This window comes from Lepisosteus platostomus, chromosome 4 (genome assembly GCF_059453375.1).
Source record: "Lepisosteus platostomus isolate fLepPlt1 chromosome 4, fLepPlt1.hap1, whole genome shotgun sequence".
Lineage (NCBI taxonomy): Eukaryota > Metazoa > Chordata > Actinopteri > Semionotiformes > Lepisosteidae > Lepisosteus > Lepisosteus platostomus.
The window spans coordinates 6,502,438-7,063,118 of record NC_142614.1 but is presented as its reverse complement, the minus strand read 5'-3'; the positions used below and the strand labels follow the sequence as shown (position 1 = coordinate 7,063,118).

At 47.9% G+C, this 560,681-nt stretch overlaps 35 protein-coding genes, 4 long non-coding RNA genes and 1 pseudogene across 88 annotated transcripts; 22 read left to right on the top strand and 18 right to left on the bottom strand.

Annotated features, from left to right (window-relative positions):
• The first annotated feature begins 1,956 nt into the window (after nucleotides 1-1,956).
• Nucleotides 1,957-15,068, top strand: ache (acetylcholinesterase (Yt blood group)). Of its 3 annotated transcripts, XM_088627964.1 has the most exons (6): nucleotides 1,957-2,236; nucleotides 5,085-5,330; nucleotides 8,204-9,649; nucleotides 10,773-10,965; nucleotides 11,254-11,432; nucleotides 12,105-15,068. In XM_088627964.1, the coding sequence occupies exons 3-6, from the start codon at nucleotides 8,233-8,235 to the stop codon at nucleotides 12,224-12,226; spliced, it is 1,911 nt and encodes a 636-aa protein (XP_088484090.1). In that variant the 5' UTR covers nucleotides 1,957-2,236; nucleotides 5,085-5,330; nucleotides 8,204-8,232; the 3' UTR covers nucleotides 12,227-15,068. The 3 variants fall into 3 exon arrangements, with proteins under 3 accessions (XP_088484090.1, XP_088484089.1, XP_088484091.1); XM_088627963.1 differs by lacking the exon at nucleotides 5,085-5,330 and having other exon boundaries at nucleotides 1,959-2,236; XM_088627965.1 differs by lacking the exons at nucleotides 1,957-2,236; nucleotides 5,085-5,330 and adding an exon at nucleotides 3,140-4,305.
• Nucleotides 15,069-16,092: 1,024 nt separating this feature from the next.
• On the top strand, nucleotides 16,093-20,780 carry LOC148672310 (schwannomin-interacting protein 1). 5 transcript variants are annotated; one of them, XR_015935744.1, is made up of 8 exons: nucleotides 16,093-16,286; nucleotides 16,839-17,135; nucleotides 17,771-18,026; nucleotides 18,187-18,320; nucleotides 18,710-18,785; nucleotides 18,870-19,047; nucleotides 19,173-19,299; nucleotides 19,575-20,780. XR_015935744.1 is itself a non-coding variant. In XM_088627962.1 (8 exons), the coding sequence occupies exons 3-8, from the start codon at nucleotides 17,802-17,804 to the stop codon at nucleotides 19,673-19,675; spliced, it is 831 nt and encodes a 276-aa protein (XP_088484088.1). In that variant the 5' UTR covers nucleotides 16,093-16,286; nucleotides 16,839-17,135; nucleotides 17,771-17,801; the 3' UTR covers nucleotides 19,676-20,780. The 5 variants fall into 5 exon arrangements, 4 of the variants coding, with proteins under 4 accessions (XP_088484088.1, XP_088484086.1, XP_088484087.1 ...); XM_088627962.1 differs by having other exon boundaries at nucleotides 18,870-19,037; XM_088627960.1 differs by having other exon boundaries at nucleotides 16,095-16,286; nucleotides 17,747-18,026; nucleotides 18,870-19,037; nucleotides 19,167-19,299.
• A 1,076-nt stretch (nucleotides 20,781-21,856) lies between these two features.
• LOC148672309 (P2Y purinoceptor 3) lies at nucleotides 21,857-27,408 on the bottom strand. The gene is made up of 2 exons (XM_088627957.1): nucleotides 27,104-27,408; nucleotides 21,857-24,121 (listed from the first exon to the last, which is right to left on the bottom strand). The coding sequence occupies exon 2, from the start codon at nucleotides 23,961-23,963 to the stop codon at nucleotides 22,740-22,742; it is 1,224 nt and encodes a 407-aa protein (XP_088484083.1). The 5' UTR covers nucleotides 23,964-24,121; nucleotides 27,104-27,408; the 3' UTR covers nucleotides 21,857-22,739.
• Nucleotides 27,409-30,797: 3,389 nt separating this feature from the next.
• On the top strand, nucleotides 30,798-37,625 carry LOC148672308 (P2R1A-PPP2R2A-interacting phosphatase regulator 1). Of its 8 annotated transcripts, XM_088627950.1 has the most exons (10): nucleotides 30,799-31,091; nucleotides 31,197-31,633; nucleotides 31,833-31,917; nucleotides 32,222-32,278; nucleotides 33,190-33,254; nucleotides 33,339-33,477; nucleotides 33,849-33,916; nucleotides 34,324-34,382; nucleotides 35,184-35,268; nucleotides 35,523-37,625. In XM_088627950.1, exons 2-10 carry the CDS (start codon nucleotides 31,533-31,535, stop codon nucleotides 35,647-35,649), a joined length of 786 nt encoding a protein of 261 aa, XP_088484076.1. In that variant the 5' UTR covers nucleotides 30,799-31,091; nucleotides 31,197-31,532; the 3' UTR covers nucleotides 35,650-37,625. The 8 variants fall into 8 exon arrangements, with proteins under 8 accessions (XP_088484077.1, XP_088484076.1, XP_088484078.1 ...); XM_088627951.1 differs by having other exon boundaries at nucleotides 30,798-31,633; nucleotides 35,184-35,256; XM_088627952.1 differs by having other exon boundaries at nucleotides 30,799-31,633; nucleotides 33,208-33,254.
• Nucleotides 37,626-48,882: 11,257 nt separating this feature from the next.
• Nucleotides 48,883-57,109, top strand: LOC148672307 (uncharacterized). Its single transcript, XR_015935743.1, has 2 exons — nucleotides 48,883-53,582; nucleotides 55,004-57,109. It is a non-coding gene; the product is annotated as an uncharacterized LOC148672307 (long non-coding RNA).
• Nucleotides 57,110-58,022: 913 nt separating this feature from the next.
• LOC148672306 (BPTF-associated chromatin complex component 1) lies at nucleotides 58,023-68,754 on the bottom strand. 6 transcript variants are annotated; one of them, XM_088627944.1, is made up of 7 exons: nucleotides 68,554-68,754; nucleotides 68,102-68,247; nucleotides 66,628-66,722; nucleotides 65,137-65,238; nucleotides 62,399-62,616; nucleotides 60,742-60,846; nucleotides 58,023-60,536 (listed from the first exon to the last, which is right to left on the bottom strand). In XM_088627944.1, the coding sequence occupies exons 2-7, from the start codon at nucleotides 68,120-68,122 to the stop codon at nucleotides 60,472-60,474; spliced, it is 606 nt and encodes a 201-aa protein (XP_088484070.1). In that variant the 5' UTR covers nucleotides 68,123-68,247; nucleotides 68,554-68,754; the 3' UTR covers nucleotides 58,023-60,471. The 6 variants fall into 6 exon arrangements, with proteins under 6 accessions (XP_088484070.1, XP_088484068.1, XP_088484071.1 ...); XM_088627942.1 differs by having other exon boundaries at nucleotides 68,102-68,218; XM_088627945.1 differs by having other exon boundaries at nucleotides 62,399-62,613; nucleotides 68,102-68,218; nucleotides 68,554-68,753.
• A 1,107-nt stretch (nucleotides 68,755-69,861) lies between these two features.
• Nucleotides 69,862-73,577, top strand: rnaseka (ribonuclease, RNase K a). The gene is made up of 3 exons (XM_088627948.1): nucleotides 69,862-70,147; nucleotides 71,639-71,721; nucleotides 72,476-73,577. The coding sequence occupies exons 1-3, from the start codon at nucleotides 70,070-70,072 to the stop codon at nucleotides 72,618-72,620; spliced, it is 306 nt and encodes a 101-aa protein (XP_088484074.1). The 5' UTR covers nucleotides 69,862-70,069; the 3' UTR covers nucleotides 72,621-73,577.
• A 1,436-nt stretch (nucleotides 73,578-75,013) lies between these two features.
• Nucleotides 75,014-93,153, bottom strand: alox12 (arachidonate 12-lipoxygenase). 3 transcript variants are annotated; one of them, XM_088627941.1, is made up of 15 exons: nucleotides 92,839-93,153; nucleotides 85,027-85,173; nucleotides 84,478-84,676; nucleotides 84,182-84,263; nucleotides 83,150-83,272; nucleotides 82,933-83,039; nucleotides 82,519-82,691; nucleotides 81,612-81,755; nucleotides 80,851-81,054; nucleotides 80,439-80,525; nucleotides 80,092-80,261; nucleotides 79,305-79,426; nucleotides 77,690-77,790; nucleotides 76,682-76,852; nucleotides 75,014-75,707 (listed from the first exon to the last, which is right to left on the bottom strand). In XM_088627941.1, the coding sequence occupies exons 2-15, from the start codon at nucleotides 85,171-85,173 to the stop codon at nucleotides 75,528-75,530; spliced, it is 2,010 nt and encodes a 669-aa protein (XP_088484067.1). In that variant the 5' UTR covers nucleotides 92,839-93,153; the 3' UTR covers nucleotides 75,014-75,527. The 3 variants fall into 3 exon arrangements, with proteins under 3 accessions (XP_088484067.1, XP_088484065.1, XP_088484066.1); XM_088627939.1 differs by lacking the exon at nucleotides 92,839-93,153 and adding an exon at nucleotides 87,593-87,723; XM_088627940.1 differs by lacking the exon at nucleotides 92,839-93,153 and adding an exon at nucleotides 87,045-87,350.
• A 1,911-nt stretch (nucleotides 93,154-95,064) lies between these two features.
• pelp1 (proline, glutamate and leucine rich protein 1) lies at nucleotides 95,065-109,034 on the bottom strand. The gene is made up of 17 exons (XM_088627938.1): nucleotides 108,861-109,034; nucleotides 107,891-107,955; nucleotides 107,253-107,358; nucleotides 106,415-106,564; nucleotides 106,094-106,165; nucleotides 105,792-105,851; nucleotides 105,437-105,587; nucleotides 105,104-105,236; nucleotides 104,164-104,251; nucleotides 103,909-103,997; nucleotides 102,851-102,964; nucleotides 102,386-102,536; nucleotides 101,674-101,842; nucleotides 101,449-101,504; nucleotides 100,769-100,981; nucleotides 95,576-97,504; nucleotides 95,065-95,327 (listed from the first exon to the last, which is right to left on the bottom strand). Exons 1-17 carry the CDS (start codon nucleotides 108,999-109,001, stop codon nucleotides 95,238-95,240), a joined length of 3,777 nt encoding a protein of 1,258 aa, XP_088484064.1. The 5' UTR covers nucleotides 109,002-109,034; the 3' UTR covers nucleotides 95,065-95,237.
• Nucleotides 109,035-109,749: 715 nt separating this feature from the next.
• On the bottom strand, nucleotides 109,750-122,400 carry plod3 (procollagen-lysine, 2-oxoglutarate 5-dioxygenase 3). Of its 2 annotated transcripts, XM_088627937.1 has the most exons (19): nucleotides 122,132-122,397; nucleotides 120,040-120,131; nucleotides 119,632-119,768; nucleotides 118,614-118,777; nucleotides 118,105-118,217; nucleotides 117,595-117,658; nucleotides 117,393-117,490; nucleotides 116,999-117,100; nucleotides 116,591-116,722; nucleotides 116,358-116,479; nucleotides 116,020-116,124; nucleotides 115,807-115,932; nucleotides 114,740-114,881; nucleotides 114,503-114,616; nucleotides 113,995-114,066; nucleotides 112,217-112,321; nucleotides 111,857-112,003; nucleotides 111,419-111,544; nucleotides 109,750-111,041 (listed from the first exon to the last, which is right to left on the bottom strand). In XM_088627937.1, the coding sequence occupies exons 1-19, from the start codon at nucleotides 122,220-122,222 to the stop codon at nucleotides 110,886-110,888; spliced, it is 2,208 nt and encodes a 735-aa protein (XP_088484063.1). In that variant the 5' UTR covers nucleotides 122,223-122,397; the 3' UTR covers nucleotides 109,750-110,885. The 2 variants fall into 2 exon arrangements, with proteins under 2 accessions (XP_088484063.1, XP_088484062.1); XM_088627936.1 differs by having other exon boundaries at nucleotides 114,503-114,881; nucleotides 122,132-122,400.
• Nucleotides 122,401-127,291: 4,891 nt separating this feature from the next.
• Nucleotides 127,292-134,175, top strand: asgr1a (asialoglycoprotein receptor 1a). 3 transcript variants are annotated; one of them, XM_088627934.1, is made up of 10 exons: nucleotides 127,292-127,447; nucleotides 127,727-127,801; nucleotides 128,593-128,698; nucleotides 129,162-129,284; nucleotides 129,732-129,827; nucleotides 130,204-130,275; nucleotides 130,650-130,742; nucleotides 131,833-131,984; nucleotides 132,832-132,941; nucleotides 133,846-134,175. In XM_088627934.1, exons 3-10 carry the CDS (start codon nucleotides 128,629-128,631, stop codon nucleotides 133,991-133,993), a joined length of 864 nt encoding a protein of 287 aa, XP_088484060.1. In that variant the 5' UTR covers nucleotides 127,292-127,447; nucleotides 127,727-127,801; nucleotides 128,593-128,628; the 3' UTR covers nucleotides 133,994-134,175. The 3 variants fall into 3 exon arrangements, with proteins under 3 accessions (XP_088484060.1, XP_088484058.1, XP_088484059.1); XM_088627932.1 differs by having other exon boundaries at nucleotides 127,624-127,801; XM_088627933.1 differs by having other exon boundaries at nucleotides 127,310-127,447; nucleotides 127,608-127,801.
• Nucleotides 134,176-134,309: 134 nt separating this feature from the next.
• On the top strand, nucleotides 134,310-137,718 carry LOC148672300 (BTB/POZ domain-containing protein KCTD21-like). The gene has a single exon (XM_088627935.1). It carries the CDS (start codon nucleotides 135,780-135,782, stop codon nucleotides 136,608-136,610), a length of 831 nt encoding a protein of 276 aa, XP_088484061.1. The 5' UTR covers nucleotides 134,310-135,779; the 3' UTR covers nucleotides 136,611-137,718.
• A 1,955-nt stretch (nucleotides 137,719-139,673) lies between these two features.
• Nucleotides 139,674-152,910, bottom strand: radx (RPA1 related single stranded DNA binding protein, X-linked). 5 transcript variants are annotated; one of them, XM_088627927.1, is made up of 15 exons: nucleotides 152,193-152,908; nucleotides 151,331-151,479; nucleotides 150,227-150,398; nucleotides 149,899-150,007; nucleotides 149,093-149,181; nucleotides 148,673-148,798; nucleotides 147,688-147,789; nucleotides 146,980-147,147; nucleotides 145,849-145,988; nucleotides 144,520-144,659; nucleotides 143,625-143,708; nucleotides 143,122-143,186; nucleotides 142,556-142,882; nucleotides 141,990-142,142; nucleotides 139,674-141,363 (listed from the first exon to the last, which is right to left on the bottom strand). In XM_088627927.1, the coding sequence occupies exons 1-15, from the start codon at nucleotides 152,794-152,796 to the stop codon at nucleotides 141,233-141,235; spliced, it is 2,559 nt and encodes an 852-aa protein (XP_088484053.1). In that variant the 5' UTR covers nucleotides 152,797-152,908; the 3' UTR covers nucleotides 139,674-141,232. The 5 variants fall into 5 exon arrangements, with proteins under 5 accessions (XP_088484053.1, XP_088484052.1, XP_088484054.1 ...); XM_088627926.1 differs by having other exon boundaries at nucleotides 149,093-149,184; nucleotides 152,193-152,906; XM_088627928.1 differs by lacking the exon at nucleotides 141,990-142,142 and having other exon boundaries at nucleotides 149,093-149,184; nucleotides 152,193-152,910.
• A 1,221-nt stretch (nucleotides 152,911-154,131) lies between these two features.
• LOC148672298 (zona pellucida sperm-binding protein 3-like) lies at nucleotides 154,132-159,102 on the top strand. The gene is made up of 9 exons (XM_088627931.1): nucleotides 154,132-154,985; nucleotides 155,193-155,299; nucleotides 155,824-155,927; nucleotides 156,368-156,542; nucleotides 156,703-156,820; nucleotides 157,121-157,212; nucleotides 157,635-157,735; nucleotides 157,965-158,105; nucleotides 158,841-159,102. Exons 1-9 carry the CDS (start codon nucleotides 154,290-154,292, stop codon nucleotides 158,996-158,998), a joined length of 1,692 nt encoding a protein of 563 aa, XP_088484057.1. The 5' UTR covers nucleotides 154,132-154,289; the 3' UTR covers nucleotides 158,999-159,102.
• A 1,464-nt stretch (nucleotides 159,103-160,566) lies between these two features.
• Nucleotides 160,567-167,557, top strand: LOC148672297 (CD9 antigen-like). The gene is made up of 9 exons (XM_088627925.1): nucleotides 160,567-160,775; nucleotides 163,378-163,480; nucleotides 164,109-164,206; nucleotides 165,302-165,376; nucleotides 165,733-165,837; nucleotides 166,078-166,170; nucleotides 166,278-166,361; nucleotides 166,943-167,057; nucleotides 167,222-167,557. Exons 1-8 carry the CDS (start codon nucleotides 160,710-160,712, stop codon nucleotides 167,042-167,044), a joined length of 726 nt encoding a protein of 241 aa, XP_088484051.1. The 5' UTR covers nucleotides 160,567-160,709; the 3' UTR covers nucleotides 167,045-167,057; nucleotides 167,222-167,557.
• A 2,913-nt stretch (nucleotides 167,558-170,470) lies between these two features.
• LOC148672296 (UDP-GlcNAc:betaGal beta-1,3-N-acetylglucosaminyltransferase 7-like) lies at nucleotides 170,471-177,069 on the bottom strand. The gene is made up of 2 exons (XM_088627924.1): nucleotides 176,412-177,069; nucleotides 170,471-174,246 (listed from the first exon to the last, which is right to left on the bottom strand). Coding segments are annotated over exons 1-2 (1,179 nt in total). The 5' UTR covers nucleotides 176,414-177,069; the 3' UTR covers nucleotides 170,471-173,069.
• A 13,081-nt stretch (nucleotides 177,070-190,150) lies between these two features.
• LOC148672295 (uncharacterized) lies at nucleotides 190,151-195,995 on the bottom strand. 2 transcript variants are annotated; one of them, XM_088627922.1, is made up of 3 exons: nucleotides 195,581-195,995; nucleotides 192,574-193,585; nucleotides 190,151-191,777 (listed from the first exon to the last, which is right to left on the bottom strand). In XM_088627922.1, exons 2-3 carry the CDS (start codon nucleotides 193,389-193,391, stop codon nucleotides 190,472-190,474), a joined length of 2,124 nt encoding a protein of 707 aa, XP_088484048.1. In that variant the 5' UTR covers nucleotides 193,392-193,585; nucleotides 195,581-195,995; the 3' UTR covers nucleotides 190,151-190,471. The 2 variants fall into 2 exon arrangements, with proteins under 2 accessions (XP_088484048.1, XP_088484049.1); XM_088627923.1 differs by having other exon boundaries at nucleotides 195,590-195,995.
• A 5,001-nt stretch (nucleotides 195,996-200,996) lies between these two features.
• Nucleotides 200,997-218,906, bottom strand: LOC148672293 (uncharacterized). 2 transcript variants are annotated; one of them, XR_015935737.1, is made up of 3 exons: nucleotides 218,766-218,906; nucleotides 218,305-218,417; nucleotides 200,997-204,777 (listed from the first exon to the last, which is right to left on the bottom strand). It is a non-coding gene; the product is annotated as an uncharacterized LOC148672293 (long non-coding RNA). The 2 variants fall into 2 exon arrangements; XR_015935738.1 differs by lacking the exon at nucleotides 200,997-204,777 and adding an exon at nucleotides 210,754-211,778.
• On the top strand, nucleotides 205,579-207,255 carry LOC148672294 (somatostatin receptor type 2-like). The gene has a single exon (XM_088630817.1). It carries the CDS (start codon nucleotides 205,831-205,833, stop codon nucleotides 206,695-206,697), a length of 867 nt encoding a protein of 288 aa, XP_088486943.1. The 5' UTR covers nucleotides 205,579-205,830; the 3' UTR covers nucleotides 206,698-207,255.
• On the top strand, nucleotides 218,187-226,296 carry LOC148672292 (proteinase-activated receptor 3-like). Of its 2 annotated transcripts, XM_088627920.1 has the most exons (4): nucleotides 218,205-218,248; nucleotides 219,246-219,315; nucleotides 220,663-221,457; nucleotides 224,377-226,296. In XM_088627920.1, the coding sequence occupies exon 4, from the start codon at nucleotides 224,389-224,391 to the stop codon at nucleotides 225,292-225,294; it is 906 nt and encodes a 301-aa protein (XP_088484046.1). In that variant the 5' UTR covers nucleotides 218,205-218,248; nucleotides 219,246-219,315; nucleotides 220,663-221,457; nucleotides 224,377-224,388; the 3' UTR covers nucleotides 225,295-226,296. The 2 variants fall into 2 exon arrangements, with proteins under 2 accessions (XP_088484047.1, XP_088484046.1); XM_088627921.1 differs by lacking the exon at nucleotides 220,663-221,457 and having other exon boundaries at nucleotides 218,187-218,248.
• Nucleotides 218,196-231,986, top strand: LOC148672291 (G protein-coupled receptor 35-like; annotated as a pseudogene). Its single transcript, XR_015935736.1, has 3 exons — nucleotides 218,196-218,248; nucleotides 219,246-219,315; nucleotides 230,849-231,986. The product of XR_015935736.1 is annotated as a G protein-coupled receptor 35-like (transcript).
• An 8,142-nt stretch (nucleotides 231,987-240,128) lies between these two features.
• On the top strand, nucleotides 240,129-242,119 carry LOC148672290 (proteinase-activated receptor 3-like). Its single transcript, XM_088627918.1, has one exon. The coding sequence runs from the start codon at nucleotides 240,438-240,440 to the stop codon at nucleotides 241,335-241,337; it is 900 nt and encodes a 299-aa protein (XP_088484044.1). The 5' UTR covers nucleotides 240,129-240,437; the 3' UTR covers nucleotides 241,338-242,119.
• Nucleotides 242,120-242,671: 552 nt separating this feature from the next.
• Nucleotides 242,672-260,066, bottom strand: LOC148672289 (TRPM8 channel-associated factor homolog). The gene is made up of 9 exons (XM_088627899.1): nucleotides 259,222-260,066; nucleotides 253,429-253,578; nucleotides 251,726-252,358; nucleotides 249,119-250,110; nucleotides 248,626-248,720; nucleotides 248,174-248,387; nucleotides 246,993-247,232; nucleotides 245,962-246,299; nucleotides 242,672-245,293 (listed from the first exon to the last, which is right to left on the bottom strand). Exons 3-9 carry the CDS (start codon nucleotides 252,334-252,336, stop codon nucleotides 245,051-245,053), a joined length of 2,733 nt encoding a protein of 910 aa, XP_088484025.1. The 5' UTR covers nucleotides 252,337-252,358; nucleotides 253,429-253,578; nucleotides 259,222-260,066; the 3' UTR covers nucleotides 242,672-245,050.
• A 76-nt stretch (nucleotides 260,067-260,142) lies between these two features.
• On the top strand, nucleotides 260,143-263,529 carry LOC148672288 (uncharacterized). The gene is made up of 2 exons (XR_015935735.1): nucleotides 260,143-261,258; nucleotides 261,563-263,529. It is a non-coding gene; the product is annotated as an uncharacterized LOC148672288 (long non-coding RNA).
• Nucleotides 263,527-268,391, bottom strand: tm4sf5 (transmembrane 4 L six family member 5). Its single transcript, XM_088627919.1, has 5 exons — nucleotides 268,221-268,391; nucleotides 267,442-267,522; nucleotides 265,963-266,111; nucleotides 265,535-265,721; nucleotides 263,527-264,161 (listed from the first exon to the last, which is right to left on the bottom strand). Exons 1-5 carry the CDS (start codon nucleotides 268,389-268,391, stop codon nucleotides 264,144-264,146), a joined length of 606 nt encoding a protein of 201 aa, XP_088484045.1. The 3' UTR covers nucleotides 263,527-264,143.
• A 4,205-nt stretch (nucleotides 268,392-272,596) lies between these two features.
• LOC148672286 (uncharacterized) lies at nucleotides 272,597-282,488 on the bottom strand. The gene is made up of 5 exons (XM_088627906.1): nucleotides 282,016-282,488; nucleotides 280,022-280,526; nucleotides 279,703-279,802; nucleotides 278,978-279,071; nucleotides 272,597-278,691 (listed from the first exon to the last, which is right to left on the bottom strand). The coding sequence occupies exons 2-5, from the start codon at nucleotides 280,403-280,405 to the stop codon at nucleotides 276,840-276,842; spliced, it is 2,430 nt and encodes an 809-aa protein (XP_088484032.1). The 5' UTR covers nucleotides 280,406-280,526; nucleotides 282,016-282,488; the 3' UTR covers nucleotides 272,597-276,839.
• Nucleotides 282,489-282,601: 113 nt separating this feature from the next.
• On the top strand, nucleotides 282,602-286,078 carry LOC148672285 (uncharacterized). 9 transcript variants are annotated; one of them, XM_088627916.1, is made up of 4 exons: nucleotides 282,602-282,738; nucleotides 283,184-283,226; nucleotides 284,361-284,442; nucleotides 284,560-286,078. In XM_088627916.1, exon 4 carries the CDS (start codon nucleotides 284,571-284,573, stop codon nucleotides 285,696-285,698), a length of 1,128 nt encoding a protein of 375 aa, XP_088484042.1. In that variant the 5' UTR covers nucleotides 282,602-282,738; nucleotides 283,184-283,226; nucleotides 284,361-284,442; nucleotides 284,560-284,570; the 3' UTR covers nucleotides 285,699-286,078. The 9 variants fall into 9 exon arrangements, with proteins under 9 accessions (XP_088484042.1, XP_088484034.1, XP_088484035.1 ...); XM_088627908.1 differs by having other exon boundaries at nucleotides 283,864-284,442; XM_088627909.1 differs by having other exon boundaries at nucleotides 283,480-284,442.
• A 1,580-nt stretch (nucleotides 286,079-287,658) lies between these two features.
• Nucleotides 287,659-295,213, top strand: ftr84 (finTRIM family, member 84). Its single transcript, XM_088627907.1, has 7 exons — nucleotides 287,659-289,151; nucleotides 290,055-290,150; nucleotides 290,819-291,052; nucleotides 291,455-291,611; nucleotides 291,686-291,742; nucleotides 293,162-293,215; nucleotides 294,033-295,213. The coding sequence occupies exons 1-7, from the start codon at nucleotides 288,579-288,581 to the stop codon at nucleotides 294,554-294,556; spliced, it is 1,695 nt and encodes a 564-aa protein (XP_088484033.1). The 5' UTR covers nucleotides 287,659-288,578; the 3' UTR covers nucleotides 294,557-295,213.
• Nucleotides 295,214-295,841: 628 nt separating this feature from the next.
• LOC148672283 (von Willebrand factor A domain-containing protein 5A-like) lies at nucleotides 295,842-307,637 on the bottom strand. Of its 5 annotated transcripts, none has more exons than XM_088627901.1 (19): nucleotides 307,539-307,637; nucleotides 306,496-306,543; nucleotides 305,901-306,103; nucleotides 305,243-305,453; nucleotides 304,711-304,877; nucleotides 304,236-304,383; nucleotides 303,785-303,960; nucleotides 303,150-303,238; nucleotides 302,481-302,625; nucleotides 302,053-302,135; nucleotides 301,220-301,337; nucleotides 300,902-301,060; nucleotides 300,210-300,313; nucleotides 299,525-299,757; nucleotides 299,256-299,294; nucleotides 298,477-298,551; nucleotides 298,211-298,401; nucleotides 297,259-297,385; nucleotides 295,842-296,890 (listed from the first exon to the last, which is right to left on the bottom strand). In XM_088627901.1, the coding sequence occupies exons 1-19, from the start codon at nucleotides 307,552-307,554 to the stop codon at nucleotides 296,811-296,813; spliced, it is 2,412 nt and encodes an 803-aa protein (XP_088484027.1). In that variant the 5' UTR covers nucleotides 307,555-307,637; the 3' UTR covers nucleotides 295,842-296,810. The 5 variants fall into 5 exon arrangements, with proteins under 5 accessions (XP_088484027.1, XP_088484028.1, XP_088484030.1 ...); XM_088627902.1 differs by having other exon boundaries at nucleotides 298,211-298,380; XM_088627904.1 differs by having other exon boundaries at nucleotides 297,259-297,572; nucleotides 298,211-298,551.
• A 5,322-nt stretch (nucleotides 307,638-312,959) lies between these two features.
• Nucleotides 312,960-328,411, bottom strand: LOC148672282 (uncharacterized). Its single transcript, XR_015935734.1, has 4 exons — nucleotides 327,110-328,411; nucleotides 326,789-326,886; nucleotides 319,065-326,221; nucleotides 312,960-316,143 (listed from the first exon to the last, which is right to left on the bottom strand). It is a non-coding gene; the product is annotated as an uncharacterized LOC148672282 (long non-coding RNA).
• Nucleotides 328,412-332,879: 4,468 nt separating this feature from the next.
• Nucleotides 332,880-354,307, bottom strand: tgfb1b (transforming growth factor, beta 1b). The gene is made up of 7 exons (XM_088627893.1): nucleotides 351,632-354,307; nucleotides 341,858-342,027; nucleotides 338,715-338,829; nucleotides 338,332-338,409; nucleotides 337,804-337,954; nucleotides 337,131-337,281; nucleotides 332,880-335,428 (listed from the first exon to the last, which is right to left on the bottom strand). Exons 1-7 carry the CDS (start codon nucleotides 351,969-351,971, stop codon nucleotides 335,270-335,272), a joined length of 1,164 nt encoding a protein of 387 aa, XP_088484019.1. The 5' UTR covers nucleotides 351,972-354,307; the 3' UTR covers nucleotides 332,880-335,269.
• Nucleotides 354,308-354,962: 655 nt separating this feature from the next.
• b9d2 (B9 domain containing 2) lies at nucleotides 354,963-360,531 on the bottom strand. Of its 2 annotated transcripts, none has more exons than XM_088627896.1 (5): nucleotides 360,415-360,531; nucleotides 358,680-359,018; nucleotides 356,822-356,913; nucleotides 356,575-356,700; nucleotides 354,963-355,772 (listed from the first exon to the last, which is right to left on the bottom strand). In XM_088627896.1, the coding sequence occupies exons 3-5, from the start codon at nucleotides 356,907-356,909 to the stop codon at nucleotides 355,459-355,461; spliced, it is 528 nt and encodes a 175-aa protein (XP_088484022.1). In that variant the 5' UTR covers nucleotides 356,910-356,913; nucleotides 358,680-359,018; nucleotides 360,415-360,531; the 3' UTR covers nucleotides 354,963-355,458. The 2 variants fall into 2 exon arrangements, with proteins under 2 accessions (XP_088484022.1, XP_088484024.1); XM_088627898.1 differs by having other exon boundaries at nucleotides 356,822-356,910.
• Nucleotides 360,462-370,738, top strand: LOC148672279 (cyclin-dependent kinase-like 1). Of its 2 annotated transcripts, none has more exons than XM_088627895.1 (10): nucleotides 360,462-360,602; nucleotides 361,594-361,766; nucleotides 363,327-363,445; nucleotides 364,603-364,675; nucleotides 365,175-365,265; nucleotides 365,870-366,070; nucleotides 367,790-367,872; nucleotides 367,968-368,024; nucleotides 369,182-369,322; nucleotides 369,573-370,738. In XM_088627895.1, the coding sequence occupies exons 2-10, from the start codon at nucleotides 361,599-361,601 to the stop codon at nucleotides 369,666-369,668; spliced, it is 1,029 nt and encodes a 342-aa protein (XP_088484021.1). In that variant the 5' UTR covers nucleotides 360,462-360,602; nucleotides 361,594-361,598; the 3' UTR covers nucleotides 369,669-370,738. The 2 variants fall into 2 exon arrangements, with proteins under 2 accessions (XP_088484021.1, XP_088484020.1); XM_088627894.1 differs by having other exon boundaries at nucleotides 363,324-363,445.
• A 4,791-nt stretch (nucleotides 370,739-375,529) lies between these two features.
• Nucleotides 375,530-384,590, bottom strand: LOC148672278 (uncharacterized). The gene is made up of 5 exons (XM_088627892.1): nucleotides 384,027-384,590; nucleotides 379,987-380,245; nucleotides 379,315-379,348; nucleotides 377,661-377,772; nucleotides 375,530-377,089 (listed from the first exon to the last, which is right to left on the bottom strand). Exons 1-5 carry the CDS (start codon nucleotides 384,067-384,069, stop codon nucleotides 376,746-376,748), a joined length of 792 nt encoding a protein of 263 aa, XP_088484018.1. The 5' UTR covers nucleotides 384,070-384,590; the 3' UTR covers nucleotides 375,530-376,745.
• Nucleotides 384,591-389,684: 5,094 nt separating this feature from the next.
• axl (AXL receptor tyrosine kinase) lies at nucleotides 389,685-431,973 on the top strand. Its single transcript, XM_088627891.1, has 21 exons — nucleotides 389,685-389,910; nucleotides 390,249-390,510; nucleotides 394,506-394,710; nucleotides 395,036-395,136; nucleotides 395,391-395,573; nucleotides 401,763-401,843; nucleotides 402,497-402,612; nucleotides 406,556-406,751; nucleotides 414,870-415,009; nucleotides 415,528-415,672; nucleotides 415,945-415,968; nucleotides 419,272-419,398; nucleotides 419,676-419,767; nucleotides 425,580-425,675; nucleotides 426,027-426,104; nucleotides 426,252-426,344; nucleotides 426,507-426,628; nucleotides 426,982-427,091; nucleotides 427,377-427,536; nucleotides 428,226-428,362; nucleotides 428,667-431,973. Exons 2-21 carry the CDS (start codon nucleotides 390,423-390,425, stop codon nucleotides 429,106-429,108), a joined length of 2,736 nt encoding a protein of 911 aa, XP_088484017.1. The 5' UTR covers nucleotides 389,685-389,910; nucleotides 390,249-390,422; the 3' UTR covers nucleotides 429,109-431,973.
• Nucleotides 431,974-445,563: 13,590 nt separating this feature from the next.
• On the top strand, nucleotides 445,564-467,783 carry LOC148672276 (homeobox protein otx5). Of its 3 annotated transcripts, none has more exons than XM_088627887.1 (4): nucleotides 445,564-445,912; nucleotides 456,136-456,462; nucleotides 462,224-462,375; nucleotides 465,498-467,783. In XM_088627887.1, exons 2-4 carry the CDS (start codon nucleotides 456,366-456,368, stop codon nucleotides 466,128-466,130), a joined length of 882 nt encoding a protein of 293 aa, XP_088484013.1. In that variant the 5' UTR covers nucleotides 445,564-445,912; nucleotides 456,136-456,365; the 3' UTR covers nucleotides 466,131-467,783. The 3 variants fall into 3 exon arrangements, with proteins under 3 accessions (XP_088484013.1, XP_088484016.1, XP_088484015.1); XM_088627890.1 differs by lacking the exon at nucleotides 445,564-445,912 and adding an exon at nucleotides 450,109-450,376; XM_088627889.1 differs by lacking the exon at nucleotides 445,564-445,912 and adding an exon at nucleotides 455,727-455,979.
• A 16,658-nt stretch (nucleotides 467,784-484,441) lies between these two features.
• On the bottom strand, nucleotides 484,442-489,540 carry h3f3c (H3 histone, family 3C). Of its 2 annotated transcripts, none has more exons than XM_088627886.1 (4): nucleotides 489,449-489,540; nucleotides 487,339-487,483; nucleotides 486,531-486,684; nucleotides 484,442-485,807 (listed from the first exon to the last, which is right to left on the bottom strand). In XM_088627886.1, the coding sequence occupies exons 2-4, from the start codon at nucleotides 487,464-487,466 to the stop codon at nucleotides 485,679-485,681; spliced, it is 411 nt and encodes a 136-aa protein (XP_088484012.1). In that variant the 5' UTR covers nucleotides 487,467-487,483; nucleotides 489,449-489,540; the 3' UTR covers nucleotides 484,442-485,678. The 2 variants fall into 2 exon arrangements, with proteins under 2 accessions (XP_088484012.1, XP_088484011.1); XM_088627885.1 differs by lacking the exon at nucleotides 489,449-489,540 and adding an exon at nucleotides 489,173-489,329.
• Nucleotides 489,541-491,966: 2,426 nt separating this feature from the next.
• nop53 (NOP53 ribosome biogenesis factor) lies at nucleotides 491,967-502,029 on the top strand. 2 transcript variants are annotated; one of them, XM_088627884.1, is made up of 13 exons: nucleotides 491,967-492,208; nucleotides 493,073-493,137; nucleotides 493,247-493,331; nucleotides 493,632-493,831; nucleotides 494,603-494,658; nucleotides 494,875-494,970; nucleotides 495,092-495,193; nucleotides 495,599-495,769; nucleotides 496,308-496,483; nucleotides 497,351-497,417; nucleotides 497,888-497,964; nucleotides 498,156-498,212; nucleotides 501,297-502,029. In XM_088627884.1, the coding sequence occupies exons 1-13, from the start codon at nucleotides 492,006-492,008 to the stop codon at nucleotides 501,301-501,303; spliced, it is 1,362 nt and encodes a 453-aa protein (XP_088484010.1). In that variant the 5' UTR covers nucleotides 491,967-492,005; the 3' UTR covers nucleotides 501,304-502,029. The 2 variants fall into 2 exon arrangements, with proteins under 2 accessions (XP_088484010.1, XP_088484009.1); XM_088627883.1 differs by lacking the exon at nucleotides 501,297-502,029 and having other exon boundaries at nucleotides 491,975-492,208; nucleotides 498,156-498,216.
• Nucleotides 502,030-505,185: 3,156 nt separating this feature from the next.
• LOC148672273 (gap junction delta-2 protein-like) lies at nucleotides 505,186-525,237 on the top strand. The gene is made up of 2 exons (XM_088627882.1): nucleotides 505,186-506,520; nucleotides 523,826-525,237. The coding sequence occupies exons 1-2, from the start codon at nucleotides 506,450-506,452 to the stop codon at nucleotides 524,667-524,669; spliced, it is 915 nt and encodes a 304-aa protein (XP_088484008.1). The 5' UTR covers nucleotides 505,186-506,449; the 3' UTR covers nucleotides 524,670-525,237.
• Nucleotides 525,238-551,278: 26,041 nt separating this feature from the next.
• nfkbib (nuclear factor of kappa light polypeptide gene enhancer in B-cells inhibitor, beta) lies at nucleotides 551,279-559,325 on the top strand. Its single transcript, XM_088627873.1, has 6 exons — nucleotides 551,279-552,215; nucleotides 552,523-552,640; nucleotides 554,819-555,020; nucleotides 555,111-555,199; nucleotides 555,567-555,839; nucleotides 557,202-559,325. Exons 1-6 carry the CDS (start codon nucleotides 551,713-551,715, stop codon nucleotides 557,244-557,246), a joined length of 1,230 nt encoding a protein of 409 aa, XP_088483999.1. The 5' UTR covers nucleotides 551,279-551,712; the 3' UTR covers nucleotides 557,247-559,325.
• The last annotated feature ends 1,356 nt before the right edge of the window (nucleotides 559,326-560,681 follow it).

Sequence of the window (560,681 nt, the reverse complement as noted above, 5' to 3'; positions counted from 1 at the left end):
GCAGTGTCACTCAGCACACAGAGTGGGGACCACTTAACAACATTGACATATATAGACAATGTCCGCCTGGAATATCCTCCCCCTTAAACATTTGTTATATCTCTGCAGAAGAACATAGCAGGAGCCTGGTTCAGGTCTTAAATTGAAGCTTAAATTCAAGCACAGCCAGCAGGAGAAGGACAAGGGAATGAGTGCAGAGTGCAGTGCTAGCAGCCCGCTGAAGCTCTGCAGGTGGGATCCTGGCCAGTACCTGGAGGGGAGACCTCCAGGGAAAGCTGAGGCTGCTGCTGGAAGAGGTGTTAGTGGGGCCAGTAGGGGCCGCTCACCCTGTGGTCCATGTGGGTCCTAATGCCCCAGTATAGTGACGAGGATACTAAACTGTAAAAAAAGGTGCTGTTCTTCGGATGAGATGTAAAACTGAGGTCCTGACTCTCTGTGGTCATTAAAAATCCCAGAGAGTTTCTCGAAAAGAGTAGGGGTGCAACCCCACCGTCCTGGCCAAATTTCCCATTGGCCCTTACCAATCATGGCCTCCTAATAATCCTCATCTCTGAACTGGCTTCATCACTCTGTTGTCCTCCCCACTTAGAGCTGGTGTGTGGTGAGCGTTTTGGCGCACTATGTCTGCCGTCGCATCATCCAGGTGGGGCTGCACACTGGTGGTGGTGGAGGGGATCCCCATTACTTGTAAAGCACTCTGAGTGGAGTGTCCAGGAAAGCGCTTTATAAGTGTAAGCAATTATAAGTAGTAGTAGTACACAGCTCTGCCCAGTGCCCTAACCCTAACCCTCGCCCTCTCCTTTTCAACAGGCTGCTCCCAGGCTGCCCCAGAGCTCTGGTTTATGTGACACCAAATATAACCCTGCCCCCGGACCACGAGGTGAGCTGAGATATCCGAGAAGGAGCCAGAGGGCTTTGCCACTGTTGTTTTTGCTCCGAGAGCTTTAGAAAGCCCTGTGTTCCCAGTTCCCATTAAGGGTTCTTGGCTATTTCTCCATTGCCAGAGGGGTTTTTTGTGTCGCCTCACGTATGGTATGAAGTCTGTATGCCCATGATTCTCCAGTTTGAGTCCCTCTTCCCCTCCCTCTCTATGCCCAGCCCTGCTTTTACCAGAATTTAGAACTGAGTTTCACTACTCTATACTGTACTCTTACACTGAATTTACTGAGCTTTAGTGCGCTTTATTCTGATTTTGCCATGATGGAACTGTGATTTGCTACAGTATGTTCTGTTTTTCCTTTGTGTGGGTTTTGATCTGAATTAAATGAGCCTTCACTCCAAGCCACAAACACTGTTGAGTTTTCTGAGATGCAGAGCAAACGCTACTACGAGCAATGGCAGCAGCGACAGCACGTGTAGTGGTAGCAGTAGCTGTAATAACAGCTGCTAGTGGTAGGAGAAGTGTTAGTAGTAACAGAGTAGTAGTATAGTGTTGTCAGTAGCACTGCGAGGGGGGGAGGTGAGGAAGTGTCCGGGTTACAGGTTTCTCCTTCTGTTTTGCTTCTGCTGATCAAATGACCAACGATTTTGTTAACCCTGGCTAACTACACACTCCGGTGACCAAGCCCCTGTAAAAGGAAGCCCGTTGTGGGAACCAGCGCAAATCGCACCCTGCTGGAGAGGAGGAAAAGGGGGGTCGCTTTCCCGGGGTGTCCCGCCGAGCAGGAGAGAGGGAATTCCGGCGTGAATCTGACAGACGCTACCTTCCTCTCTAGGATGTCTGGGTTATCCCCGCGTCCACAGCGCCAGACTCGCTCACGCCAGCGCTGAGATCACGGAACTGGCCCGGACTAGCGCATTAATTAAATTGAAACCGATTTCTTTTTTTTTTTTTAATGTCTTTCTTTTTTCCACTATTAGGATTAAAAGCGCATGTTACAGTGGCCGCACAATATTTATTACTAGACAGAACCGGGGGGGAGAGGAGGAGGGGGGGGAGATCTCGCGAGAATAGAACCCGTCTTTTTTTATTCCGAGGGGTTTATTCTAGGCAGGCTCTGAGAGACCAGCAGTGAGCGAGTCCGGAGCGAAGCGTGACCGCCTCGGTGCTCTCGGCAAGCGACAGACGGTTTCCCACAGCCGTCTCTCTTCATTGTTTTCCGGTCCCCCCTCCCTCCCTCATTTGTCCAAAGACCGCCGGAGTCCCCAAACCAGCCCAGCCAAGGAAGACGATAGCAGGAGAGAGAGAGACAAGACACGGACTGACGGCCGCCAACAGGAGCAGGTAGCCCCTAAGGTACGGTAACTGAGTGCACGGCTGCCTGGTTTACAATTTAAAATAATAAAAAAAAACAGCTTATAGTCTTGTTGGTTTTTTTTTTTAACCACTCTGATAATAAGCAGGTGGAGCACATTCAGTATTATCGGCTGGCGCGCTGTGCCGTGTTTATACAGTGAAGGGCATGATCGCCTGTGTGTGTCGGTGTGTGTATGCCCGTGTGCGCGCATTTGTGAAAATGCCGCACATTCCGGACGTACACAACTTGGCACGGCCGCTTCTATACATAGAGGGGACTCTGGGGATGCAGAACGCCAGTGTAGTTAATGGGTGGCCCCTGTGTGATGGCCTGAGTTGCTTTGATGTCAGTGTTTTTGTTGGCTCCAGTGAGCTGCCTCCGAACAGCGTAAAAACACTCAGAGGGTGGCGATGATGACGGTGGTTATTACGGTTGCATGCTACGATAGTTGAGGGAAGAAATGGAGCGATTTAATATTCCTAGTAATACGATTTCCTGTTTTATGATATAGTATATATTTCGTTTTGATTGAAGCATTCACGGTATCAACACTAATCGGACCATCCAGCGCGATTAGCGTTAGTCGCGCCGGGAAAAGAGTTGCGCATTGGTGGTGGGGTGGAGTGAATGTTGCAGAACGGCGGCGGGTCGTTCGAGCAAGAGGAAACCTTCAGAGTGGAGAGGTCTCTTGCTCGTGCAGCCCGCGCGTGTCTTGTGCGCCGCGAACTCCAGCGGAGCAGGTTTCTGAAGCACGGGCTGCGGTCAAGGCTGAGGCGCCGTCACACGCGCGCCCCCGGGTCGCACGAGCCCAGCTCACCTACTGTACAACGCCTTCGCCTCGCGGCACCCCGCCCCCCGCCATTCATTTTCCAGGACAGACAAATATAGCTGAACCCTTTAAATAAACACAGGAGGCAAGCGAGTCTGTAGAGCGATACCAGGGGAGAATAACACCGCAGCACAATCGGGAATCAGAATACAAGACGGGGTAGTTTAGTGCTTTCGGTCTGCTTGTTTCAACGCCGAATTGCATATTGTTATACAGACAGTGTATGACACGTTCCGTGACTCGAAATCCTAAAATAATACCACAACGACGTGGGCGCAGCTGAAGACGGAAAATGAAGACGAATCCGAAAAGCTAGAGTACTGTACGTCTTATGCACAAGACGTGAAGGTGCTGGCTGACGTGTACACTCGGTGCACTGGGTATGGGCTCCGGGAGGTCGTTCCGCAGGTCTGGGGGCGACAGAGCCGGGGAGCTCGGGTCTCCCGGGGTTCGGAGTCTCGTGCCGAGAACGGGTCTTGGGTCCGAAGCGAGAGCACGTGCGGGCGTCTTGGGCGGGTTTAAGAGTTCAATGATATCGTCAGGAACCAAACGGCTGTGACCGCCCTGTCCACGCCGATTTTTATCACTCTGTCCCTTCCACCGTCCTCTTCCCCTCCCTCTCCCTCTCCTTCAGTCTCATTTATCGGCTTTTTAAAAGGCTGTAGAAATAGCTCCAGTAAAAGATTTCCGCTCGGTCGTCGTCTTCGATATGGAGGCGGACGACGAAAAGCGGGATCTCACCTTCACGTAGCGAGTGAACCGGCCGAAGACCAGCCGCCTTCGTGAGCAGCACCTATCAGGCCTGGACAGCAGAGCGACGCTGGGCGTCCGGAGTCGGGTTTTTGTTTTTTTTTCGCGAAGGGTTTCTGTTATCGATAACACTGCTTATCGAAAACATCTGCCTCATCGCCAGTGGGCTGGAATTGCTCTTGACGACCTCAAATAAATATTCACTAATTCACAATAACAATCGGGATTTGCACCGCCCAACCCCACGCTTTTGAACGGGGAAATCACGTAACAGGTCAACTTGATGTGATTCTGGCAGCAGATGGTTTAGATCGAGCGCGCATGAAGTCACCTGGGACGGATGTGTATATATAGAACTCATGTGTTTTCCTCAGTAAGCGCCAAGTGCAGTTACTCCCGATGTTCGTCTGTGCTCGCTGCTGAAGCTGTGTGTGGACAGCGGGGACGAGCAAGAGGAAAGGGCTTCGCATCTCCGACGAAAGTCAAAAGGTTGAATTATTGAAATGAAACAAGAGAAACGTTTCCGTGATTGAGCTTAAAACCGGAAAACAGCGATCGTCCAGTTTGTCGCCGGTGCGCCAGGGGTTAGCGCTTTTGCCTCGCAGCGCTGGGGCCCCGAGATCAGTTTTGGGGGTGCTTTCTGTGTGGAGTTTGTATGTTTTACCCCGTGTTCGTGTGGGGTTTCCTTCCAGATGATCAGGTTTCTCCCCACAGTGCAAACGCATTCTAGTAGATTAATTGGCTCTGAGAAAATTCGCCCTGGTGTGCGTGTGTGCGTGTCCCGCGGCGGACTGGCGTCCCGCCCAGCGTGTACCCTGCCTTGTGCCCGCTGCTTGCCGGGATAGTCTTCGGCTCCCGCGCGACCCTGAATTGGCTGAAGCGGTTAGAAAACAGATGGAGGGGTGTTCGTTGCCCGGCCCTTATATAGGTCAGCTCTAATCGCCAGCGATGTTTGCAGAACACATCTGCTTGGCCTGCAGTTCCCGCTGTTACACAGCTGCTGGAGGAGCATCGCCCTTCCAGTCAGCTGGTTTCCAGAGTCTAATGTAATCATTGTCTTCTTAGTGAGCGCCGAATTGCTGACAGTTACGATTGTAAGACAATTCTACTGGGTCTAGCATGGTTTTGATTATTGCTCCGCTTTTTTATAGGGCTGTTATGATGTTACCCTGCCTATAGAGCAACGATGAAGCTGTATGAGGTCCCATCGCTAGCCGTCATGTGTTTGTTTGTCGTTCTCGGGGCAGTCCCTATACTTCTCGTCCCAGAGCCGTGAGCCCATGCTGCTGCGTGCTGCGTCGGATGTGAATTATTACACAAAGCGTGTAACAGAGCAGTTCCTCTCCTGGAAGAAAAGCTTTGGAGGGGGGCGGGGGGTGATTCCCCTGCGCTCGTCAAACTGTCATCTCGGCTGGAGTGACAACGCGACCGGGCTGTGTCAGCGGCGCGGCAGATCACAGGATCTACATTAGGCGCAATCGCCAGCGGACCGGGATTACTCCGAGCGACCCCAGGTCTGTCCTAAAAATAAATATCCACTTAAAAATATATCGCATACGACAGAAATACGTGGTCTGTGCAGTGCTGTTTTTAGTGCGAAATTTTTAATGCTTCGCCTTACACGGCTCTCGCTCGCTGTTGTCTGGCGACTCCCTGCCAGTTGTCTCACGGGGAGAGAGCCTTAAACAGTACTGGGAAGGAACGACTGGACTGGAGTGTGGAGACACGCTCGACATGTACCAGTCGTCTTTCTGAACGAATACATGATAAGATGACAGTGTTAGTGACGTCTAACTCGCAGCCGGACCGCGAGCGCCGCAGGTCTTTCCGCAACATCTGTCTCTCCGTCGTGGGTCGTGGGTCGTGGGAGCCACTTAAAACGCGGCAAGAGCGGACCTGAGGCGCACCGAGTCGGGAGGAGTGAAGGAGGGAGAGACGGGGAGACGGGCTTGCCAGGAGGAGTGAGGGCTGGGGATGGCAGGCCGGGGCTGGGTTTCTATGGCAACAGGCGCGCAGTTCGGAGTGAGGCTCCATGGAGAGAGAGCGGGCCTGAGGCCTTGCTGTGTGACCCTCCCCGCCACGCTCACTACATGGGCACCAGTGAGCCTGGTGTAATCCCAAACTGAAACAGATCCCCATGTGAACTCCACACACAGATTCCGGGGTCTATTTTCAGGATGGGAGCCCCTGCTTCCTCTTGCCAGCTGTTCGTCTGCCTGGATATTAATATCGGGGCACAGAAACAGCAAGGCTGTCTGTCACCACCAGCACCTCACTGCTCTCCGTGGACAAACGCCTCTGCCTCTCTCTGCCTTCAAAAGGCGAAGGAGGTATCAGCCAGAGGTTATCTCTGAGAAACTGCTATTGTCTCTGCAGACTGCCAGTCTGCAAAACAAGGAGAGTACAGCTGCATCTGTACAGGAGCCCTGCATGGCCCGCCAAGTGTAAAATGAAAAACAACAAAAATATATGAGCTTCTCAATCGTCTCTGCCCCTTTCCCGCTCTGTCCCTCCCACCGTCCTCTCCCTCTCCCTTTTCCCCTCCTCTCCATCTCCCTCTCCTTCAGTCTCATCCCCCTGTCTCCTCTCGCTTTCCTCTCCCTCTCGGTTCTCCCTCCCTCTCAGCGCGTAGCTGTAATGACTTGGCTGGCCCAGCTGTCAGTCTGAATGTGTGTGTGTGTGTGAGTGAGTGAGTGTGTGAACACCGAAATAGAGAGGCGCAGAGTTTGGGGGGCCAGAAATAGCAGGCATCCCAGCCATCCCCGTGTTTTCCTGGACATGTTAATCCCATCGCCATGGCAACCCACACAACACCGGAAAACAACAACAAAGTGTGTGTGTGTGGGGGGGGGGGGCTGCTTGTGTGTTTTAGGGGAGAGAGGAGGTAAAATCCATTTCTCCTCTGGGAGGAAAGGGACGTGGGTGCACCAGGATTTATTCGGCCTGTTGCTGCGCACATCATCTGAGCCGAACCCAACCGGCGCAGGTCAGGGTGACCAGCCAGCCTCCTAGGTAGAAGCCTGTAGGGTTCAAGTGTCCTGAGAAAAGAAAACAGAAAAGAAAATTATCTATCTCTTCCCCTACAGTCTGATTTCTATAAATAATACATGTGCTGTTCTTTTGGCTTAAAAGAGTGCAGAAATCACAGCTGAGATTCTGCAAAGGGGTGGACAGCTTGCAAGGAGTCAGGAGGGCTCGATGTCACCAACAGCTGGCCTCGGGTTTTTCACACAAAACTCCGCTCTCGCAGCAAACGCGCTCATATCTCTGCAGGACGTCGGCCCGCGCCGGTCGCCAAACAAGAAACGCGTTCCGAGTGGAACCGAGTTTGATTTACGGGCCGTTGCCTGGGATACGGCTGGAAGCTTCTTTTAAACTTGGCCCAAGTCCGGCTTTTTTGGTGTCTCGGCAGAGAACGCTAGAAAGTGCTGCGGGACAGGAGCGCAGCCTTCTGAGGAAAAACAACACAAAACTTTTCAGGACTGGGCCCGGCTGGGGACAGTCACTGTATAGAAACATGTCCGTGTCGAGGAGAGTTAGTCAGTTAGGAAAAGCCACACTTTTGTCATCGGTTATTCAGGACATGCGAATACAGTCGATTTTGGCGCTGTTTTATTTTCAGTGGCCGGGTTATTAGGAACCCCTTGGCTTATGCAAATATCCTGTGTTAGATACAGTTGGTCACGACAAAGAAGATAGGACCCTATGCGGTGCTTGGCCAAAGATTGGAGGGAGAAATAAAGTAGAGCAGAAGCCGGGTTTACTTAGGCAAGTCACGTAGTCAATAATCGTGGTCGAGAGAAAGCGTGGGTCAAGTATTCAGAGTTTCACGAGACGATGGGTTTCTAGGCGTAGTTTTGAGAACGTAGCCCGGTGAGGTTGAACTCAGTACTGAGCGTGGGAGTGCAGTTGAGGAGACCTTAAGTGGTGGGTTGACGGGAGGTGTGGTGCAGGGCGAGGGGCGTGGTCGGGTAATTCAGTTGTGCGTTGGCGTTTATGGGAAGTAACAGGGGCTTGTGTCTGATCAGTGAGACCCGTGACACCCTGCAAGTGGACAGGCGCGAAGAGGTTGGGCTTGAGGCGTAATGTACAGACTTCCCTGGCCAGAATGGTCTCTCAGCCCTCAAAACTGCAGAAAACCAGCAAAAATGTTCATCTAAACCAGAACTGAAGGCAATTTAAGGGACAGGGCAGCAGATACGTCTCATTAATGTGGAATGTTTTGCATGGCATGTTTTGTTCTAGCTGGTTTTGAGAGGCCTACCGGTATTTGGTGTGGGTTCCTAACATTTGGGCCAGTGAGTGTAAAAGGCCTTAATTAAACAGAGGGTATCAGCAGAACTAAAGAGGATTCAGACAAATTTCTCTCTTTTCCTCTCTCCTGCAGAGGCTCATCTTGACCAGCAGCCCTCAGACATGACAAGGCTGCACTCCTCCTCTCCCCCCTTACTCCTCTTACCCCTCTCCCTCCTCTTCCTCCTGCCCTTCTCCTGCCCTTCCCATGCTAGGGAGTCTGAACTCACCGTCTCCACCCGGCTGGGGCGTGTGAGGGGGGTGCGCCTCACCGTCCCCGACAGGGGTCACATCAACGCATTCCTGGGCATCCCCTTTGCTGAACCCCCTGTGGGCAAGATGCGCTTCCGCCGGGCTGAGGCCAAAAAGCCCTGGCAGGGGGTCCTCGAGGCCACGTCATACCCTAAAACCTGCTATCAATACGTGGATACCTCCTATCCGGGCTTCCCTGGCACCGAGATGTGGAATCCCAACCGGGAGATGAGTGAGGACTGCCTGTATCTCAACATATGGGTGCCGTCCCCACGGCTCAACAACCTCACCGTCATGGTCTGGATCTACGGGGGAGGATTCTACAGCGGCTCCTCTTCCCTCGATGTGTATGATGGGCGCTATCTGGCTCACTACGAGAAGGTGATTGTCGTCTCCATGAACTACCGCGTTGGGGCATTTGGGTTCCTAGCCTTGCACGGCTCCTCGGAGGCGCCCGGAAATGTGGGTCTGTTGGACCAGAGAATGGCGCTGCAGTGGGTCCAGGATAACATCCAGTCTTTCGGCGGCAACCCTAAGCAGGTGACCATCTTTGGGGAGAGTGCAGGAGGCGCCTCAGTGGGCATGCAACTCCTCTCCCCAGACAGCCGCCCCACCTTTACTAGGGCCATCATGCAGAGCGGGGTGCCAAACTGCCCCTGGGCCACGGTGACCCCTGCAGAGGCCCGCCGCCGGGCCACCCTCCTGGCCAAGTTAGTGGGCTGCCAAGGAGGAAATGACACTGAGATCGTGGACTGCCTGCGGTCCCACCAGCCTCAGGACCTAATCGACCAGGAGTGGCTTGTGCTTCCCTATAACAGCCTCTTCCGTTTTTCCTTCGTGCCCATGGTGGATGGCATGGTCCTGCCTGAGAACCCAGAGGCCATGCTAAGCTCGGGCAACTTCAAGGACACCCAGATCCTCCTGGGTGTCAACCGTGACGAGGGGTCCTACTTCCTTCTCTATGGGGCCCCTGGGTTCAGCAAGGACAACGAGAGCCTCATCACGCGGGAGGACTTCCTCGAGGGGGTCAAGCTCAGCGTTCCCCATGCCAACGACATCGGCCTGGAGGCGGTGGTGCTGCAGTACACCGACTGGATGGACGAGAACGACGCAAAAAAGAACCGGGATGCCATGGATGACATCGTGGGAGACCACAACGTCATCTGCCCCCTGCTGCACTTCGCCAGCTCGTACGCGCAGCATGCCTCCCTCCGTGCGCAGGCCTCTTCCATGTCTCCAGCATCCTCCGGAGCAGCAGGCAGTTCTGCAGGACCAGATGGAGCTGCAGGTAGAGGCATCAACATGTAAAGGGTGGGGGGTGTCTGGGATAAGGATGAAGTGGAATGATTTTACGGGATCTTAAAATGCCCTAAATCACTGGGAACAATATATTCTTTCTGATGGAGATTTCTATTGGTTTGTCATTTATTTTAGAAGATCTAGGTCATAGAAAGATGCTTCAGTATCATGCAAAAATTGGTCCAAAATCCCTAAGATGCTTTAAGACAGGCCAGGAATTTAAAAATCTACCTTATACAGAATGAAATTAACATGTACAGTATATAGCCTCCTATACCTTTCCTATGACAAACATTGCCTAGTTACTGGGTGTGCCATCCACTGTGTGTGCCCCCTGATCACAGGAAGAGAACAGCTCATCAGAGTTATTTCTTTTGGGAGCCTTTGCAAAATATGACAATTTATTTTTAATTAACATTGAGACAAGCACTTTTGCATGGGTACCTGCAAATGTGACTGTCGCGGTTCCGCGCATTGTCGTGCCCTCCACCACCCGTTCCGTTCCGCAGCACCGGGGGGGCACGAATCCGGGTCTATGGCGTAACGCAACAGGGAACCAGCCGCATGAGCTAAAGGAGACCTCCCCCAGCCCCAGGCAGCTGAGGTCCCTGCTACGCACGTTGAGGGCGATGACGTCACCGTATCCGAACTAGCTCCACTACACCCTCCCCTGCTGAACTTCGCCTCGGCAAAGGGCACTCCCATCCGGGTCACGGCACCAATGTGACCGTCGTGGTTCCGCGCGGTGTCGTGCCCCCCGCCACCCGTTCCGTCCCTCGGCACCTGGGGGCGCGAACCCGGGTCTCTGGCGTAACGCAACAGGGAACCAGCCGCATGAGCTAAAGGAGACCCCCCCCCCAGCCCCAGGCAGCTGAGGTCCCCGCTATGCGCAGTGAGGGGGATGACGTCACCATATCCGAACTAGCTCCGCTACACAAAGAACAACAGGGCAACCTCATGGTAAGAGTAAACCAAGCGTTTTGCGGTCAGCAGGCGTCTGAAATCCCCATTAGGATTGATCATTTCCAGTTTCTTGGCTTGTTAAACGGTTACTCTCCCCCTCGCCCTTGTCCGCTTCACCTCTCCGTGGTCTCGCTCTCCCTGTCTCGCAGGGAGTGTCTACGCCTATTTCTTCGACCACCGGGCCTCCAACCTGGTGTGGCCGGAGTGGATGGGCGTGATCCACGGCTACGAAATCGAGTTCGTCTTCGGGCTGCCGCTCGAGAGCCGCCTGAACTACACGGCCGAGGAGGAGAAGCTGAGCCGCAGGATCATGAGATACTGGGCCAACTTCGCGCGGACTGGGTGAGGGGCGGCATGGGAGGCTCAGAGAGGGAGGGAGAGGGAGAGGGAGGGGTGGAGGGTGTTGTGTGTGAGAGACAGAGGCACTGCATGAGATCAGCACAAGGGGAGTCAATAGAGAGGGGCAGAAGAGGATGGAGTGTTTGTCGGGTGTAGGGGTCGGGACTTATTCTGCGACTTCGGCCACGTCTTCACTCCTCCTGCTTCATTCTACTTCTTTTCTTTCCCTCTTCCAACTCTTCCTTGCTCGCCCCCTCCCTCCTACTCTCTCTTTTGCCGTCTTTCTCTCAGAAACCCCAATATCAACGCCGATGGCAGTGTGGACCCCCGGAGCAGGTGGCCAGTGTTCACTGCCAGAGAGCAGAGCTACGTGAGTCTGAACATGGAGCCGCTGAAAGTCCACCAAGGGCTCAGGACTCAGCTGTGTGCCTTCTGGAACCGATTCCTGCCCCGCCTGCTCAACATCACTGGTAAGCTGTCCACCCCTTTGCAGAATCTCAGCTGTGATTTCTGCAGTCTTTTAAGCCAAAAGAACAGCACATGTATTATTTATAGAAATCAGACTGTAGGGGAAGAGATAGATAATTTTCTTTTCTGTTTTCTTTTCTGTCACTACCGCCACAGATGTACCAAACACTGCACAACTGTAGACCTGCTGAACACTGTACACACTCTGCTCATCAGACTGCTGCCACAGTCACAGAAGTGTCCATATAGACCCACTGAACACTGTACAGTTACATTTACTGAACGCTATAAACACTATGCTTATCACACCATCGCCACAGACATACCAAGTACTGTCCAGCTATAGACACTCCAAACACTGTACACTGTGGACACACGGAATGCTGTGAAATGAAGTATTCAAAGACTGAGAGATATACACAGGGTGACAACGTTGTAAAAAAAGCTCAATGTCCATTCTCTGCCTCCCGGGCAGCTCTGCAGAAGCCTCTTCTCCGTAAGTGGATTAGGTTCTCATTAGAGAAAGAGCAGGGTGAGGGAGGGGAGGGGAGGGGGGTGGTTTTGCAGCCCCAATAGCTCTGGGGTAGTGCAGTGGAAAGACATGCTCAGCTAGCAGAGCAGAAGGGCTCCAGGCACAGCGGCGCGTGCTCCTCACTCCCTCTCCCTCTTCCCAGACAACATCGACGAGGCAGAGAGGCAGTGGAAGGTGGAGTTCCATCGCTGGAGCTCCTACATGATGCACTGGAAGAGCCAGTTTGACCACTACAGCAAGCAGGAGCGCTGCGCCGACCTCTGAACTCTGATCCCCGCCGGGAGCGCGCGTGTGTATATGTCTGTGTGTGTGAGCGAATGCGCCTGTAGCAGGTTGTGTGCGTGTCGCTCTCAGAGGGCCAGGGTCCCGGTCTCTGCAGCAGTGGGCTGCTGTGCAGGAGCGTTGGACCGCCAGTCTGTCGGTGTGCATGTGTGTATCAGGGTCTGACTGGGAGATCTCCACTGACAGGCACACTCGGATCCTGTGTAAATGAGACATTTGATGTCGTTCTCACTTTAACTTTATTTTTCCAGCAGGCGGAAGCCTGTCTGGCTGTTTGTCCCTCCGTCTGTCTGTCTGTGGGTCCAATCAAAGCTGCTGAGCCAACCCAGGAAGCAGGATTCACACTGTCAGTCCTGCACTGAGCTCTTTGTGTTCTGTGCTGGTGTGTCAGTGTGTGTGTGCGCACTAGAACCTTTCACATCAGCCTGCTGATCACTTTGTCTCTCTCTCTCTGTGGCTTGTTCCCGCCTTGTCCTTATCTGAGCATGGACAATCAGGACTGGCCTGTAAGTCCTGGCTGTGGAGCCCGGAGCACTCAGACTCATCTTTCTGCTGCAGGTGGACTGGATCTCAGCTGCTTTGACACCCCTCACCTGGGCAAGGGGCTTGTCCCCTCCAGACCTTCACCGTCCCCAGTAATTGATGGGATCTGGTTATCTTACTGGAGGGGTTTTAATTTATTCCAGTCCCTAACCCCCTAGAGAGAGCAGAAGTCAAACAGGCAGAGAAGGTGACATCGTGCACACACGCACTCGCACACAGTACCAGTCCATCTTGAGCGAGGTTAACACTTCTGTCTGCCTCTTCATTCAACCTCACTGATACTTACGGGTTTATCCAGTTTAAAATGGTGTCTGTCTGTCTGTGTGTCCAGCCGATTTCTCTTACTGGTACGGGTTTCTGCAATTCCAAACTGTCTGTCTGGCCTTTATCTGGATCCTCTCAGTGTGACCTCTGACCTCAATCCCGTCTGTCTCTAAATTATATCATTATTTTGTATAAACAAAACACTGTGCTACGGGTCCTTGGGTGTGTTTTGAATGGTCAGAGGGTCTCCCAGCGTGTATTTGGTTGGTTTTTGACTTTGTGTCAGTGCATGTCTCTCTCCCCTCAATGGCCTCTCTGTCTTTTACACTGGTGTAGAATAGCGGAGCTGTAAACTTCAAAAAAAAAATCCTAGCTCGTACTCGAAACAGCCGAACAGATCATCTGTCCATACCGACGGAACGGAAGATGGTCCATCACCCGGATGTGGGAGAACGCGTGTGCGCTTCGGCCGAGAGCGGGAATGGGAGAGACGGCCGCTCCGGACGCCCCTCGTCCAACAGGGGGCAGCAGTCGCGCTGCACCCCCTCCGGAAAGCCCTCGTGCATGCCTCGAGCCCGCGCCCCGTGTTCCCAGTGTCGTGACTGTCCTTTCACTGTAACATAGCCGCGTGCCGACCTGTTGAGTTTGCGATGGGAAACTATTATAGCAGCTCTAAGATTTATTATACTGATGATGTTAGCAATAATAGAATATAATTATTAAGGATATTTAATATATAATAACTACAATGAAATGTATGAGATTATTATTACTATGGCAATGTCTGGAAACGGTTAAATTAAAGTGTCATATTTTGTATTTTCTGTTTGCACTTTAACCTACCACATGCATTACATATGACTGTAGAGCTAATTCTTTTTTTTTTTAATTATTATTATATTTTTACCAATTTACGCTGAGGCGTGTGCGTCTCTGTGTGAGCATATGAACTCTCCGCCCAGTTGAGAAAAAGCACACCGCCAGGCCTGGACTTCCTTTGCGGCGACGGTTCATTTAGCTGGTTTAATAGACTGTCCTTGGTCTCCCTCTGGCGGTGGGAGTGTAGGACTGCAGCCTTCCTTTCCTTTTCTTTTTCACTGTGATGTGTGCCGCCGGGAGACGCGCCAGATTCCTGCTGTCGAGTGCCGGGATCTAGACCACTGCTGTTGCTCGCAGGCTCGGAAATAATGAGTGGAAATCCGTCTGCACTCGTTAGTTTGTTTTTACGCGTGAGGTCGCGTCAGTCTGTCAGCGTCAGGGGCCAGCACCGTCTGGTAGCAACACCTCGATTGAAGGATTTTGTGGATCAGAAACCCATATCCTTTCACATATCTCCCTGCACTCCATATTGTGGGGGAATTCGCGGGCACCACACTGGGGAGATATGAAGAAATGAGGGATGCCTGCGCTGTCTTGGTGTAGTAGTATCCTGCAAGATATTGCAAAAAAACAAAATCCTGCGAAAAGTCAGGAGTAATACAGGACTTTCCCCTGTGTGCTCAGTGAATGTCTGGAATCCCGCTGGGCAGAGATCCGCGCACAGTCTCTGTCTCTGGGGGCAGAGACTCTCAGCGTGGCCCACAGTTTCGCGAGAAGCGATGGGGTTCGAAGCAGTGGAGGAGCCCAACTGCCTGTCAGAGGAGGGGTTCTGTGCCGTGGTCATTGGAGAAGATAATTACCCCTCGGTCGCTGCGCTGTTGCCCTCAGAGGTGCTGCCCAGTGCAGTGAAGAACACAGAGGGCACCCAGTGTTTCATTTTGATGAGCCAAGGAAATGTGTCGTTTTCTCTGTAGGTGGTGGCGCCAACCCAGTGCCGCCGGTCATCTGTGAACCTGTTAGTGCTGCTTCAGTATTCAACAGGGATCATTCCAGACATTGCCATCCCCCCCCCCCTCATGTGCCAAAGTGATCTGATTTGACTGCGGTGTCTGGAAACTCTGCATGGCATAACTGTGTATCCTGTCCGGTCTCCTGGCACCCACCAAGAGCAGTGACAATAAAGGAAAAGTGAAATACACCACAGCTTGTTGTTGTACACGTGCTTGTGAGTGTGTGGCACCTCCCTCCTTCTCTCCCCCCTTTCTTCTCTTTACCCCTCTCTCCCTCTCTCTTTGCCCCCAATCTGCCCCCTCTTTATCCTCTCTCTTTCTCCCCAACCTGCCCCTCTTTACCTCTCTCTTACCCCTCTCTCTCCAATCTGCCCCTCTTTACCTCTGTCTTACTCCTCTCTCTCCAATCTGCCCCTCTTTACCTCTCTCTTACCCCTCTCTCTCCAATCTGCCCCTCTTTATCTAGATTTTACCCCACCTCTCTCTTTCTCCCCAATCTGGCCCTCCTTGATCTCTCTTATCCCTACTCTCCTCTCTCTATCTCCCCAAACTGCCCCTCTTTATCTTGATTTTACCCCTCCTCTCCCCTTTTCCAACCCACACTGCCTTCTCCCTCTCTTCTCTTCTTTTCCTTCTCGTTCTGCACATTTCTTCTCTCTCCTCCTCTGCTCCGTCTCACAGACCTTATATGTGAAGGCGTGTCACAGAGATCTCTGGAACCCTTTCCTACAGGCTGATATTTCCTACTGATAGGAGCTCTGGCTACGTGCTGCAGATGGATGTGCACCTGCCCCTGTCCAACCCAGAGCTACTCACAACACGGGGAACAATTTAGAGGCCTCAACTGACCTATTTTTTACCGAGTCAGAACAATGATGATATTAATCGACTGTGTCATCCAGCGCCTTTAAAAGTAGTTTCGCAAAGCACTTTGACAGTAAGAAAGAAATACGAGAAGAGGAGACAACAGAATGAGTGCAATTAAAAACAAGGCTTTTCAATTCAGTAAAAGCCTCCTGTGGGAGAAAACCTCTGTGGACATGGAGGATGATGCAAACCTCTCTCACAAGGTACACAGGGCCTGAATCTTTAATACTGCCAAGGGCGGAAACAAGAGAATATTATCAATAGATGGACCCTATTTTTCTGTTCTTCTTTGAAGTTTTCGCATTTGGTGCTTAGCTCCTCTAGCGGTTAAAACAGGGAAGAACGGATTCCTACAGGGGCTGCTCGGGCTCCTGTAGGCACTCGTGCAAATGGCGCAATTGCTCACAGTTGAGAGTGCAGCCGCCCTGCGTCTCCAATGATCCCGGTGACCTCCGGGGAGCTCGGAAGCGGCGTCCGCGAGCTCTTGCGAGCCCAGGGGGACGGACACGGGTGCGGAGGAGCCCCCCGTTCACGCACAGGTGGGTTCAGCGGAAACTTCAGAGAGTGAGGGGGGGAGTTTTGAAGGCACTCGCACTGCAGCAGTAATCTCTGGGCTCGGCTCTGTGATTTCGCTGGGTGTGTGTGTGTGGAATAGCAAGTTCTAGTACGGCGCGTTGACTGTATTTGGAAATAATGCCACTGACTCTGTTTAACTGGCTTTAATAGTAACAGTGGTTTTCCGACCTAGAATCCCAGCGAACAGAAAACGACAAACGCATTAGAACAGCAACGGCACCAGTATCTTCGCCTGTACCCTAGTACGACAACGCGATTACGTTGCGGTAGTCTCCCCGGTTGTTTGCTCGTCTGCTTGAAAATTATTTTAAAATTCTTTAGTTGAACCGAAAGGAAAAACCTAGGCAGGATCTTGTCCCCTTCCCATCAAACAATGCCCCCAAACCCTCTTTTTCCCCCCTCAAACTTTCTCTTTAATGATGTCGGACTCATCTGGTTTGAATCATCTCTGAAACCGGACACCTGGCTCGGTTCTCCTTTCCCTCCCTCTCCCTTTCCCTCCTTCTTTTGCGAAGGAATCTGCACAGTCTGGACAAGTTCACCGCGAGTTACACCCCGTAGGCAGTTTCATCACAGGCGCACGCCAGCAGGCGGGCCAGCCCCGCACCGAGCCGAGCAGACGAGGGACGTCTGCGGAAGGGGCAAAGTCGTTTCAGAAAGACGTTGTGGCAAAAGACGATGGCTCCGGAGAAGTAAACAACTCGGCCTTGCACAGCTGCATGTGTGAGACCAAGAGGGACTTTCCAATCTATGCACCTCCAAGAAAAAGGGGAGCTGAGAGGAGAGAGGGAACAGCTTCCCATCAAACGCAGGTGAGCTGGTCTGTGTATAGGTGTGGTGCGGTTGCTAAGTTTCCTGTGTCTCGATTTTTGTCTACACATGTCTTTCTGTGGGGTGGCAGGCTTATAGTTCTCCTGGCTATACTGTCTGTCGGTCCGGCTGCTCTGTACCCTACATAATGACCCCCCTCCTGCCCACCACAGCTCCACATACTGTCTCGCACTCCCCGTCTAGGATCGGTGACCAATACGCAGCCGATCAAACTGCTCCAGGTTTTATGGTTTTACTGAGTCAGACTCCCATTGTGTAGCAATCTAATCCACTCCAGGTTTCACCAGGCTTCCTGTGTAGGAGCCTGCATCAGAGTCTAGAGTTGTACTCCTGGAATGGGAGTGAATTTGCCTAGAGAGTCTCAGAGAATATTTGTTATAAAATCTCAAAACTGTTTTACATTTATTGCAGCACTGTTACTGTGTATTCGCAGAATAGATTTTTATGAGCCAAAAATCTTAAAGAACTTTCATACTCTGACTTTGTAACCTTTGTAGAATCGTGACAGTCATCAATCAATTGTCAACTGGGAGGTTATAGTTCTAAAAAAGCAGTGGAAAGGTGATGGGATATGTCCCTTTCTTTTTCTCAGGAAAACCTTGTTTTCTCTCCCCAGTCTTCCCACATTTCAACTTCTCTAATTCCCAATGATGGAGCCACAGAGTGAAGGAGAGAAGGAGAGGGAGAGCACGTGGGGTGAGGAGAAAGACTACGATGAGGCGGAGAATTCTGATCAGGCAGCGACAGAGCCAGCCCTGACTTGGGGGAAAGGGTCCATGGAGGATGACCTTGGCCTTCCCATCATGCACTGGGAGGCTCTGAACCAGCGCATCACGGAACTTGAAAAGCAACAGGAGGAGAGTCGGGCGAAGGTGAAGAGAGAGAAATGGAGTGGGGGGTTACAGGAATTTAGGAAACTTTGTAGTTTAAAGGGGTTGGCTCCTTTCATGGTTGCATACAGTTAACATGTCCCAGTGTCTCAAATCTAGCGAAGCAAATCGATCGAGATGATCTCATTCTCCCCTCTCTCAGCCTGCAGGTGTGCAGGAGCGAGGAGCTGTAGGAGCAGGCTGGGCGGAGGAGAGGGAACGAGGGAGTGTCAGGGAGAGTTGGAGAGAGGAGGATGAGGATAAGGACAGCAGCCGTTTAATAGCGCTGACTTCAAGGTACAGGGCAGTGTCTTTTTCCTGTTTTTTTGTCTTTTGCGGATATTTTTTGGGGGGGCAGTGGTACTATAGTCTTCATCAGGTGTGAGAAATTCCTGCCTGAAGGGTGGATTTCTGAAGATCATGGAAGTACTTTTAATAAGCAACATAGGGAGACTTTAAAAATCGGGTGATTTGGTTTCAGATTCAGTTAAAAGTATTAAGTTTAAATTTGGAACGAAAACCTGCAAGTCTCTGCCCTTCAAGGATGGAACTGTCTACCCCTGCTGTGAAACCTGTGGTCTGGTATTCTCCCTCTGTCTTTTTCTGTAGATCATTCCCGTTAAGATGCAGCACAGCTCTGTATAGGGCCTTTTTAATCAGCATCAATCCTTTCCTCTTCCTCTCAGACTACAGAGTCGAATGAATCTCCAGCTCTGCTTCATCAACAACAGTGAGAGTGAGGAGGAGGAGGAAGAGGGAGAGGTAAAGATCGGGAGGTCAATGAAGGAAAAGCAGACGTTTGGACAGAGAAGGGGTGAAAGCAACTGTTTCCATGTTGTTTCACAGAGTGCTCTGGGCAGCAGTGGGTGTGGGCTCATGCAGAAGGCCAGTCCCCCTGCACAGGCTGCTGGTAGTGAGTGGTCTGAGAGACGGGCAGAGCTAAGGAGAGAGGCACAGGTTGCACTGAGCACTCTCCGAGAGAGACTGAAGCCATCGTGCACTGCACAGAAAGAGGTAAGGAAAGGTGGATAAAGACGCATGCTATCAGAGGAACGGTGAGGTGGAAGTGCACCACAGACGCATAGATATCCTGTCAGGCTAGGAGGCAGTATTTATCCTATGCTGTGTTTGTCCTGTTGTGAGGGTCAGCCCACCACAGGTTTAAGCGAAGGGCTAGGGGTGAAGAAAAGGAGACGACTGGAGCGCATTGACCTTCAACCTCTGAGCCTGCAGCAGCTGGACAACCTGAGGGAAACACTGAGCCAGGCCATACAGGGTGAGTGTGTCAGAAGCACTGACCAGTCTAGATCAGACATGGTCAACACAGATCAGGACTGAGCCAATAGATCGATACTGACAGTTGTTAATTTATAGTGATTTATATTAAGGAGTACCGAGTACAACCTGTTAACTATTACTCTGTTGCCCCCTGACACACACACACACACACACACACACACACACACACACACACACACACACACACACACACACCCCCTTGCTGTAATGTCTTAATGTGTACTGACCACCGTTATCCTGTGTCTCAATCAGATTTGAGTTCTGAGTTGGTGGGGCTGCTGCTGACCCGTGACCAGCTGCGAACGGAGCAGGATGCCATGCTGCTGGAGGTTCAGGATATGACATCATTCTGACACCACATTGTGTGGCTTAGCCATGGTTCCCTGACTGATTGACCTCCTACTTCATACTGTATCACGAAACCCCTGCTGGAGCAACATCTTTTTAGTTTTACACATCCAGGCTACGGTGTTGGAGTGGACATTGTCAAAGAGAAAGCACAACACAGACTTTTCTGCTCTTTAATGCACTGCTGTGTGAAATCATTTGTATCAGTCAGGATGACTGAAGTAACATTCCCCAGACAAACTGAGAGGAGCAACTGACATTTTATGACTATTTCCTGTAACTCCTGTTAGTTTTATTCATTTTTCTTCTGTTGTATGAAGGTGAGGAAGTACAAAGTAAAAGAGATTTGTCTTTCAGTTGCCCGAGGCCTTTATCACCTTGGGCTACTGACTGTCTGTGCTGTCTGTCGCCACATAGCTACAGTACACTTTCTCCTTTACACCTTAAAATTCTGTCAAATGCAAGCTGCTTGTCTGTGTTTGACTGACATCTCAGACAGAGAGAACTGTTGATGTTTCTACTGAAAACATCAGCTGTGTGTGATGACAACAGAAAAAAAGGCAGAGACGTTACATCACATGAACCACAACAGCCATGATGTCATGCAAGGGGCTGGAGTTGCTCCATGAGAAGATGTAATTCTAATTATTGTACCCGTCGTGAATTGTGCTGGCTCATTTTATCGTGAGCATCTGAGAGCTGTTGTTGACTGAAAGAGTTGTATCACGAATAAGTGAATGTCCACGGTAGAAAGTCAGGCAGCTTTAACTGCAAACTCTACTCGGAATGGCATGATAACATCACTCCTAATTAAATGAAAAACTGTAATCTTGGAGTGAGTTACAGGGACCTGCCCTGCTGACTTTCTGTCTCAGCATGGAGATGTGTATGTGACCAACCACCAGGCATAGAATCAAGAGGATATAAACCACAGTGCCTTTCTACTTGGGTTAGTGCTGCATACACTCAGGGTCATTTTGCTATGGTGAAGCTTCATCCTCTTTCCAGAGCTGCTTATAACAAAAGGGAGTCTTTACTGTTTTTCTGGCATGAGCAGTTCAGTGTGGTGAAGTTCTCTGTATTTCAATAAACTTTTACCATTTTTTTAAATTGTTGGAAATGTGAGATTAATTCAGTAGCTCATCAAATTCTAATTAACACAGCAAGACGATGAATACAGGGGGGGAGTGTGCTTAATATTTTAATGTTTGCTGTTTATTCACCTGGGTGAGAAAATAGGCCATAAGTTTAAGGCTGACAACTAACTCTCGGCAGGGAGGCTGTGTTGAAAGTGGTTTGAAACCACAGCCCATCATTATCTGTAAGGCTCAGACAGATACTCAGGCAAGAAATTGGAGTAGAGGTAATGTTACTGTACACACAGTGTGTGTGTGCAACTTCAATTGTCTGTGCTGCTGTATGTGTATTAATATTCAGGAAAGCAATCGGGACTTGAACTTTGGGTTGTGTTTAGAATCGCTGATAAATGATTAACAACACATTAACCTACACCCCAGGGCCGGAGCTCAGGAAGATTTCCCCATCAGAACACCATGAACTGAATGAATAACGAGCATAGCTCATGCGCATACATGAACATCCCCTTCCGGTTCCACCTTTATTGAAAATCGTTTACAGGCATATTTCAGTTTACAGTTTGAGCACTTTCAATGCGTAAAGTCAGTTTTCAGGATATGTTTAAGATGTCTTCCTTTGCCGAAGAGTTTGTACGCTCAGGACAAGCAGAGGCTTGGTCCTGCGTTAGAGAGGAGAGGTGACTTCTGGGCTCTCCTCAGAGCCGGGCAGGAGAAAGGTGCAGCTTCTTGGCTTACAGGTGTGTTCTTATAGATCTTTGCTGTGTCTCAATGTTTTATTAATAAGGCTATCAAAGCTTTATCTCATTATTCCAAGTGCACCCAAAAGGACAGTGGGTACACTGGTGTCTGCAGGCCCTTTCAGAAATCCTGGTTTTTAGCACATATCTACAGCTAAAGACCTGAATGCTTGTAAGACGGATCCAGCAGTAACCCCAGTCCTCAAAAATAGAGGAGACCTGATACAAATATTGAAATCCACAAGCATTGACAAAGTCAAGACAATGGGCTTCTTAAGGATCAGGCAGGGATGTGTTTGGTTTTTAACAAGAAACTGTACATTGTACGTTGGCACATAAACCAGACAGGGAGTGGAATAATTAAGTGTTATTTATTTAATCATGGTAAAAACACAGTATCACAGAGGTGAGCCCGTGGGACCACTCTGAATACATATACACACATTGGGCATGAGTGGAAAGAGGCTTAATACGAGGAGATTGCCCAGGCCGAGCACAAGCCTCTTATTCCTTGTGTAGTCTTTGGGAAAAGAGATACAAAAAAATGCATTGAACAAATAGAATCACTTTCCAGCCCCAACACACACACACACCACCACCACCCCAATATACTCTTGTCTGTTCATCAACAGATGCTGCTCATGAACAGCGGTATGACCCAGCCAGTTTAGCCGATGAAGAACAGGGCTGATGAAAAACAGGCAAACGGGTCTCTACCAAACATGATCATTGCAGCGACAGATACATGCGATACTCCATGGGATGCACAGACAGACATGCCTTTACAACCAGAACCCCTGCCTGGTGAAAGAGCTTGTTCACCTTTGTCAGGGAGTGACCATTAAGGGAAACGGAGTCTGTCTGTGACACTGCAGGCTATGTCCAACATATCAGTGCCTCTGTTCTGCAGTGTCCAGTGTATGAGTATCAAAGCATCTGACTGCGGGGTCCAGTGTGTCGGGAAGGTTATCAATGTCTTCTGCTCACATGCTGAGATGTGCTCTGTCACTGGTCTCACATTCCCCTGCTGTTAGTTTTCTGCCTCATAGGATTCAAGTACAATCTGCGAGTCCATATGCCTTTCTCCCAGAGTCTTTATGCCTCATCTTTTCTTTCCTTTCCGCTTCTCCTCCCTTCCCTCTCCTGTTCCCTTTTCTCTGTCTCGCTGTATCCCTTGTTCTCTCCCTTCTTACTCTTTCGGCCTCCCCCCACCCCACTCACCGCTGTCCCCTCTCTCAGGGCAGACTCCGAAATATGTTCCCCGAGGACTTAGATTCATTATGGTTGTTGCTGTCCTTGCCTCCTGTCCCTCCTGCTCCCCTGCGGAGGAGACGCAGCGGCCAGGGCAGCTGTGGTGGCTGTGGGCAGTGAGGGGCACCCTTCTCCTTGGTCAGGAAGTAGAGGAGGGCATTCAGCCAAGCGTTGAAGGAGGCTAGGGGCCTGGTGACCTTGTAGCAGATGGAGACCATGCGCATGGAGTGGCAGGGCACCCTGGGCGAGACCTTGAGCAGCAGGAAGAGGGTGCGAGTGACGTGAAAGGGGAAGAAGCAGAGGGCGAAGAGCAAAGTTATGGTGATGATGGTCTTGATTGATTTGCGGCGCCTGCGGAAACAAGGTGACTGGGGGCCCGATGTCACCGACAGTCCTCCCAGGGGTGCCCGTCCCAATTCCACCACCCTGTTGCCACCCTCTCCTTGTAACTGGGGCTGGGAGCGCAGGGTGCGGACAATGGTAGTGACCACGCGCGAGTAGCACCAGGCAATGATGGAAAAGGGGACAAAAAAGCCTAACAGGTGCAGAACGATTCCATAGGGAACGTAGTCCAAGAACTCCTTGTCTATGGCATCATCCCAGCAGTTTTGGAAGGCTTCTCCTCCTCCATCGTCTCCAGCCCCCCCGCCTCTCTGGACATGTTCTGTCTGAGCAAATCGAAAGATGGGGCTGGTCAGGGCAAAGACCACTGCCCACACCAAGACGCAGGTTCCCCTGACGGCACGCTTGGTCTCCAGGGTAATGGTCTTCATTGGGTGGCAGATGCCCAGGTAGCGGTGTACCGAGATGCAGGTGAGAAAGAAAATGCTGCAGTAGAGGTTGAAATAGAAGAGGAAGCGAACAAGTCGGCACATGAAGTCACCAAAAACCCAGCGGTCCCTCATGATGTAGCTGGCCACCAGGAAAGGCAACGAGAGCCCGTACATGAAGTCTGTTGTCGCCAGATTGACCATGTAGATAAGGGAGGCGTTCCACCGCTTGGTACGTCTGAAGGAGCGGTAGAGGATTACAGAGTTGAGAGAGATGCTGAAGACAAAGGTGAAGGAGTAGCAGAGAGGCAGGAAGACATACTTGTAGGATTCATCAATGCTGCAGGATGATGAAGGAGAGGACCAGCTCTGGTTGCCGTCGGTGACAGCAGACCCCACCTCCTCTGTTGTACTTATTATCATGGTGCCCATGGTCATGGTGCGTACAGGCTGCTGCAATGCTTATAGTGTCATATCGTTTTCTGGGTGCCTTCACGTCTTTGCTCTGTTTCCCCCAGTACTCCCCTCTCTCCTGGCAGACCCACAGTCAATCAGGCATGTGGACTGGATGTGAATGATCCTGACTTCAACTTTTCCTGTGGAGACACATTTCAGAGTTATATTTTGTATTTGTGTTTTTATTTTTTAAAGATAGAAATGCCAACGAAATGGGCTAAACAGACCTAAGTGCAGAGACAGACGTGCACAGATCCAGCAGATACTCTCCTGACTTGGGCTTATTTCCTCTACCCTTGCTCTATCTCTCTCCCCACACGTTTTCTCCCTCTCCCTCCTTCTCTCTTGCACAATCTCCTGTGTTGTTTGTCCGCCTGTCTGGGATGCTGACTCAGTCCACTCTTTCGCTCCATTACTCCCTCAATCAGTAACCAAACTTCCAGCTTCCCGGGAAATCAACACCCTCTCTTTCCCCCCAGTGCACACAACTCTCTCCCACTCTCCTACATAGCCTCCATCTTTCTCTACATCTCACCTCTAATTACTGCCTTTATTTATATATATATATGGCTGACCGTTCTGTAGGTAAAGAGCAGAAGATGGGACAGAGGGAGGGAGACAAACAACTGATAAGTGAGGGAAATAAGAAAATGAATGCAGCTCCAAATGCCAGCCTCCCTCAGCCTAGATGTCACACTGCACGGCATTAATACAGACCACTGAACTGCAAACTCAACAGCCATTTGCAGTTGCAACACTGTTTAACTGGAATTCCATCCGATGTGAATCATATGTGCTCAGAAGCCCAGTCTTTCTGAGTTTCTGGAACGCATCAGCGTTCTGAATGGTCCCACTGCAGGGAAACCTCTACCCGGATCAGGCCTAAATTGTGACTGGTGAGAGTGGCAAAATGTCCAGCATTTGTACTTGGTGCCTGGTTTCCAGTGGGTAGGTGGAAGTGGCTGCTGAAAAACAGGGAATCTCCATCAAGACCCTGTTTTCAGCACAGGATGGGGGACGAAGGCTGAGGGTTCAATCCAAGCAAAGTTTTGGAATGCTTGCTGGAGCAAATTCACAGGCAGAAGGTCCAGAGCAGCTTATTCAGAAACGGAGTCTGTTATGAAGAGTTCAGGAAGGATGACAACAACCAAGTTCAATCAGACTCGGATGTCAGTTATTATAAGGGTTATTGCCAAAAATTGCTTGATAACCTAAATGTTTTAAGGTGAACCTGTATCTTCTGGGCCTGGCAAACAAATCCAGTTTGCTTTCAGTGTCAAGACAAAACATGTTTTTGTTCTGATTTCATTTCCAACTCTTAAACACTATGAATACCGTACGTGATGCCCTTCTCTCCCTCATGTATGTCTTTTGCATCCCACCTCTACCCCATCTGCACCTCTGCAGCTCCTTCTCCTTCTGGCCTCCTCCTCCTATTCACTAAACACTCCACACTCCTTTCAGGACACCTCATTCTCGGGTGGTGTTGTTCCCAGTGAAAAAGCAGTACACTCTAAGAGCTGCTCAGTTGTGGGAAACCTTGGGGTGGAGTTTGTCAGTGTTGCCCAATCTCAGCACTCGCTGGGCGTATGATCACAGTATGGGATTCTGCTTTTCTCCCCACATGTTTTTGCCAATGTGTTTTCAGAAACATATCTGGAAACAAACAGGACATGTAGGTGGGTTTGTTAGTCTGCTGCTTTGTTGTAAGAAGGAGCTGCACAGCAAGAAACTCATTCCTTGCGAGCAACTAAGGAATCGCAACAGTGAGACTAGGGGTGGGTAACTTGTCATTGGCAGAGGATATCCATGCATTAAAGAAATCAATTTGTTGTGAAATTGCTAGTTTCCCCTTATATATGTTCACTGTTCACATCTGAAGGATAACAAAACATGCTCTCCTTGCCACTCCTTTCCCAAAAAGCGAAAAAAAAATTAAATTTTATAATCAGTGATAAATCTGTGGCTGGTGGTATTTACATCTCCAACAAACCCAAAAGCAGCTTTTTAGTGGGGATCCCAGAAGACTGCCTCCTCTCAGACACCACATGATACAAGAAAAACCAACATGCGAGGAAGAACTCCAAACTGTAGAGAGGCAGCTTGTTTTGAATCTCTGTCAGCTAGATTGATCACTCGGCCTCCCTTTCTCTGAGCGGTTTTTCCTTGCTTTTTTTTTACCAATGTCTTGTCTTCATTCCCAAGAATAAAAAAAAAAATCCCCAGAACTACAAAAAAGCTGGCAGCCTCCCGATGAAAAGTGAAAAACTTGTGTTGCTCTTTATGGTTAATTAGTTCACAGGTCTAGTTATGCAGGCTTACAGTAATACCATCTCTTCAGGTTTTGCTGAACGACAATGCTGAGATGGTCATTTGCGTCAGCAATGAAAGGTGACAGATTCTCCTGGCAGGTCGGAGCTTATTAATAGCTTAGAACACCCTGTGAAAGAAGACCAGGGGTTTAGGGCTCCCTGGTATTCTGCCCACAACCTCCTATGTCTTACCTGCATGTGTTACAGTGTATGTAGCTAGAAGCTTCAGTTGGCTGTATTTTAGTGTCTATGATATTGTGATTATGTGCATGTATCTGTAACCTTTTGGGTCTGTGCTACGGGAAGCACAGATACTGCTTCCTTTACCTTTGAGTCAGTGTGTGTGTCATACGCTGTATGACTCTGTTCCCGTGGTCCAGTGTAGTTAAGCATAATGAAAGCATTTTGAAGCTATGGGCAATGAGAGAAAAATCAAAGTAAAAGAGCAAAACTCTTCCAGTAATGTAGGTTGTGTATCAGAAAGGGTGTAGCTTCTCTGTGTGAGATTGTGAGTGTTTATTATTGTTTCGATGTAGGGATACATTTTGAGAAAATGTTCCCATAGAGATAATAACTAATGACAAAATGTATGATGTGGGATATCCCTTCAGTGTAAATTACATTTTTTTAATCAATGCAACAGTTTTAAAATCTAAAAGCGTCCATAATAATTTCATTCACAGATGCTTTCACTGACTGCGGCATTTCATTTCAAGAAACAGAAAAAGGACGAGAGTTATTGGGAAGTCCCTTTAAAGACGTGAGTAGAAATGTGTGCCATTGCATCGTGTGAGCTGCTTTACCACTCACCTCTTTCTCAGTCCCCTCTGCCCCCAGTTCTCTCGGTCCAGGAGCAGCCCCCTCTCGGAGCCGATGAGCAACGTTGGTCAAAGCCTTCGTCCTTCGCTGTCCTCCTGACGGCTTTCCACCCAAAGTGGAAAAATCTCTGCGGCAGCTCCTGGGATCGTGAGGTCCGTCTCTGCTGCAGGGAAGCGTGCTGTGCGCTGTGCCCACCCACTCTGTGGAGCTCTGCAGGTGCCTCTCGGGTCTCTGCCTGTCTATCGTGCTCTCTCCCCTGTTAGCACCTCCTCCCTGCTGCCCCACTGCTTTCTGTCTCCCCTCCCTGCCCTCTTTCCCTCCCTTGGCGTGCCGATGTGTGCGTGTGTCCCTGTGTATTGTTGTGTGTCTCTGTGTAATAATGTGTGTCGGTTCGTTAGGTTTCCCAGTATATTGTTGTGCAGGTTTTGCTGAACATGTGGGGACCCTAACAATTGGTATTATGAGGACCGTTTAGGTCTTTTTAGAACCTAAATGTCATCGTCTTTAAAATCCAGACTACTTGAGAAAACTCCATGTGGAGTTTCATTTCAGTGGAGTATGGATTTGTGATGAAAAATAGAATGAAAGTCAATGGGAGGTCCTCACAAGTACAGATACTTAAACATGAGTGTGTGTCAATGTGTCTCTGTGTATCAGGGTTAGAGAATGTGTTCCTGTGTGTAGGAGTGTATTGGTTGTCTTAGCATGTGAGCTGTACGTCTTTGTATGAGCCTCACGGCTTATGTGTGAGTTTCTTTGTCTTACCATGGTTTTTCAGCATACTGGTGTGTGTGTCTCTGTGTATTAGTGTGTGTCAGTGTGTCCTGTCGTTAACAGGCTGTTTTCCCTCGTTGGTGCTGAGCTGGCAATTTCATCACAGACATCGACGAGGGTCTAGCTAATTAACACAAGAGTGCAGGGCAACAAGACACAGCGCCAAAGCCACATACTGTACACATGCCAAAACTAGGCAAAGTTTTCTAAATGAGACCTTGGATAGGTATGATTTTCCTCAGTTTAAATTTAAATTCTGCACTTTCTCTGCGATCTCTGTCAAGAGCAGGACAATGAAACATGATAACAAGATGCTTTCTATAGGTGGCATAATGAAGCTCTGGAACCATCGAATTTTCTATATTTACAGTGTAATGCTCATTCATGCTAAAAATTACCAGTGCATTCAAAACACCTGCAAAATCACAAAGTCATTTTTCACTAAACAAGTTCTGGGTCAGTTTCTTACTTTATATCTGTAAATGGAGCTTGCATTCAATAAAGAAGCCATCCACATGAGCAAAATAGGCCTACAAATTTCTATTCCTATATGTAGCTGGCATGCAGATGGCATGGTGGGGCAGTGGTAAGCATGGCTGCCTGGTGCGCTGTCTGTGTGGCGTTTGTATATTCTCAACCGTGTGTGCCTGGGTTTCCTCCCCCAGTCCAAAGGCACACTGGTAGTTTTACTGGCTTCTGAAAAAACTGGCCCTGGTGAAAGTGTGTGTGTGTCTGGTCTGCAATGGACTGGCATCCCCTGCACAGTGTGCCTTGCTTTGTGCCCATTGGTTGCCTGGTTATGGTTTGGCTCCCTGCGACCCTGAATTGGATGAAGCAGTTTGAAGGTGGATGGATGGATTGATGACATGCACCTTCTGCATTTCCTCACCCATCCAGAAGATGATTTCTATACTGAGTCCTTCACTTTTTCCACTACATCTAAAAACGGGCCTTAATTATTTGATGTATTTATTTTTTTATTTGAGAGGTTTCTCCTAACCTCGCTGCCTGACTGTTTAAACTGTCCCAGGATCTCCCAGACCAAGCTGTTCCGCTGAAGTATTTCTCGAGTTTAAAAGGTATTATGACGAGTGTGTGAGCTAATACCCCAATCCAGGAAAAAGGAGGTCTGCGTTTAGTCGTTGAGGTAATTGTATGTTTAAGATATTTAAGGTGTTACCCTTCCCAAAGCTACAGAGATATCAGGTGAGACGCTCACATATCCTATCAGGTGGCTGGAATGAATCACCACAGGGGCAAAAATATTAGAATAACAAACACAGTATAAACTGCCCATTCATTCTCTGAACAGCATGCCCCCGTTTTCCAACACACTGTTCTAGAACACAGCCCTCTGCCACATCCCTGGAGCCCCATTGGCGGAGTCCAGCAGTCCCGTCACAGGGGAGCAATGGGCGGCCAGTGTGAACTTTCTACCCTTCCGATGACTTTTTAATAACGGGGTACCTAATGAAGCATGAAGGCCCTTGGGACACATTATTATTATTATTAGCATTCTCGGAATGATTAACCGCCAGCAGGCCGGCTGGTGCAGGAGGGAGCCTCCCCCTGCACTGTTTGGCACTGACCACCAGGCAGGCTGGGAGGGGAGCGCGTCACGCGCCAGATCGGCTCTCAGGGTGTGAAGTCTGCCGGCTGCACGATTCCAAGACCTAGCTGGTCAAGGCTGTGCTCTTAGGCTGTGGGATTTCTCCGTGCAAAATCTACAACTTTGTTTATAGATTGTTACATTATACATACTTTCAGCTTTTACAGAGGCCAGTATTTAAATTAAATACATTTAACTTCTACACTTCTAATATAATAACACTTCATAGTTTGTCCTTTCCATAAAGGTATTTGCAATTGTTTTTCTAGTTACTGTTCTTGTTTGGCACCTTAATGCAATAAGTCACTTGCAGTAAATAACATTTTGGTGGAACAATCGGTGTGTCCAGAGAATACCAATGTATAATAGCGTTGTTCCCACAGAAGTCTGGTTTGCTTGTTTCAGGCCCAATAAAGGGGAACGGACTGTGATCATGCAGCTTTCCCCTCTGCCTGTTTCCAGGGGCTGCTGGCTCAGCTGTGTCCTGAACAGAGCTTTGCTAAGCGTCTTGCCTTTAGGTATGGTGGTAACTCCTGGGTTGTTTAGTTGCCTGTGTCTTATTTTATCTCCCCTGCCAGATCCTGGGACTTGAACCCACAGCCCTCTAGCCATCGGCCCAGGGCCCCCTCCACACTGCTGGAAGGCAGTCCAGTTCTCATTAGGGTCACGTTTTCTTTTACCACTCAGACAACTGCTGCCTGTAAATGCCCAGCTGCATGAAATGGTACAAATGCAAGTTGCTTTGGATAGAAGCACCAGCCAAATAAATTCCTAATAATAAAACAAATGGTTATTATGCCCCTAGTGGGTACTGTTTTTTTAAGGAAAATCAAATTTATACACCTGAGGAATCTATACCACTTAAAACTGCTGTAATATAATTACTCCTATTTATAATAATAACCCCTTACACTTATATAGTGCTTTTCTGGACACTCAGAACTACCAGTGTGCAGCCCCACCTAGATGATGTGACAGCAGCCATAGTGCACCAGTATGCTCCCCACACACCTCAATCTCTCTGTGGGGAGGAGAGCAGTGGGAAATCTGTCTAGGACACTTGGGTAACACCACTACAAAAGATTAACATATCAATAAATAACAAAAGCTAAATGAAAAGTCTGGTAGAAGTAATACAGCTAATCTGAGAATACTGCGTATGCAAAGTCTAGAATAAAACGATGTTTAACCATTCAATACTTTGATCCAATAATCCAGTTTAAAAGTAGCACAGTACACCCAGAGGCTGACAGCCCGACCGACTCGCATCTCCGGGCTCACTGCAATGCCAGGGCTGAACGCATAGAGGAGCTGTTTCGCCTGTTCGGCCGATGGAATGAAAACATTTAGCTGCGGAGTATATGAAAAACATTTTAAATGTGTGATATTAATAACAATTTGGATATGTCGCGACTTTTGAACTGAATTGGAGAGAAAGGCGAGACGAGGACGGATGGAAAAATAAGTCTTGGATTATTATTAAGTCGTTCCTTAAATTCACTAATTTTGTTTTTTTCCTTTAAAAAACAATAAATTAAGAAAATATATTTCTGCGATTTAAACTTCAGTTCTGACGGGGGAAAGTTTGAAAATACTGTAAGTCATGCTAACTTTGGTATTTTACCGTAAAACAGACAACAGCAAAGAGTCGGGCACTCAGCCCAATTAATTTTTTTATTCGCGTTAACTTTCTCATTTCAGGTGAAGGTATTTACAATGGAAACGAATTAATTTGGTAACTTGGTCCACGTAATACTTGTTCAGAACAGACATTCCCCCTCCCCCTCTCGCTCTTCGCCGCGGTCTACGCTAAAACCACGGGTCTGGCTTCTCACCCCGAAGATGCGATAGTGGGGCAGGGAGGAGGACAGTGTCCCGCTGATTCGGCGGTTTCGGTTCAGTTTGGACCGAGACGGTCGAAGGTGAGGCCTGCGGGTCAGGCTTTCACCGGGCTAGAGTTGGTGCGCCTCGCCGGGTTCGGGAGCGCAAGGGTCGGCGAGAGGGCTTGAGTCGAGCCCGGAGGCCCATCTAGACGGGATGGAACGGATGGAGGTAGACCAGTGCGCAGGCGCAGCTGCTGGCAGTGGAGGCGGGGCTCTGCGACGGTCCAACAGCGCCCCCATGATCACTGGCGTCAGGTGAGGGAATTTCTAAGGTAATTTAATCAATCGAATGATGTTCTTCGGTGCAATTAAAGTGTGTACAAAACATGTAACTTTAACGTTTTCAATAGTATTATTATTTCAATAGTATTATACTCTCTCCTTTTTGCTTCCACTGACAATCCCCCTGTTTCTTCTATTGTCTTCCTCATCCTCCCTCCTCCCTTTCTCTCAGTGACGGGATGGCGGTGTTCAGTTCTGGCAGTACGGCCCGTTATCGGAGGAGCAGTGTGTCTGTCAATCTCGGTTGCCCAGGACTGGTCAGTCATGCTCTCTGTCAGCACTCATATCTGTGTCTCTGAGTGTTTCCTCACCACGTAGCTTTACAGGGGTTGTTACACGTAGACACACTGGCCTGGCCTGGTCTGTCTGTCTGTCAGCGCACCTGTGTTTCTGCGCTGTTTGTTTGGCAGGGTGTCTGGCATGTTCCTAGTCTGTCTTTTGGCTGTGCTTCTATTGTCTTTTAGTACAGGGATTCAATATTTTTCAGTCTGCTCGTGCTGTCAGTCTCCCCCCCCCATGCCCAGACATTCCTAGTGAGCCAATCGTGTCTTCTCCTCCTAGGCCCTCCCCCTTTCGCCGTTTCCGCTGGTCTGCGGATTGCTGGAGCACTCGAAGCAGGTGAGAGAGTGAGGAGAGAAACATAAGAGAGGTGAAAAAGAATGTCTGTCCTGAATCACTGGGACTGTCGTAGCTTATTTTATTTTTTCTGTGGGCTGTGCCCACCCTGCTTGCCTCAGACCCTTGGCTCTACTCCTTGCACAGCTTCCTGTATCCTTCTGACAATCAGTGCCTCTCCATCCCTCTTTTTATCCCTCCGTCTGTCTCTTCTCCCCCCTTCTCTCGCTTTCCTCTAACTGACCCCTTTCCTGCTTCTCTTCCCGGGTTCAATTCATATTGCATTAGTGGCATGAGTAACAACAGCAGTGTTTCTAAAGTACCTGCACAGTATATCCAATAGCGCATCTGGTGTATATGTTTTTTAGACAGAAAGGTAAATATGTTTTAATCACTTAACAGATTCAATTGAGATGCGTAATCAATTAAGAGCAGGAGCGACACATGAGTATTGGAGCCAATCGCATAGTATATTTTAATGCCTCTCAGTGTACATGTGTGCCTTTGTAAAATAACTGATAAATATCACTTAATACAATCCAAAAATATCATTCATCACAGGTAATGTAAACTGAATCAGTGAGCTTTAATAGCTAACCCTCCCCTCTCTGGTGGTGTTACTCTGTGGTCCTTAGGCTGGCACAGGGGGTCACACTCTGGGTGGCTAGCGGGGCTGTGTGTCCTTGTCCCAGCTCTCTCATGCGTGGGGAAATGCAGGAGGGCAATTAAATGTTTTAGTAAAGAATCTGTTTATTATGGCACACTTATTGTGTCGCAGGAGAAAGTGTATCTCTTGGCGGCCAGGACTGCCTCTATCAGACAGTTTCAATTAATGGGCCTCTCCCACCCCAGCTCCTCTTTTACCTCCTTTCTCTTTCTCCTCCCCCCTGTCTTCTCTCCCACTGTGCTCACAGCGTGTCTCTCTGTCCCAGGACGAATGTATGGAGCCGAACCCCAGAGGAGCCATACACAGACAGAGGTGAGACCTGAACCGTGACTGACCGACTCGCCCATCGTGTCAGACTCAAGTGTGATCAGTTAAGACACGCTCATAATCACACAGGTACACACATGCTGACCGGGGAAGACTTCCCCAAGCAGTCTTTCTGTCTGTGAGGATGACAAAAGGACTGCTCTCTTTTTCGCCCAGCAGTGTTGGTCCTCCACCCCCTGAATGTCCCTGGGAGGACCACAGGATCCTGGTGAGTTGAGCAACCGGAAACCAGTCAGTGTGACAGTAACTCAATGTGTCATTGTTAGTGAGTGAGACAGTGAGTCAGTGTCAGTCGTTATATCGGTGTTTTACTATGTCAATCAGTGTTTCAGTTGTCAGTATGTCACTGTATCTGCCAGTCAATGTATTCGTGGATCAGTTTGTCACTCCGTTAGTCCCCATCAGTGTGTCAGCAAGTGTTTCAACCAGTTAGTGTATTAGTGTGTGCATCGGTATGAAAAGAATTCAGCCAGCTGTCTCAGTGTAAGGTGTACCTGTAGGTACTAACATCTACACTAAAGGAAACGGGAACCTGCACTGTCAGTACCTCAGTAGGTATCATTCACCCTCTCTTCTCAGGGCCTCCACTCTCTTGACAGTGGTATCACACCCAATTCCTCCCCCAGCCCAACAAGAAGATTCAAAAAGTAGGTTCTGCCTCTTATTTGCTCTTCCAAGAAGAACAGTTATTTATTTTTAAAAATTAATGTGATAGCTAGTAAGTAGCAACTTACAAATAAATGTTGAAGGTTTTCTTTCTAGTTTTAAAGCTCCCCTTCTCCTGAGGCAACACAGACCTCAATGGACTTAGAGGGGAGATGGATGGTTCCATTTTCCATGGGGGAAGTGATCTTTACCTAAATGCTAGTATTTAGAACTGTTCTATGACATAAGAATGAACAGAATACCTTTTCTGAATGCCGCTGTGTTGATAAACCCAGAGTCTTAGGTGCATTCAGATGTGTATTTCACATTACTGGATGACAGTTAAATTAATATTAGCTTTACCAGTGTCCTTTATAATGATGATAATTGTTATCCCTGTCCTACCCAGCAGGGGGAGTGTCAGTCCAGCAGTGCGATGGCCCGTCCTCACTCCACTTAAGAGGAAAGGTCAGTCTGTCTCTCCCTCCCTATCTCTCTTTGTCTTACCTTCTTTCACTCTCCCATGTTTGTTTTAATAGTCCGTGAAATTCAAAGTGAAAATCTCTATACACCATTCTGATTTCACTTTGCCCATTATCGTAAAGCCAGATATTCCTGCTAATAGTCACAGGGAGCCTGATGTCTGTCCAGGAAGCAGAGGGCACAAAGTGTGATTACACCCTGGATGAAATGTAGGATATTTCGGCTCAAGATAGCAATATACTAGGATCATTTTGTGACACGAGCAGTGTCGAGGTACCTTTGCACTCGCTTCCTTATGTCTTCCTTTTTTGCGGAAAACATGGCCTTTCCCTCATGAAGGGTTGCTTTGAAAGAGGCAGTGCACACTAGTGTAGCGGGGCTAGTTCGGATACAGAGACGTCAGCGCCCTCCCTGCGCGTAGCAGGGACCTCCGCTGCCTGGGCTGAGGGAGGTCTCCTTTAGCTCACCCGGCTGGTTCCCCGTTGCGTTACGCCGGAGACCCGGGTTCGCGCCCCAGGTGCTGCAGGACGGAACGGGTGGCGGAGGGCACGAGCCTGTCACGGAACCGCAACGGTCACACTAGCAACTAGCACGTCTTTTGGAAGGTGGAAGGAAAGCAGTGCATGTGGCAACAACCCACAAGGACAAGGGAGAGAGCACTCACACTACCTCAGAGATGTCTTCCTAGACTAGAATTAAATCCAGCCCTAAGAGCTCTGAGGCAGCGACTACAAAACACCACCCTGATATCATTGTTCTTTATGTTTTTCCTGCTCTCTCTGCCAGGTGGAGTGGAATCAGATGGCCCGCCCAAGAAGCTGTTTGTCACAGGAGTGACCGACCCCCCTCATCTAACTGGGTACACCGTCAGGTCGGGCTTCTGCTATACAAACTGTACAAACACGCATTGTGTACACCACTGTTCACCGTACTTGCGGTAGATATAAACATGCTGCTCAGTGTCGGAGTGCTAATGCCGGTTCCAAAGTAGCATCTCCCCTTCGTCACAAAAGCAACGGTAGTCAGCTCAGGTTCTTGCTGTGTTTTGAGGTGGAAGTGATGTCAGTGGTGCATCGGTCAAGTTAACTTGCGCGGTTGTTCTGTCTCTCCTCTCCCCCTCTCCAGTGTTGCGCCAGCTGGCTCTTCACCAGTGGGGATGTCCGGCTGTGTGCCTCCCCAGGGAAGCCCACTCTCTCTTGCCATCAGTGTGCCCACCCCCCCTTCATTCACCCCGCAGCACCCCGGGATGTAGCCAGTCAGTGCCGGGGAGAAGACGCTAGCCCAACCCAACAGAGACCAGAATGAAGAGCACACTTGCCGATGGCCACTCAGAGAACCTCAAGAGGGGCAGCAGCCAATTAGAAGAAAGCAGCCTGGAAACCTGTCCAGTCCGGCTGAAAGAAGCTTAACTAACCGACTCCACCCACTCAGATGCACAGTCTGGCTTTGTAGCCTAACAGAGCAGATAGGATATGTGCTAAGCCAGTTATAGAACAGAAAAGATGGAAGCACAGCCGATCACTGGATGATGGACAGGTGGGCGAGAGAGTGGCCCCACAGAGAACAGATGAGGAGACATTTACCCATTCAAACGGCAAGACTGGTCTGGAGGTGGGGGCATCCTAGCCGGACTTATAGCCAAAGAATCAGCAACAGAGAGAGAGCGTGCATTGAAACCGGATCATCTAGAATTGTGCATCACATACCTTCACACCTGTGTTTCCCTTTATAAGAAAATGACACAATTCGGTTTTGCCACTTTTTCAGAATGCTAATTTATGATGCCATGCCGCCTAAACTTTAATATTTTGTTGTAGTTTACAGTTTTATTTTCCAAGTGGTGTAAACCCATCTTGGAAGAAAATGCTTTAGCAATATGCAGTGAAAGACTTAAGTGGCACTACGTGAGAGAGTGAGTGGAAAGACAAGAAATGACCACATCAGAACAACTACTGGCTTTTCCAAATCTGGGCTTAGATGTAACTTGTGCAAAAGCTGAAAATTGACATTTATCTCTATATTTAATTCTGTATAAGAATAAAAGTCATAAATTGTGGCAGAGAAACTAGTAATAGGACCTCAAGTGGGTACACAGCGAATTTGGACAAAGTAATCTGCTGGAAGCCAAGAGGAAGCTACTTTGTCATTAAAAGAAGGTGGAATTTCCTTTGGTATTGGGCTTCAAGCCAATCTTTTTAGTGTCAAAAATTGTAAAAATAAGGGTAAATATACAAGTGGTTCTTTCTGCAGCCCTTGGAAGCAGCACTTTCAGTTTGAACCAATCAACCTAAGGCTAATCCTGCCAAGCACATTGTGCGTGTAACAATATAAGTAACGTTGCTTTTGACAAACTCAAACGCAGTATATAGATAACACAGACAATAAAAGACACAGATGTACACGCAGTCTAATGCACAGTTTAATATTATACTCCCAACACAGTGAAACGTTAGGCTTAAAGTCAGGCTTAGTTCCAGCCTGGGCTTTGTGCTCAGCGGCAGGGATTCTCCAAGCTGCGGCCTTGTGCACAACTGAGCTCCACAGAGGCGTGGCAGACTGTAGCCGACCAGGGCATTCCTCAGCTTTGCAGGCAACATCGCCCTCAGTATGGCAGGGCCGAGTCACCGTGCTGATGAGAACTGCACTGGGTGGCAGGGGGTGTGAGACTAAGCTCGAGGAAATTCTAAAACTTCTGTAAGATTTTGGGTCCAGAAACTCCTTATGTATTCTTGAAGAGGTATCCTGCAGGCCTCATGTGGACAAAGGAATTTTGGCTGGAAAATCCTGCAGCATTTTTGAAGTTTGTGTGTGTGTGTGTAGAGATCTTATCGCATGAGCAGTGAGAAGGAGAGACGGGGGTGGTGAGAATAGACAGAGGACAGTAAGAGAGGTGACACTGAGGGAGGCGACAGGAGAAGAGAAGCAGTAAGCGGAGACAGGCGAGCTGAGAGAAGACATAGTGAAACAGGCAACAGCAAGACGGGAGACAGGACATGCAGCAAGAGTTCGCAGATGACTGCCTTCCAAGGTTACATTCACTGTTTGGAACTTGTATATAGTAATTGTGAAAAATAAAGTATTTTTATGGACTTGTAAGATGCAAACAACAAAAACTATATTCATTCCTCTGAGTATTTCATGCTTGTACAATTAACGCCAAGTGTCTCATGTTTCTGTGAAAAAATATACCTTTTAAATATATGAATAAAAATCATCGTATTGTATCTGCTACTGACTACTATATGTATATGGCTACTTTAGGTCTAGTCAAATTGAAAGTACCCAATACAGGGCCTTGAAAACGTATTCAGCCCCCATCCTGTTTTTCACACTTAAGAATAAAAGCCTAGAATTCTTTTTTTAGAATGGGAATTTTTACGTGAGACACACATTCATCTTCACAGAGTCTCCCCCAAAAAAGAAAGATAATGGTCAACCATAAATTAAAAATAACTCAAATAGCATCATTTAATAAGTGCTCATCCCCCGGTCAATACTTAGTAGAACCTCTGCTGGCAGCGGTTACAGCCAGCAGTCTTTTTGGGTAAGTCTCAATTTGTACACCGAGATCGAGCAACATTTGCCCATTCCTCCTTGCAAAATTGCTCAAGGTGGGTCGGGTTAAATGGGGAGCAGCAATGGACAGCAAGTCTGAGGTTTTGCCACAGATTTTCAATGGGATTAGGGTCAGGACTTTGACTGGGCCACTCGGGGACATCTTGTCTTCATTTTAAGCCACTCAAGTGTTACTCTTGCAGTGTGCTTTGGCTCATTGTCCTGTTGAAAGACAAACATCCTCCCCACTCGGGGACCATGTGGACTATTCACCTTCTGGTCAATCTTGGCGAGAGTGCCAGTCCCTGCCGCTGAAAAGCATCCCCATAACATGATGCTCCCACCACCACACTTCACGGTGGGGAGGGGGTTCCCTGGCTTGCTGTGCAGTATTTGATTTGCACCACACATCGCACTTTGGTCTCGTCAGACCATAAGACTTTCTGCCACGTCCCTGCAGTATTTTCTCGGTGGCGTTTTGCACGCTCCTTGAGGGCGAGGATGTTCTTCTTCTCAGCCAGGGCTGCATCTCTGCAACCTTCCCATAAAGGCCTTTTTGTGGAGAGCCTGAGAGATTGTTGACCCACGTACGTTATCTTCCATCACAGCCGCTGACCTCTGTAGCTCGGTCCGTGTCACAGACGGTTTCTCTGGTAAGTGCCCTTCTTGTCTGAAAACTACTGTAAGTTTAGGGGGGCAGTCTGAGCGGCCTGAGGCAGTGTGGCTGTGGATTCATACTTCTTCCACTGCTGTTCAATTGACTGCACTCTCTTCGGAGTGATGTTCAGCACCTTGGCAATGGTTTTGTACCCTTCCCCAGATCTGCGCCTCTCTGTAATCGTATCTCTGACTTGTTTGCTTGGAATGCTCTTCCATCTCCATTTTGAGTCCATTTTGGAAAGTCTCTACCATGCGGCAGGACCTTACAGAAAGAATGGTGATCTACTAATTTCTTACACAGGTGGAGTCGATCAGCACATCATCTCACTTCGGAGGGCAAATTGGAGTCTGCAATTACAAGGGGTGTGAATACGTGTTAAATTTAATAATTTCTGGTTTTTTTTTTCCATTTTTAGTAAATTGTGGAAAGCTTCGGGAAACTTTGTTTTGACATCGTACTCAATACTTTGAAGATCAGTGCCAGAAAATCCTATTTCAATCTATTTCAAATTTAGAATCTGAGGCAACACAATGAAAAAAAAAATGTTGGGGGCTGAATCCATCTGGGATGTGTACATAGGGCTCAAGCAGCATGACCAGCATACTTATAGGCCAAAAGCCAGTGTACAGAGCTCTGCTGTTGAAGAGTGGATCGGGTTGTAACCCTAGAATCTGTGACCAAACTTTAAAAAAAACATCACTAGAAATGTAATGGATTATGGACTGCATCAAAAAATAGAACACTAGGTTTGAAGAATCAAGACTGACACAATGTTCAGGGGTAGGACAGCACAAATGGCAAGCAATAGAAATTAAACTTTCACATCTGCCAAGTGCTATGTGCAGGTTGCTGGGACATACTCTCCATTGATGACAAATTCTCATTTACAGTCATGCTCTGGGAAGTAACTGTACAGCAGGGCATTTGTACTGGAGCAATCTGAACAAATTAAGTGGACGAGTACTCTTCTAGATACAAGCCCAGAACCCCTATCTGCTACCCCAACCTCCAGCCTCATGAGGCATCATACACGGCACGTGGTGAAAGTAAGAAACATGACTTTAGGTGTATAAGTTCCTCAGTATCCTTCTCTAAACATGTGGCAGACACACCCATAGAATGTTCAGCCTCAAGTGAAGAGATGGTCAAATTGCATCAGAATTTCTTGCATTTGTGTTGTGTTTTTCATCCAAAAGAGGTTTACATAGGATGGGGCCCTCTTCATCCCGCACTGAAATGCTACACCGAAACGGGTGACACAGGGCAGCCAATCTGTGCTAATAGCCTACAATACAGCACGGCAGATTATAGCAGCGCACAGGGGAATTTAGCCAGGAGAAAGTGAAGAGTTGCATCAGTGTATGACTGCAAGTAAAATCGAAGTCACACACTCCATAGCACTGTGTGTCCTGTCACCATACTGGGGTAATGGTCGAACAATTCTGAGGCAGAGGACTAACTGGTTCACCAGCACTCCTTATAGCAACACCCTGGCTTTTCTTAGAGCAGGACAGTCCAACCCTGCTGCTGGAGGCCAGTGTGTCTGCTGCCCTTCCTACCAGCTCCCATCTTACTGAGCTAATCAAGCTGGTTGGGACCAATTTAACAGCTTCTCCAGGCTCTTCGACTGCCGCTTCTTCATAGAGAATTTCAAAACCTGCAGACACACCGGCCCTCCAAGACCAGGACTGGACATCTGTGCCTCAGAGGTGTCTTCTCCCAGTACTAAGCAGGCCCAGCCCTGCGTAGCTTCTGAGATAATTAATAATAGAAAACTTGTATGCTATAAAGCACCTTTAAAAGTGGCTAGTCAAAGAGTTTTATAGTAAGAAGAAAAAAGCACACAATGAGAGGAGACCGCAGAATTACGCAATTATAATAAGGGTTTCAAGTACAGTAGTAAACCAAAGAGGCAGACACAGAAAAACCCTTCTGAAGAGGCAGGGTTTGAGTCTTGATTTGAATGTGCTCAGGGAAGGGGACTCTGATATCCTTAGGGATAGAATTCCAGAGCTCTGGGGCGCAGCAGGAGAAGGCCCTGTCACCCCTTATATGTAGACGTGCCCGGGGGCAGGACAGGAGACCAGAGTCAGACGAACAAAGGTTGCGAGGTGGGGAGAAGGAAGATAGTAAATCAGACAGGTACTGAGATGTGGTGAGACCAGGCCCTGCTCAGTGTGACAAAGGCCACTATACTGTGGAATGATCCGCCACCCTTTGTAATGGGGGCTCCCACTGATGCAGACATCCCAAGTCTCCCGGAAATCAGCGTCTCCCCCCTGCTCCCATTTTTTTCTGTTGGCGACACCCCCGGCCCGAACAATCATCAGCAATTTATTTAATCATATAATACGACCTTGAGCCATCTGAGAATCTGCTGAAATCTGCTAAACAAGCCTCATCTCTGTACAACGAAAGTTTGCAAAGAAAGTGAGATCATTCAACTGGACTGGTGAGTTTATTGTATCTACAGTGTATTGCATATATTATTATAGTATCTATCAGCGAATTATTTCATTATACAGCTTTTAATTTTTTTTCAAAGGCACCCCCCCGGTCCGCAAGTTTTCACGGGAGGGACGACCCCTCGAAATCAATTTTTCAAAGCTGGGATGTCTGTTGATGATGTATTTATAACCGGAATAAATTTATAAGACTTTCAGGACACAGAATGAATTTCATAAGTGATTGGTAATTACGTTATGCTTTGACTTATATTTGTTGTTTTTCCCTTCAGAAACGTATAATTATTTATATTTTTACTTGTTTTATTTTTTATACATTTCACATTTTAAACTTCCGTCTTGTGCGTTGAAGTGACAATTCTATGAGACAAATGCATACAAATACGTAGGGTTTAATCTTTTTCTGACATACTTGTATTATTTTTCTCGGATGGATGTATATATATTCGTTTTTGTCAACGTTATAAACGAATCTTTGATTTGTAATAAAAAGTCTGCAAGAAAGTTCACTCCTCAGACTGCTTCAGGTTCAGTAGTGATATGAAGGTTTGATAGAATGAGGTTTTATTGCTGAGGGAAGGGGTATCTTGCGCTATGAGTTTTGAGTGCCGTGAAAATACTATCTTCGCTTATTGTTGACGCTGAAACTTGAATTGGTCCTTCAAGATGCGGGCAGATGAGATTTTAGAACCAGTGCTCATCTCTTCTCCTTTGTACCAATTCTTAGGATTCTCCCTGGTAAAGGGCAAAAAAACAATCAGATAAATAAAGCGTGTATGTATGGCCGATTTCCATGATTTTGTTTAGCTTAGAGGCACACCTAAAGACTTGTCCCGTGTTAAGGTGCTTTATAAGGCGAGAGGGAGGTAGATCTACCGAAGACAAAAACGCTGCACGTTGCACTCTGTAGGAGAAAAGGTTTTTAAAGAGGACCGTGCAACAGCGCTTCTCAGCCGCCATGGGGAGACAGAAACACACTCAGCCGCCCTGACTCGGAGTTTGAAAAAAAACAACAGCCTTCGCCTGCGTCGCGTCGCGTCCCGTCCTGCACCGCGGTAGAGGAGGGGGGGGGGGGATAACGGTTATTTTAATTAAACAAAAAAATTATTAAAAATCCTAGAAGCGAAGTTCTGAAAAGAAACCAGTCGGGATCAGTGACCTACACGAAGGCGCGCTGGGAGAGGTCGGTGAAAAAAGTTAATTCTCCCGTTTTCATTTTTTTTAATTTTTTTTTCGCGTGGCCGGTGTCAGACGCAGCTCGGGCTGGCTCGAGCCCTTGGCGCCATTTTCAAACAGCAGCGCCGGGAGGCGGATGAGCCCATGAGGGGAGCGCAGCTGCGCGGGGACCCCGCCACTCACCCTCACTCCCCTTTTATCATCTATTGATGTGAGTTGCGAGGCTGGGGGCTTTTAAAACAAAAAAAAAAGGTAAGGCATTTATTTCATTCCTTATGCCAAATAATAATAAAAAAATGTTTTTTTTTAAATACACCAAATGATATTTTTGGGTGTATTTTGCGTGGCTATACTTTGCAGCAGCGTCGTTTGTTTAAAAAAAAAAATGTAATCTGTGTGTCTGCTTCCCAGAGAGAGAGAGAGAGACCGGGAGTCTATCTGTCCTCAGCTCTCAACCCCACCTCCTCAAACCGTCTCAAAACCCCCCCAAACTGAAGCACCCCTCCCCCCCTACCCCACACCCCACCCCTAAAAATAAAATTAAATACATCTTTATTTGTAAGAAATGTCCGAAGTCTGGTGTTGAGAGCTGTCTGTAATGACGGCAGCGCAGGTGCTTAAGCGAATACCTACCTGCTCAAGTACTGGCGGACTCGCCCTGAGCTCCAGCCTGGCGCTGTCTGACGCCTCCCTGCAGAAGAGCGCCAACGGCCAGGGTCTGGACACGACCCCTCTCTGCGGATGCGCTCGTAGAAACAAAAAAAAAAAAACACTCAAAACAAGCAAAAAAAAGCCATGGTTTTTTTTTTTCCCCGACACTGTTGTTTTGATGCTGAAGTATCACTTCTCAACGAAACTGGAAACCGTTGATGTGTCTAACCCGTGCTGCGTGGATGCAGAAGGGACCCGCTGTCAGTACAGAACCGTAGGTCCGTGTGGATACAGAGCTAATACGGACGGTCTGAACCCAGAGCCGTGTGGATACAGTATTGATACACCATTAGCACAGATCCGTGAGAATACAGTGGTAACACAAACACTATTTAAGAGCTGTGTGGGTACAGAGTTAATACAGTCTTAACACAGAGCCGTGTGGATAGTATTCATACACCATTAGCACAGAGTCGTGCGGGTACAGTGTTAACACAAACTATTAATTTGACAGAGCCGTGTGGGTACAGAGTTAATACAGACAGTCTTAACACAGAGCCTTGAGGATACAGTGTTAAGAGCATTAACTCAGAGCCGTGTCGACACAGTGTTAACACAAACAGTATTAATTTAACAGAGTCGTCGTACAGTATTAATACACCATTAGCAAAGACCCGTGTTGATATAATGTTGACAGTGTTAATACAGCCGTGTGGATACAGTACAGTAGTAACAGAGCCGTGAGGATACAGTAGTAACACAGAGCCGTGAGGATACAGTAGTAACAGTATTAACACAGAGCCGGGAGGATACAGTAGTAACAGTATTAACACAGAGCCGGGAGGATACAGTAGTAACAGGAATAGCAGAGCCGTGAGGATACAGTAGTAACACAGAGCTGTGAGGATACAGTAGTAACAGTAATAACAGAGCCGTTAGGATACAGTAGTAACACAGAGCTGTGAGGATACAGTAATAACAGAGCCGTGAGGATACAGTAGTAACACAGCTGTGAGGATACAGTAGTAACACAGCGCCGTGAGGATACAGTAGTAACGGAAATCACAGAGCCGTGAGGCTACAGTAGTAACAGGAATAGCAGAGCCGTGAGGATACAGTTAGTAACACAGTCAGAGTAACTAATCTCAGGTTGAACCTGTTCAGGGGAGCGGCAGCAAGAACTCGCTCTGTTTTCCAGCCTTTTCATTTTCTCCCGCGGCTGCTGCCGTCATCGATAGCCCAGCTGTTCGCCACGTTAAAAAATATTCTGGAAGTAGAATTAACCCACTTTCTATTGTGCGAAAAGAAAACGCTTTTATTTTTAAATCGCTTGAAGTATTTCGATGTACAGTATGCACTGCGGTATTAACTGTGGTACAGTAAAGTACAGTATATCCAGCGCCGTCGTGCTCTGGGCTTCGTGTCCGCCGGAATCCCTCGCATATGGGCTGTCCTGCTCCGCCAAACCTCCAGCTTTCCCTCTGCAAGCCTGGAATTCGTTTTCATTCACTACAGCTCTCCCGTTTCTACGATTTTATTATGACTATTTTAGTTATTACTGTTACTAGTGCCACTATTAATGTTGCTACAGTTAACTACACCATGCATGTTTAACGGCAAGAACTAAAACTAGGCGAAAATAAACTTAGAATTCGAATAGACTTTCCCCTCAATTATACTATTTCATCTTCGTTTCTTGAACAGTGCCCTTCTAAGGAAATTGCATGTAATGGTTAAAACGAGAATTATTCGTTGAACAGAAGCAGTAATGGCAGTAATTTGTCCTTCCTTGAAAGTTTATTCTCGGAGGCCCGCTGTTTCGTCAGAAGCATTTTCGCTGCTTGTCCGAATTCATCACTGCGATTGCAATGCGAGAACAGAAAATACAATAGGTACTACGTCGTGTGACTAAATCATTTACAACGCGATGCTGGCTTTTGGAAACCCCTCTTCCGAAAAAAAAAATAAGCCTGTTGTCTTCTTTTCTGATTTCGTTTCAACTGGATTTCTTGCTGGGGGGTTCAAATATAATTAAAAAAATAATAATAATTTCGTTTACATTTCCCCGCAGTTATTTTAGGAATCATTCGTTTTTTGTTTTGCTGCGTGTTAAAATGATTTAAACTTTTATTTTGTAACTTCTCGTCAATTATATATGACTGTAAACTTTATGCAAAACGTGTAACTGTTAAACGTTTCGTAATGACTGCTATATTTAGGTGAAGTATTAAGGCCCTAAATATAAGTGTCTTGTTGTGAGTAATTGAGCGCAGCCGGGGGTCTCTGTTGTAACGGGAGAGCAAAGCGCTTTGAGATCCGGACTCAGACCTATAAACTTGAAATGACTGCCTGGTTACTGGCACTGGTTACAACTCACACAGACAGACACGCTTCTGAGAGGGACAGTCACAAGCCGTTCCGTCTTACAACATAATCGATACATCGACAGTTTTAATGAACTGCGATGTGAACGCGTGTAAAATATAAGCTCGCTTGCGATAAAAACATACGCTGAATTTCTACAGAAATCGATAGTTCAGGGCAAGAGACGAAGATTGAACAGCTCACTGGCTCGCTGGTACTCTGTGTGTAAAGCCTGTAACTGCAGACCTTTAGAAATACCTAGATACTAATTTTGAATAACATTTTCTATAAGCACGTGTATATTGTATTACTGTTCAATAGATGTTTGAGATATCTTCTCACAATTGAGTACGTTAGCTCAATTATTTTTAAGTGTTTTTGTATTTTTTTGGACTGCCATCTTTAGGCACAGCAAGCATTGACACTACAGTTGTGCAGTTGTGTGGATGCTGAGATTTTCGTTTTTGTTGTATTGAGTCTTGGCAGGCGGATAACTGCTGTCTTTAGGCTCTGGTCAGTAAAAAGAACCATTAATGAAAAGTTTGGTGTCGTTGTCCAGATGAACAGCCTAAACTGGCAGTGTCGGACCTCAGGCCCCAAGTTTGCGTAGTGACACGAATATACAGACGAGGCCAGTGAGTCTTCATGCTCATGCAAAACCCCAGTAAAACCGTTTTTCCAGCCGGCTGCGTACTCGGCTCTTCCCGGCGTACAGCAGGGCAAGAGAGCGACTCCGCGCTGTTCGCTGCCCTGTGTCTCCTTTACGGGCCGGGCCAGCGCATTGTTCAGTCGGAAACGGTTTCGGTGAGAGAAAAAATAGTGTAAAGAGGATTAGATAATAATGACATTTGTCGCATCGTGTACAAAATGTAGTAAGAGGTGATTAAAGAGATAATCGCCCGTGTCTCACGGAGCCTGAACGCCGACCCCCGACTGAGCTGTCAGGCTGCGACAGGCGCTCAAGGCCAAGGTTAAAGGAATACCTGCGCGGAACGGCACTCCTGTCACAAGGTCCGGGTACATTAAAATATCAGTGAAGCGCCGTCCTTAAACACAGTTCCCTTGTTTTTACTGCTTTATTTTAGTAATAGTCCTCAATCTGCTTATGTAATGACTTTATTGGTAGATAATCAAGACATAACCTGATAAGAGCATGACATCCTGTCTAAGCTAGCTGTGCAGGGGCATTACCTATATAAAATGTCCCGTTTGTAACACAGGGAGACATTGCTATTCAGCCCAGACAGCAGAGCTACAGACTGCAGTGAAAGAAGGGTATAAAACTCGATCATAAATGCCTGCCTTTGGCATCACTGTTCTCTTATGCCTTTTTTCCTGCAGAACCACTGGGCTCTTCTGCTTTGGAGAATCGACTCCTGTTGCCTGTTGATTTAATTGTTAGCTCAGCTACATGCAGTCAACATGTGAATGATTCGATCTTTTTTCCCCTCAATGTCTTTTAAGGTTGACAGTTTTAACAGTCAGTAAAACTCTGTACAGTTTCTCTGAGAGAGAGAGAGACAGAGAGAGATGTCCGATTTTTCCAGTGAATTCAGTTGTTAGACTGGTTAAGTCAGGGGAAGACATTTAAAGAAATAGAGATGGAAGCCCTCCCGGGTATCAGTGTTATTAAAGTATTATATACAGTTTGTGCTGTTTTAAAGTATTATGTACAGTATGTGCTGATCCCTTGATCTGGTTGTGGAGGGTGTAGTTTTATTCTCATGGTATAATTTTAGTGTGATGTGTGTTGCCGAGTTGTAACGGCCCAATTTCCTGCAAGATGTTTGGTTTGACTTTTGTGGGTTGTGTAATAACCACAGAAAACAGCTGTAATTGTGCCGTTTCACATCGGTCCTGCAGACTTTTACTCTGTTACAGTTGTTTGTGTTGTTTATATTACGGGGGTAGCCAACTATGGCCATGGAGAGCCACAGTCCAGCAAGTTTTATGGCTCACACTTAGTCATCAGTTTGTAAACCCTTGGCACAATTTTATTTTTACCACTTAAACAGGTGATTTGTTCAAGGAACCAGTTCAGTGAGCATTTGATATTGTAGCACCAAGACCTTGTAGCTCTCAAGGCCTACAGGTGGCACTTCTAGACTTAACAGAACAAAATAGTTTGTTAAACCAATCAAGCCTAATGTGCTCCATCTTTACACATTGATTATTTAACATTGACCTATATTACCTGCTGAATTGTGGCTCTCCGAGACCAGGGGTGGCCATGCCCAGTACATTATATTGGTTGAGAAAGGTTGTCTGTTTTAGACTTTTGGGATGGCTACACTACTACTGTTTGTCATTGAATGAAGTTGTTGAAGCAGAAGGATTTATCTTAATTATTCTGGGAGCATTAATTATAAAGATTCATCCCTTCATCTATCTGTTGCCAGAAAGCAGCTTATTTCTGGAAGGGGTCATGGCAGCCTAGAGCCTTTCCTTCTAAACACAGTGTGGAAGGTCATACTATGACCTGGAAGAGATGGCAGCCCATTACAGGGCAAACACATAAATGAGTACCTTTGAGACACCTGTTGATCTAAGCAGCATATCTTTGGAAGGTTGTAGGAAACTATAGCACTCGTAGAAAGCCCATTTTATCATGGAAAGAACATGCACACTCCACACAGAGAGGTGCCTCAGTCTGGGATTGAATCTAAGAGCTGTGAGGCAGTTGAGCTAACTGCCACACCACTGTGACATCCATTTGTATGAATCCTTACTATAAAAATTATAATCTATTTTTTATATATATAGTTAATGGGGACACAAGGCTCCAGTCCGTTAGGAAGCAAAGGTTAGCTCAGTGGTGTTTTTCATAGGAGGGTTGTGTCTTATGATGGCCTTCTGATTTATCTGCAAACTTCTCTGTGAGTGGAGTTTCTCAGTCATCGACACTTTGAAAGCTCTGTGCCTGTGAGTGTGTGTCCCTGTGTGTGTGTGTGTGTCGTATGTGGCTGCAGCTTCTCTCCCTTCAGTAAAACTAACTGCTGAACCAGATCAGCACATTCCACACGCTGTGTTCGCTGGCCTCTCCGTAAGCCTATAAAAACGCACCAGGCAGAAAAAAATGTGGGTATAAAATTCTGTACAGTGAGGCAGAAAGGCAGAGGCAGATGTATAGAAGCTGAGAGTGCAAACAAGGAAAAGAAAGTCAATGTGGTTTTAGATGCAAACTGTCTTTTATTCCACTTCAGTCTAATCAACCCCTTTCTCTCCGTCCCCCCTTTCCTCCTCTTTATTCTTGTACAAACTGAATTGAGGCCAAACTGAGGCAAGCTCTGGGGCAAGTGCTTGTGGATTTCCTATGCACATCTGTGTATTGAGTGTGAGTCTGAAGACACAACTAAACTTAATCAGAAAGTTTTTCTCACCGCCACTTTCACCCTCCTCCTTCTGCATACACAAATACAGTCGTACACACAACAGATCCTTATCTCTTTCCTTTTCTTGTTTTCCTCCTTTCTCTCCCTCATCTATCCATTTCCTTCTCTCCTTCCCTCTCTCCCTCTCCCTCTCTCTCTCTTTCTCGCGCTGCCTGTTTGAGTGCTTTGGCAGCCGTACAAAAAAAGCCGGAGAGCGAGGGTTGTTAACATTGGCGCAGCCCAGACACGAAGCCCCACAAATTAATTTTTTGCCCCCCAATGGTAGCAGCGGGAGACCCCAAACTTCACACCCCTCTAAAGTGACCCCAGGGGGAGCCCCTGATTTTTTTTCAGATTTTTACAGCCCCCCGAAAAGGTTCATTTTAATTGTAGAAAGTGATACCGGGGGAAAAAAGCTACAGCCCTCCTTTTATGCCTACCAAGTCCTTCACTCAGCTTCACTACCTCGGCAAAGGGGAGGCTGCACTGCACAGGATTCATATTTTTTGGAGGTGAATAAGGAGGGACGGGGGGGGGGGGTGAGGGTTTTGGGGCAAATTTTAGAGACCAAAAACCCCCCCGATCAGGGCAAGAGACCCCCTTTTTAAACGGGGAGAGTTCCTTCTTCTTAATTTGGATTGGAAAGTCCCATTGTGAGGTGGTTTTAAGTCTGAAAAAGTCTCTTTTTTTTTCCTTATCCTTTCATGAGATTTTTTTCTTCTTTTTCTCCTTCTTCTTCTTCTTCTGCTATATCTAGGGCAAAATCTGGGGTTTACTGAAGTGTTTGTTTGACCCGACTTTTTTATTTTGTTCCAGGAAAGCAGTGGTTGTTTTTTTTTGTGTCCATTTGAAATTTTTAACTGTTTTTGTGTGCGTGTGTGTGTGTGTGAGAGAGAGTGACACAAGCAGGGCAGCTTTACAAATACAAAATCAAGGCGAATATAATATTTTGTTTTTCTCTGGCTTTTGATGCATGTGTGTTTTTGCTCATGCTGTTTGTTTGTTTGGTCATGTGGGTTTGCTCTCAGACTGTTTGGCAATTATTATTTCTGTACATGCATTTTCTTATTATTTTGCATTATTGTTCTGGACTTGGAGGTAAGTGGTGCTCTTTATTTTTTTGTTCGTACTGTGGTGGGTTTTTCTGAGCTTTAGATGTTGAGAAAGGAAGAGAGACCAGTTTATGTGGAGTGGTTTCATGTACGTCTTGATTTTTCTGTTTTTTTTTTCTGATTGAGACTGCCTGTCGTGGTAATGAGCCTGTTCAACAGAGCCTACTCTCCGCGTGCTGACGTGATCACTTTCAACCAAAATTATTTTAGCAGCAAACGTATCAAAACTCACCACTGCTGCATCCTATCACTCTTGTAAATTCATAGAAACACATTTTATTTCATTTTTTCAGTTTCTTAGCTGCTTTCTTTGAATGCGTATATGTTTAGTTGATTTATTTGGTTAAATTTCTGTCTTGGTTTTTAATGATAAATAGTTTTTTTTTAAAAACGCCATCTTATTGATAATTCGTGTTATTTTTATATAAATATTCCGATATAATATATTTTTGGATCTCTAAATTTTTCTTTTTCGGATATGGGGCTGATAGGGTGTACAGTTGTCTATTTCTATTGCTGCTGTTTTGAAAGAAAGGGAAAAAAAGCAGAATTCTGATATTTAAAAAAAAAATCATTTTCTTTCAGATTTTTATGTTTGTAAATGTGAAAATCCGTAATGTTTCTGGGCTTATTTTTCTGTGATTGTGCATTTAATTGTACATTTTTATGTGGAATATTTTTTTTACACCACATCGGGTGTGGTGTGTTTAAGTGGACTGTCTGAAACCAGCTAGGAGATATTTAAGCTATTAAAGAATAAAAAATTATATTCAATAACCATTATTACCATTTTTAAAAATTAAATTAACCCTTCAAACATTTTGGAATATCTTAATTTTTAAAAGCAGTCCTTAAGTTTAGACACCTTATTTTATTTATTTAATTTTGCCACATCACATATCTTTCTTTTTGTTGGTTTCTGTGTTTTATCTTTCTGAAATGTGTTGGAATATAATAGTAGGAATGCCCTGCCAGAATGGGCATATTTTTTTAAACACTCTTATCACTGGGATGCTGCTGCTCCAGGCTTGAGTGAATACTGTGTGTGGGGTGCAGTGTGTATCAGGGTATCTCTGGCCTAACTCAGCACTTACCACGCCATTTTATTAACTGGCTACTCCCAGGAGCCTCTCCACTCCAGCACAAGCAGGCCTCTCTCTCTCTCTCTCTGCCTGTCTCACTCTCACACTCTCTCAGTGCTCTGAGTCGCACTTAGGTACCGCAGGGATATCAAGTAGGCTCAGTTCCTGTACCAGCTGGTCCGTTTGCAGTGTAGCACGGCTCGGTTCTGACACCGACCTGCCTCCTGCTGTTCCACCTGTCTGGTTCAGACACAGAGATTTCAGATGTGTGTCACCAGCACAGATACCAATCTGTGTGAGCAGTGTGAGTTTAATCTAGAAATACTATCTGTATGTATGTATATTGTGTCTGTATGTATAAATTTGTGTGTGTCTTTATGGATAACATATACACAGGAATTCTCTTTATATGACAATACATATTGATATTAGCAGGTTTCCTTTACACTTGTGATTTTATTTAATGTCTTGCGTGTGTATTGACTCTCACTGTGTTTGAAAGTGTGTTTATCTTGTTTTTTCCCTACATTGTTGTCTGAACAGAGCCCTGAGGTGCCTGTCCCCTTTCTGTAGGTAATGGCTCTATAGGACCTGTATGTTTCACCTGCATGTCTTGAAAACCATTTGATCTGAATTGTTTTTTTTTGTATAATTGAATTTATTTTATAGAACTTGAAGGCAAGATCATATCTTCACACTCTGTTGTAAGTTAAACATTAGGATCTGTACCATACATACTATGTGTATTACATTATATATTTGTTTGCATGTGGAAGTCTGTAATGATGAGTGTCCTGCAAGGATTTTCCAAATGGCTTTTAATTTCACCAGTGTATTCAGCACTGTGTGCAGCTTTTCTTTTTGTGTGCTTAGAGCATTAGCAGTTACTGTTGTGTTTTGGTTAATTAAATCCTGACTTGAAAAAATAATATACATTTATAATTGTTTATTTATTTAATTATTTGTATGTTGAGTTTCTTTTAATGCAATAAGGCTCGAGTGTAATGAGATGAACACTCACACTCACTAAGCTGTCGAAAATGTTTTTAACATACTAAAACAGAGCCTCTGAAGTTAAGGCATTTGGTATTGTTTTTCATTTTTTAAAATAATTTCATTTTTCTGATAAACCTGTACAGGTAAGATTTATTCATGTTTTTTTCCTGAAAAAAGTCTCAGATTTAAAGTTAAACTGTGAATAAAGTGTTGTGATAAATTACATATAGGCAGAACAGTATTATTTGTGCTTGTCATGAGTGATAAAATCACAGGCTTTCCTGTTGTTAATATTTGCCCGATGTTAGACCTTCATTCGGTACATTGGGTGTATATTAAATAAATTGTATTTTCAGTTGTATGGTGAAAAAATAAAACTACATAAATACATAAAATGGATTTATTAAACAAATTAGGTTTTCATGAACATTTATTATATAAAACAAGGAGAACCTCTGGAATAATGTAACTTTCACTGATGGTGCAGTTGTAGTGGAACATTGAAAGTTGCAGAGGTGTAAAAATATGCTTATAGTAGTGAATGAAGTCAAATGACAAATTACTTTACTGTTGCACTTTGCAGTAAAAAATAATGAGGCAAACTAGTTTTCCTACCAGTTAGGTCACATTTTATTGAAAAAATATATAAGATAAGAGTTTATTGTCCCTGAGGGATTTTTTTAATGGACACACAGCATATATATATAGTGCTTCAATATTGAGCTGCCTGACAAACACCAAGAGTTAATGAGGAAGAGTATTGTGATTATTATATAGTACCTGAGTAAAAGGGAAATGTTGTCCCTGAACCCAGGTGTGTTAGAGCAGCAGCTGCAGTGCTGATTAATTATTATGGACCTATTTGAAAGAATGCTAGTCATGTTATTAACTGTTGTAGATTGTTGCATGTCATTACTGTCTTGCTCAAAGTCATTTTGATTTGGATGGGACTGCTGCACGTATTGTAATACTATACATTCTAACGCCTGTATGTGGTGCTGCATGGTGTTCAGTGTCCATGCGTGAGTGATGGTATGTCACAGGAGTGGCTGACTCTGGTCACAGAGATCCCTGCAAATTGGGCTTCTATAAATCAGCCGTTTGTGTTCCTTCTTGTTATACTGCACGCATCAGTGCAGCTCATCCTATGTCAGTGGTTATCTTCAGCAACAGGACCCTATTAACTAATTAAAGGTAAAGTAAACAGTTAATTGATTGCAGGTCCAAGTCCAGGTTGGGCATGCAGCGGAATACAGTAGAAGAGGTGAGGCTTCCACACTCTGGTTTGAATCAGAGGGTCTAAAGGCCCTAGAACTGCGGTCACTGCGATCCATTAAGGAGGTAATTGGCATAGTTGCTTTACAATAAGTTACTTTCAGTTCAGATGGAATGGAAAGGCAGGAGAGCAAGGATAGAAGCTGACAATTGCCCCTGATTCTCGGAAGGAAATGGAGTTTCAAGGCGCTGCCTGTAGCCATTTGTCTGTTTCTAATTATGTTGTACTTAACCCCGTTCCCTCTCTGCAGTGTCTACAGACACTAGTCCACCCATGGATAATTCTGGTTAATTCCACGTCACTCATCTCATTACCCTCTATGTACTAAAATACATTTGGCTATTTATCCATTTATTATTTTTTATGAACAACAGTATATCATTTTATTCGTTTCTGCTTCTACAGGACAATGTAACCTTCCACCTCTTTCCCCATTTGTTTGTGGCAGAACAGAAAACTGCAGGTGCCCTTGACAGGTGCGTGGAAAATTTCCTTTTTGTCTTCAGATCCTCTAATTTAACACATGAACATCATTGCTTTGTAGTGCTTACTAATGTAATGTGCCCTCTGCTCCTGTTTTAATGTCACAGTTTGTGTAACTGTATTTAAAGTCAGTGGTACTGATGTGTTCTTTTTCACAAAGTTGCTTTTGCTTGTGTGCTTTAACCATTTAGCCAGAAACAGCCTGTGAGCAGTGGTACTTCCCCTTCCTCCATTTTGTCTGCTTGGTCCTGTCCTCCATTTTGTTTTTGGTAGCTGTGTCAGAATTCCCTGCTGACTCTTTCCTAAACTGCTCTGTCTCTGTAACACAAAGAGTCACACTGTCCTGGCTCTCCCACCCAGATAGCAGTTTTATAGGTCAATAGGTCATTTATTTTTTCAACAGCAAAAAAGGGTATTTACAGAATTATTGTCTTATCCTGCTGGATAAAGAATAAAAAAAGGGTTATAGAAAAACAAAAGAGAATAAGGCAAGAAAAAGGGAGGTAGCCCTTAATCAGGCTTTTAGAAGGAGGAATTTAGTTGCTATCAGACAATCATCTTTAACAAAGACACATTCAGTCAATTCTGTGGTCTAAATGGGGGGGGGGTGTCACCCTTTCTGGCTGGGGGATCCCTTTTTCTTCTCAGTTGGGACCCCCAACTTAAAAACAAAATCAAACTGAAGACTACATTTCTCAGAAATAATGATGCTATTCATTCTAAAATACAAACAGCTGGAGTGTAGGTCAGCAGATTCACTGGTCAGTGCAGGCAGGGCAGATCTGCTGTGTGAGTGTGTGGATTGTGTACTCTGCTGTACTGGATTTGGCGATGAGAAGTGTCTCTGTGTTGGGTGTTGGGCCCTGAAAATCCCTGGCCCAGTGTACTCCAGTCCAGTGATGCTGTTCATAACTCCTCAGTCTCTTTTCTTGGTACAACAGGATCATCTTCTTACAGGTTTTGTTGGGTGTTTTGTTCCAGTCAGCAGCAGCCCCCTCACATTGTAATTATTTACAGTCTAGACTGTGAATTAAAACAGTGGTAACCAGTTGAAAAAAACAGACACAAATATTTTCAATAGAAAACTTAAAAAAATAATCTGACCTTGCCTTATTAGGAGGAAAAAAAAGATTATCTGAGGAATTTTAAATATTGTCTATTTTATATAATTTACAAGTATCCAGATTAGTCTTGTCACTTGGATGATTCAAGCTCCATCCTCATGGGAGGCATCAGTATGATGTCTAGCGTAGCTTCTGCAGCAATTGGCCCTGTTGGTCACTTCAGGCCTTTAGTTCTCCCATAGCAAGTTAGAAAGGGCTGTTCTGCCAGAGGTCCCATAGTAGGTCAATGAGGGCCTCTCTGCTCTGTTTTACCACATGCCTCACAGTAGGCCCTGCATTTATAATTACAGGCCTTAGGAACACACATTTGTACCTGTGGATTCACTGTTTTGATGCTCACTAACAAACACTCAAGCTTTGAAGATGGTGAGGATTCTGCAGTGCTGGACGATAGACTCTGTAGGCCTTCAAACAGAAACAGTGAGTGATCTACTGAGTCCTTCAAGCTTCAGTCAATTCCCTAAAGCTATTCCCTAAGATGCTGGCTCAGCAGTAATAATACAGACAATTCTGTAAAATGACCCCACTGAAAGCATTTAGTATGAAGAGCTCTACCTTTGTTTCAGAAAAGCCTTGGGTTATTGTAAATGTCTTTTGAAGAGAAGCACTCGGAAGCCTTCAGTCTCCGTTTTGTGTGGTGTGAAATATACAACAGTTCCTTTGTAAAAGAAGACAAACAGATATTGAAAAACAGGTATTTGCTCTCTTATCAGTGAATTAGTAAAAAACACTGCAAAAATATTTTACATAAAGCAACACAGGACAAAAAAAGAAATATGGGAACTGACATGAAGCATTAGTTTTTTAACGTGTTTCAGTAGGGTAGCTATTTTACCTTTACTAAAAGAGAGAAGTATAAACCAACTAGTTTGTCTTGTGTTTTAGTTTTTTTTTTACAGAATTTGAAATAGTTTGTGACAACCTTGTTATAAAAACAATCATCCTTTTCGAGCAACAGCTCCCTCCCTGGCTCCTGCGCGCCCTATAGCAGCACATCATGGTTTGCAGGCTCCCAGTACAGGTCCAAACCATTATGTGCTGTTACTGGGAGCACTGGGACATCCACCATCCAGCAGTACCTGAGAAACAGCCGCTCCTTTTATTCCTATCATCTACTAGGCAGGAGAATGTCTTGTCTTGTACAGGATGTGGTGATGGTTTGTATTGAAATTATAAGAGTTTTTGTATTCAATTACCTAGCTAAATTTTATATTACAATTAAATATTACCTACATGTCATCATAACTGAAAAGTATGTAAGATTTCCCATTTATGAGTATAAATTAAAAAAAAGTTTACAAAAACCTGGGACTGTTCCCAAGTTCTGTCACTCATTCACATACACAAGTGTACATTCCTTAATAAAGAGTTAGGCCACATTAGGCTCAACTGTTGGAAAATGGTACCTAGTAATCTAACACTGACTGGCATTTATTGTATGAGCAAGAAGGTGCTTTTATTTGCCTCATAAATTGTGTAACTGAAACAGCACAAGAGAAAGCCAGGCTACAGTGCAACAAAGCAGCCATGTTTTAAACAATAATGTCTTTGTACCTCATTTGATAATATACCTAACACCTTTACGTTAGTACTGTACTGCAGTAGTGCTGGGGAAAGGAAGTAAGTTTTCTCTTCTCTTGCTGTGTTTTGGTTACTGTGAAAGGTAGAAGAGGTTTCATCTTCAAAAAAAGAAGGCTCAAAAGCAGAAATAAAGACAAACCATTATTATGGTGTTCTTTTAGTGAAATATCTTAGATGCGTCACACTAGCTCCTGCCAAACTAATGTAATAGAATACTAAATTTTCTTTCGCTGAATTCCTGGTGCCTTAACTGCACTCAGTAGCCAGGTTAATTTTATATGTAATTACATACTCCTGATACATTTAACATATAGATGTATGGCTAAGATTAATCAGGATTAATCATGGCATACACAGTCCTTGATGGCACTGTTACGGTGGTGTCACTGGTTTTGTACTCAGTATTGATGGTGCCGTGTGCGTTACTATGTGGTCACACGTGTCGTCCAGCTCTGTCTGCCTGGCTGTAGCAGCACATCAATATTGGTAGCTGCCCTCAAACTGGGCTGCCAGTATAGCTTGTGCTGCTCCAGTGTGGCTGACACTGTCAACACAGCTTAGACTTGACTGGGTCTACACTGGACATGCAGCTCATACACAGCTGGACGCAGTCAAAACAACTTCGGTGCTGCTGGACCTCCGGTGGGGAGACACTGATCAGATTTGCACAGACCTCGGCTGGACACGGCAGTATAAGGGAGTGGCAGAATGATCCCGGAAAGGCTCAGTGAATATGACTAGACTTAATGAAGATCTACTGAGGCTGGAAATCATTGTCACTTTATCATGGAAAAATAAACTTAATTTCAAATCTCTTTTGGCATACAGTTTTCTTTTCTTATTTTTTAAGTACTTTTTTTTTGCAATCAGATCAAAATCCTCTTCAGTGATAGTTATACAACTTTGATTTATTATTGGATGTTGTCAGTGAGTTATGCTTTTAACTTTCACAGGTTAGAAAAGGGTTTAGTTTTCTAAAAAATAGGTAGTAATGAAACTACAAACTGTTTCATAACTTGAATTCAGTAGATTCTATCTAAAAAGACTAAAACAATTACAGATGGTCTTAAAATAGTGAATTCCATTGTAGATTTAGTCCCACAGTATCCACCTAAGAGATAACAGAGCATTAAATTTCTATATGTATACAGAAAATGGTTATAATCAAACTTGGAAAATACCAAATATTTCATGTAAAATGTTACCAAGGATGAGAAATTACACTAGTAATTACACTAGAAGGTAGCCATAAACTGTTTAAAAAAAGTTCAATTTATTTACATAGCAGGGGGCCTAACCGATATACACTAGCAGACACTTTGCATCAGCCTTCTTACTTCAGAAGTGCTGTGATCTTTTTGTGCAATTATAGTATTGACAAAGTATTTAGTGTATTTTAGTACACTTATTGCATATGTGCAATGTGTTCTGTAGCACAGAGGAGGGCCTTAAATATTACTTGAGCTTCCTGTTGATCCTGACACCCATGTTAGACATCAGCAAGCTTAGGCAGAAAGGACCAGGGCCGCCAGGTAGACAAAGGTAGACAATTTACACTACATTACTGCATTATGTCAGTAGCCACCATCTCGGCTTTTCAATATGTAATTACATTTATGTAACTAAATTAAGAATGAGTTGTCTAATGGCAGTATTCAAAGCACTTTGTGTTAAGCAAGAAGAGGCTTGCTTTTTCTCAACAAATAACCACAAACTATAAGAACAGAATTGGATTGTTTAAAATTACATTTACTACATTATTACATCGCACTGCTTTTAAAAACTTGGTTTTAATTACACGGTTGTACAAATGCATATTTGTTGATCACTATCAAACTATCTACAAGTTACACCAAAACAATTTATATCAACTTAATAAAGGAGAAAAATTGCAAAGGAAAAAAAAAGCCATCATCACACAACAGGGTAAAGTTTACAAACACAAGTTTCCACAAACTTGGTGTATTCACCAGAAAGTACAGCAATGCTGTATTCCACACTTAACCTTTGACCACTCAAGGTACAGTTAAGGAAATATGAAGCAATTGTCCTTTTTGGTGACAGGTAGGTAATCAGTGTGGATATCAACTGTATTCCATTGTCATGCTTCAGCCAACCCTAATTATTAAAAAGGACCAACTGCTGCTAGGCCAATTATGAGAATTACAGCACCATTTACATCTGAGCCTTGGCATGGCCCAGAAGAACCAAGGTTACCCATCTTAGAATAATGATCAAGCAGCAGTTTCCACACGGGACAAGGAGACTGGAATTAACAGAACTGATTGGGTTGTTGTGTTCCATGATTTTTATTACTTGACAAGGCGCATTTGAAGAGTGGTGTCTGGCATTGCCTGGGGATTTTCTGCAACTTAAATGATGCTTGTATTGGCTTTGTTTCTCTATTATTGGCCTAAAAACAAAACTACAGACGCAACCTCAACAGAGGTGCAAGTAATCAAGAACATAAGCTGTGCAACAAGTATTCACAGCAAATCTGCACCCATAAAATAGAAAATAAGTCAAACTGCCACTACATGCCATTTCAGAAGTAGGATAGTATTATGCACACTCTTGAAAGCTGCAAGAAGAACCAAACGCCCTTTCATTTCTCAATTACTGACCTGAAACAATAAAACCCAAGAACACTGCATGCTTTAAATTATTTTTCCTGTTTTAAATACACTAAATTCAACAATAAAACAAATCTAGCTACATATTCAGCGGAGTGAAATAATCCCCTATTTTCATCAGAAGTGAATATTTCCAACAAGTCAGTCTTCTACTGAAAAGACTTTAGAAGCCAGTGTACAGGACAGCAGGAAATGTAAATTTGTATAGAGAAAAATAATTCACTTTGTAAAATTTTAAGCACAATGTTTTATTCAGTAGACCCAGAAATGTCTATCTGACATGATAGAAAAATATCCTTTAATAATTCCACTTGCTCCCGAAAGCCAACTCATCGCTTAGGACCAGGTAATATCTGCAGTCGTGACAAATATCTAAAAAGCATATTAAAAAAAAATAAAAATTGAATTGAGATAGACTAAAAAACTAGTAATATTACACTTGGACCCTATACACCATGTGTGGTAAACACAATCCCTAAGAAACATAGTCCAGCAGGGTTCTTTGAGTCTTTAGAAACATTAGATGTAGGAGGGCCAATCTTATTTTAAATGGTATGTTCTATCCACCCGGTTTTGATCATCATGACACCTGTCTGCCCCTTGTCTATTTGACACTCAAATTCCATCTCCACAGTGCTTTATGTGAGCAGTCTCTATCACTGTAAGCTCACAGAAGCAGGGAGTTGCATTTCAACTAAACCTCACCTAGCCTAGTGTCTTTTGTTTTGTTTTGTTTTTTATTTGAGCAGAAATAGTTGAGAATTAGTCTGCTAACAGAGGAAAAACACAGGAGGTTTTTGAACCCTTTGTCATGAGACTGGCTCAGGTAAGTTAGGAGTGCTTCTGTCCGGTCAGGGAAAGATGTAGAATATTCAGGTTTTCACTCCAATTGAGCTCTTCCATTCTGAAGTCACTGATCCTCAAAAAACACACATAAACCCTGCTGGAGTCCGATGCACCCAGATTGGTGAGCCATCCCTGGAACTGCATCTGAAGATGAATCCTTTCGGCAATGAAGAGTCACCGTCCGACCTTGTCTCTTTTTTTCTAAAAAAAAAATGCTATTTAATAGCATTTTTTTCCTCCAGAGAGCACAAGATAGTCCAAAACGTAAGACAAAGCCATAATCTCGGCCACTCTGAATGAAGTAGGACAGCTTGGGACGGTTTCACCAACACCTCTCCCCTCCACCTGCAGCTGTCTTGTCTCTCCACCTTTCAGTCAAGTACAGGATGCCGAAAAAAACAAAACCAGGAGCTTTTCAAAGTTTTCATCATGATATTTGTCCCCACCCCCCCCCGCCCCAACTATAATGATTCCATGATAAATGACAAACATTGCAAGGAAGCTTGGTATGCAGGTAGTAACTGTTCTGTATTTTTTCCCCACTTTTTGAGATTTGAGAAAGTGATCCTTTTAAACAGCTAATGTGACTTGTCCCCACTGCCTCGGTGCTGTCCTTTTCCATGCCTGATGTTTTGACGTCTTACAGCGTGTCATTTCCTGCCTGGGTGAGGACTGGCCGGCCTCGTGGGGGAAGGGCATCAGCGCGAGAGGAGGGGCAGGTCGCTGGAGTTCATAATCAAACTGGAGTCCAAATTGAGGCTCTCTGATAAACACACAGCAGGCAAAGAGACATCATAATGACAGAAAGAACAGACTAAAAAAAAAAACAACAGTGCAACTATATAGAAATGATTAGAGAATATAAACCACAGTAGCAGACAGCATATATGGACAGGGAATACAAAAACAGAAGGAGAGGTAGCAGGAAGAATGGTACAGTGCATAAAGGCATAGGCCCTGGTTCTCACCCTGGTCAAAGTTGAGCTTCTTAGTGGTGGAGCCCGTTTCCAGTCCCTCAATGTCCACAAGGTCACTGTTCACATCTGAGTCATTCAGTGCACTCAGAGTGACATCTGCCAGGACAGAGATAAACACTAAGCCACTGCTGACTGATAACAGTATATCGACGTGGTATTGACCAAGAGGAGCAAACTGTAATTCTGCAGCTTAAGCAAAGCAACACTCCATTCCACAAAGTGTAAGCTACTGCCCCCTTTTAATTATAATGATAATAATAATAAACTTTATTTTATATAGTGCCTTTAAAGCTGGCTTCTCAAAGCACTTTACAGAATGACAACAGCAACAACAATTAAAAATAAACAATAAAAAATACACAAGATAAACATGATGAGAATACACAGAGGTGACAGTAGATGGTGGTACTAAACACAGTAGGAGCAGAGGAGTGAAGAATGGAACCAGTTAAGTAAAGGCTCTTCTAAAGAAGGTTTTGAGTCTGGATTTGAAGGAGTTTAGAGAAGGTGACTCTCCGATATCCTTGGGGAGAGAGTTCCAGAGCGCGAGAAGGCCCTGTCACCCATACAACGTAGACGGGCTTGGGGGACAGATAGGAGACCAGAATTAGAAGAGCAAAGGTTGCGAGGTGGGGAGTAGGGAGATAATAGTTCAGAGAGGTACTGAGGTGCCAAGCCATGCAGAGTCCTATAGGTGAGCATGAGGATTTTAAAGTCGACACGAAACTTGACAGGAAGCCAGTGCAAGGACTCCAGGATAGGAATAATATGATCACTTGCACTAGACCTGGTCAGGGCTCTGGCTGCCGAATTTTGGACATACTGGAGTTTCTTCAATGTGGATTTAGATACCCCAGCGAGTAGAACATTATAGTAGTCAATTCGGGAAAAGACAAATGTGTTGATCAGCTTTTCAGCTACAGATAGTGATAACATGGGATGTAGTCTAGCGATGTTTCTGAGGTGAAAGAAAGATGTTTTAACAATATGCTGCACATGTGGGTCGAATGTTAAGCCTAAATCAAATATTACCCCAAGGTTTTTCAATTAAGACTGAAGCTCAAGTACGGTACCATCCACAGACAGGGTTACAGGATTGGCTTTACGAAGTTGATGGGGGTGCCAATAAGCATGACTTCAGTCTTGTCACAGTTAAGATGAAGGAAATTTTGAGTCATCCAAGTTTTTATGTCAGAGAAGCAATTAGATAGAATAGAGACAGCCACATCAGTGCCAGGTTTGGTATGGATGTATATTTGAGTATTATCAGCATAGAAATGATGGGTGAGGCCATGTGATCTTAAAAGCTGACCAAGTGGAAACATGTAAATGCTGAAAAGTAGGGGACCCAGTATCGAGCCCTGAGGAACACCAGACTTGATGAGACCAATTTCGGACCTAAATCCTCCAAGAGAGACAAAGTGACAGCAATCAGAGAGGCAAGACTTTATGGGGGCTTCTATATGCTTTGCCATCAACATCTGCATTAATAAACACATTCAGTAAATCAACTCATGCATTACATTTTAAACATCTAATAAAAGGCCCTCTTTTCTGGGATCGCTGTACTACCTGGTATTTTGAACTACCACATAGTCCAACCCTGAACGAGACAAGGTCAAGTACAGACCACCCGTGCCTTACTCACCTGCCGTCTTCTGCTTCTTGATGGCTGAGGGCGCGGGAGAGGGGTCCTGCAGGGCTGTCGTCACGACAACCTGCGAGGTTGGCACAGTGATGACAGCTGGGGTCGTCGCCACGGAGACCTGGGTTTTCTTGGGCGTCTTCTTGGGAGATTCAGAGGAGAGGGGAACCCCGCTGTCCTCGTACAGCTTCCTCTTTACGGTCGTCTTGATTTGAGCACTGCTTCGGGGAGGGACAGATGCAGTTAAAGATGGAATACAGACCTACAATAACAGCATTAGACTTTTTTAGCCTGGAGGTTACGGTTCAGACTTTGCCTTAAGAGAGTCAAGGGGCTGATGAAACCGTCCAGCCATTGCCAATCAGTCACGTAAGATGACTAGTCTCCGCTCAGCTAAAGCAAGTGAACAATATTTTTAAGAACCAGAAGTGGATATTAGCAGATCATATTGACCTCTTCTTGTTTACCCTCTAAAAAAATCACACAAAAACACAGTTCCATATCTAACAAAAGGCATGAACTTCTGCATCTGACCTGACAATAAAAAAGCAAAAGTTACATATGAAAGTCTTATACAAATTAAAGATAATACCAATAAAAGTTTGGGATTTTAATAGGCCACATGTTCTGATTTATGTGCTCACAGAATTGCACTCTTGAGTGAAGCAGCAGATAGAAAGATGTCAAATTCACAAGTCTGTTGATCCCAACACCACGACTCAAAATGGGAGTGAAAATAAAGGAAAGCAAAAAAGCTGGAGTCGGATTCAGCCCGAGTAGTTGCAAGATGCAGAGATGTTTTCCAGCTGCAGACTTGGGGCGCCCCCTGCAGGACAGGCCTGTTGGTGCAACCCGCAATCCAGCATTTGCTTTCCATTCTACACAATTCTGTAAAGTCTTAAAGTAATCAAATTAATTCTTACGGGATCTAGGAAATGGAATTAAACCTCCCATAGAGTCTCTGAGAAGGGTAAAGAGGGCAAAACGAAGGAAGAGGCTGCAGTCACTGCAGGCTGCAGTTGTTGATGCAGGTTCCCTTTTTCTTCTTCAACCTCTGATCTTAAGTGGCAAAAGGAACGGATTATTTGTACAGGAAGTCAGGTCAGCAGAGTTTTAGATCTTAATTGGCTCAACCAACTCAACTTGCTTATATTTCACAAGCAACAGTGTCTAAGGTGATCTAAGTATGGGACTCCCAGGGGAAAGACATCATCAGAACAGGGCAACAGTGAGCAGATTCACACTCCGGGACTGTGAAATCTCCGCGACAATTCAAAGCGCAAGGCAAAATAAGAAAGCACCTGCAGATCGCCTGACTTCCTGTTTCATACTGGGGAAAGAACAGACAGTTTTCATAAAAAGCTGTCCACCAGGAATTCCACAGAGCACGATACCATAATCGTGCTGCTGTGCACAGACCAATCTGGATGTAAACAACTGCAGGGCGAGAAGTGCAAAGAGCACAGGCAATGGACTACCAAGCAGTGGAGAAATACGATATGGACAGACGACTCATCCTTCTCCACATTCTTGACACCCATGAGCGCACATAGCCCCATCCTAAGGACTCTACAGCCGAATACTTGATGAGCCTTTTCCTGGAATGGCTTGGGTTCACTCATTCCCTTAGAAGGCTAGGTCAATTCACATCAGAGTTTAATGGTATTAAGTAATCATCTTCACCCTGTGTTGCAGCATTTCTTTCCTGCAATGAGGGCTGGTCTCCAGGATAAAAATGGAACCCCATCCATGAAGCACATGTGGCCACCCAGTGGTTTGTTGAGCATGACACTGATTTTATTCAGATCTCATGCCCCTTTTCAGTCATCAGCTCGGAATCCAATTCAAACATTTATAGCATATTCTGCAATGATGCCTGAGAAAGCAGTTTCTATCTCCATCAACCAGGCGCGAGTTGACAGACACTCTCGTGAAAATTGGTACCACATGCTTCGGCAGAATTCCAGACACTGGCAGACATCGCTGCCACATGTGATGGGTCAACAACCGATTGGCCCAAGATTGACATGACATTATTTTTTCCACTATCTGTACCTCTAAAACCTGAAGGAATGCGGTTGACAGAAATCGAAAATTATTACAAGAAAGAAAAAGAGTGCAGCGGTCCCTAATATTGAAGTTAACTCCTGGCTCTTTAAGTTTACACCAGGTTTACACCATTGTAAAATTCATCCTAATACATGCAAGAAAATTCACAAACAAAATACCAAAGTGTCAGTAGCATAAGTATGCAGAGCTCAATAAATCTGGTCATGAATTGCCTGGGACTATTTATAAACAGAGCTATCCACAGCAACAGCACAGCCTTCACACACTGGACACCCCCAGAGGAAACAGCGCGTTTTCTCTTGAGCCTGACCAGAGTTCAGCGCAGGACACGGCCAACTTATCCAGAAAGGGGGAGTGAGCGCTCGGCCTGGTATAAGCATATTTGCATCACTAATGTCGGACACGAACCACTCTGGTCTGCAACCTCTCAAAAGCAGCATGCGTCATTTCTCAACTGTTTTGATTTAACCCGAGACCAATTTCAATGGGAATAAGAAAAAGCCATGCTTTGAAAACAGGAGTATTAGACCTCACAATTCCGTCACAGCATATATTGAATTGGCAACATCTGTATCCCAATTCACCCGCGCCCTGGAGTGGGTCTAAGCCGAGTCGGGGGAGGTGGGAAGGATGCAAGGGTGGGCTGGACAGGTCTTGGGGATGGTCCTTACACAGTGCGGTCCTTGATGACAGAGCTGATTTTGTTCAAGTCGTCCCCAAACCGCCGCACGGCTGCACGCAGCATGTCAATCTCCGTGTCCGTCCACTTGGCTCTGCAGAGACAGACAGCACACACAGGGGCAATGGCACGCCAGCTCGCACTGTCCCCGCCTCGCCGCGTGCTGCCCTGTCACGCCTCGCCTCCCCCTCGACACACACACGCACGCGAACACGCACGCACACGCAGGGCGTCACCCTGCAAAGAGGATGTGATTTCCAGCTTTTTGGATTTCGGACGAACGTCATGAATTATTGAAAGTGGATAATAAAAGCGTCTTTAACCCATAACACCTCCACCAACTGATTCTGAAAAAGCGGCCACGGGCACCCGTTGTTGTGAAAGGCGAACTGGACGGCCAATCTCTCGTGGGCATCGGTTACTCACACGGGGGCAGGCTATGCCGGATGATTCTGGTCAAAAGTTGAAAATCCCTTCAACTTCCTTAAGTATCTCTACACCAGTTGTTTCGGTATACAACCCCCTTCCTCATCTGCCCACCACCTGTTGGTTGGTTTGTTTGTTTGTTTGTTTGTTTTAAAAACAAAACAGAATCCCTTGCAGGCTTTCGTTTTCTGCACAGATGCCTTACTATGGGGCAGCCCCTCTCGCTGGGTTTTCCGACGAGCTCTAATGAAGACAGTGGAATGAGGGGGGGCCTTCACGCACCTCGGCTCGGCTCGGCACACCCCACACCCACCGATTATGCTGGGCTGAAGATCTATTGCCCTTCCAAGACATACCAGCAGCTGAGCAGAAAGCTCACAGCCAAACACGCACAGACCCATCCATTAGAGGTTAAAAGGGATTTGCATGGGGGGAGGGCACATGTGAGCCCCGCAGGGGGAAATAACTGGCACAACACATGGCTTAAAGCCACCACAGCGAGCAGGAAGAGCTCACCGTCGGCGATGAAGGAAGGGGGGGAGCCTTCAAAACAGCTGGACACGGCAGAATGATTCCGTCAGACTCAAGAGAAAACCACTTATGAGGAGAGTTCAGTGTGTGGCAGCTCGTCACTTAACGGTCTTAAAGTGGACTGGGGATGCACAGAAAGCAGCCTGCAACTACACACGCATTCCAGAGATGGACACCCTCAGCTCCCAAGGGCGGCTGGTTTTCATTACACCTTTGGTCATAACTTAAGCGAGCTAAATGGATAATTAGTCAGCTGAGCTGTTTTCTAAAGTCCTAACCACATGCTAAGTGAATACTACCTATAAACTCCGCAGGACTCCAAGCTCTGGTGAACTGGAGCGGCCCACACTGCCTTATATGGTCAATCTGAAGGAGAGCTGGGGAATGAAGCAGATCATTTACCCACACGAGCCGAGCTCTGGAGCGGACACTGGAAGACAGGGCGGCGGCAGCAGCATCCTCGGTACAGGATGGGGAGGCCGAGGCCGGAGTCAGCCCTGTGTACAATGGCGTCATGGCGACTCACCCAGCCGGACTGGAGTCAGCCACCGGGTGCAGCTGCATAGTCAACTCCCCCAGTTTGGTGAAGGCAGCACCTGCTGCGGAGAAGATCTCCCCCACCTGCAAAAGACGGACCATCAGGCACACAGAAAGGCAGTGCAAATTCTTCCACGGGCAGGTGCCCCAAACCGGACTGACCCGTGAAGCCAACAGCTCCCTCTGAACTTTGACACCTTCAGGTTCATTAGGAAGCACCGGTCTGTGCAAGCCACCCAAAACTGATGGGAACGTCCAGCTTATTACAGAGTTAGACGAGCCTTATTACAGAGTTAGACAATTGGTTTCCAACCCTTTCCACACAATTGTTAAAAACAGAGGAAAAAAATATTTCAAGCTACTACATCATTGGAATGACAAGAGAAGCAGAGCCGAGGGCTGTCCAACTGGACGAGGCATGTCCAGTTATCAGAGAAAGCCACCCTAGGAGTTAACAGCATCACCAGCAACAACCTCGAGAGATCTTTACAGCCCGTTCAGCCTTCATATACAGTGAAACACGAAAAATGCATTCAGCTAGTGAACCAGGCAGCCGTTGTTTCCCGCGTGATTTTTCAACTTGGAGTCTGGAGTTAACTGCTTTGGGAAAACGAACCTACGTTGTACAAAAAAAATAGAATATTTAAAATATATATCTTCAGGGGTACTAGAGCACCTTGGGTTCGGCTGTCAAAACCGCACTGGGCTCATCTTGAAGCTATAAAGAACCGTCCAGCTCATCGCAGCCTCGACACCTCGTCAAGGTACAATAAAGGAAGAAAGGACGAGCAGGGAGAGGGAAGGACGAGGTGCCACGATCCACCAGCGACACCGCGCGGCCGACACCGGGAACTGCGCATCTCTCCTTCGAGCAACAACTGAAGTTCGCCAACTTCTCACCGAACCCCGCGTGTAAATACGCCAGACGTGCATCAGAACCTCAAAGAAGAAACCGGGTGGGGACCTGTTTTCGGGTTTTAAAAGGAGTGCGTCATCACCTGAACAGCCATTCAAAGTACAGAACCGAAGTAACCGACAGGGTCATGTGGATAAAAAGTATCGTTTTTCTCCAGCCGCTTACTCCCGACTCGTTTGAAGACGATTACAACAACGCCGTGATACATTACTCTATTTAGCAGCGCGGAGCTGTGGTTATAGGACCCTAGACTCCTGATGGCAAGACAGAGTTTAAATCCAAGGCGCTGGACTTCTCTTCTATCACTGTACAAGCTACGTAACCCGTATTTCATCAGTAAAATGCCAACTGAATTATAATAAGGCTCGGCATAAGTTAAAAAAGTATTTACCAATGCCTCGAGATTCACCCTAAAGAGATTCATCACAATTTTTCGTTTTCGGCTAAATCGTGCTTTTGAGACGCTCCGTTAAAGAAAACGCGCTTTGAAAAGAATACCCCTGAAGGAAACGGGCAATAGAAGGTGGTATGTTCTCAGAACACCTACCTTGGTCGACGCTGAAGTCATTTTTTCCCACCGAATACTTGGAAAGGACAAATAAAAACACTCCGGGGTCTGCAGAGGGTCTAAATCATCTAACTGCGGTGGCACATGCTGGGAGCCCTCCAATGCAAAACACAATCAAACAGATACTACATTGACTAAGCTTAGAAGCAAAATACACTCTGCCAGTGTAACTTCAGAACGATGTTGCTGTTGCTTTCTTTTCTGAAATTAAAAACGTTGTGCTTTACAAATGCAAGTGCACTGTATTTCCCCCCCCGTACTGCATGTCAAAGCACAAATTAAACACTTTATTTTCTACAACGTGGACGTTACAGGAAAGAACTGGCATGAAAGTCGCATCGCGCTTCAGGTTAAACTATATTCTGTGTCCATTCAGTACAAAACAATACCCAGGCCTCCTTCACTCCTATCATTATGACAGACGTACAGACCTCGGAAACCTGTATAACGCTCCCCCGGGGGTGAAAACAACCATTTTGATCATGCCAACGAAAAAAGCGGACTTCCTAGCCCATCCAGTGAGCCCATTTCTGCCAATTTTGCTCAAATTAAAATAAAAAGACAGCAACTAGAGCGCGAGCAGGAAACCCCAGCCACCCGCGCGGCTTGCGCGTCTATTGGTCCACAACCGCGGTTCTCGGCTGCTGATTGGCCAAGGCTGTATGACACTCATTCTGCGGAGTCCCGCCCCGCCCTTACTCTATTAGACACAGGCTTCGTCAGTCAAGACGCATTTTAACTGCATTAGAGAGCAGCGGCTTCAGACTGTTATAAGTGGTTGTTAGAATTTCTCCCAGCCTGATCCGTGATTTGTCCATTCTTCGCATATTGATGGTCAATAAGTCAATCACGGTATCCATTTTACCGTTCTGTGTTTTTGGGCGCGATTGTGTGTGCATTTAAATTGTTGTCAATCACCATGTCGTAATGCATTATTCATGTTGGCACAATCTTAAACTTACTTTACAAATAGTGTAAATAATAAATGTTTTTATAATACTTTTTGAAGTTTCGTAACATTAATAATATTTTATGTTTTGGGAATACTTGTTCTAAACCACTGACGCCCTATTAGCGCTGTGTCTAAAAGTATACGTAAGGTGATGATGGGCAAGCCCCTGTGCTTTGTAGCAGGATTGTATTTACTATCTGTCTTTGTTAAAAAAAAAACTATTTTGGGAACACGCACGTTCGTACTTGTTTCAGCCATTTTGCGCCAGTTCTCGGAGTCGGCCTCCTGACGTCACAGCCCCCCCCCTGGCTGGTGACGGATTTTGCCGTCACATGACCGCTCCGGGCTGTGCCATATTCAGAAAAATAGGAGGGGGAAGTAGGAGGATTTCAGTCCTCCAAGTGTAAAATAATCCTATCTATTTTGAAAATAGTTAATATAGCATTAATATGTAGTTTTTAAACCTGTTATGTATTAGCTCCCTTTTCATCAAGGAAACTGTTTGCATAATATGTGTTATAGTGACCCTATGCTTCATAAATTGACACGTCTAATTTGGAGCCTTCTAAGAGGAGGGAAGTATCTTTATGGTCCCGTAAAGAAAGGTATCCACTATAATACCTAACATTTGAGTAAGTTTGGAAAAAGCTGCAGCCTAATAAGTATAATATTTATTTCCTCATCTCTCCATAAAGACTATGTTCCTGAGGGGTTCTCGAAGAATATTTCTTACCTTTATACCCCTCTTTTCAGACAGTGGTAGCTGTCCTGCCGGTGGGAGCCGAGTGTCTCCGGAAACGGCCGAATACCCCGTGCAGATCAGCTGAGAGGAGGTCACAGCGGTCCGTCTGTTTTTATTCAGACGGGCGACTGTCTTTCGACAGAAGGCAGTTTGAAAGTATAGCCGATGAAAAGCGGATTCCGGACTTGAAGGGAGTATAAAAGAGCGCAAAATAAACAAATAAGAAGCGGACATCTGTCTCTTCAATAAGGCAATGGCGTCCCTTTTATTTTGCGGTCCCAAACTGGCCGCCTGCGGAATAGTACTCAGCATCTGGGGAGTCATTATGCTGGTAAAATTACATTTTATTATTATTCATAGTAGAGAAAATGCTGTTTATACTTCGGTTTCTGTACGCCTGTCTCCTAGCTGCTCTGACAGATGTGATATATAAACGTTTTGTATTCGTTTCGTTTCGTGAATTGCACAGTAATTAACACTTCCCTTTGGGAAATCCAGAAGCCATCGAAGGTCGTGAGCTCCGCGGAGGTTATCCTTACCAATACGTGTTTCAGTATTCAGCATCATTTAGCTACGATTAAGACGCGACAGGGAGCGGTGACGTACAGTACGCTAGCTAATTGCATGGCACTTGAATCAATCGCAATTGTTCAAGTCATTTCTTTATCCCGTCGTCTGTTACTTCTAGTCCCACCGGTGTTAGGGACAGGGTCACGGGTTCAGTGACACCACGATCTTGTGATAGTGACTGCGAGATGAGCAGCTTCTGAAACATCCATCTGTGTCTGTCTGCCTGTTTCTGTGGGTTTTTTTTATCGTTTTGCACGTTGTTACATAAAACCTTTGCACAAAGATAAACGGCCGGGTGAATGTGTTAACGGAGACCGTGGAGTCCAGTTTCAAGTTCCCTCTTTCTGGCTTGGGAGCTGTGGCACGGTCTCCAGTGGGGAGGAAGAAGTGTTTCAGAAAGGCGTACCAGAGGACCTAATTACAGTGTGAACACTCACAGGCCTCAGTACTTTTCATCTCTCTCAGAGTACTTAGAAGTATTTCAGTCCGTACACAGATGTCTTTAATTGATCAATGCTAATTTGGAAGATAGTGGCTGTTTGCACAGTTATCTGGAGATGATAAGGAGTGTGGAGCTTGAGGGCGGCCGTTTTGGTGCTGCATGTTGTCGGTATCATTGCCCAAAGCAGCTCGCTGAAGTTTTTCATTTTTTTATTCTCCGCTCACAAATTAAACTGATTGACTAGCGCTCCGCACTGACAAGACGATGACCGGCTACACCTTTAACTCAGCCTGGTGACAACCACGTAAAGTGGAGAAGCACCAAGTCAGTGTGTGATGTCTGTATGGCCACATGTCATTTTTCCAAGGATTAATAATAATAATAATTGCTTACACTTATATAGCGCTTTTCTGGACACTCCACTCAAAGCGCTTTACAGGTAATGGGGATCCCCTCCACCACCACCAATGTGCAGCCCCACCTGGATGATGCGACGGCAGCCATAGTGCACCAGTACTCTCCCCACACACCAGCTCTCAGTGGGGAGGAGAACAGAGTAATAAAACCAATTCATGGATTGAACCAGTGTGTAGAATCAAGGACCTGTTTTCTCAGTGTCAGCTGCCTGTAGCAGGATACAGGTAGCTGAGACTTGCAGTGTTAGGAAGTCACTAGGCGGGCAGTGTTGTGTGTTTTGTACGTACTGGGCAGCTGTTTGCAGTGTTTTGTATTGTGTACCTGTTTCCAGATATAGGCGGATCAAACCAGTGCGTTTAACCTCTGTCTTGCTTTCGTCCTCCTCCACACCAGTTGCTGCTGGGTATCTTCTTCAACGTCCACTCTGCAGTGCTGATTGAAGACGTGCCCTTCACTGAAGATGACATGCTTCTAGAGTGAGTGGATTAATAAGATGAGCTAGCCCGTCCCAAATACCCTGTTATACAGTTGCATCATCTGTTAGACAGTTGAAGGAAGCAGTAGCCTTGTAGCCTGCTCTCATTAAACTGAGCTGTTAAGCACAATACCCAATAATGGGAGACACTACAGAAGGTTTGCTGCTGTAAGTGTAATTGCTGGACCAGTAGGTGGCGCTTTTTTCTGTGGCTCAGTAGGATAACCTAGTGTGGTGGAGATGCTGACCTTTAGATGAGACATTAAATGCGGGATCTGTCCGCTTGGTAATTAAAGAGCCCTTGGCACTGTTGGAAAGAGAAGAGGAGTTAACCTCCTGTGTCCTGGCAAAACATCACTCTGGTTTTGCACGTTTTGAAACAAAGATACAGTCCAGCATTGAGGTGATGGGGTCAGATTGGACTTGTGGTGATGGATTCCTGAAAACATCCTGGAAAGCAGTGAGATCTACCATCAAGGCATTTGTTTTGAGATGCTTTGAGTTGCATACAGTAAGGTCATAAAGTTGCAGACAAGGAGCTCCCGTCGGTTCACTCTGCTTAGGAGCTTGCTAAGGTAGCTAATCGGTCTGGGGATCTTGTTTAGCCATTTCTGAAAGGACTTAGGAGTTCTGCACCCGTAACACAACTGGGCAGCCTGTTCCCCACACCCACCCCGCTTTGTGTGAAGTGGTCATTCCTGTGATCTCTCCCCGCATCGCTCTTTCTTACCTGCTTTGTCTCTGTTCCCATGCAGTAAAAATCCTCCTCAGAAGATATACGGGCTGTATGACCAGGTCAGCTACAACTGCTTCATCGCTGCTGCCATCTACCTGCTGGTGGGGGGTCTGTCCTTCTGCCAAGTGCAGCTCAACAAGCGCAAGGAGTACATGGTGCACTAGACTGCCTCCTGCTGGCCTGGCCCAGCACTGCACCGAGGGGCGGTTTTACTGCAGGGGCTCGTGGAGGGTCTATTGTCTTCTCTTTTTGTTTTTCCAATGAACCAAATTAGTCTCTTAGACTAATACAGGATTGTTTGTAAGTCTTTGACTCAAAAGTCAAGTAAAGGCAACCTTACAGTCCAGGTCATTACAGTGATTCTGTGTGACCAAAACATTAATTGCTTAATTGGACTTTAATCACATTTTGGACTCCGCTACTGGGCCTTTTGTTTTTCTTTCCCAAATCCAAATCCAAATAGTTGCATTATTAAAAGATCTCTGTGACAACCTCTAGGACTGTATTTATTAACCGATGGATTATTATTCCTGTTTTGTTATTTTGGCTTTGTATGGGATAACACTGTCACAATTCAGCTTGGTCTGTGAGCCCCCCTCTTTTCGTCGGTGATGTGCTGATGTTGGGTGGCAGTAAAGTGCAGTCGTCTTTCTTTTTTTTGGGTGTAAAAGATTTTATAGTCCGTGTTATTTCTGTGGCTGTGCCGACAGTCTTAAAGCAGGGAGATGGGAAGAGCCAGATACTATAGAAACCTCCCTGATCACAAGACTGCTGCATCTGTGCACAGCCAATCCACACATCCACACGAAACCCTGCCTGCGTGTTGTAACATATTCTAGAAAAAAAGACTGTATTGTTCATTTGAGTTGAGAGCACTGTAAGTCCAGTAGAAATGAGAATGTATATTTCTTGTCATTGTTTATTCATTCCAGGTGTATAAAATTGATGGTTGAGAATACTTGGTGCTGTGCAGTGCTGGACTGGACTGTTTTCTTTGGCTCCTGGTTCTGTTGATGAAATTTTGTTTGTTTGTTCCCCCTATGCCCTGTCTGTTTGCTGTTGGACCCGAGTCCAGCTCAGTCCTGTGTGAGCTGCAAATAAAGCTTCCCATGAAGGTGTAAGTCCTCTGAGTGCATCCTCTGTGAGTGTGGGAGCTTCGTGTTAACAGCAGATCTGTCCATCTAGCTGTATGTCCGGTATATTGATCTGCTTGTCCTTGCTACCTGTGCATCTAACTTACTGTCCAATTAGCTATAATAATTTTATGCTCTGTCCTCTGTTTATCTGTTTGTCATTTTATCCATTTCATGTGCTGTATATCTATCAGTCTATCTTCTGTCACCCTCTGACCTTCTTACCTACCAGTGCACACAGCAGGTACAACAGAAGCAGGAGAAAGTGTTCATCCATCCAACTACAAGACGTATAGTTTGCAAGCTGTTCTCTCCTGCTCCAAAAACATGGCACCGCCAGCAGACACACAAATCATTAATTTTAATGTAATTTATTTTTAAAGCTAATCCACTGTGGTGGTGGGCACAACTTTCAGTAGTATAATGAAGCCTGTTAATGTTAATACAGCCCAGGAAAAATACTCTACTCCAAAGAAACAGTCCGCTGAAAACACAGGGATTTGGACAGTGTCATTCTTGTAGCAGAGGAAACTTTGTGCAAAGCACTGATGGCAAGTGGCTGCACAGGTTTGGTTGCCAAAGGTGAGTGTGTACACTACCTGTGACCCCAGGTTTTGCGACAGAGGGACTGTGCTGTTAGGAGTAAGAACTGTGCTGAAAAGGTGTTGTGTACAGGATTTGTCTCCCGTCCGTCCTGTTTAACATGCAGTGCTTGACGCTGATAGCCGCGTATCAAATTGTGTACTTTCCAAATGCCCCTTCCTAAAATAGAACCATGACATTAACGGTTTTATTGTGTTCCATGTGGGTGTTTGTGCCAAAGCAATCTGTGATCTGAGGAATGAACAGAACATCAGGTGGGGCTGATGTTTTCTGCGAGTTCCTTCTGGAGTGAAAGCGGCTTTAGATACATCAGGACTGATCCGAGTGGCTTCTAGACTCTTGACACCCCTTCTCTAACCTGTCCTCCCCTCTGTTTCATTCTGCATGCCCTCTACTTCTTCATTTTCTCCCATTGCTCATTCATCTACTTCTTATTAGTCCTATCTGTTTTCCATCTTCTAATGGGTTATTTATTTTACTCCACTGGTTCATGGATCCATCTCTCCCTCTGTCCCACCCTTTTCTAACTCGTCTCTACTTTTTCCCCTCTTCGATAGCGATTTGCATTCTTGAACAAAATATTTGACTCAAGCATTTAAATAACACTTAACCGATCAGCACAGACAACCCTCCCCCAGTAAAACATTTACAGCAAAGAAACAACCAACATTAAATTTCCCCCTTACCTTCATGTTTGTATATTACTTTGCAATGGACGATATACATACTCTTAAAACATACTCAAACGAGGAATCATGAAATACTCTTTAACACACATAACAAAAAAAAGGAATGTAGAAATACAAAGTTATTTGTTTAAAAAAAAAATAGGTTGTGGAGAACCAGATGCTAACAGCCCAGGTTTCAGATTTGAAAAATTAAGAATTTGGTTTTGCAAATACAGAATAATAGTGAATGAATGCTGAAATATTTGTTGACACTGCAGAAATATGTTTAAGCATAGGCAGGGGTAGAATAGCCCACTCAAAATGCATTCACTAAAAGTAGATTATGATTCACAGTTTTCTTACTGCATAACACACTTCTTACCATGGTCTGTGTATAGGATTTAAAACATTTCCACTTCTCAGCCTGTCTCAAGACATGACCTGGATTATTGCTGGATAATAATTATTGCTAATGCTCATCGTGTGCAGCATTAGTTTGGGAGAGTGTGTCCCTGTTTCTGTAGGATTACAGACAGATCTCCCAGCAGCACGCATGTCTTCTCACTGCAGAAGGAAAGGAGGGTGGAAAGTCTGAAATTGGTGAGGCTTCAATCAGAAACCTGGACAAACCAGTCAGTTTGTCTCCTCCATCCTTCCCTCCCTCCCTCTAGATGGTGATGCTGTTCTCGATCTTGCTGGGGCACAAGTAGAGGTATTTGAGCTCCAGCCCCTCGTTCCGTTGGATGATCTTGTTCTCGATGTTGACCAGCTCCTGCCGGAACTGTTCGATGACCTTCAGGGCCTTGGGCTCGATGAAGTGCTGCTCGGTGTACTGGCCCAGAGGGATCTGGACACAGAGGTGGTCAGTGGAGGGGGAGGAGAGAGGACAACGGAGTCAAACAACAGGATGGCAAGTGGGGTACCTCCCTGTCCAGGCACAGAAACAGCACAGTGCAAAACACACAGCAGACAGGCCTGTCTCACTGCTAGGTAATCCTTTGCCAGACAAACAAAAAAAATCTGAAAATTGCCTGCAGTCCAATGTTTTTGAAAATTCACTCAAAGCTCAACCCCAGACACCAAAAGTGCTCCCAACACTACAAATGTGTGACAGTCCTGCATGACATACAGTATATTCATAGTACTTAGAAAGTTGTTTGCACCATTCAAAGAACTAGAAAGGTATACACCATGGCTCAATGGCATTTGGTGTGTTTGTACATGTGGTCGGGGGAACTTGCAGACTGTCTCCTTGGCCACAAGGGGGAGCCGATGTCAGCAGTATCCACCCAGAGTGATGCATACAGCACATGCTGTCGCAACGGGATGGCTGAGCTGATATAGCACAACTATTGCAATATCTACTATGTGAATGTACTGCAGCACACTGCAAGTGAATAAAAAAAAGTAGCTTTATCAAGATAATCCTTGAAGCAATGCACATTCTCGCATTACATTCCAGACAAACCTTGTCACTCTTCTCATGTTCATTTCTTTAGTGCCTGTCTTTGAACAGAGCTAAATCTCCAGCCATTTTGCACATGAGCTGCAGACAGGTAGATGGGTAACTGGAGTTTAATGGCAAAGTTCTGGACGCCGATATCAAAAGAGTCTTTGGGCTTTCCACTGAGCAAGACCAGAATACAACCAGCCCCAGCCTGGGGTTACAGTTCAGGAGGTTACATATGGATGTATTTGTTAAAAGAGATTAACGGCATTGCAGGTAAGCCAGTTTCAAGCCCATAGTGTGTGTGTGGGCAGCTGACTGACAGGAGGTGGTGAACTTGCAAGGCTAGGGCTCAGACACAAGGACAGACTCACCGCATTGGGCTGGGCTCGTCCCAGATGCCATGTGATCGCCATCTCCACACATGATTGGCTGATGTCGGGCAAGGTGTCCATGATCATCTCCATGGTAACGGAGTCCTTGCTGGTGGGTGGTGGCCGGCGCATGGTGCACGGGGTGTTGGGAACCCAGGCACACCAATCAAACTGCCGGGCATGGACACAGACAGACAGAGGTGCCTGTTCATCACACTGATATTTAACAGATGCTCTCAGCCTTTGTGTTGGATGTGCAGCAAAAAAAAATAAATAAAAAAAAATCAAGGTGTGTTGGCTAGTCCTTTGCATAATTTTGGAATCCTCAATCAGATCTGTGCAAAGCTTTCTGTATTTAGACATCTTGGGTGGCAATAGCTCCTGTATTGGAAATGTAGTTTGTTATGGCTCATATATCCAGCAGCCGTATCACCCTGCAGCTCACAACTGCCAGCCCACTGAAACTCACCAGGTGTGGCCTGGCCAGTACCTGGATGGGAGACCTCCTGGGAAAGCTAAGGTTGCTGCTGGAAGAACTGTGAGTGGGACCAGTAGGGGGCGTTCACCCTGAGGTCTGTGTGGGTCCTCATGCCCCATTATAGTGACAGGGACACTCTACTGTAAGAAAACAAAAGTGTCCTCCTTCGAATGAGACATAAATCCGACATCCTCATATTCTGTGATCATTAAAAATCCCAGGGTGTTTCTCAAATAGAGTAGGGGTGTTACCCTGGTGTCCTGGCCAAATTTCCCCATGACCTAATAATCTCTGAACTGGCTTCATCACTCTGCTCTCCTCCCCACTGAGAGTTGGTGTGTTGGGAAAGTACTGGTGCACTCTGGCTGTAGTCAGGTCATCCAGGTGAGGCTGCACACTGGTGGTGGTAGTGGGATTCCCCATTACCTGTAAAGCGCTTTGAGTGGAGTGTCAAGAAAAGCACTATGTACTGTAAGTGTCAAGAATGGTTATTGTATAAATGGGGATGTTTCTTGTGGCAGCTGTGTTACCTGTCCATTGTTGGTTGCTGCGTGCTGTGCAGAGCAGGTGAAGAGCACCACAGCAAGCAGAGTAATCAGCTCCTTTCTGGTCTTTAGCTCACTGGCCAGACCTGCAGTTCCAGGAGAGACACACTAAGTCAGCCCTGTGCCTTCTGCCTCTTCCACTGCCCCCCTGCCCTCTGACCTGTGCAGGGAAGCTGTACATTTCTGTGTAAACAGCTGTAAGGCCTCGGAAAGTGTTCCACCTGTAGCGGCAATGCTTGTTAATAAGGCAGAATTAAGTGTTGCTGTGCTTTCCCAAATGAGGCCCCATCTCTCTATTCATGCAGGCTGATTTAAAGATGTTTTCTTTTGATAAGGGACAGCTCCCAAAGGGGGATGCACTTAGCTAAGCCTGGCTATCATGATCAATGGTCATCCATTGGCGCCTACCTGTCTAGGGAGTGCCAGATGGACATCTGGACTGCATTCCTAGGTGTCAGGAGTAAGTGACTCATATCTCACCTTGATCAACCAATCAGAGACTGGTAGGGCCGAGTAACCCACGTGGGACTCTGATGCCCATGGAACTTTCAGCCAATGAATGAGCTGAAGTTCCTCCAGGTAAAAACAGGCAACACAGAGAGTCTGTAGGAGACTATTCGAAAAACTATTCTGAAGAGTTCCAGGGCAGGACGGCCCAGGAGCAGAAAGGCTCCCAAGGGCAGGACATTCTCGCAGAGCGCCTCCTGACCATCCTAAAACTCAGCCCGGACAACCACGGAACGGCCAGTGTGTCCGAGTGCCAGAACTTTCCTCTGTTCTAAGAGTCGAGAGCGGAGGTTGCCAGAGAGTAACCAGAGGATCCACCCGAGGTTAGCATCAGCTGCAGGCCTCGTGAACAGCTGAATCACTATTCAGAACTAGTGCTTCATCAGGAACGAACCGGTCCTCTTCCTGACTTGCTGGGACCCATAGTCATCTTTTCTCCTATGCACAAACTGTCCTAGTTAAAGCCAACACTAACTAGCCGGTCAGTGAGCATCAGCAGCGCACCATCGCAAGCCGCACAGCACAGCCTGACACGGAGCCAGAGAGCCCGCAGGAGATCTGAATCCCCAGAGATTGGATGAGTATTCAACTTCAATGCATTACAGCTCGAGAATTCAATTGTTATCCCAACCAGTTGATATCAATTTAATTAATAAGAGTTATGTACTTGTTTTGAGTATCTAATGTAGAAGTTGTTCATTTATGAAACGGTCTAAATGAATGATATACTGAACGAATGTCCTCTTGATATGTGTAACTCTTTGTAACTGAATGAATATATATCTTTTGTATTCTGATAACCCTCATGATAAGATCTGTTAGGTTTACATGCATATTCTATGTATTAATAAATGTATCCTCATGTATTAGTACCTGTGTGTGTGCGTTGTTTGAGTTATATCGCATGGTTGGATTCTAAAGCCATTAAAATAATCATTTTGTGATTTACGGCTACAATTAATAATTGTCCCCGTAAATGCCCAAACCCTACAGAACTGGTGCCTTCAGAAAGCACACTACACACCTATTCAGTCTTCTGTCCACCTATTGCCAAGGCAAACCTTATCTCACTGGCAGGACAGAGAAGACTTACCAAATTTGGAGACTTCATGGAAGCCCTCCTTAGTGATGTCTTGAATCCAGGCCTGGAGCTCTGAGTCCTGAGACACTTCTTTGTCACCAGAGTAATACAGAGCCACCATCTCCGACACAAAACTGAGAGAGAGAAGGAAAGAGAAAAGGGTATGTGGGCTCAGTTCGACAAAGAGCCAGAGATTCCTGGTGGGCATAATGGCATTTTAGGCAGTTTTAATCTCTTAATTTGTCGCCATTGGAAAAAGAGTCAATATTTGCCTGGTAAGTTTATATAGTAGAATCCTGGTTTATGGCTTAAATTAAAGCTAAATTAAGAGTCCCTTCAGCCTGTCAGTCCTGGTGCTCCCTGCCCTGAGCCACACTATACTGACCCAGCACGACACTTCTGTAACACCAGCAACAATCTAGCCTACTAGGACACACATTCACAAGCAATCTGAGTGCGATCAGGCCCTAGTCACACAGTACACCCAAGCAACATATCTTACCGGTGGAAAAGTAGACGCTGATCCTGATTAAGCACAGGATCTGTGACCACCACCTGGCCATAGAAAATGGACACAGATAGACCTGGCTGTCTATAGACGATAGGCTCGGTGTCCACAGCCTGGCCATAGAAACAGGACAACACAGGAAGACCTGGCCGCCCAGAGAGGACAGGCTCAGTGACCACAGCCTGGCCATAGAAAGAGGACAACACAGGAAGACCTGGCTGCCCAGAGAATACAGCCTTGACAGTCTTGGGCACTGCAGCCCACCGACAGCTGTGTGATCAGCGACCCCACCTGTAGATGGCATCCCAGAGCATCATGCTGTCCTCTCTGTAGAAGTAATCTCTCAGACGTGTCACCCCACGGTCCTGGAAGTCCCAGTCTGGCTGCAGGGACTTGTAGGTCAGGACTTTGTACTCCTTCTGGGAGAGAACTAACAGCCCCTTGCCTCCCGTAGACACAACCTTGAGAGGAGGGGTGGGGCAGTGGTGAGAGAGGCAGGAAAATAGAGTCTAAACTATTCCATACATGTTAAAATAAAACATGCATAGGAAGCATTTAAGTTGTGAGTGCAGTTAGACACAAAATGCATTACATTTCCTGGGGTGCAACAACGTTTTCAAACAGGCAAACAGACAGACCCTCTTGAAGATGCCTTCTGGAGAGATGAGCTGGGTGCGCCCGCGGCAGTTGATCTCCAGGGTGTAGCGGAGGTGGGGAGCCAGCAGCTGCACAGACACAGTCGAATTAGGGCAAGAGTGTGGCAGTGGCTCACACAAGAATGCATTATTATCCAACAATTGGGGTGCCTCCTATATTTGGTATGTAATTACCTTGGCGAAAAGATGTGCATGGTAAAAAGTGATAATTATAATGTCATTACAATGTAACAAAGCATGCATTGACAAAGAATGTTATGACACTGTACAGTATATACAGTTCATAATCATACAGAGTACTTTTTCAGTGTTACTGCCTTGTAGCTGGGATGTATATATGATGTTATTCCATTGCAAGAACATGGCTTACAAGGCCCACCTGCAATGTCATTACCTTGTAGATGGGGTGCACAGCAGGTAGCTGCCTCAGTGTGGCCACACAGATGACCTCCACCACCAGGTGAGTGCGCAGCAGGTGCGAGAGCAACTGGAAGATCTGGAACTCGGAGTGACGCACCCACATCTTGGCCAAAAGCCAAGCCAGTGGAGGATCAGTGGGCAGGAACACAGGGGTGTCTAGACCAGGGGTCTGATCCAGCTTAGAGAGGAGAAGGAGATAAGATAATATCACTTTTTTTGGCCATTATAATTTCTTGCATTAGGAGTTTGTCTTTTTGGCATATCCCCGCTTGCTCTCCATGAGACACACAGAGAGAAGCTGGGGGTCAGAGCGCAGGGTCAGCCATTTATACAGCGCCCCTGGAGCAGTTGGGGTTAAGGGCCTTGCTCAGGGGCCCAAAGGAGCAGGATTCCTCTGCCAGCCACAGGATTTGAACCGGCAACCTTCCAGCCACAGGTGCAGATCCTTAGCCACAGTCTCACTGCTCCACCCCACATGGGGCAGGGGTTAATACAGAAAGGGTTAACAACACTGCACTTTATAACAGCCTTGATTGTGGACAGATCCCTCTAAGAGGAGTCCAATCCATGTGTGCTGATGAGGAAACTGCGAGCAAAGAGGTCATTGCAGTGAAGGGGTCTGCTGGTCCCTTCTTGTCCTTCAGTTTGAGGAAAGCGGAACTGTGTCTGAGGCGTCACCAGACCATGTGACAAGATGAGAAGGGTTCCATGCTTCCTGTCTCTCTCCAAGCCCACCTGTATAGCCAGAGGGATCAGCCCCTGGTCGGGGTGCTCATACAGGAGGCAGAGGGGGGCGCACAGGTACTGGGGGGAATTCCGGATGACATTGGTGGGAACCCCCTCCAGGATTGCATAGTCGACCAGGTAGATGTTGCCAGCCTGGGGAGAGAAAGAGAGAAAGGTAATGGTGCTTCTGTCTCCAGTGCTCTGGAAGATTCAGCTGCAGAATAATGACATGTCCCACGGACAGTTTGTCTTAGTAGACGATTGATAGTCAATGTTTTCACATATAGCTCCAGTGCCCTGTAGGAGGTCATTGGATCATTGGGGAATGAATTGCTGATTATTATACTGCCGATATATCCATATCACTATCACAGGTCATAGTTCGTTGTGTTTCATGCTGATGAGCCCTAATAAGTGTGGAACAGCTGTCCGTGGCTGCTAACGGCAAAAGATAGAAAGAGAAGTCATAAGATACATCAGTCTCCCATTGAGTTGTAATATGAATTATGAATATGAATTGATTCTTGTCCTATCGCCTGCATGGTCTTAATTGCTATGGCATTGCATGGTATTCCTAGTAAGACATCTACTGTATAATCAGGGATGGGTACGTCCGATCACTTATATTAAAACCTCCAGTGTCTTGAAATTTTGCAGATACTGCGTATTTACACCAGAGCTTAATAAACTGTTTCAAATGTATGTCGCAGTTTCATTTTCTCAAATCAGGAACCTGGATCTACAACAAAATTGAGTGCAACGCGGCCAGAACGAAACTGACAAAAGTGCCGTGGAGGCAGTAGCTTGCAGCTGTGGGCGGCTGCTGTCCTCAGACAGCTGGATTCTGGGTGCATGCTGCTCCAGTGCGCACCGTTCGTGTGAGGGGCTGAGAGTCAAAGCCTCAGCTGACCAGTACCTTCAGCTCCTTGGACAGATTGGTCCGCGGCCCCAGCGATCCCTGCACCATGTCCCCCGACACTGCGAAGTTCTCCGGGATCTTCCGACAGCGCCGGATCATACGTGGGTTCGAGCCATTTAGGAACTGGAAACCAAAGAACCAGTCCTCGCGCCAGTGGTCCATCACATACTCTAAGAGAAATGGAGGGAGAGAGCGTGACTAATAACCACTCATGAACCCAGTGTCAACCAGGGTTGGAGGGAAGAAGAGGAGCTGGAGCAAGCACTGGAGAATGTCATAGTATGAGCCGAGTTTTTATCTGATTGGCACTGACACACAGATTGACAGAGTGGCACACTGAAACTCCTGCCCGCTGACACACCGAGTGGCAGTGACAGGACAGGCGAAGTTCGGCAGAGCTGGGTGTCCTACCAGCCACAGGGCTCTTGAGTTTCCAGAAGATGCGCTTGAAGTCATCCAGGTCACACCAGGACTTCCCAAAGTGGATAACCAGCTTCTTCAGAGACAACTCTAACAAGCTGGAGCAGAGAGAGAGAGGGGGAGAGCAGGAGAGGCAGCACGCGTCAGTGGGCCGATTCCACTCGCGGTGGGCATTTCAGAAGGGTGGTCCTGTGTGTGAGAGACTCACGCGAAGTGCAGCGACCCCTCGAAGTCGCTCATTTTCTCGTTGTCGAAGCGCACGTCCTGGGGCAGGTCCTTCTCGGTCTTTGCATCAATGCACTTCGGGATGCCCGACTCCCAAGCCTGCCACCTGACAGGCACACAGTGTAGAGAAGCAAGGAGTCACAGAACCGTCCAGGGAAGGTTTGAGAGGAGTTTAATTGTGACAAAAATGAACACCACTGAAGGAGAAAACTGAAGAACACTGGAGGAGAACACTGAAGGAGACACACACAAAGGTATGTTTCCCACTGTGTTATAGAGGGTTTTATATTCCAAGTCCAGCCAATTTATTACCATGAACGGGGGATTCGGGATTCAAGATTCAAGATTTATTGCCATACCAACTTAGTTGTTAGGAATTTGCCTCAGTGTGCTCATAACAGTTAAACAATAAGACAATAAAAACAATAACATCAACACAACATAACATAAAACCTTGAGGTTACAAGAAGAATCTCAAACAATATTAAAATGAAATGAAATAACTGGGGCATTAAAGGGGTTTACAGTCCATTTACATTGTCAATAGTCATCATGAGGTACTAATGTGTAATTGGAAAGCTGTTCAGTACCCAGATAGTCTTACAGTAAGTACTAATAAGGAAACGAAAGGTTTTGGTTTTAATGCTTCTCTTTTTCCTGAGGGAAGGGGTATAAAAAGGGAATTGGCAGGGTGTGCAGAGTCTTAGGTCGGCTCACAGCCAATGATATTTGAAGCTGAGCACATAATTCTCTCCATTCCCCCTTACGTCCCACTAGCCCTTCCTGATAATCTTATCCCCACCTTTTAGCTAGTCCCGAGGTGTCATCAGGAGTTCTGACCGCAGGCCAGAGCCAGATTTCTGCAGACACAGTGACTGAAGGACCGAGTGGCCAAGACATACACGTGTGTACCTGCCTGCTGCGGAACACATTCAGGCAGAGGTAGGAGAAGGAGAAGGGCCGAGCGACCAGCAGGCACAGAGAGGAATACAGAGGGACACGGAGAGCTGTTTACCGGTAAAGTTTCTGTCTCTCCTGCAGCTCTTTTTTTCTGTGGGTCAGGAGCAGGGGCTCAGAGTCGTCACAGTGCCTTTTAGCTGGAAACGGAGAGAGGAAGTGTCTTAGGCCAGCAGGTTTACCAGAATGAGTGTGCCTGTGAGACTGCGTGAGTGGGTTTTTTCTCTTTATGACCATCAGGCAGTGCTAGTCAGTGCGCGTATGAGTGTGTGTGATTTTCAGTATGATACACCTGTGGCACCAGTGTGGCTATTAGACCACGCAACAGTTCATCCTGGTGTCTGACAGACTCACCTGTTCCCTCTCTCAGCTCCACACCGACGTCTCCTACCAGCCACCGGTAGCAGGGGAACGTGAGCAGGGAGCCCCCCGGTGGCCTCACACACACATAGCGGCAGAACCAGTTATCCTCCACCCAGTACCTCTGCTTTTCCAGCCGTACCACCAGCACCTCACCCAGTGGGACGCTGCTCTTGACGGTGTAATCATCCACCTGGGAGCGGGGGAAAGGAGACGGATGGAGAAGGAGGGTGCGAATTAGAGAGATGGGAAGCAACGTGCAGAACGGGTTGTGTCAGGTCAGCAATTCCAGATCAGAGGTTATATACAGCAATCAAGCAGGGACTGACGCCCATCTGTCTGATGAGACATGCCCAGGTCCTGACTGCGCTGAGCAGACAAAGGGAGAGGGAGAGACGGGCAGAGGCTCCGATGCCGGGCTGTAGGGCAGAGGATGTGGCGGCAGCGTTTGGTGGAAAGCAGGTTCCTGCCACGCATCCCAGCCTCGGGCACTGACAGCCGCGCGCGGAGGTGGGCAGCGGGCGGAGGACCGGACAGGCTCACCGCCCCCCTGCAGAAGTCCAGCCCCGGCTTGTCCAGCAGAGTCCTCTCGCTCACGCCCTTCTCTCCGATCAGGGTCGCGTACACATAGTTATTGGTGCCGGAGTACTCCGACGTCCCCGTCGCCACGGTGATCTTGTATTCCAGCATCTGCTCATGGAACAATAACAAGAATCCTCGCTAAGAGATGGCTGGATTAGTCCCCTCTGCCTCCCCCACCCCCCGCATCCTAGTTCTCCCCCTGGACCAGTTACTGACCCCCACCCTGTGCTCTGTATCTTGTAACTTAGTAGCTCTGTCAAAGTTGATGCGATAGTTCATGGCTTCTCGGTCTTGGTCCTGGGTGAGGCCTGTGTCTACTGTGGTTTTTTTTGCATCCTCCAGCTGTTTTTCATCCCAGGCTATTTGATTTCTTGTTTTCTGTTTGAGGCATATTGGAAAATTTGCTTTCAGCTCTTAAAAGGTCAAATCTGATTTGTACCAGGTATCCACCCTGTGCTAATTCCCGAGCTCCAGAACAGAGCCGAGGCAAACCGATCCGACGTGCCGATACCTGACTGCTCAGTCAGATGAAGGGCAAGCAAGCCGGGGGGTCTGATCGGAGGTCTGGAGGCTGGCGCTGTCAGAAACAGCAGCCTTGAAGTCAGGTAGTGGCCACACTCAGGAGCAAGTGCAGAAACAAGCAAGCAGTTCAAACAAAATCGCCACCACAGGGAACCCCCAGATCAGCACTGGAAAAAAACTGCCACAGTTCAGCACCAAGCATAAGACATTTTTAAAGAAAAACAAACTACTATTTAAAATTAATTTGAATTCATTCAAAGTAACTCAAAGACACATGCAAGTATCCACACAAACCCATATCAGTAACCTCATAATATCCAGGCTAGTGCAAACAGTGAAAACACAGTGGAACCAAAGAAAGTGATTATTACATTTTTTTTCTAATTATTCTCCCTTTTTTCGGATAGATAAATAAGGGCATTGACTGTTAATTTGGGTTCATTGCAGTCTTATGATTCTGCATCTTACCTTGATCACCCTATGCATTTGTTGCAGTTTAAAGACAAAAATGATGTAGCTGGCTAGCATAAATATTCTACAGTTGATTTGTAATTTAGTTAATTTGAACTGTGATGGTGTGCTGGGAAGTCTTGTGTTTATGCAGTTATATTTGAACACAGAAAAGATTATTACTGCATATCCTTTACTGAATAGAATACAACACATAATAAACAACGCCACCGGTTAATACATCCTGTCACACTGTTTAACCACACTGGGTTAGGCGGCAGTTTTATTTAGACAGCCCAGTAACAATCAAGCTAAATAAAGGTCTTGTCACTAACTTTGTGACTCTCCTGGAATAAGCAGTTTGTCTGCACACACGATGTAGTATATGTGTGGCATATTTGAGAATTCAATTCACACGAGGTATACTGTATAAAACAAAACCCTACACGCTGACTGGTGCATGAAACCCCAGTATTCATACTTTTTCCTTATAAATGCAAGATGACCAGATTGTGACCTTAAAAGTCTGTCCTGGATTTCAGCAACAAAAAAGGTTCAAATCTGGCCATGAAGTGGGACATCAAACTGAAACATAGTTACTCACTGACCCAGTTACAGGCCTGTGAATTCATCTTCAGATTGGTAACTGTTCAGAGACTCCCAATCAATCTAATGTCTCACGTGTTTATAGAGCAAGCGAATGCATCATCCCAAGGCTCAGGTAGAGCATGAAAAAAGGCTGTACCGTCTCACACACCTTGCACATAAACACCACCATAACAGAAGCAGGCAGCAGTTATAGAGTACTGTACTGGGACTTAAGAGACTCAGGCCACAGCAATAAGACACAGTGAGTCACAAACCCTGTTATTTACTGCCTTGATCACTCAATGTTTCCGCACAGAAATCGGTTCTTCTCCTCACACCTGAGTGCTTTCTGCACGGCTCCCGGTACAGACCGTGTCTCGGTCAGACCCGCACCCCGAGCCAGCGTCCCACATACTCACCTCGCCCCAGGAGCTCGAGCCTGGCCTGACAACGTCTCCAGTACAGCGCGCACTGGACTAATGCACCGAGACCGAAATTAAATTAAAAGCACGATTCCACTCCACAGTGAAAGGCGTGAATTCCCTGCTCTAAGGCACCCTTTCTACTGCTTTGAAAAATCTGAAACAAACGCTTCCCTGTCACGACCACCAGCCAGCAGAGATCAACACGTAAGCGAGCTAATCAGCACCAGCAGCGGGTTACTATTAACAAGCGCCGCCGCACGAGTTCACACCTGCAATTGCTCTACCGTGCGGCACGCCGGGTTATTTATACTATTCTAACCCACTTGCCGGTGCTCGGTATTGAGTTCACTTCTTGTTGCTCTGCCTAGCGTTACTTGCCTTTTTGCTTTCTTGCCTTCGGACTTCGGATCTCGTCACGCCCCTTGGATCGTTTGCTATCGGTGACTGTTTCGGATTTGACCCTGCCGCTCTCGTTTCGACCACGATTCTGTCTCACATTTTGGATTGTTCGTCACCAGTGCCTTTACCGGATCTCGACCTACCTTACGCCTTCGGACTACGATTCAGTTCCTGGTTTTGCTCTGTTCGCTTACTTACCTCCCATCGACTCCTGCATGTGCATCGGATCCTTTTCACCTCTTCAGAGCAGCGCCACATTCCCATTGGAGCCCCTCCTAGACTGGTCATGGGGCCAGCAGAGAGCAAAGCTTTGGAGATGCTGAACATGTTGCAACCAGAAGAGCTGGAATTCTTCAGATTCTTCATTATTCCTGCTGGGTCTTGTCTCTTTAAGAGGAACTTGTGACATTGCCCCCTGGGTGACCACCGGTGAGGCAGACACCCCCTCCTCTGACTGATAGCTTCGATCTCTTATCTCATCATCAGACAGTGCCACTGGAGAAAGAAGAGCCAGAAAGCTCTCCTACCGTTATACATCCATGTGTAACTTGATTCTGGGAGGGTTGTGGTGAGTCAGAGCCTTAATGGCTCCAGGCACAAGGTGAAACAACACCCTGGACTGGACACCAGTCCATTGCAGGACACGCACACTTCAGAGACACCAAGCAACCTTCACAGCAAGTTTTGGGGTTGAAAGCCTGCTAATCTAGCAGACATATCTTGATTAGTTCAAGTAACCAGTCTTGAAACTTTATCAGGATTTAAATTTGTGGCCAGAAAAAATGATAAGAGCTGCAGATTTGTTACCATGCTTGATAGAATTCACTATCTTCAGTTCATCTTGGCCGGCTGTCTGGTGTTTCAATATTTACTTGCATCTCTTTTTTTGCTTTAGTTGGGTCCAAGTGTTTATATCAGCCTCTAGATGACTGGGGCTCGGAGCTGCTCTGGGGCATTGCTCCTCGTCTCTCTGTCTCCTCTGCTCTGCCTCAGTTTCTTTTTTTGGATATCTAGATGATCTTGCTGGGTTTTTATCTCGCAGACTGTCATCAAGACTGTTGATGTGAAACCAAAGACAGAACGAAACTTCCTATAATGTGACCAAGGGCTTTATCTTCCCATCTGCTGATGCTCTTGTCTTCTTGTGAGACAACAAATAGGTCACTGCAATGTGCTGATGAAGCTCTCAGTAAGACAGATGCATACTACAGTATGTGTCGTATTGAGCACACAACGGTTATGCATTACGTCCATCAGGGCAGAAGCATCACACATGTATAGTTCACTTGGCGATTCTGCAAGTTTCATCTGAATGTCACTGGAGAGTCTCACCTGGAGCTACACGCTACATCTACAGAGCCAATAGGAAGTCCAGTCACCTCCTAGATGGGTCATTTTCAAGAAAGGACAATAATGAACGCAGAGCTGTTAACCTCAGATTAAGTTCAATAGTTTGAGGGGGTTCTGATAATTATATTGATAGACTATCAAGTATCAAAATCTCCAGTAGGCATTTATGTCTAGGGAGAATTAGTCCCTTTAGCTGGAATACAATCTACTTTTACTTGAGCATGTGTATTTTTATTTTTTGTAACACCGTAAATAAAAGTGCACAAGATTCGAAGCAATCTTACCAAGACTTCCGGCCGATTCGAGTTCTGCACTTTCAAATACATACTGTACCACGTATGTCTGTAATCTGGCCAGGACAGAGGGGGACAGACAGCAGGGCTCTCCATGTGTGAGTGCTTTCTGGTGCAAGCCTGCTATCCGAGCAGACTGCCCTTCTTTGCCATGGAGCAACTCTGCCTTCCGCAACTAAAGGTGTGAACTAACCTCCCCATGAGACTCTGATGCAACTGAGCCAAACGGCTGCCAACCTGCAACTCTCCTGCACAGTTACACAACCAGGAGGAAAGATGGTTGCAGAGCAATGCCACTCAGGCTGACAAGCATCGGCCTCCCCAGTCGAAATTGCGACATGCTCCTACATGCTGACAGACACTGGGCTTGCGCTGCTGTGAGCTGTGTGCTTCGGCCTCAGGAGCCATTAGAGGCAGCGGCACACTGCCACACCATGTGAGTACACATCACCCAAAACTGCTGTACTCCAGCCGGGCCCTGGAGGGCAGGCTGTGTGGCCTGTTCCCTTTTGTTTGGTTGCCTGCTAAGCTCAAGAACCCCACAATCAATGTGCTTTGGGGAATCCCAGTCAGTCAGATACTGCACTAGTGCTCAAACAATCTTTTTTAAAACCAGTAACAACTATATGGGAGGACCCTGAAGAAAATAAGCAAGGTTACAAAAGAGAGGCCATGTGGCCCATCTAGCTCATTTGGTTGCCAGTAACTAGTGGAACCAAGGATCTCATCCTGCTGTTTCTTGACGCCAGCCTGGGGGATCAGCTTTAGTGACGTGTTAGAAACGTGCCTCCAGCTTTCTATTTTCGCACGCTTCACACGTTAAAAGGAGAGAAAGTATGTGCGAGAGGGAAAGAGCGCGTGCGTTTGTGTATGCGAGTGAGAGATTCAGCGCGTATGTGAGAGAGACGGCTCAGGGTTTGGGTGTGTGAGTATGTTATAGAAAGAGCATATTTGTGCTTGCGCGCTCGAGACAGATGATGTTTGTAGGTGGAGCTGATGGAACAACCACAAATACACCCTGACTCAGATTATCTGTGCAGGAAACCCTTGCAGAAATAGTCTGGGTGTTTATATGACAGCAGAGGATGTTGGAATTAATGTGATTTGGCCGATCCATATGTATTGCATGTGGAGAGAAGACGGGGGAGGTGGAGAAGAAGGATAGTGAACTGGAGTGCAGTTCAAGGGAATACACTTTGCACCATGACATTCATGAATTCACAGCAGAAGCATTTAGTGTTGGCACACCCTGAGCACAGCTGAGGAGCAGAGGGGAGGGAGTTGCACAGTTGTCTCAGGAGATAAGCACAAGCTTACTGCAGAATTAAGCTCAGTGGATGCCACAGATCACCTGCAAGAGAAGCGCTTTCTGCATTTCAAATCCTATCTTGTTCTGCATGTAAATCTCGCTCTGCTTGGCCACCGAGCTGTTCAATTGAGACATAAACATGCAGCTCAATTTCCTCACAGAGAAGACGCCAGTAGTCAGTGGAGGGCCAGTGGAAGTTAGCTGCACACCGGTGCAGGAAACTAATTAATTGGTGCTGTCTTTAACCATCTACAATATTAACCTGAAAAAACCAACACTACAGTATACAGAAGCCCGATTAAAAAAAAAAGTAATACAGCAACATAAAATGTGATTCCAGAACAAGATGATGCTTCTGACTGCACACAGGTAGGTATGTGCATTGTTGGGGAAATAGACTATGTTTAGAATGTATTTTTAGTTGTGCATGGTGAGCTAAGCAAAAAAAAAAGCATTACAGTTGATATTCAATGCCTGTGAATATAAAAGGCTATCTCTGTTGATTTCGAAGCACTCACAAACTGATAACATGTCTTTAGGCTGCTGGTGATTGTATTGTGCCTGTCAGTGTTACCTTCTGCCCCTGTGGAACAGAAGCAAGAGCTCAGGGGTCAGAGCACAGAGGGAGCAGTTGTTGCCCCATTAGAAATGTGCACATGCACATCTACGGTGCCCTACCAACGTTTCCAGCGAAGTTGGTTGAATCACCAACGCTGTGTGACGGGCACGATGAAAACTGGCAAGAATGTGTTCCACTGACACAACACGGGCTTCTGGTTTTGATGTGCTGTAGCTGTGTTATTCCACAGCTCATTTTGAAACAGCAGTGTTATTTCTACATACTCATAAGGTGATGTTGCACAGCCCCTGTGACTCAGTAACTTTGTGGATCCTCAGTTATTTCCTCCATCTTTACATCATCACCTGCCCCTGTAGCGTCTTCACAGCCTCCCACAGCTTATTCCTAAAGAAGCCTTTTACTCTGCATGTGTTGAACTACAACTTCTTGGAAACAAATTTTAATACATAAAGTAAATTACCTGAGCTATTTAGCTATTTAATAGCTCCTGCTATTTAAATATATGTAAATCCATGGCTTTCTCAGATACGGTCCTCCTGTTTTGCCATTCAGCTAATATACACAGTCAGCACCAACAGCAGCATGTATTGCACAGTAACAATGTGCACAGACGCAAGAACAAGCTCCCCTTTGTTAACAAAACTTCCTTAATATCTCAAGCTTGGCTGTCTGGTTGATGATCAGCCAATTTGCTGTTTAACATACTGAGCGTCAAAAGAAACTACTCTAAGCCTGTGAAGTTTTATCAAATTAAAATGTTTGCTGATTAATTAATCATTCATGACCGACCCTGATGCGATCAGCTGTACACCTGTCATGGTGTCCCTCAGTGTCATGACTCCTGTCAGCTGTACACCTGTAGGTCCCTCAGTGTCCCTGCTCCTGTCATCTGTACAGCTGTAGGTCCCTCAGTGTCCCTGCTCCTGTCAGCTGTACACCTGTAGGTCCCTCAGTGTCCTGGCTCCTGTCAGCTGTTCACCTGTAGGTCCCTCAGTGTCCTGGCTCCTGTCAGCTGTACACCTGTAGGTCCCTCAGTGTCCTGGCTCCTGTCAGCTGTTCACCTGTAGGTCCCTCAGTGTCCTGGCTCCTGTCAGCTGTACACCTGTAGGTCCCTCAGTGTCATGACTCCAGTCAGCTGTACACCTGTAGGTCCCTCAGTGTCATGACTCCTGTCAGCTGTATAGGTCTGTATCTGTAGATTCCACACAGTGTATCCTGTCTGTCCTACTGCTCTAAACCTAATAATCGTACAGTCTTTTAATAGTCTTTGCTGCACCTTTAGTCCAAAATATTTTCTCTATTTCCTGTCTGCTGCAGGGTTACTTGCTTCAGTCTCACACTGTGTGCTGTTGTCTTTCATCAGTCCTCCGCTGTAACGCACGTCTACACAGAGGAATGCATATTTGAGGTTTCTAAAGTACATCAGGGCTACGGATTTTTAAAACGCAAGATTCAACATCTATGGTGCCTTTCACACACAAAAAAATAAAGCAAACTTGTCTGCTTGGAGGCAGTTCGATGTGTTTTGGAATTCTATCCAGTCTGCTTTCCCCCCCAGAGAGACAGACCAAAAGACTGTAGCACTGATGCAGATCCCACATCATGTGAAGGTTAACAAAAATGCAATTCTAAAAATGTACTTTTGACACGTTCTACCGCTGGTGGCTGACACAATGCTTTTTCATGTGACTGTAAATTATTTTCATGCACAGTATTTTTTTAGTCACCTGCAAAGTCAATCATTTACCAGTTTAAAGTGGATTTCTGTGGACACTGGGGTTATTTCATCTACATAGCAACTCCAACCGACTAACGCAGCCTTGTGAGAGTGGTTATAATTGAGTGTCCTTCTCTTACCTGCGCAGTGGAAGCGTATCCAAAGTTAGGAGTCTCTTCTCCCACCTCTGTGATCCCACTCTGTTGTGTGGTCACGGTATCCTCTCTCTGATCCTCTCCTCTTCTGCGTCGTGTGCGTCTCCTTTCTTCCAGCCTCCCTGGAGCGCTGTCCCTGCGTCTACTGGATCCCGCCGGACCCACTCGCTCTCCTCTCACTTCGCAGATCCTCCCTCCTCTCCTCGTCCCCCTGCCCTGCCACCGGTCCCTCCTCCGTGGGTCGGCCTCTCTGTCTCCCCCCCCGTTTCCTGTCTCTCCCGTCTCTGTGAAATGCGTCTGGGCTTTTCTCTCTCTGCCCCTGCCAGTGCTCTGAAGGAAGCAGTGAATTCAGTTGCCCTCCTGTGACACAGACCAGCACCCTTAATGGGCACAGTGAGAGATTTTTATCACATGCAAATACCAGAGACCTGTGGAAAAACCCCACCTGACTTCCACACTCTTTTATGGCAATGCTAATGTAAATAAAATGTTACAGCTACTCTAATGGAAAAAAACACAGTAACAGATTGCTACATGCTGGTTTATACAGTCTGGATCTCCCTTTTTTTAAAAAAAGACCTAAAATTAGAAAAATAGAACTGAGCAAATAGAATAAAAATACACACACACACACACACAGAGAGAGAGAGAGGGAGACCTGGGGACCGCTCTGTAAGCATCCAGACAAGAGAGCTCAGCTGTCCACTGCTGCTAAAACACAGAGTAGTGCAGAGGTACCCAGTCTTAACATACAAGCTCACACATTATCTGTACATCAACACACATGCTGCTGGCTAAAAATTTTGAAAGTGTGCACAAGCTTGTAACATTCACCCAATGGGCGCAATCACAGTAGATCAAGTGGCCATCTAGCCAGCACCCATATCACCCTGCAACTCTCAACTGATAGCCCACTGGAGCTCAGCAGGTGTGAGCCTGGTCAGTACCTGGATGGGAGACCTCCTGGGAAAAACTAAGGTTGCTGCTGGAAGATGTGTTAATGGGGCCAGCAGGGGGCGCTCACCCTGCGGTCCATATGGGTCCTAATGCCCCAGTATAGTGACGGGGACACTATACTGTAAACAGGTGCCGTCCTTCGGATGAGATGTAAAACCGAGGCCCTGTCTCTCCGTGGTCATTAAAAATCCCAGGGTGTTTCTCGAAAAGAGTAGGGGTGTAACCCCAGTGTCCTGGCCAAATTTCCCATTGGCCCTTACCAATCAGGGCCTCCTAATAATCCCCATCTCTGAACTGGCTTCATCACTCTGCTCTCCTCCCCACTGAGAGCTGGTGTGTGGTGAGCATACTGGTGCACTATGGCTGCTGTCGCATCATCCAGGTGGGGCAGCACACTGGTGGTGGTGGAGGGGATCCCCGTTACCTGTAAAGTGCTTTGAGTAGAGTGTCCAGAAAAACGCTATATAAGTGTAAGTAATTATTATTATCAAGGGGGCAGCGCAAATCTTTAGTCTGAGCTACAGATGTAGCTAAGGAGAGAGGAAGAGAAGGAGTGAATGTAGGACAATGGAGTCGTGTCTTGCAGTGATGCAACCTCTCTTCTCCAATCTGTTATGTTGACTCCAGGCTATTTTAAAGGTGCAGGCAGGATGGAGACTGTTGATAACTTCTGCATTTACGTAAGTCACTTTCACCAATGGCAAACAAGTGCAAGAACTATTTCTGAAAGAACCCCCAACCCTTCCTCAAACATTAACAGTTCTGCTTTTTCTTGCACAGAAAAAGCTGAGACAGCAAAAGCCTCAAGAAATTCCCAGCCCCAGACAGCAAAAACAGAGATGCCAAATCTGAGATCACAACATCACAGCTAGCACAAAAACATACGGGTGATCCTTTAATAACCTGGTCAGGAGGTCGCAGGCGGGATCCCAAATACAGGATGGGATCCCAACAGACTGGAGACCACAGCCAGGGTGCCAGTCAGGGATGAGATCCCAACAGACTGGAGATCACAGACAGAGTCGCAGTCAGGGATGAGATCCCAACAGACTGGAGATCGCAGACAGGGTCTCTATCAGGGATGAGTTCCTTACAACACTGGAGATCACCAAGACAGGTAATGTGAGAAACATACATATGTACATAATTTCCCTTGTCAACAGGGAATATTGGACAGAGGACAGGACAAGCCAGACAAGTGTGGCTGCAGACTGTGATGTATGTAAAGGGGGAAACAGATTAAACAAAGACTGCTCAGTTTTCTTGATACTTTATTAATAAAGAACAATGAAATGGAACAACAAAAACATTTTGAAAAAAGTACGAAACAAAAATGGCAAAAATACACACTGGAGTCTTAGGCAGGGTTCAGTTGTGGTATGATCCAACCCAATCAAGCCCAATCTCAATCTGGTGTCATCTGCGTCCTAGGTGTCCAATTTAGGGGGCTCTTCCTCATCGTCAGGGGGACAGTCCACAAAATCGGCAAGCATTGAGGCCATGGAGTCTTCGGCAGGCTGTGGGGAGATGGGACATTTTCAATGCTGCAAAACCTTGCCGGTCTGCGTAACCAGACAATGAGCCATTAACAAAAAAAAAGTGTTGGTAAAAATTTAAATGGCATTGGAATAATTTTTAAATGATAAACGTAACTCTTAAATAACTGTAGTGGTGTACAGGAGGATGACGAGATGCACAAACGGATAGAATTAACTCATACATAATTTGTCACTAACAAATGGGACAGCCAGCCGGCCAGACTCACCTTTTTCTTTTCAGCACTCTGCTCTGTCAAATCCTCCTCCTCCTCTTCTCGTTTCCTCTTCCCCTGTCTCTCTTCTGCGTGCTCCTCTATGTCTCTTTCTCTTGCACACCCTATTTCTTCTTCCGGCGCTGATGACCTCACTTCCTGTCCAAGTGCCTCCTCTTCCGGTCCAGCCCTTTCCTGTCTCTCACTGACGTCTTCCTGCAGTTTAGCTGCCAGCTCTCCCTGACTCAGCTCCTCCCCCTTCAGCTCCAGGGATGACTTGACTTCCTGCACAGGTTCCAAATCCTGATCCTGGGAGGAGGTGGCCTTCTCTTCAGCCTGGGAGGGCAGTATCTCCTGTGCTGTCCCTAGCTCCTGTGTCACTTCCTGCCCTGGTACCTCCACCCCCTCCACTTTTGGCTGAGCTTCTTTTCCCTGCGTCTCCTGTCCCACGGTCCCTTGGGATGGGGAGCTCTCTGCTTTCTCCTGCGGAGGAAAAGCCTCCCTCTCCTCCTCTCTGCCTCCCCCATCTCCATTCACCTCCTCTAGCACCCTTCCTTCACCCTCCAGCCCCTCTCCCTCCTTCATCACCTCAAGGTCCAGAGGCTGCTTGTATGCTTCAACATCTACCCTCTCCCTCTCATCTCCTTCCTCGCCGTCCCGCTCTCTTTCCAGCTCAAAGACCCCTGTAAGTCCCTCTCTTTCCCCTCTTGGGTCCATCATCACTGCCCCCTCCTCACTGGGCAGGACCTCCCCTTCCTCTTCTTCCTCTTCCTCCTCTATCTCCTCTCCCTCCATCACTCCCTCCTCCTCTTCCTCCTCAAACTCCCCTTCCTCCTCAAACTCTTCTTCCTCCCCATAGTACTCTTCTTCTTCCTCCTCCTCAGCAAACTCACTCCCTTCTTCGTCCTCCTCTTCCAGATCCTCCAGGCCTTCCTCCTCCTCCTCCTCCTCCTCATCTTCTAGCTCATCTTCTTCTTCCTCTTCATCTGAGCTGTTGATATTGATGACAGTCAGGTCTTCCTCTCCTTGCTGCTGCTGCTGCTGTTGTTGCTGCTGCAGCCTGGGTGTCTGCACCAGCTGCATTTGCATGGACAGGGATAGAGCAGCTGGCTGCGGTGGCTGCATCAACATCTGCTGCAGCTGCGCAGGTGGAAGAGACTCCCCTAGACTCCCGGCAGGTGCCTGCAGGGCAGGAGGAGTGACAAGACCCGAGACCTGGGTCTGATTTTGACTGGGGAAAGCGTTCATCACGGCCGAGTTAGGTGGCAGGATCTGATGCGCCGGCAGTTCGTTGGCCAGGGGGCTGTGCACCCCAGCTTCTGCCCCTCCTTCTTCTCCCAGTCTTCGGGCCCCCGATCCCACTGCAGCGGGGCCCATGGCACTGCCTGGCACCGTCTGGGTCAGCTCCTGCTTGTTCTGCAGCATGCCCTCGGGTACGATCACCACGCTGTCATCCGAGTCGCTCTCCAAGGAGATCTCCACGTCCTCCGGCTCCTCTTTGTCGTAGCGCACAAAAACAGGCCGGTGGCCTTCGGGGCCCCCCAGGGCTCCGGGGTCACCCAGCTGCGGGGTGGAGAGCAGGTCCCCTGCCGGGGGGGGCAGGTGAGGCTGTGGGGCTGGGGGGTGCTGCTGGTGTGTGGCAGACTGGGGCAGGGCGGGAGGCTGTAAGGGCAGATGGTTGTCCAGGGGTCCCCCCAGCAGCCCCTGAGCCAGGCCAATAGGGTGCCGGGCTGTGAAGGAGGCGGGGCCCTGTGCTGGTGTCCCTAGGAGTGAGGGCAGGGAGAGGGCAGCCTGGGGCGCCGATGCAGTAGCAGTGGTCGGGACAGCAGGGGGCGCTGGGGACGATTTTAGTGCGAGCGAGGGCAGTGGGAGGGCAATGGAAGGGGTGCGGGGGTGAAGGAGACTGTTGCACACTGTGAGGGCTTCACTGCAGAATGAGGAGACCTGAGGAACAAGAAGGGAGAGGCAGGTGGCAACTTTACAGAATCCATATTCTTGACAGTCTGGTATTTCCCCACTCTGGTAAAAACTGAGTTTCCCCACTGTTTTGAACTAAGCTTGTTTTGCTAGATATGAAGTTGGAGAGCTCTCGAGTGACAGTACTGGATCAGGTGGTCTAAACGGACAGTCCAGACTTCACTAGCAGTCCCTTCACACAATAGAATAAGTTCAAAACCATCTAGCACCAATTCTCTCTCAGCATGGCCTCCGCTTTCTGTGTTGGTCTCCCCCATCATCCTGAGCTCCACTGAAGGATGACACAAACAGCTTTATTAAAATGTCATTACAGATTTGCATGAGGTACCTGTCCCCAGGGAGCCAACAAAACAATGCTCCTCTATTCCTGCTTCTCACACTCACAGTGCTTCACTGTAATATCACCGTGCAGGCCGAGCTAAATATATAAGCCTCTGTCCCCTGCCAAGTTCCCAGCCATGGCTTTTCTCCAGTTTTCCTACAAAAGCAGCATATCCAAGGCGCAATCTGCCCGACATGTCCTCCGCCCTTTCACCCCACTTCACAGGATGAAAGACCACAACCACCGGAGAGCTGGTGTCAGGTCCCGAACTAAACACAGACACTGTATTGTAGATGTACTGCACTGAACTAGTTTTTCTTTCCTATAAACTGGATCCAAGACTGTATAATTGTAATAACATGTTACATGTGACATGACGTAACATATTTGCACTTTCCAGGAAAATGAAAATACCCAAATACAGTAAATTAAACACTTAAAAGACGGAGTATAAATGTAAGTTTCATGACAGGATTTAAAACGAATTAATTTATAATATGAAATACGGGCCGGGAAAATTTGGTTCCGCTCTCGGAGCAAGAGAATGGAGATCCTAGCTTCCTGGAGCTGGAAACTGAAACAAGGCCAAGTGAGAGAGTCCAAAGAGCAGAAATGAAATGCTGGCGTCTCTCTCTATATCTCTGGGCACTGGTTAAGGACACTCCACCAGGACAGCCCAGGATCTTGGTGTTGTAGCTGACGACAACCTCAGATTCCTATAGAAAATCCAGACGATTTGCCCTCACCTGACCACCTGCTCACCTTAACTTCTTGTCCAAGCACCCGTCAGCTCACATCTGGACTACCACATGAGCTACAAGACCGCTCTAATTTATTAAAAAAACCTCACAGGCCCACCTACTCTCCCAGTTCCCCCCAAAATACACACATTTCCACCCTCCTCATCTCTCTTCATTGTCCTTGCATGACTCAGTCCTGCATCAAATTCAGACCCTTGGTGTTGGCCTACAGGGGCCCCAAGTGGACTGCATCAGCGTACTTCCACACCACTGCCAGACCCCGAACCCAGCTGCTCCCTGCACTGTCCCCCCACAGTGGTGGAACAATCTACCTGCCACAGTCCGAACTGCAGACTCGCTCGCCCATCTTCCGGAGGAAACCACAGGCTCATTTCTTCAGGATACATCTAACCCCAGAAACCGGTGACAGACCCCCACTTACCATCTATGCTCTTACAACACTACTTCCCGTCAGTCAAGCAGCACTGAAACTTCTCAGCATTGTGCAACAATGAGAACGTAAGTAAACTCTGCCTGCTGCGGTCTGGGGTTTTATTGTTGTTCTGTGCTGCCGTCATATGCATCTATTATATCTTGATCAGATGCTTTAGATTAAAGTGTCCCCCAAATGAATACATGTAAAGTACTGGAAAGGTAATACGGAGTTAACAGAACACGGATGTGGTTCACATAAACCCCTCACAAAGGGAGGCAGCAGTAATTTGAATTTTCTAAGACCTAAGCAGCTGAGTTCTAAACACGCTGCAGCTTAGGAACAGGATGGAAGCAGTGCCTCAATGTCAGCGTGTGTTTGTGCTATCAGCAAGGAGACAGATGGCTGGGCTGCCCGATGTTTATACAGGTGCCGGAACGAGAGGGGCAGACTGAGGGAGGGAGTCGTTCTTCAGCCATAGGCTTAAAGAATCCCAAGAGCCTCTTCCACCTGGCTTGGGGCCAGACCTCCCTAAAAGGCTCCCAGGAAGGAATTTCAAGGGGGAGAACGTCGGAGGGGGGGGGGTTGGGGGAATGTGGCATGAGGAAACACCACTCCTCTCTCATTTCACATGGGATCCATAACGGAGCAGCTCCAGGAGCGAGGGCTGTTCACAAAGGAGGCTGGAGCAGTGCAAGGCCAAGGACATCTAGCAGAAGAGAAGACTGGAGCCAAGGGCCCAAAGGCTATTGGACAAGATAGCAGAGGTGCAGTGAAGGATCTTTAACAGAAAACTGAATGAGATCTCCATTCAGCAAGGGAATGGCACCTGCCCAGGGGAGTAGAAGGACAGGTTGCGACAGATAACTCCTTCACGGAGGACCTGCTATTCCAAAGCCATAGAGTCCACTGCTCAAGGCATTATGGCACTCTTACGGCTGTGTCCCAGAAGCCGCACAAAGCCCTAAGCCCTTCCTCCACGACCCCTTCACCGCTCAGAAATGGGACTGTCTCAAGCGGGACCAGGCGTATGAAGGGCACGAGCCCACAAGTGTGGACACTCGCACACGGCCTTAGCCACCACATCCGGGCTGGGCACCCAGATACACTAGGCCCAGAGATTCTGCGCACAGCCCACCCCTATACCAGCGAATCCGTTGCGCACCCGTCTTCGTCTTACGAAGTATCGCTGTGCACGCATCCCCACAAAAGCACAAGAGGTCAGAACTTCCCCTCTTTTCACAAAAGACTCCACACTTCTTCCAACAGGCAGCAAAGACGGAGACTCACACTGACACACAGAGTCCCGCCCAAGTGTTCAGACCCATCCAGTGCCACAGCTGGGCATCACTAATTAAACCTGACGTAAGAGATCAGTAACGCAGACAATACCACAGTCACAAACACTGCTGGTCAGGGTAGAAAGGGGAACGATCATACAACAAGAATCTAAACACATCTGCAAGCAGCTGATAAAATACGTCCAACCGACAGAGAAATCTGTTCATGTAAGATGTTTGTTGCCAATTACATCCCTCCCTCCTTCAACACGCCTCATCTACTGGCGATGGACAATGTAATGTCCGTGTGGATTCCTGATCCAGGCGAGTATGTTTTGTGTTCAGCAGTTTTCGTTGCAACGTTCTAACATTGTCTCAGTGATGCCATCGTTACTTCATTATCTCTTTGTTACTGTGCGTACAGTGGAAATCTCACTCTCAACATCTGGGCCTCACCTGGACGCTGGGGTCATTCAGGCCCTGGCTGAAGATTCGGACCGCGCAGTGCAGTGGAGGGGGCCATCGGGGGCTGGGCACCAGGACCAGCGCCAGCACCAGCTGGTACAGTCCCCGGCGGGCCAGCGGACTGGCATACAGGCCCCCCGCCTCTGCCGCGCCCCCACATTGCTGCAGCCTCACGCACAGGGGCAGAGCCAGCTCCTGCAGCCTCTGGCACGGAGACAGCGGAAGAGAGAGGGGACAGTCAGGGCGGCACCCGGGGTTCAGCTTAAGCTCCCAAGACTCAAGCCTTCAGCGTGACATGAATTCAAAACCACGTCTCGAAGTGGAACAGTAACATTGGTGAAAACTATTAAGACACGAATGAAAAACTGCGATAAACCGGTGTCAAGCCCAAGGTGTAATCCCACCTTGTGCCTCTCCGATAGACTGGCATTTCCGCGACACTTAACAGGAATAAGTGACTTTCTGATAACAGTCGACCGGATTAAGATTTAATTCACACATGAACATGTGACACTTAAAGCCAAAATATATCCCAGGTAGTTTAATTCACAAGAAAGTCACGAGATCGAATCCACTTGGAATCTTTTCGAGTAATGAGAAATATGAAAAGCGTGAAACAACGTCACAGATTAAAATGACTCGACAGTCGGCGAGGTCGGCGCCGTGCCCACCTTGTGCGTGTCCTCCTTCAGCAGGGTGCCACTGGTCAGGACGATCTGCCTCAGAGCTGGAACAACAACAGCATCACGATGACATCATCGACACGCGCCGCACACCTGGCCGTGTGACTCCTGCTCACTCTTGGCGCATGCAGACAGCCCTTCCTCTCCCACTGCAGACGTGTCTCTCTCGGACAGCTCTCGGCTCAAGCGCAGGCAGACGGGAATCTCTCTCACCTCTCAGGGCGGACAGACACGTGTCCTGATTGGCCAGCACATCGCTCTTCCTCTGGAGTGTGATGCCAGCCCCCACCGCCTCACCCAGGTCGAGCCCCTTCCCCCGCTTCCCCCCAGCCTTCCCAGGGTGCCCTGCCAGATCGGCCATTCCCGTCCTCCCTGGGCGCAGCTGAGACAGACAGAAAACATTGCTGCCAAAGGTCACCACAGGAAGGCCCCACGCATTCTGAGAACACGACATCTTAAAATAGTGGAGTTGAAGAGCAGAATGAACAAGAAGGCTCAAAGCAACAAAAATAAAATCAGGTTTAGAATAGCAGCAACTTATAATTGTAAGCAAATGGTATAATTTCCATTTGCTCAAACTGTCAATTTAATCCAGGAATGACAAGAATTCCAGCATGAGCTCATTTAGTCCGTTTTAACAGAACATATTCAACACTGAGTCAGAGCTCAGTGTGACGTCTCATCAGTCATGCGTGCTTTGTGAGAAGCCAGGTAAACGTCTACTTATATATATTACGCTCATAACAGTTAAAATAATTATCACCAATATGCAATGGCTGCTTAAACAGTTATCTAAAAAGATTTGGTGCCCCTATGTGGAGATAGGTGGAAGTTCAGCATACTTCTCTCTTTTTAGACCACTTAAAATAAAATAAAACAGTTTCATGTCTGCAAACCCACGCATGACCTCATCTGTTACACTCACCTTGATAGAGTCCGCCCCCGGAGTGATGTCACCCAGTAGATGGGCTAACAGCAGCTCACTGTGGGTGGGGCTTTGTTGTAGCACACTTGCCGCAGCCCCTCCCACACGCACCCACAGGTCCAGACTGCGGTACAGTGCTACTCGCACGGCACTGTGGGTATTGAAACAGGGAGATGGGTTGCACCTTTGACAAAGATACTTTGATGTAGCCTGGTGTGGGGTCTTTAAGATGGTTAGAGTGAAAAGCCTGCCGTCTCTCGATCAAACCAAAGAGTTTTACCTCACAATATGTCTAAGAACATGTCTGCTATTGCTCTACAAACATAAGTGTCTGTGTGATCTGAAGCCCGGTTGTCCAGGGCTGGGCCCCAGTGTGACCTGTTTGTTACCTGTAGGCACCCTGTTGTCTAGTGTGTGTGTGTGTGTGTGTGTGTGTGTGTGTGTGTGTGTGTGTGTGTGTGTTACCTGTAGGCTCTCTGTTGTCCAGGGCTGGCCTCGGGGAGGGGCGTCCAGGCAGACAGAGTCTGAGAGAAGAGCCGCGTCAAGACACTGGAGTACTGAACAAGCCGACTCCCAGCGCTGAGACAGGTGGAGAGGGGAGGGCGTGTTAATACAGCCACACATCTGTCAGCAGCAAGAATCTGGACTTCATTCCCTAAACACCCTTTAACATGGAATTGCCAATTGTCAATCAAGTCGTCTCGATGACTAGGACAGTCAAGAAGAATGAAAACCATTTTCCACAGACTGGGACTGCAAAGCACCCTAGCCGAATAAAACAAGCGTGTATGACAAAATATGTAACTGCATGGAGCACTGGTCTGGGCCATTAGTAATATGGCTTTCTCATGAAACATTTCACACAGGCCAGCAAACAGCTGGGTTTCAGTTACTGAGTGAGCTTGTTACCCAGTTTTACTCCTAGCATGACCATGACACATCCCATCACACGCTTGCTCACTCAAGAACTGGCTATACTGAGACGCTTCCACTTTTAGATCTATGAGAGGTATTGAATGAGAAAGCTGCAACACACTTGTAGCAACAGATCCTTAGCCACAGGTGCGGTGGCACACTGTGGGTAAGGATCTGTGGCTGGAAGGTTGCTGGTTCGTATCCCGCGGCCAGCAGAGGAATCCTACTCCGTTGGGCCCCCGAGCAAGGCCCTTCACCCCAACTGCTCCAGGGGCGCTGTATAAATGGCTGACCCTGGGCTCTGATCCCCAGCTTCTCTCCCTGTCTGTGTGTCTCATGGAGAGCAAGCTGGGGTCTGCGAAAAGACAAATTCCTAATGCAAGAAATTGTGTATGGCTAATAAAGTGATCTTTATGCACGCCCTGTCTTACACATGACACAGTTACTCATTTTTGTTCTGCCAGGGCACTGCCATGTGACACCAAATGTCAACGGTCCATTGCACGCGGCTTTCCCAGCAGTGCTGTGTGAATGAAGCACTCTGAATGCGTCTACAAAGAGGGGAGACGAAAAGGAGAAAACGGCCGTCCTGATGTGCTGCCACTCACACTGTGATGAGCGTCGACAGCAGTTCCAGGGTGTCGCGGTGCAGAGAGGGCAGAACCAGGAGTTTCAGACAACCGTCACCTGAGACGCTCTGCAATACACGCACACACAAAGCATGTCAGCATGGCTCTGGCGTTTCCCGACACGCATGGTATCACTACAGAACGGCATGATACACGGAAGCTGCACACCAGTGCTGACCGCCCCGTGAGCTCACAGTGTAAAACACAGCCCCTTGCACATCAGCCAATACTCACAATGCCTTTGGCGGTAACAGCCAGCGCTCTGCAGACCAGGTTGAGAACACTCTGTACAGGTAGGCGGACCGGAGAAGACAGATCTACACTGAAAGAGACAGAGAGAGGGAGTTCAAACACACTCAGCTGCACGCACACTGCAAACACAGCTGTGTGTCTGTGTACAGTGCGTCAGTGCGTCAGTACCTCAGGGTGTGAGTGAGGTTCAGTCCCAGCTCTGCGTCTGTGTACAGTGCGTCAGTACCTCAGGGTGTGAGCGAGGTTCAGTCCCAGCTCTGTGTCTGTGTACAGTGCGTCAGTACCTCAGGGTGTGAGCGAGGTTCAGTCCCAGCTCTGTGTCTGTGTACAGTGCGTCAGTACCTCAGGGTGTGAGCGAGGTTCAGTCCCAGCTCTGTGTCTGTGTACAGTGCATCAGTACCTCAGGGTGTGAGCGAGGTTCAGTCCCAGCTCTGTGTCTGTGTACAGTGCGTCAGTACCTCAGGGTGTGAGCGAGGTTCAGTCCCAGCTCTGTGTCTGTGTACAGTGCGTCAGTACCTCAGGGTGTGAGCGAGGTTCAGTCCCAGCTCTGCGTCTGTGTACAGTGCGTCAGTACCTCAGGGTGTGAGTGAGGTTTAGTCCCAGCTCTGTGTCTGTGTACAGTGCATCAGTACCTCAGGGTGTGAGCGAGGTTCAGTCCCAGCTCTGTGTCTGTGTACAGTGCGTCAGTACCTCAGGGTGTGAGTGAGGTTCAGTCCCAGCTCTGCGTCTGTGTACAGTGCGTCAGTACCTCAGGGTGTGAGTGAGGTTTAGTCCCAGCTCTGCGTCTGTGTACAGTGCGTCAGTACCTCAGGGTGTGAGCGAGGTTCAGTCCCAGCTCTGCGTCTGTGTACAGTGCGTCAGTACCTCAGGGTGTGAGCGAGGTTCAGTCCCAGCTCTGTGTCTGTGTACAGTGCATCAGTACCTCAGGGTGTGAGTGAGGGCCAGAGTCACAGCTCTGTATCTGTGGCGGAGCTGTAGGACGAGCAGGGGGTCAGTGTCGTCCAATGGGGGTAGCAGCAGCTCAATCCCAGGGCCTTCATACTGTACTCCTCCCTCTGAGGCAGAGGCAGGGGGAGAGAGAGAACACGGCACAGGCAGGCAAAGACATTATTTTAAATCAGAAACTTAAAAGAACCGCAAAACCTGAAATTGAAAGAACAAAACGAGTCTTATGTTTTCTTAAACAGGCTGACAAATAAGCGAAGGAGCGATGCTCAGCGAGCCATCTCAGGTCCGTCAGCTGTGGAGGACTGACCTGCCTCCACCCCCTCATACAGCTGTCCCAGAACACCATGGGCGGTGGCCAGGAGGCAGTGCAGATGCTGCGCCCAGCCTTCCGCCTGACGAGAACCCCGCTCGAAGACGCCACCCAGCGAGGACAGCCGCCCGTAGCACGCACACGCCATCTGAGAGAGGCAGAGAGGAGGTCAGAGTGGACTGAGAGAGAGGGAGACAGACAGGGGCAGGACAAGGCAGCTAAAGACAGGGCGGGAGACACAGGTAGAGAACGGTGGACATAAGTAGATAGGGAAGAAGGGGTAGTGAGCTACAGAAAGACAGGTGAAGGGAGGGAGATGGTACACAGATACAGAGAACATCCGCAGTCTCACCTCCTGTATTTTGGGATTATCAGAGTCCATCTTGGACAGGAAGTAAGCCCCCAGTTTCTCCTGCAGAGAAACAAGAGTGCTCAGTCACCTGTACAGAGGGGACAACAGAACCACAGGCCACTTCGGCGCTGCCTCATCACTGTAAAACACCACAGAGCCCTGTTTCCATGTAATGCCACATTGCTCCAGTCCACGACCACACTGCCTCGTTCCTGTATGGACCTGAGTTTTATCAGGTTTTATTCAGAAAGTTTTCTTGCTGTTCAGCCCTGCTTCTCCACTGAAACACGCTACTCTCTTACCCGGAGAGATCCACAGGCACGAGGGTAGTAGGTCATGCAGGCTGTCATCCCCTCCATCGCCCCTAGGTGGCACTGTGACAAACACAGACAGTGACATTAGTTCAAGTTTAATACGTTATGGCCAAACAACAATTTGCATAGAATGTGGTTCGGTGAGCTCATGCAATTAAAGACAGAAATGTCCTATGTATTAGGCCACAAATCCTTTTGATCACAATCCCCAGAGAGAGACTAATAATATTCGTCCATCCCAACTCTGAGCATGGTAGGGATTGTGTACCTGTCCCCCCCGTGCTGTCAGCCCTGATCAACCCATCTCACCTCCTGTTTGAGGCCCAGCAGAGAAGTGAGGATTCCCGGGATTGAGTTGAGGCCAATTTCCCGGGAGAGCTCTGGGAGCTGGGAAGAATACTGCAGCAGGTCCTGCAGAATGGTGACAGCAAGCTGGACTGAAGGCAGAGGAGCCTGTGACTAAAGGAAGGAGAAGGAGAGATTGTTAATGTACAGTCTACCAGCTGCACAAAAATAATAATAACAATAATATTAATAAAAATAATATTAATTCCTGACACCTATATAATGCTCTTCTGGATGCTCCATTCAAAGTGCTTTACAAGTAATGGAGACTCCCCTAGCCCACCAATTTGCTGCCCCACGTGGATGATGCGCCAGTGCTCTCCCCACACACCAGCTCTCAATGGGGAGGAGAGCAGAGTGATGAAGCCAGTTCAGAGAGGGGGATTATTAGGAGGCCATGATTGGTAAAGGCCAATGGGAAATATGGCCAGGACGCCAGGGTAACACCCCCTACTCTTTTTGAGAAACACCCTGGGGTTTTTAAAGACCTCAGAGAGTCAGGACCTCAGTTTTTTGTCTCATCTGCTGGATGGCGCCTTTTTTACAGTATAGAGTCCCCCTTAACTGTACTGGGGCATTAGGTCCCACATAGACCCCAAAGTGAGCGCCCCCTACTGGCTGCACTAACACCCCTTAGGTCTCCCCTCCAGGTACTGACCAGGCCCACACCTGCTGAGCTCCAGTGGGCTATCAGTTGAGAGTTCTGGCTGCTGGCACATTATCCCAGTCCCAGCTCCAGGAAGAGCCTGGGATGCAGAAAGAGACAGAGCCGCTGTCGAAGGGGGAGGGAGAGCTGGCTTACCTGTATGACCTGCTGGACAGCACGCAGCCAGGAGAGACAGTGCTGCTGGAACACATCGCTGGAGCTGTCCCGTACCAGTACAGACAGCAGGCAAAGGCCCTGGAACCTGAAACACACTGCACTTTAATCCCTCACCACAACCCTACTCGAAAGGTCAGGAGACTGAGCTGCACAGGTTTTAAAGCCTTGTGGAACACCGTGCCAGATCCCATTCTAGCTGTACTTGATGCTCATTATTCAGTGGGGGGCCCTTATAATTTAAACAACTAACTTCACGTTGTCACTTCTGGAAAATCAAAGCTCCGCTGTGGAGCACGGCAACACACAGCAGTTCTACTGAAGAGAGGTGTCACCCCTGGTCTGAAATGACCCATCTAAGCCAGGACAGTTTCAGGAGTTCCCCCTCTGGATACTCCCAGCTGACACTATGCACAACAGTAGGACAATTCCAGGCACTATTATTTCATAGTACGAGCAAACAGCTGGGAAGCAATACACAAGTCAAGCTCACAGGCCCCGTGCTGTTAGAGCAGACGGATGCACACAGCTTCTCCGACACAGGGAGTGGGTCTCGTGCCCTCTGACCTCTGCCACTCACACTGTGATGTCCTCGAGAGACAGGATTCAGGGGGGCTCACCTGGTTTTTGTGGAACTGAGACGCGCATTGCTGAATCCTATCAGATTCCCCACCACTCCGGCACTCTGAGGACAGACAACAACAGACAGACTTCAGTCACCCGGGGGGGGTCTTCTTCCGCAGGCTGTGCCCTGACACCCCTCTCCATGGTACCACAGCGCCCCAAGAACGGATCAGAACCACTTCTGATACCTACAGGAATACCTCCTCATTTCTGGGCCTGCTGGGACAGCAGGAGCCTGGCTGAAACGCACTCAGGCTCTACAAACCCAGGCAGACTCCTCGGATCAGTGAGAACACAGTGCAGTCAGGTGCTCTCTGTAGCCACGCAGGCTGGGTGCCAAAGCAGTGCTGTCTAACTCTCTCTGTGAAGGAGAAAAGACGCGTCCCCGCGAGTGTGCAGAACAGACTCTGAAACTGAAGTCTGTGTTGTTTTTACACAGACCCTACAAAGAAAACTTAAGATTCTCTTCACCTCGGAGCCAACGGAGATGCTGATTAGCTGCACAAAACTAAAGCTGTATAATAAACAAGTCTCCTCTAGTGGGTTCTGGCCTCTCCAAGCACAGTCCCGGCGTCGGACTTCAGCAGCTAACAGGCGCGGAAGACTGAAGTTGTGATCCCCAGTAACGTGCTTTCGTGACTCACACAAACTCAAAACAAATGGAAAGATACAAAAGGAAGCCCTTTGAAACTGATCGCTGCCGATCGGGTCTCTTTAACGTAATCGATAGTCTTTCAGGAAAACATCAGCATCCCCAAAACCTTTTAATTTATGCATCGTTTTATTGATTTTTTTCGATTTCAACACTCATCGACTCAAAGTTTAAAGTTAAAATTTTAAGTTAATGTGATCCTCCTCCTCAAGTCTTACAAAGGGGGCACTGAACATAATTAGAAAGGATGTATAAAGCCGAATTGCACAGAGAGACGGGCGACCAGCTAGGCTGTACCCTGGACTCCAGCGTACCTGTGCGGAGACACCGCCATGCTCCCGGTAGCTCGCCAGCAGCCCTGGAAGGTGGCCGGGTCGCTCCTCCTGTAGCGCAGACAGCAGCCCTTCGGCCAACCGCGCACTAGTCGGTCCATCCACCCAAGCCGAGGCCGCCATCTTTCCCTCACAATGACGTCAACCCCCCTCGACAGCAGCGCTGAAAGCTGGCGCCCTTGTGACGTCACTCGGAGGGTTGACACGTTCGTCGAGACTGACAGTTGTTATGCTATAGTTTTTGATGCTCTTCCTCAGGACGTGGTGAGGCTTTTTAGAGATAGTCTCGGCCTTGCCACTCAGTTTCTTCTGATTTCTCTGATAATTTATTTTTGGATGGAGTAGATATAAAAGATAAAAAAATGCAATAATAATTATATTAGGAATGTAAAAAGTATAATTGTCAGCTTTTATAATTGTGAATTCCTCTGGCTGTGAAGTGTCTATTTCTGGATCTATTTTAATATACTGCCTCCTTTTTTGCAGCTCTGGTGTTTAAATAACGTTTTTTTTAAAAAGACACTGAGAGCTGACAAAGACGTCACACCAAGCGACTCCCGAAACCCAAAACGACAGATTGTTTTTTAACAAAACCGATTGGCTTCCAGTACGCTACTCTCCTTAGACACAAGGTGTCATCTTTTGTAAAGCATTTTGTTAGAACTTTACTATTTATATATAAACGTCCCTTTTCCAAATATAAATATAAAAATGAGACGGGATCATTGCCTAGCACTGGGGAGAACCGGGGAAACTAGCGCAGCCTGACTGTGTAATAACTGTCTCTAACGATCCGGTCTGTATTCTGAAATCCTTCCCAGTAGTGTGGCACTTTAGCCTCTCCCTCCTCCACCCCAGTGAAAGACAACGCTTTGTTTACAAAGGTATTTTAATTCACAAAACTCGCACATTTTCCAATCCTTACAAAAATAAGTTAACGCGCTTTGTACAAAGCCTTGTATCGGAGGTGTAGAAAGAATACAAAGACAGGCACGACGTCTTCAAATGAGCAAAAAAATAATAATTTAGAAACATAAGAAATTAATACCTACACTTAAATTAAACCACAAGTATTTTCCTTATATCGAGTTCCTTGCTGGGGAATCAAGTTTTGGTTTCCAGCAAAAAAAAAAAGAAAAAAATCTGAAATTTTATTTGGTTGCATATTTAAAACACAATTGCACACTGTCTAATGTTCTTCACAGCTCTGTGTCCCTCCCAGGTGTCTGGGTAATCGGATTTTACACTCTGTGGGGGTCATAAAGGCCATTAAATTCACAGGGACATTACCTAAAGCTATAGACCATTGGGCAACATGTAAACAAGCAGGGATGATGCCAAACCTGAAACTGTCAAGAAATATATATTTTTTCCTTTTATTTCAAGAGCGGTTGTGTGTTCTTGAGTGTGCTTGTAACTTTAAAAGCATCAGTCCTTAAAAAAAGTGTTAATTCTGTCACCATGACAACTGCATACTCCGGTCAGAGCTCATGTTCCACACTGGGTGAGGCACAGAGCTCTCTTGAGCTCTCCAGTACTGATTGTCAAGTTAGTACAGTAGAGGGTGGCTATGATACGGATTCCCATACGCTCCCATTGTGGCTCTGTAGAATCTGCAATTTGCTATTCACTAGCCGGTGTTGGAGATGGAATGATGTCAGTTTCAATAACTTAAAAACACTGCATGATGCGCCAAAGAGAAATGGAACAACTGCACCAAAGAACATAAAAACTGGTCATAGTTTTGCCACCATTTTGGCTCCTGCAATTCCCCACCTAATTGTATCTTGGAGCCACAATGGCGGCCAACCCATAACATCCGGTGTGAACCTGCACCACTTTCTATAAAACGTAAAAGAAAGGGAGGTGAGAACGTCATGAAACTGCTTTCCAGCATGTGCCAGTCTGGCTCCTTCTGGCTTAACTGGTCGGCGACAGAAGCAGATTCCCCACAATCCAAGGCGAGTCCGCATCAGAACCACAATGGGGTGGGCCTCCGGCCGGGCCCTAGGGGTCGACGAAGGACACCATGATGTAGCGCGTGCCCTGCGTGACGGGCAGCCCCTCGTGGTAGTGAGTCAGCCTGCCGGGGTGCATGAAGGACCAGCCCTTCCTGGGGGTATCCACGCTGCAGTTGTAGCGCAGGAATCGGCAGCCGCCACCCTGCCACACAGAACAACGCGGGTCAAAAACGCCAGAACGTCAGCAGAGCACGGTCAGTATGCAGCAGCCGGGGCAGTCACACCTGGTCTATTAAAGGAACAAGTACAGGTTTATTCCAGGCTGAAAAGAGAAAAGAAACCCCAACGTTTCAGTTGTGGAGCCCCTTCAGGAGAAGAAGCCTCTGACCTCAAGAAGGCTTCACAGCCAAAACGTCTCGTCTCTTCTCTTTTCAGCATGGAATAAGTCTTCACTCGTTCCTTTGCTGACGCAGCTCCCGACTCGAACGTGTTATCTATTAAATGTGTGCCACGTTGCAGCTGGCGGTGCCCAAAACTGCTCTGTATCCAGCCAGCCTGTCCTTTGCCCGCTTGTCGTACCTGGAAGTCAATGCCCTTGCGGTTGAGGGCAATGTTGATGGTGAAGGTGGAGGAGTCATGGTGAGGTCGCAGGGAGGGCTGCTCGTCTGGCCGGTAGCGCACCACAAAATTCATCACAGCCTGGGCCTGAGACAGAGGGAGAAGAGGGGACAGGGAGGGAGTCGGACTGTGAGAATTCACTTCGGTACGATCTACCGAAGATCGTTCTGTGTTAAGCTGCTGTTGCACTGCAATTTCCCTCGCGGGATCAATAAAGTATCTATCTATCTAGGTTTTGCTTAGGCAGAAGATCTCGGCTTTTCAAGTTCAAATTCCCCTATTCCCCGTGCTTTCGCAGTGCCAGTGGCCCACTCAGTGGCAGGGGGAGACTGGCAGCTTGTACTGGGACTGGCGGATCCTGAAGGGGAGGAAACCGTGCTTCGGTGTGCCCAGTCTCACCTTGGCGTAATAGCCGGGGTACAGCTTCTCCGTGACGGGGCTGATGTACTCCTTCAGGAACTTGAGCCACTCCTTCTCGAACCCGATCTGGTTCATGTGGATGTCGACCGTGGGCACGTTCTCGTAGCCCCCTGCCAACCGCTCATCCTGAAAGGGAGAGGCGCTCAGATTGACAGAGGTGTAGGATCATGGGTAGGCCAGCAGAGAAGCTTATACAGGCATGTCATACGCTGGCAGAAAAACTCTTAAAACACAAGCAGATAAAGAAGCAGACGGATGGACAGACGGGCGAATATGGCAGCTGGACATAAGCCCACTGCTTCACATCTCTCTAGCTATCTGCTGGCTAGCTGTCCTTACTTTGTGCCTCCCTCCAGACCACACCCCGAAATTCTCCATCTCCTCCACCAGCTCATCACACATCCGGTCGGAAAAAGCTGGGAACCAGTACACGTCCGGACAGGGCTGGGGGAAAAAGCGATGGACAGAGTGGTCAATTAAACAACTTCATCCCGTCTCTTCTCCCTGTCCGCCCCGCAGCCTCCCTAAGCATCCTCTCCCTCTTCAATAATAATCTGTTCCCCAGGTGTCCTGGGTACCTTTAAAGTGGTCCACGCATGTACCTGGGGCTACACAGGAGGCACAACAGCGCCTTTACTCCCTCAGACAGTTGAAAACATTTGGTCCATCTTCAGCTGTCCTGACCACATTTTCCTGGTGCGCTAATGAGTGGCTCACGTGTGGGATTACAGTGGGGTCTGGCAGCTGACCGGAAGGCGTTGGGGGGGTGATCAGGTCAGCCCAGTCCACCATTGGAGTACAGCTCCCCTCTACTGTGAACATTTTTACAACTCCTACATTTTTCCTATCCCCAGGACCATTAACCAGAACTTTTCCATCCTACAGGATGATCCCTCCATTTGGGCCCTCTTTTCTGATCGCCCTATCATCTCATATCGCCGACCACCTAATCTGCGTAACCTCCTTGTCCACAGCTCCCTTGACCGCCCTCAGCAACCATCCACACCAGGCACTTTCCCTTGCAAAAGAGCTCGCTGTATCACCTGCAAGTACACATCCACCACCACACTCATTCAAGGCCCCTCAGGACAATTCCGGATCACCCAGACAGCATCTTGTACCTCCAGCAACCTTATTTACTGTATCTCTTGCAGTAAATGCCCAGCCATCTACATTGGGGAAACAGGAAGGAGACTCGGAGACCCCTTCAGAGAACACGTCAGGGCTGTGAAGATTAAAGATCTCTCCAAGCCCATTGTTTCTCATTTCACCTCTGACGGCCACGACCACTCTAATCTCTCCGTCTGTGTTCTCAAAGACGGTTTTCCGAACTCATACATCAGAAAGACCACCGAAACTAAAATTATTCTGCAGCTAGGATCACACATTCTCCCTTCCCTTAACGACAGATTACTGTTCTTTTAAATTTTCTCCATTCATTGGAAGTTTCATTTCACACCTCTCTGCACCCATTCTGACTTCACACCTCTTGATTGGCCTCTCTTTCTGTCCCCTGCTCCCGCCTCTCACTCCTCCTCCCTCTCAACCTTTGTTCTCCCGCTACTTTACCTTTGCCTACTGCCCTGTCTCTCTCACACCTGAAGAAGGCTCCACGGCCGAAACGTTGTGTTCTCTTTCTTCTTTTTTTCAGCATGGAATAAACCTATTACTTGTTCCTTTGCAGCCTACGCATGCTGACGCAGCTACCCACCTGAATTTTTACAACTCGCTGTCTCAGGAAGGCTGGAAGTAGCACTTAGGATACCAGTCATCCTGGTTTCTCACTTTTCTCCCCCCTTTCCTTCTGGGAAGCGTTACAGGAGCACGAAGGCACGAACTTCCCGATTCAGAGGCAGTTTCTTCCCGCTAGCTGTCAGATTACTGAACTCTACCCCAACCACCGGCGCACACTGATGGGTTTTTATTAAGTTGTATGTTATTTAACTTGTTGCTGCTGCTGCTCTGTGTTTATATTTTTGGTGTTCCCTTAATGTCTTTGTATTGGAGCATACGTGCAAATAAGCATTTCACTGCACTTGTGCATATGACAATAATTTGAACTGAAGTGAGCTGGTTTCCCTCTCTCCCTCCTCCGGCACATTTTCCTATCTCCTCACCTGCTCCACAATGTTCTCGTCATCCTCAAAGATTTTGGAATAGTTTTCATGGATATATTTCTCCTTCCAGTCCTAAAGAAAGAAACAGGGCCAATGCATGTGATATTCCAGAGAGTACGCGTCTGTGTATGCATTTTCTTCTTGGACACAATATATCAATATATATTCTCATTTGGTCATAATACTTTTACATTATTTTTTGGGTCTCTTCCTAATTTTGTTTACCATAGTTGACGTTTAATTTGGCAAGAATGCCAATCAGATTGCTAAGGAGAAGCAGTTTAATCTATTCCAGGTTTCGCCAGTAAGAATAACACCCTTCAGTAACACTGAAGCAAAAAAACACAAATATTTTCTCCATTTTCCTGGGGCTTTGCACAACTAACTTTGCACAGCTGCAGTCCCCAGTGTTGCTACACAAGCGCCCTGCAGCTGGAAAAACATGGAATGGATCAGGCAGTTGTGAAGCCAGACTGATCTTGCAGGTGTGGACATGCAAGTGACTTACCACAGGGTTGTCAAAGATCTGCCACATGTCTGGGTGCAGTCGACTGATGTTGTAGTTGCTAGTGGAGATAAGCCTGCCGAACTCGTCCCGGTTGGTCACAAACATGAACACCCCCTGCAAGAGACAGGTGGGGGTAAATAGGCTCAACTCTACCATCAACAGTCTGCCCGGCCCGGAGGTGGGGGTTAACACACTCGCTTTATAATCATCACCACGCAGAGAGGAGGACAGACGGACCTGCTCGCGGACGTTCCTGCAGAAGACCATGTCGGTGTCCATTCCTTCCTGGGAGTAGACGTTGACCTGGGCCAGCTGATTCTGCAGCACCTCCCCCTTCATCAGGTAGACCTGGGTGATGTAGGGTACGTTCCACACCCCGCTGCGAGGGGGAGAGCGCGAGAGAGGGAGTGGGATGGAGAAGGAAGAAGAGGGACGGGAGGGACTCTTTAACACAAATATCAGTGCTGACGACGAGCTTTGACTCTCCTTTACAGCCTGGCTTGACACGGGATCGAACTCGGGTGATGTGGCAGGACGCTGATGCACAAGGGCGAGGAAGTGTGGAAGGGGATTACTGCACCCTCTCATTGCAACTGCCTTTATAAGCAGAAGAGGGGGTCTCCGACTTCATCCTAACAGGGCTATGCTCCAGGGGTAATGCTAGACCACTCTGCAAGCAGTCGGTCCAGTACCCTGTTATCGTAGGGAAATTTGAAGCATTGCAGTCAAGGGGTAGTCTATTTGTTCCAGCTCTTTAGTTTACTAACTCAAGTTCAAGTTCAAGTTTAGACCTTTGATCCCAGAACCTAACCCACCTGTCACTTGAAGGATCCCATAGTGTTAGAATCAAATTACGTGGCTTGGCAATGTGTTCCCGACACCCCCGCCATCTCAAATAAGCGCCCTCTGTAAATACAGTGTTCCTTTCCTGGTCCCAGACGAACCTGCCTACCGACTCCCTAAACCCCAGGCCCATCGCAGAGAATGCAACTCTCCCAGCACCAGCTCTTCAGGGTAAATTCCTAACATTACACTTTCCTGCCTTGCAAGTCCAGTCATGCAAATGTCCAGACTTTATCAGATGAGCCCGCATCTGCAAAGAAGATTAAGATTAAACAAGTTGACCAGGGCTTCTTTGAAAATCCTGGGTCCAAGCGAGTTAGCGCGATCAAGGAAATAAGGAGAACCGTGGCCAATTAAGACTGAAGTGTGATAATAGCAGGTCCCTCACGTTATCTAGCGATCAGAGGGGGAGGCTTGGATGGTGGGAGTTTTGTAATGCCCTTTCCCCCCCCCAGACTCACACGCGCTTGCCCTGGACAATGTCGATATAGTCCTCTGACCGGGCGTAGAACCCCTCGGGACTCAGGGCTCCCCAGAAATTTGACCAGAGCTTCCCATGACGCGAGAGCATGGGTGCGATCACCGGCCTGCAAGAGAAAGAGAGAGCAGGCGGCACACTGTCAGAAAGAGAGATCCAGACAGCAAAAGAAGTGTTGAGAAAGGCAGTCCCTCACTTGTTCTCCTCGATCAGGATGCGCAGGGTGTCCGGGTTGATCAGCGCCACATCGGAGTCGATACTGAAGTAATAATCACATGAGGGGTCCTGTCGACACTCGTCCCTGAAAGTCGAAAGAAAGGCAGAGAGAGTGTGAGTCGGTGGGCATGGATATGCATAATGGTCAACTTTGTGATCAGGAAACAAGGTCCCAATAAAAACCGGCAATTCCAGACAGAGCTGGAGATGGCCTTTTATTCATAGCCCAAATCGCTCCTTCTTTTAAAAGGGACAGTAAAGACAGAACAGGAAGTCTTCGCCATGACGGAAAGACCGTGCACGCGTTTGGGGACTCACTGTGCCATGCCTCGGGCCTTGCTCTGATGCAGATTCTCCTCCGGCCCCACCAGCCGCAGATCTGGGAACCGATCCTTGTGCCTCTGCCAGAACTGCTGGATGTGCTGCTCGTGGTACACCTCCTGAGAGAGGGGGAGAAGCAGGGAGCGTCATGTGCACACTTCTACAGCTCGCAGGCAATGCGGGGATACGTAGCCGTGTGGTTCCACGGTGCTGTGTGGGCGTGTACTGACGTTGTTGTGGATGAAGAGCCGCAGTTTCTCGGTGGGGTAGTTCATGGTGGTCAGCCTCTCCAGGAATTCTGGGAGGAAGGGGGTGGGCTGCTCAATGAATACTCCAATCAGCACCGTGGGCAGCTCCTCGTCCTCCAAAGAGAAAGCACAAATGGTCACAATTTGGACACTACACATCACAAAATACAGTATAATGTTATGTCTGTGCACAGTTTCCCTCATGGAAAATCTGAAATGGTTAACACTTATGCAAAGCCATGTATGTAAGCCCACAACACAACAGACAATCTCAGCAGTGAGGCATCTTCTAGAGTCAGGCCTTGTGGGCCTAACAGCTAAGCTCACATAGATGGCTGATTTTTATATCACACATTACGGAGCGCCTGCAGGAAATGGGGACAGACTCACCGTCAGATCGCCGAGGTCCAGCAAGTCATCGTCACAGATCCCACAGCCCGCCTCGTGGGTCCAGGCTGTCGGCACGTAGTTCCCCAGGTAATTCAGCTGGAGCTGCAGACAGACCGACGCAGGGCTAAGACTTAAAACTTTAAAACTTCCGCGTGCAACACTGCCAGACTAATTACACTCCCTACTCCTGAGCACATCTGGGTCTTCACGACTGATCACGTCTGTCTTGATCATTTTAAGAAAGTGACAGCATAAAAGAGCTGGCCTGGGCTGTGAATCGGGGCTGGCCTCCACCTCGGTTCTTACCTGTCCAGTACACTGACTCAGGACACCATGTTCAGTAACCCAAGCTAAAGCTATGTCCCGCCAGGCTCCGACTCCGGGCCGTGCTTACCTTGGTCGGCCCATTCCCATGGATGACCACGGGAAGAGTGTCGTAGGCCACATTCCGGGCTCGGACGCGCCCCTTCTCAAACTTCAGGACCACTTCCTCTGTAAGGGCGGAGACCGAGACGCAGTCACAGTGTTACTGAGGAAGAGGGACATAACAAGGAGGAAGAGCAGCGCAGACGGGAGAAGGGAGGACAGCGTCTCACCTATGGCACCGTTCAGGTTCTGGAAGATCCGCGACCGGTGATCCAACGTCATGTTGTACTTCTCCTGCAAGAACAGCACCGCAGTGACTGCCAACTCCTCCACAGCGCGCACACACACACTCATGTCCGTCAAACCCTCGTGACTGGGCACGGTCTGACACCGGGAAGAAAGAGCTTTCCCAGAACAGAATCGGACAAAAGCCGACGACTAGGCCTCCTTCAAAGCTTGTCTGCAAAAGCAACAATAGTCTACCATGAATGCTGCAGACCTTCCATCTGCCTGCTGCAGAAGGATCAGGAGCCCAAGCACAGGCGGAGGTCAGCCCAATTATAGCCCACAACAATCCCCAGTGAATAAAGGACGCTCTGTTTGTTACAGTTCGTGCAGATTCTGTTGAGAGGTGGTCCTGGGCTGTGTACTGATGCTGCGTCAGATGTGTGCTGTGCAAACTCCAAACTCACTGCACCCTCCCGACTTGGTGCTGTGTAACCCCACTATCCTCAACTGACCCGCTGCGCCTTGTCCAGGTAGATCCTGGTGTAGAAGAGCTGGTCGTCATCATTGTCTTTGTATTTCCACTGCTGGATAATGCCGTTGAGCTGCGGGGCGTAGCCAATAAAGCCTGGGACAGAAAGGGAGACACGCATACGGACATAAGAAACATAACACTTTGTTCAGAGCTATTCTGCATCAGCAGGCTCAAGCTGACTGCTTTTCTCCACTGGACAATGCACTCACTCACCGGTTAATTGCGCGAGAGATTTTTCCAGCTCCCGATTATAAAATGACCCTTTGTAGAGTTCAGAATCGACAATTTTGTCCCGTTTAAAAATTCCCTTCCGCCTCCCACAAAAATTGTGCACAATCCTGGACCATTTTACTATACTACAACAGACTGTTGCGGCACATAGTTCTACACTCGCCTGTACTATATTGTCTCACACTGCACTCGTCTGTTCTGTGCCACCTGCTCCACCCGGCACCAGAACACATATTCCGGCCCGGCACGGTCTCTTACCCCCAGAGTTCAGGTAGCGCTTGCCAGTGTAGACAGGAGGGTATTTGGAAGCCAGTTTCTGATCGGGCCAGCAGAAGCCTTCAGCAGAGAACACCACCTTGTGATTCATTCTGCTGAACTTCCACAGCAGCTCCTGGGGCCCGCTGGCGAAGATTACGTCATAGCTGCAGGAGAGAGAGAGAGAAGAGTCAGGGCCGCCCTCCTCTCTCCTCACTGGGGCACGCCGAGGCTCATGGGTACTCTGGAACTTCCCCTGGAACTTAGGGGATCTTCCCACGCTGGGGTGCCTGTGCACACTGGGGCCCTGCGGACACTGGATGAAGTGCCTGGACTCTGGCCAGCCTGGCTGGTGATGCGTGGGTGGCTAGCAGAATTGACCGTCTCCCTGCAGGAGGGAGACAGCAGCGCTATCGGTTGTCGGACTGTCGTGCCCGAGTGGGCGCATGTGATCTGTCCTGCACGCACACGCGGGACAGCACACCTCCCAGCGCTGTGAGAACACACTCAAGCAGGCAGACTTCCACAGCAGGCAACTAATCGATCCTTTATTTCATTATTAGTTCCGTTTTCCTTTCCAACTTCCCTTACCCTTCACTCAGGGCCCTGTCGTTCGCTGAGCTGCTGTGCGTTAGCTACCCCATAGTTTCTGTCCCAGATTGTTGGCTTCCTTGTTTCAGTGCTTTCCCTGTTCCTTGCCATAAGCGCACTGCAGGCTTTATTTTTCATCTCTTTCTTTTCCCCTTTGTCTTTGACGTGGCGTTTCCCACCTCAGCGCTGCCTGGGACCTGCTCGTGAGCTCTCGGCCACACCTCGGCGCCTCATTACACTGACAAAACGCCTTTTCACCCGAAGTGGGGCAGCTGTTGTCTGGGCAGGTAGGACCGGTGTCAGGTTCGGTTACCAGAGCCGCAGACGGGAACAGAGAAAGAGGAGAACGAGCATGTGGACAGGGAGGGGAAGAAACTGGACATTCCAGGAGAAAGAGAGACAGAGAGAGACACATTCGGCATGGCCTGACCTGTCCACAAACATGACGACCAGCTCCGGTCTGTCGGCGTATTTCTGGATCTCCTTCTTCAGCCAGCGTACCTTCTGTCCCCCCCCGACCGTCCGCAACACGTCTCCCCCCCGCCACTCCTCCCCCAGCCCCAGCACCTACGGGTGAGACAGAGCAGAGGGGGAAGGTTAACCACCAAGAGCAGGACGGCCAGACATGAGCTAGAACCGATCACAGTCCCAGACCCCATCCCTAGAGAGGCAGACCACCCCGTCTGAACGCAACACTGGCTGTCCCTCCCGTCTGCGTCGCCTTAGGGCGCCGACACCCGTTCAGTCCATCGCCCCTTGACCCAGCCTGGGGAACAAACTGCCCTCCACCCCTCTACCCCCGTCTTCAAGGGACGGGCCGGGCAGCGCAGGGCCTCACCTTGACGGTGTAGTTAAACTGCCTGCTCGTCCGCATGAAGCGCTTGAACCCGTCCGTCTCCTGGGTGGCCGCTGTGATCACCAGCAGGTTCTCTAGAGGACACAGCAGACAGGATACAGATCACAGTGCAGCCGATGTTAAGCATGTGGTACGATGCACTTATACACTGCATCTAATGTACATACTGTTATAGTATACAAATCACATAATAAACGGCATCCAAAAGGCCTACAGCCAGACCTACCAGCACCCTCCATGTACAATGAGGTGATTGAACCAGAACACCACAGGCTGACTGAATGCTCAATCTCCTTCTCCGGCTCTCTGGAAGGACGTCCCCCTCCCTGCGAGTCAACACTCCCAGCCCCACCCCCTGTGGGCATGGGGGGATGGCAGGCAAGACTGAGCAAGACCAACCCAAACTCGCCACTGTACCAGAGTCCAGGTGCCGAGATCTCAGGTAGGAGCCACACGGATTTACCCAAACCGGTCAGCGTACGCAATTCTGACATCCTCACGTGCTGTTCCCCACAGTTTGCACGAAGATTCACCACAAATGTCCCCCAAGCTCCGGCTCCGCGGCTCCAGAACCGGGCCAGGGAAACGGCACGGACAAAACCCGGCGGTCAGGCTCGGACTCATTTTCATTGTGCAAATCCAGGCCCCACCATCGCACCGATCGAGCAAGGACAGGCACCCGGTTGAGAAGGTTTCAGAGTGACGAAAGTTTAATATTTTGTTAGAATGTGTACTTATCGTGAGAAGTTCTGGGTGAAATCAACTTTATTCCGATAGGAAAAAACTTTAAGAATGTGGGGTGTCAGCCAGGTTAAGGCTGTATATTGGAGTGTAAAACTTGCTACACTATCTCCAACTCCATCTACCTTTCAGTGGGTATTATTTTGGTAAAAAGCACTTTATCGGTCCTCACAATGGGTCAAATTCTTTTTCATTTACAGATGAAAGAGGCCAGCAGCCCCAGGGAGAGAGCCCTTATTTCTGCTTTTTAAATTTTTCCTCCCCACAGTAACGGTCAGAAAGCGGGAACCACGGTCCATATCGCTCAGTTCTCATGGGAAAACCCGGAGATGAACCCAGCTGGGGGCTGGGGAGAGCGCCTTTGTAAGGGAGAGATCTTAGAAATCCCGATTCTGATTTTTGGTTCTAAACCACTGCGGCTGTGTGCGTTGTCTGCTTGGTCTCGGTCAAAGGATTTAAAAAAAAAATCTTAAAAGTGTCATCTCTCTCATACGTGACTGTGTCCCCGCGCTGCGAGCCCGCGGGTGGGTGGGGGAGCCGTGGGGTCGCACCAGTGAATCAATCGCCGCTTTGTACTGCACCCTTAGGCTGACACCGCAGTGCTTTTCACTCCCTCCGGCGAGCCGACCTGTTAATGAAACCGCTCACGACATTTGCCTGCGCCCCTGCGTTGATGTGTCGAATCCGCCGTTAAGACGTTTTCAAAATTTCTCCAACCCGTCTGGGAAAACAGTCGATCGATTCGATGTCCGTCTTCACTGCTGCGTAGGAACTTGGGGTCATAGGTTTTAGTGCTCCCCTCCACCCAGTTTCCCCAAACAGTTCACTGCTTGTATAAAGCTGTTTGTTTTTCTTTTCAGAGACCAATTACTTTCCAGTGATTGGATAGGAAGAAGATAGCGCTGTGCGGTCGGATCAATCAATTAATCAATCAGTCTTATTGGAGGAATTAGCCGTTTGTTAATGGCACTGAGCTTCTCGGGACCAAGAATCCAGACAGCCCGAGATCCGACCTTATTTTCTCAGATATTGAGAACTCTGGGCGAAAAGCGTACCATGGTGAAATACAACCGAAGTTAACAGCCTTAGCAATACGTACATTTCACAAAAAGAGTCATCTCTTTACCAGAGAATCACCTTTTCTAGCTAGCTTACTGTAAAACGCAGACAGTGCAGTCATACAAGGCGTGAAATAACACAGCTGTAGTGGCCTTGTGTTTTAAAGTTTACATGGCATTAGCGGAGCGGACTGAGATGCCAGTATGCGGGTGCAATTTATAGCGTACTCTTGTGACGGTGCGCTAAACTGTTCATTCCGAGATCACGCTGCTACCTGGAGGGATCGCCTGCGTGTCCGCCGACGCGACATGGTCCGAGATCCCGAGGCAGATCGCACAGATGAGGAAAGCAGAAGTCAGCTCCATTGCGCTGTCAGTCCCGTGCCTTCCCTAATTTTGTCTCGTCTTCCCTAACCCTGTTCTCTCTGGCTCCAGCACACGTCCCCCACTCACTCTCCCTTTAACCCGACGCCCGCAAAGTCTCGCGAAAACTGGCCCGAGCCTAAAAAATGCACCTAAATCCCGACACACGAGACCCGCTCCGGCCCCCTCGGACGAGCCAGCCAATGAGCTGCGCCCGGCCGGTGATTGATGTGCCCGCCACCCAGTGGTAAGAGAGGACCGGAGGAGAGGGGGGCGGGGCGACAAGGGGGGGTAGGACAAACTTTCCTTTTATAAAATATGTTTCGGCTGCCTGAATGGAAAGTTCTTGAATAGCGGAGGAGGGTGTCCGAGTTACCTCCCCCGTGCGAGGAAGGGAGTCGGAAGATGAGTGTTGCCACGTCTCAGGAATTGGAACTGGAACTGGGGGGCTAGATTTGGTGGGGAGGGGTGTCCGGGTCCGGGTCCCAGGTCTGTTGACGGGATATGCAGAACGACTTCCTCGGAAACTTAATTCACTTTCAATGGGAAACGCCACAGTTCCCGTTAAGCGTCCGCAGTGATAGTGCTCATTATCTTCATCATCTGCCCTGGTTTTTAATGACCCGTATTTCCACGCTGCCCAGTATTCCTGAATTAGCCCCTGGATTGAAAAGCCTGCCTCTCAGTGTGGAGACACCGTGTAACTGACTTGTTGATTTGGAAAGACGGAACCCATCACTGTTACCGGGTGTCCACGTTGTCCTCTAGTTCGTGTGTATATCACGGCCCACGTCACGGATATAGTATTTTTCTGTTGTCCAGTTCTTTTTTGTATTGGCACAACGGCACGCGCTTCTACTGCGATCTGTTATACCTGCTTTTGCTTACACTGTCCTGTATACGATTGCATTGCTCTCGTATCAGTAGCTAATGTAAAATGTAATTAATAATAAAGTAATAATGCGAACAATAAGAAGAATAGCAATAACAACACTAAATATCACATTACATTAAAGGCACGTTAGAATACCAGATGGGATCCGGAACCGAAATGACGGATCAATTCAACAGAAAAAGCCCCGCTTCTCCAAGCCTGTTTTATCGCTTTTGAATATCGTGATTATTAAGAAGATGAAGTTTATTTTCGTGCGGTGCTCCAGGCTGGCCCAGGCGGCTCGCGCGCCCGCTCTGCTGACCTTTAAATGACCTAACTGGAGCCTTGATTGAAGCGACAACTTGCTTGATTGCAGGTTGTTAGTTTTGTTGTTGTTGTTGTTGTTCTCCTAGAAACCCCGGGGTTTCGTATTTTGACCTGCGAAACACCATAGACGATAAAAGGCAAGTTTCAAGGCGGGGAAGCGCCGAAGACAGTCGGACGGTTCAGATGCATCCTGTAACTGGGCCAGTGAAGGGTTCAGCCGGGTGACTCAGAGCCGGCCGGGAACTCAAACCAGACGTGCGGGCCTCCGGCACAGCGATAAGGACCCCTGTCCCCAGGGAGGGTCCTTCTCTTGTGATGGTCTGTTGCTCCTAGGAGCATAAGAAACACTGCAGATGAGAGGAAGGGGTGGCCAGTCTACAGGAGCTTGTTGATTGATCCAAGGATCTGCTCCTTCTGCCCTCTCATGAGAGAAGACAGGGTTTCGGTTCGGACCGTGTCTGATCCACTTGTTCCTCAAACTTATGAGTACAGAAAAGCCTCCTGTTTGTTTGTTTTTATCAGTTTTCACTGCACTTCGTGTCGATGTTCCCCACTAAACCGCGAGCGTGTGCGCGGGTACACAGGTTATGAAATCAGCGCACATAGGAAATTGAACTGCGCACAAAAAATTAACCCCCCCCCCCCCCCCAAAAAAAAATGATAATAATAAAACAAACACGGTCGTCAATTGAAAAATGCGAAATTGACCACATGAGACTGGCTGCGAGAGGCTCAACTTGGCTGTGTGCGTTATTATTATTATTACTACTCGATAATCGGTATCTCTGCTCTCGTAGTCTCGAACCTCACTGCTCATGCTTGCTCGACACCCGGTCTCTATGACCGGGCTCGTGGAATCGCCGTCCCGGTCTTTTGGATCTCTATGCTTATATGTGGATGACTATATTAACAAAAAATAATTTCAGGTTTACAGTTTTACATAAGCTCAGTTTAGTGCGCACAAGGTTTTGTCACTGGTGAAAAAATTTGCACAGCTTGAAATGTTTGCGCACACCGGCCGTAAAAAATGAGAAGGAACGTCGTTCGTCTTTCTCTGTTGCTTCTGCCAGCGGAGGGCTGGAGAACGATTACGTGGATGAAATGCAGAGAACACTCACATGTGAAAGGTCAGTAATTGTGGCTGTTCCCAGGAATCCCAACTTCCTCCCAGCTGGGAGGTGGGTGGGAAGCCGGGATGATTTATGGTTAACTCCTTCAGCCCCACCGTTAGGAGAGCAGAGCTCACACAGGGAGCACAGCACCTAGAGGAGGGGTGGGAATAAAGACCCACTGACCCCGGGTTTGTCAGCTCCAGTCCTGCCTGGGCAAAGCCACTTCATGGAGTCTGGAGCCAAAGTATGTAAGATCAGATCACTTTATCGGCCCTATACAATTTCTTGCATTAGGAATTTGTCTTTTCACAGACCCCAGCTTGCTCTCCATGAGACACACAGACAGGGAGAGAGCTGTCTCTCTCTGGGCGTCAGAGAGAGAGCTGGGCGTCAGAGCGCTGGGTCAGCCATTTATACGGGGCCCCTGGAGCAGTTGGGGTGAAGGGCCTCGCCCAGGGGCCCAGCAGAGTAGGATTCCTCTGCCGGCCGCAGGATTTGAACCGGCAACCTTCCAGCCACAGGCACAGATCCTGAGCCACAGTCCAACCGCTCCGCCCCATGACCAGTCATGTCAGATGACAACAGCCAAGTTCAATCAGCCTCGTCAGTCAGTAATTTGTCATCATTCCTGATGTCATTTCCTCACCTTAAAACAATAAGCACTATGGGTCAGCCCCTTCTCTCCCTTGCACACGTCCTTTGCACCCCTCCTCCAGCTCTGCAGCTGCCCCTTGGTCACCCCTCAGTACACATGGGGGTCCCAGCCTCCTCGTCCTGCGGCCAGGACGTTGGCCCTCAGCCCTTAAGCCAAACCCACTGAGAGTAAAACACTCTGTAAATTTGTCACCACATTTAGTTCTGGGGTGTTGCTATTCCTAGTGCACATGGGATTGTGATTCAATTTTTTGTGCGCTCGCCCAAAAATCAGGAACCCCCCCAAACAAACATGGAGGGGCTTCTCTGAGCTGTACATGTACTGTATATCACAAGGCTGGGAATTACAGTATGTGCTACCCAGTCCCGCCCTATTGATTAATAATAATAATAATAATAATAATAATAATAATAATAATAATAATAATAATTCCTGACACTTATACAGCGCTCTTCTGGACACTCCACTCGGAGCACTTTACAGGTAATGGGGATCCCCTCCACCACCAGTGTGCAGCCCCACCTGAATGATGCAACAGTTGCCATAGTGCGCCAGAACGCTCACCACACACCAGCTCTCAGTGGGGAGGAGAGCAGAGTGATGAAGCCAGTTCAGAGATGGGGATTATTAGGAGGCCATCATTGGAAAAGGCCAGGGGGAAATTTGGCCAGGACACCGGGGTTACACCTCTTCTCTTTTCAAGAAACGCCCTGGGATTTTTAATGACCACAGAGAGTGAGGACCTTGGTTTTATTACTCATCCGAAGGACAACACCTATTTACAGTATAGTGTCCCCATCACTAGACTGGGGCATTAGGACCCACACAGACTACAGGGTGAGCGCCCCCAACTGTCCCCACTAACACCTCTCCCAGCAGCAACCTCAGCTTTCCCAGGAGGTCTCCCATCCAGGTACTGACCAGGCCCACACCTGCTGAGCTCCAGTGGGCTGCCAGCTGTGAACGGTGATATAGTTGTATAGATTAAGCAGGATTGCCTTTAGTGAATTTTTGTCATGAAAGCGAGCATGATCTTTGATTGAACTGCACGTTCTACTAGTTCTATTTTTACCATGTCTTTTTATAGGATTGAGATCTGGGGATTTCTCTGGCCAGGGTGACTGCATCCTTCTTCTCCAGCAAACCTTACAGTGCCTGCCTCTGTGAGAGCTTATCCCTCGGACTCTTCCGAAATGAACTTCTGAGGAAGGAAACTGAGCACCAGACACAGATGGTGTAAATGTCTCCTGTATATTTTTCCAATGTGGATATGTAGGGAGGCAGAAAAGCACAGCGTAGTTCAGTATGATTTTAAAACACGTTTTTTATGAACAGCCATCTGGTGAGCAAGCAGAGAGACACTGTGTTCTCTCATTACTCAGCATAAAATGCACAAGTGCATAGAGTGCATTTTATAAGCCATAAATGTTGCAAGTTGGATAAGGATACAACATACTGTAAATTTACACACAGAATGTAAAAGGGTAAACATGGTACAATTATAAACACCAGCACAGAATTGAAATTCTTCTTTCCAGTTCTTGGACAGTGTTGCATACTCTTTTAGTCAGGTAAACAAAGATTCCTTAGACAGGCAGCTCTTTCTTTAACATGAAGAAAGCTAGATACATCACAAAACCTACAAAGACATACAGAACGAACCCTACAAACAGCTGTCACACCTGACTGTCTCTCATCTGGGTTCATTGTCAGACATTAATGTTCTTGTGGCTGGCAAGTTTGCTTCTGCCCTTATGAAGTAGGCAGCATTCCAAGACATAAAGACACAGAAGCTGGTTGCAACTCCACTGAAGCTCTTTCAGAGCTCATCCCCAGAAAACAAGACCAAACACACAAAACCTGCATACAGCTGGCCCGCTTTGGGATCCAGAATGAATGAATATATGAGCTCCTGATCCACTACTGCCACAAGACTGGATAACATGGGGAAGAGCAGATTAAAGCCTGTGAGAGGAGTAAAGAGCTTTTCCTTAATTAAACTTGGGGGGTGGCTCCCAAAAATGCATTTCGCCTGCGTGCTTTTGCAGTTGAACCCTGGTCCTGTTTGCTCTGCGGTCTGTGTACACAGGTGGAATATTTGCTGCTCAAAGTACATCATGCTGCATGTCCCTGCTGCAGCCAATCTGGCACGGACTGGAAACCCACAGCCCTGCTGAAGCCAGGCTTCTGACCACAGTAAAACTGCTGTGCTTGCCTCCTGGCAGGATACCGTGCCTTGGCCCGGGACAGGACAGGACAGGTGGGTGAAGCACAGATCTGTCTCTAGAGTTGTCCCACCGAACTCCAAACCCGCAGGGGATCTTCTTGCAGAAGAGCAAAGCAGGACCTGCCCCTGGGACTTTTTTTTACTAACTTAATTGCCCGGGTGGCACAGAGCTCTGCTCATCAAACCTCAAAAGGTCTTCTGTGTTTCAGATTTTCCTCGAGACCTCAGATTCAGACGTTATTGGATGTGGGGGGGGCAGAGCTGCTGATAGCTCGAGAAGAACCGCTTGTCCCTGTTTGACTCTTTTCTCAGGCGCGGAGAAGCTCTGAACAGGTGCCAGACGCCCGCTGGGTGTGCCCCTCTGGCCGGGCGTGTTGAATCTTCACGGTAAGATCGCTCTGGAGTCGCCAGTTTCAGCTGGACACTGGGCACATGTGACGGCACATTGCCCTGCTCTCAGCGGATGGTGCAGTGCTGAGAGTGAGGATTTCAGCTTATCCAGAGTGATCCCTGGATAAGGCACCTTCTTCGTACTTCGAAGGCTTTACTTGTGATTAATGAATACTTGTACTCTGGTGAGGCCGCTGAATAAATTAGTAAGGTTAGTACTGTTGTGTCATACAAATGAAGGAGTCCAGGTGTCTGTGTCGGAGAAGTCTCTTTATTACATATGCATATGGGAGACAGGCTTTTAGGAACTGGACTCGAAAATAAGTAACTAAAGATGGTCTTTTATACCCAAGAACAAACAACCTAAAGTGACACTGCCCCTTATAGTTAGTAATACAGAAGTATGTCTATATATGGATATACGTCACATAAGTTCATGTGAAGATTAGTGAAGAAAACTGTTTAGCGCACCACCCATATAACTTTGTCTCCGTGAGCTTACCTAGTAATACATGACAAACTGCTCAAATGTACAAATAAGCAGAATTTCCCTGGATACATTTATAATGAACATGCAGAATAAGCATCTTACTGTATAAATTAGATCATATCTTTTGGCTTATTGACAGGCACAGGTTCCTCTTTATGTTCTGGGCATAAAACCAACGTTAGAACACACAAGTCTTGTACATATTTTGTTCCTGCAGTACTTTAACAGGGTCTACGGTGAGTCTCACTTGAGCTCACCCAAAGCAGACTGCTCTTTGAAGAGCTGCTGTCCTCTCTAGGTGTTTTCCAGGGAACGGATCTGGAGCTGAGCCTCCATGGCTGACGAATATCAGGACGACTTCCAGGCTGTGGACACCCAGGAAGAGAACGCCTTCTGGAGGAAAGGTTTGAGGAACGGGGTGGGGTGGTGGAGGAGCTGGTGTGTGAGGGTGACATTTTGTGGGTGTGTGTGTGAAGGTCAGTGTTTCAGGGGTCACTGTGTGGGCGTTCGGAGTGTGAGGGTGATATTTTGTGGGTGTGCGTGTGGAGGTCTGGGTTTCAGGGGTCACTGTGTGGGGGTTCAGAGTGTGAGGGTGATATTTTGTGGGTGTGTGTGTGGAGGTTGGTGTTTCAGGGGTCACTGTGTGGGGGGCTCAGAGTATGAGGGATATATTATATGGGTGTGTGTGAAGCTCAGTTGTTCTGAGGTCACCGTGTGGGTGTGTGCATGAAGGGTCAGTGTGTAGCAGGTCAGCATGTCAAGGGTGAGAGCCTGAGACCCTCACAATCCGGAGGGTCAGAGCGTGACAGTTTAAGGCTCAGCCTCCACCTGTGCTGGATCAGCTGGGGCTCTTTGTCTGTGTTGCAGAGATGGGGGCTCGGGTGGTGCAACATTCCAGGTTAGCCGCCAGGACCTCCTGGGCGCTCTGGGGCCTCCTGGCCCTGAGTGCCACCGTCTTACTGGCCATCATCATCGCCGTGTCTGTCAGCAGTGAGTACAGCAACACAAGCCTTCTGGCTCTGCAGCTCCTGCAGTCTATCCACATTTACCAGGATACAGTGTGCTGGGCGGGAGAACAGCTTGAGTCATGTGTAGGATCACAATTAGGGCAGGGTTCATGGTCAGTACTGGGGGGAGGGTTAGCATTAGGACTAGTGTGACTGTTAGGTTAAGAACCGAAGCAATGCATGGATTCAGGAGTAAGTCTGGTTTAGGGTAGAGGTTGTGGAGTGGATTTGTGAAGCAGGGTTGCAGAGTTTAGTGGTTGGAGCTTAGTGTTCGGAGCTATTTTTACAGAAATATGTAAGGCACTAAAAGTAAAACTCCACAACCTCAAAAATAGATCTTAGGCTCAGGTAAGGCATAACTACTTGGATAAAGATGATATCTTTCCATCTTAGAAATGGCATCTTTTCCTGCGGGATTTGTGTTTTGCAGATGCCAAAATGAGCAGGAGGATCATTGCTCTGGAGGGCAGCGTGGTCAACTTCAGCTCTTCTGTCAAGGCGGAGCTGCAGGCTGGGAGAGCCACAGGTGCGCCAGCCTCCGTTATGAAGAGTGGGCGTGGCAGAGGTCCGGCCCTGAGCTGGCAATGGTTTGGCACTGAGCTTGCCCTGACCCAACTCTGGGTAGGAAGAAGGCAGAACTTCAATTTAAGGACACATTGAGCAATCTGACATTGTGTATTGAGCTGTAATTGCAGGCACTATGTGCACAGGGGTCTTGAAAAAGAAAGAATTCAAATTAAATTTGCCGATGGTGCTGCAGTACAGTACATCCAGTGATGGTCCTGTAGTGGCAGCTGTTCCTACACTGAGAGACAAACAGATACATAGCTGGATAACTACTGTAAGTAATAAGTATTTAATCTGTTATTAATCAACCAAATGTTGTGTATGTGCTCCTCCAGACCAGGAGATTCAAGAGGAGATCAATAAGCTGAAGGTGTCCACACTGACCACAGAATCCCAGCTGAGCCTTGGTATGTCTTGATCCACGATCCCGTGATAGTCGGCCATCAGGTCAAGATTAGGCTGAGACAGACTGTACATTGGAAGAGTTTGTGCTATATATTGATTTATTTCACACTGACAGGCACTAGTACTCTTGGTGCGTTACTCTGGCTCCTCTAGAGGGTCTCACAGACAGCCTGGATTCCTGGTCCTCATGATGGATCATCCTTGCTAGGCATCTTAAAACGCTGGCTAACCCCAGCACTAATTAAGATGGGTCAGCTTGATTAAGTAGGTGAGAGCTGGAATAACAGGGGGAGCAGGAGATCCTGAGCTCTGCAGGTCCAGGACGGGAGGGGCATACGTCAGGGCCGAGGTCTTCACAGCTGCGCTGTCGTTCCAGTGGGCAGAGCGGTGACGGCTGTGAACGAACTGGACACGCTGAAGTCGATGGTCTTCCAGGTGAACTGCATTCTGGATAAAATGAAGAAGAACAGTAAGTCACTAAGATGTGTAGAGCGTGAGGCTTAGGGCAGAGCCCTGCATGTTGGAGACGTGCTCCTCCGGTCTTGACATCAGAGCGCTCTTCACCACCTGAGCTATATATGTCTTCCCATTTCCTGAACACTGGCATCAGGCCCCGCATGGGGCACAAGGCTACTGCACACTGCGCTTGGACTGAATACTGCTCCACACATACACTATCACTGGCATGGCTGCTCCAGTTAACATGGCAGCCGTGTATTATCGTTTCCGTCATGCTCTTTAACTTATTAATTACCAAAGGGTGGCACAGTGGAGTGTCAGTTTACGCTCTGGGTCCTGGGCTCAATTCTAGCCCTCGGTCTCTTCTGTGTGGAGCTTGCATGTTCTCCTTGACATCAGGGTAGTTCAGCCCCAAACCCTGTATTTGAATGGCAGGCTGCAACTTGCTGTGACTCCTGCCCAGAATAAGCGACTTTCTGATAATGGATGGATTAATTACCCAATAATTTACCCAGAGATACCCAGTTATCTTCACAAGCTGTCAGAGAGCAAAACACAGGCTGAGCCTTCACAGACATGCCCCCCAATCTGCCCTAGGACGGGGGATACAGATTTCTCGGGTTTCACCCATGCTTTAAAACTTGGCTCATTCAGTACATAAATGGGGTGTGAGTGTAAGAAAGGGGAAGAGGCAATTCGACTGTTCTGGCCTGTTTTGCAGTTGGTAGCTAATTCATCTGAGTAGGTCCTCCAGTTCTTTCTAGAACGAATGCAGGGTGTCGGCTTCTCCAGCACGGCTGGGCGGCTTTTTCAAGACCCCCACAGCCCTTTGAGCAAAAGAAGTGCCCCCCGTTACTGTTCTCGGTTTGAATCGCACTTCGTAGTAGTTTCCACGTGTCCTTTAGTTTGTGCGTCACTGTTTATTCCGAAGGCCGGCAGGGAGACCCTGTCCCCGCCTTGGGGGGTTTTGAAATGCTTCAGACGCAACGCCTGTGTGACCCCAGACTCACCCTGACTTCACTGCGCCTGGCCGTGGCACCGAGCCGGGACCCGCGGGGGTCTGCCCTGACCGCTGCCCCTCCCCTGCCGTTTTTCTGCAGTGACCATGGCAAGCTGCTGTCCGGACGGCTGGCTGTACTTCTCAGACAGCTGCTACTACATCTCCACCGAGGGCCTGTCCTGGGATGCGGCCAAGGATTACTGCTCCAGCAAGTCCTCCTCACTGGTCATCCTCAACAGCGAGCAGGAGTGGGTGAGTCACACAGAGCTCGCTGACCCCAGGTTGGAGGACATGCTCATACAGTATTAGAGGGGAGCTGCATTCCCAATTTCTCAGACCGGTTATTAAACCCTTAGTAACAAAAGAAATGAATTGATGGTATAGACAAAATGTGCAAATGTCAAATTGAGCACAAAATTGTGAACTTTGTGAAAGTACTGTATGGTCGCCGTGTTGTCACCAACACCCCACGAGTTCAGTCCAGTTCCCACGAACTGGAACGTGTGAAGCAGCCCTTCCTGCTCGCTAGTCCCTGTCATGACCGATGTGACACGCTGTACAGTATGAGCAAATAAACACAGGTTGTGCAGCAGTTCGTTGCAAGTTAACAAGTAAGTTGTATTTGTTGGCAAAAATATCTCCCTAGCCAAGAGCAATATTTCTATTAGATTAAAAGAGATTTCACAAACCTGCTTGTTTACAATGTTATAGGGCCGCAATAAGTCACAGAATCTGTTGTTGCCTCCTTCTGAATCACAGAATACGAATGTAAATTGGAGGTTTTACATGTTACTGTGTCCATTTTACTTTATTGCGGTTTGAAACGCACGGATCAATGCTGATTCTTACTAACCCCGAAATATAAAAATAGCATTGCAGTTCCCCTTTAGCTTTTTGCTAAGCTGTTGATCTTTATACTATTACAATACAATTTCCTTAGCTCAGTGTCCATATACCTCTGTGCCTGCCGGTGTCACTGGTATCATTCAGTGTGTGTCGCTGTGTCTCTGTCTATCAGGGTTTGTGATTGAGTCGTGCTATGATGGTGTTTTTTCTTATGGCATCCTTACGCCTCTCTCTGTTCCTCGTGGTGTCTCAGAGGTTTGTTGCTGGAAAAACCATGCCCAGATTTTACTGGATCGGTCTCACGGATGAGAGGACAGGCAAGTGGGAGTGGGTGGATGGGACACCCTATGTCCTGGACCGCAGGTGAGCACCCTCCCCCTGTTCGTTCACCTTCGCCCCCCTCTCGCTACGTTCAGTTCCTTACAGTGTAGCTCAGTGGGGAGGAGAAGCCCTCACACGCCACAAGAACCACAAGTAAAGTGTTCTGTAACCTCTGGAATGATCCTAGGGCTCTGCCCTGCGCTGCTCGCAAACAGCTGAAGTTGGGTGGCCTCAAGACAGAGTCATGCTCCTCAGTGAGCCTGGTGACCCACGCAGGGCCCGCTGCTGGTGTTCAGGGAGAAGGATACTAATCATTAATAAGAATTCATTACACTTATATAGCACTCTTCTGGACACTCTACTCAAAGCAGTAAATGGGATCCCCTCCACCACCAGTGTGCAGCCCCACCTGGATGATGCAACCATAATGCACCAGTATGCCCACCACACACACCAGCTCTCAGTGGGGAGAAAAACAGTGATGAAGCCAGTTCATAGATGGGGATTAGTAGGGGGCCATGATTGGTAAAGGCCAGGGGGACATTTGCCAGGACACTGGGGAAACACCCTGGGAGATTTAATGACCACAGAGAGTCAGGACTGTACTGTACTGGGGCATTAGGACCCACACAGACCACAGGGTGAGCACTCCCTGCTGGCCCCACTAACACCTCTTCCAGCAGCAACCTTAGTGTTTCCCAGGAGGTCTCCCATCCAGGTACTGCCCAGGCTCACACCTGCTGAGCTCCAGTGGGCTGCCAGCGGTGAGCTGCAGGGTGATAGAGCCGGTGGAGTGGCCGACCTCTCTGAATCCGAGGTGGTGAAGTGTGATGGGGGAGTCGGTTCCCCCTCTGCTTCCTGCAACAGGAAACAGGCCAACCCGTCGGCATGGCGACGCCGCACACTCACTCCCCCCGGGCGCCGCGCTCTTCTCCTGTCCCCGCAGGAAGTGGAGGCCGGGCCAGCCCGACGACTGGACGGACCACGGCCTGGGCGGCGGCGAGGACTGCGCCCACCTGCACCAGGACGGGCTCCTGAACGACGACCACTGCTCGCGCTCCTACTACTTCGTCTGCGAGGCCCGCGCGGGGTAGCCGTCACCCTGGCGCCCCCCTTGGGTCAGGAGATAAAGGGGAACGCGCCAGAGCCCTCTGCCTGTCTGCTCTGACGACACGTCGTCGGAAGGCGGCGGCTGTGAATTTTGTGTGCCTGTGATGATAAACCATGTAAAAATAATACTAATAATAATAATATTTGATTAAGAGTTTCAACAAAACAGCTGGAGCTTCTCTTGAGGGTTTGAGGTTCCAGGGGTGGGGTGGGGGGGGTTCAGCTCACACGTGGGGGCTCTACGGCTGTACCCCTCAGGAAGGTGTTTTGCCCAGCTGTGTAAATGGGTACCCCAAAGTGTGAGTCGAAAAAGGGGCAGTGTAACCTCTGTCGGTTGCGTTGGATGAAGGTGCCGGTCTCTCCCACTCTCTCACGCTGTCTGGAAAAGCGCTGTCAGTGTGTCCCGCACCGGAGGAGGCTGGGGTGTGCGTTTCCAGGGGCGAACACGTGCCGAGACGAAGATGGGAGATCTGCTGCCCACCTTTGCCCTGTGTGCCCATGGCTGGAGAGGTTCTGCTAATTCCAAAGTCGCCCAGTTCATTCTCCCCTCATGGCCAGGTTCAGATAATCAGGAAATAAAGAGGGCTGGACGTCCGAGGACAAGACTGACTCGGTTTATTGCAACTTCCAACACAGACTCTTCTGAGTGTGCATGGGTACTCTGTCATAACCATTTGGAAACAATTATTTGTGTGTTCTTTAAAGGTTTTTCTTTGGTGAAGGACACAGCCAGTTTTAATTAACTTGATATCTTTGCTAAAGATTTATGTTCAACTCACTCAACGCGCTGTAAAACATTAACAGCGCACAAACAGGACAGGAGAAACTAGTTCTTAACAGAATTTCACGGACCTACAGTATGAAAACCCTTAACTATAGTAACGCATACAGAAAATACTATTGAGCGCACAGAAATTAAACATACAAGTGGAAATCTGTGATAATAGCTCTTTGGTAAATGCCTGATAAGGGGAATCAATGTGTCAGGAAACAGCTGTTCAAAAAATGGAAATGGTTAATATCAGGTGAGGATGCACGCAGCGGTCCAGGATCAAACTGGAAACTCCACGCTTGTTCAGGCTGTCGGATTGTAAGAAGGGGCTTTTTGCCATCGTGCTGGCAGCCGGCGAGTCGAGCACCGGCACGCGGGACGCGCAGCGCCAGGCTCGCGCACGCTGCCCCCGCCGCGGCCCGTCCGGCCCGGCTGCCGCTTTAAAAGGCGGGACGGAGGCGCAGCGCCGAGTCTCTCCCCCGAAACTGGAGCCCCGGGCGAGCAGCAGGGAAACCGTTTAAATCCCCCCCTCCCCTTTCGGCTCTCTCAGCGACAGCCCGAAATATGCAGCAGTAAACAAACAGAACGAGAAAGAGGACGACGACGACGGCGGCGGCGGCTCCAATCCTGCGGGTCTAATCTGGACGCGCCGTTTTTTTTTCTCTCTCTTGTTGTTTCGAGCGACAACAACAAGAACAACAAGAACAACAAATCACCATCAAGTCGGTTCCCGAGCTCATTCATTTAGCTGTTGCTGGCTCTGCCGGCAGCCTGACCCTGACGAAACCCGATCTCGGCGTTACGCAACGCCAGTATCAGCTGACCGGCAAAGAAGAAGAAGAACAAGAACAAAAAATAAACAGCGGAAAGCGGGAGAGGAGGGTGCTCCGTGTTGTGAACCCGCCCTGGTTTTTGTGAAGGTGGCCCACATCCTCGCTTCTGGTGACTGCTTTCAGGCGTTAAGGAAGAGAGGGGGAGAGGATCCCGGCAGCGGCAGGATGCTGAATTTAAATAACCCGGACAGCAACGCCCTGCAGGACCCCGTGTCTCTGAACGTGGGCGGCGAGGTCTACACCACCACGCTGGACACGCTGACCCGCTGCCAGGACTCCATGCTGGGCGCCATGTTCAAGGGCCAGCTGCCCCTGCTCCGGGACCGGAGGGGCAACTTCTTCATCGACCGGGACGGCAAGGTCTTCCGCTACATCCTCAACTACCTGCGCTCCAGCAGCCTGGACCTGCCCGACGACTTCAAGGAGATGTCCCTGCTGAAGCGCGAGGCCGACTTCTACCAGATCCGGCCGCTGCTGGAGGAGATCGGGCGGCGGGAGGCGGGCGAGGGCGGGCCGGCCGGCCGCAGCGCCGTGCTGAGCGCCGACGTGGACAGCCAGCTGCGCATGCTGCACTTCAACCTCAAGCGGGCCCCCGAGAACTACGAGCTGTGCACCGTCGCCGTGCGGGTCCACACCGCCAACGTCTTCTGCACCTCCTGCGCCTTCGTCCAGCTCCTCTGCCGGCGCTTCTCCTACCTCCGCGCCCGCGAGGGCCCCCTGGCCCCCCAGCCCGACGAGGGCCGCCCCAACTACCTGCGGCTGGAGTGGACCCCCCGGCCCGAGCAGCTGCCCCCCGAGCAGTACGAGAAGCACCGCTTCCGCGAGCTGGCCGCCGCCGCCCCGCCCCCCCGCGGCAGCCTGCCCGTGCCCGACACCCGGGCCTTCATGGAGGAGGTGCTGAAGCTGGCGCTGGCCGAGGGCTTCCGGGTGGACTCGGTCTTCCCCGACCCCGCCGACATCCTCAACTGCAGGTCGCTGCGGTTCGTCAGGTACTGAGGAGCCGGCAGCTGGCGAAGAGTTTCCAGCCCTCTCGCGGCCCCCCCCAACCCCCCGAGCTGCGTTCTGCTGCGCTGGGGTTATTAACGACTAACACTGCGGAACTCACTGTGGGAAAACTCACCCTGTGGCTTTAACTGCGCGGAGGGAGTCAGGGAAAGACCGTGCTGCACTAAGGCGCGTACCCGTACGGACTCCGTCACTCATCTGTAACGCGGTAACGTTTGAATGCAGAAGCAACGTTGGGTGACGGCATGGTTTTGATGCCCCTCTCTCTCTCGGTGAGAGGAGGGTGCTGGGGTGAGGGTGGGGTGGGGGCTTGTGTTGGCTCGTATGTGGGGCAGAACGAGGGCCTGTGACCTGGCTTTTTTGCCCCAGGCCTCAACGTTCCCCCATCAGCACGGCCGAAGGTGAGACTTCTGTTCAGACTGTGAGCGTGACGACCTTACCTCCCAGTCTTAATGGCACTTTAGCTGCTCTAACTTACTTGAACTTTAATGCACAAGGTGCTCGCTCAGCTCGCGACCGACGGTAGAGTTTACGGGGAGCTTGTTGCAGCCCAAGCACTCCGGGTCAAGCTCGGCTTGCGGTGGCATGCCTTTGTCAAGGCAGACCAACCTTTAACGATATCTGAGTGATTTTCGGGGGAAAGTGGAGGCGGATCTGGTGGGGGGTGCTGATGGCTGGAGGAATGGCACCCCCTGCTGGGGAGCAGGGGCTCCTGCATGTTTACATAGTTCTCAGCAAGTGCCTCTTGTCCAATGCGAAGTCTCTGCTCCAGCCTCCGACATGCTCTTCTGGAGAAGGCATGGGAGCTGACTTCGCCTCGCCGAGACCGGTTCTGTTCCAGGTACAAGAAAACCTGGAGTGGATTTTAAGTGCCGTGCCACAGGAGGCTGCCGGGTCCTCTCTGGAACAGGTGGAGTAACGTCATTTGCACCACAGGAAATCACACCTGTGCCTTTGTTCAGTCTTTTGACAACTCTGAGGTTTTTTTTTTGGGTTAAGAGGGTCAAAAACTTTGGTTTTCTTGAATGTTTACAACCGCACTCCATGCTGCTTATTAAACATATTCCTTCTAACATTAATAAATGCAATTTAAAGTGGGGCAGTAGTGATTACAGACTGGAATTTTTTTTCCGTAAGAAGCAACTCAGCCCGTGTGCAGGTCTTCTGTGCTGCGAGGAAGTGACTAAGCAGAACCCCGCGCACTGCGCCTGGTACCATTGTGAGATGCACACACAGGGCATTCCCAGGCAGCTGGCTGCTCCGCTCGGCTCTCGCTGCCTGAAAGGCTCGTTGTTATTCCGGCCGGGAGCAGCAGCGCTCAGCTCTTTGTCTTCTCTGGCAGTTTAACAGCCCTGCGTCAGAGTCACAAGACCCGGCTGTCGGATCAGTGCACAGCTCCAGTCCGGCAGGGCCACAGCCTCTGCAGCTTTTCATTTCCCCCTCTGCTCTTTATCGTTAGCTTAACTGGACCAAATTAACACATCAAAATCTCTTGATTTTAAAAGTGATCCTAAAAAAATCTACTGGATTCTGGCCATCAAAGATCTGAGTTGTGCTCATATGGCTTGAAATGAGAGGAAAGCTGCAGTCTTTCTGTATTATTTTAATGAACTAATGACAGTATTTGGACAAAAAGCTGTCATGGTACATCTGTCAAGACACAGCTGCTCTGGTTAATTCAGATGGATTACTCCATTCGAGGGCGGCATGGTAGCACAGTGCCGAGGCCCTGGGTTCAATTCCTGGAGTGCTGTCTGTGTGGAGTTTGTATGTTTTCCCCGTGTTCACGTTGGTTCCTCCCTTGTGATTCTGCATTGGCTAAAGTGGCCAGGAACTGGCTGGCATGAAATCGCACATGAGGGCGAGGGGTTGGTGAGAATGGGCTCTGTGTGACAATCAGACTCAGACTGTGTCTGGATCAGCTGGAAGAGTTAGTGATGAGTGGCTGGGGAACTCTAGTGGTTGTTAATGAAGATCTAGTGCTCACTGCAGAAAGAGATGGCAGATCTGTTGTACTACATATTAATGTGAAGATGGAGAACTGTGTGTTAAGGATGAAGACAAGTTAAGGCGAACTGTGACTAGAAGAGACTGAGAGCTGGGCATTAAGAGTTAAGCATCTGTGTCTGCTTGATTTAAACCGACAGCTTTACCGAACCTTACAGATGGGTGACATGGCATTAAAAGTTGAATTCTCCCATGCCTACAGATCTAAGACAGAATGCAGAGCAAAGCTGAAGAGCATGAACTGCTGGGCGTCCCAAAGTGAATAGAAACACTCCAGTGCCTGGTGATTAGGGAGGAAAGACAGTGGAGAGATGAAGACCTGTCCTGCCCAAGTATAGACTCAAGGAAAAGGAAGAGGGCCAAGCAGCTGTGAGCGACCCAATGGATGGATTGATCTAGGATCCTGGAGTAGTCTGAAAAAAAGGACCGACTACTTAAATGCGGACAAAAAAAGATGACACACTGTCGCATAGTAATGTTGCGACTATGGTGACGTGTACCAGTGCCATCACATGTGCAATCATCAATCTTATTCTTAATTAGTTGCTGATTGCAAAATGCCTGTATGAGCTGTGAGTCTTGAACCCTTCTAGCACTGGAGCTGCCTCGCACGTATTTAGTGTCTTTATTGACTTGCATAATCTATTTAGACCAGTTCTGTCCCATCCATCTGCTCTGGAAAGCCAGTGTATGGGAAGGTTTTCACTGCAGCTAGGCTCCTAGCAAGCTCAATCAGCTGGCTACTGGCTTCACTGGTCCAATTTAACACCTTCTCCCAACTCTTGCAGGGCTGTAGATCTACACAGTACTAGTACAGACACACTGGCCCTCCAGGCTCAGGACCGGCCAGCTCTTAAACCACATTTTACAGGCACGTGTATAGAGGTTTGGACCAAGTCTTGCTGTTGGAAATGGGCACAAGGCATATAGATAAGAGAAGAGTGATTTCTGTGACCCATGTGTGAAGGACACAGCCATGACACAAGTGCCACTCAAATCGCTGAGGGTATTTGAGGATGTAGAAAAACTCAAATATAAACCGCAAGGTTCACTGTATCATTTTGGGATTTTTTAATTGATAGCCCCTATGCCATCCCTGCAAAAAACAAAAAACAACTTAAATTTTTAAATAATATGCATTATGCAACTGCATTTAAACTATTAATGAGTTAGAATGGAAAAAAGAGACATTTTAAAATATTTTTTGTAAAGTCAGTATCAAATATATTGTGCAAATAACATCTGGGAATAAGATTTATGAAAAGGCTTTTGAACACGAACACTTTCGGCAACAGTTGAAGGAACATCTTTAAATAATACTGCCGCTGCTGCTAAACAGCTCAAACTCTTCCACAGCTCAAACTCGCAGAGCATAAACCCTCTTAACACGGGCTCAGAGCTCTTGGTGGGTGACAGCAGTGCATTGAAAGATTTCGGGCCCCTGTTACAGGCCCCTGTGCTGCAGCCATCACACCTACAAAGCAGGGTGGGGAGGGCAGTTAGATCAGACAGAAGCACTTCGTTGCAAATGGGTACAAATGTATCACTTTATAAGAGATCACTTTATTAGCCCTATAAAAATTCTTGCATTAGGAATTTGTCTTTTCCGCATATCCCAGGTTTCTCTCCATGAGACACACAGACAGGGAGAGAACCTCGGGGTCAGAGCACGGGGTCAGCGATTGTACAGCGCCCCTGGAGCAGTTGGGGGTTAAGGGCCTTGCTCAGGGGGCCCAACAGAGTAGGATTCCTCTGCTGGCCGTGTGATTTGAACCAGCAACCTTTCAGCCACAGGTGCAGATCCTTAGCCACAGTGCCACCGCTCTGCCCTGGCACCTAGAAGGCACCCTAGCCCTGGTGCTGTCAGAGTGCAGCACAAAGAAAGGGAGGAAGTTGTAATGGGGGGTGTCCCTCTGCTGAGAGAGAGAGACCCCTACTACAGCACCTCAGAGCGCAGCCCTCTGGAAGAACGACACCCTCACTGCACCACCACAGCCCCAGTGTGGGCTGGTTTCAGCACCACCAGGGAGGGACAGCTCCCACTCCCACCCTGAGCTTATCCCATTCCTGCACCTCAGGGCTCTGCAACGTCCAACAATATAAATACACAACATTCAAATAAATAAATACAATTAACTCATCTTAGCCTGTATTACATCAACACAATTTTGACCCACCTATAGTTTGAAATAAAAAACACCCTTTTTATAGTGTCAAGTTTGACAGGTGGTCAGTTCAAATGTCTTCCTTCACTCCTGGCCTGAGACAGGTCTGTACCAAAAACTGAAAAGCAGCAGGATCATAATTCAGTCTTTACTAAAAACTACTCCAGACTAAAAATGCAAATAAAGCCATGATGGTGTTGAAAGAAAATGTTCAGTGTGCACAGCCCTGGAGACCCCAGATTGAGTTCTAGATCACCATGATCGCTGGAGTAACCAGGAAGCCCCACGTCTTGCTGCTCGGCCTGATCTCAACAGAACCGAGCTGGGCTTCGTGAAGCAAAACGGGTCACACTGTCGCATGGCTGGCATGGCATTTTGAACATCCGGAACATCAGCACGAGCCTCAGAGGTGCTGGCCAGCCGTCAGAAGGCCCAGGAGGCTCACAGGCTCGTGCTCAATGGGAAGGCGCGGCTCAGCACCAGCTCCAGCCTATCACCACCCAGCTGGCACATGTCAATCACGAACACCATCCTCCGATTGGTCAGCCGGCCGGCTGTGGCCAACAGGTCACCTGCAGAGAGCATGGGAGAGACAGGGCTGGACTGAGGTGGAATATTACTGGCCTACAGAGATATTTTAACAGTTGAATTATATTACCATTCTGTACCGTGCACTGTATTGTATGCACTTGCTGCACTCTACAACTTACAATTACCTGTGAAATCATGTTACTGTGTTATAGAAATGACTGCCCTGGACAAAGGCTTCTACTAATAAAAAAAAAACAACAACAACCATACGTTTTAAATTAGCCTGGGCAAAGAGCATACACTACTGCACCAACACACACACAGCTAGTCCCTGACCATGTTCCACATCAGGACTGGAAGGGTTGTAAAAACAGGTCATCTGAAGGCTGCCAGGTTAAGGGGGAGCGTTGGTGGAATAAAGACCAGCAGACTCTGGGGTCACAAGGGGCAGGCTATGGGTTCACAGCAGGGGGAGGCCCCCCAATAAATCCTGAAACTAGTGGTACAGTTGTGGGCCTCTGCTGTAAAGAAAGGCTGTGCGACAGACCCGTGGAGCAGTACGACACGCTGCCATACTGAGCAGTAAAACACCAAGGGGTGAGGCCGGGCCAGTCGCTGGCGGCCACAGTCAGGGACTAGTGGCGTGACCTCCTGTAGGGAGACTCACGAGGAGCAGGGGGTGCCGAGGAGGGCGAGAAACCCCCGTGTGCCAGGACGGCCGGCCAGCTGTTGTCGTGGGATTCAGGCAGCGGGGGCCAGTGCCAGTTTCCGGGGGATGCTGGGATGAACACGGTCTGGAGGGCTACGGCCTTACCAAGGTCTAGAGAAGAAAGAGCAAGACGTGCACGTCACAGATTCATACCTCTTGCACTGCTGACACTGCGGTGTCTCCACTACAGGCTCAAACTTTCTTCTTCAGAAAAGACTTTACTTAACTGGTTCCATTCTTCACCCCTCTGCTCTTCTTAATACCACCTTCCAAGGTCTCCTCTATTGTTATTGTTGTAATTATAATTGTGTCCTATCTTGTGAAATCTTCTTATTTATTGTTGTAGTCTTCTTATTTATTGTTATTGTCATCCTGTAAAGCGCTTTGAGAAGCCACCTTTAAAGGCGCTATATAAAATAAAGTTTATTATTATTATTATACTGCAGGCCATAGCTTTTGGGACTGCAGCGTCTGTATGGCAGGCTGGAACTTTGGGCTACAGCACCTCTGCGACACACGCGTACCTGTGATAGTGAAGGTGTAGTGCCCTTCATAGCAGGCCGCGGTTGCGAAGGTGTGCAGTTTCTCGTCTGGCAGCGTCTGCTGGAGCCGCCCCGGCTGTAGCCCCACTGCCGCGGTCTGCACCTCCCGGCGCTCATAGCTGCACTTCAGCGGCAGCGTCTCCATGGCAATGCCAGACTGTCCGAGCCGAGCCCCGGCCCAGGAGGACTCGGACCACTTCGGCCCGCTACTGGAGACAACTGTGGACGCGGTGCTGTAGGAGGCTGAGAAGCTGGCGTCTTCTTCGCTGTCGTGCAGGAACTCCATGGTGGCCTCCCAGAGAGTGCAACCTACCAAAGAGGAGATAAGATTGGTTTACACGTTCGTTTCAGTATTTTTGCCCCAGGGCAGCTCCAGAAGAGACAGGTCAGATCTTGACCAGTTATTCCACCCTCTTGCTGCATGACAAGTCCAGGCCCTTGTGCCCAATATAGTGACAACATTGCTGCAGTACTACAGTTCCTACAGTCTGCAGCACAGGGTGAACTGAGCTAACAGGTGAGAGGCATGAACGAGAAAGGACCCCTACCGCTGTCGGCCTCTGGGGCAGCCTGTTGGCCTCTCTGCAGAGGTGTCCCGGAGGGTCGGGCTGGCCTGCGGGACAGAACACAGGACACAAGGAATGTACACACGATGAGGATCAGATCTCATCCAACCTCAGCAGATCAAACTGAAGGACACCTCTTAAAGCGAAGGGGTTTCTTTGGAAGGGTCAGATCAGTGTTAAAGGCTGAGCTGTGTTCAGCGTTGAACCATGAACCGCTGTGATGTTTCCTAGGGCCTCGGGCTGCCCCACTGGCCTGCTGGCCTCTCTCCCCGCCCTCTGGAGGAAATTCCCAAGACACCCAGCACTAAAGCTCCATGAAGGCTTCCATCAGAAACATCACAGAAGCTCAGAAATAAAGTGCTTCTGGTTTTCAGTAGACACAGGGAGGGTCATTACTTTCTTAGCTCGATCTCACATTTTTCACGGCAGCGAATGAGCACCAGGCAGGACTCGGACTGCCCGGTCCTGCCAACAGGAAGACGAACCTTTTTCTCTGCAGCTCCCAGTCGCTCCTCTTGTCCCCAAGCTGTCGTTTGAGTGATCCCCCGACCGGGCAGCTGGCCACCAGGCTGCAAGAGCAAATCAGTCTCAGGACCGGTCCTTCACTGAGCAGTTCCCCCCGCTGCCCTGTCAACAAGCGCTACAGGGCAGGGCAACCTACTGTACAACGCGGGTGGTAATGCAGAATTACAGCTGCACTGAGAAGATAAAAATTCCTTTCATCGCGATTCCCTGCGGTGTGAACTGACGTACACCTTAAACTACAAGAAGACTGAGACGCAAGACGCAAGACGCAAAGCAGTAATACTCCAGTGGTGCTTTCATACTGACTTAAAATACATTTTGAGTTAGAATATAATAATAATAAATTTTATTTTATAAAGCGCCTTTAAAGGTGGCGTCTCAAAGCGCTTTACAGAATGACAACAACAATAAATAAAAAGAATACACAAGATAAAACAATTACAATACACAGAGGAGACCGTGGATGGTGGTACTAAGAAGAGCAGAGGGGTGAAGAATGGAACCAGTTCAGTAAAGGCTCTTCTAAAGAAGAAGGTTTTGAGTCTGGATTTGAAGGAGTTTAGAGAAGGTGACTCTCTGATATCCTTGGGGAGAGAGTTCCAGAGCTTGGGGGCATAACAGGAGAAGGCCCTGTCACCCATACAATGTAGATGGGGGACAGTTAGGAGACCAGGATTAGAAGAGTGAAGGTTGCAATATCTTTATTGCGACTCCATCCACCAAGGCCAGAGCTCCCAGTTCGGGGTTGAACGAAACCAAGGGATCAGGTGTCGCGCAATGGGACAAGGGGATGGGTGTCCGACAGCTCGGACGCAGGTTGAGGCGTCACTAGGACGCTTCTCCGCGGAGACTCACCTGCTTCGAGGAAAGCGAGGCAGGATGGGGATCTCCGGGGAACGCTGAGCTGACCACAGGGCAGTCGGTGGGCTCCTGGGAGATGTCTGCACACGGCAGGGGCTGGCGCACATAGCCTCAGCTGAGAGGGCGCTCTCCTCCTGAGGAGCACAACACAGCGCAGAGACACAGCCTGCTTAATGACCACAACACCCACCCTCCTATCAGCTAGAGTCTTCTGTCAATGGATTCCCAGGGCACATGGGACAGAAAACAAACATACACAGTTACGTTAATTAGATTGTCCGGGCAGAGCTATACTGTTACAAAAAGAGGATTACGACACTAGAGAAATATCAGGAAATGATCGAGCTGACGGGTCAATAATTAAAAATAAGCACGGCCCCCAATCTGCAAAGATTTTGCCAAGAATATCCCCTAACACCCCGAAAAACCCCAGACTGCTACCAAGTATTTGACTCTTACATAACACCTACACAGGCCAAGAGAAGAGATAAGCTGCCTTCTAAACTAAACAGAACACAACCTGCTGTTAAATCTCTCTTTACAATCCTGGATGTCACAACATGAACGAGAACCATTCTCCCTATTCTAAAAATGCAAGGCCGTTTTTAACCAAGGGATTCTTTACACAGGAAATCAAAGTTCCAAACCCTCTGTACTCCCTCTTTCTCTGGCGCCCTGTTTTATCCCCTATTCCTGGGCTGTTGATTGACACTTAATCATCGACCCAGAACTTCATTAACTAAGGTAAACCAAGGTAGACATTTTACGATGGCTCTGAACACTGAATCTGGGACCACTTAATCCCAGCAAACAACCCGTTGCTAGGAAGATGGCAATGTTGACACTAGCCAGGTGTCTCCATTGAGGACTTGCTTCCTAACCTCTGACAGTCTCCAGGAGATTACGCAATGCTGTCGAAATCAATGGCTTCCTTAAAGCAACAGTAACTACCTAATCGATCCAAAGATCTCCTCCAGCTACCTCACGGGCCAGAGGGGTTGAACAGCCTTGTCTCGTTTCCGACGGTTCTCATGTTCGTAGAAGTGGGGTGAAAAGAAACCCGTTGGACAAGTGAGTGCTCAGCGCCAGGGTGTGGGGGGTGCATCTCGGTTTGTGTGCGTGAGGAAAATGCCCAAGCCAAGATGGGGAACCCCTCTGCGCCGAATGGCGCCCTCTTCTCAATCTCAGTGACGAGACCAACACGCTCGCGCCGTGCGGAGGCCCGTTTCGGTGACGTGTACGTTACAAGCAGGCCGAGGTGTCGGCGGGAGGTCCCGACGGCAGCCGTGCGACCCCCCCCCCGTGCCGGCCGTGTCTGCTCACCAGTGTCGCGGACGACCCGTGGACCCCGCTGTGCCCCACCGCCATCACCGTGCCCTGAAAGGCGAACCGCCGGCGCTCCCGGTACTGCAGTCTCTCGGCCTCTCGCCGCAGCTCGCTGGCGCTCAGCACGGGGGCGTCACCTGCGCACAGCAGACAGGTACAGCTCCTCTGGGCAGGCCTGAACTCACGCCATTAACCAGAAACCTCAGAAGGAAGGGGCCCCAGTTATGTAGGACCTGTGACCAGTGGCTTCCTCACGGCATGTCCGAAGGATTTCAATAACTTATCCATCCTTCTTCTAGCCCCTTTATCTTCCCGGTTATCCGGAATTAGCCGGAGCCTGTCCCGGCAAACAACCCACCCAGGACGGGACGCCAGATCATCACGAGACGCATACCTACACTGGGACCAATGGTCCCAGAAGCCAATTAAACTACCACCATGTCCCTGGACTGTGGGAGGAAACCGGAGCACCTAGGGGAAACCCACACGATCAGGCAAACTACACGCTGTCTGTGACAGAGTTCAAACTCAAATCTAGTGAGGGTCTTCTTCCAGAGCTTCTGAGGATACCTTCTTCAGAAGAAGGTTAGATGTTCAAGAGTGTGCAGCCGTTTTCCCAGCTATGCAATAATAATAATTCCTTACACTTATATAGTGTTTCTCTGGACACTCCACTCAGAGCGCTTTACAGGTAATGGGGACTCCTCTCCACCACCACCAATGTGCAGCCCCACCTGGTTGGTGCAATGGCCAAAGTGCCCCAGTATGCTCACCACACACCAGCAATCAGTGGGGAGGAGAGCAGAGTAATGAAGCCAATTCATAGGAGGCCATGATTTGTAAAAGCCAGGGTCAGATTTGACCAGAGCACAGGGGCAAAATCCCTACTCTTTTTCAATAAGTGCCATGGGATCTTTAATGACCATGGAGAGTCAGGAGTTCTGTCTCATCTGAAGGACAGCGCCTTTTTTACTGTATACTGGGGCATCAGGACCTACACAGACTGCAGGGTGAGCGCCCCCTACTGGTCCCTCTAACACCTCTTCCAGCAGCAACCTTAGATTTCCATGTAGTGCCCTGGGTATCCAAGCAGCTTTCCTCAAGAAGGCATGACGGACAAGGACGTACCTTCTCCCTCCTTCAGGAACTGCTCCAGGGCAGCGGGGAGCTGGGGAAAGGTGAAGTATCCGCCCACGGCCGACTGGCTCAGAATGTCCTCATCCCTCAGCGTGTCCACCCACTGCAGAAATCGCTTGACCGCTGGGAGTTTCCTGTAGGGCCTGCCAGTGTGGTGCCCTGAAACACAAACGGTAACGAACCAGATGAAAGAGCAGCTGTCCCAAAACTTAACGCTGCGGAGCTGAAGAATGATTTCAACTGTCGAAACAGCTGCATTATTCAAGCCGAGTGGTTAGAATACGAGGCCTCACATGTGTAATTATTCTTATCAGAAAACAGTTGAACCCACAGCCGAAGTCATCCCGCCCGGCTGCTCTCTCACATTTCGATTTCACTTACCATTTTACAGGATTTAAATCCCCCCAGTGTGTTGTGTATATTGTATTATGCATTGCCTTGTAATTTGACCTGTCTGCACCCAACGCTATGGGTATCCTGCCTAAAATGACTATGCCAGTGTCCGGTCTGTCCTGCTGTATTTGCACCGTGGACGAGGAGGAACGATATTTCGTTCCACTGTATACTTGTATAGGGCTGGGATGGCAAATAAACGTGAACTTGAACTTGAATTAATGGCAGCAGCAGGCTTGCAGAGACCTGCATGACCCCTGTTCTCTTCCCTCGAGGCTGCTGGAGCAGGTCCTCAGCTCAGCTCACCTGTGCCGTAGACTTGGGTAAACTTGGTGTTGGTGAGGTACAGCATGCTGGGGCCGGGGGCCGTCTGCACCACCCTGAGGTTAGTGCACACCAACAGCGACACTGGGGTGAGAGAGACACCGTTATGCTGCAGTAATGCGATCAGGAATGAAAGGCCACTCCACTAGGACAACACAGCAAATTCAGATTTGCTACCATTCACCTCAAGGTCATCTTTTACATCTTATAGCGATATGTGCAAACTTACATGCGTTTGGTCTCTATTGATTTCAACACTTGTAATCCAAAGTAATTGTTATATCAGCAGATTAATCTGAGGCTTTATCAAGCAGAGCAGAACCTAGAATTAGGAGCGTTTTCAGGCATGTAGGTGCAGGAGTGATCTGTATTTCTTCCTCAGCATCTGTGCTGACAGTCTGCGATCAGGTGTGTTCTTTTTGCAGCTCTTGTGTTTAACATTGTTACTGTTAGAAAAAGCGATCCGCTCTAGAACAGAAAGGAATTCTTTAATGCCACACAGCAGGAGCTAGTGGAATTTGTGTTTGAAACTAGCACGAGAACACTGATGAGGCAGACGTACAACATACGATATTAAAAAGAAGAATACAAACTGAAATGAAAAGACAAGCAAAACACAAACTTGTAATCACACGCAGAAGTAAATACTAACTTTACATTAGGCAACAGGATTGTAAGGAAGATGTTCACAAGAGGCTAAATAGCTGTAGAGGGAAAGTTCAAGGTTCATGTGGCAGTGGGAGAGAAGCTATGGTTGAAGAGGGTGGTAACATTTATTTTAAGCAAATAACACCTCCCTATTTTAAATGGAATATGACAGTTTTATGGATCTATGAGTTTCAGAAGAACAGGCTGCCTGATGTGAAGAATGATGGGGCTCGATATAGCCAGACTGATGCCACACGCGAGCTGGACTGTGTGTTGGTACAGTTAGGCAGCTTTCTCCAGGGTGGCGACGGCTCCTTACTGGGGTAGATCAGGGCCTGGAGGTCGGGCTGTGAGGTGGCGAACAGCTGCACGGTGATGGGATGGTCCCCCGTCCCGTCCTCCAGCGTCAGCCAGCGGTACTGCAGGAATTCCCCCGTCCCGTGCCCTGTCACACAAGACATCACTTTGCACCACTGCTCACCACTGTGTGCCACTGCTCACTACTGTGCGCCAATGCTCACCACTGCTCACTACTGCGTGCCACTGCATACCACTGGTGTCAACTGACCACAGCTGCCCCTCTCGCTCCTGGGGCGGGGTGGTACAGTTGCCATGCAGACTCCCTGGCATGCTCTCGCCTCTCTGTGGTTTGTGTGCCAAGATGACACATTATGGGAACATAACACATGTTCCAGACACCACCGACAAAAAGTCTTTTGCACTGGCCAGTCAGGCTCACCTTTGGCTCTTATGCGCTCTGGCCGCCCAACAAACGTCACCAGGCCGATGACGTCACACCTTTGGTCACTGTGACAGCCGGCCAGTTCGCTGCTGAAAGACAAACCAACCGGTCAGAGTTACTGGGAGCTGACCCGTTGCTCCTGAGGCAGCTGGGGCTCGATTTCCAGGAGCTGAGGAGTCCAGGAAGGTGGAAACACTGGTGTTCCTCTCCAGCACAGGACGAGAGTGAGAGTGTGAGAGTCCACAAGTGTGTGTGAGTGGAAGAGAGAGTGAGTGAAAGAATGAGTATAGGTTTGAGTGTGAAAATGTGAGAGTGGAAGAGAGTGGTAGAGACAGCGAGTGTGAGAGTGAGTGAGTGGAAGAGAGAGTGTGAGTGTGTGAGAATGTGAGAGTGAGTGGCAACACCGATTGTACCAATCGGTCATGCTAATAAAGCACCTGGAATTGAATTGAATTGTGTGTGAGAGTGAGTGAGTGGAAGAGACAGTAAGTGTGAGTGAGAATGTGAGAGTGAGAGAGTGAGTGTAAGAGACAGTGAGAGTGAGTGTAAGAGACAGTGAGAGTGTGTGAGAATGTGAGAGAGGAAGAGAGTGGTAGAGACAGTGAGTGTGAGAGTGAGTGGCAACACTGATTGTACCCATCGGTCATGCTAATAATTGAAATTTAATTGAATTGTTTGAGAGTGAGTGAGTGGAAGAGACAGTGAGTGTGAGAGTGAGTGAGAGTGGAAGAGTGGAAGAGACAGTGAGTGTGAGAATGCGAGACTAAATGAGAGAATGGAAGAGACAGTGAGAGTGAGAGCACCTGTTCAGGAAGTTAAAAGTCAGTGCAGGAAGCTTCCACCGGCGCTGCTGCTCTTCCTCCGGGATCACAGTGATGGCTGCCGCAGGGTTCCGGGAGTTCAGGCTGATTTCTGTTTCAAATACCAAGAACACCCCAGATCTTAACCAAAGGCAAAGGAGGGCTGTTTAGTCCTTGGCAAAATATATGTAAAACAATTTCCCCTCTCAGCCTAAGGCTTGAACAGACCGCGTTCTGCTGTGTCAGGATGGCTTTCTCACTGTGCCCGCTAAAGGAAAGCGAACCCGGTGCCCCTGACCGGGCCCTGAGCCGCGAGACCGCGCCGGCCTACCGATGCCCTGCTCCGCAGAGTTGCCCGTCCGGCTGGAGTAGCTCTCTTTGACCCGGTAGTTGCGGAGCCGCAGCACCAGGCCCGGCTCCAGGCTGCGGTACCAGTCCAGGCAGAGGGAGTTCCACAGCACGACGGCGGCCTGGGCCGTGGCGTCCGCGACCTCCAGCGTGGCCTGGGAAAGACAGGAGGGGGTAAGGCGCTGCAGGCCCACCAGAGGAACACATCTCATTTCCACAGGACGGACGACTGCCCCATGCACACAGCCTTCTGAGTGGAGACCGCCACACAGACCGCCTGAAACAAGAATAACAATTCCTTACACTTATACAGCGCTTTGCTGGACTCTCCACTGAGAGCACTTTACAGGTAATGGGGACTCCCCTCCACCACCACCAATGTGCAGCCCCACCTGGATGATGTGACGGCAGCCATAGCGCGCCAGTACGCTCCCCACACACCAGCTCTCAGTGGGGAGGAGAACAGAGTGATGAAGCCAGTTCAGAGAGGGGGATTATTAGGAGGCCATGACTGGTAAAGGCCAGAGGGAAATTTGGCCAGGACACTGGGGTAACTGGGCTACTCTTTTCGAGAAAAGCCCTGGGATTTTTAATGATCACAGGACCTCTGTTTCACATCTCATCTGAAGGACGGCGCCTTTTTTGCAGTATAATGTCCCAATCACTATACTGAGGCTTTAGGACCAACACAGACCAGAGGGTGAGCGCCCCCTACTGGCCCTACTAACACCTAATCCAGGAGCAACCTCAGCTTTCCCAGGAGGTCTCCCATCCAGGTACTGGCCAGGCTCACACCTGCTGAGCGTCAGTGGGCCATCAGTTGAGAGTTGCAGGGTGACATGGCTGCTGCAAAGCAAACTGACACAGTCCTGGTGTTAAAGGCTCAAGGGCTCCTCTACACAAGCCAGATGTTGGAGATTTCAGATGACTCGGGAAACTGGGACATCCAGCTGTGTGCAACAGCCATCACCCATGCGATCGCGCCTACGACTCTACGACTACTGGGCTATAAGGGAGAGAACTGACAGCAGCTGACTGGGCCCCGAAGGGGAGTGAACAAGCAAGCGATCCACGCGGCCCCGCTCACCTGGTACGGACACTCGCAGTTCTTGTCTGGCCGGCCGTAGTGGAAGAGGTGGGACTTCCTCAGCACGCGCACGACGAGGGCGCCAGGCCTGGGTCGGGCCCCGCTGAAGAAGGCCCTGCGGAGCTTGGACAGAGCGACTGGCTGGAGGTCTGCAGCACACAGGGAGCCCAGAGAGGGGGACTGTTAAGGTGCACAGGCAACAGGCAAGAGGGGCGGCTCCGAACGGGCTTCGTGACCGAGCCGGGCTTTGCCTTAGGGAAAGAGAGAAAGTCACTCCCTGCTGATTAGGCACGTGTGCTGTGAGGGGATCGCTGCACAGCAGTGTCCAGCAGAGCTCTGATGTCGGAAGACAAGGCTAAACGCCCGAGGCCTTCACACAGACTCCGTACAGACCTAGCGTCTAGCCCAATAAGTTTCAAGTGAAAGAGCTTCAGCCAAAGCAAACTGGAATAGCAACAGTGCTGTTCAAAGCCACGAGCAGCCAGGTTGCGCACAGTGCCGTTCAGAGCCACGAGCAGGCAGCAGGCAGGTTGCGCACAGTGCCGTTCAGAGCCACGAGCAGGCAGCAGGCAGGTTGCGCACAGTGCCGCTCAGAGCCACGAGCAGGCAGCAGGCAGAGACCCGAGTGGGCAGGTACTCAGGTGTTCGAATTCAACCCAGTTCCCTGGAGCTCCCAGACTGTGGTATTGAGAAGCACGCCACCAGCAGACTTGAATAAAGATTACCCACAGGAGCATCAGGAAGAAAACAAACGGCCTCACACCCACACACAACGTACCAAAGCATTTTTAAATGAGCAGTAACGAAATCACACCGCTTTTGATAGAAGCTGTCAGCTGTCAGGAGTTTCAGAAGCGCTCACCTCGTGTCCAGCTTGGCGGGGGCGTGTCATCCGAGTCAGACGGAGGCGCCTTGCTCCACACCTCGCCCCGCAGACCCACGTTGTTCCACAGCGGCAGGTAGCAGCATCTTCTCGCCCTGAGGGGGGCGACGCGCGGCTGGGCATCTCCCTCCACGCCGTACCAGGGGATCGCGTCCACCTGCACGGCGCTGAACGCCGCCAACCCAGCGGCGACCCCCGCCTCCCGGTGCACCTCCAGGCTCACGACGTGATAGCCCCGGCAGCCGCTCTCCCCGCCCGTCTCCGCGGCCGCCGGGGCGAACGTCACCCGGCGCAGCTGACAGCCGCTTCGCAGCTCGTTCCTCTCCGCCAGGCGGTTCAGGCTGGGGTGCAGGCTGGCGCGGATCTTGCAGTGCCCATCGCTCAGCGTGACGTCGTAGAGGCAGTCGGAGGCGCTGGTCGCCTGCGGGAAGTGAGCGGAGAACTCCAGGTCGCGCAGGTACCGGTCTATGGCCAGCAGATACAGCGGCCCGCCGCAGGTCTTCGTGCTGTCACTGGAGGAGAAGGCAGAACTCGGCCGGGAAAGAGCCCTGTGCAAGACGGAGCTCTGCCTCAGACCGTCCATCCTCCCCTTCCCGACTGTAAACAAATACTGTATTTTTAAGACGCCCACTTTTAGTTTTTGCCTTTCCGATGGATTAGCGCCCTCTGCAGGCTTGGAGGACCACAGGCTGTTTTAAAATTGGCCGTTCATGGGTGACCTTTATATTCTCAGGGAGTATTACAAAGTTAGCTCTCCTTAAACAACCAGAGTATGGATCTACCACTTACTCTTGATTTGACAGATTGTGGTCATTTGTATTATGACGTCATCTTCTTCGTCCTCACACATCTTTAAATAGTAATGTTTTGAACATCATATTAAATTCAATTTATTTTCATAGAGTGCCTTTCACAACACGTTTGCCCCAAGGCGCTTAACAAAGCAAGTGATCGTACATGTTGCGAATACAGAACAGAAAAGACCAGAAGACAACGGAGGAGAGGAACCACAAACCTCTAGGGGTCCAAGGTCAACTGGCTGCCCCATTGCTTTGGGCATGCTATACAATAAAAAAGGAAAAAATAATAAAGGTATTAATCCACCCATCATGTCTTCTGTATGTCAGTACTCCATGCAGAGCTCTGTAGACCAGCAAAATCCTCCTTAACGAGAGCTGTTTCCACGATGTCCCTCTTGGGTCCATGGCAGTGATGCAGCATCCGGCTGTGCCATCTGGACATGTGGGGAGGAGAATGGGATAGTCTGGTCAGAACAGATGTATCTACCTGGTGGGCCAACACAGAGACACACGATGTCATGTACAGCAGCACCAGCAGCCATGGGTGCAGCAGGCCATGATGTATATGAAACCACTGCACTGCCAGTCTCAATCGCACTGTGGGCTATACACGGTTTGTTTTAAAGGCGAGTTTAATCCGTGTCCTCTGTCTCCCTCTACTGGGAATTCTGGTAAACCACGTTGCCAAACGAGACAGAAGACAAAGTTGAAGAAAACCGCTTTAAATGGATTGCCCAGTCGATAAATGAATGTAGATCACGATCTGTGACTATTATCAATCAAGAAACCCCACCACAACTTCTCATTCTCTTTCAATTTACCTTGTTGTCACGGGCGACTGTGATCTTGGGACGTCAGCGTAATTACTTGCGTCTTTCGCAGTTCAATGCACTGGGCGCAAACGCTCATTGAAGCCTTGCTGTCACGGTGCGTGCAGTGCAGCTAGCGAGCCCCACTGTGAACATAATCAGAAAACAAACTGTCCTTCGGAAATAGGGGAGAAAAGCGTTTTGAGCTGAAAGTGAGCCTGGTCTGCGCGGAATGAAGTTCAGTTGTGGGTGGTGCTGAGGCTGCCTATGCAATGGGTATCAGGTGAGACAGGAGAGCATCGCGGCGCGCTAATTATAGGACTCTCGGAGCCGCAATTATCTAATCAGCAGATAAAATCGGGGGTAGGAACCCACCCGAAGTCCTGTTTAAACAAGAGAAGTGGAATTTGGACGTTTCCTGAAGTTATAGTCTTCTAGAGTCGCTAACCTTCGGATACACTTGCAAGATGGGTTTTGTGCAATGCTTGGTTTTCTTCTCCCTGGCCAGCGGCGCAGGAGCTATCGCGAGGACGGGCGCAGAAGAGCGGAGAGAGCTGGAACCCTACCCACGGCTGGAGACAGCCGCCAGCTCGCAGCCTGTAACCTCCAGGCCCGGCCATCGCAGACGGGAGACCGTGCAGAGGTTTCGGATGGTCCCCCGCGCGTTCCCAGGGGGGAGACTGGATTTTATCCGCCGGCACAACGGCACTGGCATGAGACTCCCGTTTGACGGAGACGGGACTCCAGACGCACTCTCCCCCGGGAGCAGGAAGACGGACCTCGCTTCTCCCGACGAAGACGCTCAGTTTCTCGGCGTACGCAGACCTACCCCGGCCGTGTCTACGGCTCTGGGGGCTCCCAAAGGCCAAGGCCGTCGGGTCGCGGGTCCCGCCCCGGCCAAGGCGCCGTCCCAGGAGAGCCGCGGGTTGGGCTACCCGGTCACGCAGGGGTCGAAGCCCAACGGGACCGGTTCCGTGCGAGTCAAGTGCGGGGACAAGTACTTGCGAGTGGAGGTGGAGCGGGATTTCTGGGGCACGGGGACGCTGCTGGGAGACTCGGACCTCTCGCTGGGCAGCGGCTGCAGCAGTAACGGGAGGAAGAGAAAGCGCTCCAAGTTCATCACCTTCACCTACGAGCTGCACGCCTGTGGCACTCGGCGACAGGTAAGGCCAGCCCGCCGAGCACCACCTCGTAGCGTTTCTCCTTTGGCGTTTTTGTTTGGGGGGGCAGATCTTCGCTTCGGACGACCATTTGTAACGGGGGGAGAGCATATTTAAACCTGAGTTGGCAAAAGAATGTACTTTTACTGGCCTATGAGACTGACTGAAAGCTGCGCTTCCCGTCTCATCTCATGGCGCTCTGTGCGGCAGATCACCGACGCGGAGCTGGTCTACTTCAACCGCCTGTACTACACCCCGCGGGTCGGGAGGCGGCGGAGCAGGACGCAGGTGGCCACGCTGCAGTGCCATTACGCGCGGTAGGGAGAAGCAACAACCCGCCGAAAAGCACACGAAGTACTCGAGACGCCCATTGCGCGGACGTCTCATTGCGAAGAGTTGCGCTCTGTTTTGGTACCCGGAGGCGGCAGCGTGGGGACAGCGGCTGGCGCTCTGGACCCGCGACCTCTAGGGTCCCTGGTTGGAATCCCAGACTGGGGCGCCGCTGTTGTACCTTTTGAGGAAGGCGCTTTCCTCGGGTTGCTCCAGTAAACACCGCGCACCGTCCTGGCGTTTGACTGCGTCTTCAGGCCTCATTGTCAAGCCATTTCAATGGGCGCACGAATAGGGGGAGGATTCATCGAATTTCAGCATCTAGTAGCCCTCCGTCCCAAATCCCGCTGTAAAGGCCGAATTCCGAATGTAATCAATATCTTCTCCGGGAAGCTTGTATGCGTTTCGGACCGGGCCTTGATCCCTGTCGTGAGAGGGGGAAGCGCTGTGAAGCCGGTAGGTTTGCCGAGTCGGGCTGCGGCGTCTGATGCGACTCGGCTCTCTCCTCCAGGACCAAGACGGTGTCCAGCCACGGCGTCAAGCCCACCTGGGCGCCCGTGTCCTCCAGGCGCTCCTCCAGCAGCCACTTCGCCTTCTCGTTCGGCGTGATGACCGGTAGGGTCGGACCCTTCCACCGCCGGTCGCCAGACCTGGACACGCGTGTGAACCTTCCCCGTACATAAACGCAGTTAAAGAGCGGGGGTGTTACTCGCTGGTCCCTTTCCCCGAGTGTAGTGGAGTCTTCCCCGTCTGACTGCAGCGCTCGCTGTGGCACTGTGCTGCACCCATGGACACCTCTGTATTAGGGAAACAGGGGCTGTTTATATCCTAGTTTGTCCCTATCTGTAACTCATTCTGAATGAAGTCTTGTAAAATCCGGCCTTAATTACTACAACTGGGACTACTTTTTGACCCTGGTTCTAATTACCATTTAACTATACACCACGATACAGGGGGCTCTGTCTTCTACATGTCTTTGATTGGATTACCTTGAAGAAAGGGAATAGGTACCTTTTTAATGTTAGATTGATGTTAGTTTTTCCCCGTTTGGCCAGATGATTGGAAACCTTCGTCCAAGACGGTCTACTTCCTCGGACAGACCATCAATCTCCAGGTGTCCGTGCATCTGCAGGCCCGTCTGGGTTTCAAGGTGTACATCGATAGCTGCGTCGCAACCACCACCCAGAGTGTTGACTCCAAGCCCAGCTATTCTATTATTCAGGATTATGGGTGAGTGTGGGGCTGCCTGTTGGCTCTGTGGATTGCCTTGGATCCCCCTGACCAGTGCGGCACCAGGCCAGCAAGGTCCAGTTCTTCCCGGACCCATCCTCGGAGCTTCAGCAGGACCTCCTTCCCAGAATGCCACTTTTTTTTTTTTCCCCCTCCCCAGGTGTCTTGTGGACAGTAGGCTCACCCACTCCACCTCGAAGTTCATGTCCCCTCGGAGCAACAGCACCCTGCAGTTCCAGATCAAAGCCTTCCAGTTTGAGAACAGCCTCTCGGACAAGGTAAGGCTGAATGGAAGCTTTCACACTTCAAGATATACAGTAGGGGTGCAGCGTGGCGCCGAAGGGAGTGTTGCTCAACGGGAGCTTCACAGAGCTGCGAACGGGATCTGGGTGACTACCTCCGCGTGAGGAATTCCGAACGCGTCTGCTGTTTTGTCCTAGACCCGTTCTCTGAACCTCTCGTCTACAGGCAGCCGCCCACATCCTGTGTAGTGAATAGTGGCTGCACACTCTTGCTGTGAGAGGGGCTGGGGGCACAAGGGCAGTGCTGACCCCCCAGTTATGCGCGTTCTTTCCCAGATATTTATCCACTGCCGCGTTTGGGCTGTTGACGCCAAGGCCCCTCCCAGTGAGAAGAAAAAGAGCTGTCAGTACAACCAGGGAGACAAAAGGTGAGTTGATCCTTGGCCCAAACTTCACTTTGAGTTATGTCGGCGCAACCTGTATCTGTTCCTGGGTTTAATGATAATTGCTTACACTTTTATATAGCGCTTTTCTGGACACTCCACTCAAAACGCATTACAAGTAATGGGGACTCCCCTCCACCACCACCACCAGTGTGCAGCCCCACCTTTTAGGATTTAATTCAGTGTCCTTCCCTTTATGGGAGGATGTGTAGGCTTTAACTGGCAGCAGAGCAGTTTTCCAGCTCTATCCCATTCAAATGTTGGGGTGCTATAAAGCAACGTACATGTCCGCTTAAAGTAGTGTTCCATATCCAAGAATGCTCTGATCGGATTGCCTCTGAGCACTGCTGGACATGCACACGAGTGCTCAGCCCGGTCTTGCTTTCCTGTGCCCTTTGACCTCACAGGTGGGAGGAGCTAGAGGGACAAGATGGCGTCTGTGGCTGCTGTGAACGGAGGTCGTGTGGGAGAGACCGCTGGAGTCGAAGCCCAGAGGATCACCCTGATGGTGAGCATCTTTCCCATTCGTTCTGCCTCCTAACTGGTGTGATTTCTGTCTGTTTGGGTATACGTTTTCTATTAAAACTTTGTATAGCGTAATGAAGAGAACTGATTTTTTTTTATCCTGTTGTTGAATGTAAGCGATGGTGATCATTTTCCCCAATGTAAAAGGATTTTTGTGGAGAACTGAAGATGGGATTTGCCTCTCTACCATGAGGGACTTGCTGTCTCCACAGGGTCAGGATCATGGAACCCCAGTGGGGCTCTTGGTGATGTCACAGTGGGCCCGCTGCGCATCTTGGCTCCCAGATCAAACTCGTCTGTCAACAGTAGGGAGAGTCGCCCCTTGTGGCATGACGCCAATCTGACCGTGGCAGGTGAATGCGCATCTTTGTATGGTTTAACTAGGGAGAATGAAGACTCGATTATAAAATCCCTCAAGGACTGAAAGGGGAAAAAGATCTGATTCTCTCAGATGTTCTGCTTTTGGATTTAAGATCAAGGTGGAGTAATCCTGTGGATCCTGTCGATGTAACATGAAGACCAAGCCCTGAACAGTCTTGTTCAGAGGTTCATTTGGAACAAAGGGGCTCTTTACCAGCAGGGTTGCTTGCATTTGAACCAGAGGGACACCAGTGTACTGGGGATGTGTATAAAGTGTAGGAAGATTTCAACTGCAGATGGGAGTTCACAGGAGGTTGATTCTGATGGGGATCAGGAAGGCATTGTCATGGGCTAAGAAACCTAAAGCAAATGGCAATTAATGACGGATTGAGGAACTTGAGGTCACTGCACTAATGGGAAATGCCCATGCATGGGGGTTATGGTGGACATAATGGACACAACCTTCAGATGACGGTGTTTATGTAGATGCGGTATAGAGGGGGTGGTGGGTTTGGGAACTAATATAATCCTGAAAGCTAGAGAATTGAAGGATGAGGGTACAGATATAGACAGTATAGCACATAGGTTAAATTTGGAAATGTGAATTCTAAGGGCTTAACAAGTGATGCTGCAGGCCACTTAATGCAGACATTGGGACAAGCAAGTTACTGTATGATGAGACCGGGGAGGTGATGCTAATGGGGGACGTTGCATTCCCATGCTTTCAGGTGACTCGGGGATGCAGCTGGCCCAGCTGTTGATCGCCTCTGCCTCTGCGGTGTGTGGCTTCTCTCTCCTGATGGGCCTCTTCTGCCTCTGCCGCCTTGGCTGTCGCATTCCCAGGCATCCCTCCCTGGATTCCTGCAGGAATACCCACAGCCCATGACCCGGTCTGCCCGGTTCTGGGCAGATTCACCCGTTTACTTTGAACGGCAAATAAGTGATTATCACTCTGTACAGTTAGATGGTTAATAAAGCCATTTTTATGGACGGTTTGTGTCGGATCATCATTTATTATGAAAACTGATTGAAAGCTGCAGGAAGATCTGCATCTGCCTTAGATGGTCACATTAGCCTGTTGGTATTAAATAGTCTGGAGTGTATAAATGGGCTCCTTGTTTTATTGCCTCGGATCAGGCGCAGATCCTGGTCTGGGTATGCAGACTTCCTGGCTGGCTTTAACGGGCTCACAGTGTGGTACTCGGACCAGTTTATCCGTTTCTCCCAGTTCTCCATGCACCTGAGTGGGGTGGATTGGGGCGGTTCCATCTCGTCTCCCCAATGACTTCTGTGAAATAATGGATCTTGGGCTGTCGCAGTGGTGGAAAGGTTTGCTTCACTGGTCTCTGTAGATGATAATGGTGCCATGTTGGGAGCCTCTGTATTCTGTTCTGCCTCTATGTAGCACCTGCCAGGGTGATGGGTCTGAGGTGAGTTGGAGCTTGGGGTGTCCCAGTGCACGTGGCTCAATCCTTGTAGTGCAGCCCCTCTATCGTGGGTGTCCTCTGGCCAGGAGCCCCCCAACATGGCAGAGCCCTCTCTAAGCAGCAGTGTGTTGGCTGTGCAGGAGGAGAGGAGTTACCCTTCCTGTAGCCTGTGTGCAGGTAGCTGCTGCTGCTGTTGCTGGCTGACTGGCGAGACCGGGCTGCTGGGAGCCAGTGGTAGTGCAATCACTGTTAAAGGTAGTGTGTGAGGGTTTACATTCAAAATGGCACAGCAGTAGGCAGAATGTCCCCAGAGCCAGAATATCTCCCTACTGCTACTGACTACCTACTGAGGGAGACCAGCAACTTTGAGCCCACTGGAGCCAATGACTAGAGGGGCAGCATAGTGCTGACCTGCAAAACAATTGAACCGACGGGAGCTGCCTTATTTCAATCTGCAGGGCGCCCATTGCTTCTACAACGCTGGCAATGTATTCTGGGGGTGTTACCACATTACTGTCCTGGACAGCCAGTGTGTGGGAGCAGCTTTTCAAACCAGCTCAGCGCTTTACAACCGGGGTCGGATCTCTAATCGTTTAAATGATCCCATTTTTCAGCTTCTCCCGGCTCTTCGGGTGTCGTTGTTTCGGAGGGACGGCGGGAGGGAACGTGCGGACACCCCGGCCCCTTGGTAGCCGGACTGCACTTGGTTCTCGCACGGTCTCGGGTAGTTGAAAACGGTTTCCGAGTTTTAGCGGGGCCTAAGACGTAAAACAAATGGTAAAACACAGGGCGGGCGGCAGTAACGGGAAATGAATTGGTAGAGAAGGCATCAAACCGACTATCAGTGGGGTTAAATAACTCATGTTCCTGCCTCTTCATAACTGCGCTGCTTTTCCGAGGGCTTCGCACATAGGATGGATGTCAGCGCACACATATTCACTTTGTGTTCTTGGCAACGGGCTTGTAATAGCAGCAGACAGGGCGTTTTTTTCTTTTTTGTATCTATCCGCCCCTCTGCTACTGTACGTGGAAGGCGTGTTTATATAGTCAGCTCGGATAACGGTGTATCTAACCGCGCCTGCTGGGACACGGGCAATTCATTCGCATCTGGAAACTCTCCGCGTGAAGGACCGGCATTTCTCCCGCAGAACCGAGCCCTGTATTGGAACCATGGAGCTGGACGGCTGTGGTTACGCGGCAAAGATCTTCTTTTACCTTCTGAACGTCATCTTGGCCGTGAGTAGCGCGCTCAGCAAAGCGATGGGTTTGAGATCGCGACGCGTGTTCAGAGCTCGGTGGCAACATGTGTCCTGTACACAATCCCAGCCTTTTCTCCCGCAGTTCTGACGAAGTGTAAAGGTTAAGCTGGCGCTTTGGGTAGCCTGTTTCAGGTTTCTGTGAGATGGGACTTTTCTCACGAAGTCGTTTTTATCGGGATTAGTGTGGCTCAGGGACTTTCCTGCTCCGCTGCTCGCACAAACACCTACAGATCCACAGATATACGGCTACAAAAAAGGGTTTAATGCTTTTCTATTGCACATCCGTACAATATTTTGTAAAATAAGCGATTCGTTTACGTTACACACTGAAAATCCATATTAAAAAAAACTAGTCTCTTTTTCATTGGAGTTTGTGCTTATTTTGGAAGGTGTCATCACGTCAACCAAATCTGAGGGGGAAAAAATCTTCAACGTTAGAAGTTTGAAATCTAAGAGTGCCCCGACTGTTCAGTTTGGCTCCACTCTAAAGGCGGAATATCATTTTATTCGGAGTAAAAGTATTACGGTTGGTCAGCTTTTTCAAAGGAGCGATCTTTCTACACCTGCAGTTCAGGAGCCGGCTGTTTGTGAACGTTTTCTTGAGACTAAAGCTGGGCCGCACTCTGTTCAAAACCCCACATCCCCCCCGAAACCAAACTGCGCGCCCCGGGTGGGTTTAAGTTTCGTTTCTTCTTCGGAACACAGGCGCACGGATGACGATCGTTGACGTTCCTATGGGATGAATCAGGGGCGTTTGGATAACGATAAGGAGGGGAGGGATATGTGGGGCTCCGAGAATCTCTGATTACCTCAGAAACTCGAACCGAAATGAGAAGAGGAGTTTGTCCCTCAGACTCCCAGAGTACAAGACCGTTTTGTAAATAGTGACTAATTTTCCTATAATAGCAGCCTGAAGGTCTTCCTCAATTAATGGGGGAAAATTACGGCGCTATAATGTTCCTTGACACACACTTCATCGCCTTCATCAGAGTGACAGTTCACAGTAGTTCCTATGAGAACAGGGCTGCAGTTTCAGTCTGTGCGTCAAAGGGGATGCAGCTCCAGATGTGTTATACGGGGTGTTATACTGTATGTTTCAGAAAAGGTTTTGGGTGCCAAACCCGCGGTTTTTCAGTCACGTTACTTTCGATTCTGATTTTGAGCGTTTGAGAATAAATCGCCCCTCCCCCTTCGCGATTTCACAAACGATAAACCTGGGCAGTTTTTTTTTTATTCAAATCTATTCCGCAGCACAGCCGCTCCGTACCCGCACAGACCTGTCCCACTTCCGCTCTCGCTTTCTGATAGGTAGTGGTTGTGTAAAGGAGAGAGGGTAAAAACTGGCAAAAGAAAAAGTCAAATTGCTATTCTGTTCTTGCTGCAGGTGTTTGAAATGTCTTTGGAAAGCTATCAACTTAACTATTTTTTTAAAACGTGAGGTGATACTAATCTAAAGTGCTTGAATCCGTATCAATAAAGCACTGTAAGTAAAATTAAGACCTTTGAAGTCCTTTGGTGAATCAACGAATTGGATTGCAGTAGCACTTTCTTCCTCAGAGGGTCCCAGAGTGCGCCACATATATTAAAGGACCCATTTCATCCATCCATCAATCAATCAAGGTTTATTTATCAAATGCATGACAGTACAGCACACAGTTGTCGGCAGTGAAGTGCTTTTTCCGCAAGCTCACAAGGAGAGAGAAGACAGACGTTGGGAGAATTAAGGTTACAGAGTAGAATACAATGAATGATACAATTTACAATTCGCAAGATTACACAATGAATAACATAAGGAGATGTGGTAGGGATAGGAGGTATCAGGGAAAGAAAAAAAAACCTTAGGTGCACCTGATCAGTTTCAAGTGGACTGACTATTTATCAGTGGTCGGTTGGGTAATTGATCATCCTCTGCAGCGCAGCACCACCTGTGAGGTGAGACAGTCTCGTGCCCCAGCAGACCCACCGCAGGAGTGAGAAATGTCTGTACCCGCAGAGTTAAGGGGCAGAAGTTGGGAAGGCCAGCTTGTGCAAGCCAAGAGACGCCAGGTTCTAACACTGCTCGGCTGAAAAACCAGTGACCAAGGGGTCAGGAACTCAGTTTAATGTCTCAGTCAGTAGGAGGCAGTGTCCACTGAAGCCCCCCTACTGGGCCATTGGTGGTCCTGCAGGTCCCGGTCCAGAGGGAACAGTGCCGGGATCCCACGTCCGATCCCTAACCGGTGCCCCTGTGGGCATCATCAATGGAAATCCAATACCTGCAGTGTGAGAAAAGAACACGCCAACTCCCAGGGTGGGAAGTTTCTCCACTTTGAAGCCTTTCCCTCATAATTAGAATTTAAGCTGCGTTAAACCCAGCCGAAACAGGACTGCACTGTTGAATAATGGGGGTGTGGCGTCTCTCTAGGATAATGCTGGTTCCTCAGCTCACTCAGAGGGGGGCCCTGCTCAGGACAGGGGTTGCGGCCCACAGTTTGAGATCCAGTCCCTGCTCTCAGTGAAGGAACGGGGATGATCAGGGCTTTAGGAGGAGCCTGGGGGACCCCCATAGTGACACATTGCTTCCTCTCCCACACCTGCAGCTGGAGGGACTCTTGCTGATGGTCGGAGGCAGCTTGCTGGTCATTTTGGCCCAGTCCAGTCAGTTCTTCCAGATGACGGGACATTATGAGATCATCATGATTGGTGAGTTTCCTCTGTTTCTGAAAGACTGTTGTGTTTTCTCTTCCGTGCTGCGAATGCTGTTTGAAAGTAGTCGCGAGATTTGCGCGCACCCTGTGATGGCTTCCCACACTCCCACCCCCTCGATCTCCGGCTCAAGCTTGGAACCCGCTTGCACAGAGACACCAAGAGCACCCCAGCAGCAGATGTGGGCACAGATTCACGGGGAGCCAACCGGAGGAACCAGCTGGCATTGCATGTCTGCTCCCGTGTCTGAGCGGCGAGAGTGAGCGCTCCACTGGTGATAACACAATCCTCCCGCTCTCCCGCCCTGCCTCCTCCCTTCCCACCATTCCAGTGGAAGGAGACACCTGTCACGCCCTTCTCAACCTGAGCTTAGTCTCGGCCCACATTCCTTCTCTACTGCCTGTCAAATAAGAAAAGAAATATTTAGACTAATTCTAAACTTAATAAAGTGAGGGGTTCCTTAGTGGATTGTTGAACCCCTGTGGACACACAAAAAGAACTTGGAGAAAATCCAGGAATTGCTGCTCCTAGCTTTCAACGAGGTGTGATCAAATCCAGTGTTATGGGAAGCCATGTCAAGTTGTTCTGATGGTTCCAGTGTCTGTCCCTCTCTCCATCCTCCCAGGGCTGATCTTACTGATCATTATGGGATTGATCCTCATTGTGGCCATCATAATGGTCGACGTAGCAAAGTGCTCCAAGTCCATCGACATCTACAAAGCGGTGAGTGAGATGTTCTCAGTGGGGGAAATAAACAAAGAGGGACTCTTATGTGGCTGAAGTTCGTGTCTCATTCATGATCCATCTTCTTGTGAAGGTGATTCTTCAGCACAAAACTGGTGCCAAGCCAGCTGTGGCTGACTGACAGAGTAGTGCCTGTGTGAATAGACACCTGCTGGATGTCAGTGGTTAAATCTTTTAGCAGAGCTCAGATTCCCAGATCATGGTTCACTGGCTACTGTAGAGGTTCATTGGGTTTGGAATGGGGAATTCGACATCAAAACATTGGTGTTCCAATGCAGGCACCAATTCAAGGAGCATTCATTTTGCTATAGCTGGGTTGGCATCCATGTTATGCCAAAACGTTTTCCCTCGTGTTTGATTTAAGGAAACTGGGATACGAATATCAGTGGGTCTGGAATCAAATATTTGTAAGACATGCAAGGCAAAGTTTTTGTTTTTGCTGTCCTGCGTGATTTACAAATAAATCTTTGTAGGATATCTTGGTTCTGATCAGTGTTTTGACTGTGGTCTTACGAAAAACCTGCTTGATCTTGAGGTCATTGTACTGTAAGAGGGGATTGTTTTCTAGTTGCTCTCCAGCAGGTGGCAGTAAGGCTGTTCTGTTTCAAGGCCGTGTCTTTGATGTTATTTGCCTGCGTGAGGGCTCAGCAGTGCAGCTGGGTTGCCTTGGCCACAAGATGGCGATGTCTACCTTTGCACACCCTCACCGAACCAGCTGCCAACAGCTGTGATCAAAGTCCTTTAGACTCCAACCTTTGTCTCACTATTTCTATACCAATAGAATATTCATGTTTGAGTTCTTGAAATGACTGTGGATATTGTGAAGGCCCTGGCAGATACATAGCTGGATGAAGGAGCTGCGTGGAAATATCTGTTTCACAACCCTCCTACCTTCATTTGCTCTCCATTGATTTAAAGGGGCTGCCAGCAGCACCTGTACTGCTTCATTCATGTAGAGGAGGCTCTTACCCTATTTGTTTGAATAAGGGCGTTCCAGGGGAGTCTCGACCTGTTGCTGTAAAGTGAAATCCTGTCGTGCTCTGAAGTCTCACTCCCTCCTCTTCTTTTTCACAGTACATCTCTATCATTAGCAGTGCCCTGGGTATGGCCATTGCTGTGGGAATCTCTGCTTATGTCAGTCGGCAGAAGGTAGGTTTGATCTGGCTATGGTTTTGTCTCACTGTGTGCCCCTGTCCTCTTGTATGGGGGGGGGGGGGAGGTTGATGCATTAAACATGTTTGTACTTGCTCCATGGCTTTCTTGTGGCATTTCTTGGTTGTACTTTTACTACACTGGACCATGATGATACCACCAGAAATGTCTAGACTGTAGTCCAGTGCAGTAGAGTAATAGAAATCCCTTGACAATCTACAGTACAGCTATGGGGGAAAAATACTGTTCTGCTGTAAATTGTAACTAAAGGGTCCATATGTGTGGTCATGGCTCTGGAAATCTCCCAGCGCTGGAGGTCAGAGGTCTCTAAACAGATTCTTCTTGTCCTCTAGGTGGCTGCCCAGTTAAGTGACTTCTACACTTGTGTGTATGTTCAATATGTTGGGAATAAACACAACACATTCCTCCGGTTGTCCCTGATGTTGGCTCAACGCATGGTACGTCCTATATAAAAACAGAACTGTCAAAATTATAATGCACTCCTGCCCCGCCACGCTGGCAGAGCAATAATAATAGTGTTATCCTGCCGGACTGAGGCTCTTTGGAGACTAGAGTCAGAGTGACGAGGAATAATATCTTGTGAGGGATTGTATGCTTTAGTACCTGTCATTTCTTAGTTAGGTTTGGAGGCAGGCAAGTGACCACTGCTCCTCATGTAATTTACTGCCTCTGTCTAGCTGGACTGTTGTGGAGTTGGCGGGATTCTGGAGCCCTTTGTCCAAGAGACATGCCCAGGAAGAGATGGGTTCTGGAATGCAATCACAACGCCAGTAAGTTCAAGTGTTTCGAGTTATTTGTACAACCATCTTGTTCTTCACTTGCTTACTTCTGCACATCCACATGGATCATTCACGTACATCCATGTTTTGTTTTACAGACCTGTCCTAACACCTTGAGCAGCCTGGATGAAGCCATTGGCAAAATCTTCCTTGGATCCTTCATTGGAACTGCAGTGCTACTGGTGAGAACATCACAGAGCTAGTATGGTGGTGGTATGGGGCAGTGAAAAAGGAAGGAGCAATAGCTATTTACAGCCCTGTAGATTCTGGCATCTCCAATTTCCAGACAGACACTGAAAATTGCAGTCATATCCCATCCATTAGGAGTGGTAATCTACTGGTAGTATAGATCAGGAGGAGCTGTTACCTTTCCAGTCTTGTAAATAGGCAGTGGGAGCTTGTGGAGTACATCTAATGCTTATCAAGGGGTGCATAGTTAGATACTTAAATTGTATATACTTAAACATAGGTGCTGCATTTCAGTATCCTAATTGAATATCAAGTTTCATTCACACTCAAATCTCATTTGGTTGTTTGCAGCACATTTTCTAGAATTGTTACAGTACTGACCACTGGTTTATTGACATTGTTACCACAGTGAAATACCCAATGCAACTGAGAGATTAACTACGTGAAGTGTATTTCACAACATTTTGTAAAGGTAATTTCTTAGGAGTTGGCCTTAAATTATTCCTCTCTCTCAGGTCTTGCTCTGCTCTACCAGTTCTCTTCCTAACACGTTTCTCCTCTCTGTGATTGACAGGGTCTTGCCATCCTCTGCTGTTGTGTTTTCGTGAACTCTGTGAAGCTAGCAAGAGACAGGCTACAACAAAACAACTTGTTTCATCTGATCCCTCAAACATAAAATCCTTCCCACGGTACTCCCCTCTCACTCCTGTAAATAGAACCTAATTCCTTGTCTCAACCTGCATAAGACTCTGATCCATATCTCTAATGACTGCAGATTTGGAAACCTTAAAGACCCTACACAACTCTCAGTTCCCCCCATATCCTGATGTTCCCTCTCCCTCTCCTGCTGCAGATCAGAGGCCCTTCATCTCTCCTGGAGGGTGTTCATGGTCTTGCATATTTTGTGGACCAAATTGCAGAAGGCTGGGCAAGATGTGACACAGCCTATCTTTCCTCCGCACATCAGGCCCAAGGCCTGTTGTTGGCTGCATGCTTTTTCATTTGAAACCAGGCTTAGACCTGCTGAGAGACTGTTCAGTTTTATTTGTTTTGTTCTGCTTTTAGAAAAACACCACTCTTGCACCCTTCCATCTTCAATTTCATTCTGGGAAGGAATGGGGTGGATACAGTACTTTGTGAATGTTTTGTAATATGCACAATTTATAAATAAAGATTCGTTTTGATGAAATCTTGTGTCCTCTAGTCTCTTTTCCTACAATGGAAGCAAAATGGCTTGGACTTCAGTGCCTGAGCTGGATATCCTCCTCTTCATCTGAGCAACAGTGACATGGTTGCTTGAGTTTGTTCGTCAACCAGAGGAGCCCACATCTTGATGGCTACCATGTCTTCTTACCGCAAAATAACATTGAGGAGTTTGGAGCTGAGCAGCTTGGATAATTTCCCAAATCAAATGGTGAGAGTGATCGAGAATGGAGGGGAGGTGTGAATGATTGGCATCTTTAAAGAACTGATGGGTAAAAGATTAAATGTCTTCAAGATTAACACACCAATGTAGGCTGTGGATTACAGCTGGATAGGCATCATTGGCAGTAATAGAAGACTCTTCACCAGGCTATGTTGTTGATGCACAGTTTCTTGGATCATTTAAGACATTAAGTGGGCAGGAGGACGTTCTGGACTTCCTTCAGTAATAAGAATCAGACCTTCCTAATGAGGGAAAGTTTTATTTATTTGGGAGTTGTATAATATAAGAATCCTGCACTTTAGTGTGTGTGGACAAGTATACTGAAAGAGAAATAAGCTTTCTGTTATGATGCAGCTGGATACAGCTGCTCAGGTGGTGATTAGTCAGAACCCAAGTGCAAGAGACCGGAGAGTGTCGAAACACCCAAAGAGACCTGACTGATTGGGATTCAAGCGCTCCAGGATGGAGTGAAAGTGAAAGCCAACAGGAAACAAGAAAGGTGACAATAGATAATTTATTGCTGGCTGGTGGAGATTAATCAGCCCAGGCTGGTCAGTAATGGAAAAGAAAACAGAAAAAAATAAAACGGAGTTGGCCAGAGGAGCAAGGATTGTCCCAGCCGGTCAGCAAGAGAAGAAAACAAGTGAAGCGCGATGGTCTGGGAGATGCTGTCTCTGCATCTCTGGTGACCAACATGCCAGCTTCAAGTTAAGCTGCTCAACCCAGCCCGCGTGTCATGACCGTAAATCCCTCCTCTTAAGGGTGCTCCGGCTCTTTCCCGTTTTGCCTGATTATCCTGCACCTGACTCTTATCCAGCCCCTTCCTATAAAAGCCAGATGCTCCTACCATTCTGGGCTCAGTTTTGGAAGATGGACGCCCGGAAGCCCGCCTGCCAGCGGGTCCTGGAGTGGCTCGAAGGCATAGGCTTCGCAACGGCGTCCTGACCATCTGGGTCTGGGGCTTGGAGCGCCTGGCCCCGTTACCCCTTTTTATTTCACCGACCCTTCACCAGATCCCGCTCCGGTTTTTAACTTTTGTCTTGTCAGTCTTGGATGGAGTACCCGGCTCTGGACTTATGCTCCCACTCTGGATTTCCCTACGGACAGTGCACCGTCGACACGCCCCCCTGTTCTTCTACCAGCCCCGATCCTAGTCTCCTGCACTCCCTTCCGGATTCTGCTGTCTGCATAGGGTCCTGATAAACGCTTCCTGACACCGACGACCAGAATCCGGAACCCTCGGCGCCAGGCCAGACGGGAGCAGAGCTCTGCAGTGCAGAGTGATGTGAAATCCTGGACTGGAGACAGAGCAGACTGCTTGAGCTGCGTGAATCGAAGAGGCAAGGTGGTTGGCGAAGAACCCTAGTGAATCAGGAGCTGGGCATCCTCGCCTTCTGTGCCGAGCTCCCAGGAAGAAGGAGAACGCTGGGGAATCTCAGCCTTAGAGAGGAATCCCGGTGCCGATAACCAAGGAAAGGGGTGCAAACAGGCTTAGCATTCCAGGGAGAGATGACCACCCAGAAAAGCCGCTGAGACATCTGCCCCATGAACCAGAGATCAGGAAATGGCAGTGCAGACAGGAAGGGCTGAAAAGACTAATGACGAAGCGCCGTTGGAGAGGTGTCTCGGGATTAAAAAGAGAAGGAAATATTGAGTAATAAATTGGATAATTTAGACGGATCTGCCACAAGGAGGTCCGATCAGTGCAGCGAGCCCTGGAAAACCGTGAGCCCTCGTGAGAATGTGATGGTTTCCCAAGTCAAATGCTTGCCAAGAGATTCTACAAGAAACCAGTCATAACACTTTCTACATTAGTAAACTTGTCAAGATTGAATGTTTACTGTGTTTTAGCTTGGCAGTCAGTGTAGATAGATTGATACATTATTGATCCCGTGAGGGAAATTGCAGTGCAACAGCAGCTTAACACAGACAACACAGCCACAGTGTAACGAATGACACAATAATAATAATAGTACAATACATACAATACAATCAGTTCAGTGAGGGGTGCACTAAAAGAGTTACTCACAGTCCGGACACACAAAGAACAAACTAGAACAGAACAGTACGCAGAAAAATCATATCACACATATGAATATAAATATAGATATAGATATAAATATAAATGAATTGCACAGGTCCCTGGCATATATTGCACAAAAAACGGTTGTAAACGGGAAAAGAAAAGAAAGAGAACAGATGTAGCAGTAGATGTGTAGATGCGTTCAGTCCAGAAACAGGTCACTGTCAATGTTGCCTCTGCCCAGACGCAAGGTGGATGCGTTGTACAGTCTAATGACAGAAGGCAAGAATGACCTCCCTGTAGCACCGTGGATGAATCAGTCTATCGCTGAACGTGCTCTTCATTTATGCAAGCCTGTCATAGAGGGGATGGGGGATGTTGTCCATGATGGCCTCTAGTTTGGACACCATTCTCCTCTCAGCCACTACCTCCAAGGGGTCCAGGTCAGACCCAATGACAGAGCTTGCTCTCCTGATGAGCTTGTGTACACAGTGTGAGTAAATGTCCTTACATCCTCTTCTATAAACATCCCTGGTGGTGCTGTAACCATCTTAATACACAGTAGTATATTATTAGTATAGAATATACAGTAGTATATTGTTAGTTGTTCTAACCTACCAGGTTGCTGAAAAGAACAACACAACAGGCGCAGGTCAAATGAATTTTTTATTTTTATTTTAATTTACGAATATGGTATAACATTTAATGAAAGTTCTGCTCCCATCTCACCAGACAAGGTCCACTCCAGATGCCCTCCTACACAGATGGAATGTACCTCAGCAATGGGGAAACTGAACTCTGCCTGTCGCAATGATTGTCAGCAGTAGTTTATTGTATTCTGCTCTTCTGGACAAAAGTTCAGATTCCCCCTTCACACCTCCTATGCATCTTCAGAAATATTCACCCTGACAGCTCAAACGGAAAACAAGATACGAAAACAGGTTCCACTAGAATACGAAAGAATAGACATTCGAAAAACGAAATAGAGGAAAGGTTGCAGTGGTTACATGAAAATACTGTTTCTCACAATGAGGACAGTCTCAGAAATGAAAATAACAGAAATTTGAGAACAAAACTCCCCCCATAAAGCATGCCTGTAAAATGGCAGACACTGGACCTATACCTATGAGCCCAGGGCCTTATACAACCCAAGCAGAACCAAGAAACAGGGCAAGACCTTAGAGTAAGCACAACTGATCGATAATCTACAGTACCTAAAACCAAGATACCAGTGATTAATACACAACTTCATCCCAAGGTACATTAAAATGGTATTGAAGCTACTGATCGGCCTGCATGACAAGCTTTTAGAACAGTGGTTTCCAACCCTGGTCCTGGTGCCCCACACACCTGCTGGTTTTCATTCCAGCCCACCTCCATTAGAACACTGAAGCCTCACTTGATCCAAGACGTTGCTTCAATTAAATATTTGTATGTAGTTTCTAGTCCTATGGGATTTCATTTCACTTACAAAATACAACAGTTAAACCTCCAACCTGTTTCAGAGTTGGGAACAAACAGTTACAATTAATCGAATTATTATTATTAAGTCAGTGAAGGGTTTGGTTGCGTAACCGAGGGCTCGGCTGGAACGAAACCACTGGGTTAGACTGGTTGAATTTCACTTCCATGTAAATTATTTTATGTATTTTCGTGTACATTCTCGCGTTGTCCTGTTGAGTCTTTATTTATTTCAGCACTTAATACTCAGGTGTTAGAGACAGCTTGACTGGAATTTTGCAAATTCTACCCTGTCTCAGCTAGGAATTCACTCTACAGAGGTGGGTACAGAGGCATGCAGCAGGTGTGGCTCAGTGGAACATCGGCTGTAAAACTGCAAGATTGTAGAAGAAAAAGGGCGTTTTCTGCTTAGCCAGAGGCTGTGCAGTACCAGGGTTGTGGTACAAGTTCCGTTCTTTCTTATATTGTGAGAGTCAGGAGGACAAGTGATGACTAGTGATTAGTGTTTGATTATCCTGATTTAGAATCAGTGCACTAACTAACGCCGGTGGAAAAAACAAATTGCTCGGCACTTGCATTTGTGTCATACCATTTAAGCAAATTGACATGCAACTGCTGACATTCTTTTCTCTGAAACAATTAGTTTTCTTACTTTAGCTGATTCAATGGATTAAGCTTTTCTTTACTTCTGGATGTCGTGTGAATATTAAATGAACCACTACTCACTGCACCACTTCGGGTGCTTTTCCCCAAAATACTCAGCAGCAGGACTTTGTTTCCAAGTGCTATTATTCTGGAACAGTTCATGTACAGGAGAAGCTGCCTTTCTGGGTGTGTGCTGCTGAGTGCTGATGTGTCCTCAGTGTTTATTAAAGACACTTTAAGAGGTCTGTCATTTAAAAAAAAACAACATATAATTATTATAATTATGATGTCATTTTTTATCATTCTGGGTCGATGGTGATATTTTAAATTCGACACCTCTGCAGTTTGGTGCCTCGAGGAGCAGGTGAGCTGTTCGTCAGCACATCTCAAAGCGAGGTGTGTCTGCAGCTCTGTCAGCCTGATCTCTCTGTCCCACAAGGCCACAGCACTCTGCTCTGCTTGTTCAGACACGGTGGGCTGTACAGGAAAAATGGATACGTGCCTGAATGCCGTTATGGTGCTGTTTTAAGCGTTATATGCCAAGCTGCAGGTGTTTATATCCGTACAGCAGTTCCTTTTCTTCAACAGTGCTTCAGTTTCAGAAGTGAGGGGCTTTCTCTGCTGTAGCAGGGCAGACAGACGGAGATGGGGTTGAGTCGCCAGACGGCTGGGACGACACATGGAGAGAAGTGCATTTCTCGCCGTCTCCTAGAGGAAACCAATGAACTGGCTGCACCTGGGCCGGTCACCCGGGCCGGATCCCTGTATAAACAGAGTGCGAGGAGTGCGTACTGAGCATCTTGGGAAGATATCTGTTTGGAGAGTGCTGTCGCCGGTGACATGCTCCGTCAGTATATACTGTACACTAGGCTATGACTGGATATCGGCCTCGGTTGCTTTCTGTGTCGGGACGCTGTTAAAAAGAAGGAGGGGAATGAGTGTACCTGGCCAAACAGAATTGACGGGGTGAGGGAATCGCTGTCTTGGGTTTAAGATAGGATTTGGTTTGGAGTTTTCGCACGCTAGGCCCCCTGCCACATTTGCCACCTCAGTGGGGTCTTTCCCACCTGCCTGCAGACTTGGAGGTGATCTTCCCGACGGGAGGAGGTCAGAGCAGGCACTTTGGCTTGCTCTGACCTCGAGCCTCTACCCGAAGTGTTTTACCCGCGAGCAGATGACATCGCTCTTCATTATTTTCCACATGAGAAGCAGCTCTCCGGGGGTGAACCTATGGACCATCAGCAGGTCCCGATAAAAACAGGGGTTTTTGGTGAGCTCGTTCTCTTTGCCAGGCTCATGGATCCCCCAAGGCTTGATGCCACTGTGCTCCTTGGGGCTCACGTGGAGCACTCTGAGGCACATGCCCACGAAGGCGTCGTCAATGGGCAGGAGGTCCACGCGCTCAGAGGCCAGGTGCAGCCTCACAGTCAGGGGCCCAGCCATGAGGTACCCCCCTCCACTGAGATACGGCGGGTAAAAGGTCTCATTGAACATCTCGGCGGGGACGAAGTATCTGTTATTCTTCTCTCTGACGGGCGGGGAGGTGTAGAGGAGTGTCCCCACAATAAGGTCCGGATTGCTGCCGTTTTTTTCCAGAAACTCGACGATGTTCTCCACGTTGACGAAGATGTCGTCATCGCCCTTGAAGACAAACGGCACGTTGGGGCAGTAGGTGGAGAACCACTTCAGGAAATTGACTTCCTTCAGGGTGAGGTTGTAGAAGGTGTCTTTAAAGTCCCACTGCAGGATGTCCCCAAAGAGCCTGTCTTCGTACTCCAGGAGTTTCTGGTGGTGGACGTGCTCTTCGCCCAGGGTGGCTGCCCCCACCAGGAAGACCAGCCTGACTTTCTTGCCATTCACCTTCTTCTGTTCACCCCAGGTCTTCCGGATGGCCTCTCTGCGTCTGTGCTGAGGGATCATGGACTTGATGACTAGAAGGAGGTAGACGTCCCCTTCACACTTCTCTGGGTGGTTAAAGATCATAGGGTAGTACCTGCAGTGTCGGTACAGCAGGAACTGCTGGGTGCGCTCGCCCACCTCGGCAAACCACGGCAAGGCAGTCAGGCTGGTGTTGGCCGAGCAGTGGGCATCTGTCACATCCCAGGCTCTGACCACCTTGTGTTCAGTGACCGACTCATTCCTGCCCCCGGTCCAGACGGAAATGTGTCCACGGACGTAGACGCGCTCGCCGGATATGTCCCGGGCTGTCTTTTCAGTGAAGGCGCTTTGGAGGATGACCTTCTGCACCATGGCAAAGATTACCATAAAGATTGCCAGGAGAAGGAGGTTGCAGAAAGTCTTCCCGCAGATCCTGCTGAGACGCCTAGAAAGTGAGAGAAGTGGGAGTTACGGCTGCTAGCATATGGCAGAGTAGCTTGCTAGTTGGTGACTCAGGAGATTCAAGATGAATGCATTGAGAACAATGTGGAGAGGCAGTGAACAGCTTTAAGAGTTTACCACTAGCAGCTGTCAAGGCAACGGCAGCTAGATCCCATTTTCTCTCAGCAGGCAGCTGAAATTAAAGGGACATTCAAGCATGTGAAGACAGCCTAACGTTGCTAAAATGGGCCAAAGCAATCGGCCTGCAAATTGTGCCCAAGTCAAGAATATCCCTGCACTGTACTATCCTATTCATGGGTCTCAGTAATAACTGAACATTGTGCCTGTTGAGCACGCTAGAGGAGCTTAATGTTTCTGTTTTCAAAACGCAGTGTAATATTAAAATAACTAATAAGATGTTTTTGCCTCAATTCAGCTTTAAAATAGGAAACATTTTGAAATTGTGTGCATTGCATGGTAACTCTATAGGGATTGCAAATGATATTTATTTGTGTGTAATGATCTCTTAATGTGAATTATCTGGCAGTGATTATGTATTAACAGTGCACATATGCATGAGAAGACTCCAGACTTTCTTTAATAGCATACACTTAAACGTACTAAAGGGATAATGTATGAAAGGTTGCATGTGATACTGATTGTGAAATGCCAGGACACATCTTTGATAATATTATTTCTCTTATTCAATGATATATCTCAATAAACAAAACAATATATTTTTTAATGAATTTGATTCATAACATTGTGCATTATCTTTCTGTTGTAAAAAAAAAGGTATTTACTGCACTTTACTTTCAGTGAAGAAAAACACACCTGATTAAATACTGTATTCCAAAATGAGAAAAGATAAGATAAGCAATGATTGTACTATACATACAGTATAGCAATATAAGAACTTATACTGGACTCTAGATACAGTAGCTAGTTTTAGATAGGAGTAAAGAGTTATCACATTCTCAGTTATGAAGGAAGGACACAGTGAATATTTAATCTGGCTCAAGATATTCTCTGTTTGTATTTTAAAGGAACAAATACACACCCATGAGATAGCTCTTCTAATGATTATTTAAAATTAATTTAATAAGGAAACAGTTGTTTGCACATTGATAGTAAGAACTTGGCAGGTACCTCATGATTAATCCACCCTGTAGCTTCTCTATTTTACTTGTGTAAAGTTAAATAAAATTAAAACAAATACATATTTTAAAATATAAAAAGTATATTTAGGCAGAAATGACAAGAGGGTGTTGCATGCACCCATTTTGTTAGAAGATTAGAAGACCAAGTAACTTTCAGAATTAGAATAAAAACTGTGCAGTAATTTTGAAACACCATTAATCAGTGCTGACAAAATCAATAGACCAGAATAAAATGAAGGGATTGTTAGAGTTCTTCCGTTTGAAACAAAGAAGGATATGGCTTTTAACAGATTAGTTGCAGTATGAGATTCAGAGTACAGGGCTGCAACGGAGAAGGTTTTATGCTGAACTCTGGAAATGCATTTTAGTTGCTGAGAATAAGAGACAATAATTTTGTTTTATTTGTATATAGTGCCTGTCATGTGAAGGCAAAGCACTACAGAAGAGGTAGCAAATCATCAGCATATAGATAGTGAGAACATCTTAAGACACAAAAAAGAAAAACTGGTTTAAAGACCAGGATGTGGTTTTTGACAATGGATATTTTTCATTGGTGAAATTTAATATGTAGTCTCCATCTGATTTACAATTCTAGTTGTAGGAAACAGGCATATCTTTCTTTCTAAACCTATTTGTTCAGGATCGGACAACCATAACTCCAAGATCACTTTTTTTCAGAGTTTGGATACAAACTGATCTCAACTGTTGTTATTTAGAAAAGAGCAAATCCACACAAATGTAAAACTGTATTAGGCACTGAATAATCCATTATTCTTTTTATCAAAGAACATCTATTTCCATCTGAAAATGTAGACAGTATGTTCGTTGCTTTCCAATTCATCTCAGAGATTAAATCTTTTTCATACAGAGAGCAAACTCATGACCTGCGGATTATGCCTTATGTAAATCCTGCCTAATAAAAAAAGAACATCTATGTTTGGAAAAAGATCCAGGTTACTGGGTGTTTCAAGGTGAAACGAATAGAAATACCAGCTGTGGAAATACTCACATTTTCTGCCGAAGACGAAAACAGGTGAGTTGTTTAAGGCAAGGGTATGTCACGACACAGAAGCCAACAGCCAGATTCCAGGCTCCCTCACAGGTAAGACATTCCTATTGTGAGAATCTGCCCTACAGTCAGCAGACACCTGAAGAAAGTCCCTCCCTCTGTACGATATACTCCCGAAGGGGTAAGAGCATAAATCATCACCTCACATCACACATACAGGTGTACAAATACAGTACCTCCCTTCTATCTCCTTAACATGCAGGTAGCAAATTCAGAAACCGTCCTCAAGAGACCCCGGCTAAACAGATGAAAATCTGAGCTCTGCGAAGTGCAGGTGTGTAAAGAGCCATCAGAGCACATGCACCTGCAAAGACGGGACATTGGTCTTGACAAGTTTTCGATGCATGCAAATACAGGCACCTGGAGGATTAACGAAACATAGTCATGCAGGGATTTGCTGATCTTCATTTTCCTTGCCTGCCTCATTAACCCCCTTCAGCATATTCAAGGAACAAAAGAATTGCAAAAAGGGCCTGAAAATATTCCTGCTCAAACTTGTCATGCAGCAGAAACAATGGCAAGTCATCAAATTACTGTATTTCAGAAACAGGACAGAATCACTCAATTAACAAATTCAAAGCACACAGAACAGTTACAGGGGTAGAGAGCTGTATTTAGCAAAGGAACAAATGGCCGCTCTGCCTGTTCCCTGCTCCCGCCTCCAGCCCCTCCTCTCTCCCTGCTTTTGTTCTCCTTTCTCTATTGGGATGTTTTGACCTCACTCAGTTTGTTTGTACCCCTACACATAACAAAGGACACACCTTAGATCTAATTATTGCAAATGACTCCTTTGTCTCCCACTGCTCTCCCCTTGATCTAGGCTTCTCTGACCACTTAGCCATTCTTTTCAATCTGGAATTACCTGTTTCTAACACTCCCCCCCAACTCTGTTAACTTCCGCAACTGGCAATCAATTGATCGCCCAATTGGTCATTGAGAATTTCTTGGGTTCCTATGAGATGATGACTTGTAGGTGGTACTTGGATGCTTTGGTTGGATTAGGGGTGGTACTTGGTCCAAAAAGTTTGAGAACCACTGCTCTAGAGGATAAAATACAGTTACTTGACAGTGCTCTTTTATCTGCGCTTGACACCTTTGCTGCTTTAAAAACTCGCATCATCTCCTTCGCTTTCCCTGCCCCCTGGTACGACCATCTGCAAAATATGAAGGCAGCCTCTCGCAAACTTGAGCGTAGGTGGCGTCATTCTGGCCTAAATGTACATTATCAGGCTTGGAGAGAGTACTTATCTGAATATAAGGTTACTATAGAATCTGCTAGATCCACCTACTTCTCTCACATCATTGAAAATCACCCAAACAACCCCAGACATCTTTTCTCCACCATCAACAGACTGCTCAAGCCAAACTGCCCCACCACATTACCTGCCTCATCGCAACTTTGCAACACATTCTTAGATTTCTTTAGTTCTAAGATCGACAATATCCGGCATCACATTCTCTCCACTACACATATCATTTGCATACCTCCTCCCTCCTCATCCAACTTTTCTGGTTCCCTTCTCTCCAGCTTCTCTCTTCTTGACTCAGCATCCCTCAATAAACTAGTTACACGCATGAAACCCACCACATCTATTTTAGATACCATTCCCACCACTTTATTTCAGTCCTGTTTCTCTTCTCTCTGTCCCATTGTCCTCAATATTATACACGAATCCATGAGCACCGGCATTGTACCAACGGTCCTCAAAACTGCTGCCATTACCCCCGTGCCAAAAAAGCCTAACATGGCTCTCGACAATCTTTGCCCCATCTCCAACTTACTCTTTCTTGCAAAAATTCTAGAACGTGCTGTCACACTTCAGTTACATAACCACCTCACGACAAACAACCTTTTCGAACCCCTCCAATCTGGTTTCCGTCAACTTCACAGCACAGAAACTGCCCTGGTCAAAGTCACTAACGATCTTCTAATAGCTTCTGATTCTGGTTCTCTTTCTATACTCATCCTTCTTGATCTCAGTCCTGCTTTTGACACTGTTGACCATAATATCTTACTTTCTCATCTTGAGACTGTGTTTGGAGTTTCTGACACTGCTCTTAAATGGTTCAAATCTTACCTCACTGATAGCTGTCACTTTGTCTCTCTTAACGGGTACAGGTCTGAAATTGGATTTGTTAAGTCTAGTGTTCCTCAGGGCTCAATACTGGGCCCCTTGCTCTTCAGCATTTACATGTTCCCACTTGGTCAGCTTTTAAGATCACATGGCCTCAGCTATCATTTCTACGCTGACGATACTCAAATATACATCCATACCAAACCTGACACTGATGTGGCTGTCTCTATTCTGTCTAATTGCATCTCTGACAAAAAAAATTGTATGACTTAAAATTTCCTTCATCTTAACTGCAATAAGACTGAAGTCATGCTTATTGGCACCCCCCATCAACTTCGAAAAGCCAGTCCTGTAACCCTATCTGTAGATGGTTCTGTTCTTGAGCTTCAATCTAAATTAAAAAACCTTGGGGTTATATTCGATTCTGGCTTAACATTCGACCCACATGTGCAGCATATTGTCAAAACATATTTTTTTCACCTCAGAAATATCGCTAGACTACACCCTATGCTATCACTAACTGTGGCTGAAAAGCTGATCAACACATTTGTGTTCTCTCGAATTGACTACTGTAATGCTCTACTCGCTGGGATATCTAAATCCACACTGAACAAACTCCAGTATGTCCAAAATTCAGCAGCCAGAATCCTGACCAGGTCTAGTGCAAGTGATCACATTACTCCTATCCTGGAGTCCTTGCACTGGCTTCCTGTCAAATTCCTTGTGGACTTTAAAATCCTCGTGCTCACCTACAAGGCTCTGCATGGCTTGGCACCTCAGTACCTGTCTGAACTATTATCGCCCTACTCCCCACCTCGCAACCTTCGCTCTTCTAATTCTGGTCTCCTATCTGTCCCCCAAGCCCGTCTACATTGTATGGGTGACAGGGCCTTCTGCTGTTATAACCCCAAGCTTTGGAACTCTCTGCCCAAGGATATCAGAGAGTCACCTGCTCTAAACTCCTTCAAATCCAGACTCCAAACCTTCTTTAGAAGAGCCTTCACTGAACTGGTTCCATTCTTCACCCCTCTGCTTTTCCTAGTACCACCATCCACGGTCTCCTCTGTGTATTCTAATTGTGTTTTATCTTGTGTATTCTTCTTATTTATTGTTGTTGTCATTCTGTAAAGCGCTTTGAGAAGCCACCTTTAAAGGTGTTATATAAAATAAAGCTTATCCATTATTATTATTATTGTTCTTCTGCTACATTATCTTTGCTGACTGTCCTGTCTTTCTCACACCTGAAGAAGGCTCTGTAGCGGAGCTAGTGCCCACCTGAACTCTATTTAGCAAATATTTATCAAGCTTCCGGGCACATTTGAGGCTACCCATACTTAACAGTTTGTATGAAACAATTCTTTTCCACTCTGGATTGTATTAACACTTTCCCTCTATTCTTTGTGATCACAATCCGTTCCACAGAATTGATATAATTTTTCCTGTTATCAAGTTGCAGAGTCCTATGTTTTAAGCTGTTCATAATAAATTATTAGGTTTTCTGCTGCAAAACAATGGGACACACAGGGCCAAGTCACCCAGGTGAGAGCAGGTGTCTTGTCCGGCAAAACGTGGATTAAGCTGTATAGAAGTCTTTATCTACACAGCACGATGTTATCTAGTCATTGGAATGTGTAACAAAGAAAGCTTGAAGTCTGCACTTTCTTCGCTGAAATCATAGCTGTTACCCTTGTACTCTTTGTAAGCATAGTCACCAGCCCAGCAATTACTGCAGAATGAATGAGTCATGACATTGAATGTCAGAGATGTTGCCAGATATCATAAGGTAAACATACAAATTGTTGGTTTACTGTAAAAAAAGTTTAATTGCGTAAGCACAAGGCAAGAGAGCATTATGGTGAATGTTTTCCTTGCATCTCCTGCTTTTGGACAACTTGAATAAATAATAAGTATTGTTACTGGAAATTAATTCTGAGTAATAGCTTCCCTTTGTGTCATGTCCTGCACACGCCCTCGCAGACTCCATTACATTCCCAAACCCACTGTTTCACAATCCCATTCCTGACTGAGCCCAGCACATTTCCACAGACTCTCCCTCCTGAACAGTTATCCAAACACGGCCCTCTCCCCTCACTATTTAAAGTATTTAAAGCACCAAACCATGCACACTATTGAAAAGCGTTATTTTCTTGTTGGATTTCCCGGTTTTTGGACTTTTGATCTCGTCTCTCAGTTTCTGCCTTTCGGATTGTCTCGGCTCTTTCTGATTAACTGATCTCCAGCTTCTCCTATCCACCTTGCTTCTGGATGATGATTTTGGATTGTTTGCCTCTGCATCCCCCAGAATTCACGGCTACGCACAGGATCCTCAAAGAACTACCTGCCAGATCCCTGACACTTTGGATACTTTTTTACTTTATCCCTATACAGTTGTATAGCCCTCTACAATTTCTTGCATTAGGAATTAATCTTTTCACAGACCCCAGCTTGCTCTTTCCATGAGACAGGGAGGGAAGCTGGGGGTCAGACCGCAGGGTCAGCCATTGTACAGCACTGCTGGAGCAGTTGGGGTTAAGGGCCTTGCTCAGGGGCCCAACAGAGTAGGATTCCTCTGCCGGCTGCGGGATACAAACTGGCAACCTTCCAGCCACAGGCGCAGATCGTGAGCCACCCCAATTCCCCAAACCTAGCAGCATGTGTTGCTCCTGGCAGGCAGGATTTGAACTGGCAACCTTCTAGCTACAGGGGCAGATCCTTAGCAACCGAGCCACCGCAATGCCAGTTTACTCCCTAACGATTAAACTTCTTACAGAAAGTCACATGATTGTTACAGGACATGGAAAATACAGTAATACTGGGGAGCTGGTATTTGAACTTGAACTTGAACTTGAAGAGAGAGATGGGGCCTCATTTGGGAAAGCACAGCAACACTTAATTCTGTCTTATTAACAAGCATTGCCGCTACATATATAATGAACTGAACTGAAATATACAACGAACTGAAACAGTGTTGTATAGAGGAATGGGCCAAAATACCTCCTAACCGCTTCACAGGTCTCATCAGCAGCTACAGAAAGCTTGAACTTGAACTTGAACTTTATTTCCATATGTAACCAGTACTGGCACAATGGAATTCTTATTTACAGAAAGTCTCTCGATTGTAAAACAAGTGTAAGAAACAAAACAAAGTGCAAACAGTGCATCAAGATATTATATAAACAGTATACAATGTACAAGTAAATATGTAGACAGTTTGAATGTAAACAATGACTGGAGATGTGCAATAGATAAGAAATTATAATGAGGTAGATGGTGATGGTGTAGGTGTGCCCGGGGTGGTGACTGTCCTCTATGATGGCCAGAATTCTACCATGGCAGCGGTCCTCATAGAGCTGTTTAATCTCGGTGAGACCGCAGCCAATGATCTTCTGGGCCATATTGCCCATTCTCTGCAGTGTCTTTCTTTCTCGCCAAGAGGTGTTGCCATCCCGTTGGTGAGGACGCTCTCGATGGTGCAGCGGTAGAAGTTCACCAACACATGTATTGGCATCCCCCATCGCTTGAGGCACCTCAAGAAATAAAGGCGCTGCTGAGCCTTCTTCATGATAGATTCAGTGTTCACAGTCCAGGTTAGATCGTTAGAGATGTGAATTCCCAAAAACCTAAAGCTGATGACTGTTTCCACTTCCGTTCCATCAATACTGAGTGGTTTGTGAGTGTGTGGCCTGTGTCTCCAAAAGTCCACTATTAGCTCTTTCGTTTTCTTTACGTTCAAGTCCAGTTATTGCTATGACACCACCTAAGCAGCTATACGACTTCATCCCTGTAAGTTGACTCGTCATCATCACTGACCAGTCCTATTATAGTGGTGTCATCTGCAACCTTAATGATGCGGTTGTTGCTGTGTCTTGCTGTGCAGTCGTGAGTGAACAGGGAGTACAACCTTGGACTCAAACAGCAGCCTTGTGGGGTTCCAGTGCTCTGGGTGAGTGGTGTTGATGTTTTATTGCCTATCTGCACCACCTGTGGTCTCTCGATAAGAACGTCCAGCAGCCAGTTGCAGACAGAGTTTTACAGACCTAATCCCCTGAGCTTTGTCACCAGTTGACTGGGTATGATGGAATTGATTACTTCTGTTGACACTTGCAATACTGACACTTAATACATATCAGGAGGAGGAAGTTCATTTTTACCTTTGGATGTTTATATTGGCACTTATTCCCTTTCTCTTCTGGCATACCCTTTCTAACTAGTCTCCCCAGTTACCAGGATCTTCTGCAGCCTTTTCACTGTTTTTCAATGTCATTTCACAGCACAAATGCACAGAAGAAAATAGGAAAAGACACATAAAGTACAAAGCCCAGAAGAGGAGATTTCCACATCTCTAATTCTTCTAGACGGGAGGAGAGAAAAGAGAGAGAAAAGAGAGGATGTTGAGGGGTTTTGCTTTGTACTGAAATGTTTAGAGCAATAAATAAAGGGGCATCTGTACAAATCATACTGAAATGGTCTGTTTCATATTACCTGGTTGTATTGACAACTGAGAACGAGGCAGTAGATCTGAAACTTTTATATTTCACTTTGGTGTTATTTTGCCTTTCATCTTGTGGCATTTATCAATTGGGTGCTTCCATTACATTGTTAAGTGTAGCTTTAAGTTCCTTAAAAAAATGTAAATAATTTTACTAACTTATGGAACTGAGGAAGCCAGGGTATCAGAATAGTCAAGGGAAACTTTTGTGTTAAGATGACCTGGTCGGTGCTGAGGAAGTCGGGTATGTGGCCTTATAACTGCTCTTGAAAAAACAGACATTCATAATTTGCACACAGTACACTGAAGTAGAGAATAAAAAAAAATGCAATGACGACATTCCAGTTGAGCTTATCTGTAGAAAGGTAAACAAGAACACCAAAATTCTAAGTTCTATAATATTCATAACACTGAGGAATATCCTGGATAAACAGACACATTTGAAAACCACAGCCAGCACGGCGGCATCAATTGAAGTGCAAGTCGACGCTTTTGAACACTGACGAGACGGCAGCGGGAGTGAGCTGTAGTTCTGTGTGTAGCCAACAGAGGGCGTCGAAACCCCGTCTAAAACTGAACAGCGATTTCCACATGTGGAGCTGCGAAAAGCAGACAACTTGCGTGGGAAACACGCTTAAACACCGGCGCTCTGGATCTAACAGAACGGCATAAAAGTGAAGCTCTTGAAGAGGAGAAATGCTTACATATAGAGACTCCGCGGTGAAGGGCGTCTGGTAATTCTTCTCTTTTTAGAATCTGTAGTTGGAGAGAGCACCTGGAAGAAGAATCATTCTGTGTAGACAGATTTGTGTGTGTACACAGATACTATGGATACTACAAGGATTAGACATCTGATGTGGTTCCAGGACAGCCTGAGCTCTTTTCTTGAGACGGTTCCAATTTAGAAGTCACCCTCGTGAGACGTTTGGGTTATATAGAAAGTTTAGAGGAGTACAGTAGATAACACACAGCCTATTCTTCTCAGAGCACAAACTTGTCAGTGTTAGACGTTATAGATTATCAGTGGTTAAGTCACTAGTCACTAACACCAACACATGTCTGTGGGAGAGGAACTACAAGCCTCTTAAGATATTTACTTGATCTGTTTTAGTCACAGAACTGGCAGAAGATACAGGCATAACTAAGAGAATAAGAATCAATTAAAAATGAGGAGCAATAAGGAGATAACCTTGTTTATTTGTTCTGAAACAGGACTGTCAATACTGGGATCATCTCACAGTAACGTGACTTCTGGTTACAACTCTTTAAAGAACATTACCTACCACGAGAATATAAAACAGGTCTTAGGTGTGGCAGGTACAGTATATTCAAATAACAGGTGTTAGATTGAACAGGTGTAATAAAAAAACGTAGGTGTTAGTTTGGTCTCTGAGCTGTAAAAATTCAGCTCATTCAAAATTTACATACTGTATAGAGAATTATTAATAGCACAAGCTACTGTCTTTGAATAACCCTAGAGTTAGGGTTGCAGTTAAGGCTCGGGTTAGGGGGCGATTTTTATTGTTAGGCAAATCAGAATATACAAGCACAGGGAAAAGAGAGAAATTCCACTCAGACAGAATCCCAGGTCTGGAATTGAACCCAGGACCCTACCCCTACATGCTGACCTGTATGTTAATTAATCCTCTGACAGAAACAATATTTGTTATTATAATTATGCCACAAAAGGGGTATAACTAGAATAACTAGAAAAACTGCAGAAAGCACCAAGTCAAATAATGGGTCTACTTAACATGGTTTGTCACTGCTAAGGCTAAATCGCTAGCAAGTTCTTAGAGTCACATATGGAGATAAGCTGGGGACAAGACTGAAAGAAAGCGAACAATGTAGAGTATAGACTTGCCACAACAACTAGCAGAGACCTACCTAGACCTGTCAGTTAGCCAGTTGCCATGACTACGCGCTCAGGCAGGAGGTCCGTTCCACCCGTGTGCAACTACCCACCACACCTGTCTCATGGGAAAAGGTCATTTAAGTTCAGGCTTGGGACGATGCCAGTGCTGTCTTACAGTTTTGAGCCCTAGGCCTCAGCAGTCCCTGCATTGCTACTACTTGGATTTTGACTCGCTTTGCTTTTCAGCAGGCAGCTCGCTTGTAGTTTGAGCTTTGCTCAAAGCTCTACGGTTATGAGCTTTGCTTTGTTTTTGACAACACTTCAGATTGTGTTTTACTGCTTGCTAGTTGCCATGACAGCCTGTCTGCCTGTTTGCCCACATACCTGCCGGATCATCTGCCTGGACTTGGGTTCCTCTCTTGTCCCTGAATGCTGCTTTTCAGGTACTGTTACCGTTTCACTACCCCGCCACCAGAGGGCACCCCAACCTCTAGTGCCTGCTCTAACTGCGCAGCAGAGGTGCAGACCAAGCTGACGTCATTAACCAATCCATGCTCACCTAGTGTCCCCAGCTCACCATGCCTCCCCTCCTCCAGCCTACTTAAACCCTGCTCATTGTTCGAGCAGTGCTCAGTATTGTTGCCATTCCTCTGCGCTCTAGATCTAGCCTTTGGTACATTCTTCCCTGGTTCCTGCATTTGTTTCCTGCTCCTGTTTACTTCTCTGCTCATCGTTTGCCTCATCTTCGTTCCTGCGTTTTGTCTGCTTGTTGCTTCCTGGTTTGTTTTGTTCAGTTTGATGGTCTGAGCCCCTTGCCTTTTGTTTTCTTCCGGGACTCCTAAACCGTTTTGGGGATTTTGGGCCTGTTTCTTGACTTGGACTTTTGGATCGTGTTCCTGGACCTTGATTCTAGACTTCTCCTTCTGGCTTTGGACCCTGGCCTTGGGTTTCCCTCATTCCCTGTCTTGGGTCTTTGTGACCACATAGGGTCCCTTCCCTGGTTACTGAACTGTGGACCAACCTTACAGGCACAGTATAAGCTGTGTCCCGACACTCAGAACCAGAGAGTGGACACAAATAAACCACAGTTGTGAGAAAACATTAATGAACCCTTAGGAATTATATGGATTTCTGCATGAATGGCTCCATAAATGTGATCTGATCTTCATCTAAGTCAAAATAATAAATACAGACAGTCATCTAACAAACAACCCACACAACATTTTACATTGCCATATTTTTTTTGAACAAATGGTTAAAACAATCAAGGTCATTGATGGAAAAAGTATGTGAGCCCTTATATTTAGTAACTAGCTCCTTTCTTAACAATAACCTCAACCAAAAGGTCTACCTCTCTACCTCTTTATGATTTCTTATCTATTGCACATCTCCAGTCATTGTTTACACGTCTGTATTGTTTACATTCAAACTGTCTACATGTTTACTTGCACATTGTCTATTGTTTGTATATTGTCTTGATGCACTGTTTGCACTTTGTTTTGTTTTTTACACTTGTTTTACAATCGAGAGACTTTCTGTAAATAAGAATTCAAATTGTACCCGTACCGGTTACATATGGCAATAAAGTTCAAGTTCAAGTTCAAGCTTTCTGTAGCTGCTGATGAGACCGGTGAAGCGGTTAGGAGGTATCTTGGCCCATTCCTCTATACAACACTGTTTCAGTTCGTTGTATATTTCAGTTCAGTTCATTATATATGTAATAATAATAATAATAATAATAATAATTGCTTACACTTATATAGCGCTTTTCTGGACACTCCACTCAAAGCGCTTTACAGGTAATGGGGACTCCCCTCCACCACCACCAATGTGCAGCATCCACCTGGATGATGCGACGGCAGCCATAGTGCGCCAGAACACTCACCACACATCAGCTATCAGTGGGGAGGAGAGCAGAGTAATGTAGCCAATTCATAGAGGGGGATTATTAGGAGGCCATGATTAGTAAGGGCCAATTGGAAATTTGGCCAGGACACCGGGGTTACACCCCTACTCTTTTCGAGAAGCGCCCTGGGATTTTTAATGACCACAGAGAGTCAGGACCTCGGTTTTACATCTCATCCGAAGGACGGCGCCTGTTTACAGTATAGTGTCCCCATCACTATACTGGGGCATTAGGACCCACATGGACCGCAGGGTGAGCCCCCCCCGCTGGCCCCACTAACACCTCTTCCAGCAGCAACCTTAGTTTTTCCCAGGAGGTCTCCCATCCAGGTACTGACCAGGCTCACACCTGCTTAGCTTCAGTGGGTTGCCAGTTGTGAGTTGCAGGGTGATATGTAGCGGCAATGCTTGTTAATAAGACAGAATTAAGTGTTGCTGTGCTTTCCCAAATGAGGCCCCATCTCTCTCTTCATCTCTGTGGTGCAGCCACAGAGAAACTATTCATGCAGGCTGATTTAAAGATGTTTTCTTTTGATAAGGGACAGCTCCCAAAGGGGGATGCACTTAGCTAAGCCTGGCTATCATGATCAATGGTCATCCATTGGTGCCTATCTGTCTAGGGAGTGCCAGATGGACATCTGGACTGCATTCCTAGGTGTCAGGAGTAAGTGACTCATATCTCACCTTGATCAACCAATCAGGGACTGGTAGGGCCGAGTAACCCACGTGGGACTCTGATGCCCATGGAACTTTCAGACAATGAACGAGCTGAAGTTCCTCCAGGTTAAAACAGGCAACACAGAGAGCCTGTAGTGGATTTTTCTGAAAGGGAGAATCTCAAAGGAGAATTCCAGGGCAGGATGGCCCAGGAGCAGAAGGCTCCCAAGGGCAGGACATTCTCGCAACGCGCCTCCTGACCATCCTGAGACTCAGCCCGGACAACCACGGAACGGCCAGTGTGTCCGAGTGCCAGAACTTTCCTCTGTTCTAAGAGTCGAGAGCGGAGGTTGCCAGAGAGTAACCAGAGGATTCACCCGAGGTTAGCATCAGGCCTCGTAAACAGGTCGGAACTGTGGACAGTTGAATCACTATTCACAACTAGCGCTTCACCAGGAACGAACCGGTCCTCTTCCTGACCTGCTGGGACCCACAGTCATCTTTTCTCCTGTGCACAAACTGTGCTAGTTAAAGCCAACACTAACTAGCCGGTCAGTGAACATCAGCAGCACACCGTCGCAAGCCGCACAGCACAGCCTGGCACAGAGCCAGAGAGCGCGGATTGGACAGCAACAGCCTGCAACTTTCTTTGAGCCCGCAGGAGATCTGAATCCCCAGAGATTGGATGAGTATTCAACTTCAATGCATTACAGCTCGAGAATTCAATTGTTATCCCAACCAGTTGATATCAATTTAATTCCTAAGAGTTATGTACTTGTTTTGAGTATCCAATGTAGAAGTTATAACCAAGTGCATTTACGAAACGGTCTAAATGAATGATATACTGAACGTATGTCCTCTTGATATATGTAACTCTTTGTAACTGACTGAATATATACCTTTTGTACTCTGATAACCCTCTCGATAAGATCTGTTAGGTTTACATGCATATTCTATGTATCAATAAATGTATCCTCGTGTATTAGTACCTGTGTGTGTGTGTGCGTTGTTTGAGTTATATCGCATGGTTGGATTCTAAAGCCATCAAAAGAATCATTTTGTGATTTACGGACAATTAAGAATTGTCCCCGTAAATGCCCAAACCCTACAGAACTGGTGGCTTCAGAGAGCACACTACATATATTTCAGTATTTTTTTGGCATGTCTTGCTTGAATGGCCTGCTTTAGATCATGCCACAGCATTTCAATGGGATTGAAGTCAGGACTGACTTGGCCATTCTAAAATACGGCATTTCTTCTGTTTGAGCCACTCTACTCTACTCCTGTGTTTTGGATCATTGTCATGTTGCATGACCCAACGGCTTTTGAATTTTAGATCGCAGACAGATGCCCTGACATTCTGCTGTAGAAGTTCCTGATACAACATGGAATTCATTGGTCTCTCAATGATTGCAAGCTGTCCAGGCCCTGAGGCAGCAAAGCAGCCCCACACCATTATACACCCTCCATCACGCTTCACAGTTAGGATGAGGGTTTGGTGTTGGTATGTGGTGTTTTGTTTCTCCAAACATAACGCTGTGTACATTTACCAAAAAGTTCAACTTTTGTCTCATCTGTCCACAGAACATTGTTCCAGTGGTACTGTCGAACATCAAGGTAGTCTTTAGTAAACTTGATACACGCAGGAGAGCAGTGGTTTCCTCCGTGGTAACCTTTCATGAACACCGCTCTTGCTGAACACAGATGTTATCAAGTGCAAGAGATGCCTGCAGACCCTTAGTTGTCACCCTAGGGTTCTTTGTCACCTGTTTGAGGACTGTACGGCGTGTCCTTGCGCTGATCTTTGTAGATGCCTACTCCTAGGGATAGGAGCAACGGTGCTGAATTTCTTCCACTCGTAAACTCTCTGCCTGACCGTGGACTGGTGAAGGCCAAAGTCTTTAGAAATCCTTTTGTAACCCTTTCCAGTCTTATGAGCTTCAACACCTCTTCTTCTGAGGTCCTCTGAAATCTTGATCAGGCCATTTTGCACTTCAACAGAATTCTGTTGTGAAGAGCAGGTAACCAAAACTGGGTGATTGTTTTATACGGCAGGGCAGGTCGAACCCACACCTGAATTGATTAGGACACCTGACTCATTGATTGGAATACCTGACTGCAATCACCCTCTTTTCAAGATGTCATTATCCTAGAGGTTCACATACTTTTTCCAGAAATTACCTTGATTGTTTAAACCATTTATTCAATAAAGAGATGACAATGTAAAATGTTGTGTGGGTTGTTTGTTAAATAAGACCGTCTTTATTTATTATTATGACTTAGATAAAGATCAGATCACATTTTTGGAGCCATTCGTGCAGAAATCCAGATAATTCCAAAGGGTTCACAAACTTGTTCTCACAACTGTTTGTTTTGCTTTAGGCAGTGTTTTACAGCCCTGGACAGAAAGAGCTGGACATGTTCACAGAACATGTCAATTTTAGTGATACTTGTTCTGAGGAAGCCACATACCAACCCCTCTACCTACACTGCTGATGTTTTTAGAAGTGAGACAAATGGAGATGCAATCAGCAGCAGAGGAGGTAACCAAAATAATCAGCGATGGCCCATTCCAACCCAAAAAGTCAGTAAATCAGAGTTGGGCTTCACAAAACATTTCATTCTCTTTTTCTTGATCTTCCATGGAAGTATTACACATCCGCTGGATACAAACAATACACGTTGCAAGATCCCCAAATACTGACAATAACATCAATTTTATTTAGAAGGAAACCAAACACTAAAACGGTCACTGAACACAATCCCCATCTAACACGTCACGTTGGGCGTCTGCTAACAAAAATAACCCTCCACGTGTAAAGTACACCACAAGTCCACATTGTGAAATGAGACCACCAGATTACAGTAGATCCAGTGCATGTGATGAATAACACCATTGTCCACCAGTGTAAGGATATTCCAGTTCTGGTATACTTTCCAAATGTGTGTATGATATTCTGTAGGTAATTTGGCAGCTAATTTGTAATAGAGATCATATCCCAGAAGAGGGAAATTTGGATTATTTTCTAGCTCTTGTCTCATTTGGCTTCTGTTTCATGTGGACAACCTGGTGCCTTTTGAGAGTATCCAATTGACCGAAACCCTTCCTGCACGTCCCACACACATATGGTCTCTCCCCTGTGTGGGTTCGATGATGCTTTATCAGGGCACTTTTGTGCCGGAACCTCTTCCCACATTCTGTGCACCTAAATGGTTTCTCGCCCGTGTGAATTTTCAAGTGCTCTTTCAGGCTCCAAATCTGGCTGAAGCACTTCTTGCAGTCCTCGCACTGCCACAGCTTGGCTCCGGTGTGAATGTGCTGGTGCCTTTTCAGGGTGTCCAGCTCTCTGAAACTTTTCCCACAGTCCCCGCAGCGGTAGGGCTTTTCCCCACTGTGGATCCGCAGGTGTCTCTTGAGATGGTGCGGCTTACTGAATTTTCTGCTACACTTGGGGCACACATATGGCTTCTTCCCACTGTGAGACTTCTGGTGGAGCAGAAGGTCCGGGTGGGTCACGAACGTCCGCCTGCAGTAGGAGCACTGATGCAGCTTGTCGGCCATGGGAATCTTCACGTGCTGGGTGCGGAATTTTCTCCCACTTCTCCCACTGTGCTCGGTCTCTTTCCTTTTGGGATCGGGGCTGCTGGGACCACCTAAACTAGGGCCTGCTTCTGTCTCAGAGGTACAGGCAGGAGGTAAAGAGTGCGGAGATGGGTCTGGCAAACAGGTCATTTCCTCATCAGCCAAGACCTGTTCCTCCTGATCCTGAGGGTGTGACGACTGCTCCTCTGGCTCTTCAACGCTAACGGGTAGGTCTTCATCGGCCTTCTCATGAGGTGCAGTGTTCTCACTTACCCTCAAAATAGGGCTTATTTCTGCAGTCCTCCCTTCAGGTGCCTCAGGATTAGCGCGGTCAGGATGGGGATTATCTCCATTTTCTCTGCTGTCCACTGACGACTGTAACTCCGGCGGCTTCTGTACGTTGTGGACATGCTCTAGTTGAATTGCTTCTTGGCTGCGGTGGACAGTTTGCGATCCGGGCGGCTCACGTTGAACAAAAAGACAAACCCGTTCACCAGGCTGACAATGCATTTTCGAGAGCCTGCGGTGACAGCCGGCAGAATGTTGAGCATGCACCGGTTGTGTGGTGTTAACAGAACTGACAGCGGGCAGCTCCACTTCAAAGGAAACAGATGGTAACTCATAGACCTCCAGTTTAACGTTTTCACAATCCAGAGAAACATCTTCACGCTTGACGGGGAAGGACTTGGTCTTGGAGCCTTGACTTCCATTATAGTCAGAACCTCTGTGAAGGTGTACTTTCCTAAAAAAGACAAGCAATACCCATCTTCTGTCTGAATCCAGCTTTAAGATGCAACATTTTAAGTTTTGTACTTTGAAACAGTGCCTGGATTTACTGTATAAAGACCTGGGTAGGGCAGGTTTGCCCAGAACTTTTAAGAAATCAACTGAATAGATCATTTTCCTAAGCTTCTTTTTTCACAAATGGCCTTGACATAAAACACTTTACGTTCTTTTTAAGTGTAAACCATCACTCACAGGTCTGCTGAATGGAAATCTACATGAGACATGATAAAATATGAAAACTAACCACTGCAGGATACTAGGAAAGAAGTGCTTATATTCTACTTTTCCTTTTGAACATTTCCCTCTCCACATTTCTCATTTAAAATGTGTTATGTTGACAGGTATCACAAACCTATTAAAATCTAGCAATTACAAAATGAGATTGGCTTCTGCTTCAATTTATTGTGTGCCCTTTGTAGTTCTATTGCTTTGTGTTAAATCTGCTGAATTCATAACTTCTTTTCTGATGGCATTCAAACTGCTTTTCCTTATTGCTCATTGCTAGCTTGCCTGTGCTGAACCATATCTTTTTCCTGAGGGATGTTACTCTGAGGACACTGCCATGAGATTATAACCCTCCCCCTGGTCGCTATACTGTACAAGTCCGGACTGAAAACAGAAATCCTGTTTATGCCACCGGCTAATCAAGAGTAGTCACATGGCCCACTTTATCTGTAGGGTATTCATTCTGACAATATGGATTAGTGTGTATTTAGGTCAGTTTGACACTACGCACTCTAGCTGATACGTACTGTGGAGGAGAGGGGTGCTCCTGGGTTAGGAAATGTGAACTCCTGTCCTGTGTTGCGTCTCCTGGGGTTTGCTGGGAACCGGAGAGACCGGCAGCTGCTGGGCCTTGACCTGAGCCGCTGGTTTGGCTTGGGAGGGGGTCCGGTCCTTTCCGCCCGGCAGCGGGTCCGGGGACAGCGAGGTGGTCTTCGGCGAGCCGGATCGCCCCGTCGAGGTTAGTAGGACAGTGTCTCCGGACCCAGGCGGCGGTGTCGTCAGGGAGGACGGACACAAACTGCTCAATGACGATCCGGTGGAGCACCTGCGTGCTGGACCTCCTCTCGGGCTTTAGCCAGCGCTCCGCGGCCTCGTACAGCTGCTTGGCCACGGCCCGGGGGCTCCCGCCGGGGGGACAGCGGAGCGAGCGGAACTGGAGGCGATGGCCGTCTTCCTCGGCCGCGGACAGGTTCAAGACCCTGGCCTTCAGCGCCTCGTAGTCCGCCGGCTCCTCCCGGGAGCTGGGGGCTGGGCAGGCCGCACGAGCCTCTTCGCTCAACAGGCCCCTGAGCCGCCCAGCCCACTGCTCCCTGGGCAGCCGGCTGCTGGTGGCGGTGTGCTCGAAGACCGTGATGTAGGACTCCGGGTCGGCGCCCGGAGCCATCTGCGGCATTCGCAGCTCTCCCCAGGTCTGGGAGGGGCTGGCTTTCCTGTAGTTCAGCAGCTTGGCCAGCACTGCTGCCTGGATGTCTCCCTGCCTGGTGAGGGCTCGAAGCTGCTGCCTGTGCAGATCTAACAGCGAGGCAAAAAACTCAACGAGATCCGTCCCAACATCAGGCCCCATCTCGTTACGTCTTTATCTGTCTTTTTCAGGCAGAAGAACAGCTGATTTTTGAGACAACAAATGCTCCCAGAATGAAATCAGCAGCTGTCCAGGGGTGAGCAGCAGTACGACTGGAGCTCGGCCTTCCTGGTCATCTTGCTCCTGAAGCTGTTTCGCTTTCCGTTCTCTCCGTGCCCCTCGTCTGTCTAGGGATTCTGAAAAGACAGACACCAAGGCAGGCTCAGCCCCTTCCCAACAACAGAACACAACTGCAGGCTACTTTGCCTGCCTCTTCTCTGAGCTCGGGAGGAAGCGCTGCAGGATGGTCTGTCACTGTAGCTCGCTGGTCAGTTCTCTTACAGGACATCATGGAAATCAACTCCTAACAGGCAAATGTTTTGTATGTTGTGTTCCCTCATGACTTTGTATTGACATCCAAATGATCTTTCTTCCGTGGGTTCTGACCTTATTGCAAAGAGACAGTTATTGCCCTAACCACTAATATAATACCGTCTTTCTGTAATTACATTAGGAGCTGTGAACATTCCACAGAATTTTAAAAATCATCACAGTGTATATTGCAGTGCCAGTTAAATACCGATGTTCTTAAACTTGCTAAACGTGTCAATAAGAAAACAGATTGATCTGATAAACATAATGTACACCTTTGAAGCAAATGAAATTTACGGAGCAGCTTCCATGAAAAGCACACGAAAGGATTTCTGGATCTTCTCCTACTCCTGCTGCCTCCTCTTTGCCTGCAGTTCTGGATTTTCCTGGCAGCCAGCAAAACAAACAAATGCCCCCCCACCCTCGTATCCCATCTCTCTCCACCTCTGCCCCCCCCCCCCGTCTCCTGCTCCTCTTCTGCCAGTGGCTCAGTTGTCCCCTCAGCTGTCTGCATTGGTGCTGCTTCTTCCCCTCTCCAGCGCCCCCTTGTGATGGGGCCAGTGGCTACCCAGAAACAGCCGGACTACAAGTATGCCACATGTCCCCACCCGCCAGCGGCTCCCTCTGACCCACCCGTTTAGCAGTTACCTTGTGATTCATCCTTGCGTTTGGCAATTTCATTTCGGTTGCCGCAGGGCTGACCCCTTTATCGTCACAGTTTCTGTGCGCTAGATTATCACGGCCTTTTCCAGTTTTTATTTCTCTACAGCATTTGTTTTTTTAGAGGAAGGCTTTGAGGGCAGCATGGCATGGCAGCCTGGGGACTCTGGGTTCAATTCCTGGTGTGGAACCTGTGTGTGTGGAGTTTGCACGTTCCCCCCATGTCCATGTGGGTTTCCTCCCACAGTCCAGAAGCATACTAGTAGGTTCACTGGCTTCTGGGAAAAGTGTGTGTGTGTGTGTGTCCAATGATGATATCGGATCCAGCTCCCTGTTTACCCTGAACCGGACGAAGAGGTTAGAAAATGGATGGCTGTAAGGTTTTGAATAAAGATTTTAAAAAATATGTTTTGTCTGTTGAGCCTCTTCAGGTAGTCAAGGAATATGAGGATAAGAAGAAAAAGACAGAGACTGTGAGGATGAGTCAAGGCAGGTGAGCAAGAGAGTCCAAAAAAAAATGAAACTCTGGGAGCCAGAAATGATATAAGCAAGCACAAGATCACAGACAACAGGAATACATTTTTACAGCGATTCTTTTATTGGAATGGGAAAGAGGTCACTGACTTGAAGAAGGAAATATTAAACAAACACAATGGTGTGTCATCCTGTAGTGCGTGAAAAAGAATTCATAAAAAAGGGACACTCTCAGGTTCTCCTCCAAAAACGGAGGGCTTAAAATTTTAAAGCATGCACACATGCAAACTAATAGGAGTTGCAAATTACATTCTTGTTTGCAATAAGTCACTGTTACATACAACCGTCAGCATTAATTAACTTAGAAAGCAGAAAGCACCTTAAACCAGCTCCGTACTCGCACCGGCTACCATGTACGGTAATTACAACACATTCGGCTTTAGCACATCATTCTCATTCTGTGCCAACTTTAATTAACAGCACATCCATTATTCCTTCGGTTCCCTATTTTTCTCGTCGTTGTGCATGATGATGTGGCGTTGAAAGCAGATACTCGTCGAAGGCGATTTCAAGACTCCGTTAATCACTCCGTATACATCACACAAACATGACGCCACGACATGTTTGATGCATGATCAAGGACATGGGCATGATGACGGAAAAGCGCGTTTAAATCAAAACGTTACCTTTCTTACCTACGACCAGCACGTCCTTTCTCCACCACCTCCGTTAGCGAAAAACGTTATTCGGCTGAGAGGAGATGGGGAATGTTTTTCTTGCGACACCAGATCAGAAACGGCCACACTCTGGTTACCGCTAGAGGTCTCTTTTAAAGTGTGCTTTGAAATAAACTTAAAAAAAATCCCGCAATTTCGATCCATCCCGAGGAACAGCGTCTCCCCTCGCATTTGGTTCCGTGTGAGACGTCTGCAGTGTTTTGCCCTCCTGAAGCGATTAATACAAGACGGTCCGCCGAGCTTCCCGCCGCTGAAAAGCCATAGTTATGATTTTAGTTCCTACCGTAACTGCGCAGAGACAAGCCAAAGCACCAGTTTCAATGCATTGATTAATAACCTAATCTGTCGTCATTAATTATCATCATTATTACTTTAAAAATGTTACTATGACCTATATCAATAACAATATGGTTGCACAAAGTCTGACCCTTTCTTACATGTGTACATTTTATAAAATGAGAATCAGGATTTTTTTTTACATAGTGCCTTAATTGTATGCAGGAAGGAACCTGCAGTCCAGATGTTGTTGATTCAAGCCTCTGCTATGTCTGGAGTCATGGACCTGAGTTCCATGGGGATTCTGTATTTTTTCCTCGCACCTAAGGATGTGAGGGTTTTAAAGTCAGCATTTATCATAGGTGAAATACCCTCCAGCCTCACCCCCAGGTTTTTGTTGTAACTAAAAAAAAAATCAATGAGTCTAATTCTAAATCTCTGAGGAAAAGTCGTCAATTTCCCTGTCACGGTGATAGAGTTATTTCAAAAGCATGAAAAATAACGTTTTCAGCAGTTTCTAAGTGGATTCTCTACTGCTGAGACGTCTGCTCTAGGGCTGCTTCCTGGGCAGTGTCTGGTTTAAAAAGAGAACTACAGAACCATACCCAGCACACAAATGCTCAATAACGTTCACCCTTTGCGTGCTGGTCCTGTGAATGTGAAACGCAACTAGAGCTGAGGCTGACTAAGTGGAGTTAAACTGGGCCGAAACCACTGAGCTGAGACTCCTGAGAAGGTTCAGGTTTCAAGTGACAAGTTTATTGTCACATGTGCCTGATAACAGTGGAAGGCTTACTAGCGTGTCTCCTCGCACAACAGATGACATCACACATTGCTGGAGGTGAGAACATAAAACAACAGCACGTGTGCCAGCAGAATAGTGGAAAGTAACAGTGCACATAGGATTAGTAAAGAAAACAACAGCAGCAGTACACATGACTGCGTGATACCTGTGACCTTCAGCAGCACTCAAAGAGCAGCAATATGCAAAAATTAAGTAGAGACTGCGTTGTGAAAAGGTTCAAGTAGGTAAGTACGCAGGCGTCAGGGTGCATAGGCTGCAAAGGAACAGATCGAGGTTTATTCCATGCTGAAAAGAAAAGGGGACACCTGGCCGAAATGTTGTGTCTCTTTCTCTTTTCAGTGCTAATAAACCTTCACCTGTTCCGTGACTGTGTTCAGTGCAAAAGCAGTGGTTTCAAGTGGGAGCAGGAGGATTAAGAGGAGGTGTTCAGAAGGCTCATGGCTATGAGAAAGAAGCTTCCTTTGAACCTAGACGCTCTGGCTTTTATAATCCTCTGTCTTCTGGATTTAAAAGGTATGGATCAGGCCAGGAATTCTCATCCCTGTTCTTCCTGCTCCCTGTGTGCCCTGGGGTCTGTACAACTGTTAGTAGAAAAACAAAGGGACAGACAGGAAGTGGGAGAGAGCAAGCTGTCTGCTTCTCCTTCAGTTTGGCGCCAGGGTGAGTTACACAACTGTATTGCACAATTACATCCTTCTACACTGAGCTCTCTCTTGTGCTGCAATAATTAACTAGTTAGGTAGTCATTATGATGAACATGTATCCCAGTATTCGACTCCTGTGAGTTATAGAGTGAAAACTGAGCAGCACAAGGTTTCTTTCAATTTCCATGGACAGAAAGTCTTACCTACAGGGATTGTGAAGGTAAACAGGAGTCCATCCATCCTTTTTCAACAGCCATTTAGCCCAGTGCAAAGTGGAGGTGTGTTGTCGCCTTTCCCAGGTGACAAAGGTCCAAGGCACGGTTCTCTCAAGATAGGACACTAGTCCATTGCAGGGCACACACAGGGGACAATTTAGAGATTTTACCTGAAAAGCATGTCTCTGGACAGCAGGAGGGATACAAGGCAGCCAGTGAAAGCTTGCATTGCAGAGTCCCACACAGACTGTACCCCAGGACAGAACTGAACCCAGGACCTTAGAGCTGTGAGTCAGCAACACTACCTAAATTTCCCGCATGGGATTAATAAAGTACCTACCTACCTCTGTCAAGAATTCAGCCTTTACTGAGCAAGCTGCTGTAGAAAGGCCTGTTGTTCTGAATTGAATAGAGTACATTATTAACCGGCTCAACAAATCCGCTCTTAATCGTGATGCATGCCAGGCCGCAGAGCAGAATGACTCCTGTCTTGTGTGTGTGTTGTTTTTACCAAGACCAGCAATTAGTATTTCAATTATTACACCCAGCACAATATCTGTATGTCCCATTGAGTAGGAAGAATCTAAGCTGCCTTTGAATAGGAGGAGCAGTGAAGGGACACATCTGTCATTCTATTGAGTTTGCTTCAGTTTGTATGAGGGACCATATAGCCCCACTGAGTTGTCTCCTATCTTTCAAGCTCGAAGCTCACTGCAGGTGCTGGTCCTGTGCTGCTGGTGAGGACCAGGGCTGTGATGACCACATAAAACACCATCCTGGGCAAAGAGGTGTCTCCCTCTGAGGCCCTCAGCTCTGCAGCAACATGGGAGGGGGAGAAGAGAAAAGTGTCCAGAAGGCAGGTATGATAGAAGTCTGGTCAGGTCTGAATGCTCTCAAGCAGAATAGACACTAAGTGGAGGGCAGATGCCCTTTGAAAGAGTGGAGTTGGAGAGGACAGAGGAAAATCCAGAAGTCACAGGGCAGGAGTGGAGGAGAGAGTGAGAGCAGACCAGTGGAAATTCAGAGGAAGGGCACCTGAGACTGAGAGCAGAAGGCATTACATTTACACAAGCAGTTATAGGATTGGACATTGAACTTTGGGATTGTTCTAGTGAGGCCTGGTTGAGATCCTGTGAGATCTGAGATCCTGGTTCACTCTGTAGTCTGTATACAGTAGGTCCTAATGCCCCAGTCTAGTGATGGGAACACTATACTGTAAACAGGCGCCGTCCTTCTGATGAGATGTAAAACCAAGGTCCTCACACTCTGTGGTCATTAAAACCCCCACAGCGTTTCTCGAAAAGAGTAAGGGTGTAATCCCAGCGTCCTGGCCAAATTTCCCATTGGCCCTTACCAATCATGGCCTCCTAATAATCCCCATCTCTGAACTGGCTTCATCACTCTGCTCTCCTCCTCACTGAGAGCTGGAGTGTGGTGAGCGTTTTGGCGCACTATGGCTGCCGTCGCATCATCCAGGTGGGGCTGCACACTGGTGGTGGTAGCAGGATTCCCCATTACCTGTAAAGTGCTCTGAATGGAGTGTCCAGAAAAGCGCTATATACTGTAAGTGTAAACAATTATTATAATTATTATTAGAATTATCCTTGGGTCACCTAGCTACTGGCAAGCAAACAGGCAGGAGAGGTCAACGGCCCCAGCTCATCTGCCACCTCTCCTGAGCTGCCTCCCCAAAGGATTCCTCACCTGGTGTTTTGCTCTGTAGCTCCTAAACGAGCCGGATCAAACACCATTCTGCTCCTGCATGTAACACCTTACACTTTCTTACACTTTCTTGCAGTGGAGTTGAGCCGCAGAGCCCTGCTGTGTTGCATCACGTTGTTTACACTGTCTTTCAGCTGGGCTGCCACGGTCCTATTGCATCACTTCTGAAAGTGGACTGGAGGATTCAAAAGACATGCTTTCCAGCTGAGCCCTGCCTAACACTTGTATCTTATTCCCAAACACACCTCTCATATTATTGTGAAGTCTCCTCATGGCTCTCCTCTGATTGGGCACAGTGTCAGTCCCCATCAATCTCTTCCACTGGAGAGGTTGGGGGCCCTTTCCCTTAAATGGCCCTTCCCTGGTGAACACGATTCATTTACCTCAGGAGCATTCCTAAAGGATACAGTGCATTGAGGACCCCAGGCACAACAGTAGCACACAGGCAGACAAGGTAACGAGATTGATACCCTTGCTGATGCTGTGGTAAGATGACTGTGATTTGAATTCTGTCTAGCCAGTATATACGGTAGTATTCGTACAGTTCTTAGTGTGGCATATACAGTAGATTGATGTGCCTTACTGTGTGGTTTCAGAAGCACTCAGGGCAGTTGACACCTTTGCACGCTGCCTTTGCCCACGAGAAGTCAAGGACAAATCAAGACACAAGAACTAAGTACACTGAACACCATGAAAAAACAATACCTTTGGTCTGCTCAGATTGTTTTGATTGTCCTCAGTCTCTGTTGGAAGAAGAGTCGATGAGGTCCAGCCTTAAACTAAGGTTGCTGCTTCCTCCATCCTGCTCCTCACGATTCTTGATTTCATTTTAAAACACCGCAGGAGGTGTTCCTAAATTGTTCTAAAATGGTCCCAGTGTCCTGTCTGAGGCAGGCTTTGCTGGACTGGGGAGCCCTGGTTAGACTCAAACCCCTCTGTTGCTGCTAAAGGTTTTGGCTATTTTATATGACTAACACTGAAGGCAGTAAACAAAATATCTCCCTGTAAATAAATTGATTTCAGAATTTGTACATACAGTACATATTGTATATATCAATCTAGCAAAAGCCAAGATTATTCTTGCAATTACAGATCACAATTAATATTTTCTGTTGTACTTAATGAGATATGATATAACAATGACTATACAGAGCAGTATATGTTTGGGAGTAGATTGAATGTACAGAAATGTGTAAAACACACTTGGGGAGGAAGGTTTCATTGTACAGCAGCCTCCAGGTGAGAGCTCTGAATGTACATCTTGCTTCCCCGCTCACAGCTCTGCTGTTTCTGTTAAATACCAGAGCAGAACAAGAGCAGCAGGGGGCTCCTCGCCCACAGCAGGACTCTTGTCATTGTGATCTGAATTTAGTGCTTTAACACTTTGCCGATTCCTGCTGGGACGCTGCTGTATGTGTCTGAGAGTCTGTGACTGGGCAGCAGTCCAGGGTCTATCTGGTTTTAATCGTTTGACACAAGAGATGAGCTGCGATGAATATGAAGCCTGGAGCCAATTTTCAAACTAGTGGAACCGTCTGCTTCATCTGTGTTTTGGAGCACAAGCAGATATAGAGAATAGAGAATCCACTGCAGCAGCACATTGAGCAGGGACTGCAACATGTCTGAGGCAGTTTTTATTCGTCCAGTGGGCAGAAAGCTGCTTTTGTCTGGCTCAGAGGGAAGAACAACACCCGGGAACAAAATGTTTCTAAATGTTTATTGACTGCTCAGTCATAGAAAGCTTCGGCTTAACAGGCCTGGCTGGGACCCCTGTACAGAGAGAGGATCCAAGGAGGAGGAATGCAAAACATGAATGTGCAGGAGAAAAGGCTCGCTATGATACTTCCAGTTTTTTAATTTAGGAAATGACATCAGGGACGATTATGGGTCAAGGCGACTGAGGTGAGAGTGATCTTGGCTGCTGTCATCTCTCCTGCACTGCCTGTAAACTCTGTTAAGGGTTATAACAAGCCAGACCCTATCCCGGACAGTCAGGGCACAGGTCACTGCTATCCCACTGGACAGGATCGATCTAGGGCTCGTGTGCACACACACACAGGGATAATTTAGAGGCGGTAACTAAACCAGCCCACTTGTGTTTGGAAGGTGAGAGGGAACCATATCACCTGGAAATGTGGAGAAGCATATGCAAATTAAACACAGAAGGCTCCTCTGTGATTAATTAATTTCAAATGTATTCAATTCTAGAGCTAATCACCTTGCAGTACCTCCATGATGTCTGGCATCACCAGTGTGCACCTGAAATCCAAATCCAGGCTGAGGTTATACAGTACAAGATCTAATTACACAAGCTGGGACTGCTGCATATCAGGGCCAGAATCACAGGTTCAGCTGGAATGAAAACCAGTTGAATAAACTACGCTCGATAGCTCTTAATTGGTTGCCAATTAATGATGCAGAGACACAGGTGGAAACGTCAAGCAGTCCTTTAATGAGCACTGTTAATTCCACAGGGGTTCGTTTGCTAACATTACAGGCAGCGGGTCACACGCCGCGTAATTGAGGAAATCTTTCATTCTGAAACCTCCAGCTCAGGGGCGTAGCCAGGAATTGATTTTTGGACCTGTGGAAAAGTGGGTGGCCCGGGCTCTATCTGACCGTCCTGCCAGCACAGGGGCCCTACAAATTTACAATCCAATCCTCATGTGGTATAATCAACCTTATACAGTATATATACATACTCTCTCTCTAACACACACACACACACAGGTTAAGCCATAATTACCTAGGCTGCCAAACGCTACGGTGTCACGGTGGAAACACACACACAAAAAGAACAATCAGTGCCTACCTCTGTTGTGAGGTTTTGGCCTTCTAGACCAGACTCAGGCGTTGGGGCTTGAATATTGATAATCTCATCGCTGTCTAGAGAGTCTGCAAGTTCCCGTTCAAATGATAGTATAGACAAGCTGTTCAGACAATCTGATGACATTGAGGATCACACATGCGTCTTGACCCGATTAACAGCTGAAAAGAGTCTCTCAACACTGCGTGATGTACTTGGATGTGTGACTATTACTCTTAACAGTGCGTTAACTTGCTAATAAACCAAAAAACTTGCGTTAGATGGCTCTAAGAGTGTCTGATGACATCAATAGCTAATTAGGCTACGTGTGCACTGCCCCACTGCAATTACGTAATTTTCAAGGGAAAAAAATCTTAAATTACTTTGGACTGATTGGGTAGGCCTTGGATCAGTCAGGGTGGGCCTGGGCACCTTGCTCCAGCTCCAACTCCTGACTCCTAGCTTCCCTTGTAGATAAAACCTAATTTCAAGTGAATTAAATTGACTGCCTTTGTGCGAACAGCAGTAAAAGGGGAGTTCATCTTCCACAAAGGCTTGAAGATGATTGAACAAGTGAAAGAAATGATGCTGAGATAAAGCAGAGCTGTCCAATCCTTGTCCTGGAGGGTCAATGTGACCTCAAACGTCTTTATTCCAATGCAACCCTTAAAAAGGTAAACCAGTCGGTTACTGGCTTAAGTCACTTCTCCCAGTCTGGACTTCAGATGCTGCTGTTTTAAAAAGACCTATGAATCCTGCAGACATATACAGTAGTACCAGCCTTCCAGCACCAGAATTGAACAGCCCTGTCCATTCCACTGCAAGTCTTTGATACTACAAGCTGTTTAACTGCGTACCTTAAGTGTCATTACAGTATATAGCCAAAATACTTTACTGAAATGAACTGAAATTTCAAACCCAAGGTGCTTTACACAATGGAGGGGGCCCACAACACAGCAGATCAACCATCACGGCATGCACTACCCCAGCTGAGTGACATAGGGTAGCCGTTCTGCCCAGTTCTGCCCCAGCAGCCCCACTGCCCAGCAGATCAGGTGGAGAAGGGAGATGCTACTTCACCAAATGACTGGAGAGGCTAGGTTGAGCAAATTCAATCAAGGCTTGTTCTATATCTGGCTTAGTGACCGTAAAAAAACTTGTAAAGAAGGCAGGGGCAGTTTCCTGAGTGGCTGAACCAGTAAGCACAGTGGCATCGAGTGCAGGCTAAGGTCTGCGGTGCCTGTGAGCTTGTATGTGCTGGAGCTGAGACTGGAATTGCTGAAGTGGAGAGATTAGACTGGCTGAGTGCCTCTGAGGCGGAGCAGCTGCTGGGACACGCCAGGCGTCTGAGGCTTTGCAGGGCTGTCAGCAAGAGAGGCTCTGCTTCTCCGATCAGCTCGGGCACTCCTGCAAGGATGCGTGGAGCTCGCCGGCAGCACAAGGATACGTGCCTTTGATCAGTGGAAAAACCGACTTGACTTGCTCTCAACAAGAGGAATGGAGGGTCAAGCTTACTTTTTCCCAGAGCACAGCAACACAGCATCTCTGTTCACCTCCTGCAAGGCAGACCCGTGCACCTGCATCCATTTGAAAGGAAGGCAATTAGCTCATAATTAAATCCTCTCTGAACTCCCCTCTCTCCCAGTAAGAAAGTCAGGATTTCCCTGGGCTGCCTATTGCATATTGTCTGTGTGAGTGTGTGAACACTGAGCAAGGCACAGGGGAATCGTGAGTTTCTTACTGGAACATCTGGGACTCAGGAGGTGATTTAATTAAGAGCTAATTGCTTTCCATCCAAATGACTGCGTACACAAGCAGGAGAGGGATGAGGTCAGAGAGACACTGCATCACACATCACTGGTCCCAGAGAATAGAAAGTTCGCCCCCTCGTTTGTCTTGCTCAGGCAGGAGGGACAGGAGCTTCCTCTTTTGGGGGAAGCTGGTTGCTTCACTGTCACCTAACACACCAGACGGGAGTGCTGGCCACTGTCCGAGGATGAAAAACAATTACACTGCAGCTCTTAATGAGGACAAGTACATATGCTCGTCAATATCAATGATCTTCTCTGGTATAGTCAAACTTCTTGCAGATGATTTCAACATAGAGTATAGTTGCAAATACTGTTACAGCAGCAAGCCAATTTGAGAAGCACAAAGATTCTGGAGGACTTTTGAATGCAAAGTAATCCAGTATACAGTATGCCAGGAGTACATATATACAGTACATTGTAACTGTCAAACAGGGGACGAATAAACTAGATAGAACCAAGTGCGATTTTCTAATTCCTGAAAATATTTTCATCCCATTCTATTTTCAGCTCCTTCAGTCAAGCGCATCGGCGGATATTCTTATTATTAAAGGTTTCTTTTAATTTCTTTAATCTCTAGGTATTTCTATTTTGTGGACTTTACTCATGTTTCTGTGATTTTCCCAGGAGTGTTACAGTAGATCTACTGCTCTGCAGGCAAGCTCTGTGGCTGTGGGGTAATGCTCTTCAGGATCAAACTGGCCGACTTTGCTGTAAAAAGGCATGCTGTGTCCCAGACGTCATGCTGTTACTGCAGAGGTGATCAGCTCTAGAGCAAGTACAGGGAGCAGCATGGGGGATGTCTTCCCAGAGGACTGAGCGCAGGAATGGGCAGCGAGAAGGTTGTGGTGATCCAGGTGCACCGGTGGCCTAAAAAGAGAAATGAAGACAGTGGGCCATCGAGCACAGGCCTGCTTCACATGCGTGGGGGTGGAGGGGAGTTCCCATTGCTTGTAAAGCGCTTTGAGTGGAGTGTCCAATAAATAAAAAAAAACGCTCTATAAGTGTAAGGAGCTGTTAACACGAAGCCAAGCTCACACTATGCACACTGCAGTCAGGTCTCAGAGCCCTGTGCCCTGACACTCGTCACAGGCTTGTGTGCTTGATTTCACTGTGTCGGTGTAAAGATTGACTCCGTGGGACGAAATGCAGAAAATTTCCACTGTGTTACAGCTCAAAAGCCTTCGCCAACCCAGCTCCTCAGACACACTCCCCCATTCAGAAAGCTATCTAAGCTTACAAGGGGACTTATTTTTGTTTCATGTATTCTGTATAAGAATATGAAATTTCATTGTCTGTTTCACTACACATTATTTTATTGCATACTGATTACAGTGGCTAATTGCATATTAGCGCAAGGTGGTTTAAACTCTAGAGACTCTGACACAGGTGCTTGCCTGTTAGTATTTCAACAGCTATGTTGACAATTAAACTGAGGGAAAGACAAATGCACTCACATGACTTATATGAGTGTCATGCTAACTTGATACCAAATGAAACCAAATATCTAGCATAAAAACTGACACGTTGAATGTTTACCACCAGCTGTACGTTCTGACCTGCTCATAACCCTGTTCTTGTTTCAAAGCTCTCTACTCTGTGGTGTGCTCTGAACAAGGAACTGCATCAGTGCTATTGGCACAAATGGCATTTCATAAATACATACCGTAGGTGGGGTTTTGTATGCATACTGATAATGCCGTCAACGTTTACCTTGTACGACATGAATTCCCCTAACAGATAATCCCATTAATCTTGCTTCCTGAATTCCCACCAGGACCCTGTTCCCCTGGTTCCGATTGCTGTACTGTAGCTTGGACTAAAATGGACTAAAGTGTTTCTGTGTTCTTCTTGTGGTCTCTCTGACAGCGGCCCTTGACAGTTCGCCATCCGATTCCCTCTCTCCAGGCCCCGTGCCCCGCGATGGAGGCCTCCTACGCCAACTCCAGCGCGCCCAACATCACGGCCGTGCCCTGGAGCCAGTTCCTTGGCTGCGAGGCGGACATCTCCGGCTTCGTGTTCTATTTTGGCGTGAAGGTTTTCAACTTTGCCATCGGCCTGCCGGCCAACCTGGTGGTGATGTGGCTAATCCTGAGAAAGGCCAGCGACTCCTCCACTTCTGACATCTTCATCGTGAACCTTGCCGTCTTGGACGCCTGCTTCTGCGTCATGACTCCTGTCGAGCTGCTTAACCGGTTGCTTCTCAACGATGAGCGGATTTGGTACGCCCAGAGGTTCTCCTATGGGCTAAAAGACGTCACCCCGCTGTTCCTCACCTGCATCTGTCTGGACCGCTACGTGGCCGTGGTGCACCCCATCACCTTCACCAAGATCAAAGACCGCAGTTACAGGGAAGTCTGTGCTGCGGCCGTTTGGGGTTTTACAATAGCCTACTCCCTGACCAAGTCCATCCTTGGGATAGGTAGTATAGTAGAGGCCTTCAGCATTGTAATTCTCACCTGCTTCACCATAATGGTCTTCTGCAACCTCTCCATCCTGTGGGCCTTGAGGCGGTCAGTGTTAGGCAAGGAGGAGATGCACCCCATGAAGAAGAAGGCCTTCAAGATGGTTCTAAACATTCTGGCCATTATCGTGTTTAATTATCTCCCGCCTGTGGCTCTCTTCCCCTTCCAGTACCACTTCCCTGCTCATGATTTCAAGTGCTACATCAGCGTTTTCCTCTTCTCCTTCATGGATCTCAGCTGCAGCATTGAGCCAGTGCTCTACATTTCTAAAATGGACAAGCCAAACTCCTCAGGCAAGATGTGCTGTTTTCCAAAGAAGCCCTAACTACTAGCCAAAACGCTCACGTGGTAGATACACTGTAAAGCATTGAGACACCTGACAGCTGGATCCAGCTGTGCAGCACTGGTGCATTCTTGGCTAACTGTGATTGGTCCCTTCAACTGATAACAAAGTGCCTTGAAAATGATCTGGATTGAAAGGTGCTATAGGAGAAAAAATGTTGATTGATCGTTGGTTGATAATAAAGGAGAACCTTGGGACCTTCACATTGTAGGCATTAATCTGCTCTCCAGCCCTGAAGCCACTCACAGGCCTGTTCATTTAAGGCTTTATGCTTTATGCTTTTATATCTCGGTAATTTTTAAAAGTAAAAAAAAAATGTTTTTATTATTTTGTTGCTTGTAGTAGTATTATTTTGAGACACCGTTTTGAAAATGCAGATTGAAACTTAATTAAATGTTACATTTTCTGACCTTTATAGTTTTCAATCACTATTCCTGACTTGTTTACCTACAGTAAATAGCCCACATTGTTTAAGCCACTGAAAATGAAGCAACCTGTACCATTTCTTTGAGCAGATTGTTTTTGCTGTACATTGAGTAATTGACCCCTTGAATTTGAGCCTTTTGTTTTGATTGGCTAGTTCAATAAACTGCTTTTGCTCATAAAGAGAGTACTGTTTGTGTTTGTGTGTAGAGCTATACGAGACTCTCAACACACTACAACTTAGTCTCCAGGTATAAAGAAGATTGTATGCTAATATCTTCAGTCTGCCTTTTATTAGCAAAATCTAGAATATGTAAGCTCAGGCTTTAGCACATGGTGGATCCTGATACCCATGTTTCAAGGATGCAATATTCATGCTACAGACCCATGTGTTCTTAATAAAAACTGAACCACTTCATGACTTCATCTCGCCTGCACCACACACGTGTTGCTGTTTAATTCCCTGCCAATGCTCGCTCTGTTATTGCCTGGAGAAGAGCGCCCCCTGTTGTCTCTTTTTTGGTACACAGCCACAACAACGCTCCTTTGTGCTTCAGCTGTCACACTCACGTCACATTGAAAGTGTTTCAATGCAGTGGGATGAGCTCACTAGCATGTTCAACCTGCTTCATTCATGGATCAAGGTCAGTCTCTTCCAATTTTGAAGGGACTGAACAATGAACAAAGTATTGATTGATTCGATCAATTGATTGGATTTATTTATCACTGCCTTCACACTGCCCTGGCTCATTTGGATGATAGAGACACATAAGTCAGAATACTATTCATCGATTACAGCTCCACTTTTAACACTATACAGTAGTTCCATCCAGACTAGTCAGGAAGCTTAATGACTTGGGCATCAAAGCCTCTTTTTGCAGCTGGATTATGAATTTCCTGACTGGCAGAATACAGACTGTGGGGGACGATGGAAACTTTCTTCCATGCTGACTGTCAATATAGGTGCCCCCTCAGGGCAGTGTGCTTAGCCCCCTGCTGTTTTCCTTGTTTTCCCATGATTGTGTGGCCAGGCATAGTCCCAATCCCAAATCATGAAGTCCTTGGGCTGCCCTGGTGATCTCATCATCTGGCAGGAGGATAATAGGTCATAGGAAGTTTGTTGGTGTTCTGGTGAGTCAAAATGGCACTAGCTTCCTCTAAACCCTGTAGTATGGAAAGTGGCTGAGTGGTTGTTTGGGTGTCAGACCATGTATCGAATGCTGTTTCCTATCTGATGAAAGATTCACACTGCTATTTAAAGTACCTCTAAGAGGCCAACTCACCGAACCTGTTCATCTTGTAGTGTCTGGGTCAGCGTTGTAACCTATGGCTGCCAACATTCCCTGATTGTACTGGAGTCTCACAGAGTGTGTCTAACCAATACAGGAGAGGAATCCAAGGACGTTCACACAAGGGGAAGTCTCCTCACATCTCCTTTACAGACAGAACTGCTGTGTTTAGTCCCAGTCCTGCCTACACGATCCACATCTGCAACATGTCTATGGAATTCTTGTTAATACACTATAAGGAAAATGGTTTCAGTATTTCCTTCTGTCAGTTTTTTCTAGCACCTCTGGATGCCTTTGCCTTTACAGGATTCTTCCAATGGCTTTTCCCTGAGGATGGAAGACAGACATCAATTATTTTGTGAGCTGTAAGCAACTTCATCAGGGAGTTATTGCACAGGATCCGTCTTATAGACATTGCACTGTGTGGAGGTGCCCTCTGGAATTGTTAGGGAGCTTGGTGAGAGCAGCAGCTGTGTGGGGTCTTTGCTGGACTACAATCAATATTTGATTTGGGGTCCATTTCATTGTTATTAATTACGCATGATTATTATTAATTCATTTGATTAAAGTTTTTAAAGAGAGATATATATCCAAATCAATTTGCATTTGTACATATTTATACAGCATGGTGTTTTAATGGAGCAATCTGAGTGATGTACCATGCTCAAGGGTACAACAACAGTACCACACCTGGGATTCAAACCCACCACCTGCCAGAACCTTTATTTACTCTAGGTACTGAGGGCATTCACCATTTGTGGGAATTCAAGTTAACATGTTGAGTTTTGAAGTCTGAATTGTTAATGTACTCATGGTGATATGTGTGAACCAGTTCCATTTGTCCATTTTGTTTTAAGACTCTTGGGTAACAGGTCAATTATTATTTCTGGTGGGTGGCTGTGTCAGTGTCAGCATGCGTAGTCTACAAAGGAACAAGTAATAGGTTTATTCCAGGCTGAAAAGAGAAGAAAGAAAACAACATTTCGGCTGTGGAGCCTTCTTTAGGTGTGAGAGAGACAGGGCATACAGCAAAGGTAATGTAGCAGGAGAACAAAAGCTGGGAGAGAGGAGGAGTGAGAGGTGGGAGCAGGGGACAGACAGACTGGCCAATCAAGAGGTGTGAAGTCAGGATAGGTGTAGAAACTGTGAAATGAAACCTACAATGAATAGAGAGAATATAGAAGAAAATTAGTCTGTGGTTGAGAGAAGGGGAAAGGTGGGATCCAAGCTGCAGGATAATTTTAGTTTCAAAAGTCTTGCTGATGTAGGAGTTAGGAAAAACATCTTTGAGAACACAGATGGAGAGGAACAGGTAATAGCCTTTGAAGAAGGCTTCACAGCCGAAACTTGGTGTTTTCTCTAATCTCTTTTCAGCTTGGAATAAACCTATTACTTGTTCCTTTGCAGACTACGCACGCTGACGCAGATACCCACCTGAACTGCTTCAATATTTATTTCTGTCGGGGACACACTCTTGCTCAACAGTGCAAGGCACTGTAATCAAAAATGCAAGGCATTGTAAATCAAAACAGTTAATTTACGTAACATCACTGCAAGGTCCAGGTTTTTTACAGTGTGCAGAAATTCCAGAGGCTCTTTTGCCTTTGTGATTTCATCATCAAAAGAATTAACAGTAAACTCAGCGTAATTTGTGCAATGTTACACAGTGACGGTGAATTTGGTAATCTTTCAAAATGCCAGCTTTTACTGCTTTCATGTATTACGCACACATCAAGTCCATTGAAAAACAGATTCTGTCCTTCAGTCTCGGAATTTCCCTTTTTTCTCCCATTCTATTTCTTTTTTTAGACGTTTTGACATCTTCAAATGTTTTTTTTTTTGTTGTTGCTATGAGCGCAATGGAAAAACAAACACTCGGCTGGCATCTACGTTCGTCCAGGTACACATGTGCCCCAAATTGCACCCCTCGCCTAACTTAACTGTCTTTTCACTGCCTCTGTGAGCATCCTTAGCATGATCTTAACCCCCCCCCTTGCCATTAAGATATATTCACATTGAGCACACATTGTGTGAAAGATCTGGGTTTTTGAAAACAAAAAAGGACTGCACATAAAACACAAGGTTTGGAAATGAGTGAGAGGGCCATCAGAGGTTTTCAGCCAGTCCCATCTGGGACTCTGCACTCAGGAAGCCCTGCTTGCCGAGATCAGTGTGGAAAAGAGGGCTAATGCAGTAGACTGGGACCCCAGTTGGGCCTGAAGTAACCAGACAAGCTCAGGTCTTGCATGTTGCCTTTGAACTGGGACAAATGAATGGGCAAACTGTGGACAACCGAACAATTTGGTTGATTTCCTTTTTTGCCAGCCAAAGTTTCTTTCCATGTCACAGCGGTTTACCCTGCTCACACTGTGCTGTCTAACGAGCATTGCTCGCTTTCCCCATAGAGAGGCCAGTAATGACAAGAAATGCTCAGAAGAAGAGCATGAATCTGTTTGTTTACATGTACCGTGTGATGAATCTGGGTCCCTGGAGAAAAGCTATACAGGCACAGGGAGAACTTGCAGACTCCACACGGAAGGCTCCCCTAGTGGGAAGTACAACAGCTGAATCAACTGATTTGCTGAGTGACAAGCCAAAGTGTTCCTGTGATTACTCATAGTATTAGAGCAACTCAGCGAAATAACTCTGCCCGTTGTACTTCAAGCGGAACTTGCAATACTTTTTTTCCTTGTTTTCGTAAGACTGGGTTTTGATTAAGTTCCATTTTTTTCCTGTTGTAAATATTTCCTGTTCTCAACCACAATTACAAGTATTTGTAAGAGCTTCAGAATGTTCTGTTACCAGTCTACAGTACATCTTGCTGTAATGATTGTATTTTTCTTGCTCACAAACAAAACAATCAGTGAATCAAGATGTTCAATGGTGATAATAATAATGGGGACTCCCCTCCACCACCAGCAATGTGTAGTCCCACCTTTCCAACAACAGCCAATGTGGGCCAGTACGCTCACCACACACCAGCTATTGGTGGAAATGAGAGCAGACTGATGAAGCCAGTTCATAGATGGGGTTTATTATGAGGCCATGATTGGCTGGGACACAGGGGTAACACCCCTTTCTTTTTGAGAAAAATTGAAAGCCCTGGGGTTTTTAATGACCACTGAGAATCAGGACCTTGGTTTTACATCTCATCTGAAGGACAGCGCCTTTTATACAGTATAGTGTCCCCGTCACTATACTGGGCTATTAAGCCCAACACAGACCACAGGGTGAGCGCCCTCTACTGGCCCCACTAACACCTCTTCCAGCATCAGCCTTTCCCAGTAGGTCTCCCATCCAGGTACTGGCCAGGCTCACACCTGCTGAGTTTCAGTGGGCTGAAGTCTTTCTCTGTAAGGTATTTAAAAGGAGTTGATCACAAACACAAAATGAACACTTTATAAGTAAAGTTTAAAATCTGAACCCTTCAGTTTGAGGTTTGTGGACACTTGTGACATAGAACTGAGTTACAGTTGCTGCCTATTCAGAACCAGTACAACATTGTAAATATTGTACTTTATTAAGTGTGTATTATTACATGTGCTGTTATTAATGTGTGCTGTGTATTTAAAATATAGAACGCAAATATGTACTGTTACAACCTTTATTAACTAAATTCAGTTTATAAAGTGTTAATAATGCACCTCACGTACAAGAACATCTCTCACAACCTGATATACAGTATGAATACTAACACAAAGTCAAATATAAGAACACACAAGTTATCATTGTGTGACACACACTTGAGTGACACAGAAGCACAAATAATTTAATGCACACTCCCTGATGAGCACTAGAAACTAAGGATAGTTCATAAACAGTGATTTGCAGAGATAAAGCTGGTATTATCACAGTTTAGCAACATTTCGCCTTCTCTATTTAATGTATGTATTTATGTTAGTCAGTCTCTTATTTTCAGTAGTTTCACCTTCTTTAGTGGAAAAAAAAAACACAATTTATTACCTCACTTGGGATTTTTTAAATCATGGCAAGATGTTCTTTTTTAAAGGCAAGTGGCTTAATCTAGTGTAAAATTAAAATAGAATAGGGAAGGACCCAGGGAGAACATCATATCCTCTGAAACAAAGGCTTACAGAACATGAAGCTGGACACCCTTTGTTACTCAGACTTACCAGGGGAGCTCTTGGAAGAAACCAAGATCTGAGACATGAGGGACGCAGTTGCAAACTTACTATAAAGAATTGCATTGCACTCCTGCCCCGGGTACTATGAGAACAGGAGTCACTTTTTTACACAAAGATTTTGAGAGTATGGGACAAGCTACACAGTCTTGTTATTGAATCCTAGCTGCATGAGGTCCTTGCAGAAATTAGTGCCTAAAATAACTATATAGGTTGGATGGGCATAATAATTTGCTTTCATTTGTAACTTTTCTTCTTCCTCTTATGAAAGTGCTGTGTAGAACCCAAGAGTACTGTAGTTTAAAAAAATGTTGGTATGTGTGAGGTAGTAAGAGGTGGCTATAAGAGAAACCCACCTTTTAATGCACAAAACAGGTTATAATGTGACACACCTGGGCTCGTAGAATAACTGACACCCACAGGGAGTGAGATTCCACACAAGAGAAGGAGCAGACAGAATAGGCATGAGTACAATTGGCCTCTTCCCTGGACTAATGGAAAGGTGAATAAGAGCAGCCAGAAGGAAGAGGGTTCAGACTGTGTCTGGGAAAGGGAGGGAAAGGGAGAGGAAGTGGAGAGGGAGTGGGAATAGGAGTGGGAGAAGGAGAAGGAGAGGGAGAGGGTGAGGTAGAGTGTGAGGGAGAAGGAGAGAGAAAGAGAATGGGTGAAGAAGTGGGAGAGAAAGTGGGAGAGGGAGAGAGCTCTGTAACACTGATTTCATCTGCCTAACAGGCCCGTGGGGCTCAGTGAGTGAAGAAAGTGTGAGAAGACCTCGATTTGGCTGTACCGAGGGACATCACAAGTGCTGGATAATCAGACTGCATGGTGGTTGGTTTGCTAGGCCCAGCAGGGTTGAAGTGTGCTCCTGAGGAACAGGTCTGGCCAGCTGAGCCAGGGCTGACGGGAGGTGTTTGCACCTAAAGAAATAGGGCAACGTGTGGCAAAGTAGCAGCCTATTCTCTCCCCACAGCTGGGTGGGGAGTCTAGACAGCAGAGGGTCCTGAGGACTCCTGTGCTGTACCACCAGCAGACTGTTGATGTCTCTCCGAGACGGCACACCTGACTGGCTACTGCTGCTGTCTGGGGTGTGAGTGCTTGTTAATTAGACTGCCAGGTGTCCTGGCCAAATGGGATCAGCCGGTGTAGCTAGCATTAAAGCTAATGGCTATAGTGACCTGGAGTGAGTCAGGTCAATGCCTAAATAGGAGTGAATGATGCCTAGTGAAGATAGGAGAACTTCGGACCATGCAGACTTCACCATGCAAAGTAAGATTTAGAAGTCCAGGGAGGCTTGTCTGTGATCAAAGATGGACCACTGAAATGCAGGGGGACTAAGGTGATGCGCTGGCGGGGTTGTGATTGTGGTGAACATGCTGATGTTGCCACTGTATAGCATCAGTCCTGTGAAGAAATAATCAATAACCACTTGAGCTGTTAACTAACTGCACTGAAACAACCAATTCTTTTAATTAAGATGACACTGCCTTCCAAGTCCAATCTTTCTACAGTACATTCGTCTGGTTCATTGTTTCTTGATTTCAGGTGCTCAAACTGCTAGAACCTTCTGAAATGTAGCCCTGGATCAGGACTGGAGATTTTGTATACAGTCTTAAATCAGGCTCTTTCATTTAGTTTCAGAGAGAATTTTCATATATTCGGGTAAGTGCATTCTTGTAGATCTCTTGTGCATTTACTGAATTGTATTACTTCCACTTGACTACACGTTTTTTTAACTGTAGTCTGCAACTGTCTGAGCTGCAGCATCAGGAAACGAGAGTGATTTCTCACATCTGTACAGAAAAAGCACTCAGACATCATGCACTGTTTCTGTGAAAGGGCTGCTATCAGATGGAGTGGCAGACAGAAATAGCCATAACCTGAGCAGGACTGCAATTTGCTTTATTCTGTGTCTCTGCAAAAGAGTGTCAAACACTGCAGAATACAGGTTCAAGAACCAGATTGATTGCTGTCGCCTTGTTTATTTGCTCTTGCCTTTAAATCCAGGTGTTTTCTACTTAGTTTTCTGGAGTTCGTAGGGTGGGAGAGTGTTGAGTCGCAGGTGTTTCTGCCCTTGTCCTGGTACTGGTGATATCACTCCTCTGGAACTTAGATAGTGATGAGGAGGATTACACACTGTAAAATGTTGTAGCGCTCTCTGGTACACGTGTGTATGCACCCTCACCGCTACCGCCTCAGGTCGGCCCCCCCACCGCTGGGGACTCGAACCCGGGCCTTCGGCGTCACTCAACAGGGACCCAGCCAGCTGAGCTAAAGGGAAATCTCCCATCAGCCCGACGGCTGCGGTGGTGAGCCGGCTCGCACAACCCCTGATGTCGGCCGTATGCGTTACAATATAAAAGTATGTATTATTGTACGCAAGCACCAAAATGAAAACTTAGAGGAAATATTTTTAAGTGGGTTTAAATTTCTAAGTAGGTGTAGGAGCCATGTGGTGTTTTAATTTTTGGTTATATTCTTTTAAAAACAATCCTGTAAGTACGTAGTCAAAAATATGTTGATGTTCCGCTATTTGAAAACCACGTTGTTTTATTACGCAATTGCGTGTATGCCTTTAAGATTGTTAACCAATCTCTCAAGTTCATTTGTGTAAATTCTAGAAGCTTCAGTGACGGTGGACGATAGAAAACGAGGGTGGCTCGGTTTCTGACGTGCTTGTGTTTCGTTTATCCGAGGTTTGTGGACTAGTTGGTTATGGTAGAAAACTTCTGATTTTTGTTTTGTCAACGAAACCATCGTGAATTTGAATAAAAGACGTTTGTTTATTGAAACCTGGCCAAGTTTCTTGAGGAGTCTGCACAAGAACGGCCAGCCTTTCTTACGGGGAAATGTAGAAGTGACAGTGGGCAGTACTGTTAATCCCTTGTACAGTGCACTTCATGAGTTTTTTAAAATGTGCAGCCGTGCAAAGACTGCAAAACTGTTATTTGCTTTGAGAAAAATGTCAGCCACTAAATAAAACCTTGCGTTTTCTTTTCCAACCTAAAGGAGCCACTTCTGTTTTCTAAACTATATTGAACGGTTTCTGTTTTACTCACTAAATTATTCTAGTGGTTCCTCATACAATTATATAAATGCCTGTCTGAATTTAACGGTTTAACTAGCACAACCTGGCATAGTTTATCATTTGCGTAAATTCTAGAAGCTTCAGTGGCGGTGGATGATAGAAAACGAGGGCGGCGCGGTTTCTGACGTGATTGTGTTTCGTTTATCCGAGGTTTGTGTCACCTGAAGAAGGCTCCACGGCCGAAACGTTGTGTTCTCTTTCTTCTTTTTTTCAGCATGGAATAAACCTATTACTTGTTTCTTTGCAGCCTACGCATGCTGACGCACCTCCCCACCTGAACTACTATAGTTTATCATTTCTCCACTCGAGGTAGTTAGACTCCACGAAACACTTCAGAATCTCGATGTGCATTTACCTCAAAAGTATTGATCAAAAACAGCCCAGCCTCTTCTATTTCACTTGTTATATTATGTGCCTGGTATATAGGATTTCACATTCATTTTCATGCAACTTCATCTGCTGTCTGTTGAATATGGTGGACTTATGCCTGGATAACTGTGTTACTAACGTTACTAGTGTAGTTTGAGATTTTGTTGCATTATATTGCCAACAAGATCACTAATGTAAGCTAGTCTTATAAAGCTGTTTTTGTAGATTTCTCCATATTTAGTTTCTGCTAGTCCACACTGGTGCTATAATTAACACATTTATACACTATTTTATATTATGCATTCTATGACTGCTTAAAAATCTTTTGAATATTTGATTGACAGATATTACTTGGTTGATATTAATAAAGGCATACAGCTATGTACTTGTTATTAATGTCTGCTTCTCATTTAGAGGTGTAAAACTTTCACATCATTTGACATTAAAAATCCTGCAAAAAAAGGAAAAGATCTGTTTTTCTGGGGCCATGGTACTGTAAGTGCCGTAAAAAACAAGAACAAGAAGTGCTTTTATACAATGTATGCAAGAAGCTACACAAAACTGTTGTTCTCAAAACTGATGACCTACCTTCCTACACTGGGACCATTTATTCAAATCGCAACGAGTAAAGCAAGAGGACAGGTAAATGGGCTAAATAGCCTTTTAGTAGTTTAAGCAGGGAGCTGCGTCAGCATGTGTAGGCTGCAAAGGAACAAGTAAAGGTTTATTTCCTGTTGAAAAGAGAAGAAAGGAAACACAATGTTTTGGCTGTGGAGCCTTCTTCAGGTGTGAGGAAGAGGAAACCAGCTGATGAAGCAAATGAGACCCAAAGCCCAAAGGAGACCCAAAGTGGAGAGGAGATGGGATCTTAGGATCACACCTTCCCCCTTCTCTCAACGACAGACTCGTTTCTCTCCAGTCCTCTCCATTCATTTGCAGGGTTCGACTTCACACCTCTCCTCACCACCTCTCTCGACTTCGCGCCACCTGAGTGTCCACTCCGCCTCCCCCTGCTCCTGCCTCCCCTACACTCCTGGCTGTTGTTCTCTTTTGCTTTAGCAGCTGCTGACTTTCCTCTTTCACACAGCCGAAGAAACGTTGTGTTTTTTCTCTTCTCTTTTCAGCCTGGAATAAACCTTTACTTGTTCCTAAATAGCCTTTTATCTTATACTTAGGAATTGAGAGGCTTCAGTTTTGGATGTTGAAAATGAGTAACAGTCTTTCAATTTGTAAATAATTGCTTACACTTATATAGCGTTTTTCTGGACACTCCACTCAGAGCGCTTTACAGGTATTGGGGATCCCCTCCACCAGTGTGCAGCATCCATCTAGATGATGGGACGGCAGCCATAGTGCACCAGTACTCTCCCCACACAGCAGCTCTCAGTGGGAGGAGTACAGAGTGATGAAGCCAATTCATAGATGGGGATTATTAGGATTATTATTATTGTAAAGGGTATTGGATTAATTATAGATAAAGCATTATGCATTAACACAAACACCCATTGTATAATAAAGATTAAATGTCTGTCCTTTACTCGATGTAAATTCTTAATCCAACCAAGAATGTTTTTCTGTTTTTAAAACACTCATTTAGACTGACATTGAAATAAATTAGGAAGACTAGTGGTCCTCATTACAACACCCCACTTTGGCTGCATTTATCAGCCTCAGCACTGTCTAGTCCCTGTTCATCAGTCTCCTTCTTTACCTTTGGGTTCCACATCATTCAGACTCGTCCTTGGATATGGGACTCCATCAAAACCTTTCTATGTGTTTGTAATCAAGGTAATGAACGCAGTGTACCTTTCCTAAGCCTGTAGACCACCTCTAATAATTACGCCCTCTCAAAAAATATAAATACATGTTTTTACTTTTGACTAGAACTTTTCAGCCACCTAAAATAATTATCCCACTTTAGCCCTAATGAACATTTACCTAATTGGAGAGGTACAGCACAGGTGAGACTGGCATGTAGGTGCCTGCCGTTCTGTCTCTCTTTGTACCACCGGTGCAATTCTCCAGTCAGTTTCAGCTGCTGTTGTAGCGACCCCTGGCATTTCTGTTACATCCTGTGTGTTGGGGATTGTTTGAACGTGCTTTAGCTTTGCTCCTAGATCGGAGCCCACTTCCTCATTCACTCTCTTATTATAAGAACTCACAGCCCTCCTTCACACTGTCATCCTGCCTTCCTCAAAACATCGCTCTTCTCCTTCTACAAACTTGTGAGTAACTTTATAGGTCTTCTGTCTCTATGCACCTTACAGCTCTTAGACCTTACCTGCAGATGCTTCTGCACTGCAGGAGTCTGTGAAGCAGTGCCGATGGTGTCAGTCAGGCTCCACAGCTCTCGCCGCCTGGTGGTTGCTCCCCTTATCTTCTCGCCCGCTGCCTCTTGAGGAAGAATTTTAGCATTTACCTTTTTTAAAGTGTATAAGATAGTGACTAGTGGGCTTTGAAAAATGCTTTTTACCCAGCAACAATATGAAAGAATAATTGTAAGCATATTATTTGACTTTTTGATATTAATGTCTATCTTATTTCACACCTTTATTTATACACAGTACTTCCTTTTGTCTGTATGCAAGGTCGAACTGCTTCTTAAGAAGAATGTGGTCAATTACAAAGAAATGTTTGTAGAGAGAAAAACAACTCCTAATATGGAAACTTAGAAGCTTTCTAAGTGTGAATTTGCGGTATAAAACTCATTGCATTTATCATCTCGGTGGAGAGGTTACTCACAGATCTGTATGAGAGGCTGCTCTCAGGTCCGCGTGATTATATCCTCCCCATGCGCATGTATAAAGGGACTCTGCTTGACCACACCTAACCTGAGTGAAGACTTTTCTTCGACACTCTGAACCTCTGAGTCAAAGCGGAGATACTGGAGGAGAAGCCGGTCCAGTTCAGGGTGAGGGTTTGCTGAAGAGGCGCAGTGTGACCGGGCAGGATCCTGAATGAACACGCGGCACGGTGCTGAGCGTTCTGAGGTGTTGGGAAATGTGCCACAGTGAGGGGCCGAGTCCTGGCGATGCCCTGTTTGCCTCCCTGCTCAGCACATGGAACTCCCCTCTGCTGAGCGCAATTAACTCCCTTCTCCCTCCAGGCAATCAGCCAGTGTTACAATGTATTGCTTCACCTCTTCTGTCAGCATTGTTATAAGTCTGTGATTCAGGAAGCCGGTCCGATTTGACTTCGCTCATCTCTCTTGTTTTTCACCAGTGTCAGAACCTGATAGAGGCGGTGGGTCGTCTTAATTACGGGGTCGTCTTCCTGAAAAGCCGCCAAGAAGGTAAGATTCGGTGTGACTTACACTGTATAGCCGTGCACACTCTTTAAAATGACTTGTTATACATTTCGTAAAGAGCTGCTACCTATGGATGTTGACTCAGGATTGGTGATGTCTCTGAGATTATTTGTGGCAGTCTCAGTTGTCCATTGCCTTTTGTACATATCGGGATCAAGCTGAAAATTTGTACTTTGAGTGTGTTCTAGCTGGATGAATTCATAGTCGAATAACAAAGTGGTCGGATATGTTAACATATCATGCAGAAGGGATTGGTGCAGAAGTGTCTCTTGTGAATCCTTCTAAAACTTCACTTTAGGGCACCAATAGATGTGTTCTATGAGGACTTAGTAACACATTTACTTGTTTTATATTGATCCCATCTTAATCCTGAGAGAGATACACAGCCTGATAGTACCAACATTCATAATTATGTTTAAATACTTTACCTGAACATAACACAAGACTTCACAATAAGTCATAGTGTTTGATATAGCAACAGTAATTTGGTATAAAGGCTCAGTATGAGTTTTTTTCTCATTGCTCAAATTAGCTTTTGAAGAAAAGGATCTCAAGCCAACCCACGATTTGGTTTTAGTTATTAATAGTTTGACTATTAATGGGTATAAGAAGGGCACAAAGCCAGGAAATGCCGGATCTTTTCTTGTGACTAATCATTACTTCATAGCGAAGTGTTATTAAGTTACTCAACCAACAGAGCCATGCAACCATTGGAGGTATTATCTCAACCATAATAAAACACATAATAAAAAGTGGCCTTTAAAAAAACAGGAAGATGATTGCATTCATTTACAGTAGATATTTTACCCTACCCAAGACATGTGAGTGCTTGAAAAATTTAAATAGTTTTCTTCGCCTTTTCAAAACTTACACCACAGCCAGGATACCATAAATCATTGCTTATGACTAAATAAACAGGTGATCCCTCTACACTCATCAAGCAAAGGGGAGACACTACCTCTGGTCTAGTACAAAGTGGACTTTGGACAAAGCAATCAGCTTTTATAAATGTTTCAACATGGTCTCTAGTGTGCTTTAAATGCATTAAAAATGCAGACTCTGAAAAGGGGAAAGCAGAGTGCAAGACACAACTGGAAACTAACAGGAAGTTCATTTAAATGTTAAAAAGGAAGCATTTTTAAATAAAGGGCTGTACTACTTCAGAACAAGTCAATGTTTTTTGCCAAAAAGGTTTTAATAATATCTAAAAATGACAGGGGTTTGCAACTATGTAAATATATTCTTTAAAAAACGGATCTGAATATTCTACCCAACAGCTGCTTCTTATTGGAACACAAACCCGTTTCTGACAGCTGTTTTCATTCCATTCAGAATGCTTCTTGCCAAAAAACAGTTTTGCTGTGGGAGTTTCTAAGACACCTAGGCTAAATGATATATGTAAAAATACTTGTAAGAGCTGTCGGATGTGAAGGTGGAGTTCATGAGCTGAGTTGGACACTACTGTGGTACTCCTGAGCAAGGACCGTATTTTATAAAAATGTCAACAATGAAGAGAAGAATATAAGGTTGATGCTGGTGCCAGGAGGATTTCACCGAAGAACATAAAAGAGCTCACGAAGGAGAGGGGACTTTTACACCTTGCTTGTTTAGTTGCCGTGCTGTGTAGTGATCACGACTGTCGAGAAGACTGCTAAGGAACTCATCCCAAACTGAAGCAGTTCTGGTCTCGAAGATGTCGTCGTGGCTGACTTTGTGAACACTTTTCAGGGGCTTGAATCAACACTCCTGAGTATGACTTTTGCTGCTGATTGAATTGACAAAAAGGAGAAGTCAGTGTTTCCTGGTTAGCCAGCTGAAAATGTATTGCAGTGTTTTGGGCAATGTCAGTTCCTTCTTTCCCTGATTTAATTTTGAAAGTATGCACATTTTTACGTCAGTAGCCCTAACTGTGCGGAAAGGAACACCACGCCTTCGTGTTGCAGGACATTAATTGTCAAGACAAAGGACCTGGATTCACAGTCAGAAAGAGCCGTTGCCATTGGCTGCAAGGAAATGGCCCCAAAGCAAAATCAAGGACATCTGAAGTGCTGAAATCTAGAATTAAGACATACAGTACCACCGAACAAGAAGGAACTGGACGCCCAAGGAAAGCTGCAGTTCTAGCAGGTAAGAGAACGTTCTTGCGAGCAAAGACTCCAGTATTATGGACTTAATGCAGGACTGTACAGTCACCTGAGAGGAGAAGAGTTGCATGCAAATAGATCTCCAGCTGCCAGCTGTTTTTACATAACAAACAAATACGAGCACTATCGCCTTCATCCAGAAAGAAACTGTCAGGGGCTGCAGTGAAGCGTCTGGTTAGGTGCCTATGCGAAGTCCTAGAAACGGAAAGCGACGCCATAGTCAAGGGATTGAGCAAGGGGTTTCGAGAGCCAAAAGACGATTAGGTTTAAAGTGTTCTTTCCCCAGAAAGGTACAGCGAGGGTTGAGCTCGGAAGAGGGAGGCTCAATAGTGAGCGGAGACTGAGAGGGTATAAATAGGGAAGAGTGTGGAATGATAATTGATTAATTAGTGCGCGGGATGAGAGGTGCTCATGGGAATGCGGTGGTGTTTAAGTGCTCGCGTGCGGATCGTGACAGAAACTCACTCAAATTACTTCCACTTTTTTGGTAAAATATGCATAATCTAATGAAGGAGTATTTTGTTGTCATGTATGTAGATACACAGAACATATATACTTTATGCATTTTTTGTGGTATGGAAGTTAGGACATTTAAGAGTCTTTCAATATAAAGCCTAACTGGTCTAACTGCTCCAATCATAAAATACACAAAGCATACTTTATACGATTAACTTTATAATAGAAAAGACAATTCCTTAATGCTTATTAAATGTACAATAGCAAGTTTAAACTAGTTAAAATTTCCTGCCAATTTTACTTTTTTAATGCCTCACCTTTAGTTTAGAGAACGTGACAGAGGCTCCTGTGCCTATTGGAGATTATCAGTTTTTGAGCTCAGTTGTTGTGTAACCTCTTAAACTGCTGTAACTGTGTAGAAGCCACAAACTGTGTAGCTGTGATGTAAATCTTGAAATACCTCAGCAACATGACTAAAATTGTGTTATAGGCTATTAAGTTACAATTGTTTTTTAAAATATACTGCAATTTTCTACATTTCCTTAAACAGACCTAAGAAATTCATTTATTGCTTATACAGTACGTACATAAGATTGGTGCACAACTTTAATAAATGAAACCATTGTAAGTACTCAGATATACCTACTACTGCTAGTAAGTGTTGTAAATTAAGAAAAAAGGACATAATATCCACTGGGAAACAAGGAAGCCATTCCGAACAAGGAATATAGTTATGTAACAGTATGCTTAGAACACATTAAAAAAATGCTTCATTTTATTACATTAATACATCAAGCAGTCGAAATATCAGCATCTCTTCATAAAGTCAAAGGGGAGGTAACGATTTTGCATTTCGATGTATACCTCCTGTTAACTCAAGCAACGAAAAACAATGGGCTTTTATCCTAGAGATTGCCATCAGTAGCATCACTGGACAGCCATCGCCCAGGGCTCTGCTGGCTTCTGGAACATATGGCAGTTGCCCAGCAACGGTCAGATTACACATCAATCAAGTCGTGAGCCCTGTCCTCTGCAGTCCGCACTGCTACCACACTTTACCTGTTACTGCTAAGTGCTGGTCAGGTCAGAATTCCCCCACAGGTGGGAAATACTCAGGTTACTGCTTTTCATTAGTTTGACAAAGCAATGGAACTGACTTGGGCGATCTTAGGCTTCTTTGTGTGTACGCAAACATGAAAATACCAAAAATGGATGCAATTCTAATACCAATGAACAAACTCTGCTGTAAATCCTAAAATGTGCTTTGAAGCGTTAAATAAATGCTGCAAGGTGTGGAGTGCAATCCTGTCATTAGAAGTTGACTGGAACAGTAGCGTGTTGTCATTACTCATATTTGTGCTGCTGAAACACATGACCCTTACAATGTAAGAGAGCAGAAATCTGCGTATGAGCAGGAGGATGTTTTGTAATCCGTAGGTCTTGGTAGTCACACATATGAGGTCAGTTCAGAACTTAGATCATTCTTGTTACCATGACTCATGCTACATAATTGCTCTGTGTGTTAATCACTGTGTATGTACAACTCAGTTGACATGACAATAATTTTGCAATATGGGAAAAAAGCCTTTACAATGTACAAGCCATCGGAAGTGAGTTTGTTTGTCATTCATTGCTGTCACTCTGTCCAGGAAGGAAGTTACATCTCCGAAGTGTCAGAAATCGCTTTTTGTAAGTGAATGATTAATGAAGTGATGTATGAATGGGTAAACTAAACTAGTTAACACGTTGGATGGATACCTTGATGCACGGCTTAGCAACTATTCACTTGCAGTCTGATTATGCCTTGTACTGTACATGCAAAGTGACACCTGCTCCTACACAAGCACATTTTCATGCACAGGGCATTGGTGGTGAGGGTGACATGTTTTTTTACAGCACTTAGGTAAATCATAAGCACAATGCACTTCTGTATAAAACTGAGAGATAAACACTCAGACATTTGCTGGGGCACATACAGTAGCTTAACCTCAGACTTGCACTGGCCAATTTGCATCGCAAACTCTGAAGTGTACTTGAGAATCCAGCATTGAGCATCAGTATGTTGTTGATGAGTTTGATGAAAACTCTGTACGATACCAAAGAGAAAACAAATTCTCAGGCTGTAACCGTTGTGAAAACCAGCTAGAAGGCAAGGCAGTTCCAAGCCGATACAATTTTTCCAACCTGCACATGAGATAAGTGTTGAGGTTTTGACTGATGGTGTTCCCAGAGGCTAATAGAAACTTAAATGTAAAATATAAAGTACCAGAGAGTAGTTTTAATTAAATGTATTAAACAAAAGGATATTTTATTGCAGGTGAAAAAAAAAAACATTTTACGTAGAAACGTTGATTTTGACCTTGGTTACTTTTTCAGTCATGATTCACTGAATTCAAGCTCTGTATGCTGTGATTTAAGACTAACCATGTCTGTTTGTGTCTCTTAGTGTTCAGCAAAGATGGTAGACGCTCTCTACACCAACTCAAGCCCTCTCCCCAATTACAACACGCCCAACGCCACAGTCCAGCCGCCGAGTTTCTTCGAGGAGTGCAAAGTCATCCCCGCGGGACCTATGATATACGTCAGCGCACAGGCTATCAACATTGTCCTGGGACTGCCTGCCAACCTGATGGTGCTGTGGCTTCTACGCAGGACCAAAGCCGATTTCACTACCTCGGACATCTTCATCCTGAACCTCGCCATCTTGGACACCTTCTTCTGCCTCATGTCTCCTGTTGACCTGCTCAACAGGTTACTGCTGAATCATGCGACCGTCTGGCAAGTCCAGTCTGTCGCGTACGGTATAAAAGATGGTTCTCCCCTGTTGCTCACTTGTATCTGTCTGGACCGCTACCTAGCAGTGCTGCACCCCATCACCTTCACAAAATTCAGGGGTCAGAAGCACAGAATCATTTGTGCGGAGGTGCTGATGGTCATTATCATTAGCTACGCCATTTCTTACGCTGCGGGCGCAGTGAAGGACTTTCACCGTGTGTTCAGTGTTATGATCCTTACAATTTTTTCCATCATGGTGTTCTGTAACCTTTCCATCCTCTGGGCTCTGAAAAGGTCTGGCCCAGGGAGGGATGAGATGCATCCTGTGAAGAAGAAGGCCTTCAACATGGTCCTTATCATTCTGGCCATTATAGTGTTTCATTATTTCCCACCTGTCATTCTTTTCCCTTTCCAGAACTACTTCTCTCCTCTTGTGTTTAAGTGTTATGTTCATCACATTGCGTTTGCCTTCATGGACCTCAGCAGCAGTGTTCAGCCTCTGCTCTATCTGTCGAGAATAGTCAGATTGCCTTGTTTCCTGACTGATACAGTTAGCGACACTTCTGTGAAAAGCATCACAGTCAATTAATAACTTTATTTCTCAACAGAGTACAGTTTCATCAGCCATATGTATGCAAGTTTGCAGAATCCGTGACTCCTGGTCACAGCACAATCTGGGATCTCAGACAAGGATTTCCACCGTGACCCTAACTTCTAGCTCTGAACCTTAATCTAACCCAGGAATTGAACCCTTAAACCGTACCCTCTTCATTAATCTTAATCCTTAACACTCTAATTAAACCCTAAATCCTAACCCCCTTACTTATCGTTTAACATTTTTCACATCAATGTTCAGTTTTTGCCAGTGCCAACACAGAGATTTTTATATTATACTGAGTATATTTATATTGTTGACTATACAAGGTATGTAAATGCTATGCTATATCATCCCAAGTATTAAGTTTATTAACACTTACCGCTGCCACAGGTAGGAAATTACAAGATCAGTGTCAAGTATACAGAATTGCAGAAGCAGAGGGCTATAAAGGACTGAGTTTGTCATTTATGTTTAATGAGTGAGGCAAGGTTATGGTTTCATTTGGACCATGGGACTTCATTATTACCTGTGTTGTATTATTTTAATTATATTGGCTGTAAATGGCTGTACTTACTTCATTTTCATTCAAGATGGCCAGACTAGAATAGGCGATTCCTAACTCTAGACTTTGGAGTCTGTTATTCAGCAGCTTTTCTGTTTTGACAGGACAAAGAAATGTAAAATTACAAAATACATAATTACATTAATAATATTTATGTATTGTATGTGATTTAAACCCATTATCTATGTTTAGTTTCAATGATCTATCTACAGTGTCTCAGTTTCTTACAGGCTTCCTTGAATTACTCTATTTCAAATGAAATACTGTAGGGTGCTCATGACATACCATGAATTTTGAGAAAGAGATTTGCACTTCCTTTATATTTAACGTGGTCACTTTATTTATTTGTGTGTTTCTTTGTTTGTTTCAAATATGTTGTGTGCAGCTGTATTTAAGTGTTAAAAGCTGTAAATAAACAGTCTGGAACCTGATCATGCTGCCCCGTGTGTCTCTGTCAGACAGGAGGAAAGTCATGGAAAATGGTGTCAAAAGAACAGACATACAGTATGGAGATAAAGTTTAACACTCAAATGGGACAAAAAAGTCTTTAGAATGGGCTGTGGGGTGGTAGAGTAATGAGTGACCCCATGGAGACCTTAAAAAAAACATTAAAACATTAAATTAAAACAAAAACATTAAACCAACTTGAAAGAAGAGGGCTACAGTTCCCCTTTTACTGTACATATGTTGCCTGGCAATATTCTTTGTGTTTTCTACCCTTCATTCAGTTATCAATGAGAATGCATGCATTAATTTTCATGCCCACAAACATCAGTTTCAGGAATTTATCCACCTTGAGAATGGGCTGGGGGGGCTCTAGAAAGGACCATTCAAGAACATCCATCATTTCCTCTTGTATAACTGGTTCAAAACCATCTAAAGCCGCAGGTTAAATTTTATTAAGGAACAAGTAATAGGTTTATTCCATGCTGAAAAAAAGAAGAAAGAGAACACAACGTTTCGGCCGTGGAGCCTTCTTCAGGTGCCACGGCTCCACGGCCGAAACGTTGTGTTCTCTTTCTTCTTTTTTTCAGCATGGAATAAACCTATTACTTGTTCCTTTGCAGCCTACGCATGCTGACGCAGCTACCCACCTAAATGTTATTAAGTCACAAATAGCTTCAGCCCCTGCTTTGCTGATTTAATTTCCTCTTCAGAAAACAGCTGTGTTAACTACTATTTCAGATATTTCTCTGTCATCTTCAAAATCATCTAATTATTTAAGAGAATTATGTCTCTCTTGGCCATTCTAAAGTTTTTTTGACCCGTGGTTGTAATTCAGCACTCTCTGTTCTCTGGATCTTGCTCCTTTTTAGTTTCCCTGTAGAGTGCTTTCTTTCTCCTTATTTTGTTTTACTAATTGTTCTATTAATGCAACAGAGACCATTCTTACTTCATTCATACTATCTAGACTTTAATTTATTTTTCTCCTGAATATGTTCTCTGATTCAAACTAAATATTTTTGGAAGGCTGCAGTCCTGTTTTTACTGATTCCGAATGTATTTTCTTCAATTATACCACACTTAATACCACACATAATCTTTCCAAAACCAACTGACTGTTATACAGATAAATAACTGCAATCTCAACAGATTACATGTTTCTGTCATCTATTTTCATTGTCAGTGAAACTCCAGAAGCACCATTTTAATCTGCAAAGCATGCAGTGGAAAGGTCTAGAGTCACTATCAAATTAATAAGTCAAAATGCAACAGTGCCAAGATTGGGTTTATTGTGTTTTCACTAATCTTTGACATCATGCAAATAGCATTCATAATCACAAGTACTTTTAGGAATGAATATGTTGGTAAACACGTGGAAGTGTGAAAATATGTTGCACAAATTATAAAACAATTTCTGATCACTTGTCAGGTTTATGAGTTTGATCTGTCTGTTTTGAATCACCCTTTTGTTTCTACTATAATATTTGCACCATGCATCTTTTCAGTGTGTGCTAAAATACTGCATGAATGTTGTTGATCGCTTTTTGAATGTACTGCATTGAAGGTGATTCTCATTGTCAAGTCACAAAAGGGGATCATCATGTCTATTAAACTTCAGATGAGTACTGTGAGCATATCATTTAATTAATCCCCCCACTGTCTGTTCACTTTTTTATTCCTGTAGCTGTGGTGGTACTGGAAATCTCCTTTAAGTTAGTTTGATCACCAGCAGCGATGTCACACGTTACTTTCTCTTGCCAAGTTAAAAACCTTTTGTGTCTGATTACAGTGTTCCTGCTATTTCTTTGACCTGTTGTTTTTCTTCTTCTCTGTTAAACCATTCTGGCAGCAGCAGATACTTTTTTGGTGTGTATATGTTACATGTAAACTAGATATACTATGTCCAGGTATCTCTGTGTCCAGGAATTGTGACCATCTGTTCTCTCCGTGTTTCTCTCGTTACTCCTGTCTTGAATACTCTCTTACTCTTTTACCGTCAATCTTCTGAAAACTGTACACCCCCAAATGACAGGACATCCACTAAGGTTCAGAGGACAACATGTTATGATCCCCAGTCACCAGTAGTCCCTCCACGTTTCTAACCTAGGAGGACGTGCTTGTGGCCTCCTGAGCAAATTGGGTTAGAAAAAACATTTTCCCTCTTGCACGTAACACCTTAAACTGTATTACACCGAATTTCAGTTTTGTACACCTGGTCTCTTGCATCACTTTGTTTACAGCGAATTTCGTTTGTTCTCCAATGACCTCTCTATTGCATCACTTGTAAAAGTGGATTGGAGGGAGACTTGGGTGCCAGAAAAACACATTTTCCGACGGAACATTGTGTGATGTATGCCCCTTTTCATACTTATGACCATGCCATTTTCCCATATTTGTTTCATACTGAGTCTCCCCCTGGATGTTTTAATGAATATATGATTAATATTCCATATACCTGAATGCCTTGGAGAGCTTATATTAAAAAAAAGATTCATACTGATTCTAATTTGTGATTGGAAGTGGTATAGTTCTCTCTACCAGCTTCTGATTGGATGGGGTGAAGATGCCCTTCCTTCATGCCCTCTGGAGAGTTTGGCTTGGCTCCCCTACAATACCCATTTCCAAGTGAACAAAGTACAGTGTCTTGAACAAGATTCCTGCAGGATACAACACATTTCAGGCTGCAAGACACTCAACACAGCAAGCTCAGGAGCACCACACAAGAAGAACAAAGACACTGAATGAAAACACTGAATTTGCACAGGTAAGAGCAGTCTATTTTGATTTGTGATTGTTATGCATTGCATTTAAGACTAAGAAGCAGTGTTGACGTCAGAAGCTTTAGAAGCTGCACCTAGCTACTGCCATCTTCTTCATTAAAGACCACAATAGTTTAGAACCAAAAAATACTATCTAAAAACACTAAGGAAATGAAACTCTAATTTATTGCAAAAGTAATGAATGGATTTTATAAATGTACAGTGCAACAAATCTGTACATGTTTTCTTTGGAATTTATACATGCTGGAATCATTTCATCTTGTGAAATACAAAATGTTTAAGTTGAAGAGTTATTTTTTATTAAACTGAAGAAAGAATTAAAAGGCACATTGAAGGACAAGCAACCTTTAGTTGCAATAGTTGTAATTTATGTCCTATAGTTTGAGCTTTATGACTTATGTCAGACTCCTTGACTTTGTTGACAGCCATTGCTTGGCACTAATGCTGCTTATATAATAATTTTATACACAATATTGTGATTTCATTCCCACAGTCCCAAATATCTATCCAACATTCATGATTGTTTTTAAGAGAACTCTTATCTTCTCTTAGCCCATATACTGGTATAATTGATTACTTCAACAGAATGCAGATCCATACACCTTATCAATCATAACATTACTTTCAAATCTCTCTTTGATTTAATGTCAACTAGACTGCAGCCTCTGTCTGTTAATGCCTTTAAAAATGGTAGATGAGAACAGTACTGAACCTGAAAGTATTGCTATTTGAAAAGAATAGCTTTGATTTTTTATTTACTTCCTCCAAAATCTATAGACTCACCATTCACCATGGTTGACTGATAATGGAAACATGAGCATGGTATCTCTTTTCTTTTACAGCAAAACACCTAATCTGAGGCAGGTATGTTTGCATGGTCTCATTGAAATTGTAAAAGCTTTATTTATTTAGAAAACAGTTTATTTAAAGCTATTGCGTTTGCTATCTGTTTTAGCCTGTGCATGTGCATGCAATCTGACGCCAATTCTTGCACAAGCACATTTCCATGCAAAGGGCATTGGTGGTCAAGGGAAAATGTTTTTTCATAGCGCTTAAGTAAATCTTGTACTGACGTGAAATGCACGTCTGTATAAAAATGAATGATGCGCCTACACTAAGATACTGTATATGCTAAGGCATATACTGTAGCTTAACCTCAGACTTGCACTGGCCATTTTGCATTGCAAATTCTGAAGTATATTTGAGAATCCAGCACTGGGCACTGCCACTTTGCTGTTGATATAATTTATACACATTGTGTATGATAATACATAGAAAAACAAATTATCACACAGTAATCATGTGAAAACCAGCTGGAAGGCAAGGCAGTTCGACGCTGATAAGATTTTTCCAACCTACGCTTGTGATAAGTTTTGAGATTTTGACTGATGGGGTTCTCAAAAGCTAATAGAAGCTTAAGTGTAAAATGTAAAGTGCCAGAGAACAATTTTCATCTAATTGAATAACAGCACCTTTTATTCTAAGAGGACATACTGTAGAGTGGTCACTCTATTAGAAATCTTGAGTATGACCTTGACTACTCATGTGTTGGAAAGAGTCATAGGTTTATTGCATGCCGAAAAGAGAAGAAAGGAAGATCATCGTCTGTGAAGCCTTCTTCGGGTGTCACCTGAAGTTACACCTGAACTACTTGCGCAGCTCAGTTTTTTAGTCATGATTCACTGATCTTATTCAAGCTCCCACCTTGCTGTGATCTTGCTGTGATTTAAGACGAAGCATGTCTGTTTGTATCTCTCAGTGTTCAACAACGATGGCAGTTGCTCTCTACACCAACTCAAGCTCTCTGCCCAACTACAACACGCCCAACGCCACAGTCCAGCCGTTGAGTTTCTTCGAGGAGTGCAAAGTCATCCCCGTGGGACCCATGATCTTCATCATCGCACAGGCTATCAACATCGTCCTGGGACTGCAGATCAACCTGATGGTGCTGTGGCTTCTACACAGGAACAAAGCCAGCTTCTCCACCTCTGACATCTTCATCCTGAACCTTGCCATCCTGGACACCTTCTTCTGCCTCATGTCTCCTGTTGACCTGCTCAACAGGTTACTGCTGAATCATGCGACTGTCTGGCAAGTCCAGTCTGTCGCGTACGGTATAAAAGATGGTTCTCCCCTGTTGCTCACTTGTATCTGTCTGGACCGCTACCTAGCAGTGCTGCACCCCATCATCTTCACTAGGTTCAGAAGTCAGAAGCACAGAATCATTTGTGCGGAGGTGCTGATGGTCATTATCATTAGCTATGCCATTTCTTACGCTGCGGGCGCAGTGAAGGGTTTTCACCGTGTGTTCAGTGTTATGATCCTTACAATTTTTTCCATCATGGTGTTCTGTAACCTTTCCATCCTCTGGGCTCTGAAAAGGTCTGGTCCAGGGAGGGATGAGATGCATCCTGTGAAGAAGAAGGCCTTCAACATGGTCCTTATCATTCTGGCCATTATAGTGTTTCATTATTTCCCACCTGTCATTCTTTTCCCTTTCCAGAACTACTTCTCTCCTCTTGTGTTTAAGTGTTATGTTCATCACATTGCGTTTGCCTTCATGGACCTCAGCAGCAGTGTTCAGCCTCTGCTCTATTTGTCGAGAATGGTCAGATTGCCATGTTTTCCTGACTGATAGAGTTAGCGACACCTTTGTGAAAAGCAACAGAGTCAATTAATAACGTTATTGTTTAGCAGAGTACAGTTTCATCAGCCATATGTATGCAAGTTTGCAGAATCAATGACTCCTGGTCACAGCACACTCTGGGATCTCAGACAAGGATTTCCACCTTCAACCTATCTTCTAGTTCTGAACCTTAATCTAACCCTGGAAATGAACCCTTAAACCTTACCCTCTTCATTAATCTAAATCCTTAATGCTCTTATTAAACCCTAAATGTTAATTATCTTATTGTGTTCAATGACATTTTATACAATATTTTGGTTTTTCCAATGATAGCCTAGAGATTTTTTATATTATATGTTTATGTTGTTGACCGTGCAAGGTAAGTTATGTAAATGTTATTGTCACGCCCTTTTCAGCCAGAGGGGGCTCCTACTGGCCAGCAGCCATATCACCCTGCAACTCACAACTGGCAACCCACTGAAGCTAAGCAGGTGTGAGCCTGGTCAGTACCTGGATGGGAGACCTCCTGGGAAAAACTAAGGTTGCTGCTGGAAGAGGTGTTAGTGGGGCCAGCAGGGGGTGCTCACCCTGTGGTCCATGTGGCTCCTAATGCCCCAGTATAGTGACGGGGACACTATACTGTAAACAGGCGCCGTCCTTCGGATGAGACGTAAAACCGAGGTCCTGACTCTCTGTGGTCATTAAAAATCCCAGGGCGCTTCTCGAAAAGAGTAGGGGTGTAACCCCGGTGTCCTGGCCAAATTTCCAATTGGCCCTTACCAATCATGGCCTCCTAATACTCCCCCTCTATGAATTGGCTACATTACTCTGCTCTCCTCCCCACTGATAGCTGATGTGTGGTGAGCGTTCTGGCGCACTATGGCTGCCGTCGCATCATCCAGGTGGATGCTACACATTGGTGGTGGTGGAGGGGAGTCCCCATTACCTGTAAAGCGCTTTGAGTGGAGTGTCCAGAAAAGCGCTATATAAGTGTAAGCAATTATTATTATTATTATTATTACTCTGTCCTGACCCTAGTTTCCTGCCTATCGTCCTTCTTCTCCCTCTCTTTCCCTTGGGCTATATATTTCCGGGTCTTGCACTCTGCCCTCGCTCAGCATTGACGTTCGGATGTCCTGAGACCCGCCTAGCACCAGGTCACCCCACGTCCGCTACCTGAGGGCACAGGTTTCTATACGGCACTCCTGAACTCTTTGCACTAAGGAGCCTGGGCCTTTTTCCCGTCTCGCCGCTATGCATATGAGTCTTTTTCCGCTCTCCTGCCTCTCCACGGTTAATCCCTTTGGACGTCCGTGACAGTTATGCCATATGATCTGAAGTATTAAGGTTATCAACACTTGCCTCTCCCATAGGTAAGAAATTACAAGCCTAGAGGTCAGTGTCAAGCATACAGAGGTGTGGAAGCAAAAGGATATAAGTACTGGGTTTGTCATTCATCATTTGAATGAATGATGAAGGATTGAATCAAGGTTCTGGGTTAATTTGGACCATGGTATTTCATTATTAGCAGTGTTGTATTATTTTAATTATGTTGACTGTAAATGGAGTTACCTACTTAATTTTCGTTGACAGCTGTAGTTGACAGCTGCATTTTACAGACAGCCTAGGGATCCAATTGCAGGAGACTGGTGATCTCCAGAGGATGGTGGAGACTGCCTTGGAGCTAGAGTTTGGAGACCACTGGAGACTGCCGAAGAAGAACGGTGAAGTGAACTGGCAGTTGTGAGCAGGACTAAAGAGAAGGCGAGCACAGCCGTTTGGACAGGATCGGACTGGGAGACTGCGCTACTAGGAGGGAAACAGGCTCTGGTGCTGAGCAGGAGGCTGATGTTCTCAGGTTCGGGACTGATCGGGAATTCTTCAGGCAGATTCAGGCAGAGATAATCTTTCAGAGATGCAGGTCAGTACTGAGAGAGTGTTGCTGTTTGTCAGAAAGGACCTCATTGACAGAGCACCATCCCAGTGGAAAACAATGGTTTAAATAATGAGGAATGATTAGTGAGGCACCCATTAATTGTATGAAGGATGGGTTGAGATAATTGGCCTGAGTGTGTTCTGTCTACTCCAGATGGTGTGCAGTCTCTTGTGAGAATTCACCTTCCTAATGACCAGGTAAAGACCAGCCAGCAGGTGATGGCGTTTGTGCCTTCCATTTCCTTACATGGGCCAAAGAAGGGCACAGAGGGATCCTGGTGGTGAAGGACCAGGGCTAAAGTGAAGTGGTGCTTCAGTTCCTCAAAGGCACCCCATGTCTGGGGGGTCCACCTGCTCTTGCTGGGCTTCTTTCTGGTGAGAGCTGTGATAGGGCCCACGACTGTGGTGAAGTTTAGAATAAACCTGTGGTAGAAATTGGGGAAGCCCACAATGCGCTGGACCTGTTTGAGGGTGGTAGGAGTGGACCAGTCCCTTAATGCCGGGGGTCCATCTGCAAGCTGAAGGAGGAGAGGATATATCCTAGGAGCGCCACCTCTATCTGGTGGAACTGACACTTTCCGAGTTTTGCATTTTTCGAGGTCCCATAGAGGTTTGCATAGAGGTCCTCAGACACAGAAGGAGGCAGTGGGAATATATCAGGATATTTTCCAAGTGGACCATTCATAAAGTCCAACAGTTCCATAAATTGGTTTTAATAACATTTTGGAAGACAGCTAGATCTTTTGGTAATCTTAAAGTCAAGGAAGTTCCTCACTACTCCGGGGCCAATAAAGGGGTTGACAGGTTGCTCTCCAGGTCTTCGTGGCTGGGAGTATAAGTCACTGCTGAAAGCACACGCTTCCTGTGCCTGCAGGGCTGTCTCATGGCTGGCCAGGATCTGGAGCTCTTCATCGAGCCCTGTTGGACCTACATGATGCGTCAATCTGAAGCTGACTCCCATGTCTTACAAACAGGCTAGGAATCCAAATGCAGGAGCTCGGTGATCTCCGGAGGCTGGCCGAGATTCCCGGAAGGTGGAGCTCAGAGACTGCCGGAGACAGCCAAACAAGTACAGAGTCGGTGAAAGGAGCCAGCAGCTGTAAGCAAGACTGAACAGGCAGATGTGAGCAGGACTGAAGAGAAGGCGAGTGCAGTCATCTGGACATAATTGGCCTGGGAGACTGTGCTACTAGGAGGGAAACAGGCTGTTGAAGAGAACCTACTGATCTGGTGCTAAGCAGGAGGCTGATGTTCTCAGGTTTGGAACCGATCAGGAATTCTTCAGGCAGAGAGAATCTTTCAGAGATGCAGGTCAGTATTGAGAGAGTGCTGCTGTGTGTCAGAAAGAAGCTCGATGACAGAGCACTGTCCCAGTAGCATAAGGTTTAAATAATGCGGCGTGATTAGTGAAGCACCTGTTAATTGGATAAGGGGGGGCTGAGTTAGGATTAGGGTTAGGGTTAGGGATGAGCACATGCATTTGCCCATGTGTTCCAGCAGTATGCCGTCTCTCGTGGGAATGTGACTGTTTGCCAAGGCACCCAAGGGAATGACACAGCCTAGATCAGGTGGTTCCTAACTCTAGATTTTGGAGTCTTTAAACCAGCAACTTTTCTGTTTTGGTGTAGAACATAGGCAGGCAATGTTATATGACATGTTATATAATGAATGTTAAATGAATGTTATATAATGTGAAGATATTGTATGTGATTGAACCCAGTTTCTATGGTTCAATCATTTCTTGTGTCTCTCTGTTCTTACAGGCTTCCTCTCATTGCTTTGTGATGCACCTTTCAAATGAAAAAGGGTGCTCCCAACTTTCCATGACTTTCAGAAAGAGCTTTGCACTTGCTTTTCATTTCACATGGTCACTTTATTTTTTTGGAGTAGGTAGGTGTGTCAGCATGCACAGTCTGCAAAGGTACAGGTAAAGGTTTATTTCATGCTGAAAGAGAAAGAAAGAGACACAACATTTCAGCTGTGAAGCTTTCTTCAGGTGCCAAGAACACCAAGAACTCCTGAAGAAGGCTCCACAGCCGAAATGTTGTGTCTTTTTCCTTTTTCTTTCAGCATGGAATAAATATTTTCCTGTTACTTTATTTGTTTTAAAGATTTTGCGTGCAGCTGTGTTTAAGTGTTAAAAGCTGTAAATAAAGAAAGAGGCTGGTACCTAATCATGGTGCCCTGCGTGTCTCTGTAATGGGGCAGGGAAGTTTTGAAAGACAGAATGTTAAGGAAGACATATGGAGATAAAATATAGGACTTAAATGGGACAAAAAAGTTGTTAGAAGTGGTTATGGGGAGGTGGGGTAGTGGCTGACTCCATAGAGACCTTCAAAAACTATTAAAATCCAATTTGAAAGGAGAAATAGCTTAAGCCTTTTGGGGGCTGCAGTTCCCCTTTTACATATGTTGTCCGGCAATATTCTCTCTGTTTTTGGTCCTTCATTCAGTTATCAATGAGGATAAATGCATTATTTTGCATGCCCGCACACTTCAGTTTCAGGACTTTATTCATCTTGTGCAGGGGCTAAGCAGACTCTAGAAACGATCCATAATTAACATCCATCGTTTTCTCTTGTGTAACTGGTTCAAAACCATCATAATCAGGAGGTTCAAGTAATATTAAGTCAGGAAATGCTTCAACCCCTGCTATGCTCATGTTAATTTAATTTCCACCTAAGAAAACACCTGTGCTAAATACAATTTTACATATTTCCCTGTCATTTTCAAAATCACCTCATTATTTAAGAGAATTCTCCCTCTTTCTTGGCCATTCTAAAGTCTTTTTCACCTGTGGTTGCAATTCAGTACACTCTGTTTTCTATAATTGGATCTTGCTCCTTTATAGTTGCCTTGTAGAGTGCTTTCTTTCTCCTTATATTTTTTTTCTTAATTGCTCTTAATTTATTTTGAGTCACCACCAGCCTAATAAGTCCAAGTTGATTGTGTTTTGACTGATCATTCATGCAAATTGATTTTGTAATCACAAATACAACATACAACATCATGCTAGAGAACCAACTGAGGTTGGTTATTTGAAAAAAAAAATACAGTGCTTGATTAACCATCACCAATTCGATGTGCACTTTTAAGAACTAGTCTTTGATATTGATCCAAAAATGATTTTCCCGTGATTACAAGCCTGGTATGAGGTGCCTCCAAAGCAGCCAAAAAGCACCTATCTAAACCACGTCAAAATACAGTTTTTTTAGGAATGATTGTGTTGGAAAATATGAGAAAATGTGGAAAAATGTGGTAAAATTCATGAAATGATATCTGATCACTTTGCCAGGTTTATAAGTTTGAGATGTCTGTTTTGAATCACCCTTGAATTTCTACTATTACATTCACATCATAAATCTTTACCTGGTGCGTATTGTATATGCTAAAGCATATAGCATTTAGCATTTTGAATGCTAAATCAATACTCTTGATTGCTTTTTGAATTTAGCATTCGAGGTGATTCTCCTTGTCATATGCCAATTGTGCCATAAGGGTATCATCATTGTTATTCAGCTTCTGATTTGCTTAATGAACACTGTAAATTTACAATACAATTTACCAGTTTATTGTGTTCACTTTTTTATTTTTGTATGCTGCAGTGGTACTGGAAACTCTGCTTGGTTCGTTTGATCACCAGCAGCGATGTTACTGTACATGTTACTTTCTCCTGCCAAATTAAAAACCTTTTGTGTCTGATTACAGTGTTCCTGCTATTTCTTTGACCTGTTGTTTTTCTTCTTCTCTGTTAAACCATTCTGGCAGCAGCAGAGACTTTTTTGTTGCGTCTATGTTACATGTAAACTGGATATACTATGTCCAGGTATCTCTGTGTCCAGGAATTGTGACCATCTGTTCTCTCCGTGTTTCTCTCGTTACTCCTGTCTTGAATACTCTCTTACTCTTTTACCGTCAATCTTCTGAAAACTGTACACCCCCAAATGACAGGACATCCACTAAGGTTCAGAGGACAACATGTTATGATCCCCAGTCGCCAGTAGTCCCTCCACGTTTCTAACCTAGGAGGACGTGCTTGTGGCCTCCTGAGCAAATTGGGTTAGAAAAAACGTTTTGCTTCTTGCACGTAACACCTTACACTGTATTACACCGAATTTCAGTTTTGTACACCTGGTCTCTTGCATCACTTTGTTTACTGTGTGTTTTGTTTGTGCTCCAATGACCTCTCTATTGCATCACTTGTAAAAGTGGATTGGAAGGAGACGTAAGTGTCAAAAAAACAAATTTTCCACCAGAACCTTGTGTAGCAAAAGCCCCTTTTTATATTTGTAACCAAGGCATTTTCCCATAGTGTTTCACATGAAGTCTACTGAATGTTTTAATTAATATATGATTAATATTCAGTATATTCAAACTCCCTGGAGACCTTGTTTGAAGGTAAAATGATTGCTAGAAATTCAAATCTCCAATTGAAAATGGTTCAGTTCTCTCTACCAGCTTCTGATTGGATGGGGTGAAGATGCCCTTCCTTCATGCCCTCTGGAGAGTTTGGCTTGGCTCCCCTACAATACCCATTTCCAAGTGAACAAAGTACAGTGTCTTGAACAAGATTCCTACAGGATACTACAGATTTCAGGCTGCAAGACACTCAACACAGCAAGCTCAGGAGCACCACACAAGAAGACCAAAGACGCTGAATGAAAACACTGACATTGCATTGGTAAGATCACTTGCGTTGTGATTTGTATTGGTATGTATGACATTTATAAACTGAACAATATGACTATAACTGCAGAGCCACTGGAAATCACTTTACCAGTGCCTCTATATGTAGGTTTGATAGGTTTGAAATAGATTAAGCAGCAATGCAGATGTTAGAAGCTTTAGATAACTGCACCTAGCTACTAGCATCTTCTTCATTAATGGGAACAATAGTTTAGAACCAAAAACTAAAATCTAAAGATACTATCTGTAAGGAAACGAAACACAAATTTATTGTAAAATAATGTAAGGGATTGTAAAAATGTATCACATATCTGTGTGTTTTCTGTGAAATCATTTCATGTTGTCTGTGAAATACACGATGTTTAAAGTTGAAGAATTCCTGTTTTATTAAACAGAAAAAGGAATGAAAAGGGCATTACCTATTATTATTTTTACAGAATATAATGTGAGGTGAATTTGTCATTTATTTCCTGGTGCTTGAGTAGTATTAACACTATGTATTTCCTATTAGATATTCTGTTACATTAACATAGGGAGTGTAATTTCTTTATTCATTTAGCAGATTTATGATTTATGTCAGACTCCTTGATTTTTTAGATTGTCATTGTTTGGTACTTAAATATGCTAGTATTATAATGACTTGATTATAACAATTAATTATTTGATATAGCAATTCTCAGCGACCTGAATAACCAAACTTGTTAATATAAATAAATACTGTATACACCTCCCTTTTTTTAAGAGGACTCTCATTCCTCCTCAGCCAGTATAGTCATTGATTGTTTAACAGAATGCAGATCCAGACTCATCAGTCATTACATTATTCTCTAATCTCTCTTCAACTGATTCAGTTGGTTTGTCTGTAAATCCTGTTCCAAGTAGAAGATCAGAGCAGTAGTGAATCTGACTGTACTGCTATTTAAAAAGGATAGCTTTGGTTTTTACTTCTTCCAAGATTTATAGACTCTTCTTTCACCGTGGTTCACTGATAATGTAACATGATAAACTCTTTGCTTTTACAGTGAAACGCATCTTCACAGGCAGGTGAAATTGCACTTCATTTGCAAACCTCTTTGAAACTGCAATTAATTTGCAAACCTCAGGAATGGTTCATGTTGTACATTTTCACTATGTACAGTAGTTCTGTACGTCTCTGGTACTGTGGTTCCTCATGAATTGATGGGAAAAGTACAGTATTCAGTACTTTAATATTTGAGAAAAAGCCTGTTACTTAGAAGGCATTTAAAGGTTAGTAAAGTAAAATGTGGTTTTCTGCCTTATTAATGCCAAAGTAAAAATTTCCACAAATAATGATGATGATCACTGGAGGCTAAACTGTGTAAGTGATGGGTGGACATGTGGGTTAAATGAGTTTAATCCACAGTAAATGATAAGTGTTAACCTTTATAGATCTCTAGTTTTTATACAAAAAATAACTTTGTTGCCTACAAGGTAGTTTTAATCAAAAACCAGAAACCGAGGCTGTAATATAAACAACACACTGGTATACAGGCTACAGTAAGAGCACTACACATCACACACTCATCCTCAAGCTGATCTAAGCAGAAACAGGCGTGTCTTGACACACCAAGGGCATGAAGGCTCCTGCATGGGTTTGGTCTGCAGGGTTCAGTACCACCGTAAGAGTGTTGGCACAAGCAAACAACAGGCAAACACGAGTGCACCCTTTGCACAATTCTTGGAGTCTCGAAAGAAGGCAAGGGTTTTCAGTTTAGGCCACGTGTAGACAGTGAGAAACTCAAAATCGAGAAGGATGTCTACAAAGTTAGAGCAGGACTGAGTAGCCAAGCCCTGAAAACACATCTTGTACTCTATTGAAGAAGTTCAAGTAAGTGGGTGTGTGACAGAAGGCTCCACAGCCAAAATGTTGTGCCTCTCTTTTTTTCCTTTCAGTGTGGAATAAACCTTCACCTGTTCCTGCTGGACTTTATGCTCCGAACGCTACATCAGTAAATAAAGTTTCAGTTCAACCCAATTCTGTTGTGTTCTTGCTGCACTAGGACTAAAAATGTCTCTTCTTCTTTTTGTCTCTTCATTCAGAACCACTTGATCAGCTCCGTCACTGTCTCCAAGAACGGCAATGGATAGTTTTACCAACTCGAGTCTTCTTCTCAACCACAGCACGCCTAACATCACGGTCGTGATGTTTAGTAAATTTCAAGGGTGTGAAGGGCATTTATCTGGCCTCCTGTTCTACTACAGCGTGAAGGTCTTCAATTTTGTGATTGGTCTGCCGGCCAACCTGATGGTGGTGGGGCTCGTCCTGCGGAAGACGAGGGACTCCTCCACCTCTGACATCTTCATCATGAACCTCGCCGTCTTTGATTCATTCTTCTGCCTGATGACTCCGATCGAGCTGGCGAACAGACTGTTCCTGAACGACATGCATGTTTGGTACTTCCAGAGGTTCTCCTACGGGGTAAAAGACAGCTCCCCGCTGTTCCTCACCTGCATCTGCCTGGACCGCTACATGGCCGTGGTGCACCCCATCACCTTCACCAAGATCAAAGACCGCAGTTACAGAGCCGTCTGTGCTGCTGTGGTGTGGGCGTTCATGGTGGCCTATTCCCTCACGAAGTCCATCCTTGGGATCCAGAGTGTAGATCAGGCATTCACGATCTTCATACTGTCTGTCTTTGCAGTGATGCTGTTCTGTAACCTCTCCATCCTGCGGGCTCTGAGACAGTCTGTGCTGGGCAGGGATGAGATGCACCCCATGAAGAAGAAGGCCTTTAAGATGGTTCTGATCATCCTGGGTATCATTGTGTTTAATTACCTCCCCCCAGTCGCCCTCTTTCCCTTCCAGTACCACTTCCCTCCTAACGATTACAAGTGTTACGTTAGTCTGATATTATTCTCCTTTATGGATCTGAGCTGCAGTATAGAGCCCGTGCTCTATCTTTCGAAAATGGAAACGGTACCATTTTTGCCTAAATCGGTCAGTATGGTGTGCTGCTCCACGAAGGCCCATTGTCCGTAATTTCAGACCCGACTGTGATAGAAATACTGAGCTGGGGGAAAGTGTCATGATAAGAGTCTCCTTGCGTGAAGCAAATGAATGCTGTTAGATGAATCTGGTCAGCCAGTGTGGGTTCATATCCGGCCAAGTCTGTGCTGGCTTGGTTATAAATGCTAACACCCTGGTGTTTAAGAAACAATTAAAGAATAACCATGCCTAAATGAAAAATCGATTGCTTAATATCTTTCAAATGCAAGCTGCGCTGTAAATGTTAACTATATCAAAACAGGCATTTACTGAATTATAGCTGGACCCTGTAATAATATTGTCTTCGATGACGTCTTTATGTACTCATTAAGCGGTAGTCTTCCTATTTTAGTTCAGGTGGGGAGCTGCGTCAGAATGCGTAGGCTGCAAAGGAACAAGTAAAGGTTTATTCAATGCTGAAAAGAGAAGAAAAGAAACACAACATTTCAGCTGTGGAGCCTTTTTCACACCCATTGTGTTTCTTTTCTTCTTTTTTCAGCATGGAATAAACATTTACATCTTCCCGTTTTGCCTTGATATCTTAAGATATGCTTAATCAAGGTATTGTAATTGCGAATTTCCAATTATATATTTTGTTTTGCAGACTTTGGCAATGTACTGTATTTTTGTGCACGTCTGTGAATAAATGTATGTTAGTATTGTTGGGTGGTCCAGTCTTGAAGTTTAGAAATTAGAAACTTATTCACACACGTGTTTCAAAAATATTCAAATGACAATAGAAATTGCATGAATGTAATAAAATTATCTTAAAATAAACATCCAATAAGTAGACCTGGTACAACGTTGGTTCTGAGAATTTATTTAATTACGACCTCTTTTTGTGCTGTATGACTGTGCTTTTCCAGCGCTTCCTGAACTGTGTGGTGCAGAAAGGCCTCAGGCAGATTTAGGAGAAATTGCAGTTAAAAGCAATTCAGATCCTTGAGCATTGAGTCCAGTAGCTATTGAAGAGTTAGGGTTGGGTTTCACAGGGGTAATCAATGAAAAAAAAGCATCTTTTTCAACTACTGTATACAAAGTGTTCTAGCCACTATGTATAATTATTCAACAATGAAAATACACTAGACAAAACCTTTCTAGCCCAGAAAAGCACAATGACTGGGTGGTTCACTTCCTCTCTCTCCACTTCTTGCTCTTCAAGCATTTTTTTTGGTCCTCTTTTGCACTTTTTCTAGAGGGGAGTCATGTACTCTCTGCGCTGTCTCCCTGTCTTTCTCTCTCTCCCCTTACACCCTTGCTCTCCAAAACTGTTAGTGCCCATTGTGTCAAATACAGGATGTTGACAAATACTTTCACCAAAGTAAGAATTTGTTTTGATTAAGAATATTTAATTTTGTTGCTGCAAAAGAGAGATAGAGCCCAGGAGTTAATAATAGAGGTTGCATAATACATTTCATATCAGTACAACATTTAGTCTTTATAATAATCAGTCTGACACCGACCTGAGTGCATACAAATCATGAACATGAAAAACACCCACATTGTACTGTATATTAAAGCTTCCTGTGATGAAGTCCCTTCAGAGCCCATTACATGAGAAGATTTGGTTTATCTGGGAATCCAGTGGTGAAGAGGGCTCTCTGTACAGTATGTCTCACTTAGTTAGCTTCTCTTGCTTTTGTTGTCAGTTTTTATAAACACAGTGTTGGTAACAAACTGGTGATATGAAAGTACAACATACTGTGCAGTATCTACCCCAAACGTGACCTGGATGGATTTAATGTTACTGTAACACTTCGGGGTTCACGTGGGCGCCCTCACCTGCTGCTGCATCAAGTTAGCCCCCCACCGTCGGGGAATCGAACCGGGCTTCCGGCGTCACTCAGCCTGTTGAGCTAAAGAGAGATCTCCCTCCAGCCCAGCGTCTGTGGTCCTGCTATTACAGGGAAGGGCAGTGACGTCACCGCTCTGATAAGCCGGCTTTCACACTCAATGGCGGCAGTAAGCATTACATTATAAAGGTTAATGCAAAATACAGTATGAGTCCCCTGTTTTCTTCAAAAAGACGATCTAACCAATTCCTAGACTAAATACGGTAGGTACATTTTAAGGAAGACTCGGAAAACAAACTTCCATCACCTGTAGAACCGCAGTTGAGATGGATTGGTTGGGTGTCTGAAGATGGCGTAATTGACCGTTAGGAACCGCAAACATTGAACTGTGAGTTTGAATACTTTTTTTTAAAACATTTTTTGAAGAAAAAATTTAAACCCAGAAAAAAAGATTAGACCGTGATTTACGTTCGTAACAACATATGTGTTTGGAAATGTGCACTATTTCACCTATTAACGGGACACGAAATACCAGTTTCTTAAAGTGGTTGTAAATTCTCGCTTTACCGGCGTCTGTTCTCTACTGTCAGGTCGATGTTTTTCCGAACCACAGCTGTCAAAATTAAAATTATGTCATTTCAGATTTACGATATGTTACACCTGAACGTTAGTGGGGAAAAATACTGAAAAGAAGGAACGTAAAGATTGCTTTGATTGAAATGTTTGTGTAGAAGCTACCTCAATGTTTTGTACTATTTTTAAAGTTAAACTTAGTGAGAATAGCGTAGCTAAATTATTATTCAGCGTTCAGGTTATGATATTGTGATGCCTGTGGGAAGAATATTCATAGAAAGTAGATAAAATAGATACTTTAAAAGTAACTGTTGCGGACTCGAACTCCGTTACTGTATGAAACGCCAGTGAGCTGAGTGCACAGTATGGCGAGTTCCCATGTATAGTGTAATTTGGCGTTTTATTATTGCATTTTTAAAGTTTTTGAACAATATGAAACCTGTTATCAAACCTGATATTGTGGTAAATTACAGTAAAAACTTAATTTAGTCATTTCAATGTTTTTTTTTACCAAACCTGTTATTTGGGGGGGGGAACCCTGTGAACTGTAAATACGTGTACTGTATGTATTCTAAAATATTTAGAATCTGAAGTATGTTTTTATGAATCAAGGTATTCGAGATAATTGAGGTGGAAGCACGATAGTTTCTCGCTTTCTCCTCTACTCTGCACGTGTAGAAAAATGAAAGTAGTTCAAGGGGAGGTTCAGATTCACAAACAAGTCAGGTTTCATGCACGAATTAAATTTATCGTTCTCTCCCTCTATCTGAATTCAAAACTAATTTACACTACCCCTCCCCAGACTCTGTGAATTGGCCTTATGTAAAATCCTCCCATACGTCACGTAACGATAAATACAATTTTATTTACGCGTAAATCCATTTTCTAACCTCTTTATCCAATTCAGGGTCCTAGGGGAGCCGGAGACTATCCGGGCAAGCAACAGGCGCAGGGCAAGACCCCAGTCCAGCTCCGTTTGTTTATGCGGATCGTTTGGATTTGTATCGATTGTTTGGATTGTTTGAATATTCCTGGGATCAGTCAATTCCCAGGGAACGAATGAGCGGCAATATCTCACGCGACCTCTCTCAGCAATATAACGGAAAGCCTGCAATGAACACACCAAAGCACCTGCGCGCACCTGTAACACCAAAGCAGCCCATTTCCAAGGGGTATAAGCTCAAACAAAGTGTGGGACCTGCTCACATGTTGCAACGTTATATGATAGCACCATGTGTGTGGGTGACACATTCATCACACGGGGTAACTGACCGGGCCTCCTGTGGGCCTGGTCTGGGAGCAGAGCAGTCTGACACTAGCCAGCGTGATGTCGTGCTCTGCTCAGGCGTATTTGGTCATTGGATGCTCGCTCCACTCCGGCAGCTCCGACAGGCGTTTCTCTACGCCCTCCTCAATGGGCCAGCCCCAGGACCTGAAGAAAGGAGCCAGGTTCCTGCCGACCGCCGTGGAGAACGTCTCGGCGTACAGGTTCATCTTGCCTGTGTTGTTATTGGGGATGTTGCTCATGAGGTGGTAGGTCGCAAAGACTTTCTTCAAAGCTTCCCAGCCGAACTCCTCCTGGAGCTGCAAGACAGGGGTAATAAAATAGCATTTCTTTGTGTTAAATTGTTTATTATTATTATTACTATCGACAATCACCAAAACTCCGATCGCAAAATGAGAACAGAACAAAACATATCAAACCCTCTTACCTCCCTACAATGGCAATCCGCTCTCAGAAAGAAGAAAACAAAACACAGTCACAAACCACAACTATATCTAGTGCACATGAAATATGCACATATAATAAACCTATAATAGTGATTTATCTTGGATACATGCTGACTCTCTGTGTTTTAGCACCAAGGATGCAGACTGGAAAGTTCCAAAAATAAAATTCTCAAAAACATAAAAGTCTGCTGACGCCGAGGAAGAGCGATAGAGGTCAGCCAGTATTGTGCTATTGTTTTTTTAGCAGCGATAGTACCAGCTTACCATATACTTTTTTGCAATATGGACAGTTTTTACTTACTTTTACATCATCAAGTAAAAGTGATTAATAGCATTTACTGTATAGAGATCTTTCCAACCCAGAGGATTGCAAAGCACTTCACAAACAGCAGGGGCGCACTATATCCATCACACCCATGACACAGGGCTGCCATTATGCCCATGTAGAACACCTATACACCAATCAGGAGAAGGAAGAAATAATTCAGAAACCTTTCTGTCCCTGCATATGCTTCCTTTACCTGCATGTAGGTCTCCAGAGCAGTGAACACACTCCAGTCATTCAGGCTTCGACCCTTCTCCACAAAATGACGGGTTCTCTCCTCTCGGTTTTGGGGCGTACAGGCCTCGTGGGCTCTGTGCTTCTCCTTGCCCAGCACGGTCTCGTGGATGTAGAGCGACCACAGGTTGCATGTGCACTCGGTGGTGTGTGGAGGGAACTCCCACGCTCCTCTCTGCTGGTTGTGTCCCAGTTCGTGGATGGGTCCCCACAGCCCACTGTTTTTAATGAGGTCCAGGTCAATTAAGTTTTTGGCTGCAGTTGAGTGCATCATAACAGGGTATCCAGCGTGCATCCAACCTAAGAAAAAAAAAATCAGCTTAAATACGTCAGTCAATCCCTCGATTCCCCGATCCCTCGATCAATCCTTTATTGCCTTTACAACAAGTTGCATAGAATTTGTTTTGGCGTACGGAAGCACATTGCTGTCACCAAGGGAAAAATTATTTCTTAATTACGAGATAGCAACGACTACTTCAGTGTATGTACAACCTGTTACATTGTGCACTGAACGCATCTAGAAGCTATGGCACTTTCGGTTTAACGATTGTGTCGATGTCCGGCGCTGCAGAATTTGTATGGATTTACTTTTCGACTGGGGTTTAGTCATAAGGAAATCTTGCAATTTGTAGCAAATATGAACAGAATCAATATAAGCATGAGGATCAGTTTTGTGGGATGTAGAGATCAAAGCCATAATGGTTCCGTTATGAAGTTACACGTGCAAGTCTGCACGTAGCTATGGAGGTATTATATGACAATTGTGCTATCGCATGATCACATAAGAATGTATTATATGACAATTGTGCTATCGCATGATCACATAAGGTACGCGAGAATTACTATCTCGTAATATCCAGCATAAAACTCCAAACGCTCGAGACAAGCATCTTAAATCAGATTCCGCTGACACTCATATGGCAGGGCAGTAAACAGACCGATCATACATCGCGGGCCTTCTGCGGCGATGGGCACGCGCCGGCGAACACTTGCCGTGGGAGATCTGCACGTCGGCCACGAAGCGCTCCTTCCTGGGGAGCCTCTCGGGGATGGCTGCCAGCTCGGCGATGCCCTTCATGATCTGGTTCCACAGGGCCGCCACCTCCTCTGGGTTGTCCAGACAGCGCACCGCCTCGGAGGGCATCGCCAGGATGATGTTGTCAAACTCCAGCTCGGCCCAGGGAGCGGGAGCACCACGAATGGCCCCTAACCAGTCTGAGGTGCTGGTCTCCCCTGGAGAGGAAGGAGCAAGGATCTCTGTGTGGGCACTGCCGCCAGGGAGACGTTCTCCAGTTTGTCACGTTCACGGTACAGTGATGGCCCTGTGGCATCATTCTCCTCAGTTCACCTTGAAAACCACTTTACAGGTCAGCAGTGAAACACAAACTAGTTGATGTACATTAAGGACACACTAAGGGGAAATTGAGAGGGGAAATAAAAATTGAGAACAGGAGAGTCTAGTGTGTCTAGCGTGGGAGTCTGAAACAAGTGACCTAACCACATGGTTATCGAATGATCTTAGCCCATTTTCTTTCAAGTAACCACTGGACCAGATCCTTGTTTTTATTACCTCTTAACCAAAGATGTACTAAGTGAGCTGTCCATAAGCTTTCTCATGTTGTGTTCTGACTTTTGTGTGCTCTTTTCCATAAAGCAGTGCTCAGAGTCTGTTTCAGATACAAGATTAAAGCCCTCTTACTCCAGAAACATACGTCAAACTGATAAGTTCTATCTTGTTGTATTTCCAGAAACAATCCTACCTGTCAAGGATCTTCAGCGATCTGTAACATAATTTGTTAAGGCAGGAGGTACCCATTTATAAGTCATCCTGATGTATATTTTTTCTGCACTAACTGTTGAGATGTTGGCTACACAAGGTCACGATTTCCTGCAGTTGTTGGCTTTGTGAATTAAGTTGAACAAAAAGGCAGTTATCTCATGTTTTATGTGGCTGGTGGTGAAAGTTAGCCTACTCTATTCCAAGTCACATGAGCAAAGTTCATGCTGTTATGGTCCCTAATCCTCCATTGTTTACATTGTTCTTATAAAGGGGGATTTTCCCCATAGCTTGTGACCTTCTAGTCCCCAATCCCAATATATATATTGGGGACCCCCTTTACACAAAACGCAGTTCTCTGTCTGGCTTCTGCTATAATGCACCACCCCTGTCATACCTCCTTTGTAGTATGGTGCTCGGACTGCCTTCTCCACAGTGACTTCTAGGTCGCCCAGACTGACGTTTGCCGGTGCCACGAGATAGATGAGCCCCCCCCACAGGTTCGACACCTCTGTGCTCTCAGAAGCGATGGGGAAGCTCTCGCAGACTGTCGGAGCTCGTTTCAGCTCCTTGCAGTGCCCAATGTAATCCGTCTGGCAGCCAATCTGCACCTGCAATTCACAACATTGAAGGGGGTCCCTCTCAGAGCTCTGTGGGGTGATCCTCCCTTTTGGTCGCCTGGCAGGGAGGAGACCCACAGCCGGACTATTTGTTAACTGCTGGTAGGACCAAATTGTGGCCATTTCTGATAGTAAATTGCCAGGGTATTGACACGACATTGGTTAAAGGGAAGGGACTGATAATTTAATTATTGCTTTGAGATTTAAGACACAGTGAGAGAGAGTTTACCTTCCAGTTCTTTCCAACAATTTCTGGAGGCACAACAATGTTGGTTTTGCTGCCGGGAGAAAGATAAAGTCCTGTGCTTTTCCATTCCACAGCATCTGAAACAGAAAAGGAAACGTACCTTCTGTTCAAGGTTGTCTTAACAACCACTGTATAAAGAGTACATTAACCCAGCAAGAGTGCTAGAGTTACAATTAGCTCCCTAGTGGCATTTGTAAAGAAACTGTTGGACATGAAGTGAATTTTGTTTTCTGCAAATGGGTTACACAAGGTGTACTTATGACGCTGGTTGAACATTTTAGGCAGACATTCGATAATTAAATAAGGTTGTTTTTCTGATGGAGAAATACTGTCAAACAGTATAGAAAAACACTGGTGCCAACAGAATATCAGATAGCATGTTCAACACGGAAAGAAAAGATGATATACCACTATGTTACAAAGCCACTGTAGCTGTCTAAAATGTTCAGTGTGTCAGAAATCGAAGCTTTCTTACTGCCAGTGTTGGCGTTGATCTTAACCTTTACATCCGACACAGTGGGTAGGTCCTCGCGGTCTTTGATAATGAATGGGAGGAGAGAGTCGGGGTCAGGACACACTTTGTAGATCTCGACGCCCAACTTGAGGAGCACTTGGTCCTTGGAGTTCTGAATGGGGCAAGACTGGCAGGCCTGGGGGAGCCCCGTTTTCTTCACCATCTCAGTGAGCAGGCTGACGATGGAGGTGTAGGAGGGACAGTCGAGAGCCTTCATTCTGAGATATCCAGCGCAGTCGTTCCCCAGTTTGGGAAGCCAGGCTTCCTCGTGTGTCTCCAGGGACTTGCCTTCTATCACGTCCTCTGCAAACCGCTGCAGCGACCTTCGGAAATGGTAGGTCTGGGTGAAGATCTCCTCGGCGTTCAGCGCCTTGAAAGTGCCGGCCTGCAGGGTGGAACCCAGGATACCAAGGCCGAACTTGTTGAGGATGCGGTTCCCAGGGTAGTGCATCACAGGGTCTTGGCCCGGGTGGTTCTGGGACCACCACCAGGCATGACCTCCAATGAGCAGCCCCCCTCCCTCTGCCACAAAGTCCTGGATCTCGGCGGCATGGGCATCGCTGTAGGAGGTGCAGACGTAGACACTCAACTTGTCACTGAATTCGGTCTTTTCGCACGGGAGGCCCCCTTGGCTTAACAGCGCATGGGCTCCACCCAAGTTTGGGTGGACTCCCACAAGGCCGTTGCGACCCTCGTCCAGCCAGCGAACGGCATTATGGAGGAACTTCCGCAGCGGCTCGTGGGAGAGGTACGCCTCGTGTGTGGTGGCGATCACCTTGCCCTGGCCGTAGCAGGCCCCGGCCAGGAAGCTCTGGTTGTTGTCGTTCATCCCGATGGGGAAAGCAAGCGGCCCGTGAACCAGGATCTCGGAAGGTAAGGCCGCGCCCCTTATGTCAAATTCGCTCACTCCCTCCAGGAGGAACTCCAGGTCCTCCTTGAAGTCTTTGCCGATACTTCAGGGGCCGCCAGTGTCCACAAGGGGGAACAAGAAGGAAAATGTAGTCAGAATAGAATACAAATTAGATGCTGAGCAGGAAAAAAAAGCTTTTTCTTAAACCTGAAAAACAGTATTGCAAGGAAACAGAAAGGATAATGAAAAGGACGATGATTAAGGATGCTGATTCATTTCCATTGCACCCAGTAGGAACAAATTTAGAACAATATTAACTAAGGGCATTAAGTAAGTTAATATTAACTCTATTAATATTAACTGTTAATATTTAAAATAAATAGTATTAATCATAACAACTGTTACTGTTAATATTAACAAATATTAATTAAGGAGGCAGAGTGCCTTACGTTTTCTAGTCTTGATGAAGAACATCCTAGCAGAGCTACAGCTATGATCCTTGAAGAAGGCTCGACGGCCGAAATGTTGCGTTCTCTTTCTTCTTTTTTTCAGCATGGAATAAACCTATTACTTGTTTCTTTGCGAGCTAGAGCTATGCTCATTCACATACATATTTCTAAACATCAAAATAAAAAAACAGTCACTCCTCCTACACAATGCCCATAAAGCTTTTTTTTTATACATTCTTACAAGTAATTTAGTAGAAACATTGAAATGCATGGAAAAATAGTTCAACTTGTTGTCAGTGTTTTTAAATGGATGTGGAGACCAGCTTGCTTCCACCTCACTAGAGGGCGCTGTGATACCAGGCTGGCAGCTCTCCGGACACTGTTTCTAAGACTATCTGGATCTTCTGCCTTGTCTCTGGGTGCCTTTGGCCTCTGAATGCTGGCAAGTGAGGCTAGCTGTGGTACATATTTTAATTTAAAGTTTAAAATATTTTTAGCTATTTCCAAGTCCCTTTTCTTTGTTTCCTTTGTAGTTTCATTTACCAGCCTGTCACTGTTATAGAAGTTCAAGCAGGTGGCTGGGTCAGCATGCGTAGGCTGCAAAGGAACAAGTAAGGGTTTATTCCATGCTGAAAAGAAAAGAAAGGAAACACAGAGTTTTGGCTGCGGACCCTTCTTCAGGTCTTTTCAGCATGGAATAAACTTTTACTTATTGCTGCTATAGACAACACTGAGCAGGCAGTGGGATGTTGCCCCATGACTCTCACAATGAAACAAAAGGTACCATGTGCAACACATAGTTTGGTAAACTAGACTATATTTCCATCCATCCACTTTCTAACTGCTTCTTCCGATTCAAGTTTGCAGGTCCAGCAGAAAGCTACCAGCACAAGGCAGGGCACACCCTGGACAAGACACCAGTGCATTACAGGGCAGACACACAGATGTACAGTAGACACAGATGCCTAAGGCTAATTTTCCCAGAAGCCAGTTATCCTACCACTATGTCTTTGGACTGTAGGAGGAAGCCCACGGAAACCCAGAGGGAACATACAGACTCCCTGCAGACACCACCCCAGGTCCGGAATTCAACCTAGGGCCCCAGAGCTGTGAGGCAACAATGCTAACCTCTTCGCCACCATGTCACCCGTAAACTAGACTGCTACTCATTTTATTTTGGCATCAACCTGACAGCAGAGGGTCTTCTGGCTGAACAGTAACCCACCTCATTACCTTACGTTATCGGTCAGATTGTGTAGAGGTACTTACGAAACAGCCAGCCAGCTGGAGGGGATCTCCTTGGGTATGGCGACGATGCCAGTCTCCCCCTGGTGTTGTGAAAAGTAGATACCAGCCACACTGCTCACTTTGTTGCCAGGGAAACTCAGGAGAGGGTTCTTGTTTGCGTGGCACTGGGACCAGTGCCAGGCCTCACCAGCAATCAGCAGCCCACCTCCCTCCTTCAGGAAAGCAATGAGCTCGCTCACCTGGTCATCTTTATAGGCGGTGGTAATGTAGACTCCCATCCCGCTCTTGAAAGAGGTGGTCAGCTCCGTCTTGGTGGGCGTGTAGCACAGATTGTCCGCCACAAAGCGGCAGGCCTCTTGGATGCCCACCTTAGCCTCCGGGGTTGGCTTTAGCCAGGCCACAGCGTTCTCCACAAATCCGGGGAGCAGGCTCAGGTAGTCCTCGTGCCCCATGGCTACCAGGCGGCCCGCCCCGTATCGCGAGGCTGCCATCAGGACTTGGCCCCTGTCGTTCATGGCCAGAGGGAAGGCGTCATCGCCCGTCAGCACCAGATGACAGGGAATCGCAGACGACCTGAAATCCAGCTCGTCCAGTCCTTCCATCAGAGCAGCATATGCTTCTACACGGGCCATCCCCTGGGACTTCTGCGGTGACCTGTGCAACAACAGAATCAACGTGGGCTTCAGCTCATCCAGACGGACAGCACCACTCCCATTCCAAATTGTGCTTCCTGAATGAGCTGTGCTGGGGACAATTGTTCTCAGTTTCATCGGTAAATTTCTAGGCTTGATAGAAAATCAGATAATCAGATAGCTTAAAGTAATTTTAATTTGTTAATGATAATCACGTAATGATAATTTGAAAGCAGGCAGTGGTAAGATATTTTAATAATCAAAGAAGCGAGAAGACCATTGAGCAGAGCTTACAATGCAGCTGTGAGGAGCTTACCACTCCTGTGTGTAGTGCTGAACACTGACAGAGGACAATCTTTCTGAGCTTTCCCCCATCCTCCACCGTGCCACTGATTGAGGTTGTGATACTGGGCCAAACTGGCTGGGTAAGCGGGAGCATACTGGAGCTGTCTCAATGGGGTCCAGCACAAAAGTCTGGTGGCTCTGAAATTTCCTTAGTAAGAACTGAGGTTCTGCCAGAAACTGTGACAAAACAGCCCCCACAACCAGCTGCATCTGGCTATGGACAGGGACTTTCCAAGTAATGCTAATACAGATCAAGAAATAAATCGAGATGGACGTCCCCATTTTTCAGCCACGTATATTTTTAAGCGATGAAAAGCAGCCCATCTTGTGCAAATCAAGCCAGTGTTGCTCACTCACCCAGTGCGCTTGTCAGAGCCTCTCATAGTGGGGCTCAGTTATCCATTCAACAGTATATGATAGTCAATCGCATCTCCACAGAAAAGGTAGTGAATACACCTTCGGAATATTATACGGCACAGAAATTGTGCTATTAAAATGTCCATCCTTCAGTTCGGCAGATCATTTAAATTTGGTCACCTAACACCAGTCCTCCTCAGGATCTGTTTAAGTTATGAACAGGTCTTCATCCAGGAGTGCTGTTACTATCATCCAGTTCAGGTTTAAGAGCTATGTACTATACAATTTAAACTACCAAAGCAGCCTGGTGTGTGAAAGTTCCTGAAGTCCAAAGTAGGGGACCTTAAACGCACTTTGAATGGAAACTCAAAGACATAACAGATATCTTACCTGAAACAGCGGGAGGGTGAGGCAGCTGATAGTCTCTGCTTCCAGCTCTTGAATGGTTGTGACTGCAGTTGTCTGCGCTATCCTCACAAGCAGCAGGACTTGTTTTTCCGGGTCGACAGAGGTGGAAGTTGAAGAAATGACTACGTCACACTGGGATGTGGAAAACAATTTCTTTACCGAGCTCACAAAAGCAACAAATACAGGCTTTCAGCCAGCGGAACTGTACAGTACCAGCGGTAGGACTGTACCACCATCAGCAGCAGTTCATGATCAGTTTAATGACTAGCTTACTAGTTATTGTTTTAGCATTGAGCAGAAGCATTAAACAAACCCATTCTAACTGCTTCTATTCAGCAAGTTCTGTTATTCCACGATATGTCCCATGTGCTCCTGGAATTTTCAACCTTCCTTCTGGCAGGGTGGTGGGGCTTCAGACAGGCAGACTGCTCCAGATCTAGTCTCATATTTACCTTAACCCTAATAAGACAATGTCAGTTTTACCTTTTCTAATTCCAGAATCTGAGGTTACCGCTGTAGGCATGTGCTTGCAACAGTGTGCAGCACTAGGTTTGGATTTAATTAGGATTCTTGTTTGCATTGTTGTAAAATTGTTCTCTGAATTTGTGTGCTTGTTGTTCCTATCCTTCAAAGAGTAGCTAGTTGTACTAGTACAAGCTGTACTACTGTACAAGTTGTACTATTTAATCATCGCTGTATTATTTTTGCACTGTTCGCCGTATTACTTTTGCTCTGTTTTTGTCCTGTTTGTATACTGTACTTTTCTCTGTGTGTTTTTGACATTTTTGCACTGGCACCATACTCTTACTGTTATTGTATTTCTGTCTATTGTCTTGTCTGCTGTTCTATATATACAGTATATGCTGCACCTGAGACTCATGAGAAACACATTTCACTATACTATGCACCCTTGTAAGTATAATGACAAATAAAGTTGGATTGCATTTAAACCCATTTAAAATCCCTTTTAAAAGCATTGTGGCTTTTGAAAAATGCTTTGAATCAAGTGATAAAAAATGGGAACAATTAAAAACATTATTTGTTATTCATATTTTTCTGTATAAACTATTCTGCTGCTTTTTCTAAATCACACTCTGGTTTATAAAGTTACTTAACCATTAGCCTTACTTTCTTCTATATATTAAAATATAACAACTTGTGTTAGTACTGTAGGTGTGGTGGTTTCCCTGTTTGTTTGGTATGTTTATTATAGAGCTGATGACAAGGATGTACTGAACACCCTTAGCAAATGTAATAGGCGTGGCAGTTTTAAGTCCCTGTTGACTTTTACAAATCCAGCTGTATCACTTCTGCAAACTGTCTTGTCAAACCCAGTGTTGAATTTTCCTTCTCCATGTGAGACAAAAGTTATGACAATAATAAGCAGCTTGTGTTACCTACATACACTAAATCAAATTTTTAAAACCTGCATTTGGTTGACATTAATAGTACAATGTAACCCTATAATTTGGGCTCCATAAACCTTATGCTGTTTTCTACTTAATTATGATGATGCTAATTCCTTACACTTATACGCGTGTTAGAAGTCCAGCGTAGTGTAGGGAATTAAAGAGCTTACTTGTTGAAGAAGACTGCACAGTTATAATAGAGTAGAGGTACTGTTCATGTCCTTGACTTTATATAAATTCAACTTCCCGTAAAAAGATGTGTGTAACCTGAAGCAGTCTTGTTCTGCATTGTCTTGAGTGTTACAGGTGCATTGTCTGATATAATGTCAGGTATCTGTTTCCAGTAGTACTCCTTTAGTCATGGCTGAAAAGCATTCAGATCAGCTCTAGGAATTTAGATATGTGAACGTCTACGTTAGATGATGTGATGTGATGCTCTTTGCTTGAACTACAGTTTTATTGTACGTACTGCAGTGGGTGTCCCTTTTGTTCTGTAGAAAGTGTCAAGAGGAGAAGTAGAAGCAGGACAGCGGGACTTGGCCTTAATTAACAGGTGCGTGCTCGTTACCGAGAGGGGCTGAGAGAAAGCCAGGTGGTATGGAACATAACCATTGTGGAACTGCAGGGGTGCCTGGGTGTAATGAGTTCTTTTGTATGCAATTGAATGGGGAGTCCATTCATGAGGCCACGCTCGTGAACTGGGCTACTGAACTTCTGCACTTCTCATCCTCTGCAGTGCAGAAAGATACCACAACCAGCTCCTTCGTTCTTTCATAACTAATGAGCAAGGCCAATGTCATAGATAAGATGCTAGTTATATCTGAGGGCTGCAATAGAGGGCTTTCGAAGGGCCAGCAGTTAAGAAGCACTGGGCTGGAAGAACGACACATCACGACATAACCCAGGCTCCTGCGGCTGGGCAGACCTGTTCCTTGTTTCCCTGTGGCCGTGTCAAGGGTTCATTCCCAGGAATGGTCTTGCCTTTGGTGTCTGGGGGTCAGAGGCGAGAGCTCCCATGCGCTCAGGTCCTGTATTTCCCTAAACAGGACTACTGTCGCTCGTGTGGGGACAATGCAAGTTGAGGTTACCCAGAATCTCTTGGACAATATTCTGTTAGCTGGGATCGCTACTTGTTATCCGGAGGGGCTGTGGCGAGAAGTGTGTCATTTGATCTCTGACCACCTCTGACTTTTATCTCACATTTCAGAGAAACCTGAACCCAGAGGAGCCTAAGTGCATAAAGAACCACAGGAAGGGAAAGCACCTGTACAAAAAACTTAGCCTTGGGATAATATACTTTGTTTTTTTTATTCTGATATGCTTTCTTTTTAAATACAAATAAAAAACACTTGTGTTAAGAGGCTATCATGTTGCCGGTCTCGTCGTGTTCCTCTCCCCTGTGTCAGATCACAGTTGCTAGCGGTTCACTGAAACGTAACTGCAACTGTGACCCTCAGGCGATTGCATGTCTGTTTGTATAGATACAATAATTCTCTTTAGAAGAGAGAAGCTGCTCAGTTCGTAGATGGTGAGGTTCATTTCAGCAGGAGCGTGGGAAGAGATTCCCTTTGCAGCCTTACATGAAACATCGATTGTTAGAAATCCTGCACTACCTGTCTTTTGGCTAAAAGCAAAATGTTTTGCAATTAACTGCTGTAGTGGGGATCCATGCCCTTGTGCTGCATACCTCCCATTGTGTTAGTCTGAGAGCAGGGTGGCTAAAGGGTGGAGCAGCACAGGCTGACTCAGCTGCTGTCTTGTTGTCTGCTGTGTGATCTGTACTAGGTTAGTGAGAGGGTTGGCCTTTCCCGCGAGGTCTGTTAGTGTCGTGATTAGACTTTGTTTATTTGGTTTCCAATTTGTGTGCTAAACTGTCATCGCTATAAGTACAAGGCCATTTCTGACACGGCGAAGATGTGAACAGTGTCACGCCATCCTCAACAGACGAGCCACTCCAGCACCCCACTGAGTTAGGGAGGGGTTGTGCAGCCTTGCATGTAATTGCCACACTAAGCTTCATCACAATAATGATGAGAAGGGTGATCATTAGCACCACATGATACAAGAATCACCCAAAAAACACCTTCTTGTCTCTGCGGGCCACAGTACAGTATGGATCTGTATGAAAAGGGCACGTATTATACACATGGGGTACAGTTACTGTGTAATTGTCATTTCAGTGCTTCTGTGTCTGGTAACAGTTTTTTAATTCCATGTTCTTGTTAGTATCTTAAAACAGAAATGAATGAAAAGTAGAACTGAATTGGTAATTAAATCATGAAAAAGTGAAGAGAAGTGAAGTCTTTCAATTTGAGTACATTTTCCCTTCAGAACCATGTTCATCACCTTCCCAGCTGGCCCTCAGCTCATTTCTGCTACTGGAGTATTTATTAATTTACATGGCTGATGCTTTTATCCAACATTAGTAACCATTTATGCATGTGGTCATTTGTATTGTAGATGTCTGAATAGAGTACCTTGCTCAAGGTAATCAGTGACACGTCTTACTAGGTAATGGGAGGTGTTCATTCTGTCATCATCCAATCTAATTGGAGGTGAATCGAATATGTGCAGTATATTCACTGTTTCTCATGAGTTTTGTTCCCAATGAAATCATAGCAAAAAATACATTTAAAAAATATATATGCATTTGGAATTGTCTTGTGCTGTTTATTCTAAGAGACAATGAAATACAGCTCAAGAAACACAATAGCGATATGACTCCGTGAAGGTTCATATTACAAGTATCCTACCTGGTTCAGATTAATAATTCAATAAGCAGTTAAGATGACCTGATGGTGGACTGGCTGTGGACACTGGCTATGTGGGAGAACACACTGTTGTTTTGGGAAAATGAGCTGTCTGGCGGGCTGCATTTCAAATGGAAGGGGGAAGCGTTGCAAAATGTTACCCTGTAAGGCAACACGTTCTTATCAGCACTCAGCATTAATCACATATAATACTAATAATCCTTACACTCATATAGCACTTTTCTGGACACTCCACTCAAAGTGCTTTACAGGTGATGGGGACTCTCCTCCACCACCACCAGTGTGCAGCCCCACCTGGGTGATGTGGCGGCAGCCATATTGCACCAGTAACACTCACCACACACCAGCTCTCAGTGGGAGGAGAACAGAGTGATGGAGCCAGTTCAGAGATGGGGATTATTAGAAGGCCATGACTGGTAAAGGCCAGGGAGACGTTTGGCCAGGTAGTACTACTACTCTTTTTGAGAAACACCCTGGGATTTTTAATGACAACAAAGAGTCAGGACTTCGATTTTACATCTTATCCGTAACAGCGACTTTTTACAGTATAGTGTCCCTGTCACTGTACTGGGGCATCAGGACCCACACAGAGCGCATGGTGAGTGCCTCCTACTGGTCCCACTAACACCTCTTCCAGCAGCAACCTCAGCTTTCCCAGGAGGTCTCCCGTCCAGGTACTGACCAGGCTCACACCTGCTGAGCTCCAGTGAGTTGCAGGGTGACCTGGCTGCTTGTTGTTGAGTAAGGACTGGCCATAAGGAGCTTTTAGCACAGTAAACCACTGTCAGTCATTAATAGGCCTGTTGTTGGTCAGTTAGAGCATTCTCTGTAACTGACCATTTGTTGTGGTCATGTCTTACTGTGGTAATGCAGTGTAACCAGGATGAGGACAAGCTACCACCAGTATTCCAAACCGACAATGAATGGTTTCTGAGTGGACACTGGGAAGACTTTTAATATTCAATAAGTATTTCATATACTGGAAAGCAAATGGCTGCATGTTTCTTCTATGCAATCCCATGAATTACTGTCTTTAATACTACAGAATGTGTACTGCTGCACACCTGTAACTGATTCTAAAACAAAACTGACACTTTTTTCCACATGCCAGATTTTTATTTATTTTGAATTCGTTGAAGCAACAAAACCATTGCTTTCCTTGCTTCTCATACATTTTTAAAGAACAGTCCCTCAGAAGGCAACCTTCTTCATGTTCTTGTGTAATCCGTTGCTTGGTTGGGTTTAATACAGTATTGCAACATACTATCCTCTTATCCCTTTGCGAACAGCATTTTTTAGCGAAAAAGCACAAGCTCCATCACGTTCTTGTCCCTTGATGATATCACTGAGCTCCGCTCCTGTGCATTCCTCTGCACAGAATGCACACAGCCCGCCTTGGAAAAGTTTCCACAGGAACCTAGCTGTGGCTGGCTGTGAAAGTACACCACTGTGCAGAGATCAAGACTGGTTTTCTGGCTAAATCTATACTGACTCACACTGCAAACAGTGTCTGGGAATGAAACCGAGCTTTTGAGAAATTTGCATCTGGGCCAATAAAAATTCAATAAAAAGCAAATTTAAAAACATTATCTTGCCTGGTTTTCACTGTTCTGTCACCAGTTGTCCTTCCAGTCTTATACTGGAAACGTGTCTCTGATCTGGGTCCAGGTATAGTTATTGGCAAAGTAATAGCACTTGGTATTGTATATCATCCAGCTTGCAATATCACTCTGAGGAAGGAGAAGAAGAGACCAGTCTGGATCCACAAGAGAAATCAGATGGCCAGGTACACTCTTTTCACCAGAAGCCAGCAATTATCTGGGGATCGCCTACGAAAAGCAAACGTCGGACTGCTTTTTGTACATTTTAACCTTTTTAGTTTTTTGCCACATTATTGTACTTTTAATTACTGTTGGTGTTTGATGGATGTCTGAGAAATTAAATCATTAAAATGATAACCTACTGTATGTTTATGTTCAAAATCCTTAGTGAAAATGAATGTTTTCTGACTAAGTGTTGCAGCATCTCGAAAGCACTTGCATTGACTTCTTTAGTTATGTTTATAACGACTGTGATGATCCGATGCACCACTTACAGACAGTAATTCCTCTGGTTACTAGTCTGAACCGGGCCTGGGAACTTGGACTGTGTGTGGTGTAATGTCACAGGGGGGCGGTCAGGTAAAAAGTGACGTAACGGACAGGTTTAAGCAATATAAACAATCAGCCAGACTCTTAAAAATAGTACTGTACCTCCGTGACTTTTCCTTGAAAGTTTAGACAACTTTAGATGTCTCCATATCTTAGTCTAAGACGCTATTGTCTGCAACAACTCCAACAACCACATAGTAATCCGCAATCCAATAATCGTTCCCGAATGACAATCTACAGCATTCAAAGCACCAGAATTTCTACCTTTAATTCTCTTCTCACACCACGAGTTATTTTTCTCTCCCAAACTTCCTCATCGATCGAGCCGATCTCGACTGATATAGTCTTGCGTGTTATACGGTTGTTCCGTATGCTGCTGATGTGAGATATAGCTTTCCCCGGGTGTACAATTTGTGAGTTCGGTCGGCCATCTTTGTAGGGTCTAACTGTACCCGAAACAGGTTTATTAGGAAAAAACCAGATCCAGCCATTTAAAATGAGCGAGGTATGCTTCATTTAAACGCGGTGCACGTACGGCAACATACCGCCTGCTTTTTGATATATTGTAGCGCCTTCGCCCGGTGGTGAGGAGGAAGCGCACCTAGACACTCAGGGTACCGCGAAACAGGCTAGGAGTTGTAGCCGGGGGGAGTCTGAGAGTCAGCACGATGACCAGCAGCTGACCCTGCTTACGTAAACAGTGTTATATTAGTTTAAGTGTCCTGTGTAGCTTTGTAAGTGTGTAGTCTTCTGTTAACGAGTTACCACCCTAAACCTGTGTACGTCTTCTGTCGCCTTATGTGTGTGTAAATCCTGTGTTGGTTTTGGTTTTGATGGAAGAATAACAGCAGTGCGCCACCACTGCTACCTCACACCCATCCAGGAATGCATCCTGGGGCTGGACCTGCTGCAGTGGGCAGGGGCCAGTTTGGACTTGGGCCGGCAGGAGTTGGTGTGGCAGGGAGAGCGACTTCACCTGGTGGAGGGCAGGCCCGGCGAGGGCCGAGGGATGCAGGCTTGCTGGAGCCGGGGGGGGAAAAGAGGCAGTGGTGGCGGCAGTCGCCAGGGTGGAACGGGCCCGTGAGCCGAGGAGCGAGCGTGCCGGATCCTGCCCCTGAGTCACCAAGGGGGCCAGACAAGGCGGCGGTGGCGGGGGCCGAGCATTGCGTGGAAGCAACGGCGTTGAGGACCTGCACCAGTGAAGCTGCCAGGGCCTCGGTCGGGACCAGCGGCAGCGGCCGCAGGCGCTACTTGCCCAGAGCGAGGACCTCTTCGTGGCAGGGCTGCACTCGCACTGCCCTGGTCCAACACGACGTCGACACCGGCGAAGCTCGGCCCATCTGCAACCCACCGCGGCGCATGGCTCACACCAAGAGGACCGCCGCCGAGGACAAGATGGCCACAGCGGGGGTGACTGAGCCCTCCGCGAGCCCGTGGTCTGCACCAGCTGTGCTGGTCCGCAAAAAAAGACGGCTCGTGGAGGTTCTGTCACGGACGTCCAAAGGGACTAACCGTGGGGAGCAGGAGAGCGGAAAAAGGCCCGGGCTCATTAGTGCAAAGAGTTCAGGAATGCCGTATAGAAACCTGTGCCCTCAGGGAGCGGACGTGGGGCGCCCTGGTGCTAGGCGGGTCTCAGGACATCCGAACGTCAATGCTGAGCGAGGACAGAGTGCAAGACCCGGAAATATATAGCCCAAGGGAAAGAGAGGAACAGGAAGGACAGCAGACCGGAAAACTAGGGACAGGACAGAGAAGGAGCGCCCTCTGGCTACAGAGGGCGTGACAGGTTCTGCGTAAACTACCGCAAGCTGAACGAGGTCACCCGGAAAGACTCCTACCCCCTGCCGAGGATAGACGACGCCTTGGACTACATCACCGGGTCGACCCGGTTCAGCTCCCTTGACCTCCGCTGCGGCTACTGGCAGGTACCGCTCGCTCCCGAAGCTCGCCCGAAGACGGCCTTTTCCATCGGCCAGGGCCTCTGGCAGTTCACTGTCATGCCCTTTGGCCTGTGCAATGCCCCGGCGACCTTCGAGAGGCTGATGGAGAGGGTGCTGGCATCGGTCCCGCAGAACCAGTGTGTGCTGTGCCTGGACGACCTGCTGGTCCATGCCCAAGGCTTCGACCGGGCCTTGACAAACCTCCAGGCGGTGCTGGCCCAAGGCTCAACCCCCGCAAGTGTGAGCTTGTGTGGCGGGAGGTGACCTTCCTAAGACATGTTGTTGGACTTTTCAGGTAGGAGGTAAAAACCACTTGTTCTAAACCTGACTTGGGACCCAAAATCCAGCCCTGGGCTTGAAAAAGCGTGTGAATGCAAACCCAAACTCTACCTGGGGTGTCAACTGAACATTTCTGCCATCTATATCTGAACTTCTCTGGGCATAGGATTTTGACATGTTCCCCAAACCAAAAAGAAAGAATGGGAAACAAAGAAGACCACTGATAACGGCACTTGCATTTGAATGACATTCACTAATGCTAGGTTACAACTTTTGATCTGACCGACTCAGTTTTGAGATACAAATGCAGCGCGGTGCACCGAGGCATCCATGCCCTTCGGAGTTTCTGAAAAAAATAATTTCAGATAGGAGGTCAAAAACCACTTGTCCTTAACCTGACTTGGGACCAAAATCCAGCCCTGAGCTTAAAAAATGTCCAAGTAGTGTGTGAATGCAAACCCTAACTCAACTGAACATTTCTGCCATCTATATCTGAACTTCTCTGGGCATAGGATTTTGACATGTTCCCCTAACCAAACAGTTTGAGTGGGAAACAATCAAGACCATTGATCAAAGCTCTTGCAAGTGAATGGGATTCAACAAGGCTTGGTTACAACTTTTGATCCGACCGACTTAGTTTTGGGATACAATTACCACACGGTGCATCGCACCATCCAGGCCACAGGGATTTTCCTGAAAAAAAAAAATTCAGATAGGAGCAAAAAACCACTCGTTCTAAACCTGACTTGGGCCCCCAAATCCAGCCCTGAGCTTAAAATGGTCTAAGTAGTGTGTGAATGCTAACCCTTCCTGGGGTGTCAACTGAGCATTTCCACAATCTATATCTGAACTTCCTTGAAACAGGATTTTCACATGTTCCCCAATCCACAAAGTATGAGTGATAAACAATCAAGACAGCTGATAAAAGCTCTTGCATTTGAATGAGATTCAATAATACTTGGTTACAACCGACCGACTCAGTTCTGGGATACAATTACCGCGCGGTGCATCGCGCCATCCAGACCCCTGAGAGTTTGGCACCTTCGCAATGCCATAGGGCTGAGAAAACCTGGCAAAGTTATTTAACTGACTGTACTGTGATAATGTTGTAGAATGATGTACAGTACTATTGAACTGTTCACACTTTATCAGTGCAATAGAGGTGAGAACAACTGACGATACCATGGTATTTCTATAGTGCTGATTGCTCCCTGGTAAAACTATAGGGCTCAGAACACCCTGACAATGCTGTGGTTTTTCTGTAGAGCTGAAGGCACCACAGAGAAGCAGCAGGGCTGTGCAGTCCCTGACAATGGTACTGAACTGACTACACCATTGCAATGCTACAGACCTGAAGACACAGGGGAGTATTGAGGGCACCCTAACTGTCTCATGAGAGGCTCATGGCATCCCAAGTATGTTACAGGGTTCCCTTAAGTTTCTTGCATAACACTTTTTCTGAAACATATCTATACTTTTCTTTACCATTATAATGAAGATATAATGCAACAAAATAAAGACAGAAATTACATTACCAGCTGGGTTTCTGTTTATTAAAACCATATGGTTGATTGCATATCGTACTTTGCATATGCTATGGATAAACTGTTCAACAAGAGAGAACCCCATGAAAAACAAGCTTGACTCACATTTAAATAACCAAGCTCTCATGTTTATTGTGCTTGTTTGTTCTCAAAGTAGAGCCCTACCTAAATCAGCCAAGAGAAAAAAAGCTGAGTTAAAGCAATCTTATTATAAATGATCAGATCTGATTTGACCAATCAGAAGTATTCCCTGCAATAACATAGTGGATCCAACTCATGCATAGCAGTGTGATCCTTTTAGGATTTTACCAGTTGCAGGGCTGCTGTGTACTTTTTTGTACTGATAAAGCAGAAACTAATAAATTACTAATAAAGCAGAATAATGTGTAATTGCTACAGTACTTAAACGTGACATGTCAGGAGAATGAGAACCTCTAATCTATTAAGCATGAAATCACCAGCAACCAGCAACCAGTGTCTATGCAGCATGCTCCTGTAGCCGGATCAGACTGCTGTGCAGTGGGTCTGGTCTCTCTCCCTTCCAAGCAGAAGAAAACTGAGTTGTTCTGGAGTGGTTTGTCTGGCGCTCACGATCTTGTGACTTTCACAAACCTCCATCACCCTGGAATGCAAAGAAAGCAAATAAATAAGAACAAAGAATACACAGGCAGACCCATTATACTGTACGTCAGTGATCCAGATTGCCATGACAAAATGAAATGATGTATAAAGGTAATTCTCTTTAAGGATAGTGGAAATATGGAGGTTTGGAATTGTAATAATGCCTTAAACTTTGCCTTAAAAACGGGAGGCTTTTCCCATGAGAATTAATGAATAAAGTAAGGTTAGGGACCATAAATGACAGTAGATTGAGTTTGTTTTACTTGTAGCTACCCAGATACAGTACAGAGGGCCCTGTTAAGTCCAGTTACATTCCTTAATAAAGCAATTTATAGACTCGGGAGGGGAATTAATCTCCATAAGGAATAATGTAGTTAGCTAGAGACAGTTCAGATACAGCTATATACTGTATACTATACAGTATTTAATGTATAGCCCATAATAAAACAAACAGAAATGGATAGCATTACCAGCTCCTTTCGAACTGTGGTCTCGTCCACAGCAATAATCATTTGGTGCTTAAGGGCAGATTTTCTTTCTACACTGTTCATGCATTTGAAGTTAGTGATCACACCTGAATCCATCAGTTGGATCAACAACATTTTGCATGATAATAAGATTTCAAGTTTAATAATGAGGCATAATCAATCATAATCTTCGCGTAATAACGTTTAAATTAGAATTAGATTAGATTAAATTAGATTTTGCTTTGAACATTTTTTTAATTCCAGAACAGAATAATTCACAGTCCTCTGCGTTGCTGCTCCTTAGCACCTTGAAAAACATCATAAATGCAAGGATTTTTTACATGTAGTGGGATGTCTTATTATAGAGACCATCTATAGTTCTTTTGAGACTTGAACAAATAAAGAAGGAGGCTCTGTAGTTCCTGTGTGCAGTGTGAGCAGAGATTCCTGAAATTCCTGATTCTTGATTGAGAGGATGGGTGAAAGGGCACGCATTCATTATTTTAGGGGTTCAGTCTCATTTTTTATGGACAAGCAAAGCTGAAAGGTCCAGTTTCCTTAAAGCCGTGTGTGTTTTGGGAAAAAAACAAAAACGTGGGAGATTAAAAGTGGAGCTTCTAGATGAGGGCCTAATGTACACTTTGAGGATTGTGGGTGCATTGAGGCAGGACGTCCTACAACCTCAGCACAGCAAGTCAGAAAACTCCATCTCCCAGAGTTCAACAGTCTTGGCCACACTTTGCAGGAAGCTGTTTCCCATGATCCCTATTGTATATGAACTAAACAGAACACATCTTTAAGAGTTACTTATAATCTCTCCTGTGCCCCTTGGGCCCAACCGTGCCATTGGGACCCCAGCACCCACGAAAGAGGCTTCTCGTCAGACAGAGCACCGCGCTTCACCCACCTCTCTCCCTCCCTTCTTGCGGCAGTCTCCGCAGATGCAGCCCAGGCAGCCGTTGAAGACCTGCACCCCGCAGAGGATGAGCTCCAGCCCGCCCAGCCCCAGCAGGATGGAGAAGAGCACGATGTGCCACAGCACGATGTTCTCCGGCTCCGAGCACTTCCACCAGATCCCCTCGTCCACCAGGTAGCTTTGACTGGGGGCAGGGGAGTGACAGGGTTGAGAGAGAGAAAAGAAGGGGAAGAACACTGCCTTCACTGTACAAATGGGAAACACAGTCAACATCTCCCCAGGCTTCCCTACACCGCCACAAAAAAAGCTCCCCCAACCCAAAGAACACAATCTGAAGTATGCAGCTGCTTAAAACGGCATGCTTCAGGTTTAGAGCATTGTCTTCTGATCCGAACGGAGGGGCAGGAAGGGGCACTCACTTGCCCTTCATGTCCGCGAAGGGGTAGCCCCACTCAAGGGTTTCATTCTTCAAGCACAGCGGTCCTCGGGCCAGCCCCGCAGAGGCCACACTGGTGCAGTAGAGAGCCCCCAGTACCCCGAACACCGAGGAGAACACCGAGCTCAGCATCTGGAGAGACACAGAGGGTCACACACCCTTTTTAATGCAAACTGCTATTTTTCAATTTCAGCCTGAGACCCAGAACTAAGGTAGACTAGGGCCTTCAGCTGTATGCATTCGTTGTATGAAATGTTAAATTTGTGATTCATTATTATTCATACAAATCGTGCATTCAAAATACTATTCGACACCATAACTAGTAAAATACCCTTTTAATTTGTTGTGATGATTAAGATGTCAACAGCTGAGAGGAGGTAATAACAAAGTAAAAACACACTCGGCGCTTGCATTAGCCAGGAAGTGACTGTAATTCATGTCACAAAAATAGCTGTGTGTACAGTGTGTCTCTTATTGAAGTGAGTGCTCATCTAAGGAGGGGTGAGAGTAAACCATCTATAAATGTCTGTCTTCCGCGGATTTTCAGTAAAGATTGTGTGCCCCTCTTGTTAGCATAGTATATAATTAATATAACCATAGTTTTCATTTTTAAAGTTTTGTACAACGTAGCTCATGAGAAATAGCCTGGTCTAACAGCAGGTGGTGTAGTGACCGCCTTTCTCCACCAGAGGGCAGTGCACACGAGCGCCTAGCCTTCGTTTGGAAGCTCTTTCAATCGTACAAAATACTGACCCAGCTTGTAATGCCTTTTTTGTGTCATTTCTTTTTAGATCTTTCAGTACTAAGTAAACGTTTGTATTTTACGTTTTGTGAAAACATTCTAACCCCCCAGCACTCGAAGTCTTGATTTGCTTATTCCTAAATGTAATGTACTGTACCGCTGTGCTGTTTCCCTAATTGTCCTTGGTACAGTAGTGGAACCTGCAGAGCTGAACCTGCAGACTTAGCATACCAGCCAAATCCTAAAAAGAAGTAGGAAGCTGGGTGTCATCCTTTTGGACAGGATTACCCTTCAAAGCTGCCTGATCACAAAACCTTGTCTCCCCCACCCCTTCCTTGCAGGATCCACAAGGTGGCAGTGTGCCTTAACAGTACAGCCACGTGGTTCTGTTCTTACTTTCTAACTGCCTCCCTCCACCACTCTATGTGTAAAGAAGTCCTTTTCTGTTCTCAAGCCCTCAACAAATCAACTGAAGCCTGAGACCTAGCGTGGACATTAACAACGAGCCTAACGAGCCTCCCTCCTCTGCCCTGCCTCTCAGGTAAGTGACTGAGCAGCTGTTGTATGCTTCGAATTTGGGCTGGGGAACGAGAGTCTGGAATACAGAAAGGGAGGAATGTAATAGATCAGAGCAGCACAGTACATCATTATTGTGTCACATCTGAAAATGACCAATCAGGAGCGAGCAACTGCAAACCGCCTCCGCCCCCTTTCTCTCACCCGGCAACGGTTTCCACAGCACCCGGTTCCACAGCAGCCCTTGCCTCCAGCTCTGATGGCGGAGCAGCTCGGACACAGCATCTGTAACACACAGCCCAGGCCGGTAGTGAGCTTCCTTCTTTCTTCCGGCACACTGGCAGGCCCTGGCGACGGACAGACTGACACCCTCACACCGGGGACAGAGGGGCTCCTGTCCGAACCCTGGAGGAACTGAGGAATGTCGGCAGTTTGCCCCAACATCTCCCCCGTACCCTAAGACACTGGTTCCTCTGTAGAAATGCTGCCATGTTTGTTTGCCGGTCAGCCTGTGCTATTTAACAATCTGATGGGATTTCAGCTGCACGAGACTAACGTGGCCATCAAAGGCTGGGGTTACTGTTCAAAGTTCAGTAACTTCTCCAAAGTGAACCGTTTCTCAGGGTACTGTTTGGGCGTGCCCTGCCTTGCGCTCGTTGCTTGCCGGGTAGGCTCCGGCTTCCCGCGACACCGTACGGTATAAAGCGGTTTGGCAAGTGACAGGACATTTTTAAACCCTGAAGCTGAGGGTTTTGCTGAACTAGTTTAAGACTCCGACCAGGGAAAGTGATCAGACAGACACAGCACAGCATGCGGATCCCTCTGGACATTGTGACCCACAAGCCTCTTGTCTTAATGCCAGCACAGAGCAGACAGGTTGGAGATTTTGAGGAGCTGGAGGGGGATCACGACCACTGCAGTGACAGGGGCCACGGGGGCCCCGGCAGCTGGGGACACGCGGGGGCGAAGAGGTGCACACTCACGAACAGGCCGCCCCCCAGGAAGCCGCCCATGAGCAAGGTCTGCAGGCTGGTGTGCTTGATGTCCGGCGAGGTGCCGCTGGGGAAGAACAGGAGCAGGTTGGCGATGATGCAGCAGAAGGCCGAGGTGAGCAGCGTCAGCCCGATCAGCCGGGAGCACTTTCCGGTACACATGGCGGAGAGAGCCCTCCAGGATCCCAGCGAGCGGCGGAAAGAGGTGGAGTAGGAGCTGCCCTACTCTGTAGCGAGTCCCCGGGCCTTTTCAAATAACCAACACTGTACAGTGCCTTTAAAAGTGGCTCCTCAGAGCGCTTCTCCCTTCCTGTGTCCCTCTCTCCTTGTCAAGACAGAAAGACTGACACGCAGCGGCTGAGGACGAAAGTCCTCTTTGCGGGTTCGCTGTCCTGTTTCTCCCTTCCGCTCGGAAGTAAGGGGCAAAGAAACAGAGATGCCAAGAGCCCGAAAGAAGAGCTCCCCTTCTTTTTCTCTTCACCCCAAATCTCTCGTTCCTCCGCTCGCTGGCTTCCCGGCTCCAGTGAACTGTGTCCCAGGTGCCCTCTGTTATCTGCTCAGCTGTTTGCACAATTTATGGTTCGTTTGCAGGGGATGGGGGGGCAGCTGAGCGAATGCTGCTGGCTGATTGGACACTGTGGACACGCAGCCCAGCCTGAGGCCCGGTGAAGTGGGGGAGGACACCCAGGCGCTGACGCACCAGGGCTGTAGAAACCACCGGGGTACCAAAGTCCGGTCCTCTCGGTTCATTTTTTTTTTAGTTTATGATAGCCATTATTATTACTCCTCTGCTGTATCAGTTGATTTTTTTAATTTGATGGTCCCCGTTATTATTACAAACACGCTATATATAGTTCAGGTGGGGAGCTGCGTCAGCAGGCGTAGGCTGCAAAGGAACAAGTAATAGGTTTATTCCCTGCTGAAAAGAGAAGACAGAAAACACAACGTTTCGGCCGTGGAGCCTTCTTCAGGTGTGAAGAAGTCTTCTGTCTTCTTTTTTCAACATGGGATAAACCTATTACTTGTTCCTTTGCACGCTATATATACAGTCTTTCACATCCATGCTGTGCACAAAATTGTGATTCTGTGATTGGCTGGAAGGGCGCTCTGAAGTCCTCGCTGGGAGGTGGGGGACTCCTCACTCCTTCACTCCTTCAGTAATTACGTCACCCCTACTGATCCAGTCTCCCTGGCTGGATGAATGAGTATCGGTTCCACTGAGGTAACCCTACAAATGGATCTGCATCCACCTAGAAAAGAGTCACGCAGTTCCTGCTCAACACTACAGAAGCCAGGGTATGTTCTGGCCTGTTGAGCCTCTGGTCCCGAATCGGAGTTGTTGGCATTGCACAGTGGGCTCCCATTGTACAGCAGTCTGATCCAGGCCAGGTTTTGCCATGTTGTAAGGCAGACTGCTACAAGTATAGACTGATGCACAGTATTGAATCGAGTTTCGAGGAGGCTGATCTGGGCTAAACTGAGTGTGCGAGCTGCAGGAAAAAAATAATTTGCCCTTTTGCTGGACTCGACTGTGTGATTCAGTTGTAGGTCTTGCTGTGAGCCACGGGCTGTGTTGCTGGCAGTTCACATTTTGATTGATTTATACTCTGTCTAAGATCACTGGTGTGTTTCAAGTGTTTGTCTAGCTGTAGCTGGGTTAAGACGCAGGTAAACACAGATGATCAAGGACCTGTGTTCTGGTCAGTCTGGGAGACCAGGTTCAGCATAAATAATCCGAACATTATTTTAGAGAGCTTGTTGTCGTATTTATTTTAGGACATTCTGATTTTTTGTATTGTGGAAACCTCAGCCTAAGGCACTTTTGTACTTTCACAAGCAGCATCTGAATTCACCACCTTACAGTCCAGCTCTGCACATTCCTTGGCCACATGTTCTGATTTCACGTGTCGACCTTGGATTCTTTGGTAGGGAGATCAAGCTAAACTTAATCTCCACTCCCAGTCAGTGATGTATTTTAAGAATATACACCCTTTTGAGTTGTCCTTTCTGCTGTCTTATTAATAAATGTTTTCCACTTGATTATTACTCTTTTACCAGAGCTGTACAGTACCAGAGCCTATGAATAACTCAATTGTGCTCCAGAGTTATTATCTCCGAAGCGGCAGAGGGTTCACTAGATAAGAGGGTCCATTTCCTTGTTGGAGTGACAGTGCTTGCTTGTACCTGTACTTTGTTTCCATTTATTGATTGCCCTTGCTGTTCATCAGAGAGGGCCAGCAAAGACGGACAAGCTTAGCTGTAAAAATGATGGCCTCCTTTTCCTGTTCCTGCTTTAGAAGGTGTTGTGGCTCCACCTGTCGAAGAGCCACTTCCAGTCATTTACCCTGGCAAGAGCACCACACTTCTGATGATCTCACCTCCACTCGTACAGCTGACCTGATCTGTTCATACTGCAGGGACGTGGTTGATGCCAACTCTGTAATCATGTCTGAGCAACCCACATCTGATAAGGAGAAGTATTAAAGCCCAGGTTTGTGTAAGCAGGGAGAGCTGCTCATGCTGGGTAAGGTGCTGAAGGTACTGTTGAAGGTGCAGTAGGGTCAGGGCAGCAGTGCCTTCTGCTGAAACATCTTGTTTTCTCGAAACCTCTACAGAGATTGGTATAATCTGCCACAGCCATATCACCCTGCACCTCTCAACTGTCTACCCACTGGAGCTCAGCAGGTGTGAGCCTGGCCAGTACTGGGATGGGAGACCTCCTGGGAAACACTAAGGTTGCTGCTGGAAGAGGTGTTGGTGAGGCCAGCAGGGGGTGCTCACCCTGCGGTCCATGCCGGTCCTAATGTCCCAGTATAGTGACAGGGACACTATACTGTAAACAGGCACTGTCCTTCGGATGAGATGTAAAACCGAGGTCCTGAGTGTTTCTCGAAAAGAGTAGGGGTGTAACCCTGGCATCCTGGCCAAGTTTCCCATTGGCCCTTACCAATCATGGCCTCCTAATAACCCCTCATCTCTGAACTGGCTTCATCACTCTGCTCTCCTCCCCACTGATAGCTGATGTGTGGGGAGTGTTCTGGAGCACTATGGCTGCTGTCGCATCATCCAGGTGGGGCTGCACATTTGTGGTGGAGGGGAGTCCCCATTACCTGGAAAGTGCTTTGAGTGGAGTGTCCAGGTAAGCGCTATATAAGTGTTAGCAATTATAATAATAATAATTATTATTATTATTATAATCCTCCTGAGTGCTTGCAGAAGACAGGCAGCACTGCTCCAGCAATGCTAACATCCCACTGCACTGCTCCTGCTCTGCTGTGGAGGCCTTCAGTGGGCAGTGGTTATTTTTCCAGCTGGTGAAAGAATGAAAGACAGCGTTGACGGAGTGGTTTGTACGGAGAAGTCTCACAGAGTAGTGGATCAGGCCAGGAGCTCCCCTTACCAGCAGAGCCAGGGTTTATGACCTGCTCGAGCTAGTTCTGCACAGAGAGGAATCAGCCTTTTTTTCATATTGAAAAACACAAACATTAGCTTCCTTTCTTTGGTGTGATCTGTGTTGCTCTGCTTCCCAGCGGTCACTCAACCTCAGCTGCAATGTCTGCTGTGTCCCAAATTACTTCTTCAGCGATGCATACTGAAGGCCATGTAGCCTCTCCGGCAACCCAGTGCTCAAGAGACCCCCGCTGCAAGTCTTAATAAAGATCATGTGACCTCTGCTGGGTCCCAAAGATCACATGACCCCTGCTGAAAGTCAGGGTAACGGCAGAAGGGACAGCTACTTTTTACTTCCTAATACTTGAGTAGTACGAAGAGATTATACTTTTGTACTTTCACAAGCCGCATCTGAATTCACCACATTACATTCCAGTACTGTATACTCCTTGGCCACATTTTCTGATTTCACGCATCGACCTTGGATTCTTCGGGAAGGGGAGGGGTTCTCAGCTAGACTTAAGAAACTGTTCCCATCCAGTTATAAAGGAATGCCATCAGCTCATCTCCCATCTAGCACTGGAAAGAAATGAATGAGAGGCCATCTCATTGACACAACACAAACAAGTCAGTACACAGTAGAGCAATGGGCGGCACCTGCAGCTTGTATTAGCAAGGTCGTGGGTCAAAATGCTGAGCACAAGACTTAAATTACACAGAAACTGGAACATAGACTTGTGAAGGAAAGACCAGCCAAGAAGATGAAAAAAGCAAAGTGCTAATCACCAACAAAGTACAGAAGGGCAAAGCTAATTCAGTAGAAAAGTCAATTGAAGGTAAAAGAAAACCAGTAGCTGGCGATTGCGCTACTTCCCAGTGAGGAAAAATAACTCTTCCGTGTGGTGTTGACGACTCCAACTTATTCCCATAGGCTGTGCCTAAATGCTGCTCAATCACAGTAAATAAATCACCAAGAGTTTGTACAGTTTTAAGTGCGTTTTACGTTTACTTCTTTCTGAAACAGCGCTTTAACATACAAGACACTTCTCCAGTCACCTGTTTTACAGCTCTCATTAACAAAACAACAGGATACAGTCTTGTTGGCAAGGAGACAACTAGGAAAAGAGGACCATTTGACAACTTCATTTAAACTTAATTAAGTGCGACTTAAGTGCAGTCTCGCTTAAAATCATCGAGCCATATACAGATGCAGCCATTCAAAGTGCGCGGTACACACACGTACCGGAGGTAATTGGTACCGTGGTACGTGATTGGTTGACCGACAGGGGCACTGATGGTCCGTTGGTCTGTCGTAGAAAGATTTACAGTAAACGTCTTTACTGTGCCCGTTGTAGTATTGAATATTCATATGGAATTTTACCACTGAAGGGAAATCTTAGTGTCTAAGCATAAAAAGAATAGGAGCATACTGAAACGCGTGTGAAGGCCATAAACGATATTAATTTTGGAACTTAACTTACAGTATATGGCTGGTCTCGGTACTTTAAAGAAAACATACACACCAGTATTCCATTTCTCCCTAAACATTTTAAGCATCGAAGTCTTAAACTAACGTGATACCGGAGTCAACAAGCATACTTTTAGAATTTGATTAAAAGGGAATATAATATGGAATCGCGTATCTCAAGAAATTAATAACGCTATAATTATATTCATGTTGCAAAAAAACTGCAACGGACATAAAAACTCCCTTGCTTTTAACAGAGCGTTCCATAATTTCTAACTACGAAAATTATTCAAACTGCGACACTTATCATTCAACCAGAGCTCGAAATATCACAAGGATCCTCTAGAGCACAGCAAAGACTGTATTAAAAGAATCGCGTATCTCAAGAAATTAATAAGATATAATTATATTTGTGTACTGCGACAGGGCTGTGTAGGGCTGTTTCACCTCTCTCTTCATGTGACTCTATTCAAAAGCCATTTAGCAAAGAGGGGATGAGAAGAGTGACAAACTAGTATACAGTACAGTACTTCAGACCTTTTTTTCTGAACCGGGGAAAATCTGATCATGTTTCTCTATAACAATAATAAAAAACATTGCCACACCCGGACTGGTAAACCAACGCATTAGCACGTCAAAGCCCATTGAGGAGCCGGGCGCAATAACTGTTTTGTCCCTTGATTTACTGATCTGCATTAATTACAGAAATCGAGTTCCTGCTCTTTGCAGACGACCTGGTCCTGCTGTCGCCCACAGAACAGAGGCTGCCACAGAACCTGGCGCTGCTGGAGCAGTATTGTCAGACCTGGGTGCTGACAGTCAATCTGGACAAGACCAGAGTTATGGTTTTCCAGAAAAAAAGCCAGACCCCCATTGGTCTTCCTGAGATCGTCGGATTATGAACGAATAAAAGCATCTTATTAAAAACGTGTTTGCGTTTGTCTGGGTATTTACTTTGTAATCTGTGGTTTACATCTACTGTATTGTTTTGAGATGCCACTTTTAAAGGTGATATGTAAAATAAAGTTTTTTATTATTGTTATAGAGAAACATGATCAGATTTTCCGTGGTTCAGAAAAAAGACGATTAAAATCTGTAATCTTTCCACTTGTATGTCATCGGAAAATACAAGAAGTTTCTGCTTTGTGCTAAGACATTAACGAGTACAACCCCCCTCTCTGCAGAAGTGCTGGCTGTGACCAATTAAACCGGTTTCACAGGTATTTTCAAAGTAGGAAGTACAGTAGGACAGCACAAAAAAAAACAGACATTGTGTGGTACAGCACGGAGCTCAGTCAATTCAAACAAGTTCAGCCTCTGTTCTGTGGGCGACAGCAGGACCAAGTCGTCTGCAAAGAGCAGGAACTCGATTTCTGTAATTAATGCAGATCAGTAAATCAAGGGACAAAACAATTATTGCGCCCGGGTCCTCAATGGGCTTTGACGTGCTAATGCGTTGGTTTAACACTCCAGGTGTGACAAGCCTCTAATGTCTCCCGACTTCGGCAAAAGGCACCTGTGTGGAGACTTTTCGGCAGCAGCGGGAGCAGTACGACGCATTACTGGGGAGGATTGGGAGGCTAGAGACACTCCTGAAAATGCAGACTTTTGTCGATGGACACCGGTGTGTGTGTCTCTCTCTGCTGGATGTCCCTCTCACTCTCTGCTGAATGAATAAAGGCATTTTATTAAAAACGCGTTTGCGTTTGTCTGGTATTTACTTTGGTCCCTTTTAACTGTTTTTCCATCTTCTTTATTGCTTTGAGATGCCACTTTTAAAGGTGATATGTAAAATAATGTATTTTATTATTGTTATAGAGAAACATGATCAGATTTTCCCCGGTTCAGAAAAAAAGATCTAAAGTGCTACACCTAACTTCCTTAATTCGATGTATTTAAAGCAGTGAACTACTGTAGGTGTAACATAACATTCAGAAATACAATCGCGAATAGTTTTGTGGTGTTTGTATAGATGAAACGTTCCTGAAACGTATAACGTGACAAAATTAAAGACGATTAAAATCTGTAATCTTTCCACTTGTACTGTATGTCATCGGAAAATACAATAAGTTTCTGCTTTGTGTAAGGATGGTATCAAAAAGTAATCTAAGTGGTGAGAAAGCTGTGCTCAATGTATTTAAGGGACTTAAAAGTAAAAGGAGATGCTTCATATTGCTTGACTAATTTTAAAAACTAAGTTATAAATGCAGACGCTCCCTCGGTGCCGCACCGGGTGTAAATATCAAAATATACATTCGTCCCGGGCAGAGGCCGAAGAGCGCAGGGCTGGGGTGCGCGGGGAAGAGCAGGACAGGAGTGAAAGTGGTCAGGGCGGGGTTTAGGAAGGCATACAGTCTGGGCAGGTATAGATTACACTTTTCTAAAACGTATTTGAAAAATAAAAACGATTACAATCTAATCCTTCCACGTTTGATCCCAAAATCCCAAGAAAAATAAATCTAAACGGGTAGAAAGCTACGCTGAAAGTTTATTAAGATACTTAGAAGACAAAGATACTGTATCAATTTATGTTGCATTAGTCTGAAAACACATATAATTAAACACGCGTTTGCGATTTAAATCAAAACACGATTTAAATCAATACAAATGTTTATATTGTAACGCATACTGTCCAGCCTCCATTTCTCTATAAAAATTTACTCTATTACAAATTTACAATTTGTTGATAATAGAAATCTTAGGTTCTCTAAAGCTTTGTGATAGTTGACCCACCCAGGCAGCAAAAGATCAGCTGCACTTGTAAGATGCGACACCGAAGATATGATTATTAACCTTTTAAATCTCTGAAGGAATCCCCCCCACACACACACACAATAGAAGCAGGAAGCGGACGCAGGGACCGTTGTCAGAAGGGAAGAAGGCGACTATTCATTGCTATCAAAAATGACTTAGAATCGATCATGTTGTGATATTTTGAAATATAAAAGTCAATTGATTGTCCATAATATTGCTATTCTTGAATGGCTGCATCTGTACTTCCTCATATACTTTCAGTGGGGGCCAACTTACACCACATAATTGAGAAGAGGCCCTCCTTCTCCTCAGATGAAGCGGTCAGAAGAACAGAAAAATAAATACTTTCACAAAGTCCCACAACCTGCACATTAACTCTATTTCCTTGCCTCGGAATTCAAACCGCAAGGGCAGATGTGGAGAACCAGCTGCGATCTTCTACCTCCCTTTTGCCAAGAAAAGACCCTGCATGCCTTTACCTCTCTATAACAGTACAAAAAAGGTGTCGGGAATTTGACAACAAAGAATGATGGTGGTACGCCCCAGATAAATGAACTCTTTTAATAATAATAATAATAATAATAATAATAATAATAATGTTTCTTTATTAGCCCTCTACAATTTCTTGCATTAGGAATTTGTCTTTTCGCATACCCCAGCTTTTCTCCATGGAGACACAGACACACAGACAGGGAGAGAAGCTGGGGGTCAGAGCGCAGGGTCTGCCATTGTACGGCGCCCCTGGAGCAGTTGGGGTTAAGGGCCTTGCTCAGGGGCCCAACGGAGTAGGATTCCTCTGCCGGCCGCGGGATTTGAACCGGTAACTTTCCAGTCACAGGCGCAGATCCTTAGCCACAGAGCCACCTCTCCTTTTACACATATTTTGTACATTTCACCAGCTTGCCGCAACCCCACACTTTACTAGCAGCTGAGCACACAGGGGAACGTCACGCGAGCAAACCATCAGCTTCACCTTCAGTCCTGCACCTCCCTCGCCATTATATTACGACCTCAATTTCGTAGGCAGCTCCCGTTTTGAAGGGACCTGTGCTTCGGGCAGGATCCGGGTGGCTCTGGTCCGTCTCCCCGGCGACGGGCCCAGATGCAGGGCCGGTCCGCCCCTCGCCGCCGTGCGTGCGGAGGTGCCTCTTGAGGGAGGTGGAGTGCCTGAAGCTCTGGCCGCAGGAGGAGCAGCTGTAGGGCTTCTCGCCCGTGTGGATCCGCTGGTGCACCTTGAGGTACCTCGGCTCGCTGAAGCTCTTCCAGCACTGGCCACAAGGGTGGCGCTTCTCCTTCGGCGCCTGCGGGGGGCGCCCCGGCGAGGGCGGCTGCGGGCTGCTCCGCGAGTGAATCTGCCGGTGGGACCTGAAACTCGACAGGTGGGTGAAGCTCTTCTCACACGCGGCGCACTTGTAGGGCCTCTCCCCCGTGTGGATGCGCCGGTGCCCCTTCAGAGTGCCCAGCTGAGTGAACCTCTTGTCGCACACCGGGCAGCTGTAAGGCTTCTCTCCCGTGTGAGTGCGCTGGTGGATTTTCAGCTTCCCCGGCTCGCTGAACCTCTTCCCGCACTCGGAGCAGCAGTTGGGCTTCTTCTCCCGGTGGGCCCCCTGGTGCTTCTGCAGCTGGCCAGGCTCGCTGAAGCTGTGCCAGCAGAGCAGGCACCGGTAGGGCCTCTCCGCCTCGGCGAAGCCCTGGTCGCACTCGGCGCACTGGGAGGGCCGGGCGGCGGAGTGGATCTTCTGGTGCTCCTGCAGGGTGCCCAGCTGAAGGAAGCTCTGGCCGCACGCCGGGCACAGGAAGGGCTTCTCCCCGGTGTGAATGCGCTGGTGCACGCGCAGGTTGCCCGGCTGGCTGAACCTCTTCCCGCACACGGGGCAGGGGCTGGTCTTCCGCCCGCTGTGGATCCCCTGATGGACCTTGAGGTGCTTCAGCTCCTTGAAGCTCTTCGAGCAGTGGGGGCAGCGGTGGGGCTTCTCGCCCGTGTGGGCGCGCTGGTGCCGCTTCAGGTGGTACAGGCGGGTGAAGCTGCTCCCGCACTCCGCGCAGCTGAAGGGCTTGTCGCCGGCGTGCAGCTGCTGGTGCTCCTTGAGCTTGCCCCGTTTGCAGAAGCCCCTGCCGCACTCGGCGCAGCGGTGGGGCTTCTGGCCCGTGTGGACGAGCCGGTGCTCCCGGAAGGTGGAGGCGTGGCTGAAGCTCTTGCCGCACACGGCGCAGCGGTGCGGCCTCTCGCCCGTGTGGATGCGCCGGTGCTCCTTCAGGGAGCCCCGGTGACTGAAGGCCCTCCCGCAGTCCGCGCAGCGGTGCGGCTTCTCGCCCGTGTGGACGCGCAGGTGCTCCTTCAGGGAGCCCAGGTGAGTGAAGGCCCTCCCGCAGTCCGCGCAGCGGTGCGGCTTCTCGCCCGTGTGGACGCGCTGGTGCTTCTTCAGGTGCCACAGTTGGCTGAAGTCCTTGCCGCAGTCGGGACAGCGATAGGGCCTTTCTCCCGTGTGAACGCGCTCGTGGACCCTCAGGTCCCAGGGCTTGGTGAACGCCTTCCCGCACACGCCGCAGTGATGCAGTCTTTCTCCGGTGTGGATCCGCTGGTGCACCTTAAGGTTCCTGAGCAGTGAGAACGATTTCCCGCAGTCGGGGCAGTTAAATCCGCTTCTCAAGGGGGCCGAGGTCTCTACCCCCGCGTCACCCTGGCGCTCAGATTCACAGTCCTCTTCTTTAATACACACCACAGCCACTTCTGGAAACCCCGGGTCAACGCTGGGGGCGCCTCGTGAAGGGCTCTCCTCCATGCCGCAAACGAGACCTGCCTTCTCTCTTTGCTGTGGATCTGCTTTGGAAAGTCTCTCACCTGGGCACCTACAAGAACAGAAATGGTGATGCTGTATAGAACACACATACAGAACTGCCTGTAGAAATAAAAAGAAAGCTGTCCTGTTTTTTAGACAACTATCACTATACTTGACTGAGAAAAGGAATGCAAATTCACAAAGTCAGAACCTGTGCAAGATTCTGGACAGAGGGCACCAAGCCTCACAAGCAGTTGAATCCCTTCATGTGTGGCACACACGCCTTGATTTCTAATAGCAGACTACAATGCAAACTCAGCTTCGGCTCAGAAGAACAACATATTAATCTGACTTACAGTGACATCGCTTGGGTGGTTTGCAGGGAGGACACAGATGAAGACCATGCTGGTTTCTCGTCTGTCGCAGGGTCCGATTCGCCAGTCAGAGATGCTATTGAGGAAGAAGTAGCCAGAGCAGTCCATAAACATGTGCCATTTTCAAAAAGAATTATTAAAAAACATGTACATACACTGCTGTCCTTAAATATTAAACAATCACAACACCAGACGTACTGTTATTACAGATGCAACTCAACATAGATTCTACCACATGTTCACAGATTTTCCAGAAGATACAGGCCCACTAGGCCAACGGCTGTTGCCACAGCTACGTAGTGAGCTGCAGCGTTCATGAATATCCCTAATGCACTCAGTGGAAGTGAAGTCTGTGGACTGTAAACTTTAAAAGGTGTCTGAATTGACACATTCTGGTCCACCTCTGCCTTCAGCAAGGCCCTAGAGCAGCGTTTGATTTAGAAATTCTTCACTCTTCAGCACAAGGTCAGAGACAAGTAACGCAGCCATAATGAGAGAGACAGAACAACCAGAGCTACAAGCAATGGACTACATGGGCCAGACAGCCTCCTCTCATCTACAGCCTTTCTTCTGCTCCTGCGTTGTTGACGAAGCTCACTGGGCTGACTCTGTCCAGGCTGATGGCAATCGTCTCTGTTTCACACTCAAGAGAACTGTCAGCCTTTTCTGCTCACATTTATAGTTCAAGTGTGAAAGGAAAGGCTTACTCTTCTTTTCCCCCTCAAAGGCATCAGAGATGTGGGTATGTGTGGTTTCAGGCCCGGCATCAGAAGCTCCTTCATCCTCTTTGCTTGTGTGCCTCATCCCCTGCAACAGAGGCACTTCACTCACCATAGATCTCAATGAGCTTTCTACTGATGACTTCATAATGTAGAATCATCCGGTTAATGGGGTCAACTGAGTGACAAATGGGAGTGTAAGGAACACTATGAAAGCAATAGAGCAAGTGCTACAAAAGGAAAATGCAAAAGACATTCCATACAATTTCTGAATTCACATGATTAAACACTGTTACTTAAAACTTACTTGCAAAACAACCTCCCTCATAGAAGGTGCTTTTATTCTTAGAGGTTTCTTTGATGTTCCAGCAGCGACAGCAGCTAGCCTTTCAGGCGAGGACACAGAAAGAGCATCAGGGCAGTGAATTGTGGGAACGGCATCCTCTTTCAGTTTCAGACGATTTGTAAAGTGCAGCTTAAACTTGAGCAGAGAGGAGAGCTCAAATGCATCATCCTGAAAATGCACTGAACACAATCTGCTGCGCTTGGAGTGCCCCCTCCAGCCGGTTTGTCTCGTCCTCAGAAAGTCATTCCAAAGGCTGCACATGCGAGGGTCTTTCGGGAAAAAGAAGAGCGCAACGCCGTCTTTGGTTGACCTTCTGCAATTCTCTGCAACGCAGCCTGAAGACATTGTGAAATCTGTCTTCTCTATCCGGGTACAGAAAAAACTCACAGTTGATCAGAATGGGAATTGACAGGAGATCTTAGCTTGCTAGACACTCCGCCAACCAGTTCAACCTTTGATCTGCCTCCTGTGAAAGGCAAACACAAAAATTAAAGTCACATACATTCCACCTAGCGCCGCCACCCTGTGTCCTCATCTCATTAGACCGCAGTAGCTGAGCAGGGTTGGGCCCGGTTAGTACTGGGAGAGAGATGGGATCTCTAAGAAGAATCTGATTGCAGCTCTCACTGAGATGATGTACAGGGGTCCTGACATCTTGCTTTGCTATTGTGAGAGCACAGTGCTATAGGGACCACATTTCCTAGATTCCTCTGGGGGAATGAGCAGCTGCTCTGTCACCTGACCAGCTGCAGGAAGCCAATTGGTCAGGTGACTCTATAAGAACCAGGAATAGACCGCTTCCAGCGTTGGTCTGTGGGACTGGGTGGCTGTAGCCTGAGTGGGGGGAATACCTGTATGTGCTAATTGCCTGACTGGGGACTTTTGGGGACTTTTTGAGGTTCTGTTTGAAAGAATCTGGCAGAGATGCCAATAAAGGCACTGGGGTGTGTTTGTTGGTCTGGACCCACCAATTTTCAAACCTCCTGTTGTGAGGTGCCCACAGGTATATCACACTCTCATTAAAGACATTACAGCAGGGGTGCTAGTCCCAGTCCCATTGGTTAAATTCCACTTCCACATGGTTTCAGACTAATATACACGTAATGTTCAGTCTGTTAAATAATTTATTCAACTATTCTGCTGCATGGAAGGTGCTAACACAGAATTATAATCATAAACATCGACGGTTTTCATTTCACAATTTTCATTAAAAAATGAAATGACTGTCCAACAGCTAGGGAGTATACTTCAATAGAGACGACAGAGTTAGAAGCACGGGTGCTAACTTGACCCTTTTTACAAGATTGTGTTCTGTTTTGGTCCCCTCTTTCCTGATGTTTTTTGCAGCTCTGTACACGTTGCAAAGAATAGAAACTACGATAGAGTTTTTGTTCTCATAGCACGGTAAAAAAAACAACACAAGTTAAAAGAATTAAGAATCTTAAGCCTTGATCAAAGGAAGACGTAATTGAAGACTATCTGAAAAGTACAGATCAATGAATGTATCTACCTGCCTCACAACTTGCTGTCGTCTTACTACAAATTACTGTAACATATACTTTATATGAAGTACAATATTAGCTAGGAATATTTCTGCACGCAGATTGGAGCACAAGTGACACCACTGATCGACAGGGTTCTCAAGGCAATCGAGGACGGTTTCAAAGCTGCAGGCGGCACTGGTAGTTATTAGCTAATCCGGGGAAACTATAACTTTCTGTTGGAGCTAGAAAACTCACTCGGAGTATCTGCGGAAAACACAGAACCTAAATGCCCATCACGGACTACTATTCATATGTAGGCACTTTCTCAATACGGCTGTTTTTTTGCAGATAGTAAAAGTACACAACTTAAAACTCATACCGTACTTGTTATAATGCGTATTCCATTTATTACTGAAAATAATACATCCTTAGTCACTATTTTATTATTCTTATTAACTTATAAGGGTTTACCTGTTTATTTCTTACGCCCCTCATCATATCTTGGTTTACACTGCAGGTTCCAGCAACAGACGTCTTCCCTCCAGCACCCCGGCGTGATGGATATTGGTTCCGAGCTGTGGGTTTCGTCTTTGGCGTCACGATTGCTTATTATCATTCAGACACATTGGTCTTTGTTCGTAGGAGTTTACCTCAAAATGGCTTTTATCTCACATCGGTAAAATTCCCATTGAATTTGAAACTTTGAAACTACACTTTGTACAGTATATCCTAGTCGCCCTCTTCCGCGGCGAGTACATTACCTCACCGTCCAGACGTCAGGACCTGCTGGTAAGGTAGAATCGCAGTCCCTAACCACCTTTACGGTTAATGCCAACCCCTGTGCCATTGCGCCACAACGGTAGAGCTTTTCGTTTCCCCTATCCACGCATCCCAAGTTGTCACACCTACTGTACAATGTATTCGTGACATGGATAACGAAAAAGTGATCATTCAATGGAGAAACATTTTGTATCAATGCTTGACTTTTAAACCTTAATAAATAACGAATACACATTAAAATTAAAATTTAATAATGGAGATTTACAACAAGGAGTCCGCAAAGTTGCTCTTAGGGACTAAATAACGCGGAACCAGTTACCCAGAGCGATTACTGCTCGGGGGACGGAATTCAGTGGTCGGGCGCCAAAACAAAGATGCAAAGATAGAGGAGGCTGTCCTTGTGTCTTTCAGAAGGTGAGGACTTAAAATACCAGCAACAGAGCTATCTGTAACGTAGTTCAAAGTTTACGTGGATAAACTGAATAGTCTATTTTCATGTCCGTAGTTGTAAACGTTCTTGGGCGCCAAACTACGGTTATTTAATTTAACCAGCAACATCGGCTAATTTAAATGCGGCGTTATATTTGGAAGCCCTCTAGTTTCATAAACTGCGGCTGGAACTGTGCAACCTCTCACCATTGTAAAAAAATGAATGAGGGAATAAATGGAAAAACTTGATTTTTGTTGTCAAGTATAAGTGAAGAGAGATTGTGCAGCTGGGTATGACATATAAAGAATGTAAAGTAAATATAACTGACAGCAGAGTCCCGTATACACTAGTTAGCAAACTGTATCTGCAAATAGCCAGACGTACAAAGATCTTTTATTAATGTAAATGTATGTGCATATTATTTTACAGGAATGCAAAGTCCACGCAGTCTTTATGGAATGACTTTAAAGAGGTAACAGTTTCAAATCGCCTGCACTGTTCAAACATGTTTGTCTCTAGTCCGGCTCTCTACCATCTATGTCCATTGAACTGTGGATTCTAAAGTAATGTATGAATTATTTTGATAATAATTAGGACTTCGACATTTCTGTTACTCAAGTTGAAGACCCCCTGGGTTCCACACATTTTATCACCATTTGCCTTTAAAATAATGCAAAATCGCAGTGTTAAAATAATAAAGGTAACAATTCCTTGCTCTTGTATAGCATTTCATCCCCAAGACTTTGTGAAGGTCTGATTTTGCAGGACCTGAGTGGAATTTATCAGGGATACAAGAGTTAAGTCCCCTACTCTTTCGAACAGTGCCAGGGGATCTTTAATGGCTTCAGGCTGGACATCTCATTATATTACAGGAACACTTTATGTTGTTTTCCAATTTTTTAACAGTAGGTAAAGGTATTCTGTTAGCCATTAGGCATTTTAATTCATACACCTAGCAGTGAAGATGTGTAGCTATGGTTTCATGAGCATTTTATCAAACAGTGTTATAATGTGGTGTAGATAATTAGGCCTGCACTATTCCTGTTAACTCTTCGGTTAACACTGGGGCTTGCGCTGAAAGAGGGAGCACACTTCTTTTTCCTTTTCAGAAGGGCAGAGAAAATCGGGCATTTTGGTCACATTGATGTTCCAGATGAGTCACTAGCCCACTGTGACTGGGATTCTCCCTTCTTTGTGCCCCCCTGCTGTTGACTGGGAGTCAGCCGGCGTTCCACCTCAATTTCACATCCCAGTACGATGGTTGTAGCTTTGAAGTATGTCGATAAACAAGTGCTTATTTCATGCTGGGAAGCTATACAATATAAAAAATGATTCCGACTTAAAATATAACAGAAAAAAGACGGGGCTTCTTGAGCTGTCTAGAAATGGATTTCTTAGTTTACTAACCAGTATTTCTGAGTGGGGTGTTGGGGGTGATTGATTTGAGCCAAGACTCTGATTGCCCTGCAGTTACAGAAAACAGGCATGCTTTAGCTGAAAGGTTAGAATTAAAACTTGCTTACCCAAAACCTACAGGAATGAACTGACTTGGTTGACAAAGATTTACGGTATGGCTAAAACACACTTCTCTTTACTCTCCCTGCAGCTCACAGATGGCAGCCCACTGGAGCTCCGCAGGTGTGAGCCTGGCCAGTACCTGGGAAAGCTAAGGTTGCTGCTGGAAAAAGGTGTTAGTGGGACCAATAGGGGGCGCTCACCCTGTAGTCTGTGTGGGTCTTAGTGCACCAGTGTAGAAAAGGCGCTTCTGCAAGTGCACTGAGTTGCTAAATCCTGTTCGTTCACAGGTGAACAGGAGATGGCTGACCCTGGAATGCAACAGGTGTCAGAGATCGTGCTGGTCCACATTAAAGAGGAGTTCGCGCCTCTCGACGGCGAAGTGGTGAAACACCAGCATGACTGTGCGGCACAGTCAGAGGAAACATCCGAGCTCCTCTATACGAAGGGAGAGCTCCTGAAGGACTCCTTTCGTGTTGCCAAGGTCACAGACCCGGACTCTGGCTTGCCCGTCAAGGACGTGAGGGTGTGTAAGACGCTGCCCTTTCCCGGGACAGGTTCCACTCAGGACAGTGGCGACGCGGGAAGCCGAGAGCCGGGCGACCGCATGGATCCGGCGGCAGAGAAGCCCTTTCCTTGCAGCCAGTGTGCGAAGAGCTTCAGCAAATCAAAAAGGCTCAGAGAGCACCAGCGGGTCCATCTGGGGGAGAAGCCCCACCTCTGCCTGGAGTGCGGCAGGAGCTTCGCCGCCCTGTCGGAGCTGAGGAAGCACCAGCGCATCCACACGGGCGAGAAGCCCTTCCGCTGCTCCGAGTGCGCCAGGGGCTTCAACCGGCTGAGGAACCTGCGGCGCCACTACCAGGTCCACACGGGCGAGACGCCCTTCCACTGCCCCGTGTGCGGCAACAGCTTCACCACCCTGGCGGTCCTGCAGCGGCACCAGCGCACCCACACGGGCGAGAAGCCCTTCCGCTGCGCCCAGTGCCAGCGCGGCTTCCGGCAGGTGGGCCACCTGCAGTCGCACCTGCGCACGCACTCCGGCGAGAGGCCCTACAGCTGCGCCGACTGCGGCAAGAGGTTCAACGAGCTGGGCTCCCTCAAGAGGCACCGGCGCACCCACACGGGGGAGAAGCCCTACTGCTGCGCGCGGTGCGGGAAGAGCTTCATCACGCTGGCCGAGCTCAGGCGGCACCACAGCACCCACACGGGGGCCAAGCCCTTCGAGTGCGCCGCGTGCCGGAAGAGCTTCAGCCAGCTCAGGAACCTCAAGAGGCACCAGCAGATCCACACGGGGGACAAGCCGCACCCCTGCGCGTCCTGCGGGAAGCGCTTCATCACGTCCTCGGACCTGAAGCGCCACCGCCAGCGCGTGCACGCGGCCGAGGCGCCCCAGGCGGGGCTCGGCGTCAGAACGGTTGTCGTCGGTTAAGTGAAACTGGCCAGGGCGTGTGGAGTGGAGAGGCAGGGGCAAGCCAAAGTCCGGACGAAACTTTCTGGAGAACGTTTATTATCGTTTTTCCATCCTTCATTGCCCTCTCTGTATAATTCTGCAGAAAGTCCGGGTTTCTCAATGGAGACAGTATCCGTTACAGAATTCCAGGGATTTCGAATTCCTCTCCTCTGCAGGCACACAGACAGACATGCGAACTGCCTCGGTCATTTGCTCTATGGGGAGAAACCAGCAGATTCAGAGCTAACACCTGTTTCCCCAGCTTGGTCTTGATCAAGTTCTTATTGATCTTTAAGGCAGCCCTGCCAAGAACTGTTTCCTTTCCATTCAAATAAATGTGCAGGTTGCTAAGAAAACAAGGCCTCGAGTTCTTATTTCATGCAACGGCCGTGTATCTTGTCTGCCTCGCACTCTGGCATTTGTTGTTTGTGAATATGTTAAGGTAGAAACAAATTCATGAATAGTAGACTACAAAAAAGAAACATCAGCCACAGGCATTAAGGAGAATCTTGATCCACAAGATTCTGTTGTTAAATGGTTGGGTCAGGACTGCCCTCAAACACAGTACAGTTTAGATTTTTCAGTTCAGATACTGTAGCACCACCCTTTTAAGAGTTTCTGTGTTAAAGCATGTAACAGCATACTGATTTTTGCACATTAAAGAAGGGGTTAAACAAAAGGCTGGGAAAAGGGGTTTACAAAAGGGAAGAGTTAAGTTACAGTTACAATTTGAAGCAAAATCGATGGCTAGGAATCTTATAAGTGCACAGTATCTAGAGAATGGGGAGGATGTAACTGGGATACATTTTTCCTAAGAGAAGTTCCCTCTTTGTAATAAATCACTGACGGTCCTGTTAGGGGCTTTTTAAGGAGACTTGAGTCTTTTTGCAGTGGATCTCTGAAATGAGTCACAATCAGGCCCTCTGTCCTTACGTGTGATCAGCTACATGCTGTCTGCGATAAGTAAGTTTGATTGCAAATGCTCCAAATATCTATGCTGACGGGAAGAAAACAAGTGTTCCTAATTTTATATACAATATCCTAACTAAAAGAATAGCCACAGGTTCTTGATCTCTTACAGTTTAAAAAGCTAACAAGAAAGTCGATCAGATACTAGAGAGGGTCGCTCAGCTCATCTTGTTCATCCAGCTGCTAGTGGTTTGAAGATCCAAGGATCACATCAGCAGACTTGTGGCACTTGGCCTTATTTTAGAATTAGCCGCACTTCTAACTGGGATAACGGTCAAACGTAGTGGTTTGGAGTAGTGGTTAGAGCTCTGGAGCAGGTGCTGTAGGTGACCTTGAGTGAGCTACTCGGCTCAGCTCCGTTAAATACTGTAAAAACAAGTCTCTGCGTCATCACTGTCAATGAGAATTTGTTCTCTGACTCGGTTGGATCTGGTTACAGGGATGTCACAGGCTAGAAACTGAACCCTAAAGGGGAGGGAGGGCCCCCCAAAACCAATGGCCTTCCTGGGAATTCTTAACTAACAGGCATGTTTTTATACACCAGACATCGACCGATCCCTTCCATGCAGCCTATCATTCCTTTGTTTTATGGAAAACTGCATCACACACCCCACATCTTTCGCCAAGGGCGTGCTGTTGGTGAAAACAAAACGTCCCCTCTAGGTGCTTGGTAATCCCACAGCCTGCAGCGGTACAGTGCTGATGCTGCATGTCTTACAGATACCATAAACAACAGCAACCCAGCAACACGGCATGAAGGTCATGCAGGCGAGACTATTTATTTACAGAAAGTCTCAGCCCCTTGTGTTGGTTTTGCCTCTGTTTGGTTTCATCACACAGGGAAAGTGTACTCGAAAGTCATGAATTCATGCCAGTTGTATCCCATCTCTCCCTTGCCTGGAGCTGTAATAGGGAAGTATTCCTTTCCCCTAAGAGCATAAGCCACTGCAGACAGGGTACAGAGGTGATCTCGCCTTGAATGCATTTCTTTAAAGCACGATCCCTAAATACGAGATTTTGTTTCCCCCTCATTCCAGATAATCCAGCAGGCAAGTGTCGCAGGAATGAGACGCCTCTTATTTCAGACTCGTCAAACTCGTCTTCAAGCATCCGCAGGCAGGCTGCTTCTCGCCGCGTCAAGCGTTTTGTATGACGAGTCGCTATAACCTGCCGGCTGCCACTACAGCGGTGGTACAAAATTCAGGGGAACGAAAACACCTTTGAACAAAAGAGATATATACGAGGGAGGAAAGACGGAAAAGACGAGCGCTTTGGATCGGTCGTACTCGCTGGCCGAGCACCCAGACCCTGGGTCTCAGGGAGGACAGGGAGTGGTGAGACTCTTCCAGGCGGTGGGCCTCCAGCTGGGGCTGGGACCAGGGCTCATGTGTGGTGCAGAGGTGTACCTTCTACTGGTCCCAGAAGTTTTCCACAGGACTGAGATCCCAGGATGGGTCTAGCCTGGGAAGGTGATGGAACACTGTCCGCTGGGCTGGCTCACAGAGATCCTTAGATTGGGGGTTCCTAATATTTTTGCCCATGAACGTTACCCGTTTCTTAGATGGTGTAGATCAGGCACGCACTCGTCAGGAGAGCACGTTCGTCTGTCTTAAACCTGGCAGAAACAATCCATTTTTTTCGATGTAGTGTTTTCAATCTGATGTATGGTGAATCTGTATCCCGTGGGTGAAAAACCCCAGCGTTCATGAAAGAACTGTATTTTTTCCTTTGCACAGCACAACAACTTTGTTCTCAAAGACTTTCTGCCGAGTCGGTTTATCTTTATCGCACCCCCATCGGCCAGCTTGTTTACCAAACTGCGGGGCTGCTGAAATACAGGCGGGCTCTGTCTGCCGCGCCGCAGTCTCGTCTCTGCAGCCGTCGCTGAGCATGGCAGGCTCCGGAGCCTGGCTGTCCGACGAGGAGCTCCGCTGTCCTCTGTGCGCGGACTGGCCGAGGGAGCCGGTCACGCTGGCCTGCGGGGACACCTTCTGCTTGGAGTGCATCGAGGTCAGCTGGGCTCAGGCAGATCCCATAGGGGTGTACAGCTGCCCGGGTTGCAGGGCCACCTTCACCCCCCGGCCGGCGCTGCGGGGGGCCGCCCCCAGCCCCCCTCCGGAGAGGCTGCCGAGGCCGGAGCTCGTCCCTTTCCCGCCCGCCCGGCGGGACGTGCCCTGCGACTTCTGCACCGGCAGGAAGCGGACAGCCGTGAAGTCCTGCCTGGTGTGCCTGGCGTCCTACTGCGACGCCCACGTCAGGCCCCACTACGACTCGCCCGCCTTCCGCGGCCACAAGCTGGTGGACGGAACCGGCCACCTCGCCCGCAAGGTCTGCCCCCAGCACGAGAAGAGGCTGGAGCTCTTCTGCCGCTCCGATAGGATGTGCGTCTGCGCGCTGTGCGCCGTGCGGGAGCACAGGGACCACGACGTCGTCTCCGCGGAGGAAGAGCGAGCCGAGGGACAGGTAAGAGCTTCCCGGCTGCCCAAGCACCCGAGAGAAGTGTTAACTTGGTCCAGTCAGCAGAGAACAAGCCGACTGAGCTCAGAGGCACACCGGCCCTCCGGGATCAAGACTGGGCAGCCCTGTGGAAACACGGGAAAGGAGTTCTTCTCTCAATAATTGAAAAGCCAATTCCATTAATTGAGAATCAATATACCCTACAATACTATTTAAGTAATTCTTAAAGTTTCTATTGTCAACACCAACTAGCAAAGGGATAGTCCCCGTTGAGGTAGACTGGGGAGAAGAATGAAGAAATCTTCTCTTTTTTATTAGTTTAGTATAACGGTAAGACTGTCTTACCGTTATACTAAATATATAACAGTAACAGTATGATTTAATTTAAACTGGGCATCCCCATTCAAAGCCACTGATGTTAAAAAAAATGGAAACACCCACTTTTCAAGGACTGGAGATGTGTTTTTTTTTAATACAACATCCTCTTTTTTAAGATGCTCAGGAGACTGAACATCACTAAATTCTCAGGGTCAGCTGCACCAAGTACGCCAGGTATCAAACACAGACGCACATTCCCTTAGTTAAGGACATCCTTGGATTTCAGGAACACTTAAAAGGCTAAATTTCATTTGAGGTGTTTTATGCATCTGCCCACAGATCTCTTCTTCGGTGAAGGCATCAGATATCTTGTTGTCGTGGGTCATCGTCTCAGAACCCCCTGCTAGGGTTTTTATTTTACATTGTTGCCTGAATGGTGTTCAGTAATTACCGGTACGTCCTGTGTCACACCTCTGTCAACCCAAACGGTGGAGCCAGGTCTCCGTTCAGCTTTCCAGCCCCGGCTGTCTGTCCCCTGACGTCTGTCCCCTGAAGTAAACAGGTTGCTCTGCCTCCTGTGCTCCTCGACAGAAGGTGTTGGCGATCACGCAGGCCGAAGTCCAACAGACAATCCAGGAAAGAGCGAAGGAGCTGGAAGAACTGAGGCACGAAGCAGAGTCTCTCAAAGTACGTGTGCAGGGATTCAGCTCTGTTTTATAGCCGTGGCTGGGGATGCACCTGGCTCTCAGGCAAGAGGTCCGCTCCACAGAGGACGACACACAGAGTCTGGCACCTAGAGCCTCAGCTGTGGACAGGGAAAAGAGGGAGCGCAGGTGGGCTGTGGGCAGGAAAGGAGAATGGAAGGATGCAGGACTGGAGATTAGTGATGGAAAGACAGATTAAATCCAAGGGGAAGTGTGAAGGGTTTCCTTCAGCCACGTTTGAAAGCTGTAAACAGTTGATGAATTTCACAACCCCTGCAGAGCTGCTGCAGAATACAATTCAGTCCAGACCTAATACTGATTTGGTCATCGTTGTCGAGTCTGGCCTCTAGCAATCCTGAAAGAAATACTATGAATGAAATCGTGCAGGATCGGTAGGACACTTGAATACGTAGCGGAGATCAAGGACACAAGAGAGGACCAGCTGCATATGACCTGAGGCTCCTGTAGTATTAAAAACGCAAACCTTTATTAGAGAAAGGCCAGGTCTTAGAGGCACGAAGACAGACTGAAGCAGCTTTTCTGTTCAGGTAAAAAAAAGAAGTCTAAGAGAAGGTTATATTGGGGTTTAAAGTCTTGAAGTTTTAAAGAACTGTTAAAAATTGTAAACCTCTGTTAAATTGTAAACATTAGAGCTCTGCGCGACGGGTGATGGCAGACAGCGGCAAGATCTTCGCAGAGATGATCCGGTCCACGGAGAGACTCTGCAGTGAGGCCAATAGCCTCATCGCAGCGAACGAGAAGGCGGCCATCGTCCAGGTGGAGGGACACGTCCAGCGCCTGGAGGAGGAGATCATGGGTCTTCGCAAGAGAGAGGGGGAGCTCAGGCTCGTTCTGGACACAGAGGATCACATTCACTTCCTGCAGGTAATCCTCATCGTTGGTCACGCGGCGCTGTGCGGTCTTCCGGCTCGCATCCTACCTGGTCTCTGAATGACATCATCAGTCTGTGACTGATTTAATTGGTCGGAGTTAGATCTGCTTTCTGGGTCCTTAGCCTTTGGAGAGTGTGGGTGTCCTTTCAAACCTCCAGGAGTGTGCAGTTTTATCCACAAAGCAGAGGACAGGTGGAGAATAGGTGATAGGACATTTAAGAACGTGAAAAAGAGGCATTTCTTCACACTTGGGGTTGCTGGTGCACTGCCCAGTCATGCTGTTAAAGTACATCCTTGAATCCTTGAGAAGCAATCAGGCAAGATGGGCCAAGATGGGCCAAGTGGTCTCCTCTCCTTGATAACCTGTAGCCCTCTGTTCTCCTTCTCATGCTAGAATTACCCTTCCCTGTGTGTCCCTCATGAAGGAGTTGTGCCCAAGGTGGTTCTAAATCCAGAATTCTCCTTGGGGGTCATAAGCAAAGGTGTCACCGACATGAAGGAGTATTTGGAGGACATCTGCAGAAAGGAATTGGCCAAGATCTCCAAAAGAGGTGGGAGACATTCAAAACCATCTTCTGTTCCTGTTGTTCCACATATTTAGTCATTTTTTTTATTTTATTTGCAGTGGATGAGACTCCAGTCTACCTCCAGATACCAAGAACTGGCGAGAAACTCTTAAAAGGTAAGGCCATACAGTGACGTACGCAGTTTAGAAAATCATACAGTAGATCACGGAAATGCTCAGGTGACACCCCAGGTAGCGTTAGGGTTAGCATTCACACACTACTTGGGATTTTGAGACCAAAGTCAGGTTTAGGACAAGTGTTTTTTTGCTCCTATCTGAACAGTTTTTTTTCAGAAACTCTCTGGGGCCTGGACAGCACGGTGCACAGTACAGTAATTGTATCGCAAAACTGAGTCAATCAGATCAAAAGTTGTAACCAAGCATTTGTTGAACCTCATTCAAATGCAAGTGCTTTTATCAGCGGTCTTGATTGTGTCCCACTCATGGTTTGGGGAACATGTCAAGATTCAATGCCCAGAGACGTTCAGATACTGTTCATAAGAATCAGCAGCAACAGGAGACCTTTTGTGTAAAGAAACTTAATCTGTTGAGCGCTCAGGTGTGCATGGTTTATAATGGACACAGGTAACCTGGACCACATCAGGAAACAGATATTGGAAAGAACTTTGCGCACACGTTTGGGACCATGTATGCAGGGCACAGACGCACGCGCTCGCGTAACTACTGGAGCAAAGTGCATGGTACCACCTGCCCCCCGACTCCTAACCAGGTACAAGCCCCTCCTGCAGAAGAGCAGTGTGGGTCACTAGGAGCACAGACACCACCAGGGTAGACAGAAGGATGAGGGCAGAGTTTATCTACTCAAAGTCCCAGATACTCAGAATCCTCAACCAGCATACGATAGATTAACGTCATGGAGGCAAGAAACAGGAACACATGCTAAATATTTTTAAGAATGCAAAAAAAAGTATAATGCAATTTTTGGACTCTTGAGCCGAATTTCCGCTGGTCACCACTAGAGGGCCTCACAGCTAAATGGGAATGTTATTCCAAGATCACTCCCGGCAGCTGCTCTCACTCAGAGGAGCAGCAACAAAAGATATTCCCCCTTTGCTCATCACACAACCTCATGCGTTACCTGCAACTCTCCAGACTAGACACATCATTTTTTCTCTTGTAGAGACCACATTGGGGGATACCTGCCCTTCGAGGTCAGCTAAGCTCACCCAAAAGGGAATTAGTATGTTTTCAAAGTGACCTCATGCTGGTCTTCCCTCAGAGAGATATTGATTTGAACCAGAGACGCTCGGAGCTCCTCCCAAACCCCGACAAGGAGCATTTGGTATTTAACAATTTACAGCAGGGTGTCTCAGTCCCAGTTTTGGTAACCCCAGTCCAGCTACTTCTGAAACTCTTCACTGAATGAAGAATTAGATTTTTAAGAGCTATGAAAGAAAATGGTTCCGGTTAATGAGCTTCCTCTATTCGGGACCGAACCATCACAGTGATGCGCCTGTGGGCGTGACAGGCGTGACATCACCAGCCTGAGCTCCGCCCTCTTTCCCTTCCTCCCAGCTCCTGGCCAAGGGCCACTTCCTGATCCCCAGACCAGAACAGACTTCCTCAAGTGTGAGTTTGTGCATTTTTAATTTCTGTTGCTGGTGGGTGTGTGTCTGAAGCATGAAAGGAGACACTTTGTGTGGTTTGGGAATTGCGGGGGATGAGCTTGAGGGGCAGAAGACTGACTTAACATAGGAAAGGTTACAGTCAAGAGGCAACTTGCCCTTTTGGTGATTAGCCATTAATTGATCCGAGGATCTCATCCAGGTTTTCTTTTTTTTGGAAGAAGCCGAGATATAGGCCAATATCAGATACGGAAGAGTTACGACACCACGGATTGCGTGTCTGCGATAGGATCCCAGTTCGAAAGGAGTCGATGACACTGCTGGTTCTCGGTTTCTTTTAGTTAGAGGTCCGGAGAAGCATCTCAAGCTGGTTACACTACTCCTTCCGGACATTGATTCCCTTTTCAAAGTCAGTCGTTTTGCTGTTGTCTGCATTATTTAGGCTGATTATCGAGGTTAGCCTTCATTTGGTCATGGGGGCCTCGGTACTGTATGCTAATTCTCAAGACAGTTTCACCCATTTTCTGATTGCTAGGTTCTGTACCAGTGCAGACATGTCAAACGGTGAATGGCTGTACCCCTATTGTATCCGTGCTCAATGAATGAAATCAGTAATAAATGAATATATGTATAGTTATACGAAAAACAACAACAACAACAAAAAAACATTCCCTCTACAGCTGTTCCTGCTTCAATGGCAGGACCTCAGCGAGTCAGTCGATGTGTGCACACCCAGCCATACACACATAACTGACTCGAGGATTGAAATATTCTCTCTCGCTCGCTCTTCTCAATGGTTTTGGTTTCTCCTTTCCGATCAGACTCCTGTCGGCTTTCGTTCGACCCCTGTACGGCGTTCCGGGAGCTCTCTCTGTCCGCCGGGAACAGGAGAGCGATAAGGAAGAGAGATCTCCAGGTTTATCCCGATCACCCGGAGAGATTTGACTGCTACTCCCAGGTGCTGTGCCAGGAGGCGCTCTCGGGACACCGGTATTACTGGGAGGCCGAGGGGAGTGGAGAGTTCACCATCGGCATCGCGTACAAAAGCATCCGACGAAAGGGCAAGACTCCCCTCTGTCTCCTTGGATACAATGATAAATCCTGGAGTTTGCTCTGCTCCGAGACGGGTTACTCTGCCTGGCACAATCAGGTGGTCAAAGATATAGCTGCCCCCCACAGTGCCACTAGAATAGGGGTGTACGTAGACTATGCAGGTGGCAGTATGTCATTTTATAACGTCTCTGAATCGATGAGGCTCATACACACGTTCCACGCCACATTCACTGAGCCGCTGTGTGCAGGGTTCGGCGTGGGCTCCTCAGTTACCATCTGCCAGCTGAAGTAAAGCACTAATCAGTTTGTGGCAGTGGATGTGTGGTGGAATTTACTGATGTGCAGAAGCCTTTACACATTTTCATGTGTTCATTTCACTTGGTTGTTTTCCTTTATGCAGTTAATTCTATGGCGCCTACTAATACTTTAATTCATTCTGTCTCAGGTGACAGTTAACCCCAGCAGATGTGTGGTTTGTAGGACACACGGTAGCCTTTCAGCTCTGAGGCTGTGTAGAGAGGAGCACCTGCAGTTCATGACAGCGAGTCAGTGAGACTGGGGGGTGAATGGGGTGGAGGAGCTACTGCATCACCACACACTGACTGCTCCTGCGCAGTTTACCTGGAGCTGCTGGGCTCAGGCTACTGGAGACTCTGATCAGCATGATGCAAGATGCTGAATTACAAGCTTGGCTTCTTCTCACCCGCACTGAGCTGCATCAGCAACACTCACAAGTGTTTTAAATTAGAAAACACACCTGGAGGTTTTGATTTAATTGTTAATGTTCATAACACAAATTAGTTCCTGAATCTGCGTAAGGTGTTTAAACTAAAAACTCCTCTGAAAGACAGTATATTGTTTATATTGTTTATGTACATTATAAGAGCTCCCAGATTGGAATATGGTTGTTCATTTACTGGACTCATAATTAAAAGGATGTAGGTTCAAATCCAGGGTGAGACAGTGCTGTTATACCCTTGAGCAAGCGTGTTACTCAATTACTTAGCTGTGGGTGGAAATCTATGTTGCTGTGGATAAAAGCTAAGAAAAAAGTACTATTATTGTTATTATTAAAGTAACCAGCTCTAATCCTGGGGACTATGCTGAACTGCTGAACATCCTATTGAATCACAGAAAAGTCAACCTTGGGAATTAATCTATGCAAATGCTTCATGCTCAATCCTAAATAAGTGAATGGTTAAGAAGTAGAAAAAAAATCTATCAGTTCACTGTTTCTAAATTTGATCATTTTAAAGGACGATGGAATGAAATGACTGCTAAGAACTCCTCTAACCTACACTGACCCTGGTTCAGAATGATCCAGGGACACGGGTTCCTGGCGTTCACAGGGGATTGTTCTGGGTCTGGTTTGACTGGTTTAACTGGTTTGAGTTGGCTGCTCTGAACTGTCCTCTGAGAGTTTGTCCTCAGCACAAAGACCTGCGGGAGCCCCACCTCATCACAGGCCCAGGAGTGCTTGCATTTTGGCTGAGGGACTGTAGTGACTGATGAACTGAATGGAAAAGCTCACTTTGCTTTAAATGGTTCTTACAAAATAAGAAAACAAGATTGCAAACTTCCACTGAATATTAAAAACTTCTTTATTTGTGTTGTGGCTTGTAGCCTTCACGCACACGGCATTTGAAACATCACAATACCACAGCATTTCACTTCTTTCCTGATGCCTTTGATGTCATATAGTGTCATTTATAAATTCAGTTAAGTTTATTTGTCATATGCACAAGTGCAATGAAATGCTTATTTACATTTAATAAGCATAATATATGCCAGCAGCCATATCACCCTGCAGCTCACAACTGGCAACTTCCTGAAGCTAAGCAGGCGTGAGCCTGGGAAAATCTAAGGTTGCTGCTGGAAGAGCTGTTAGTGGGGCCAGCAGGGGGCGCTCCATGTGGGTCCTAATGCCCCACTATAGTGATGGGGACACTATACTGTAAACAAGCACCGTCCTTCGGATGAGACGTAAAACCGAGGTCATTACTGACTCTCTGTGGTCATTAAAAATCCCAGGGCGTTTCTCGAAATGAGTAGGGGCGTCCTGGCCAAATTTCCCATTATCCCTTATCAATTATGTCCTCCTAATAATCCCCATCTCTGAACTGGCTTCATTACTCTGCTCTCCTCCCCACTGATAGCTGGTGTGTGGGGAGAGTACTGATGGACTATGGCTGCAGTCGCATCATCCAGGTGGGGCTGCACACTGGTGGTGGCAGTGGGATTTCCTATTACCTGTAAAGCTCTTTGGGTGTCCATATAAGTGTATATATATGGCTATATAAGTGTAAGCAATTATAAATATTATTATTTAACATAAATGGAGACCTGCAGCAGCAGCAACAACAAGTTAAGAAGCAAGTCAGCACAAGCAGTGTGCACACTTTCCATAGCGCACCTGTAACATGTGGCAAGGACAGCTGAAGATGGAGCAACGGTGCAGTGGTCGGAGCCCGGTCTGTAGGATACTGTGACACGAGGCACTGAACACCCAGGGTGCAGAGCTCATGCCCTCCTGCCCCAGACCAGTCTTACAGCCCCAGGGTCTGTGGATCGACCCGGAGCCCCAGCAGGGAGTTCCCGGCCTCCACACATTGCGTTACCCCGCTTCCTGCAACACAGCAACACACACCCTGTCCATCGTGAGAAAGCACTTCAAACCAAAAAGTGTTGTAAATCCTTCACAAAATAAGTGCCTGGACCAAACTCCTCAAACCGTATCATAGAGTCCCAGCCCTCCTTCAGGAAAACAGCTGGATGGGATGAATGAACCCAATACAGTACCCACTAGCAAGCAAAAGAGGGAAAGGGGCCGAACGGGCCTTCTCTCACTTCCGCTTACGATTTCCTTTCGGAACTGCCAGACCTCCCGCTGCTCAAGGCACCAGGTAGGTGACCGGACCGTTTCTCCCGGCCACTGCGAGATCCTTCACGGCACAAACCTCGAACACACCGTCCCGCCCACGGCCGTATCCTCACCCGACTGTGCTTTGATCCAGGAGGCAGCTTTCATGGCCAGGATGACCCACTCGTCTCTGCAGTCCTGGTGGAGCCCCTGCAGCCACAGCAGAACCAGCACCGTGGCCCACACTCTGCTGCTGGGCGCCTGGGGGAGAGACACCGGGGAGCCCTGTCATCTCTCGGGCTCCAAGAGCGAGCCGGTCCCCAGGCTGAGCAGTTCGGAGATCGTCAAACCAAACGCTTGCAATCTGCAGTATTTCAGACATAGGACTGACTTCACTACCTTCAGCGGTTCCAGACTGGTGTGATTGAGTGTGCTGGTTGGAGATCATCTGTGTGACACAACACCACAGCTCACAAACAAGCAAGGTTTAAAAACACTCGTTATGGATCCGTGCGAACAAGTATCCACCACAGCAACAGAGCACAGCTCTTCAGTACCACCTGGAGCACCCTGCCCTTCACCGCTGTAGGTCATCACTTCATCACTGCACCCAGCAAGCAGGCTCACCCCGACCCAGACAACTGCTCTCGGCCTGATGAAGAAACACAGGCTGCTCACCTCCTTGAATGTACCAAATCGCTACTCAGAATTCAACTCCACCCCAGCTTTGAAACACTTCAAGTGTGGTCAGCTAAATTACAAAAAATATATTTTTTTTCGCTTCTTCTGCAGATGGTCAAAGGAGATGATCATTTTAGACAGTGGATGTAGCGAGAAGGGCAGATAACTAAATGCAGTTCAGACACTTTCTCAGGGACTCATCCCTCATCAGCACAGCCATATAAAACCATAACAAAATCTCGTTTTCCAGCTTCACACTGACATCAGGCGTCCACACTCTAGATGATTAATGACATCATACTTTTATGCCCCTGGACATAAGATTTATCTTTCATAAAAGCCAGGTTTTGTACATGACCAGTGTGATTCTACCTTCTATCGGTCTGGCTCTCAGTGCTCGGGTACCTTGGTAGGCCTGTTTCTTTCCACTTCTGCCTTTGAGTGCCCAAGAGTGGCAGCCAGCAGCTCCTCCAGATCCCAGGCCCCTTCTGCTCTCTGCAGTGTGATCAGCGTGAGCATGGCATCCTCTTGTTCCTCTGCTTCGGGGGTTGCTGAGTTAAGGCATCCCTTAAGTGCTGGAACAGTGCCATTAATTTCTAAAGAGGTAAATACCATCATAACACCCAGGAGCCCCTCACCTAGTGGATTTCTCAACCACAACACCCTCTTACCTGAAACGTTCAGCTTTAGTTTGTCTGCTAGTTTTCTACCAAGGGACGTACTGTCGGACTCCTCTGGTTTCTTTGCTAATGGATTTCAGAAATCAAGAAAAAATAAATCAAACTAAATTCAGGCTGGTTTAACAATGTCTACTCTTGAGAAAAAGTGACGAGTATGATTTACAAAATGCATCCGGAACGCACCAGAAGAAGATTAAAATCAAATTCACATATGGTGTTATTTCAACCAACGTTGTATTACAATGATTTAAGTATAGAACTCTACACCTCTATTATTATAACAGAAATGAGGTTTAGAGTACTCTTCAAGTACACATTAAACTATTTAGAAACCACACCAATAATAGATTAAAAAATAATTTTAAATTTGCTTGTCAGAAAGAAAATTAATTTTCCTGAAATCTGAACAAGATTGGCAGTTTAGTTTCAAGGTCAATGTAAAATATTTGCGATTCTCCTTTGGGAGCTCAGACTGTCTTAAAACCAGAAGGCAGGGTTGAAGCCATCATGCACACCTCCTCTAAACTGTACACTGTCAGCTCATCCTGGCCAAACCTCGGGCCTTCCTTATCGCGAGTCAGTCTGTGTCACTGCATCTCCCAGCAGCAGGGTTTCAAGTCCCTGGTCAGACTGGCAACCACTCAATCTCCTCTACTTGGTCATTGCAAGCAAAGTCTACAGACACACAGAAATGCAAGTGTAGGCCTGATTGAATGGGTTCACCCCTAGCGTCATCGGTATTACCATCATCCTGCTCTGTGATAACATACCTTCTGCTGCCTCCTCAAAGGAGATTGCAACTCCTTCAGCTGGTAAAGCAAAAAGAAAAAAAAGGACTAATTACTAAACCCCATTCACAGAATACAGAACTGCACCAATACAGTGTCTCGCTGCACAGCATCTGACTCAAGCGCATTACAATAGCAGAGCTCAGCCACTTCCTAAGTCACTAAGGAACCTTTGTGAGGGAGCATGGGGTTCTCACAACATGCAACAAACAGGAAACCCAGAGATACAGCCTCCTCTCCATCACACTCACATGTCCAGCGCACGTAGGACCTGAACGTTCTGATACATGGAAGTTTCTGCAGCGGCTGCTTGGTTTTTTTGTCGACCGCAATGAAGATGGTGAAGCCTGAGGCGACTCCTGTCTGAGCACCCAGCTCAACAAACTTCTTTCTCTGGCCACTGAGCTCATGCCGGCTCAAAGAATTTGCTTCTTCCTCTAGTGCGCGGATGACGGCGCGAGCCCGGAGTCTGTGCAGAATTAGCCTGTGAGAAAGTTGTCAGAAAAGCAGGAAGCCTCCATTATCATCTGTAAAATCCTACTCTACTCCTGTACACACGAGCATCACTTCCTTTAAAACAGGACAGGGCAACAAGAGACATTTCTCCGAGAGAGTGCAGCAGGAACATCTCCGGACCCACTACCTGTGTTTCTTTTCTGTTTAGTTCTCAGAATATAAGTAGATTCTAGGGCTGCATTGAGCATCAGATCATTTCTTGAAGGACCAATGGGAATCGTCAACACCATGGGTGAGAACCAAAAATAAACAGAAGCTACACACAGCAAAATGGGCAAGATGGGTCAAATCGAAACTTCTCTTGTTTGAAATCATTGTAACAATCTTAATTACCTACAGCACACAGAGAGATTCAAGAAGGAAAGGGCAGTAAGTGAGAGTGCTGGGGACAGGGTTACAGGCACAGATAGCTGGTCTCACCCTGTGCTTGTCTGAGGGGTCAGGCTGAAGGTCAGGTCATTCTGGACCGTATCTTCTCCTAGCGCGTACTGGAGGTGCACAGATCCCACAGCACTGCTTTCGCACTGAGACACAGAGGGGTATAACACACACCGAGTGTACTGTAACAATGTCACACTGAGACACAGAGGGGTATAACACACACCGAGTGTACTGTTACAATGTCACACTGAGACACAGAGGGGTATAACACACACCGAGTGTACTGTAACAATGTCACACTGAGACACAGAGGGGTATAACACACACCGAGTGTACTGTAACAATGTCACACTGAGACACAGAGGGGTATAACACACACCGAGTGTACTGTAACAATGTCACACTGAGACACAGAGGGGTATAACACACACCGAGTGTACTGTTACAATGTCACACTGAGACACAGAGGGGTATAACACACACCGAGTGTACTGTAACAATGTCACACTGAGACACAGAGGGGTATAACACACACCGAGTGTACTGTAACAATGTCACACTGAGACAGAGGAGTTTAACACACACCGAGTGTACTGTAACAATGTCACACTGAGACAGAGGAGTTTAACACACACTGAGTGTACTGTAACAATGCAAAGACACTGGAAAAGAGATAAAGAAAATTCAATTCCTGGAGGCTTTCAGTATTGAAGCCCTTAGACTGTCCTCACCTGTCCCTTGAGCTGGGCATACAGCAGCACCCTTTGGCCCCAGAACACCACCGACTGTGCGGGTGACAAGGGGGTGATTTCCAGACCGGGGGGCAGATCCCAGCGCACGGAGATCTCCTGCACTGCAGGCTGCAGCGCAGAGCGCACAGACTGCACCACCTGAAAGACAGGATCAGGAGGAGAGGAAGGAGAGGGAAAGGGACAGAGAGGAGAGGAGGGCTGACTCAAAATCCTACGATGCCGATGTTTAGACATGATTTTGGGGGGAGGGTTCTAAATCAGCGTCGAGCTGATTTAGCTGATAGAGCCGCGTCTGACCTTGGGCAGCAGGCGATCGGAGGCGGTCACAAACTGGGCCAGGCCCGCGGTTTCTCTGGCGAGGTCCGAGAGGAAGCCGCTGGAAGAGGCGCCCTCCCCAATCCCGAAAGTGAAGCACCTGGACAGCACAGCGCAAAACTCAAACAGTGCAGACACTGCACCGGCAACATGCCGCACGCAGGCTGGGGGAGCCAGGAAAAACAGCTTCTCCCAGTGAACGTTTCAGATCTGCTGTTGCTCTCCTTCTACTGTACATTCCCTGCATGTTCCTCGTTTCCTTCCACATGTGAGTGGAAGTGAGCGCCTAGTTCCTGCTCTTCCTTTGTTTGGGTATCGGCACTCCGATTGAGGGTCCTCCCATCCTAGACTCCCCCCCCACCCCACCCCAAGCTCCAGATCTCTGGAATTTCCAGGTCTATCCACAGTCCTAAGAAGGAACTCTGCATCAACAGCACAGGGTCTACAGTGAGGTCTTCATATGGGAAGGAAACCTGCACTTTGATCACCTTGACTGACAGGCTCTACCACCCAGCCGAGATCTAAAGAGCAGAACAGCTCAGTTAATACTCGTCAGGCACAAATAGATTTACCTCCACCTCAGAACAGTTGGCCAATAACCATTCTTACACAGCTGCAGGTTTCCTTTATTTTTTTGACAAAATTTGACCTAAATCTTTGCACAAATTTGCACAAAGGCAGGTATTTACAAATTAATTTAGCTATAATTGCCAATAGCACCCAAATGTACCCACAGAAAATACATAACTGTCCTGAGCACACTCAGATGGATTGGCATGACCAGTCTGAGAGAGGGAGAGGAACTTTATACTCACCTGTGAACTGAAGCATGCCTCTTCACATAATCAGTGGTCACTTTAGCATCCCACACGTGTCCACCATCGGACAAAACGAAAAGCTGGGAAAACAATGACAGGGTGGGAAATGCAGGAGAGACATGCCACACTAATTCTGGATCAGAGGAGCCTGAAGAGGATGGCTCAGGGTGTCCTCCTGGACCAATGGGGAAGCGTGGACAAGTTGTGACTGTTGCCTGTTACATCTAACAAGTCGGCGCACACATTTAATTAGCAGTTTGCACTTCCGAGTGCAACGTGTGCCTGCGCACAGCTGCTCAGAGCCCTTCATCTCTGCCGGTTTCAGTCTACCAGCCCCTGGCGCCCCGCAGATGCAGTTCGGCTGAGGATGGCCACCCTATGGCCAGTGTCCATCAAGGCTAGCTGCAGAAAGGCCTGAGGCTGACCTGTCGAGGGTGCGCTGGGCGGTAGGGCATCCTGTAGATCTTGCTCAAGGGGGATAAGATCATTGTATGTTTCCAATCAGCCTCCAGTCCTTTCACCTTCTTCATGGCAGTGTCCACAGTCTGCTTGTTGTACTGCACACTCTCCCTGAGACAGCAACACGGTGTGGACACAGAGGACAGAGAGACAGCATCTCAAATACTGTAGTAAGCAGAGTAAACAAGAGATAGGATAGGAATAGTGGTCTGGACGCCTGACTGTTTACGGTCAAGGGGTCAAATTCCATTTAGGGACACTGATGCTGTTCCCCTGAGCAAGGCACTTTAGCAAGGCTCCAGGAAAACCCAGCTGTACAATCAGGCACCAACATGTGCATATAAATAAGAGGGTACACCATTTGCTGAAAGAAAGAGCGCTGTAAATTCAAGCACAACAGTCGCAAGACTGTGGAGGACGGAGAACAAGTGCAGGATGGGTCGCCCAGTGCAGCTCTGACTGTGTCCCCGTTGCAGAGCGATCAGCTGTCACTTCTCGATTACTTCCATGATGCTGCTACAGTACTACATCCTGGAAAAGGGGTTTGGAACAGTCTTGCCTCATGTTCCAGCACGACAGATTTTTGCCGCAGAAAAAGCAAAGCATGAAGATGCAGGGAATAGCTGGTTACTCACGGGAATAATGAGTCAAACTTTGCCCCAAAGAAACAAATGTTGAAGTAGCAATCCACGGGCAGGCTCTTTAACAGGAGCAGCAAGATCTCCTAGAAAGAAAGTTAGTGAGGACGTGACTCAAGCGTCTGAAATACTGCTGCTCAATTTGACCCAAGGGCTTGCTCTTGGAACATGCCTGGAAGCTTGTAAGAGTCCAAGGGCAGTGTCTCTAACAGCCGCTGCAGAGCAATCTCCTCGCAGAACTGCAGGCGGACAGGAGCCTGGCAAGCCCCAGGGGACGCTGTTGCACTGAAAGCTGAGGGCACCCCAGGTTAGACAGGGAGAAGGACCAACCCACACCAGCCCCTGACCTGCTATCAAGACTCAGGACGCTACCTGAAACTTAACGAGCATTGAGCCATTCAGAAGCCCTAGAGCTGACCAAGCCAACATGCATCAGTAGACTGGGCCCAATATTTTGAGACAAGTATATATGGAGACTCCACTAAGCACAAAGTTTACACAAGTATAATGGTACAGAAGTACAGATACACTACAGCCTAGCCCGGCTGTCGGCACTCCCTGTAAACAGGACGCTTAGAAATCACTACAGAACTGTCCCATACTGTCTTCCACATATTCCCTCTTTGTGGTACCTTGGCACAGTCAATGCGCCTCTGTCCTGCAGCCTGACCGCTCATAGGTCTCCTCATGCTGTCCGAGAGATCCAGCAGGAAGATGAATTCTCCACGGGACGACAGGGAATGCGACAGTGCTGTAGGAAACTCTGGGTAAAGACTGAGCATGACCACCGGGTCCCACATCAACGAGTCTGAGAATGAAAGAGAAATTAGAGGGACCACTTCTAACTCCCCCTCTCCCTTGATATACAAACATCACCAGACACATCAAGTAGGGAGCTGCATCGGGTGAAGAAGGCTCCACAGCTGAAACATTGTGTCTCGTCTCTTTTCCTTTCAGCATGGAATAAACCCTTCCTTGTTCCTCATCAGACATTTCAGTTGAAGGAGCATCAGATACTCTGTTCCTAGTTGCTTCAGTAATCTCATTTGAAGAAACCTGGAGATATCAGGGAGACTGACAGACCTGGGCAGATCTTCAGTGGGATGGCCTCCTCATCATGAAGGTCAGACTGGAGTCCCGCTTCCACAGTGACTGTGGGCAGGTGGACATCTCTGTAGTAGATCGAGAGTTGGATGTCCCGGGTGAAGGGGTGGCCTGCGACCAGACTGACCTACAGAGAGAGAGAGAGAGAGAGCAAGGACAGAGAGGAGACAGAAGGAGACCGATAAAGGAGAGAACAGAGAGAGAGAGAATCAGATCGTCCCGTGTTTCACCTTGAAGAAAGTGTCACGTCTCAGTGTGCGAGCTCTGCCAGGGGACAGACTACAGGCCAAATGCCTGAAAGCACACTTACAGATCATGAATCAAAACTGAGATGTCAAGGCCAATACATTGCATTTTATTTATTTGTGAAATACTCCTGCACTTTCAAGTCCCAAGCCCGTAGCACACAGAGCAAGGAGGGAGAGACATGGCACCAATCACACCGAGTCTGTACCCTGGCCTGCGTGCGGTGCTGGTCCAGGAACTCCACGGGGTCGAGGGAGCAGCTGGACTGGACTCCGCTGATGCCACTGGGGGAGGTGATGTCGGCTCTGAAGGAAATGCAGGACGGAGCTGAGACCCTGGGGGCACCTGGGTCTGCAGATGCATCACTGTCAGAGCCTGAGACAGGAGAAGAACATGGGGAGGTGAAGGTAAAAGGGGGAAATGGAAAGATATTAACAAATCAGTCTACTTAGACTGTAATCTGCAAGACAGGACTCATAGCTTCCTGTTGCAAGTAAAACGTCTATTCCTGTGATGTCACTGAGTAACTGAGGTTTGAAACTCCACTTTGGGAAAATATAATCTCATTACTGTACTTAATCCTACATCAAGTGGTGGCACACAAGGGAGGGACATGATGTAGGGTGTACAGGTGGTGAGGATCACAATGAGGACTCAACTGGAGCCGAGCACTGCGTGCCCTGTGCACTCACCTGGAGAGATGCAGTGGGAGTTGAGCACTGCGTGCCCTGTGCACTCACCTGGAGAGATGCAGCGGGAGTTGAGCACTGTGGGTAGAATGAATCTCACAGCCCCATCTTCCTGGACAGACAGCTCAGTGACACAGGACAGGTGGACAGAGGCACTTGCCCCAGGGGGAAGGAAACCCAAACTGATTCGGAACAGGTCAGGAAGATCCTGATTCTTGTGCAGGAACAATGACTGGGCAAATTCCTGACTGCAATCTAAAGGCTTTAGAGAGGGAATAAGAGAAAGATTGATGCACATACTGTATATATAAACTTAATGTACACCCACATCTCAGAACTCTCATTAAATTAAAATCCTAGATTTACACCCGCACAACGTTAGTGCTTTTATACATGACTGTAAAATACACAATGGAATCGAGTGCGTATCCAAAAGAATCAAAAACACCATAAACAGTATGATCTGCAGTATGCCCAATACAAACAATAAACAGAACTAAACGAACTGGGAAGCCGTAGTTGAAACAAAAATCCGCAAACCCAACAAGCAAAAGTGTGCTGCACATATCGAGAAGCCCAAATTACACAAACTGTCATTGAGACACACAGTCACCGAGAAAAAGAGAGAGACGCCACTGATCCACGCGAGATGGAGGAAGCAGAGGAACAGGAAACGCAGAGAGAACTCCGTGTCCGGCTGCTGCCTCACCTCATACTCGTCAACTGTTTTGGCGACGATCTCCAGCTCCCCGATGCGGGCGGAGAAGCGACTGACCGCAGTGTTGCCGTCGGTTGGGAACAGAAAGAACACCGGCTGGGGGCTGGGCTCGGCGTTCTCGTACCGCAGGCTGAAGCTCACTTCCGCCACCAGGCCGTACACCGTCGCCTCCACGGACACGTCCCTCAGAGGCACTGCGGGGCAGACAGAGCGGTGTTACCCCAGCACTGCCCTCACAAAGGGACAAAGCCAGAGGCTGATGCGCTGCTCAACGGCACGGACTCTGACCGGCTCAGGTCTGGACGGGCTGACAGCATGATTACAGCCCAGACGCCAGTACGTCTGGCTCCAGGCTGGGCCAGGGAGCAGCACAGCCGATTCTGACTGGCAGTGTCCAGGCAGCAGAGAGCGCCTGACCAACCACCCTGTGGGCTGGGAAATCCCGATACCCACTCGGCTTGACTCCTACGTCCTCGCTGGGAAATGAAACCGCCCCGAGATCCTGCAGCACCCAGACTAGAGAGCCGAAACACAGCCGGTAACTCGGGGCCCTGCCCAGCGACCCACAGGCAGAGTCGGACCTCACCTGGGGACGCCTTCGAAGTCATCAGCCCACAGTGCTCCTCCATTATCACTGGGCACAGGAAAAAAAAGCATGTTAGAGGGAAAACTGAAGTCTTTGAAAGCATGTAACCATTTATTCTTGTCTTGGATATTGTGGAATTAAAACACTTTCATCTATTTAAATCTATTTTAAAAAAATGCATCCATTTGTGTGACTTTGCAAAGGCAGGTGTTTAATTCTTATGCTCACCAGCAGCTCTTTATTTAAAGCCAAAAATACACACTCAACGAACGACAAGGTCCAGAGTTTTTAAGTCTGGTAAATGCAGAAAAGGCCAAAAAAATCAAGTTCTTCTTTTTGGAGTCTTTTTCTTGCCCATCAGACAGGCTGAGCAGGCTGGTAAGGCAGGGAGTGACTCCTGAATCACCAACAGCTGGGATTTCCAGGCCTGGTCCTGGAGAACCACAGCCCAGTCCTGTCTCTGCTTCGACCAATTTGGTGAGTTAATGGGTTCAATCAAGACAGGAAAGACCAGCTGTAGTCCTCGTGAGCAACAGGATCTAAGTGTTTCTTTATGTCAGATGAAGACTATGCTACTTTGACACACCAGCAGTTTCACTGACCAAGAATGTTGCTCCATGTAGTTAGGAATCCATCATTTAAAATGACCCATAAAAACCTGCGCGACTACGCCTGACGCACCCCTGAAACCACAGCTCTCTGTAGTCTAGAGACCACCCATCGGGCAGCCCATGTCTCCCAGAACAGCCAGACCCCTGCAAGTTCAAAAGCTCAATTACACTTACCTGAAAACACGCAGAGCTTATTACGCTAGAACGCTTGAACTATAAAACGTTCAAATATGAAGTTTTTCCGTTTAACCTTCTCCCGTGAGAGCCTGTAATATTTCTAAAAATACGCAAGTTAAAACTCAGTGATACACTCATGTCAAGTACGCGAATAAAAACAGGAAGGAGTCACGTCAAAGTTTTAAAATACACAACACGTTTAGAAGTGCGAAGCTCTTTAAAAACAAAAAGTTATAAGGTTCCCATTTCACCTACCTTCTGGCTCACACATGGTTTTAGCTTGACGTTTTACAGATTTCTTCCTCGCCTGTAAACACAAGCAGAGAATTGAGAATTGAAAACCACTTCCTGAAAGCTCTGTAAACTATGACGTCACACGCCTCTTCGTAACCTTTGGTCATAAAATCCGCCAGCATGAGCGCTCGTGTTCCCTTTGCGCCTTCTGATTGGTCAGGTAGACACAAGAGACGAACCAATCAACTGTTAACCCCGTGAACTTCTTCAAATCGCTGCAGCACGGATCCGCATACTTCACCGAGTTGAACACTGAGTACAGTGCGGGTTTACAGATCCTCTGCATATTACGCCAGTAGCCATATCCCCCTGCAACTCACAACTGGCAACCCACTGGAGCTCAGCAGGTGTGAGCCTGGTCAGTACCTGGAGGGGAGACCTCCTGGGAAACACTAAGGTTGCTGCTGGAAGGGGTGTCAGTGGAGCCAGCAGGGGGCGCTCACCCTGCGGTCCATGTGGGTCCTAATGCCCCAGTATAGTGACGGGGACACTATACTGTAAACAGGCGCCGTCCTTCGGATGAGACGTAAAACAGAGGTCCTGACTCTCTGTGGTCATTAAAAACCACAGGGTGTTTCTCGAAAAGAGTAGGGGTGCAACCCCACCGTCCTGGCCAAATTTCCCATTGGCCCTTACCAATCATGGCCTCCTAATAATCCCCCTCTCTGAACTGGATTCATCACTCTGTTCTCCTCTCCACTGAGAGCTGGTGTGTGGTGAGCGTTCTGGCCCACTATGTGCCGACGCACACTGGTTGGGGTGGAGGGGATCCCCATTACCTGTAAAGTGCTCCGAGTGGAGTGTCCAGAAAAGCGCTATTTACGTAAGCAATTATTTATTATTATAATTATTATTATTAACAGCAAGTATCTTATTTATGCAGTTCAAACAGTCAGTCGTGCTGTATTGCACTGTGGCCAGCAGAGGGCGCCAAATGCCCATTACAAAGCAGCTCTGCGAAGGCAATAAAAAAATACGCACAGCAGCTCGTCTCCGTAAACTGACTGAGCGGCGCACTCCTTGAACTAAGCTGCACCCTGCCGTGGCTGTGCTTCACCTCACCGCCCTGTATCATTAAAATAAGCTTAGGAGAGCTGCAGGGAAACAGCCGCAGCGAGAACACTAAGGAAATGAGGAGGGAGAGAAAGAGAGAACCAGACAGAAAATGAGAGGAGAGATGGAGGGAGCGGAAGAGAGAAACAGATTTGCTGTGGTATTTTAACAGGCCCTGGGAGAGCTTGTTCCCCATGAGGGGCAGGTGCTGTCGCTGGGGGCAGGCAGTCAGAATGCCTGTGAAAGGACAGGGCCCTGAGAGAGGAAGGGAGAGAGCTCTTGCTACTCAGAGGCAGATCCTGACCGCAGACCTAGTGACCACAGCCTGGCTCTCCCGCCTGGCCAGCTCAGGCAGACCGGGCTGCCCAGCAGGACTGTGTTGTGTGGTCACCAGGAGACAGGACTGGTGGAAACAGTGATGCACCTTCTCTCCCAGCACAGAGAATACACCTACACGAGGGCAGCGTGTTTTTTTTTAAAGAAGCTCTTGTGTCCGACACCAGCCCTCTGCAAGGTGACACTGTAATTCGCCTGACGGCACTGTTTTGCAGCGTCTCACTGCCCACCGCCCTGTCACCCAGGACTGTGCAATGTGCTCTGGAGCTGCTCCAGACCCCCTGAGCTGCACACAGAGAGAGAGGTACAGGAAGGGGGGCAGAGAAAGGGAGAGTGGATCCCCCCCCTCACGCCTGGCTGTGTGTTCGCAGTGGGGCTGGGGGAGTGGGGGAGGTGTTTCCTGACAACTGAGGGGCTGCTTCTGGGAAACAGAGAGAGAGAGTCCTGGATACAGGTGTGTCAATACTGACACACACTCATACTCACACTGACACACACATTCACTCACTGACGCACACACACTCACACTGACACACTCATACTAACACACACTCATATTCACACTCACCATGACACACACTCATACTCACACTCACACTGACACACACACTCACACTGACACACTCATACTAACACACACTCATATTCACACTCACGCTCACACTGACAAACACTAACAATGACACCCGCACTCACACACTCATATTCACACTCACCATGACACACACTCATACTCACACTCACACTGACACACACTCATACTAACACACACTCATATTCACACTCACCATGACACACATTCATATTCACTCACTGACGCACATACACGCACACTGACACACTCATACTAACGCACACTCATATTCACACTCACACACATTCATACTCACACTCACACTCATACTCACACTCACACTGACACACACTCGCAGTCATCATGACACACACACTGATGCACACACTCACACTGACACACACTCTCAGATATACCCACACTCACACACATTCACATACTTATTATGACACACACCCTATCACACTGACATACACACTGACACACACTTTCATACTAATACATACTCACACTGACACACACATTCACACTGATAAACACATTTACACTGAAACACACTCACCCTGATGCACACACTGAGACAGATTTAAACTGACATGCACAATGTACACACTCACACTGACATACAGATTCACACTGATACACATATTTATACTGACACATACTTTCCCTGATACACACACTGACACACAGATTCACACTGACGAAAACACACATACTCACACGCCTGTATAACCATGTGCATGTGTGTGCGTGTCAGTGGGATCCATGTGGTCACATAAACACAGAGTGGAAAGAGCCAGCACAGTCACGTGTTAATTACATGCTGTAGGCGTGTTATTATTTTGCTCACTAACACGCAAACCTGCAACATCATCAGAAATCGAAAACAGAACTGACATAATCCTCTTCGCAGGCAGTCCTCTCTCGCTGTCCTCCTAGATCTCTCCCCTGCTGTCTTCTCTCTCTCTGTGGGCAGGAAAAACTGGAGACTTCAGCTGTTGTGCTGGAATCCCCAGGTGTGTGCAGCTGAGCCAGACTGTACGGTATCCTGTGTGTCCATTTGAGCTGGACAGAAGGGTGTCCTCTATGTCCATTTGAGCTAGACTCTATGATTTCCTGTGTATCCATCTGAGTGGGACTGAACACTGTCATGTGTGTCCATTTGATCTGTTCTGTAGGGTGTGCTGTGTGTCCATTTGAGCTGAACTGTATGTCCATTTCAACTGGACAGAAGGATGTCCTGTATGTCCATTTGAGCTGGATGCTATGATTTGCTGTGTATGCATCTGAGTTGGATCGAACACTGTCATGTATGTCCATTGGGGCTAGACAGAAGGGTGTCCTGTATGTCCATTTGAGCTGGATTATACAGTGTCCTGTGTGTCCAGCTGAGCTGGATTATAGGGTGCCCAGTGTGTCCATATTAGCTGGACTGTATGGTTTCCTGCTTCCTGCTATTTCAGCTTCTGCTATATTAGTTACTGAATTGTGTATCTTTTAATAAACTGATAAGGAAACATAGGAAGTACTGTACACAGTCTCTTTAATACGATGAGACAAATCCAGAGAGACAGACATCATTCTGGGGGAGAACAGGCATGTGGACACACTACCTGCCCATATCAGAAGGACACAGGGCAAGAGACTAGACAGAATAAATACTTCTGTCCAGGTAGAATACAGTTGAACTCATAAAATCTGTGATCCGCAAGAACCTTTGTTCATACAGTATGTTTTTAAACAAACATTGCAACAAATATGATGCAGGTCCACATTTGTAATGGCATTAAAAAATCCAAATGTTATTTTGTTTATGTTTAATCACCACGAGTCCTTCAGAGGGTGTGAATGACATTTACCACCAACGCAATGATGTAACAGCGGACAGAAGCCGCGAGGGAGAGAAGGAGAGAGGGTGAGGAGACAGAGGAATGAAGACAGAGGGACAGGGAGAGGAGGAGAGAGAGAGAGCGATAGGACAGGGCTTTTCAACGTTTTTCACCTCCTGTGACTCGCCGGTCAGGACCCACGCTGGTCTCGTCTCCACTCAGCTTGCGCCAACTAAACCCACCAGCCGGACACCCGATTGAGGACCGCTGGGGTGGGGGAAGGAGAGGGAGAGAGGGAGAGCCTTGGGGAGGAAGAGAGAGAGTGAACGAGATCAGCAGCCCAGTGAGAGGACAAGATCAGGGAAAAGCACTTCCCCTTTTGTTGCCTGCTGCCGGCTTCTCTTTCATGTTTGCCTTTTGAAGTGGTTTCTCTGGACGCATGTGGTTCTAATATCCCCCCGCCAGCACACACAGCACTGACAGCTGGGGCCGTGTGTGTCAGGGCGAGTGAGTGAGCAGGTATGACTATATCTGTGTGGGCCACATCTGAGAGAAAGTCCTCGCACGGACAAACAGGCGTCGTGGGGGACCAGGGAGGAGGTGCTCACGAGGCACACGGCCCTTTTAGAAACTGGCTGGACTTGCCTTTACAGTCTGCAAGTACCAGGGCTGTTTACCTTGGGTTTTCGCCCCGTGTGGAGCTTCATTGAGGTGGGGAAGGGAAGAGTAAATAAAAACCGAATGAGCGTCAATGGGAACGTGTGTGTGGCAGCGTAGGAGACTGCGTGTGTGTGAGAGTTTGCGTGTGCGCTGGCTGGTTGTGCTGCCAGGTTATCCTGGCTGCAGCTAACCCCAGGTGAGGGAGAGCAGTGTGTGATGTGGAGAGCTTACTAATCTCTGGTCAGGAAAAACAGAGCAGCTGGGTGGAGTAAATGGAGAGGGTCTCTCCCCCTTCCTCTACTGCTGTTTCTCTCCCGCTGGGGATGGAACACAGTCTGGCTCAAGATGACACATCACTGGCAGACACAGGCACACACGGGGGTCTCTCTAGTCCTGTGTCAGTATCCGGGGTTCAGTGAGGTGTGAGTGCAGGAGCAGAGAAGAGGGGTAGGGTCTCTCTAGTCCTGTGTCAGAGTGCAGAGCAGGGATGGGGTCTCTCTAGTCCTGTGTCAGAGTGCAGAGCTGGGATGGGGTCTGTCTAGTCCTGTGTCAGTATCCGGGGTTCAGTGAGGTGTGAGTGCAGGAGCAGAGGGCAGGGATGGGGTCTCTATAGCCTAGTGTGTCAGGGCTCAGGGCTCAGTGAGGTGTGAGTGCAGGAGCAGGGTGCAGGGATGGGGTCTCTATAGCCTAGTGTGTCAGGGCTCAGGGCTCAGTGAGGTGTGAGTGCAGGAGCAGAGGGCAGGGATGGGGTCTCTATAGCCTAGTGTGTCAGGGCTCAGGGCTCAGTGAGGTGTGAGTGCAGGAGCAGAGGGCAGGGATGGGGTCTCTATAGCCTAGTGTGTCAGGGCTCAGGGCTCAGTGAGGTGTGAGTGCAGGAGCAGAAGGCAGGGATGGGGTCTCTATAGCCTAGTGTGTCAGGGATCAGGGCTCAGTGAGGTGTGAGTGCAGGAGCAGGGTGCAGGGATGGGGTCTCTGTAGTCTTGTGTGTCAGGGCTCAGGGCTCAGTGAGGTGTGAGTGCAGGAGCAGAGGGCAGGGATGGGGTCTCTATAGCCTAGTGTGTCAGGGCTCAGGGCTCAGTGAGGTGTGAGTGCAGGAGCAGGGTGCAGGGATGGGGTCTCTATAGCCTAGTGTGTCAGGGCTCAGGGCTCAGTGAGGTGTGAGTGCAGGAGCAGAGGGCAGGGATGGGGTCTCTATAGCCTAGTGTGTCAGGGCTCAGGGCTCAGTGAGGTGTGAGTGCAGGAGCAGAGGGCAGGGATGGGGTCTCTATAGCCTAGTGTGTCAGGGCTCAGGGCTCAGTGAGGTGTGAGTGCAGGAGCAGGGTGCAGGGATGGGGTCTCTGTAGTCTTGTGTGTCAGGGCTCAGGGCTCAGTGAGGTGTGAGTGCAGGAGCAGAGGGCAGGGATGGGGTCTCTATAGCCTAGTGTGTCAGGGCCCAGGGCTCAGTGAGGTGTGAGTGCAGGAGCAGGGTGCAGGGATGGGGTCTCTGTAGTCTTGTGTGTCAGGGCTCAGGGCTCAGTGAGGTGTGAGTGCAGGAGCAGAGGGCAGGGATGGGGTCTCTATAGCCTACTGTGTCAGGGCTCAGGGCTCAGTGAGGTGTGAGTGCAGGAGCAGAGGGCAGGGATGGGGTCTCTATAGCCTAGTGTGTCAGGGCTCAGGGCTCAGTGAGGTGTGAGTGCAGGAGCAGGGTGCAGGGATGGGGTCTCTATAGCCTAGTGTGTCAGGGCTCAGGGCTCAGTGAGGTGTGAGTGCAGGAGCAGAGGGCAGGGATGGGGTCTCTATAGCCTAGTGTGTCAGGGCTCAGGGCTCAGTGAGGTGTGAGTGCAGGAGCAGAGGGCAGGGATGGGGTCTCTATAGCCTAGTGTGTCAGGGCTCAGGGCTCAGTGAGGTGTGAGTGCAGGAGCAGGGTGCAGGGATGGGGTCTCTGTAGTCTTGTGTGTCAGGGCTCAGGGCTCAGTGAGGTGTGAGTGCAGGAGCAGGGTGCAGGGATGGGGTCTCTGTAGTCTTGTGTGTCAGGGCTCAGGGCTCAGTGAGGTGTGAGTGCAGGAGCAGAGGGCAGGGATGGGGTCTCTATAGCCTAGTGTGTCAGGGCTCAGGGCTCAGTGAGGTGTGAGTGCAGGAGCAGGGTGCAGGGATGGGGTCTCTATAGCCTAGTGTGTCAGGGCTCAGGGCTCAGTGAGGTGTGAGTGCAGGAGCAGAGGGCAGGGATGGGGTCTCTGTAGTCTTGTGTGTCAGGGCTCAGGGCTCAGTGAGGTGTGAGTGCAGGAGCAGGGTGCAGGGATGGGGTCTCTGTAGTCTTGTGTGTCAGGGCTCAGGGCTCAGTGAGGTGTGAGTGCAGGGAGCAGAGCTCTAACTTGCCAAAAGGGAACTGGAATGTCTTCTCCTCTCCCCCTCACTCTCTCTCCCTCTGTCAGTCCGCCTCTCTGCGCATCTCTCTGTTGGTGACTGCCTCCCTCTCTCACTCTCCCTTTCTGTTTAAACTTTCCCAGGACCCCCAGCCCACGCTTCCATCACCCAGGAGAGAGCGCAATCTCTCTCTCTCTCCCTCCCACTCAGTCTCTCCCACTCTGTCTCCCTTGCTCTGTCTGCAGTTCAGGCGGCTGCCTTTCTCACACCCCCATCGCACTCTCCCCTTTCTGGGGTTCTGCTGATGAATTCATCTGCTCCCCAGATCTGTGTTTCTCTCTTCCCTTCTCACTACGTCTGCCCTCACTACCGCCCCCTGTCTGTCTCTGATTGGAAAATGCTTTATTGGCATGACCTACAGTATATGAAAACTACTGACTTAAATATTAAGATTATAAAGAAATTAAATAATATCACAATGCATTCATGGTAACTAGTATAAAAGGGAGAGTTTGCAATCACAAAAAAAAATAAAAACAAACCAGAACCTGCAGTAATGTTTACAACTGCAGTGTAACCTGAAACAAACTTTAACATTGACTATATTTGTGTGGCCCTCAGGTTGTGACAGAGTGAACCCCAGGGGTACCTCTGTCCAGAGCCTCACTGTGTGGCCTTCAGCCTGGGACAGAGTGTACCTCAGGGGTACCTGTCTGAAGAGCTCACACTGTGTGGCCTTCAGGCAGTGACAGAGTGAACCCCAGGAGTACCTGTGTTCAGACCTCTCACTGTATGGCCTTCAGGCTGTGACAGAGTGAACCCCAGGGGTACCTGTGTTCAGAGCTCTCACTGTATGGCCTTCAGGCTGTGACAGAGTGAACCCCATGGGTACCTGTGTTCAGAGCTCTCACTGTATGGCCTTCAGGCTGTGACAGAGTGAACCCCAGGGGTACCTGTGTTCTGAGCTCTCACTGTGTGGCCTTCAGGCTGTGACAGAGTGAATGCAAGGTGCTTCACTAGCACAGTTATCGAACTGTCGTGCCACAAGCAATTTCCCACTCCAACAATCCATAAGCTGTTTAACCAGCAATGAGGTACATACATTGAGTGACCTGCACAGGCCATGTAAACTGCTAAGACAACCACAACACAACGACGCATGTACTGCCTCCCTCCCTCCCTCTCTCTTTCTCAGGCAGGCTGAGGGGGCTACGAGTCACCCCGACCCAGGAGGTCTCACGTGAGTCAGCCGGACTCCCCCCCGACTGGAGCGCGGGAGGCAGTAATGCCACACAGCTCCGAGGGGCTCCATCACTGCGGCTGAGTCATCAGTGCAGTCTGACAGCGTGCAGGGTCATACAGGTCATACAGAGTCCACACGCCTGCCACACTGGACTTAAACTCCATGAGCCACACGACTGTCTTTGCTGAAATTACCACACTGCTGGGCACGGATCGTAGGCGAGTTCATGGTCCAGCTCCTTTCGCCCAGTGTTTTTCCCTTTGATGTGTAGAATCCGCTGCTGCTGACTTAGTGAAATTGTAGCCAGGGCAACAGGGGGTGGAGCGCCGGCTCTGTGGCTCAGGATCTGCGCCTGTGGCTGGAAGATCCAAATCCTGCGGGTGGCAGAGGAATCCTTCTCCGCTGGGCCCCTAAGCAAGGCCCTTCACCCCAGCTGCTCCAGGGGTGTATAAATGGCTGACCCTGCCCTCTGACCCCAAGCTTCTCTCTCGCCGTCTGTGTGCCTCATGGAGAGCAAGCTGGGGTCTGCAAAAAGACAAATTCCTAATGCAAGAAATTCTATATGGCCAATAAAGTGGTCTTATCTTATCTTAGTTAATCCCAGCAGATGTGTGGTTTGTAGGACACATGGTAGCCTTTCAGCTCTGAGGCTGTGTAGAGAGGAGCACCTGCAGTTCATGACAGCGAGTCAGTGAGACTGGGGGGCGAATGGGGTGGAGGAGCTACTGCATCACTACACACTGACTGCTCCTGCGCAGTTTACCTGGAGCTGCTGGGATCAGGCGACTGGAGACTCTGATCAGCATGATGCAAGATGCTGAATGACAAGCTTGGCTTCTTCTCACCCGCACTGAGCTGCATCAGCAACACTCACAAGTGCTATAAGAGTAGAAGACACTAGTGGTGGCTTTGAATCCAGTTCTAATGCTCATAACACACATGTATTGTAACTCCTGTGTCTGTTATGTCTGGGACATTTCCAAAGTACTGTATTATAAAACAGAACGCTTAAGGCACAATGTGGACATACTTCATGCTAAGATAAAGGTTTTTCATTTCTGAAACTGACACTATGTGACCTTTAATTACAATGTTCAAAAAGAAGCCATACTCTACTCAAGACAGCCTGCTATTCCTGTGGGTTTGCACTACATAATTGTGTTGTGTGGTGTACACATACTATACAGTATGCCAAATATGGGTCGAATAGTCCAGAGATCAGTGGTCCGGTCTGTGTCCTATTGTATACCTACAGTCCAGAGATCACTGGTCCAGTCTGTGTCATACTGTAACCCTACAGTCCAGAGATCACTGGTCCAGTCTGTGTCATATTGTAGCCCTACAGTCCAGACATCACTGGTCCAGTCTGTGTCATATTGTAGCCCTACAGTCCAGAGATCACTGGTCCAGTCTGTGTCATATTGTAGCCCTACAGTCCAGAGATCACTGGTCCAGTCTGTGTCATATTGTAACCCTACAGTCCAGAGATCACTGGTCCAGTCTGTGTCCTATTGTAACCCTACAGTCCAGAGATCACTGGTCCAGTCTGTGTCTTATTGTAACCCTACAGTCCAGAGATCACTGGTCCAGTCTGTGTCATACTGTAACCCTACAGTCCAGAGATCACTGGTCCAGTCTGTGTCCTATTGTAGCCCTACAGTTCAGAGATCACTGGTCCAGTCTGTGTCATATTGTAGCCCTACAGTCCAGAGATCACTGGTCCAGTCTGTGTCATATTGTAACCCTACAGTCCAGAGATCACTGGTCCAGTCTGTGTCATACTGTAACCCTACAGTCCAGAGATCACTGGTCCAGTCTGTGTCATATTGTAACCCTACAGTCCAGAGATCACTGGTCAGTCTGTGTCATATTGTAGCCCTACAGTCCAGAGATCACTGGTCCAGTCTGTGTCATATTGTAACCCTACAGTCCAGAGATCACTGGTCCAGTCTGTGTCCTATTGTAACCCTACAGTCCAGAGATCACTGGTCCAGTCTGTGTCATATTGTAACCCTACAGTCCAGACATCACTGGTCCAGTCTGTGTCATATTGTAACCCTACAGTCCAGAGATCACTGGTCCAGTCTGTGTCCTATTGTAGCCCTACAGTCCAGACATCACTGGTCCAGTCTGTGTCATACTGTAACCCTACAGTCCAGAGATCACTGGTCCAGTCTGTGTCATACTGTAACCCTACAGTCCAGAGATCACTGGTCCAGTCTGTGTCATACTGTAACCCTACAGTCCAGAGATCACTGGACCAGTCTGGGCGGTGTCTATCACCCCATGCAATGGTGCACAACTGGCCTCATGCTGCTAAAATGAGAACAATGTGAATTGGCGGTGGTGTCCTTGGCTTGCCCCCCCCCGTGCCTGGCAAGGACACTTTAGTCAGTGACAGCTGCCTCTGTCTTCTCTATGATGGGAGGACACGAACCTCTGTCACTGACGCCTTGGGGTTCACATGGAGCAGAAGAAGGAGCGGATGGCCATGCAGTGTGTGGCTCACAGGCCATGAGCCCAAATCTGCCCAAGAAGATTCAGACGAGCCATCGAGAAAATGAATGCTGATCCCAAATACAGCACACCTCAGCACTGACCCTTGAATCACGCCAGGGGGCCTTCACACCACTCGGCAAGCATCCCTCTCGTGCTGCTGTACCGCCCTGAACCAGAGGGAGCGAGGGGGACAGAGGGGCGGTGTTTATACTGAACAGAGGGATATGTTTACATATCTGTGGGAAGCGTTTTCACCCCCTGCGAGGACACAGCTGCCTCTGCTCAGAGCACTGGCCGAGGAGCCCCCGCTAATGAGAGAGCGACAGCACTCCTGATCAGGGAGAGAAACGAACAGAGCTCCCCCGAGGACAGCCTGATCGAAACCAGCCCAAGCCCTCACACGCCAGAGTTGACACGTGAGATTGAGAGCCCAGCAGCTTGAAGAGGCAGGCCTTCAGAGGAACTCGGCCCTGCCTCACTCTGCCTACCTGCCCTGTGCACAGCTGCTGTCGGTTTGGACAGCGTTGCTCCTGAGGAGGCCAAACGCCAGCAATTTCCAGGAAGGTTGATTAATTCGCACCTGAAATGGACGACACGCATGGAACTAAACAGGTCCAGCCAGTGATCAGCAAACTAGCAGCACGCAAACTCCTCCTTCTGCTAACTGCTTAGAGCTGGTGTCACACGAATGCACTGTCTGAGTCAGGGGTCAGGGTCAGTTTCAGAGGAGAGGTGAGAGATGGGATTCTGCATCTGTGGAGCCGGGCAGCCACAGCCCAGCAGGTCCTAAAAATCAACCTCAAATCACCGACACTGCAAACACGTGCATTTTGCCCAACGCAAGAATCAATTAAGTCAGCAGCTGCCAGTTGGGATTATTTGAGAGCTACGGGGCGCTGGCATTTTCATGTCAAATTGTTTCTCAACTGTGTAATCGGACAAATTACCTTCTTAAGTGGGCAAAATGAAACTGCGCCAACTGCTCAGAAACTGATGACTTCAGGAGGGGTCACTCCGGGTTTAGGAGCTGCGGGGAAATTCCTTCTGCTTTCCTGGGGTACGCAGCGGTCTTCCCGCGGGGGCGGGGAGCACCTGGCGCTGGACGGTCACCGCAGGGAGGTGTGCCCGCTGGTCTGGGTTTTACAGGGGTGAGAACATCGAGCTCCTGCTGCCGACTCCCTGCCGGCCGCCTTCATCTCCCGGCCAAGCTGGCTCCGCCGTGTCGTTAGGGCCGGATTCGTGGCATCAGGAAACGTATTCGAATAATAATATAAAAGAACGCAGAACTGTATAATCCCTTCAAAATTAGAAACAAAACAACTCCCATTCCCGGAGCCCAGCGGGAGGGAAAATCTGACAAGTTCATTATCGAGGATTATAAAAGTTTCGTGAAAAACACCGTCTGGGGGGATTTTGGTAAACCTGTAGGTTAAGTGAACTGCCTAGGCACAGATAGTTGGACGCATCACATGGGTTCTGTGTCTGATTTTTCCACTCTCTTCTATAATATATCTATAACGCCCATTTACTATGTATCAAGAGCCACTCCAGAAAAGCAGGTCCCTCTATACACAAAGAGTTGTGGGTGTCTGGAACAAGCTACCGATGCCATTGATCCTTTCAGGAAGCCAGTTGGATGAGATCCTCAGATGAGTCTACTCAAGTCCCAATGACCTAAATGGGCTGAACGGCCTCCCCTCGCTTGGAAATTGTTGTAATTATTCAGTAGCTCAAAAGGCCATCAAGATGCCTCAGAGCTGAAAGCTGTTGAGGCTACAGTCAAGGACTGTAATGCTGAAAGTATGCAATTTCTTTTTAATATCTGATTTAGAGACTCGTGCACCACATGGGTCACTATACTGTTAAAAAGACATTGCCGCCCTGAGAAGAAAATTAACTAGAGCAGTTCTTGGTTTGTTGGTGTATCACCCAACTAGCTTAGAGGACCTGGAACTGTATCTTTTCAGTATTCGACAGACACGTCTGCAAGGGGACGTGATTTTAATATGAAATAATCCTCAAAGGTTGTGAACAGGTCCACCCCAGGGACTGGCCTACAAGTTCACCATCTTGAAATATGAAGCAATCGGATGGAAGTGGATTCTTTCAACAGAGTAATTGCTCAAATGAATGAACTGCATTTCTGTAGTGTTTTTTTACCCCGACAAATTCACCAGTCATGTATTGCTGAGGCAGAGTGAGACAGAGCGGCCGTTCTGCACCACCAGACCCACTATACAGCCGATCAGAGGGAGGCGTGAGGAACTGCTTCACCAGTTGACATTACTCGTGTCAAGAGTGGACTTTGGCCAGGACACTGGGAATGACACCACTACTCTTACAGTGTCAGGGGATCTTTTAAGATCAAGCAGCCAGGACCTTGGTTTAACATCTCACCTGAAGGACAAAGCCTTATTCAGCATAGTCCAGTGCACCCAGCCATTACAGTGGCTTCAGCTGGGAGATTCTGGGAAAGAGGGAAATATCACCACCTACTGGTCCACTAACACCACGCGCAGCAGCAACACAGTTTTCCCCTACAGGTCCCCCATCCCAGTCCTGGTTAGACCCATCCTTGTTTAGCTTCTAGCGGGTATCTGGAACAAATTAGCCAGCCATGTTGTGAAAGAATGCTCCCTGCGAACTTTCAAGAAACAGCTGGATGAGATTTGCAGTTTGATAAGCTGCTAGCAACCAAACAAGTAAGATGGGCCAAATGGGGCGCCTATCGTCTGCAACCTTTCTCTCCCTCTTTCTCTTTTCTCTTTCTCTCTCCCTCTTCCTCCATCTCTCATTCCTCCACCCCCTCTTTCTTTTTCATGCATTCTACCCTCTCCCTCGGACTGATGAGCGTTTGATGTGTATTGGGCAGACGAACAAGGGATTGGACACACACCCAAAACAGGAAATGAGAAATTCAAGAAAATAGAGAGGGGGGGGGGGTCTGGCATTTGAGTGACCGAGCAACGGGGAGAGACAGGAGGCAGAGAAGAGAGGAGGAAGATGGAGGGAAAGCGAAGAGAGGAATGAGAGGAGGAGAGGACAGACAGAGGAATCTGGTGGGTGGCAGAAATGGAAACACACAGAGAGTGGGAGAGGGAGAAAGACAGAGATAAAGAGGGAGAGAAGGAGGGAAAGGAGGTTTGTGAAAGGAAACCAGTTTTCCTTTATAAACAGAAACAAGACAGTAGCAATTTTTAATCTTCCTCTTTGTCTCTTTCCCCCTTTTTGTATCCTCATCACCACAACACAACCAGACATCACAGACCACACACAGTATATACAGTCCTGGAAAAACACTAAGGCCAGACCATACACAGATTAATACTCCATAGATACAACACCATGAACCAACAGGAGCTAAAACAAACCAGCCCAGTCACAGGACTATCTGCGTATTATCAATGTGGAGAACAATACATTGACACAGGCCAGTAACAGAGCTCTAGATTTCTACCATACAGTAAAGTCCAGTACTCTAGTCTCTTGGAGTCCATATAGAGTACAGGACACTGACACAGCCCAGTCACAGGGCTCTAGACTCTTTCAGTCCCTGTGGAGTCCAGTACACTGACACAGCCCAGTCACAGGCTCTAGACTCTTACAGTCCCTGTGGAGTCCAGCACACTGACAAAGCCCAGTCACAGGGCTCTAGACTCTTACAGTCCCTGTAGAGTCCGGTACACTGACACAGCCCAGTCACAGGGCTCTAGACTCTTACAGTCCCTGTGGAGTCCAGCACACTGACAAAGCCCAGTCACAGGGCTCTAGACTCTTACAGTCCCTGTAGAGTCCAGTACACTGACACAGCCCAGTCACAGGGCTCTAGACTCTTACAGTCCCTGTGGAGTCCAGTACACTGACACAGCCCAGTCACAGGGCTCTAGACTCTTACAGTCCCTGTGGAGTCCAGTACACTGACACAGCCCAGTCACAGGGCTCTAGACTCTTACAGTCCCTGTGGAGTTCAGTACACTGACACAGCCCAGTCACAGGCTCTAGACTCTTACAGTCCCTGTGGAGTCCAGTACACTGACACAGCCCAGTCACAGGGCTCTAGACTCTTACAGTCCCTGTGGAGTTCAGTACACTGACACAGCCCAGTCACAGGGCTCTAGACTCTTACAGTCCATGTAGAGACAAGTACACTGACACAACCACGTTACAATACTTTTGGTTGCTATAATTATTCATGTTTTTCCTTTAAGATCAAATCACATAAAGCAGATGCTAGAGAGTGAACAGTAGAAAGTGTTCAACACTGATCCACTCACACACACAGACAACACTGATCCACTCACACACAGACAACACTACTACGTTCACACACAGTCAACACTGCTTAACTACAATACTGCCACACACAGTGCAGACAGAGATCCAATAATCTTTTCTCCACACAAAGTCGATGCTGTCCGTATTACACAAACACAGACAGGATGTTGTGCTGGACCACTTCCTCTGACTGTTGTGCTTCCAGACAGGCCTTCCTGTAAACCTGCTGTCAGTGCTGAAAACGCTGACTTCATCTCTCTCTCGCTGGCTCCCAAGCTCTCTGGCTCTCTCACTCTCTTTTCTAAGACTGACCATTCTCTTTATTTGTTATCTTAGTCTCTCCCCCTTTCATTTCTCCGTCTGTGACCTTTTCCCTCGGCAGCTCTCTGTCTCTCCTGCCTACTGTCTGTCTGTTCAGAGCGTCAGATGGCTCCTGAACCTTTCAGCTGGCCCTGGCACTCAGGACAGCTCTGCCTTCTCTGGGGCAGCCTCTCCAGCACACTCTCCAGTCTCCTAAGGGCTCTCTATGCCATTTCTTTTCCTGTACCTCTAGAATGAAAGTATAATATTACAAACAAGAGATGCCTTTCAGCCTGTCTTGCTCATTTGCTAGTAGGTTAATGAGCTAAGATCCCAAAAACAACTTCTTGAAGGAGGCTCTAGGCATTTAGTTCCATACCCATACCAGTCTCTGTGTAAAGAAGTGTCTCCCGTCTTCTGTCTTGAATGCTCCTAAACATAATGCCCACTTGCATCCCTGGTTCCTTGTATTGTTGCTCTTTAAAACATCCTCTTGATTGACTTAAATAAGGTCAATAACCTTTAAGGATTTTGTAAACCCAAACCCTTCACCATTTAATCCTCTCTGTTCAAAGCTAAAGAGACTCACTTTCTCTGATGGGCCATTCACGTCTTTCCCCAGGCACCTCTTCTACAGTAACAATATCCCTCTTGCAGAAGAGTGGCGTTTCCTGCCGTATGTACATGTACATTGGAATTCTTACTCTCAGGACATGCACAATACAACAGATGACCCAGAAAGACAGGCAATACCACACGTTCTACCACACGTTGCAAAATAAATAGTAAGAGTCTATAGTAGTTCAGGTGGGGGGCTGTGTCCTCATGCGTAGTCTGCAAGGGAAAAAGTAAAGGTTTATTCCAGGCTGAAAAGAGAAGAAAGAAAACACAACGTTTCGGCTGCGAAGGTTTCTTCAGGTGTGAGAAAGACAGGGCAGACAGCAAAGATTAAAGAGCACAGAAGAGACGAAGCTGGGAGAGGGGAGGAGGCAGGAGAGGCCACTCAGGAAGTGCAAAGTGCAGAAGGGTGGAGAGAGGTGTGAAGTCAAAACCTGCATGAGAATAGAGAAGATCACACGAAAACAAGTCGGTCACTGAGAGAAGGGGGACAGTGCGAACCCAGTTTCAGGGTGGGTTTCGTTTCTGTTGTTTTTCTGCTCTAGTAGTCTGTGAGAACAAGGCCATAGAATGTTACGCCCCACTGTGGAATGTACAATATTTCATTTCCAGCTCTCGTACTGCACAGTCCCCTGCTTTGTCACCTTGTGAGCCCCATGTCACCCACAGCACTGCTAAGGCCGTCAGATGGAGGACAGAGGCAGCTCTCGCTGCCAGACAGTCAGCTCGGTAGATGCCCCCGCCAGCCACAGGGGGGCGCTGGCGCATGGCGAGCCAAGGGCACCCCTGCCAAGCTTACCGGCTCGTGGCCAGCTGTGCGCCACCACTCAAGGCATCCCAGTCGCTTTCGGAAAAAACGACATGACTCAGGCTCACCGACTCCTATTTTAGGCCAGTGTGCCACTAGCACAGCTCTAGGTGGGAAGGCTGTATCCAAGCAATGAGCAAAGCAATGCCACACACGCAGTCAGTCTCGGGCTTTGCAACAGTGATACGAGGACCCCTGGGGGAACACAGTGGAACCTGAGGAGAGGGGTCTGCAACAAACCCCTTCACTACCTCTAAGCGATCCCTTAACAAACGGCTTCGCGTGACTCTTGGATCCTTCAGTTACCGGCACCTGGAGGAGCAAGATGGAGCGGCGTTGCCTTGAAGGCGGTCTTCCCAACACTCGGGTCTGTGTTGAATTAACGCACTGTGCTGCAGTATGGGCTTAGTTAGCTGCCTCCCTCTCAGTTCAGAGAAGCCGAGGAGGCCAGTGTCCCAATGGAGGGGTTACAAAAACATGCCCACCCCCCCCCCACACACACACACGCTGACACAAACGGCCGACCCCCCTCCCCCACGAAGACTCACATCACGCAGGAAGTGGGCGTCTGCAGGTGACTCAGCACACGCCAGCGCGGCCTTGTCCAGCGCGGCCACTTTCATTCGAACTTTTCATTTCTTTTACTCCCAGACTTTCCCCGTCCCCCCTCTCCCTCTCCCTCTCGCACACACGCATACCTCCTTTCTGGGGATGAGTCAGAGGACTCCCCACCCTGGATTTCAGCCTCTCTGCACCCCCCTCGTGCCCCGGCTGCCCCCGCTGCCCCCGGCCCCTCTCGGAAGGGAGAGGGCGATGGAGGGAGAGTGGACAGGGGAGGACGGGGGAGAGGGAGAGTTTGTCAGCGACAGGAAAGGGAGGGGGCAGTATGTGAGAAGCAGCATTAGAAGTTTAATTGCTACCTTTCCTTTTTTAGCAAATATTTATTCCTGAGTTCCAGAGGGTGAGTCAGCCTGAGCGTGCCACACTGAAGACATTACTGCCCCAGGGGAGGGGCGGCATGCATCGCTCGCACACACTGGTGCACACACACACACACTGCTGTACACACAGACTGGTGCACACACACACTGCTGTACACACACACAGTTTACACACACACTGGTGCACGCACAAACACACTACTGTACACACACACTGGTGCACACACACTGCTGTACACACACACAGTTTACACATTACACTGGTACACACACAGTTTACACACACACTGGTGCACGCACAAACACACTGCTGTACACACACACTGGTGCACACACACTGCTGTACACACACACAGTTTACACATTACACTGGTACACACACAGTTTACACACACACTGGTGCACACACAAACACACTGCTGTACACACACACTGGTGCACACACACTGCTGTACACACACACAGTTTACACATTACACTGGTACACACACACACACACACTGCTGTACACACAGACTGGTGCACACACACTGGTGTACACACACACAGTTTACACACACTGGTGTACACACACACAGTACTCACACACACGGGTGTACACACACACTGCTGTACACACAGTTTACACACACATACTTGTGCACACACACACTTCACACACACTATTGTACACACAAACACTGGAGTACACACACTAGTGTACACACAAACTAGTGCACACACACACAGTTTACAGATATACTGGTATATACACACAGTTTACACACACACCCTGGAATACACACACAGTTTACACACATACTGGTACACGCACAGTTTCCTAACACAAAGACATTGGTGTACACACACACTGGTGTACCTACACATGGCTTACACATACGCAGTTTATACACACACTGGTGTACATACTGCACACATATAACACAAATACACAAGTGTACACACAAGACTTGCGTGACCGTCGCGGTTCGGCATGGGCTCGTGCCCTCCGCCACCCGTTTCGTCCCGCAACACCAGGGGCGCGAACTGGGTCTCCGGCGTAACGCAACGGGGAACCAGCCGGGTGAGCTAAAGGAGACCTCCCCCAGCCCAGGCAGCGGAGGTCCCTGCTACACGCAGAGAGGGCACTGACGTCACCGTATCCGAACAAGCTCCGTTACACCTGCACATATAAATTATACACACAGCTTGCACTCACTTACATACAGTGATGTATATAGTTTACACTGCTTACACACACGGCTCATACACAGACTGATGGACAAAATACAGGGCTTTCACACACAGCTTGCACACACACACACCAGAATCACCCACACACTGCTGTGCACACACTTTGACACACACAGCAATGCCTACAGACAGCACTATGCTGTACTCTCTCTACTGCATTTTCCTGCACTGCTGCATCACCCCATACCCCATGGAAAGCCAAGAGAGGAGAGGGCTGGGGGCTGTTTACTCCAGAATCTGTCTCCCCTCCTCCCTCCCCAAAAGTTGCACCAGACCCCCCCCCCCCCGCAGAAACCGAGAAGGACGTGAGGAGAAAGAAGGGAAGGAGGGATTCCTCTCCAGAGTTCGCACAACCCCATGAGGATCAGTGACAAACTCATCATGAAAAGGACAAAGGTGTAACCCACCAGTGAGTGCTGACCCCCGATCAATACATCAATGAGTCACTGGGAGGATTCTGGCATAGCCACTGGGGGACGGCCCTCTCCCCTCTCACCTGAGACAGGTGTGTGGTCTCTTTCACTCCCCCACTCCTCTCCGATCGTGGAGATAGGGGTCCAGGGAGAACCTTCAAAGAGCTGGCCCTCTGACACCCTAAGAGCACAGACGGAGGGAGAGTGAGGGAGGTGATTGCAATCTCTCGTCTCTCAGCACCAGGTGTGAACAAAGAGACAGAGCAAAGCAATGACAAGAATAACTCCGACTCGGGGGGCAGCTGTTGTGTCTTGGATACGAACTGGGAGGAGACTACGCCGCCCTCGGTGTCTGACATTCAAACACTCTTTGAACTAAAAAGCTGCCATTTTCTCCACCTTACCCTGTCGCTCTCTTTCACCGTCTTAGACACTGAAGACCCGTTTTTAACTCCCCCCTCTTCTCCCCCGTTGCCGAACACTCCATCCTCTGTCCCCACTCCCATCTCTGTCCATCGCACTTTTTCTCTCCCTTCTTTCCAAAAACTGGCAGCGTCTCTCCGTTCCATCCCTCTCTCTTTGCAGTCTTAAATTCTCCGTCCTCAGCTCCCTCTCCACACACCCCCCTCTCTCTCTTCTGAAGAAAAATCTTCTCTCCCCCCACTGCAGTTCTATGGCTCCAGGCTCTGTGTGTCTCAGTAATTACCTCCTAATTAAACACACAAAGGAGTTCTCTGTGCAGGAGAGAGACACCGGCCTTCGTGCTCCATTGTTCGCTCCTTTTGCATGAAACGCCTTGATGTCGTGCAACATCTTTCATCTTTCTCCGCGGAAACGAGATTTATTACAGGTGTCTGTGTGTCTGGTGGGACCAGCAGGAGTTAGTGAAAGCGGGCACTGTCATTAAACTTCCAACACAAGCTGCTCCGATCCTGCTTCCCACTCAGGTGTTAACGCCGCGGTCGCCCATGTGTTGCTCTGGAACCATAAACAAGCGACGGGAAAGCTGGGAGAGATCCCAGCCGTCTCCGTGAGGCTGGAAGCGCAGATCAGAGAGAGGATTTCATTGCCCTCTGCCCCGAGTGAGCCCATGTCAGCAATAGCCATAGAGAGCGTCTCTTCCTCCCGCAACACATCTTGGTGACCTAGTCCACGCCATTCAAATCAGAACTTTACATGCCCGTGGAAAACTAGCTTCTGCCCTTTTTCCTGTCATGTTCCCATTTTCTGCTTCACTGAACTTCATCTTTATGATTTGGAAATTGTCAGTCAGGTTTCCCCTTAGCGGTCTTTAACAAAGACTGGAGTGGCTATGGTCCTTCTCTCTATCCCTCCACCTTACTTTCTTGAGCTCTAGAATCGATTTTTTTTACTCTTCTCTTCACTTAGTTGTATCTATCCAACAATAAATGCATATCGGACATCTGAAAGGGCTCTCGCCGCACAGCTGATGTGATCCAGTTCAGGATCTGGCAGCAGCGGGGCTCTTGGACAAACGCCAATCCCAGGTGCTGCATATCTCCGGCTTGTCATCTTGTGGTGTCAGACTTGCACTGACAGATGTGAAGCTGAAAATAGTTTTGTATGCCTCTATTCTTCCCCTTCGCCGATGCACTTTTGCACCGGAGCCCCGCAGCTGGTAAAGCCTGGGGTGGATGGGATTGCTGTGCACTGGAAGTTTGACTTTCCTTTCGCGTCAACCCCACCCCCAACACCTCTTGTCGTCTGGTTCAAAGAGAGCCTATCGTCTCCCTGCAGACTTCATCCATAAACCGCAGAAACGCTGGGGGCGGTGCCACTGCTGAAGGTGCTGTTGCAGCTTGCTGTCAGGTAATTGGGGCTGGTGAGAGGCTGGGTTATACATGTTGTGGTGCCATGTAATTGCCATTAATTAGTGAGAGGGGAGAGAGGGGATAGAGAATGGTGGAGAGCAGAAAACATCTCCAAATTATTTGTTATTTCCTCTCTGGGATGACTCATAGGATCCTTCAGGAAGCGGTCTTAAGCTACGGAGGTGCCAAATGCAAAGGTCTCATCCAGGACTTCCAGGCGTGATATTCCCCAATGGAGACCACCAGGATCACGCCCTTAACCCACGAGTCTCCTTTGATTGTGCCCATAGTAGTGCGACTCCTGAAGCTACACAAGTGCAGAGATGTCCGTCTGTAGAACCCTGTGACATCACTGAGTATATGGATTTGGGAATTCAGCAAAAACCAACAATTGCCCTGGAGCAGGGAGCCTAAAAATAGTCCTTTGTTTTGAGGACTCAAACCTCTGCTCCCCTGGGAAAGGATACTCAAAATCAGAAGGACACATTAGGAAAGCAGACTCTTCCAACTATATCATTCCCTTTCATAACGTCAGCAACTTGCGCCGTGACAGAAGTGATGGGCTACACGACGAATTCACATTTGCTATTCTCATTACCCTAAGCATAAGATTAAAGATCCTGATTTGACAAAGTTAAGACTTAAAAATGAAAAATTCAAACTCTATGTGATTAGACCTGCAGATTGGCAAATGCAGAAGGAAGCGGTAACATCACGAAGTTCCGCCTCCAAACCTTCTGTCCTCTGCAGGCAATTGGTGGAGACGGAGAAGAGTGGGAGGGGCAGCGCTGTTCTTGTCAGCTGATTGGTGCTGCAGGGCTGTTGTGCACAAACCCCTGCAGAGAGAGATACCCGTTTTCAGGCCAGTGAATCACCTGAGAACAGGAAATAATGAACATGAGTCCACCTTTGAAAAACAGAGATAGATGACAAATTTTGTCATGACTGTATTGAAGATTTCCTGGAAGTTTCTTAAACCTTTTGTAGAACCGACAACAGAAGCTCCTTGACTAATTCCTGGCCCAGACAACAGTCCCTTCTCAATCTCCCAGCTGTGTGGCTCAGGGGATTCTCAGTGCAGGGCCTGAAAATGTTTTAATAGTACATGTTGCTTTATTTATTCCTCCTACCAGATCCCCGGTGACTCAAATTTGCCAGTGGGAATTTTCCACAAGTTTCCAAAGTGGAGTCAACTTGACTACAGCTGAACAGGGCAGCAGCAGTATTTGTGTCAGCTCAGTAGTATTCCACAAGAGAATCAGACATTGAGTGCGTGTCTGCCTGTGGCTGTGTGTGAAAGAGGAGCAGTGTGTGCCTGTTGTTGTGCGAAACAGACACTGTGTGTCTCTGTTGTGATAGATAGAGTAGGTGTATGTACAGTATGTGTGTCTGTGTGAGACACAGACAGTATTGTCAGTTAGGGTGAGACAGACACAGAGACTGAGTGTCTGTACAAGAGAAAGAGACAGTGTGTCTGTGTGAGAGGGAGAGGTGTAAATATTCATCATGTCTGTCAATAATTATTTTACAATTGTGGGTTGTTTTTGGACCTGCTTTCTTGTCACACAGCCTTGCCACTGAAGCACTTTAAAACAGGGATTTTAATCTGTGATTGTCTATTTGCACCAACACACTCATATTACTGTGTGAGAGAGAGCCGGAGTGTGCATTATACATTACTGTGTGTGTGTGTGTGTGTGTGTGTGTGTGTGTGTGTGTGTGTGTGTGTGTGTGTGTGTGTCAATATGCAAGGCAAAACATCTAGATTCTTCATGTTCTGTTCATGTGTCAGAGAATCTGGTACAGCGTGTGTGTGTGCGTTACAAGGTTTTCAGCGCACGTCACTGTGTGCTGTGTGTGTGTGTCCACACGCGCACACGGTATGTGTACAGTGTGTTTAATTTTCCGTGCAGTCAGGGCCCCAGAATTGCAGGCTGTGTGCCTGGCGAGTTGAGGCCTGTAGCACCGCATTACAGATCCCGCGGCTCTGAGTCTGTTGGCAGCTCCCCATCATCAGCCATGGCAGCCCTGACAATGGAGCATGTATGCAGGGTGAAGCATTAGCTCCTGAAGCACAGGGGCTCCCCCCCACTGATCCCTGCAGCGATCCAGATCCACTCCAGGTTTTACCAGTCGGCAGAGCTAGTGCCAGGCGCTGAGCATTTCAGGCTCAGGGTGGAACATGCATGACATCATTAAACATAACTGTTTGTTTATCCTCTTCTGCAGTGTAGTTTGTATAAGAGCCCCTCTGCAACTGGCAAACTCGGGATTGGTTCAAGCAGTTTTCCCCTCGAGTCAGTTACCCTGAACTGAGCCAGACCAAAAAAGCAACTGAGCACATGTGGATTTTAAAATAATTCATCTTGATCTTTCGCTACATTTTTGTCTTTTAAGCCTATATGTATAATATTTAAAATCGAATGTATATGAACAAAATGAGGCAGTGACCTGCGACCAGGCTGCAGCCCTAACCTACGCTACTCACTGCGAGTGTCACGTGATCTGTTGGCGTGATCCCTAGCAGCTATCTCTAGCAGCAGCTCCAGGATCCTGGCTCTCTTGCTAGCCCTCTTCGGGGGAAGAATGAGCTGACTCCTTCTTTCCTTCACTCTCCTCACACACGCAGGCCTCTTGCTACCCGTCACAGTCGCGAGATCCTTTGGTCTTCTCATAACGTCTTTCACACATGGCCAGGGAGCATCCGTTCTGACTCGGGGCACAATGGCCAGCTCTCTCCCTTCGCTACGCTCAGATACACTCCCCGAGCTCTTCCACATTCTCTCGTACCTCTCTCTCCACCTGGCTGATCCTGTTGAGCCAGGGATCCTTCCCTATAACAAACCCTGGAGACCCTGACACAGAAGCGGTCGGTTTGCCGTTTCCTTCTCTTTCTCCTTACCTCTCCTGTCCTCAGTGTCCTCTCTCCCCCTGTCTGACCGCCCGTCTGTCTGCAGTTCTTAAGATAGAGGGTGGTCTAGTGATTCAACCTGTGCTGTCTAGACTGCTGCTCTCCCTTCTGTGGTCAGAGGGTACACTGGTAACTTGGCAAGCGATGCCGCACTGCTCCACTCAGCCTTCCTCCAGTCAGCCATCCCACGCCTCCTGTCAACACTGGACTTAGCCATTCATCTTCCTCAGCACCTCACTTCCATACCATTGGGTCTGGCCGGCATGCTACTCAAGCCACCCGCCCATCCAGGGTCTGCGATGCGCCTCTGCACAGCATTCACTGCTTCTTCTTCCAAGTCCAGGTAGAAAATTATTTTCTAGCTGGAAGCCCGGGCAGCCGAGCCCTCACTCTCTCTCCTTCCCAGCTGGAACCTGCAGATTGAACCTCTTTCCTCCTGGCAGGGCTTACAAGCCTCCTGATCACTTGAGAGCTTTGGCTGATTCCATAAAGAGCCTATCCTAACCGCTCTTTTCTCTCCCCAAGCAGACTCAATCAGCCCAGCTGTGTCTCATTCTGCAGCAATTTCCAATAACCGGGCGGCCATCTTGGCTCAAGGCCCCACCACCGGGCCTGGGTTTTGAGCCAAGATAGTGGCTTCCTCTCATAGTCCCCTCTCACTGCCTCACACAGACCCTTCATGATTGATTCTCAAGCATTTGTTAGCATCTGGCCAATGTCTGCTTGCAGCTGCTCTAACCTCATAAGGCGGCTTCTGCAAAGAGCAACAGAGATAAATCTGTTAGCTGTGGTTCTTTAACCTGGTCCCCTAACAGAGCTTTAATAAACTAATATGGGGAGCCAGGGACTGGAGAAGCAGGGGACTGGTTTTTATTGACTTTTCATTTCAAAATTAGATTTCATCTTATTTATTTATTATACAATGTGTGAAATTTCTATTTACATTCCCCCCCTTATCATGTATGACTCACGTAAACATTTCAGAAGGTTAGATGAAACAGCTCTGAGAAGGGTGAGAGGGTGGACAAGGCGACAGAGGAGACAGGCTGGTGGGGCAGGAGATGTTTGTGATGTGGACGGGGTGACAGAGTGGATCTGGTGATTAACCAGACGAGGGTGGTGGTTGAGATGAGGTGACCGAACGGACATGGAAACAGAAAGGAGAGGGAGGAAGTGGGAAGGGTGCCTGATTGGGCAGACTGACCTGGTGGTCAGAAAAACAGCGTGGACGTTGTGAGAAAGAGCGGACAGTGTGATCACAGAGCCCAAGAGCGACTGTGTCCAGTCTGTATTGCACACCCATTGACGACAAACCCCAGAGAGGCAGTGTGTCTAGTCTGTACTGCACACTTACACATTCGTCTCCAGGTCATTTCCTCTGCCCACAGCTTCAAAGTCACAGTGACAAACACAACAGTAGAAACCTTGTGATTATTTTCATCATTATTATTAATATCATTATAATCATTAAAAAAGTTTAAACAAACATGGGAACAATAAGCTAACTAAACGACAGAAACATACGAGGTTGGTAACCCCAAAGTGAATACAAATCATTACAATAAAAATGTACAGTCCAGTCACAGGGTGACAGCATGATTGTCTGACACCGACAACAGGAAGACAAGACAGCCATCTCATCATCACTCAAATTTTTCCAGCGGAAAACCCAGGTCCTTCAACTGCTGCCTACAACAAAATTCCATCCAAGTAAATATCACCATTTCCAAAACTTCAGATTCCTTCGCATTAAGAACTGTTTGTGTAAACATTTCAGTTCTAAAGATATACTTGCTCGGGGGTAACCCTTCTAGAAATGGCTGCCTATGGTCCAGACATTTCTGGTCTGGGCTATGCCGCTGGCTCACAGCTGTCATGCTGACACAGATCGGATTGGGATGGATGTGAGTCAGCCTGGGGATCTCTACCTTGTTGAGATCCCAGGGACTAGTTTGTGTACCTATGAGGTTGCAGTGCAGTCAGCGAGAGACGCACATCTCCTCCAGTGTTTGCTCTGCTCTGCACAGTGAGTCAGATGGAAAGCTGCCCACTGCACAGGAGGAATGCACAACTCCACACTCGTCCTGTGCTGCCCAGTGGTTCAGACAGGTTGATGCACTCTTGGTGATACTACTGTAGGTGAGCCGGGCAATTTCCCTGATCTTGGTGACGGGTGGCTCATCTGTCTGCCGCATGGCATTGAAGTGCACAGCAAATATATATGACCTGGCCCGGAGCTCTAATTAACTGGGTGCCCGTTCTCTCCTGTCACCTCTGTTGCTCTGGGTTGCTAATTAAGAAATGCTAGAACACCAAGGTCACAAACAAGATAAATCTATTTGAACCTTGGTTGCCAGTAGCTAACAGATCTGGGGATTCTGTTCAGCTGCTTCCTGAAGGAATCATGGAAAATAACATGGCTGGATAATATGTTCTAGATCCCCAACAATTTTTTTGTAAAGATGTGCTTCCTGTTGCAGGTCTTCAAAGCACTTCCTTTTAGTTTCCACTTGTCCCCTCAGATCTTTGTTTCCTTGTTGATCATGAAGGTGTCCACCGGGTTGAGTCTGTCAGCTCTGTAATCTCTTCTGTTCGGGACAGAAGACTATGTAGAAAGACCTAGACAAAGGGGCTAATGGACCTGAATCATAACAGTCTCCTTAATCTCCCAAAGGCCTCAGTTCTTCTTCAGGCTCAAAATGTCATCCTCTCAGATTATTCGCAGATCTCGACAAGGAACCCCCATCTCAACCAGTGTCTTTAGAAATGGCAATATCAGATTGTCCTTCACACAAAACAGTTTTTATAGTAATGCCTGGCAGTTGGCGCTTTGGTAAGTGCTGGATCAGTCCTTCTAATTGATCACTTGGTGTGGATTTTCTCTGTTGAGATCAAAGTACAGTTCTGCTTTCAGTTTGAAATAAACTAGGCCTGAGAATAGACTCCTTAATTCAGCCCATTCCATTTTACACGAGCCCAGTTCTGTCCAATCTGAACAGGTTCATTCCAATTAAGTAGTCCCACTCAGTCCAGCCTAATCAGTCACGTCCAATCTAACCCAGGAGAGTCCAGTCCAGTGTATTTCATAAAAACGTAGTTCAGTCACGTCCAGTGTATTAAACCCAGTTCTGTCCAGTCCAGTGTATTTAAGCCCAGTTCAGTCAGCTTTAGTCCAGTCCAGTGTATATTAGCCCGGTCAAGTCTAGTCCAGTGTAATTTAGCGGAATCCAATCCGCTCCAGTCCAGTGCTCTGCAGTGTCCATTTCCTAAATTACACAAGGCACTGAAGAAAGCACTCTACATTCTACAAAACAGCAATAAATTATTTTTCAATGTCTGCAGAACTTCTGATACCATTTTCAAACCCCTACCCCCCAAAAAAAACTTAAATTCTGGAATTTCCCTGTGTTGCCCAGATTATTCTTCCTCTAGCGTTTTTGGATGGAGGGGACACAGGAACTTTGATGCACCAGAGAGCAGCACTGGATTCCCCCATTCATCTCATCCCCAGGCCTCACTCCCTCCCTCTCTTCGCAGTGGGGATGCCTCCTCTTCTCCCTGATCTGGTCACTGTCGCTCTCCCCCAGTACCAGCTTGCAAGCGCAGGACGGATGGCGAGAAAGTTGCAGAAAGGAGGAGATGAGTGCCATGGGAATGAGACAGAAGATGTCAGGGCCCAGGTTAAGCTTCACTGTCAGGTCAACAAGCTGGTCTTGATGTTTGTGTAGGGGAGGGAGAGAACAGCTGACATGCCATGCCACGACTTGGAGAGGGTGAGGGTGAGGGCCGGGGCCGAAGACTCGGGTTCGAGGACCCTACTTCTAGCTGCACTTGCAGGTCTTGACGATCATGTTGGAAAGCTGCTCCACCTTGTGCTGCCGGCCCACGTAGTAGAGGATGGGCAGAGGCTCCAGCACCTGGGGTACACAGCAGGGCTGGGCAGACGCTCCAGGATTGTGGTGTTTATAGAGGGCCAGGATCTTCCAGGGAGAGAAAGGGAGGGGTTAGACAGTAGTGTGTACTGGGAGGGAAGGAATAGATTGCAGTGTGCATGTGGGGGGGGGGGGGGTAAACTGTAATGTGCATCAAAAGAGAGGGGGCTAAACTGTACTGTGCATTAAGAGAGGAAGGTTAGACTGTACCGTACATTAACAGAGAAGGGGGTAGACTGTACTGTGCATTAAGAGAGGGGGGTAGACTGTACTGTGCATTAAGAGAGGGGGGTAGACTGTACTGTGCATTAAGAGAGAAGGGGGTAGACTGTACGGTGCATTAAAAGAGAAGGGGGTAGACTGTACTGTGCATTAAGAGAAAAGGGGGTAGACTGTACTGTGCATTAAGAGAAAAGGGGGTAGACTGTACTGTGCATTAAGAGAAAAGGGGGTAGACTGTACTGTGCATTAAGAGAGGGGGGTAGACTGTACTGTGCATTAAGAGAGGGGGGTAGACTGTACGGTGCATTAAGAGAGGGGGGTTAACCTGTACTGTGCATTAAGAGAAAAGGGGGTAGACTGTACTGTGCATTAAGAGAGGAATGTTTGGCTGTACAGTGCGTCAAGAGTGAGAGTATTTAGAATGTTTATATGTGACATATTGCTTAATGTATTACGGAAATGTTTTGGCACTACTACTAAAGTTAGCCCGGCAAGTACAGGCTGTGGATTTTAAATTTGAAAGAGAGGGTTAATACTATTAACACAGGGTTATTAGTGAGTGTGTCTATTTTCCTCTGATTTCAGTGGGGAATTCCCCACAATGTCATACAAACATACACTGGAAATCACCAGACACACCAAGCTGGAGTCATAATGAGCATAAACTGTACACACACTATACACTATACTACACATACGGTATATTATACTGTGCTAACACACACATACACACTTTATCAACACACATTACACAGTCTGTACTGACATACAGTTTACAAACACAGTACCTAGATTATATTAACATATACAAACTGTACCAACACACACTATACACACACAGACTGTACTAACAAACACTGTACACACACACAGACTTTACTAGCACACACTTACACACATAAACTGTCCTAATACACACTGTACATGCACATAGACTGTACTAACACACACTTAAACTTTACGATCACATACACACATAGACTGTACTAACACACACTATGCACACAGACTTTACTAGCACACACTTACACGCATAGACTGTACTAACAAACACTGTACATACATAACCTGTATTAACACACACTGCACACATAGACCATACCAACACACACTATGCACACAGACTTTACTAACACACACTGACATGTACTGTACATGGATTATACTAATTCACACCATACATGTACAAACTGACACAACTTGAACTTAGAAACATATACTGTACATATGTACATATACTGATACACACAGACAGTACTTTTATGCACTGTACAAGCACACAGACAAACTGACATTCTGCACGCACACTGTTCACACACAGCATATATGCACACTGCTTCCAAAACTAGCTCTAACCTTAACATAAACAGATTCCTGATCGTAACCCTAAACCTACAGTGGAAAATGTTAATTATGTACCTGTAAATATTTATTTGCATTACAGCTTTATAGCTGGGAAATATCTGCCATGTCTATTCCAGTTGTAGGCATGTTGTGAAGTGATATGCAGTGATGTGCAGTTGCGTACCTGGGAGTACTTGTTGTCTGCATTCCAGATGTAGGTGCAGGAGCCCATGCAGTAGTTGGCATAGTAGCCTTTGGGCTCATGGATCCACTTCCAGCCCAAGTCTCGGCGGAAATCAATGTACAGCGGGCGCACACAGCAGTTTTCCATCTTCCTACACGGTCAGTGAATAAACCAGCAATTAGACCACTCATACACGGATCATTATCAACGGAGGGGACAGGGGGAGGGAGAGGAAGAAGAAAGGAAGAGAGAGGCACAGACACCTGCGTAGCATAATTAACACAGTGCCGCATATCTGACTGCGTACCCAGCTATTAGAGAACAGGGAGACCCAGTGCCAGGGAGACTGAGATGGGCGCCCACTGTGAGAAATGCAGAGGAATCGCAGAGCAGTGAGCCTCGAGACTGGCAGACAGAACAGGAGGTTTCCTGCTGCAGTGCCAGGAGGGAAAACTGTCGATCTTTCTAACAGAGAGGAGAGACGTATCGAGGAACAGAGAGAGAGAGAGTAGAGAGAGGGAGTTGTCGCAGCAGTGTCTTGCCAGTGAGTCAGCTGTAGTTGTCCTCCACGCAGCCTCTCGCCGTGCCTGTCCTATATGTGTACTGAGCAACATGTTGTGCCCCAGTGCAGAACTGAAACCTGACCAAGAGGACGAGCCGCGGTGTGACTCACTCTGAGCAGATTTCATCGGGGGCAGCCCGCTTGCGGCGAGAGGAACGAAGCTGGCCAGAGACGTCAGGGGGGAGGGACATCACCAGGATATGGGGGGATTTGGAGGTTTGCTTTGAAATGATCTTCATATCCCCTCTGGTCTTATCGAATCCTATCACACACGCAAATACGTACAGATACGCAAAAGCACACACAACAAACAGTAAGACCCACAGGCAGAGAAAGACAACAACGGAAGACAATGTTACAACAAATGTCGTAAAAACGTATAATTCTGCACCGTATAATTTAAATGCTGTATATATAGTAAACATTTAAATGCCGTGATGCACACTATATATTTTAAGCATAACAGTGTGAGTGGGAAACTGAGCAGGGAGAGACAGACAGAAAAAGACGTCAGTGAGACATCAGAAAATCTGTGGGAGACAGTCTGAGCAGAAATGATACAGGAGAGGGAAGGAGAGGAGAACGGGAGAAGGTGCAGAGGAAGTGGAAAGAATTGCTGTAATAGATGGTCGTTCTTACCTAAGATAGAGAACTGGAACTCTGGATTGTCAGTGTTACACCCGCAGAACAGTGTCAGCTCCAATTTCTGCTCCTCTTCTACACAACAGACCACACACAACTATGTTACTACACAGCAAACCAATACTACTACAGAACACACAACCATATTACTATACATACATCAGCATTACTGCACACACTGTTACAAAACATGGACGCCAAGCAGCTTCAAGACAATATATACCAACAAGAAAACAACAGCATTATTACATTATATACAATATCACCGCTACACAGCACAGATTAATATAAATACACAATTGAATCGCTACACAACACACAGCACTGCTAGCACACAGCTCTACTGTACAACAGTAGAACTTATTGTTACAGAGACTGACCAGACAGTGCCAGCCACTCCCGGACAGTCTCCGTCACGTCGAAGGACAGCCATGTATCCTGTGATGCTTTCGACACGGTGCGTGAGTTCAGGTAGTGAGTTTTGTTCCCCTTGCACTGAGAGAAAAGGGACAGGCAGGAAGATGGAGAGGGAGAGAGATGCACAGAGAGGGACTGTTAAAACGAATGAGATGTAATCTGAGTTTAAAGAGAGATTATTCTACTGGGGGTAACAGCACCCTGGAGCCCATCCCTGGCAAAGTTGGCTGGTCTTTCCGGAACAGCTGTCTGATGAAAACTGAGCCTTGCACAGATCCTCATGAACTGGAGGAGAGGAAGCATGTTCTCTTGAAGAGATCTGGTTATACAAAACCACAGGGCACTGGGCTGGAATAATGTCTGGGCGACACCAGTAATGTCAGAGTTTGCAATGTTTATGGGGATAACAAAACATTAATTTTTCTATTGATTAAACTGATGATTGTACATTTAATCTTAACACTCAAAGTTGACAAAATCTGAGCAGTGTTCATTATAAGTCCAGCTTGGCAGAATTATGTCTAGTTATTGGAATGGTGCCCTATAGTATTCCAGTCTTAAAGACCACATGAAAACAGGGCTTGATAATTTAATTTCAATCATATGAGTGTGTATCAATCATGTGAAATTACCAATTTGTTGCTAGGGTTACTAATGAAGTGGGTGTAGTTGTCTGTTGTGATTTGTGCCACAGGCTGGCGAAGAGCAGTGAGGCCAGAACCTCCAGATTTTTCTGCATCTCTTTTGTAATTAATATGTTGTTAAGAATGATATTAATATTCATTAATAGCTTAACAATACGTATATCATAGCTTGACAATATTAAATGTGTTATTAAATGTAATATTAACTTCAGTAATATTGTACCAGTGTATGATATTACTGTATTTTTCTATATTGTATTTAAATTGTTCTTAACTTAAGTCATCCAGGATAAGGGTGTTTGCTAAGCAAATAAACACTAAAATGAAATTTATTTAGACTGTGATCAACAGAACCAGTTTTACAATCCAGCTGTGCTTTAGGAGTCATTTAGAAAAGCTAAAAAGCAGGATGCAATTACGCACCCCTGAAATGGGAGGTTTTAAAGCTGAACACATATTTTAAGAATATTATTGCTGTTCTTAATGTATTTGGCAGATGCCTTTATCCAGACTGAGCAATCTTTAAAAAAACAGCTCAGGGAATATGATTAATACTGTAGTACGAAGAAAAATGTAAAAACTTCACATACTGGAAAAGATGTAAGCAAAATGATTACAGTTAACAGGAAAATCTTAACTACACAGAAGATATATAAACATGACAAATTACTAAGAAAAAAACCCTCAAATATGATTTGTAAAATCGTATTCCCAGAAGACACTGCCTGGATGTCTGTGTCATTGCTATTAGTCTGAAGCAGTAATTATGTCTTTTTTATGTGAGTTCTTTGTTTATGTGCGTAATATATAAGAATAGATTATGTGGTTTGACACAGGTCAGGACAGGATAATAAGTTTCAGTTTTTGGTTTTGGTGCTTAAAATCTTAAATCTTAAAATTTCAAAACTTGATTTTGACTCTTGAAAATTTGAATCGTCCCTGTACCAGTTACTGAACTGCCTGAAATGTAACCAGCTGGAGCTCTGCAATGGGATACAATGTTTTTCGGCCTTTCGCCATGAATTGATTGCCTGTAATTAACTGTGTGGACAGCAGACAACTCCTAATAATGAGAGAGTGCATGGACTTCTGTATGCAAAAGGTGCTGGCAACAGCACCCTCAAAGTCAGGTATTGCTGAATACACTCAGTGCACAGTGCAGAAAGAAGTCAAACAAAAGATAAAAAATGCGATCAGATTAATTAAAGTCAGCAGTTAGCTCTGAAAATTATAGCGTTCGGCTGGAATGAAAACTAGCAGGCACAGGGCTCCACCAGGACTGGAGATGGGAAACAGACACCCTTTGGAGTAATTGGGCAGAATTCCCCTGTGGTGTTTTGCATGGGACCAAAACGGGAATCATGTGAATTGAGGGGTCCGGCAGTCGGCCAGTGCTAAGCCAAAGAGGGTGTACACCCCACAGGTACCTCACGTGCTATAACAAGGGCCAGGTTACAACTCTAAATCAGGGGGACCCTGGATCTTGCCAGCACCAAACCCCTGTCAGCATAAGAGATGAGCCGTCACGCTAGCCAGCTGTTTAAACACCCCCTGGTTAGAGACAAAATTGCACTAAAACCCCTTATTTGGCCCACGGGGATAAGTCAGCCTAGCAAAACCTGGCACAAGCCCATCTACTGAGGCTGCTGCATGCAGCAGGAAGTTTGAAGATGCTCCCTACTGAGAAGGTTCAGGTGTTTAAAGGCAAAAGCACAGACTGAGCTTGTCAGCTGTGTTGATTTCTCTCTGTAGAACATCACAGCCTGGTCTGTCAGTGGAATTCAATTAACAGTTATACAGATGCGTAGGTGTGGTTATGTTGTTGAGTAATTGTAAAGTTTAATATCTCTGTAATTGTGTAGTGCCCCAGGCAAAATCAGTGATCCGTGTGTAGTTGTATGTCTGTTAACTTGTACAGCTCCAAGTGTTGCTCGGTGCAGGCGTGTCAATGTGCAGTCTGCAGCTGTGCTGGTGTGGTGCAGTATTACCCTGTTCAGGTCCAGGTGCTGCTCGGTGCAGGCGTGTCAATGTGCAGTCTGCAGCTGTGCTGGTGTGGTGCAGTATTACCCTGTTCAGGCCCAGGTGCTGCTCAGTGCAGGCGTGTCAATGTGCAGTCTGTAGCTGTGCTGGTGTGGTGCAGTTTTACCCTGTACAGGCCCAGGTGCTGCTCGGTGCAGGCGTGTCAATGTGCAGTCTGCAGCTGTGCTGGTGTGGTGCAGTTTTACCCTGTACAGGTCCAGGTGCTGCTCGGTGCAGGCGTGTCAATGTGCAGTCTGTAGCTGTGCTGGTGTGGTGCAGTATTACCCTGTACAGGCCCAGGTGCTGCTCGGTGCAGGCGTGTCAATGTGCAGTCTGCAGCTGTGCTGGTGTGGTGCAGTATTACCCTGTACAGGTCCAGGTGCTGCTCGGTGCAGGCGTGTCAATGTGCAGTCTGCAGCTGTGCTGGTGTGGTGCAGTATTACCTTGTACAGGTCCAGGCGCTGCTCATTGCCAGGCTCCATGAAAACAGTCTTAACGAAAAGCCGCAGCTCGGCCTGGGTGACCAGCCGGCCCTCCCCCAGACTGCGCCGCATCTCTGACGTATTGAATAACAGCTCCTTCACGTACTTCTTTTCTCCCTGATTTGATTCATCTGGAGAGAGAGGTGATGGGGCAGTCTGTTATTGTACACTAATGTTCTGCAGTACAGAACAATGCACTACTGCACAGCTCAGACCAGTGCAACACAGACCGGGGCAGTATAGCACAGATAAATACATAACGCCTATGGAAAACACTGCACTATAGTACACACTAGAGTACAACAGAGTGCAGGAAAGCACAGTTTTACAGTCTGCCCACGAAGCAAATGTGTGGATAAGGATTTGCATGTTGCTATGAACTTTGTCCAGCAAAGCAGTATGGTTTAATCAGAAGGGTCTACATGTAGGAAATATACTGCACACCTGGTGATCACATAGCAATTGCCAGTACAGGTGGTGTACAAAGATAGCTGGCCACAGCGCACACCTGGAGAGCTGCTGTATGTGAAGCTGTGTAATTTTCCCACCGGGTGGGGACCAACTACAGGGAGCTACACAATAATCAATCTAATCCAGTCAGCCTGCCTTAAACGTGCTACCAGATTTATTTCAAGACACGAGAAACAGCAGAACAAAGCAAAAAAGATCAACAAAAATGCAAATTACTTTCGGAGTGCAGTGAACCGAGCGAGTGTGGAGGTGCAGTGGGAGGAGGGTGACGGCTGACGATCAGTAGTCTACAATTACAGGACAGGTCTGGCATCGCGGAGAGAGAGAGGGAGAGGAAAAGGAGAGAGATATTTTCCCTCAGACTGGCTTCCCGATTCAGAGACTCCAGGTCATTTCACGATGGAAGAGGAGCAGGAAGAGAGTCAAGAGAGGTGTGCATTGGCAATCCTGCAGCTACTCCGCCATGCCAACGAAGTGTTTGAATTGGATTCAAGTGAAACGAGGGCAGAGAGGGAGCAGCAACAGAGAGGGAGGAGGAGGGAAGCAGCACAGAAAGACTACAATGCTGTGAGGTATCTTTTCCCTCTGTGTTTAGGGAACTGTGGTCTGGCCTGTTCCCAGACTCCTCTCCTAGTCTGTACCTGTCTGCACCAAGATTACACCTGGTCCTGCCACAGTAATTACATACAGACACAGAGCGAGGAAGGGAGAGACGAAGCGAGACACTGAGGGGAGGGGAGGAGTGTGCTGTGCTGTTTCCTCCAGACCAGCTGGAGCTTTCGTACACACACGCCACAGCCTGACACCGTCCTCCAGTCCACCTGCCTCTCCGTCCCTCGCCCTCGCTCTGTCCCAGGGCCTGGCTTGTGTGCTACCCAAAGATGCAGACCACTACAGAGGCGTACTTTGCTCAAGACATGATCCGAGGGCTAATTTGTGCTCACAGATTAGACACTTTCCTCATTCTGACAGTGTCAAGCTCCTGCTTCCCATGTTAATCTGGCACAGGTATTTGAGGTATTTGAGAATTTTTGCCTGTGGTTTGACCACATTTTCATAACCAGGTGTCTTCTTTGCTTTACATTGGTTGTCCAGATCGCTTATTTAGCTCTGTTGCTCTCTCGGCTCTGCATTTGACATTAATGGACTGCGGTAGATCTCTCAAAGGGTATCTGGGGGGTTTGATGTACCTGGAGAGATTGTCTCTGTCCAGTTCAGAAGGGGTTGCCTATTCTATCACTTAGGCAGATCTCAGGGCCTGTTTTCTAGCGGGCTCAGTGCCACGGGTCTCCTGTGTACACACTTCCTGTTTTCAGGACTCGGTGCACTTCCTTTCAATTTCCACTTGCTGTTGTACTGCTGGCCCTGAAGAAACCCAATGGGCTGACCTTGTCAATAACTTGTCACTAGTTTGAACACCCTGTATCAAGTCCTTTCATAGTCGAAGGCTAAAGACATTGCTCCCAGACTGGGGAATGATCAAGTTTGTTCTTTATGAACCGATTCAAGAGCAGCAATGATCTTTTTTTTTGTAACATGGTGACTGACACTAAACACAATAATTTATGTATGCTACGTGAAAGGCACAGTATCTTGTGGGAAATATCCCGTGAAGTATGTCCAGATATCATGATCCACACTGTGAGAAACTATGACAAAGCAAAGCAGAATCACATTACGGCCTCGACCACAGAAGAAAGGGGAAAAAAACATGCACATTTCCTGTGGTCAGGTTTCCTAAGGGTGCTGTCCTTAATGTCACAGTATCTGAGCACTCACTCTCTCCCTCCGCACAATTCCCTCAAGGAACTGCAAGAACAATTACAATTTGAAAAACACGAATAAAGAAATTCCTGCCCCTGCCATCATTCTGTCCCCCTGTAGTTTCTTTACTCTGGCAGTCTCCGTCCTCTCTCTCTTTCCGTCTCCTTCTCCCTCTCTCGTAAACCTCAGTGCTGTTCAGACAGGCAAGCAGCACCCCCCTGTGCTCTGTAATTACAGCTGGGTAGAGACGGATTCCACATGGCCACAGGTTTGCCTCCACCCCAGCCCCTCCATACCTCCCCCTTCTGTTACACAGTAAGTGCACTACACTGAAGCAAACTGCAGTACACTCCTGTATAGCAATCTACAGAACACAATTGTACAGTTATCTACAGTACACTATTGTACAATGAAGCAGACTGTAGTAAACTGCTGTATAGTAATCTAGAGTACACTATTGTACAGTAATCTACAGTACACTTCTTTACACTGAAGTAATCTATAGTACGCTATTGTACACTGAAGCAGACTGCAGTACATTACTGTATAGTAATCTACAATACACTATTGTACAGTGAAGCAAGCGACAGTACACTATAGAAGGCAGGGTAAGTCATTTCCATATTCATGCTACATGAGATCATTGGGCCAGAGCTCATCCTGGTGTCCATGGCCTTAAGTGGAAGAGAAAGCACATGACACCCCCTTCCAGATGAGACACCACTCAATCACAAGAACTACCCCCAGCAATGGTGGTTCCCCTTGGGTGGACTAAAGACACTGGGGTAAAGTAACAAGGTACAGCATTAGGACCACAGAGGGGATTTGAACCCACAACCCACCAGTCATGAGTTCAGAGACTTACTGCCTTACACTGCCCACTTCCTTTATAGTACAGGGATATTAATTAGGATTATAATATGACACTGGGCCAGACTGGGGCCAAGGTCCAGTGTTGAGACTGCTGCATCCAATCTGGGTTTTATCATCTTGTAGCCCCTCAGTCCAGTGATCCACTGTAGTCCCTGTAATCACTGTAATCATTATAGCCCCACTGGTCCAGTCTGTGCTGTGTCATATTGTAACTCTATAGTCCAGAGATCACTGGTCCAGTCTGTGTCATATTGTAACCCTACAGTCCAGAGATCACTGGTCCAGTCTGTGTCATATTGTAACCCTACAGTCCAGAGATCACTGGTCCAGTCTGTGTCATATTGTAACCCTACAGTCCAGAGATCACTGGTCCAGTCTGTGTCATATTGTAACCCTACAGTCCAGAGATCACTGGTCCAGTCTGTGTCATATTGTAACCCTATAGTCCAGAGACCATTGGTCCAGTGCAGTGCAGGCTGTATCATATTGCAACCCTTTAGTACAGAGGTCACTGGTGATGCTGAGGTTGGGTGGGCCAGGCTAGCTGTGCTAAAGCAGCACTTATGATCTGCTATGATGATCACACCTGTGATCTTGCAGTGTTGCCAGAGAGAGATGCTCTACTCCCTATAAGACCTGTGCAGCTCGCAATGTGTTGAATGCCAAACAGCTCAGACACACTGTTCTTTATTTCTCCCTGACAGCAGTAGGGCCAGAGAGGACTGAGCTCATCAGACCAGAATATAACTGGGGAGGACCCGGAGTGGAAACACTGAGAGTACAAGCTAGGTGCCTTAAGACAAGGGAAGGCTTCACAATTCGCTTGCAGGGCAATGCAACACAACAGCACATGTTCCTGGATGAAGCAGCAGCATAATGACTGACACACACTCTTCAAGAGTGTAGGAAACAAAAAACAAAGTAAATGGCTCAATTGTCAGATCAAAGCTCGTTTGATTAATTACTCTAACACACCTCCTGAAGGCTTTGTTGTAGTGCAGTTAAACCAATAATTACTGTTTCTACCTATTTAAGCATGTATTAACCACATGTATTTCCACAGAATGTGCACCACCCTTCACTTCAGTAAAGTCAAATTATTATAGGATTAATGAATCCATTTTAAGGGATGAAGAAACAGTGTGCTTATACTAAACAAACACAGACAGACGCAGGGAGATAAAACACTGACACATCACAGCCTTGCTCCCTGTTTGTCTCCCTCTTCGTTCTACTGTTACTCTAGCCTTCTCTGCTTCTCTGCAAGGTGTCTGATCTGCCGTGGACTGTGGTTAACTCCAACTTCAGTGTGTTTGACTGGTGCTGTCCTGCAGGTGCTCAGTTTTAGTGTGCAGTGAGCTTCAAGGCCAGGTGGCCAAGGGGACCTTTCTCTGGGCTGAGATCCTGGGTCCCTTGCAGGCCCTTGGACTGCAAAAGTCTGGGGGAGTTTTTTTCAAATATACATCCAGACCTTTGAGACTCTTTTTCAATGAAGGTGATGAGCAGCCAAGAAGGGAATACAGGTCTAATTCAGCCCTGCATGTGGGGATTAGTGTTTTCCGTACCTGGGCATTTATCCCACTGTGAACAGTTTTGCTGACTGAGAGAAACTGCACCTCACTTCCATATAACTCAAGGTGCTGGATAAGACAATCCACAATCTACAGTCCCTACAGGTTGTAACTCATGTGCTAAGACAGTGTTGCCAAGAGTGAAACAGACCCCACTTTCCTGAGTTCTGGGAAATTGACCTGATTTTTGTTTTAAATTGACTGGCTGGGGCTGACAGTTCTGCTCCAGCCTCTGCTCTGTCGGATGACACAGGTCATCTGTGCAGGATTTTAACTTAAAATGTTGTACAGACTGAGCCCTGGGGCAGTTGTTACTGCAATGACATACAGTACAGTAGACATTAGACAGCCATGGACTCTGACTACAGCCCAGACTCATGCCCCACCCACTTTTAAAGAACTTGCTCTTTCAACAGATCAACAACGCCATGTACGTTACTCCCTAAAACAGCTCTGGAGAATTTTGTAATATAAACATTTGTACATAACAGAATCAAATGCTTTATTTGAATTCAGCAAAGTACCTTGCCCTTATTTTTTTTAAAGATGTATTTATTAATTAGGGTGTGTAAGGGCTAAATGTGGCCAGTAATGTAGTGTTTTTGAAGGAAGTCAATCTGACTCCCAGTGTCTCAGGATCCTGTGCTCAGTACTGAAGGCCAGTCTTTTCGGTATTGATAATACTCGAAAACACCTTCACCACATTCCTCCGTTTCCACATGCCTTAGAAGTGAATGGGGATGGTTTTATCTCCTCTTTGTAAATTTGATAAAGAGATAAAAGGTCCCAGACGTCAGGGGCATAGCTGCGCACAGTGCCAAGCTCAACAGACGGGATTTTGGGGTTCGTAGGCCCTTGGCACTTTCACTCCGAAACGTGCAAAAAGAGAGGTGAACGCCCCCACTGAATGACGTCGATTGACATGATGCACTTTCAACTATTCTCATGCTAAACTGTGTGATTGAGTCGAGCGACCATCCCTTCGATACTTCTAGTATCTAGAACAGCCGCTAGATACCGTAGGGTTATTGATTTGGAGCACCTAGAGTCGATCGCAAGCATGTAGTTTCAACCCGTTTTTCGTTAGTCACTAGTGTTTCTCTCCTTCGTAGGCCCTAAACATTTCGTAGGCCTAATAGGAAATTCGGCACTGAGGTTCAGTATCTTAAGCAGGGCCTCTTGCAGTTCAACGCTGCTGTGTTTGAGCTTCTCGGTTCTGATGCTATTGAGACTGAAGGGTTTCTGGGTGTTTGGAGCTCTGTGAGCGCTTGCAAGGTGACTGCTCTGCAAAGTTTGGTTGTTTTTCATTCACGGCTGAAGCATTTTTAGTTTTTCCTGAATGACAATATGTCAAGATTGGAAACCTCTGTGTGGATTTTTTTTCATAAAGGTTTCCAAAGCAGTTTTTCCCAAATATTTCCATTCTGTATTTTGCCATGTTTCCTGAGGCTCTGTTGTGCTTAAACTATTCCACATTTCCCAGACCTGATTTTGATTTACTGAATCTCCAGAGTGAGGGTTATGTAGATGTGTTTTCATTTTGTGACTTTCAGAGTTTGTTTGTAATATTTAAAAACAGTACCAGAGGCATAAATCGGAGCTGTGTGAATGATGAGGTTTCTGATTTGATATTTTCCTTTTTATCATTGTCAAACAGGTTTTCTTTTAACTTTGGACTGAATTCTTAATGAGTGCCTTAATTGATGCTCTTTGGAATATTTCATTAATGTTAAACATTAATTCACCTATCATGTCGTGCAGGTGTTGTCTGTGGTAAATAGGATTTGCCATTCCTGTAGAACTGGTTGCTTTGGTATGTTTGTGCTGTTTGCTGCTCTTCTGTGCCATCCAAAAAGTATGGTTTACAAGGTGTGTTTGTGTACTCCTAGGTTGTCTGGAGCTCTGTACCTGTGTTCCAGCTTGTAGTGTGTGATTGTATGTTCCTTGGTTCTGCTCAGGAAAACAGAGTTTCGACTGTAGCCCAAAAGGGATATTTTGGTCTGGCAGTGAATGCACTGATAAAAGAGGAGTCCATGTCGGTGATGGCACAAACAACTACACTTGGCCCAACAACTGAACAATAGGTGAACCAACCTGAAGAGACCCTTCTGATCTATGAATATTGTACAGATCCAAGACAGTTCTCATGCCCATTCAACACACAGTCATAGTTACTACTCTGCATTGTGGTGGATATGTGGTACCATCCACATACATGGCTGTTTCCCTATGTACTTACTCACACTCAGTACTTGTCCTACCATTTAGATCCCCAAAGAGAAGCACATGTCCCTGGGTTATAGGGTATGAAAGGGATATGCGCTACACACAGATATATATCATTATCACACAGGGTTGAGTCTTTTTCAGTTTTGAGCCATGAGTGCATTTGTCTTTGACTTTGACAATGTTGAATTGTAAAACCTGAAGACACAAACCCTGGACCATAGATCCCCTCATCTCTCTTTCCCCTGTAGGAAGCCTGGGAGGTTTGCACACAGAGATGTTTGAAGCTGTGATAGTGGACCTGACTTCCTCCAGAGCGCTATATATAACTATCTGGAGTCACTGAGCCCAGCTCCGCTCCAGAAATAGAAGTGCCTGCCTCATTGCCGTCTTCCTTCCCGATACACTGACTGATTGACACACTGGCTGACTGAGATACTGACCTCCACGCTGTCTGTCTGACACACTGGCTGACTGAGATACTGACCTCCACACTGTGTGTCTGACACACTGGCTGACTGAGATACTGACCTCCACACTGTGTGACTGACACACTGGCTGACTGAGATACTGACCTCCACGCTGTCTGTCTGACACACTGGCTGACTAACATGCTGCCTGTCTGACACACTGGCTGACTGAGATACTCACCTCCACTCTGTCTGTCTGACACACTGGCTGACTGAGACACTGACCTCCACGCTGTCTGTCTGACACACTGGCTGACTGACATGCTGTCTGTCTGACACACTGGCTGACTGAGATACTCACCTCCACTCTGTCTGTCTGACACACTGGCTGACTGAGATACTGACCTCCACGCTGTCTGTCTGACACACTGGCTGACTGACATGCTGTCTGTCTGACACACTGGCTGACTGACATGCTGCCTGTCTGACACACTGGCTGACTGAGATACTGACCTCCACGCTGTCTGTCTGACACAGTGGCTGACTGACATGCTGCCTGTCTGACTGACACACTGACATGCAGGTAGAGGCGAGAGGGAGTGAGAGGGGCTGTGGCTGTTGCTCTGTGGTGAGTACAGAGATCCAGTTACAGGAAAACCCCCCGGCACTCTGGCCCTGAGAATGAGGGAAAGTGGGAGGAAGAGAGGGGGGCATCTCTCCCTCACACACACATCTCTTTACATCTGACCCTCTTTTACTCCACTTTCAGTGTTTCTTTTTTCTTTTTTTGCTATTAAGTTTCAGTCCAGAGAGTTCCTCTCCTCTCTCTCCACAGTCTCTGAATACAGAAGGCTGTCTGAATGACACAAAGAACAGGATTCTGTTAGTGAAACGGGGGAAGGGAGAGAAGGACAGACAGACAGAGAGGTGGGGATGGGGGAGGGGAGGTGTAAGAGTGGGTGTGTGGAACAAGCCTACTGTTAATTTCCTCCCTGCTTTACAGCTGCTGTGTGTCAGTAAACCTAAATCACATGGGCCTAACGATGTACAAAACAGACACACACACTGATATCAATTGATGCCCACACACTGTCACATGCGCAGATATACGCTGTGTTCCTGTCTTCGTGGGGACTTCCACTTGACTCTCCTTCTAGTCCTACTAAGAAATCGACACTCTATTCAAACGAAACTCCACACAGGGTGAAAGCAGACCTGAAACGAACATGTTTTGGTGCTTGTAGGTTTAGAAGAAGAAGCCACTTGGTTCGTAAAACGTAACCACTGACATTGTGGGGACATCGTCCCATCATGCTTGTCAGGAGGCTCTTGTGCGGACAAGTGTCACACACACACAGGAAGACACTCAAACAGGTAGACAGCCACAGAGAGACAGACGTTCACCTCACACCTGGAGACTCAACACTATAATGAGCCAACACAAACATCCCAGCCACAAAAACGCCATGGATACTAGCGGAACAGTGCGGTACTGCTTGCCAACAAAGACCGTTGACATATTAGTGTCTGTTGCTGCCCAACAATTGTGTACAACAGCCTGGAGGCATGACTAGAGAAACGAGAGGGCCTTTCCCTTCACAAACCAGGACTGAGACAGCATGAGGTCTGTGCCCTACATCAGCACACGCTAGCATGAACACCGCAGAAAAAGCTCAAAGAGGAACTCATCCAAATCGCTAAAAACGGAAACAAACCACAAAACTAAAAATGATCCCTGCTCAGCGTTCCAGATATGGGCCGGGGCAAAAGTGTATGACAAATGGTGTCTTACAGAAGGGGAGGAGAGAAGGTGGCACATGTCCTGCATCCCAGATACAGGCCAGGGAGAGGACGCAAGGTGCCCAGGGCCACAGTAACAGGCCAGAGTAAAGGCGTGCATCTCCAATGACCTGAGGTTATTACTTCGAAACTCTGCTGTCTCACCTGAAACCAGCACTATTCCTCCTTCTAACAGACTCTCACCAGAGTACGGCTGCGCCTCAGAACCCAAAGACTTTATTCCAGTCAGCTGTTGTACCCAAAGAGAAGAATGGTTATCGATACTGGTGCCAGTTGACCAAGCTTTCATTCTCATTCCTGGAGGACTCGAGGTTAGGGACTGTCTGCCCGAGATACTCTTATAGTAAAGAGCCAATTTACAATTACCACTGGGATGTCATCTAAGCACAAGAGCACAGTGTCATGGTAGGGAGAAACCTGTCAGCTAATTAGTAGGTACAGATTTGAAAAGCAACACAACCACAAACCAAGACACCAAGAACAAGTGAGATATAAAGATTTAAAAGAGAAGGGCTGAATATAAAAATACATCTACTAAGACAACAAATGCAATAAAGATGCGAGTGTCCCGGCGTCAGTGCGTGTGTGCGTCCCGAGGTGCTCGCTCGTGTGGTACTCACTGTTCTTCATGATGAACTTGTGCACCTCCTTGCCGAAATACTCCTCCTGCTCCCCGTGCTGGGCCGCCGGGCTGGTCTCAGCCTGGCGGGCCTGCTCCTCACTCAGCTCCTTGGTGCTGTTGTACACCGACAGCACCTCCGGCTCGGGCTCCAGGGGGGGCTCCTCCTCCTTGGGCTCGCGAGACATGCGCAGCTTGCTCAGGATCTGCCCCCGGATCGCCTCGATGCGCTTGCGCTTCGCCAGCTCCAGGTCCAGCGGCTTGCAGGTCGACAGGGCCAAGACCTGGCTCAGGCTGCCTAGCAACCACAGGCCCAGGAACAACAAGCGGTCCGATCTCATGGTGACCAGAACAAGCGCCCCGACGTACCGACAGTGTCCTTGCTGTCTTTTACTCAAGCACAACGCAGGTTTATGGAAATCCTGCTCTGGTATATGTAACCTGTGTATTAATTAAATGTTTGAGTGTCAGTCTAGCCGGCTACAAGCTGCTTGATTGATGTCCTGTTGTGCTCTGGCGGTCCTGTTACACAGCCCTCGGTTGTCCAGCACGTTGAGATGGTGGAGGAATTAAACAGATGAAGTCTTGTTGAGTTATCTTCAGGCTCTGTGTAGTGGTTGGACTTCCCTCTAAAAGCGTCCAGTGCTACTGCCTCACATAAGAGAACTCCCGTGTCTCAAGGCAAGGGAGGAGACTACCCCTCTTTGACAAGCCTGACAGCACGTTGCCACAAGTCTCCCTGTCTCAGCACAGGTGACAATGCAGGATTTTAGGGCTACAGGTGTCCTCAGCATCCACCTCTCTGCCTGTGACAACTGGAGACGGTCGTCTTACCTCTGTGGCCTCCTTTATGAAAAGCCGTCTCTCTCCACAGCTGGGCTGCAATGGAGAGGGGGCTCAGCTCTGGTCTCCCCGCCTGGAAACTTGGGGTCTCCCTTCTCTGCTTTCGTCTCTTCGTCCCCAATCTTTACTCTCTGTATTCTTGGCTTCAAGCTCTCTGTCCCTCACGCTTGATAACTCTCTGTCCCTTCATCCTTTTCGTTTTTTAACCCGACCACTGCTAATTCTTTCTTCGTTCGTTTTAGAGTCTCTCTTTATCTACTTCCTTCCTTCTCGCTGTGACTCCCCTCCTCCTCTCCACGATCAAGTTGAAGCGGTAAAGAAGAAAACAGAAGTACTCTCAGATGACCCGGACTTCCTGAGACAGATCTGTTAGCTTGCCTTGCCGGTGACACTCCGGATCAGACCGCTTCAGACAGCAGTAGCAGATATTAAAGCTGACCAGCCTTCTCACCAAAAGGTACAAGGACAGAGCAAGAGAGCCAACACACGCAGCACACTATCACAGAAGAGCTGTTCTCTTCAAATAAACAAATAAATACAGAACACGTTCTGAGACAATAAATAATCCGCTACCAGCAACTGAATTAAAACAGTGGGGGGGGAATTGGGATTAATAAATTAAAAAAGACTATAAATACATTTATATATATATAAAAGCTCAATAAGCTAAAAATTTGTAATGTATCTAAAGGAAACTGGTACTCCTCATTTCACCATCAGCAGTTTCAATTCTGCTTCAAAACAAAACACAGAGGCTTAAAAATAAAGTCTGTTTTTTTTTCCAAAATAACAGTTCTTCCCTGTAGTATGCGCAGAGAGAGTGTGAGAGGAGCCCAGAGGGGATGAGGTGTTACAGAGCGCAGGAGAAGGCAGCCCAGAGGAAGCCGAATAATGTGCCTGGAAAAAAGCAGCAGTAACAGCAAGGCACCCCTCTGACACAGCAGCCAGAGCCCAGAGCACCTCTCAATTACAACCCAACGTACCACCTCCCCCACCTTTCCTTGTCTGGACCTTATTAGAAATATTAAAGCAACTGGAAGAAGGCAAAAGAAACTACTCCCTTCCTTCCAACCAAGCCGAAGAGCCGTGCTCTTTCCAAAAATAAAACTCAACAAACAAACAGAGGAGCCGTTTCAAGGCAAAAAAGGTGAAACAAATATTTAAAGGGAATTTCTTGAAAATAAACCTGAAGACGCTAAAGCACAAACATTTGAAAAGAACAGAGTATGAAAATCAAGCAGCTCAAACCAGTCTGTGTGTCTCAGCAGGAGTTGTAGTGCTAGCTGTAGTAAGTGTTCATTCGGAGCTCCTCTATTAAAAGTTTTGATCCGAACGTAGTCTTTCTTTCTCACTCTGTGTCCCGATTTGTCTGTTTTTCGTCTCTTTAACTGATTTTCCCCCCCCGTTTATCAGCTCTCTGGCTCTCTGTTAAGAGCTCGGAACCTTTCTCTTTCAGCCACTTTTCTTTTTCTGTTCACGCTCCCTCTCTCTCCTCAACTACTTCTGCTTGTCAGAGCTTGCTAGTGACAAAATGATTAGTGAGGGCTGTTCCATACCCTCCCTCCCTCTATTTAATTTTTTTCGTTCCTGTTGCTGCTCTAAAAGAGCCAGAAACTCTCCGCCCAGGAAATGAGGGTAAACGGATGCAACGCTAGAACATCTGTTTCTTCTCCGACTGTGAGAGTGTTGCTCTCTCTTCATACAGAAAGACTTGGAAGTCTGAGTAGCTACCAAGACAGCTGAATAACCCACTGACTCACTAACTGAGTGACACACTGACCGGCTGACTGACACACTGACAGACGGACAGGCAAAGTGAACTAACTAAAACAAAGTGATCAGCTAACACATTTCTGCGCAGTAGCGATTGACCGTGACTTGAATAAGTCCAACAGCCAGGAAATACTATGGGGAAGTTTATTAGTGTGGTTCTTAGTCTACTGCACATAGATAATTCCTATTGCACTATCTTCCCCTGCACATGTCCTCTCAAAGACCTCAAACACATCCTTCCTTCCTTTTTCCACAGGACTACCCCACACTGCACAGAACAACAGGAGACAAGACACACTGAAACAGGGGGATACAAGAACACAATGAGTTACAAACTCACACTGTTAAACACAAATCCACTGAGTCGCACATTATAGTACACACTCTCGCACTCAAACACAAAAACACTGACACTTGTGCACAAACAAGCCTCCCACACCGAGATACTGAAAGAGAACACATCTCTCTTGCCCTACGCAGAAGAACCATGCAGAAAGATTAAGACAATTATGAGGAATACAATCATTCAAAACAATAAAAACAGGTTAGTAAAGAAAAAAGATGACAATCATGATATATAGTAAGTGGAAAAAGATGAAAGGAAAGATGGCAAAGAAGAAGATAAAGGTAAGAAGCAGCAGCACAAGAGCCCTCAAACAAGAGGCACAAGACCTCATAGTTTCATTTACTGACCCACAATTAAACATCGGAGAAACTATGGAAAACCAAACTTTTAATATATGCGTTTTTAAAAAAAAATGAAGTAAAATGGTTTCCAACTCTAAAACACAATACATATATAAAAATATACAAAAGTCACGCTGGGTTCAAATACAAAAATTCATTTTAACAAAGAATGGGATTAGTTTCATTGCGTGTGACTGTCAACGTGTTAATGGGAACTTGTATGAGAGATGCCATTCCAAGACTCAGCCTGCCCCCTTGTGGCAGAGCAGGGGTAGAGCCATACTTACAAAGAGCATGATACCTGTCCACACACAGCAACTGTTTCCCCTCTTTCCCTGCTGAGGTCCAGAACTGGACAGACCTGAGAGCAGTCCTGAGTTTTCCACTGCAGACAGCTCGCAGCCTGCTGGCCTCCTCAAGTCCTCACATCCCCTCCCATTCTCTCTCTCGTTCTCCCTCTCGCCCCACACACCAAACCCTCTCTCAAACCTTCCCCTGCGCTTCCCTTCTGCCTCTCCTCCTCTCTCAGCTCTCTACTCCGTAGCGGTCGAAGTGTCTCAAGACGATGCTCAGCTCCAGGTCCACGGTGCCCGAAGCCACCGTGTGCAGTCTGTAGCGGTCTGCCCCAGTGTAGATGAGGTCAGGGGAGCGCAGCTGTGGCCCCCCTCCCACGAAGGTCTGCACCAGCCTGTCCTGCCAGGGCCCCAGGGGCCGCCAGGTGCCGCAACGCAGTCGGTGGTGCCCAGGGCTGGAGGGCACGTGGCAGAACCCATAGCCAGCCATCTGGCAGCGGCCAAACGAGTCCTGGTGCCACACCTGCAGGTGCAGCTTGGGCCACCCTGGCAGACGGAGAGACAAAGTTCAAGTCAAACTGTTCTTTCCAGATGGAGTAAAAAAAAAAAAAATCAAAAAAATCCAGGTCAGTGCAAGTCTTCCATTCACCCAGATGGATATTTCTTCCCCATAACTGAATTCTGCAAACCCCTCGTTTTTCATAGGAACTACAGTATAACCCTTGACAGTGGGAGTCAACGTTAGCTTGTCTTCATCCATCCAAGAAACAAAGAGCAAGGGTTAACTCTGCTGAAACTGCAGTTCAGAATGCTTGACGTCACTGTACAGCACATGTGAAAAGATGCGGTCCTCTCGCAGTAAAAGGGAGGCCCACTGCAAAGTGTGTGGACACCCTGAAAACATCAGTACAGAAACATCAGCTCTGAGCTGGAGACAACATACTGTAAGGTGAAATTGATCTTAAAAAAAAGTGTGCTCAATAAAAATGGCAATTTTATGCATTCATAAATCAAACTCTGGGCCATTTCAGTTCACTGTTAAATACAGCGCAGAAACCATTAACCAAAGGAAGAAGGTTTACATAGATGTGCATTAAAATGAGTCAACTCGACAGATGAACAGACAATGTGCTGTAAGGTATGATTACAGCTGTGGGGCAACATTTATGTTGTTTTTTTCCAAATCACAGAGACTGAGAGGATAGGAAGAAAGGGGAAACAGAGAGAGAAAGGAGAGGAACAGAATGAGAAACAGGAAGAAAAGGGGAAAGACAGGAGAGAGGACAGAAAGAGAAGAGAGGTAAGCAACTGAGACAGGGAAGAGGGAAAGAGAAGGAGGAGGAAGTACCTTGCAGTCCCTTGGTGGCAAAGTGTAGGTCTATGGGATGGCTCCAATAGGCCACTTCACCAATCTGGGGAGAGTCCACCTGTGTCTGCCCTTCCCTCAGCCCTGACAGCAGGCGCCATGCCCCTCCTGCAACACACACAACACTGTAACGCACGTGCACTGTGTCCTCACTGAGATAAGGGAGGACATCAAATCATTGAAGGTTTAGAACTGAGTGAAGGTAGGCCTGATCATGGCTGGTGAATACCTGTGTGGACACCCCACTTGCAGAAGAGGCTGTTCTGAGGGAAGCCACTGGCCCCCACAATCTGGCCTATAATGTGCAGCTCCGCCATCCTGCTGAGAGAGAAACACCCTTACACACTGGCAGACACAAGACACAACAGAACACCGTTACACACTGGCAGACAGAAGACACAACAGAACACCGTTACACATTGGCAGACACAAGACACAACAGGACACTATTTCACACTGACACTGGAAAGATAAATGAAATACAGGTACTGTCAAAACATTTAAGCCTGTATACAAGTAAAGCAAAAAAAGTGAATGATACTGTATACGAAATACACTTCACAGGTAAGGTAGATTGTTCTCATTATCAGCATCATCTTGTAGCAATAGCCATCTATTCTGCCATCTCGTCACAGGTTTACGGACACCCTCATCTTACAACAATGCTGGCTGGTCCCTGAACTGTTCCGGCACCGAGACCAGCTGTCAGTGCTAATGATCTGACCTGGGAAATCATACCTCACCTAAAAGCTGCCGCGCTGAGGAAGAAATCAGATCACAGAGGCAAAGAGCACCATACTGCAATGTGAGAGAGGACTACACTGCAGTGGGCACTGGCCAGGGTTATTTTAGAACAGGAGCACCCATAACCTTGTGAAACATGCCAATGGATTTCTATTACATGCATAGGGAACAATGGTGATAAATCAAGGTCATATAATTGTTAGGTTACAAACAAGATGAATGTGCTTCCCCTTCGTTTCCACTTGTTCGCTTGTTTTGCTCTGTTGATTCTGAAGACATCCAATGGGCTGATGTTCTCAATGGCCCGGAGGATTTTAAACACCCGAGTCAGTTCCTTCACCTTTGAAGAACGTTCATTGGATGATCAATTCACAGACTCACTTAATTAACTTGCTCTCATATTGAGCCCACTGAAGTGCTGGTCTGTATGTCTGGAAAAACATTACCATCACGCAGGGGGACCGGTGGATACCGGCAGATTAAACCATGGAACATGACCAAGGGGACACACACTGTACTGTATGTAAACTATGCTGAAACGCTTTAAGAGCATAGAACAAACGCTTCTTTAGCCAAAGGATTGTAGGTGTCGTGGGAACAAAAAAAGCTACCCAGCCTTGTTGTTGAAACCATTTCACAGACGTCTTTACTAAAACGATTGGATAAGCTCCTTGGATCAATTAATAACCATCAAATGGGCTAGATGGCCTCCTCTTTTGTAATGTAATCTTTATAATATTATTGCTGATCTTCTTATGTCTAATCTGTCTAATGTTCTTATCACACTGCTCAGATTCAGTGCAGATGCATCCTCAAAGCTGCATTCTTTGCTTCTTTCAGGCTACTCTGTTGTTACAAACTGGAAAATAATGATTCAATTTAATTTTAATCACTCTGAAATTAAGTTGGGAGTGAAAAGGGGAAGGCACTTGTGGTAGGATGCTCTTAACTCACGTTTTAACGCATTTTATAGTATGCTGTTACGAACCCATTGTTAATAAATCACACACTATGCACTGTGATAGAAATACGAGCTGTTTCCTACTGGCAGGCGCGTCAAGTTACTTGCAGAAAAAAATCAGGTGTTTGATCCTTGTAAAATAATAACACCAGAAACCTGGAAAAGGGTGTGAAATAACATTTTATTCTACTGTAACATCACACCGTTCCGTTATCTGGCACAACCTAGACCAGTCTGTCCAGTTACCAGATAGTAAACAATGCAGGTGCTGTTTCAAGCGGTAAAGACGCTCTCGAGATTGTATTTCATGTAATATAAAAAAAAAGCTTTATAGAGTGATGAGACACCTCACGACTTAATCCCGAAGACACCGAAATTTTACCTTCAATCCTCCCGGTGCTTTCCAGGTTTGTTTTACTTCATTAATCAAATTAACTTTCCTTGTTTACATTCAAGCGGCGGTCTCCAGGGCTAGAGAGGCGAGTCCCCGCCACTTCCTTAGCAAACCGACACCGGGCTCTGCCATTGGTCCTTGATGTCACGTGGTCCCGGGCTCAGGGTTTTTTTTTTTAAGGTAGTCGGGACGCCGTCGAACCGCCGTCCGGGAAGTACTGTAATTACAGGTAAAATGAAATGAGTTGATCTGACCAAACAATCGATCAATGAGAGCTGGCCCAAAACCAGATGGTACCACGAGGATCAAGTTCCCATCGATGAGTTACTGCAGTTAACACCCGTGGGCTCTTTATCGATTAATGACCCACCCCGGTGCGTGTTCTCCACGCAGGCGTGCGTGGAGACTGACGGACCTGCTCGAAATATCGCCCTGGACCTATGCCGTTTCCCCTGAGTGTGTACGAAGTGTCATTGCTCCATTCATCTTATAACTGGCACACATAAAGAGTATCGCAGTGGAACAGTACAGTTCTGACACACTGCGCGGAACGGTACTGATGTGTACTACATTACACGGATAAGGAAAACGAACAGTTAGTGCAGTATTGTGGCACAGTGCAGAACTGTGCAGTAACAAGTCGAAAGCCGTTAACTACAATCGGTACAATCAATCGTTTAACACTGCCGGCAGGCGGAGCCCTGGTGCCACTTTCCGAGCCCTGCGACGACTCCTTTCGCCGTATCCGAGTCGGTGATACAGGTTTATGATAATGTGGACTTGTAAAGGTTATGCAGAAGTAATATGAAAACTAAAAATACATGTGTAAAACCTGAAAATCTTAAGTTATTTCGGACAGAAGGCGCTTAATAAAGGTAGTGTACGTGTACACTCTTGCCAATTTGTTACTACAGCGACTATTGCTACAACCGCTCCTGCTGCGGCTACCGTGAGTACCACCGCTACAGGTGTTAAAACTATCGCTGCAGTTACTACGGTCACTAGTACTAACACTGTTGTGTATACTACTAATACTGCTGCTGGTCCTGGTGCTGTCGCTACAGCAACTAGTGGGCCTATCGGTACTGCTTACAACAACCCAAATTGCAGCTACATCTGTTGCTGACTTATTTTCCCGTAAGCTGCCCCTGAATTGACGGGGAGGGAGAGAGACGAGCAGACTGTTTTCACACGCTACGCCGAGGGCCTGGGGTTTAAGAGTTAGGACAGAGAGAGAGGGGGGGGTTTGTGAAAAAACTTCGCGTGGAAATGCAGGGGTAGGCAGCCGCGGTTGAGAGCGCCCAGCCGAGAAATGAGCTCGGGCCGCCGCTGTCTTCAACAGGTGACGCCCGGCGGAGTGTGCGGACCAGGCGCCGCGATAAATAAATAAGCACTCGGGCGGAATGAGAGCGGCCCGTAACCAAGGCGCTGCGTGGTTCACAGGACAACCGCACACATACACACACACACAGCCGACACGAGAACACAAACACGGAACTCGCACTCGCGGAAGGGAAAATACATTCACGCACAAAACAAAAAACAACCCCACGCAGGATCGGCGGCACGACCGCAAGACGACGCGGGCGAGCCACGGCCTCCCACGCCAAAGCTGAAGGACGGGCGTTCATAGAGCAGCCAGAGCGCTGAGGAGGTTCTTTCCTTTGAAAGCCGATATATGAGCATACTGCGACTGGCGAGATCACGGGTACACTCCCTGTACATTAAGGGGAAGATGGATACGCAGACAGACGAACAGAAACACACGGACGCGGAGCCGGCACACACCGTAAGAGGCGCGCACTGATCTGCACTGAGGAGCGAGGAGGACGAATGAAGAGTCGCCCAGACGCTTTCTAATCTCAAGACAACGTAGACGCAGAAAAAAATTATATATAATCACCTTACAAGGTAAGGATATGTCCAGTGGCCACTGCAGTGTAGGTAAGGATATGTCATTTTAACCATTTACAATGGGGGACTAAAGTAATATACAGTGGAACAGTCCTGTCACAGTAGGAGCTACAGTCCCAGTACAGTAGAACAGTCCTGTAACAATAGGGGCTACAGTCCCAGTACAGTAGAACAGTCCTGTCACAGTAGGAGCTACAGTCCCAGTACAGTAGAACAGTCCTGTTACAATAGGGGCTACAGTCCCAGTGCAGTAGAACAGTCCTGTTACAATAGGAGCTACGGTCCCAGTGCAGGTGAACAGTCCTGTTACAGTAGGAGATATAGTCCCAGTACAGTAGAACAGTCCTGTTACAATAGGAGCTACAGTCCCAGTAGAGTAGAACAGTCCTGTTACAGTAGGGGCTACAGTCCCAGTGCAGTAGAACAGTCCTGTTACAATAGGAGCTACAGTCCCAGTAGAGTAGAACAGTCCTGTTACAGTAGGGGCTACAGTCCCAGTGCAGTAGAACAGTCCTGTTACAGTAGGAGCTACAGTCCCAGTGCAGGTGAACAGTCCTGTTACAGTAGGAGATACAGTCCCAGTACAGTAGAACAGTTCTGTTACAATAGGGGCTACAGTCCCAGTACAGTGGAACAGTCTTGTTACAGTAGGGGCTACAGTCCCAGTACAGTAGAACAGTCCTGTTACAATAGGGGCTACAGTCCCAGTACAGTGGAACAGTCCTGTTACAATAGGGGCTACAGTCCCAGTACAGTGGAACAGTCCTGTTACAATAGGAGCTACAGCCCCAGCACAGTAGAACAGTCCTGTTACAATAGGAGTTACAGTCCCAGTGCAGTCGAGCAGTCTGATGCAACTTGAAAGATTAGCAATATTTCAGGGTTCCAGTTCAGAAGCAGATTAGTGCAGATTAGAAACATGGTGGTCTTTTCATTCTGTGTTTGGCAGCTGCCTCCTTACCCACACCTGTCTCATACCTCCGTGCAGTTGCCATGGAGAAGTTTGAAAAGCTGGCGAAGATCGGCGAGGGCTCGTACGGCGTGGTGTTCAAGTGCCGGAACCGGGACACGGGCCAGATCGTGGCCGTGAAGCGGTTTGTGGAATCCGAGGACGACCCTGTTATCAGGAAAATTGCCCTGAGAGAAATCCGCATGTTAAAGGTACAGGGAGGGGGCGAGAAGGATGAGCCAGGCAGGGCAGAGGGACGGGAGAGGTGGAGAGGGGAGAGAGCCCTGCTGAGCTGGGTCCAGGCAAGAGCTCACTGTCCTGGGCCACACCGACAGCAGCCTGCCTAAGGTCCGCACTGCTCAGGCCAGACACGCGCACACAGCTTCACCCACCAAATCAACACAATCACACACACAGCTTCACCCACCAAATCAACACAATCACACACACAGCTTCACCCACCAAATCAACACAATCACACACACAGCTTCACCCACCCAATCAACACAATCACACACACAGCTTCACCCACCCAATCAACACAATCACACACACAGCTTCACCCACCCGGTCAACACAATCACACACACAGCTTCACCCACCCAGTCAACACAATCACACACAGCTTCACCTGCCCAATCAACACAATCACACACAGCTTCACCTGCCCAATCAACTCAATCAATACAATCACAGCTTCACCCACCCAATCAACACAATCACACGCAGAGCTTCACCCACCCAGTCAACACAATCACACACACAGCTTCACCAACCCAGTCAACACAATCACACACACAGCTTCACCCACCCAGTCAACACAATCACACACACAGCTTCACCCACCCAGTCAACACAATCACACACACAGCTTCACCCACCCAATCAACACAATCACACACAGCTTCACCCACCCAATCAACACAATCACACGCAGAGCTTCACCCACCCAGTCAACACAATCACACGCACAGCTTCACCCACCCAGTCAACACAATCACACACACAGCTTCACCCACCCAGTCAACACAATCACACACACAGCTTCACCCACCCAGTCAACACAATCACACACACAGCTTCACCCACCCAGTCAACACAATCACACACAGCAGCCGAGTATCTGACCAGGGTGAGAGACAGCAAGGTGAAACAGACCCTGATTAAACACAGGCCCAGTGACCACTGCCTGGCCTTAGAAACTGGACACAGACAGACCTGACTGTCCAGAGAGGACAGCCTCAGTGACTACAGCCTGGACATAGAAACTGGACACAGACAGACCTGACTGTCCAGAGAGGACAGCCTCAGTGACCACAGTCTGGCCATAGACACTGGACACAGACTGACCTGACTGTCCAGAGAGGACAGGCTCAGTGACCACAGTCTGGCCATAGACACTGGACATAGACTGACCTGACTGTCCAGAGAGGACAGCCTCAGTGACCACAGTCTGGACATAGAAACTGGACACAGACAGACCTGACTGTCCAGAGAGGACAGCCTCAGTGACCACAGCCTGGACATAGAAACTTGACACGGACTGACCTGACTGAATGTGGAAGAATGTATTGAGTTGTGCTGCGTATGTGAAGCTCTGTGCGCTAATAAAAGTGAAGAGCTCCTGTTTACTCAGTTAAGTCACGGTGAATGTAAATGGCTGGTTTGGCGGGCATCTGTTTCAGCTTATGTTCTTGCTGTTGTGCCCTGTGAGCTGTGTGCCTGGGCGAAGTGTGTGTTCAAGCACTCCTCCCCGTCTGCCCCTGCAGCAGCTGAAGCACGTGAACCTGGTCAATCTGCTTGAGGTCTTCCGCAGGAAGAGGCGGCTCCACCTGGTCTTTGAGTTCTGTGAGCAGACGGTGCTGACGGAGCTGGACCGACACCCCCACGGGTCAGCCTGTCCATCTGTCTGTCCTCCTGCCCGCCTGCCTGTCCATCGGCCAATGTATCCTTCCATCTGCCTGTCCACCCATCTGTCCATCAGCCTGTCCATCTGTCTGTCCTCCTGCCTGCCTGCCTGCCTGCCTGTTCACCCGTCTGTCCATCTGCCTGTCCACCTCCCTGTCTATCTGCCAATGTATCCTTCCATCTGTCCGTCCATCAGCCTGTCAATCAGCTGGTGTATCCGTCCACGTGTCCATCTGTCCGCTGGCCTGTGTGTGTGTCCACCCGTCTGTCCATCTGCCTGTCCACCTCCCTGTCCATCTGCCAGTGTGTCCGTCCATCTGTCTGCCTCCCTGTCCTTCTACCTGTCCATCCATCTGTCCATCTGTCCTTCCACCTGTCCATCTGTCCATCTGCCTGTCTGCTTGTCCGCCTGCACATATCGCAAGGTAAAGCTCCAGAAAGCAGACATGCCTGTGCTGTGTGAAGGAAGGTGGACGTACAGCATGTTCTCAATGATGGCTTTGAATTTGAATTAACTTTTGTACTGAGAACCAGCTGCTGGTGACATCTGGTCTGTCCCGTATTGCTGTGCACACGGAGTCTGATGGCCGTTTGGAGAGCAGTACCACGTCTGTGCTCTGTCAAGTCTGAAGTTCAGATCCACCCCTTCCCAGCATGCCCTGTAGCTCGTAACATGAGCTGCCACAAGGGCTCCATCCCAGTGGAAATAAAGGCCCTCGTTGTCGGGGCAACAGGCCAGCGGTCACCATGGTGAATGGAGGCGCAGGCCATGGTTAACAGGCCGGAGACAGAGAATGTGGCCTCACTCTTAAAGAGACAGAGAGCCCCCAAGTACAGGGGGGCGACTCTGACACACACGAGCTGTAAATCTTCAGTGCTGACAGGAGAGCAAGCTGGGTCTCTTCTCGTCATTTAAAGTCTTCCTCTTCTCTTTGATTTAAATCTTAATTTTAAAAACACAGGAAACGAGTCTTTAATTATTTTTTTTCATTCTGTAGTGACACTTTAATTAGATACGTGTGCGTGTAAGCACTCTCAGCGTTCTCACAGCATTGTGTGAACCTACAGTTGTGAATGGTGGGTGTAAATTAGCCCCCTCTCTCTAAATCTCTTCCTCTCCCTCCTTGTGTGTTTCTCCAGGGTCCCGGAGCCTCAGGTGAAGAGTATCGTGTGGCAAACCCTGCAGGCTGTCAACTTCTGTCACAAGCACAACGTCAGTCCTGTCTGTCAGTCCGTCCTGTCCGTCTGTCTCCCCCTGCTCTGTGTTCGTCGTTGTCTTCCAGGCTGTCGGGCTGGGCGTCTGCCTCTGTCCCACTGTGTTGCTGTCTGTTTCTGAGCCTGTCTGTTGTTGTTTGGCTGTTATGCCTTCTCTGTCTCTTTAGCCTTTCTGCCTCCTAACAGCTGTGTTGCTGTACTCTTTCCATCTGTCTGTAGTTGTCTGCTTGGCGCACTCTCTCTGCATGTCTCAGATTCAAAGAGCCTTATTAGCATGACTGATGCATTAGTGTTTTCAAGCAGTAACAATTAGCAGGGAGTTTACAAATATTTGCACATTTGAGCTGCCCTGTCTGATGCTCAGCTCTGTCAGACCCCCTCTTCTCTCAGCTCCTTCCTCTCCCCTCTGTCTCATTTCTCCTCTCTCTCCCCTTTCCACCTCCTCTCCTGATTTTCCTTCTTACCCCTCACTGTTTTGTGCCCTCTCTCACTCCCAGTGTATCCACCGAGACGTGAAGCCGGAGAACATCCTGCTGACCAAGGGTGGTGTCATCAAGCTGTGTGACTTTGGATTCGCCAGGATCCTCAGTGAGCATCTTTGCTGCCAGTCTAACCACTGGACAGAGGCAGAGGGGCAGAAGGGGAGAGGGGCAGAGGCAGAGAGTTAGAGGGGCTGAGGGAGGGGCAGAGGCTGAGAGGCAGAGGGAGGGGCAGAGGCAGAGAGTGAGGCAGAGGCAGAGAGTGAGGCTGAGGGAGGGGCAGAGGCAGAGGGGGAGAGAGGCTGAGGGAGGGGCAGAGGCAGAGAGTGAGAGGGAGAGTGAGGCAGAGGGAGGGGAAGAGGCAGAGGGAGAGGCTGAGGGAGGGGAAGAGGCAGAGGGGGAGAGAGGCTGAGAGTGAGAGGGAGAGTGATGCAGAGGGAGGGGCAGAGGCAGAGGGAGGGGCAGAGGCAGAGAGAGAGACTGAGGGAGGGGCAGAGGCAGAGGGGAGGGGCAGAGGTAGAGGGGAAGAGAGGCTGAGGCAGGGGCAGAGGCAGAGAGTGAGAGGGAGAGTGAGGCAGAGGGAGGGGCAGAGGCGGAGAGTGAGGCAGAGGGAGGGGCAGAGGCAGAGGCAGAGAGTGAGGCAGAGGCTGAGGAGGAGAGGCAGAAGGACGAAAGCTCCCTGTTGACTCATTCGTTCTGTCCTGTTCACCCAGCCGGTCCAGGCGATGACTACACCGACTACGTGGCGACACGGTGGTACCGGGCCCCCGAGCTGCTGGTGGGGGACACGCAGTACGGGCCCCCCGTGGATGTGTGGGCGCTGGGCTGCGTTCTGGCCGAGCTCCTGGCCGGGGCCCCCCTGTGGCCGGGCCGCTCCGATGTCGACCAGCTCTACCTCATCCGCAGAACCCTGGGTGAGAGAGAGACAGACGCAGAGCGTGTCTGTGCTGTAGACCCGTAGACACGTCCCTGCCGTCTACGGGATCAAGGTTTTGGAAGTTTGTGTGTTTTCTTTTATTTGTATGAGAGAGAGGTTAAAGAGAAAAAAGTTTTAGTTTACCAAAACTCTCTCTGCATGTCTCAGATTCAAACCAAAACTTTTTTCTCTTTAACCTCTCTCTCATACCAATAAAAGAAAACACACAAACTTCCCCAACATGACAATTTTCTCTTTTTTTTGCGAACCAAACAGTTCTATACACATATAATACCGGTGTGGCTCTGTTAAAATATCCCGCAGCCTGCGCCAGACACATCGCAGGGAATATCCTCACACCCAGCTAGCACTGCCCCAGGCACTCTGGAAGCCATTGCTAACAGCAGTGTGGAGCATGTGGCCCACCCTCTCCCAGGAGAATCTTCCTACAGCCATTGAGGAGACGCCTCTGTGCCCCTCAGAGCAGAAACAATTGATCCCTTCCGAATAGCGCATGTTGTGGCCTTTTTGTTGGTGATGCTTGTGTTTGTGATATGGTTGTGTTGGACAGTGTGTCGTGAAATTAGTATTCCCTGGGGGATAATACATTTAGAATTACATTTGTAAGTTTAGTACCACTGAATCCCTCCCCCCCCCCCCACAAAAAAAAATGTTTGGCCTAATAAATACCAGCATGTATTAGGTCATTAAGTCTCTTGCTCTAATAAATAGTGTAGCTATTAAATATAAATATAAAATCACAACTGCAGGTGAATGTAACTCTAAGAGCTGTCAAAACAGGACCACTGAGCTCGTGTTTTTTTAAAGGTGAAGGTGAATTTAAGTTTTCTTTGTGACTAAAAGCACTAAGGACTGTTACAAAGAGCACAGAGGAGACCTTGGTCCATCTGGTCAAATTATAGTTATTTTATGGAAACCAACACCGTTGGCTGTAAATGGCTTCGTTAAAACACATTGATTTCGTTGATCCCTCTGCTGGAGTTCATCTAAGCTTTGCTGGGCTAGCTGGAGTGAGGTGCTAGCAAAATAACTACAGGTGAGGCGATTTTCAACAGGGTGCTGTCGCCACCTACTGCGTGAAGAGAGTAACTGCATGCCGGAGCAGTCCTTAAATAATAATAATTGCTTACACTTATATAGCGCTTTTCACTTTATATAGCTCTCAGTGGGGAGGAGAGCAGAGGGATGAAGCCAGTTCATAGATGGGGATTATTAGGAGGCCATGATTGATAGGGGCCAATGGGAAATTTAGCCAGGACGCCAGGGTTGCACCCCTACTCTTTTCTAGAAACGCCCTCGGATTTTTAATGACCACAGGGACTCTGGACCTCGGTTTTACGTCTCATCCGAAGGACGGCACCTGTTTACAGTATAGTGTCCCCGTCACTATACTGGGGCATTAGGACCCACATGGACCGCAGGGTGAGCACCCCCTGCTGGCCTCACTAACACCTCTTCCAGCAGCAACCTTAGTGTTTCCCAGGAGGTCTCCTCTCCAGGTACTGACCAGGCTCACACCTGCTGAGCTCCAGTGGGTTGCCAGCTGTGAGCTGCAGGGTGATATGGCTTCTGGCATATCTGGCTGGCTCTAAAGACAGAGAAAGACTGCAGGGGGCAGAGAGAGAGCTTAGCTGACCCTGAGCCTCAGGAGACCTCCAGAAGGACCCACTGTGTGTGTCTGACCCTACACCCCCAGGTGACCTCATCCCACGGCACCAGCAGGTCTTCCGGTCCAATGTGTTCTTCAGTGGAGTCAGCATCCCGGAGCCCGACACCACGGTAACGCTCACTGCCGGGTTCGCCCGCCGCGATCTCGGACGCCCCAGTGTTACTGTCCTGATCGATGCTGATTGATACCGGTGGATTGTCCCTAGGAGCCCCTGGAGAAGCGGTACCACAGTGCGTCTCCTCAGGCCCTGGCTGTGCTCAAGGTGAGATAGCCCACGGTGGAGCAGGCCTGGCCCTGTCCTGCTGGGACAGTCTCCTTCCGGACACGACGGCTTCCAGCCACACGCATACGGGGGCCAAACACACGTACCTATAGGTCGCATGTCCATTTTCACTGAAGACACAGATTTCATTTCTGTCTCCCCACAGTATCAGAACAGCATCCCGGCTTCTGCCTCAGCGCAGTGTCAGTGTACAGCAGTGTGTGTATTAACACAGCTCTCTCAGCGCAGTGTCAGTGTACAGCAGTGTGTATTAACACAGCTCTCTCAGCGCAGTGTCAGTGTACAGCAGTGTGTATTAACACAGCTCTCTCAGCGCAGTGTCAGTGTAAAGCAGTGTGTGTATTAACACAGCTCTCTCAGCGCAGTGTCAGTGTACAGCAGTGTGTATTAACACAGCTCTCTCAGCGCAGTGTCAGTGTACAGCAGTGTGTGTATTAACACAGCTCTCTCAGCGCAGTGTCAGTGTACAGCAGTGTGTATTAACACAGCTCTCTCAGCGCAGTGTCAGTGTACAGCAGTGTGTGTATTAACACAGCTCTCTCGGCGCAGTGTCAGTGTACAGCAGTGTGTATTAACACAGCTCTCTCAGCGCAGTGTCAGTGTACAGCAGTGTGTATTAACACAGCTCTCTCAGCGCAGTGTCAGTGTACAGCAGTGTGTATTAACACAGCTCTCTCAGCGCAGTGTCAGTGTACAGCAGTGTGTGTATTAACACAGCTCTCTCGGCGCAGTATCAGTGTACAGCAGTGTGTATTAACACAGCTCTCTCGGCGCAGTGTCAGTGTACAGCAGTGTGTATTAACACAGCTCTCTCAGTGCAGTGTCAGTGTACAGCAGTGTGTATTAACACAGCTCTCTCAGTGCAGTGTCGGTGTACAGCAGTGTGTGTATTAACACAGCTCTCTCAGCGCAGTGTCAGTGTACAGCAGTGTGTTTTAACACAGCTCTCTCAGCGCATTTTCGATTTTCAAGGGCGTTAAGGGCTGTGCACAGATAACTGTCAGGCAGCGGGACACCTGGAGAAGAGTCTTCACCCAGATCGCTTCAGAAACACGCCCAGCTGGACCAAACCGACCCACACAGTAAAAAGGAGTTCTGCCACAGCAGTGGTCAATCTCCCGTCATTCTCTCGGCAGTCGTGCCTGGTGATGGACCCGGCGCTCCGCCTGACCTGCGAGGAGCTGCTGGAGCTGCCATACTTCGAGAGCCAGGGCGGCGAGGAAGAGGGGGGCGCGGGACGAAGGCAGGAAAGGGGCACCCGTCGCAGGGCCCCGGGGGTAAGGCGTCAGGGTCCGGGGATCAGGGTGGGGGCGTGGCAGTCCGGAGGTTACGCGACGCACGAGGTGGTGCGATTTCAGAGCTCCAGTATGAACGCCCCTCGGCACCAGGAGGCTGGGACTGAGGTCTGGAGAGAAGCAGGGGTCAGAAACCCGGGGCTGAGACGCGCACGGAGCTGCGTGGTGCTGCGTGGGAGGTGTCCTGTATCGTTTGTGTTGAGTCGTGTTGCATTGTTTTTCCACCCCCCAGCACCTGCCCCAGCTGCCTGGCAATAACCACTCCCCTGCCCCCGAGGTGAAGAAACAGGTCAAGCACAAGTACGACCACCACCTGCCCAACATCTGAGGCCGAGTCAGTCTGTGAGTATGAGTGTGTGCGTGGGACGAGTGTGAGACTGTTTGCATGTGTGTGTCTGTGTGTCTGTTCCCAGCTGATTCTCTGCTTGATGAGCTGCTGAGAAACCACCCGAGTCCCATCTTCGCTCCGAGCCCACGTGTGCAGCCAGTGACTCTTTTCCTGCACACCTTACAAAGGCCGGAGACTGTGGGAGTGTGGCTGCTGGCCTCCTGTTGGTAACTTGTGTTCCAGCGTCAGTGGGGGAGGAGCGGAGTTGTGCCCACCTCCAGTGAGTGGAGGTGCTTGACTTGGGCAGCAGCCTCCGTCCTACAGTAGAAGATGCTGTACGGGGAAGGGTCTACTGCTGGCCTGCTCTGTCTCGTGGCCCCTGGCCCTGCTCAGACGTACTCGGACATCGGTCGAGCTGGCCCTCACTCTGCTGTAAGGCACCACGGAGCTCGGCCACGGAGCTCGGGCCAGGAGCAAGCGTTTTGGAGGAAAGCAGGTCCTGCCTCTGTCGTGTCCCTCGGGCCGGCACGCAACGCGGGCCATAAGGGCAGGCCCGGTCCACCAGCAGGAAGCGGTTCTGAAGTGGGAAGGGTGGACAATGAGGAAGAACTGGTTCCAGATTGTAGAACAAACTGAAGTACTTTCTGAAGTACAGCAGTCAAAGCCTTGTAGCACTTCAGTGCACAGAAGAGTGAGAAGCACACAGCGACAGGGGACCTTGCAAGGTAGCGTTCTGGACTGTCAGAAGAGGTCCAGGAATAGAGAACCGGGCTACCAGGCCTCCACTGCTGTGGATCTGCTGTGCTGTATCAGTTTACTACTTGTCTTACTCTTCAATAATATAGAAATTTCTCAGTTCTTACACTGGAATTTCTGTAGAATCCAGATTCTGTAGAATCCAGTATGTTCTTACATTAGGTGGTAAGACAGGAGAAAGCTTTTAAATGTATATAATATGTTTTATATATGATGTGATGTACTGTATAATTGTCAATAGTTATATATGTAAAAAATGTATATAGCAGTGTTAACACATGGCAGATTCTGCAATAAAGAATCCATTTCTTCTGCCTGGTTGTCCTTTTCTTGGAAATATGATTTTCAGAACTTAAAGGACCTCAGAGAAACTTTAAATATCTTTTTCAGTGCCATGATTTAAGATTGGATGTGACTGCGATGCTCAGAAGTGGGTAACTTCTGCCACACTGAAACACGCCTGCCCACACAATCGCACTACTGGTCTGTTGTACCCCCTAATTAGCGTATCGTTTTGTACGTCGGTTCCACGCTCACTGATATCCAGACATCCCTCAGGGTGGACTGCATACTGTATAACCTTGATCCATCACTAACGGGGACTCAGCTCCACTTCCCAGCAGAGCCTGGGAAGAGCATGAGTGGAAAAAGAGAGAGTTCAACAGAAATCCTCAACAGCCATGTCTCCACATGGCCTGTGTGTGTTATTGTAGCCCTGCTTGTGCCATTCTTGGCCACAGTGTTTCCACAGTGTTTTCTGTTTTCTGGCTTTTTGAGTTTGAATGTGGTTTGAACAAGCAGAGATCGGAGTGACAGGGCCAGATCAAGACATAGGTCCTCAACGAACAGTGGTCTTTCATGGTTAGTCAACACATTTAAAATCTATTAGATTGACATTGACTTCACTGAGATAAGACAAGCTAAGAGACAATAAAAGAAGTCATCACATCACGAGGTGATATGCTGACATGACATGTGACGCAAAATGCTAGCTTGCTAGCTCTTTAGAATCGCATGCACACTCACCCCAGCAGACACAGCAGACCTCCCGCATCTCACACTCTGTACCACCGTGACATAAACATCTGCAAAACAAAGTCCCAAGCTAACCTTGGCACAGTACTGCTTGTATTGTTCGTGCTTCATATTGCGTGAACACAGTTACGGCAGGAAAGTGCACATTCCCTATTAATGGAACTACAATAACCAGGACCTACCAGTAGGGGGTCGCCAAACGTGGCCAAGAACATGAAAATAGCTCACCTGGTGAATTTCAGTCGCTGCTTGAATTATTAATGAACAAATTATCCCTTATTCCGTTATTGAATAAATGATTGGAAGGCACATTTTCACATGGGTGTTGTTGCTGCTGATGTTCTGTGTTTATGTTTTTGGTGATTCGTTTAATGTTTTTTGTATTGGAACATACATGGAAGTAAACAGTTCGTAGCACTTGTGCAGATGACAATAAACCAAACTAAACTGGGATAATGGGAATGTATAGAAGGGGACTTTTTAGGGGTTAAGTGCTTGGAGTTTTATGAGCTGAAACGAGCCTCAGTAGACACAGAGCGTGGGACAGGTTTCCCCTATTCTCAGAGGAGAGCCTCCTGGGGTGAGTACAGGACTGGGGCCAGCTTCAGAAATCTGACTGAAACAGCAACCGAGTTTGTGTGGCCAGGACGCTGTGGCTCTGCAGGTGCCCTAGCTGCCAGGCCCATGAGGCCGCGGCCGAGGCCCAGCAGCTGACCCTCACGGCTGGCAGCCTGCAGGAGCAGCTGGAGGAGGTCCAGTCGCAAACTGTGCCCCTTCTGCAGCTTGTGAGCGTCCATCTTGACGATGCCAGACGCACAGGCAGAAAAAGCAGCCCTTGGCCTGAGTCCCCAGAGGAGGCTGGCTGGAGGGCTTGGCTCTCTGGATGAAGGGGTTGTTCCAGGGAATCTCGTACCACTGCCCGGTCCCTGTGGGGAAGGCAAGTACTGGCATCACCCCAGTGTTCGCCTGAAAAACTAGAGAAGGGTGCCTGAGCTGAGCAGGAGGATGCATGGCAGATTCTGCTATGTGCAGACTGTAATAACACGGGTCCTGCCCAAAGGGCAAGACCACAAGCAAGAACACTTGTGAAATGGTCTTGTGTGATGGATGATAGGCTAAGTAAAAAAATGCACTTTTGCCTGGGTATGTTTGTGTACGTTTGCCATTTTTGTCTAGAAGATGTGTACTACAGGCTGGAGTATAGTTAAGTGTGAATATAAGTGAAGAGATGCTATAACTGTATAATGCACTGGTAACGTCTCCTTTAGAATAGTGTTCATTCTTAGTCACCACAAGTCTGGAATCGGTTCAGGGAAGAGCAACTGGAGCTTGAGGCAGTCTCCTAGTGAGAGGCTGAAGGAACTGAACTTTCTTCTTCTAGGACAGAAGACCACTGGGGTCCCTGATTCAAGCAGTCAGAATCCTCAAATCAACCCCACAGGATTTCTTCTGAATGACCAGTGAAACGCAAAGTAGAGGAAAGAGCATTTCAAACTGAAAACAGGAATCACTTCTTTATGCTACGTTTATACCAATAGCTTGTTGTCTTTCAAGAAACAGCTGGATGAGATCACGTGCTGACTTGCCTCCTCTCTTTCGAAAACTTTCATCTGTACAGTAAGGGGGGCATACAGAGACAGTGGTTGGAATACAAGTGTTTTAAATTAGGAGGTAGGAGTGCCTCCAAGACCGTTCCACAGCTGTCAGCTGTGTTTTATGCAAGCAGATTGCCTGAGTCACCCTGCCAGAAGAAGTGATTTGTCCAAATACCCACTTTTAGGTTTTAGACCATCAGACCTCATTTAGAGCAGGAACATCGCCCAGTCTCATCAGCCCGATGTGATGAGCAGGACCTTTCCCTCAGTCTTCAGTGACATGCAACTCCAGTGCCGGCTGCAAGCTGCGGCGACAGACCAGGCCGTCAAGCAGGGCTGTCTCCAGGGTCTGCAAGCGCAGCAGCACAACGGCTGAGAGAACTCCAGCCGGCTTGACTCTAGTTCTTTTCCATCTGTACAAGCAAGATCGGCACTCAGATTCCAAACCATGCTTAACTGCTCCCATGTGAGGATGTGAACTCTAAGCCCTTCACCAACTGGGGCGGAGTGGTGGCTCTGTGGCTCAGGATCTGCGCCTGTGGCTGGAAGGTTGCGGGTTCAAATCCCACAGCCGGCAGAGGAATCCTACTCCGTTGGGCCCCTGAGCAAGGCCCTTAACCCCAGCTGCTCCAGGGGCGCTGTACAATGGCTGACCCTGCGCTCTGACCCCCAGCTTCCCTCCCTGTCTGTGTGTCTCATGGAGAGCAAGCTGGGTCATGCGAAAAGACAAATTCCTAATGCAAGAAATTGTAATGGGTTAATAAAGTGATGTGATGTTATTAACTATAAATGACATAATTCATTCCCACTGCAGCACTTCAGAAAGATTAGAGGCTATGCGCCCTCTAGTGGCAGGCCAGCTGTAATTACGTCCCTTTCCTGCGCTATCCTGCCACAGCTGCCGAACTGCTATTTAGCACCTCGTGTGTATGTGTGTGTAAAAGCTGAACGGATCAAGCCATTGGAAAGTCCTTTGTGGGCGTCTGGCTTGACTCCACAGCCCTCTTAACATGACCACTGTGCCAGCATGTAACTTATCAGACATTACAATCCTGATCCTGTTCATTTGGTTATGTAAGACAATGTGAGTGTGTGTGCTTGTGGAATACACCTCAATACTGCATACCAGTATGTGTTTATAAGGTACACTATTGTTCTGTGATACTTGTACATAAGTGTCTCTATTCTGCATGTACATGATTTTATAGCAGCAGTATATCTCTAAATATACCTCTGATATATGATTGTCTATCCTTACCAAAATGTGTATTAGTATCTATGCACAGTACCTTCATACAGTAGTGCCTGTACTTGCCACAGTTACAGAACTGCGTATTCAGCACACCGTAGTTGTAGTATACATAGAGGCAACCGAGAGGTTATATTTTTTCTCTACTGTTTTGAACATGGTAAAGATGGTATCATGGTTAATTATCACCCCCTCACTAGGAATGAAAGAGCTGTGAGAGCTCTCCAATGGAACACACCATAAAATAAAAAAGTAGCCCTGGCTACACACTTTTTTAATATTGATATATAATGGTGTGACTATACAAATATTTCAGATATACTGTAGCTGTAGCTGTTTTGTATAATACAGTATGTTTGGTGAGTGAGGAGTTAAGTCTGCTGCCAAACTGCTGTTGCAGTGATAATCTCTTGGGATTACAGCACAGCAACATCTGGATTTAACAGCCCAGCTGCATGCACGCTAACACAAACTGACAAACCAGCACACACACTGACACACAGCTGACTGACCAGCACACACACCAACACACAGCTAACTGACCAGCACACACACTGACACACAGCTGACTGACCAGCACACACAGACACACATCTGACAGACCAGCATACACACCAACACACAGCAGACTGACCAGCACACAGACATACAGCTGACTGACCAGCACACACACTGACACACAGCTAACTGACCAGCACACACACTGACACACAGCAGACTGACCAGCACACACACTGACACACAACAGACTGACCAGCACACACACTGACACAGGGCTGACTGACCAGCACACAAAGACACACAACTGACTGACCAGCAAACACACTGACACACAGCTGACTGACCAGCACACACACTGACACAGGGCTGACTGACCAGCACACACAGACACACAACTGACTGACCAGCAAACACACTGACACACAGCTGACTGACCAGCACACACACTGACACAGGGCTGACTGACCAGCACACACAGACACATAGCTAATGACCCCACAACAACACAGACACTGACACACAGCTCATTGGCCAACAGACACACTGACACTCGACTCGTTGATCAACATCTTCAAAAATGCACCATGACAGTTCACAGTGACACCCCAGACTCCAATCCATACTGCACCGCCATCACTTGTCACACATTGACTTTCCCACAGCAGCCAGACAAGATGTATTGATTCAAGCGATGGCACAGAGATGACTCTGCAGACACTGAGACACTGTGCCTGATGTCTTTATTCCTGTGTGTACAGAGCACAATGAGAGAGATAAGGATACAGAAGCACTGAGAGAGATGGGGGAGAAGCTGAGGTGTGAGCGAATGAGGGAGATAAGGGGGAGGAGAAGAGAGAATAAATGTATGCAGGGGTTTAATTTCAAGAGCTGGAGAGAGAAGATGAGAGGGGAATACAGGGAGGAAGGGGAGATGCGAGGACAGTACAAAGGGCTAGAGGGAGAAATTAGAGGGGGTAGATAGTAAAAGAGTGTCAAAAGGACAGAATATCAAAATGTACCGGTACAAAAAACAGTATGTCGAGTATCAGAATGGACAGCAAATTAAATAAAACAGATACAGACTCCCACATTCCCTGACAGAATGTGACAGAAACACATTGAAATGGAGAAAGGGTTAATAATAATAATAATATCCCATTTTCAAATGAGTGTTGGAGATATTTAGGGAATGGTTGTGTACAGTGTCACTATGTTTTCTTTGCAGAATATATTCTGAACTACAAAGTATTAGAAATCTACCTGGTTGAAATTTTGAATACATTTGATCACAGGAATACAGGAATGTAATAACAGCTGTTCAAGATGTATTCAGCCTTAACATGTCATTTGCTTTTTAAGAGCTGTTGAGGGCTTTATTGGAGTTCAGCAGTGAGTAACTTGCACAGCAATCACTCCCAGAACTCACAGAAACATTCCATACAGGTACATAGAAACCATAGCAACACCCAAAAAAAGGGTAATCCATTTGGTCACTAACAACCCTGTCTTTCCTTTTTTTTTAAATTATCAGCAGGACAATCATGTCCAGGGAGAACAAAGTCATTCTCTGTCCAATATTTTAAGGCTTTGCCTTTGCATTTGTCAATTCCAAGCTGCATTTGGCCATTCCAATGATTTTAAAGTTAAGCTTGTACAATGTGGACTGACAAAATGTAAAAAAATACAGGGTTTTTTCAGTTATACCCCAGCTACGAGAACTGCACCAGGCATTACATCATCATAATATTGTTATTCTGGATATTGCCCGAGGCATTCAAATAATTTTAACACAATATGCAGTACCAGTTTAGAATACAGCTATCCAAAATAGTCAGTTACTGTATTCAGACTATCTTTAATTTACTTAGAATAGCCTGTCAGAATACATGGTTTTTCAATGACAAATGGACCCTTACTTGCAAGTGAACACATCGAGCACCTTTAGAATGCAAACCCCCCGCAGTCGAAGGCATCAAAGTCCTGGTCGCCCTCAAACTCAAAGGTGGTGAAGTGTGATGCCTCAGGGTCGGGTGAGAGTACGGCAGGGTGGTACCCCAGCTCCCTCAATTCAGCAGGTGGCTGGATTTCAGGGGTATGGCCTGCGGCCGTGGTGGCGGGGGGGTTACAGGATCCCAGGTACCCCAGTGCAGAGGAAGCAGCTGCCCCCCCCATGAGGAGGCAGACCGCGCGCACGGCGCGCCGGGACTCGACGCCTGAGCCGTGACGCAGACACCTGGCCGAGCGGGGAGAGGTCCCTCCACTCACAGCACGAGGAGAGACAGAGCCTAGGAGGGAGAGGGAGGAGGGAGAGAGGAAGGGTGGTGGTGGACAGATAAAGGGGGGGACAAACCAAAAAAGGAACTAATGAAAGTTTCATAAAAAGAAGAAATACTGTCCATAGACAGATGGACAGAAAGACAGATATGAATTATGAGAATTGATCTCATTCCACTTTTTGCATATATGAAGTCAAAGTTAGCTTCCACAGACAGCTATATCACCATTATTAGAGCTCAGCAGGCCATAGATAACCTTGACCTTTGAAACAGAAACAAGTGCCCTTCACAACTGTGAAATGGCAAGAGCTAAATAAATTGCATTCCTAGAACTCATTGCAGCCTCGTGCTCTTGAGACACCACAACCCTGTGTAACATCTTGCATTGTTCCTAACATATCTTGTTGTTGTTCCAATGTACCTTGTTCAATTTGGAAAAACTGATCCAAAGAAAGGACACCATAAACATGCAAGGCCCTGCCTGTTAGACAGAAAGAACTAGACAGTGAGACAGAAAGAGCAAAGCGGTCCGAGACCCTTGCAGGGGGCCGTGTGGAGCGGGGGCGTCAGCGAGCCTTACCCTGCTCCTTCTGGGAGGCGGCCTGGCCGAGGGCTCCCCTGTCGCTCAGCTGCGGGGGTGAAGTCATGTGGCGCTTGCAGGAGTACAGAGGAGAACGGGGGGAGGACGTGCTCTGAGTGGCAGAGTAACACAGTCAGGCTTAGTGCAGGTCCCCTCTCAACGCGCACAACACGAACAACACCGACACCACTCCACCTCAGGCTAACACTGTCGGGGACAGGGTCGTAGCAGGGGACAGGGGGGGAGGTTAGAGGGGCAGACAATACTACACACAGATGCCACTGTCCTATAGTGTTCAAATATCAGACAGTGAATATATTGAAAAATATAAGATTCTGATTGAATAATATAACAATTATATTTAGAATTATTACAGTATGCAAAGTCAACCCAGGGGACATCTTTAGAAAGAACAGTGAAACACGGACCAGGGAACACAAGGGGAAACTATTACAAGTGTATTTAAAACTGATAACGGGAGGCACTTCTTTTCCCAAAGGGATGTACAGTAGGAGTGTGGGACGAGCTACCCAGGCATGTTGTTGAAACCAATTCTCTGGCTTCTTTCAAGACATGACTGGATGAGATTCATGAATCCATTGGCCACTAACTGCCAAAAGAGCTAGACAGGCACAAATGGCCTTCTCTCATTTGTGACTGTTCTTATTGGCTCACAATAATGCAGAGTGTGAGAGGAGAGGGACAGCTGTGAGTCTAGCAGTGTCTACAGTCCAGTCAGGTGTGATGGTGTGTGTGCTGGTGAATTCAGGGGGAGTGTGAGAGGAGAGGGACAGCTGTGAGTCTAGCAGTGTCTACAGTCCAGTCAGGTGTGATGGTGTATGTGCTGGTGAATTCAGGGTGAGTGTGAGAGGAGAGGGACAGCAGTGGCTCTAGCAGTGTCTATAGTCCAGTCAGGTGACGGTGTGTGTGTTGGTGAATTCAGGGGGAGTGTGAGAGGAGAGAGACTGCTGTGAGTCTAGCAGTGTCTACAGTCCAGTCAGGTGTGATGGTTTGTGTGTGTTGGTGAATTCAGGGGGAGTGTGAGAGGAGAGGGACAGCTGTGGGTTTAGCAGTGTCTACAGTACAGTCAGGTGTGACAGTGTGTATGTATTGGTGACGAAAACAAACTGTTACAATATCTTGTTATGGCAATATAATGTTACAATATTACAGTGTCACAATTATGTAGATGCTCTTACAATATCGGTGTCGTAATAATGCAGTGTCACAATACGTCACAAGAATTTGGTTATAAAAATAATGGTCACAATAATGAAGACACTGTCACAATGTCACTGTAATGCAAACTCTGTCACAATAATATACTGACAATCATGCAGAATGTCACTCTAGCACAGTATCTCAACAATAAAAGGGGAATAAAAGGGGATTATAGTGATCTAGCCACCTACTTAGATATTCAAAAGGGGGATTATGGATAAATCAATAGAGCTTATAAATAAGTTAATACAGTACTTTCATTCACAAACATGTCTACTGAAATAGCTCTCCTAACAATATACCGATAAACCAGTCATATAATTGATGTAACTAAAGAGTGAGTGCTTTAATTCACAAATAGTTGGACTGATGTGCTGTCCCGAGGAGGGAAAAAGTGGGCCTGGGAGGGCTGAGGTGTAATGTGGGAACTCACCTCCTTCACCTTGCGCAGGATGTTCAACCACTGGCTGTGGGGAGACAAGCACGAGGTCATCCTTCAGGTAACCCTAGCAATACTGGTGTGGTGTGTGTGCAGCTGTGTGGAGTTGTTTCTGGTGTGTGCTTGCAGTAGTACAGTTGTGCCTGTTTTGTCCACATATGTGTACAGTACATGTGTATATGTGCAATTGTCTCTACTGTGTGTATTGTGCGATTGTGAGGACGGGTATTCTTTCTTTAAGACAGCCTTTAGAGTTCTGCTGTATGTTTGCCACTTGTTTCACCAAGCCCATAAAACAGTTTTGCTGTTCTGTTCAGGGACCTCCCAGGACCACCTCAGGCTTGTGTCCTGCTTTACTATGACTATATCATTCTGTTTGCATTCCTCAGCTACACTGCTGATGCGTTTTTCCTGAGCCTCAGTCAGTCATTCGGACTGAATCTGGCTCCCTGGGATCTTTGAAGAAACCCTTATAGGATTCTTGACAAACTGAACTACTAGCAACCCAACAAGCATGATGGTCTGAAGGAGGTTCTTTCCATGGTTACAATAATAACTTGTGAACTTCTGTTTAGTGTCGTGATGCTGGTTCCTGACTAAATGGTGCTGTATAAATCTGTATAAATGACTTAATTAGGCACGAATCCCTTAATTGCATGTGCAGACCTGCATTCCTGCGGACTGGCAGCCAGCAGCAGGAGATACTTGTCTTCTGGCAGGAGGAGCGCCAGACAGCAGTCTCTCTGGCCCCCAGCTGGCAACCGGGGCAGGTCCAGGATCTCTTTGCCCTCCACGATGGCCTCACAACCCCCATGCAGCGCCACCACCAGGTCAGGAGGAGAATCCTCATCCCGGCAGACCAGCAGGCTGCCATCTACTGTGAGGAAAAGAAACCGCTCCTTCCACTGCTTGAACAGGAACCCACCTAGGAGTTGGGCGTGTGGAGAAAGAGAAGGAGAAGTGGGAAAGAAATGGGGAGGAGCAAGGAGAGGGAGAGCAAGAAGGAGTCCGAGAAGGTGCAGAAAGAGAGGGACAGAGGAGGAAGAAAGGGAGAAGAGGGAGAAAAGAGGCGGGCAGGTTATTAATACACAGATTGCATTGGGGTTGGGACTAAGGTCAGGGTTACGGTGATGGTTGGTCTGGGGGTGAAGGTTAGGGTTAGCTTTAAGAGATTGGATCACCTGAGGGTTAGGGCCCAGGCAGGAGCTTGTGAAGATCGGGAGGCCAAAGAAGAGAAGGGCTTGGCAGAGGGCATGTCTAATTCAGGACATTTGTGCACAGGGTTACACGGGCAGAAATATCCCAGAACAAGCAGTCAAAAACCAGTGAAAGGGTTCTGGAATGAGTCCAACAATAAACACAATCATCATCTATACTGATGTACAGTAACAGAAGAAAAAATTCCCAAGAGGCACTGCATACGAGCAACCAACGCCATCGCATTGCTGCCTTCCCAGAATTCATTCTAGCACTTAGATAATAGAAGAGAGTCATGGGGTGGAAAAAGTGAGGCTTAACCTGATTTTGTCTCTGTCTCTACTAAACCCCTTTGTGATGAAGCTTGCTTAGTCACCAAAGTTTAGCACATGTCTAGCATTATGATAGGATGTGGGATTGCATGAGGCTCATGCCCAGGCTCCTCTCTGGACAGAATACCCACCCCTTTGTTTCATATGAGCATTAACTCCACCTTTCAATACAGAACACTTCAGAATCTCAGCGTCTCAAAACCTGGAAATCTCATGGTTATAGAATGGAGGTGTAAACACCTGCTCTCCCACTCTCTCTAAGGTTCACCCAATCAACAGAGAACAGAGGGCTCACTCAGATAGAATGTAAATGTACTGTATGGAGTACAAAACAACACTGACCAAGCCCTACATACTCTCAGTTTCAGGAAGCATCTCAGCTGAGTACTATAATAACAATAATGATCCCTTGTGTTTCTATAATGCTCCTCATCCCATAGGATCCCAAAGTGCTTTCCATAGAGAAGATCCATTCTGTACACTACATGGGTGACACAGGGCAGATTTCCTGCACCAGCAGCTCCACTACACAGCCGATCAGGAGGAGAAATCATAGTTTCATCACTTTTCAGCAAGACTTCTTTATGGTGGGCAGACTGTACAAGCCTGAAGATGACTTTAGCTGGAACACTGGGGTTAACACCTCTAGTCTTTCAAGCAGTGTCACGAGATCTTTAATGACCAAATAATCAAGACCTCTTCTAAAAGTACCACAGAAAAAATATTGCCTCTTACAGCAGTGAGCACTGTCATCACAGGGAGGTTTTAATTTGGAAATTCTGCTCCTGGGGGAAGAGCACCCCCTACTGGTCCACTAACACCATTAACCAGCAATCTTGTTTTCCTTAGAAGTCTTGCATTCCAGCACTGACCAGGCTCAACCTTATTCAGCTTCTGAGATCTGATGAGACCAGGCTACAAATTAATAATGTTACTATTAACAATGATGTAGAACAAATGCTTTTTTAAAAGAAATACAATTTAAAAGGAGATTTCTTCATGAAAAGGACTACTTCATAAACATCCCTACAGCCTTCATTGTAGGTGGACCTTCAACAAGGTTTCAGTTTTAATTAATGGAAAACACCATAAAGACAAACTTCTGTTTTTCCCATAAGGCACTGATACTGAGGGACACCATTTTATAATTTTAATAATTTTAGTATTGAATGTCTGTCTTTTAAAACAATATGATCTTGATCTCTCCCTGCATGTCCAGTACAGAATATTGTTTCAAAGTTGGTAATAAGAACCACTCACAATATCTGGTGTGAAGAAGGTTTTCTTTTAGCACTGATTTAAATTTATATAAATATAATAACCTATTACACTACAACAGAGAGCATTACAGCACAGCACCCATTTACAATACTCCACCTGCTTACTGTGGGTCAGCACAGCACAGCACAATACCCATTTGCTGCGGCACATGACTGAACTGGCCTGGCCTGGCAGAAATTGCTCATCAGCGTGGGAGCCTGATGGGACCCAGGGTTCTGTTAAGGACATGTTGTGGCAGCTGGAATTTGGAACGGCCTTGTCTTCGCTAATTTTAATGATCTGTTGCAGACATCCTGAATATACTGAATAATTCCATTATTATTATTATTATTCCCTGTACAACATTAGAATGAACCAAATGAATATTAGCTGCGGCACAGTCTGGGACAAGTACATTTTTAAAAAGGGCTTCATAATACAGTGGTTATTTTGGTGCTGCAGAGTACAGAATTGGTCAAATAGTAAAGATCCTTACTTGGAGCATAAGCTGGAGGCTTACTGTGTATCAATGGACATACAGCACTGCTTTAAGTCTTGGCTGTGTCATATTGTAACCCTACAGTCCAGAGGTCACTGGTCCAGTCTGTGTCCTATTGTAACCCTACAGTCCAGAGATCACTGGTCCAGTCTGTGTCATACTGTAACCCTACAGTCCAGAGATCACTGGTCCAGTCTGTGTCCTATTGTAGCCCTACAGTCCAGAGGTCACTGGTCCAGTCTGTGTCATATTGTAACCCTATAGTCCAGAGATCACTGGTCCAGTCTGTGTCATATTGTAACCCTACAGTCCAGAGATCACTGGTCCAGTCTGTGTCATATTGTAAACCTACAGTCCAGAGGTCACTGGTCCAGTCTGTGTCATACTGTAACCCTACAGTCCAGAGGTCACTGGTCCAGTCTGTGTCATACTGTAACCCTACAGTCCAGAGATCACTGGTCCAGTCTGTGTCCTATTGTAGCCCTACAGTCCAGAGGTCACTGGTCCAGTCTGTGTCATACTGTAACCCCACAGTCCAGAGATCACTGGTCCAGTCTGTGTCATATTGTAACCCTACAGTCCAGAGATCACTGGTCTAGTCTGTGTCATACTGTAACCCTACAGTCCAGAGGTCACTGGTCCAGTCTGTGTCCTATTGTAGCCCTACAGTCCAGAGATCACTGGTCCAGTCTGTGTCCTATTGTAGCCCTACAGTCCAGGGATCACTGGTCCAGTCTGTGTCCTATTGTAGCCCTACAGACAAGAGATCACTGGTCCAGTCTGTGTCATACTGTAACCCTACAGTCCAGAGATCACTGGTCCAGTCTGTGTCCTATTGTAGCCCTACAGTCCAGAGGTCACTGGTCCAGTCTGTGTCATACTGTAACCCTACAGTCCAGAGATCACTGGTCCAGTCTGTGTCATATTGTAACCCTACAGTCCAGAGATCACTGGTCCAGTCTGTGTCCTATTGTAGCCCTACAGTCCAGAGATCACTGGTCCAGTCTGTGTCATATTGTAACCCTACAGTCCAGAGATCACTGGTCCAGTCTGTGTCATATTGTAGCCCTACAGTCCAGAGATCACTGGTCCAGTCTGTGTCATATTGTAACCCTACAGTCCAGAGATCACTGGTCAGTCTGGGCTGTATCATATTATTACACTGCAGTCCAGAGGTCACAGGATGACATAAAACTGTTCCGCTGTCCTGGGACTGTAGCCCCTGTTGTGACAAGACTACAACCCCTATATACACTGAACAACCAGCACACAGGATAACCAGCCTGTGTGGTCAGCAGCACACTTTGCACTAATCACACACTAGCACCTCTGACGGCATGGATTCTCCCCTCAGACCCCCAATTCTGAAATGTCAAAGCATTTCTACAGGAAGGCAGAAGAAGCTGAGCCTTTCCTACCGTATTTCTTGAGGAATCCCCTGTGTATCCCGGCGATGCTCATGTTAGTGCTCTGACTCCATCAGTGAGCGAGAGGGAGAGAGAGGCGCAGGACTGGGGATGGAGAGCGAAGTTTCCCGGCGTGTGCGTGTGTGTGTGAGTGCGTGTACGCATATGTGGGATAACAACAATCCGTAAATCTGCACGCAACTGGGACAACTCTTCCCAACCAATCCTGCAGCGGCAGAGATTCTCTCTCCCTGCGTGACACAAGCAGTCTTCAGAAAGATGAAATACATAAAACCGAAAATTGGAAAATAATTCAAGATCTTAAATCGGGATTTTCAAAACCAGATTCCAGAGCTGTCTCTCCTTACGCTGCCACATCCCCTACTCTCTCGATTGCACTGAAATGAAACACCACATAGGAAGAAAAAACCTTCTGGGGAACTGAGGACTTTAAGATTGGAAAGATACTACTTTCTCTATTAAAAGGTTACATACATCATCTGCTCGTGAGGAGTCGCTCCTATCTTTCTTAAACTTTGTCCCCAGATTACTAGTGATACACACAGGCTGACACAGATTACTGGCTCTGCCCCCCTCCCCCGCTCCACTTCAATCAGAATCAGATTGCCTTTTCACTCTGCCTCCTGGATTAATCATCTACAGGATTGCTTCTCTGCAGATGGGCAGTCTGGGACAGGGAGCTGTGTGCCTGTCCCACTTTAATCTCTAACAGGATGTGTGCGTATCTCTGTAATAATAATAATAATAATAATAATAATAATAGCTTATACTTATATAGCGCTTTTCTGGACACTCCACTCAAAGCGCTTTACAGGTAATGAGAACTCCCCTCCACCACCAACAATCTGCAGCATCCACCTGGATGATGCGACGGCAGACATAGTGCGCCAGAACGCTCACCACACACCAGCTCTCAGTGGGAGGAGAGCAGAGTAATGAAGCCAGTTCAGAGATGGGGATTATTAGGAGGCCATGATTGGCAAGGGCCAATGGGAAATTTGGCCAGGACGCCGGGGTTATACCCCTACTCTTTTCAAGAAACACCCTGGGATTTTTAATGACCACAGAGAGTTAGGACCTCGGTTTTACGTTTCATCCAAAGGACGGTGCCTGTTTTCAGTATAGTGTCCCCCTCACTATACTGGGGCATTAGAACCCACATGGACCGCAGGGTGAGTGCCCCCTGCTGGTCCCACTAACACCTCTTCCAGCAGCAACCTTAGTGTTTCCCAGGAGGTCTCACATCCAGGTGCTGACCAGCCTCACACCTGCTGAGCTTCAGGGGGTTGCCAGTTGTGAGTTGCAGGGTGATATGGCTGCTGGCTGCTGGCATAATAAAATGTGTATCAGTCCCTGGGCAGAATGCTCTGCACAGGACCCTCAGCTGTGACTCTTGCCTGTCATGCAGGAGGTATCCAAGCCCCTGAATCCACTCTGAACAAACTCCAGCAGGCAGAATCCTGACCAGGTCATGCGCAAGTGATCACACTACTGCTGTCCTGGAGTCCTTGCACTGGCTCCCTGTCAGGTTCCCTGTCGACTCCAAACTCCTCCTGCTCACCTACAAGGCTCTGCATGGCTTACTATCTCCCTACTGCCCTCCTCGCAACCTGCGCTTGTCTCACTCCAGTCTCCCGTCCTCCAAGCTCCTCTACACTCTGGGGGTGACAGGGCCTTCTCCTGCTGCGCCCCAAAGCCCCCGAATTCTATCCCCAAGGATATCAGAGCGTCATCGTCCCTCAGTGCCTTCAGATCCAGACTCAGACAGATTCTTTAGAAAGGCTTTTGTTTGCTTGATGTCTGTCCCTTTGCATCTTCTATTACATTTTCAACACATCTGTGTCTTTGTGCTATCTCTTTGTGCCAATTTTATCTCTTATCTTTGTTGCTGTTCTCATTGTTTTAACTTTGTTATCTTTCTATAAAATACTTTAGAAAGTTACCTTTAAAGGTGGTATATCAAATGTAATTATAACAATGATAATGATGATGATGATGATGAAGATGATGATGATGATGATATTATTATGATTATTGTTATTATTATTATGATTGTTGTTGTTATTATTATTATCGCAAATTGCTCCAGTTCACTAGGAATAACAACCCCCTACACTTAAGCGTGGTGAAAGGCTTGAAAGATTCATAGAGTGTTTTACTGACAGTACATCTGGTTGACCCGCTTGGCTGAGGGCCAGCCTTGTGACCACAGGACGAGGGGGTCAAGACCCCTGTGCAGACTGAGGGGTGACCAGGGGCAGCTGCAGGGGGAGAGAAGGAGCTGGCATGCAGTATTGCTCGTTAACAGCAGGAGATGACGTCGTGAATGAATGTGATTTGGGACCGCTGAGGTTGACTGTGCTTGGCTGTGGTTGTGGTCCCTCCCCGACTTTGTAAACTCCATCAAATAGAATTTGTTCTGTTTTGAATGATCTAATTAAATAAAGGAATGAAATCAAAGTTATTACTAAGGGTGTTATTGTAGAGATTGTTGAGACCCTTAGCAAAAGTGATTGATGAGGTGTTGCATTAGGTTTTACTCGTAATTGCTATGTGCACTTTAACCCTCTCTGCGCTGTCTCATGGCCTTGGTGTCTGCCTGGTGGTTTTGGTTTCCTGGCAGCTGTAGCAGCAGGAGAGCCTGCGGTAGCTCTAGAAGCAGCAGCTGTAGTTACACCACTGGCAGTACCAGTAGGAGAGGCACTGGCAATGTAGTGGTAGCAGGATCGACAGGAGCATCAGTATCAGCAGTAATAATAATAATAATAATAATAATAAACTTTATTTTATATAGCGCCTTTAAAGGTGGCTTCTCAAAGCGCTTTACAGAATGAGAACTACAATAAATAAGAAGAATACACAAGATAAAACACAATTACAATACACAGAGGAGACCGTGGATGGTGGTACTAAGAGAAGCAGAGGAGTGAAGAATGGAACCAGTTCAGTAAAGGCTCTTCTAAAGAAGAAGGTTCTGAGTCTGGATTTGAAGGAGTTTAGAGAAGGTGACTCTCTGATATCCTTGGGCAGAGAGGTCCAGAGCTTGGCATAACAGGAGAAGGCCCTGTCACCCATACAATGTAGACAGGCTTGGGGGACAGATACTGTAGGAGACCAGAATTTGAAGAGCGGAGGTTGCGAGGTGGGGAGTAGGGCGATAATAGATCAGACAGGTACTGAGGTGCCAAGCCATGCAGAGCCTTGTAGGTGAGCATGAGGATTTTGAAGTCGACACGAAACTTGACAGGAAGCCAGTGCAGGATACAGTCCAGGATAGGAGTAATGTGATCACTTGCACTAGACCTGGTCAGGATTCTGGCTGACGATTTTTGGACATACTGTTGTTTGTTCAATGTGGATTTAGATATCCCAGCGAGTAGAGCATTACAGTCAATTTGAGAGAATACAAATGTGTTGATCAGCTTTTCAGCCACAGTTAGTGATAGCATAGGGTGTAGTCTAGCGATATTTCTGAGGTGAAAAAAAGACGTTTTGACAATATGTTGCACATGTGGGTCGAATGTTAAGCCAGAATCGAATATCACCCCAAGGTTTTTCAATTTAGACTGAAGCCCAAGAACGGTACCATCCACAGACAGGGTTACAGGATTGGCTTTACAAAGTTGATGCGGGGTGCCAATAAGCATCACTTCAGTCTTGTCACAGTTAAGATGAAGGAAATTTTGAGTCATCCAAGTACTAGTAATTGCAGGAGCCTCAGCAGTAGAAGTAACTTTTTTGCAGCAGTAGTAACTGTATATAGAGGCGCAGATCAATGGTTTGAGTTCTGTATCCATAAATGGAAACACAGAGGTTTGAATCCTTGAGAGTGTGCAGATGGGGTACAGCAGGGTACCTCACTTAGTGTGCATCTCTGAAATACCCAGCAGTATAAATACAGTAGGTACAAAAAGAAATATTAAGATGAATTGTATAAAGTCAGTACCCAGAAATAAATGAACAGAACTATCAAATCCTCATTAATATTATCACGTCTCTGTTTTTGGCAGCTATTTCTGTATCTTTGACCAGACTGGAGCGGAAGCCAACGGTAATTCCCAAATATGGCCACGAGGTGGAGCCATACACTAAGGGGACACCGCCAGCGGCGAGAGCTCGGAATTTCAAACTTCTCCCATTTCCGGTCTTTGGCGATACCCAGACTACTGTCTGTGTTCTTTACGATGGACGCGTGAATACGTGTGGTCCGATGATAATCGAATACTTTAGCCAATCGATGACCCCTATATTTATCCGACGCAAACAGAACCTTTACCAGTAAGAGTGCAAAGTGACGTTTTAACAGTCGACCCGGGCTGTGTGATAATAGGCTTTGCAGCAATCTAAAGCGCTACCAGCACTCGCATATCAGATAAACCCAGTAAACACAAATAAAGTCTGTTTTGATGGCCGTACAACAGATAGGATCCTGAATGCCTCGCTCTCCCCCCCGCCTGTCCTCACACACCCTCTCTCTCTCTCTTTCTCCCCATCAGAAGCCCGTCTCCCTCGTCCTCCCCGCCCTCCCTGAGCCCCAGTCCTCTATTGAGGAGACAATGGGGTCTTTCTCCTTCTTCAGCGCGTCTCCGTGTCGCGGACCCTGGGAACTCCGCGAAGCCTCTTAAAGAAACAGCACCCCCCCCGATGGGGGCTGGGGGTCTTCGGGCCAGCACGGCCCTCCTCACTTCACACACCCTGCGGATCAGACGGGCCTGCGGGCGTGACCTCCTGGCCTCCCCGGGGTCCGAGGAGGAGCACGGGGGGGTCGAGGTGGGGAGGGCGCGGCAGAGGTCCAGGTGTGATCCCAGTGTGATACCGCTCCAAGCACAGATGTTCCCTACCCCCACCCCTCTCTGTGCACAGAAGTGCCCTCTGTCTCATTCAGTGGTCAGTTGGAGACGGACAACCCCTTATCTTCTGGTTTAGCGCGTGACATCGCCGCCCCGCGGCCGCGGATCAATCCCGTCAGAAGCCCGCCGGGCTGTGACGTCACGCAGCCTCACGGCTCACACGGGCGACCGGAGACGGAGCCTTAATCGCTCTGTGCTGAAGTAAGGGTTTACTCAGCCAGCAAGCGCAATTACCCCCCAAAACTCCGCCGTTCCCCCCACCCACCCGCTCGTTCACACCTGAAACCCGGGGCACTGCCACGCGTGTGCGGACAGGGACAACTGGAAATTCCACTTTCTAAGGAGGAAAAAAAAATCACGAGAGACGAACTGCAAACTTCTGACTATTCCCAGGCGTAATGGCTGCCAGAATCCCCGGTCTTGGAGTCTGCAGTCCAGCGTAGGGAACACACAGAGCACACAACCACCTCATCCCTGACACCCAGACCCCTGGACAGACGGGTACACACAGCGCGCAAATTACAACTGAAAATGCTTCGCCATTACTAAAAATTACTGGTCATTACTAAAAAACCCAAGAGCACACTGTAAGCGTCTAAAACAACAACAACAACAACAACAACAACTCCTCTCTCGATGGAAAAGTGACACTGACTGTGAAGACTTAACATACTGTACTGTCGCTGTTCACTTACTCCGCGGCCAGGCCACGGGGATGGACAAGGCAGCGAGAGGGAGGGGGGCTCGATGGAGGGAGGGCGGAGGATGTGGGGAGAGAGGGTGGAGAGGGGCCGAGTGAAGGAATCTTGAGTTTTGTTTGAAGAAAAAACAAAGTCGAAAACAGGGAGAAGGGGGATGCGCGAGCGCTCGGGAGGCTGAGTCCGGCGAGGCGCGCGGGTCGGGTTGGGTCGGGTCGGGACCAGTCGGTTCGCCAGAAGTCTCCTGACTGAAGTCCACTTCCACTTTCACACGAGAAGAGCGAACTTTGTGTGCTGTGGTGTTGCTATTTTGACTGGACGTGCCCTGTGAGTTCCCGAAGACGCGGTCGCTGCCTTCGCCTCAGCGGAATACAGTGCAGTGGCTCTTGTTTTCATCAATGATCGCTATTCATTGTAGGATTAGTTTTAATTCCAGAATACTTTCGCTGGGGTGTTTTAAAACTTGATCCAAAAAGCAAACGACAGTCAACGGTGGCTCTTCAATATATATTTATTGGACTCTGAACAGTGACTTCGCTTTCGGGACTTATCGAAGTTTCAGTTTCAGAAGAACTGGTTTCAGTTGCGTCTTTAAACGAAAAATATTTTTTAAAGATAGATATATTCAGAAATAAAAAAAAATCCTCTGTCATATTTACTATTAGAAAGTAGCCTCGCCCGGGTCCGCAGGCTGCCTCAGGTCGGTGTCCCGGCCGGGAGTCATGCGGTGACACCCAGAGGAGCAGCCAGCGGAACCAGCTCGGGGGACCGCTGCAGGAGAGCCGGGGAGTCGGGGGAGACCGCATCCTTCCCAGGACAAGAAGGCGAGCGGAGCTGCGATGCTGCGGGACCTGTGCGGGGGCGCGGTGCTTCTGGCGCTGGTGCTCTCATCACTGTGGACACGGGGCGGCGCCGAAACGCAGAAGGGTGAGTGACCGCAACACAATACAGGTACAGAGAAAGTGAAATAACACTGGGAGGGCAACACTGCTTCTATTGCACCTGCACTGACACAGCACCACTGCTAATACTACACCTGCAATGACACAGCACCACTGCTAATATTGCACCTGCACTGACACAGCACCACTGCTAATACTGCTACAGCACTGACACAGCACCGCTGCTAATATTGCACCTGCACTGACACAGCACCACTGCTAATATTGCACCTGCACTGATACAGCACCACTGCTAATACTGCACCTGCACTGACACAGCACCGCTGCTAATACTGCTACAGCACTGACACAGCATCGCTGCTAATATTGCTACAGCACTGACACAGCACCGCTGCTAATATTGCTACAGCACTGACACAGCACCGCTGCTAATATTGCACCTGCACTGATACAGCACCACTGCTAATATTGCACCTGCACTGACACAGCACCACTGCTAATATTGCTACAGCACTGACACAGCACCGCTGCTAATATTGCACCTGCACTGACACAGCACCACTGCTAATATTGCACCTGCACTGACACAGCACCACTGCTAATATTGCACCTGCACTGATACAGCACCACTGCTAATACTGCACCTGCACTGACACAGCACCACTGCTAATACTGCACCTGCACTGACACAGCACCACTGCTAATACTGCTACAGCACTGACATTGATACACTGCCCAGAGCTGTGGCAGTGTACTTCACAGGTACTGTAGAAATCTAGACCACTGTGCAGGGGCTGTGTCATTATACTCCACGAGGACATAAGAATCTCGTGACTTGCGACTAGGATGTGTCAGAGCACTTCACATACACTATAAGAATCCAGATCAGTGCAACTCGTTGTGAGTGGGTGGTTGATTAATTGAAAATTTGAATGAGTCAGAAAGAGAGGGAGAAGGAGAAGAAGAGAGGTTTGTTATGGAAGGAATGAATCAGAGGTGATTTGAAGTTGAAAAATATTGTCAAGGGTCAGAGAAAGAACTGAATGAGAAAGGGGAGAAAGCAGAAGGAAAAGAGCTAGGCAAAGAAAAAGAAAGAGGAACCAGCTCTTGGAGAATGAGAGAAGAAGAGAAGAGAGCAGAGTTAGACGAGGAAGGAGATACTTGGAAAGGATCTTGAATCCTTGAATGACCGATTGGAGGAGGAATTCTCTGTGCACAGACTTATCTCAGGAAAGAGGCTGGAGCCAGGGAGAGACAGAGGAGGATGAGGGAGGCAGGGTGGTACTAATGCGTTTGAGCGGAAGTGTGCTTGGTGTTTTGGCAGAACCAATTCATTCTGTAACACCTACAGTGGGTCTGAATGTGATTGTAAACCGAAATGGATGAAGGAGAGAGAGACACTTTAAGGGATTCCCTTTAGTGTAAGAAGCTAGCTTCTGAGGTTGTAACACAGTATGTGTGTATAGATAGATAGATAATACTTTATTAATCCCGTAGGGAAATTGATGAAATTGAATTGAATTGATTATTGAATTGATGATTGTATTTATCAATGGATCAACCGCGGAATATCTGAATAATAAATAGCTCTGACTCTTTCACAGTATTGGACAGCTGAACCATCTAAAAAGAGTTCTAATTCAGCTTTGCATGTAAGAAGCCAGAGGTAGGTGCAAAAACAGCTCTTTTCCTATTATAAGGTCTCATCAGTGTAGTACAGGCGTACTATGCCCAGCAATATGACAGGTGTATATATGCACCTTACAAGAAATCCCTGAAAGGGTTATGGTGATTTTAACTGTAAACTGAAGTCACTATGACTCTTTGTATATAAGACCTTTAACATAAACAAAGCAGAATTGGATCACTAGATGGTTCTGCTGTCTAGCTCAATGAAACCATAAGAACTAATCCGTATATACTGTATCTGTCCAACAACTGTCTAGTAAAATGTGGGATACGAGGCACTTCCGTACAACGTGCCAGCACCCACTGTGCAAACAAAACTGTTTTTGCCCTTGTTTATAAAGACACTGGGTCTTTAAAACACCCCCAAAGTCAGTAACGCCTGAAAAGCATACGATGTTGTGATGTTTTCTCAATGGCAGTGAAGTTTTTTTTATAAACCAAATGGCTTTTTGTCCGTCTTAAAGCACCAAAAGTATTATTTTAAAATACTTTGTGAACATTCACTTGAATGCAGATGGCAGTAAACGAAAACAGAATGAGAGCAGATAATCCCCCACAAGGACAGAATACTAACACATACTGTACGTGGTGTGTGACAGTGTGTTGGTATGTGTGTATAACCTTGTGTGTCAGTGTGAGTGTGTGTTAGTGGTGTGTGATAGTGTGTTGGTATGTGTGTGTATAACCTTGTGTGTCAGTGTTAGTGGTGTGTGACAGTGTGTTTGTATGTGTGTGTGTGTTAGTGGTGTGTGATAGTGTGTTGGTATGTGTGTGTAGGACCTTGTGTGTCACTGTGCGTGTGCATGTCAGTATTTGTCACAGGGTATGTCCGTATGTGAGTCAGTGTGTGTGTGATAGTGTGTGTCAGGTCGGTACTCTGGGGGCATTCTTCACTATGACAACGGGATAGAACTGCACCCCAGACCATAGAGGTGAAGGGTGAGAGGTCAGGGTCTAATTCAAGACAAAGAGGAAGGGCCAGGCAGGGAGGGGGGCTGCTGATGGGCCTGAGAAAACTTCACTGAGACGCAAGACGGCCATAGCAAAAGGGACAAGCAAGAGTCAGGGAGCAAGGGTGGTGAAAAGGGAAGAAGAAAGGATGAGAAGGGAAAGAATGAGGGATTGAACAAGAGGATCAGTGACAGTGGAATAGGAAGAGACTGCAAGTGGAAGAGGGAGTGAGGGAGAGAGAGGAGAGTGTGCATACAGCAGTGTGCTGTGGGAGTGATGTTGGACACAGTCCTACACTCAGTGCTGGTGATGCAATACTCTGCAACACAGTCCACAACCTGTACATTTCTCACCATAGCAGACCAGTTTACATGTATGAAACACCAGAGAGACTTCAACACTGACACCGAGCATCTGCATTTACACACAGCACAACCCTGACACTGAACATCTGATTAACACTCAACCCAGACAATGAGCAATCTTCATTAACACACAACGCCAACAGTGAGCAATCTCCTCTAACACACAATACTGACAGTAAGCAGTCTGCATTAACACACAACACTGACCCTGAGCAATCTCCACTAGCACACAGCTGCATTATCACAAAGCACAGAGGGAGAGACATCCATATGTGAGTCTGTTACCTTGACCTGACATTCACTATCAGTGTGTTCACTCAGCAAAACAGCAAAACCGCTGGAGAAGGAAGAGGCCATTGTCTTTAGCATTTATCAGACTGCTTGTGGGCTCCAGTTTCTTTCCTGGGAGGTGCAGTAGAGATGACTTTCTGATATGACTGAGGAAGATGGTCGTGTTCATGATCATTAGCTTACAGAGGCTATCGTGGGCATCCTGTAATGCTTCCAGGATGTGTAACTATATTATGGGAACCCACAAAAGTGTATGGCGTCTCAGTCAATTCTGAGAATGTTTAAAAATAACTGTATGCGGATGCCTGTATATTAGTTTGTTATGGGGTCCTTGGCTTCTTACACTAATCCAGTTCTTTAACCTTTGCCCTGCTACTAGCTGCAATCCTAAACCTTTAACATCCTGTTAAATAGCTAAATCACATCACAGTTAAATAGAATAAACTGTGTACAAGACACCATTCAGTCAAGCACACATAAGTTCACCAGCACACATGCTGTAGGTGCCTGTCTGTGGACATTGCCAGTTCCACCGCTGTCTGGCCTCTCCAGGAGCTCTGAAGACACAGAGATGACGGTGTAAAATGACTCCTGTTTTGTAGGTCTTGCCAGCCAGGTGACAATCCCGGAATGTCCCTGTCCTGTCTGTTTTCCGGCCCTCTCCATGCTGCTGTGTCCGACGGGGTCTTTAGGTTGGTCTGACTGGCTGTGCTCTTGTGTGCAGGGTTGCAGTTTGTGCAGGACCCTGGTAATGTGACCTCATCCCTGGGGAAGCCAGTGAGTCTGCGCTGTGAACTGCAGGGAGAAGGGGTGCAGGATCCCCCCGATATTGTGTGGCAGAGAGACGGGACGCCCCTGGACCTCGCTGATACCAACCAGATGCACATGTCCATGAACGAGGACAGCTGGCTGGCTGTGAGCATGCTAAGGTGTGGTGAGCTCTGTCACTGCCTATCTAACTGCCTTCTTTATAAATCCATCCTAACTGCCTTCTAATTTCCTCTGTGTGGATTAACTCTTCTCTCCCAGTGCAGTGTGTGGATTAACTCTTCTCTCCCAGTGCAGTGTGTGGATTAACTCTTCTCTCCCAGTGCAGTGTGTGGATTAACTCTTCTCTCCCAGTGCAGTGTGTGGATTAACTCTTCTCTCCCAGTGGAGTGTGTGGATTAACTCTTCTCTCCCAGTGCAGTGTGTGGATTAACTCTTCTCTCTCAGAACAGAATATGCATATTAACCCAAACTCATCTTCCTCAGGATTGAAGAAGTGCATCTATCTGATATGGGGGTGTATCGCTGTGTGGTGACTGTAGGCGGGCAGGACACTGTCTCCATGGAGGGTCACATTGAGTTGGAGGGTAAGTCCTGCAATCTGTCCGTCTTTCCTGAAAAACGACAGGACTGAGAGCTTTGTTTCTCACCCACGTCTCTGTGTGTCTGTGTGCCTGTCTCTCTTTTTGTTTGTGGGTTTGTCTGCCCAACTATCAGGTCAGAATGAACCATACCTAGCCATCACCTGAACTCTGATTTGAATGATCCTCTCTTCATGGTCTCTTCTTCCTCCCCTCCTCCACTCCTCTTTCTTACTCTTCTCCCGTTCATTCTCTTTCAGGCCTCCCTCACTTCTCTGAGGAGCCCCAGGACAAGACAGTGGCTGCCAATCACAGTTTCAGCCTGGTGTGTCGGGCCCACGGCCCCCCAGAGCCCGTCCATGTCATCTGGCTGCAGGATGGGGCGCCCCTCAACAAACTGGATCAGCCCCTCGCCCTCTCTCCCTCCACACTGACTCTCTCAGGTACCGTCTCACTCTCTCCCTCAGTGTGTATGTTTATATTTTTCAGTTTTTCAGTCTGGCAAGCAGATGGTATGATGGCCTCCATATCCTGCTATCTGTATATCAGAATATCACTATATCACTGTCAGTACAGCAGTGTGCCAGTATGTCACTGTGTCAGTGCAGCAGTGTACCAGTATATCACTGTGTCAGTGCATCAGTGCGCCAGTATATCACTGTGTCAGTACAGCAGTGTGGCAGTATATCACTGGTCAGTACAGCAGTGTGCCAGTATGTCACTGTGTGAGTGCATCAGTGTGCCAGTATGTCACTGTGTGAGTGCATCAGTGTGCCAGTATGTCACTGTGTCAGTACAGCAGTGTGCCAGTATATCACTGTGTCAGTACAGCAGGGTGCCAGTATATCACTGTGTCAGTACAGCAGTGTGCCAGTATATCACAGTGTGAGTGCATCAGTGTGGCAGTATGTCACTGTGTCAGTACAGCAGTGTACCAGTATATCACAGTGTGAGTGCATCAGTGTGGCAGTATGTCACTGTGTCAGTACAGCAGTGTGCCAGTATATCACTGTGTCAGTACAGCAGTGTGCCAGTATATCACAGTGTGAGTGCATCAGTGTGGCAGTATGTCACTGTGTCAGTACAGCAGTGTGCCAGTATATCACAGTGTGAGTGCATCAGTGTGGCAGTATGTCACTGTGTCAGTACAGAAGTGTGCCAGTATATCACAGTGTCAGTACAGCAGTACAGCAGGGTGCCAGTATATCACTGTGTCAGTACAGCAGTGTGCCAGTATATCACAGTGTGAGTGCATCAGTGTGGCAGTATGTCACTGTGTCAGTACAGCAGTGTACCAGTATATCACAGTGTGAGTGCATCAGTGTGGCAGTATGTCACTGTGTCAGTACAGCAGTGTGCCAGTATATCACTGTGTCAGTACAGCAGTGTGCCAGTATATCACAGTGTGAGTGCATCAGTGTGGCAGTATGTCACTGTGTCAGTACAGCAGTGTGCCAGTATATCACAGTGTGAGTGCATCAGTGTGGCAGTATGTCACTGTGTCAGTACAGCAGTGTGCCAGTATGTCACTGTGTCAGTACAGCAGTGTGCCAGTATATCACAGTGTGAGTGCATCAGTGTGGCAGTATGTCACTGTGTCAGTACAGCAGTGTGCCAGTATATCACTGTGTCAGTACAGCAGTGTGCCAGTATATCACAGTGTGAGTGCATCAGTGTGGCAGTATGTCACTGTGTCAGTACAGCAGTGTGCCAGTATATCACAGTGTGAGTGCATCAGTGTGGCAGTATGTCACTGTGTCAGTACAGAAGTGTGCCAGTATATCACTGTGTCAGTACAGCAGTACAGCAGGGTGCCAGTATATCACCGTGTCAGTATAGCAGTGTACCAGTATATCACTGTGTCGGTGCATTGGTGTGCCAGTATGTCACTGTGTCAGTATGGCAGTGTGCCAGTAAATCACTGTCTCAGTAGAGACTGAGCCAGTATATCACTGTGTCAGTACGGCAGTGTGCCAGTATGTCACTGTGTAGTGCAGTGCGCTAATACATTACTGTGCAAGTACATCAGTATAATTGTGTGTCAGTACAGCACACCGTATAACAGAAAGACTTACGTATCTTTTGAAGTTGGTTTAAAAAAACTAAAAATATCATACTGTAATCTCAATAGCTTTGCATGGAGCAAATTCATATCTGTCATAATTCATTTAAGCCCAGAAAACACAAGGTTCACATTTATTTACAGCCCTGTAGGTAGCAGTTTGTAAATTCTTCCTTGGCAGGGATTATGCCAAGAGTAGTGTGTATAGTACTGAATGTCTTCCATATGTTACCTCCTTTTATAGCCCTGAGAAGCAGGAAGCCTTCTGAGGCTCTTATATAGCTCCAAGGCTCCCACCGCACTTCCAAAGAGTAGAGTGTTATTGTAGATTTGTTTGTGTTGGATTTCATTTAAAGACATTTCTAGAGGTCTGGATAAACGTGACCCCTGCATTTTCTGGAATTCAATTAATTTTTTATGACAAATACGACTCTGTAGCTGTATTATAATTCCAGTAGAACATTTTTTAAGCAAGGCACATTATCCAATCTGTAAATCCTCTTGAATGATTGTATTTTGTTCCGGTTTCTTTGGGGGGTATGAATAAATCGGAGGACACTGTCATTCCACTCAAGAGGCAGGAATGTTAGCAGCTGGAGAGGAGGCAGGGGGCTGGGGCTCTGTTGTTATTTGAATTTGAATCGAGACCACAGAGCCTGTCAGGTATTTCCTCTGCCTCTCTAACTCAAACGGTGGCACGAGACTGCAGGGGTGACTCAGGGTGCAGGCGTCCAGACAAAGAGGGTAAACAGCCCGGAGATCAAAGCTGTCAGCCCCCTCTGTCGCAGATGCTGCGGGCTAAGTCAAGGAGGGACAGAACTCAGTCACGGCTTGAGGGCTGGAGCACAGTTAGTCACCGGGGAGGAATGTGTGGCGTTCTGGCTTAGTGAGAGTCTCCAGGAGCCACAGCCTCGCTTAAGACATGCAACTGTTAGCAACTAATTGGAGCAGACACTTAGGCCCACCAAGAAACACCAGGAAGATCACAAAACAAAAGAAGACCATTCCGCCTTTCTTGTTCATTTGGTTGCCAGCAGATTAACGACTTTAAAAAAACCACCCTCATGCTGTTTCTTAAAGAATCTCAAGAGCTCAGTTTTAATAGCTCGCAGGAGTCTTCTTCAACACCCCAACAACTTTGTGTGTAAAGACGTTTCTCCTGGTTTCCGTCTGGATCCTGATTCTATGCCTGTACTGTTTTGTTCCCTCTGTCTGTCCAAATATGACCGTCCATGTTCGGACCAGGAATTACTCTGGTTGTTTTTCTTAGTGCTGCTTGTAGAGCAGCAACCCCTTGCATACAGCATGGCGATCAGACCTGAAGGCATCATTCCATGGAACTGGGGCTTTGCATAATTATAAATAATAAAAACGTTGCTTCTGTTAAAGTCTTTAGGGGAATTCTATGAATGAAAGTGGAATGTGTTGTAATTGCTTTCTTACGTCATGCTTTCAGTATGAACTTTGAAGGAAATCCTGTATTACTTCATACCTAATTGTGGTTACTCTTCAGAAAGTTTTGCTAAAACCACTTCTGTCTAGAAAGGCTTTAAAGACCTGGGTAAAGGCATGGACTCCTGTACCCACTCAGGAGAGAACGAGACAGATCCCACCTGCCAGATACACCCATCACTTGCCACACTGAGCAGCGGCCACAGCACTGCTCAGCCAAGAGATTCACTGAAACCAATTTAACTGCATGATTAATTAGCTGTTTGTTTAGTCTGTGTTAAATCGTTTTAGTTGAATAATTTTAAATGAGCACGGTATTAAACAGTTAATTCATAAATCAGGGGACCAGATACGAGTCCTGAAAATCCCCAAATCCATTAACACAAATCAACCCAGTGGACATGGGAACAGGAGGCACTTTACACAAAGGGTTGCGGATGCATGGAACAAGTTACCTATTTATGCTGTCAAAGATGATGTCAAACATTGCTCGGCTTAATTAGCTACTAGTAATCAAACAAGCTAGCTGGGCCAAAAGGTGGCATGTTGTTGTGCCTTTCATACATTCTTGAAGAGCAGTAGCTTACAAGGCCAGTGCTACATTACAGTATTCCTTGTGCAGAAAAGACACCAAGGCAGAACGAACACAAGTCCCAGAGCCCGCCAGTGGCAACAGCTGGCCCAGTCCAGGCCACTGTCCAGTGGAAACCTCACTGCCAGCCAGCATGGCCGATCACTGTTCCCACATCTGTGTCAAGCTGGTTGTTGGAAGTCCTTCCACTTGCTATGCGCCAAAGTTAGAAGTGAAAGAAACAGCAGGATGTCTGGGGATGTGAAACAGGCAGTCTCGGCACTCTGAGTTATTCTAACGCCTGGGGGAAGGCGAGTGTGTTGAAATATGTTTACAGCCCAGGTCTGCGTTGCACGGAGCTAACCTCAGGGGAAAACCTGGCTCAGGTCAACACAGTACAATGTGATACAACTCAGCACAACATGTATTGCAAAGAACAACGGAAAGCAGTACTGTACAGCACAATACAGTGCAGAGTGTATATGAATGTGTGTGTTGGTGAGTGAATGTGAGTGTGCGTTTTAGTGCATGGTCTTGAGTGAGTGTGTGTCGGGTCAGTCACGCATTTTCTTTCCCTGAAGGGAGAGAAAAGCAGAAGCAGGATTGTAGAGCTCAGCTGTTTCCAAACCCCACACTTCCCCCACTGGTCCTGTCAGCACACTGACACACACTGATGTAGTGGCACTGGGCACTGACACACTGTGCTCTGGGCTGTAACGGGAGCCGGTCCAGGCTCTCGCGAAGCGTAGTTCAGGACCCGATGCAGACGGTATAATCCGGAAGTAAGACGATGAGGATCAGGACGGGTTGACAGACAGGGGGGCGTGACTACGGTGATCCGGTGCTCGAGGGGCGTGGTGATGGCAAACAAGTTCAGGGAAGCCCAAAAGGGGGAATCCGGGGCGCAGTCCAAAGTCCAAAACCGGGGAATCCATCCTAGACTAAACAAACAGTTAAAATCCGGAACAGGGACAGGGAATAAAACCAGGATGACGAGGTCAGGCGCTCCGAGCCCCGGACTCAGATGGTCAGGACACTGTGATGAAGCCTATGCCATCAAGTCTCTCCTGGACCAGCTGGGCACTGACACACACTGATTTACTGACACACTGGGCACTGACACACACTGATTTACTGACACACTGGGCACTGACACACACTGATTTACTGACACACTGGGCACTGACACACACTGATTTACTGACACACTGGGCACTGACACACACTGATATACTGACACACTGGGCACTGACACACACTGATTTACTGACACACTGGGCACTGACACACACTGATATACTGACACACTGGGCACTGACACACACTGATATACTGACACACTGGGCACTGACACACACTGATTTACTGACACACTGGGCACTGACACACACTGATATACTGACACACTGGGCACTGACACACACTGATTTACTGACACACTGGGCACTGACACACACTGATATACTGACACACTGGGCACTGACACACACTGCTTTACTGACACACTGGGCACTGACACACACTGATATACTGACGCACTGGGCACTGACACACACTGATTTACTGACACACTGGGCACTGACACACACTGATATTCTGACTCACTGGGCACTGACACACACTGATTTACTGACACACTGGGCACTGACACACACTGATTTACTGACACACTGGGCACTGACACACACTGATTTACTGACACACTGGGCACTGACACACTGATATACTGACACACTGGGCACTGACACACACTGATTTACTGACACACTGGGCACTGACACACACTGATTTACTGACACACTGGGCACTGACACACACTGATATACTGACACACTGGACACTGACACACACTGATTTACTGACACACTGGGCACTGACACACACTGATTTACTGACACACTGGGCACTGACACACTGATTTACTGACACACTGATATACTGACACACTGGGCACTGACACACACTGATATACTGACACACTGGGCACTGACACACACTGATATACTGACACACTGGGCACTGACACACACTGATTTACTGACACACTGGGCACTGACACACACTGATATACTGACACACTGGGCACTGACACACACTGATTTACTGACACACTGGGCACTGACACACACTGATATACTGACACACTGGGCACTGACACACACTGATTTACTGACACATTGAGACTTAAATTTGTGGTACACCAGGCACTGAACCAATGCAAGCTATATACAGTGGCTCTCTTAGACAGACACACTGATACAGTGAAGTAGAATCACACACAGTTGGGCGGACATCTGCAGTGTCTCTCTCCGACAGTTAGCGGTTAAGCCCTCAACAGAAACGCCCCACTCCTCTCACACGGTATCAGTATTAAGACCGGGTTCATGGCCGTTCAGGCTTGGCTACAGTGAAGCAATTGTCAAAGATGAGACAGGAAACAAACGATATTACTGTTCAAGGCCAATATTTACTCTGAACTGGATTACAAATGTTTCCTCACACTCTCTCTGACACGCGCTCTCTTGTTTTCGATCTCCCTCTCCGCAGGCATCAACAAGACCAGCAGTTTCTCCTGTGAGGCCCACAATCGTAAAGGGGTAGCGACTTCAGCCTCGGGGACTGTGACAGGTGGGGGACAGACTGGTTTCACTAGTGCTGTTCGGTGTATTGAAGTGCAGTCTGGGAGTTTAGGACACAGTTAAGTGTGTAAAGATGCAGTCTGAGATAATGGGGTACATTCTGGGATACTGGAGTACAGTCTGAGATATAGAGGTATGGAGAGTATTGTGCTAAAAAACAGGATATTCTTGAATAAGGATCACAGGGCCCCGTTCTGAATATAGGGGTAGATTATGAAATAGTGGGTCACATTCCAGAATGTTGAGTGATAATATGAACATTACAGCACACTCCAGGATGCAGTCTTGGATTGTAGCGTATAATCCAGGATCTTGAGATGGTAAAATCCAATTTGGGATATAGGATGCAGCCTAGATATTGGAACAAAGGCTAGAAAATACTCGGTAGTCAAACATTAGGACCACCAGTCATATGAATAGACTCTGTCAGTCAGCAGGCAATGTGTGGTTGAAGACAGATATTCATCGCCTTGCTTGGTTAAGATCTCTTGACAACTTGTGGGTGTGTGCAGAACATACAGTTCAATCCCTCACACCATAATGTCTTATCACAGCCTCAGCTGAAGTAGGACCTGCTGGAAGAAGGGATAATGCACACCTGTAACTCACTCTCTCTTTGTCTCTTTGGCTCCCTCTCCCCAGTTATTCCTGCTCAGCCCCAGAAGCTGCAGCAGGTGTCAGCCAGTAACTCCAGCATGGAGATCTCCTGGGAGCCTGGTTTCGGGGGGGTCTACCCTGTCGATGTCTGCTCTATACAGGTAAGATAAATCCTGAAGACCCAGGAAAAAAAAAAAACAGACCAGGCCAGGGCACAACCAGGACAAAAACAAGGCAAACTAGACCAAACCAGGCCGAGGCAGAACCAGAACAGACCAGGCCCAAGCCATCCATGCAATGAGCTGTCCTACAGCCACGCACTGCATTTCACTGCCTTTCTTCGGATGGCGGGGTGGGAGAGTGGCTGTTGATGCACACTGACACAGAAACAGCTGATTTTGGTAAAGCAACAACTACAAACAAGGTCTGTGTGCCAGTGTGTGTAAGTGTCTGTGGGCATTTATCCATCTTACTATCAACACAGATACAGAGTGTGAAAAATATGTCCTTGCAAAGACAGGATCTTCTGACAAACAGATACTGTGGAAATGTGCCCACGGTGGAACCCACTTTTATAAACCAAATGGCATCTTCTTTTAAATCTAGCTTTAAAAGATAATGGCAAAACTATCAGTTTAGGATCTACTTTTATCCCATGTGCGGTTACATTTAAGCAGAAATTGGAAGAGAAAATCCAAATGGAATGGGTGTCACTTGGAAGCAGACAACAGGCGTACACATGTGTAATAGCGTGTCCCTGTGTGTTCCAGTGTCTGTGGTCCGAGACAAAAACTCAAGGTATTGTTCCTCACTTCTCTCACTCTTTCTCCTTAATCCTCCTTCTGTTTCTGCGTTCTTTCTCCCTCAATCCCCTTTCTTCCCTCCCTTCCTCTTTCTACTGAGTTATGAGTCCTCAGATCATGTTTCACTGTGGGAAAGTGGCCTCACACTGTTAACCTTTTCGATGCCTGTCTCTCTCGTTCTCTCCCTCCCTGTCTTCCCTGCTCTCCCTCTGCTGCTCCCTCTCTCTCCCTCCCTCTTTTGCTCTCTCTTCCTGCACATTTATCACAGCTCTGGATACAATGTGACAAGAACACAGCAGTGTGGTCACACTGTATTACAGCGATGGAACACGTCTGCAGCCCAGCTCTTTCCCATATGCTGCTGATAAGAGAGCAGCACCCACTGCATTTCGTAGATGGCTCTGATCTGTTCATTTATTTCCCAAGTACATGAGGAGGCCATTTCTGTTTTTTTCTAGCTAATTTATCTGGCTTCCTTGAAGGATCCTAAGGAATTACCTTTCGCAACCTGGTTGGGCAGCTTGTTTCAAGCCTCTACCACCTTTTGTGTGAAGAAAACCCTCTTCTTCTAAGAACCAAATATACTTCCTTTTAGGTCCCACTTGTGTCTCATGCTTCTAGTTTAATTATAGATCCTGAAATTCCATTGATTCAGAACTTTATCAAAAGCCTTTCAGGACTCGGCGTATTTGTATCAAGTCCCATGGGAACATACTGGGTTAGGGTCAAAAGAGTTTCCGTTTCCTCAGCTCATCTGTGTTTGTAAACGCAATCAGGGATAAATCTTATTTCTTCTCATTAGCCTTGACCCCCTTGCAGAGCAACTATTTTCTTTTTGGAATATGGAAATCAGAGTTGTGCACAATATTCTCAATCCAATAGAATACATTCAGCATTTAAGAGGACTGTAGTAGTTCAGGTGGGGAGCTGCGTCAGCATGCGTAGGCTGCAAAGGAACAAATAATAGGTTTATTCCCTGCTGAAAAGAGAAGAAGAAAACACAACGTTTTGACCGTGGAGCCTTCTTCAGGTGTGAGAGAGACAGGGCAGTAGACAGACAGACTGGCCAATCAAGAGGTGTGAAGTCAGGATAGGTGTAGAGAGGTGTGAAATGAAACTTCCAATGAATGGAGAAAGGGGGAAGGTGTGATCCTAGCTGCAGGATAAGTTTGGTTTCGGTAGTCTTTCTGATGTATGAGTTCGGAAAACCATCTTTGAGAACACAGACGGAGAGATTAGAGTGGTCACGGCCGTCAGAGGTGAAATGAGGACTAATCACATTGAAGAGAACACGACTGAAACATTGAATTGAAAAGAAGAGTTTCTGTTGGCCACAGGAAGAGTGGGACAGCAAAGCATCCTACACCAATTCACAGGGAAGGTTGGACCAGTTAAGCAGTTTCTTCATAAGGGCACCACATGCGCAATCCTAATGGAATCAGAGGAGTTTGAGGAAAACTGTAACCCAGGCAGTATGGCACTCTCAGAACAGGGGGCCCAAAGACAAGGCAGGTGATGAGTCACAGAGGAAAAGAAAGTGACTGCAAATAAATTTAAGCAGGCACCTCCTCAATCAAACCTCTGCAGGACTGCTGGGGTGATGACATCCTCAGCCTCAGAATCGCATGAATTCTGAGTGTCTTTTGGCACCTCTGAAGCTTACTTAATTTTCCACCCAGGATGTCATCTGTAGTGACAGAGGTTCTCTGCTGGAAGCTGTGTGTCTCCCAGTGTAGACTGGGGGAATAAAACTGCCAGTGGGACAGGTATGGGAGTCGGGGGTGGGGGTTTGTGAGGGATAAGGGAAGAATCCCCCACCCCCTCTGTCGTGAGTCAGCAGTGCTGTGTGCCTAATTTAAACACTATGGCACGGTTTGGACAGTAGTGAGACAGCAGTGCTGAGTCACTGATGACTGGGCCCTCTGGCACTTCCCCTCTGTTTCTCCCTGTCCCTTTTTTTGTCCTCCTTTCCCCTATCTTCTCTCTCCTCTCTCCGCCATCCCACCTTCTCTTGCCTAGCCTGCCTACGCCCTCTCTCCCTCATCCTCCTCTATCTCTCTCACTGACTCTGTCCCCTAGGCCCCTATCCTCTCTCTTTAAAGTTCACTATGAATAAAATCTGTCCTGCACAGTTTAGTGTGTGTCCTGCTGAAATCGGCTTGTGCACCGGTGATATCAATGTCCACACGCAGGTGACACCTCTGTGTTGGTGCAACTGGCACTGGTGCCCTCAGTCTGTCAGTGTTAGTACTTATGTAATGAGTACAGTATGTGGTTCTTGGTTCTTTTAATCCTACCCCTTAGGTCTGCTCAGTGTGTGTGCTGGTGAATTCATCAATTCTGTTGATGAGAGGGAAAGGGAGAAAAAGGAGTTGCACAGCGTTAATGTTGTCCATTGGTTCACAGTTCTTCCACATGCACATACACATGCATATCACATGCAAGAGGCTGAGGATTGAGTATTTTTTGTGCAGCATGACCTCAGCCAGCACATCCATCCTCTTGTAACCCAGGCAGTACAGCTCTCCCAGAATAACCAGGGAGCAGGGAGCCCGGGGGCCCTGGAACAGGGTGGATACTGAGTCATTGAGCGAAAGCAGAAGTAGAGGAGCATTTCGATTTGACCAGCAGTCGTGCTTCTGCTTTATTGGAAGTGAAACAGAGGAAACTCAACTGGAGAGAGAGGGAGGGGAGGAGAGACAGTAAAGATAAAGAACAAGAGAGGTGTAGGGGGTAAAGTCTACCACGTGATTAAATCAACGCTCTTGGAGAACAAGTGCGCAGTACAAATTGAAAACAAAAGAAGAGTTCTTCACTCACATTTCTGGAGTGAAACCAACACTGTTCAATATACAGTATATATAAATAAGCTAGCAGAGGTGATAGAAGAGTCTGCAACTCCTGGCCAAATACCACACTGCATAGAGATCAAATTCCTCCTCTATGCCACTGACCTGGCCTGCTGTTGCCCAGAACAGGGGCAGTAGCAGAATCTGGCACAGCTACAGCAGTACTCTGAGTCACTGAGCACTGAGCACCGGGCACTGAGTCATGCCTTTCAAGAAGAAAGTCAGATCTTAGGGAAACAGGTACCACTTCACACTGAATAATACACTAGGAATCTTTACTTCAGTGTGACCGCATCGCCTAGTGTGCAATGAGCTGAATAACCTCTTCTCAACATGATCTTCTCTTATCGTCTTGTGTCCACTTTCTCATAGAGCCTCTGTAGGCAGGTCCCTTGTTGTGTAATGTCAATCAACTCTTACCAAGTTAATTCATCAGCGAACCCTGCCCACAGGCCGCCCCGTCCGAGAGCGACCTCATCGCGGCACCCCGCCACCTGATCCACAACCAGAACGTCAACGTGCCGCCGGCGCGCCATGCGATCGGTGGCCTCTCGCCCTTCACGGCCTACAGGGTGCGCGTGGCCTGCCGGAGCAGCCAGGGCGCCTCCCCCTGGACGGACTGGGTGACGCTGCGCACCGCCCAGGGAGGTGAGCTTCCTCAGCCACGCAGATTCGAGCTGGCACTCCGCGCCCCCCCAGTCCACACACTCCCACCCACTGTGTCACTGCCCTCCAGCGCCACTCCCCCCCTTCACAAGAGCCCGGGAAAGAGAGGAAGAGGGACAGAGGAAAGGAGAAGGTGAATAAGGAATGGAGCGAGTGCATGAGAAAGAGGGACAGAGGAGGGGATTTTCCGTGGCCAGCTCATGCTTTCCGTAACCTGCAGCCCAGTTGCAGCAATGTGTTCTGGAAAAGAAAAAATGACGACTGAGCAAAAAAGCACGGAAAACAGAGGGAGAGAATGAGGAGGAGAAGAGGGAGGGACTTGTGTGAAATCATGCATTCAGCAAAGGGGCTTGGAGAGCTTTGTCAAAGGGAAAACACAATTAGCGGGCACAAGGATGAAAAAGAGAGGGGAGGAAAGGTAGACAGAAACAGGGAGGGGCGGCATTGTTATTTGCTTGTGTGTGATTGTTAGGCCATTTTCTCTGTCAATATTTGGGTTTCAGGGCTCTGTTGTGCTGTCCTCCACAGTAATGTAGCCTTCAGAAGAACTGGATGATATTGAGAGAGGAGAGGGAGTCTTTTAACTTTTGAAACCTCCGTTTATTATAAGCGTACATGCAAAAAATAAATATCCACTGTCGGATAAAAACCTCAAAGCCCGCCAAAATAAATGTAACAGCCCTGCTTGGCACCAATTTCAACTTCAACGGCCCGTGAGCCTCCCACAAACAAATGGGCTCTTTGTGTTGAAATATCCTTCGACACTACTGCTGTACTGGAGTCTGTGAAGGTATTGATCAGTGAGATTCCATATTACCATACCTATGCTGATTTTGTAAATGTGGATAAGTACTGTATAAGTACAGCACTTTTTAATAAAAAGACATGGAGATTATTAGCTAACTCATAAGAAACGTGTTCAGTCTTAAAAATAGCATCTCTGCTTTTTCTTGGCATTGCCCCACCACCTGTCCTGCCTTTTAAAATGGTCCGTTCAGCATGAGCTGACATAAAATTAGTCTGAAAGGTTGCATTAGTTTGGGTACAAAATTATATTATGCAAAAATCTTTACTAAAAGATCACCTTTGAGCCTCACAAATGTCCTTTATAAATAGAAGGAGTGGAAGGAGAGGGAGCAGGAATAGAGAGAGGAGAGAAAGAGCAGGATTAGAGAGAGGAGAGAGGGAGCAGGAATAGAGAGAGGAGAGAAGGAGCAGGAATAGAGAGAGGAGAGAAGGAGCAGGAATAGAGAGAGGAGAGAGAGAGCAGGAATAGAGAGAGGAGAGAGAGAGCAGGAATAGAGAGAGGAGAGAGAAGGAGCAGGATTAGAGAGAGGAGAGAAAGAGCAGGAATAGAGAGAGGAGAGAGAGAGCAGGAATAGAGAGAGGAGAGAAGGAGCAGGAATAGAGAGAGGAGAGAGGGACCAGGAATAGAGAGAGGAGAGAGAGAGCAGGAATAGAGAGAGGAGAGAAGGAGCAGGAATAGAGAGAGGAGAGAGGGACCAGGAATAGAGAGAGGAGAGAGAGAGCAGGAATAGAGAGAGGAGAGAAGGAGCAGGAATAGAGAGAGGAGAGAGAAGGAGCAGGATTAGAGAGAGGAGAGAAAGAGCAGGAATAGAGAGAGGAGAGGGAGCAGGAATAGAGAGAGGAGAGAGGGACCAGGAATAGAGAGAGGAGAGAGAGAGCAGGAATAGAGAGAGGAGAGAGGGGGCAGGAATAGAGAGAGGAGAGAGAGCAGGAATAGAGAGAGGAGAGAGGGGGCAGGAATAGAGAGAGAGAGCAGGAGAAGACAGAAAAAAGCGAAGGAGCAGGAATAAGAGAGGGGGGGGGGGGGGGTGTGGGCCATGAGGTGGAGTCTTGAACTAATTCCAGACTGAGACACTTTTTCCATGAGAGAATCTTGCTGGTCCCAGAGGCCCACAGTGCTGCCACTGACCCAGGGCCTGGGCAGTAGTGCCTCACCATCTGGCTCCAGAGGCAGTATTCCTGCCTGCTGCACTGTTAACACAGGGACTGACATTTCACTTTGTCTCGCCTTCACACTGTCACTGCCTCCATGCCTCGTACTCTGTCCCACACTCACCAACGGAAAATGCTGTGTTACCAGTTGCTGTACTGCCAAAACATTCAAGACAAGCGACTGTTACATAATTCAATCAAGTTACAAGACAACACAAAAGTAAAAAAGGGCAATGTCATGCATAATCATAACAAATATCCCTCCTCTCTCCCACCCCTCCCACTCCACCACATTTAGTCTCTCTTTGGGATAGTTCACACATCCCAAAAATGCAGCCCAGGAATGCACTTCCTGCTTTGCCATACACGCTCTGCTAAATTTCTCCCTCACTTTCCCTCCTTCCCTCTGCGCCCTCCCCCCTCTTTCCCTCTGCCCCTTTCTCCTTCAGCTCTCAACTCTGCTTTCTCTTTCTCCTCCAAGTTTCCATCCTTCTCCTCTCTCCCATACGTTCCTACCCTTTTTCCAGTCTCTCCCTCCTCCACTCTCCTCACATCCCTCCACCATTCCCCAGCCCTGTTTTCTCTTCCTCTCTTGATCCCTTTCTCCTTCTGCTCTAACCTTTCTTTCAGTCGTCCCTTCTCTCTCCCTTCCTCTCCCTTGATGTCTCGACCCCAGATGGCCGGGAATACTGGCTTCCCATAAAAAAAACCTAGAGCTCTGTGGGAAAAAGAAAGAGGGATGAAGAGAGGGGTGGACAAGGAAAGCATGAAGAGACGGTGAGAGACAGAGGAATGAGGGGGGTGGCTTTAGAGACGCCCTCTTTGCCACAGTTCCCAGACCCCCGCTTGCCCCCGAGGAAAGAGCAGGAGCTAGGCCTCTGAGGCATGGCTGCTCTTCCTCAGCTGACCCAAACAGCAACACAGCCACGGAAAGAAAACAGGAAATTCTGTTGTGGTTTATTTATTATTCAATAAATTTAGAATCAGCACTAACAGTTCCTCCTCTCTCTGTGGGAGAACATAATGTGATTCCTAGCATGCTGAAAGTGTTTTTCTGCCTCGTCAAGTCAGCACTTGGAAGCGTCAGCCAGCCTCCCGCAGACAAGGCTGGGGCTATAAAGAAGGGGTGTAAGTAAAGCTCAGCTGTGGTGTAACTGTAGCTCCTGGTACAAGTCTCCCACTGCACACCCCAGTGTAGAAATGGAATATTCTACACTCCCTACTGTAACAGGACTGTTCTACTGTACTGGGACTGTAGCCCCTATTGTTACAGGACTGTTCTACTGTACTGGGACTGTAGCTCCTACTGTAACAGGACTGTTCTACTCTACTGGGACTGTAGCTCCTACTGTAACAGGACTGTTCTACTGCACTGGGACTGTAGCTCCTATTGTAACAGGACTGTTCTACTGTACTGGGACTGTAGCTCCTACTGTAACAGGACTGTTCCACTGTACTGGGACTGTAGCCCCTATTGTTACAGGACTGTTCTACTGTACTGGGACTGTAGCCCCTACTGTAACAGGACTGTTCTACTGCACTGGGACTGTAGCTCCTACTGTAACAGGACTGTTCTACTGTACTGGGACTGTAGCTCCTATTGTAACAGGACTGTTCTACTGTACTGGGACTGTAGCTCCTATTGTAACAGGACTGTTCTACTGCACTGGGACTGTAGCCCCTACTGTAACAGGACTGTTCTACTGTACTGGGACTGTAGCTCCTATTGTAACAGGACTGTTCTACTGTACTGGGACTGTAGCCCCTATTGTAACAGGACTGTTCTACTGTACTGGGACTGTAGCCCCTATTGTAACAGGACTGTTCTACTGCATTGGGACTGTAGCTCCTATTGTAACAGGACTGTTCTACTGTACTGGGACTGTAGCTCCTACTGTAACAGGACTGTTCTACTGTACTGGGACTGTAGCTCCTATTGTAACAGGACTGTTCTACTGTACTGGGACTGTAGCCCCTATTGTAACAGGACTGTTCTACTGTACTGGGACTGTAGCCCCTATTGTAACAGGACTGTTCTACTGCATTGGGACTGTAGCCCCTATTGTAACAGGACTGTTCTACTGCACTGGGACTGTAGCCCCTATTGTAACAGGACTGTTCTACTGCACTGGGACTGTAGCCCCTACTGTAACAGGACTGTTCTACTGTACTGGGACTGTAGCTCCTATTGTAACAGGACTGTTCTACTGTACTGGGACTGTAGCCCCTACTGTAACAGGACTGTTCTACTGTACTGGGACTGTAGCCCCTATTGTTACAGGACTGTTCTACTGTACTGGGACTGTAGCTCCTACTGTAACAGGACTGTTCTCCTGTACTGGGACTGTAGCTCCTATTGTAACAGGACTGTTCTACTGTACTGGGACTGTAGCCCCTATTGTAACAGGACTGTTCTACTGTACTGGGACTGTAGCTCCTACTGTAACAGGACTGTTCCACTGTACTGGGACTGTAGCCCCTATTGTTACAGGACTGTTCTACTGTACTGGGACTGTAGCCCCTACTGTAACAGGACTGTTCTACTGCACTGGGACTGTAGCTCCTACTGTAACAGGACTGTTCTACTGTACTGGGACTGTAGCTCCTATTGTAACAGGACTGTTCTACTGTACTGGGACTGTAGCCCCTATTGTAACAGGACTGTTCTACTGCACTGGGACTGTAGCCCCTACTGTAACAGGACTGTTCTACTGTACTGGGACTGTAGCTCCTATTGTAACAGGACTGTTCTACTGTACTGGGACTGTAGCCCCTATTGTAACAGGACTGTTCTACTGCACTGGGACTGTAGCCCCTACTGTAACAGGACTGTTCTACTGTACTGGGACTGTAGCTCCTATTGTAACAGGACTGTTCTACTGTACTGGGACTGTAGCCCCTACTGTAACAGGACTGTTCTACTGCACTGGGACTGTAGCTCCTACTGTAACAGGACTGTTCCACTGTACTGGGACTGTAGCTCCCACTGTAACAGGACTGTTCTACTGTACTGGGACTGTAGCCCCTATTGTAACAGGACTGTTCTACTGTACTGGGACTGTAGCCCCTATTGTAACAGGACTGTTCTACTGCATTGGGACTGTAGCCCCTATTGTAACAGGACTGTTCTACTGTACTGGGACTGTAGCCCCTATTGTAACAGGACTGTTCTACTGCATTGGGACTGTAGCTCCTATTGTAACAGGACTGTTCTACTGTACTGGGACTGTAGCCCCTATTGTAACAGGACTGTTCTACTGTACTGGGACTGTAGCCCCTACTGTAACAGGACTGTTCTACTGTACTGGGGCTGTAGCTCCTATTGTAACAGGACTGTTCTACTGTACTGGGACTGTAGCTCCTACTGTAACAGGACTGTTCTACTGCACTGGGACTGTAGCCCCTTTTGTAGTAGGATTTGTAAATAAGTCGGAGGTCTCAAATGTCTCTGGAAAGTATATAGAACTTTCTTACTGTTTTGATTAACTTTGCTGTTCATGTGAAGATATTTCAGCACCACGGTTCTCTTTCCCTCATTCATTGCTTCCTGCTTCCCCCTTAAACTATCTAACCCCCTACCCTCATCCCTCAAGTTCAGAAAGCTTTATTGGCACAATCCAGCTCTTTCTCTTGGCATGACCCTGCTTCCCCGCCTTCACCACCCCTGCATTTCCCCGCCTGCTCGTCCTCTCTCTCTCTCTCTCTCTCGGTCCTTTTTCGCTCTCCCTCTCTCCATCCCTCCCTTTCCCTCCTTCTCCCTCTTCTCCCGGAGCTGCCTGTCCTGCCTCTGTCCCCCAGTGCCCGTCAGGCCCGTCAGGCAAGCGGACAGCGAGCGAGAGGGGAGAGAGGGAAGGCAGGAGAGGGCAGGACAGGCTGATAAATGGAAGTGAAAGGAGAGGAGGAGAGTCTGGGAGTGAGTGTGTTTGCTTTACAGCGTCAGAGTGCGTGCCTGCGAGTGTCAGTCTGTATGTCCGCGTGTGTGTATCACATTGTATTGTAGGCAAGGGGACTGTGCCATTGTGTGCAGGTGTGTATCGGTTGTTTCTGTGTTTGTGCACACATGTGCGGGCCACATCTGAGAGATCGTCCTCACACAGACCTGACCAACAGGCGCTGCGGGGGACCGGGGAGGAGGTCCTCCCGAACGCAAACGACCCTTTTAGAAACCACATGGCGTCACCATTGCAATCTAATAGTGCCAGGACTGCTTGTTTTGAGCCTTCCACCCTGTGTGGAGTTTCACTGCGGTGGAGGGAATAATAAACGAGATTCAGTATGTCCTTACAAGTACAGAGCTCCCGACAGGAGTGTGTGTGCTAGCATGAAGGAGAGAGTGTGAGCGGCGCAGTTGGCAGGGCTCACACTCTCCGAGCTCACATGTGGAAACAATCAGGACTCAGTCACCACTGAAACACAGCCCGATGACATCACTGCTGCCGCAGGGACGGGAGACAGGGGAGACAGCCAGGGACAGAGAGGCAGAGGGAGATGGGGAAAGGGAAGGAGGGAGAGGGAGGACGCTTTAAGAGAGAGGGCGACAGAAGGAAGGGAGGCTGTGAAAAGGGTAGGACAGGGAGGGAGAGAGAGGTCAGAGAGAGAGGAGTGAAACTGGGGAAAGCGAGGGAGCAGAGACTGAGGGGGGAGGAAACAGAGTTCATGAATAAAATTAGAACATACACCATCCCTCGCATCTGATAACTCCTGTCGCTCTGCAAACTGACGTCTAGACATTTTTACATTCCAGCCAAAGCCACGACCGGGACTTGTCTGTGATCACAAAACACGCCAGGTTGTGTTCGAACATGACACACACATGGATGGACACACACAGCAAAGAGAGGCACTGGGCTTGAGACAAGAGACTTGTCTGTATTCCCCTGTATTAAGAGAGTATGCTCTTTTCAGATCCTCTTGCAATTTTTTTTTGCATGTTTTTAAAAAGAAACATTTTTTTCCCTTAGCTGTTTTTTGTGTCCCCTGGTGGCGCACTAAGTGGAAAGACTCTGATACTGAAGGGGCTCTTTTATTTCAACCTGGGGAAATATTAATGTGTGGAAAATAAGTAAGAGTCAGCCAGGGCCAAGACGCTGAGGAAAATGGCTTGTTTTCAGGCCGCCGGTCTGTCTAATGAGAGAGAAAACCGCCCGTGTCAGAACACAGTCTTGGTTCTGAACTCTCAGTAGGATGACACTGGGTCAAGTGGCTCCCTCCCACACAGTGCTGTAACCATGTCAGTGGGTTCTTGTGCCAAAGGAAGTCACCACTAATAAGGACACAGGACATAGAAATTCTTAATTCCTTAAATAAGGGCTCGAACTGAGGGAACACACCATCAGTGACACAGATAGGTGTTTCCCTTATTACAAGAAATGGAAGCCCATTTACAGATAGATGTGTCCCCTTCTCAAAAGACCTGTAAAGATACCATTTGCTGCGCTATGCTAATGTGTGTGCTATATTATTGTGTACTGTGTTCACATGTGTGCACTGTATTGTTTTGTGCTGTGTTAATGTATGTGTGAGCTGTTTGTGTTGTAATGCATGTTAGCTGTATTATGGTTTGTGTTTTGTTAATGTCTGTGTGCGCTGTAATATTGTTTGTGTTGTGTCAATGTGTGAGCTGTATTATGGTTTGTGCTGTGTCAATGTGTATGTGAGCTGTTATATTGTTTGTGTTGTGTTAATGTGTGAGCTGTATTATGGTTTGTGCTGTGTCAATGTGTGTGTGAGCTGTAATATTGTTTGTGTTGTGTTAATGTGTGAGCTGTATTATGGTTTGTGCTGTGTCAATGTGTGTGTGAGCTGTTATATTGTTTGTGTTGTGTTAATGTGTGAGCTGTATTATGGTTTGTGCTGTGTCAATGTGTGTGTGAGCTGTTATATTGTTTGTGTTGTGTTAATGTGTGAGCTGTATTATGGTTTGTGCTGTGTCAATGTGTGTGTGAGCTGTTATATTGTTTGTGTTGTGTTAATGTGTGAGCTGTATTATGGTTTGTGCTGTGTCAATGTGTGTGTGAGCTGTTATATTGTTTGTGTTGTGTTAATGTGTGAGCTGTATTATGGTTTGTGCTGTGTTGATGTGTGTGTGGAGCCGCATCTTTGTATGTGTTGTGTTGATGTGTGTGCTCTGTTATGCCACAGTGCCGGATGCTGCCCCAGTCGTTTCCGTGGTGACGGTGAACAGCAGTGAGGTGAGGGTGAGCTGGAATGCCCTGCAGGGCCGGATCAACGGAGAGTTGCAGGGATACAGACTGGAGTACAGCAGCCCCAGCACAGAACCGGTGAGAGCCCCTACCTCCCACCTCCCTCTCTCTTCCTTTTGTCTCATCTTTCTAACAGACAGGAACCAGTCTGTAGGCTGATCCCATCACATCACAGAAGGTAACCTAGGCTGGACCTGGTCAGTACAGGGAAAACCAAATTAGTTGTTGTAAGTGGTGCAGGTGGACCTGTAGGTGGTGCCCTTCCAGAAACTTCAAACCAACGTCCCAGTATAGTGACAGGAGACAGGTTGAGATTAAGCTGAGGTCCTACGTACTTGGCTCTTGATTTAAGTGCTCTGTGTGTGTATTCTGTGAATGCATACTCTGTATCCTATGCTCTTTGTTAACTGAGGGAGGCTGTCAAGTTATGGACAGAGCCTATGACCTGGCCTGTAGGTCTTTAAACAGAGGGTGGTGGCAGTATTGAACAAGCTCCCTGGCCATGTTGTTGAAGCTCCCGGCTTCTTTGAGGAGATGACAGGATGAGATCCTTGATGGGCGTCTCTCATGTGTAACATTTCTGTTCTTATGCTCAGGCTGTCCAGGACGCAGGTCTGTCCACAGAGCTGTCCTTAAACCTGTCCATCCCGCAGTCCAACCTGTCCTTCAGAGTGTGTGCCTACACGGGGGCTGGAGCAGGACCCTGGAGCCCCCCCTACACCCTCACCCTGACACACCCCGGTGAGAGGACAGGGTTAAAATGGAGAGGGCAAGGGAGAGGGGTGGAGGACAGATAGCGGAGTGGGAGCTGAGCACAGCAGAGAGCAAAGGAGCGGCAGATAGAGAATAGGGGACTGAGGGATGGGAGGAAGAGAGGGAGAACACTGAAGAGCTACAGGAAAAAAACTGAATTGAAAAAGGAAACTATCTGATGGTGATATGATATGGTGATGGTGATATCATGCTGTTGTACAAAAATGCTAATAATGTCCTTCTCCTTCTCTTTTCAACAGAGCTGTCAGGACTCTCCTCTCGAGGTAAGAACCCAGGTGAAGGTGAATGTCGCCCCACTGAACTGGGAGAAACTTTCTTTTCACAGCCGTTCCTGTGTGTTAGTTCTCGGTGCCTTACAGCTGAGCGAAGGGACCTGCAAGATCCATACCCTGTTAAATCACTGCTCAAGCTCAATTGCTTGGGTCTGGCCACTCGAGCACATTGTGCAGTCATGCCCCCCTGGTCACATGGACTGTGCTGCTCCTTAGCAGCCAGATCTTGCTTCTGGTACTCCCCCCAGATGTCTTCCATTCTCATAGCACCGGGTTTTGTTGGACTTCTCCACTGTCGGTTGGAGACTGTTTTCCTTATCCGGGCCCTTCCTCTCCTTTTTGTTGCCAGACTTATAACATAACATTACTTTATTAACCCTTTACAATTTCTTGCATTAGGAATTATCTTTTCGCATACCCCAGCTTGCTCTCCATGAGACACACAGACAGGGAGAGAGCTTGGGGTCAGAGTGCAGGGTCTGCCATTGTACAGTGCCCCTGGAGCAGTTGGGGTTAAGGGCCTTGCTCAGGGGCCCAACGGAGTAGGATTCCTCTGCCGGCCGCGGGATTTGAACCGGCAACCTTCCAGCAGATCCTTAGCCACAGAGCCACCACTCTGCCCCATTGCCTTAGCCACTCCTGAGCAGGCCAGGGGGGCAGTCCTGGGCTTGGCACAGGCTCCTCTAGAAATGGACATTTTGGAGTTCAGCGGGTATGAGCTGCCAGTACACCAGTCCAGGTCCCTCTCAGCTCTCTACAGAAGCTCCACTGCCAGGGTTTCAGGGCCAAGCTCAGTCCACGAAAGGAGCCGCTTCCTGGCCACTCCCGGCGCACTGCCACTCAGCCTTTGCTGCAGGGCTGGGCCCCTTCACCCTTGGACATGTTCAGATCCACTTGCATAGATCTGAGCTGCATCAGCATATCTTGTCGGTCAAGGTCATTTTCCCCCACTGGCAGCTCGTTTCAGAACAACAAAAATTCAAACATGTTTAGGGATAAGATGCCTTCTTTCCCCCTGTGCTTCTTGAGAAATAAATTCCTGGGAGCAATCCCACAAAAGTCTCTAAATACAACAGGCCTGCCTCTCCGCAGGCCTGAGCACTCCCATGGGAAAGGAGCTTTTATACTAGTAGTTTTCTTCACAATATACAATACACAATATACCTATTGCAACTATCACTCTGAATCTCATTACAGTATATACCAAACTCTTTGTAACTCTCAGTCCTTCACCAATTTTCTAATTATTCACCACATATCACCTTAAATACATAAATACAGTTGGGGGTCCGCTGAAACTACTACACTAATTACTGCTGGGCTGCACAAACTTCTTCTCACTCTAACTAGGGCATATAAACAACAGTCATAGTTTGCAACAGTGGTAGAAAACTCTGGTGGAGGCTTTGAGTAAGTTGTTGTGCTCATAACACACGTGTTGTAACTCTGGACTCTTGTAACTCTGTGTCTAAGGTGTCTAAAGCCCTTCACACAGCAGTGTGTACAACTTGCACACCTGACATGCTGACGTGGTAAATCTTACGGCTGTAAACGGCACCTGTTCTGACACCCCTCCACGAATTTCAAGCAAAATAATGAAACAGTCAGAAGCGAGAAGAGAGCAAAGAGAAAAGAACGGGAAAGAAAGAACCATGCAGGCTGAACCTGTCTCCGGGGAGTTTGCATGTTTCCCCAAGTTTGCATGTGGCTTTTCACATCTGATTGGCTGCCCTGTGTCCCCTGGCCCTTGCAGAGGGCTCATTCCCCACAAGAAGGGCGGCTGATCTGCCCCCTGCCCTGCGGGGTACAGGGATACACTGAGAGCCCTGCTGGCTCTCGGACCCCGTATGCATCGCAGGCTTGTTTAAAGCACATCGTACAACCGCAGGGCTGCGTGCCAGAGCCCAGAACAGCTTCCATGTGTTTTAAGAGCTGTATGCAATGAGTCAGAGAGAGAGAGAGAATAGGAGACTTTAGTGTTGCCACCCCGCCCAGTGTGACACACTCGACAAAACACATCTGGACAGCTGAGATCATCGTAATAACATGCACTTTACAGAAGCTGCACAAACTACTCCAAGTCTATCCTTTAACCCTGCACACTTTACAAGCTCTCTTTCGGTGTATTGAGACTTGAGACTTCATTTATTTTCTTTATACTGATCACTCATATTCTATGAAACGGTCTGTCTGTTGTATTTCTATTAAAAAGGTATTGTATTAACTGTTTAACTCTTCATTAACCTTTCTTTGTATTAACCCCTCTAACTCTACAGTAATCTCTCTCTATTAATGCCTCTCTCTCTCTCTACAGTATCTTCTTCCCTTCATTAACCCCTCTCACTCTACAGTAACCTCTCACTCAGAATGAGCTCTTCCTGTTTCTCCTTGTGTCATCCCCCAAGCCCTGCAGTGCCCTCTCAGTCTCACTCTGTAATAAACCCAGTTCAGTGGAATTACACAGGCTCTCGATGAAGTTAACCACTCTTCTGAAGGTAATTAGGAGGCTTATAAATTCAGTTGATAGTGAAAAGGATTCAATCTGCATCTTGACTCCCATAAAAAAGGATAGAAAGGATGAGCCTTAACAAAGAACTCCTGCTAGGAATTGATTAGGCTGGCTAACGGGCCTATAGGACTCACGAGGCTACAGAATCTTGAGGAAGATACAGTGGAGGCTATACTGAGGTGTGTCACAGGCCCAGGATATGGCCCTGGTTCTGAGAGATGCCGATTTGCCAGGTGGAAGACCTGCACAGTCAAGGAGCAAGGTTGAATTGCTGGATTAAAACTGATGGGGAGTTGTTGGCACCTGGGGTAGTTGGCACCTGGAGTGTTTGGCAAAGTAGTGCTGTATCTTGTCGCAGACTAAAGTGTACAGGTCTAAGCTGCACAGCGACTCAACAGAAAGATCGCCCTTTGTCTTAATAGCTGCAGACAGAAGGGCAGTCTTGGAGAATAAGGTGAGAAAAGGTAAACCAGGCCTCTGAGACTGGGATGCTAAAGTTTGTTTTAGACAATCATCATGGGAGAAGGAATGTGAGCAGTCCTGCTGAGAGTGAAGTGAGATGAGGAGGGAAACAGGGTGCCTGCTCCAGTGTGGTTCGTGGCTAGATAAATGTTGGGAGCAGGTCAGTAATGAAGTTGTGGGAAAGTTGTACATCTCGCATGAGCTGCCAGAGGCGAGGAGGTACAGTATGTGGTTTGGGTTAGCTGCGAGAGCAGTACATGAACCTCTCTCTCTCCATGCACCATGGGTTTTCGGCTAACCCCTCCTCCCCCTGTGTCTTTCAGACTCCTCCACTGCAGAGTTCTCATGGCACTGGTGGTATGTGGTCATGGCCATCTCGGTGGCGATTGCCCTGGCGATCCTTATCGCCCTCTACGTGGCCCGCCTCCGCCGGAAAGAGACCCGCTTCGGGTGAGGGCTGGATGGGAGTTGCCGTTGGGAACATGCTGGGCATGAACAAGTTTGGACCATGTCTAGTGGCCGGGGTTGGGGGATACGTGCGCGTGCAGCTGGACGTGTTCTCTCAAGCCCTGGAGCATGTGATGCCTGTAGCATTTGTGTGCTGTTGTGTAGAAACGTGTCCTGTTTTGTGAAGATGCTGGGCCGTGTGTCTGTGTGTCTGTGTGTCTGTGTGTCTGTGTCTATCTGTCTGTGTGTCTCCCCTGACGCTCCGTTCCCCACAATGCAGGGAAGCGTTTGAGCCCATGATGGAGAGCGGAGAGCTGGTAGTGCGATACCGAGCCCGGAGGTCCTACAGTCGCCGCACCACAGAGGCCACACGTGAGTCCGTCCTTGGCTCCATGGCCACTCGAATCCAGCCCACACTGCACCTGAGACGTTGCACAGTAGCTCAACACCCCAGTCTTCACATGCAGGAAGGGTTCAGGTTGCAATGTTGTTGAACAGAGAGTGTTCCGAGTACAGTGTCTGAACAGCTGAGCGCACAGCTAAGCAGTGAAACCTGGCCCATGTACAAATAGGGCCATGGGGAACACAGACACCAGAGGCCAGCTCTTTGGCTGAGAGTGATCACACTCCATGTTTTGCCCGCGTCCTCTGGACACCACTGAGGTAAGCACCCTGATGTGTGATGTGTACGGGCACTGTATTCCTCACTGTCCCATTTGTATGTGGATCAGATCCTTGTTCCACGGTGCAGAGTGCTCACCATACAATTGCTTGAAAAGGCCAGTTCACTTAAGTGCCTCTGTGCAGGTTTTGGGCAGCAGTATTCTGAATACCAAATGGGGCAAGCGCTCGGCATCCAACATACATAAGAGGATGCGAACAAAACGTCTAGCTTGTTTAGTTGCTAAATTATCTGTGAATCTCCTACTAACCATACTCTTGAAAGCCTGAGTATCAGCTTCACCGGCATCATTGGGCAGCTTGTTCCAGACTCCCACAAGCCTTTGTGTAAAGTGCCTCCTGACCTGAATTTTAATGCAGTTTCAAGTTGTCCGCTGGTTCAGTGGCTTACTAGTCATCATAGATGCCAAGTTGAGAATATGAATATTCTAAGTGCTGCAGGAGTGTTTTTGAAATCTCATGTTACACGTTGTGCAATGTTTATAGTTTACCAATACCACTTGGATTGCAAGAATGCTTGGATCGCAAACATCATCATTTTGCGGCAGTTTTGAGCAACTGTCTGTATAATTAACAGCAGTTTGTAAAAATCTTTTTTTCTTTAACCGGGTGGTCGTATTATCGTGATCATGCCTGACCGAACAATAAAATCCTTCTATTTTAAGGATGCCTGAGAAAGGTTAGGTTCCTGAAGTTGTTTGAGTCAGTCTTTAAAACTGCTGATAAGAGAAACCCATTCTTACTGCTCCTAATAGGAGTATGGCAGCTCCTTGCCTCATGAAAAAATAAGGATCGGAACCAAGTGCTGGGAATTTGTCCCTCTGTACTCCAATGACTCTGTATCGTATTGTAACACATACAGCCTCCATTGCTTGCGAGAGCTGAGCTGGCTTACCAGAGCGGTGACGTCACCGCCCTTCCCTGTGAATAGCAGGGACCGCAGCCGCTGGGCTGATGGGAGATTTCCCTTTGGCTGAAGTGGCTGGGTCTCTGTTGAGTGACGCCGGAGGCCCGGGTTCGAGTCCCCGGCGGTGGGGGGCCGACCTGATGCGGTAGGGGCGAGGGTGCCCACGTGAACCCCGGAGCGTTACAGTATGTTCACTGGACAAATATTAAGACTGAAGATCTTTACTAAAACAGCTGAACTTCAGTCCCATTAAGTCTTTACTCCACATAAGTTCAAGTACTAGGAAAGAAGGGGTAGTTCAGTTTCATGGAATAGTGCCTACATTCTCTCCCACGTTTTGCTGGTTGCAGAGGTCCTCCAGTAGGGTTGCCTAGTATTTTTATATATATAAAATAAAAAACAGAGAAGAGCTCCATCAGGCCCTGCTGCTCCTTGGTGATAGCTAAGGCATCTTCACAATGCCAGAGCTCATGGCACAGCCTGTTCACGTACCTGTGCGCGGATCCTCTCTTCCATAGGAACACTAAACGGCTGTTTCGGACTGTCACCATGAGCAAGGTGGCAGGAATACACAGTCTGAATTCCACACAAACTCGTGTCTGCAGCACTGCAGCATTAGCGCCTGTCTGGTACCCGCAGTTTTTGTCATCTGAGTAAACAGATCAGTGAAATTAACAACACCACATTCAATAGGGCTCTAGCTTTCTCTACTTATCAGCGAATCTGCTGCAGCCCAGACACAACAGGCAGATGGATGGGCACCAATCCAGCCACTCTTGGAAACTACTCTCTTATCAGATAAACGGCACTCTTGAACCTGCCAAAGGACAAGCTGCCAAATCCCTTGGGAAGAGGGAGCTGGGAAGAAGTATTCAGTTTGTTTAAAACATTCACACCAGCTGTTCTTTTTCTTGACACGCTTTCACACAATTTTGAATCCCGTGGGTTTGATGCTTTCACGTGCTACTGAAAATCAAGTGCAGAAATCAAAATTAAGGATCGAACAGGAGATGCTTCTTTACAAAGAAAAGATTAATGTTTTGTTCCAGACCTTCCTAGAAATGGAAGTGGATTGATGCTTGAGGAAACAGCTGGATCAAATCCCCCATCGGTTGTTGGTAGCAAGTAAATAAACTTGCCAAATGGCTTCCTTGCCTTTGTCATCTTAAACACCCTCATCTTGTCCAGGAGAGGAATGACAAGAGACGCATGTCTTCTATTACACTGTCAAGACTACTTGCTTAGTCGGACATGGCACATCAAGGGCTATGGGGCCTCATCCAGGGCACTTCAATACTGCCCACACTCTGCCTGTAGTATATCTACATGGGATATCTTGCCCATTTTAACTTCAGACCTTGAGATTCTGTGGTAGTCTGGTTGTTTGGTTGTTGATCTTCCTTGTTCTTCCCTCTGACCAGTTTTCAGTAGTGTTTCAGTAGAGAACCCTTTCACCCAACCAGCTTTTCTCAGAGAAGGCCACCGGAAAGGCAGGGATGGTGGACATCTCCTGGTTGACTTCTCCCAGCTCAATCTGGAGGCTGCAAGACTGTTTCCGCTCCCTGTCCATCTCCTTTAGTTGATCTTGCCTTCACACCCAGCATCTCAGATCTCCAGTAGAGCCCCACTGAGCTCACATGACAGCTTTGTACATTCACACTACAGGCTTTCCAATTCCTCCTGGAGTGTAGGAGCACTGCTGCAACTTCTCAAGCTCATTTTTGACTGTTTCTGGTGTGTTCTTCTTCTCCTAGTCAGCAGCCTGCAGGACCACACTCTGCCTCTTCAGCTTAGAGCACGACGGTCTATTCCTGGCTGTCTTTTCAACTCTGTGCCTTGCTGGCTCTCTTACCTTTCAGACTGCAGCAAGTCCTGTATAGCATCCCGGTGATCTTTCATCTGCACCTGCAAGTTTCATACCCTAGTTAACAGCTGCTGAAGTTCTCTTGCATGGCTCTGGCAGCTACAGCACATGAATGCTTGAGCGGCGGTATCCTACTGGTCATGTGGCTCTGCAGTTCCTTCAGCTGGGCTCCTGGACTGGTACTTCTTCTTTAGTCTTCCCTCCCACCCAATCCTTTTGGAACTTTTACTCAGTTGAGCACGTAACACTCCAGGATTGGGTCTGTCAATTAATGTCCTCCCCATCTCAGACTTCCAGTTTTCTTGTTCTTTTCCTTCCCTGGGATGGAGACTTCCAACAACCATTCATTCCCAAGCAGGCTATGGGATATCCTGATCTCACTACAAGACCCCTTTTAAGCAGGAGAGCATGGATGGCAGGCAGAATCCAACAGGTCCATTGGCAAGTAGAGTTCTCACACCACATCCAGTCCATGATAGGAGCTACTCCTGCTTCACTGCCACTCTGCCTGTGCTGGAGGACTGGGTCCCATCACCCACCTGCCACAGGCCCACCTCCCCTCAGGTGGCTCGCAAGGCCTGAGCACATGGGAAACATTGCTACTGTACAAGAAGAATTTAACTATTACCACTTCAAACCAAAACCTACACTGCACAACCCAATACCAACTACCCGCATGAGCCCCTTAATATACCAAATGAATTTCTATTATTCCCACATGAGAATGTGGCTCTCACCCCTTCACCAATTATTCAATTATTCAATTAACGCACCACAGTCGCCAAAGTCTCTATGTACAGAAATAGAGGTGTCCGATATATTATTTACTAACAACAAAAACATTTCAGAAACTTCTGCTGTTTTAACATTTAATCAACTGCAGGATTTCTCCCAGCTTCTTCAGGAAAAAATCCTATCCAAATCACAGTCCTAGATCCTCTGTGTAAAAAACCATCTCCTGCTCATTCTTATATTCACTTTTATCCAATTTAATGTGTCTCATGTTTCACAGTTGATCCCGAAGAAGCTTTCTGGATATGAACTTTGTCAATACCCTTTTCAGAATTTTGAATACTTGACCAAGTCCTCTGGTACTCCTCTCTGTTCATGATTAAAGTGATTCAATTCCTTTAACCTGTTTGTGTGGGATATCTTACACCTGGGATCTAATCTTACTTCTTCAAGACAATTCCAGAGTACCAATATCTTTCTGGGAACATGGATGTATCTAGACACCTGATACTAACTGTATTCTTAGAGTGTCTTCAGGGATAATTAAGCATATCCAGTTCCCTTTAACTTGTTTATGTGGAACATTCCTTTAAGCCTGGGTAATTCCATGGTTGATGGATTTTGATAAAACTTTGGACATTTTAAGTGAATGAATGTCACAAGGTCATTTAGCCCATCTTGGTCAATTGGTTGCTAATAGATCATCAATATGGGAATTTCTACTTAACCCTGGAGAAACTTCTGTAGACACTGCAATAGCCATTATTGTTCCTCCTCTGAATGAATTGATTAGCCCTACTTGACCAGCACAAGACACACCCGTCTGGAGCCACCAGTGTCGTATTTCAAGCAGAAACAGGCAGGTTAGGTCATTACTATTGCCCAAGCCTTCCTGGAAAACCAGGACACCTGTTCCAACACGAAATTCTGAAAGATGAAGGACACAGGGAGACGCACAGGGGGAGGGATGGGGGGAATGGGTGTGTGGTAGGGAGGGAGTAAGAAGGAGGAGCAGGAGGAAGGCAGTTCGGATTAAAAGGAATGAGATGAGGAGAGAGGGGGAGTACAGGATACTGAAGGTAAAGATAGGGAGCTACAGTCCCACACAGCACCACAGCCCTGGCAGACACAGGGAAAGTGTGGCTCTTTACTGCCACAGCTGTGTCTGTCCTGACTGTCTGCCCTGACTCTGTCTGTCCTGACTCTGTGTACTGTATATCTGCCCTGACTCTGTGTATATCTGTCCTGACTCTGTCTGCCCTGACTCTGTGTATATCTGTCCTGACTCTGTCTGCCCTGACTCTGTGTATGTCTGTTCTGACGTGGTCTGTCTGTCCTGACTCAGTGTATGTCTGTCCTGACTCTGTCTGTCCTGACTCTGTGTATCTCTGTCCTGACTCTGTCTGCCCTGACTCTGTGTATCTCTGTCCTGACTCTGTCTGCCCTGACTCGGTGTATCTCTGTCCTGACTCTGTCTGCCCTGACTCTGTGTATCTCTGTCCTGACTCTGTCTGCCCTGACTCTGTGTATATCTGTCCTGACTCTGTCTGCCCTGACTCTGTGTATGTCTGTTCTGACGTGGTCTGTCTGTCCTGACTCAGTGTATGTCTGTCCTGACTCTGTCTGTCCTGACTCTGTGTATCTCTGTCCTGACTCTGTCTGCCCTGACTCTGTGTATCTCTGTCCTGACTCTGTCTGCCCTGACTCTGTGTATATCTGTCCTGACTCTGTCTGCCCTGACTCTGTGTATGTCTGTTCTGACGTGGTCTGTCTGTCCTGACTCAGTGTATGTCTGTCCTGACTCTGTCTGTCCTGACTCTGTGTATCTCTGTCCTGACTCTGTCTGCCCTGACTCTGTGTATCTCTGTCCTGACTCTGTCTGCCCTGACTCTGTGTATATCTGTAAGACTCTGTCTGCCCTGACTCTGTGTATCTCTGTCCTGACTCTGTCTGCCCTGACTCTGTGTATGTCTGTTCTGACTTGGTCTGTCTGCTCTCAGTGAACAGCCTGGGGATCAGTGACGAGCTGAAACAGAAGCTGCAGGATGTGATGGTGGATCGCCACAAACTGACCCTGGGCAAAACACTGGGGGAGGGTAGGTGCTCTGTACACCTCTTCCCATCCCTCTCTCTATCCCTCTCCCTCCACACCTTGACCTCCCCACTGCTGCCTGTATAATAAATTGACCCTAAGAAGGGTAAGGCACTATATTCTTCTCTCTCTGTCCCCTTACCTCTTTACAACAGCCCAATAAACAGTTATACAGAAAGAGAATAATACACCTCTCATTCAGTCTCTTTCTCCATCCTTAATATTACAGACTTAACATTGTTTTCACCCTGCTAGTTTTATTACTAAGATGATGGTTATTATGCTCAAGGTGGGTATTTATTACTACTAAGAATATTATCAGGCGGGTGATTAGCATTGCTCTTTCTTTCCCCAGGGGAATTTGGGTCAGTGATGGAGGGCTTACTGTCTCAGGAGGAATTTGTGCTCAAAGTCGCTGTCAAGACTATGAAGAGTGAGTATCTGTACTCGTCCCTCTCTTTCTCTTCTTTTCTCCCCCCATTTGTCTCTTTTCTGCAGGTTGTGTTCCTGCACAGGCTTTTGTACGATATCTATTCATCCCTTATGTCCCCCTTCTCCTCTGCCACTTTCTGTCTCCCAGTCGCGATCTGCACCCGCAGCGAGATGGAGGACTTCCTGCGAGAGGCGGCCTGCATGAAGGAGTTCGACCATCCCAACGTCATGAGGCTGATCGGTGAGAGGCGGCCGGGCAGGGAGGGAGGGACTGTGTGAGTGTGCGTGAAAGAGTTGTGTACATGCCTTTCCCCTCCTATGTGTCCTATGTGTCTCGGACTCTGCCTCAGTGTGATGGCTTCAATTGGGCTTTTCCCAACCTCAACCCCACCTCTCCGCACAGGGGTGTGTCTGCAGACTGTGGAGAGTGAAGGCTACCCCTCCCCTGTGGTCATCCTGCCCTTCATGAAGCACGGAGACCTGCACAGCTACCTGCTGTACTCCCGACTGGGGGACTGCCCTGTGGTCAGTACCCTTTCTTATTTTAGTTTTGCGTTGAGCCTTTTGGTCAGTACCCAGTACTATACCATACTGCACTGCTCAGCTACCTGCTGTATTCCTACAACTGCAAGACTATCCTGTGATCAGTACTCAACACTATACTGTATTACATTACAGCTGCCTGGTCTATCCTCAGTTGTGAGTCCTGTGGTCAGTACTCTATGCGATACAATATGGCACAGCTGCCTGCTTAAGACTGCACTGTCGTCAGCGCTCAACACCATACTTTGCCATTAAGCAGAAAGGGAGTGAGGATAGACTGCCCTCTGCTGGAGAAACGTGTGGGTGCACCTAACTCTCTCAACTTTCCCTCTCAGTACTTGCCCTCTCAGATGCTTGTGAAGTTCATGACAGACATCGCTCGGGGAATGGAGTATCTCAGCAGCAAAAACTTCATCCACAGGGACCTGGCAGCCAGGAACTGCATGTAAGCATTGCTTTTTCACATTCAGACTCCCACTGCACAGCAGTCTGAGCCTTTTCGGGTTTTACCAGCGCAACTTTATACCGTATTTTTAACAAATCTGTGGATAGTAGTCAAAATAATAACCCTCTGTAGTGTGACGATGAGAATCACAGTATGCAAAGGTAACAGGCTGTAGAAATTAAAACAGGTGAGCTGCCAGGGAAAAGCTGGAATTGCAGACCCTGAACACTCTCTCTGCCGGGAGGCAGGTAGTGCGCTGCTCATGAGCCCTCTCTCCCCCTGCAGGCTGAACGAGAACATGACGGTCTGCGTGGCAGACTTTGGCCTGTCCAAGAAGATCTACAATGGCGATTACTACCGCCAGGGCCGCATCTCCAAGATGCCAGTGAAGTGGATCGCCATAGAGAGCCTGGCAGACAGAGTCTACACCACCAAGAGTGACGTGGTGAGCGCCGTGTGTATAGGGTGTTGATAATGTGTGAGCAGAATGTGTGCTGTGCATGTGGAGTTTATACACAATTCATGCAGTGTGTAGGTGCCGTGTGTGTAATGTAGTAATAATGGCATTTGCCAAGCAGTTTTTATCCCAAAGCTCTTTACACATGGGGGGGACCCAATTCTTCCACTACTGAAATTACTTCTTTAATTGAATGGAGGGGTATCTTTAGGTAGGCCAGATTGCACACTGAACACTGGGTTTACACCTTAACGAGCAGTGCCGTGTGATTTTTTAATGTCTGAAGGGTGGCTCCTCCCATCTGCGGGTAGGTTACTGCTGTGAAAGGTCTGGTACAGAGTGAAGACCACCACCTAATGGTGCAACCGGGTTTTCTTAAGAGGTCTAAGAAAGGCCTTCCATTTCCACTGATCAGCCCATCCTTGCTGAGCATCTGTGGTCTGACGAGAGTAGGTTACAGAATGGTATCTCTGCTGTATGCAGAGTTATGTGCAGTAGCATGTGCATGTCTAATAAGCAATGTATGTCTTCACAATAATATATAAATGACTCAATCTGTATCATTTCCTCTTCTTTCTCTCAGCCCAATGTTATTATACGGCTGTGTTCAACGTGTCTGTATTAATTCACCTCACCCCCACGCTCTACCCCACACTCATCCTCTCTCTGTCTTTTAGTGGTCGTTTGGTGTGACGATGTGGGAAATAGCCACGAGGGGCCAGACGCCCTACCCTGGTGTGGAGAACAGTGAGATCTATGACTACCTGAGACAGGGCAACCGGCTCAAACAGCCCCCAGACTGCCTGGACAGCATGTGAGCAATGCAGCCTGCCTATCTGACTGTCTGACTCTCTCAGTCTGACTCTGTATGACTGTTTATCCGTCTGATTTTGTTTTCTGTCTGTCTGACAGCCTGTTTATTTGGCTCTGTCTGTCTCTCCTCAAGTGTCGGACTATTTCTGCCTGATTCTGTCAGTCAGCATAACTGAGTTTAAATCAAAGGTGCTTTATTGGCAGAACTGACAATATTGCCACCACAGTTTAACAGATGTCACCACCTGCCTTTTTGCCTTCCTCTCTCCTCCCTAACTCCCTCCCTCTCTCCCTCTCTCTCTTAGCTATGCCCTGATGTTCTCCTGCTGGCTGCTGAGCCCCAAGGACCGGCCTGGGTTTGAGTCCCTGCGCTGTCAGCTCGAGAAGACCCTAGAGGAGCTCCCGGACCCTCAAGGGCCCGAAGACATCCTGTACGTCAACATGGAGGAGCCCGGCTCGGAGCTGGGGGCCGTCGGGGGCCGCGAGCCCTTGGGGAGCGATGCCTTCCTCAAGACGCCGCCCCCGCCCTTCTCCCTGAGCCCGCTCAAGGGCGCCGCCCCGGTGGCCGTAGCAGAGGTGCACCAGCCGGGACGGTATGTGCTTTGCCCCCAGCATGAAAACCAGCGCCTGTTGTCCGAGTCGCTGGAGAGTCTGCCCCTGACCATGGCTTCGCCTTCCCTGACCCTCGGGCCAGAGGAGTGGGAGGAGGGGCCGCAGGCCGTCAGTAAGGACGTCCCCTGCCAGTGACATCACACCCTCACTGGGCTGTCCTCTCACTGGACACAGCCACGTGGAGACGGAGAGTGCCAGAGAGTGGTTTGTTCACATGGTCCACAGTGAGGTCTACTGCCCTCACTGCAGTCCCCGAGTTCTGACCCCAGTGTCCTCGTCTCCCTACAGGTTTCAAAGTCATCTGTGTGACTGCTGTGAGACACGCCCAATATACCACTTACATCCCAAATCTATAAACAGGTAGATCAGTGCAGACGCTGCACTTCATCTTCCAAAACAGCGTGTATTGAAGTCAGTATACTGCTGTACTAAGCCAGTCCACCAGCTTAAATCAGGACTGCCATCATAAATCATTTCTGCCAGTATAAACCAGTACAGCCCATATAAATCACCTAGCTCAGACAATATAAACTGGTACAACCAGTATGAGTCAGTATAAATTGGTAAAACCAGTGTAAACCAGTATAACCAACATCAGTACAGTACTCAGTCATAGTTACCCAGTACATTTACTATAAATCAGTAAAGCCACTGTAAACCAGTTCAGGTGGCATAAACCATTAGAGAATACCAACCAAAACAGTCAGTAAAAAGCAGTATGGCCAGTATATTTCCTGTAGGATGTAAACTCTGCTGGTGCCTACCTGTACTACTGGTTCTGTCTCACAGGGATCTCAGTCAGATAGACCAGTTCAAGCCAAGTTCTCCCACTTTTAATCTCAGCTGGATCAAGTGTCACTCCACACTGGAAAAAAAAGTGATTTTAGGAATTTTTGATTTTGCACAGAACAAGGGAATCTAATATTGCTGGAGGGGCAAGTGGACCAGTCAGAATGATTCAAGCACAGTATTAATGTTTTTTTATAGTGTATAAACCTGAAATAATATTTTGCACTAATATAAGTCTTCCTCTCTTTCTATATATATAAAAAATTGTATCTATGTGTATGTATACTCCTAGATGCTCTTTGGTGTTCTGTGATGGGGAGTTTCTCCTGATCTGATCTGGCTCAAACATGAAAAAGGGAAAAACATATTTTACTCTTTTTTGGTGTGGACTATATTCTTAATGCTGACAAATCAAAAAGAAAGCTGAAACTCCCTATGGGGACTCTTAAAGCATTTATAGACACATTTCCAAAATGCTTCATACCGTATCTATGCTAATGTACCCTCTTCCTGAAGAAAATGTATACCCCTTTATTCTTGTGGACTCGTTCTCATATCAGAACTTGGTTTTGAGTGATTCCTTATTTTGAAAATACCTGGAGCCGATTCCCAGGTACTGTACCGTCAAGAAAAGGCAGGATAAAATCAGAGGATCAGTAAATTACAAGCAACCAAAGATGCTTGATGGGCCTCCTGTCCTCTTCTGTAGACTTCTTGTAATAAACATGGAAAGGCGAGATGGGTGTGGCCGTAAGCAATACAGCCACCCAGCTTGCACGCTGCATGAAGACGGACTACATCAGCACATTCCCATGGAAAGGCTCCTAACCAATGATACTGCAGTATGCAAACCAGGTGGCCATATTGCCTAGACAGAGAACACAAACACGAAATAACACCATAGCCACCTAACCCATACCCATACCCATAAATGGTTCTTGTGGTCGGCAAGAGATGTGCAGAACAGCCTTCGTGTAGCACTGCCCCACCCCCAGGCTTAGAGCTGAGTGGTATATCAGATGAAATACCCGCTCTTGCTCCAAGTGTGGTGGTGTCAGAGGGTGGAGGCCAGAGCTGGAGTCGTTTTTTTCCACTAAGCCGCTCTGCCTGGACTTTGCAATGATGTACACGTTTAAGAAATTAGAAATCATCTGGAAACTGAGTTTGGAGTGTGGAAGAGCCCATAGGAACACCATTTAAAACACCCTGAGCAAGCTTGTTCTTTAGAGATGATATGTAAATGTTCTTGAAAATGCATCAGTAAGGCTTTCACAGTTGCCTGCCAAAATAAGGGATTTCTGTTTTCTCTTCAGGAGTCAACAGAGGTGTAAGCTAAACGTGGCAGAGTTGTCCGAGTCTTGTAAAGCAGTTCGGACTGTGAAAGCAGGACTGTGGTCAAACCGTGGTCAAGTGTCACGCCATCACAACTGACAGTTATTTCACTGACCTACTGACATAAGAGATGAACAGTTGTGACTTTAAAATAAGTGGCTTTTTACTGAAGCTCTCCATCAGAGAAATCCATGCTGAAATTCAAGTTCAACAAACAGACTTGTCTTCTTTCTGCATGCTATGGAATAAAAGTTGTTAACAAGCGAATTAGAAGGTAAACTCCTAGAGCCAGAAACGAAGGAGAAGAGGTGGAAAAAAGGGACCATGTCAAGAAAGGCAATTAAAAAGGGAAATGGGAAAAGAGTAATGGTGAAAACCTGTCTAATAACTTCATAACCACTTAAAAGTTTGAGTTATTTCCATGTCATTGGACAACTCCATGCAAGTCTTGGGATTTTATCTCTTTCTAACTGTTTGTGGATTGATGATGCGGTTTGTGTCGGTGTGTCTGTATTGCACATTCCTCTCAGTACACGGAGTGGGAGAGATAGAAAGAGAACGCAGGAGGTTAATACAGGTGAAGATACCACAGCCGGTCTGACATTGTCCAGATAAATTCACCCTTTCTCAATGAGTAAAATATTGTAGCTGCATCATACAAATCGACTTACTGTATATAAACACACAATATATACTATAACTTGCTAACTTTACAAAGTGCCTTAAACAAAGCCAGTATTTTGAGTCTGACTGTTGTATTAAATTGTATATGAAGTGAGGATCTGTTTGGGAGAATATACTTTTCTACTATGGCTATGATTGTCATTTGTATTGCTGTTTTTTTTTTTTAAAGATTTTTATAAACTTTTTATGAAATCATGTCCAGGCAGTGTTTGTGTGCTCGTGTAAGTAAAAGGAAATATGTCACTGTGGTATACTATGGTAAAGGCACAGGAAAGGGTAGTGGACCATGAGGAAATCATGGAAGAAATACCCATACCTGTTGTGTGGTAAAGGTTAGGACTGGCTCTGCCAAGCACTGCTGTAAGCACGGTAAACCGAAAGCCAACTGCAGCAACACAGTACTGTCCCCCAGTGAGCGTGCTCGAACTCATCTGGCTAAAAGTCTCCATTCTGGTTGCCTGTTGCAAGATGACCTCAAGAGTAGATGTGACTTGAATGTAAAAAAAATACAGAAGAAACATCCTCAGGTGCATCCTATCTATAGGTCAACCAATCAAATCTCTCAATTCATCAACAAACAGAGCCCATAACCAATTGTTTTCTAGGGGTCTGAATTCCATAATGAGATACAGTACACCTGCAGATCGCACAGGCCACAGGCTTCTTAATCAAACTAAGAAAGAAATCTTAATATGGACTTGTACAAAACTACTCAAAACCACGAAGATAACACAATTTCATTTTTCCCCTATACCTCAGTGGATACATTCAGAAATAGTTCAGACTTGTTATCATATGAGACTTGAAAATGAGACTCAGAAACTGTAGTGATAACTCATTGTTTATATTCATGCCCGTACGTTTTACGTGTCTGTGGAATTATACATGGATATTTCTAAGAATTCATGGCAGTTTTGCTTCTCTCTGCCAGTAACTTACAGACGTAATTATCATATTCAGCCTTTACGAAGCACCTTTTAGGACAACATTTCAAGTAAAAGGGAAATCAGCAGCAAACAGATACACATGCTGGAAAATATACAGTACAGGAGAAAAACGAGCATAAAAACACAGTTTAAGACAGTGAAAAAAATTCTGGATATTCTTGCAAGATCCTATACCATTTTATAGCAATTAAAAATACATGAGAATTGACCATGACTCTTCTGTTTCATTCTCTTCCTAAAATGCTAGACTCCCCTCCACAACCCCAGTTTCTTTTACAGACAAATTAAACAGTCTGGCTTCAGACTAAGAAAGTGAATGTCCCCGTCGAAATCCTGACCTGAATCCTACTAAAAATCCCTAGGAAGACCCGAACCCTGAAGACTGTCGTCTGTAAGCGATCCCCAAGCAACATGAGACAGCCTGAAGAAACTGGCCAAGAAGAATGGGGCAAACGTGCAGATGAGCAGAGACATATCCCCATAGATCCCTCATCATGGCCGCGATAGTTCAAGTTTATTGTCATTACACTCATATACATGGTATATGGTATAACGAAATGCTATTTAGCTAGCTCTCGGACATAAGTAGTACAAAGAGAAAAAACAACAACAACAACAACAACAATACAATTGTGCAGCAAAAGAAAGACAGAGACAACAGGCAGTGTGCAAAAAACAACAACAGACGATGTGCAAAAAAACAACAACAGGCAATGTGCAAAACTTGCTATGCTTGTCTCATCAGGACCCACAGGTCTGGGTCCTGATGAGACAAGCATAGCAATTCAGGTTTTGAACAACATATTCAATTTTTGTTAAATGTTCGCGCGTTACTTGGTAATTTCACAAGACGGGTCACCATAGAAAGGGTCTGAATACTTTTACAAGGCATGGGGTCTGTTTGTCCCTCTATTTATCTAAGACCTCTATATCTTGTTTTTCTTATATCCATATGACCTTGTGTTGTCCTCTTCAAATACAAATGAAATGTAAGCGTTAAATCCTTTCTGAAAAACTGCTAATAAAACAGCAGTTATATGGTCACAGATCTAGGCACAGGCTCCCTCCGATTCCCACAAACACTAGTGAAGGGGTTTCTAACTCCAGATTTAGGGGTCAACTGGTCCAGTTAAACTTTAGATCAATTAAACGTTTCTCCAAAATGCAGAGCTTTTCACAACATAAAGCTGCACAGAATACCTGTGTTGGAAACTCCTAGGTTAGTGTAATAGATATGGGTTGTGGTTCCTTGAAATTGACAAAACACTGATACAGCCAATGTCCACTTTATGTTCTAATGAGAGAAGTGAGACACATGAGACACTACAGCATTTCCATTTCTTTAAACCTGAAAGCCTACAGAGGTCAATGGCCACTTGAATTTCCAATAGCTGGTGTGCATGTGTGGTCAATAAACATGGCATCAGTGGAGTCACAGCCAAACGAAGACAATGCTGCTGGACATTCAGGGCGACAGCATTAATGTCTCTTACTATTTCAATTCAATTCAATTCAAGGTGCTTTATTAGCATGACCGATGGGTACAATCAGTGTTGCCAAAGCAATAGCTTGTACTATTGTCGTACAATAATTTAACAAAGCAGGTTGAATACCATGGTCTCTGCTTCCACCTGGTGGCCATCCTTACCACTGCATGAGAAGAGTAGAGAAGACATTTCGTTTGTGACTGAAGCAAACTGGGTTTGGTTTGGGTGCAGGTAAATAATAATAAAGAAGAAGGGCATTTTGTTTGTGTGTTGGTGCACAGGGAGTCAGAAGAGAGTCTCTGCCCATGACTGCTCTGCTGTGATGGAGCTGCACTCTGGTTCGCTGAGCTCTGAGTTCAAGGAGAAACAGCAAAGTACAGATAAAAATAAGAACAAAACTATAAAAGACATAATATTGTCACTGTGCTGTGCCACACTGCCACTGTGCTGTGTCGTAATCTCACAATGCTGCTGTGCCACACTGTCACTGTGCTGTGTCGTACTCTCACAGTGCTGCTGTGCCACGCTGTCACTGTGCTGTGTCGTACCCTCACAGTGCTGCTGTGCCACACTGTCACTGTGCTGTGTCGTACCCTCACAGTGCTGCTGTGCCACACTGTCACTGTGCTGTGTCGTACCCTCACAGTGCTGCTGTGCCACACTGTCACTGTGCTGTGCCATACTCTCACTGTGCCATGCCACGTTCTCTCTATACTGCATCATACTCTCACTGTGTGTTTGCACACTTTCACTGAGATGTGCCGCTCCATCAGTGTGATGAAGGCAGGTGATTCTCAGTATGACAGAAGTCTATTTGTTTGTGCTGGCTGGTGTCTATTCTTCCTGCAGGCACTGCTCCAGTCAGCAGAGCAGTGGACACTTACAGCTGGTCTGTCTTTGCTTATTGAGGAATACCTACCCCTCTCTCTGGCTGTGCCATTACACTGTTATGCTAATCCACTGAGCAGCTCAGTGTCAACTTCATTTACTGTCTCATTGCAACCCCAGCTGCACTCATACACTGCGACACACAGACTGAGCTACACACACAGACATAAACATTGATAGCATTGACACATATATTGACCACAAAATGCTGTGATACACAGACACACAGACTTACCCCCACTGTCATACTCACACTGTGATACAAAGCTATTGACACACACATATATATACTGACCTAGTGTGTTATATACACATTGACACTTACTGACACAAGCTGTGATAAACAATACACTGACAAGCTCTGTGCTAACCAATTACATGGTGCCACACTCTGGTTCACACAGACGCACACACCGAACTGTGAAAAGTCTGAAGACGGTTATTATCAGTAATCGCTGGTAGTCAAAAAGTGCTTCAACATCTTTACAAAGGAAACAAAAGTAAGAGAAGTCTAACAAACCGGGTGTGTTAGAGGATGTTTGATGCAAAGTTATGACGTGTTTTACACCACGAACATGGCTAAACGTGCTGAGGCCCAGACACAAGCAGAACCTGGACCGCGCCCATCACTGATCTGCTCCAGCTGCCTGCTGGATTCAAGATATGAATTGCTTTAAACGCAAGATGTTGTGAGGACACACAATGATGACCAAGTCAGACACAGCAATAGCTTTCAAAAGCAAAGAATAATCAGATCTGTCACAGAGTACTACGCACAGTGAATATGGCGTATTGTGACACCACTCAGCTCCCCTCCCTCCTCCTGTTTCTTCTCTTTCGGTGTCCAGTGTGTTGAAGCCAAACCCCGTCAGTTTTTTTTTTACAGTGATGTTCTTGTATGATTTCCAATTGTGTGATTGTACCGCATGCAGGGGTTGTGGGGGGGATTAGTGCCCTGAGTGATTGGTGCTGACAGAGCTGTGTATTAGAGTCAGGGCAGGAGATACACAGGCCTCTTTTAGACACTCTAATCTGGATTAGAGCTGCAGAGTGTCAGCGTCCAGGCAGCCTGCCCCACACGCCTCCTCCTCTGTCTCTCTGTCTCTCTCCTTGTCTCTCACCCTCACCCTCTCTTTCTCCGCAGACAGAGAGGTACAGCACAGTGAAGGAGTGGTATAACACTGTGACAGAGAGGTACAGCACAGTGAAGGTGTAGTATAACACAGTGGTACATCTCAGTTAGGGTGTGTTATAACAGAGACAGAGTGGTACACCACAGTGAAGGTGTGTTATAACACAGTGACAGAGTGGTACAGCTCAGTGAAGGTGTGTTATAACACTGTAACAGAGTGGTACAGCTCAGTGAAGGTGTGTTATAACACTGTAAAGGAGTGGTACAGCTCAGTAAAGGTGTGTTATAACACTGTAAAGGAGTGGTACAGCTCAGTGAAGGTGTGTTATAACACTGTAACAGAGTGGTACAGTACTGTAACAGAGTGTCACAGCATAACCTCAATTGTGATAAGCCTGTATAAGATGTACAGGGTGCAATAAGGGGCATCAATGATTTCCACAGCTTCGCTCTCCTTGCGGCACCACAGGCCCCCTATTGTAGTGGCGGACTGTTACGTAAGATGTATTTAGGGCTGCAGGGTAATTGGGAAACATTCCAGGGGATTTAACATCCAATTCATTATGAGAGACCCATTGTGTGTGAGTGTGTGTGGGAGAGTGTGAGTCTCTTTCCGTCAATAATATTAAGAGCAACACAGAGCCAATCAGCCATGGTGCCAGAGCGACCTGCGAGATGAGGGGAGCTGGAAACTTAGAAAAACCGGGAGAAACTTGTTGTGTGAAACAGAAAAGTTGTCATCTGTGTCTTTTTTGTTCCCTGAGAAATAAGAGAGCATAAACACTCAATTTTACGAGATCCTGGAGATCTCTAACTTTAAGCGGTTGGAACATCTAGAAATCCCAGGACAAGGCCATCAAGGACGTTGTCTGCTGTGAGTCTGATGTCCACCGTGTGGAGTCTAGAACCCCAGCCACAGCATCTCTTCCTTCGGCACTGAGGAAATATACATACTGTTCCACAAAAAAACACTCGACGCTAAATTAATTAAAGAAACTAAGATCACCCGAAAGTTGCATCAAAGATGCCCAGAACACCCTGGACTGAGTTATCACCCTGCAGCACAGGAACAGCAACGGGCCTAATGTCAACCTTAACGAGGTGCTGGAGCCCTGAGCCAGAGGAGGAGCTGCTCAAGATCTTGAACTCAGCCCTCGAAACTGGCCAGTAATGGACCGAGCGCGAGTGGTAATCTGTGTACTGTACCATCGGCCACCAGATACTGGCCTTCCTTTCCCCACAGTGCTCTCGGTAAGAGTCAGACTGGATTCTCTCCAAAGCACTGCACTGCTGAGCACATTAAAACCCTGTTCATACTGTACGCTTCTAAACGAATGCACATCAGAAAAAAGGGAACAATATTTGCCTGCTGTATGGAGTTTGAAAAAGCATTTTGGATTTGAAATCTCAAACCTCAGACCTCAACATTCCCCACAATGGTATGGGAGGGGGGTAAAGGTTTTGACATAAGAATCAAGTCAATGTTCTCAGAAGATACAGTGAAAACTAGCAGGGCTGGTTTTAGACAGGATTGAACCGGTCATGGGGCTAGAAGTCGTCATTGCTGCTGTCCTGGTCCAGATACCCAAGATACCGCTTTACCCTGATCAACACTCTCCTGCATTCACAAAACTGGAGCGACCCCTGCACTGTGGCCTTTAGCCTGGCAGTGAAGGTACTGAGACAAGGCATGCAGGGAATACTACATCTTTAATTCTACAGGGGCCCTGCAAATAGAATTCTCATGCAAATAAACATGTCAAACAATACCTACAGGGCAAAAATAGGCCGCTGTCCTCTTTTAATTTTGTGTAGTAATAATAATAATTCCTTACTCTTATATAGCACTTTTCTGGACACTCCACTCAGAGCGCTTTACAGGTGATGGGGACTCTCCTCCAACACCACCAGTGTGCAGCCCCACCTGGAAGATCCCCCCACACCAGCTCTCAGTGGGGAGGAGAGCAGAGTGATGGAGCCAGTTCAGAGAGGGGGATTATTAGGAGGCCATGATTCATAAAGGCCAGGGGGAAATGTGGCCAGGACACTGGGGTAACACATCTATTCTTTTTGAGAAACTTCCTGGGTTTTTTAATGACCACAGAGTGTCAAGACCTCTAGTTTTACATCTAATCTAAAGGACGGCGCCTTTTTACAGTATAGTGTCCCCATCACTGTACTGGGGCATTAGTACCCACACAGATGGCAGGGTGAGCGCCTCCTACTGGTCCCACTAACACCTCTTCCACAGGGGAAGTGACAGCCCCTTTATTATTCTTTACCTGCAACCAAACCAGACTCTGTTTACTTCAATGACAAATGAAATGTTTTGTCTCTACTCATATAATGCAATATTAAGGTTGCTGGCAATGTATTTGATAGTGTTTATTTAAAATATTCAAAAAGCATCAAACTACTGGATTATCTTAAGAAACAGAAACCAAAAGAGAGACCTACACAAAGCTCAGGTGAGCACAGAAGAGTCCCCTCCATCAGCTAGTCCTGAAGCTCACTACCACGAACCACACCAAAATCAACTAGTCTCAGAAGAGCACTTTCTATAACAAAACTATTTCACCCACCAAGAAAAACACAATACAAATTACACTGTTCCCAAGTCCTAGAGACACAATACACTTCAGTAGAGTAGCTTTACAGACTTATAGTGTGAGGCAGAAATAGTGAGAGAGAGGAGAGTTACAGTGTGAGACAGAGAGGACAGGTACAGTGAGAGAGGAGAGTTACAGTGAGACAGAGAGGACAGGTACAGTGAGAGAGAGGAGAGTTACAGTGTGAGACAGAGAGGACAGGTACAGTGACAGAGAGGAGAGTTACAGTGTGAGACAGAGGGGACAGGTACAGTGAGAGAGAGGAGAGTTACAGTGTGAGACAGAGAGGACAGGTACAGTGAGAGAGGAGAGTTACAGTGTGAGACAGAGGGGACAGGTACAGTGAGAGAGAGGAGAGTTACAGTGTGAGACAGAGAGGACAGGTACAGTGACAGAGAGGAGAGTTACAGTGTGAGACAGAGAGGACAGGTACAGTGAGAGAGGAGAGTTACAGTGTGAGACAGAGAGGACAGCTACAGTGAGAGAGAGGAGAGTTACAGTGTGAGACAGAGAGGACAGCTACAGTGAGAGAGAGGAGAGTTACAGTGTGAGATAAAGAGAGGGCAGGTACAGTGAGAGAGGAGAGTTACAGTGAGAGAGAGAGGACAGGTACAGTGAGAGAGAGGAGAGTTACAGTGTGAGATAAAGAGAGGGCAGGTACAGTGAGAGAGGAGAGTTACAGTGTGAGACAGAGAGGAGAGTTACAGTGAGAGAGAGAGGACAGGTACAGTGAGAGAGAGGAGAGTTACAGAGTGAGATAAAGAGAGGACAGGTACAGTGAGAGAGGAGAGTTACAGTGTGAGACAGAGGACAGGTACAGTGAGAGAGGAGAGTTACAGTGTGAGACAGAGAGGACAGGTACAGTGTGAGAGAGAGGAGAGTTACAGTGAGAGAGAGAGGACAGGTACAGTGAGAGAGAGGAGAGTTACAGTGTGAGACAGAGGGGACAGGTACAGTGAGAGAGAGGAGAGTTACAGTGTGAGACAGAGAGGAGAGGTACAGTGAGAGAGGAGAGTTACAGTGTGAGACAGAGGGGACAGGTACAGTGTGAGAGAGGAGAGTTACAGTGTGAGACAGAGGGAACAGGTACAGTGAGAGAGGAGGGTTACAGTGTGAGATAAAGAGAGGGCAGGTACAGTGTGAGAGAGAGGAGAGTTACAGTGAGAGAGAGAGGACAGGTACAGTGTGAGAGAGGAGAGTTACAGTGTGAGACAGAGGGAACAGGTACAGTGAGAGAGGAAGGTTACAGTGTGAGATAAAGAGAGGGCAGGTACAGTGAGAGAGAGAGGAGAGTTACAGTGAGAGAGAGAGGACAGGTACAGTGAGAGAGAGGAGAGTTACAGTGTGAGATAAAGAGAGGGCAGGTACAGTGAGAGAGAGGAGAGTTACAGTGTGAGATAAAGAGAGGGCAGGTACAGTGAGAGAGAGGAGAGTTACAGTGTGAGACAGAGAGGACAAGTACAGTGAGAGAGAGGAGAGTTACAGTGTGAGACAGAGAGGACAGGTACAGTGTGAGAGAGGAGAGTTACAGTGTGAGACAGAGGGAACAGGTACAGTGAGAGAGGAGGGTTACAGTGTGAGATAAAGAGAGGGCAGGTACAGTGTGAGAGAGAGGAGAGTTACAGTGTGAGAGAGAGGACAGGTACAGTGAGAGAGGAGAGTTACAGTGTGAGATAAAGAGAGGACAGGTACAGTGAGAGAGAGGAGAGTTACAGTGTGAGACAGAGAGGACAGGTACAGTGAGAGAGAGGAGAGTTACAGTGTGAGACAGAGAGGACAGGTACAGTGAGAGAGAGGAGAGTTACAGTGTGAGATAAAGAGAGGACAGGTACAGTGAGAGAGGAGAGTTACAGTGTGAGACAGAGAGGACAGGTACAGTGAGAGAGAGAGGAGAGTTACAGTGTGAGACAGAGGACAGGTACAGTGAGAGAGAGGAGAGTTATTGTTCTATGTTAATTTTATTATTTTTATTTGCTTTGGCAACACTGATTGTACCCATCGGTCATGCTAATAAAGCACCTTGAATTGAATTGAATTGAGAGAGGAGAGTTACAGTGTGAGATAAAGAGAGGGCAGGTACAGTGAGAGAGAGGAGAGTTACAGTGTGAGACAGAGGACAGGTACAGTGAGAGAGAGGAGAGTTACAGTGTGAGACAGAGAGGACAGGTACAGTGAGAGAGAGGAGAGTTACAGTGAGAGAGAGAGGACAGGTACAGTGAGAGAGAGGAGAGTTACAGTGTGAGACAGAGAGGACAGGTACAGTGAGAGAGAGGAGAGTTACAGTGTGAGATAAAGAGAGGGCAGGTACAGTGAGAGAGGAGAGTTACAGTGTGAGACAGAGAGGACAGGTACAGTGAGAGAGAGAGGAGAGTTACAGTGTGAGATAAAGAGAGGACAGGTACAGTGAGAGAGGAGAGTTACAGTGTGAGACAGAGAGGACAGGTACAGTGAGAGAGAGGAGAGTTACAGTGTGAGATAAAGAGAGGGCAGGTACAGTGAGAGAGGAGAGTTACAGTGTGAGAAAGAGAGGACAGGTACAGTGAGAGAGAGGAGAGTTACAGTGAGAGAGAGAGGACAGGTACAGTGAGAGAGAGGAGAGTTACAGTGTGAGATAAAGAGAGGGCAGGTACAGTGAGAGAGGAGAGTTACAGTGTGAGACAGAGAGGACAGGTACAGTGAGAGAGAGGAGAGTTACAGTGAGAGAGATAGGACAGGTACAGTGAGAGAGAGGAGAGTTACAGTGAGAGAGAGAGGACAGGTACAGTGAGAGAGAGGAGGGTTACAGTGTGAGATAAAGAGAGGGCAGGTACAGTGAGAGAGGAGAGTTACAGTGTGAGACAGAGAGGACAGGTACAGTGAGAGAGAGGAGAGTTACAGTGAGAGAGAGAGGACAGGTACAGTGAGAGAGGAGGGTTACAGTGTGAGAGAGAGGACAGGTACAGTGAGAGAGAGGAGAGTTACAGTGTGAGACAGAGAGGACAGGTACAGTGAGAGAGGAGAGTTACAGTGAGAGAGAGAGGACAGGTACAGTGAGAGAGGAGAGTTACAGTGTGAGACAGAGGGGACAGGTACAGTGAGAGAGGAGAGTTACAGTGAGAGAGAGAGGACAGGTACAGTGAGAGAGGAGAGTTACAGTGAGAGAGAGAGGACAGGTACAGTGAGAGAGAGGAGAGTTACAGTGTGAGACAGAGGGGACAGGTACAGTGAGAGAGAGGAGAGTTACAGTGTGAGACAGAGAGGACAGGTACAGTGAGAGAGGAGAGTTACAGTGAGAGAGAGAGGACAGGTACAGTGAGAGAGGAGAGTTACAGTGTGAGACAGAGAGGACAGGTACAGTGAGAGAGAGGAGAGTTACAGTGTGAGACAGAGAGGACAGGTACAGTGAGAGAGGAGAGTTACAGTGAGAGAGAGAGGACAGGTACAGTGTGAGAGAGGAGAGTTACAGTGAGAGAGAGAGGACAGGTACAGTGAGAGAGGAGAGTTACAGTGTGAGACAGAGGGGACAGGTACAGTGAGAGAGGAGAGTTACAGTGAGAGAGAGAGGACAGGTACAGTGAGAGAGGAGAGTTACAGTGAGAGAGAGAGGACAGGTACAGTGAGAGAGAGGAGAGTTACAGTGTGAGACAGAGGGGACAGGTACAGTGAGAGAGGAGAGTTACAGTGAGAGAGAGAGGACAGGTACAGTGAGAGAGAGGAGAGTTACAGTGTGAGACAGAGGGGACAGGTACAGTGAGAGAGGAGAGTTACAGTGAGAGAGAGAGGACAGGTACAGTGAGAGAGGAGAGTTACAGTGAGAGAGAGAGGACAGGTACAGTGTGAGAGAGGAGAGTTACAGTGAGAGAGAGAGGACAGGTACAGTGAGAGAGGAGGGTTACAGTGTGAGATTAAGAGAGGGCAGGTACAGTGTGAGAGAGAGGAGAGTTACAGTGAGAGAGAGAGGGCAGGTACAGTGAACTGTAGCTGGTGAGATGTCCCCGTGTGGCACAGCCCAGCTAGTGTGGTGTGTCTGCGTGGCACGTGGCACAGCATGGTTGGGGATTACCGCTCTCAAGCCCTTCCATGCTTCACTGCCTTTAAATAATGCAGCACCCGCAACAGCCCGTCTGCTGCCATATGGGCTCGTTAGCAGTGATCGTTAGTGTACTTCTCCACCCCCTTCGCACCAGACACACTCTGCACACACACTCTATTACTGTATTGCACTGTAACTTACTGCCAAGCACACACACTGTGCCTCACTGGAACACCTTATAACAAGCACACTCTCACGCACTGTAACACACACCAACACACTTTCACATTTAGTAGAACTCGGTTTACACGGCAGATGCATTCTTGAAAAATGCTGTGTAAATAAAAAACATATTAATCAAAACTGATTTCCCATAGGAATGGGATTTGTAACTAGGAGGGCTTGTCCCAGGGCCACTCCTAACTCCCAGACAAAAACTATTGCTTTTATTTATGTAAGACATTTATTCTGCTGCACTAATTCATTTTTAAACCAAGTGTGTGTTAATGTTTGTCAAACTCATGTGAATAAGAAGGGAGGACTATGTGGAACATGCTTGTATCAGTAGTCCACAGTCACACCTGAACTGCACGTCTATCATCTGTCCCTCTGCTCTCACTTCTCACTGAGCCTTTTAAATGCCATTTTATAGTTAGATTATATATCGGTTCTTCTTTATTAGAGTTGTATCTGATTATTTATTGTATACTGTCTTGTTTCATCTTTTTTTGTATTGAATGTTAAGATCAACACATTGGTTTTGAACTGTTTAGATTTTATCCAATACACTGTACACGTTAGGAAGAGTCTAAGACCAAAAAAAATATGCTTATAGATTTTTTCAATCACCCAGCTGCCTGCGTGTCACCCAAGGGCTTGTCTTCCTCTCTGGGCATGGTTTGCACAAGGCTATATTATCTCACACTCTCTGTCTCCTTCCCCATTGCTGGTCGCACAGAAGGGTGTTGTAGTGAGAACCAAGGAGTCCTAACTTAAGAAGTCGTTTAGGTTCTTGAGGCATGCTGAACCAAAAATGCACAAATTAAGAGAGAGTAAATCATTATCTGCTTCAGCACTGTGACACGAACTGTAATTCACACACTAATAGACACACACACTGTAACACACACGTACACAAGAACACAGTAGCACACACACAAACCCGTAAGCACAGACTCCCTGTGGTGTCAAGCCAGGGAGCAGCACTGTCCTGCCTTGGTCGCTGGTATTTTTAATACAGGTCTGTACTGAAGTGCCCCGAGTCAGCAGGTACATTGGCCTAGGAATGGTTCAATGTTCCTTTAACCCCCCTGCACTGTTTCAGCTCAGTCTGTCGACTGTGAGTGCTCCACATTCATTTATCCATAAGTCGTATGGATTTAGAGCTCTGGGAAGTGTTTCCCGGGCATGACTGAACAGCACGACCCCCACCCCCACCCCATCCTGTCTGCAAAGAGCAGATTACAGAGCTGACCGTACAGTAAACGCAGCACCAGCTGGGGGGTCCCCACAGAGGCCGAGTGCGTTCTAACTGAGGGTGACCCTGCAGGGGATAGACACGCACTGAGAGAGAGAGAGAGAGAGAGGGAGGAAGAAGAGTGAGAGAAAACAAGGTGAAAGAGGTAAAGGTACATGCTTAACTCCAATGCTGCTGTTAAAGACCAAGATTAATAATAATACACACTGCACACTGATGATAGAAGATGGGAGACAGACATTGGTGAAGCAACACAACGTTTTGGTTTTACCAATGACAGCTCCTTCTATCTGCAGTCAGAAACCAGAGAAACCTATACAGACACCCACACTGTAAGCACACCAGTTTATTTTGGAGTCACGGTCCCAGCAGCGCAGCAGTGACTATTAAAGTAGTGGGTGTTTAAGCAGAGCCACAGACGCACCAGCACAGAATCTGGACGAGGGAGCCTCCTGGACAGAACAGAGCTCGGCTGAGGAGGTCCCACACATACTGTCCAAACTCAAATGCTGCATCACGTAGACAGCGAGATGTGGCGGCACCATCATCTTGTTTACAAGGTCTGACCTCTCTGCCCATGTACAGCCCACTCATTTAGAGAATCCTGCTGGACTTGGACTGAAGATCCACACCTCGCAAGGACCACAAGAACTGACTGTCCAGCGGTCCCCCACTCACCAAACACTAAGTGTGCCAACACTGCCACGGCCCGGGCAGGGCGTTAGACACTGCCTGCTTCGGCCCTCCTCAACTGATCCCTGAAACAGTGCCCCAGTTAACCTGCCTCCCAGGACTCTCCCGGATACAGATCCCGTGCCAGGAGCAGGCTGCAGTCCAGCAGTGCAGGGTTACTGATCTCATCCACACGGTGAGCCTGGCATCAGGCACCGGCTGGCACCGCGCTGTTCTGACCCCATTGGACTCTCACCAGGGCTGGAAGTCCAGAACAAACAGGAGATCTGTCCAAACTAGAGCTGCTGTTCATTGTCTTTCGTCAGTCCCCTAGTGGACCCTGACTCAGCTCTAACACACGCAAGTCACACACTCTCACGCCAATGAGCACTCCCACTGAGTGTGTATCCCTAACAGACACACACCCTGACCGACAAGCACTTACGTGCATGAAAAACACACAAAGACTCTCACAAGCGTGCACACACACACACACACATGACATCACTGGCCTGCAGTTTAAATCCCCCCTCTGCCCCCCTCCCTCTCCCTCTCTCCCCCGCACTCCTTCACTCTGTCTTCACTTTTTCCTTCTCTTCGTTTTGTGGGGTTGCAACTCAGCGCATCACACGGGCACAGTGCGGGAATCCTGCTGCGCCGTCCCTCCGTCAGTCTGTCCATCTGCCCCATCTGTCAGACGCCATCAATCCACTGATCCCCTAGTTTTCCCTGCTGGCCTGACCATCCCAGGGCAGGGCTGCCCTCCGGCTCCTGCGTCCGTTTTTCCGGCAGTGCATCCCGTCTGTCAGCGCCCGGCGTCCCCTGTCCACCTGCTCCTTGCTCTCTCTCCAGTCTGCCCCCTTCAGCGGCTCTGACCGGGAAATCTCTCTTTTCCTCACTTTATCCCGAGGTAAGATCCTTACTTTTCAGATAAAGCATATTATGATAAATCGGCTGAACCGTGCGCGTGTGTGTGCGCGCGCGTGCGCGTGTGTGTGTGTGTGTGTGTGTCGGTCTTAGAGCGCGGATGTGTTTAAGCAGAGCGGCCGTGTGGGTGGGAGCATCACCATGTCCCTCACGAAAGTCAACCTTGGCAAACGCGGCGCAGGAATTTTTGAGCTTGGTTACTTCTGGGATGGATTCCTCTGGGGTCTTACCTTACACTCACAGTGCCTTGTGTTAGATTGGCTCATGAGAGTGCCGTGATAAACAGTTCTAAGGAATATTTTCTTCAAGTTCACTACAGCATGATGCACCCTACAGCGCAGTGCAATAAGCACAGTGAGACACTGCTGAGGTACACTTCACAGAATGGAAGGCAGTGAGTTATCTCTGTGGCTGTTTCCCATGAACCCCCTTGACTCTGCCTCACTGAAGCTCCAGGCATGGGGACAGCAGGACCCCTGCCAGCTCTCTGCGGGGTCCAGCATGAGATGTCCCTCATTTCGGGCACTGACGCTGCCCGGGTTTCCGCCTGTGGCCTGACGTTCTCCCGCTTGACTAGAAGGTACTCCCACACGACTAAGAACCGGGCACCGCCGAGGTCTTGATGGCCCAGCTGTTGCGCTGACAGAATAATAGCACCAGTTTTTCAAAACGTTCCGAGGGCGTCGCGTGCGGTCCTTTCTTACGGCTTCTGCTCCCCCTCCCCACACACAGACTCTAATGACTGTTTAGTACCGAGTTTAATGATGTATTAGCCCTGAGGGTGCCACACCCGCGCGCGATATGGCGAGGGTGAGACATGCCCATCGTTCGGCATGCCTGAGCTCCGCTGCGCCCGACGGGAGAGCCGGCGCCCGGCGTCCTGCGCTGACGTCAGGCACGTCGATCACTCTGAGCACCCGTTTTGGATTCCTGGACGCAGTCAGCACTGCAGCGTGACCCAGGCTCAGACTCAGGACGGTAGATTAACAAGTGACAGTCGTGAACAACAGCTGTATGTCTTCCATTGGACCGGGCAGTCGGGCCATGGGAGGGTGTTCTCCACACGCAGCGGTTCTTCAGGCCAGCGGCCTGCAGAGAGCAGAGCCCTCCAGAATGTGTTGTGGGCGACATCGCTGGACATTCCTGTCTGTACCGATCTGTTACACAGCCAAAGCACTCTGCCCGTCCCGTTTCCCTGCCTTCGATAATTCACCGCGCTGTTCTGTACAAGTCATATATTTAAGGTGAAATATGTGCATTCAACGGGTGGCCTGCCAAATGTATACACAATATACATGTCGACTCATGTCAAGAGCCCTGTCAGCCGCAGCATTTAGCATCTGATTTCTTCACTAAGAGATCCAATCAAAGACTGGAATATACCTATGAGTGATATATACCAACATTCAGGGGTGTGGATTTCCACTGTGGGGACATCACTGTCATTGCCCGCATGGGGCTGTTTTCTTGTTAACTGGCTAATTAGCAAAAACACCACACCTGCTACTTTGTGGCAGGTTTCCATCAGGTAGACGTGAGAAGCCTTCAGAAAGAGCAACACTGCCTTCGTATTCCAGGTTTGGAATTTGAGACTGAAAAGCAGATTGGTGTCCTTCCAGTAGGGGGCAGTGTGAGCGGCCGTTTTGGTTCTGGGGCCACAGACACTGTATTCCATTAGACACAATGGAATTCAGGACTCTACCTGAATATATGCTGTCATATTTGGCCATATGAAGACTATCTAAATCTCACAGGTGTTTTCCCTCCTCTTTCACAAACAATAAGCACATTTGAACTGTCAGCTAAAGTTCAATGTGGAATTAGTGATGAGTTTTGAAAGGATGGCTTGGGAGTTGGATTAGGATCTGTTTCCACCTTTGGCCAATTGTATTATTGTAGATCCAGGAGAGCCTCTGCTTTAAATCCATTTTCAGAAGGTCAGCAGTCCTACAGCGCAAACTTTCCTGCCATCTCCTTGACCAAGGGGCAATTCTTTAATTGGGCACCAGCTGTACCTGCAGAGAATGGGGAACTCGAAACAGTCTTCCAATAGTTTAAAAGCATGATAGATTACTTTAACGAAATGTTGTAATGGATGACATTTTTGTACTTACGTTTCAGGACTTTTGTAATGAAGCACCACAACTAACGCATAGCAGTTAGTTATGAGCTCCCCAAGAAACACACTTCTTTATTTACAACATTATATGTTCTCAATTATTATGATTAGGTGTCACTGGTTATAATAATACTCAGAGTATGGAAAGTAATATGATAACATACGAACCCAAAAAAAGTTTCAGCAGACTACAGCGTTTTAGGACATGTCTTGGTCACACCATGAGAAGTCTTAGCATTTCTGTCAGGTAACGTGTAATGGAAACTAATTAACAGTCCCTTCCTTCTCAGCACAGTCACTCCCTCCCAGAAGAGCACTGCTAGAAATGCCACAGGCTGCCTGGGCCCCAGGAAAAAGTCAAATCTATTTTAATTCTCAAAACTCATAAAAGCCATAGCACAGCAGTCCTGAGTCTTGTGATTTCTCCTTCTTTGCTTGTCAAAAGGCTCATTCGGCTTCTCCGAGAAGCCAAATTAATGAGGAGTCATTTTTTTAAAGGGGCACGCTCACATTGAGAAGGGTCAGAGAGAGGTGTGGGGCTTTGACGAAACACTTCATTCACAAAACCGGACACAAGCAGTAGATGACCAGTCCACCGATCCCTGGACAGAGTACTTAACTTAAGAAGTATGACCAAGTTAAATCGACCACAACCGGACACAGCACAAGTGCAGCAGAGGGGATAAAAGTGAGGCTGCAGACGTTTGCATTTCACAGTTTAATAAAAACATGCCCACACAGACAGCACCACGCTCACATCAGACATCTCAGCTGTGAGTGAGGCTGTATGAAGACTTGTATTGTATTGTGATGCAATACCAAATAAAACTCCCTATACCAGGGCTTGTTTCATTCGAACCTCTTTCTGCTTTTGCCACCCATCACCTTTTCGCACCCCAAGGTGATGCAAGCAAGGCAGTCAACTGTCTTCCTCTGCTTGACATGGGAGAGAGGGACAATGAGTAAAAGGCACAGAGAGGCCGAGACAAACAGGCAAGAACAGAAAGACAAACACAGATGAAGGACAGACAGACAGAGAGAGATAAACACAGGGAGAGAAGAAGACGAAACGATGGATGAAGACAGAAAGAAATTGTTTCAGGGAAATTCCCCCCCTGTAATTAATATGTACTCTCCAGGCCAGCATTGGAAATGAAACCAGTTTGCAAGTGTCTTTAGCTGGATCAGTCTGGTTGTGTTTGACTGTGGTTTCTTATGGTTTTCACAAGCCATCGCTGCTCTTCACTGTGCCTTGACCTCTCTGGCCCAAGGGTCATTAATGGCCACAGAGAGCATCCACCAGGATACGTCAAGGGTCCCAAGGAGTATGGAAACCACAGGCAATGACAGAGAAAGGAAAGCTAAGCTGCAAGACAGATTCGTTGTGATCACAATTTACGAGGCACAAAACAGGGTGGAGAAGAGAGAGCTCGACAGGGCCATTCCTCATCTTCAGTCAGCCCAGAGTCCACGTCCTGTCTCTCAGGTCCAGTCTGCTGTTACTCCTGGTCAGGCAGGAGACACGGTTTGGACAGCATGTAACTACTGTAGAAGTCTGTGGGTCCAGATTCTGCTGTTGTACCCCTGGGCAGGGTCATTTCATTCAGATTGCTCTAGTAAATGCCCTGATACATGTTATATATTCATAATGACTAGAAATTGCTTTAGATAAAACACTCGTTCTTGTGTATCAAAACAGCCAGATTGACTTTGCTCTTAGGCAGCTGTGCTAAACAGACACTGTGATCATTTTCTAGGACTTCAGGCCGGTCAGAGGGCACACAGCAGACCTCTGCCATTATTGACACCCACAGTGGGACAGGAGACACAGTGAGGAAGAAGAACACGCTGAAAGGGTGTTTGTATGTGTGTCTCAGAGGGAGAGGGAATGTGTGTGTCTGTTTGTGCGGGTCATGTTCAGTAAGCTTCTTATCTGGTCAGCCTGTCCTTAATTCAGGGGAGCTGCTGGGCCCTAGTGCCTTGGGGCTCAGACACATACAGACACTTGCTTGTTCATTTTACCATACAAACTGCGTCGTGTCCGATTTACCACTGTAGGTTTCGACACAGTGTTTGTGGTGTGCAGGGAGACCGCGTGAGTGTAGATGTGATTGTGTGTCATGTATGGAGATGTCAGTCTGACAGGTTGTGTGTGTGTGTGTAACTGTATTTCTACCAACATGGGGACAAAAGCTGAGTAAAATGTCTCCACAGCCGCAGGAACCCCTGTTACACGGACATTGTTGTCCGCACGATGGAAATCCCTTTAGAAAACAAACAAACTGCGTCTTCTCTTAAAGCTGGAGGTGTCCGAGCTGTTTCTTTCAGGTCTGTTTGAGTGGAGTCCGGAATGGGAAGTGCAGATTGAAACGGAGTCAATGGGAGGACCGCGGACACACATCGGGGGGTGAAAAGTAAAATACCGCGTACAGTCGATTAGGAGGAAATCACTCTTCTGTTATTCCGCCGCTCGTGTGGGCCCTAGTTGCCGGTGGAGGCAGCTCCCCGTGGGGGCCGAGAGCGCAGCGGAATGAACTGTCTGACCGGACGTGCACCTGGGGGTGCGCCGCAGACCTGTCCAGAGCTTTTCTTACAGTCGAACCAGCGTTACTGTGAAAATTCGCATTGAAAAGAAAAAAAAAACCCAGACAAACGCAATTTTTAGCTTTTTGCTCTAGCGGAGAGAAGAGCATCTGTTTAAGCAAGTCTCGCCTTCCGGTGCTCGTCTGCCGGCAGGTACCGCTGCGGGCCCCGTCTCGCAAGCTGACGAATGAGCCAGACGAAAGCGAGCCGAAAACAACTTGGAAAAAACTCTACTTCCAAGCCGTTTAGATTCAGGGGATCTAAGATTTGCACACTTTTCTCTCCGCGATTTATTTGACGTTACTTTATCATTTATTTTAATCGGCCTCGTTTTCCAAACCCTCTCCCACCCGCTGGCTCGGCCTTTCGGCAGCTCGGAGGCGCAGGTGCCCGGCCCGCCCTGCAGAAGGCTGGGTGTCTCAACTAGGTCGTTTCGACGGTTTATTCGGTCGTGTCGGGGAGCTGCGATAAGCAATATCAATGCCATAAGACGGGTGGTCACTGGGGTCCTTCGGTCTCTGTTCTGCGGCTCAGTCTGTGAATCCTGTCCAGAACAAGGTCTGCGGACTTCTCCGCTTCAAGGAGCGTCACTGTTACCTGTCAGAGCAAGTCCCGCTTGTTATTATTATTATTATTATTGATGATAATAATAATAATAATAATAATAATAATAATAATAATAATAATAATTCTCAAGCGAAAATCCCGATCGACAAGAGAGAAGACCTTCAGGGCCGTGTAATGTCTGTGCCCCTGCATTCCCGTCACAACCCTGGGGACTCTCTGTCCCCGCAGACGTACCACTCTCGTCCGGGACATTTGTCCAACAGTGAAAATGGGTTTTTGTACAAATTCAACGGCGTCGTTCTTTTAAATTCACGAGTGTTCGCACTGTTGTGTGAAATCTTTCGTACGGAAGACTCAATAACAATAGGAATGGGAGTCGATGGGAGGTCCTCAGAAATTTAGAAAAGCGTTTTCGTGTTCAGTTAATCCTTCGAATCACGGCGTCGAAAGGAGCGCAGTTGGTCTTGCGACGGGGTTCAAAACAAACAAGAGCTCGTTAAAGGAAAACAACAACAACAACAACGCGCTATTTTGTTGATTTCACTGACAATTTGATGTATTTTCAACGTGTGTGTGTGTGTCGGGAAAAGACGCGTTTTTAAATCGCAGACGAATAACACGGTTTGAAACTCGGACCTGGTTGCACGAGGGCGCGCACCGTCGCCGCCGCCCTCCCGCGCCCGCTAGCTCGCGCGCGCCCTCGCGCCAGGTACAGGTGCGGGTCTGCCGCTCTGAACATCTCCGGCCGGCAAGCAGACCCGCTGTAAAACCCCTCGGTTTGGCCTGCACGCCGGTGTGTGGGGATTTTGACTTTTAAGAAATCCTATTCTATTTACGAGCGCATCGAATTGTCTTTACAGACCTGCGTGAAGTTGCTCTAAGCCAGTCAGACAGCAGGACCGCGACGGACATTGCAGTATTGTCTAAATCATTACAGTCCTGTGGTCTACAGGGGAAATTGCTGATACTAAAATAGCTGGCTAGCCTGCGTGCTGTAAGAAATGGTTACCTCTTTGTTAAAAGTCCGACTACATCCAGTACTACAACTAACACCGACAGCAGCTCGGGAGCAGGGGCTCAGGTCCCCATTCTGTCTGCACACAGCGAGCGGGCTCAAACACACGACCCTGCGTTACTAACGTGTTGCGGGAGAAAAGGAAAACAGTTTTTGACGTCTGTATTGATTCTCAATTAAAAGCAAGAACTTGTGCAAAGGCGGGTGGGCTGTTAGACTCGGTGCTGGTTCGGGTATTTAGTAGTTAACCGATCCAGCCTCTGCTCGAAAGGAGCCCGTGTTTCACACTCCCACAGCCCCGGGACAAGAGATTCGATTCTTCCGATTCTGTCGAAGTGGGACTCGAGATGGGTTTCCCTGTCCAAGGACATTACTAGTGTCTCGGTTCGATTATAATTTTTCCATTTTTTTTATTTGTAATTTTTCCGATAGTTAACACAAAAAAAAACTCAAGGAAAATTCTGTCCTTCTCGCTGTTGTGCTACGTACAGTACATAAGTGTTGTTTTTTCAACACACGACAAAAAAAAAAACGTCGTCTATTTAAATACGAAATTCAATACTAAATTGTGTTCCTGTCTGACCCGTGTGTTTCCTGAAATAGATAAAAAATACATTTATGACTGTATAATGTACAGTTGTGTTTCATTCAAGGTTTTATAAAACTCCTTCCGCTTACATTTTATTTTGGATTTTGCTGTGCTGTACATGTTATTTTTTAAACGAAAATATAATAATAATAATAATAATAATAATAATAATTATTATTATTATTATTATTATTATTATTATTATTATTATTATTAATGTATTCCAATTATTTTCAGTGTGGCCACAGTAACCTATAGCAATCTTTATCATGAAAGGAAAATGAAATACAGGTTACAGTTTGAAGTAGCTGTCGTTCTTAGGTATTTTAGGACATTTCCAAAACAAAATCCAAAAGCTTTGTGATATCGTTAGCGACTTTCATTGCGGTTCAGATTATTCTACAGATTCTCTCTGTCTTCTGCTTCCTTCTCCAGTTTTGAGACCTGAATTACCGCCTTTCACTTGTTTGTCGTCCCTAAAGTTCCCACTGACTTCAGTAGGTGTAATCATTTCTCGCGTCTCAATTATCCGCACACGAGCACGTAGAAAAGCTCACGTTCTGCGCTTTAAACGAAAATTAAAAATTTTCCCTACAAAGTGTGAAGGTCCATTTTACAGAAACCACTTTAGTCGTTGACCCATTTGATAATTTGATTTAAAAAAAAACAGCTGATTCTTTAACCTGAAAAAATCAACCAAGGACTCCACCTGCAAAAGTCGGTTTTGTTCCACACCCACAAATTAATGAGAGCCCGACCCCCGATCCCCAACCGCCCCGCGCACATATTCCCTGAGAGGGGTACCTGCGATAGTCAACACTGTCACTGCAATACGCCAGGTGTTAACGAGGACAGAAATAACCTCAAATTATATTCTGGAGTTAGACCGGGGAATATCTGCATTTAGAAAAATTACAAACCAACTGAAAATAATAACGAAAGTCTTTTTTACAACAACCCCTGTTGTTATTATTATTAATTATTATTATTAGTAGTAGTAGTTAACAACAACAATATGTTTCTGTTTCTGTTTCTGGAACGGACGATTTCGCAGTAATATAAACAGGAACATGACCAGAGCAGAACGTTGTTTTTTTTTAAAACAATAACTTGGGTTTTACAGATCTGACAGTGTAATAATGTCCCGCAGTTCTAGTGGCGCTATTTTCTGCCCGGTGGCGGAGTGACGCCGCGTCCCTGTGCAGCCTCGTGCGCGGCAGGAACCGGATCCACGGAACCGAATTCTCCGTCAGGTTCACACCTGGCAATTCGCACTGAGACCGCGGGGCGCGTGCCTCCGATCCAGGCGTGATTGTGCGATCGGGTGTCCCACCCGAAACACACCGTTATTCCTTAATGATTTACATGCGGGTTTTCTTTAGTCCTAATTATTGTGGTGCCAAGAAAACTAAACGACGACGGCGACGATGATGATTATTATTCTATGTTTGTGACAAGTGGAGAGTCCTGTCGGGCCGCGAAAGGGCTCAGCCGGAGATTTAGAACAGAACAACAGGGGCCTTTGTGGTTTTTAATCCTCCAACAGCGAACTCCCCACCCCCACCCCCCAAAAAATTAATTCCCCTTCTCCCCCCCACCAGCCGCTCTGCCGGGTCAGGCCGCGCACAGCGCCAAGTACACAGCTAGTTCAGAACCAGCTGGAAACTGGGAACGAACCGAGCCCCGAAGTCCAGGACGGCCTCGGTACACTTGGTCACTGTTCGGACTCTGCCTGCCTTTGTTTTACAGAAATCTTTTTACAGAATGCGCACACAGTATTCGTATCAGGGTGCGAACAACTCTGGGAATATTAGTAATAATACTATTTTTGCACATACTGCAAATATATGGGTTGCCCATTTGTGTACGTGTCTGCGACAATATTGTAGTGCCATGCACAGCCCCAGTCAAATAAGGAGGCTAGTCTAATCCACGAAAAACCAGTCCTCCCATGTACGCACTCCCGCGACACTGAGGTGGAACAGTAAGAGGAATTATTATAATTCACGTTACAGTTCACGTTAATAAGATCGTAATACACCACTGTCTACCCCGCTTCACGATACCCGTTACACGTAACATGTCCAAGCAACAGGTGATAGGTGGGATAGGTAGACAAAACGTAGTGACCACGGGATAGACTTCACATGCTCTAAATTAAGCAGCACTGCGGTCAAACGACCCGCTTCACAGCCAGACCATACAGCAGGCCAGTGCGCTGGGGTGTCTAATAGCGTTATTAATAACGAGACAGACGCGTTTCCTGAGAACTACACCACAGTGCGCCACCAGAAACTCTGGTACGCCATTGTAAAGCAGGATCCCTACCTCTCGTGTTTCGGCACAGTTTCGTTTAAAAATCAGCCTCAGAACACGCCATCGCGTTTTTGTTCGTGTGGATCTCGGCTGTCACTGCGTGGGCCTTTTCTCGTGCAACAGGTCCAGCGCATACCTGAACACAGCGCTGGAAATAACGTCACTGCTGGTCATTAACAATACAGCACCCCTATCAGTGACTCGCCCCGACCACACGAAACGATTTTCTCTCTTTAAGATTGTTGGGGGGGAGAACTGTTATACCGAATTTAACGCAAAATTGGTGTTGTGCTCTTATGAACGATATTTACTGTATTTAGAAGACGAGGCGGCGAGGCAAAATTAGGGCATCACGGTTTTCCAGCTCAAGACCTCGCCGGGTCTCAGCTTAACAGGGTGATGCCTCCCGTTACAGGTGCAGAGTCTAGAAGGGTCCTGTGGTCTTGGGGCACTGGAAACACTGGACCACGGGGTCTGAGACAGCCGGGGGCAGCGTGGTCTCATTGGGCCAGAGGGAGTAAGGCAGGTAGCGAGCTGGACGGAGGGTGGGAGCTGAGGCGAGGGCAGTGTCTTGTAAGAACCAGCCCGTGACGGGGAGAGAGGGAGGGGTCAGAGTGTCCCGCTCAGTCACAAGTCGCCTGTAATTAGCCTGCCCCTTTCTTGTGGCGAGCAGTTAACCACGGGCTGCCTCCGAGTCACCGGACACAGCCTAGCTGCCGGGCGCACAGACACTTGCAGAGGGCGGCGCGTCTTAACCGGGTCCGAGAGACAGAGGGATCGGGAGAGAGAGCAGAGAGAGAGAGAGAGAGAGGGCTGCGGAGCACTGGGAGAGAGGACCGCAGGACTGAGAAGGAAGAAGAGGTTCGCTTCACTCCTCTCCATCACTACTTGTCGCACAGTCTTTATCAGGACCACACACACAAAAAAGTTAGCAGTTTGATAGCGGGGCGGCGTTAACTGTGCGTGCGTAAGGACCGCGGCAGCAGTCCGTGACCACCTGCGCTTGGATACCTGCAGGTACCGACAGGTGTCCCGGCGCCGCCAGGAGGGAGACCAGAGAGCGGAGGCCAGATCCCGCACACCGCCGGGTGACCGGTCCCGGGAGTCCCAGCCGGGAAGGAGGGAGCGCACAGCAGTAAAAAAAAAAAACAGAAGAGGAAGACTCCCCCCCGAGCGGAGGAAGAAGACCCGGCCCCTCATCGAGCGAGAGAGAGAGAGCGAGTGCGCTTTAAAGTCCAGCCCTGAGCATGATGTCCTACATAAAGCAACCCCATTACGCCGTGAACGGGTTAACACTGTCCGCGCCGGGCATGGATCTGCTACATTCCGCTGTCGGGTACCCGAGTAAGTCTCATTTTCTCTTTACTATGTTCCTGTATATAAGATGATCTTCAAGCACCCTACACCTGTAAAGCCCAGTGCAGTAACTGCATGCTTGAACTATTTTTAAAACGTGAGAGTCGGTCCTTCTGCGTGCTTTTCTATTAAAATAAAAGTAAACCATTGGATGTAGAATCCACGCATTAGTGGAAACGTACAAGCTGGGGGCATTGGGCGTACGGCAGCAGAGGTCCGAGCCCCAGGTGTCTCACCCCGCAGACCGCTCTCCAGGTGTGGGTGCTCTGGGGTGCGGTGGGTCTGGGGGTTGTCGCGCGGGGGTCCGGACCCCCGACACGCCAGCGAGCCACGGGCCGCGCGGGCACCCCCGGGTGTCCCCGAGGCGCGGAGCGGCAGTCCCGGTTCTGTACGGAAGCGCAACAGGTACCGAGAAGATTCCCACAGACAAAAAAAAACACGGAAACCTCGTCTCGAGTCTCATCGGCACCATCACAGTTATGTTATTATTGCCGTCTTTCGGCTGCGTGTTCTTGTGAACAGTCTTGCGTCCCGCAGGTCAGGGTCCGAGACGTCGGGCTCAGATACCCCTGATGCTGCCCTGAGCGCAAACTCAATACAACACGAGTTTCCCAGTTTTTTCACCAAGTTCAATAATTCCCAGTGAACAGGTATTTAACCAAGGCAGAACACAAGCAGAACACGTTTTCCATGAAGAAAATTAAAAAAAAAAAATCTGAAAAAGTTGCGCCTTTTTACTTTTGTAGGGACTCTAGGAAATGTATTTTTTTTTCTGAAACAACGTGCTTTGAAAAAATAACCCCTACATGTTCTGTCACCTCATGAAGTAACTGATCAATCAAGCCAAGACTGTTCGTGTTTAGCGAAAAAAAAACCTTCTTGTGCAAATCAACGAAGACTCGCTTAACCTAAAAAAAACCGCATTAGGTGCAAATACCTTTTTTTCTGCAGGAATCTTAAATATATATTTTTTCCACCATCGTTAATTTCAGCAGCAATCGCTTTGTGTTCTTGGGCCAGTACCCCGCAGGTGAGGGACTTGATCACCGCGGCCATCCTTGCCCGCTCCCTGATCTGACTCACCCACTCGTGATGTCTGTCCTGAGGCCTTGTCACCCTGCAGCCCTAGAGCGTGCTATTGTCTAGAATTCATTTGGTCTTCATCTTTATCCAAACTTTATACCTGTATTTTGAATGAGTCCGTCTTCATTTTAGTACGAATACGGGCACCAGTTCACTGCAGGCGTCGCGGTTCAAGGGTGGTGCTGTGGCGTCTCCGCCCCAGACTCGAACCCTTAACTCCGCCGGCAGAGAGGCCCCTCAGCTGCTCCGCAGCGCCACCCCGTGGCTCTCAGGGCGGCAGCTGAATTGGACGGGGAAGCGATCGGGGTCGGAGTTGGCACCACCGACCCCCCCCCCCACGCGAAGTTCGCTCGCCGGTCAGGGGGGCAAAAGCGCCGTTTTCCACGGCGGCGTCGCGCGTGTAACACACGCAAGGAAAGCTTAAGCTTTTATTTACGTTTTTATGATAAAGATTAGAATCTAATCCGCTTTTAATTTTTCGGAAATGTCCAGATTGGAAATGCATTTCAGTGACATCGACCAAATAAATACAGTTAGAGCAACGAAAGGCAGCCGGCCTGAACTCCAGAGCGCGATTGAGCAAACACTTTGGTTAACTTCAATAGTCCAGTGTTCTTAAGTCATTTAAAATGAAACCATTTATATTGTTCTAAACATTTTTTAAATAAATATTGTTATGCAGACCGTGCTGGAGGTAATAAAATAATCGGTTTTAGAGCATTTAGCCTCTATCAGCGGTAATAAAACACGACAAAAGAGTTCTCCGACTAGTAACGCAATCAATTCAGCTGTTAATGCAGTACAATAGACCAGAGTGTACTGCAGGATAGACTATAATAAACACCACAGTACAGAGCAGAAATTGCAGACAAGGGAGATGTATTTTAATTGCAGGTGTATCTGTAGGAATGTGTTGTAGAAATCTGCAGAAATATATGTAGTAGAACATATTTAATAGTAGTCAACACAAAGCAGGCCATGCGGCTATGAAATCAGCACTCAAAAGGGGAGTTATCGTTTTTAAAAGGAGACTTTCACGAGCGTTATTCTCCGCACAGTGACGTCAGAGGCGCAATACAGGAAGTAGTCAGGGGTGTTAAACGCTAATCGTCGTTGGACAGGGGGGAAGTTCCTAAACGTAGACAGAAGCAGTACTTTTATACAGTTGTTGAAAGTAGGCCACATCAGTGTGTGTGCTTGTCTTCATGAATATAAAATGGTACTGTTCTGTAAAGCACAGGAAGGTTTGAGATAAGTGGTTTCTTTTGAAAATGAATCAGTTAACATGATTTATAAATGTGTGTTTGATAACAAAGCAAAGCATAACATTACTTTAGATGCACGATTGGTCTTACAGTTAAGGGCATCACAGTGACTGGGCAGGTAGTACTTCTTGCTTCTTAACTCATGATAGTAAGCAATTTGTAAACATGGGTCGTTTAATAGTGATGCTACAATCTGTCCTTACAGTAGTATTTTAAATAATCACAGCAGGTTTATTCCTTTGTGGCTCTGCTATATATTTTGAACTCAGAGTGACTCAAGAAGCTGATCACTGTTAATAATTCTGTGGTTTCTGTGATTGTTAATTCGATTGTTAAATCATGTTCAGTGTGCAGAACACCTGACAACACCTGGGAATCTGTGAAGAGCCAATTTAGCACAAATACTAGAAAACACTTTTTATACAGTGAATTATTAGCCTCTGGAGCAGATAGCTGAGACACTGTGGTGGCAGAGACACGGGGAAATTTTCAAAACTGAGATAGGAGCTGTGAAGGATTCAGTCCATGGCAGGAGAAAACAGTGAGCTCTGATTGTTCCACCAGCTCAGGAGCTACATCACTTCAAATGCTGATCTGGTCAAACTTGAAGTCATGGTGGTGGGCCAATAGGTAACACTCTTTCATCTGCTTTAAAAATGAAAACCAGTCCCCTAGGATGGGATCTGAATTCTGGTCCTTCGGGTAAGGTGTTTAAACGGAGCCCTTGACTACTTGTGGTCACTGATGATTGATCTTGATTTTGAATATTATCACACCTAAACACAATTATTGTTGCTTTACTTAACATGCTTAATTGATCAGAAGGGTGTTGGTATAAGTCTTTATAAATTTATAATTTATGGATGAACAAGAAAACGTACCAGAAAACCTATTCGCTTTCCAGATCCCAACTATAAAGTCCTTGGGACCTCTTTTGATCCCTAGTGACCTCCTAGTGACCAAACCCAGAGCAAAGAGGAACATAAGATCAACAGGGTAGATCAACCCCAGAAACCCCCAATTTACAGGAGGAGCCAGTCCGGAATCATCAGTTTTCTCCTGCTGGGAGGACAAGCCAGTTCTCAACTCCAAAGCTCAAACGTAAATGGACTGACTGGTATGTTTTTGCATTCACTGGGGATGCTAGGCCCAGAGGTAGACAACAGACAAACCTATTGGACAGTGACTCCTTGCCTTTTGCCAGTCTATGTAAAAACCATCTTCTGCTCCACACTGCATTTAACATCACCCACACTCCCTGCATTCTGAGTAAATGGATACCAGCTGGGATTATTAGCTTCAGTGTTAAACATTGTGGGTTTTAAAATAATACTTAGAGGAAGAGTGCAACAAAACCATGGAGTGGGCGAGAAATGCCAGGGCCGGAGTTTGGAAGGCCTGCCTCAGATCTAAGGAGACCTTCAACACCTGTGCAACAGTTCCCACAGGACTCAAAGGTTTATCTATCTCCAGCTCATAGAGAATGCACTGTAAGTTTCAGTATTGAGCTGGTGCAGTGAAGACAGTAATTAGTCAAATTGGGTGATTAACCACAAACATGATCCAGACACAATGCTGCTGCCATCACCAGGACATTGAAGAATAATATTGCCTTTAAACTGAGCACTGAGCTTAATTAACATGTCAGTGAAGCATCACACAAATTTGCTAAAGTGGTGTTGTTACCTTATTACCATTGTCATGACCGTCATTTTCTGAAATACAAAAGAAGCCAACACAGAAGAAATACACTATTATTAAAACTATTATTTTTTACCTTTATACAGTATCTAAAGACATGCTATACCATTAATGCCTGCTATTTGCTGTAATTTAATTTTCTACAGCAGCCCTGAATTACAACATATCTTTTTTTAAGTGATATTCTACTGCCCTAATTGACACTGTCTGAAAGTAGGCCTCTTGGACACCTCCAATGCCACATACAGTATAGAAAGTTTTATAGTAATAATAAAGCCCTATCCCTCCCTCAGTATACTGTATGCCCTTGGAGTAATTAACTACCATTTTACCATTGGAAAACTGTCCTTTTTAGCCCTAGTGTTGAGTCATAGCATTATTCTCTCTATATCATGCGTTAGTGCACAGGTGCAGGGAATTCTCCTGACATCACACAGATTCTGATGCCAATATATTAAAGCACAAAAGACTAGATCCATCACCAGTGTGTGCTCAGGTTCTGTTTTCGCTGTTCTTGCAGATAGTGTCCTCTAGGCAGACTTTGTCAGTATTCTTTCAAGATGGACACACCTGTTTTCAGCTTCTCTTGTAGTTTTCTCTGTTCAGAAGCAAGGTTCGGTTCTTTCAGCCTCTCTGTGCAGGACATTCCTTTAAGGTCATTGCCCTTCTTTGAACTAACTCATTTAGAACAGATTCATTTATGCAGTGATTTGATTTAACGTGAGGATGTGAAGAAGCACAGCACTCCTCAGTCAGGGGTGTAAGATCTAAAGGATCACAGGAGCCAGCAGTATTGCAGTGTAATCCAGTGTTACACACTGTAACTGCCATGCCACCTCTCAAAGCTATCTGCTGCAATCAAAAACTTGCTTTCTTTTCCATCTTGATAATGCTGTGGGGAAGTCCACCAACTATCCTAGAACAGAAAAACAAACCTTTTTATCCATATGTATGTTACCCCTTAGTATATGTGACCCTGAAAAACTTGGTCTTGAGGAAAAATCTAAATTCAGGCCATAATCTCCAAAGTTTTACTCAATATTTTTGGGAATAACCTGGGCTGTCTTGGAAAATTGCAAATTTGACATTTCTCTCCAGAACCTTAAAGAATAGCCTTGCACACCAGTTAGATGACATCACAGACTCTTACCCCCCAGCCCTCTAAAGGCAACTGGGAGGAGAGAGAAGTGGGAGGGGCTTTCATTTGTAGGCGTTAGAGGGCTGGTGGGAAGGGTGGGATCAATAATGTCACCTAGCTGGTGTTGCTGATGAGGGAAAGTTCATCTTAAAATTACGGATGAGCTGGACTGTCTTTACAGTATCTAGAGATCTGATGGTGTGTTTCTTCGAAGGAGCTGTGCTTATACTGTTACAGCACTCTAAATATTGATAATTACAGTAAACCTGAAGGTAAGAATGAGACAAACTTGAGCGCCTTCAGAGTATTCTTAGAATAGTATTCTGATGCTATTTTAAAATTTCCAGGTAAAACTGAAATGTGCAAATATCATACACCCGCCAGTGATTGTGATCATGATGATAATGTACATTTTTTATTTTGGAATATATGAGAAAAATGAAAACATACTCTTGGAGATGGATTGCGCACGCAGGCCATCCTGGTGTTCAGGTGTACTCTGTGCTGTTGTGCCGGCGGTCGGTGACAGTGATCCATGTGTCCGTGTGTGTGGTTGCCACAGCGACGCCGCGGAAGCAGCGCCGGGAGCGGACCACGTTCACCCGTGCTCAGCTGGACATCCTGGAGGCGCTGTTCGCCAAGACGCGCTACCCCGACATCTTCATGAGGGAGGAGGTGGCCCTGAAGATCAACCTGCCAGAGTCTCGAGTACAGGTCAGGCACTCTCTCCAATACAGCATTTACCTCACTGTATCTCACTTTACCTCACTGTATCTCACTTTACCTCACTGTATCTCACTTTACCTCACTGTCCCTCCATTTACCTCACTGTATCTCACTTTACCTCACTGTCCCTCCATTTACCTCACTGTATCTCACTTTACCTCACTGTCCCTCCATTTACCTCACTGTATCTCACTTTACCTCACTGTATCTCACTTTACCTCACTGTATCTCACTTTACCTCACTGTCCCTCCATTTACCTCACTGTATCTCACTTTACCTCACTGTCCCTCCATTTACCTCACTGTATCTCACTTTAACTCACTGTCCCTCCATTTACCTCACTGTATCTCACTTTACCTCACTGTCCCTCCATTTACCTCACTGTATCTCACTTTACCTCACTGCCCCTCCATTTACCTCACTGTATCTCACTTTACCTCACTGCCCCTCCATTTACCTCACTGTATCTCACTTTACCTCACTGTCCCTCCATTTACCTCACTGTATCTCACTTTACCTCACTGTCCCTCCATTTACCTCACTGTATCTCACTTTACCTCACTGCCCCTCCATTTACCTCACTGTATCTCACTTTACCTCACTGCCCCTCCATTTACCTCACTGTATCTCACTTTACCTCACTGTCCCTCCATTTACCTCACTGTATCTCACTTTACCTCACTGTCCCTCCATTTACCTCACTGTATCTCACTTTACCTCACTGTATCTCACTTTACCTCACTGTATCTCACTTTACCTCACTGTATCTCACTTTACCTCACTGTCCCTCCATTTACCTCACTGTATCTCACTTTACCTCACTGTCCCTCCATTTACCTCACTGTATTTCACTTTACCTCACTGCCCCTCCATTTACCTCACTGCCCCTCCATTTACCTCACTGTCTCTCACTTTACCTCACTGTCTCTCACTTTACCTCACTGCCCCTCCATTTACCTCACTGTCTCTCACTTTACCTCACTGTCCCTCCATTTACCTCACTCCCCTTCCATTTACCTCACTGCCCCTCCATTTACCTCACTGTATCTCACTTTACCTCACTGCCCCTCCATTTACCTCACTGCCCTTCCATTTACCTCACTCTCCCTCCATCTACCTCACTGTATTTCAATGTTTACCTCACTGTAAAGGAGAATACCTCCCCATACAGCAGTGCATCTCTCTGTGCCTTGACTGTGCCCCACCTGAAGCTGGAGGCAGTGTTAAGTTGAGGGCTGGGTCAGGGGTAGGTGCAGGTGAGGCATGACGTGGTGTCTATGTGTGGGACCGGGGGAGATGGACTGATGGAGTAGGATACTGTGCCTCCCCAGGGGGCAGGGGTCCTCCTGGGAGCGGTGTGCTGGAGAGCAGGGAGAAGGACAGGTCCCAGGCTAGCTTGGCCCAAATGTGGGTCACCATCAGAGCAGGGATTACCGCAGACGGGGGAGATTACAGGAGCTCATACACAACCGCAGACAACACCATCTACCATCATGTCTGCAGAGCAACAGGAAGACACTTAGTGGAGCTCATCAAACTTCTCATCAAAACTCATCAGCATCAGACCCGTAGACACTGTAAAGACACTCAGTCTGATCCTCTGTATCTTCACATTAACACACCTTCACCAGATCTGTAGAACCTGTAAAGACACTCAGTCTGATCCTCTGTAGCTTCACATTAACACACCTTCACCAGATCTGTAGAACCTGTAAAGACACTCAGTCTGATCCTCTGTACCTTCCCATTAACACGCCTTCACCAGATCTGTAGACACTGTAAAGACACTCAGTCTGATCCTCTGTAGCTTCACATTAACACACCTTCACCAGATCTGTAGAACCTGTAAAGACACTCAGTCTGATCCTCTGTAGCTTCACATTAACACACCTTCACCAGATCCATAGAACCTGTAAAGACACTCAGTCTGATCCTCTGTAGCTTCACATTAACACACCTTCACCAGATCCATAGAACCTGTAAAGACACTCAGTCTGATCATCTGTAGCTTCACATTAACACACCTTCACCAGATCTGTAGAACCTGTAAAGACACTCAGTCTGATCCTCTGTAGCTTCACATTAACACACCTTCACCAGATCTGTAGAACCTGTAAAGACACTCAGTCTGATCCTCTGTAGCTTCACATTAACACACCTTCACCAGATCTGTAGAACCTGCAAAGACACTCAGTCTGATCCTCTGTAGCTTCACATTAACACACCTTCACCAGATCTGTAGAACCTGTAAAGACACTCAGTCTGATCCTCTGTAGCTTCACATTAACACACCTTCACCAGATCTGTAGAACCTGTAGACACTCAGTCTGATCCTCTGTAGCTTCACATTAACACACCTTCACCAGATCCGTAGAACCTGTAAAGACACTCAGTCTGATCCTCTGTAGCTTCCCATTAACACACCTTCACCAGATCTGTAGAACCTGTAAAGACACTCAGTCTGATCCTCTGTAGCTTCACATTAACACACCTTCACCAGATCTGTAGAACCTGTAAAGACACTCAGTCTGATCCTCTGTAGCTTCACATTAACACACCTTCACCAGATCTGTAGAACCTGTAAAGACACTCAGTCTGATCCTCTGTATCTTCACATTAACACACCTTCACCAGATCTGTAGAACCTGTAAAGACACTCAGTCTGATCCTCTGTAGCTTCACATTAACACACCTTCACCAGATCTGTAGAACCTGTAAAGACACTCAGTCTGATCCTCTGTATCTTCACATTAACACACCTTCACCAGATCTGTAGAACCTGTAAAGACACTCAGTCTGATCCTCTGTATCTTCACATTAACACACCTTCACCAGATCTGTAGAACCTGTAAAGACACTCAGTCTGATCCTCTGTAGCTTCACATTAACACACCTTCACCAGATCTGTAGAACCTGTAAAGACACTCAGTCTGATCCTCTGTATCTTCACATTAACACACCTTCACCATCAGACCTGCGGGTACTGTAAAGTATAATGTGGCTTCATCGTGTCTCAGGCAGTGCCTGTAGCACTCTCTGTCTCTCTCACTGTGATGCACAGTAGCCTGAAGACTCTCTTCCTGTCCGTCCCTGCCTGTCCGCCTCTCAGGTCTGGTTTAAGAACCGCCGTGCCAAGTGCCGCCAGCAGCAGCAGCAGAGCAGCGGGCAAACAAAGCCCCGCCCTCCGAAGAAGAAGGCGTCGCCGGCACGAGAGCCCAGCGCGGAGCCCAGCGCCAACGGGCAGTACAGCCCCACCCCCCCAACTGCGGGCGCGGCCATCACGCCCAGCTCCAGCGCCAGCGCCACCGTCTCCATCTGGAGCCCGGCTTCCATCTCGCCGCTGCCCGACCCGCTGTCGGCCTCCACCACGCCCTGCATGCAGCGCTCCTCCTCCACCTACCCCATGACCTACACGCAGGCCCCGGCCTACACCCAGAGCTACGCCGGCTCCTCCTCCTACTTCACTGGCCTGGACTGCGGCTCCTACCTGTCGCCCATGCACCCGCAGCTCTCGGCCACCGGGGGCGCCCTCAGCCCCATCGCCGCCCCCTCCATGGGCGCCCACCTGAGCCAGTCGCCAGCCTCGCTGTCCTCGCAGGGCTACGGCGCCGCCTCGCTGGGCTTCGGCTCGGTCGACTGCCTTGACTACAAGGACCAGACCGCCTCCTGGAAACTCAACTTCAACGCGGCGGACTGCCTGGACTACAAGGACCAGAACTCCTGGAAGTTCCAGGTCTTGTAGGGGGCGGAGCGGACAGCGGGGCAGGAGCGGGAGGCGGAGGCGGGGAGGAGAAGCCAAGGGGCGTCGAAGGTTGGCGCCACAAAGCAACGACACAGCGAAACCGATTAGGAAACTCAGAGTCTCGTCACTGTGACGTCCGAGCAAGACGGGACAGTGCAAGAGCAAGATCACACAAATGAACCAGTAACAGAAAAGAAAGAACTAACCGGAACCAATAGGTTTTTTGCTGAAGTTTGAGAATAAAAATACTTATTTATTGACCCACAAAAATGACAGTGTCTGAAATTCAAAATTTCTCAGTGGGTGGGGGGAATTGATTTACTTGTTAGCCAACCAGGGCAATTTGATATTTCAAAGAGTAACCATCTATACACGTGTGTATATATGTATATACAGTATATATGTGCATACACACGGAAAGTGCTACGATGACCTTAAAAATTCTTGTACCGCTAACTAATCAGCACAGAGGGTCATATTTGGGAAGGGAGAATCGTTCCCAAATATATTTTAATATATTTCTTATTTAAGATTTCTCCCAACTGGACTAGGAGGTTGTTAAATGCAATTAGAACAGCAAAAAAAATATATATTTGAAGAGACCACAGTGGGGCTGTGCCTCGGGGGGTAAGAGAACTACTGTACGTCTGAAGGGTTTTTTCCTGTTTGTTTGGTTTGGCTGCTCAGAAAAATGAGAAAGAACAGACTAACAACAGCAAACCGAAGAAATGGCCACACAGGCGGAGACGTGTGCTGTGTCTCAGAGCCGCGCAGATGTAACTGCGATCCTTTACATTCACGTGATTGACATGGTCTCTCCGATTACTGGGAAAGAAGAGAAAGGAAGAGACAGAGCACTGGACGCACTGTCAGGAATTAGACCATGCTGCTTTAGGGACAGCATGGCACACAGACTGACAGCCAAGGGTCAACAACAAGAGCCAAACTCGCTTTTTGCCATGTGTTTGAATGCTGGGCAGCAGGAACTCAGAGGCTACCAAAAGCACACAGGCAGCCTGGCTGCACACCACCACGGCATTGTGGGATAGGCACCTGTGAAGCAAAGCATCTAGGGATATGTGCCCTTTTCCATGGAGAATGCAATGGCTCCTATGGATAGAGAGAGGAGCCTGAAATAAAAGTATTTTCTTTTTAGATATTAACTTATTTATGTTACTTTAAAATGTGAGTCTTTCAGAGTAAACTTGTGGTAATTTGTTTTAAGTTAATATTATTATTACAAACGCAATTATCCTCATTATTATTATTACTATTAACATCATGATTACTGATACTACATTTGTAAATATTTAACATTACTTGAAAATGCAATAACATTTGATCTTAACAGTACTATGTGCAGACAGAAAGTGCAGAACTGAACGCTTTTTTGTTAAAGAAATTTCAACGAGACCGCCATTTTGTTTCTGTTATCTGTTTGTAATATTGTTTTTGATTGCTGTTTTTCAAACTCAGGGGTTAAAGTATTAATTATAGCGACTGTAGGGAAATACTGTGAGCAATTGATTCCACCTCAGTGAGTCCTTCATCTGCTGTACTCTTGTTCTGTCACCGCTTTTACTTTTTTGTTTGTTTTTATCAAAATTAGATTCTCATAGTGACTTAAAAATGATTAAACAAAATGCAGAAGGATATCCTGTGTTGCTGTGATCTGTTCTGGATTGAAAAACTACACTGGTGTCTGATGGACTGTAAAACTTCGCCCCCTGATGGAGGCAGACACGGCCATACTATAGCTGAGCTGACACAGGTTCACCCACCCCACCCCACATAAATCTTAGGAAACTGCTAACATGTGCAGTGGCCTCTGTGAGCTGCAGGAACAGCTTGAATGGGATATAGATATAGGTGGCACATAGTTTTGAATTATTTGCCACCGAATCCAGTCACCATTTTCACACCAAGTGCTCCAGTCCTTCCAGTTCAAGCAATGAGCTCCACCATTGCTGGGGGTAACCCTTTGTTGGACTTTTGTACCATCCAGGATGTTTAAGCCCTCCTGGTACGATGGTGCACTAGTGAATGTGTAAAGGAAGGATGTACAACAGGTTCTCACTTGAAGAAGAGATTTAAACAGGCACAGAACTACAGCAACACTCAATCGCTGTGATGCAGAGTGTTTGGCAACCGTTTCCCCTCAAAATCATAAAAGTGTAAGAAATTCAATGAAGAGTTGATGAATCTGCTAGAGTCCCACTTGACTGTGCTATAGTCTCTGATAGAGTCACACCTGACTGTGCTCTAGACTCTGCTAGAGTCACACCTGACTGTGCTCTAGACTCTTCTAGAACCATACCTGACTGTGCTCTAGACTCTGCTAGTAACACCTGTCTGTGCTCTAGACTCTGCTAGAGTCACACCTGTCTGTGCTCTAGACTCTTCTAGAACCATACCTGACTGTGCTCTAGACTCTGCTAGTCACACCTGTCTGTGCTCTAGACTCTGCTAGAGTCACACCTGTGCTGTAGAGCATTGAATTCACCAGCAAATACACTCACATCTGACTGCACTACAGACATTGATAAATCCATTGTGTTCCCTCCCCCTTCCATGGTCATCACCAATAACACATGTACACACAATGGACACAGAAAAGTTTTAAATGGTAACATAGTCTTGACTGAAGACAGCAATCATGTAATCATGCCACTTCCTGTATATCATTCCAACATTGAATTCACCAGCTGTCATTAGTAAAAGTTCAACCACCGACTCACCTGTGAACCCATCCCATATCAGGGCATCCTATGTAATGTAACTTTGGTGTCTCAGGAAGTAGCTTATTCTTGTGTAGTTGATTGCTGAATCTGTAGGACAATCAAACAATATTGCAAGGTGACAGCAGTGTATTTGGGGAACTACATAAATTGAGCACTAAATATGGTGGGATTCTGGTTCTATCTTGGGGATTGTGCAGGCATTAAAGTGGAGCAGTGGCCTCTGAGTGAAACCCTAAAACCCTATTTGCTTTACTGTGAAAAAATTAAAACCCACTCCACTCTTCTCAAAAGTGACACACTCACAAAGTCACACTTCTGTTCTGACACACTGCATTGTTATACCATCACGCTCACACTCTGGTACTCTGACATACTCGCACAGCACATCTCCATTACATACAGGTACCCGTCACGACAGTGACACATCGTGCGGGTGAACATCTCAGCTTGTCCAGTGTGTTGGTGCAGGGTCTGTGGGTGATCACGCTCGTGGCGGAGGGCACTGGATTGGCTAAGAGATTCTCCACTGTCACCAGTGTGTCCAAACACAGACCCTCTCCTGAGCTGGAGGTCTGTGGACAGTCACAGCCCAAAGTGAACTATCAGCTTGCCAAACAGACCAACACCATGCTACCCTGCTGGGAGAAGATCTCTGAAAAAGAGCACAGTGTGACTGTCAGACCACATGAATATTGGAGAAGTAGGTAAAGAGGGCATAGGAGAAAGAGAGCAGCACAATGGAATACTAAATGTGGAGCGAGAGACATTAAGAGCTGGGCCGTGTATGAATAACATCCATCACCCTAGACCAGCACGGTATTCTGGGTGAAGGAATGGAAAGAGATGACAGAAATGTATGAAAGGGAATTCCCTTCCAACGGCCTCAGCCTCAATCACAGTCAAACACAGCCCGGTACCGACTGAGAGGACGAGAAAACCGAGATGGAGGGAAAGAGAGGGGTGGAGAGAAGGAGAGGTCTTTGTGAGCCTGACCCCTAGCTCTCAGCGATAATCCCTGACAGCAGCATATGGGCTCTAAACCCGGAGAGGGGGAGCCGGGGAGCGAGACGGAGGAGTTGACTTAAATTATGATTCATTTCTTTTGCCTCTAATCCCCAATAAACAAGCTGCCCACCAGTCTGTTGAGTAAATTCCATAATCGGGCCAGGCTTCCAGCGACAGGCAGGCCCGGCTCTCTGCTGACACGCCTGGCAAGCCAGTCACAGCTCACATGGCTGGACTGAAGGGGAGGAGCAGTGTGTGTCGGTCCTGGTATTCGTTTCTTGGTCACGGCACATATCAACAGGGAAATTTGAAAATCATCTTTTTTCAGCTAATTTTTCATCCTCCAAAAAGAGCATCCTCCTGATGTTCCAATTAAAAACGTTTTACCACCCTATTTATTGTCTGACTTAGATGTACACCTACAAACCTAATTCTGAGAGGGGACGTAAATCACCTGGTTAGCTCTCTAAGGTGATAACTTTCATTTGGATTTTGTTGCAAATGATGTAAATTTAGTTTCCACTCCAGTTAACGGAACTATTTTAGTTTTAATGCAATTACATCTACTTGAAAAATCAAAGCAAGAACAAAAAACTCCAGCTGTTATTCACAACAATACAACTGCATCTCTCCATATGAATGGGAGGGATTCCTGGTCTCAAACATCGCTGATTCGTGGGGCAATTTCACACTCATGCCCCTCATGTATTTTCAAAGTAAGAAAGGACATTCTGTTTCCCTTTGTTGGGGTGCTGGAGAGGTTTTACAGACATTTGTAATCAGTATAGCACTGTTTTAAAGTTCAGAAACCTCACATACCCAGAGACTGGGGAAGAGAATATTATCTCTCATTCTGCACTCTGATTTCAGGACTCGCTGATCTCTGTGTAACCCTGAACACGTACCCATCTCCTCCTTTGTAATGCACCAGTGTGATGGCAGAACGCTGTATCCTCCTTTAACTGAGGGAAGGTGCAGGAATATCCTGATATTTCAGTTCAAGAGTGCTTGGACTTGAAAATATTTTGAGTTCCCCGAACCCAGGTTACCAACTTCTTGTGAGAAGTTGTCAGAGCTTGGCAGTATTGAGCTTTCACAATATTTCAGGAACAGTACACATACCCATGGTAAGTATGATTCATCAGTCATCTGACACACTAGTAAGCTATATGTTTAAAAACAAAGTTTCAGGAGGAGGTCAAACCCTACAGTAATTTCTGCCCATTTACACATAAATGACATCCCATTTTGGCCCTTCATTACAAAGGAGGGCATAGGGGATCCGACTTTGTGTCATATTGTAATCCTACAGTCCAGAAATCACTGGTCCAGTCTGTGTCCTATTGTAGCCCTACAGTCCAGAGATCACTGGTCCAGTCTGTGTCATATTGTAAGTCTATAGTCCAGAGATCACTGGTCCAGTCTGTGTCATATTGTAACCCTACAGTCCAGAGATCACTGGTCCAGTCTGTGTCATATTGTAACCCTACAGTCCAGAGATCACTGGACCAGTCTGTGTCATATTGTAAGTCTATAGTCCAGAGATCACTGGTCCAGTCTGTGTCATATTGTAAGTCTATAGTCCAGAGATCACTGGTCCCGTCTCTGTCATATTGTAAATCTATAGTCAATTAATAACTGGTCTTATCTGTGTCACACTCTAACCCTATAGTTCAGAGATCACTGGTCTAGTATGGACTGTGTCATATAGGTAACCCTATAGTCCAGAGATCACTGGTCCAGACTGTCATAGTGTAACATATAGGGTTTCCTCAGCCTGCTATGCAACAGCACCCCTTGTGATATGCTGTGGCGTCTACAAGCTTGCAGTGTAGTCAGTGAAAGAAATAGATCAATGACTAGATGGTTGTGACAGGTGTGCATGTCAGGTGGTTCTATAGTACCAGCATATTGGAATAGCCCTGTTACAGTAGGGAGTTATAGTAACAGAACTGCGTTGTTGTGATAGGGACTATAGGAATAGTACAGTAGAGTAGTCCTGTTTTAATGCCAGGCACTAGCAAAATTACAGTTGAATTGCCCTGTAAGAAGGGAGATTATAGTTCTGATATACTAGAATAGTCTATCTTCAAAAGTGGGCTGTTTTAGCCTACAATAACAGTGCAGTAGTTCCTCATGCCCTCTCTCCCCATGTCATCCTTCTTCTACTGTTCTCTCTCTGTCTCTCCCTCCATCCCCCCTTCTTCCTCTCTCTCTCCCCAGCTTCTCTCCCCCTATGTCCACTGTTCTCTCTCTAACATCTCCCTCTTTCTGTTTCTCCTCTCTGTCCCTATCTTTCTGTCCTCTCTTCCTCTGTCCCCTTTCTCTCTTCATCTTTCACTGTGCTCCTAATTTTCTTCCTTTTTTATTTGTCCTCTGTCCACTCTCTGTCTGCCAGTCCTCTCTCACACTGTCTCTGCTCCCTCTCTCACTCTGCCCTCTCTCCCTCTCCTCCTATACTCTCTCTCCATCTCCCTGTCCTCTCTCCCTCTCCTCCTATCCTCTCCCTCACTCCTCCTATCCTCTCCCTCACTGCTCCTGTCCTCTCTCCCTCACTCCTCCTATCCTCTCCCTCACTGCTCCTGTCCTCTCTTCCTGTCTCCCTGTCCTATCCTCTCCCTCACTCCTCCTATCCTCTCCCTCACTGCTCCTGTCCTCTCTCCCTCACACCTCCTATACTCTCTCTCTATCTCCCTGTCCTCTCTCCGTCACTCCTCCTTTCCTCCGTCTCCCACTCTCCGTCCTCTCTCCCTCACTGCTCCTGTCCTCTCCCTCACTCCTTCTGTCCCCTCCCTCACTGCTCCTGTCCTCTCTCCCTCACTGCTCCAGTCCTCTCTCCCTGTCTCCCTGTCCTATCCTCTCCCTCACTGCTCCTGTCCTCTCTTCCTGTCTCCCTGTCCTATCTCTCCCTCTCCTTGCCGTTTGTTATTTTTACTGATCTAATTTAGAAAATGTCCCAATCCTCTTACGTGTCCTGCGCCCTCAGCGGTTCCTGTAAGTGAATTAGGAGGGATTAAAGTCTCTCTCTCTGCATGACAAATTGGTTCAGCAATTACCCCTGACAGATGCCACCAGTACTGATGCATGCTGGGAAATCTATTTTAATTAAACTCCAGTCAGCGGCACCATTTGAACAACAAAAACAACCAATAAAGATAAAAAATAATCTAAAATATACAGAAAAATGAAAGCAAAGGATGATTTAAAAACAAAAACAGAGAGGTTAGGTAGCAATTTCTAGATGTTGTTCATATCATGAACACAATTTTAATAAACCTGCATCAAACCTGGGCAAGTACTGGGGAACATGTACTGTATACTCTATACATCCCCAGCTATATACTATGTGTATACTCTATATATACAGCTGTCATATATATATGATGTCCAGACTATACACCTGTCGTATATACTGTCTGCACTTTGCACCTAGGGTGTATACACTGCACACATTGTACACCTGGAGTGTATATACTGTATTTATTGCACAACCTTGATATATAGTGAATACATTGCACACCTAGAGTATATACAGTATACGGTATACACTGCACAAACTGGGTATATAAACTGAACATATTGCGATCCTGGGGTATATACTGTATACAGCACACACTGCACAACATGGGTATGTAAACTGTACACATTGTATATACCTGAGGTATATATACAGTACACACTTCACTTCCTGGTTATATATGCTATACACATTGCGTGCCTGGAGTATATACAGTACTGTATACAGTACACAGTATAAAAATTGGGTATATAAACTGTACACATTGCATACCTGGGCTGTATAAACTGTACACACTGTACACCTGCAGAGCAAATATTTACATGATCAAAGCAGGTGTACGGTCATTCAGTCTCTTTCAACATGTCTGTCTCTCTCTACACAATCCCCAGACCTCTTAATCTCTCAGACTAGGAAGAAGGGACTCCATATGGCCACCATGAAAAAAACAAAGAAATGAAATGAAAATGAAAAACAACAATATAGAGAGAGACAGAGACAATTACATCATCCCTCTCAACAACACCAAAGAAAATGGACAAGCAAAAACAGAATAATGATTTCTCAAGGGGAAGAGTTTAACATGTGCATGCGCTATACTCTGTATAACACACATACTGACACACACATTGCATACACACAAACTGACACATCTATACACACACACTATACACTGTGAACAACACCCAGAGACACACATTGCAGACATACACACCACACACTGTATAAACACACATACTGACAAACTGTGAAAAGATACCAACACATTGTATACACACAGACTGAAACATACACTGTATACACACCACACACTGTATAACACACATACTGTACTGATACACACTGTATACACACACCACATACACTAACCCCTGACATACACTGTATAACACACAAACTGACATGCACATTACATACACACACGTACTAATACACACTCTGTATACACACTACCCACTATATGACATAACCCCTAAAATACTGACCCTATATATACACACCACACACTGTATAACACACATAATGACACACAATCTGTGTACACACACTAACGTACAGTTTTACATAACCCTCGACACACACACTGTATAACACACATGTACTGTACATACTATCACACACATCAATGCAGTGCATAACAGAAATACTGAAAAACACAGTACACACATTGTATAATGCATATCAACACCATCTATAACACACGTACTGACTGATACACACTGTATACTGTATACACATACTAACAATATATAGCCCATTGATATGACACAATGTGTACACTGTATACACACTGACATACTGTATAACAATGACACACAAACTGTGCATGTGTCATACACTTAAACACACACCGCATAACACAAATACAAAAACACATTCTATTCCCATGTACCTTCATTCTATTTTTATGTAATGTTCCCTACTTTGCCAAAATAAAACTCTACAGGGGATGAACATTTTGTAAAACAGACCCATAGGAGCGGACAGACTCCAACTCCACAGCAGTTTGGGCCCCTCCAGATTCAGCTGCAAGATCTCATACACAGGGCACCAGTGAAACAGAACAGCTCATATTTATGAAATTAGCATTATTTCACTCTTGCACATCTGTCTATAGAACCTTTCTCATACGTAGGCAACAAGACTGAAATCTCAGGCTGTATGATACCAGGAGTGGATCAGACTGCTGTGCATTGGGAGTCTGAGTAACAATGCAGTAAAACCAGGACTATAGTTAAATGCATATACAACTGGCAACAATGTAAAACCTGGACTGGATCTAACTTCTGTACAATGGGAGCTGTAATGATCTACACTACTGAAAATCCTGGAATGGATTGGACTACAATAATTGCACTCCTTAACATTCTTTACATGATTAAAGAATATACTGTAAATACACACACAGAAGCAAATCTTTCATTTGGTTTGTTAAATGAGTTCTGTAAATGTAGTTTCTCCCATCCACCCCTCTCCACCACCCCGCCTCCACCTCCGCTGTAATTCCAGTGCAGTCTAATCCGCGGCTGACCTCAATCCCATGATGCAATAGGTCACATGACACACCGAGGGGGGCCCGGGGCTGCTGGGGGGAATGTGGGACAGAGGGGATTAATTGGGACGTGCACCAATCGCAGGAGAGCAGAGAAAAGGGGAGCTGGGGGTTGGGGGAGACAGGGAAGTTTCCACAGAATATCAGAAAAGATATTTCTCATTTCCTTTTCCATACTCAGGCATTACAAAAAAGTATTTCTACACTGATCACCACTGCGGCATGCTTCACAGGTGTTAACACAGGTGGTAAAGTAACCGTAAGCAGCGTCACCAAAAGAGCTGCTGGTTTGCCAAAAAGACGCTCCAGGAGGTTGTATGCCAAGGTACACAAAGCCACGTGAGCCGGAGAGGAAGTGGGCCCAAGCCTGCAGGAGAGGAGTGGCTGAGCCACTGTCACCAGCAGAGCCCGAGGGACACCAAGAGGCCATTCAGCACAGGGTCGGCTGCCCGGCTCACTATCACATACCTGTCACCCTGCAGAGGACTGACCGAGGGGTCGCCCCCTCCAGTCTTGCTACCTCTGGCATATTAAACTTTTCCACGTCATTCCCGAAGCAGCAGCTCCTCGTACTCCAGTCTAGCCAAGTGGGAATGCCGCTGTCTCCTCTTTTCCTTTACACTGTGAACTGAACCGTTGCCAGCCCACGTCTGTTAAATCGTAAGCACAGTTTGCTGACTACAGAGAGAACCAGTCCTCTTTTTTACAGGGAAACATATGCAAGGGTGCCTTCATTCTTGAAAGGTACTCCAGGAGAGGCAGGACCCAGCAGTGTACACGTGGGATCCTCTCTCTGGGGCTCCAGTGTAGCTCTCCCAGACAGGGCACACATCTCTAAGGCGTTTGCGGTGATGCCGCTTTGCAGAACAGTTCAGCCTCTGTCAAATTCCTAAGGTTTAAAAAAGATCTACATTATTTCAACGTCTGCAAAGGAACAAGTAACAGGTTTATTCCATGCTGAAAAAAAGAAGAAAGAGAACACAACGTTTCGGCCGTGGAGCCTTCTTCAGGTGTGAGAGCTTCAGCTTCTTCTGCTCACACCTGAAGAAGGCTCCACGGCCGAAACGTTGTGTTCTCTTTCTTCTTTTTTTCAGCATGGAATAAACCTATTACTTGTTCCTTTGTAGCCTACGCCTGCTGACGCAGCTCCCCACCTGAACTATTATTTCAACGGGCCTCACATCTGATTTGCCCTGCTTTCGTGGGCCATTCTCCATCTGACACGCTGTGAGCTCCACAGCTCCTTCCCAGAGAGAGAGAGAGAGCTGATCAGGGTTTGGAGAGTCAAGAACACCTTGGCCATTTCAAGCCAACTCATCCTCGCTCATGACTGGCCTAGTGTGGCCCAGCACTTGGGCCATGCATGGGCACAGCACACTCATGACAACTCTGAGGCTGCCAAGTAGTTTTAGCACCCTTCTGTTTTAAAGAAGGCATCATTTGGCTCAGAAATAATAACCAGTCTTCACAACTGTATAGTCGGTCTCACAAAAATGGAGAAATACCTGTTCCTCGTTCTAAATGTCACCTTCAAGTAAACCACTTCCATTCACACGTGATACAGAGTAACTGGATGTAGTCCTTCACAGTTGGAAGATGGGCTTAGTTATTGGTGAAACTCTCCAGGACACAACGGTACACACCAACCACTGACATCTTTCCAGAAACCAATCTGACCAACTCGAATTTAAAAAGCTATGTGTTAAAAGCTTCAGTGAGAAGTCAAACTATCGAAAGAGATTTATTTTATGCTGAAAGGCCAAGAAAAGAGACACAAAATTTTGGCTGTGGAGCCTTCTTCAGGTGTGAGGGAGGGAGGGAAACAGTCAGCTTTTTGTTCTATTTGTTCTTTTTGTTCTCCCATGCTTTATCAGCTGTTTTTTTATTCCTGTCAGCCTGGAACAAACCTTTACCTGTCCCTTTGCAGCCCACGCATGCTGACACAGCTCCCTACTCGAACGTTATGGAAATAGACGCCTATCACCCACAGCACTTCCTTCAGACGACATCACCACGTCGTCACACGTCAAGACTCTCAGGGTCTCCCAGGTGAAATAACTGCTGCTTCCCGAATGGTTTATACACACCACCCTGGAATGGCATGACCGGGATCTTAGAGGCACAGTCCAAGAGCAGAGGGACAAAAGTACATGTTTTAGAAAAATGTTCACACGCACGTTTAAAAATAGACAAACGCACACTCCTCAACAGCTGCTGTTTGATGACACGAAGATATTGACTCCACAGATCTGTGCTGATTCTCTCACACCCCAGTCCTGCTCTGAAGAGCTGTTGTGGGAGCTGACTGTGGCTCTTGACCAAAGGGGAAGACTGGGTGAACCATTACTTTATTTTATTTGAGTCATTCCATCCATTTTCAGTTACCGCTTTATCCTGAGAGGATTATGGCTCTCCGGAGCCCAATATAGCAGGCACAGGGCATAGGGTGAAACTACAGCTTGGCTGGGCCAAATGTTCATTCATTCCCATTCATAATAATAATAATAATATTAATAATAATAAGTCACTTTTCTGGACACACAACTTAATTTGCTTTACAGGTAATGGGGATCCCCTCCACCACCACCAGTGTGCAGCCCCACCTGGTTGATGCGAAAGCAGCCAGAGTGCGCCAGTCCTCTCCCCACACACCAGCTCTCAGTGGGAGGAGAGCACAGTGATGAAGCCAGTTCAGAGAGGAGGATTATTAGGAGCCCCTGACTGGTAAAGGCCAGAGGTAATCTCAGCCAGGACACCTGGGTAACACCCCTACTCTTTTCAAGAATTGCCATGGGATTTTTGATGAGATGTCAGTTATCACTGCCCTGCACACAGAGGGAACATGCTCACTCCACACAGATGCCAGTATCAAAAGCAGAACACAGATATGAGAGGCAGCAGCATACCCTGCCTTGTCACCATGCTGCCCGTTATATACCTCTTTCACACTGCTGGTCTGTCCCAGAGGTGATACACACATGACACAATACCCAGCATGGAAGGGAGGAGTCGCAATCCCAGGGCAAACCACAATGCAAAACAAAGTTGCTCTAAAATTAAATATTGCTCGATTCCATCACATTAAACTGTGGTGATGGACAAAGGCTGCGAGTTCTACGAAGCATTGGCTTTCCTTTAAAGTTACGTTTAAATTTGTTTTATCTTTCACACTTTTGTCGGATGTTTTCTTAATTGATATTGTACTCTGTACTCTGGATTATAATGTCATTAGGAGAGCATGCCTCCTCCCCTAGTCCTCAACTCAACCCTAGTTGATCACGTACACCGACTCTGAACTCAACTCTAGCCCCAACCCCACGACTCTACTAGAGCCGTAACCCCAAATGTGTCTGTCGCTGCCACCCTGACCCCGAAACGCGCTTCCATTTTGCGGGATGCCTGAGCTCCCAGGACAGAAGCAAACAGGTTGGCGGCTGCGTCTGTGTGTGTCAGAGCATTTGCGTCTGCGTGTGTGTGTGGCTGTGAGGTTAATCTCCCTGCCGGCGCTGTGCTGTGCTCTGTTAATCTGCAGCGCTGTCAGTCAGCAGTTTGAGCCGCAGACAGGAGGATTGGGCTCTAATCCTTCAGCTCAGCACAGATGGACACCGACCGCAGCACAGACCTTGGGGAAGGTGAACAGCACTCAGAGACACTCGTCACACTATGACACTGACACACACTCTAATACACACTGACGTTCACACTTATGCACACTCTGACACACCCTCTGACACATGCTTTGACACACACACACACTTACAGCGATACACACACGTCAGAGCATGTTGCTGACTTGTAAAGGGTTCAAAGAAGATCAACTGGGCTAATTTTATACATAGGCTGAAGGAACTGAATCTCTTCAGTATTGAGCAGAACGGATTATATAAAGGCAGTTGTAAATCCAAATGTAAAATCCACAAAGTTACTGAAACAGTTCCTTGACACAGGACAATGAAGCAAGAACATACGGTAACAGTTGGTACTGCAGTAACAAGAAGGTAAAGCATGGTTGATGTCACTTTGCATCACTTGAAAAGCACGTTGCACAAAATCAAATGAAAGAAAATCACAAAGCCAGGCAAATAAAACAAGGGCAGAAGATAAAACCGTCATCTTCATAGCATGGCAGGTCACAAAAAAAGTACAAACTATGTAAATGACCTTTGAGGGTTGTGATTACTTGAATTAAAGCCCCTTGTAGGTTAATTTCGGCAGAACTAAAGAGAATCACTTCCATTAACATGTCTGTGTAGAACATTATCTAAAGGGCAAAAACTGTTGTCCTTTTCTGGACTGAGGTCTTTATGAACTGTGGTCTTACTAATGCACTGTGTGATTGTACAATATCTACTACAATCCACTAAAATGTTTCTATATACCATTTATTAATAACCAGGCAATTAGTCAATAGGAGAGATCAGGCCCAGACAGGTCATTAATACTATTATAACACTTTGTTTTATAATGAAAACACTGATCAGAGTCTCCAGTAGCCTGATCCCAGCAGCTCCAGGTAAACTGCGCAGGAGCAGTCAGTGTGTAGTGATGTAGTAGCTCCTCCACCCCATTCGCCCCCCAGTCTCACTGACTCGCTGTCATGAACTGCAGGTGCTCCTCTCTACACCCACATGAGGCTAAAAGGCTCCTTTTTGAGCTCCATAATACAGATCTGTCAGGATGAACTGTTATCTGAAAACAAAATGGCGACAATGTCAGCAGGAGACCACCACTGAATTCTGCACAAAGAAGGAAACACTCTGAGCTGAACGTGCAGTGCTGAACCATGAATACTGTATGTCTAAGCCTTTTGTCTCTTCGATTTCGTCTATAAATTCTACTCAAGACACCACATAGCCTCCGTACAGTAGCCTTTGAAAATTCCATAATTTCACTCATTATGAAAGTGTCTGTCTGCTACATAAGGTCAGAATAAAGTGAGCTGTTTTTTTATTTTAGTTTTGGATAGTCATTCAGAATGGAGCCCGTAGAAACAGGTCTTTCCACTCAGATTCCGGGCCAGCGCTGTGCTCAGAGCTCAAGGGCTGATGGACCGAGCGCAGGAGACAAAGGCTGGCCTTCCTGTTCTCCTCCCCACTACCCCCCGCCCGCAGACTTGTTTATAAAAGTAAACAAGATCCCCACATGCTACTCTTACACACACACACACACACACACACACACACAGATCAACACAGCCATACTGTACAGATCCGTGCCACTGCTGTCTCTGTTTTTATGAAAAGAGTGGACAGTGTGTGTGTGTAGAGGGGGTGCTCATGGTGCTGTGTTTTCACTGGTGGAGAGTGGAGACTCAGAAATCTTGCCCAGCAGTGACAGAACAAAAAAGAGTCTGGCCATGACTTCTGTCATGCTGATTGTAATTGCTACTATTAACCGTATTATTAGCATAGGTGGTGGGAGTAAAATGATGATCAATTCCATGTCTCTTATCATTATTATGTTATCTTTTATTTTACTTCTATTCTCATTACTGAAAGATGTGGTTGTATTGCTGTTAAGATTATTTTAAGTTTTATTGCAACAGTAGCGGGAAGGGGCTCGATCTAGGTGATCTCTGCTTGCAGTGCAAGGCAGGGCACCCACGTATGCAGAGAACTTTATTGTTGTGTACCACAGGATGCCACAGTCACTGTGAATGAGAGCAGAACACACTGTCTCCAAACACACGCGGGGCAGCAAAGGCTTCTGTTCGCGGAGTGCAGTGGAAAAATAAGGGCGAGCGCTCACACCCCCCTCTTCATCAGTGTACGAGCCGTGTTTTCGTACCGACGGAGCCCCAGCGGCGCGTACACTGGTGTCTCCGCGGGGCCCGTGTCCTGGGCAGCGCTGCCCCTGCTGGACACAGAGTGAACAGCAGCCCGCAGGTACGGCACTGTCGCCCGGGGCGAAAGCGGCCAGCACCGTGCGAGGAGCTGCGCTCTGCTGGGCTGGGCTCGGTCCGGGACAGTACCGCCCTTCCCGAAACTACACGGAACGTTTAAAGAACAACGCAGACAAAATATAAAGCCGAGAAAATAATATTTTACTGTTCTACTATCCTCTTACTGTTTAACCCCACCTACAGTGCCTTAAAAAAGCAATAACATTGTAAGGTTTGATAGGAGGGAACACCTGTTACTGTAATATATGTCAAATTAATAGCACCTCGGTGACTTAAATACTAAACTATTGTTGGTGGAAAAAATGGGCAACTGGGCAGTTTTGAAACACGAGGCATTTTCGTTGATACAGAAAAAGATAAAAAATATATATATTTGCTAACCTCGTACACCCGTTGCCTGTTCTAATGAGACAGAAACGGAAAGAGTGAAGAAACATAAAAATAAAATTTATAGGAGGAGGAGGAGACCGGACTGTCAACATCCACGCTCTCCCCGCGGACACGCGCGCCCCGGCCACACTTCCGGTTCTGTTCGCCAGCGCGCGACCGCGGCAGACGTCAGGCGTGGAGGGCCGGGCGGCACGGCTGTAAATATTCTCACTTCTCATCACTTCTTAACCGTTAGAGCGACGTTTTCTAAAGGTATTCCTGTAGTAGGAGCGAAGAGACGGTACCGTTCTGCCTGTGGGCTGACAGCAGCAGAATGGCCCTTTCAGAACCGGACCAGACAGTAACGTATTGTAACGCAACGGGGGCTCAGGCGGGCGCCCTTGCCGCATCTGGTCGGCCCCATCCCGACTGGAGGCTCGAACCCGGGACTTCCGCGTCTCTCTGCAGCGACCTAGCCCCGTGAGCCAAAGAGAGATCTCTCCACAGCCCAGTAGCTGTGGTCCTGCTATCACAGGGAAGGGCGGTGACGTCACCCGCTCTGGTACGCCGGCTCTTACACAGCGCCTGTCGGCCGTAAGCGTTACACTCTCCCCCGCTTAAATCGCCGTCCCCGGCGAAGGGCTATCCCGCCCCACTTCTGACACCAATGTAACGCAACGGGGGCTCAGGCGGGCGCCCTTGCCGCATCTGGTCGGCCCCATCCCGACTGGAGGCTCGAACCCGGGACTTCCGCGTCTCTCTGCAGCGACCTAGCCCCGTGAGCCAAAGAGAGATCTCTCCACAGCCCAGTAGCTGTGGTCCTGCTATCACAGGGAAGGGCGGTGACGTCACCCGCTCTGGTACGCCGGCTCTTACACAGCGCCTGTCGGCCGTAAGCGTTACAGTATATAATGTAGAGAAGCGACGTATATGCATTCAAGAGAAAACACGCACATCTTAAAAGAATAAATTAGCTTAAACTATAATTAACATTGCCAGAAAGCAAATACGCTGTAATGTCTTAATGCTGCGAGTTGTAAAGGTTTCTACCTCCATGTCAGTTTTTAAGGTTTCCTTTTAACGTGAAAGGTTATCAGTTCGCTTATTTCTCGGTGTTTTTCAGTGCTGCAGAAAAAAACGACGATTCGGTATTGGTAGTTATAGTTGTTTACCATGTGTGAAGGATTAATCAGCCGCAGTATTTGAACCACTTTTGTTTGGAACCTGTGGAAGAGTTGAAGAAAAGAGGAGTTCACCTGGCCCACTTCGAGGATCGGATCATGTTTGAATCGTCAGCCGTTCCAGACCTCTCCAACTCTTTGTGTAAAGAAGCTCCTCCTGTCCATTTGTCTCCTGGTATCACCATTGGTCTAACTCTGGATTGACTTTACCAGTAACTTGCCAGAGTTTTTAGTTCCCCCCAGAGTCACTTCTATTAAAATCTAAAGAGTTGCAACCCTTCCAACCAGCAAAACATCCCTTTAGGGCCAGGAAGTAAGCCTCTTGTGGACTGGGAACACTGCAGCAATGAACTATTTGTAGCCTTGACCAATATTGGATGCTGTTCTCCAAATGAAGTCCGTGGCTTTAAAAAAAACTTAGGGAGAGTGCTACACTCGAACTCTACACATTGTCCTAACATTGCGTTGTTTTGAAATTTAAAGATTCAGTTCCCCCTCGTATGTCGTCTCCGATACCCTGGTTTCTTTCAAGAAAAGGCTGGGTGAGATTCATGTATCCATTGGCTACTCCCGAATGGGCTAGATGGCCTCCTCTCGTTTGCAACCTCTTAGGGTCTCATCCTGTTCACAACTTTCCTGTGAGGTTTCCTCTAACATGGCGACCAAAACCTCAGTCCTGCCCAACACGCTTGAGAAAGTGACCCTACCTCCCTGGACCTGACTCCTGTGCCTCGTGTGCTCAAGTTGTGCCGGCCTTGTTGAAGAGCTGCAGGAGGACACCGGAGTGCTCACAGACAACACGTCTTCCAGCTCTCTCCCCCCCCCTGCTGGTATGTGTACGTTCTTACCAGCAGCAGACACATTCCCACACTCTGCTAGACTTGGGTTCGAGTAAGGGGGCTGCATCAGTGTGCGCTGGCTGCAAAACAGCAAGTAAAGATGATAATAATAATGCTTACACTTATATAGCGCTTTTCTAGACACTCCACTCAAAGCGCTTTACAGGTAATGGGGTCTAACCTCCACCCCCACTAGTGTGCAGCCCCACCTGGATGATGCGACGGCAGCCATAGTGCGCCAGAACGCTCACCACACATCAGCTATCAGTGGGGAGGAGAGCAGAGTGATGAAGCCAGTTCAGAGAGGGGGATTATTAGGAGGCCATGATTGGTAAGGGCCAATGGGAAATTTGGCCAGGACGCAGATCAGTTCAACCCTGAGAAGTAGAAAGAAGCAGAGCGTTTCAGCTGTTGAGACTTCTGCAGGTGTAACGTGACAGGAGGCTTGAGTGCCGAAATGGTGCCTTTCTCCTAGTTTTCAGTGTTGAACTGACGTTTACCTGTACACGTGTGATGGCCAGGTGGCTGGTTAGCACTGTCTTCACCTCTACTCCTGCTTTCTGTGTCAAGGCAACTGCAAGGTCCCTACTCACTGATTTGAGTAGCGTCACATAATGATGATGATGAGAAACATCTTTTAATTATAAACGTGCAAAAAGTGAAATCTTGCCAACCCCCGAGACAGAGGCAGTAAGAGGAAAACGTTTGTGTAACATCTATTTATTACCACCGTAATATGAGAAATCTGGAAATTACAAAGATCAGCTTATAACATCTGAAAACATTTAAATCAAAATAGAAAAAAATAATAACGTTAATATATGTGGTATCACACCAATCCAAGCAACAGATAGGAGGAAAAATAAAATCACACAGAGAGGGGAGGGAGGGCAAAGAAAAAAGGCAGAGAGGAGAGAAGGGAGGATGAAAGAGGGAGAGATGGAGGAGAGGCACAGGGTGTTAATGACGGAGGGAAGGTGGGGAGAGATGGAGGAGGAGGAGGGACGTGAGAGGAGGAGGATGAAAGAGGAGAAGCCGGAGGAAGAAGGGGCAGGAAAAGGAAGGAGAGACGAATGAGGTCGAAGCGGGGATTTCTGCCAGGCTGCTGGGATACAGTGAGGGAGGGAGGGGCCTGCCATATACTGTCCCCTCCCTCAGGCTGCCGTAAGAAGCTTAGAAGTCGACGAAAACTTTTTGTTAGAAAAAACAAGAACTTTTTTTTTTGTAAAAACATTACTCCCCATTTCTTAAATGTCTGTTTATAATTGATTTCTGCAGTTATGAAAAGAACAGACTGTGTACTAAAAAAAAAAAAGACACCATCCAAAAAGATACTTAATCATCATCATCATAATCAACATGAATTGCTCAATCAGAGTTGCTTGTAGTTGAATACATTTTTGCTATGTGCTGCTCAGGGCACGTGTGCAGACGGACAGACGTGTGGACAGGCGGGCCGAACGGATTCCTTCCCCCTCCTTCGCGAACGCCCCGTTTTCTGTTGGCGATGATGCTCCCTCCATCGTCTGAGCTGAAGAGAGGAGTGAGTACGCTGACCCGAAACCTGGTCTGATCCAAGCCTCTGAAATACCTGATAACCCCCAAACCCTCCCAAATCAGACAAAGGGGCAGTTGTGGAGGCCCAGCCGGGGCAGTTTTTGTAGCACCCTGCTGAGGAAGGCACCCCCACCCCCCTGCAGCAGACCGACCCCGGCTGCCCGCGTCTCCGTCGGCCCGTCTGTCAGGCTCTCGGCCTGCCTGTCCCTCTGCACGCGTGTCTGGTCAGCACACAGCCGGTACATGCACGAGAAAGGTACCCTAGAAGTCTGCTGCCGACAGGACTAATAAAGACGCGACTACACACTTTATTCTCAAGATCATCGTTAATCTAAAGACTACAAACAGAAGAAGGAGCGCGGGAGAGAGGGGGCGGCTGGGCGCTTAGGCGCGCTCCCCACGGATGCGGCGGGCCAGCTGGATGTCTTTGGGCATGATGGTGACACGCTTGGCATGGATGGCACACAGGTTGGTGTCCTCAAACAAGCCCACCAGGTAGGCCTCGCTGGCTTCCTGCAGAGAAAGAGCGAGACGCTGTCAGGACACGACGAGTGGGACACGCCTATTGTGGACAGGAGACTATGAGCGAGGACAAATGGCAGTATAGACAGCATTTGAGGAGATGCACAAAGACAGGACACAGGAACAGTTTTAGAAACGGACAAAAAGAATAGAGATTTCAGGGCACTTATTCAACCAGAAGTGCAATGAACGTTGTCCACTGTGCAGCATATAGGAGCATGTTTCCATAGACAGTAACAGTGGACACCAAATGGTATTAACATCACGGTATCCACCAGAGGGCAGTGTGATCATCACCTGTGCCCTGTAATAGCTTGCCTACATCTTGATAAAAGTGTCAGTAACTGCTGTCTTCTGGTGTCCAGTGGGTTAGTGCTCCACATGGTCCCGTCTGTGCACGGACCTCTTTTTACCACTCCTTGGTGCACACACTCCACTACACTGTTGGCCACAGTGGCCACGTAACTTCAGAGGCACACTGTAGGTCAGGTGTGCACAACGGCACTCCTGGTTTTCTGGTTCTCCTTCCACCTTCACCTTTTATTAATGGATCTCATTACTTGACTAATTGGACCAATAAGGGCCTTTCCCTGATCTTAAATAACTAGAGATTTAAAGAGCCTTCTAAAACCCGCTGGACGGCAGACCCTGAGGGCTGGGGTTGGACACCCCTGCTGCAGATGGATTCTCTGTGTTAAGGGCACGCCGCCTTACCTGCAGGGCCCCGATGGCGGCACTCTGGAAGCGCAGGTCGGTCTTGAAGTCCTGGGCAATTTCCCTCACCAGCCGCTGGAACGGCAGCTTGCGGATCAGCAGCTCGGTTGACTTCTGGTACCGACGGATCTCACGGAGGGCCACTGTACCGGGCCTGGGGGCAGCACAGAGGGAGAGTGGGTGTCAGAGAGACAGAGGTAAGGCTGGCAGTGTCCTGCACTGCGAAGAGTGAGAGTGGGGCTATGCCACAACTGTCAGTCTGCAGAGCACAGCAGTGACCATGGGTTAAACAGCACAGTACTCTTAGCACTCTGAGACTGCTACTCTGTATTATACTCACTGTGTTTTATACAGTACAGAGATATGTCTGTTACAGTGTTTGTAATGCAGTCACAATAAGTACAGTGACAGATATGGTAGAGTACTATATATTTTATAGTATAGTGCAACTTAAGAGTGCAATTCAGAAAGGGGGTTTCACCTATACAGTGACATTATGTTCTATTTTACCGTAGTGAAAGTATTGTGCAGTGCATGACAGCATGTTATACTGAACATTACAGAGACTGCCTGTTCTATACATTATAGTAGTGACTATTTTGTAAAGCAGTAGTTTTTCATACTGCTTAGTGATAGCCTGTAATCCAGAGTCTTTAATACTACACTCTATGCGTTTTATACTATACAGTACAGTCACAGGATGTTTTCAACTATGCAAGGACAGTGTGTGTTAGAGAGTACAGTGAGAGTGTGTGGCGCATTTGCGCTGACAAATAGCGGACTGCAGTCGAACTGTGCCGGGGCTGACCTGTAGCGATGCGGCTTCTTCACTCCACCAGTGGAGGGTGCACTCTTGCGAGCAGCCTTGGTGGCCAGCTGCTTGCGGGGGGCCTTGCCTCCAGTGGACTTACGGGCAGTCTGCTTGGTACGGGCCATCGCAACAACAGTTCACCCTGAGGAACAAGGACACAGAGATGATGTCATCCACCACTACACGTTATTATGATGCACCTCATGTTCCAGGAGAGCAGGAATGCGGACTGAGAAGCCCTACTATATGTAACTGAATAACTATTACAACTTGAACTGGCTCCATCACTCCATTCTCCTCCCCACTGAGAGCTGGTGTGTGCGGAGCGTACTGGTGGGACAGTGGGGCTGCAAACTGGTGCTGGTGGAGTGGACTATCACCTGTAAAGCGCTTTGAGTAGTGTCCAAAAAAGTGCTATATAAGTGTAAATTATTATTATTATTGGGCAGGATGGGAGATTTGTAAGAAAATAAGTTTTCTCCTCTAAAGAAAAATTTACAAAGCGAAGCACTAGTCTGGCAACCAGGGCCACTGTGATTCAGGGGGTTCTATCCTTCGGGTGAGAGATTAAAACACGGTCCAAACTACTTTGTCGTTAACGACGCCATGATAACGTTTTGTCTAAAAAGCGGATGTAATTAAGCGCAGTGTCCCGGCTAAACTTCACTCTGGTCTCGAACAACCTGACCTCCCCTTAATTTAGTTGGTGAGGCAGTTTTGAAGGTGATGAAAACCGCTACATAAGTGCGAGGAGTTTATTGCTACTAGCATTCTTTATTACAGTGGCTGTCTATGTTAGTAATACAAGTAGGGAGCTGTGTCAGTAAAGGTTTATTCCCTGCTGAAAACGTTGCGTTTCCTTTCTTCTCTTTTCAGCAGGGAATAAATCTTTACTTGTTCCTATGTTAGTAATACAGCATTTCTAGCAGCTGCTATAGTCGGCAAACCTGCTCTCAAGACTTTCAAAACAGAGTGTGCCATCTATTCGGGGGAAAAAAGTTCTCAGTCCACGCTTGCAGAATCTGCAACTGGGTCAAGTGGACCACAACACTACGATATCCAGAGGCCTCAGCGCCATCCTATAAACAAATCCAACCCAGTCCTAGCAACAGAGATTCAAGCCAATCCGCAACTCCACAGCACGCGTGGAGGCGGAACTAGCAGGAGCCTGCAGCCAATCGGCCTCTGCGGCTACGCTGTCAATCATGCGCTGGGGAACAAAAAAAATAGAACGGGAAAAAAACGACCAGCCTAACCCTGTCACGCAGCCTATCGGTTTGCGGAGTCTAGCTCTCCCAACCAATCCCCACAGGCGAGAGCAAGTGGGCGGGCTCACACCGACCACGACTCCTCCCTGCGCCGGCCCACCCCCCACACGCCCCCCCCCCTCGCAGACCATGGCCGCTGTTTGAAACGCAACCGGGGCGAGACCTGCGAACAGCGAGCAGAGAGCGGCAGGATGAAAAACTTTCAAAAATTGTCGAAAAACCCAGCAACTGCCCCACAAAACAGCCGACGGGGCGCAAAGTAGACACCCAGAGGAACCCAATAAGTTCAGCCAAGCCGTGGTTTAACGCGCAACCGCCGCGTTTTATCGAAGCAAACCCCTTCCCCCCCCGCCTCCCAAAGTGAAGCTAGATTTTCTATCTCCTCAGAAGTAGAAAGGCTGTGTTTTTCTCTCTGGCGTCTCGGCTGTCGGGCTTGTTTTTGCATTTCCCTTCTAAAAAAAAAATAAAAACGCGAAAAAAACGAAATAAAACAAATCCTAAACTTTTACAAAAGGTGTAAAAAGTGCCCGGTGAGGGAGATCCCGGTGCCTGCTGGTACTTACCTGGGGGAAAGTGCGGGTTAAATAGTGAAATAAGATTTTCGGTTGTCAGTATTTACGGTCTCTCTCACACAATGAGCGCGGAGCGGCCAGCGGCAACATGGCTGCCCTGTCAATCATACTCCTCCCACAATGCGCCGCACCTCGCCGCGGTGACCATTTTCTCCTGCCACGGTTTTTTTTTTACCATTTTGTTCCATCTTTCAACGTTTCCATATTTCAACAAATCGCTACTTTCATTTCCAGAGACGCCATTCACGCGAATTTTTTTTAACCTACCCCCAGAGAAGCCACCGCCAGTCGTCCGTGGGATTTGGGCAGGGAGGGGGCAGACGAGTGGTTTCAGGGGGTCATTTTGGGGGGCTAGTTTTCGATTTTTTTTTTAAATTTCGTTTTCTTAAATGGGGGGGGAGGGGGAGTGTTGTACACGTGATTTAACAGTGGGCATGTGGAGTTTCTTGGATAAATCGTGAGAAAGTTGAATTACGGAGTCAAAACTCCAGTTTTTATGCTTATTTAAATTATTTTAACTTTTTTATAATACTTTTATTTAATTTATTAAATCAGTCTACGTATTATTCTGTATCCCCATGAGTATCATGGGATATTATTGTGCTATATTAGTCTATTAAAATACTAGCAGGAGTTTCACAGTAATGTTAAATGTGATAACATTTGTGACGATAATACTATATTAATACTCATTTACCATGCCAGTGGTAATTGGTATGATTATGCTGCTATATTAGTGTATTACTGTACTAGCAGTTGCGGCCCAGTATAGACATGGCATGGCACTCTGAGACATTGTTAGCGTGTTCTATTTGTATTCCTTTCTTGTAAATAAAATAAAAATATGATTTCCCTACTTTGAATATTTCACAACTATTATTTATGGCCTAAGAAAGGCACACATGACAAACAGGTATTTAATTAAGAATTCAAAGTCAGTAAAGTGCTCTGTTGGTGATATTTTTCTCCTACTGCTATGATAAACTTCATTTAAATTGCTCCATTAACTGCCTTGCTTTATAGCTGCCATCTCCACATCTGCCTCTGCTGCTACTACTGATTCTGCAAGCCCCTCTGCTACTGCCTTGACCACACCAACCTGTACTGCTGCTGCCTCTGCTCCTTGTGCTAATTAGGGATTTTATTGCTGTGTGTACCGCTGCTGTTGCTAAGGGCACAGTTCCGTCTTTAACAACGTTATTGTTCCCGCCGATACTATAACGCTGCTGTCCTGACCGGCGTCCTGCGCACTGAAGCCAGGCCGTGGGCAGTCGCATCTACTGTTATAAGAGATCACTTTATCACCCCTATACAATTTCTGGCATGAGGAATTTGTCTTTTCGCAGTTCCCAGCATGCTCTCCATGAGACACACAGATGGCGAGAGAGAAGCTTGGGGTCAGAGCGCAGGGTCAGCCGTATCACCCTGCAACTCACAACTTGGCAGCCCACTGAAGCTCAGCGGGTGTGAGCCTGGTCAGTACCTGGATGACTCCTGGGGAAAAACTAAGGTTGGTGCTGGAAGAGGTGTTACTGGGGCCAGCAGGGGGCGCTCACCCTGCGGTCCATGTGGGTCCTAATGCCCCAGTATAGTGATGGGGACACTATACAGGAGCAGTTGGGGTTAAGGGCCTTGCTCAGGGGCCCAACGGAGTAGGATTCCTCTGCCGGCCGCGGGATTTCCACTCTTATCCTACAGATGAAGCATCAACATGCACATCCGGCCAATAAACAACATATCACCTGTGCCGACCGGGAGTTCTCCCGCCCGGTTCCGGAGAGCCACTCCCCAGCTGGGTTCCACTGCAGCCGAGCTCAGTGTGTAACTGACCCAGCAAGACGCTTGACCGCTTGCAGGTGCTTTTTCTGCTCTGGCGTTGGAGATCTTCATGTGTTCGACATACGGCAGTTAAAAAGCAAACTCCAGCATGTTTTGAAACTGAAAAGAAGTAGATGAATGAACCCCTTTATTACGTCACAAAAGGATAAGAGGATCATCAGGATAAGAAGAAACAATGTCGAACTAAAGGGATAATTATGTATCAGAGTCCGCAGGTTTGGGGGTTACCAATACACCAGAATAATCGAACACATGATAAATATTTAAATGCCAGGGGGTGTTCTGATCAATCTTCGGCCCCTGCTTCAGCTGAGTGTATGACTCTGGTCTTGCCCAGATCGAATCATTAACATTGATCAGTCCACGTCACTGTCTCTACCAACACCTGTCCGGTTGTAGATATAGTTGTATTTTGACTTTCAACTGGTAAATGTAAAATTAAAAATATTTAATTTTTAGGACAAGAATTCAAAAATGTTTTCCAGACAATAATAACTTTTGGTTATTGTTTTATTTTCTTGTTCAAGTCAATATAGGTCAATGGTAACACATCTGTCCTATTGTTATGTTCCTTGACGTTGTTGGTGCCTGTACCTGTTGGCAGCAGTAGCTGCTGTCCATCCTTTCCAATATGAGATCCCTGCGAGATAAAAATATATATATATATCTCACACCAGATGAATAAGATAGCCGACTGGTCCGTAGCTTTGTGCTTGTTTAATTAAATTCATAAAGAATAACATTGTTCTAAAACAATGTTTTAGACATTGTCTAAGATTTCTAAGGTTCGCACTATGTAAGTACGTGAATATCATTCGTATACAGATGTCCTGTAGGAGCGACGTCAGAACAAAACAGTGCCTAATTTTGGACGAATACTCATCTTCAGGGCTGGCGAGCCCCGTTACTGACTGGCCCGCGAGGAATTACCACCTGGTCCGAGTGACGTCAGCAGCCGCACTTCCTCCCTCCGGTTTCATCCAACATGGCGGCGGCCAGGAGGGTAAAGCGCGTGGCGGCCACCCAGGAGGGTTTCTTAAATCTGAGCCCGGCTCTGGATGGTTCGGAGCCGTACAAGAGGAGGAAGAAAGTGAACAAGAACAAGAAGAAAAACTGGCTGAAGTACAGCGATATCCAGGACGTGGAGGAGTTTTTGGATGACGTGAGGCTGCAAGAGAGAGCGACAGGGTAAGTGGAGCTCTCGCCGGCTGGGCGGTAGCGACACCGAGTGTATTTGCACCACGTTTGTTGTTATCTGGGCTGTTCCGAAACCGCCTCGCAGCGGTACTCGAATTTGGAGAGGGGAAGTCTGAGGAAGAGACCTTCTGGGGGACGCGCACCGCGAGGGGACTGTAACCCCAGCAGAAGCTGTGTAGTGCGCGTCGTGTTCGTGTCACGTGTACTCGCACTCGCCGAGTGATCGTGGCGTTTAAGCGTTAAAACCGTAATAAACAGGGACGTGGCGTGTTCTGCCGTCCCTTGCTTGAGGGGATGTGCGCGTTGATGTTTCTGAGCGGCATCAGCGGCCGCTGCAATCGCTGACAATCCGGGTTTGAGCTGCTGTCTGTAGGAAGGCAGACAAGCACAGCCGAGCTCGCACTAGGATCCCCCTGGCCTGACCAGGCAGTGCATGCTGACCACTGGGCCCTGTCGCCTCGCTGTGGGGTTCAGGGCCTGTGTGGTGTTGTGTGTGTGTGTGTCTGCTTGCTGAAGCAGCGCTTCTCAACTAATCAATCAAAGTTTATTTATCAAATGCACAACAGTCCAGCGTGCAGCGGTAGTTGCTGGCAATGAAATGTCTGTTCTGTGAGCTCACCAGGGGGTATCAATCACAAAATTCAAGTTACAAAAGAAGGTTACATAATCATACATAATTGTGCAATAGAAATTGAATAAAATAAACTCAGACAGAGCTCAATGTAAATCGAGCTGCAATGTGCCCAGGGTGTGTGCGATACATTATGTCCCAGTAGTGCGGTATGCCGAATACAGTGAAAACTGTATGTCCATGTAGCCATTGTGGTGATTTGCTGAATCTGTCCTTGAGCGCAGGGGACTGGTTGCAGAGAAGGCTGACGACAGTCTGTTCTTCCTGGACACAGGAGACAAGCAGAAAGGTACGTCAGTTTGTCCCCGTCTCTGCCTCCCCCATATCTCCCCTCTCCTGCTGTCAGTTGTTACTGATTGCTGTGTTGTTGATCGTGTTGCTGTTGTTCCCTTGATCAGATGTGAAGCCGGATACGGGAAAGACTCGGCCCCTGAAGGCTGACCTGATCCTGCGGCCGGATTCCCACATCCCCGCACCCAAAGAGTGAGTCTTTCCCCCTCTCCTTCCCTCCCCCGACACCCGCCCGACTCTCTCGATCAGTGGGTCAGGTGGCCGGTCCGTCCGCCCAGTGAAGAGAGCCATCCTTGCGCTCACAGTATTCCCTCAGCCCCCGGCTGCTGGGAATGTGACGAACACACAGGGTTTCCCAGGTGCTGCCGAGTGGGCATTCCCCTGGGAACTGAGGGCACCATCAGGATAGGAGGAGACAGTGTTTAGCTGTGTGGTTGGGGGGAAGGAGTCTCATCATTTGTGACTGTCCGTCTACCCCCCTTGTGTCTGCAGTGTGCTGTCACACCAGCAGCCCAACGCCAAGAAGCTGCGCCGGATCTCCCAGAAGGCCGAGCAGCTGGCCGCTAAGGGCAGGCTGCCACGGAAACAGAGGCTGCTGCAGAAGAGGCTGGGTGCCGAAAGCAAGAAAGAGGAGAAGCCAGGCCACAGCTGCCCCCCGCAGAAAGGCTTCTATGATCTGTGGGGCGACACAGGTGAACCTGCAGTCTGGTTTCTCTGGACTGGCTCCATATGTCCTGAGGGGTGACATCTGTTTTTCAGTGTCACTTGTTAGCGTATGTGTGTGCATGTGCAGCCAGCAGCTCTGTCCCCCTGCCGCTCCCAGCTGGCAGCCCACTGGAGCTCAGCAGGAGTGAGTCTGGTCAGTACCTGGATTGGAGACCTCCTGGGGAAAAAAGTAAGGTTGCTGCTGGAAGAGGTCTTAGTGGGGCCAGTAGGGGGCGCTTACCCTGTGGTTTGTGTGGGTCCTAATGCCCCAGTATAGTGACGGGGACACTGTACTGTGAAAAGGCGCCATCTTTCGGATTAGATGTAAAATCAAGGTCCAGTTTCCCTGGTATGGCTCTCCCAGGGCGTTTTCTTGAAAAGAATAGTGGTGTTAACCCGGCATCCTGGCCAGATTTCACATTGGTCTTTAGCAATTGTGGCCTCTTAATAATCCCCATCTCTGAACTGGCTTCATCACTCCGTTCTCCTCCCCACTGAGAGCTGGTGTGTGGGGAGAGTACCGGCACATCATCCAGGTGGGGCTGCACATTGTTGATGGTGGAGGGGATCCCCATTACCTGTAAAGCTCTTTGAGTGGAGTGTCCACAGAATTGCTAAGTGTAAGGAACTATTATTATTATGTGTGATGCAGTGCTGTGTCCTTGTGGTGAAACCTTGACGCAACCAGCTGCCTGAGCAGTGTCTCGGGTGTGATCTCACCCTCCCGTTTTTGTCTGACTTGGATTCTCCTGTTTTAGGGGCACCCACAGAAGAGCCCTGGTACTTGGAGCAAACCAAGAAGAAGCCAGTGAAAGTGAGTGGGGGACAGGGAGGGGTGTGGAGAAGATCGCTAGCCCTTTAAGACTTTGGCGCTGGTGGTCGGGGGAATGGCTTAAGTGAGCTGTTTGGAGCTGTTTTGCTCTAAGACAGGCATGTTGTAGTTGACTGGTTGCTATTCCCTGCCTGTCTCAGTGCACTGTGCAGTGTTGAGCAGCGTGTTAACCTCTCCTTCTCTCCCGCTTGCCCCCAGCGTCCCGCCAGGCTCAACGTGAAGCCTTCGGCACTTCCAGCCATAGAGGTTGTTTCTGCGGGAGCTTCCTACAATCCCGACTTTGAATCCCACCAGGTGTTAAATCTTACTTGTTTCAGTATTGTGTACCACTGTTGGGTTGCCGTGCTGATGTGTGTCCAGGCCTTGCCGTGTTAACTAAAGGTCGTGGCTGTGCTGTTGTGCTGTGTGTGCGCAGGCCCTGCTGCTCCAGGCCCACGTGGTGGAGGTCAAGAGGCAGAAGGAGGAGCAGCACATTGACAGGCAGCTGGCCGTTCCCCAGGAAGACAAAGCCACAGAGGTACAGGCCTCCCACACTCTCATCCCTGCAGAGTGTCTCACTCCCTCTCTCTTTGCGGTCTGGCTGTCTCACTCCCCCCACTGGGACTCCTGCACCATCTCTCTGTTGTGTACTCGTGCGACGGAGAGAAGTCTCACACTCGGTCTCTCGCCTTCTCCTTCGGTTTGGGTTTCATTAGCAGTAGGTAATGTGTGCGTGAAAAATGCAGACGAGCAATGAACTGTTTCCCTTTCTCACTCGCAGGCATACTGTCTGCGAGGTTTTGAGCTGCAATGGAAAGTTGTTTTAATATTGCTCTCTTTCTGTCTAGATGACAGTGACCCCCTGCTCGTCTCTCTGTAGGTGCCAGTGTCATTCTGTGTCATTCTAATATCAACCCCCATGTCTCTGTGCGTCTGTCTGCAGGAGACAGTCTTTCAGGAAGTGGTGGAAGGCTTGATGGAGGATGAGGAGGAAGAAGAGGCAGAGTCAGCTGGCGAGGAAGAGGGGGACGATGCAGGCACTTCGGCGCTGAGCGCTGCAGGAGAGAAGAAAACGGAGAAACAGAGAAAGAAGGAGAAGCTGGAGAGGGAGAAGGTGAGAAAGGGTTGGGGCGTGACTGCTGAACGTGGGGAGGTATTGCAGTAACTGAGGACTGAATCTGAGAGTGATTGGCCTCCCAAGCCTAGCAATTTCAAAGAAACCAGCACTGCAAGACATAGTGAGTAGATCCTCACAAGTCTCATGGCAGTTTAGATATTTTTTGTGTCGGGGTGATTTTAGCTCTCTGTGGAGTATAATTTTAGCAGACTAGAGAAAGTAAATTAAAATCGAATGAGAGTTGAGTCCGTTAGAGGTCCCTACAAGTATAAGACACACACTTGCGATTTTGCGTGGGTAGCTGTCAATGTGCAATAGGGAGAGACTTTGAGAAAGTGTTTCACCGCAAAGACAGGAACTCCTAACGGCGTGGGGATGAGTTTTTCTCATCCAAACTGCAATAGAATAGGGATCGGTAGAATGTCCGCACAAAGAAAGGGAAGTGTGTGTGTGTGTGTGTGTCAGTGGTAGAATGGCATTTCTGCGAGTCTCGCACACCTCTGTTCTGAGCGCGCCGCCTTGTGCGTCTGCGCAGGAGAAGCAGCGGAAAGCCCAGCGGGAGCAGACGGAGAGGCGGCAGCAGCTCTTCAGGCTGCGCTCCATCAAGACGGAGCTGCAGAGGGGGGCCCAGCTGACAGCCGAGCGACAGGAGCGCCGCAGAGCCCAGAAGGAGAGGCAGAAGTTCCAGCCCCGCCGGCTGGGGAGGCTCAAGTCAGTCTCGTTCTCCACTCCCCGCTTCCTGTCTGTACAGCACGCTTATTATAGCGCTGTCTGCCCATCCCGCCCTTTCAGTTCGACTGGGTTTTAATAGCTCGCTCTCTGTGTCTGGACTGATCCTGCTGCTCTGTTGTAGAGTATCCTTAACCACCTGCCTTTAACCATGTTCAAAAGAACCCTCAAAAAACACCCTTTCAGGCTGGTAACCTCCATATTGTTTCTCTTTGTGATGCATCGCGTTGGCCCAAATGTTTTTTTTAAGCAAATAAGCTTGAACAAGACAGCACGGCTCCTGTTTGCGAACCTCACGCCGTCCGCAGTGCACGTGCATGTTCAGTGAGCATTAGCTGGTCACAACAGCTGGGCTTTTTAAGGCTTGTCAGGTAAGAGAAGAATTAGCTTTCGCACACCGAGGAATTTTTAAACCTGGGAAAAAATAACAAGCTGTCCCATCCAGAAGTCAGCTTTGGGCTGTAATTTTTTTTCCTGTTTTGCATTATGCCTGTACTATGACCTCTGACCCTTGTTGCCTTAAGTGGTTAAGGATCATTGTGGGAGTTTCTGTTCCATGTGTCTTTCCCCTCATTTCTAACCGAAAGTCAGTTGCCTTATTCTTTATCTAGTTCCTTCCTATTAACACTTAAGTCTACATTGCATGTTTTTAAAAAAAGATGTTTTTCAAAGCTGCCATTCATCTGGGATACTGTTTTCTGGCTGTGTCAAGTGGCAGTGCTGCAGTGGTTGTAGCAATGCCCTGCTTGCTGGACTGAGGCAGGAGCAGGGCAGCCGAAGTGAGTCCCTGTGTGGGCAACTGAGAGGGTGCAGCAGCATTTCTCACTTCGCTTTCTCCCCGTGTTCCAGGTTCGAGGCCCCAGACCTGGAGGTGCAGCTGAGTACCGAGATCTCCAGCTGTCTGCGCAGACTCAAGGTGATGTCCTTATGTTGCTCTTTACTGTTTTTTTTTCCCACCAAGTCGTTTGGCCACCAGTCCCTCGGGTTTCTGAACCTCCTTTTGAGCGAAAGCAAAAGGCAGATGGTTTGTATTCCTAGAGCGGTCGCTGAGGTGTTGCTCAGGATCTGCGCCTGTGACTGGAAGGTTGCCGGTTCAAATCCCACGGCCGGCAGAGGAATCCTACTCCGTTGGGCCCCTGAGCAAGGCCCTTCACCCTAACTGCTCCAGGGGCGCCGTACAATGGCAGACCCTGCGCTCTGACCCCAAGCTTCTCTCCCTGTCTGTGTGTCTGCGTCTCCATGGAGAAAAGCTGGGGTATGCGAAAAGACGAATTCCTAATGCAAGAAATTGTATAGGGCTAATAAAGAAACATTAACATTAACATTAGCTCTGTCCATCCTCTGTCCTCTCTGCCGTGAAGTGACTGTCTTTTCCCTGTGTCACAGCCAGAGGGCAGTGTCCTCAAGGACAGATTCAAGAGCTTTCAGAAGAGGAACCTGATCGAACCCAGAGAGCGAGCCAAGTAAGTGCACCACCACTGCGTGATGTGAAAATACAGTATTTAGCCATGCAAAGTCAAAAACTGCTGAAACCAGAGCTTCAGGGTTTCTGAAGCATTAAATCTGCGCGCGCTGGGGAATGTAAGGTGTTGGTGGAGTGTGTGGTAGGAAGTGTCCCGCTGTGGTTTGAGCTGTCCCTCTCTTTCCTTTCCAGGTTCAAGAGGAAGCACAAACTCAAATACGTGGAGAAGAGAGCCTTCAAGGAAATCACGTGAGGAATCCCTCCTACCTCCGTGAGATAGACTGTGTGTTTGTTCAGTTCTGCAAAGATTTAGATAGAACTGAAGACTGCACAGCATCTAGGGGATGATGTTCTCTGTAGACGGGTGAAGAGTGTTGCACGCAGTTAGCAAGAACGTCGAGTATAAAAACAAAATGAGAACTGGCGAACGCATAAGTCGCAGTTTCAAGGTTATGTTGACCTCGTTTCTCTTATTCAGACACCGTGGACAAACAATAAATAGGGCACAGAGCATTACGTTTAAAAGTAGAATTTAAATCGATCCGTAATTTACATTTAAATCCATGTGAGTGTGTGACGGTGGTGTGCCGCTGTGCAGTGTGTGTGACGGTGGTGTGCTCTGTGTGAGTGTGTGCCGCTGTGCAGTGTGTGTGACGGTGGTGTGCTCTGTGTGAGTGTGTGCTCTGTGTGCAGTGTGTGCGACGGTGGTGTGCTCTGTGTGCAGTGTGTGCGACGGTGGTGTGCTCTGTGTGAGTGTGTGCCGGTGTGCAGTGTGTGCGACGGTGGTGTGCTCTGTGTGAGTGTGTGCCGCTGTGCAGTGTGTGTGACGGTGGTGTGCTCTGTGTGAGTGTGTGCCGGTGTGCAGTATGTGCGACGGTGGTGTGCTCTGTGTGAGCGTGTGCCGGTGTGCAGTGTGTGTGACGGTGGTGTGCTCTGTGTGCAGTGTGTGTGACGGTGGTGTGCTCTGTGTGAGCGTGTGCCGGTGTGCAGTGTGTGTGTGACGGTGGTGTGCTCTGTGTGAGTGTGTGCAGCTGTGCAGTGTGTGTGACGGTGGTGTGCTCTGTGTGAGTGTGTGCCGCTGTGCAGTGTGTGTGACGGTGGTGTGCTCTGTGTGAGCGTGTGCCGTTGTGCAGTGTGTGCGACGGTGGTGTGCTCTGTGTGAGTGTGTGCCGGTGTGTAGTGTGTGCGACGGTGGTGTGCTCTGTGTGAGCGTGTGCCGGTGTGCAGTGTGTGTGACGGTGGTGTGCTCTGTGTGAGCGTGTGCCGGTGTGCAGTATGTGCGACGGTGGTGTGCTCTGTGTGAGCGTGTGCCGGTGTGCAGTGTGTGTGACGGTGGTGTGCTCTGTGTGCAGTGTGTGCGACGGTGGTGTGCTCTGTGTGAGTGTGTGCCGGTGTGCAGTATGTGCGACGGTGGTGTGCTCTGTGTGAGCGTGTGCCGGTGTGCAGTGTGTGTGACGGTGGTGTGCTCTGTGTGCAGTGTGTGTGACGGTGGTGTGCTCTGTGTGAGCGTGTGCCGGTGTGCAGTGTGTGTGTGACGGTGGTGTGCTCTGTGTGAGCGTGTGCCGGTGTGCAGTGTGTGCGACGGTGGTGTGCTCTGTGTGAGCGTGTGCCGGTGTGCAGTGTGTGTGACGGTGGTGTGCTCTGTGTGCAGTGTGTGTGACGGTGGTGTGCTCTGTGTGCAGTGTGTGTGACGGTGGTGTGCTCTGTGTGAGCGTGCGCCGGTGTGCAGTGTGTGCGACGGTGGTGTGCTCTGTGTGAGCGTGTGCCGGTGTGCAGTGTGTGCGACGGTGGTGTGCTCTGTGTGAGCGTGTGCCGGTGTGCAGTGTGTGCGACGGTGGTGTGCTCTGTGTGAGCGTGTGCCGGTGTGCAGTGTGTGCGACGGTGGTGTGCTCTGTGTGAGCGTGTGCCGGTGTGCAGTGTGTGTGCGACGGTGGTGTGCTCTGTGTGAGCGTGCGCCGGTGTGCAGTGTGTGCGACGGTGGTGTGCTCTGTGTGAGCGTGTGCCGGTGTGCAGTGTGTGCGACGGTGGTGTGCTCTGTGTGAGCGTGCGCCGGTGTGCAGTGTGTGTGCGACGGTGGTGTGCTCTGTGTGAGCGTGTGCCGGTGTGCAGTGTGTGCGACGGTGGTGTGCTCTGTGTGAGCGTGCGCCGTTGTGCAGTGTGTGTGACGGTGGTGTGCCGGTGTGCAGTGTGTGTGACGGTGGTGTGCTCTGTGTGAGCGTGCGCCGGTGTGCAGTGTGTGCGACGGTGGTGTGCTCTGTGTGAGCGTGTGCCGGTGTGCAGTGTGTGCGACGGTGGTGTGCTCTGTGTGAGCGTGTGCCGGTGTGCAGTGTGTGCGACGGTGGTGTGCTCTGTGTGAGCGTGTGCCGGTGTGCAGTGTGTGCGACGGTGGTGTGCTCTGTGTGAGCGTGTGCCGGTGTGCAGTGTGTGTGCGACGGTGGTGTGCTCTGTGTGAGCGTGCGCCGGTGTGCAGTGTGTGTGACGGTGGTGTGCTCTGTGTGAGCGTGCGCCGGTGTGCAGTGTGTGCGACGGTGGTGTGCTCTGTGTGAGCGTGTGCCGGTGTGCAGTGTGTGCGACGGTGGTGTGCTCTGTGTGAGCGTGCGCCGGTGTGCAGTGTGTGTGCGACGGTGGTGTGCTCTGTGTGAGCGTGCGCCGGTGTGCAGTGTGTGTGCGACGGTGGTGTGCTCTGTGTGAGCGTGTGCCGGTGTGCAGTGTGTGCGACGGTGGTGTGCTCTGTGTGAGCGTGTGCCGGTGTGCAGTGTGTGTGACGGTGGTGTGCTCTGTGTGAGTGTGTGCCGCTGTGCAGTGTGTGCGACGGTGGTGTGCTCTGTGTGAGTGTGTGCCGGTGTGCAGTGTGTGTGACGGTGGTGTGCTCTGTGTGCAGTGTGTGCGACGGTGGTGTGCTCTGTGTGAGTGTGTGCCGGTGTGCAGTGTGTGTGACGGTGGTGTGCTCTGTGTGCAGTGTGTGTGACGGTGGTGTGCTCTGTGTGAGCGTGTGCCGGTGTGCAGTGTGTGTGCGACGGTGGTGTGCTCTGTGTGAGCGTGTGCCGGTGTGCAGTGTGTGTGTGACGGTGGTGTGCTCTGTGTGAGCGTGCGCCGGTGTGCAGTGTGTGCGACGGTGGTGTGCTCTGTGTGAGCGTGCGCCGGTGTGCAGTGTGTGCGACGGTGGTGTGCTCTGTGTGAGCGTGCGCCGGTGTGCAGTGTGTGTGACGGTGGTGTGCTCTGTGTGCAGTGTGTACGACGGTGGTGTGCTCTGTGTGAGCGTGTGCCGTTGTGCAGTGTGTGCGACAGTGGTGTACTCCGTGTGAGTGTGTGCCTGTGTGGTTCTCATTCCAGGCTGTAGCTGACCCGTGTCCTGCCACTCTGCCATCGCTGGACACCAGGACAGAAGTGCCTCTCCCTCCCGCCCCCCCTCCACTGTCAATAAAGACTGTGTGCACTGCACTCTGGGCCGGACCCCTTTTCTCCTGCACCCACACCTTTCTCCGCAGTCCAGACTGGCGCCCACACGAGTGCTCCCGCCATCACAAAGGGCACATTTCCAGCAACACTTAGGGAGATTGGATTTTTATTTTGAATGCACGGCTTGCTCGTCGTCTCGGCCCACCAGTATGAGCGAGGCGACGCACCCTCTTGTCTGACCTGCTCACCGGTCGACGCGGTGCGCGCCCCGCTCCGAGCTCCGGACAGGAGGAGCGGAGGAACAGTCACCCCTGGCGGCTCTCGGGCACTGCGGACAGTCCTAGCGGGGTGCGGTCACCTCGCGCTCGCCCACCCTTCTGTGAGCCTCCATGTGGGAAACCCCAGCCACAGCTGGGTGATGACGCAGCACGGGACCCGAACCGGCGATGTCTGAACCTGCGCTCTGGACAGGCCCTTTTACTGGCTGAGCCTTTCAGTAAGTGGGGTTGGGTCATTTCTACAAAACAGATGTGCATTTTATACTTTTGGTAACGTAATACTGGTAAAGAACATGCATGACTTCTTAAAATGTTTTGGGGGTTGTAAAAGTTGTGCTTGTCCCCAGTGTTGAATAACTATTGTTGAATAAAGTCAGATTTTAAGTTTTTCTGTGTTTATTTTGTGACATCTTATCTCCCCCTTTAAAACTGCTTTTGGGCCAGTTCAGTTAATCAAAACCTCAGAAGTCCTTTAATAAAAGAAAGCGGTGGCCCTCGTGTTCATGTTTAGATTGAGCTGATTTCAACTGATTGAAGTGTTTTGCCTGTGTTTGTAACTGGAGCACAGCTGACGGGTGATACTGATTGCTCTCCCCGGAACCTCATTGACTCCTGTTTCAGTCTTCACAGTGCCTGAATCCATCCACTGTGTCTTTGTGCTTTGGGGGGAAGAAAACTATCTACCTGTTGTACATGGATTTATGCTGCCACTGTGCTGAGCTTTGAAATTTTAATCTTTTTTTTAAAACCGTCCCAATTCCTGTTGTTCTCTCAATCAGGGGAACTCTGGTTCTGAGATGGAGGTGATGTTGTGACCCAGACGGTCTTGCCGTTATTGAGTTTAACCAGTTCCCGTGATTCATTGACAGCTGCTGATTTACTGGTTATTTATGACACCTACAGGATACATGCCAATAAGTAAATGCATTGAAGAATCTTTTGATTCTTTTTGATTGTGAGGTTTTGGGTCTTAATAAACTTTGGCTTAACCTTGTTGGCTGAGACCCGACCTCCTGGCAATAGGATGAGGACGTTGGGGCCCCCATCCATAGAGAGAAGTTCCTCTGATATGTGAGTCAATACGCATTAGAGTATAAGGGACGAGGGAGATCCTGCTTGCTGTCGTCTCTCCTGAACTTTTACTTAAACATCCACTACCCACCTGGAATGAAAATCGGTAGGCGTTGGGGTCACCAGGACTGGGAGGCTTGGAATGAGTCTGTAGGATCCCCAGATCAGCTGGCTTTCATTTTAGCAAACCTTTATAATTATTTTATACCTGAAAGGGTTTCTTAATTTCAATCTTTAAATATAGTTTCTACTCCAAAGCAGACTGTTTATTGCAATAGATAAATGTCAGACCCTTACATGTTAATGAGCTGAAAACATTCCCGTTTTGTCCTGTAATGTCAATGAAAGTGTTCAATAACACTAATTCATACAATTAACTGGGTCTTCGGGACTAGGGGTTGGGATCTCATTTTAAGGCATCTTACTAGTTTTCCTAAAGTGCTTTTCCACTTCTGGCCTGATGGGGGCACCCTCACTCTTCGCTCTGTCGTGACATCGTGGGTACAGAATGCTTGCTGGTGCTGCACAACGTATTGCGATACTGTACTGCAGTATGCTTAAATATGGTACAGTACTACACTGCTTTATTATTATTGCTAGCCTGCTGTTGTAATTTTGAGTGTAAATTGCATGAGCAAAACTGCAGAATTAATTTCCATCTGCTAATTGGGTTTCTTCAGCATTGCTGGTTGTTGGCGAGCTCCTTTAAAGAGCAACTTTCATTTAATTAGCCTTTTCATTTTTGGATCTGTTAGTCCTAAGACTGCCCTGGCCCCATGTTACTTGAAAGTGGGGGAGGGTGCTTTTTGTCACATTTTCTTAATGCTCTGCTGCCTCCGTGCAAAAGGGAGATGAGTGTTAAATCAAAAGCTCGCCTTTTCGGAATCGATTTCACTTACAGCATTCAAGAGTCTCTCTGAGCGTCGTGGCTAGGACATTAATTTTATACAAGAAGAAAAAGTATGAAGATATTTAACACCTCCAGTAGCTGCGTCTTGAGTGGTTGTGCAGTAGTGTGGATCAGAGGTGGGAGCACTAGAAGGTTGTGGGTTCAAATTCCAGACAGGTTGTTGTACCCTGGAGCAAAGTACTGCACTCGGATTGCTCCAGTAAATTGCCCAGGCAGATAAATATGTACAAATCTAAGGTGCTTTGAATAAAATCATCAGCCAAGTAATAATTGGTAGTGGTTAAAGAAAGCGATTGTGCATAGACCAGTGAGGATGAAATTTTATTAGGCCATTTTGTGCCCCATTTGAAATACCAGGATCGTAAAAACGGCGGGCGCGGTTATCCAGTCCTCTTGTCCGTGTGACATGAAAGGCGTCAAGGACTGAGAACAGGAACAGAAGGTGCTTGTTTAACTAGAGTGTGGGGGTTCTGGATGGTACCGTTAACACCTTGAAACCTGATCTCATTAGGTCCCAGAAGCTTAGTAAGGCTGGATCAGGTCAGAGGTGGGATGGGAGATCTCCAGAAAAAGGCAGGTTCCTGCTGTAAGTGGTTTGGGTGGACCAGTAGATAGCGCACTTCCCTCTGGACCAGAATTCCCAAACCAGTGCCCCACGGGGACCACTGTGCTGCAGGAGAAGCTGTCCTTCAGAAAAGTCATTAAAGATCTCATGGCACTTCAAAAGACTACGGGTGTCCTTACTAAATTTAAGACTTGGCTCGGAATTCAGTTTGGCCTCTTTACAGATCCCCCTTAATTCAGCCGCTGTAGCAGTTTCTCGCTTCTCCAGCTGGACCGCGGTGTGGCGGGCTGCTGGCGCGCGTGTCCGCGGTGAATGACCTCGGCCTCCTCCCGCACGTGAAGCGCTCGAGAAACGCAAGACCTGAAAACTGATTCAAAGTGCGTTCCCCCTGCAGGGCCGGGGAAGGGTCAGCGTGTGAGCACGACCTTGAGGACAGGCCAGTGCGACACCGAGGAGAGGGGAAGGAGAGAGTAGGGCTCTCAGAGGACGTCCTGGAGGTTCGGGGTGGTGTCAGGTCTACCGGCACAGTCCCAGAGGAGAAAAACCAGCAGGTGAAGCAGGGAAAGTCACAGCAGTGGGGGACAGGAAAGAGGGATACAGAGAGGGGGAGAGACACGGATAGAGGGATACAGAGAGGAGGAATGACAGGAAAAGAGGGTTAGAGAGAGACGGGGAAAGAGGGGGAGAGGTGGGAAAGGGATAAGAGAGGGAGAGAAATGGAATGAGAGAAAGGGAGAGAGGAAAAGGGTGAGAGGGAGAGACGGGGAAAGAGGGATAGGGAGAGATGGGGAAAGGGATAGAGAGAGAGGGAGAGATGGGCAAAGAGGGATGGAGAGAGCAGGAGAGAAGAGGAAAGGGACATAGGGAGAGACAGGGAAAGATGGGGAGGTTAGAATAACAAAGAGAGGGATGGAGAGAGAGGGGAAGAGGGAAAGAAAGGAGCAGGCACTGGGAGAGAGCCAATGGAAGAGAGGGTGGGGATAAAGAGAGAGGGAGAGGGAGGAGCAGAGGGATGATTCCACTCTAATCCTCCTGACACATGCCAGGGCCGAGCGCCGGAGAGAGCGCCCAGGTGGAAGCAGAGGTGTCGGGAAGGCAGGAGCAGAGCAGCCCCCACTCGGAGAGAGAGAGGGGGGCAGGCCGAGGGCGCGCAGGGAGGCAGGCGGGACCCCCTCGTTCCAGCAGCAGGCGAGCTCGTTCAGGAGGGGGGTGGGGGGGGCACGGCTCCAGCACCAGCTTACCAGCAGGCGGTGAAGAGAGCCGAACTCATCTCCTGCCGAGACGCGGTGTGACAGCGAGGAGGGAGGGAGAGAGAGAGAGAGACAGGGGAGGAGGGAGGGAGAGAGGCAGAGAGAAACAGGGAAGGGGGAAAGCAGCCGCCGCCGCCGCCGCAGCGCAGAGGTAGTGAGGGGAAAGAGACAGGATGGAGGAGAGGAGTTCTTCCTCTGGCAGAGCGTGTGCCCATCCCTCTCTCCCGCTCCTGCTGTAGCTGTGCCGGAGCGGCGAGGAGAGAGAGCACTGCGGTGCGAGAGTGTGTGTGTGTGCGCGTGCTGCCGCAGGCGCGTGTGTGCATAGTAAGGCTGAACAGGACGAGGAGCGAGAGGGGCAGAGTCTGGCGTGTGTGTTGGAGAGCTGTCGCAGGCTGCCGAGGAGATGTAGATGCTAGAGCCGACTTCAGCAGCTGAGCGGTGTGTGTGTGTGTGTGTGAGGATGCTGGAGCCGTGCGGTTAGGGATTAGAGGATTGGCCGGTGTTTAGTCGGGGAGGGGGGGGGAGAGAGAGAGAGCCGGCCGGGAGCTTCGTACCGGGAGCAGGGCGTGAGGCGTGCAGAGGGGCGGCTGCTCTCTCTGGCAGGCGGGTGGATGCGGACAGGTGCCGGCGTCGGCGCGGTGCGCGGCGGCCCGCTCCAGCTCAGCGAGGTCCCGCACCCCCCCCCCCCCCGAGCGCCGGACGCCGGGGACCGGGGGCCGTCCCGCGCGGCAGCGGATGCCTGGCCGGGCTGGGGAGGCGGGTTGAGACGGACAGGTTAGCGAGGAGGAGGAGGAGGAGGAGGAGGGGACAGCAGGTGGGCTCCCAGAGGTCCCGCAGTCAGCGAGGGTTTGAAGCTGGAGGGAGGGGGGGGGGGCGGCTGGCAGAAGGGATATCCTGCTGTCCGGAGAGACAGGCCGAGCTCGGAATTGGGAGGGAGGGAGAGAGGGAGCCGGGCGGACCCGGGCTCCGGGAGCAGCAGCAGCGTGCCCTGTGGATGCTCCGCGGACTGAAGGATGGGGGAATGGACGATCCTGGAGCGGCTCCTGGAGGCCGCGGTCCAGCAGCACTCCACCATGATCGGACGGTAAGCCTGTTTCTCCTGGGGAGCCGCGGCCGGTGTTGGGGGGGGCTGGGGGGGGGCTTTGTCTGCCCCGGGGCTACAGGCTGAGGCCGAGGGAAGGAAGGCAGAGGGCCAGCACCGGGCTGGGAGGCTGGGTGGAGGGAACAGATCGGAATGGGGCTGGTCGGGGCAGGACGAGGGCTGCTCTCCCGAACAAGTGGGGAGGTGTTGTGTGCTGATATCTGCAGGACGGTGGAAGAGCCCGGTAAAGTACCGAGAGGCTCAGTGAGACAGGGTTGGCGGTGCTGGGAGACGGGCAGGACTGCTGACCTGGAATCGTGGCCAAGCCGCTGGGAGACCAGTCTCTCGGGCCAGCCCCCGCTATGGAGCAGGTGTGCTATCACACTGGGGCTGAGGCGACCGGCATCGTGCAGCCTCCTGCAGTTTTCACGGCAGTGTCTTGTAACGGGGCATCGTGCCGTCAACGTCAGTGTCCCGTCCGGAGGTTTGTCTCATTCCGGTGATTCAGCTTTTATCGCGCTCCTTTGTTCCTTGTTGGCGCAGTGTTGTCTTGTCTTTAACGCATGTTTGTGGGGAGGTGTCTGAAACCCGTCTCCTCCTGGGCGTTCTCGCGCGCTGCTGCGCTGTGACAGGCGCGGTCGGGAGTGAGAGAACCCTCTGGGATTCCCCACAGCTGTGCCCCTGGCCAGAGAGCTGGAAGGTTGCAGGTTCTAATCCTGCGTGAGGTGAGGAGCTGTGATTGTTGCAGTACTTCACTCAAAACCGCGATCCGTTCGTTCTGTTTCCCTCTCTGGCGCCGTTGTCCGTCTAGAGTTTTGTTTGTTGAAAGCGGGCGATTTTTTCCGGGACGTGTTCTGAGCATTTAACGGCGGGAACGCCAGCCCCCTCCCCCTCTGCCCTTCCTCACTGAAGGCCCCGCCCTTAATCCTCTCCCTCCGAAGACCAGCGAGACTCCGTTCCTTGAGACTGGTGGTCTGCGCAGGACCGGAAACAATCTCACATCCAACCCGGTAGCCGGCCGTCCTCTTGGATGGAGCAGCGGGCTGGGATGCAATCAGTGGGCTCCAGGTTGCTGAACTCACCCAGTGCGAGTCTGCTACCTGGAGCACAGCTGTCAGGCAGGACTGCACGACCACAGGTCACTGCTGGAGCTCGGAAAAACGCCTCTGAAACGATTTTATCTTTGGGGCTGATGACAGGTCCAGCACCTCTTACGGGTTTCTCGGGACACTGCTTGACACATGCTGAATTAATTAATGAGAATCACAGCACAGTGGAAACGCCTGGCGAAACCATGGCATGCTGCAAAGACACCCTGCACAGTTTCCATGGCAAACCACACAGAGGCATGCTATCAGCTCTAAGTTACTGTAGCAACGTTTTGCAGGTGAGACAATAAGGATTCGTAGATTACTTATGTCCATTATGGATCTGGGTTGTGCTTGCTCCTTGATTTACTGGCTAGGTCATTAAAGGCGAAAAAAGCATTCCTTTTGCTTGCACACGCACGTGGAGACCTCTGTGTAGGACCAGCAGGTGTGTGGATTCAGCAGGACTGTCCACCAGCCCTGCCCTTCACCCCATAGTGACTGAACTATAAACATGGTTGTGTATACAGTAGATTTGTGACAGCATGGTGTCAGGAGGGAGCAGAGAGACAGTGTGTGCTGAGAGAGTGTCAGGGGTGAGAGAGACTGGGCTGAGAGAGTGTCAGGAGTGAGAGAAACTGTGTGCTGAGAGAGGGTCAGGAGTGAGAGACTTTGTGCTGAGATCAGGAGTGTGACAGTGTGCTGAGAGAGTGTCAGGAGTGAGAGACTGTGTTGAGAGAGTGTCAGGAGTGCGACAGTGTGTGCTGAGAGAGGGTCAGGAGTTAGAGAGACTGTGTTGAGAGAGTGTCAGGAGTGAGAGACTTTGTGCTGAGATCAGGAGTGTGACAGTGTGTGCTGAGAGAGTGTCAGGAGTGAGAGACTGTGTTGAGAGAGTGTCAGGAGTGAGACAGTATGTGCTGAGAGAGGGTCAGGAGTGAGAGAGACTGTGCTGAGAGAGTGTCAGGAGTGAGAGAGACTGGGCTGAGATCAAGAGTGTGACAGTGTGTGCTAAGAGTGTCAGGAGTGAGAGAGTGTGTGTTGAGAGAGTGTCAGGAGTGTGACAGTGTGTGCTAAGAGTGTCAGGAGTGAGAGAGACTGTGCTGAGATCAGGAGTGAGTGTGTGCTGAGAGAGTGTCAGGAGTGAGAGAGACTGTGTGCTGAGATCAGGAGTGAGTGTGTGCTGAGAGAGTGTCAGGAGTGAGAGAGACTGTGTGCTGAGATCAGGAGTGAGTGTGTGCTGAGAGAGTGTCAGGAGTGAGAGAGACTGTGTGCTGAGATCAGGAGTGTGACAGTGTGTGCTGAGAGAGTGTCAGGAGTGAGAGAGACTGTGCTGAGATCAGGAGTGTGACAGTGTGTGCTGAGAGAGTGTCAGGAATGAGAGAGACTGTGTGCTGAGATCAGGAGTGAGTGTGTGCTGAGAGAGTGTCAGGAGTGAGAGACTGTGTGCTGAGATCAGGAGTGAGTGTGTGCTGAGAGAGTCAGGAGTGAGAGAGACTGTGCTGAGATCAGGAGTGAGTGTGTGCTGAGAGAGTGTCAGGAGCGAGCAGTGTGGTTAGTGTGTTAGTGCACGAGTAAAGAAGTGTTGTAGTGTGTACAGGTATTTAGTGTGACAATCCAATTGGAGAAAACGTATTAATGAGAACCGCTGAGCAGTTACTTTTTCTGTCAATTGAATGGTGTCTGTTTTAAAATCTGAAAGTACCAAGAATATTTTCAGGTCTACTTCCACCCCGTGTGGAGTTTCATTTCAGCAGAGTAAAGACTAGTAAATAAAAATAGAATGAATGTCAAAGGGGCCGACAGGAGGCCCTCACTAGTGTAGCAATGCAGACATGTGGATGTGGCCGTATCAGTGAATGAGTTTCCCCAGTTGTCTCAGCACACTTCAGTTTGGTCTAATAACCTCTCTCAGCGTGGCCTCTCAGCAGGAGCCGAAATAGCTCTGCTAAAATTAACCTGCTGGGTGAGGCGATGCAGAGAGCGGTTTTACATACTGGACACTGGCTGGACACTTTGAGTGGACACACTGTCTCTCACTCAGAAGATATACACACTGCACCTGGCTGCACACATGTACTGTCACTGGGACAATGTATACTGCCCCTGACTGGACACTCGCTGCCCCAGATTGGACACACACTGCCCCTGATTGGACACACACTGCTTCTGATTGGACACTCACTGCCCCTAACTGGACACATGCTTCCCCTGATTGGACACACGCTTCCCCTGATTGGACACACACTGCCCCTGATTGGACACACACTGCCTCTGATTGGACACTCACTGCCTCTGATTGGACGCACCCTGCCTCTGACTGGACACTCACTGCCCCTGACTGGACACACACTGCTTGATGGCGGGACCATTGCCACTGCTGACCCTTGACTTTCAGATGCAGAATTACGAGTTCTGTTCCCACCTTTCTTATGTTTATTTGTACCCCGAAGCGTTACACACTTCAGACACACACTCTTGTCTCTGGTCTACACTGGGGATTCAACAGCAAACTGCATAAGCGTGAACACATACTCACATTGCAGCTGGAGCTCTCCTGACTGATTAAAGCATTCACTTGCAGTGCAGGTCAAGCTCAGGTGTGCTGTGCCATTACCCTGACAGGGTCAGCCTGTGTTTTGTCTTGACCAACTTTTCCCAAGTGGTCATGTGCCATCAGTCCTGGATGGGTACAGATCGATCACGATATCATGGAACTTCACTAGTGAACTTGCTGTGATGTCAGGAGAGAGGTGTGCCATCTCTAGTCATTGCTCTCTCCACTGTGAGGACTGTGGAGCTCAGAGAGACACAGTCATCTCTAGTCAGTGCTCTCTCCACTGTGAGACGCTGTGGAGCTCAGAGAGACAAGGTGCTCTCTCCACTGCGAGGCCCTGTGGAGCTCAGAGAGACACAGCCATCGCTAGTCAGTGCTCTCTCCACTGTGAGACGCTGTGGAGCTCAGAGAGACAAGGTGCTCTCTCCACTGCGAGGCCCTGTGGAGCTCAGAGAGACACAGCCATCGCTAGTCAGTGCTCTCTCCACTGTGAGACGCTGTGGAGCTCAGAGAGACAAGGTGCTCTCTCCACTGGGAGGCCCTGTGGAGCTCAGAGAGACACAGCTATCGCTAGTCAGTGCTCTCTCCACTGTGAGATGCTGTGGAGCTCAGAGAGACAAGGTGCTCTCTCCACTGCGAGGCCCTGTGGAGCTCAGAGAGACACAGCTATCGCTAGTCAGTGCTCTCTCCACTGTGAGATGCTGTGGAGCTCAGAGAGACAAGGTGCTCTCTCCACTGTGAGGACTGTGGAGCTCAGAGAGACACAGCCATCTGTAGTCAGTGCTCTCTCCACTGTGAGGCGCTGTGGAGCCTCACAGTGGAGAGACTCTCACAGTGGTGCTCTCTCCACTGCGAGGCCCTGTGGAGCTCAGAGAGACAGTTTGCAGCAATCCCAATGGCAAAGGGGTCTCACAGGTGAGAGTGTTGGAGGGGAGCTGTAGAGAGGCCTTGCTGAACCTGTGTGAGAGTTAGCCGTCTCTCTTCAGGTCTGCTGAACTGGGGACACAGCTCCACTGGAGTGCCCTGTTGGAACCCCCCACCCCCACTACACACCTCTCACCCTCTCAGTCTCCATTTTCTCCTTCCTCTCTCTCTCTTTTACCCTCTGCATCCCTCAGTACATGACTCACAAGCGCTCTGCTGGCACAAGTGAACTGGAGTCTCTGCCAAAGCTATCTCACAGTCTGTCAACACACAGCGACCTCACATGTTTCAGCTCCTCTTTGTATAAACAGTACCAAAACTTTTCAACAAAATTGACTGTACACACGTGTATTTTACATATAACATTCACCCAGAAAAATACACCTACTGTATATGATGTACTGTCCAGTATATACCAATTCATATACAGGTACACATCGAAGTTGAACCAGGGGACTGGGAGAGAGAGAGGCAGTGTGGCTGGTGATTAAATCTATGATACCAGGAGAGAGAGGCAGTGTGATTAGTGGATATATCTAAGATACTGGGAGAGAGAGAGAGGCAGTGTGGTTAGTGGAGATATCTAAGATACTGGGAGAGAGAGAGAGGCAGTGTGGTTAGTGGATATATCTAAGATACTGGGAGAGAGAGGCAGTGTGGTTAGTGGATATATCTAAGATACTGGGAGAGAGAGAGGGGCAGTGTGGTTAGTGGATATATCTAAGATACTGGGAGAGAGAGGCAGTGTGGTTAGTGGAGATATCTTAGATACTGGGAGAGAGAGAGGGGCAGTGTGGTTAGTGGAGATATCTAAGATACTGGGAGAGAGAGGCAGTGTGGTTAGTGGTTAAATCTAAGATACTGGGAGAGAGGGAGGGGCAGTGTGGTTAGTGGATATATCTAAGATACTGGGAGAGAGAGGCAGTGTGGTTAGTGGTTAAATCTAAGATACTGGGAGAGAGAGGCAGTGTGGTTAGTGGTTAAATCTAAGATACTGGGAGAGAGGGAGAGGCAGTGTGGTTAGTGGATATATCTAAGATACTGGGAGAGAGAGAGGGGCAGTATGGGGTAGTGGGAGAGAGATACTGGGAGAGAGAGGGAGGGGTGGTTAGTGGTTAAATCTAAGATACTGGGAGAGAGAGAGGGGCAGTATGGGGTAGTGGGAGAGAGATACTGGGAGAGAGAGGGAGGGGTGGTTAGTGGTTAAATCTAAGATACTGGGAGAGAGAGGCAGTGTGGTTAGTGGTTAAATCTAAGATACTGGGAGAGAGGGAGAGGCAGTGTGGTTAGTGGTTAAATCTAAGATACTGGGAGAGAGGGAGAGGCAGTGTGGTTAGTGGTTAAATCTAAGATACTGGGAGAGAGGGAGAGGCAGTGTGGTTAGTGGTTAAATCTAAGATACTGGGAGAGAGGGAGAGGCAGTGTGGTTAGTGGATATATCTAAGATACTGGGAGAGAGGGAGGGGCGGTATGGGGCTGTGGTTCTAGCTGGGAGCCTGTCAGGAGAGAGTGTGTTGTGCTGAAGCCACCACTCCAGGAGCAGCACTGTCAGCACTGCTGCTCTGTTCTGACAAGCAGCTCACAGTGCAGCACACCAGCGCCAGGGCCGCTGACCTTTCAAGTGAGAGATGTCGGGTTCCATATTCCCTCCTGCCGAGCAAGGGCAGGACGAGGCCCGGCGGCGGGCGGGGGTGGGGGGCAGGGGGCAGACTGGTGGGAGAGAGGAGGAGGAGGAGGTGGCAGCGGGGCCAGAGAGAAGGAGAGGAGAAAGCACTGCCGCACGCAGGCCAGTCAGATCATCATCAGGCATATATAACATATATAACATACTCTTTTCCTTCTATTTCTGGCCCCTATCACCTCTCTATGCCTGCTCCCTCTCCTCTCTCTATTGCTGCTCCCTCTCCTCTCTCTATTCCTGCCCCCTCTCCTCTCTCTATTGCTGCTCCCTCTCCTCTCTCTATTCCTGCTCCCTCTCCTCTCTCTATTGCTGCTCCCTCTCCTCTCTCTATTCCTGCCCCCTCTCCTCTCTCTATTGCTGCTCCCTCTCCTCTCTCTATTCCTGCTCCCTCTCCTCTCTCTATTGCTGCTCCCTCTCCTCTCTCTATTCCTGCCCCCTCTCCTCTCTCTATTGCTGCTCCCTCTCCTCTCTCTATTCCTGCTCCCTCTCCTCTCTCTATTGCTGCTCCCTCTCCTCTCTCTATTCCTGCTCCCTCTCCTCTCTCTATTGCTGCTCCCTCTCCTCTCTCTATGCCTGCTCCCTCTCCTCTCTCTATGCCTGCTCCCTCTCCTCTCTCTATTGCTGCTCCCTCTCCTCTCTCTATGCCTGCTCCCTCTCCTCTCTCTATTCCTGCTCCCTCTCCTCTCTCTATTGCTGCTCCCTCTCTCCTCTCTCTATTCCTGCTCCCTCTCCTCTCTCTATTGCTGCTCCCTCTCTCCTCTCTCTATTCCTGCTCTCTCTCTCCTCTCTCTATTCCTGCTCCCTCTCCTCTCTCTATTGCTGCTCCCTCTCTCCTCTCTATTCCTGCTCCTTCTCTCCTCTCTCTAATCCTGCTGGCCCCTATCACCTCTCTCTATCCCTGCCCCTCTCCTCTCTATTCCTGCTCTCCCTCTCCTCTCTCTATTCCTGCTCCTTCTCTCCCCTCTCTATTCCTGCTCCCTCTCCTCTCTCTATTCCTGCTCTCTCTCTCCTCTCTCTAATCCTGCTCCCTCTCTCCTCTCTCTATTCCTGCTCCTTCTCTCCCCTCTTTATTCCTGCTCCTTCTCTCCCCTCTCTATTCCTGCTCCTTCTCTCCTCTCTCTGTTCCTGCTCAGTCTGTTCTCTCTCTATTCCTGCTCCCTCTCCTCTATTTCTGCTCCCTCTCTCCTCTCTATTCCTGCTCCTTCTCTCCTCTCTCTATTCCTGCTCCTTCTCTCTCCTCTCTCTATCCCTGCTCCTTCTCTCTCCTCTCTCTAGTCCTGCTTCCTCTCAGTTCAATTAAATTCCCAGCACTTAATTTGTGTGACAGATCAATTACAGTTTTGCCAAAGCATTACAAGAGCTAACAATTAAGTATAATAGTCAAATGTAATTAACAATTACAGTGAAAAAGGAAAACAGGACAGTCCTCTCTCTCACTCACAGTCTCGGTCTCACTAACGCTATCTCCATTTTTGCTCCTCTCAATCATTTTTTCTCTCTTTCTTCTCCCTGGTTGAGAAATTGCTGCATTTAAACTGCACAGCACCACCTCAATCACATTCTCCAACACGCTGCCACCAGTACATGCATAAACACACAAATCTGCACATACGCACACATACCAGCTGCACAAACACCCCAGTATGTAACCCCCTATACACGCATATTTCTGCACTTCTGTACTAATGAGGTGTATCCATAGAAACCAGCGTAAATGAATCTCATTACTCGAACCTCAAGCTGAGGAAAAAAGTGAAGTGTGTGCAAACGGCAAGTGATTCTTTCACACGCTCATACAGAAACACAGTACATGTCACTTACATGAAAGACACTCTTGCCAGGATGTATACAGTCGATATGTGTAATACACAGATACACATATACACATACATCTATACTGAGCACACCACACACAGTCATGAGTGCAAGCTGCACAGACACACACTGGAGAGACGCATCAGGATTTCCACACTGTCCAGTTTCACACACGGACATTCACTCCTGACAGATCACCCCACTCTGCTCCGATACCGACGCAGACGCCTGGTCTGTACGCAGACACGGACACAGAGCGGACGGACCCGCGCACCAGGCGTGCTTGCACACTGCCAGTCTGTCTGCCCGTGTCAGCGTGCCGGGCTGTGGCCCCCGGGGGCCTGGCAGGAGCAGCTGCTCTCCGTGAGTCAGAGTGAGAGAAGCGGATGTGATGTCCCCAGGCCTCCGGCTCGGCCCCACCAGCCAGCCAGCCGGCCTCGCTGCCGAAATTAGACGCGCAGGGCTAACGAGCAGCTCCTGCTGCCTGCCAAGCACTGACACCCCGCCCTACACACACACACACACACACACACACACACACACACACACACCGCGTGAGCGCTCCAGCTCCCTCTCTGTGGGTCTCGCTGTCTGGGGGGGCACGCTGTTGCTGCAAATGAGTCTGATCTTGGCATTTCACAGCTTGGAGAGGAAGAACTATCTTAACAGGCGTCTAATTCTGCACCGTATTCAAAAAGGAGTCTCTTGGAAGACAGATCCACTGTGTGCACCTGTGCCACTGGTTATCAGGCTGAATGATCATGATCATGATCATGATCATGGTGACGTACTGTAGCTGTCTATGGCTGCTCACTTTGACTGCATGTACACACTAGGCAGATTAGGAGATTCTTTAAGATGGTCCTGCCCTCCTCAGCACTATGAAATTGGAAAGGCTAATTCACACCCAGTCCCATAACTAAGATATGTAAGGACACAGAATTGTATTTACCCTAATCCTAATTCCTAAACTGTGTGTGACTCTAATCCTAACTGTAAAGGACAAATAAATGTTTCAAAATGAATCCAGGTTAAAGTCTTACAGCACAGGGTTTAAGGGTTCTGTGTAGTACTGTTAATAATATTAGTGTTATTAAATATTGGCGGTGTCGTTAAAGATTTTTCATTGGTCTGTTAAAGCGACTGTGCAGTGAGGTTTTGTTAAGAGACGTGATTTGTTACGTTTTTAATTGTCTCTCTTCTCTTGGAATCTAAATCCTTTGGACTCTGGATTGGAGGGAACGTAATTGTTTTTAAAATGTGCTGTGGAGAGGGCTGTATTAAAGTGGGCTGTGGAGTGGTCTGATTTGGAGTGGTCTCTAGAGGGGGCTGATTTGAAGTGGTCTGTGGAGTGGGGTGATTTGAAGTGGTCTGTGGAGTGGGGTGATTTGAAATGGTCTCTACAGTGGGCTGATTTGAAAGAGGTTGTCCCGTTTCACAACAGTTCTGACAAGGGTCTGGATTAGCGTAGTAGCAAATGTAGTACTCTACATCATTTGCTAGTGGGATTCGTGCAAAACCATCCTTTCAGATCAAAAGACATTATACACTGTATATCCATTGAATTATTCTGCAGCCCGGTCAGTGTGTTTCGAGAACTTCCTTTCTTCGGTTATTAAGGTTAATACAATTCATAATGACAAGATGTGTTTTTTAAAGAATCCATCCATCAGTCAGCCTGATAAATGAGCTCATAATCAGTCAGCTCGAGTTTAAAACATAGGAAAGTAAAGACTGTTCCACCCACTGGGTGCTGCACTTCAGTGTGTCATTCAGTGGTTTTAAAGAATATTTGGTTTCAGAACAGAAAAGTGTTTGTTCCTGACGTGTCGAGCTCTTCTGCTGGTGCTCTTTCTTGCTTCATGTTTCGAGTTGTATTCCCTTTGAAGCAATGCTCCCAGAGCAATCAGAGCTGTGGTAAAGATCGCAGACATGTTGCTGTCCCTGCCTGACAGCAGATGCTTTTTTTCCCCCTGATTTGAGATTAAAGTTGGGGGACACTTGATATCTCCCTTGCCGCCACTTTGCCTAAGCTCCGCTGTCTGATCTAACTGCAGATGCCTTGTTCGCTAATCTCTGAGATCGGATCCTGATGCACACTTCGGCAGCCTCAGAGAGAGATCTCTCCATCGGAACAAATTAGAGGCTGCACAGATACTGGTTTCACATGTCTGGGATGAAAGCGATGTACTTGTGACACAGCCTGGACTGGACCAATGACCTCAGGACTATAGGGCTACAATATGACACAGACTGGACCAGTGTTCTCTGGACTGTAGGGCTACAATATGACACAGACTGGACCAGTGATCTCTGGACTGTAGGGTTACAATATGACACAGACTGGACCAGTGATCTCTGGACTGTAGGGTTACAATATGACACAGACTGGACCAGTGATCTCTGGACTGTAGGGTTACAATATGACACAGACTGGACCAGTGATCTCTGGACTGTAGGGTTACAGTATGACACAGACTGGACCAGTGATCTCTGGACTGTAGGGTTACAATATGACACAGACTGGACCAGTGATCTCTGGACTGTAGGGCTACAATATGACACAGACTGGACCAGTGATCTCTGGACTGTAGGGTTACAATAGGACACAGACTGGACCAGTGATCTCTGGACTGTAGGGCTACAATATGACACAGACTGGACCAGTGATCTCTGGACTGTAGGGTTACAATATGACACAGACTGGACCAGTGATCTCTGGACTGTAGGGTATGTATCATGTTTAACAGATTGCAACCAAATTATTATTATTATTGGCAGTGTTGGGTTGAGAAAAGTTCCTCTTTAAGAGCTCGCTGTCGTGCTGAGTGCTGGAGAAGCAGTAAGTCGGGAGGGCCGCTGGGTGGTGGTGCGGGTGGTGCCGGCAGGCCAGGAGAGGTCTGGTCACAGACATGACAGGTTCCTGTTTCCTGTGGGCGAGCTGTTCGGCTGCTGGAACCCTTCCCAGTCCACAGCGGCTCTCTCCCACACTCTCCGAGTCTCCGCTGTAGTGTTACGGGTGTGCGGGCCGGGGGTCTAGTGGGAAGTCAGCAGTGGGGAGAGATACACTGTCCCTCCTGCCCGCTGAGCAGCGCAGCAGTCCCCCAGCCTGGCGGCAGGAGGCACTGCTCCTTCAGCTCCTGTCTCCCAGCTCCCAGCTCAGCAGTGTCGTACCCGGTATCTTCATAATCCTGACTCCTGCTGCGGGCACGCACACACACACTCTCGCACCAGCGCTCCCGCGCTCCTTTGTTCCGCTCCCTCTCTCCCGCTGGACCAGTCGCGGGGATTTCGGCGCAGGCAGTTGCCATGGCGATGCGCTGCCTCGCTGGCAGTGAGGGGCTGATGGCATGTGCAGCGGTCAGTCGGTGGGTATTTTAAAGGCCCGTGGATTCGGCAGCGCAGGGCCCGCTTGCCCGCGGTGCGCGGCATGACCCAGTTAAGCCCCAGCACCTGCGAGCAGACACGCTAACTGGCAGCCCCCCCTTACACCAGCGCTCTGCTCCAGTGAACTCTGCTCATGGGCTTCACCTGGAAGGTACTGAGCTGCATGTAAAGCACCTAAAGTCATCCTTACACACTCACAGCTGGGCAGAACTCCTGGACGTGGTGGACACAGTCAGGAGATCCAATACACCGATACTGAGTGTTTTCTACTCTTCCACTAGTGTTTTCTACTCTTATAGCACTTCTGAGTGTTGCTGATGCAGCTCAGTGCGGGTGAGAAGAAGCCAAGCTTGTCATTCAGCATCTTGCATCACGCTGATCAGAGTCTCCAGTAGCCTGAGCCCAGCAGCTCCAGGTAAACTGCGCAGGAGCAGTCAGTGTGTGGTGATGCAGTAGCTCCTCCACCCCATTCGCCCCCCAGTCTCACTGACTCGCTGTCATGAACTGCAGGTGCTCCACTCTACACAGCCTCAGAGCTGAAAGGCTACCGTGTGTCCTACAAACCACACATCTGCTGGGATTAACTGTCACCCTGAGACAGAATGGCTGCAATCCCAGCTGGAGACCACTGTTGAAATTATTTTTTAGAAAGAGCAGAACAATACAAGATGTCTTAGGATGGTAGCACAATGGTATAGAGACAGTATACATGTGAATGGCTTTATACTGTATAAAAGCATGGGGACTGATTAGAAGGTGAGTAATAACATTGTACAGCCACTGTGGAAGGATGCTTGTTCAGTATTTATCTTGCAGTTTCCTTCAATTGCTCCTTTGTTTCTGGTCTTAATTGTTGTTTCCTGCGTGTGCTAATGACTCTACAGATTTGGCAGCAGACAGGGCTTTTTCAAGCGTTCAAGGGGTCATCATTTCCACCCCCAGTTCCTACTGGCTATGCCCACAGAACAGCGATCCGACAACTCGTCAGTCACTAGGCAAAGTGACTGCGAACTGATTCAATTAGTATTTGTTAAAAAGAGGAAAATGTTGGACTTCTTCCAAATGTGTGCCGATGTGGGATTCACTGACCTCTTTCCCGAGAAAACAAAATTAACTTGGAATTGAAACACCCAGAGTCTAAACAGTGCCACAGTTGACCTCCAATGGAGCTAGGAGCTAGGTAGACAAACAAGTTATCATTTGGTCCAAAAGCTATTCTTAGGTTGTCCTAGGAGACTCAGCCAAAAAAGGCTGAGCCCTGTAGCCCAGTCTGGCTCTAATATGGTCTGTTTTGTTAGCAGAGTGGGCTCAGAGAGACACAGCGATCCTCCAGGCAGTGCTCTCTCCACTGTGAGGCGCTGCAGAGCTCAGAGAGACACTGCTCTCTCCACTGTGAGGCGCTGCAGAGCTCAGAGAGACACTGCTCTCTCCACTGTGAGGCGCTGCGGAGCTCAGAGAGACACAGCGATCCTCCAGACACTGCTCTCTCCACTGTGAGGCGCTGTGGAGCTCAGAGAGACACAGCGATCCTCCAGACAGTGCTCTCTCCACTGTGAGGCGCTGCAGAGCTCAGAGAGACACTGCTCTCTCCACTGTGAGGCGCTGTGGAGCTCAGAGAGACACTGCTCTCTCCACTGTGAGGCGCTGCGGAGCTCAGAGAGACACTGCTCTCTCCACTGTAAGGCGCTGCGGAGCTCAGAGAGACACAGCGATCCTCCAGACACTGCTCTCTCCACTGTGAGGCGCTGTGGAGCTCAGAGAGACACTGCTCTCTCCACTGTGAGGCGCTGCGAAGCTCAGAGAGACACTGCTCTCTCCACTGTGAGGCGCTGTGGAGCTCAGACAGACACTGCTCTCTCCACTGTGAGGCGCTGTGGAGCTCAGAGAGACACAGCGATCCTCCAGGCAGCGCTGTCACGTTGCATTTTTCATTCCCCTTGTACACGTTTGAAAACGATGTGCATTGTGATTCCATTTAAGAGTTAGAATTTTGTTTTCATGTGGGGGGACAGACGAGATGTGAAAAATGACCTGACAAGCAAAGCCTGTCATATTGAATAACTTTAGGAAGAATTTGCTCACAAACGAGCATGAAGGGGATTTTCCTGAAATTAAAAAACAAATCTGTGAAGCAAAACAATGGGGGAGAAAATCTCATCCCCGAGAATGAGTGATATAACGCGTGACCTCTAATCTGCCGGGAATGTGTCTTGCATTGGTTTTAAAGCTGAATATATGCAGCAGAATTATCTGAGCCCTCTCTCTCATCCGGTCGCACAACACGGCTCCAGATACCGAGATTACTCTTGTATTTACAGCCTGTGGCTGGAGCGGGAGACCACTCTCCATATTAAAAGAAATCCCCTCGGTGTCTGGGGCGACGGCGCTCGAACCCAACAGGGCACGTGCAGGGCACGCAGGTATACAGGCAGGCGAGAGGAACTGAGTCTCTTCAGTCTAGGAGGAAAGAGAGTGAGAGGAGGCTTGTTCGTTCTGAGGGGGAGGGGGGCGCCCCACCTCGCTTTCCGACGTGTCTGTGGGGGGGGGCGGGGTTCAGCCTCCTGTCCGTGTGGAGCTCATATGTCTCTCCCGCCGGTGTGCGGGTTGCGTGTGCTGTAGTTCCCCCCTCCTGCTTGCAGGATAGGATGGGTCCGGACGCCTGCTTTAAAATAAATCATTCGCCCCCCGGGGCTCGAGTTCTCAGCGCCCCGGTGGCTGTGGGCAGTCTGTGGCGGTCGCCCCTGCAGAGCTGGGGCTTGTGCAGGCAGGCGCTTCTCCGGGACTCCCTTCTGTCACCCCCTTTTCCTCTGACTCACATCTCCACACCAGGGCTCGAACCTGCAGCCCCCGAGCTGTAACGTGTGCCTCCCTATGGCTGAGCCCCGGGGCTGGAGTGCGCCTCCGCTGGGGACATTTTGGGATTTTTTCCCTGTTATTTTACATTTCATTTGCAAAAGTGTCTTTGCAAAGACCTGATTTGTTTAAGCGCTAAAACCCCAGACCTGAGCAAAACTGCTGGGAGGGTGGGACTGGACAGCAATCAATCTAAAAGCATGAGCGCTGCTAAAAATATGCGCTGCAGATATTCAGCATGGGTAATCTTTTCAGCAGACTCTAAATCACATGCAACAGCAGCTCGTTCACGTGAAACACAATGGACTGGCCCGACAGCACCGTCTGGTGATCGGGATTTGAACAGAGGGCTCGCAAAGCCCTCTCACTCCCTCACCGGAGCTGTGCGGTCCTGAGAGAAACTCTGATTTCAGGCCTGGAGTGAGATCTAGAGGGAAGGTTAGAGCTTGTCTGAAGGTAGAGCTTTTTACTTTAAGATTAGGATTTGGCCCATGAAGTGCTCATCCCCAACAAAATCTCAGAGACGTCATGTTAGGAATATGCCCATACACTGCAGCCCTGTAGCACCTGCTGTTTCCTGGTGAAGGTCTTGTGAACTCAGAACCCCACAGACGGAGGAGCACTGCCTCAGCCGACCCGGGTTCTACCCGCGGCCCCGCGCTGAGGCTACCCCGAGTCAGCGCGAGGTTACCTGCATCGCCGGCGGGCGAGCTCTCTCCTCACGCTGGCGGAGTCTGGCTCGCCCGACCCGCCTCCCCTCCCTGTGCAGGCGGCAGAGCTCCTCCAGGGCCACCGCAGGAAGTGGGTAACCTCGTTTCAAGCCTTGTTATCACTTCAGGAAGAGCACCACTGGTCCCTCACACGAGGGACCTTCTGCTCAGGCCTCACAGCAAATCGGCACGACCTCATCTAGAATACTGCGTTCAGTCTTTGTGCTCAGTGTGCAGTCACCACACTCCAGAAAGGATGCTTCAGCCTCGTAAAGAGATGGAAGAACAGCAGCAGGTACACAGACAGGCGAGAGGAACTAAGTCTCTTCAGTCTAGGAGGAAGGAGAGTGAGAGGAGGTTTGTTCCAAGTATATAAAATCCACAGGGGTTCAGACGGGGACAAACTGGGGGGGGGTGACCTCAGACTTGGAGACAAAGGTCAAAAAACAAACGCAAAACAAAGATGCCGGGTCACAAAGGGGGACTAGAAGGATTTTTTTATGACTGAGAATTTCCCTACACAAAGAGTAGTAGGTGTCTCAGCCATGCTATTGAGGCTCAGACTTCGGGCTCTTTTAAACTTTTCGAATGAAATTGGATAATGAAAGATCTTACAGGCAAGACAGGCTGAATGGTCTTCTCTCATGTGCAGCTTGAGCTCTTCTGCTCCAACAGTCCTGCTGGTAATGCGATCTGCAGTCTGTGTGCTAACTGGACTGAGGACTGAGATTAGAGAGTCTATCCCTCCTTCTGCCTACATTTCAAAATCCTTTTAATAGAATAGTTTCAAGGCAGTGTAGGGCCCTAACTTGTATCTAGCCTAGTCACAGACCCCCTGTGTTCCTATTTAATCCTTGCTTCCTGAACGTCTGAACTGAACCAGGGGGTTTCGCTCGGCGAGTAGAAGCTCAGAGTCGCTCTCTCTGTCTCTCAGAGAGCCTCTGGGTGGGCTTTGGCGTCCCGGCTCACCAAGAGCAGGGAAATCTGGGTACACCAACGTTGTCCTGCTTCGGGAAAGATGGTGCCTTGAAGGATGTTTGTGTTAGAGCTGCCAGAATCTCCCCCCCCCAGGTCTGTAAGTGAAGAGCCGAGCCGCCCCCCCAGGTCTGTGGCCAGAGACAAGGACACAGCAATAAAAATGGCTGCTTGCAGTTGGTTTTCAGCTTCTGGGGTAGGCATTCCTCTTCGGCCCCCTTCTGAAGGAAAACGCTGAAAGTCGTGGAAAAAAGTGATGAAACAGCTGTAAAACGTGGTCTGTCTAAAGTGCGCTCTGGGCCTCTGGTCTCCCCTTGGAAGAGAGGCCTAGATCTCGATGGGGGTGCTGGGAGCTGGCGTTTACACAGTTACCACACAGTTTGGTGCCCCCAGGGCGGTGGCCGTACCCCCACTCTCACACACACAGCATGCATTCACACCTGCACTATCTATAGCACACAGCTCCACGCAGCCTCGCGCGAAACGCATGCGTCTCCATCTGTTGCTAAGGAGACAAAGAAGGAAACGTTGCGGGGTTGATGGGAAGGTTACCGAGTTAACTGGCGTGTTTGCTTGAAAGACAAAGCTGAAATTAGAAACACTAAAAAGTTCAACAGGAGACACTGATTGGCTTCTCTCCCACTCCCTGACTCTCTACCTCTTATACACACACACTCAATTATATACCCACACTCAAATACAGTAGATACACACACCCTCAATTATACACACACTTTCTTCACACTGTCACACACATACCTCAAACACATTCATTCCCACACCACCTCTCACGCAGACTCAATTCCACACACAACCCTCACACTCTCAATTCCACACACACCTCTCACACACACACACACACACACCCCTGTCTGCCCAGTCACTCACACAGAAGCCTGCAGTGTGCTCACACATACAGTACACACACACACTGGAGACCTGCCCCTGCCTCTCCAACCCACTTCTCTGGGGTTTGCAGCCTGTACCCCTCCTTTCCTGCTGTTCCTCTGCTGCTCGGCATGTGTTTCATTGGCACGACAGGGCGGCTGATGTGGGCAGAGACTCTCAGTGGGAGGGAGGGTGCCCCGTGGCCTGGCGGTCAGCTGCCTCGCTTGTGGACAGGTGGGCTCGCTTCGGAGACGCAGGACAGAGTCAAACGCACAGCTCAGCAAAGACAGACGTGTAGGAGGCTCTTGTTAAAGCTGGATATTTATGCCGCCAGAGTGCGCCACCGCCATTCGAAAGCCCTAACCAGAATGAGCCCGACAGCGCCGATACCCCTCTGACGCCTCTGTTCCCCCCCTCTCCCCCCCCCCGGCAGGATCCTGCTGACGGTGGTGGTGATCTTCCGGATCCTGATCGTGGCCATCGTGGGTGAGACGGTGTACGAGGACGAGCAGACCATGTTCATGTGCAACACCCTGCAGCCCGGCTGCAACCAGGCCTGCTACGACAAGGCCTTCCCCATCTCGCACATCCGCTACTGGGTCTTCCAGATCATCCTGGTCTGCACGCCCAGCCTCTGCTTCATCACCTACTCCGTGCACCAGTCCGCCAAGCAGCGCGACCGCCGCTACTCCTTCCTCTACCCGCTGCTGGAGCGCGACTACGGCCGCTCCCACGGCGACCGGCGCCTGCGCAACCTCAACGGCATCCTGATGCAGAACCCCGACGGCGGGCCCAAGGAGGAGCCCGACTGCCTGGAGGTCAAGGAGATCCCCAACGCGCCGCGGGGCCTCACTCACGCCAAGAGCTCCAAGGTCCGGCGGCAGGAGGGCATCTCGCGCTTCTACATCATCCAGGTGGTGTTCCGCAACGCCCTGGAGATCGGCTTCCTGGCCGGCCAGTACTTCCTGTACGGCTTCAACGTGCCGGCCATCTTCGAGTGCGACCGCTACCCCTGCGTGAAGGTGGTGGAGTGCTACGTGTCGCGGCCCACCGAGAAGACCGTCTTCCTGGTCTTCATGTTCGCCGTCAGCGGCATCTGCGTGGTGCTCAACCTGGCCGAGCTCAACCACCTGGGCTGGCGGAAGATCAAGGCCGCCATCCGGGGGGTGCAGGCCCGCCGCAAGTCCATCTGCGAGGTGCGCAAGAAGGACGTGGCCCACCTCACGCAGGCGCCCAACCTGGGCCGGACCCAGTCCAGCGAGTCGGCGTACGTCTGACGCCCCGCCCCGCCTTCCCAGGAGCCCCCGGGGGAAACGGGACGCTCGGCGTGCACTCTGGCGTCTGACCCCGGGCCGATGGGACGGGACGGGAGAGACGGGGAGCGGAGTGCGTGAGTGTGTGTCTGTCGGGAAGATCCAGGGATCAGGGAGACTCCCGGACCCCCGGACTCCCGCCGGCCGGCTTTGAGCTCTTCTTGAGGGTTTTGGGGGTTTTGCCTCCTGGGTGAGAAGGGAGGGGTTGGGGGGCTGATATACTGAACTAAAATAAAATAAAAGAGGAGTAAAAAGGACAAGAACTCTTGTCAGCCCCCCGGACAGGGGGGGCTGGTGTTTTGGTCTGGAGGTGTGGTTTTATCCTCGAAGTGTTGCCGTCCGGCCCCCGTCAGGATTGTTCCCACGGTGACGACACGATGTGGGGGTGCAGGAGAGCACAGTGGAGCTCCCCGACGCCGCCAGGATCGGGCCCCGGGCCGGCTCCCAGCACCAGCAATAAGAACAACAGGTTTCAACACCTTGGCAATATCGAGCTGCACTGCTGAGTACATTTCTTTTTCACAAGACGAAAGCACAATGACCTGGAGCGGACCTCCCAGACTCCCAGACTTGAAGAGCTGAGATCTGCTACTGCTACTGGAGTCGGGGGGGGGGGGGGGGGGAGGAAGAGGAGGAGGAGGAAGAAGATGAGGAGGAGGGGGAAGAGGAAGAGGAGGGGAGGGGGAAGAGGAAGGGGGGAAGGAGGGGGAAGAAGAGGAGGGGGGAATGGGGGGAGGAGCAGGATGAGGAGGGAGGAGGAAGAGGAAGAGGACAGGGCCAGGTCCCTGCCTGTGCCCTCTGGGTCGTCTCTTCCCAGTGCCCCGCTTGCCCTCCCGGGAGGAGCCGGCAGGGGGCCCCATTCGGGGATCGGCGCTGTCCACAGTGTTGGGAACCCCGCCTGACCCAAGCGCTGGGGGCCTCTGGGGAGCAGCAGCCTGTGAGGCTGGGGGTGAGTGTGGGCTGCAGCTCCCCACGGCTGCTCACCGCACTGGGGCGTTCCCAGTGAGCCTGTAGATGTTTCCCTTCGCACTGGCTGGGCACGCGGACCTTCCTGCAAGCCCGTCAGGGTGTTGGCGTTGGTCTCCTGCTGTGAGCAGCGTGGCCCCTGGGCGTGGCCCCTGGGGCAGGCAGGCCAGGGGGCTGGGCCTCTGCGGGAGTGAGGGGGGGCGGGAACAGGGGGGACCACACAGACAACCTTCCGGGTGCTGAGGGCCCCCTCCTGAAAGAGAACGGCGCTCTGGGGGTGTCCCGTGGCCGGCCTGAGCTGTGCTGGTCCGAGGGAGGGGACGTTCAGGCGGGCAGTCAGGGTGCCCTGGCACGTAGCGCTGGCGGTGGGGGGATGGTTTTTCAAGGTCCTCTATGCTTCTCCTCTGCGAGAGCAGGAGGCTGCTCTGGGAATTCACCAATGTCGACCAAGGCGCTAGAAAATGTTGCTGACGGGACAGACCGGGAGACCAGCCTTTCTGTTCGCGAGCTTCTCTGCTCCAGCGTCAGGATAATTAGCCGCCTGCCTTGAACAGCATTAACTCTCACACAGTGACCTGAGGGGGCAGTATTATTAATAGCACTTAACAGTTTCGACAGTGTGACTAGAGCCCCACAGCACAATTCGAGGAGTTGCATTCAGGACTGAGAACAGAGGGAGGGAGGGGGCACATCTTTACAAAAAGGGTGGTGGGTGTCTGGAGCAATCTGTTTAGACATGCTGTTGAAGCAGGTTCTTTGGGATTCTTCCAGAACTGGCCAGATGGCGAATCTTGCACCAGTCAGCCACTGGCAGCCAATCAAGCTAGATTGGTCAAAATGCTTCCTGCAGGTGGCCATTTTAAATTCCTGCACATTTCTTAAGTTGAGCATTTGGCCTGGCTTGATTGTTAATTGGCTAACACCTTAGGAGTGTACGAATCCCAGTCTGCAGAATCCCATCACAGAACTGGCTTCAACATGGTGGCTGAGGAATTTGTTACAGGCACCTGCTGTAGAGATCACGCCCAGCAGGTTGTCTGTGTCCCTGCACTCTCTTGCTCCCTCTCTCCAGTTTGCTGAAAGATCGTACCTCCCTGTACCTGAAATTTAATATTGTAGAAGCGATCTGTGCTGTACAGATTGTCATGGTGTCTTCTTTGCTGTACTGTATTTATTGAAAATAGGAATGATGTTGAGAATTATGCAATGTTTTCCAAACGTTTTCCAATGCTTTACTCTTATGGTGTACAGTTGTAAATGGCTTGGAGAGATTTTTTTCAGATGGTGTTTAAATTTGGAGCATGGGGAGACCGTGCACAAGGTGATGCTTGTGAAGACACACCGTCTCCCGCTACGATATGCAAGCGCGCTCCGATCTGAAATACGAGGCCAGTTCACCCCACTGCATGGCGTCTTGGTAGAATAGCATGAACCGCCCTTTGCCAGCGGGGGTGAGTTTTGTCTCAGAGTCCCCGATAAGACCCTCTGAAAACATGCTCATCATCTCTCTAATCCAGCATCGTGTTCTGCTTCACGTGACGATGGCTCAAGGGCTTGACAAAAAAAAAACACACACGCACACCGAGATCTCGCTCGGCAGATTGTCAGGAATTCCACATTTCACTTTTGCACGCCTTTGCCCTGTTGTGCTTTTATTTTACTGGTTTTACTGGGGGGGGGGCACGTCCTTCCTGCTGATCCGTGCTTTATCTCCCCAGTGCAGTGTGGGCAAAGGGCAGTCCTGCTGTAGGGATCGGGAGATGGCAAAACCTCTTCGAATTGTTCCCCGCCGCCCACTGTGCTCATCAGGAGCTTGTGGGCGCGGATCATCAGAAGCCTTTGGAAAAACACATCCCGCCTCCATCAGAACACAGGACAGGCTGGCCGAATTTATTCAAGCTCTTTTTTTTTTTGTCACGCCCCCTATAGCAGGGCCATGGTCCGCTGGAGTCCAGAATGTTATCTGCATGTCACTGGAGCACTGCTTGTTGTTCGTATTCTTCTAATGGTTTTGCCCTTCTGAAAGATGCTCGTGAAAAAAACTTCTAAATTGTCCCGACGCCCCCATCTCGCCGCTGCTGAGCAGAGGTGGACTGCGCTGTCCTGGGGGCTCTGACTGGGGGTCAAATTCCCTCTTTTCGTGCTACTTTCAGGAGACCAGTTCCTCAGAAGGTCGTGTGCTCAGGACCTGGGCGGTGTGCATGCTCTGCGGCCAAGGTCCTGGCGATGTTTTGCATGCTCTTTCTGGACCCATTCCTAACCCCCTCCCCCCCGAACAATGCAAACCCACGGGCCGAGTGGGAGACGGAAGGAATCTGTGCGTTTCCAGGTTCAGAGAGGATTTCTTTTTTCTGTTCGTGGACATCACTAAGGACTCAGGGACCCCGGCTCGTGTGTTGTGGGGAATAACGCACCGCCAGCCCTTTATAGGGGGAGTTTCCAAAGCCATGAACCGGAGGAAGGACTGGGAAGCAGGATCACAACCAGGGATGGAGCCGAGCCTCTCCTCACAGAGGCATGGATCGAGGAGCAGCTGACCGGGCCTGGCCCGGAAGCGCCGTTCCCGTTCGGGACAGGACCCCAGAACTGCATGGACACACACACACACGCGCACGGGGTCCAGGGTACTGCGTGTGTGTAAAGTCGGGGGGGGGGTCAGAGCACACCCCCAGCTTGCCTCGGCAGCGCCAGCATCTGGAATAATGAGAACGCACAGCCTCCCTCCTGCACATCTGGACCTCCAGGGCTGAACAGAGGCTGAGGGCTGCCCGCCGAGCAGGAGCCTTCCTGCCCGATCTCCAAGCTGCTCCGCACGCCGCAGGCCGGCTCGCTCCCGCTCGAGCTGCTGTGTCCACGACGGGGTCACTTCACACGCCTGACCCTTGCTTTGACCATCGCAGCACCAGGGGGGTCGAACGGCACCCATTAAATCCTTACTTTGTGGGGGACTTAACTCAGGATCCGGGGTTGGGACAGTCACAGCTAAATCACATCACACTGAATATCCACTGACACGACATCACACTGAATATCCACTGACACTACATCACACTGCACACTGAATATCCACTGACACTACATCACACTGAATATCCACTGACACTACATCACACTGCACACTGGATATCCACTGACACTACATCACACTGAATATCCACTGACACTACATCACACTGCACACTGGATATCCACTGGCACTACATCACACTGAATATCCACTGACACTACATCACACTGCACACTGGATATCCACTGACACTACATCACACTGAATATCCCCTGACACTACATCACACTGCACACTGAATATCCACTGACACTACATCACACTGAATATCCACTGACACTACATCACACTGCACACTGAATATCCACTGACACTACATCACACTGCACACTGAACATCCACTGACACTACATCACACTGAATATCCACTGACACTACATCACACTGCACACTGAACATCCACTGACACTACATCACACTGAATATCCACTGACACTACATCACACTGCACACTGAATATCCACTGACACTACATCACACTGCACACTGAACATCCACTGACACTACATCACACTGAATATCCACTGACACTACATCACACTGAACATCCACTGACACTACATCACACTGAATATCCACTGACACTACATCACACTGCACACTGAATATCCACTGACACTACATCACACTGCACACTGAACATCCACTGACACTACATCACACTGAACATCCACTGACACTACATCACACTGAATATCCACTGACACTACATCACACTGCACACTGAACATCCACTGACACTACATCACACTGCACACTGAATATCCACTGACACTACATCACACTGCACACTGAACATCCACTGACACTACATCACACTGAACATCCACTGACACTACATCACACTGAATATCCACTGACACTACATCACACTGAACATCCACTGACACTACATCACACTGAATATCCACTGACACTACATCACACTGAATATCCACTGACACTACATCACACTGCACACTGAACATCCACTGACACTACATCACACTGAATATCCACTGACACTACATCACACTGAATATCCCCTGACACTACATCACACTGCACACTGAATATCCACTGACACTACATCACACTGCACACTGAACATCCACTGACACTACATCACACTGAATATCCACTGACACTACATCACACTGAATATCCACTGACACTACATCACACTGAATATCCACTGACACTACATCACACTGCACACTGAACATCCACTGACACTACATCACACTGAATATCCACTGACACTACATCACACTGAATATCCACTGACACTACATCACACTGAATATCCACTGACACTACATCACACTGCACACTGAACATCCACTGACACGACATCACACTGAATATCCACTGACACTACATCACACTGAATATCCACTGACACTACATCACACTGCACACTGAATATCCACTGACACTACATCACACTGCACACTGAATATCCACTGACACTACATCACACTGAATATCCACTGACACTACATCACACTAAACACTGAATATCCACTGACACTACATCACACTGAACATCCACTGACACTACATCACACTGCACACTGGATATCCACTGACACTACATCACACTGAATATCCACTGACACTACATCACACTGCACACTGGATATCCACTGGCACTACATCACACTGAATATCCACTGACACTACATCACACTGCACACTGAATATCCACTGACACTACATCACACTGAATATCCACTGACACTACATCACACTGCACACTGAACATCCACTGACACTACATCACACTGAACATCCACTGACACTACATCACACTGAACATCCACTGACACTACATCACACTGAACATCCACTGACACTACATCACACTGAATATCCACTGACACTACATCACACTGCACACTGGATATCCACTGACACTACATCACACTGCACACTGAATATCCACTGACACTACATCACACTGCACTATACAACTATTCACTATACAATGCACTGACACTATCCAGTACACTGACACTGCTCACTATACAACACACTGAAACTCTACAACATATGAAAGTATTCAACACACACTATACAGCCCACTGAAACTATACAGCCCACTGACACTGCACTTTCCTTCTGCTCACTCTCTCTGTCTCAGGCCTTCCCAAGCTTTCTTCCCTTCATTTCAAGTCGCCCTTTGAGGCAAAGCCAAGGATTCCTGTACTTTTCCAAATTCCAAGGGTGCTTTTTCCCAGAGAGGGTCTCAGCCGTCCTCATGCACTGTTCTGTCCTGTGTGTTTTTCTTTCCACGTGTTTGCAGTCCGCGGTGTGAAGCTGATCTGTCACAGTGTCCAAGAGACCGTCACCCGACCCCCACAACCGGACGTCAGGAGGAGAGGGAGTGACCTTTCTCAGCTCCGCACTCCTCTCTGCTCTCGTCTGCCTCGCCAGGATCTTTCTTGAAAGACTCGCGCGGGGTCCCAGATCTCAAAGAAACTGCTTTCCCAGGGGGCATTGCTGTCCCGGGCCTGAGTGCTGTCTTCCATTCGCCTGCTCTCTGCGCTGGTTCTCACAACACAGTGTGACCTGCTGCCTTTCTGTCTCCCACCGCCACTGGGGGTGACACGGGGTCACAGCTCGGGGCTGCCGGCGTTCCAAGCCCCCCCGGTGGACCAGGGGCGTGTGGTTTCTGGAGTGCGTTGGCGGTACCGGGCTCGTGCCTGGAGCTTCTGCTGCCAGCTCCTCCATCACAGAGGCACGCCCGCAGCGACCTCACCTGGGCACACCCGAGCCTGTGACGCAGAGGCGCAGAGAGGACACGAGGGCAAGACACGCAGGGCGCGGCGGGGGGCTAGGCCCGGCCAGGGGGGTCCGCAGGGCTTCACTGCAGCTGAGCTCCTCCCTGAACCTGCTGATGATGGGGCAAATCCTGGCCGTCTTGTCCCAGCCCCTCAGCCGCCAGAGGCCAGGAGTGAACCTTGAATTCAATTGGACTCAAACTCCCCGGCCTCTCGGCAGCCAAAGGCGGTGACAGACGTCCAGCCGAGCAAAAGCTGAGCTGGGCGGAGGGCTCCGAGTGTAGCTGGGAGCTCAGCTGGACTGGTGTGGGCGATGCCCCCGGTGGCACTGGGGAGCTGTGCATCAGGTACTTATTGAATGGCGTGGAACCACATTTCAGAAACAAGCAAAATGAGGGTTGGGATTACCGTCAGAGGTCACTCCAGCCCCAGTAGCGCTGGGGTTGTCGCCCTCTAAAAAGACCAGTGAATGATGTTGCAGTATTAAATAATTCCCTATTAACTAACTCCTGCTGTGTCGGGCACCCGTGTCAATTGATCTCTCAAAGACGTCTGCAAACTGTTTGTTGGGACACCGTGTGTCTTTGAAGCAGGGTGCAGAGCCAGGGACACGGAGCCTGTCCAGTACATTACATCCGTACCTGCAAAGCACGGTTCTCTGAGGGGTTTTCTTTTTGGGGTGCGCAGGTGTCTCCCCCTCTTCCCGAGGTGGGAGTCCGCTCGTGTTGGAACCGGCGCAGAGACGCACAGAGCAGCAGGCGGCTCAAACTTCAGGAGGGAGTCGATCAGTGTAAAGAGATCAATCAGTTTAAACTGACTGGTTCCCCCACCCATCCCTGACACACAGCCCGGAGAGACGCAGACTGACGGGATCTTCCCAGCTTTCCCACAGCCCCCCGGCCTGCCTCTCCGTCCTGTACTGGTGCCCAGCAGGCAGTGCTTTCACTCGCCTCTGTATTTTCGTTTTTTTCCTTTTTGGAAAAATCTGTGGTTTCACACGCAGATTTCTTCTCTACACTATTGACCTGATTTTAAGGGTTTTCTGTGCATCACGGAAGTGTATATACACACACACACCATGGACGGAGCTGAGCGGCTGAATAAAAAAAAGAAACACCTTTGAATGTCGAAGCTGCTGTCCGTGTTGTTTTTGCTCCTGAGCTTGACGTGTGTGACGTTTGTGTGAATCCTGCTGGGAAACGTGTGGCCCCTCGTGGCCCCGTGTGGCCCTGTTTGGCCCCGCATCTCCAGGGTGCCTGTCACCAGGACAACGGCACCTCCAGACTGCAGCGAAAAGCGTCTTGTTTCCCTGAGGTGGGGGTTCCCACGTCCAGCCTTTGGGGACACCGGCTCCTGCTGGTTTGAGAGCAGTGTGGCCCCCTTAGTTGTTTTCACCCAGAGACACACGCTTTGAGCTAATGCAAGGACTCGACTCCTGCAGTCTGGGCCGACTGGGGTCCGGCGGCTCACTGGGGGTCAAGGGCTGAGTGGAGAAGCAGGCTGGGGGTCAGTACGCCGCCGGCCTGGTAGGCTGTCGGGTGTGGGAGGATCCATGAGGAATCTGCACCCATCCCAGGGTCGGGATTCCTCTGGTTGTACATGAGGAGACGCACGTGGAAGAACACTGAGAACCCTTCTTTACACAGAGGGTTGTAGGGGTGTGGGCCAAAACCTAAAACCTAAGAAGTCGGAGCCCTGACTTCTCCCGGATAACAGCTGGATGAGTTAACTAGAACTCCAGAAGAAGCTAGATGGGCCAGACGCTCCCCTCTCGATCGGGCCCTGTCTGGACAGCTCTGGAGGCCCATGGTGCGCCGTCAGGGGTGTTTCTGTGCTGCTGTAGTGTGCTTGAGCAACAGCGCTCGCGAGACAGGACCAGGTGACCTGATGCGCCCAGTGAGTTTTCCCAGGACACAGGGGCACGGCTGGGAGAGCTCTGGGAGACACAAACACACACACACACCCATACACACCCGCACAAACACGCCCACACACACAGACACACCCACCCGCAGACAGACACACCCACACCCGCATGCACACGCACACATTCACATCCGCATGCACACAAACACACCCTCGCACACACACACATTCACATCCACACCCACACCCACACAAACACGCCCAGACAGACACACCCTGACCCGCATGTACACACACACATTCACACCCGCACACACACAGACTCTCACACATGCATGCACAAACGCAGTAGACACAGCAGGCTGTGCTGTGACCTGGAGGACAGTGATCTGTTCTCAACAGTCCCGTCGCCACCCTCCAGGCCGGTGCGCTGGGCGGCGCGGCGCTCTTCTGCCCCGACCCGGGGCCAGTACCGCCGCACGCGCCAGGCCCCGCCCCGGCCGGCCGGCCGGCCGCTCCTCACGTGGCACCTGCCGCCGGCACGCGCTGCACCACTCTTTAATTTCGCTAAGCCCGAGGGGCGGTAATCCGCGTGACAGATGGCCGCGAGGAGATGTGCGCGGCCGCGGGCGCGGCGGCTGTTATGTTTTTTCGATTTAATTTCACTATTAATAGCTGGAGCGCGCTGGACACGGGTTTTAGCAGGACACAATCCGCAGCGGCGGGGGGAACGTGCATCGCGCGCGCGAGTGGCGCTGAGGCACCTCAATTCTCGAAAACCTCCACGCGTTTCCGCAAGATGAACTTTCTCCACACTCACACACGCGCTGAACGGGTTCCTGTGGAGACCAATGGAGGTGACGCCTAAATTAAAAAAATAATAATAATTAAATTTTTCCATCTGCAAAGGCCCTCAACGCACAGTATTCTATATTGCTCACCACAACAAAAAATGGGAAATAAACACGTTTATTTTTACAGAGCTCTTTTCACTGCGATTGATATCTAAATGACACGAAGGAACAGTGAAATATTCCATCTTGGCTCTCTGTGTAGCAGCTCAGAGGAAACTCCTGCTGTATGGCTCACTCCCACCTCCTATTAACCACTGTTGTTCCAGCAGACAGCAGACCACTGCCCACAGGATCTCACTGAAGACCCTGGGACCGAGACCACACCCAGTGTGGAGAGCCTGATCCTAGGCTCTGTGATCGAGTAGTCTGGCCTGCCACCCCCTGGAAAGACCAGGCGAGTGGATGACAGCTGTGCCAGGCCCCGCGATCACCACTGCAGTGTTTCTGCACAACCTGACGGTGGCACGTGCCTGGCAGCTTCCTGTTTCGTAGGTGAACAAGACCGAGGCTGGGAGGGGGGTGTGTGGGCCCACATCTGAGCCCGGTGGGGTTAGGTAACCCCCTGTGTCTGTCCCTCAGTCAGAGACCCGATCTAGGGCCACAGCAGAGCCCAGCAGGGTGGTGGGAGTGCCGAGACGTGTCAAGGGACTGGGAACCTGACCCAGATCTTCAGGAGTCCTGCAGGGATACCGAGGAAGTCGACCCAGTGGGCTTCTTCAGGCCACAGGGAGTATGAGAGGGACCAAGAACAACTGGCTCTTCCTTGCACAGAGAGTGTCTGGGGTCTGCAGCAGGCCCGGTGGGGGGCAGGATGGGGCGTCCAGCCAGACAGGCAGTCCTGCTTCCATGGGAGCCTCGCTCACTGCCCCAGGTGAACCTGCCAGCTCAGCTCAGGACCCTGGGAGCGGGGGGGCAGAGCAGAGGGAGGGGCTGTGCTGGGTAGCTCCGGAGTTACTGAGGGGGGCCAGAGACAGAGTCGCTCTGGGGAGGAAGAGCGCGGTAACCTGGCACAGCTGATCTCACTGGTCAAACCACAACACACCACACCACAACACACCACACCACACTGGGAGGATCTCTGGGAACTTTGTACACACTTTTCCTGCAGAAGGTGCAATATCTCGGAAGGTGGACATTGAGAACTGGTTAGATAGAAAAATATTTCAGGACTGTTTTAGTTAAATGACCTTGAGAAAGATACACTGAGCATCTGTGTGTTTCGCTCCCATGTGCACGAAATAAAAACTTTTTTTTAACTTCTAAGACGGACTCCTGACTGTCTTTTAAGGGGAAACAGGGAAGAATTTCTCCAACACCACCACGCCGCACTACACCACCTCACACCACACCACGCCGCACTACACCACCTCACACCACACTACACTACACCACACTACACCACCTCACACCACACTACACTACACCACCTCACACCACGCCGCACTACACCACCTCACACCACGCTGCACTACACCACACTACACCACCTCACACCACACTACACTACACCACACTACACTACCCCACACCACACCACACCACACTGCACCACACCACACCACGCCGCACTACACCACCCCACACCACACCACGCCACACTGCACTACACCACTGCACACTATACTACCCCACACCACACCACGCCGCACTACACTACCCCACACCACACCACGCCGCACTACACCACCTCACACCACACTACACTACACCACACTACACCACCTCACACCACACTACACTACACCACACTACACCACCTCACACCACGCCGCACTACACCACCTCACACCACCTCACACCACACTACACCACCTCACACCACGCCGCACTACACCACCTCACACCACCTCACACCACACTACACCACCTCACACCACGCCGCACTACACCACCTCACACCACACCACGCCGCACTACACTACCCCACACCACACCACGCCGCACTACACCACCTCACACCACACTACACTACACCACACTACACCACCTCACACCACACTACACTACACCACACTACACCACCTCACACCACGCCGCACTACACCACCTCACACCACCTCACACCACACTACACCACCTCACACCACGCCGCACTACACCACCTCACACCACACCACGCCGCACTACACTACCCCACACCACACCACGCCGCACTACACCACCTCACACCACACTACACTACACCACACTACACCACCTCACACCACACTACACTACACCACACTACACCACCTCACACCACGCCGCACTACACCACCTCACACCACCTCACACCACACTACACCACCTCACACCACGCCGCACTACACCACCTCACACCACACCACGCCGCACTACACCACCTCACACCACACTACACTACACCACACTACACCACCTCACACCACACTACACTACACCACACTACACCACCTCACACCACGCCGCACTACACCACCTCACACCACCTCACACCACACTACACCACCTCACACCACGCCGCACTACACCACCTCACACCACACCACGCCGCACTACACCACCTCACACCACACTACACTACACCACACTACACCACCTCACACCACACTACACTACACCACACCACACCACACTACACCACCTCACACCACGCCGCACTACACCACCTCACACCACACCACGCCGCACTACACCACCTCACACCACACTACACTACACCACACTACACCACCTCACACCACGCCGCACTACACCACCTCACACCACCTCACACCACACTACACCACCTCACACCACACCACACTACACCACCTCACACCACACCGCACTACACCACCTCACACCACCTCACACCACACTACACCACCTCACACCACCTCACACCACCTCACACCACACTACACCACCTCACACCACGCCGCACTACACCACCTCACACCACCTCACACCACACCACACTACACCACCTCACACCACCTCACACCACACTACACTACACCACCTCACACCACCTCACACCACGCCGCACCACCTCACACCACCTCACACCACACTACACTACCCCACACCACGCCGCACTACACCACCTCACACCACCTCACACCACGCCGCACTACACTACCTCACACCACACCACACCACCTCACACTACCCCACACCACGCCGCACTACACCACCTCACACCACCTCACACCACACCACACCACACCACCTCACACCACACTACACCACCTCACACCACCTCACACCACACCACACTACACCACCTCACACCACCTCACACCACACCACACTACACCACCTCACACCACCCCACCCCACACCACACCACACTACACCACCTCACACCACCTCACACCACGCCGCACCACCTCACACCACACTACACTACCCCACACCACGCCGCACTACACCACCTCACACCACCTCACACCACACTACACCACCTCACACCACCTCACACCACACCGCACCACCTCACACCACCTCACACCACACCGCACCACCTCACACCACCTCACACCACACTACACCACCTCACACCACCTCACACCACACTGCACCACCTCACACCACCTCACACCACACTACACTACCCCACACCACGCCACACTACACCACCTCACACCACACTACACCACACCACACTACACCACACTACACCACACTACACTACACCACCCCACACCACACCACACTACACTACACCACACCACACCACACCACACCACACTACACTACACCACCCCACACCACACCACACTACACTACACTACACCACCCCACACCACACCACACTACACTACCCAACACCACGCCACACTACACCACCTCACACCACACTACACCACGCCACACTACACCACACCACACCACACTACACCACACTACACCACGCCACACTACACTACACCACACCACGCCACACTACACCACCTCACACCACACCACACCACACCACGCCGCACTACACCACCTCACACCACGCTGCCCTACACCACACTACACCACCTCACACCACACTACACCACACCACACTACACCACCTCACACCACACTACACTACCCCACACCACACTACACTACCCCACACCACCTCACACCACACTACACTACCCCACACTACACCACCCCACACTACACTACCCCACACCACACTACACCACCTCACACCACACTACACCACCTCACACCACACCACACCACACCACGCCGCACTACACCACACTACACCACCTCACACCACACTACACCACCTCACACCACACCACGCCACACTACACCACCTCACACCACACCACACCACACTACACTACCCCACCTCACACAACAGTGCACTACCCCACACCACGCCACGCCGCACTACACCACACCCCACTATACTACCCCACCCCATCCCACACCACAACACATCACGCCACTCTACCCCACACCACACCACACCACACCACACCACACCGCACCACACCACACCACACCACGACATGTCACATCACACCCTGTTGCTCCACGCAGTCCCACACCACATCACGACATGTCACATCACACCCTGTTGCTCCACGCAGTCCCACACCACATCACGACATGTCACATCACACCCTGTTGCTCCACGCAGTCCCACACCACATCACGACATGTCGCATCACACCCTGTTGCTCCACGCAGTCCCACACCACATCACGACATGTCGCATCACACCCTGTTGCTCCACGCAGTCCCACACCACATCACGCCACGTTATGCTACGTCACACCGTGATGTCAGAGCGTGCTGCAGTACAGACAGCTGGCTGGCAGGTCTGTGTGAAGTGATCTCTGTTCTCTCTGTGGCTGCACTGTGTCCAGTACTTACTTCTGGTTCTCTGTGAATATCAATATCTATCCTGTATGTCCTCACACAGACTATATACTGCATGTATGTATACCATTTACACAATCGACAGTATATACTGTATACTGTATATATCTGTGTTCTCTATAATCTAATATATTCCGCAGCGTGCTGTTCATACTGTATATACCCGGCAGCGTGCTGTATATATTCCGCAGCGTGCTGTACATACTGTATATACCCGGCAGCGTGCTGTATATATTCCGCAGCGTGCTGTACATACTGTATATACCCGGCAGTGTGCTGTATATATTCCGCAGCGTGCTGTTCATACTGTATATACCCGGCAGTGTGCTGTATATATTCGGCAGCGTGCTGTACATACTGTATATACCCGGCAGTGTGCTGTATATATTCCGCAGCGTGCTCTACATACTGTATATACCCGGCAGTGTGCTGTATATATTCTGCAGCGTGCTGTACATGCTGTATTCCCCTGCTGTGCGTTGCAGGAGCTGTATGTCAGCTGTGTATTTCCTTGATGCTGAGCTGTTCTGCCAGCACTGCAGTTGGAGCTGCTGCTTGCCCAGCAGGGCCTGTGGCTGGGGGGGCGGGGGGGGCCGAGCAGCGCAGTGACGGGGCAGAGGCCCCAGCTGGGATCTCTTCTCCAGCTGAAGCCAGAGCCCCCACCTGTCATCTCAACCTAAACAGTTTTTCATGTCACGTCCTAAGCACCGTTTTGAGTTGTAGAAGCGCAATCATGAAAACAAAGTGCAGCTGTTATCGATGAACCAGCACAAAACGCCATGACAGTCCCATAAGAGCGAATATCTTGTGACAGTGTTCCCTCCCCTGTCCATCCCAGAATGCAGCCTGTTTCCTGCCATGGCTAGACCTCCACACCTGCCCCTCATCGCCCTGGCTCTGCAGCTGTACTGGCAGTCGCTGCGGGGCTTCAGGCACAGGCTGTGAGCTTCTCTCTCCTGTAGGAGACGGGGCTGGTTCAATATTGGCGAAGATAAAAGCGAGGTCAGGAGATTTCAGGTCTTTTCCTCAGGCTCCGTGTTGCACTCCACTCTTTTCCCAGGTGGGTCTGGGTGGGCTGGCCCAGTAGCCTGATCCTAAGGAACCTGATGGCGGAGTGAAACCTGCCCTGCCCATCTCTTGTGCCCCTTTGTGGCTGCTCTGCGGGAGGGCAGCTCGGCCCTGAGGACCAGAGTCCGGCAGGTCGTATCGGTCTTTTTAGATCTTGCGGGACCTTAAGAGCTGGGAAAAGCTGTTAAGCTGCTCCAATTAAGCCAATAACTAGCTCAACTGAGTCGTTACGTTCCCAGCTGCAATTTAATTCCGAGCTGCAATTAAAACAAACACGACTGAAGTCGGGCACCCCTGGTCTGGCCTAAAAATCACTGCAACGGGTCAGACGGGACACATGAGGGTGTAGATCAGGAGGGAATAACCCCGGTCCTGCAGTGCCAAGTCCGTTTCTGGTTTTCCTTCCTTCTCAGACCATCGGGACGTCATTGGCCCGGTGCTGATTGGAGGGGGACTGTGAAACCTGCAGGACCTGGGCTCAGTCTCATGTCCGTCCCAGTTCAGGTGCGGTTTTGCCCCAGTCGGGCTCCTGCTCGGGGGCCAGATCAAGCCAGTTGCTCTCTGCCGCTCTGAGGAGGGTCAGTCACCATGACTCAGTCAGATGATACTCACCAGACAGCCCTGACTGATGAGGGGGAGACAGAGGCCCATGCCGTAACAGAACTCCCCCAGACAGATAAGATCACTTTATTGGCCATATACAATCTCTTTTATTAGGAATTCGTCTTTTCTCATACCCCAGCTTGCTCTCCATGAGACACAGACACACAGACGGAGAGAAACTGGGGGTCAGAGCACAGGGTCAGCCATTGTACAGCACCCCTGGAGCAGCTGGGGTTAAGGTTCCTCTGCCGGCTGCAGGATTTGAACCAGAAACCTTCCAGCCACAGGCGCAGGTCCTTGGCCACAGAGCTCCGACCTCCATCCGGTTCATTTTACATAACTGTAAATCCTAAGCAGCCGTGGTTTTCAACTCAGTTTGCAACCATATGTTGAATATCAGATGTAATCTTTTCCACTGAAGTGAATAGTACATCAGCACACCAACCGAAAGGACCGTTGTTAGATTTTGTTCAGATTGATTTCTTTCTTCCTGTCTCTCTCTCTCTCTGTCTCTGCTACGTTTTTGGGAACTGCTCTGTGAAATTCCCTCTCGGGATGTTTTGTGGAAGGAAAATCAAAGCTGTGTGATTCCACGTTGAGACAAATCAGATCTGCGGCTGAAACCGAGGGGGAGGGGGGTAAATCTTTGTCCTGATGCCCTTCATTGTGGGGGCTGTGCAATGGAGGAGGCAGAATAAGGTTTGCCCCTGGGCTCTGCTCTCTGTCACACAATCACATGAGCTCTCTCGCACAGACACACACACTATCGCACAAGTTCTCTCGCACAGACACACAATCACATGAGCTCTCAAACACAGACACACAATCACATAAACTCTCTCACACACTATCACACAAGCTCTGTCGCACTGACACACACTAACGCACAAGTTATCTCGCACAGACACACAATCACATGAGCTCTCACACACAGACACACAATCACATAAGCTCTCTCGCACAGACACACACACTATCGCACAAGTTCTCTCGCACAGACACACACAATCACTCAAGCTCTCACACACAGACACACACAATCACACATACAGACACACAGAATCACACACGTTCTCTCTGTCTCAAACACACAATCACACAAGCTCACTCACACTCAGACACACGATCACGCAAGTTCTCTCTCACACACAATCACACACTCTCTCACACATACAATCACACAAGCTCTCTCACTCAGACACACATATATTCAATCTTATGGGACTGTCATGGCGTTTTGTGCTGGTTCATCGACAACAGCTGCACTTTTTTTCACACACACAGCCCAGACTTCACACCTGCCCACGCAATCCCCAGTCACCCTTGGAGCTCTATATAACAAACAGAAGAACTTAAGAATGAGCTGCACATGAGCGTTCAGGAGTCATCCAGTGAATCCACCCTTTTTGATAGTCCATATTGAATCGATCCCAGGATCTCATCCAGCTGTTTCTTGAAAGAAGCCAGGGCATCGGCACCAACAACATGGCTGGGCAGCTTGTTCCCCCCTCCCACCACCCTTTGTGTCAAGCGGTCACTGCTGTTCTCTGTTTGAAAAGCACTTCCATGCCGTGTCCACTTCCTGTGACGGGCGGGGAGGGTGCCTACACTTCAAGCCGCAGTCCTGTCCTGGTGCCTGGGCTTTCCCACAAGCAGCTCTTGGTTACAGATGGCTGGTTTGCTTCTGTGACTTGTAGCCCTGAGGTGGCAGTCACTGCTGGGACAGCGGGCTGCCTGTGGGGTAGTGGTGACATCGCTGGGACCAACGGATACTACAGCGCTTACTATCACTGCTGCTACAGAGCAGGCTGGCTACCCCTCGGCCAGGTGCCCCTGACCCGAGCCTCGTGGGGCGCTCTGTGTTTTATGATGTCGGGCGTGAAAGTGTCCCCGCGGTGCTTTCGATCCCTCAGTCTGTCCGAACAGGGATGGACACAGCAGCGGGGAGGAAGAGGAGGGGTCGGGGTCCGTTTGGCAGAGTGAGCCCCACCCAGCCTGCTCTGCGTGGCGCCGAGTGCAAATATCGACTGTCGAGTATCACGGGATTCTGCTTTACCACCAACTGCTGTTATTTAACGGAATTATGTTTTGCTGACAGTTTTACCCTCCGGTGGTACTGTAGTAAGAGCTGTAGGACCAGCAGGAAGAGGAGGTTGGTCCTGACAGCAGCAGGAGCTCTAGGTATCGAAGAAGCACCATTACCAGGTTGCTGCTGGAGGAGGTGTTAGTGGGACTCACCCTGCGGTCCATGTGGGTCCTAATGCCCCAGTATAGTGACGGGGACACTATACTGTAAACAGGCGCTAGGTGTTGGGGAGTGTGTCTATGTGTGTGTTGGTGTGTGTCTGTGTGTGTTGCTGGGTGTTGGGGTGTGTGTCTATGTGTGTGTTGGTGTGCATCTGTGTGTGTTACAGATGTGGTGGTGTGTGTCTGTGTGTGTTGCTGGGTGTTGGGGTGTGTGGGTGTTGGGGTGCATGTCTTGGTAGGTGTCAGGGTGTGTGCGTTTGTGTTGCTGTGTGTCTGTGTGTGTGTGTGTGTCACTGGGTGTTAGTGCTGAGCGAGAGTATGGGTGGATCTAACATCAGGGCCCACAGGGAATTAGTATAATCTGATCCACTTCCCACTGCCTGATCCCAGGCAATCACAGGCCGAAAGAGGATACCAAATTAACGAGTTAATCAAGACATCAAGAGAGAGCAAGGGCACAGAGACAGGGTGGCGGAAAACGGGGAGAGAGGAGAGGGGAGGGAGGGAGGGAAGAGAGGGAGAGGGTGGGATCTGTGTGCCGATTCCTGCTGATCGATTGCTTGGTTCAAGTCGGAGGATTGAATCGGAGTGTGAGGGTTTGTGTCGGTGGGCATCGAGTCAGAGAGCTGGAGGACAGACAGATAGGCACAGAGGGAGGACAGTGTGGGAGAAGTGGGGAAGGAGGGTAATTAAGGATACAGGATTAACGAGCTAATAAGACAGAGAACCGGGTACGGGATTGAAGTGGAAACAGACAGCACTCCAGCGAGATTGAGACGAGGCAGGGCTGGGGAGAAGAGTGAAAGTCATTTTAATAATATTTTCCACCCCGATAGCATAAGACCTGCTGCCAAAGTGGGCGAACGTACTGTACAGTGATTTAAATACATGTATTAAGGTTCATTGATACAAATATTAAACATTCTAATTTGGCTTTGGGTTGTTTGCCTTACGGCATTACCTGCCTGTGCCCTTCAGACAAGAGGATCAATGAGCTATAATCTGCAGTAGAAACACACATGTTGTAAGTGGCCTAACAAGCCTGTTGCTCTCTGTCCCTGGAGGCTCTTCCACAATGCTGTTGTGCCGCAAGCAGGCTCGCTCCGCTGTTACTCGAGAGGCAGCGGGAAACCGCAGACAGGCCACTTCGATTTCTTATTAAACAGCTGCTGGCGTTGCCGGGCCCAGGGAAGTGTTGGTAACACGAGAGGCGCAGGGAGACGCGGGTGTGACAGGGAGCAACAGCGCTTTGCCTGGACTGCTGGCGCAGAACTGGTCCGTCTGGGACTGGGGATCGGGGATGAGATCTGGGGGCTCCAGTATGATTTTGTTCAGTGCCTTTCTCCCCCTCCCGCCTGAGAGTCCTGGGATTTTATACAGTTAATTAATTAATTCCTTACACTTATACAGCGCTTTTCTGGACACTCCACTCAGAGCGTTTTACAGCATGGCGCCTGAAGCATGGCGCCTTTTTACAATATAGTGTCCTCGTCACTGTACTGGGGCATTAGGATCCACACAGACATCAGCGTGAGCGCCCCCTGCTGGCCCCACTAACACCACTTCCAGGAGCAACCTTAGCTTTCCCAGGAGGCTCCCATCCAGGTACTGGCCAGGCTCACACCTGCTGAGCTTCAGTGGGCAGCCAGCTGGGAGCTACAGGATGATATGGCTGCTGGCAAGTTAAGGAACACAGGGCACCTTCTTACACAAGGCATGGTGGCTGTCTGGAATGCATTGCCTGACTGGGATACATAAACTCGTTCATTTGGACTTATCAGGAAAATGGATGGACTGGATCATTGGATTGATTCATGTAACACCAGCCAAAAGAGCTGCAGCAGCCTCCTCTTGTTCAGGTCCTGGGTAGTTCTGGTCCTCAGGGAAAATCACCTTTTACTGGTTAACCAAAACCTACTGGTTTGGTTTCCTCAAAGGTCTCCAATCCCAGCACTGACCAGGCCAGCCCTGCTGAGCCTCTGAGACTCGAGAGGGTAATATTGCTGCCAGCTGTTTCCCAGTTCAGTGTCACGCTCTCAAACAAATGATCTCTCAACACATTGCCCCGTCAGAACAAATTGTCGCCTTGGGGAAAATAAAGACTCTCTCTCTCCTCTACACCGTGTTTCTGTCATTGTTTCACCATGATGCTCTGCTTTAAGACAGTAACCTTTCAAGAGAGTGGCCCCTGCTCCCGTCCGCAGCACTGACCTTGTTAAACTCAGCCCCACGCACCCCAAGCCTCGTTCTGACCGACTGTCTGAGGTCGTGTGTCGCTCACCGGTCCCTGCCGCACTCGGGGACAGGCCCGTGGGCCCCTCGGAGAGGGCAGCGCCCAGCTTTCGAGAGCGCTTTCGAGAGCGCGGCCACACGCTGCAGCTCCCAGTCAGAATGAGCGCGGGTTGCTTTGGGCCTGTGAGAGGTTAGCGTGTGCAGGCCCTGCCCTGGTGCTCCGTGTGCTCCACCGCCCTGCACGCGCTGCCCTGGGGACTCCACGGTGCGCCATGACAGATGCCTGTTCTAATCCCTTTATCCATACAGGGTCACGGAGAGACAGGATCCATCCCAGTGAACGAGGGGCACAAGGCGGGATACACGCCGGGCCGGACGCCAGTCCATCACAGGGGACACATACTCTCACACCAGGGCAGCTCTTCCCAGAGGCCAAATAACCCGCCAGCACTTCTTTGGAGGGTGAGAGAAAAAGCCAGAGGCAGCCCATGCAAACACAGGGGGAACATGCAAACTCCACACGCACAGCACCCCAGGGCCGAGCGCCAGAAGGATTTCACTGGATAGATGGGTTGCTCACACGCTCTGCAAACCTCTGCTCACTGGCCGCTCAAAACTCTCTCTCAAACCCCGTGGCCAGCACTGCAGGCTCCCATTCCAGGAACGCCTTCAACCACGGGCAGAAAGGGGCTCCAGGAGCCAGGCGGACGAGTGGCTCCTTCCGAACTCTCCTGGCTGCTGAACTCTTACAGTCGCCGGGGGGACAGGGGGGGGGGAAGATGATGCCTTTGGAAATGGCCCTGGGAGACGTGGCTCTGCCCAATGCCGGCTCCCTCCTGGCTCTCACCCGCTCGCCCGCGCGCGCCTGCTCCTCCGCGTGGGGCCAGGGCGGCTGCTGTTTGTGGTTCCTGCTCAGGGGTGGGGGGGGTTTTGATCTCCTGAACTGCGTTTCTGGCAAGGCCAGGCAGGGGAGGTCTCCCCAGGACTTTCGTCTCGTTCAGCGTTCTCTCTCTCTCTCTCTCTCCCTGAGTCGATACTCGGGCCCCGCGGGCGCGCAGGAAGTGCGGGGCTCATCGGATTTCCTCCTGCGCGCCGAAGCACTTTGAGGTGATCCATCAGGGCCTGCCGCCGGGGGGGCGCGCCGTTCTGCTGAAGGCGGTGGGCTTTTTCCCTGACTTGTCAGGGCGGTTTTTCGCGGAGCAGCAGTTTTGGGGAGGTGGTGGAGGGGGAGGGGGGACGTCCTGCTTGAGCCCTGGTGCCTGCAGAGCAGCTGACCTCTCTCTCTCTCTCTCTCTCTGTCTCTCTCTCTCTCTCTCTCTCTCTCTCTCTCTCTCTCTCTCGCCCCGCAGGGCCACCTGGACGGGCCGGACCCCTGCTCTGGCCGGGCCGATGTTCCCCGCCTGTCCCGGTCCAGAAACTCCTACGATGCAGTTGTGCGACGCAGGCTGACACAATCCCAGCTCTGCTCTAAACAGCAATGCTTCGTTTGAAGCGCTCTCGACCCTGGTTCTAGACTATCACGTTCCTGTGTGTAACGCAGCATTGTAATTAAACTTCAGATGTCCTGCTCACGACTGCAAGAGCTCGTTTTCATACGGCTAGGACTTACGTGAGTGAGCGGGATAGAGAGTGGCGTGTTATTCAGAGGAACAGGGCTGAATCTGACCAGGGTCTGTATCTTACCACCATGTCATGGTCCTTTAAGGAGTGTTACACCTGTGTCATGTAATCAGCAGGAAACACCCGCACAGCACTTCGACAGCGAAGGCAGGCAGTGGCGCAAAACACAGCGCTGATGGAGAAGGAACGGGTAGTGGGTTTATTCCAGGATGGAAAGGGGAGAAAGGACACACAACGTTTGGGCTGTGGAGCCTTCTTCAGGTGTGAGAAAGACAGGGCAGGCGGCGAAGATTAAAGAGCAGAATCTTGGGTCCAGGAGAATCTGGGTTTGGCGGCCAGGCCACACAGCTGCGCCGGGCCTCCTCCTTAACCTGAGTTGCATGTTTCAGGCGTGAGTGATCACCCCCCTTCATTCACATCTGAAATGAGCAAACGCACCAGAAAAAAAACGCTTTCTGGGGCAAATGAGTGTTAGTCCACTTCGGAAGCGGATGTACAGCTCATGGAGCAATCCGTATTACACATCCTCCACCGGGAGATAATATTCTAATGCTCTAATACCAGTCTTCACCGCGGAGGGCACGAGTCCATTCGTTAACGGCCATTGGCCAGAGGAATATTCTTAGAACGGCAGAACCCAGTATGACGTCACCACGTGATAATGCGCCCTTTGATTTCCGCTTGTAAAGCACAGAATTAAACTCCACCCCTCGTCCCCCCCGTCTCCGCTTGTCACCAAGGAGACACCACTGCTGTTGTCATAGCGACGACACCCCCCCCCCCACACACACACACACTCCCCACATTACATTCACACATTCCCCGGTACACACAGTCACTAGGTTGATTTTTTCCTGCTGTGACCTCTTAATCGCGTTCTAAAAAACACCGTCCGTTCAAAAAAGCACACGTCCCCCCAGGCTGACGCAGACCGCGAGAGGAAGGTGCAGACCTTGTATTCAAGGATTTGCTTAAATTCGCCTTTTTTTTCTAACCCAGATTTAAAACGAAGACCTGGTACAGGGCAATAGAATTACTGTGATTTCGGTTTATGCTGTGTGTGATTGAATCCGTGTCTTAAGTCATTTTAAAGCCAAGGTTATAAGTTAATACCCTTCAGAAAACAGGGATAAATAAAACCGGCTGAGAGCAGCGAGGGTGCCGGGGCTGTTGCCTGGGCACGGTGCACAGCGCCCCCGCCTGGACACACCCCGCACTGCGTGCTGCCCCAAACCCGGTGTTCCTGCGGTTACGTCCATCTGGAACCCGGCGCGTTAGCTCTGTGACCGCGGGTTTGAGGGCGGATCTGCGTGCTGCGGGTGGTGAACACCCCCGGCACAATTATGACTTGCAGAAAACGTGGCCTGTTGAGAACTCGTAGCAGGTGCTGCCGGTTTCTGCAGACGCGGCTGGGACCGGCGGCGGGGCTGGACGGGAACCGGCGCGGAGCTGAGCGAGCCCGTCGGCAGAGCCCGGTCGCGCCTCGTCTCCGCGAACAAAGAGAATCGACTCGGGGACGGATTTCTGAAGCTTGGGCGCCACCCAGCGGACAGATTGAGAACATTCTAACTGTAATACAACTGTAATACAATTGGAGAATTGGGGTTGCACGACAGGACTCCCCAGTGTTCGTTTTTACTTTATATATATATATATTTTGTGTGTTTTCTAAGCCGTGTGCTGCAGTAGTTTAAGCGTAAGACTGCCCACAGATCATATTGAGTTTCTTTACATATAACGCGAATGAGTGTACACCAGGGTGTCATTATGATATGTTTTTGCACATAAGCATTTCGTATCACACGAATCCTCTCGTATCGTACTGTAAGCTTGTTGGTTTCAGTTGGTCTGGCTCTTGCCTCTGGGTATTTTACTGCTACAGTTCAGGTGACGTGGGTTCGTCACACTCCAACACCAGTGTCTCACTTCGGATTCGAACCCACATCCTTTACCACTCCTCCATAATGCTGCCTTATACGTTAAAAAAACAATAATACGCTGTATGTAAGAGTATTACTGACAGAAAATAGATACTTTGTTGCAATTCCAGCCATCCCTGTTCTAATCCCTTTATCCAACACAGGGTCACGGAGAGACAGGGCCCATCCCAGTGAACAAGGGGCACAAGGCGGGATACACGCCGGGCTGGACACCAGTCCATCACAGGACCCACACACACACACACACACACACACACAGACACACAGAGACACACACACACACACACACACACACACACACACACACACACCAGGGAAGCTCTTCCCAGAGGCCAAATAACCTGCCAGTACTTTTCTGGACTGTGAGAGAAAGCCCCACGCAAACTCCACACATACAGCACCCCAGGAGCTGACCTGTGAGGCAGTAATGATAACCACTCCTCTAGGGAGGCTCGGTTTCATGAAGGCATTACAATTGATGTTGTAGGGTGATGCAGAGAGGGGCCACTGGTTAAGACAGAGATGTGTTTTCCCAGTGGAAGATCCGTAAACTAACTTGAACTGTCAGGGCTCGGTCTGCAGACAGAGCCAATGAAGGAACCGATCAAGGTCCGGGCTCACAGTGAGGCAGAGGGCACGGCCGCGATGAACCTGACGGCCGAACACTATAGGACATCAATGTTCCCGGGAGCAGTACTAGAGTATTTTGTAATTCACGCAGAAATAACATTTAAAACGCTGACATTGGGGACGTAAGGCGGCTAGCATTGGTGCCACACAGCGCCGGGGCCCCGGGTTCAATTCTGGACCTGGGGTACTATCTGTGTGGAGTTTGCGTGGTCTCCTTTGCTCATGGCTTGGCCCTGGTGTGTGTACTGTCCTGGGTGTGTCCTAGGTGTGCCTATTGCTTGCTGGGATAGGCTACAGCCCCCTTGGAGAAGATGGATGTTACTGTATATTTAAACGGGCATCCATTCGCTAACCCAGTCATTAGGGTCCTGTAGTCCTGCATGTTCCCTGTTTTTTTTTTCCCAGTATTTAGGCCTGCTGTGCAAAGATGAATTAATTTGGGTCCCTTTATCCTTCAATTCAAACTTTAATGAAAACCACAGAAAATCGGGTCAGTTTGAAAGGAAGCTGTTTCTTTGAAAATACCACCCCGGCTGAGCTGTTGTACCTTTCTGACCTTGTCTGACATCCGACAGATTACAGTGTTGTTTTTTCCTGTTTAATAATAATAATAATAATTGCTTACACTTATATAGCGCTTTTCTGGACACTCCACTCAAAGCGCTTTACAGGTAAAGCCCTCCACCACCACCAATGTGCAGCATCCACCTGGATGATGCGACGGCAGCCATAGTGCGCCAGAACACTCACCACACATCAGCTATCAGTGGGGAGGAGAGCAGAGTAATGTAGCCAATTCATAGAGGGGGATTATTAGGAGGCCATGATTAGTAAGGGCCAATTGGAAATTTGGCCAGGACACCGGGGTTACACCCCTACTCTTTTTGAGAAGCACCCTGGGATTTTTAATGACCACAGAGAGTCAGGACCTCGGTTTTACGTCTCATCCGAAGGACGGCGCCTGTTTACAGTATAGTGTCCCCGTCACTATACTGGGGCATTAGGACCCACATGGACTGCAGGGTGAGCGCCCCCTGCTGGCCCCACTAACACCTCTTCCAGCAGCAACCTTAGTTTTTCCCAGGAGGTCTCCCATCCAGGTACTGACCAGGCTCACACCTGCTTAGCTTCAGTGGGTTGCCAGTTGTGAGTTGCAGGGTGATATGGCTGCTGTTTAATAGCCTCGTTTAATTTCCTTGTTTAATAGCACAAAATGAAGCAAGGGGAAAGGGAAGAGATGTTCTTCACCCATTGTCGAACCACAGTGGTACGTGGTGTCAGTGCTCTGAGAAACGGGAGATTTTAAACATACAAAGACAGCTTCTCGATGTTTTCATTTAATTTGCTTTGTGCTATCGTAAGTGCAAAGTTCAGTGGACTGGGGAGTCTCGAGTGTCTCCGCACGTCTGGCTCAGTGCTGAACCACACAACAACTGTGGGCGCTTTCATTTAAAGTCGTCTTGCTGTTGTGGTTCTGCTCGTCACTGTAGAGTCTCTTTCAGATCCGTCAGTTGCTGTAAATAGTCTCACCCAATCAGGTATACAGGATATGTTCTGTATGTCACGGAGAACACACAGTTCTTCAGTCTGTAGGCGGGCGATTTGAAAGAACGCGTTACTTTATTTACGGATCTCTTCCTAACTTCATGCACAAGAAGAAACAAATCCAAAACTTTGCTTCCCGGCAATAGAAAGGACAAGTGTTTTTTATATCGGAAATTAGAATAAACCGGCCATATTTATATAAGTAATCGTATGATGTTTGCCTGCCTTTATTATGAACTATACACAATCAATCTCGTCATCGCTCACGTCTTTTCCTTAAACTTTATCAAGGATTAACCTAAAAATGTAACATTTTTTTTTCTCATCAAAAGTACATTTTTAAAAGTGTTTGCCATTGCGTGCTTGTCAGGAAAGCCTGTCGAGTCCGTGGGCTTCGGCGCAGCGTGCGTGGGAAATGACGTCACCGCGCTCGGTTTTACTGTAAACTTCCTCTCCAGCGGGTAGGCGTGTCCTGCGTGCGCCGTGATTGGTCGGCAGAGGGGTTGGGGATTCCCCCAGATTCAGAAAGAAAAACAGTAATTTTCCAGACTCGAGAGCGAGCAATCTGGTTCAAAGAGAAACTGAAAACAACGGATTTTCTGCGCAAGGGGGACCGCTGAACCCCCGAAACATGAAGACCGAGCCCAACGAAGGGGGCAGCTAGAAAAAGCACTCTCACCGATCCGCGGTTCCGAGCTGCACGAAACCTTAAAAGGCGATCTGTCACGCTAGCTCCCCTGCCAGGCTCTCGCCTCTTTCCCCTCGCAACCCGTTTTATTCTCCCTAATGGCTGACCTGCAGCAGCAACAACCCGAACCCCGGCCGCCCGGGTCGGGCAAGGCCCGTGCACAGCGCCCACAGTGTGGGGTCGGCTTCGGCGGCAAGCCCGTGGGGCTGGATGTCGAGGCGGAGGACTGGTGCGACAGCGGGCTGGATTCGTTCAGCTGCTCCACGCTGGGTTCCGAACCCGACCCGATGGGCGCCTGGAAGACGGCACCAGCCAGCACCAGCCTGGGGCCGGCCCGGGACCCGCAGGACTCTGGTGGGCCCACCTGCCCGGACCCCCAGACATCCGACACCTGTGTGTCTCTGGGTGGAGACAGGTTGGACTCGGCGCTGGGGGACTCCATCACGGACGAGCTCCTGGGCAGTCTCTCCGAGGGGATCGGTACGCTCGGTCTGGGCGATGCTGGAGGGGGACCCGGCGGTCCCGGCGGCCGAGCCCAGGAGCTGCTGATGACGGAGGAGCTGTTCAACACGCTGACTTTCGTCTCGGAGGACGGGGACACGTGAGTGGCGCACCTTCGCCGCAGAAATCGTTTTTAAAAGCCGTTCGAGTCTCCCTCCTGCTGGGAATCTGACTCCGTGCTCTGCCTTGAGCTGAAATGTGGGGTAAAACGCGCCTGCGGGTAGTGACCGTGTTTTAGGGACCTTTGTTGAGGGGTGGGGGTTCTCGGGGGTCACCCGCTCGCCCTGCTGCGGTTTCCCAGAGGCGAGGATGATGGCTCGCACGTGTGAGGTGGCGTCCAGTGTTAGTGGCCTTCGTGTCCAGTCGGCTAGTGCGAACTCGGTTACCTCTTCTCCCTCCTCTGTCAGTGCTCTACACCTGGCGCTGATCCACGAGCACTGGGCCTTCCTGCAGTACCTGCTGAGCGTGGTGTCTCTGGACCCAGCCTGGACCCAGTACCTGGACACACAGAACCACCTGGGCCAGGTAACTACCCCGCACACGTGCACATTGGGCTCACAGGTGTTGCAGTATGCTGTGGTCTGTTCACCCTGGGCAGTGTGTGTTAAGTAGTCTCTTAACACTGCAGTGTCCAGTCAGTGTGTCTGTATTAACCCCTCTCTCTCTCAGTGCAGTGTTAATGTACTGGAGTGTCCAGTCAGTGTGTCTGTATTAACCCCCCTCTCTCTCAGGGCCCTGCTAATGTACTGGAGTGTCCAGTCAGTGTGTCTGTATTAACCCCTCTCTCTCTCAGTGCAGTGTTAATGTACTGGAGTGTCCAGTCAGTGTGTCTGTATTAACCCCTCTCTCTCTCAGTGCAGTGTTAATGTACTGGAGTGTCCAGTCAGTGTGTCTGTATTAACCCCTCTCTCTCTCAGTGCAGTGTTAATGTACTGGAGTGTCCAGTCAGTGTGTCTGTATTAACCCCTCTCTCTCTCAGTGCAGTGTTAATGTACTGGAGTGTCCAGTCGGTGTGTCTGTATTAACCCCCCTCTCTCTCAGTGCAGTGTTAATGTACTGGAGTGTCCAGTCGGTGTGTCTGTATGAACCCCTCTCTCTCAGTGCAGTGTTAATGTACTGGAGTGTCCAGTCGGTGTGTCTGTATTAACCCCTCTCTCTCTCAGTGCAGTGTTAATGTACTGGAGTGTCCAGTCAGTATTAACCTCTCTCTCAGTGCAGTATTTTCCAGTGTGTCTGTATGAGCCACTCTGTTTACGCTGGCACAGATATTCTGTAACGAGAGAACAAGAGGAAGTGTCCCAGATTATTTTTGTCAGTGATGCCCCAGAATGCACCCTCTGGTGTTCTCAAGGAATGAACTCATGTTCCAGTCCAGCCAGGGCGTGTTAGTGTAAACACACCGCTGTCACGTTCAGTCGGACTGGAGGAAATTCCCAAGGGGAGCTGCCTGCCTCCCAGCAGCGCTGTCATGTTCCTGCACTTCTTCCTGACATTGGAGCTGGAGGAGGAAGCGCAGGCAGCCAGACCGATACCCCGACTCCCCTGGGCTGGGGCTTCCTTGCCACATCAGGTGATGGTGTCACGTCCACGACACGTCAGCCTGCCTTTGGACTGGATAGCGCACATTCCCAGGCTGTGCTCAGTACTGGTGGGGGACAGGACGTGCTGGAGGAAGTCTCTTCCTGTAGTTAAAGAGGAACTGCAGCCCCAGTCTCTCATGAAGCGCTAGGGATACCAGTCACCCTGGTTTCTCTCCCTCTTTCCCTCTGGGAAGCGTTACAGGAGCACGAAGGCACGAACGCCCCGATTCAGAGGCGGTTTCTTCCCGCTAGCTGTCAGATTACTGAACTCTACCCCTACCACCGGCGCACACTGATGGAGTTTTTTCTCATACTGCTTGTCTGACTTTTGTTTTTTATTCAACTCGTTGTTGTTGTTGCTGCTGCTGTTCTGTGTTTGTGTTTCTGGTGATTGTCTTTGTATCGGCGCATACATGCCAATAAGCGTTTCGTTGCACCCGTGCGTACGACAGATAGACTGAACCGCACTTCTTAAATCTCGGGAGCAAAATAAATTCGTCGACGTCGAGGAAAAAAGTGAAAGTGCTGTGAGTCTCCGTGTTGACCCGACTTGCACTCGGGGTCCCCCGAAATTGCGCCGTGTTATAGCCCTTCCTGCTCACTAGTCTCCACGTTGACTGATGTACCGTGATGGACGAGCGAACAAACACAGGCTGGGCAGCAGACAGCCTGCTTGCGCACGGTGTCCTAGAGCTGCCCACGTCACTGGAAGTTTTGTTGCCTCGTTCCGAATTGCAGAACAAGGTGCTGCTCGTGGCTGGAAATTCCGTCAATTGTGTGATGCAAATTCGAGGTTTTACGAGTTACTGTGTACATTTGACTGTTTGAAATGTCCTCATCGGTGCTGATTCTTTCTCACCCTGAAATATAAAGATAGCGCTGCAGTCTGCTTTAACGGTCTGTATTTTGCAGTGTTTGGATCATCCCCTTCGCCTGTTTGCTTGTGTTAACGTGCTGTAGGGCCCCCTCTGTCTTTTTCAGTGTTTGTTACTGTGCTCCAGTGCCTGCTCATCATTCTCCCAGTGCAGTGGAAGCGTGTGCGCACTGGGCGCCCCGTCTTCCAGTGATGCGTTACCAGCGCTCTGTGCAGCGTCTGTAAGCGCCCCCCGTGTCCCTCTTTCAGACGGCCCTGCACATCGCTGTCATCGTGAACCAGCCGGAGTGCGTGCGCGGGCTGCTCTGCGTGGGGGCCAGCCCGGACCTGCAGGAGCGCAGCGGAAACACCGCGCTGCACATCGCGTGCCGGGAGGGCCTGCGGGAGTGCGTGCGGGAGCTCGTCTCGCACAGTCTCAGCCGGGCGCCGCTGCACACCACCAACTACGCAGGCGAGTCCGCGGCCCGCAGTCTCTCCGCCCCCCCCCCGCGGCCGCCGGTCGGGGAGGGGGTCCCTGAACGGGTTGTGATTGTGATTCCAGGGGTGACCCCGCTCCACATCGCCGTGCAGAAGGTGGACGAGGGGGCGGTCCGGCTGCTCCTGCACGCGGGGGCTGACGCGAACCGGCGGGTGAGAGACCGATTCCTCTTTCCCCATTAACCATCGGCTCCACTATGCAGAACGATATCCGCTTCTGCAGTTGCACACCAGGCTTACTTTGTAAAAGCTGGATTTAAAAAAAAAAAATGAAATGGGCTCATTCTCCCCCCTTTATGGTTCTGGAAAGAATTTTGCTCGTTGTCAGAAAAGGACTGGAGTGGAGTTCCGGTGCCACAGATGTCGTTTTTGCCCCTGCTCAGCACAGAGAGCGCGGGATCTGTTGAGAACAGCAGGTGGTGGCTTCTGCACTACAGCCTGCTGTGGATAAACTGGCCCGGCCCAGGCTGCTGAGCAGCAGGGCTCTGACCGGTGCCCTTGGCTGTGCCCGTTGTTTCAGGACCTGAGCTCGGGCCGCACTGCTCTGCACTGGGCGGTGGAGAGTCAGAGCGCCCCCCTGGTCCGGCTGCTTCTGAGCCGGGGGGCCGCCGTGGACGCCCCCTCCTACGCCGGGCACACGCCACTCTACTGCGCCCTCCACAGGCCCAGCGAGGCGGTGCGCTCGCTGCTGAGGGAAGGAGGGGCCGTCGAGCCACTGGAGGAGGACGAGGAGGAGGATGATGAGGAGGAGGAGGACGACGAGGAGGAGGTAGATGAGTTGGAGAGAAAAGAGGTGAGAGAGAATGAGGAAGAGTGGGACACTATCAATTCGTCTAACTTTTAATAACTTTGTGATGTCTGTATGTGTAACATTTCATAGCCTCACAGTAGACCTGTTTAAATAGGCCAGGTCTGTAGGCATGGCAAGTCATTGACCGGAACTGGAATTTCACAGCTGTCCTGTAACAATATGGGCAACGCTGCTCTTTCAAACAGTTCCCACAGTGTCCTGGGGGCACTTGAGCTCGGACAGTAAGTACTGGCACTGGCCATCTCCATCTGACCCATCTGACCCATCTGTCTCCATTTGCCGAGACACGTCTTCAACTTCACGGGCAGCGCTAAGTTGCTGTATTGTACAGATCCTCAATTCCAGTCCTCCGGATCAGGATTTCAGCAGACTTTCAGTTTTTCTCTGAGTAGAAATAATAATAATATTCTAACACTTATAGCGCTTTGCTGGTAATGGGGACTCTCCTCCACCGCCACCAGTGTGCAGCCTCACCTGGATGATGCACCAGTATGCTCCCCCCACACCAGCTCTCAGCGGGAGGAGAGCAGAGTGATGAAGCCAGTTCAGAGATGGGGATTATTAGGAGGCCATGACTGGTAAAGTCCAGGGGGGAAATTTGGCCAGGACACCGGGGTTACACCCCTACGCTTTTCGAGAAACACCCTGGGATTTCTAATGACCTCAGAGAGTCAGGACCTCAGTTTTATGTCTCATCCAAAGGACAGCGCCTTTTTACAGTACAGTGTCCACACAGGCCTGACGAGAAGGGGGGTCGGGGGGGTGCGTGACCCCAGGGCCCGTGGGTCTCTGAAGGGGCCTGGCCTTGGCCTGTCTTGTTTTTTTTATTATAAACAACATTAGCGCATTGCAGGTTTTCCAGTTACTGACCTTTTGGAACGCCTTTCCCTTCGGCGAGTAACACGATGATTCACTTCGTTTTGACATTTATTACTCTGGTACTTTTAAAACCCATTTTCAAACAACGCAGGGGCCCAGAAAGGGCCCACTCAGACCACAGGGTGAGCGCCCCCTACTGGCCCCACTAACACCTCTTCCAGCAGCAGCCTCAGCTTTCCCAGGAGTCTCCCAGCTGTGATATGGGAGTTGTCCGGTGATATAGCTGCTGCTAACCCTCTCTCTCTCTCTCTCTCCCTCCCTCCCTCCCTCTCTCCCCCTCTCCCTCTCCCTCTCCCTCTCCCTCTCCCTCTCCCTCTCCCTCCCTCTCCCTCTCCCTCTCCCTCTCCCTCTCCCTCTCCCTCTCCCTCTCCCTCTCCCTCTCCCTCTCCCCCTCTCTCCCTCCCTCCCCCTCTCTCCCTCCCTCTCCCTCTCTCCCTCCCTCTCCCTCTCTCTCTCTGTGTCTAGGAGGAGTTTGATGACTTGGTCATCAACGGCCATCGAGTGCTGTAATCGTGAAGGTCCCTACGGAGACGCGCCCCCAAATCCCATGTCTGCAGACTCATTCCAGCCCTTCCTCCCATGGGCTTGGCTAGCTGCGTGCCCGCCGTGTGCAGACGCCTGTGCGAGTGACTGTGTGTGTGTGTGCGTGCTGTCGTGCTGTCGAGGGCGGGGGAGCATCACCTTTCCAGGGGCTGAGCTCCAGCCCCCGGCCGGCTGAGAAGATTGGGCCTCAGCCGTGTGAGGAAAGGCGATGTCGTCGTGCCCCTCTCCTTAGTGTCTTAATACTGCTGCGGTCTGGGAGAGATCGCGGGTCCCTCCGTCTCCCGCCACCGTCAGAGAGTCTCCCGAGCTCCCGCAGACAGCAGTGGCTTGCAGCGCCCCCTACAGGCTGGTTGCCGTCCTCATTATGGCACGCAGGCTGCTGCAGCTGGGCCGGCCAGTGGGAGCGCTTTGCGAACCTAGCGCTGTCATTATTTTTTTCCAATTTGGATGTTTCAAGCATATCCTGCGTGAACAAGTTAGGGTTCCCCCTTGCGTGTCCCCTGTACATAACCACGGTTCCACCCTCCGGGGGGGGGGACAGCCTATGCAGTCATGCTGGGCTGGGGCTCGGCCCAGGCGGGCTCCTTCCCTGACAGGCGGCTGGGGCAGCTGCTGTTCTGTTGCTAGTCTTCCCCAGCTGGTTTCGCGGCAGTCTGTGCCCTGCCGAGTAACCAGTTTAAGACCGATCGCCCAGGACTGAAACAGTAAAGGGAACCTGTCGTGAGATTAATACGTAAAGACTCCTAGAGGAAAGTGTGTGCATGTGTGTATGACCAAAAAATGTGTGCTGCAGTTTCCTGTCTCTGTTAAGGGAAGTTAGGACGTGCCGCTCTTAACAGTGTAACATGTTGCGGGAGACACACTGTTTGACACGCAGTCTGGGTACCCAGGGACTCAGTCTGGCACTTGGCACTGTATCACAGGATGGCGCAGGTACTGGGTGTACTGGGTGCACTGGTACTGGGTGTTACGGATGCTTAGCGTTCTGCACTCGGGACTGGAAGGCTGTGGGTTCAAATCCCAGATGAAACACGTCACCCAGCGGTATAAATGTGTGCAGGTGTAAGTCGCTTTAGCTTTTTAATAATACGACATTTCAAGCGAACACTGGTAATGCCGTGAACTCTTCAGGCCAAGGGGTAAGAGGTGGGCGCGCAGGAGTGGCGGCACCCCACTGCCTTTTTTGTGTCTGTGAAGGAAATGAGCCACAAACATGAAAAATAACCGCATGCGTGAGCTCTTTCCCTTTCTGGCTAAAGGTGCCCTTTAAGATTCCTTGAAGATATCGAGAGGATCGGTATGTCCAGGTAAATATGGGACTTCTGATTACGTGACGCGAGTTGGAAACTCCCGGTGCTGTGCGCGTGTGTCATGCAGGTGTGGGGCCCTGTTGTTCCTGGCTCCCACGCCCCCGTGCCCCACAGGGTGGCGCCAGAGTGCCGCGGGCCCGCTGCGTGACCGTACCGGAGCCCTGGGCGCACTCGGAAAGTGCTGGTCCCCACTAACCCCCTCCCACCCCGCTCACGTCCCGGGGGGCTCAGACAGAGCTGGTCCGGGCTGGCGCTGGGGCACGCAGACATGGTCAGAGCCCAGCCGTCATCCCTCTGTGCAAGCCGTTGTGTGCTCTTCTACATTGTGTTTTGTTCAAGTAAAGCTCGGTCTGTTTCTTTTTTCTGGGTGGGGGGGGGGGTGTTTTCCGGGCTGCGCTCTTGCCAGCTTTCATTCAGAATCGCGTAGCAGTTTGAGGCGTGACGGTCCTCGATCTGGGTGCGCTGGAGGAGAAGGAGGGCGCTGTCGTGACTTCAGACACGGGGAGAGGGGGAGGGAGAGAGCTGCAGGTGGAAGGAGGGAGATGGGGTCAGAGAGAGCCGGAAAGAACCAGGTGGAGGATTTGGAGAGCGAGAGAGAGACAGGCAGGGGACTGAAAGACGGTGAGATGTGAGTTCACAAGGCATCATGGGAAGAGTATTTGCATGTTACCCCACGCAATTTAAGTGCTTGTTGTGACGGTTACCTTAAAAATAAAAACACTTTAATGCACATGAATATGTTTTCGCTTTCTCTTTTTAAGTCAAGTGTATTTTTCATTCAGGTATCCGTGCGGTGGCTGTTTGCACTGAGTAGGAATTTAACAAGCCGGCCGGAGTAGCTGCGCCAGTCTTACTGGGAGAGGAACGTGTTCTTTCACCAGCCCAGCTCGTCTCTGTGTGCGTGCCCTCCCCGTGAGACTCTGCTCGTCGCCGGGGTCTCTCGGTGCTGAAGTCGCACAACGGCGCCTCTCGTGGTCGGCATCTGGACCGGCACGAAAATGTGGCGACTCTTGTAAAAAAAAAAATCACGCAAGATTGGCCGACGGCACACATTCGGCGGTGTGTGAAAACCAGATGTGGGTTCAGGATTCTACAGGCAGTATTTCTTCTTCCTCTTTTCCACAGCCTCAGTCCCAGACTGTCCTGGGCTCAGCTGCTTTGGTTGCTCTTCTCCACTTGTCTCTGTCGAGCACATCTTCCTCACTCACTTCACACACCTCCATATCTTTTCTCACACAATCCCTCCATCTCTTTCTAGGCCTGCCTCTCCCCCTGCTACCTTCCACCTCAAATCCCATTACCCTCTTTGTTACTTCCTCAACGTCCCTCCTCATGATCTGTCCATACCACCGTAACCTCGCCTCTCGCATCTTCTCAACCACATCCACCACCCTACATCGTCTACGGGTTTCTTCACTTCTGATCTCATCCTTCATTGAAATCTGGAGATTGTAGGCAGTATTTGATGAGTCTAATTTCTTGCGTAAGCAGCCAAAGATCAGTCAGCCTAATTGATTCGGACAGGCCAGCTGGAACTAGAGCCGGTGCTTCAGGGCAGGACTGAGAGGCCCTGGTGCTTCATGGGAGTGTGTTAATCATGTCCGCGCGAGCAGGTTCACTGCTGCTGGACTGCACGGTGCTCTGAGCAGGCCGGCTCGCTGTAGAGCATCAACACAAAGGAGTAGCTTTCTGCGTTCAGCCCTCCCCGGGTGAAGAGGCCAAGTCGGCAGTGCTCCCTTTACAGCGGTCTGTTTCAGCTGGTCAGCAAGGCGGGTCCCCCTGGCTCTCCCCGGGGTTCATCACGGACTCGGCGACGTGACCCCCACCTCAGCCCTGCAGCTCCTGGCTCACAGAGTTCAACCCCTACACTCCAGGCACGCGTCTCTGAAAGAGAAGGGTTTTCAAACCCTGAAAGAGGGTTTGTTTGGTTTTAATTGAAGAGTCTGAAACTCCGGCTGTGCTGTATGTGTTTTAAACTGATGTCGACTTCACAGACACGGCCCGGTCCTGGTCCTGGAGGTTCTCATTCCACCCCGGAGGCTCGTTAACTTGATCCGAATCCGCTGTTCCCTTATTGCCACGGCCTCTAGGC

Coding starts and splice junctions, on each gene's coding strand:
- ache (XM_088627964.1), top strand. CDS start 8,233: ATGACAAGGCTGCACTCCTCCTCTCCCCCCTTACTCCTCTTACCCCTC. Junction 9,650..10,772: donor AGGACCAGATGGAGCTGCAG/GTAGAGGCATCA, acceptor CCTGTCTCGCAG/GGAGTGTCTACGCCTATTTC. Junction 11,433..12,104: donor CCGCCTGCTCAACATCACTG/GTAAGCTGTCCA, acceptor CCCTCTTCCCAG/ACAACATCGACGAGGCAGAG.
- LOC148672310 (XM_088627960.1), top strand. CDS start 17,802: ATGATGGAGCCACAGAGTGAAGGAGAGAAGGAGAGGGAGAGCACGTGG. Junction 19,038..19,166: donor CGTGCACTGCACAGAAAGAG/GTAAGGAAAGGT, acceptor TCCTGTTGTGAG/GGTCAGCCCACCACAGGTTT. Junction 19,300..19,574: donor ACTGAGCCAGGCCATACAGG/GTGAGTGTGTCA, acceptor TGTCTCAATCAG/ATTTGAGTTCTGAGTTGGTG.
- LOC148672309 (XM_088627957.1), bottom strand. CDS start 23,963: ATGACCATGGGCACCATGATAATAAGTACAACAGAGGAGGTGGGGTCT.
- LOC148672308 (XM_088627950.1), top strand. CDS start 31,533: ATGGAACGGATGGAGGTAGACCAGTGCGCAGGCGCAGCTGCTGGCAGT. Junction 31,634..31,832: donor CCCATGATCACTGGCGTCAG/GTGAGGGAATTT, acceptor CCTTTCTCTCAG/TGACGGGATGGCGGTGTTCA. Junction 33,478..33,848: donor GGGAGGACCACAGGATCCTG/GTGAGTTGAGCA, acceptor CTCTCTTCTCAG/GGCCTCCACTCTCTTGACAG.
- LOC148672306 (XM_088627943.1), bottom strand. CDS start 68,122: ATGACTTCAGCGTCGACCAAG. Junction 60,847..62,398: donor CAAGAAGCAGAAGACGGCAG/GTGAGTAAGGCA, acceptor CTGTCCTGGCAG/ATGTCACTCTGAGTGCACTG. Junction 60,537..60,741: donor GAAGCTCAACTTTGACCAGG/GTGAGAACCAGG, acceptor TGTGTTTATCAG/AGAGCCTCAATTTGGACTCC.
- rnaseka (XM_088627948.1), top strand. CDS start 70,070: ATGGCGTCCCTTTTATTTTGCGGTCCCAAACTGGCCGCCTGCGGAATA. Junction 70,148..71,638: donor TCTGGGGAGTCATTATGCTG/GTAAAATTACAT, acceptor CCTCCACACCAG/TTGCTGCTGGGTATCTTCTT. Junction 71,722..72,475: donor GAAGATGACATGCTTCTAGA/GTGAGTGGATTA, acceptor GTTCCCATGCAG/TAAAAATCCTCCTCAGAAGA.
- alox12 (XM_088627941.1), bottom strand. CDS start 85,173: ATGCTGGAATACAAGATCACCGTGGCGACGGGGACGTCGGAGTACTCC. Junction 81,756..82,518: donor ATCTGTCCAAGGAGCTGAAG/GTACTGGTCAGC, acceptor TTCTCTCCCCAG/GCTGGCAACATCTACCTGGT. Junction 77,791..79,304: donor CCATGAAGTCTCCAAATTTG/GTAAGTCTTCTC, acceptor CTGGAACTGCAG/GTCTGGCCAGTGAGCTAAAG.
- pelp1 (XM_088627938.1), bottom strand. CDS start 109,001: ATGGCGGCCTCGGCTTGGGTGGATGGACCGACTAGTGCGCGGTTGGCC. Junction 102,965..103,908: donor CTGTCGACGCTCATCACAGT/GTGAGTGGCAGC, acceptor CACCTGTCTCAG/CGCTGGGAGTCGGCTTGTTC. Junction 95,328..95,575: donor AGAGTGCTGAAAAGAAAAAG/GTGAGTCTGGCC, acceptor ATCTCCCCACAG/CCTGCCGAAGACTCCATGGC.
- plod3 (XM_088627936.1), bottom strand. CDS start 122,222: ATGGAGCTGACTTCTGCTTTCCTCATCTGTGCGATCTGCCTCGGGATC. Junction 120,132..122,131: donor CACGCAGGCGATCCCTCCAG/GTAGCAGCGTGA, acceptor TGTGTCCTCTAG/AGAACCTGCTGGTGATCACA. Junction 116,480..116,590: donor GGCTCTTCATCCACAACAAC/GTCAGTACACGC, acceptor CCCCTCTCTCAG/GAGGTGTACCACGAGCAGCA.
- asgr1a (XM_088627934.1), top strand. CDS start 128,629: ATGGCTGACGAATATCAGGACGACTTCCAGGCTGTGGACACCCAGGAA. Junction 128,699..129,161: donor GAACGCCTTCTGGAGGAAAG/GTTTGAGGAACG, acceptor TCTGTGTTGCAG/AGATGGGGGCTCGGGTGGTG. Junction 129,828..130,203: donor GCAGGCTGGGAGAGCCACAG/GTGCGCCAGCCT, acceptor GTGCTCCTCCAG/ACCAGGAGATTCAAGAGGAG.
- LOC148672300 (XM_088627935.1), top strand. CDS start 135,780: ATGCTGAATTTAAATAACCCGGACAGCAACGCCCTGCAGGACCCCGTG.
- radx (XM_088627926.1), bottom strand. CDS start 152,796: ATGGACGGTCTGAGGCAGAGCTCCGTCTTGCACAGGGCTCTTTCCCGG. Junction 144,660..145,848: donor ACGGGTCGTCCGCGACACTG/GTGAGCAGACAC, acceptor TGTGCTCCTCAG/GAGGAGAGCGCCCTCTCAGC. Junction 142,143..142,555: donor CTACACCTTCACTATCACAG/GTACGCGTGTGT, acceptor TTTCTTCTCTAG/ACCTTGGTAAGGCCGTAGCC.
- LOC148672298 (XM_088627931.1), top strand. CDS start 154,290: ATGGGTTTTGTGCAATGCTTGGTTTTCTTCTCCCTGGCCAGCGGCGCA. Junction 154,986..155,192: donor CCTGTGGCACTCGGCGACAG/GTAAGGCCAGCC, acceptor TCTGTGCGGCAG/ATCACCGACGCGGAGCTGGT. Junction 155,928..156,367: donor CTCGTTCGGCGTGATGACCG/GTAGGGTCGGAC, acceptor CCGTTTGGCCAG/ATGATTGGAAACCTTCGTCC.
- LOC148672297 (XM_088627925.1), top strand. CDS start 160,710: ATGGAGCTGGACGGCTGTGGTTACGCGGCAAAGATCTTCTTTTACCTT. Junction 163,481..164,108: donor TTATGAGATCATCATGATTG/GTGAGTTTCCTC, acceptor CCATCCTCCCAG/GGCTGATCTTACTGATCATT. Junction 166,171..166,277: donor GGAATGCAATCACAACGCCA/GTAAGTTCAAGT, acceptor TTTGTTTTACAG/ACCTGTCCTAACACCTTGAG.
- LOC148672295 (XM_088627922.1), bottom strand. CDS start 193,391: ATGGGGCCTGATGTTGGGACGGATCTCGTTGAGTTTTTTGCCTCGCTG. Junction 191,778..192,573: donor GAGCACCCCTCTCCTCCACA/GTACGTATCAGC, acceptor TGTCTTTTTTAG/GAAAGTACACCTTCACAGAG.
- LOC148672294 (XM_088630817.1), top strand. CDS start 205,831: ATGGAGGCCTCCTACGCCAACTCCAGCGCGCCCAACATCACGGCCGTG.
- LOC148672292 (XM_088627921.1), top strand. CDS start 224,389: ATGGTAGACGCTCTCTACACCAACTCAAGCCCTCTCCCCAATTACAAC.
- LOC148672290 (XM_088627918.1), top strand. CDS start 240,438: ATGGATAGTTTTACCAACTCGAGTCTTCTTCTCAACCACAGCACGCCT.
- LOC148672289 (XM_088627899.1), bottom strand. CDS start 252,336: ATGGCCCGTGTAGAAGCATATGCTGCTCTGATGGAAGGACTGGACGAG. Junction 250,111..251,725: donor TCCAGCTGGCTGGCTGTTTC/GTAAGTACCTCT, acceptor CGGCCCCTGAAG/TATCGGCAAAGACTTCAAGG. Junction 247,233..248,173: donor AGCACCATACTACAAAGGAG/GTATGACAGGGG, acceptor CTTCCTCTCCAG/GGGAGACCAGCACCTCAGAC.
- tm4sf5 (XM_088627919.1), bottom strand. CDS start 268,391: ATGTGTACCGGAAAGTGCTCCCGGCTGATCGGGCTGACGCTGCTCACC. Junction 267,523..268,220: donor TCCTGGGGGGCGGCCTGTTC/GTGAGTGTGCAC, acceptor TGTGTGTTACAG/ATGCTGTGTCCGAGCTGCTC. Junction 266,112..267,441: donor GCTGTGGAAACCGTTGCCGG/GTGAGAGAAAGG, acceptor GTGTCTCTCCAG/ATGCTGAGCTCGGTGTTCTC.
- LOC148672286 (XM_088627906.1), bottom strand. CDS start 280,405: ATGTCTTCAGGCTGCGTTGCAGAGAATTGCAGAAGGTCAACCAAAGAC. Junction 279,072..279,702: donor CTTTGAGGGGGAAAAGAAGA/GTAAGCCTTTCC, acceptor CTTCCTCAATAG/CATCTCTGACTGGCGAATCG. Junction 278,692..278,977: donor ACCACCCAAGCGATGTCACT/GTAAGTCAGATT, acceptor CTGTTCTTGTAG/GTGCCCAGGTGAGAGACTTT.
- LOC148672285 (XM_088627908.1), top strand. CDS start 284,325: ATGGCTAAAACACACTTCTCTTTACTCTCCCTGCAGCTCACAGATGGC. Junction 284,443..284,559: donor AAGGTTGCTGCTGGAAAAAG/GTGTTAGTGGGA, acceptor GTTCGTTCACAG/GTGAACAGGAGATGGCTGAC.
- ftr84 (XM_088627907.1), top strand. CDS start 288,579: ATGGCAGGCTCCGGAGCCTGGCTGTCCGACGAGGAGCTCCGCTGTCCT. Junction 289,152..290,054: donor AAGAGCGAGCCGAGGGACAG/GTAAGAGCTTCC, acceptor GCTCCTCGACAG/AAGGTGTTGGCGATCACGCA. Junction 291,612..291,685: donor GGCCAAGATCTCCAAAAGAG/GTGGGAGACATT, acceptor TTTTATTTGCAG/TGGATGAGACTCCAGTCTAC.
- LOC148672283 (XM_088627904.1), bottom strand. Junction 306,104..306,495: donor GACTTCGAAGGCGTCCCCAG/GTGAGGTCCGAC, acceptor TCTGCCCCGCAG/TGCCTCTGAGGGACGTGTCC. Junction 304,878..305,242: donor CTCCCGCTGCATCTCTCCAG/GTGAGTGCACAG, acceptor CTCCTGTCTCAG/GCTCTGACAGTGATGCATCT.
- tgfb1b (XM_088627893.1), bottom strand. CDS start 351,971: ATGAGATCGGACCGCTTGTTGTTCCTGGGCCTGTGGTTGCTAGGCAGC. Junction 342,028..351,631: donor CAAGTTCATCATGAAGAACA/GTGAGTACCACA, acceptor CTCTCTCTCCAG/ATGAATCAAATCAGGGAGAA. Junction 338,830..341,857: donor AGCGCCTGGACCTGTACAAG/GTAATACTGCAC, acceptor CTTTTCTCTCAG/TGCAAGGGGAACAAAACTCA.
- b9d2 (XM_088627896.1), bottom strand. CDS start 356,909: ATGGCGGAGCTGCACATTATAGGCCAGATTGTGGGGGCCAGTGGCTTC. Junction 356,701..356,821: donor CAAGTGGGGTGTCCACACAG/GTATTCACCAGC, acceptor TGTGTGTTGCAG/GAGGGGCATGGCGCCTGCTG. Junction 355,773..356,574: donor TGCCACCAAGGGACTGCAAG/GTACTTCCTCCT, acceptor TCCGTCTGCCAG/GGTGGCCCAAGCTGCACCTG.
- LOC148672279 (XM_088627894.1), top strand. CDS start 361,599: ATGGAGAAGTTTGAAAAGCTGGCGAAGATCGGCGAGGGCTCGTACGGC. Junction 363,446..364,602: donor CTGGACCGACACCCCCACGG/GTCAGCCTGTCC, acceptor GTGTTTCTCCAG/GGTCCCGGAGCCTCAGGTGA. Junction 367,873..367,967: donor TCCCGGAGCCCGACACCACG/GTAACGCTCACT, acceptor GATTGTCCCTAG/GAGCCCCTGGAGAAGCGGTA.
- LOC148672278 (XM_088627892.1), bottom strand. CDS start 384,069: ATGAGCATCGCCGGGATACACAGGGGATTCCTCAAGAAATACG. Junction 377,773..379,314: donor TCCTGCGCAAGGTGAAGGAG/GTGAGTTCCCAC, acceptor TCTGCCACTCAG/AGCACGTCCTCCCCCCGTTC. Junction 377,090..377,660: donor CGCCTCCCAGAAGGAGCAGG/GTAAGGCTCGCT, acceptor TCTCCCTCCTAG/GCTCTGTCTCTCCTCGTGCT.
- axl (XM_088627891.1), top strand. CDS start 390,423: ATGCTGCGGGACCTGTGCGGGGGCGCGGTGCTTCTGGCGCTGGTGCTC. Junction 426,105..426,251: donor CGCTGTCAAGACTATGAAGA/GTGAGTATCTGT, acceptor TCTGTCTCCCAG/TCGCGATCTGCACCCGCAGC. Junction 426,629..426,981: donor GACTGGGGGACTGCCCTGTG/GTCAGTACCCTT, acceptor TTTCCCTCTCAG/TACTTGCCCTCTCAGATGCT.
- LOC148672276 (XM_088627887.1), top strand. CDS start 456,366: ATGATGTCCTACATAAAGCAACCCCATTACGCCGTGAACGGGTTAACA. Junction 456,463..462,223: donor TTCCGCTGTCGGGTACCCGA/GTAAGTCTCATT, acceptor TGGTTGCCACAG/CGACGCCGCGGAAGCAGCGC. Junction 462,376..465,497: donor TGCCAGAGTCTCGAGTACAG/GTCAGGCACTCT, acceptor TCCGCCTCTCAG/GTCTGGTTTAAGAACCGCCG.
- h3f3c (XM_088627886.1), bottom strand. CDS start 487,466: ATGGCCCGTACCAAGCAGACTGCCCGTAAGTCCACTGGAGGCAAGGCC. Junction 486,685..487,338: donor AAGAAGCCGCATCGCTACAG/GTCAGCCCCGGC, acceptor TGCTGCCCCCAG/GCCCGGTACAGTGGCCCTCC. Junction 485,808..486,530: donor CCGCCATCGGGGCCCTGCAG/GTAAGGCGGCGT, acceptor CTTTCTCTGCAG/GAAGCCAGCGAGGCCTACCT.
- nop53 (XM_088627884.1), top strand. CDS start 492,006: ATGGCGGCGGCCAGGAGGGTAAAGCGCGTGGCGGCCACCCAGGAGGGT. Junction 494,971..495,091: donor CCGACTTTGAATCCCACCAG/GTGTTAAATCTT, acceptor GTGTGTGCGCAG/GCCCTGCTGCTCCAGGCCCA. Junction 496,484..497,350: donor CGCCGGCTGGGGAGGCTCAA/GTCAGTCTCGTT, acceptor CCCGTGTTCCAG/GTTCGAGGCCCCAGACCTGG.
- LOC148672273 (XM_088627882.1), top strand. CDS start 506,450: ATGGGGGAATGGACGATCCTGGAGCGGCTCCTGGAGGCCGCGGTCCAG. Junction 506,521..523,825: donor CACTCCACCATGATCGGACG/GTAAGCCTGTTT, acceptor CCCCCCCGGCAG/GATCCTGCTGACGGTGGTGG.
- nfkbib (XM_088627873.1), top strand. CDS start 551,713: ATGGCTGACCTGCAGCAGCAACAACCCGAACCCCGGCCGCCCGGGTCG. Junction 552,641..554,818: donor CACAGAACCACCTGGGCCAG/GTAACTACCCCG, acceptor TCCCTCTTTCAG/ACGGCCCTGCACATCGCTGT. Junction 555,200..555,566: donor GGGCTGACGCGAACCGGCGG/GTGAGAGACCGA, acceptor CCGTTGTTTCAG/GACCTGAGCTCGGGCCGCAC.